General features: G+C 38.9%; 5 protein-coding genes and 1 pseudogene across 7 annotated transcripts; 2 read left to right on the forward strand and 4 right to left on the reverse strand.

Annotated features, from left to right (window-relative positions):
• Positions 1–21,004: 21,004 nt before the first annotated feature.
• On the reverse strand, positions 21,005–41,581 carry C6H4orf33 (chromosome 6 C4orf33 homolog). Its single transcript, XM_036762505.1, has 6 exons — positions 41,506–41,581; positions 31,885–32,073; positions 27,054–27,114; positions 23,562–23,613; positions 23,249–23,448; positions 21,005–21,300 (listed from the first exon to the last, which is right to left on the reverse strand). The coding sequence occupies exons 2-6, from the start codon at positions 32,063–32,065 to the stop codon at positions 21,183–21,185; spliced, it is 612 nt and encodes a 203-aa protein (XP_036618400.1). The 5' UTR covers positions 32,066–32,073; positions 41,506–41,581; the 3' UTR covers positions 21,005–21,182.
• A 15,768-nt stretch (positions 41,582–57,349) lies between these two features.
• SCLT1 (sodium channel and clathrin linker 1) lies at positions 57,350–315,453 on the forward strand. Its single transcript, XM_036765501.1, has 21 exons — positions 57,350–57,799; positions 96,689–96,756; positions 100,985–101,043; positions 103,607–103,679; positions 107,720–107,775; positions 119,874–120,009; positions 126,634–126,756; positions 134,869–134,934; positions 147,964–148,034; positions 159,475–159,565; positions 160,928–161,019; positions 179,007–179,184; positions 186,116–186,214; positions 205,088–205,159; positions 212,363–212,437; positions 215,719–215,864; positions 220,725–220,917; positions 224,469–224,665; positions 311,587–311,665; positions 313,503–313,598; positions 314,969–315,453. The coding sequence occupies exons 1-21, from the start codon at positions 57,766–57,768 to the stop codon at positions 315,029–315,031; spliced, it is 2,067 nt and encodes a 688-aa protein (XP_036621396.1). The 5' UTR covers positions 57,350–57,765; the 3' UTR covers positions 315,032–315,453.
• Positions 90,213–90,815, forward strand: LOC118853229 (39S ribosomal protein L21, mitochondrial-like). The gene is given in 2 exon segments (XM_036763232.1): positions 90,213–90,446; positions 90,448–90,815. Coding segments are annotated over 2 exon segments (564 nt in total). The 3' UTR covers positions 90,778–90,815.
• A 15,465-nt stretch (positions 315,454–330,918) lies between the features above and the next one.
• Positions 330,919–418,746, reverse strand: JADE1 (jade family PHD finger 1). Of its 3 annotated transcripts, XM_036763860.1 has the most exons (12): positions 418,461–418,634; positions 390,858–390,935; positions 378,155–378,240; positions 377,900–377,974; positions 374,171–374,328; positions 367,724–367,911; positions 363,156–363,367; positions 355,797–355,964; positions 354,135–354,251; positions 347,052–347,576; positions 340,705–340,822; positions 330,919–334,936 (listed from the first exon to the last, which is right to left on the reverse strand). In XM_036763860.1, exons 1-12 carry the CDS (start codon positions 418,540–418,542, stop codon positions 334,020–334,022), a joined length of 2,724 nt encoding a protein of 907 aa, XP_036619755.1. In that variant the 5' UTR covers positions 418,543–418,634; the 3' UTR covers positions 330,919–334,019. The 3 variants fall into 3 exon arrangements, with proteins under 3 accessions (XP_036619755.1, XP_036619753.1, XP_036619754.1); XM_036763858.1 differs by lacking the exon at positions 377,900–377,974 and having other exon boundaries at positions 418,468–418,746; XM_036763859.1 differs by lacking the exons at positions 377,900–377,974; positions 418,461–418,634 and adding an exon at positions 418,095–418,166.
• A 141,423-nt stretch (positions 418,747–560,169) lies between these two features.
• Positions 560,170–561,557, reverse strand: LOC118852607 (RNA-binding protein 42-like). The gene has a single exon (XM_036762256.1). The coding sequence runs from the start codon at positions 561,516–561,518 to the stop codon at positions 560,241–560,243; it is 1,278 nt and encodes a 425-aa protein (XP_036618151.1). The 5' UTR covers positions 561,519–561,557; the 3' UTR covers positions 560,170–560,240.
• Positions 561,558–562,469: 912 nt separating this feature from the next.
• Positions 562,470–563,010, reverse strand: LOC118854302 (annotated as a pseudogene).
• Between the last annotated feature and the right edge of the window lie 13,706 nt (positions 563,011–576,716).

A 576,716-nucleotide genomic window follows, 5' to 3' on the forward strand; every position in this document is an offset into this window, starting at 1 on the left:
AGTCCTTAGACATCATCCAAACCACTATCATCTGAATGACCAGAACTTAGGTGCCTACTATTGGCTCTGGTCTTAGCAACTCCCTTTAGGACTCTGGGGGCTTCATATGCACATCACATCGACTTAGCACCTAGTAGTTAGGGGTTTGGGGCCTACTTAGGAGCAAAGATCTAATCAGACCTCCCTTCATTGGCCCCACCTGGAGCCCCACCTGAAGCCTATTCAAATGGGGTAGGAAGAGATCTTCTCACTTACTGATTGCCTTTACACTGGGATCCCTCCCCATTATCTAATCCCTTAACAAATCCCTCCTGCCTTTTTAATATTTATAGTTTCTGTTATACAATTGCATCTTTACCCAATAAAAATCCATCTTGCTTTCTCTGAAGCTGCTGGTTCCTCTTGGAACTTAGCCCACTTCATGACAGGCATCAAGCTCAATAAATGCCTATACTTGGATTAGAGGTGGTCTGACTCTGAGTAATAGCAAGCAAAGTGGGACTTTTGCTGTCTTTTGTTTTGGAGTACTTCTCAGCACTAAGGCAATCAAGTGCCTTTGAGTCTTGCTTTTGTTTGTAGGAAGGCCCACACCCTTTTGCTAATTAGGTCGAGAGAGGTGTGGAGATCTAAAGAGGTGTGAAGCCCTCAGGCCCTGAAAAAGAATATGTATATATATATATATATATATATATAAATATATATATATATATATATATATATATATATATATATATATATATAAAATAATATATAAAATATATATAAAAATATATAAAGAATATATATATAGATATATATATATATATATCTATATAGATATATATATCTCCAAAGGATAGCCATTGAACTTAGAATTGAGAGTCAAGAACTCTCAGAACTGCAGAAGGAGAGGTTTTGCTTGGGGCTCACTCACTGGAAGAGTGTCACATGATTTGACCAGACAAGATTCTGGGTAGCTGTTAAGGAGCCCCTGGCTTTGAAAAATCCAGATGTTGGTGCTTTTCTCTCTGGTAACTATGTATTATAGTTTTCGTCAGACAGCTAGAAGCCTGTCTGTTGATTTGTGTTATTTGCTCTGTTTATATTTGCTTTGTTTTTAATTTCTGTTTGTATTTGCTCTGAAGCTCAGGATGCTGACTTTTTCCCCTGAACTAAGTGAATGATATATGTATGTTTGATTAAAGTAAGATTGTTAACCCCTTAAAGTTGCTTTCCTTAGAAAAACAGATCAAAGAAGCTGTGCTAGCAGCCCTCCTGTGTGCTGGTGTCATCAGTCTTACACTCCCATGGTAGCTGCTAGCAGTATTGTTGTTACACTCTGAATTCTTTGAGATGGTTCCACCACAACACATCACGAAACCACAACAGTTTTTTGGTATCCCTGGATGGGCACAGTCTAAACCCCAACAAATGTATTCCAATTAATAAGTATCCATTTCAGAGTCTTTATAGCCAACCATGGAACCACACAATTTACATCCAATTTCTACCTCCATCAAGGATCTTCACTGATGCAAATACTCCTAACACTCATACAGATCACAACAATTCTACTTCTTTATTTCTGTTGTAGATGAAAAACCTATCCCCCCCATAGAAGACCTAGGCATGGAGCATCTCTACTCATGGATAGGCTGGCATTCAGAGGACCACACCAGGTTCAAAGTGGCAGCTTTTCTATTTGTAAGGACTGCAAGAACTTCCCCTTGGCTGGCATAGAGGCCAAGGCCTTTAAGAGGCCAGGGTGATGTCCATACCACAATAAGGCATGACCTTTGTGGAAGTAGGTAATTTAAGTGACATTGGGCCACATATCCTTGATTATAAACAAGAACAATTGGGAAAAGTATAAAAGAAGAGAGAGTGTATGTGTGTGACTGAGGGATGGTAGTTAGTGTAACTAATAAAATTATCCTGATTTAGGACTCTAGGAATAGTTTCCTATAGCAACTCTAAGATTGGACTTCCAACAAATACGGTGAGATGAAAGACTCTAGCTAAGTCAATCCTTCTCCAAGACTATCTCAGGAAGCAAGGAAAACAGTGATAAATAAAGCAGAAGACTAAAAAACAGGAGAGATGAGCTAAAAGAAAAATCAGGGGCCTCAGGGCACTGAATCACTGGCAGCTGTGGCAGTTTCCAGACTTCTCAACCCACAAACTCCAAAGACAAAGGAGCAGGTCAGTGGGAAAATTGCTGGACCTGGGTGAGAGAAGTGCATGGTCTGACCTCAGCCCCAGGTTAGCAGAGGTGGCTGTAGCTGCTAAAGCTACTTCTGAAGCTCCAGACCCAAAAACAGTGGGGGGAATCAAGCAGCTGATCAGAGTGGGAGTGCAGAGATTTCTTTGCTAGTGCTGAGGCAGGGTTTTCTTTCTTTACCTTGCTTGATCTGGGTCACAGTCCCAGTTGGTGATCCTTGGGGGAGGAGGAGCAATGCTGTGGCAGAGCTTGTGGTGGCTGGGGAGAGGGAGTCCTCCTGGTAGTTACATGGCAGAAAGGAGTGCTTGCACTCACAGATCAGAGCACAGGCCAGGAGAGAACAGAAATAGCTCTGAAAACAGCAGCACAAAACCCCTGAAGCTTGGGACAAAGCACTCTCCACTCTGAAACCAGTCATACCCTGACAAAGAGCTCAAAAGTCAAGTGATTGGCTGGAAAAATTAGCAGGCAGCATAAAAGGACTCAGACTATAGAATCATTCTTTATTGACAAAGAAGATCAAAATATACAGCCAGAAGAAGTCAACAAAGTCAAAGATCCTTCATCAAGAAGCTCCAAGAAAAATATGAATTGGTCTCAGGCCATGGAAGAGCTCAAAAAGGATTTGGAAAATCAAGTAAGAGAAGTAGAGGAAAAATTGAGAAGAGAAATGAGAGTGATGCAAGAAAATCATGAAAAATGAGTCAAAAACTTGCTAAAGAAGACCCCCCCAAAAAAATACTGAAGAACATAACACCGTAAAAAATAGACTAACCCAAATGGTGAAAGAGCTCCAAAGAGCCAATGAGGAGAAGAATGTCTTAAAAGGCAGAATTAACCAAATGGAAAAGGGGGTCCAAAAGATCACTGAAGAAAATAATGCCTTAAAAATTAAAATGGAGCAAGTAGAAGCTAGTGACTTTATGAGAAATCAAGAAATTATAAAACAAAACTGAAAGAATGAAAAAATGGAAGACAATGTGAAATATCTCATTGGAAAAACCACTGACCTGGAAAATAGATCCAGGAGAGACAATTTAAAAATTATCGGACTACCTGAAATCCATGGTCAAAAAAAGAGCCTAGACATCATCTTTCAAGAAATTGTCAAGGAAAACTGTGCTGATATTCTAGAACCAGAGGGCAAAATAGAAATTGAAAGAATCCACCTTTTGAAAAAGATCCTGAAAGGAAAACTCCTAGGAATATTGTAGCCAGATTCCAGAGCTCCCAGATCAAGGAGAAAATATTGCAAGCAACCAGAAAGAAACAATTTGAGCACTGTGGAAACACAATCAGGATAATACAAGATCTAGCAGCTTCTACATTAAGGGATTGAAGGGCTTGGAATATGATATTCCAGAGGTCAAAGAAGCTAGGATTAAAACCAAGAATCACCTACCCAGCAAAACTGAGTATCATGCTCCAAGGCAAAATACGGATTTTCAAGAAAATAGAGGACTTTCAAGTTTTCTCAATGAAAAGACCAGGACTGAATAGAAAATTTGATTTTCAAACACAAGAATCAAGAGAAGCATGAAAAGGTAAACAAGAAAGAGAAATCATAAGGGACTCACTAAAGTTGAACCATTCTGTTTACATTCTTGCATAGAAAGACGATATTTGTAACTCGAGACCCTTCTCAATATTAGGGTAGTTGAAGGGAATATACATGTATATACATACTCAATTGGGTATCCTATCCTACAGGAAAGTGGGGGGGGGTGGGAAGGGGATAAGGGGGGGGATGACAGAAGGGAGGGCAGATTGGGGGAAGAGGTAGTCAAAAGCAAACATTTTTGAAAAGGTACAGAGTCAAAGTAGAAAACTGAATAAAGGGGGACGGGATAGAATGGAGGGAAATATAGTTAGTCTTTTACAACATGACTATTATGGAAACGTTTTGCATAATGATACATGTGTGGCCTATGTTGAATTGCTTGCCTTCTCAAGGAGGGTGGGTGGGGAGGGAAGAAGGGAGAGAATTTGGAACTCAAAGTTCTACAAAAAAATTGGTTTTTACGTGCAACTGGGAAATACAACATACAGGCAATGGGGTACAGAAATCTATCTTGCCCTACAAGAAAGTAAGGGGAAAGGGGATGCGGGGGGAGTGGGGTGATAGAAGGGAGGGCTGACTGGGGCAATCAGAATACATGCCATCTCAGGGTGGGGAAGGGTAGAGATGGGGAGAAAATCTGTAACTCAAAATTTTGTGGACATTAATGTTGAAAACTAAAAATAAATTAAAAAAAAAGAAAAGAAAAATCAGGAAGATATATCTCAAGGGGAAAAAACAGAGTGAACTCTTGGAAAACCACAATGAAACAAAAAACATGGTTACCAAATTTCAAGTAATCATTAAAAAAAACTACACAGAACTCCTAGAACCAGAAGTAAAAATAGAAAGAACCCATAGGTCACCACTTTAAAGAAAACCAAGAACAGCAAATACTGGGATAAAGACTCCCTATTCAACCAAAGCTTCTGGCAAAACATATGAAAGTAGTTTGGCAGAAATTAGCTTAAAACCAATGCCTTATACCATATATCTCAATTATTTCCCATTAGACAAATTATCTAAATAAACAAAAAGTCATATCATGAAAAATTATAGGAGATTGGGAGGAGGTACCTTGCAAAAATATGAATGGAGCATAGAGATGAACAGAAAACATAATTTGGGAAAATAACATAAAATTGAAAAGCTTTCACATGATCTAAGTCACCATATGTAGAATTAGAAGAAAGGCAGTTAAATGGGAACAAATACCTCTAATAAAGGCTTGACATTCAAAATATATAAGGAATCAATACAACTATGTAAGAATAAGAGCCATTTCCCATAGATAAGAAGTCAAAGGATAGAAAGATTTTTTTTTTCCTTAAGAAATGCAAGTTATCAACAACCATATGGAAGAATGTTCCAGATCTCTTACAATAAAAGAAGTGAAAATTAAAACAACTTTGAGGTTTTAAATCATACGAATTAGGTTAGCAAAATGACAAAAGACAAAAACAGCAGAAATTAGAGGGACTTTGTGGAGACAGGCAAGTTAAGATTCTGCTAGTGACTCTGTGATTGATTCAGTTGTTAGTGAATATAATTTAGAATTACATTTAAAAGGTGAATAAACTTTTGGCCTAATGATAACACTTATAAGCATATTCCCCAAGAAGGTCAAACACAAGGAAAAAGAGGTCCCGTAGAAACAAAAATATTTATACCAGTCTTTTTTGTAGTAGCATAGAACTGGAAGAAAATTGAGCACCCAATTGGGAGACTGCTAAACAAATTGTTATAGTTGAAGAATTTAATTAAATATTACTGTGCCATAAGAAATGGCAAAGAAGAAGTCCAAGAAACTTCAGAAGACATTTGTGAACCTCATACGGAGGGAAGAAAGCAAAAGCCAGGAAAATAATTTATATAATAACCATAATAATGCACAGGACAATATCACTGAAAGCTTTTCAGAACTCTAAATGTGGTGACTGGTTACATGTGAACTCTTAGTGAGGAAAGAAGCACACATTTTCAGATATTATAAATGTGTTGATTTGTTTGCCTTGATAGTGCTTATTTATTACAAGGTGTACAAGCATTTAGTCAGTCAACAAGCATTTATTAAGTGACTATTATGTGCCTGGCACTGAACCAAGCACTGGAGACTTTTACTGGGGAAGCTGAAAAAGGGAGTCATTGGGAAGTTATAATTATGGGGAATTAAAAAGAAAAACACATCAACAAACCATTTCAAAAGAAAAAAAAGCAGCTCAGATGCCACATGAGGATGAAATTTGTTTAGCTCAACTTCCCAAACCTTGACAAGGGATCGCCATCACAATATGTGAGCTGGTCATTTGAACTGCTTGCCTTTTGAACTGCAAAATACCAGATATTTTGTGGCAAGACTAGAGTCCTTTGGGAATTTTTCTTCATACTTGGTATCAGACTCCTTGCTGATCATTCATGAGAGTGTAGCTATTCTATCAGTATTGCTAATTCTTCTGGCAAGTACAAATAAAATTCCCCTTCCAGCATGCTTTCAAATGTTACTTCTTCTGTAGCTGCTCCTGGAGTTTCTATTCTTACTTACATGGTAGGATAATAGCGTTTAAAGCTCCAAGGGATCTTAGACATAATCTAACACTACCCCAGCCCCCATGTTACAGTAGGAAAAAATATGAGCCCCAGAGATAACATAGGTTGTTGAGATTAGTACCCATATTCTCAAACTCCAAGTCCAATACCACTTCCATGACAGCAGACTGACTTATTAATAGGAAGCTTTTTCTCTATCATTTGCCACAAAACCTAACAATTGTTTTAGACTTAATTTTACAGTGCAATTCTTTATAATTTTTCTGACACCAATGAATTAAAATTTTCTGCTAATCAACATTTCACCTCTCTTCAGCACAGTGATAATTAATGAATTGATTGTCATTAATGATGACTCTGGCATGTCTATCATAGGTTCTTAACCTTGGGTTTGTGACCTTTTATTTTTAAATATAACTGTTTAATGTAATTAATTTCCTTTGTGACCCTATGCATTTTAATTTATTTATTTAAAAACATTATTCTGAGGTTAATAGGCTTTATCATATTGCCAAAGGTAACTATGCCACAAGAAAGTTCAAGGTACTAAAGTATTACCTGAATCCTTAAAGAAGGACTGACTCATATTCAATATAATTTTAAAGCTAAGTGTAGTACATTAGTTTCTAATTTTTAGAAAATTAATAATCTAGACTGACATATAGTAGTGGCATTTTAAATACATTATCTCATTTGAAACTTATAACAATCTATCATTATCTCCTTTGTACAAATGGGGAAGTTGAGTAGTTCGGTGACTTGCTCATAGTCATAGAGCTTGTACTGGAGATAGGATTTGAACCCAGGTTCTCCTGACTCTAAATCCAACACATTCTGCACTCACCATACCATGAGAGCTTTCTAAGCTACATATGCCACTGCTTATCGTTATCTACCCACTCTCCCTTCCCATTCTTTACAATACTTTATTTCCTTTTCTAGAATCGAACTGTTAAAAGTAATACTCATGCAGGGGGGGGGGGGAACCCTCTTACTGTAAAAACAAATAATCAGTCATTCATCCATGGAGCTAAAAGTTCTAAAAACATATCAAATACCCATATAATGAAGAGTGTCCTGCATGCCTCCCAAAGCATGTGGCAGCAAAGGTTAAAAACAGTAGCACTTTCATGTTTGAAACTTTAGGGCCAAGTGACATTCTTATATTTATACTTTAAAGTTATCTTATCATAGCTAAGGCAATGGTTCTTGGTGTTTATTGGAAATGGAGTGATGACCCTATCAATTGTCCTTGGTTATATTTGTTAATTGACCATGGTGATAGAGCTAGGTTTCAAATGCACTATCTCTGTCCAATTAGCTCTGTTTATTAGAAAAAACATGGTGCTCAAGCCAAGGGCACAGGGTTTATTTAGCCCTCCAAGGGCTAGGTAGTGGAAATATAAAAAATAACTCACGTTTCCAGAGTTAGGTAATTTAAAGAGAAATTCTTCTGCTATTGTATTTCAGGTGCATTAGGGACAAAAAACTTACTTAAAATTATAAATAATTCACAGAGTTTAAACAACTTTCCAGGGTTCAAATAACTAGGAAGTGTCAGAAATTGAAATGGAACCTAAGCCATTCTGACTGCGTATCAAGTATTCAATCCATTACACCCACCCCGTAGTGCACCTATAAGAAATCTCTTGAAATAGACTGGTTTGGGGTATACTTCTTTTATACTTAGATCCATCTTCTTATTGGTATGGACCTCTTGTACCAGCATGAATTGTAACTCCTCTAATCCTTCCCCATCATGTGAAATTGTTGAATATGTCTTTCTGAAAATCCTCCCTAAAGGATTGCTCCAATATGATGGAAGTCTTCCTTTGTTTTTGTTCTTATTTTGTTTTGCTTTTTAATATATCATGAATACCATTACATGATCTAGACTCTCTGGTATCCTCTACCCTCACTGCCTGATGAAACCACCTCCCCTTTTCCATTCATAAATTTCTTTGTTGATCTTTTATAGCATTTCTCAATACAAATCATTGTTAACAATAAACGGCAGCCTATTGAGATCAACCATGCATCTTTCTATTGCTCTGTGGGTCACCTAAAATTCTGGTTCTTCTGAAGTCATGGTGTTTCATGGTTTGTGGTCATATAGTATCACTGAGAGAAGAATAGTGTTATACAGATAGGCTTTCAGGGGCAGTGAAGAGCTTGGGATTATTGGGTCTAGACAGGTAGCATAAGAGCCTATGCTACAGTTTCCCATACCGTGGCATGGAAGAATGAGCGTGGACGGATGGATCCAAATTACACCTTTGTTGCTGCCTATTCTTATTACAAGTAATTTAACCTCCCTGGACCTCAGTTCTTTTGTGTATAAAATGAGGAAGTTGGAATAGATTCCATCTGTCATCCCTGTCAGTTCTATATCTATGATCCTAAAATGGAAATCACCCTGATTCTTTACTCTTAGTCATTTCTATGCCTTAGTCACTACCCATCTGTAACCTCTAGCTAATGTATAGCAAAGTCCCAGTTAGTGCAAATAGTGGATCCTGTGAGGTGGTCACATCATTCAAATTCACATCACATATATCTAATAGGTTGCAACCAATTACCATATTTTTTAACAATTATAATTACGAATAGTGAGAATTCAAATACAAAGGACGACTTCACAGAAGGCTGAAAATGGCAGGGGGTGAAGGAGAGCAGATGGGAAAAGGGACCCCAGCAAAGGGCCATGATGATGTCCAGAGGAGTATACGTGTGATGGGAAATGATGCGATAGCTACCCTAGGAGGCTTCCTTAAATGGAAGCTCTAGAAGTGGCTCTCTAGTGTCTACTCTCCACCCTATCTAGTCAGAGGAAGGGAGGGGCCACAAAGGCAAGGAATACTGAAGAGCTGATAGGATCTCATAGGATGATGAGTTTCTGAAGACCATGATGAAGTATAGAAGTACGCTCTGGTAGAACAATAGAAACAATAGCTACTTGTAGAATTCTTTCAAACTTATGGATTTAACTGAGTAGATTCTGGAGTCTTCTAGCCCTCAAAGAAGTCAGTCCAATATCATCTGCAAATAGAGAGCATTTAGAAAACCTCCCCATCAATAGATAATTATGGGCACCACCAATTTTTTTTCACCAACTTTTATAAATAGATAGAAAAGGAAATAGAATCAGAAAGAACCAAATTGACCATTATGGGTTACTTTGTGTCATAAACTAAATCATTTTGGGCATGACATGAAAAAAGTCAGCCCACCTAGCTTCCTACCTGTCGTATACTTCATTTGGAAGAACAAAATGAAAGCCAACGTCATAACACCGAATTTCATTCATCCATCAAGTTCAAATCATAGAAATATGAACATCAGGATTGCCAATCTTTGTAGTAAACCAGAGTAAAGGTATCATCAATCATTATAGCGAACAGCAATAAGTCAACAGACATTCTATCTAGCAGTCTTAGGTTTGAAAAAAATGAAATTTCATGTGTCGTATATCTTGTTTTACCAAGCCTGTTCTTTTTTCACTTGGCTTCAGGCAACCTCCTGGGTAATTTCCTCAAATGAACATTTCCTTTGTTTGAAAAACTGCATTTCATAAGACAAATGCTAGCTCCAGATGTTAAGTAACTACATATTTTGGAACTAAAATTCTCAAAGATGTTGCTATTATCAGCTTCTTTTTAAAATACAATTGAATTATTTATTGAGGATGCCAAACAGGCCCCATAGTTCACTGACTTTCTTATTAAAAACAAACAAACAAAAAAAGGATTAAAAAATATTTGAATTTACTTTTTCCTTTGGCAAACCCAACCACTTGAAGCCATATGGCTTCAAATATCACTTAATCCTGATTACTCACAGATTCATCTCTAGTCCTGGCCTCTCTTCTGAACTTAGACCAGCATTCCAGCTGCATACAGGATATCTCTCTTGTCTATCCATTGTCTAACTTAACAAGTTAAAAATTAATTTTACTCTTCTCCCAAACCTTCTAACTTCATTATTTCTATCTTTGCCATCACAACTCATCCTATGTTCATAACCCTGGAGTTAATTTCAATTCTTTCCTTTCCATCACCTATCATATGCAATCATTTCCCATGTCATACCAATTTTGCCTCCATAAAATCTCTCATGTCCATACCATCTTTTTTTTCACTGATGCAATCACCTCTGTGTAAACCTTCATTATTCTTTTCTTGTTCCATGGCAAAGGTCTCCTGGCCAGTCTTTCTATGTTCCTTTTTACCGTCTCCCTCCATGTTATGTAGTCTGTTTAAAAAAAAGGAAAAGGAAAGAAAAAAGAAAAAAAAAACTTCAGTAACTCCCTATTACCTACCTGGTTGTTGTTTAGTTATTTTCAGCCATGTCTGACTATTCATGGACCCTTTTGTGGGTTTTCTTGGCAAAGATATTGGAGTAGTTTGCCATTTCCTCCTCCAGCTCATTTTACAGATGTATAAACTGAGGCAAATAGGATCAAGTGACTAGCCCAGGGTGACAGAGCTAGTAAGTGTCTGAGTCCGGATTTTAACTCAGGTCTTCCTGACTCCAGGCCTGGCACGCTATGTACTGTGCCACCCAGCTGCCCATTGCCTGCCTAATCATCTTTAAATTCTTCTCCCTGACATTCAAGGTCCTCCATATTCTGGTACACCCTATGGTTCTAGTTTTATTTCATATTCCTATTTTAATCATGTTCTATATACCAGCAAAACTAAAATACTTTCAGATCTCTGAACGTAGATTCACAAGTTGAATGGGTTTAATAGTTCCCCTTACCTCTTTGAGATCTGTGTTATAGTGAGCACTGTGATTCCTTTGATGAGGAAATAACACAATGAATTGCAGACATGTGCCCTTGGTTCCATTTTCATTCAGTGACACCCACAAGTATAGCCATTACGCTGCTGGCTAATCTCAGTGACCATAAGGCATGGCCACTTTTGGCCTCCTGACACCTGCTAGTTCAGGAAAAAAAAAAAACATCTTCTGGAACTATGTAGCTTACATAAGGCACCATAGACAAAGTAACAATACCAGGACTGGCTTGATCTCTTTGAATTCATGGTTGACGGTATTCTTTTTCTGAAGTTGTATCTTCATTCCCTACTTCAAGATCAATGCCTTGGGACTTTATGCACTTTAATGGTTAGGTGGGTAAAATAGTACCTGGCTTGGCTTTGTAGTTAATCTCACAAATTATCACAAAAAGAATACTTATGGAGGCCTATAACTAAAGGGTCTTGCAAGATCATTTACCTTATACATACCCTTACCTCTAAAGCAGAGGTTATTAATTTTTTTGTGTGTCATAGACCCCTTTGATAGTCTGGTGAAGCCTATGGCCTTCTCAGAAGAATGTCTTAAATGCATAAAATGAAATACATAGGAATATAAGGGAAGCGTATTAGATTAAAATAAAGATGTATTTTTCCCATCCAAGATCAAAGAATCTCTGAAAATTATCTGCAAACTCATTCCAGGGATGTAGACCTCAGGTTAAGAATCTCCGCTGTAAGAGATGGAGCTCTAGTACAATGAAACAAACGCTTCTACAAAGTTTAGGGATATAGCAAATGAGTAAAAGTGTTATAATTTATTCTACCTAATAATGTAATGTTTTCTTTTACTTAAATTCTCTTATACTAGAGTATGCTTCTTGTAGTTATGTCATATCTATGGTCAAAATTCACAGGTGACAATTATTTATTTGAGTTGTAACTTTGCTCCAATACAACTTCATATATCATTTCAGTTGAATGACGGTGCCTTCCTAAAACACTGGGGAAAATCAGCTATGAGACTATTAGTTCTGAAGAACAAACAAACAAACAAACAATGGATTATCTTTTTCATCTGCTAATTATCATTCTGTCTGGCTTTGGACATGTTGTAAATGTTCCACCCTTCAGTGACTCCCCTATTAGTTTACCAGGACCCTTGAGCCACATTTTATATTTTCTGAACAAGGTTCAGAAACTTTGTAATGTATGATTGCATGTTTGATTTATAGATGCTGTTTACTAACTCATGTAGGTCATATACAATCAGCTGAGACTTTAAATCTGATGTAATTATAGACATCACCAAATAACATTCACTGAAAAGTCTTCATGCTTTACTTTCATAAATATGGAGGGAAAATTTCCAGACAGCTGCCATAAAAAATGGTATTTATGTTTATATACAGAACACTGGAATCATGAGTCACTGTGTTAAATCAATATTTGGTTTACACATCATTGTAAGCAGATTCAAATTAGGCAATTAGTAATTGAACCCTGGTGTTATCAGCAAATCATCACTCAAAGGGCTAGTTTTAACTATTTATAAATGTTGCAATAAACAGTGTGAGTTGCTGGGATGGTTTATTCTATAAATAAGTGAACCAGATCACAGAATCACAGAATCTCATAGTGGGAAGGGCTTTTTGTGGCCATTTATTCCAACCTATATCTCAAAGAGGGATCCTAGCTACAACATCCCTGATAAGTGGTCATCCAGCATCTGCCCAAAAATAAACTAGAGATGGGCAGCCCACTGCCTCCCAAGGTTGTCTGTTACTCTTTGGGATTGTTAGTTCTAACTCATCTTAAACTCTTTCGTGATGGTACAGCCAAGTGTTGTATCACGGAATACCGTGATGATAAGGCATATATAGAACAAGAAGAGAGGATGCTTATAAATACTATAAAATGTGTAACATTTTTATAACTCACAGATGTTTGGGAAAGGAATTAACGAATGGTTAAGGACTGGGGTGAGGGGGGAGGGTCATGTGGTTGTTTTGTTTTTTGCATGAACACCAATCCATTTGTTCACAGAAGGCCTTAGAGATTATCTGGTTCACATCTTTCATTTTGCTGTTGAGGAAATGAGGGTCAATTAGGCTGTGACTTGCTCACCACTGGTTAGTAGCCAAGCTAGAACTCAAACTCAAGTCTCCTAAGTTCTAGTCATCTTCTGCAGGAGTCATTTCTGTGTCCCTCAACCTTTCCCTCTTCTAGCTACTCTGTATATCTTGTATGTATCTATTTCATTATACTTTGTCTTCCTTGTTTGAATGTAAACTCCTTGAGAGCAAGAACTGGTTTTACTTTTTGTTGGACCCACAGGGCTTATAAGAGTGCCTTGTACATAGTAAATTCTTAATAAATTCATGATGACTGAGTATTCCAAATACAGGAATACCTCTTCCTCTAGCACAGAGGTTCCCAAACTTAATTGGCCCATTGCCCTCTTTCAAAAAAAAATTACTCCGTTTCCCCCTGGAAATCTTTCTTTAACCCTTTAATGTTTTGGTTAGTTTGTGTCATCTCAAAAAATATATTTTTTTTTAAAAAATGACATCCTAAATTTAATAATTTATTGTAAATTTGTGGGTTTTTTTCCTGCATTGAAATTTTGATGATGCAATGTTGCATCATGTAACCATATAGTACCATTTTGTAAACAAGTCATTACACACATATTTCTGCCAATGCATGCTGGACTTCCCGACAATGCAAGACACGCTTACCTGACAACATTCTCTTGTTTAGACCCATTGGCAGATTTGACCACTGATCAGTTACAACTTGCACTTTGTGTGTTTATTTGGAAAATAATGTAATTGTTATGACTTTAACTCTGTTACACAACAGATGAAACAAGTACAAATGGTTTTTCGAAATTTTCTTCTCTTCTTTCCTTATGCTTCCACCGCCTCCTTATTTTTATTCGACATCCCCCAGTTGCACCTGAGGCTACTACCGCCCCACTCTGAATCGTTCTAGCACCCCCCAGAAGGCAGTATCACCCACTTTGGCAACCTATGTGAGTGGGTGTGTCATCAGAAGAAGCTGATACCATCCACAAATAAATGAATTTCTCACATTTCAGAAAAAGAAAACTATTCCACTGCACCATTCTTCCCACTATCAACACCAGGTTCCTTCATATTATAATTTAACCATCATATATTCTCTTTTTTTAAAAAGTTGCATTGATAGTTTTTTATATCACAGTTATTTATAAATGCCACTCTAACCCCCTCAATACTAATGCCTTCTCAGCAGTAAATACCATAACATCTAACTAAAGAAAATACATCTAGCTTAAAGAAAAAACTAACTTGGAAATATTTATAATATTTACAAAGTAAATAAAAAGCAATTTCTGTGGTAGAGAGCAGAAGGCAGCTGAATTGAGACTAAATAGAAGGACTAATCACGAATCAGGAGAACAAACACATCTCCCTCTTCTTGATAAAGAGGTTGGGGAATTTAGGGTGAAGAATGTTGCATATGCTAGGAGACTAAGGCTTTTGAATGATTTGTTGTTGTTCATTTGTTCCAGGTGTGTCCAACTCTTCCTGACCCCATTTGGGGTGTTCTTGGCAAAGATACCAGGGCGGTTTGCCATTTCCTTCTCCAGCTGATTTTACAGATGAGGTAACTGAGGCAAACAGGTTTAACTGACTTGGCCAAGGTCACACACTATTAAGTGTCTGAGGCTGGATTTGAACTGAGGTCTTCCAGACTCCAGGCCCAGCATGCTTAACTTTTTTTTTAAACAAGGAAGAGTTCAAATGGAAAGAAAGCAGTCAGAGTAAGAGGAGCATGTGTAACAGAGGCATACATAAAACATTTACAATAAGGTATATTATCACAAAAGATAAACTGCAAAATAAAAATAAAACACCTTTGGGAAGGCTGTCTCATTAATAAGATTCTGCTAAAAAAAATAACCCTGAGAAAATTAGGGTTTTTAATAGATTGGGAAAGTTTGGGTTTAATGAGATCTGAATTGGGCTGGACTATGAACCAACTTGTTTCCAGGTCTGCTGGGAAAGGGAGGCAGCACTTCAATAAAGGAATGTGGGGGAGGGGAGGTGAAAAGATAAATATAAAAATAAATACATATTGCTTGCTTTAATTGCTCTAGAACTCTACCAGGGTGTTTCCTATATCAATGAAATCACAGGTCTGATCCCTATAGAATGGGAGAAGGGCAATACCAGAAAAGGCAAAAAGGAACAACATCTGAATTAGGATTTAAGCCATCACCAATAAGATGACTAAGCTCTTTTGGGATACCAAAATCCAAGGTCTAAGACAAAATAGGAAAAAGGAGTCCTGGACCTGGAGTCAGGAAGACCCGAGCTGAAATTCTGCCTCAGACATTTACTAAGTTGTGTGACTCTAAGCAAGTCATTTTATCTGTCTGCCTCAGTTTCCTTATGTGTTAAATAGGGATAACAATGGGCTTCCCAAATTTGTGAGGATAAATAAAATGAAATCATATTTCTGAAGCACTTTACAATCCTTAAAGTACCCTATAAATGCCAGCTATTATTATTAGCAGCAGCCCAAATACTACTAAAATTGCCGCCCCCATTAGACTGTAAGCTCCCTGAGGAACTGTCTTCTCCCTTTTTTGTATCCCCAGCCCTTAGCAAGCGCCTGGCATCTAGTAAGTGGTTAATGTTTGTTGACTGATCAACTTATTGCCTTTATAGATTTTGGATACCTGAGTGGAACTATTAGGACAAGCCTGGAAAACTACAAACTTCAAATTTCTAAACCTTCCTTCCATCTCCCCAAGCCAGGCTTGCCCAATCCACTTTAACATCCATGCCACTTAACATTCCTTCCTTTCTCTTAAGAAGGGAGAAAAAAGAAAGAAAAAGGAAAAACTATAAGTACACAGAGAGAAGATATACTAGTACATTCTCCTACTCCTCCTTCTCTGTCTTTATTATCAATTTCTTAAAGTATACTATTCAAAGGATTTCCCTTTTCTAGGGACTTTAAGCATCAGATCTATAGCTATTTTCTGTTCTAAAAAAAAAATTTCTATTACTTCTTTCCTCTACCCACACATCCTCCTAAGAAACACACACTCTCTCTCTGTCTGTGTGTGTGTATGTCCCTCTCTCTCTGTCTCTGTCTCTCTGTCTCTCTTTCTCTCTCTCTTTCTTGATACTGTTTGAAGGTAGGAAGTAGGATCATGCCATACTGAGCATTTGTATTTTTATCATATCAGGTATATTTAAACTAGAGATAGCTAAGATAGAGATAACTGTGAATCAGATTCCCTCTGTTTTGTGGCACATTCTGCTTTAGCAGAGAAAGGAAAATGCATGAAAACACAATTGAATAAATACCATTTGAATCCCTATTCATTTAGATGTGCTGAGTAATCTGTTTAGGTAGTGAGAAGAGAGAATCTGCACAGTACCTGTAGTAAACCACTCAAAACCCTAAAAGAAAATGCACTTGTGCATATTTAAAACAAAGGAACATTATTCTTTCCTAGTGCTATTTAGTTAAAATGGAAATTTGTTACAGCTGCTAGACACACCTGCTCTCTTACTTAGAGGTGGGTGCCTGCAGTATAGTTTAGAGATACCTCATTAACGGATTTGAGTACTAAAGAGCCAAAATTGAGCTACATACATATGAATTTTTTTAAATAGAGTTTTATTTCTTACATTAGAAAAATCTATTCTTCTATAGTTACAAACATCTCAGATATGCTCTTAACTGCATTTAAAAGCTAATTGTTACACTATTTATTTGGAGGGGCTTTTTTGGTCTGTAAGATTGGTGCTTTCTTTTCTAACAACCAAGGCATTAAAGTGTAAATTTGGTTTGTTTGTTTTTTAATTATAACAAGATTTATATACATTTTTAAAATAATTACTTTGTTTGTTCTATGATAAATAGAAAAGTCTTAAAGCTTGGTAGTGAAATAAGTATCCTGAAAGACTAGGATACTAAAAGAACTGATTAGTACATTAACTGAGAAACCGAGACAGTTGCTATTTTTGGAAATTCTAAGCTTATCTGAGATATTTAATTTTCTGCCCCTGTGGTATACATACATCCAACAGTTATATCTCCTTCAGTAGAAATTTGGCATTTATTTCATTACAAGTAGAGGAACCACATTGTTTAAATGGAAGAAAATATTCACTGATAAGTCACTGTACATAGCCTTGTATCACTGGGCTAATTCCATTAACTACCTGTGTTTTGCTTTTCTACTTAAATGTCTTTTCCAGTATTATCTCTTAGAAAATCACATTCCTTACTTTGTAAGTTTCTCTTAGCTCCCATACCTCCCCTTTGAGGCTTTTTTTTTTTTTTACACAAGACTATCCTAAGAGAGTTCATGAAATCACTACCAGGACTTTTCTCTCCCCTCCTTTTCTGTCTATCCTTTCCTGAAAGATGAGCCTCCAAATATTCAGAATATGAGAGTGTACTCTTGACTGCTGTCTCGGTTGTTAACCAGTGGGGGCCACCATATCCCCAGTAGTCAGTGAAGAGGTGAACAGATTGATTGGATTCCCTATTCACAGCATGCTCTAGATTCATCCAGTTGCATAAAGGGCTATTGACTGACATTTCTTCCTACAGTATCTTTCCAATAAACCTCAATTCTCTTCCCAATGTAAGTCTTTCATGTAGTCATCTCTTAAAGCTCGTAATTTAAACACTGAAGACTGATTGGCTTGTCCAACAGGCTAAGAGAACCAAATTTCAACAGCACAAATGAGGACAGGGAAAGGAGCAGGATTTATATATTGTTGTTGTTCTTCATCCTTTGTTCTCAAAGTAGACCAATGACATCGTGAGGGTGATGTCTTCCCTTGCCGGTGCAATGGATTTAAGTAAGGCAGACTGTGCAAAATCATCAGCATCACTCTCTCCCCCAGCATCATTCGGAGTCTAGTGGCAAGACATAAGTCAGGATACTGGTGATGGCCCTTCCTTGGATGCAGTGGCAGACCTTGGCCTTTTTTTAAGCTAAGGTCTTTCCCAGGTCTCAGTTTATCTAAGGTAACACCCATTCAGTGATTAAAGTATAGGTAAGAAGGGTTTATGCAAGTGAAAATTCAGGGGTATACCAACATTTATGTTCCAAGTTGTTTTCTTCAATGAATTTCCAGTTGATATTTTGGCAATATGACATAGCAGATAGAGCGTTGGGCCTAGAGTCAGAAAAACCTAGGTTCAAATATAGTCACTGATATTTACCTGCCATGACACCCTAAACAATTAATTTAACCTCCCTGTGCTTCTGGCAACACCCATGGATTTATCTATTAATTCATGGATAGGTTGCAATCTGGCTTTGCATCAGTGGAGGGAGTTCCCACACTTTGAATCCCGTTTTGCTGACAATATCACAGAATTTTCACATTTCCTTATATTTTGAACCTGATAGAAACATTATTAAAGGCCTCTTTGTACAATTTCATATTGAACAAACAAATCACTTCATGTCCTAATCCCTCATTTCCAATTAGAATTCTTGTTTAAATTGATTTCTCTGAAATATTTCTATTATGCATACTATGATACACAGCATGGTATGTTGGGAAAAGGGCTTGCCCATCTAAATCAATGATCCTATTCCCACCAGCTCAAAAAGCAGATAGAAGTGCGAGGCTACATAAATAAAATCTTGCCTCGCCTCCAAGTCTTTGAGTTCTCTGCTTTTCTCAAAGCACAACTCAGAAGCACCTCTGACATGAGCCCTTTCCTGATTCCCCAGACCCTTGTTACTATTGCTTTCTTCTCATCCATTTCTTTAACAAGCACTCCCCCTAGAATTTTACATGGTATATACTTTGTATTTACTTACTTACATGCTATATTCTATCCCTCCAGGGAAATACATAAGCCTTGAGGGCAAGTACTACTGTGTACTTGTATATATAGTCATCAACGTTGCCAAGATTCTTGCCAGAGTCCTCTTTAATAGACTGATCCTTCACCTGGAAGATGGCCATCTACCTGAGAGCCAGTGTGGCTTCAGAAAAGGGCGAGGGATAATCAATATGGGATTGCTGCCTGACAACTCCAGGAGAAATGCCAGGAGAAAACAGAGGTCTGTACACAATATTTGTAGATCTGACCAAGGCCTTTGATGCTGTCAGTCATGAGGGGGCTTATGGAAAATTATGTCAACATTTGGTTGCCCAGACAAGTTCATCAGCATTATTCATCAATTTCACCACAGCATGCTTGCCTGGGTTCTGGATAGTGGACAACGCTCTCCTGCTTTCCCAGTCACCAGTGGAGTAAAACAGGGCTGTGTGCTTATTCCCATGACTTTTAGGATGATGTTTTCAGCCATGTTGTCAAATGTTTTCAGTGAGGATAACAGCATCAAGGTCAGCCATCACACTCATGGTAAAGTCTTCAGCTTGAAAAGGCTACAAGCCAAGACCAAAGTGGAGGGAGTGTGGTGCATGATTTTCTGTTTGCAGATGATTGTGCAGACAATGCAGCCTCTGAAGCTGACATGCAACAAAGCATGGATCAGTTCTCTGCTGCTTGTGCTAATTTTGGCCTAACAATTAACACCAAGAAAAAAAACAAGTGCTCCATCAGCCACCACCACACCATCCATATGTGGAACCATCAGTTGCAGCGAATGGAGAAGTTTTCAATGCTATGGATAAGTTCACTCACCTTGGTAGTATACTTCCAGGGATGTACACATTGATAATGAGGTTGATGCACACGTTGCCAGAGCTAGCTCAGTGTTTGGGAAGCTCCAAAGGAAAGTATGGGAAAGAAGAGGTATTAGACTGACTACCAAAGTGAAGGTCTACAGAGCCTTTATGCTGACCTCATTGCTGTATGTCTGTGAAACCTGGACAGTCTACCAGCGCCATGCCAGGAAACTGAATCACTTCCATTTGAACTGTCTTGGGAAGATTCTGAAGATCACCTGGCAGGAGAAGATACCAGATACTGAGGGCCTTACTCAAACTAAACTGCCAAACATTCAAACTCTGCTTCAGAGAACACAATTCTGATGGGCTGGCCATGATGTTCGAATGCAAAACATATGGGTGCCAAAAAGACTATTTTATGGAGAACTCACACAGGTGCTCACATAGTGGTCAGAAGAAGTGATACAAAGACATTCTCAAGGCCTCTCTTAAGAACTTTGGAACTGATTGTGTGACATGGGTGACACTGGTACAGGACCACTCAGCATGGCATGCCCACATCAGAGAAGGTGCCATGCTCTATGAGCAAAGCAGAATCGAAACAGCTCAAAGGAAATGCAGAATGTATCAATTTAGAGAATCCATTCCAAATGTTCATAGGGACTATTTGTGCCCAACTTGCAGTGGAGCATTCCAAGCTCATATTGGTCTGATCAGCTACAGTCAGACACACTGAAACTTGACTCTAGCATAGTTCTGTCAGTTTGGATAAGAACCAACCGTCATCACTGTTGTTCAGTCTTTTCAGTTGTGCCTGTTTGTGACCTCATTTGGGGTTTTCTTGGCAAAGACATGGGAGTATTTGCTATTTCCTTCTCCAGATCATTTTACAGATGAGGAAACTGAGGTAAAGAGAGAGGGTTAAGTGACTTGCCCAAGGTCACATGGTTAGAACATGTCTATGGCCAGCTATGAACTCAGGTCTTCCTGACTCCAGGCCCAGTTCTCTGTCCATCGTATCATCAAGCTGCCATCACCATATTCAGCATCTAACAAAAGTTTGTTGAATTAAAAAACAGAAAGAGAGCTCAGATCGATGGAGAGGGACTGAGGAATGGAGAACTGGGCTGACCCAGAGTTTATGGAGGCAAATAAGCTAGAAATGCTTAAATAAGTGGCAGGGAAGTTGCCCGCTAGGTCGATGACATGATGACTTCTTGGATATTTGCCTCCAGGAAATGATTTACTTGTAGAGACAAGATCATTCACAAATATTTTATTATCTTGAGCACTAACCTATTTGCCATGTAGCTCTTGCAAAACTCGCTTTTCAAAATCATCTTTGCAAATGTGTATTGTTCAAACATTCCCAATCTCCTTTAAGAGATTGCAGCATGTAATTTGTTGATTTTTCAAGAAGACAGAAAACAGAAATGAAATTATTTATTCCCCTCTGCAGTAGGCTTCTGTGACATCCAAAGGTCTGATTCAGGCTGTTTCCACTCCTCTCCAAAAATCGTATTCAAACTAAAAGACTTGAAGTATTCCAGGCGATGGCTAAAAGGAAAAGAAAATGGAGTGGGAGTTGAAATGGATTTTGAGTCTGGGGAAAATAGCTGTCTTGAAGGAGAATTTATTCTATTTTGTCAGATCTTTTATGTGGCAGTTTTCTATTTTAAGAAACTTCAAAGTAGACAGTATCATAAAGGAACAACTTCTCTTGATCTGAAAACACCCTCTCATAGTTAAACAGTCAAAGTCTTGAAATACCTTTCATTCATATACAACTTTAAACAAAGATGCCCACATGCCCTTTCCAAATATTGGAAGGAGTCAAACTTTGCTGCCATTGTTTTCATTATAGAAATTTAAGAAGCTATCCTAAAAAGTTTCAGCTCCAAATACTATCCTGCATTATCAAATCTGAGACTTAGTTCTTCCCCTTTTAGGCAGAATAATGGATTGTTACAAAGGTTCCACCATGGACTTATGAAAAAAAGGAAAAATAGATTTCCTTTCATGTACTAATACAGCAGCTAGGCTCTGAGAAACTGCATTTATTACCTACTCTCCCTTGACCAGGGGTGCAAATAAAAAACTTTGTATATGGGCCAAGTGTCCCATCAGTTGTAACTACTATGGAGAAGAGTAAAAGAGTGATGATAGCTGGTGCAAGGCCAGACAGGAATGAAGTAATTAATAACTGAAATGAGTGAATGAATATATGAATGAACAAATGAAAAAGCATTTATTAAGCACTTATTCTTAAGCTGTAGGGATGCAAAGAGAAAAAAGTAAGATAATCTCTACTTTCAAGGTGTTCACATTCTAATTGGAAGAGACAATAAATAACAGTTCAGCTAAGGGGCAAATGAAAAGGCCCAGAAATCCTAAGGATTCTATTGGTACAAATTAGGGACCCCAACCCCAGGACTAATGATAACAACCTAGGAATTCTTAAATTATACCAATAAATCAGATGATAATGCTGAAGGGTCGGGAGGGTATAGAATCAGGGCAAATGGTAAAGCCCAAAGGGCCTTAAAATGCAATGGGAGAACAGATGATAAGTTCTGGCAGTCCTACATCTCACTAGAAGGAAAAGAATTGGTAGCTTCCATCTTATCAAATTGATAGGATCAGTCAAATGGTTTAAATAGAGTCTAGTCAACCCATGGTCATGGGAGGAAGCAAAAGGAATAGAAAAGGACAGAGTACCCCTGGTAATGGTAGGTCACTCACATGAAGACGAGGTATCCGGGGCTAGGGGGAAGAAGAGCAAAAAGAATGCAAGCCCTGGCTATAACCTGGGTAAAGAAATACCAACTCAATGTCTGAACCAATTATTTCCAGCTCCCTGACCCTTCTTACCTGACTAGATGGAGTCACACTGACCTGTACACCTGTCATGCTTGGAGTAAAATAGGCAGAATATGAAGAGGAAGGATAGAACAGCACAGTGGTTGCATAAGGGAAAAAATTAAAGAGCTGAGTGGGAAAGAAGACTAAAGAGTGGCCAAAGAGAAGAGCAGGCTGGTAAAAGAGAGAGGAAAGTTAAGAGAAAGGAAATGGGGAATATAGAATTAAAAAAAAACATTGTGGATAGGAAGAGGAGAAGAGAAGAAAGGACTTAGAGGCAAAATTGGTAAAAAGGGAGGGCACAGGGATTGCGGAAAGTGACAGGACTGTCACATATTTTGGGATGAATCAGTACACCTCCCATCAACAGCTCCTTTCTTCACCACTGGGACTCTGGATATGCTCTTGAAAAGGTCTGAAAAAAACTGACACTAGTAGCTGCAAAGCTTGTATTAGTCAACAAGTCAGTGGGTATTAACCAAGGAACCAGAGGGTACATAGGAGTGGACTACACACTTAAAGCAACTTTCTTTCCTTTACTTTAAGAGTGAGCACTTAGTGTAATTAACCAGGCACTGTCCTCCCAAAATCAAAGGAATCACAGTCTCCTATGCTCCAAATACAATTCATTATATTTTCTACTTACAAATCAGGCTCTTGTCCTTTTTTTATCTCATCTTGTGGTATGGGGTAAAGTGCTTCATAAGTTCTTCCAGCTTTTGATCCATGAATTGCAAATGAATTAAATTTATCTACACCAGGAGGAAAATAACTCCAAGGAAGATGAGCTTTACCTTCCCATGTATTCTCATGTCTGGACACCTCAAATGATAAAGCAAGCTCTCGCTAGAACAACAGCAAAATGGAAGATGTATATAAGGTAACATGGGAAATTTGCACAAGTACAGAAAGCACCTGGATATTTGAAAAGGCTGATTCCCATGCAACTGATTACTTACTTTCCAAGATTTTCTTCTTCCAAATAGCAAAATCACCAAATGTTGTCCGTGACTGTCAAAATGAAAATACCTTGTAAGTACTTTAAAGAAAGAAATCAAAATTATTTCTCTCACCACTCTGTATCCAAAATATATATGAACATGTGAAAGTTTCTGTCACAAAGTTTTCCAATAACAAACAAAAACCAAATGAAAATATTGAGCCAATGAAAGTAGGAAGTGAATACTGAAACATAAAATATTTGAATTTTTCCCACTTCAGAGCAAGGGGCCCATTAATTTCTTTTCCAATAAATTTTATATCTTTTATTTTTAAATTACCTACATTTCCCAATATATTTCTCCTCTTCTTTCCAGAGAACCATTTTTTACGGCAAAGAATTAAAAAAGATGGGAGAACAGTTTGGCAGAACTCATCATCACATTGAAAAAGCCTGACATTCTCTGTAGTGTCCTATACCTGTAGCCACCCACTTCTTCCAAAAAGAGAGGGAGGTGCCCTTCCATAACTCCTATTTGGGGACAAGTTTGGTCATCATTTTGGAGCTTCAGTTCCAGTTGTTCTGTTGTTGTTCTTGACATTAACATTGTTGTAGTTATACTGTAGATTGTTTTCCTGGTTTGCTTACCTCACTTTGCATCAGTTTATATAAGCCCTCCCATGTTTCTCCATATTCGTTATATTTAACATTTCTTATGGCACAGTATTATTCCATCACGTTCATTCGCCACAACTTGTTTAGTTATTACCCAAAAATGGAAATCTACTTTGCTTCTAGTTCTTTGCTGCTACAAAAAGTGCTGCTGTAAATATTCTAGTGTATATGGAGACTTTCTTTTTGTCATTAACTTCTCTGTGATATATGACCAGCAATTAAACCTCTGGGTCAAGGGATATAGACATATTAGTCACTTACTTCATAAAACTCCAAATTGCTTTCTAGAGTGGCTGGACCAATTCACAGCTCCACTAACAATGCATTAGTATCCCTATCTTCTTATAGCCTGGGGCTCATTTATGGCAAATGCGATCCTATACAAAAAAGTTATGTGCCGTGTTAATATTGCCTTTCATGTGCTTTGAATAAAACATAACACAGACCTAGAAACAATGGGTGGAAACTACAAAGAGGAGAATTTAGACTTGACATAAGGGAAAACTTCCTTAACAATTAGAGCTATCCAGAAGTAGCATGAGCTACTTTAAGGTGCAGTGGATTTTCCCTTCATTCTATATTTTTAAGTAAAGACCAGAAGGCCAATGAAATCCAACAAAAATTGGTTAAGCACATACTATTTACATGGCCCATGTTAGGCACTATGGGTGCAAAGAGAAAAGGAAAAAAACTGTCCTTGCCCTCAAAGAGTTTACTGACCACTTGTGGGTTATATTGCAGAGATTTTTTTCAGGCAGGGATTGGGACTAGATGGCTATTAAGGCCCCTTCAATTATGAAGTTCTATCATTGTGTAATCAAAATTACGAAATCTTGTTAAATAACTCAAACTAGGATAAAATGAGAGGAAGTATTATTTCATTTAGAGAGAATCTCAGAAATTCTCCCTAAATTAAACTGTCATAAGGAAACTGATACTAATTTACATATCACAGGGCCTATGAAATGGGAAGAAGATCATTTTCATAAGAAAGCTATTTTTCAACTCATTAAGAAACATCCTGGAATAACTGCATGACCTTGGACAAGTCACTTACCAGGATATCGGCCAAGATGGTGAAGTATGAAGAAGCAGTATAGCCTAGTTCCCCAGACAACTACTCAAGCACAAGATCACAAATTTAGCCCACAGGCAAGTGGCTTAGGGCAAAGACTGCAGAATAATGGAGGACCAGAGACTTGGAGGCACTCCCTCATGAGTAAAAGATCACAACATTGTTACTCTAAACCAGGAGAGGGGATCTCGGAATGAATCTTAGGGTCACAGAAGAGAAGGTGCAGGCTTTTGACTGAGTCCAAGTTTTGCATAACAAATCCTTTTATTCAGGGGATCTGTTCTATGTTGTTGCTCTGATCCCAGTAAAAGGACACCAGATAAGATAAGCCAGGATCAAACAGTGTCATCACAGCACCACCAGAAGTACCCAGAGCACCATGCTGTATAAAAAGAACTAGGAGAGGGGCAGCTAGATGGTAGAATGGATAGAGCACTGTCCCTGGAGTTAGGGGGGACCTAAGTTCAAATGTGACCTCTGACACTTACTAGTTGTGTGACCCTGAGCATGTCACCTAACTCCAATTGCCTCAAAAAAGAAAACAAAAAAGAACTAGAGGAAGACCTCCCATACATGGGCAGATCCTCCATGGAGGCTCTATAGAACATAGACAAGAACTGCACAGCATAAAAGGCTAAAAACATAGTGGTGTGTTCTACACTGATGGAGGGAATACACATATCAATGAGATTATATATCAATCACTTAAAAACATTTATTAAGCACCTATGACAATGAAATATTGCACAGTGGAACATATAAGGTATATTACATTCTATCAGGTGAATAGTACATACACATAAATATTATGTATATGTATATTACATATATGTATGCATGTATGTATATATAGGAAATACAAAGTAATTTGGCTGGCAGAACTAGCAACTGAATCAATGCAGGAGGTGGCCTTTGAGCTGAGCCTTGAAGGAAAGAAGGGTTTGTAAAGGGCAGAAGTGAGGAGTAAGTGAATTTCAGCTGTGGGGATACAATGGCTATGCAAAGGCAGAAAAAGGAGAGATGAGGAAATGCCCCTGGCCCCCACTGTGTCCAACCTTTATCATACTACATCCTTCATTGCTAAAATTCCTATCTATTTTGAAGATCTTGGTAAAGGTATACTTAGCTTTATTATACTCTAATGAGCCAGGGGTGGGGAATCTGTGGCCTATAGGCCACATGTGACTTTCTAGGTCCTTGGGTACAGCCTTTTGACTGAGTCCAAGTTTTACAGAACAAATCCTTTTATTAAGGGGATCTGTTCTATGAAGTTTGGATTCAGTCAAAGGGCAGCACTTGAGGACCTAGAGGGCCATAAGTGGCCTCGAGGCCAAAGGCTTCCCACCCCTGGGCCAATTAAACCAAGTTCTGAACCCAAGGCCCCTCAGAGCTTATTCATCCTTTTAAGTCTTCTCTCTTAAGGTTAAATATCCCCAGCACTCTCCACCAATCCTTATAGGACATAGATCCAACACCCTTCACCATCCTTACTGAACTCTTTTGGACTTCCTCCAGTTTATCAGCATCCTTCTTAAAGTACGATATGAAGAATCAATAAATGAAGGAAGGAATTCGAAGGAATGAAAGAATGAAGGAATGGAAAAACATTTAAGAGCTTACTTACTGTGTGAAAAGCACTGTGCAAAGTGCTATAGCTATAATTGGAATTAACTAGGATCTTACTGCATGCTTTCCATATAAGCAACAATGAATTGATCACAGGGAAAGAGATGCGTTCAAATAAGAAAACTTCATACTCACGGACAAAGTTCAACTTCTATATAGTGCTGGGTTTTGTCATTCAAGAAAAATGCCTCCACCACTTTTAAAAGAAAAATGATATATTTTGTGGAATGCGATTGTGCTTTACTAGGAAACCATTTATTCTTTCCCTTAAAAAGTATAATTTATTCATTCATGACATTTAACAGTGTAGCATTCAAGACCCTTCACTCTAATTTCAAGCTGCTTGTTCCAGCCTGCATGTAATAATTACAATAACCGATGTTTGTATGATGCTTAAAAATTTACAAAGTGCTTTATATATACAACATGTTCCAAAAGTTTAGTGCAGGATTGAGCTTTAATAACTTCTAGAGTACAAATGCTATGAACTTACCAAAAAAACAACATTTGAAAGATGAAGTATTTAAATTTTTAAAATATTGCTAGGTTACATTTCCAAATTTTGTAAAAACTTTCATTAGCTGTTGTTTAATGACTAAAAAGGATTTCATTTGTAATCCTAGTGTTAAGATCATCCAGAGAACAAAGTTTTGATGCACACAGGGCAGTTTTGATGTGCCCCACAAGAAAAAGTCTAATGGAGATAGATCAAATGACGCAGGTAACCAAGCAAGATGATATTCTCTGGCAATCCATTGGTGTGAGAAAGTAACATCTAGAAACTGTTGAACACAAAGTAGATAAATACAAGCTGCCCTTTCTAGTTAAAATTAAAAATTTATCACTCAAAATTCTCAAAACTACATAGCATAAAATAAATTCAAGTAACTATGCTTTTAAGTAATATTTTTGTAAGTCTGTAGCCATTACTTCTTAAGTTACCAAAGCTTAGGCTGCACTAACACTTTTGGGACATTCAGTATTGTCTTATTTGAGCCCCATGATAATCCTGTTACATATGGGTATTAAGGTTATTTTTATCCCTATTTTGTAGAAGAGGAAGCTGAGGCTTACAGAGATTAAGTAACTTGACCATGATGCAACAGCTAGTAATGGGGGTTCTCTACCTTCTTACCTTTGATCAATGAATGGAAAGGTCACAGTCTCTGGAGTCAGAGGACCTGGGTCCCTGTTTTATCTCAGACACTCACAACCTGTGTCACATAGATTCCCTGAGCCTCAGTTTCTTCATCTGTAAAGGGAGAGAATTGGACTAGATGCCCCCTGAAGTCCTTTCCAGCTCTAGATTTAAGACCCAATATTCCATCCACCTGAAATGGACTTATCCTGGCACTTACCTTCCAATTGTTCCTGTTGAAATCCTACCCTTCTTTAAGGCTAAAGGAAATGTTTCTTCTTTCACTAAGCCTTTCCTGATTCCCCTACCCAGATACACTCATTTTCCTCCAGGTTCCCATAGGACTCTGCACTTCTCACGATATTCTTCTTCTTACACCTTGTATTAGTGTTTTTTCCCATACTTGTCTTGTCCACCCACCAGACTCCACTATCCTCAACAGCAGAAATTAGTATCTTGCTCATCTTTTCATCCCCCAAAGTATCTAGTACAGTACTTTTTGCATAGTGAGCGCTCAATAAATATCTGCTAAATAAATGAAATCGTTGTTCTATTGGGTAGATATGAGTCACTAACTCTAACGCCAGCAGAAATTATTGCTGCTTTCCATCCTTTCACATTCATTGAGAAAAAAAAACCAGCATCATTGTAGGAGTTGTTTTAAGTGAATTTTAATCTTTTTTTAAATCTCTGGCAATAACTTTGCAAATAAAAGATTGGCAAGTGTGTAGGATGGGAAACAGAACCTCCTGTGCAGAGGCATTCTACCCTAATTCTTAAGAGATTTGGAAGGTGACTTCTGAGTGACCATAGTGGATATAGAAATTAAATAGTAGCTCTTGTAAATATAGGAGCAGCAAAGGGAAAAGTCACCCATCAGTGCATGTAGGACGGTCATAGAAAACTAAGTGATTAGAGATTTTTCTCTGCCATACATGACTTAACTGTGGTCCATGGAAGGATGGACTGACTTTTCATGGTCTCATAAAAGTGTTCAATTTAAGTGCCAGGCTTTTGCTGATCTCCTCAGGAATTAGTGCTTCTCCTCAACCTCCCCCTCCAAAATTACCTTGTATTTTATATTATGTAAGTTCATAATGTTTTTCCCCAGTAGAATATAAGTTCTATGAGGACAAATACCACTTCAATTGTTATTTTTGTTTTCCTAGAATCTAGCACAGTACCAGACACATAGTAGGCACTTAATAAGACTTTGCTAAAATGACAAATTAGGTAGGACTCTTAAATGAGTATAGTACCTTTATATCTTCTTTAGGGAAGTTTAGGTATATTGTTACTTGTAACTAATATATCGTCTACTTCAAGGGGTGAATTTTGCTAGGCAACATCTGTTGCCAAGAGAAGAGAAAAGAAGAGAGATAGTTGTAAGAAGAAAAGGGGAAATGACATCTCTTATCTTTGAATTAGGTAACTTCTACTCTTACTAAGGATCACAAATATATGTGTATACATGCAAACACACAGACACATACATGTTATTTTAAAGAAATTATTGGCTAAAAGTGGTTTGTCACTTTCCCTCTCTCTTCCCCTCCCCCCAAAATTCTTAAAACTCCATGAATGCCAGCCTGGTGCAATAGCTAGATGGTCAACCTTGGAGTCAGGAAGAGCTGGGTTCAAGTCCTGCCTTTAATACATAATGCCTGTGTGGTAGCAAGCAAATCAGTGTTCCAGGCAATACCTTTAGACTCTTAGTTATAGATAGAGTTGCCCATCTGCCTCAGTGGAGGGAGTTTGCTAATCTGGAGTACTCCCACCCCAAAGAAATCATAGGCTTATACTAAAAACAAACAAAAGCACTCCATACAGAAGGCTTAGAAAATAAAAAAAAAAGATTGAATCATTTTCTGTAAAATAGGCAGACAAGATCATGTGGTATAATTAGTCCTTTTTTCTATTTGCATGGTTTCAAAGTTTAAAATACTTGAAGCATCAGCATTACATAACTCAATCAACAAGAACTATGTGACAAGCACTGTGCTCCAGGGTAGTTATTGTTTGTTCTTCCTGCTCAAAGATCAAAACAATATCCTGTTAATGTACATTATGGCTGATTGTGCCAGTATGAGCTCAGAAGATTCTACCACAGGTGGGGCACAAGTAGTCCACATAAATGGTATGGATAATGTCTTTGACTTAAACATACATTGGATTTAAGTGAGGCAGAGTTGCTTGGAGTTATCCAGAGACATCAAAGTCCAGGAACAAGACAAAAGTCAAGATAACTGGTGATGGCCTGGGATGCAGTGGATGACCTTAGTGTCTTTGACATCTGACCAAGCTCCAAGCATTCCACAGCTCCTGCTTCAGCCACCCTAATGGCTGTTGGAGCAAATCATTCTTATCTTTCCATTTTGCAGGGCAAGGTTGGGGGGATGGGGGTGCCCAAGGCGGGAAATCTTCACATGCTTGGAGGCAACCCTTTCACTCACTGATGGGTCTGAGGCCTGTCAGTTACCCTGAACCTGGTTTAGCCCATCTGCTGAGAAGGTTTTACTGGGGTGTGGCCAACGCACATGCTACAGTTTCTTGGAGCCACAGGTGAGAGTTGAGTGACAGGAGGACCCCAAAGATAGATGAGTAGCCCTAAAAAAGGCTTGGCAGCCCTCATACCAGAGTCACTTGTGCTCCATGCTGGGGATATAAAGGCAAAAATAAAAACAACCCCTGCCCTCAAGTAGCTTACATCCTAAGAGGGGAAACAGCATATTGGCAGTGAGTCAATACAAAATATACGCAACATAGACCAAGGAATTTTGAAATGACAAACACTAAAGGCTTCTTATAGGATATTGAAATTAAGGTTTGGACTACCTGTGGCCACTGATAATTATGTGGCCTTGCTGCTTGTTCTCCTTTCTTGGTACAAAGACTTATGCAGAGTATGTCTAAAATACTCTCTAATTACATTATATCAGGGGTTCTTAACCCAGAGTCTTTGAACTTGTTTTTTTAATTTTTTAAATATTTTAATAACTATAATTCAACAGTGATCCCATGCATTATAGTTTACGTATTCAAAAATATTATTCCCAGAAGGGATTCATGGGCTTCAATAGACAGAAAAGCTGTTCATGACACAAAAATGTAGGAAACTTTGCATTAGATAACCTTTATCTTTAATTTTATGCTTAAGGCTAAAAAGCAAAATTCACCCTCTGAAGTGGATGATGTTTTAGTTATAAGTAATGCTATACCAAAACTTCCCTAAAGAAGATAAAAAAGGTACTATAGTCATTTGAGAGTCCTTCCTAATGAAACACAGGGTGTTCCTAAAGTCTGGACACATAGGAAATGTAGAGTTATTGCATCAAATTCACATGAATCTTGCAAAGCACATCAACCTTTGCCTCACAAATGATGGAAATCATATTGAAGATGTTATTTGTTAATATTCCAATTAAACAAAATGTTGTTGAAATTTTCATTCATTTCATTTCTTGAAAATATGCATTTTTGCCTATGCGTCCAGTCTTTAGGAACACCCTGTAGTTTACACCCAAGCTATTACCACTGCTGAGCTGTTTTCAAATGGCAATATGAGAGAGGAAAGTTGGGAGAAGGAAGGGAAAGAAAACACAATAGCTATCTCCAAATCTGGAATTGTCATGGCTATTTTTCATGTTTCTAGTTATGCAAGTTTCAAGTTCCATTCTGAGTAGAGAATCTGCCTGTCTTAAGGGTTAGAAGGAAATCTTTGTATCATACATATCAAGTGCTCAGGCATGCTCCTTTTAAAATGAAGTTCTTCCAAGAGGATATTATGAAAGATTGATGATTGCAATAAAATCCAGCATTTCCACTTACCTTCATAATCCCACAGTCCTTCAAAAGGCTTTCCTGGCTCTCCAGGTGGGGCTGGAGGATCATTAAAAAATGGAGCCTTCACTTCCATCACCAATCCTCCATCACCTGGACTCAGACGGATCCACACTGGCTCATGGGATACTGGAAAGCTATCCCAAGTGTGTTCAATTTTAAAATCCATTGAAAGTGCTACAAGAAATAAAATACAAGAAACTTAAGTCTTATGAAAATTTAGAGAGGCCACCACCTAGGAATATCAAAGGTATTTCCTTCAATTAAAAGGAAAATGGAATCAAAGTCTATTCACTGTGATATACATTACATTTAATGTTTGTGTTTTTTCAATGAGCATAATACTATAATGATTTACAGCCAGATTTCCACTGCTTAAGTGCTCTGGGCACAATATATCAGGCTTATAAATTCAGACCTTAAGAAGGCTTTCAAGCTCATCTAATTCAACCCCTTCATTTTACCAATGAATAAACAAAAGACCAAGAGATGAAGTAATTTTCCAAAGGTCATTCAAGTAGTAATTAGCAAAGCTAAGACCTGAACCCAGGTCCTCAGTCTTCAAATCCAAAAACCCAAAGGCAGGTAGGTGGTGTGTAGTATAGAGTGCTGAACCAGGAGTATCTCCACTGAATTTCATCTTATTAGATTCAGTCCAATATGCTAGTCTATCATAATATTTTTAGATTCTATCATCCATATCTTATCTATACCTTCCAGTTTATATCATCTGAAAATTAGATAAACATACTTCTTTCTTTCAATTGCCTTTATCTAAGACTAAGTCATTGTTTAAAAAAAATTAACAGATCCCTGAAACACTAATGGAGACTTCCTGCCAAGCTGACATTGAACCATTAACTACTACTTCAATCTGGTCATTCAGTTCGTTCCAAATCCACCTAATTCTATTACTACATAGTTCACACCTCTCTAACTTTTCAAAATAAACAGTATGACATGTTTTATAAAATGCTTTGCTAAATTCTATGTAAACCTATCCAAAGCATGCCACTCACTCATCTAACAATTTAATAACTGTCAAAAAAGGAAATAAGGTTAGTCGGGTATTACCTATCCTTGATGAAGTTAGACGATGGCTCTTGGTAGTCACAGCTTCCTTTCCCAGACATTCTCTAACAATGCCTTCAATGATTCATTCTAGAATTCCCTTGGGAACTGAAATCAAGTTCATTGGTCTGAAGTTTGTAAAATCTGTTCTCTTATCTTTTGTGGGGGGTGGGAATCAGAATATTTGCCTACCTCTGTTCCTGATGTATCTTGTTTCTTTTCCATAATCTTTCAAATATCATTAATCATCATTTAGCAATCAATTAGACAATATGTTGACTAAGCCAAAATTTGTATTGTTTTTATTCTTTAACTTTGTGTAACCTGAGTTTCTGGCCACTGAAATGACCCCTAATTGGTAAATGCTGACTCAGTGTTCCATGTCTGCCTGAGGGGTGGAGTTGGTTCGAGTTTGTTGGAAAGAGGACTTTGGAAGCTGCAAAAATGTAGATGCTAACTCCTGGGCATATCCCTGATTTCTAGATTGCAGCGATAGAGATTTTAAAGATTTTGGGTTGATTACAATCAGGCTCTCTTTTGACTGACCTGAGATTTCACCTCAATTCCATCTAAATAGCTCATCACTCATGTATTTTCTGGTGTATTTTAATCTATAGAAAGCTCATTTCTTTTTTGCTGTTTGCTTGGATAAATGCGCTTATTTGTTTTTTTTACTGTTTGTCATGGTCTTTTGTGTAACATTTGGTGGGACTATGTTGGCAAGCAAACTATGGGGGTAGTGACCAGGGAAGTAGCTTTTGTTCTGAGTCAGACTTATACCTTTAGATAAGGGTAAGGGTTGAGGATGGGGGGTGGGGGGAGGGTAGGAGGAGGAGAAAGGAATAGACCGATATAAGCATAGACCAACAACACTCTTAGAGACAAACAAGGGAATGAGCAGACCCTTCTGTTTCTTTCAAGGTAGGAAATTGAAGTCACACTGTAGCAGTTACTGTGTACAATATTCTCCTGGGTCTGCTCACTTCACTCAGCATCAGTTCATACAAGTCTTTCCAGGTTTTCCTGAAATCTGCCTGTTCATTATTTCTTATAGTACAATAGTGTTCCATTACATTCATGTACCACAACTTGTTCAGCCATTCCCCAATTGATGGGCATTCCCTTAATTTCCAGTTCTTGGCCACCACAAAAAGAGCTGCTATAAGTATTTTTGTACATGTGGGTCCTTTTCCCATTTGTATCATCTCTTTGGAATACAGTCCTAGAAGTGGTATTTTTGGGTCGGAGGGTATGCACAATTTTTTTTTATTTTTGGTTTGTTTTTTTTTGGAGGAGGAAAGGCAGGGCAATTGGGGTTAAGTAACTTGCCCAAGGTTACACAGCTAGTAATTTTGTCAAGTGTCTGGGGCTGGATTTGAACTCAGGTCCTTCTGACTCCAGGGCTGGGGCTCTACTCACTTGCCACCTAGCTGCCCCTGGGTATGCACATTTTTATAGCCCTTTGGGCATAGTTCCAAATTGTTCTCCAGAATGGTTGGATCAGTTCACAACTCCACCCTCAATACATTAGTGGTCCAATTTTCCCATATCTTCTCCAACATTTATCATTTTCCTGTTTTGTCATGTTAGTCAATCTGATAGGTGTGATGTGGTATCACATAGTTGTTTTGATTTGCATTTCTCTAATCAATAGTGATTTAGAGCATTTTTTCATATGACTATAGATATCTTTAATTTTTTCCTCTGAAAACTGCCTGTTCATATCCTTTGACCATTTATCAATTGGGAGATGGCTTGTATTCTTGTAAATTTGACTCAGTTCTCTCTATGTATTTTGGAGATGAGGCCTTTATCAGAGACACTAGTTGTAAAAAATCTTTCCCAGTTTTCTGCTTCCCTCCTAATCTTGGTTGCACTGGTTTTCTTTGTGCGAAAACTTTCCAAATTAATGTAATCAAAATCATCCATTTTGCATTTCATAATGTTCTCTATCTCTTATTCAGTCATAAATTCCTCCATTCTCCATAAATCTGACAGATAAACTATTCCTTGCTCCTCTAATTTATTTATAGTATCCGTCTTTATATCTAAATCGTGTACCCATTTGGACTTTATTTTGGTATACAGTGTCAGATGTTGGTCTATGCCCAGTTTCTGCCATACTATTTTCCAGTTTTTCCAGCATTTTTTGTGAAATAGTGAGTTTAGAGGCCTATTCTTGAAAGTTTTAGATCTTAGAAGTAGGGCAAGGGTAGGAGTGGAATGGAGGGATGGAGCACGGGATTTTAAAAATCATATTGTCCAAAACTCTTATTTTGCATTTGAGCAAACTAAGATCTAAAGAGAGTAGGTGACATGTCCAAGGGTCACACAGATAGCAAGGATTCCCAGAACAGAACTCTTATTTGGGTGTTCTGACTACAAATCTTGGCCTCTTTCTATGACACACCCCAGAAGTCTCTCATTATTGCTAGCTTCCTACAGGATCTGGAGTCCATTCTTCCCCAGGAACAGGTCCCTCAGCTAGCTAGGCTTTCCCTTCTTTCTCAGGGTCCAAATTCTGGCCCGCTTCCCTGTTTCTCTTAAGCTTAATTCAACCTGCTTCCTCAGCCTCAAGATCATTAGACATACACTTTCAGGGTCACTTGATTTTATTTTAATTAAAATCCAGTGATACGTCTATACCTACCTCCCCTCATCAGATGTCGTAGAATGTCTCTCAGCCTCTCATGTGAATCCTACATCTGGTACTGATAAAGAGTAATAACACCAGATCTATCTCCCTTTATTACTAGAGATATTATTGCAGCTAGCTATTAACACCTAGAATATGCTGTTAAAGATATTAGTCATTATTCCTACATATGCAAATTAGGTCTATTAAATACTACATCCTATTAAAGAGAAGCTGAAATAGAGTTCCCAACATTGTGTTATGTTATAAAATATTTGTTAGAGTACAGATTTTTTTTTAAATTTTGTACCTTTTAAAGTAGTGATGACAACTTCTTGCTGAAGTAGGTAAGTTTTCTTCTTTAAAATCTTAGGACAATATCAATTTCAATGAAGAGAATTTTAATGAAGACTGTGAGTTACACAATTAGCTTTTTGTTGCAATCAATTTACAGGAGGTAAACTGAATTCAGAGACTGAAACTTATCTAACATTATTCCAATTGCTGAAATAGATTTAGTAATAAAGGGAATCTGAGTTTGAAGTTTTTAAAAACCAATAAATGTACAAGAAAATGAATGTGACTCTGAAACACATCCTTCTGACTCAGGGCACCATGAGGGCAATGTGTTGCATACATTGTTGTGTCATAGTTGATTATGCTCTCAGTTGATTTTCCTTAATTGTTCTTGTTAAAAGGGAGGACTCAGCTCTGAGGTGGTGGTCTCAGGGGAAAATGTCCAGACATAACAGCTATGTAAAATAAAAGCAATCAATAAAATGTTTGTCTTTACAGGAAAAAAACACTCAGAAAAATCTGAGTTTTTAATCCTCTGTGCTAGGTTGATTTATAATAGTTGGCTGGGTTCAACTAGTTATTGACGTTTGTTATTATACATGAATATGGGAAGGAGCGGGGATTTCCTTACTGAGGGGAACTCACAGAATAGAAACTTCCTCCAGCACAAATCCCAACCTGTCAGTGATTTAAAAATCTTCACATGCTTCATAAGCATGAAACATTGTAGACTAGCAACAACCAGTTTTCATTCACTCTTTTGGACCAAAATAAAAAAATCTATACTTCTTTCACATCTACAAAGTGTTCTTCTCAGGACCATCTACTGGATGTGGAAGTTTTATTGTGCTCATTTTATAAAAGTGGAAAATGAGGATCTATGAAATGAAGTGCCTGGTCTGTGTTTATACAACTATCAGCCTGAGGCAAGATCATCACCAGTTCCTGCAAACTCCAATCTACCAGACTCTGAGTCCACCACTCTATTCACTCTGAGATTTTAAAAAACATAATAAAATATTCCTTTCTTATTCCTGGATGATAAAAGACCATTGAGGAGACCAAAAGGTGTCATTGGCGAAAAGAAGATGCTCTGATAAAGTGGAAAGGGAAAAGATAAGACTGTATGCTTTACTGGCATCCCCATAATGCCAAGAGTACTAGCAATAGGCCACCAGCATGAGAGGTAGATCTTCTGTGGATGATTTATTGGAAGATACCCACTGGTTTGCAATTTGCACTGTTACGGACAGTACTCATATCTGTGAGATGGCAGATATACTGCAGTATAAAATTAACATTCTATGAACTGCACCTTCCTCATGCGTAAAATGAAGAGACTGAACTAGATGGTCTCTAAGGCCTCTCCTAGCTTCTAGTTTCTATCTATTGAAGTGCTGGTAAGCTATTGCTAGAAGCAGGGCAGCTAGGTGGCGCAGTGAGTAGAGCACCGGTCCTGGAGTCAGGAGGACCTGAGTTTAATCCAGCCCCAGACACTTGACACACTTACTAGCTGTGTGACCTTGGGCAAGTCACTTAACTCCAATTACCCTGCCCTCCCCCAAAGGAAAAAAAAGAAAAAAAAATATTGCTAGAAGCTTTGTTAGGTAGCACCCTTTCCTATCTACTTGGTTTTATCTAAATTGTAAAAAGCTTGGGCCTCTCTATGGAGAATCATTCCTTGTGGGGAGAAGGAGAGTTAAAGATTCCAGCAATGAGCTAGGCTCCTAACGGATTCTTAGAGAAGAACCATAAGACACATGGGACGGGTTAAGTGCCATCTCACCTGCTGAATGCTAAAAGCTCACAGCCTCCACATGTTTCTGATGTATACCATCAAGTATTATCAAACAGACTGCCACTGCTCCTCCTATCCGTATTGTAGAAATCATTTTACAGGTTTTAGTTCAGATGCTAAGAAGTAACAATGCTGTAGCATTTGGGGCTGATTTATCAAACTGAATATTTCATTCTTCTCTTTTAAAATTAGATTGCAACTTTGCCAAATCTTGCACAGTTTTGGTTTTTAGGAATCACAAATGTCATAGAAAATAAAATGCAGAATAAAACAGAGGAAACTGAACCAATGCAACAAAGATTGATAGCTCACCTCATCTCAACTCCAGGAGGAATGTAAATGCGAATTCTACAATAGTAAATTCATAAAGCTTTGCTCTAAATTTTCATTAGCAAGAATAGATTCTTTTAAATAGATGATTTTGACTCTAAAAAATTTTAAAGCTTTTTCAAACAAAACACAATCAATGCTAATAGGATAGAAGGGAAAGTGACAATTGGGAGAAAAACTGTATCAAATACCTTTGATAAAAACTATGATAGACAACATACACAAGGAATTAATAATATTAGTATATCTTAGTAAGAGATACTTCCCATTCATAAGTGGTCAAAGGACCACTGAACAAATACTTTTCAAAGAAAGCATCTCAAATACGTTTTAATGTTAGAAACTTATTCTCCATAGCTATTAACTGTAATTAAAAGGACCAATATGTATATAAACTTTGATTTCCTTCCCCAGTAGATAAAGATATGAACAAACTTCTTAAATAAATTAGAAATTATTAATGGTCATATGAAAGTATGTTCCAAGTCACTACTACTACTACTATTAATAAAAATAATAATAAACTGTACATCAAAACTACCCTGAAGTTTAACTTCACGCCCAGCAAATTGGCAAAGCTGACAATACAGGAATAGTCAATGTTGGAGGGGTTCAGAAAAGTGAGACACTAGTGTATTTGTTGGTGGATATGAATCAGTACAACCATTCTGTAAATTCATTTGGAATTATGTGATTGAAATATTTGGCATATACACAAAAGTCCTGTACATAACAAAATACAGCAGTAGCATTTATTCACAAAGAACTTGAAGCAACGTGGCTGCTCAATGATTGGAGAATAGCCAAATTGTGGCATATTGTGAAATATTATTGTGCTGTTAAAAATGAGTATGATAAATACAGAGAAACATAGAAAAATTTCTTAAGTGAACTGTTGCCAAGTGAAGTAAACAGAGTCAGGAAAACGACCTCCACAATGACTACGATGCAAATGGTAAGAACAACCAAAAATGAATATTGTAAAATTATAAAGAACAAGCCTGGCCCCAAATAAGAGACATGAGAAGATGCCTCCCCCACTCTTTTGCAGAGTTAGGTGTAATCATGTGCAACATTGCATATTATATATATTTTTCATATACTTGGTTTTGCTGAGTTTTCCTATTAAAAAAAAAATTCAGTAGTGTAAAGTTCCCCACCCCTGTGTAAGGGATGGGTCTAGGAGGGGTGACAGGGAAGGCTATGTAGGAAACTACGGCAATACAGAAACAACATCTCAATAAAAAATATTTAAAATAAAAAAGAAGCATTTTAGACTCTCAATAACCAAATGAAAGATGGTTCCAAATCACTACTAATACAAATGCAAATTAGAAAGGAAAGGAATAAGCATTTATATGGCACCTACTATGAGCCAGGCACTTGGCTAAATGCTTTTTTCCCCACAAATATGATCTCATTTGCTCCTCATAACAACCCTGCAAGGTAGGTAGGTGCTACTATTATTCCTATTTTGTGGTTCAGGAAACCGAGGCAAACAGAGGTTAAGTAACATGCCCAGGTCATATAGCTAAAAAGTATCTGAGGCTGAATTTGAACTCAGGTCTTCCTGACTCCAGACCCAGGGCTCAATCCACTGTTCCACCAGCTGCCTCCTATATAATATCTGGGGTTTTAACTCATGTTCGACAAGTTGGCTAAGACGATGGATGATGATGTACTATCCGTGTCTTGTGGAGTTGTGACTTTTGGCTAGCAATGGAAAAAGTCCATGTTGGAAGGCTGTTAGCAGGCACACTAATGGTCAGTTCATTGATGGAGCAGTGAATTGGACCAACTATTCTGGAGAACAATTTGGAATTATGCAAGAAAAATCACCAAGCTACACATAAACCCACAACACTTTTTAAGTCCTCTCTTTCATTGTAGAGAACCACTATTTTTTTTTTAAGCCACTCAGGTTCTCAATCAGGAAGAGTGTTCCTTCCCTTTCCCCCACTCACCACACTCAATTGGTCTGCTAATTTTGGTCAGTTTTTACCTCTAAATCTATCATTTCCATCTCCTTCGCTCTAATTATATGGGCATCATTCTAATTCATCACTCCTAACTTGGATCACTGTAATAGCTTCCTAATCGATCTCTTTTCCTGAAGTCTCTCTTCTCCCCAATCCATCCAGTTTTCCTAAAGCACAGGTCTAAAAAATGTAACTCACCTACTCAAGAAAGTCCAGTCACCCCCTTTTGCCTCTAGAACAAAATACAAGCACATTGTTTCACATTTAAAGGCCTCCACTGGCTAGTTCCAGCCTGTTTTTCCAGGTTTACTTCACTTTATTACCCCACACACGTTCTCTACATTCCAGCCCAAACTGGACTGCTTATTATAAACAATCCTCCATCTCCTTTTGAACAGGTGATCTATTCCCCATGCCTGAAATGTGCTCCCTCTTTATGGCTCATGGAATTCCTTATTTCCTTCAAAGGGAGGAGGAAATATGGTTTTATAAAGTCCCTACTATGTGCCAGGCACTGTGATAAGCCTTTTACACACATTATCCCAGTTGATCAGCTGAAGTTATACTACTTGATCTCCACCTGATCTCTTTCCTAATCTCCCTAGAAGCTAATGTACCCGACCTCAGAAATCACTTTGTATTTCATTTATATATAGTTTGTATTTACTTAGATATATTATATGTATGAAAAAGACAGTGCAGGACCTAGACAGCCCGACATGAATATAACCACTAGTGTGTTATATACGTGAGAAGGTACGTGGGAAGAGGATTTTCAATCTGACAAAAAGAAGTCTTTCCCGTCAAAAAAGCACCACTTTCATCCCATTTGTCATAGAGATAACAGGACACTGGCACAAGTGCATTGATGGCAAGGATGCCATGAGACAAAGGATGAAGCGTGGTGGGGCAGGAGGACCTCACCTTGGCAGTCGCTATTTAAGCGAATTATTCTGCCTAACTAGTCCTAGGCTGAGTTATTTCTAGCTGCCAAAGGCTTGCAATTATGCCAGAGCCCTCTGCTCTGGGACAAAGCCCCTCAGTTTTCCTACTATACTTACTGCTCCACCAAGAAAGGAAAGAAGAAAAAAAAGATAGGAGGTGTCTTGGAAGATAGAGTTTAGGAAACATTTAGAGCTGAAGAGGAGAAGGGACAGCAGGAACTTAGGAAAACAAAGGATTTATGAATGAGATGTTTTTCCTAAACAGTGGTGAGAGGCAAGATTTTAGGTTTAGAGATACCCTCATGCATAACATTTTTGCTACATTAGACTATAGTTACTTCCTTTTCCTTTACATTACTGGCAGTAACAGAGAAATAATAAATCAGGCTTCAGAATACAAGTAAGCAAGACTAGCATAGAGGAAGTAAAGGTGCTGGTAGGTAGATAAATGTTGAAAATAAAGCGAAGAGGAAGGAGGCACTACCAGCAAGACAGGCCAAGGGTACAAGTCTGCCAGAATGAGGTGAGTATTTAAAAGCTAAAAAACAAACAGACCAGCTAGAAGGTCCTTGTGGGCCCCAGTTGTCTTCTTCCTTCCTGAAAGGCTGCTTCAGCTGCTGTAACAGAAGGCTCCACCCAGCAACCTGACAAGCCTAAGGGGAGGGACTTGAGAAAACAGAAGTGAAAGCAGCTGATTTTTTTCCTTGGGAATGAGAGGGAGAGAGAGAGAGAGAGAGGGAGAGAGGGGGGAGGAGGGGGAGAGAGAGAGGGAGAGAGAGAGAGAGAGAGAGAGAGAGAGAACACTTTAAATAACTACTCAATCCTCCCACCCATCAGAAACCTTGCGATCCCTTCCCCCAAAAGAACTAATGTGAGAAAACATGCAAAAAGATAAATTTATCATTTAGCAGGGAAAAAATGTCAAATAGATTAAGGACAACTTATTAATTAAAAAGGGAATTCTGCATTTGTGCAATAAAATCAGATTTTAACCCACAATAAATAGCACACGTCATTTAATGTAAACCATGGCCAGCTATGTATACAAATCAAGTGCTGAAAATTCTATAACATTAGTTTAAACCTCCCTGCTCCTTAAACGCAAACACACACATACGCCAAACCTTCCAGTCAAAAGCTGGTTTTATTTAACATTTCACATCTGTAACTTACAGACAGTTGCCTGTAGCACTGAAAGTTTAAGTGTTCGATTCATCCTACACATAACTGCCAAAGTGATTTTCCTAAAATGTAGCTTTGACAGTGTCACTCCTCTACTCCGTAAAATCCAGTGGTACCTTATTGCATCTAGCATAAAATATAATCTCCTCTGTTTGGCTTTTAAAGCCCTTTATAACTGAGTCCCAACCTGCTTTTCCAACCTTATTGTATATTTTCCCCTTTCCAGCACACCACAGTCCAATCAAACTGACCTTCTTCCTGTTCTTTACACTCAACTCTCCCATTTCCTGTCTCTAGACTTTTGCAATGGCTATGTCCCATTCCTGAAATGCACCCACACTTCACCTCTACCTCTTAGAATCTCTAATTTCTTTCAAAACTCTATTCAAGCACCACCTTCTCTATATGAAGCCTTCCCTGATCACTCCCACCACAAGCAAGGATGTCCCCCACCCCCACAAAAAGTTGCCATTGTATTTATTTGTTTATATTTTGTATATATTTATTTATGTACTTGTTGCCTTCCCTCATAGAATGCAAGTTCCTTGGGAACTGGGACTGTTTAATTTTTGTCTTTGTATACCGCATCTGGAAGATAATAGGCACTTATTAAATGGTAACTCATTGATTGGTTTATGAACTGCTTAAGACAGATATATTAAATGTGTGGTGTGGTACGAAGAGGACTGGATTTGAAGTTAGAAGAACATGAGTTCAAATCTCAACTCTGTCACTTGCTATTTTCGTGATTTTGAGCAAGTCATAACCGTTCTGGGTCTCAGGCCAGTCATCTTTCAAATAAGCACCTTGGACCTGATGGTCTCTTCCAGCTCTGAATATAACTGAGCAAGAACAGTGGAATAAGTAAGAAAATATACCTAGAGTTTTTTTTAAACGTAGTCAAACACCATAGAAATAGACTTAGTTTGATTTGTCCTCAGCTCTTTCACTGCTTACAATACGTGTAACCTTACCATAGTTCCCAACTTTGTTTCACATGTCTTAACTAGAGAATGGGTCTTATTTTCTATCTGCAGTACTTATATAGCATGTGATGGAAGATAAAACAGAATCAATGTAATCAAACTTTAGGATTTGGAGAAACTTTAGAGATGATAAAACCCAAGCCTTTTTTTTTTATTTGCAGAAGAGGAAACAAAGATGTGGTAAGTTTTTAATTTCTCAAATTGTTTATAAAAGAGTTCGAATGTTCCTAATAAATATCATCAAGGATATATAGTTTTGAAAAAGGAGATGGACCAGTTGTGTCATAGGAATGAGGGATAACAGATGGATCCTTAAATGCTTCACCTGTGGAATGTGAAAAGGCCTCAAGCAGAATGAGTAGATTTATGAGATTTAAAGGAGGACATGGAGTAGAATTATACAGAACAAAAAAGTGTAGATGGATTGTCATCCCCACTGGAGGAGGGAGTTACCATGTGATTGAAAGGTCAGTTTGTCAAAGTAATAAAAATCCATTTTCAAATATTTTTGCAAAAAAAAAAAACCTTACAAGGAGCCATCATAAAACGTTATGCTGGATATTGCTAGTGCTTGAATAAGTGATGAAAAATGTACCTAATGCACTTTGCACACCTTAAAGTGCTCTCCAGTCCAATCAACCCAACGAACATTTACTAATCGATCAATCAATAAGCATCTACTTGTGACTTAGTACGTGCCAGACCCCATGCTCGCTTGGGAGATTCACATACAGAATTGAAATTCACTAGTTTTTCACAATTACAAGTATATGACTGCTGTTTCCATGAAGTCATTGTGCATCTGGGGCCATTTCCCGTCATCCTTACCTATGTCTTGCCATTGGACTCAGATGACGCAGGAGGAAAGGGTAGGGCTGAAGACTTCACAGACCTGCCTCACTGAAATCCAAATCACTTGCAAATCAAGATATCACCCTCCTGAAGAGCAACAACGAGACAGTCTGTAACCTCAAGAAGCTTACATTTTACATATGGGTGAGTGATGGAGAGGGAAAATATTCTGACTCAGGGTAATCTCCCTAATCAAGAGTGGGGCCCTAAGGCAATCAGTTGTCAAGCCCTTCACAGTAGCAATTATAATGTGATTTGATTTATTCCTGAACAAAGAGGAAAAGATGGCAGAAGGTGGGTAACTGGAGGTACTGGGTAGAGGGCAAGATACTAACACTAGCTCAGCCGTGAGATCCTGGTGAATTACTCGATAGGATGAAGCATGTTGTGGGGCATTGGGACAAGAGGGTTGAGGTAAGGACTGACTCTTTTACCTTTACATCCAGGAAGCTCTGTCCAGCCAGTCCCCAAAATGAGTGAATTAACTCTTCCATGGTAATGCCTACTATGGATACCAAGACAAAATAAAAAATAATCCCTGATCTCAAGGAGCATTCTACATAAACATTTATAATAGGAACTAGCACATGCACAAAATATCTCCCACATGGTAGAGTCTGAGAAACCAGCTTCTGGACAGTTGTATTGACTTGTGATGGTGGTGCTGTAAGAGACATTGGAACAGGTTTAGATATTCTGTAACTGGCTTTGGTTTGCTAATGATATGGTTAGGACAAACCTTTTTAAGCAGCTGTATCTGAAAACGGAGGTGCCCTCAAAAGGCTCTAATCAACCAAAGTCTGTCTTCAGACTAAATATCCTTTTATGAAAACCAATTAATATTAAGTGGTTAAATAGAAATGAAGTGTCAGTTACTTGTGGCCAACAGTAAGGGGAACACAACCAGTGGGGGGCCAAAGCTGCTAGCATCAGAGAAGAGGTATCCCAAACAAAATATTTCAAACCCTTCAGGGGTACCCTTAAAAGCCTGAGGTGGGAGTGTGGCTGGGCTACCTCTGGATTAGTAGGCTACAACATACTTCCTATACAGATGTGTTGTTGGTGAGTCATTTTTCAGTCATGTTTGACTCTTTGTGACCCCATTTTGGTTTGCCATTTCCCTCTCTAACTCATTTTACAGATGAGGAAACTGAGGCAAACAGGGTTAAATGACTTGCCAAGAGTCACATAGCTAGAAGTATCTGATTTGAACTCAGGAAGATGAGCTTTCCTGCCTCCAGTCCTGGCGCTCTATCCAGGGCAACATCTAGTTTCCCATATACATATGTGTATTCCAGTTATTATTAAGTTACTATTGGGGCAGTTAGGTGGTGCAGTGAGTAGAGGACCGGCCCTGGAGTCAGGAGGACCTGAGTTCAAATCTGACCTCAGACACTTGACACACTTACTAGGTGTCTTGGGCAAGTCACTTAACCCCAATTGCCCTGCCTTCCCCCCTGCAAAAAACAAAAGTTACTATTGTTATAATTATTATTGTTGTTGTTTTTAGTATTTTACAAAGTATATGTAACAAAGCAGCATCACTGACATTTCCAGTAAAATAAAAATGAATGAATGAATGAGCATATAGTAAGTGCCTACTATATGCCAGGTACTATGCTAGGCATTGGTAGGTACAAAAGTGAACCAGTCCCTGCTCTTGTAAGGGCAAGCAAAGTGGGACTTTTTGCTGTTTTTTCTTTTGGAGTTCTAGTTCTTCTCAGCACTAAGGCAACCAAATGCCTCTGATTCAGTCTTGCCTTTGACTGAATCAAGAGTCTTTGATGACCTGCTTAAGTCACAAGAAAGCCTAAGCCATATGAGTTTGAGTCACAGGAGCCTGGGTCACAAGGGTTGTGCTGCCCTCTGACCCTGAAGAAGTGTATATATACTCTGAGGTTAGCATTTGGCTTTGGGGCTCACTCATGGGAAGAGTGTTAGTGTGATATAGCCACATGAGACTCTGTGTAGCTGTTAAGGAGCTCCCCCAGCTTTGAAAACCCAGATGTTGGTGCTTCTCTCTCTGGTAACTATGTATGTATTGTCTTAGTCAGACAGTTGGAAACCCTGTCTGTTGATTTGTGTTATTTTCTCCACTTGTAATTTCTGTTTGTATTTTCTCTGAAGTTCAGGGTGCTGACTTTTCCCCCTGAACTAAGTGAATGCCATATGTGTATTTAACTAAAATAAGATTGTTAACCTCTTAAAGTTGCTTTCCTTTAGGAAAGCAGATCAAAGAATCTGTGCTAGCAACCCTCTTGTGTGCTGGTGTTATTGGCCTTACACTTCCACAGCAGCTGCAAGCAACACCGTTGTTACAAAATGGCATAATTGGCAGGGCTACAAAGCAAACAGGGTGGGGTCCTCGGGGGTCCATGGCACTTCCCCCAACTCACCATAGACAACTTCACCCTCCCCATGGGTCCCAAACCATCATGTGACTCAAACTCATGTGACTTAGGCTTTCTGTGACTTAAGCAGGTCATCAAAGTCTCTTGATTTAATCAAAGACAAGACTGAATCAGAGGCACTTCATTGCCTTAGTGCTGAGAAGAACTAGAACTCCCAAAGAAAAAAACAGTAAGAGGCAGAGCCAAGATGGCGGCTGGAACGCAGGGACTAGCATGAGCTCCCCGCCGAGTCCCTCCAAAAACCTATAAACAATGGCTCTGAACTAATTCTAGAACTGCAGAACCCACAAAACGGCAGAGGCAAGTAGGGCTCCAGCCCAGGACAGCCTGGATGGTCTCTGGGGGAGGTCTACCCTGCACGGAGCTGGGAGCAGAGCAGAGCTGAGCGGAGCAGAGCCCAGCATGAGTGGCACGGACCAACCAGACCAGGAGCCGGGCAGAGTGGGCCCTAGCACCCTGAATCAGTGAGCCGTGGCAGTTACCAGACCTCTCAACCCACAAACACCAAAGACAACAGAGAAGGTTAGTGGGAAAAGCTGCAGGAGTGGAAGAAGTTCGCAGCTCGGCTGCCACCCTGGGGGCAGCAGAGGTGGGGCAGCTACAGAAGGAGAGCTGCAGTTGGTTCCAGCCCCAGGCCCACCTGGTGGGAGGAATTAAGTGGCGGATCAGAGCAGGAGTGAAGAGCCTGCTGAAGATCTAAGTCCAGTCTGGGTTGGGGGTTCTTGGGCAAGGAGGAGTGCTGGTGTGGCAGCGCATCTGCCCAAGCTTGGAACATAGTTCTCTAAACTCTAAAAGCAGTCATACCCCACTGAAAAACTCAAGGTCAAGGGTCAAGTTAGTTGGCTGGGAATATGGCCAGGCAGCGAAAAAGCACCCAGATTCAGTCTCAGACTTTGGATTCTTTCTTTGGCGACAAAGAAGACCAAAACATACAGACAGAAGAAGTTAACAAAGTCAAAGAGCCTACAACAAAAGTCTCCAAGAAAAACATGAACTGGTCCCAGGCCATGGAAGAGCTCAAAAAGGATTTGGAAAAGCAAGTTAGAGAAGTAGAGGAAAAATTGGGAATAAAAATGAGAAGGATTCGAGAAAATCATGAAAAACAAGTCAATGACTTGCTAAAGGAGACCCAAAAAAATACTGAAAAATATACTAAAGAAAACAACACCTTAAAAAATAGACTAACTCAAATGGCAAAAGAGCTCCAAAGAGCCAATGAGGAGAGGAATGCCTTGAAAGGCAGAATTACCCAAATGGAAAAGGAGGTCCAAAAGACCACTGAAGAAATACTACCTTAAAAATTAGATTGGAGCAAGTGGAAGCTAGTGACTTTATGAGAAATCAAGATATTATAAAATAGAACCAAAGGAATGAAAAAAATGGAAGACAATGTGAAATATCTCATTGGAAAAACCACTGACCTAGAAAATAGATCCAGGAGAGATAATTTAAAAATTATTGGACTACCTGAAAGCCATGATCAAAAAAAGAGCCTAGATATCATCTTTCAAGAAATTATCAAGGAGAACTGCCCTGATATTCTAGAGCCACAGGGCAAAATAGAAATTGAAAGAATCCATCAATCACCTCCTCAAATAGATCCCAAAAAGAAATCTCCTAGGAACATTGTTGCCAAATTCCAGAGCTCCCAGATCAAGGAGAAAATCCTGAAAGCAGCCAGAAAGAAACAATTAGAGTATTGTGGAAACACAATCAGAATAATCCAAGATCTGGCAGCTTCTACATTAAGAGATCAAAGGGCTGGGAATTGGATATTCTGGAGGTCAATGGAGCTAGGATTAAAACCAAGAATCACCTACCCAGCAAAACTGAGTATCATGCTCCAAGGCAAAATATGGATTTTCAATAAAATAGAGGACTTTCAAGCTTTCTCAGTGAAAAGACCAGAGCTGAATAGAAAATTTGACTTTCAAACAGAAGAATCAAGAGAAGCCTGAAAAGGTAATCAAGAAAAAGAACAAGAAAAAGAAATCACAAGGGACTTACTAAAGTTGAACTGCTATGTTTACATTCCTACATGGAAAGATGATGTGTATGATTCATGAGACCTCAGTATTAGGGTAGCTGAAGGGAATATACATATATATATATGTTTATGGATATATATATATATGTATAAGTGAATGTGTATGTATATATGTATGTGTGTATATACACACACACACACACACACACACACATATATATATGTATATATATATATATACACATATGGAGAGAGAGAGAGAGAGAGAGAGAGAGAGCGGTCATAGAGTAAGTTGAAGGTGAAGGGAAGATATCTAAAAGAAATAAAATAAAATTAAGGGATGAGAGAGGAATATATTGAGAGAAGGAGATAGGGAGAGATAGAATGGGGTAAATTATCTCGCATAAAAGCAGCAAGAAAAAGCAGTTCTGTAGGAAGAAAAGAGAAGGCAGGTGAGGGGGGAATGAGTGAATCTTGCTCTCATCAGATTTGACATGAGGAGGGAATACCATACATACTCAATTGGGTATCTTACCCCACAGGAAAGAAGAAGGAAGAAGATTAAAAAAGGGGGGCGGATGATAGAAGGGAGAGCAGATGGGGGAGGAGGTAATCAAAAACAAACACTTTGGAAAGGGGACAGGGTCAAGGGAGAAAATTCAATAAAGGTGGATAGGTTAGGAAGGAGCAAAATATAGTTAGTCTTTCACAACATGAGTATTGTGGAAGGGTTATACATAATGATATGCATGTGGCCTATGTTGAATTGCTTGACTTCTTAGGGAGGGTGGGTGGGAAGGGAAGAGGGCAGAGAATTTGGAACTCAAAGTTTTAAAAACAGATGTTCAAAAACAACAAAAAAAAGTTTTTGCATGCAACTAGAAAATAAGATACACAGGCAATGGGGCGTAGAAATTTATCTTGCCTTACAAGAAAGGAAGGGAAAAGGGGATGGGAGGGGAGTGGGGTGACAGAAGGGAGGGCTGACTGGGGAACAGGGTAACCAGAATATATGCCATCTTGGAGTGGGGGGGAGGGTAGAAATGGGGAGAAAATTTGTAATTCAAACTCTTGTGAAAATCAATGCTGAAAACTAAATATATTAAATAATAAAAAAAAAGAAAAGAAAGTGCACAGCAGAGAACAAAAGAAAACTCACAAGGAAGCAAAGAAAAGATGGGCAATTCTTAACACAATCTGTATTATTTATCATACAGGCTTTCTTGAAATGAAAACCTATTGTTATATTTTTTGAATCCTCTCTTACGTCCTGCTATGCACAAAACATGTTTTTTTTCTTTCCTACTTTGTATTTATGTTTCAATATTTAAGTTTGTGATATGTTTTGCTCCTTTTCTCTATTCTGCATTTGTCTTCTGGCCTTTGAGTCTAAAATAAAATCAATTTTTAAAAAAGGTAAAAAAAAATTTTTAAAAAAAGAAAAAAACAGTAAAAAGTCCCACTTTACTTCCCCTTATAGCTCTCAAGGATCTTACATTCTAATGGGGAAGATAACAGATATGGGGAAGTGGTAGTAAGGAAGGAAGTCACAGAAATGTTGAGTAGAGGCATAAAGGAATCAGTTCTATCAGCAGTAGAAGTATTGATTTGATTACTGTTCCTATAGAAAGAAGTGAAAAAGTGAGGGGTACAAACAGGGAAACAGTAAATAGCAAAATGTCTGTGGTGGATAGATATGAAGCACTGTCTGTACCTAGACAGGTAGGGAAGTAGTAATGCTGGAACCAGCTCATAACTCTTAAGAGTCTCTTGTTAAATTTTTAGGAATTTTGTGAGCTAGTTGTCAAACACAACCAGTGCACAATTTAATCAACCACTCCATTAGTAATGTTATTTGCTACTCTAAGAAAGTTGGTTTCAACCATAGCAAAGAGTATTTTCAATGCATTATTATCTACTTTGCGTTATTGTGGCTCTAATAATGAATAATTTGAATATGTGAAAGATAACTCAATTGCATTTTGTTCTGGGCTAATATAATGTTGGGAACAAAGTTTGGAGTAGCCACAAAGTTATTAGAAAATTTTCCTAAAATCATCATTTGTCACTCTTTAAATCATTAATTGCAATTTTTACTTAATGATTCAATACCTGAAATAAAACAAATTAATCATCTTAAAATATTTCTGGATAAAATATATCCTATTTATAACCAATCTAAAAAAAATCAAACAGCTAGTAAATACATCTAAAAAACTTGAAATTGAAATTATTAAAAATTAGTCATCTGGGACCAAGATGGATGGCATACAGTTTACAAGCTGCTACTGCTATATGGCATATATACCCTGCATTATATATGTATTTTTCATACTTATATACATTTTTCTCATTCATCTTATTCAGGATATGGCATATATAGCCTGCATTATATATGTATTTTTCATACTTATATACATTTTTCTCATTCATCTTATTCTGGGTTGGCAAAGAGATTAGTTAACATTAATTTCTTGTAAGACCATGCTTTAAAGATTGCCGTTCTGGAAGAATTTTCATTATTTTCGCCTGCATTGCAATCAAGAACAACTGACATTCAGAAATCAGAAAAATTAATCAAACATACCATAAAAGCTTTGGAAAACTTAAGAGATTGGTACTAGAAAGCATGAGTCTCAAGACAAAGAATTGATTAGGTCATATGAGTCTAAAACATTCCATTTAATAAAAATAATAAATGTAATATTCTTCTAAAATATATTACTGGAAAACAGAGTTTGACATGAATTTATGTCTTTTATCACACAGAAGCAATGATAAAATCATTTTTAATTATTTTGATTTGTTAAAACCATGTATGTGGCCTTGTGAAGACCTAGCTTCACTATGGATATCTGGTGTAAAAAAAATCTATTTTTAAGTGAAATTTTTAAACGAACTTAAAAAAATGATTTCCCGTATTTTGCTGATAATATAGAATCAATATTCAATCCTTGCAACTATACAAAAATCTAAAAAGACAGTCAGAATTGATGAAGTCAAAAGAAATTTTGGTTTAATGAATATAATTTGAACAAGAGCGAAAAACACTTTAGTAATAGATCATATATCACATTTAATGACAATATATTTATTAAGAAAAGAGTCAGCAGATTGAGATGGCAATTCCATTTGTCAAATCATGGTTGAATTGCAACCAAAGTTTGACTACAAATACAAATTCAGGGGAAAAAATCAATGAAAACCTTCTGTGAGAAACAATTAGCTATATGGGATTACAAAAATATTATTGTATATTTTATTATTCTTCATAGATTACATGTTACATATCCTTTACATTAGTAAAAATGCATAATAAACTTCATGTACTAACTCTGGAAAGCCAGTTGTCAAACATTTACTGACATCCCATGGAGGGAAGCATGATCTCTGGAGTTCTGGCCCTGTTTTAGTTGGAGAGAAAGGCAGAGCAGGACAGGTGAAGATGCCTAGGATGGATAGATGTGAAGTATGACCTGGGGTGTCTAGATACAGGGCCATCCTTAGAGGGTTCTGGAGGACCCTGTCTATTTAAACAAGTTGATTAAAATGTTCACTGTTAGTCAGATATTCCAACTCAAATTTTTTTGAGCCTCTGATGACAAGGATATTTGAGATCTCTTGAGGCATGGATCCATGGTACGTGCCCAGTTTGCTTTGCTGTAAAGGTGGTAACTGTCTAGATATAATGAATTAAGTAAGTGAATATCAGTTAAGACAACTCAGTTCCAAGGAAGAGTTCCAAAGATGAGTGGATTAAGTCATCTAAGGAGGAAGGCTTGGTTTCTAGATGTCAGGGTTTGGATGATGCTGTTCCACATGGAGGGAGATGGGATAACAGTGGGGCAAATAACAAAGATGTCAAAAGTGGATAGTTGGACAACCAATGCTTAAAGTACGATAAAACACAACAAATCTACATTGTGCAAATCACTATAGTAGGAACATACAAAGTCTAGATAAGACAGGATCTGTACTCTTAAGGTGCTTCTAATAAATTTAAAGAGTAAATGTAACGTATGGGTAGATATGAATTCCATCCCCTATTACATACACTAAAATGTATGCCATTTAAATACAAACCAGTAAAAATGGGCAAGCAAACAAAATGATCTGTTTGTTTGGAAATGCTGTATGATTCATGATCACAAAGCCAAGGAATTCAAGTGCAGTGATAGAATTCCAATTCCAGATACTCATTTCATTCAGATATAGAACACCTACAATTTATTTCCAGTAGTGTCAAAATGTAAACAAAAGCTATTTAATTTCAATCAGAGGAAAACGCTTCATCTCATTTTTCTGTAAATGAAAAGGATTACAATGAACGAGCATATGCAGCTATTTGTTTAGTGCCAAGCTGACTGTCATGAATCTTTATTTGAAATAAATGGACATGAAAGCTGTATCAGCTGAGAAGAGAAACCCTTTTGTTTGCTGTGCAAAATCATCTAAAGACATTCTTGTTAATACTTTGAATATCTCTTGCTTTAACTTCAATAATTCAGATAGATGGAATTCCAGGACCTTATTTCTAACAGGACATCCCTACTTCAGTGTTCTATCATTATCAAAAGCTCACCTTCCGGACTTAAACCCATCAATAGGTAGATGTTGTAAAAAGGCATGGTTAGGCTTGCTGTCAGGAAAAACTTCCAGACAATTGGAGCTGTCCAAAAGTGGAAGGGCTGCCTTAAGGGATTATGTCTTCTTCTTCACTAGAAGCAAAAGAGGATGATTGTTTTTTGAGCACGTTGTAGAAGAGATTTTTTGTTCAGGTACAGGTTGGACAAGATGGCCACTGAGGTTCTTTCCAACTCTGAGCCTGGGATTTTATGCTTTATCAGCCTTCTGCTCAAACCAGCTCTCTTTCTGGATGTGCCAAAGTTTTCTGTCAATGGCATAACCACTGAAGTACTATTCAGATCCCACCTATGAAGATTTTCTCAGCTTTATGCTACAACAATCTCTTCTATTTCTGGTTTTCTTTTCTTTAAACAAAATGTATTGATATACTTTATTTTGACACAGCAGACACTTCTTAACAAAGTACATTCCCTGAAACATTTAATTTATTGACCAACAGAAAGAAGAAATGTATCCTTTAGTATTGAGATTATGATGATAATCATAAGACCGACCACACTATTTGACTAATCCACCAGCTTTGTTGCCTCCAGGTTGATTTTATCAGTATTGTTGTTGTCACTGTGTATGATGTTTTTGACTTTGCTTTCTTTACTTTGCTTCACTTCAAGGGAACTTCCCCATGTCTCTTTGATTTTCTCATATTTTTCATTCTTTATGGTATGGTAGTATTCTATTACATTCATATGCCATAATTTGTTTAGTCATTAACCAAGCACTAGAATTCTAACTCTTTTAGAATTTCTATTCTGCATCATTTAGCAATTTATTATAGTGTCTTATTCTTTAATTACTTCCTGTACATCTCACTTCTCCATCTAGACTGTAATGTCCTTGTGGACAATTACTATATTTTACACTTCTTTACAACACTTCCCACTTGGTTTTCTCCTTTGGCCTTCTTCATCATGCCCCAAGAATCGCTGTGTCCTGCAAGATCACATCAGCCCTAGAACTCACACCTCATTAGTATCAGCTCCCTCTGAGGCCCTTCTGATTGGAGAGCAGAGCTCAGAGCCTCCTCCCACAACCTCTGTTTAAAGAGAAGGTGCAAGCCAAATATCTCTTTGTTTCCAACTGGACTGCATTCCTTAGTATTTTTCCTCACTCCTCCTCCCCCTGCAGCAAGTGTTGCTGTTCAGCTATTTTTTTCAGTTGTGTCCAATTCTTTGAGACCCCATTTGGGGTTTTCTTGGCAAAGATACTGGAGTGGTTTGCCATTTCCTTCCCCAGTTCATTTTACAGATGAGGAATTTGAGGCAAACAGTGTTAAGTGACTTGCCCAGGGCCACATGGCTAGTAAGTGTCTGAGGTCAGATCTGAACTCAGGAAGATGAGTCTTCCTGACTCCAGGCCCAGTGCTCTATCCATTTGTCCCTGCCAAATATCTTCCCTCCCTTTTAGTTTCTTTTTATGTGTTGTCTTCCCCCATTTGATTATAAGCTTGAGATAAGGCGTTACCTTTCTTTTTGGTATTTGTATTCCCAGCACTTGGTACAGCATCTGGGGCATAGCAGGTGCTCAGAGATTGTTTATTGACTGACTGACTTCTTTTGAACCCCACAGTGCCTAGGACAGGGCAAGGTACATAAGGATCACTCAATGTATATTACTTGATGATTTTAACTCCTTTGGAACATAACTTATGGTTTATATATGGAATACATTCAAATTAACAGACACCAAATTTCTTCAAAATCTGTTTTTCAGAAAGAATTATGTTGTACGTAGGAAAAAAACTGTTACAGAAATTTCTAGCAGCAAACTAAAATGTATCAATAATAACTCAGAATTATGTATCAGTGAGAGGTATGGTACACAAGTTATCAATATTACCATTTTACATTTTATATGAGGAAACTGAAGCTGAAATAGGTTTAAGTGACTTGTCCAGAATCAGACAAGGTGGACGCTGGATGCAAATACAGGTTTTCTGTTTCCAAGCTTCCTACCAAAGTACCTCAAGATGCCTCTCTGCTTATCAGAGACCCAATAAAACTATGGGTTAGTCAAACTTCAGATCAGATTTTCATAAATTATTTCAGGTTCTGGTTTCCTGTCTGTTAAATTCTGTATCAGATATTAATTGAAGCTTCAGATTTAGACAAAAGTATCCTAAAAAGTATGTTACCTGAAAAGCCCTGTGAGGTGAGTGCATCCTCAGTATAGCCATGTGTTAACCAACCTGGGTACTCTTTCCAATTTGCTGGATATCTTCTCACTCTAAACGGGTGTAGAGGGGATGGAGTGGAGGAAAAGGAGGTTGAAGATGCTAAGGATCACAAAGTTTTTAAATGACAAATGAAAATTTAACCATTGGTACTTCTTTTCCTTTGAAGGATGCTGATGCCTGGCCTGGGGCTATACAATCATGTACCACCCCAGGCTTCAGGAAGAGGACACAGGGAAGGAAGAGACAGAGGAAAGGGCAATGTCTATGAGGGAAAGTCTTTCTCCTCTTGTCCATAGTAGGTGGAAGTGTGGTTTCCAAGGAGTCTACCCCTCTCTCCTTGACGGCTGAGAGGGAGAATGAGGAGTATCCAGTCAAGTGTCCCCAGTAACCACACCTGTAAGAAGAGGATAGGTTATGAAGACTTATGAAAGGCTTTGAACGCCAGAGGATTTTGTTTTCAATCCTGGAGGTGATAAAGAGCCACTAGAACTTATGGAGTGGGGGTGTGGGGTGGAAGTTGACATGGTTGGAGCTACATTTTAGGAAAATCACTCTGGAGGCTGAATGGATGATGGACTAGAGTGGGGAGATGCTTCTGGCAAGTAGACCAACCAGCAGGCTATTGCAATAGTCTGGGTATGAGATGAGGGCATATACCAGAGGGGTGGCAGTGTCGCCATCCTAAGTCACCCAGGCTTGTAGCTTCATTGTCCTTATCATCAATCATCATCATCATCATCATCATCATCATCATCATCATCATCATAATTTATGTAGCAATTTAAGATTTTCAAAGACCCATACATATAGTGTTTCATTTGCTCCTCAACAACCTTTTTGAAATAGGTGCTATTATCATATCCGTTTTACAGATGAGAAAACTGATCCTGAGAGTGGTTAAATGTCCAAGGTCCCCATAGGTACTGAGTCTGAGGCAAAATTTGAACTCAGTTCATTCTATCCACATCTATCCATTCTATCTACATTGTATCCACATCTAATGCAGCATTCTATCCACAATACCACTTAGCTGCTTCAAAGAGTTATTCTCCCTGGCAGATATGCTTTTTGTTGCCAAGTCTTGTTTCTAACTTTACAACAGCTCAAGCATGTGAATTCTTAATTCTCGCAGCTGCCCCCCTTTTCGGGCCCTCATCACCTCACACCTGAACTCCTGCAAAAGCCTTTGGTTGGTCTCGCTTCGAGTCTCTCCATTCCAATCCATCCTGCACTCAGTTTAAAGTGCGGGTCTGATCTTGTGACACCCCTCTCCAGACCACCCTTCCCCCCATTCAATGACTTCCAATGACTCCCTCTTGGCTTTCAGGATTGAATACACCACTTTCAGACCGTTCCTTTTCAGTGTGTGTCCCTCACGCCGCTAACGTCCTCTCCCCTCACCTCTATCCCTGGATTCCCAAACCCAACCCCCACCTTTTGCAGCGGCCTTTTCCTGTACCCCAGCTCTTAGTACTTTTCCTCTTTCAGGTTACTTTCCATTTAACTTATATAAGTATAATAACATAAGTTGGTTGCATCTTGTCTTCCATTAGAAGGTAGGCGCCTTATGGCAGGGACAGTGATTTTTTCCTCTCTTGGTATTCCCGGCACTTAGCACAGTGCCTGGCACACAGTAGAAGCTTAATAAACGCTTGTTTATTGATTGATTGTCCCCTAATGTAACCGAGAAATAACAACTTGTTTTAGAGGCAGGGTTTCAAAGAAATTACATAAGACACCTCCCCCAACTCCTTTGTAGAGGGGGGAGATCAGTAACATGGAATATGGGATCTATTTTTAGATTTTGTTTGATATATTGATCTGTTTTGCCGATTTTTTTTTCATTTAAAAAAAATCTTTCTTATATGGGACGGATATTTGGAAGAGGGGGGGAGGTCCGAGGGGAAATTAAAGCGATGCAAATGCATCATATCAATAAAGATATATTTTTAAAATTGAATTGAGCGGCCTTCCATTCCGAGGAAGGTATCCGACGCTCCCTCCCTCTCCCTCTCACCTCTACTGGTTAAGGTCCAATGAGAGTCTCGCTTTCCGCCCCGCCCCCTTCTCCAGCCTGCCAGACGCCTGGGTTGGGGGAGGGGGAGAGCGGCCCCGCAGGGGCGTCACGCCGGCGCTGGCGTGATGACGCAAATGCGGCGTCGCCGTCTCCAAGGAGCGGAGCCCGTCGCCGGTTTTGAAGTGGCGCGGGGCAGACGGGCGGGGGCTCAGGCTAGGGCCTGAACGTTCTCCGCTGGGGGCCCACCGGTGCCCCGCATCTTCAGTCCGCCCGGAGCTTGGGGCTCAGGCCTTGTCTCTTCGCCCCCCTAGGTCAGCCCTGCCCAGCCTCGTCGGGAGGGACGTGCGGGCCTGGCCGGGCAGGAGCCGAAGCCCGGAGAAAGAGGGAGGCCGAGGCCGTGGCTCGCTGCTCCCCGAGCCGCACCGCTGTGTCATCTCGCTAGCTCTCGCTCGCTCTTTTTCTTTTCTTTTCTTTTATTCTTTTTTTTTCTTTTTCTGGGCAGTCTCAAGTTGCGTTGTCATTGGAAGGGGGGAGAAAGAGGCAGCTAAAACTGCACCGAAATGGCCACAGAGCTCGACTTTCTGAGAGACCAAAGTAAGCCGCCGGGTTCCGGGGTTCGGGTGTCCGGGGTGTGGCGTCTACAGGGTCTGACGCGGAGCAGGGTCTGGCTTCGGCAGTGTTTGCCCGGTTTCGGAGGGGATCATGGATTGTAAGAGTCTAGGCACCCTCCTTTTACAGAGGAGGAAACGGAGGCCCAGAGAAGAATCAGTGCCTTGCTCTAGGGTCACACAACTAATTAATAGCCGGGTGAATTGGAACTGGGTCCAAATCCGGTGCACTATGGTGCTGTATACTCTGATTCTTGCATTTAGGTTCATTTTTTAAAATCAATTGGAAACATCTTAGGAAATGGGTTTAGAACTAGGAGCTATCGTAAGTGATCATCTAGTCCATTTTCCCTTTTTCACACAGGAAGAAACTGAGGCCTAAGGAGGAGCAGCGACTTAGATCCAGTGAATAGCAGAACTGGTACCTCAGTTCTCTGCCTCCAAGTCCAGTGCCCTTCCCACTTCACTAGAGGGCAGTGTGGCTCAGCGAGGAGAGCACTGGCCTTGGAAGCAAATCCAGCCACTGCCCTTAGCTAGCTAGCTCTGTGACCGTGGACCAGTCATTTTGCCTTTCCTTTGTAAAGCAGGGATAGTAAATCTGGTAATTCCTACTTCACTGGGTTGTTGTGATTGATAATTAAGTGAATAAATGTATGCATGCATTCATTCATTCATTCAAGAAGCATTTGAGTGCTTACTGCTGTGCTAAGTGGTAGGGAAACAGATAAAAATTAAATAGCCCTTGCCTTCAAGGAACTTACTCTCTTTTGCCGTAAAATTATATTTATACACACTATTTGGGGGAACAGAGAGGATATCTAGTAATGGGGGGTGATTTCAGAAAAGACTTTGCGAGGAAGGCGCTCAACTGTGGTGGTGCTTTTGTAGGAAGCTAGGGGTTCTAGGTGAAAGAGAGGCCTGGGCAAAACGCTTTCCAAACTTTAAATTGCTGCATAAATATTAGTTATTTATTACACCATGTTGCTGTGTTGCATTTAGATTTTTAAAAAATCAACTGGAAGAACCTTAGACTACTGATTTAGAACTAGAAGATTTTAGTGATTACTATATCCTACTCATTTTACAGAAAAAGAAACCAAAGAGGAAATGACTTAGTGCTTGCTTTCATGGATATAGATTTGAAAGTTGACAGAGCTCAGAGTAGTGATTTAAACTCAGATTTTAATCCAAATACTGTGTTCCATTTGTTACTGAATTGCCAGTTAACAGTTATTGACAGTGCGTGCTAGGTTGCATGACACTGACTTAGTAGAAAACAGTGTTTTCATTTGTGTATTGAAAAATGTTGAATGCTTTAAGATTAGTGAATATTAGGTTTCAAGACAACACAGGGCATTCTCCTGGACATTTAAAGATCTTTATACTTTTCTGAGGACCTTTTGCTATTTTGAAGAGAGGAATGGGCTGTCAGTAAAGAAGGATTTTTGAGGCAGCAGTTACTACCTGGTTGCAGTAGGGAATAATGAGTGGACAGCTATATATGTTTATTCATTAGCTATTTAGTGAGTACCAGTTAAAGTATGCTACTGTACTGGAAATGCTCTGTGATATATACAAAGAAATGTGTCTTGTTTACAGTTTATTTGGGGAGACGAGATTCAAATGAACATTATATAATTAACTACTAGATGCATGGCACAGATCATAGCTGCTTTTGGAGGTTAGTCAATCAAGAAATTACTGTGGTTTGATGAGGAAAAGGTTGCAAGAGGAGCTAGGTCTTGAATTGGACCTTGAAGGATAGGTAGTCTTCAAAAGTTATTCTTGGGATGATTATGAGCAGAGGATTGGATATTATATTGTGAGTTTGTGTAAAAATGAATAGACTTATTTGATGGTATAGAAAGTATGTGTTGAAAGTAGGAAATAAGATTGGAAAAGTAGGTTTATGGAAAGCCATGAATTTAAACTAGGGATTTTATCTTAGAAGTAACAAGATGCTATTGGAAGTTTTTAAACAGGGGAGTTGAAAGTAGCATGTAGTAGTATACAGGATGGATTGGGGTGAATATGATACTTAATTGTCATGATAGTCTAGGTTTAAGGTGAGAGGCAAAGCAAGTCCTGCTAGCTAGTCATCAAGCATTTATTAAGAACCTACTTTGTGCCAGGCACAGGCTGAGTGCTAGGGATACAAAGAAAGGCAAAACCAATCCCTGCCCCCAAGGAGCTCACAGTCTAATGAGGAGGATGGGGAGCACAGAAACAACCATGTGTAAAAATGATATATAATATAAATTGGAGGTAGTCTCAAAGGGAGGCACTAGCATTAAGAGGTTGGGGGGGAGTAGGGATAGAGAAAGGCTTCTTGCAGAAGGTTGGATTTTAGCCAAGACTTGGAGGAAACCATGGGTGGTTAAGTGGTAGAATTCTTGCCTGCCATGCAGGTGGCCTGGGTTCCATTCCTGGTCCATGCAGAAGGGAAGGAAACCAGGGAAGCCGGGAAGGAGGACATTCTAGGCATGAGAAATAACCAGTGAAAATGTGTGGGAGATGGAGTATCTTGTTAAGAGGCCAGTTCTATTGAATCATAGAATACGTGGAAGAAAGTAAAGTGGAAGAAGACTCAAAAGGTAGGAAGGGGCCAGGTTATGATGGACTTCAAAATCTAAAAAGATTATATATTTGATCCTGGAGGTAACAGGGAGCCACTGAGGTTTATTGAATAGAGGAGTGATGCAGCCAGATCTGTGTTTTAGAATGATATCTGAGTGGAGGATGGACTGGAGGCGGAAGGGACTTGAGGCAGAGAGACTAACCAGAAGCAGCATATTTCAGGAGAAATCATGCTGAATTTGGAGTCAGAGGACCTGGCTTTCAAATTCTGGATCTGCTACTGTCTTCCAGTGTGACCTTGGGCGTCACTTAATCTTACTAGATCTCAGTTCCCTCATCGATAAAGTGTGGGTCTTGGACTAGATGACCTAAACCTATAATTTTATGATCTTATGATCCTTTCTTGAATTAGGATAGTTTCAGCCAAAAAAACAAAATATAAGAAATATTAAAAAGATATTTGAAGGGTAATAGGCAAATATTCTTCAGAATGAACTATTTTGAAGGTGTGGGCCCTGTTGAGTAAGATAGGATTTGGGTAATAGGAAGCAAGAGAAATAAGGGGATTTTCATTTTGAGATAATGAGTAAAAATATTTATTTATCTTTATGTAGCAGTTTCAGGGTGCTTGGGGAGGAAAAAGAGTGTTATATTTTATATTCTATGACATGCCCAGACTTTCTCTTTTGAACTTGACGACTAAATCTTTTGTACAATACTCAGATTTTTAAAATACCATTTGTTTTTATTCTTGCTCTTTTAAAAAGCTATTTAATAGCATTCTTTCCATGGTGAGCATTTGAATTGGGCTTTTGAGGATGGGTAGAAATTTAGCAGTTAAGGATAGGGAGGGAATTACAACCCTAGGGAATAATGTAAGCAAAGTACAGGAGGCAGAAGGACATACGACATATTGGGAGAAAAAAATAAATCCGTTTTGCTGGAGTTTTATGATATAAAACTAGAGGGGTAGTTTGATGTCATATTGTTGATTGCTGGTCAGAAGAGTTTGAATTTTTCTTCATTGATCAAGGACTTATTAAATGCTTACACTGTGAGAGGTAATGTGCCCAGGTTTTGGAGGTACAATGAGAAAAATGAGATAGTCCCTTCCCTTGAGGGTCTTTAATTCTGCTAAGTGTAGGTACAGATAAAATGAGCAAAGATAACTCAACATAAATATAGTCAAAGTAAATTCAAAGTAATTTTGTAGTTGTTGTTGTGTCAGAGGACCCAAGTAAGTGGACAAGATATGAGTGCAAAGCCTAAATTTCCAGGTCTCTTTTTATTTAAAATTTTGTAGAATGGACCTAGTATATCAGATATCATGATTTATTTGGCTTTATCCCCAATCTGATTTAGTTCAGCTTGATGCCACTCATAAGGTACTACTTTTTTATCTGAGAAGCCACACCTGTAGATGGGACCAAATCTCTTAATATCCACGGGAGTCATCTTACAGATGTTTTTAAAGAGAGTGGCAAGAGGTCCTCTCCATGCCAAGACAGTGGCCAGGGAATAACTAGGTGGGTTAGCAAAAAGCTAGTGCTTTTAGTGGGCTGCTTACAAGTATTTTGGCTAGAGTAGAGGACATAGAAGTGGTTGGCCTTATTTCTCCAAAGGAAGTCGAGACATGGGTGGTGAAGTTGGCTGTGTGACAAACAGGAACCAACTTTGCTGTGATTTCCACCATCTCCTTGTGCTGCGCTGAGTGAATGAAGAAGAGACAGCTGGAACTATTTGGATACATTGTAGAGGAGCTGGCTTTTTTCAAGTGGTTTCCTTTATTCAGACGTATTCATTTTCTGTTCAGAAAAGCTGGCATGTCTCTGTAAGAAAGTATTCAGCACTTCTAACTTCTTTTTCTTATCTACTAATATTGGGTGTAGTATATAGTTCTGGGACTGTATGATGATTGTGGAAACCAAGGAGCAAATTAGATGTTAAAGATGTTAAATTAGATGATTTGCGCAGTATTGCACATGTATTCTTCCACTTTTCAACGTTGAAAAAGTACTCATTGTAATTGTGAATTACTTGATCTGATTATATAAGTGGACACTTGCTTAACTGTATTTCTTTTATGTCAAAAATAAATGTTTTTATTGTATTTTTATTGATTTGTTTTTTGTATCACCTTCATTTCCAAATATATTTCTCTTTTCTCACTACTCTGTATCTCCTGGCACTCAGATTTTAAAAAAAGAGAAAAATCAGTTCAGCAAAACTAACCAATACATCAGGTATATGACAGTATATACAATATTCCTCACCCATAGTAAGAGATGCATTTTCTTAACTCTTCTCCAGGGTCAAGTTTAGTTATTTTAGTGATATTGTAGCATTTAGTTTGTATTTCAGAAAAAGATGTCTTAACTGTGTACACAACATACTTGGTGATTACAAAAGGAATTTGACTTCATTAAACCAAAATGTAGTTTTAAAGTCTTTAACAAGGAATGTCTTTTGCATATGATAAGACCATATAAGATTCCTTTATAAATTTATTTCCAGAGTTAACAGTTCAGTGACATTCTGATTTATTTATGTCAAGTGATCCATAAAACAATGAGACACATTTGACCAAGACATTTCTCACTGTCATCGATATTGTCCTATGCAGAGTTCAAATGGAAGACAGTTTCTGTATAGGTGATGAGGTCCTTCAGCTGCTCCTGTTTGTTGATGACACTGTTGATAATTGTATGAAGCCTCGAATTATTATAGGATATCCTTAATGAAATCTGCATTAACTCCAAGATAGGCACAACAAAATAAGAAGAATCATAAATAAACTATGTTGTCCAGATTATAGAATCCAGTGTGTTGGACAATCCATTGAGTTGGTATGTTGGTTCATATATCCAGGATAGGCTCTATAGGTGAACAGTGACCTGTGCCTAGAATAGAATAGGAAGAAGAGTGGCCTGAATTATATTTGCATAATAGCACAATGCTTTTAATCCTAAATTGCTTCCTAATATATGACCTACCTATTTTAATACCCTTTTTCTCTCAATGATGCTCAATGGCAATAAATTCTAGAACACTCAGATCACTGCAGAATCAAAGTTGTGGGTGACCTGGAGGACAATGGGGAGACTCAGAGAGTGCAAGTAGGCTGCAGCTTATATCCAGCTCTGAATGACCTGTGCCTGAGAAGTAGCCTAAAGAATATCACCAGAATATGTATCATTAGAGAAATACGGCAAATCTTTTAAGAGAGGTAATAACTAAATCGCTTACTTGTTCTCACCAACTGTAAAAAGACCTAGGTAGCTTGTTTTCTCTGGGTAACTTACAGGAGAATATGAGCTAAAATTACACAGATTGAAAATAGATGAATGGATTGTGTTCTGCACCAATGCACATCAAAGACTCAGATGCACTGAAATATAAGTAATAGTATAGAAGATAGCAGCAAGGAGAGATAATGGAGGAAGGAAAAAAGTATGTTCTGTAAGAAAATAGTATCAGGAGTGCTAAAGTTCAAAATGAGCTAAGTTGGGCTTTGAATCCTCTAAGCAACAACAGGGTTATATATGAAGAAGATCAAAAAGAGAATAGGGTACTTGGGGTAGATAAGAAGAAAGACCATAGAACTACACAACTGGCAATTTGCTTCTTTTTTCTTCCTAGGAGACAACAGACAACAATTACTAGAAAGGATTAAAATTTAAGATATGTAAGGAGGTAACAAGAGAACACCTAGGAGCACCTGATTTCTTGTCATCTTGCTCAGGTGAAAATCATTGCAGAGTGCTGTATGAATTGGAAATATGATTGTGGATCTATTTGTTGGTGTTATTTTGAATTATTTCAGAGAAGAGAATAGGTACCACAGAACTAAAAAAAGTCTAATGTCATCCTAGTTTTCAAAGAAGGAAAAAGGATGGAGTCTGCATATTATAGGTTAACTTTGATTAATTGAAAAATTCTAGAAAATAGCGTTCAGACTGTGGTTATTGACCTCTAGAAAAGGCAGGAGTGATCACAAATAGCTAGCATGACTTCAAGAATAGGTCATTACAGATTGAACTTTTAAAATAGGGCCCTTACATATAATTTACGTAGATTTCAACAAAATGTTTTACAGTCTCATGCTCCTGTTTTGAACAAACTTAGATAGGTAATAGTACAGTTACACTGATTTGAAACTAGGTCACAAAATCACAGAACAACAGAATTTTAGAATTGTGAGGAGACTCAACAGCCATGCAATTTAATCCATACATCCAAATCAATCCCTACTGTAACTTGGTAAGTAGTTGTCTAATCTCTGCTTGAGGGTCTCCAAGGAGGAGAAATCTACCACCTCACAAGACACCCCATTCCACTTCTGGTCTTCCAGTTTGGTTAGTGAGTTCTCTGGGCATCAGTACTATTCTCTTTAGACAAATCTCTAATTGTTATTTTCCCACCCAAACATCAGCCCTAAATTTGTCTCAATGAAATCTCCGTATGTTCTACCCTCTAGGACTCTTAATGCCTTCTCCACATGATAGCCTTCAACTTCTTGAAAACAGTTGTCATTTTTCATTGGGTTTTCTCTACTTGTCTAACTGATCATTATGTGCTATAGATTTAAAGCTTGTCACCATACTCTGCTCTTTTAGACATTTTCTAGCCAATCATTGTTCTTGATCTGAACTAAACAACTTAATCAGATCTGAATATAGTCTGTCAGATGAAGGATTATCATCTCAATATTCCTGGAAACTCTGCCTTTCTCACAGATCCCGTGTTCACATTCGCTTTTTTGATTGCCATGTCACATTGCTGACTCATTTTGATCTTGTCCACTGAAACCTCTAGATCATTTTTGGAATAATTGCTGTATGACAGTGCTTCCTGTACTTAGGAAGTTAGTGTTTCACAATTTTTTTTTTTAGATTTTGACTCTGTCATCAAATGTGTTATCACTCTCAGCTTTGTGTCACCTGCAGTTTTGATGGCCATCTATGCCTTTGTTCAGATTATTGATATTTTCCCCTCTCTTAACAACCCTGGAAAGTAGGTAGATACTATTATTATCCTCATTTTTACAAATGAGAAAACTGAGGTTGACAGTAGCCAAGTGATTTGCACATACAGTGTTTGAGGCTGCATTGGAATTCAGATCCTCCTGAATTCTAAGTTCAGTGCTCTTCTCACTATACCACTTTTATCAGATTTTAAAAAAAATGTTTTTATTGATATCTTTTGCTTTTTACATCATCATAGCTTCCCCAGTATCTCTCGTCCCACCACCCTCAGAGAGCCATCCCATATTGCAAATCGTATTGTCAAAAGACAAATTTAAGAAAAGAGGCGGGGGGGGGGGAATCAAAATTACTGACCAAAAAAGTCAGAAAATTTGTGCATTGTGCACCATTGTGGACCTCCCACCTCTGCAAGGGGGTAAAGCTATCTTCTCATGTCTCTTTTTTTGAATCATAGTTGTTCTTTATAACATAAAATTTTGAGTTCTAAATGATTTCTCTTCCTCTAGTTCCTCCCTTACCTGTTGAAAAAGCAAGCAATATAATACCCATTATACATGTGAATTCGTGCAAAACATTTCCATATTAGGCATGTTACAAAGTAGAAAAATAAAGAAAGTGAAAAGCAATATGCTTCAGTCTGCACTCAGCTCATCAATTGTTTCTCTAGAGGTGGATAGCATTTTTTATGATTCCTTGGGAATAGACTTGGATCATTATCTTGATCCTGTTAGCTAAATCTTTCACAGTTGATCATCCTTACATTCCTGTGCATAATGTTCTGGTTCTGCTAACTTCACTTTGCATCAGTTTGTTTAAGTCTTCCCAGTTTTTCTGAAATCATTCTCCTCATTATTTCTTATAAGACAATAGTATTCTATTACAATCATATATCACAACTTATCCAGCCATTCCCCAATTGTTGGGCGTCCCTTCAATTTCCAATTCTTTGCCACCACAAAAAGAGCTGCTATAAATATTTTTGTACATATAGGTCCTTTTCTTTGATCTCTTGGATACAGACCTAGTAGTGGTATTGCTAGGTCAAAGGGTATGCAGAGTTTTATAGCCCTTTGGGCATAGTTCCAAATTGTTTTCCAGAATGATTGGATCAGTAAAAGAGTACATAATATACAGTAGTAGTAAATGACCATAGTAATCTGATGTTTAATAAACTCAAAGATCCAAGCTTTCAGGGCAAGAACTGTTGGAAAAAAAATTGCAGTTCACAGTACCAACAGTGCTTTATTGTACCTATTTTTCCACATCCCTTCTAGCATTTATCATTTTTTGTCCAGTCATATGCCAATCTGATAGATGTGAGGTGGTATCTCAAAGTTGTTCTTATTTGCATTTCTCTAATCAATAGTGATTTAGAGCATTTTTTCATGTGACTTGATAGCTTTGGTTTCTTCTCCTGAAAGAAGAAATATCCTTTGACCATTTATGTCCTTAATTTTTATCATTTATGTCCTCTGACCATTTAATAATTGGGGAAAGGCTCTTATTTATATAATTTTGCCCAATTCCCTGAATAGTTGAGAAGCGAGGCCTTTAAAAGAGAAATTTATTATAACTTTCCCCCAATTAATGGCTTTTCTTCTGACTTTGGTTGCATTGGTTTTGTTTGTGGAAAAATTTTTTAAATTTCATGTCGAAATTATCCATTTTACCTCCCAACATTTCTTTCTCGCTTGTTTGGTTATAAACTCTTTCCTGATCCATAGATCTAACATGTGGATTTTTCCGTGCTCCCTTAATGTTCTTTTAGGTATAAATCATGAACCTGTTTTGACCTTATCTTGGTATATAGTGTGAAATGTTGGTTTTTGTTTAGTTTTTACCAGACTGCTTTCCAGTTTTCCCAGTAATTTTTTTTCCAAATAGTTCTTATCCCTAAAGCTTGGATCTTTAAGTTTATTAAACATTACATTAGTGTGTCATTTACTACTATATATTATGTACCTAATCTCTTCCACTAATCCACCACTCTATTTCTTAGCCAGTACCAGATTATTTTTTAGATTTTATTTTTTAGTTTGCAACATACGCTTTAATAAGATTTTGAGTTCCAAATTTCTTTCTGTCTCTCCCTACCCACTCCCCTTCCCAAAACAGCAAGCAATCTGATACAGGTTATTCATGTACAATCATATTAATCATAACTACACTTTAGTCATGTTATGAAAGAAGAATCAGAACAATAGGGAAAAACCATGAGAAAGAAAAAACAAAAAAAATGGTGAAAATAGTGTGCTTTGATCTGCATTCAGACTCCATAGTTCTTTCTCTGGATATGGATAGCCTTTTCCATCATAAATCTTTTGGAACTGTCTTGGATCATTGTATTGCTGAGAAGAGTTAGTCTATCATAGTTTATCATAAGTCTCTCATATTAGACAATATTGCTGTTACTGTGTACAATGTTCTCCTGGTTCTGCTCATTTCACTCAGTATCAGTTTATGTAAGTCTTTCCAGGTTTTTCTGAAATCTGCCTGCTCATCATTTCTTATGGAACAATAGTACATTCATATACCACAGCTTGTTCAGGCATTCCCCAATTGATGAGAATTCCCTTAATTTCTAATTCTTGACCACCACAAAAAGAGCTGCTATAAATATTTTTGTACATGTGGATCCTTTTCCCTTTTTTATGATCTCTTTGGGGTACAGACTTAGTAGTGGTATTGCTGGATCAAAGGGTATGCAGAGTTTTATAGCCCTTAGGGCATAATTCCCAATAGCTCTCCAGAATGGCTGATCATTTCACAACTCCACCAACAATGCTTTGGTGTTCCAGTTTTCCCACATCTCCAACATTTATCATTTTCATGTATTGTCATGCTAGGCACTCTGATGGGTGTGATGTGGTACCTCATAGTTGTTTTGATTTGCATTTCTCTAATCAATAGTGATTTAGAATATTTTTTTCATATGACTGTAGATAGCTTGAATTTCTTCATCCAAAAACTGCCTGTTCATAATCTTTGACCATTTATCAGTTGGGGAAATGCTTGTATTCTTATAAATTTGACTCAGTTTTCTATGTATTTGAGCAGTGAGACTTTTATCAGAGATATTGCCTGTAAAAATTGTTTCCCAGCTTTCTGCTTCCTTTCTAATCTTGGTTGCATTGGCCTTGTTTGTGCAAAAACTTTTTAATGTAACTGGATTATCCATTTTGTATTTCATAATGTTCTTTATCTCATTTGGTCATAAATTCTTCCCTTCTCCATATATCTGACAGGTAAACTATTCCTTGCTGTCCTGATTTGCTTATAATATCACCCTTTATGTCTAAATTGTATACCCATTTTGACCTTATCTTGGTATATGGTGTAAGATGTTGGCCTATGCCTAGTTTCTGCCATACTCTTTTCCAGTTTTCCCAGTGGTTTTTGTTAAATAATGAATTCTTATTCCAGAAGTTGGAATTTTAGGGTTTATCTAGCAGTAGATTACTATGGTCATTGACTACTGTGTCTTGTGTACCTAACCTATTCCACTGATCCATCACTCTATTTCTTAGCCAGTACCGAGTAGTTTTTTAATGATTGCTGCTTTGTAATGCAGTTTTAGATCTGGCCACCTTCCCTTGCATGTCTTTTCATTAGATCCCTGGATGTTCTAGACCTTTTTTTGTTCTTCCGGGTGAATTTTATTACTATTTTTTCTAGCTGTATAAGATAACTTTTTGGTAGTATGATTGGTATGACACTGAATAAGTAAATTAATTTAGGTAGAATTGTCATTTTTATTATATTAACTTGGCCTACCCATTAACAATTGATATTTTTCCAGTTGTTTAGATCTGACTTTATTTGTGTGAAAAGTGCTTTGTAATTGTGTTCATATAGTTCCTGGATTTCTCTTGTCAGGTAGACTTCCAAATATTTTATATTGCCTATAATTATTTTAAATGGAATTTCTCTTTCTATCTCTTGCTGTTGGGCTTTGTTGGTAATATATAGAATTCCTGATGATTTATGTAGTTTATTTTATATCCTGCAACTTTGCTAAAGTTGTTAATTATTTCAAGTCTTTTTTAGTTGATTCTCTAGGATTCCCTAAGTTTACCATCATATCATCTGTAAAGAATGATAGTTTTGTTTCCTCATTATCTATTCTAATTCCTTCAACTTCTTTTTCCTCTCATATTGCTAAAGCTAACATTTCTAGTACAATATTGAATAAATTACATATAATGCTGACTGATGGTTTTTAGATAGATACTACTTGTTGTTTTAAGGAAAACTCCATTGATTCCTATGCTCTCTGGTGTTTTTTCTAGGAATGGGTGCTGTATTTTGTCAAAAGCTTTTTCTGTATCTATTGAAATAATCACATGATTTATGTTAGTTTTGTTATTGATGTGATCAGTTATGCTAATGGTTTTCCTAATATTGAACCAGCCCTGCACTCATAGTATAAAGCCCCACTGGTCACAGTATATTATGCTGGTGATAAATTGCTGTAATCTCTTTGCTAACATTTAAAATTTTTGCATCAATATTTATGAGAGAAATTGGTCTATAATTTTCTTTCTCTGTTTAGGCACCATATTTGTGTCATAAAAAGAACTTGGTAGGGCTTCTTCACATATTTTTCCAAATAGTTTGTGTAGTATTGAAATTAACTGTTCTTTAAATATTTGGTAGAATTCACTTGTAAATCCATCTGCTCCTGGAGATTTTTTCATAGATAGTTCATTGATGGCTTGGTTCTTTTTCTAAAATGAGGTGATTTAAGTATTTTATTTCTTCTTCTGTTAATCTGGAGAACTTACATTTTTGTAAACATTCATCTATTTCACTTAGATTGTTAGATTTATTGGTATACAGCTGGGCAAAATAGCCCCTAATTATTGCTTTAATTTCCTCTTCATTGGTGGTGAATTCACCCTTTTAATTTTTTATAGTGGCAATTTGGTTTTCTTCTTTTTTTTTTTATCAAATTAACCAAAGGCTTATCTATTTTATTTTTTTTCATAAAACCAGCTCTTATTTTTATTAGTTCAATAGTTTTCTTACTTTCAATTTTGTTAATCTCTCCTTTGATTTTCAGAATTTTTATTTGATATTTCATTGGGGATTTATAATTTGTTCCTTTTCTAGCTTTTTTAGTTGAATGCCCAATTCATTAACCTCTTCTTTCTCTTATTTTATTCATGTAAGCATTTAGAGATATAAAATTTCCTCTAATTACTGCTTTGGCTGCATCCCATAAATTTTGGTTTGTTGTCTCATTAGTGTCATTCTCTTTGAAGAAATTATTGTTTCTGTGATTTGTTTGACCCACTTATTCTTTAGGATTAAATTATTTTGTTTCTAATTAATTTTTAGTCTATCTTTCCATAACCCTTTATTACATGTAATATGAAAAGGATGCAACTAAGATTTCTGCCTTTTTGCATTTGATTGGTTATGCCCTAATACATGTTCAGTTTTTGTGTAGATGCCATGTACCACTGAGGAAAATGTATATTCCTTTCTATCCTCATTCAGTTTTTCCAGAGTTCTATCATGTCTAACTTTTCTCAAATTCTATTCACTTCCTTAACTTCTTTCTTGTTTATCTTATGGTTAGATTTATCTAGTTCTGAGAGGGGGAGGTTAAGTTCCCCCACTAGTGTAGTTTTACTGTCTGTTTCTTCCTGTAACTCACTTAACTTCTCTAAGAATTTGGATGCTATTATACTTTGGTGCATGTATTTTTTTAGTATTTTTATTACTTCCTTGTCTATTGTACCTTATCTCTTTTAATTAGATCTGTTTTTGTTTTTGCTTTGTCTGAGATCAGGATTGCTATCCCTGTTTTGTTTTTTTTTTACTTCAGCTGAAGCATAATATATTCTGCTCCAGCCTTTTATCTTTATTCTGTGTGTATCTCTCTGCTTCAAATGTGTTTCTTGTAAACAACATATTGTAGAATTCTAGCTTTTAATGCATTCTGCTATCTGCTTCTCTTTTATGAGTGTTCTCATGCCATTCACATTCAGTTATGATTATCAACTGTGTATTTTCCTCCATCCTATTTCCCTTCCCCTCCCCCATTTATACTTTTCTCTCTCCATTCATCCTGTCCCTCCTCACCAGTGTTTTGCTTCTGACCAATCTGCCCTCTCTTCTATCTAACACCCTTTCCTTTTCCCTTTCCCTTCCTACTTTCCTATAGGGTAAGATACATTTCTGTACCCAACTGAGTGTGCATGTTATAACCTCTTTGAGCCAAATCCGATGAGAGTAAGGTTCAAACAACACTGACCGCCCCCCTCCCCTTTTTTCCTTCTACTGTAATAGGTCTTTTGCACCTCTTCATTATTCCTTCCCTTTTCCTCTTCTTCCAATACAATCCTTTTTTTCACCTCTTATTTTTTTATATATCTTAACATCAAAGTCAACTTATACCCACTCCGTCTATGTACACCCCTTCTAACTGCCATAATAAAAATACAGTTCTCAAGAGTTACAAGTATCATCTTCCTGTGTAAAGGTATAAACAGTTTAAAAAGATGTAAACAGTTTAACCTTATTGAATAACATGTTTTTTTTCTTTCCTGTTTACCTTTTTATGCTTCTCTTGAGTCTTGTATTTGAAGATCGAATTTTCTGTTCAGCTCTGGTCTTTTTCATCAGGAAAGTTTTAAAGTCCCCTATTTTGTTGACTATCCATTCCTCCCCCCTGAAAGATTATGCTCAATTTTCCTGGCTAGTTCATTCTTGGTTGTAATCCAAAATCCTTTGCCTTCCGGAATGTCATATTCCAAGTCCTCTGATGCTTTAAGGTAGAAGCTACTAAATCCTGTGTTGTCCTGACTGCAGCTCCTTGATGTTCATGTTTCTTTCTGGCTGCTTGCAGTATTTTCTGTTTGATCTGATAATTCTGGAATTTGGCTACAACATTTCTTGGAGTTTTCATTTTGGGATCTCTTTCAGGAGGTTATTGGTGGAGTCTTTCAATGACCATTTTACCCTTTGGTTCTAGGGCCTCAGGGGCAATTTTTTTTAGATTATTTCTTGAAGGATGCTGCCCAGGCTCTTTTTTTTTTTTTCATCATGGCTTTCAGGTTATGCTAAAGTTATCTCTCCTGGACCTATTTTCCAGCTCTGTTGTTGGTATTTTACATTTTCTTCTACTTTTTCATTCTTTTGATATTGTTTTACTGGCCTTGATGTCCCATAACATCATTAGATTCCATTGGCCCAATTCTAATTTTTAAGGAATTATTTTCTTCAGTTTGCTTTTGTACTCCCTTTTCCATTTGGCCAATTCTACTTTTTAAAGAACTGTTTTTTTTTTTTCAGCAATTTTTTTCCTTCATTTTCCAAGCTCTTGACTCTCTCTTACATACCTCTCATTTCTTTTCCCAATTTGTATTCTACCTCTCTCATTTGATTTTTAAAACCCTTTTGGAGCTCTTTCAAGAAGGCTTTTGGGGTTTGAGACCAATTCATATTCCCCTTTGAGGTTTTGCATGCAGGCATTTTGACATGGTTATTCTCTTGAGCTTGTGTTTGGATTTTCCCTGTCATCATCGTAACTTTCTGTGGTCAGGGCTCTTTTCTGATTTTTTTCCCTCATTGAAAAAAAAATTGAGTTCTGTTCCAGGGGCACAGAGGGTACTGTCCCTAGCTTCTTGCTCTGGAGGCTAGGGGCCTGGTCACTGGGTTTCTGATCTGGAGCCTGAGGTCTTGGCGGCTTGCCTGCTGTGCTATGGTGGCCTAGCCTAGTTGCACCTGTTCTGCCCTGGGTTCTGTGGCTGGCAGCGCTGCTGCGCTGAGGTTAGAGGCCTCACAGCTGGCCTGCTATGGCACTGGCCTACTGAGCCAGGATCACGGGGCCTCAGTTGCTGATCTGTGTTGTGGCTAGGAGCCTCCCACAGGCTGGCCCAGATTCTGGGCTCCACTTCCCTTTTACTCAAGTGAAACATCTTTTCTGAAGTCCTTCTAAGTTCTCTTGGGATGGAAAACTGTTTTACTCTGTCTTTTTGTGGATTCTGTTGCTATAGAATTTTTTTTAAAGGCTTGATTCAAAGTGGTTTCTGTGGGAAAGTGGGGAGAACTCAGGCAACTTCCTGGCTTCTCTCCGCCATCTTGGCTTGCCTCTACCAGATTGTTTTGATGATTTCTCCTTTGTAATACAGTTTGAAATTTGGAACTATTAGGCTACCTTCTTTCCACCACCTCCCCCTTTTTTCATTGATTCCTTTGTTATTCTTGACTTTCTGTTCTTCCAGATGAGTTTTGTTAGTATTTTTTTTAGCTTTATAAAATAATTCTTTGTAGTTTGGTATGGCACTGAATAAATAAATTAACTTAAGTAGAATCATCATTTTTATTATATTGGTTCAGCATACCCATGAGCAATTGATTTCTCCAATTAATTGAGATATATCTTTATTTCTATGAAAAGCATTTTGTAATTGTGTTCATATTTCCTGGGTTTGTGTTGGCAGGTGGATTCCCAAGTATTTTATATTGTCTGCAGTTATTTTAAATGAAATTTCTCTTTCTACCTCTTCTGTTGGTAGTATGTAGAAATGCTGATAATTTATGTGAATTTATTTTATGCCATGCATCTTTGCTAAAGTTGTTCATTGTTTCAACTGTTATTTTTAGTTGATTCTCTGAGGTTCTCTAAGTATATCATTATGTCATTTGCAAAGAATAATAGTTTTGTTTCCTTGTTCATTATTTTCATTCCTCCAATTTTGATCTCTTGTCTATAGGTAGTGTTTCTAGTACAGTTTTGAACAGTAGTCGTGATAATGGACATCCTTGCTTCATTCTTGAACTTATTAGGAATGCTTCAAGTTAATACTCATTACGGATAATGCTTACTCCTCATTTTACATAGATGCTACATATCCTTTTAAGAAAGACTCCATTTATTCCTATGCTCTCTAGTGTTGTTGTTTGTTGTTGGGTTTTTTTTTTTTTTGATAGGAATGGGTGTTGTATTTTGTCAGTAGCGTTTTCTGCATCTGAGATTATCATGTTTTCATTTTTGTTATTGATATGGTCAATTATCCTTATAGTTTTCCTGGTACTGAAGCAACCCTGCATTCCTGTTATAAATCTCCCACCTCATAGTATATGTTCTTTATTATATATTGCTGTAATCTCTTTGCCAGTTTTTTTATTTAAACTTTTTTGTATCTCTGTTCATTCAGGAAATTGGCCTATAGTTTTCTTTCTCTGTTTTTGCTCTCCCTGGTTTAGGTATCAAAACTATGTCTGTGTCATAAAATGAATTGGGTAGGACTCTTTTAACTATTTTTTCAAATAGCTTATATTGTTCCTTAAATGTTTGATATAATTCACTCGTAAATCCATCTGGTCCTGGAGAAGTTTTCTTAAGGTCATTGAGGATTTGTTTCGTTTCTTTTTCTAAGATAGGGTTAAGTATTCCATTTCATCTTCTGCTAATCTGGACAGTTTTTATTTTTGTAAATATTCATCCATTTTAATTAGATTGTCTGGCATAAAATTGGACAAAATAGTTCCTATTAATTGCTTTGATTTCAACTTCATTGCTGATGCATTTACCCATTTCATTTCTGATGCTGGTAACTTGTTTTTCATCTTAATTTTTCTAAAATAAAATTAACCAATGACTTGTTTCTTTTTTTGGCTTTTTTTATTAAAATTATTTATTATTATTATTAGCTCAATTTTTTTTAGCCTTCAATTTTATTAATCTCATCTTTGATTTAGAGGATTTCTGTTTTGGTGTTTAGTTGGGGATTTAAAGTTTGTTCTTTATTTGTTTTTCGTTTTAAATTACATACCCAATTCATTGATCTACTCTTTTTTCTTTTATCGATATACACATTTAGATATATAATTTTTTCCCCCAGTACTACCTTGGTTACATCCCACAAATTTTGTTATGCTGTCTCATTGTTGTCATTATCTTCCTATGATTTGTTCTTTAAGATTATACTATTTAGTTTCCAATTAAATTTTCGTCTGTACTTCCATGGGTATTTATTAAATGTAAATTTTGTTGCATTATGATCTGAAAAGCGTGCATTTAATGTTTCTGATTTTCTGCATTTGGTCAGTTTGGTCATTTTTTGTGAAGGTCCCATGTATTCCTTTCTACTGCAATTCAGTTTTCTCCAGAGGGCTATCACATCTAACTTTTCTAAAATTCTATTTATCTCCTTAACTTTTAAAAAATTTGTTTTATCTTTGGGTTTACCTAGTTCAGAGAAAGGTAAATTGAGGTCCTCCACTAATATATTTTTACTGTTTATTTCCTCTTGTATCTCATTTAACTTCTCCTTTAGGAATCTGGATGCTATGCCATTTGGTGCCTGTATGTTTAGTATTGCTATTCCTTCATTGTCTATGGTGCCTTTTTTAGCAAAATGTACTTTCCCCAAAGCTTTTGCTTTGTCTGGGGTCATAATTGCAACCCCTGCCTTCTTTATTTCAGAAGCATAATAGATTCTGCTCCAGCCCCTTATTTTAACTCTGTGTGTGTGTACCTGTTTCAAATGTGTTTTTGTAAACAACATATTATTGGTTCACATGCCCAGTTATAATTATTAACTGTGCATTTCCCTCTATCTTATTTTCTTCGGTTTAGCCTTCTCTCTCTCTCTCTCTCTCTCTCTCTCTCTCTCTCTCGTGCATTTTTACCCTCTTTCTCCTCAAAAGGCTGCCTCCCTCAGTTGTTCTTTTCTTTATCATCCCCCTTCTGTAGGTCCCTCCCCTCCTACTTCTCTGTTGGGCAAGAAAGATTTCTGTATTCACCTGGGTGCATATATATATACTCAGTCCTCAACTTTTGCAGGAATGACATTCCTAGAAAATGGTGTGAAAGTAAAAAAAAAAAAAACATGAAGGTCGATACATTGAACCTCTGGGAAATATGGAGTTAGGTTCCTGTGACGACCAAATCTGTAATCTTTTGCTATAGATATCATTAAATATGCTTTTCTCCATACGAGTCTTTATAGCAAAGCACTAATTCTGACATGCACTTCCTAATGCAGTAACCATGAAATAACCCCTGAAGGGCAGTACACAAAATAAAATTGGTAACAGACAAAACATCTTTTCTCACTAAGAATTCCCTAGAATTCTGTGACCTTTTGTGCTAATATCTAATAATATCTAATGCTAATAAAAGACCACCATTGATTTTAGTCAGTATTCACTTTTTATAACACATGAAATCTGTGGAACCATAAATACTATACAGCACATAAAATGATTAAAACTAAAACATTTTTAAACCTGAATCTTACCCTTCCATTGTGTTGGATAGTGGTGTGAAGGCATTGTACTGTATACTATATTATGGTAAACCTCTCTACCTTGACATCCCTCTGAACACCAAGGGAGAGGTTGCTGGGATTTTAATTGCTGCTGTCAGAAGACACTGAGATTTGTGAGGTCTTGATATCATCTCCAACACTCTTTCCTTCATGGCAGGTGGATGGCATTGGAAATCATGAAGAATGTGTCAGCTTAGAATAATATATCCTAGTAGGATACCAGCCCCTCCACAAATTTGCAGACATCTCAATTTTTTCTCTACTGCACAGTCACAAATGTTTACAGTTGCCAGTGCAAAAGTGAAAATAAATTGACCAATAAAATAATGTGAATGCTTGAAGCTGTGGAAGTTAAATGTGCAGATGTTGAAGACTGACTGTATATTCTTTCCTCTTTCAACCAGTTTATATGAGAGTGAGATTCAAACGTTCCCCCCTCCTTTTCTTCCCCGCTTTGTGAAAGCTTTTCTTTGAGCAACTCTTTTATGTGAAACAGTTTCCTCCATTCTTTCTCTCCCTTTCCCCTTCTTTCAGTACATCCTCCTTTCTCAGCTTTCCATTTTTTTTAGATCATCCAACATAATTGATTCATACCCATGCCCTCTATGTAGATTCTTCCTAATTGTCCTAATAATGGTAAAGTTCTTAGGAATTACATGTGTCCTTTTTTCATGTAGGAGTGTAAACAGTTTAACCTTATTAAATCATTTATGATTTCTCTTTCATGTTTACCTTTTTATGTTTCTCTTGAATCTTGTATTTGAATGTCAGATTTTCTGTTCAGCTCTATTTTTTTCATCATGAATACTTGAAAATCCTCTATTTCATTAAACGTGTCTATTGTTTCCTTCTTGAAGGATTATGCTCAGTTTTCCTGGGTAGATTATTCTAGGTTGTAATCCTGGCTCCTTTGCCTTCTGGAATATCATATTCCAAGCACTCTGTTCCTTTAATTTGGAAGCTGCTAAATCTTGTGTGATCTTGACTATGGCTTCATGATATTTGAATGGTTTCTTTCTGACTGACTGCTTTTAGTATTTCCTCCTTGATCTGGGAGCTCTGGAATTTGGTCGTAATATTCCTGGGAGTTTGCATTTTGGGATCTCAGGGAGTGATTGATGGATTCTTTCAACTTCTGTTTTGCTCTCTGATTCTAAGATATTCAAGCAGTATTCCTTTATGATTTCTTAAAATATGGTATCTAGGCTATTTTTAAAATTGTGGATTTCAAATAGCCCCATTATTCTTACATTATCTCTCTTCTGTTTCTCAAGTCAGTTGTTTTTCTAATGATATAGTTCATCTTTCTTCCTATTTTTCATTCTTTTGACTTTATTGTTTTCTGATATTTCCTGGAATTATTAGCTTCCAGTTGCCTAATTCTAATTTTTAAGGAACTTTTTTCTTCAGTGAGCTTTTGTACTTTTTCCATTTATACTAGTTCTGCTTTTTAAGGAGTTTTTAAGTGAAGTTTTGTACTGCTTTTATCATTTGGCAGTTCTGCTTTTTAAGGTTTTATTTCATGCAGGAACTTTTTGTGCCTCTGTTACCAAGCTGTTAATTTTCTTTCTATAATTTTCTTGCATTTCTCTCATTCCCCAGCCCCACCCTCAATTTTTCTTCTGCTTCTCTTGATTTTTAGTCATTCTTTGTCTATTTAAAAAAAATCATCTTTTGCTCTTCTAGGAATTCTTGTTGGACTTGTGTCTAATCTGCATCTTTCTTTGAGTCTTTGCTTGTAGGCTTTGCTTTGAGGCTTTGCTTGATATTTTCATATTGTTGGTTTTTGAGTTGTCTTGAGTTTTCCAGTCATCATAGATTTTTATGGTCAGCACCCCCCCCCCCTTTTTAGTTTTTTGATCATTTTCCAGGCCCATTTCTTGACTTTGAGCCTGGTTCAAGTTGGGTTCTACTCACCTTGGGGGGTGAGGAGGTCACTGTCTTGAGTTTTTTCACACTACTGTTTTTACATTTATTTCTGGAGGGTCTATAGGTTTTAAATGCTTCCAAGGTGGTGTGATGAAGGGGTAGATGTGGTCATTGCTCTCCTGATCTGTGTTAGGAAGAGGGCCCTCCTACCTTGCAACTATAAGCAATAGTGCTCTTCTCTCTCCATCCTAGAATGGAGACCATAGCTGTTGTTCACTTGAGACCACAAATGCTGATACTCCTCTCTACCCTGGAACTGAGACCAGGAACTAGGACCACTACTCTCTCTTTGCTGTAGAACTTCAGCCTGGAACTGAGTAATGGGCAATAGAATTGCCAAGATATGGTGCCTGGTTCTGCATCCAGTGCCTGCACAGGGGTCCCCTGCAATTTCTTTCTGACCAGCTGACTAATCCATTTTCCTCTTCTGTGTGATACACTCATAGCTGGTTGTACTGCCATGTTGTGCTCCAGGCCAGCCCCAACCCTAGTGTCACAGACCTCTCTTTCTGACCTCCTAAGTAGTCTTAGGATGGAAAAATACCTCATCCTGACCTTTTGTTGTCTATACTGCTCCATAATTTGGTTTAACACATTACTTTAAAATTTTTTGGAGGGGAATGTTGGGAGAGTTTGATTAGAATGCTCTGCTATCTTGGCTTCAGAACCAGAGAATGAGATTCTAAACAGAATGTCCCCTTATTTGTTTTTTCCATCTTTTGAAGGATAAAATTATTGTCAAGGCAAGTCTCAGGAAGTTAATAGCTGCTCCACTTTTAGCAGAGAGAGTTCCAGTAGATGTCTGCATAATTGAAGTCCTTCATCACTACTTTATCATGCCCTTATACCAGGTTTGTGATCCTTTTCTTAAACTTTGCACCTCTTTTTTTCCTTATGTCCTGGTGGTCTATAGCATACTCCACTTAGAAAAATCATTTTTCCCCCTCCATTGACCTTCATTCATAATATTTTCCATCTGTTTTCTCAGCTTTTGTTCCTTAGTATACCTTCTTCATCCACTTTTGAATAAAGTGTACTCATTTAATTATGGGTTTATCCTGCAGTAAAATTTGCCTCCTATCATTAGGACTTCTAGTTCATCTTGGTTATTGCCTGACTTTGGAAATTTGTGGTTAGACCTTTGAAGTCATGATTTTTACTACTGGGTTCTTTCTTAGGTGTTTTCTGCTGTGACTTATTGTCTTATCTGCTCTTCTTTCTTCATTGTAGCCATTCTCTATGGTTTCTAGTTTGGGATATATACATAGCTAGTCTTTTTCCTTCCCCCTTCCTTTTAGTTTTAATTGATTTTGATTAAATTCGCAAGACACCTGACAAATACATTCTTAGTTGCCTTTCCTACATATACTTCATCTGCAGCTAGGAATCTTCCATCCCTCTTTTTAAGCTGTAGCTCCGAAGTTCAAATTTCACTTTTAGACACCACTTCCTTAAACATCTGTTTACTTTCCCAATACTTTTTCTCTTCTGCAACCTATGCCTTCATTGGGCAACTGTAAAGAAAACACAATCTATAGTCCTGTGGTTTTTAGGTTTTTTTTTTTTTGTCCAAGATGTTATAATCATTGAAAATACTTTTTTTTCCTAGCAGTATAATTTATTCCCATGTGAATCTCAGAGGTTCTTTGGTAAAATTTTTTTCTTATATATGTGGACTGGTAATACAGTATACCTATCTGCTATTGTTCTCAGGTTGACATATCGCTACTTCAGCACTGCTAAATAGGGAATCACCGACTATTATGGCTCTTTTTCTTCTAGCCTTTAATGGATAATTTATCATCTGATAGCTTCAGAGGCTGTACCATATCATTCTGTGGAGGACAAGAAGCTTTTTTCTTTTCAGAATGCCCAGCTTTCACCTCTTCAGGAGAATCCTCATATGTATGTATATAACACTAACTAAGGACTTAATAAATGTTTAACTTAAGTTATAACTGTAGCTATTATTTTCCTTCCCTTTCTCTTCAGTGTAATGTGCTTGAATTCTCCAGCATTCTAAGAAAGGTCAAGCTTCTTTCAACTGAGTCCCTTTTTTCCTATTGAAGCCATACTTCTGTTTCTTTGTCCCTAACAACTTCATTGTCCCTAAAAACCTGGAGTGTGGAGAAATGTGTTTCTTGTCCTTTCACCTTCCTCTCCAGGAGAGAGATTGGACTATAAACTTGGTACACAGATAACAATGGTTGAATGGCTAGAGACCCAGAAAGTATTCATTAATAGTTCAGTTTTTAGAGGGAGATTTCTTGTGGAGAACTCTAAGGATCTGCTCTTGGCTCTTTTTATCAGTGCTTTAGATAAAATCATTAGAGGACATGTTTATTAAATTTGTAAATTATAAAAGATAGAAGAGATGGCTGACAAGTGGAATGTCAGAATTGGCATCCAAGAAGATCTTGACAGGCTAGAACACAATGTTGAGCTGAATTTAGGAAGATTGGGATACACTTTGGTTCAAGAAATCACCTTTGCTTCTTCAAGATATGGGGACATGGTTATTCACCTATTCCTGTGAAAAAAATCTTGGGAATCTTTCTTGACAAGTAATGTAGTATGTCAGCAGTTTGATATGGAAGCAAAGGAATTTACAATTTAAAAATTTAAGTGCAATTCAGGAAGATAAGCATGTTGCCTATTCATTTCACAAGTACTTATTAAATGTCTACTGTGTGCAAGTCTGTGTTAGGAGTTGGCGATACAAAGATAAAAATAGTCTCTGCTCTTGAGTTTATGTTGGAAATGAGCATATTTTTTCTTTTTCAAACTTTGTGGCAGTTTTTTTAAAGCTACTTCATTTGTGTAGGGAAAGCAGGATGAAAAACTTCCCTTCTTGGCACTTTTAAAAAGAGCAATTCTTAGGCAGTTGCCTGGAGTACTGAGAAGTGGTGCACTTAGAATCTGTGAATTCCTACTTTTATGGGGCTTGGATTTCTTCATCTTTAAAAAAGAGGAGATTCAACTAGATCATCCCTTAAGATCTCTTACAACTTTAAGTGAATGGAATGAACAAGCATTTACTGGGTTTTTGCTATGTACCAAGCACTACAAATACGAAAGGAAAAGATAATATCTCCTCTTAAGGAGTTGGCTTTCTTTCTTTCCTCCTTTTATGGAGTTTACATTCTATTAGGGAGAGACAATACACATAGAGAAATGGTGACCATGGAGGGGCATGTTAGTTCCAAAAGTTACTGGGGTGATGAGTGGGGACAAAGAGGGATCAATTGATATACCCCTTTCAGGATTAATGGCAGAATTGATTTGGTCATGACTTTCGTACTAGTAGGGGTTAAGGGGATAAGCATTGCACCATGGCTAGGTGTAGGCCTCTGGTGAAAAGATGGTTGGAGAGTTGGGAGTCAAATAAAATTCAGGTAGATGCTGCCTTAAATAGTGGGCCAGGTAAAGCACACACTCATCAGGATAACAGGGCCCCAGGGAGAGATTTCTAGAAGTGCGAAAGGGTTCAAACCTCTAAGATGTAGTTTCAGGTCCCGGGGCAAGGCATTATGAGGTATGAATGGTAATAATACACATTTCCATAGTGCTTTTAGCTTTCTTCACAGTGGCCTGGTGAATTAGGAAATACGAATGTTATACTACTTTTATAGAAGAGGAAACAGAGATCCAGAAATATTCCCACAGATACTTAATTGGAAAGTTATCAGAGCCCGTTGCCACAGGTATACTTTTTGGGACAGATCATAGCTTCAGCACATGGCACCCCACAATCTACCTACCTATTGGAAAATAAGAACAATTTATAGAACCACAAACTACGACTAAAATATGGCTGTTATCCTTTTCCACTGCCTGCCTGTGAAAGCTGAGATTTTCAGCACTAATAACTACCAAAGAACAAGAAATATGAGATTCTTCTCTCAATTGAACAAGAACAGTGGATGTGTTTGTTGTTTATTCACCCTTAATCAGAACTTTTGTGTAAGAAATAACAAGTTTATGTTTCTCATTAATTACTCAGACTCTTGATTATAAGCCATTTAATTTTCCATTTAAATGGGCAAAAATAAATATTTAAAAATTGAACATTTTTCTTTTGTCCCCTTTTAAAAATTAATCACATCAAGTGCTTACCCAGCAATTAAACACAATTCCCCACAAACATACCAAAACCATTCGTGAGGTACAACTGAAAAATGGGTTCTTCTGTCCTAAACTGGGAGGCTGATTAAAAAACAGAGGACAATTCATTTTACAAATATTATACTTACTTATTTTACAAAATGATTGACTTAAAACAGCCCAGAAAAATAGGAAGTAAAATTACATTGCTTTGTCCCATTTTATACATGACGAAACTGGAGCTCAGAGAGGTGAAGTGATGTGTGGCTAGCAAGTTAAAAACTATACTTGCCTTTGCCCCCATCCATATGCTTCAGAGCTCAAAGAATAGAGGGCTGATTTCCTGGGAAGCTATGGATTCAAGTCCTATCTCATACACAATATGACTATATAATCCCTAGCAACTCTCTATAACTTTCAGTTGCCCTTTAGAAAGAAAGAGAAGTTCCTTAACTGGAATTCTAGTATCATTTAAGTGACCAGTCTTGTCCAAAAACAAACAAAAACAACCCATACTAAGTTCACTAGATAAGTAAATTTATACTAAACAAATGCAAAATTTAACAGCAAATCTAGCAAAACTCATGGCACATCTTTTGAGAACTACCGATGTTCATAGATAAGTCAGTACAAAATATATTCAGAGTAAATAATTTTGGGCAGGGGAAAGGTATTAACAACTCAATACATCAAGAAAGGCCTTGTTTAGGTGATGGCTTGGTGTGAACCTTAAGAGAATTCATGTTAGTGTAACAGTAAGGGAGCCAGTTTAACTGAAACATGGTGTTTAGTGGGAGGTTGGAACCAGGATATGAAGGGATTTAAATAACAAATAGAGAAGTTTGTGTTTTATTCTAAAGGCATTAGGGAGCCAATGAAGCTTCTTGAGCAGGGGAGAGAGATGTTCAGATCTAATTGTTAGGGATATCATTTATCAGCTTTGCAGAGGATAGATTAGAGACTAGAGAGATTTTAATCAGGGAGGTCAGTTAGGCTGTTGCAGCTGTCCAGTAAACATCTACTGGATGAAGCAGTTCATGGTAAATGCCTGGAGTTTGGGAGAGTGATTAGGTTTGGGATGTGTAGAGGAGTCATATGCATAGAAAAATTATTGAGTGAGAACTGGTAAAATCACCAAGAGGGAATGAATATAGGGAGAGAGGAAACAAGAAGTAAGCCCAAGGCAGAGATATATAGGGCACCTGTGGTAAGGAACTGGAATATAAAGGATGATCTAAAAAAGAAGAGTGATAAGGAATGGCCAGACAGCTAGGAATTAGACCAAGAAAAATCATGATAATGAAAAGCTCCAGAGGAGCGAGTGTCCAGAAGGAGAGGGTGCACCAGTGTCAAATGCTTTAGAGAAGGCAAGAAGGATGAGGACTAAGAACAGGCTCTCAGATTTAGCAATTAAGAGATCACTGGTAACCTTGGAGAGAATAAATTTAGGACTAGGAAGATAGATTATAGTTTTGCTTTATTATGCCTTGGAAGAGCCATATCCTAAGTATTAGGTTTAGTGCTGGGCATCCCCTTTTGAGAAGGATATTCATAAGATGAAGGAGTCCAGGATAGTGAAAGTATCAAGGTTATTTCATCAAAGAAACTGGGGGTTTTTTAGCTTGAAGAAGAGAAGATTTAGGTAGAGGACTAGAAATGATTACTCTCTTAAAATATCTTGAAGGTTTGTAATGTTGAAGAAGAATTAGACTTTCTGTGTTTTGTCTTTGAAGGCAGAATTAGAAATGGAAATGGGAAGACATTTTAGATTCCTCTAAGAAAAAAAAAAAACCAAAAAACTTCCTGGCAGTTAGATTTAAGAACTGTATATGTAGGTTGTTTCAGGAAGTAGGGGATTACCCCTTATAGGAGTCATTCAAGGAAAATTAGATGACCACTTGTTGGGAATATTGTAGAGGTGATTCTTAGTTCAGGTACAGGTTAAACTAGCTGGCTTCTGAGGTTCTTTTCTGCCCTGGATTCTATGAAAGCATTGATTAAGCATATTAATAATGTAAGTGTTCAGGTGACATTTAATTTCCTAAAGAAAACCATTTTAACATCTGTTGTAGAAAGAATTGTAGAAAGTCTAACTGACTGCCAGGAGATACAGATTCTGCCTTTGCCACTGACTTAATAAATGACTGGGGAAATTAAGGCCTAGATTTGCCCACCTTTAAAATGGCATAATGCTGCCTTCCTTCTCCACCTTACAGGCTTCTTGTGTGGATAAAATAAAATAATATGAAAGAAAATCAATAAACTATTAGTTTAAGCATGTATTCAAAATACCTTATTAAAGAAATATCAACTACAGAAACTTTGAGTCCTACATATTAAGAAAAAGCAATGATGGTAGGTGGTAATATGTTCATGCTTCCTTTCAGAACATTTCCCTGGCCAGCATTATTTTACTATTAAATTCAATCAACATTTAAAATTTTTTCTTATTATTATGAACTTGACAAACATTTCTACATAAAAATTTTAAAAAGAGGATTATGTATAAAATCATCATGAGTATTATGTACAGATTGCTTTTTTTTTAAATCACAAACTTTGCATGCTAGTTCTAAAGCTATAATACTTGTCTTTGTCAGCTTCTGATCCTCCTTCTGTTCTCTTTCCAACAAACATTTCTTAGGTAGCTACTCTGTCCTAAGTACTGGGGATACAAAGATAAGAATAAAAAAAATCCCTGCCCTCAAGTGGCTTATGTTCTGGGGATAGGGATTACAGGGGGAGCTTATAACATGTATATGGTTAAGAAAATATAAAGAAATTTCAAGAGCAAGAGAGCACTAGTTGGGGTAGGGGAAGTGAGGGAAAGAACTAGTGTAGGAAGTGACACCTGAGCTATACTTTGAGGAAAACATGGGGTTCTACTTCAGGTGGTCAAATGGGGAGGTGGGACTTTGTATCAAATTTCTCTGATGAGGGTTTGGTATCCAAGTTATATAAGCAATTAATAAATATGTATAGGCTAATAGTCATTCCCCAATAGATAAACTGTCAAGGGATATGAATAAACAGTTCTCAAAAGAAAAACTACAAAATATTTGCAAAGACATGAAAGATGCTCCAAATCACTAACAAAGGAAGAACAAATCCAAACAACCCTGAAGTTTTGTGTCTCGCCCTGCAAACTGGCATAAATGACAACAACAACAACTTAAAGCTTTTGTCATTGAGGGAAAGCAATTTGGAATCATGTAAACAGGCTGACTAAAATGACCATATGCTTTGAGCTAGAGGTTCCATTACTGGCTCAAAGAAGGGCATCAATAAGACAAAAGTACCCACATCCTCCAAAATATTTATAGCAGACCTTTTTTGTGATAGCTGAGAATTGGGGGAAAAAAAGAAAATGTGGGGTTCTTCAAGCAAAGGTGAGGTGTGATATTCCAGACACTGAGTGCCATTTGTGTCAAGGCCACAGAGGCAAGAAATGGAATGTTCTGTGCAGGGTACTGATAACACATCATTTTCCTTGGAATGTGGAAAGAATAATAAGAGCCAGCTTTTGTAAGTGCTTTGAGGTTTGCAAAGCTTTTCATGAATGTTATCTTATTTGATCCTGTGACAACCCTGTAAGATAAGATAAGTACAGTTTTATCTCAGTTTTACTGATGAGGAAACTGAGGCTGAGGGAGGTTAAGTGATGTGCCTAGGGTCGCAGCTTGTTAATAGCCGATGGAGTATTCATTGTACCTTAACCATCATACGACTAAGCTGCTTAGCTGGGAAGGGAAATAATGTGAAATATGATTCAAAAGATAGTAGGCAGCTAGAGTATTGAGTAATTTAAATTCTAGAGTGAGAAATTTCCTTGATCTCCTGGGGGATAACCTCTCTTTGCCATATAACCTGGAAAATTTCACTCAGCTTTTGTATGAGCAATGGACCCCCTACTTTGTAAATTTCAGCTGGAATAGAATCAGCACCAGGTGCTTTGCCACATAAAAGGAGCCTAATGGCATTCCAAACCTTTTCTTCAGCTGGAACTTGGGATGAACATAGCATCAAGGTTAGCTACTTCTTCAGCTGGAACTTGGGATGAACATGGCATCAAGGTTAGCTACTTCTTCAGCTGGAACTTGGGATGAACATGGCATCAAGGTTAGCTACTGCACTGATGTAAATTCTTCAGCTTGAAAAGGCTACAAGCCAAGACCAAAGTGGAGGGAGTGTTGGTGCATGATTTTCTGTTTGCAGGTGATTGTGCACTCAACACATCCTCTGAAGCTGAGATGCAACAAAGTATGGGTCAATTCTCTGCTGCTTGTGCTAATTTTGGCCTAACAACACCAAGAAAACACAGGTGCTCCATCAGCTACCACCATGCCATCCATACATAGAACCATCAGTTACAGCAAATGTAGAAGTTTTGAATGCTGTGGATAAGGTCACTTAGCTTGGTAGGGATTCTAGGGATATACACATTGATAGATAGGTTGAAGCATACCTTGCCAGAGCTAGCTCAGTTTTTGGTAGGCTTGGAAGGAAAGTGTGGCAAACAAGAGGTATTAGACTGACTACCAAACTGAAGGTCTACAGAGCCTTTGTGCTGACCTCATTGTTGTATGCTTGTGAAACCTGAACAATATACCAGCGCCATGCCGGGAAACTGAATCATTTCTATTTGAATTATCCTAGGAAGATTCTAAAGATCATTTGGCAGGGTTAGGTACCAGACACTGAGGTCCTTTCTCAAACTAAACTGTCAAGCATTCAAACTCTGCTTCAGAGAATGCAACTATGATGGATTGGGCATGTTGTTCGAATGCAAAACATATGCTTGCCAAAAAGACTGTTTTATGGAGAACTCACACAGGGCAAATGCTCACCTGGTGGTCAGAAGAAGTAATACAAGGATACTTTCAAGGTCTCCCTTAAGAACTTGGGAAGATTGTGTGACATTGGAGACACTAGTACAGGACTGCTCAGCATGGCATGCCCACATTAGAAAAGGTGCTGTGTTCTGTGAGCAAAGCAGAATTGAAACAGCTTGAAGGAAATGCAGGATGCACCAATTTAGAGAATCCACCCCAGATGTTCACAGGGACTATTTGTGCCTGACCTGTGGTAGAGCTTTCCGAGCTCATATTGGTCTGATTGGCCATAGTCGGACACATGGAAATTTGACTCTAGCGTAATGATGTCATTTTGGTCCTCTTTGAGAACGAAGGACAAGAATCAACATATAATGAGGTTAGAAAGGTATATTTGGTCCAAGTTGTGGAGTTTTTGGGTAGGGGAGGGATGGAGTCAGAAATGCACTTTAGAAAAATCATTTTGGCAGCTGTGATATGGATGAATTATAGAGGGAAAAACCCAAGGAAAGAAGACTAATTGGTAGGCTGTTGCAGTACTTCGTTTGAGTGGTGTTAGTGCCTCACCTATGGTGATGGCAGTGTGAGTAGAAGGAAGGGCTAGATACAATTGATATGTTGGTAGAAATGACAAAATTTGCCAACCTAGTGGATATGTGGGATGAAGGAAAATGCGGAAACTAATGCTGAAGTTGAGAATGAGAGTGACTGTTAAGTATGGTATTACTCTTGATGACAAAGTTCGAAAGAGGAGTGGACTTAATGGGAGGGATAATAAATTCAGTTTTGAACATGTTGAGCTTGAGATGCTTATGGGAGAACTATTTTAGAAGTTTGTAAATGACATGGAATTGTTTGAATAGCTTAGGGGGGTTAGCTTTGGTAAGGAGTAAAGCCACTTCATCATGTGAGATAGGAGTGAAAGGAGGAGATAGTGGCAGATATAATTGGGAAATATTTAACAAAATGGATAAAAAATACAGCCTAGATAATGTTAACTTGTTGTTTCCTAAGTCAGTATGCCCCAGCAGGAATCTGTTTTTGTTTACTATCACTGCTCTAGCAGTTATTTTAAATATGGCCTTTTTGTCATTATTTTTCAATGTACATCATCTTTCTTGTATTCGTGTTATTTTTTCATAAAAATAAAATGAAATATCAATCTTAGTGGGTTCAGTGTGAGGATCATTAATGAAGTAAAGAAAGCTAGAACTGAAAAAAATGAAGCCCTCAATGGAGATTTTACACTGAAAGGAAAAAAAAATATGTAGGCATAAAAATACTCATTTATATAAGTGAATCAAAGTGAATTATAAGCTTATCTAATTTAGAACAACTAAAGAAAACTCTGATGTCATGACTTTTCAGATAAGGACACATTAATAGAGTCGCAACAGTATTTAGAAAAATACAAGTTGTTGAGGTATGAAAAACAGAATCAATAAAATAGATAAGAAAGATATTGCCAAATGTTACAGGTCTCAGAAGAGAGAGATAATAACCATCTGAGGAATGGAGAAATTTCCTGAGGAAGTGGCTCATGAGCTGATTGAGCTTTGAAAGAGGCCTTCTTCTTTACTTTGTTGGGGATAGAGTGGGAAGGTATATCAGGAAAAGGGAACAAAAGGCAGCATTAAAAAGCACAGGTTGTGTGTGAGGCAGTAGGTTCTGGTTTGGTTGGCATTTAAAATACATGTTTGAGAAAAGTGGAGGGTGAGGCTGGAGAGATGAGTTGGTAGTTTATTGTAGGAGAAATTAAATGTCAGGCCAGTTAGTTTGGATTTTCTTTGGAGGCAATGGGGATTTGTTGGAAGAGTTTTGAGTAGGAAAGTGTCATGATTAAGAATCTCAAATATGGAATCATGCACATAGTATTTTGACTAAGAACTTTTAGAGAGATCTAAAGTGTTTCTCACATTAGTGTTTCTTTTAGAAGCATTTTTTTCAATTAAAAGACAGTTGTGTTTAACTTAATGAACTTGCTAGGTTAGTGCATGTTTCCTGCGATTCTCCTTTTTAATCATTTTAGTTGTTTAAGATAATGAACACTGTTTGAGTTGAGATGATGAATACTTTTTTCTGAGGTTTCTACATTGTTCTATTTAAGAACTTTCCTTTAAACATTGCTATTTTTGTAGGATTAGTAACATACTTAAAGGTTTCTGTTTAATTTAAGCTCTGATAATGGGATCATAGAATTAGAACTAAAAGAGAAGCCATCTAGTCCAACCCCGCATTTTAGAATGGAGAAAATGGAGGCCCATTAACAATTGGCAAATAACATTGTTAAAACTTTACAACTCTTATTATTGAGTTCCTAGGAGAATTATTCTTTTGGTATAATGGTAAAATTTAACTTAATATTTAAGTCTATTCTTAATAAGAGATGAAATGGAAATAGATTTAAAACGTTCTGGTGAAAATAGTCACCAGTCAAAAAATTAAGATGGTTAACTAGCAGTAATCTGTGGACTAGAAATTTAGAACCAGGGGTCAGACCACATAATCAAATTAGTACAGAAGGTACAAATAGGTAACAAAACATTTTGAAGATGTATAGATATTTTCAACTGTCAGTAGTCAGATTGCAATGAATTTCCCTAATGAATTTATGTTTTTACTAATAAAAATAACATGTAGAAATATTTTCAGAACATTTTAATTTAGGGAAGCGGAAGCGCAGTATGGCAGCAGCAGCGGCTCGGGCTGCTCTCGGGGCCCTCCTGTGGCCTGCTTTTCAAAGTCACACTTCCCAGAGCACTTCTGCTCAGGAAAGGGTCCTCCCCAAAACGTCACTGACTTCAGCTCCGTGGCCTAAAATCATACTTCCAGATCCCAAGGAAGAGACTGAGCGTCACCAAGAGGTTCTCCGGCGGGTGAATGAACTGATTGCCTCTGGACAGTATGGCCGGCTCTTCCGCTGTGGTCCACTTTGCCAGCTGGCAGTGGAAGGTGACCGACGGGGACCTGATTATGATTGAGAACACATTGGTGGCCAAATGCGGAGAAAGGATTCGAATGGAGAAGGTCTTACTGGTCGGTGCTGATGACTTCACGTTAATTGGAAAGCCGCTCCTCGGACTGGATCTTGTCCGTGTAGAAGCCACAGTTATTGAAAAGACTGAGTCATGGCCAAGAATCTACATGAAGTTTAGAAAAAGGAAAAATTTCAGAAAAAAGAAAATTTTTATAAAGCCACAGACTGCCCTTCGGATAAACACTGTAGAGATTGCTCCAAGTTTGACCTGACTGTTTGGCTGATATTTACCTAAGTGTGAAAATAAACTGCGGGTTTGTTTAAAAAAAAAAAAAAAAAAGAGCATTTTAATTTAATTAATTTAGTCAAAAGATTTATTCTAATAGCCTGGAAGCAATGTTAATAGTAATAAAAATTGAGTATCCTATTATACCTATTATTTATCTCACTTCAGGTAGGAATGTGGTAAGACCAGTCCCTCCATTTTGGGGAGATGAACAGATAAAATAATTATTTTATTGATTTTCTATCTTTTTTTCAATATTCCTTCCACTACCTAATAGAAACTTCCCTTATAGGTATGTGCCTTTTGATATATTTTTTCTCATTCTCTTTTGGTTTTTTTTTTTTTGGTCAGTATCTTAACCTAATTATCCCCCTTTTCAGAATCACAGACTGTTGGAGACAGAAAAAACCTTAGGGAATCAGTCTACTTCCTTCATTTTACAAATGAGGATATTGAGAATGGCCCAGAGAGATAAAGTGACTTGCTCAAAGCCACCCAGCAAAGTAGTGATAGAACCTGAATTAGAATCTGGGTCATAACCTGTAACCACCTAAGTTCAGCACCTTATTATCTTACCTGGATTATTTTAATAACCTAATCGACTCCTTCCTCTAGGATCTAGCTCCAAAAATAGTCTTCCTAATGCATAGATCTGATTGTATCTCACTCCTGTTCAAAAACCTTCAGTGGTCTCTGTTGCCTATAGAACAAAATGCAAACTCTGTAGCTTGGAATTTAAGACCCTCTAGAATCTGACTCCAATCTTTTCTGCCATATTTTGCTCTTACTTTAATTTGTGCAACAGTTGTTATTTTTACTAACCCAAACCTGATGTTGTCCTGCCTTTGCCTGCCTCCTATATTCATGCAGACTATTCCTCACTCCTGGAGTTCAACTCTTCCATATCTCTTACTGTTGAAACCTGCTTTTTCCTGTAAGGCTCAGCTCAGTATGCCACCTTCTCTCAGAAGTCTTTTCTGATATTTCAGTCAGTTCTGCCATGGCTGAAAGTGATTTTCCTCTGCAGTTTCTTGTAGCACTTTGTCCTGAGCCCTCTTTTGCTCTTATTATAGTCTACCTTAGTGGTGTAAAACCCATGTAAGACTGAAAACAGCTGCACAAAACCCTTGAAGCTTGGAATAGTGAACCCTCCACCCTGGAAGCAGAGCCCTACTTTAACAGAGAGTTAAAAGTCAATAATAGGCTGGGAGAATGAGCAAACAATGGGGGGAAAAAACTTCTGATGATAGAAAGTTACTATGGTGATGAGGAAGATCAAAACACGCACTCAGAAGAAGACAACAAAGTGAAAACTCCTACATCCAAAACCTCTAAGAAAAATATGAATTGGTCTAAAGCCATGGAAGAGCTCAAAAAGAATTTTGAAAATCAAGAGAGGTAGAGTAAAAATTGAGACGAGAAATGAGAGTGATACAAGTAAATTATGAGAAAAGAGTCAACAACTTGGTAAAAGAGACACAAAAAAATACTGAAGAAAATAACACCTCAAAAAATAGACTAAGCCAAATGTTAAAGAAGTCCAAAAAGCCAATGAGGAGAAGAATGCCTTAAAAAGCAGAATTGGCCATATGGAAAAGGAGATCCAAAAGCTCATTGAAGAAAATAATTCTTTAACAATTAGAACGGAGCAAATGGAAGCTAATGACTTTATGATAAATCAAGAAGCAATAAAACAAAACCAAATAAAAAAATAGAAGATGATCCGAAATACCTGTTTGGAAAAACAGCTGACCTGGCAAACAGATCCAGGAGAGAGAATTTTAAAAAGTATTGGATTACCTGAAAGCCATGATCAAAAAAAGAACCTAGACATCTTTCAAGAAATTATGAAGGAAAACTGCCCTGATATTCTAAAACCAGAGGGTAAAATAGAAATTGAAAGAACCCACCAATCACCTCCTGAAAGAGATCCCAAAATGAAAACTGCCAAGAATATTATAGCCAAATTCCAGAGTTCCCAGGTCAAGGAGAAAATATTGCAAGTAGCTAGAAAGAAACAAGTATGGTGGAGCCACAGTCAAGATACACAAGATTTAGCAGCTTCTACCTTAAAAGATCAAAGAGCTTGGAATGTGATATTCCAGAGGGCAAAGAAGCTAGGATTACAACCAAGAATCACCTGCCCAGCAAAATTGAGTATAATCCTTCAGGGGGAAAAGGGGATATTCAGTGAGATGGAGGACTTTCAAGCCCTCTTGATGAAAACACCAGAGCTGAATCGAAAAGTTGAGTTTCAAATACAATACTCAAGTATAAAAAGGTAAACAGAAAAGGGAAATCATAAAGGACTTAATAAGTTTAAACTGTTTACATTCCTACATCGGAAGATGATATTTATAGCTCACAAGATCTTTCTCATTATTAGGGTAGTTAGAAGGAGTATATATATATATATGTATATGTATATATATATATATGTATATGTATATATGTATATATACATATATGTATATAAGTATATATATATACACACTTATGTATATAAATGTATAGGCAGAAGGCACAATTGTGAGTTGAATATGAAGGGATGATATCTAAAATAAAATTTAGGGGTTAGAGAGGAATGTACTGAGAGAAAGAGAAAGAAAGAGGTAGAATGGGGTAAATTATCTCACATAAAGGAGGCAAGGAAAAGCTTCTATAGTGGAAGGGAAGAGGGAGGAGGAGAGTGGGAGTGAGTGAGCCTTACCCTCATCTGAATTGGCTTAAAGAGGGAGTAACATAAAAACACATTTGAGTATAGAAATCTGTCTTACTCTACAGGAAAGTAAGAGAGGAAGGGGATAGGGGGGTGATAGAAGGGAGGGCAGATTGGGGGAGGGCATAGTCAGAAGCAAAACACTTTTGAAAAGGTACAGAGTGAAAAAAGAGACAGAATAGAATAAATGGAGTTGAGGGGCATAGGATGGAGGATATTCAAGTTAGCAATAGTAACTGTGAAAAAAATTTTTGAAGCAAGTTTCTCTGATAAAAACCTCATTTCTCAAAGATATAGAGAACTGACTCAAATTTACAAAAATAAGAGCCATCCTCCAATTGATAAATGATCAAAAGATATGTTTTCAGATGAAGTAATCAAAGCTATGTATAGCCATATGAAAAAATACTCTAACTCACTCTTGATTAGAGAAAATGTAAATTAAAAACAATTCTGAGGTAGTAATGATGTGGTTTGGGGTTGCAGGGATCCCAAAATGAGGTTCAGAGTAGAGTTGTCTGGAAAGAATTCTTGAACTCAAGCAGTTTTCCAGTTAAGTGGCAAAAAGTTTATTATAATGCTAATAAAGGCTAATAAGGAATTGCCAACCCAACAGAAGTGATACTAAAGCTTATATAGGAAAGATTCAGTGTGTGGTGTGCCATATGCTAATTAGGTAGTAAATATATATTTTCTGTACCTTGGGCACAGGTGTCACTGGAAACCCTCAAGGGGGTGGGGCTTCCAAGGGGTTTATATGTCTGTAACAAGATAGCCTTGGGAATTGACATCTCTGGCTTGACCTGTGAACTGTGTACAGTAACTGTGGGAGTCAGTAATCAGTGTATGATAGTTCTGCTGTTACGAGATAGTCCTGTTCATACAAGGGAAATTCTACAGAAGTCAGCTTGTTCTTGTAGCAGGGAGAGAGAGTTTGCCTCACCGGGCCCACTCATGAGTTATTGCCAGAGGTCGTTAGGTTGGGGCTAGGTCCTAGGGCTGAGGTCTAAGCATAAGCCCCCCATCACTACCTCGTACCTATAAGAGTGGCTAACAGCACAGAAAAGGTACATGACAAATGTTGGAGGGGATGTGGGAAAAATGAGACATTGATGCCCTGTTGGTGGAGTTGTGAACTGATTGAATCATTCTGTAGAGCAATTTGGAACTATGTTCAAAGGGTATAAAACCATGTATACCCTTTGACCTAGCAATACTACTACTACTAGGTCTGTATCCCCAAAGAGAGAAAAAAAACAAAAAGGAAAAGAACATGTATGTACAAAAATATTTATTGCAGCTCTTTTCTGGTGGCAAAAATTAGAAATTGAGGGGATTCCCATCAATTGGGGAATGGCTGAACAAGTTGTAGTATGTTATTATGATGGAATATTATTTGTACTATAAGAAATGATGAGCAGAATGCTCTCAGAAAAGCCTTGCAAGACTTGCATGGGCTGATGCAAAGTGAAATATGTTGTGTGCAAAGTAACAGCAGTATTATAAAATGATCAGCTGTGAATGACTATATATAGCTATATTCTTGAAATATAATGATCCAAGACAACCCCAAAGGATTTATGATGAAAAATGCTATCCATCCCGAGAGAAAGAACTGATGATGTCTGAATACAGATTGAAGCATACTTTTTTTTTTTACTTTATTTTTCTTGAGGTTTTTTTGGTCTGTTTTCTTTCAGAACATGATGATTATGGATATGTTTTGCATGGCTACACATGTAAAGCCTATGTCAAATTGTCTGCCTTCTCAATGAAGGGGTGGGAAGGGAGGAAGGGAGAGAATTTGGAACTCAAAGTTTTAAAAATGAATGTTAAGAATTGTTTTTACATGTAACTGGGGAAAAATAAAATACTAAATAAAAAAAGTCTACATAAAACCCAAATAAGAACTGCGATCAATAATGTGTACATGAGGATCCCTGCAGCTGCATTTTGACTTAGTTTTAAAACTGTAGTATCATCTGTGTTTTCTTGTATGTTTATTTTGTTAAATATTTCCTAATTACATTTTAATCTGGTTCAGGCTGCACTCTGCAGTGTTGTAGGCCACACAGCCTGTGGACCTTGTGTTTGACACCTCTTTTACTTTTTAGAATACATATTTTCCTCATGCCTTTTTAACCTCATTAGTTTGTAAGACTCTAGAGGACAAGGACTTATTTTTCTTCTTTGTTTTCCTGAAGTTTTAGTGGTGCTTTGGGGTAGTGTGGCACTTAAATGTTTGTTGAATGAATATTAGCAATAATTGTTACCATTCTAAGAGCACTTCCTGGATAAAAGAAGTTTTAATCATAGAACGAATATTATGTTGTGAAATAGCTCATAGGCCATATGTTTTTCTTAGAATTCTAATATCTTCTATTAAAAAACCAAATTAATAGTTTTACACCTCTGCATAATTAGCTACCTCATCTTGAATTATAATTCTACCTTTTAACAAAGGCTTAACTGGATTCCCTTGCTTCCTGCAACTCTTCTTCAACTCAGCTTGATTAAAATTCAGTTGAAAGCCCAAGAATATTTGGAGAGAGGGCTCTCTGAAAAATATTTTCCTTAGTGTAGTATGACCTATGGATCTGCTGACCTGCTAAGATTCGGTTAGTGGCACCAGAAACTTAAATAGGAGTTTTAGGTTTTTTTTTTTTAACTTTTGACTATTAACTATCAACTGGAGAAGCAAGTATAAGATTGAATATTGAAGTGTATTGAAAGTAGGGAGAATAGTTTGCAGAACGTATATTCTTTTTTGGTGGGATATTTAGTTGACTTGTGTAATTTGAGGTTTTTTTATGGTTTAGTATTTTAATTTTTCTTTTAATTGCTTTTACTAGACCAGTGATTTCATTGGTGTAGGAAACTGTCGGTGAGAAAATTCCCTCTATCAGTGCATATCATTAGTTTCTCTGAAACTTACAGTGTTACAGAGTTGTCTGGTGAATAATTTGAAGCCATGGCCTCCTTAGTGTGAGGCCAGCTTCCTATCCACTGCCTTTACTGTAATTTGAGATAAATTGGTCATTTATTTGAAGGAGCAAAGGAAACCAGAAGTACTTCAAAACATGCTTTATTTTAATATTTTTAATTCTTAATTAAATTTTAATTCTTTTTTTAAAAAATTGAATAATTAAATTACAACCTAATTTTCTCTTTGTTCCAGACCAGAGACTAAATGCAGCACTTAGGAGATATCAAATGGAAAATCTTTCCAAATATTCACCTGAACAGGTATGTGAATTGATCATTTGAGTATGTATCACCAGAAGGCTGGTTGCCATGTAGTGATTTTTTGGCTACAGCTAACTATGAACTGAACATCAAATTAAATATGAAAAAAATAAATTATTCTGAAGTCTCTGATTTTCATGTAGCAAAAATTTTAGAATTTTTTGTTGTTGTTTAGCCATTTCAGTCCTGTCTAATTCTTTGTGACCCAATTTGGGGTTTTCTTGGCAAAGATAACTGGAGTGTTTTCCCATTTCTTTCTCCAGCCCATTTTACAGATGAGGAAACTGAGGCAAACAGGGTTAAGTGATGTACCTAGGGTTACACAGCTAGTAAGTTTCTGAGGCTGACTTTGAACTCAGGTTTTCCTGACTCCAGGCCCAGAGCTCTATCTACTGTGTCACCTAGCTGGCCCAGAAGTTTTAGTGTTACTTGGTCAAATTCCATCATTTGAATATGAATTCTAAAAACTTAACTTATACAAAAATTCAGTTAAAATTATTTAAATTTGCATGGGTTTTATGCATTAAGTTTTTTTTTTCCTTTTGGTTTAGACCTATGATTCCAACCTTTTAGAGTACCTAAGATGTAGAAACTTTCACCACTGATGAAAATTAGCAACTTATTTACAACTTAGATTTTTTAAAAATTTTGAATTAGTAGTTAATTTGGTTAACAGTCAACATATACAAACACGAGTATTTGCATATGAAAAGAAGAAAAGAGAACTGTATACAAAATTACAAATTTCTTTTGTATATAGCTTATTTATTTTTAACTATACAGTAAATTAATGTGTTAGTTCAGTTTCAAAACTGGCCTGCTGTTCAGGCTTAAAACTTTGTTACTCATCCCACATATTCAATCTATTGCTGAAATTTGTTTGTAGAATTCACATCTCTTATATATGTCCACTTCTCCCCAGTCACTTAGCCATAGCCTAATTTAGGTCCTCATTACTTGGACTACTATATTACATGGACTACCTCATTATCCAGGATTGTTGCAATAGCCTTCTAACTGGTCTGCCTATCTCAAGTCTTTCCCTACTTAATACAAGTCTCTTCCTATCTCTATTCCTTTTACAGAGTGATTTTTCTAAATTGTACATCTGACTATGTGATTCCCAACCTTGCTCAGTGAGCTCTGATGCCTGCCTATTACTTTTGGGATCAAATATAAAGTTCTCTTTTTGACTTTCAAAATTCTTCATACTTTGCCCCCTTCTTATATTTTTAGCTTTCTTATACCCTAATCTCCTCTACACATAATGTGATCTCCACACACTAGTCTACCTGCAGTTCCTTGAACAAGATACTCCACTTTTCCATCTCCATGTCTTTGTAATGACTATCCTCTATCCCTGCAATCCTTTGTCCCCTCACCTCTACCTCTTAGTTTCCTTGACTTCTTTCAAGACTCACCTCAAATTCTTCCTAAATCAAAATTTTCAGGAGACCTTTCTCAATCCTTTCCCCTGGTGCTAATGCCTTCCCTTTTCACATTACCTTCATTTATGCTATATGTATCTTGTATGTACCTCGTTATTTACATATTGTGTAACCTCATTGGAATTTATGATCATTGTTTTTTTCTTTTTTATATGTATCTTCAGCAGTTAGCATAGTGCCTGGCACATGTTAAATGTTCAATAAATCCCTCTCACCTTACCCCCTTATCAAGCATTTCTTTTTTTTTTCCCTTTCATTTCCCAATTGGAAAAAATGCCCTTCTAATAGTCAAGTAAATTAAATTCTCATATTGACCTTGTCCAAAAATACGTCCATTATGCATATTTATCCATCACCTCTTTGTCAGAAGGTGGGTAACGTGCTTCCTGGAATCATAATTGCAGTGTTGCTGTTATAGTATAATTTGTTCTGCTAGTTCTGATTACTCTGTATCCATTCATACAAGTCTGCCCAATTTTTCTGAAATTGTTGCTTTCATTATTTCTTATTTAACACAGTAATATTCTGCTCCATTCCATAGTGTTTTAGCTAGATGGTGAAGTAGATAGAGTGCTAGTCCTGGAAACAGGAAGATCTGATTTCAAATCCAGTCTTAGATACGTAATAGCTGTGTGACTTTGTCACTTAGCATACTACCTGGCACTTGGAACTATATAAATCATCATCTTCATCATCATTATTATTTCGAAGGGTTGGGTTTTTTTTATTTGTATTTACAATGTTGTCGTTACTGTATAAATTGTTCTCCTCTATTTATGCTCACTTCACTCTACATCAGTTCATACAAATCTTCCCAGGTTTATTTGAAACTTAATCATTATTATTTTTCTCTGAAAATGTAATCGTTTCTTACAGCACAATAGTATTCCATTACATTCATATACCATAATTTGATCAACCATTCCTCAGTTGATGGATATCACTAAATATTTCTGTACATGTGGATCCTTTTTACCTTTCTCTTATCTCTTTGATGTATAGACCTAATCATCTTTAGTAGCATCTCTCGGTCAAAGAGTATGTGTAGTTTTATAATGTTTGAGAAATAGTTCCAAATTGCTTTCCAGAATGGCTATGTTAATTCACAACTCCATCAACAATACATTAATATACTTGTTTTCCTGCAGCCCCTCTAACATTTATCTTTTTCTCTTTTTGTCAAGTGTATCAGTTATTTTAAGTTTCATTTGCCTAATTAGATTTCTATCATATTTTTTCACATTGCAACTGACAGGTTTGATTTCTTCATAGGAAAACTGCTTATTCATTTCTTTGGCTACTGAGGAGTAGTACTTAATTCTTATTATTTTATATTATGTTATAAATTTGAATAGTTTCATTATATATCTTGAAATTAGATCTTAATCATAGAAACTTGATTAGAAGATGTTTTTCCTCTTTTAATTGCTTCCTTTCTAATTTGAACTGCATTTTGTCTTTTTGCAAAAATATTTATATTTTATACAATCAAAATTGTTCATTTTATCTCCTGTGATTCCTTTGTTTGGTCATAAGCACTTTCCCTATCCATGGATCTGAGAGGTAATTTCTCCTCGAATTTGTTCATGATGTCACCCTTTATATTTAAGTCATGTACTCATTTGGAATTTATCTTGGTCTACTGTGTGAGATGTTGGTGTGCACTTAGTTTGTACCCAACTGCTTTCCGATTTCCCCACCAGTTTTTAGTGAGTTTTTATGACAATAGTTACTGGTCTTTGAGTTTATCAGACATTCTTTACCATGTTAATTTGCTTCTGGATCTTGGATCCTTTCTTCTGATCAAATTTTCTGTATTTTAAGTAGTGTTAAATAATTTTTTGTGATTACTGCTTTGTAGTTTAAATTGAAATTTGTTACTGCTAGACCCCTTTCCTTGATACCTTTTATGTTTTTGTTGTTATTTCTCTTGAGCTTCTTGATCTTTCGTTCCTCTAGCTGAATTTTCTTATTTTTTCTAGCCCTATAAAGTAACCCTTTCATAATTTCATTGGTAGGACACTAAGAAAATTTATTTGATAGTTTTTGTAATTTTTATCATATTGTCATGGACCACCCATGAGCAAGTAATATCTTTCCAATTATTTGAGTCTATATTTTTTTGAAGAATGTTTTATAGTTGTATTCATATAGTTCTTATGTATGCCTGCTTGGTAGGTAGAATCCCAAGTATCTCATATATTCTAGGTATTTTAAAGGGAATTTCCCTTTCTGGTACTGTCAGCTGGATTTCATTGATAATACATAGAAAGGCTCACGATTTATATGAGTTTATTTTATATTCTGATATTTTGATGAATTCATTGTTTAAGTGAGTTTTGGTTGGCCAGCGTTCTTTAAGCACATTGTCTTTATGTCACAAAAACCACAGTATTTTTGTTTCTCCTTTGAATGTGCCTTCAGTTTTTTTCTTGTCTTATTTTTATGGCTAGCATTTCTAGAACTTTATCAAACAACAGTGATGGTAATGAACATACTTGCTTTACCCATTATTTAAAAGACTTCTTACTATTTCTTCATTACATGTAACATTGACTCATTTTTAGATGCTGCCCATGTGTTAAGGCAAAGACCATTTATTCCTGTACTTTTTAATATTTTTAACAGAAATTGTTGTATCTTAACAAAAACTTTTTTCTGCATCTATCGATATATGGTTTTGATTGTTTTATTAATATGTTTATGTAATTTTAGAATAATTCCAGTTTGTATAGCATGATATGCTACAGCATTTTGAAATACATATTTCTCTGTTCCAGAAAACTGTCTTACAAGGCGATGGAGATGACACATTCGAAGCCACTATGGCTGACAGAAGGTAAGACTGAATTGCTAGGAAGTTTATTTTTAGTTTTTTAAAAAATGTTTTGTTGAAGCTTTTATATTGAATTTCAGTACAAGCATCTAAACTTGTTGAATAACCATATACGGTTAAATTGATTTCAATGAATGAAACATATATTTCCCTCCCCCATTTACTACCTGGCATCACTCCCTCACGTGGAGCCGTTCCATTATTAACAAATGTTTATTGTCAGACAGAACCATTTCTGAATGAAAATGCACATCTGGTTCTAAGCCTCTAACATTTTATTTTGAAGTCATGATTGGCCATCACTTTGTTCTGAGTCCTGACGTCTTTCATAATTGCTTCCCTTTACATTGTTGTTGTGCTCACTACAATTAATTGCTTTCCTGGTTCTTTGTACCAGTTTCACTCTGTATCAGTTCAAAATTAATCTCTTCATATATATTTCTTTGAATTCATGATATTTCTTGGAGCACAATTAAAATTTCATTACATTCATTAAAACAATTTGTTCGCCCAATTAATGGATATCTACTTTGTTTCCAGTTCTTTATTACAAGAAGAAGTACTGGTGCAAATATTCTTGTAGATACAAGCCTGTTTCCATTTGCTTGATCTACTTGGTATTCGTGCCTAATAACCAAAGGATATGTAGAAGTCACTTAATTTAACTCTATTTGCCTCAGTTTCCTCATTTGTAAAATAAACTGGAGAAGGAAATGTAGTGTTTTTGCCATGAAAACCCCAAAAGGTGTCATGAGAGTTGGATATGACTGAAAAACAAATGAAAACAATGAGTCATACCAACAGTGCACTGTTTGTTCCTGTCCTCCCATATCTCCTTCAACAATATTTTTTTTGGCTGTCTTTGTCAGTCTGATGGACATGAGGATCAGAGTTGATTTAACTGAAGCAATTTTATTTTAATAATAATATACTTATTCTTAAAGGAATTATTTCATAATGTAAGATGATAAAAAAAATTTAGGGCTGCTAAGGGAAAATCAGACTTTAGTATGTTTACTTTTTTATTTATGATAACTTTTTAGGAAATGTTCAACAAGTTTGTAGGACCAAACTATTATCATTTCAGTGCTTATAATTCTCAAATCTACCTTTCCATCCCTCTGCCAAGTCTCTGTTGACTTCCAGTCTAGCATTTCCAACTGACTTTCAGATATTGCAAAATGGACGTCCAGTAGACATCTTAAATTCAACATGTCTAAAACGGAACTCATTATCTTTACCTTTAAACCCTTCCCTCTCCAGTTTTCCCTGTTACTGCCAAGGGCACCATAATCCCAGTCCCAGAAACTAATAACCCTAGGTGTCATCCATATCTTGCTATATCTCACCCCCTATAGACAATCTGTTGCCAAGACCTGTTGATTTTATCTTTGCAACATCTCTCCAATATGTCCGCCTTTCTCCTCTGATACTGCCATCTCCCTAATGCAGGCTCTTATCACCTCATACCTGGACTATTTCAATAGCCAGCTGGTGGAGCTGCCTGCCTCAGATCTCTCCCTACCCAATTCTATCCTCCATTGAACTGCCAAAGTGATTTTCCAGAAATACAGATCCAACAGTGTTACCCACTAATCAGTAAACTCCAGTGGCTCTCGATCGCTTTCAGGTTCAAATAGAAAATTCTCTGTTTGGCATTCAAAGCCCTTCATAACCTATACATAAACCTTTCCAGTCTTCTTACTGTCCTTCCCCTCACACCCCCAATGTACTTTTCAGTTCAGTTACACGGGCCTCCTTGCAGTTCGAGGAACAAGACACTTCCTGTCAACTCTGGGCATTCTCTGTCTGGCCCCCATGCCTGGAAGGCTGTCTCTCCTCTTCTCTGCCTCCTGACTTTCCTGGCTAACATTTTCAGCTAACATTCCATCTCCTACTAGAAGCTTTTCCCAGTCCTTCTTCATTCAAGTGCCTTCCCTTAGTTCATTATTTTTTATTTATCTTGTACATGGGTTGTTTATTTGTTATCTCCTCCATTAATATGTGAGTTCCTCAAGGGCAAGGACTGTCTTTGTCTTTCTTTGAGTTCCCAGCACTTAGCCTAGTGCCTGGCACAAAGAAGTGGTAATTGCAGGGATCTCCGGCAATTGGGAAATGACTGAACAAGTTGTGGTGTGTGATTGTGATGGATACTGCTGTGCTGTACGAAATGATGAGCTCGCTGATTATAGAAAAACATGGACAGACTTGCACAAAATAATGAAGAGTGAAATAGGCAGGACCGAGAGAGTGTTGTATATAGTAATAGCAGGATTGTTGTAAAAACACCTTTGAACAACTAAGTTATTTTGACTAGTATAAATACCGAAATTAACTGCAAGGACCTATGAAGGAAGACACTATCTGCATCCAGAGCAAGAACTGATGAATAGAAGTATGTAAAATCATAGAATGATTTTATATGTATTTACATATTTGTGTCTAATGGTAGCCATCTTTAGGGTGGGGAAGGAGGGAAAAAAGGGAAAAAAGAAATTTACATGATAGCTTTATTATCTGACTGACTGAACAGAACAAATTATATTAATAATTATTTTATTTTCAGCTTTTTAGCTCCTCTTATTGCTGAGTATGACAAACATCTAGAAGAGGTGAATGGGCAACTAGAATATTATCAGGTATGAATTCACATTTGTACAGATTCCTAAAATAAATATTTCTTAGTATAAAAGAAGAAAACAAATAGATCACCTTGTTTTTTAAAGAGTCTTAATAGAAAGTATTTAACTTTCAAAAAATTAAAATTCTCAATTATCATTACATATTAGGGATTTTTTAGGATTAACCTTCAGATAAGTTTTTCATCCCAGATTAATATACTAACAGACTACTTCTTGCTTCACCCAGTTTCAGTATGCTTGGGGAAATAAATGCTGCAGTCTTCAAATGAACCTCAAAACAAGCTGTTGCATTTACCAACTTGAAACTCCTCAGCATTTAGTTCAGATCAACAAATAGTAATTGCAAATGCATGATGGAGTTTGATGGAATTTACCAAAATTACGTGCACCACTAGAAAGGTGGCATTCTGGCCTTTCCTAAGCACTTTTTCAGTTTATCAGAATTTGGATTTAACTTAGCAAGTTTCTTAGAAGTGTCAGTTGTACCAGCTTCTCCCTGTGCTAGCTATGGACATTCTTGAAGTTCTTTGATTCTATAGATATTACTGGTGGAGCAGGAGCTTGGCACAATTATGGAAAATCCAAAGGACTTCAGCATCAGTATTCTGGCAGTAACAAGAAGTCTTCCCAACAAAATATTGAATATAAGTTCATGAAACACTCTATGAATCTGGGTAGACCAGCCAAGATCATGGAGTAGAAGGAAATAGTGCATCCTTGCTCACTCCACAATGATTTAAGAAGACCACCAAGTCTAATAGTGCTTGGGAAATTGAAGGAGAAACTACAGTGGGTCATCTTTCCAGACAAAGGTCATAAATTAGATATTCAAGCAAGTGACCTGGGCAGAAGCTGTGTAACATACCGGGATCATGGACTCGCTACCCAGAACCATGAGAATGAATAAACAACAAGAAGAAAAAAAGTAAAAAGACATTGTGAACGTTGAAGACGCAAACCCAGAAGAAGAGAATAACTTCAAAATACCCACCGGCAAAGCCTCAAGACAAAACAGTTTGCCCACCGATCACTTAGAATTCCTAAAAGAAGTGATGCAAGAGTTTTTAAAAAAATGAGTTAAAATGGTATTGTAAATAAAGTGAGAGCGATTGAGGATAGAACTAGAAAATAAACTGAGAGCTATAGAAGAGAGACTTGAAAAGAGAATTAATAGCTTGCCGTAAGAGGTACAAACCTTATCCAAGTAACATATTCTCTGAAAATTAGAATGGATTAAATGTAAGTTAATGACTTCATGAGATTTTAATGTCCATGAGACAATGAGAAATATTAAAGTAAAACACATGAAAATATAGAAGAAAATATAGGGTTGCTTCTGTAAGAAACAAATGACTTGGGAAACAGATCGGGCAGAGCTAACTTAAGAATCACTGGACCTCCTGAAAGTTATGACCAGAAAGAGACTGGATATCATATTTCAAGAAATCATGAAAGAAAACGACCCAGGTTTCTCAGACCTGGGGGCAAAGTGAAAATATAAAAAATCCATTTGTTATCTCTCCTGAAACACTAAAATGAAAACTAGGGTTATCAGAGTCAACATCTGAGATCTTCTAGGTGAAGGAAAAAACCAAAACAACAAAACTCTTCAAGGTGGCAGAAAGAAAGAGTTAAAGTACTAAGGAACCATACTCAGGATCACACAAGATTTAGCAGTTACCATTATAAAGGAGATGATTAGATCATCTTTCTCCCTCAAAACACAAATAGGATGTCTCCCTATCTTTGCTTGAAGCAAGAGAAAAGTGGGATACCTTACCTGTTGCTCATACAACCCTAATCACACCTATCACCCTCCCCACAGGAAGCTAAGTCATTTTTTAAGTGGTCCCAACAAAAAAATGATGCCTTTGTCCCTTTTTGTTTACACTGGAGGTGTTTATATATTTGGAATATAGATATTCCAAGCAATGGAATAAGATATTCCAAAGGGTGAAAGATACAGGCTTACAACTGGCAAAGCTGAGTTTAATCCTATAAATGGAGAAATAGATTTTTAAGAAATAGAGGACTTCTAAGAATTCCTAATGAAAAGACCAGAATTTAGTAGAAACTTTGAAATAACAACACTGGAATAAAAATAAACATTAAGAGTTAAATACAAATGAGCAGTCAGAATAGACTTAAAAAAAGGAAAGAGTATGGAGAATGGATGTCACTTGAAAACTCACTTTGAACTAATACAAAATGAAGTGAGAAGAGCCAGGAGAACACTTCGTAGTTTAACGACAAAATTGTAAAAATGAACAATTTTGAAAGACTTAAGAACTTCATTGCTATGGCCAGCCATGACTGCAGAGGACTGATGATTTAGAATTCTGTCTACCTCTTGAAAAAGAAATGGTGGACTAGATAATACAAAGCAGTGCATATGTTTTCGGACATGGCCATCATGGGATTGTGTTTTATCCGACTGTATTTTGTTGTAGGCATCTTGTGGTTGTTGTTATTGTTTAATGTTCAATGTGTCCTTTTTTAAAAAAATGTATTGAGTCTAATGTACATATCTTCATAATCAGCTTTTGTTAAGTATTTAACTTTACTTCTCAGTTTAGCATTTTCTAGCTCCCTAAAATTGATTGTGTCATGTGGGTTTGCTGCTACTGCCACACTTTTTTGAGGATATGTAATGATAAGGATATTTCATGGTATTCCTCAGAACAGCCAAAAAGATAGCAACTGCTGTTTCAAAGAATAACTACCCAAGGAGTTCTCGGTGCTTAATAGAATTAGCCCTTATAATTTCTCACTGACCCACTTCCATAAACTAATGTGTTTTGAAAGAGAAATAGATAAATGCCTTAGCTATTCTTTGTATACAAATGCCACTGTTAGAAAAATGGAATTCATAGTATGAAGACTATGGGATTGCTTCTACTACAATGGGATACACATGGCTATCTAATGTACATGTTAAAAATGATGCATACTTGTCTAGAAAGGTAACATTTTGACAACAAAAGGATAGTTCTTTTAAATGCACGAATTAATTAGTTCTATTCACTGAATGCCAGAATAAAAAATTATTAGATCGGATTTACTCCTCAGTTTATATATCCATATTGGATTTTTGTACCCATTCTGTACCATTTTACCTATACACTGAGAATATGCAACTGAATTAGGATGGACCTGGGGGACTTGGTTTGGTCCACAGCTCCTATGTAAAAGTTCTGATTTAGATCAAGGTCTTGGGTTTGTGGGTATTTAGGGAAGCTGAGTAAGCATAGTTTATTGTTGTTGTTCATTTGTTTCATTTGTGTTCAACTCTTTGTGATTCCATTTGGGGTTTTTCTTGGTTGTTGGTTTGCCATTGGTGGTGGAGTGGTTTGCTCGTTCCTTCTCCAGCTCATTTTACAGATGAGGAAACTGAGACAAACAAAAGGGTTAAGTGACTTGCCAAGGGACACACAGCTAGAAAGTGTTTAAGGCCAGATTTGAACTGAGGAAGATGATTCTTCCTGACTTCAAGCCCAGTACTCTTTTCACTGTGCCACCTAGATGCCCATATGGGTTTGCATATGACCAGCCTGAAATTATTTCTGAACTCTTTTTTTCTAGACTGAAATAGCCTGCTGTCTTTTCCCCATTTTCAACTCCTTTTCGTGTTTCTGTGTTAATGAGAATAGATCTGTTCCTAATTCTTAATTCCAGAATGGACTGAAAAATTTACTGAACCATATAGATGTTCCAATAAAAACTGCTCTATCTCTTATTATGTCAGGGATATTTTTCAATGTCATTTGAGTTAAGGAAAAACATGTTAATATTTATAAAGTATATTGTATAAAATCTTAGTAGCTGAGTTTGTTTTTCATGGTGCTACTGTAAACAAATGTTCAGCTTTAATTCATACATTGTCTAAAATGTTCACCTTTGAAATTGGTAATTAGAAACAATAAATTATTCCTATTATGTCAGTAGATATTATGGCACCTGTTTATTCCTTTATGATCTTATTACTTAGTGGTATTATAATCATAGAATCTTAGTTATCATGGATATGTTTTTCTCAGATACAAGTTGGGGAGATGAAACTACAACTTGAAAATGTCACTAAGGAAAATGAAAGGTAAGTTAATTCTCACATCACATTCTTTTGTTCTTTGTTTACATCATTATAGCATGTTGTACTATAGTATTTTATTCTCAAACTACCTAACTGGATATTTTTAAAACTTACATGAGTCGTCCAGACAATAAAGGAATAAAAATATTGAGCATTGAATCTAGTCAAATGTATTTTTTTTCAAGTTCAAGAATTAACAACACTTTGTGCGGTTTTATTAGGTGAAAGCTTATTTTCATTTTTTAAAATCAGTATTTGCAATTTTCAGGTCAAGGAGAAATACTTTTAGAATCATTAGTTTCCCTGAAAAGCTTGATTTAACAAAACTAATGGTATATTTCAAGAAATAAAAGCTCCCTGATCTATTAGAATCAGAGGGCAAAGGAAAGACAGAATCAGTGTCATCTGTTGAAAGAAACTCCAAAAGGAGAAGTACCAGGAATGCCATATCTAAAATTCTGGGCACTGACATTAAAGCAGTAAAACTGAAAATATATAGAAAGAACCACTTCAAGTACCAGTGGACCACAGTCAGGATTACACAAGACTGGAAAGCTTCTACTATAAGCAAGAGGTGCTCTTGGAATGTAATAAAAAAGCCAAAAAGAAGTAGCTTTATAATCAAAAGAACTTACCCTAAAAAGCTGAGTAGAATCTCACAGGGGAAAAAATGGATCTTTAATGCAATAGAGGATTTTCATTATTTCTAATGAAAAGACCAGAACTGATTAGGAACTCTGAAATAAAATATAATAGAAGAAACAAGAGAAACCTAGAGAGGTAAATTTATTTGACCATTGGAAGGGGCTGCATAATGATGTAGTGCTTATATTTTAATTTGGGAGAATAAATGTGTCCCTTCGGAACATTAAAGTCTTCAAAGAGAGTTAAAGGAGTTAAATAAGAACAGAGGTCCTTATGGCATATTGTTTCTATTCTGAGGATTTGAAAAGGGGAAAAATTAAGAAAGGTGAAGAAATGCATTTGTATAAAAAGGAGGAAAAAGAGGATAGAACTTGATATTCCTCATAAATAGCTACACTAGAAGAATATACAGATATGGAGGAAGGGCTGGCAGGGAGTAGACTTTACTAGATCAACCTCACTCTTATTGAAACTGACAAAAGAGGGTTGAACACACACAGTTTGTTATTAAAAGATATCAAACACAACAGAAAAAACAAGTGGGAATAGAGGGAGGAGAGGGCTTTAATTGGGTGCATATTCCTGGGAAAGGAATAGTCATTAGCAAAACAAACTTCCTGATCCTGAAATGAGAAAAGCAAATAAGTAAAATCTATGGGGATGCCTTAGATCACTTATTAAATGTTGGAAGATAAGAAATAACAAACAATATTATTTAAGAGAAACCTGGGTAGTATGAAGTGATACTTAGATGAAGTGAGGAGAACTAGGAAAATAATTTATGCAAGAATAACAACATCGTAAAGAAAAACAACTTTGAAAGACTTAAGAACTTAGATCATTTGCAACTCTAAGTATGTCTTAAGGAACCAGTGGTGAAGTACTTTCACAGTGTGGATTCATTTTGCTTGACTATATTAAAAGAGTTCTTATTTAAAAAAAGTTTTTATCTGTTAAAGAGTTTTTAGAATTTTCTTCTCTCAGTTAATTATAGAGAGGGTTACGAAATTGGGCAACAACAGTGATGCCAGAAAAAAATGAAACATTTTTTAAAACAATACACGGGGGAGAACATGCATTTCTCATAGATGAGAATGTTTTTTTGTAAATGCACATATGAGGTTAAGAAGGAAGCACAGAGAAGCAGGACAGTTTTGAAAGTATAGAATTTTATACTTTTTAAAAAATTGAGTGATGTGAAATGGAGATTCATGGTTTAATAGAGAAATCTCTTTTTTGTTGCCTGTGTCTACAAATGCTTCTTTTTGGTGTTTTAAGTTCAGAATTTTGACAAAGAATACAGGTACCAAAAAAATTGTCCTTTTTGAAGCTTGAATAACAGAAATATAAAATCCAAAATTTTACAATGTAAAGCTAAAACTGAAACACACAGTATTCTCCAGTTAAAAAAAATTTGCAAGAGATAGGGTATAATCAGTTCTGACATGACCATCATTGAATAACCTAAGATTCATCTAATTTTTCTAGACAGCCAATTCTACTTTATTGCTGGAATCAAGGTCTGTTCTTGACATTGAATGAGTTTGTTATAGTCTGGCACAGTTTAGACTTTATTAATTTTTCTATTTGGCAAGTCTGAAGCTTTATTGAAATTCTTAGAGTCGATAATTGAGTATACTATCTAGAAGTCTGCCCAGGTGTTTTGCACTATCATTGTTAATAGAAGAAATGGGTGTAGTCCTTGCTATTAGGGAGCCTGAGGATGGTGGATTGCTTGAGTTTTGGAATTCTGAGCTGCAGAAGTACTAAAAGTGATCAGAGATCCTCACAAGTCTGCCACCCATAGGATGAGCCTTCAGGAACAGAGTCATCATGCTGGCTAAGGAGCAGGAAACTGGCCCAGGTTGGAAATGGAGAGAAGTTTAAAATTTAGTACTGGGCAGCAATGGGACTAGTTCAGTGAGTAGTCAGTGCATTTCTAGGCTGAGGGACAGAGGGAGACCAAATCTAAAATAAAATTTATTATAATAGATACTGTAATTCTCTTTTATCACCAACGTATGAATGAGCTACTTTAAAGAACTAGTATGTAAGTCAGTTGTTCAGAGTTTGGAATTTGTCTTACCATATAAACAAGTGTTGTAAATGATGTTTTAAATTCCTAAGATGACCCATAGAAGCATAATGGAGTGATAATTTTAGAGGAAATAATAGTAATAATAGCCATGATCCCTTATGAGTCCTTTTCTAAGTAAAAAATGTTTGGGAAGCAAAGAATAGATGGAGTGACTGAGCAGTTTTTTCTCGAAATATGTGGTAATATTTGGTGGGAGCAGAGAGGGCAGCAGAAAAAGGGATATTTAACATTACTAGGGAGGGAAGGAATTGGGCTTTAGTGGCAGTAGATCTTGTTCCTTTAGGCAGTGGTCAGAAAGAATGCTTGTTATGTTTATGAGTTATTCTGAAGCCAGGGATGGCTTGTACATTGGAGGAAAAAAACAGTTATGCAGTCTCTTTCCCCCTACTTTTAAAGGAAAGATTCTCGTCTTTGGCACTTAGTAACTGTGTGGCCATTAGCAAGTTATTAACCTCTCAGCTTCAGTTTACTAATAAACTGGTAGTAATAATAAAAATACTTGAAAAGAGGAATTGTGACCTAGCCTTAGAGTTAGGATGACCTGGATCCATATTCCACCTCTGACCCACAGTAGATGTATGAAGCGGGGGAACACACTTAACCTCTCAGTGCCCAAGCAATTTTCTAATACCATAGATTGAAGAGGAGTTGCTGTTTGCATTGATAGAGAAATTTTCTTTACTAGAATTCACTTAAACTGATAAAATCACAGATCTGTAGCATATACCCAATAACGTTGTTGTGAAGGTCAAATGAGGTAAAATGCTTTGAAAAATCTTAAATGTTATGTAAATATCATATTGTTTCAGAACTCCTCAGTTATTAGATTCAGAATATCACTATGATTGTTAGTCATCTTAGAACAAAGCACATTGTTTATTTTTCATATTCTCCCATGATGATGAGAAATTTGTAAGCATTATTGAGCTAATTATTATTTTAAAATGATAAAGAAAGCCCTACTAACTTCTTTTATGAGAAAAAATTTCATCTTAATGCATAAACCAAGGAAGGATAAAGAAGGAGAATTATAGATCAATATCATTAATGAATATTGATTTGAAATTTTTAAATAAAATCCTAGCAATTTATCTGAGAAATCATTAATTATGATGAAATTGGATTTGTACCACAAATGCAATTGTGGCTCAACATTAGGTAAATAATTCCTAATTAATCATATTTAAAATAAAAACACCCTAAATCACATATTCTTAAGAGATATAGAAAATAATTTTGACAAAATACAGCACTTATTTATGCTAAAATTTCTACAAAGTATAGCAAGATCTTTTTTTTTCCTATGTAATGTTTTTATCTGAAAATGAAAAGAAGCATTATATGTGATGAGGTTACACTAGAAGTTTTCTCAGTACAAACATCAGTAAAGCAAGGATGTCCCCCTTCCTGCTATTAGTTGATACTTTTATAGAAATCCTAGCAACGGCAGTAATGTATGAGAAAGAATTACAGGAGTAAATGTAGGCAAAGAGGAAATAAAACTAATGACATGATGGTTTGCTTAGAAAATCCTAGGGAATTAGCAAAGAAACTCATTAAGACAATAGATTTAACAAAGTTTTAGGTTACAAAAGAAACCTACAAATATCAACAGCATTTCTATATAATAACAAATCTAAAAAAAGACAATGGGAAAAGAAATCGCCTTCAAAATAACTGCAAAATGCATAAAATATTTGGGAATCAGTCTATCAAAGCACATACAACATTTGCCTAGTTTTACTTACAAAATACTCCCTGAAGAAATATAAAAAGGACCGTAATTGATGGTGAAATATTTAGTGCTTCATGCTGGATTTTGCCGATATAGAAAAAATATACTGTTAAGAATAATTTTAGTCTTATTTCTATATTGGTCAAAATTCATTTGGAGGATCTGAAGATCTAAAATATCAAGGGAAATAATGAAAGAAGATAGGAATAAAAGAGGTAATAATACTTCTAGATTTCAAACCATACTATAAAACAGCAATCAACAGGCTCATTTGGTATTAGTTTAAAAAATAGAAAAGGAGATTGGTGGAACAGGCCACATGGGAGAATCATAAATAATTATAACAACACAGGGTTTCAGAAATGTAAAAACATAAATTACTTAGGAAAAAGCTGCATATTTGATTTAAAACTACTGGGAAAACTGGAAAATAGTCTGGTAGAAATTAAGCCTAGACCAAGACCTAACAAAATATTCCACATAAAATTCAAAATGAATGTAAAAGATTGTACTGTAAAAAAAAAATAGAAGAGAAGCACATCAAATATTTTTTGCAGGTATAGGTAAGAGATCAATTCTTAACCAAACAAGGGGTGAAACAAGTAATCCCTTTATTCTTCATAGTATATCTTGTTACCTTACTGCACACATGTATAAGCAAGGCAATAATCACAATATAGATGATAATTGTCAAAATGCCTGTGTGGTTCTATATCGCAAAATATATGAGACTCTCCACATAGAAGTTAGAAGATGTAAACCATTTATTCAGACACCAAATAACCCAGTCCTATAACCAATAAGTCCACAACATCACAGCAGAGAACTACTCCATTCCAAAACCATCTACCCCACTGCTGGGGCCCCCCAAAAAATTCACTCACAGCCACCACAGGTCTGCTTTCTTTCCCTCATCTCTAACTGTAATAACTGCTCTCTCAGCATTTCTTGTGACACAATTTCCTTTTCGTCTCAGCAGGCTTCTCCCACCACATCTGACTGAGGCTTCTTCCGGTAACATAAGCAGGTCATGTGGCCTATTAATGGGTGGGAACGATCTTCAAATCTAAATTGCTATTACATTCGGCCCCAAGATCTTTCTTATCCATTACATAGGGCAATGGGAGTTTTGGGATAACTAGTGTCAACAGAACTTACCCAACAATATAACAGGGATAACACAAGATAAGCATATAAAACAATGTTATCATTCTCCCCTTGAACGAATGGTGCTCAGAATCTTGGGGTAAAGGATAAAGGTCTTGTCCTCTATAGCTTCTTCCTACTGAAATTGGACATAGAGCTATCCCTGCCCCAAGAGGTCAAGAGTCCCATTCAAGAGGTCAGTTCTTTAGCAGTCTGGCATCTGGAACTCGGCTGATGCCAGCTCCAGGGATGACATATCACAGTCGTGGACAGGTCCAGGGATGACATATCACAGTTGTGGACAAGTCCAGGGGTGACATCTAAACACATCAGAGAGTGACATCTGGCTTAAGCGATCAGGCATCTGCAGGTGAATGGTACTAAGCCTGTAGGAAACAAATCTCACAAACAAATTTAACAGACAAAAACCCCCCAAAACCCCAAAGAGACTATCATAGCCTCATTCATGATACAATACATGAGTCAAGGATACAATTTCATAATCATTTTCTCCTGGGTAAACAACTGTTACAGTATTATCTTTCCCTTGTGCTATAATTTCTGCAGCCTTTGGAATATCTGGCTTCTGCTTTACCCATTCTTTTATTCTATCAGTAGAACCAAACCCTTCCTTTCCTCTGCTAGCTATTTTCGAAGGAGGGTCAGTTTTCACAAGGGGTATTGTTTCACAAGGAATAATATTATCAATTGAATTATTCTATCATTTTTACAAAACTGTATAGGTTCCTTACCCAAATTTTGGACACAATGATTATTTCTTGATAACTAGAATCTGTCACTCCAGCCAATACATGTATTCCCTGAGCTGCTAATCCTAATTTAGGTAATCTCCGTCCAAAATGTTTCTTAGGGATTCTCATACATATTCCAGTAGAGATATTTCTTATCTCTTTTCTATCCAACCAAAAGACCTCTAAACAATGTAAATCATATTCTGCCGAACCAGGTATTCCTGGATACGGCAGTGGAACATCTTCCCTCACAGTTCATTACTATATGTATATATATATATATATATATATATATATATATATATATAGTCAGATTAATATGGGGTCTGTAATCCTGTCTATGTGTTTCTTTAATCTGAGCTAGGGCTCAGCCAATTTCCTAGTCTCCCTGAAGGTGTGACTCACTTGGATACAAAGGTTCAAGATCTGTAGGATTTGTGGGGGCAGTTCTTACTTCTCTATTCTGTCTGCTATTAAGCCCCTTATCTCTGTACATTTTGTATAGTTCATTAGCTGGAATATCATCTATTCTAAAATCTACCCCTGCTCTCAGTAGAGTCATAAACATTTCTTTTCTTGTCACGCTATCATGACGTTGAATCTGCTGGGTATTTACTCTTCTCTCATGAGGAAATTTATCTTTTCCCTGGTCTCCTAAGTTACATAACTGTGAAATCTTATCCAGCACCTCTGAAAGAGTCTTCCCTACTTCTGCAATTAGCAGAGTCAGAATTAGGTGTTTATAAGCAGGGGGAGCCATTTCAACTATCATATTCCTATGAGAGACTCCCAAGGGAGTATCATAATAAACTTTGGCGTTCCCCAACATAATAGCAGTCTTCATTACCTCCTCCTTTAACTTTCTCATACAATCACTAAATGACTACCAGGGCCTATCTGTAGTAGACCACATATCAGCAGGGTATTCTCTATTACAGACTGTTGCAGCTACAGCTGACAGATTGGTTGTTTGGTTACCTCCTTGCAAATGATAATCCCTAAAAACTTGCTGTACAAAAGGATTCTGACTAATACTTATGAATCTCATCCATAGTATCTATAGATACTCTTGTGGCCCCTTCATCACTGATTCTCACCATCCAGGATATTAACAATTCTCCCATTCTCTGGGTGAACCTATTCAAGATATCTGTGATTTCTTGCTGTGTAAAATCCTCTAACATCTCTCTGAACACTGTATTATTATCTCGGGTTTCTTGCCTCCTTCACTGTATAGGGCGCACTGCCGTTTGAGCAGCCTGGTCTGATACTGTATCATTAACTGGCTCTGTACCATCATACCACAAAGTAACATTTTGTGCCTCAGCTTCTGATATTGTAGCATCCTCTCTAGACTGTCTCCCCCCATCACCATGTTAACCAGACTGGCTGCTAGACTCAGTGTGGGCCGAACTGAAATGCACTCTTGACCTCCTTGGCTCCCTTTGTTTTCTAGCCAAATTAACAGCAAACTCAGTAGATTCCTGAACAGTAATCTCTTGTTCTGCCACCTGAGATTCCCCATTTTGCTGTGGTATAGAAATATTCTCATTTGGGCTAACTATTTTGGTAACTGTCTGAGTCTGATTTTTTTCTCTTAACAATCTGCGCCTGCTTTCATAAGATACGCTGTGAGTAAAATCCAGCCTCGTCTAGAGATTGCTGTTGGCAATTATCTTCCTGGCTGAACTGTAATTTCTTGCAAACATCTTTCCAAATCTCTAGGTTCTCCCCCCTGTAGTTTCTGTTACCAGTCCTCACAGAAACCAGTGCCTTTAGACCATTCCCTTGCTAGGGAGGAATAAGTTACCTAATCCCATCCTGGATGACCATTTCTTCTTCTAAGACCCTTCTGCTTCCAAATAGAGATCTTATACCTTGTAATCCCATCCTGTTCGTCGACAAATGTATCAGCAAGGCAATAATCAGAATAGAAATAATAATTGTCAAATTGTCTGTGTACTTCTATATTGCAAAATATATGAGACTCTCCACATAGAAGGCAGAAGAAGTAAACCATTTTTTCAGACACCAAATAACCAGATCCTGTAACCAGAAGTCCACAATATCACAGCAGAGAACCACTCTTATCCCAAAACCATCCACTCCCTTGCTGGAGCCTTCCCAAAAATTCACTCACAGCCACCACCGGTCTGCTCTCTTTCACTCATCTCTAACTGTAGTAACTGCTCTCTCAGCATCTTCCATGACACAATTTCCTTTTCTTCTCAGCAAGCTTTTCCTACCACATGTGACTTAGGCTTCCTGTGACATAAGCAGGTCATATGGCCTATTAATGGGTGGGAAAGATTTTCAAATCTAAATTGCTATTACAACATATCAGTCATTGAAGTTTGTGGTATTTTTACTTTAGGTTTTTACTTTTATAAGCATTAAAACTTTATATGAAAATCATCATTCTTTAATGATTAATGATATTTATAGAGTCTTTATAGTAAATGTGATTTTCTTTGATCTTAAAGCCAAGTGCTTTTTTCCCCTGATGTGTCTCATTGTTTTAAGTCAATGAGATAATATGATTCAATGTTATAATATTTACTTTAGGGAGAATTCAGTAATTTAACTGTTTTGTATCATATGAGAGGATTTTATTCTCTGAAGTTTGTGTTTTAAATCAAAAAAGTATAAGCAAATAATGAAATATAGCTAGGGATGAAATGTAATTTCTTAATCTTAAATTCATGAAAATTTATTGAGTTCTGAAGTTTAGGCTACAGCCTAAAGTTTTCAGTAAATCTCACTATTAAAAGGAGAGGATTATTGTTGCCCTTCATTTTGTGGTAGTTTTCTATGCTTGTAAAACATCCATTTTAAAGTTCAGCCAGGGGTGAAAACCTTTCAAAGAATAAGTAAAGGTATTTTTAAGATTCAATTTTAAGTGGAGCAGCTAGCTGGCACCGTAAATAGAGCACCGGCCCAGGAGTGAGGAGGACCTAAGTTCAAATTGGGCTTCAGACACTGGCACATATTAGCTGTATGACCTTGGACAAGTCACTCAACCCCTTGCCTTCCTCCCTCAAAAAAAAGATTCAATTTTAAGATGTTAAAAGAAAATACAGAAGTATATAATAATTAACATAGTGATTCATTGAAGTATTACATGCCTTTATTAATACATGTATAACACATGATGAAAAGTGTTTTAGTGACATCTCACTTTTCTGAAACTTTTATATCAGCCATTCTCCCTTTTGGAGAATATGTCTGAGACCCAGAAAATAAGAAAAAAAAATCCTGGGCAGCTAACTGTCCAGAATCTACACACTAAAATCATATGAAGTTTACTTATTAGAGAGATTCTTCAGTCCCTCATGTGGCAATTTAGCCCTTTTTTATACAAAATTCTAACAAACTTGATGATGTAATTTCTAAATCTATATCAGATTAACTATAACTAATTAAAACTTGAAAGATAGGCTGGTACCTACAGAAAAAAGTAGCAACATGACATCAAGTAAGGAAATAAAAAACTAAAAACTAGACACTAGAACTTCAAAAACTCACCATTTATTATCTGTATAATACCCCTTCACATGTGAATCTATCTCATGGTACCACTATGATAATTTATATCAATAATAAGTATCAATAATAATTTGTCTAATGACATCTAATTTAAAAGCTGTTTAATTATCTGTGTTTTTAATAGTTTAAGAAGTCAGGAAATGTGTAATTCATTTTCAAAAGATTTCCATATGAAGTATTGAAATTTTTTTTAAAAGTACACTTAAAAGAGATAAGTCCATAGCTATCATAAATTACTTATTTCCCAAGGGCCCTGTATGGTCAGTCTTTACTGTACATATAGTAAATATGAAAAATTCTCATTACTATAAACATTTTCTCAAATACTGATTGACAACCAGTGCTTCTTTGTTGATAACTAATACCCAGACTGCTAACTTACAGGGTTTTTAGTTTTGTTTTGACATCCTAGTTTCCTCTTTTTTATTGTACATTACATATTGTAAAGACAGCAATTATTATCCTACACATTTAACCATCTCCTTGCTTCAGGAGGTGCTTGAGAGAGGGCAGACCTGTCAGACAGAGGAAGGGAGATGGAAAGGGATCTATCAGTGGGCTGCAGAATGAGTATACTGGACAGCTTCCTTCCACCTCTTGAGTCAGGTCTTCATAGGCTTCATTACTTAGTTTGAAGTGAATTCAAACGTAAGTACAAAAATAAATGTTCATCATCCAAAGTCAAATATAATTTATATTTATAGTATTTGTTCTTTGGGTTTTCTTTCCATTAGCATGAGAATTGACCATTTATGAAAAAGAAAATGTATTTTTTGTATGTTAAATCTTGAAAAGTGGTTATTCGTTGAGTTTTACCTATGTTTCTTTTTGTGCTCATGTTGCAAAGAAAAGTAAAAGAAAATTAGAAAATAAAATTTGAAAAACAATATTCAATGATCTGACTGAAATTGAAACTCTTTTGCCACATTCAACTAGAAATACAAAACAACATCTATTTGATAATTAAGCTTTCATAACCACATAAGATAGTATACTGAAGATATTCGTGCTATTCTTTACTTCAGCTAACATTCTATTTTACTTTCTTAAAATTTTGAATTGAAATTTTTCATCTAAAATATATATTGATAATTATTGATATTTAAATGAAAGTTGCTTAGAGATTTTTACAAGTAGCCTCTTTTTGAGGTTAATACTCTTCTCCCCCTCAATATTTTTGGTAGTAGAAAATATATTTATTTGTAAAAATATTTACTTAGGGAGTATAATTCTATTATCCTAAATAAATAGCTAACTGTATCACACATTTGAATAAATATTCCCATAATTATTTCTTGTCATGTTAGTATTTGTGTATTTTCATTGAGTTTTGGTATCCTCATTTTCTTTTTTTTAAAAAAGTGACTAAATTTCTCAGATTTCAGAGAAGTGACTAGTTTTATTTTGGAAATTTTAAATGGGTACCGTAGATGTACTTAGCTTAAAGTAATATTTGCTACTTAAAAAGTATTTTGGAGAGCCAGCTTTTATGTAATTTTATCAGAAAACCCTTATTTAATTGAATAAACTAAATTTCACATTTTACTTTTTTTGTGCTCAGTTTAATTGTTAGTCTTGAATTTACCTTTAAAGTTTACACTAAATTATTTGCAAAACTTTGTATAACTAGGTAGATGATCTTAAATCTACAAGCATTAATTTTATTTTATAGTATTGGTTGAGACAAGCTAGAGGCAAGAGAAATGCATCTGAAGAACTATAGAAAATACTGCATATTTAAATAAGAATAAAATTTTTATCCTTTGATTTTCAATATAAAATTTATAATTATTTTGTAGAGCTCTTAAATGTTATTTTTCCTCCCAAAGTGATATGTAATGTCTAACTCTTACCTCTTGTGAAAAGTTTAGGCTTCACTTTGACAATTTGGACTATATTTTGAATTAATTATATTCAATTTTATGCATTTAAAATTACAGACTTTTCTCTTCATTATAATATCATAGTATTTAATGAAGATTATAATCTTATTTTTAATTTCCAGTTTGAAAATATGCTTCAAAATTAATTTGGTATGAAGAATTATTTTTTATTCAGTTACTGGTATCATTTGTACTTGAATGTTTATTACTATTTTATTATATTGCCTTAAACCATTTTAAAAATTCCTGTTATTAAACATAAGCTAGATTATTACTGTATTACTATTTTGCTAAAGGTTGCATGGTGAACTAAAAGAAGCTGTCGAAAAGCAGTTAGAGTCCCTTCCTTTTGGTGCTTTATTGGCCAATGATGTGTTTACAGATGAAGAAATGTTCAAGAACCTACAAGAGCAGTTACAACTAGCTAATCAAGTAAGTTAACAGTAAATGTGTTGTTCCATTTCTTAACTTTGCCCCTCCTGAAAACAACAGTAACAACAAAAACGAACTTCAAAGCCCTTGACAACTATTCTTTGGAAGATTAAATTTCAAAATGTATTTCACTTTACAGTGATACTTTTAACATGTGTTTAGACTTTTAACTCCACATCTTTGAATTTTCAAAAAATGTATAATTTGTAGTTAGTATTCTCTTTTCATTAAAAAAAGTCTAATTGACAAATCTTGCTCGGATAAACACTTAGAAAGATGAATATTTAAAATTCATGTAAAGAAACTAGCATACTCAGATACTTAAGTGATAGCCTTGGTACTTTCTTCACCTGAGATCATTAGAAAATTTAAGGAAACTATATAATTTGATTCTCAAAAGAATGTTCTAATAACATTTCTTTTTGGCAGACTTGTGCACAAGGAATAATACAAACACTTTAGTTCTTATGATTCAAATTGCCTGAATTAAATTACAAAATATTAGATTATTGGAGGTTTCAGGCAGAACTAAAATGGTGGAGTAAAGGCAGGGACTCCCTTGAGCTCTCCCCCAAACCTATCCAAATACCTTTAAAAAATGACTCTAAACAAATTCTTGAGCAGCAGCACCCACAGAATGATGGAATGAAGCAAATTCCCAGCCCAAGCCAACTTGGAAGGTCGTCAGAAAAGGTCTCTTGCACCAGGGTAAGAGAAGAGTGCAGCCCAGCACAGGCTATGGCCAGCACAGACTGGGCCCCAGCAAACCTGGAGCAGGCCTCAGGGCTACTGAATCACTGGCAGAAGTGGTAGTTTCCAGACCTCTCAGCCCACAGACACCAAAGACAACTTAGAAGGTCAGCAGGAAAGGTCTGTCTGACCTGAGTGAGAGTGGACAATAGTCCAGTTGCAGACTGCACTAGCATAGCTCCATCCCCAGCAAAGCAGGAACAGGCCTTGGGAGTGATTGAATCAGCAGTGACAGCAACAGCAGCAGCTGCACAGCTGCTTCCTGAGCTCTCAGCCTACAGAAGGTAAGGGGGTCAAACAGCTGGCCAGAAGGAGATTACAGTGGTCTTTTTGCTAGCACTGAGGCTCAGGACTCTGTTTTTTTGCCCATACTTGGATCTGGGTCACAGTCCTGAGTGGCATCCCAGGATGAGGAGGAGCACTAGCATAGCAGAGCTTGCAGCCACAATGGAGCGGGGAACCCTCCTCACAGTTCCAGGGCATAAAAGAGTGCTTATGGTCACTCACAGACCAGAGCACAGGCCAGGAGAGTAGCAAACTCCTCTCCTTCTGCCTTGGAAGAACTGAAAACTTATAGGTCCCTAGAAGTATCTTTGAAAACAGCTACACAAAACCCCTGAAGCTTGGGACAGTGTGCCTACCATCCTGAAAGCAGAGCCTCACTTTAACAAAGAGTTAAAAGTCAAGAAATAGGCTGGGAAAACGAGCAAACAACAGAAAAAAAACCCTGACTATACAGAGTTATTATGGTGACAAGGAAGATCAAAACACACAATCAGAAGAAGATAGCAGCATCAAAGTTCCTATGTCCAAACCCTCCAAGAAAAATATGAATTGGTCTTGAGCCATGGAAGAGCTCAAAAAGGATTTTGAAAATCAAGTAAGAGAGGTAGAAGAAAAATTGGGAAGAGAAATGAGAGTGATGCAAGAAAATTATGAGAAAAGAGTCAACAGCTTAGTAAAGGAGACACAAAAAAAAGTAATCCACATTAGCAAAAAAGAAAAAAAGAAGAAAAAAATCCTCCTTTGTAGAAATGTGTTTTCATGAGTCTTTTCTGTGCCTGTTAACTTCGTTCTAAATTAACAATAAAACAGTGTTGATAAAGAGTTGGAAAAGTATTGTAGAGAAGTGACATAATAGAAGAGGATCTAAGCTTTGAGTATTCAGTTTTTGTAGAATACAAAAATATGCTGATGGATAGCTTAAGATTCTTCTTCTTCACGCTTCTTCCCTCTCCTCCTGCTCCAGCATACAGTTTACTGTGGTTTGTTTAGTATTACATGTATCTGCTTTGTGACTGCAGGTACGGGATTGTGTTCAGCTATTAGAGAACTTGATTTCCCATAGTTCATCATCTACATTTACTTGATCCTAACTTTTGAATATTTTTTCATGTGTAGACCACATTTCTGATGAAGATCCTTTTTGTCTGTGTATTCTTTTGTAACTATGCTGTGTGCCTGAAGGATCTTTTTTGCCAATCCCTGCAAGTATAACAGTTTTTTCTGTAACTTATGCGCAAAAGTTACTCTGCCCCGCCCCGCCCCCAAGTACATTCTTTCCTAGGTACATTCTATCCATAGACTATACTGAGAAATGCCTTTACTATTATTTTAGTTGGCAAAATATACTTTTTTTTAATGAGTTGCAGCTCTGTATAGCATTTCCTTTATTTATAAGGCAAACGAGTATCATTTTGTGGAAATAAACTCTTAGACTAAAATTCCCATTCTACTTCTCAGATTTTATGAATTTAAGGAATAGGATAGGTAACTTAAACTGAATACCAAGATCTGACTCTCCTGTGGCTGTTTTTTCCCATTACTATCCAACAGTTCAAAGGCAACCCTTAATTTAATATGCTTTTTACAGCACACATATTCTACTTGAACCTTGTTACTGGGCTAATAGAACAGGAATAAAAAGATAATATGGAGTATTTGGGAATCTTCCTAAGGAAACTTTTAAAAATATGCACCATATTATAATAACTGCCAAGTTTGACATTTTTTACTTTAAAACTACCATTGGACTTCCAGGGGTGGAGCCAAGATGGCAGCCGGAAAGCAGGGACTTGCGTGAGCTCCCCACCAGGTCCCTCCAAAAACCTCTAAAAAAAGGCTGTGAACAAATTCTAGAACTGCAGAACCCACAAAATAGCAGAGGGAAGCAAGGATCCAGCCCAGGACGTCCTGGATGGTCACTGGATGAGGTCTATGGCGCACAGAGTGGAGGGGAACAGAGCTCAGCATGGGAGGCAGCAGGACCAATGAGACCAGGAGCCGGGCAGGACAGGCCCTAGCACCCTGAATCAGTGAGCTGTGGCAGTTACCAGACTTCTCAACCCACAAACACCAAAGACAACAGAGAAGGTTAGTGGGAAAAGCTGCAGGGGACAGAGTTCACGGTTCGGCCACCGCCCCAGGGGCAGCGGGGGAGGTGCAGCTACAGAACTACAGCTGCAGTTACTTCCGGCCCCAGGCCCACCTGGTGGGAGGAATTAAGTGGCGGATCAGAGCAGGAGTGCACAGCCTGCTGAAGATTTGTGTCAGGTCCCAGTTGGTGGTTCTTGAGGAAAGAGGAGTGCTGGGGTGGCAGAGCTGTCTGTATAGAAATAGCTCTGAAATCAACGGCTCATCCCCTGAAGCTTGGAACAAAGTACTCTGCTCTACAAGCAGTCATACCCCAAAGAAAAACTCAAGGGTCAGGTAAGTTGTCTGGGAACATGGCCAGGCAGCAAAAACACACCCAGATTCAGTCTCAGACTTTGGAATCTTTCTTTGGTGACAACGAAGACCAAAATATATGGCCTGAAGAAGTCAACAAAGTCCAAGAACCTACACCAAAAGCCTCCAAGAAAAACATGAACTGGTCCCAGGCCATGGAAGAGCTCAAAAAGGAGTTGGAAAAGCAAGTTAGAGGAGTAGAGGAAAAATTGGCATGAGAAATGAGAATGATGCAAGAAAACCATGAAAAAGAAGTCAAGGACTAAAGGAGACCCAAAAAAATACTGAAAAAAATGTTGAAGAAAACAACACTTTAAAAAATAGACTAACTCAAATGGCAAAAGAGCTGCAAAAAGCCAATGAGGAGAAGAATGCCTTGAAAGGCAGAATTAGCCAAATGGAAAAGGAGGTCCAGAAGATCACTGAGGAAAATACTACCTTATATATGAGATTGGAGCAAGTGGAAGCTAGTGACTTTATGAGAAATCAAGATATTCTAAAACAGATCCAAAGGAATGAAAAAATGGAAGACAATGTGAAATATCTCATTGGAAAAACCACTGACCTAGAAAATAGATCCAGGAGAGATAATTTAAAAATTATTGGACTACCTGAAGGCCATGATCAAAAAAAGAGCCTAGATATCATCTTTCAAGAAATTATCAAGGAGAATTGCCCTGATATTCTAGAACCAGAGGGTAAAATAGAAATTGAAAGAATCCACTGATCGCCTCCTCAAATAGATCCCAAAAAGAAAACTCCTAGGAACATTGTCACCAAATTCCAGAGCTCCCAGGTCAAGGAGAAAATACTGCAAGCAGCCAGAAAGAAACAATTTGAATATTGTGGAAAATCAATCAGGATAACGCAGGATCTGGCAGCTTCCACATTAAGGGACCTAAGGGCTTGGAATATGGTATTCCAGAGGTCAGTGGAGCTAGGATTAAAACCAAGAATCACCTACCCAGCAAAACTGAGTATCATGCTCCAAGGCAAAATATGGACTTTCAATAAAATAGCACTTTCAATAGGACTTTCAAACTTTCTCAGTGAAAAGACCAGAGCTGAATAGAAAGTTTGACTTTCAAACACAAAAATCAAGAGAAGCATGAAAAGGTAAACAAGAAAGAGAAATCATAAGGGACTTACTAAAGTTGAACTGTTTTGTTTACATTCCTACATAGAAAGATGATGTGTATGTTTCATGAGACCTCAATATCATAGTAGTTGAAAGGAATATGCATATATATATATACATAGATATACATATGTGTGTGTCTATGTATGTATATATGTAGGTATATATAAATATACACACACACACACACACACACACACACAAAGGGCACAGGGTGAGTTGAATATGAAGGGGTGATATCTAAAAAAATAAAATCAATTTAAGGGATAAGAGAGGAATATATTGAGAGAGGGAGAAAGGGAGGGAAAGAATGGGGTAAATTATCTAGCATAAAAGTGGCAAGAAAAAGTGGTTCTGTAGGAAGGGAAGAGGGGGCAGGTGAGGGGAAATGAGTAAATCTTGCTCTCATTGGATTTGACCTGAGGAGGGAATAACATACACACTCAATTGGGTTTCTTACCCGACAGGAAAGAAGGAGGAAGAAGATAAAAAAGGGGGAATGATAGAAGGGAGGGCAGATGGGGGGAGGAGGTAATCAAAAACAAACACTTTCAAAAAGGGACAGGGTCAAGGGAGAAAATTCAATAAAGGGGGATAGGTTAGGAAGGAGCAAAACATAGTTAATCTTTCACACCATGAGTATTGTGGAAGGGTTATACATAATGATACGCATGTGGCCTATGTTGAATTGCTTGCCCTCTTAGGGAGGGTGGGTGGGGAGGGAAGAGGGGAGAGAATTTGGAACTCAAAGTTTTAAAAACAGATGTTCAAAAACAAGAACAACAAAAAAGTTTTTGCATGCAACTAGGAAATAAGATACACAGGCAATGGGGCATAGAAATTTATCTTGCCGTACAAGAGAAGAAGGGAAAGGGGGATGGGAGGGGAGTAGGGTGACAGATGGGAGGGCTGACTGGGGAATGAGGCAACCAGAATATATGCCATCTTGGAGTGGGGGGAGGGTAGAAACGGGGAAAAAATTTGTAATTGAAACTTTTGTGAAAATCAATGCTGAAAATTAAATATAATAAATAAATTTAAAAAAAAACCAACTTCCACTGACTCTTTATCCCTACAAATTAAGGAATCATATTTGACTGAAAATTTGCCATAAACTATAGCTGCCTCCTTTTATTTCCTTTTTCCTTCTCCCTTGTCTTTCCTTTTCCCCTCAACATCCCTCCCTCCCCCTTCCTTCCTTCCTTCTCCTATCTGTCTACTCTGCTTCTATCTCTGTCTCTATTTCTCTCTCTCCTTCGTCTCCAACCCCATTCTCTCTACTTAGGGATCCTACAATGTACATTGTTTTTTCAGCATTATACATATTCTATTTTGTGATTGCAAGTGGAGTGGTTGTTTACTTTTTAGAGAACTATCTTTTCCATAATTCACCATTTTCAATTTTTGGGCTTAGATAATAGAAATTTATATTTCTCACCTTTTTGCTCATTTTAAAGTAAATGTTAATATTTGAATTTCCTTGGAGAGGTATTTAAGGGAACCACTAGGTTGTTGAGTAGATGTCTGTCCTAGAGTGGTTTTCGCTGCCACAGCCTATGTAAAATGTTCATCACATTTTTATAATGTTTTATGTTATAACAAAACAGTATTATTTCAGCATTCTCTTGGAGTTGGAACTTGGGTGCCAAAGTTGCAACTTAATAAGTTGAGATTTGAAAAGATTTAGCAGAAACTCCTCTTATAGTCCTTTTTAACTAAGGTAGTCTGAGGTTTTTACATATTTGAGGAGGATAGCTACTGGCCTAAAACTATGCCTGGTTTCGTTGAAGACTGATAATTTCGGCTATGGGAATCTTAGTTTAATGTATTTCATAATTCACTAGTTCAGTGGATTAATGATAACCAATAAAATAATAAAACCTTTTACAAGTAAGAGATTTAAAAGTTTCATTTATTCTTACTGTAAAGAAAATGCTGTCATGCAGAAGGCTTCATCTGTAATGTCCTATTACTAGTTAATACAATTAAAATAACTTTTTTTTTAATAGGAGAAAAACCAGGCTGTGGAACTCTGGCAGACAGTTTCACAGGAGTTAGACAGACTACAGAAGCTCTATCAAGATCACATGACTGATACCCAAATTTACATAGTTGAAAGACAAAAACAAAAGGTAATTTTCATTTTTATTCTTTTGTATTTATTTTTTTTTCAGGACCCCATCTGGGGCTTTTTTAAATTTTTATTTATTTTTAGTTTACAACACTCGGTTCTACATAATTTTGAGTTCCAGATTTTCTTCCCTCCCCGCCCCCTCCCCAAGACAGCATCGAATCCCATATAACTTCCATGTATAACTTTGCATTGAATTAATTTACACAGCAGTCAAGTTATGGAGAAGAATTATGACCAATGAAATGAATCATGAGAAAGAAGAAACAGGACCAAAAAAAAAACCAACCCAAAAACAAAATCAAAAGAGAGAAAAAGAAAAAAAAAAGGGTGGTGGTGGGGGGGAAAGGCTAGCATTCAGTGTGCCTCAGTTTGCATTCATACTTCATAGTTCTTTCTCTGGATGCAGATAGCATTCTCCATCGTCAGTCCTTTGGAGTTGTCTTTGTGCCTTGTGTTGCTGAGACGAGCAAAGTCTGTCAGGGTTAGTCCTCACAGAATCCATGTATCTCTGGTTGTGTATAATGTTCTCCTGGCTGTGCTCTGCTCACTCAGCATTATGTCATGTAGGTTTTTCCAGGTTGTTATGAAGTCCATATCATCCCCATTTCTTATAGCACAATAGTATTCCATTACCTTCATACACAGCTTGTTCAGCCATTCCCCAATTGATGGGCATCCTTTTGATTTCCAATTCTTAGCTACCACAAAAAGAGCTGCTATAAATATTTTTGTACATATGGGTCCTTTTCCCACTTGTGTGATCTCTTTGGGATGGGTCAAATGGTATGAACATTTTTATAGCCCTTTGGGCATAGTTCCAAATTGTTCTCCAAAATGGCTGGATCAGTTCACAACTCCACCAGCAATGTAACAATGTTCCAATTTTCCCACATCCTCTCCAGCATTTATCATTTTCATGTTTTGTTATTTTAGCCAATCTGACAGGAGAGATGTGGTATCTAAGAGTTGTTTTGATTTGCATTTCTCTAATCAGTAGTGATCCAGATCATTTTTTCATATGCCTATAGATAGCTTTAATTTCTTCCTCTGAAAACTGCCTGTTCATATCCTTTGACCATTTTTCAATTGGGGAATGACTTGTATTCCTATATATTTGGCTCAGTTCCCTGTATATTTTAGAAATTAGACCTTTATCAGCAACACTAATTGTATAGATTTTCTCCCAATTTTCTGCTTCCCTCCCAATTTTTGTTGCATTGGCTTTTTTGGTACAAAAACATTTGAATTCAACATAATCAAAATTATCCATTTTGCATTTTATAATGCTCTCTATCTCTTGTTGGGTCATGAATTCTTTTCTTTTCCATAAATCTGATAGGTAAACTATTCCTTGCTCTCCCAAATTACTTATAGTATCAGCCTTTATTCCTAAATCATGAACCCATTTTGACTTTATTTTGGTACATGGTGTAAGATATTGGTCTATGCCCAGTTTCTGCCCTACCATTTTCCAATTTTCCCAACAGTTTTTGTGAAATAGTGAATTCTTAGCCCAGAAGCTGGATTCTTTGGCTTTATCAAAGAATAGATTGCTATAGTCGTTGACTACTGCATCTTGTGTTCCTATCCTTTTCCATTTTTATTCTTATGATATCAGAAAGTGATTGTATTTTTAGTTTTAATTTTTGGGGAAAATGATTAATTAAAATTAAAAATCTGTTCCCCTCTTTAAACTCGTATCTTCCAAACTCTCCTATTCATGTTAAAGTTAACTCTATGCTTCTAGGCAATGGCACCAAAGATCATGACCTTAGAGCCTTTCCTCAACTTCCTTCCTTTTCATTTACATGCAGTGAATTGCCAAGTCTTCTCAGTTCTGCCTTTACAATGTCTCTCACACCTGTTCCTTTCTCTTCATTCATACAACCCCTAGTTCTGGTCCTCACTATGTCCTACCTATACTCTTTTTGTAATCTCCTGATTGATTACCTTGCATCTAGCCTCCCTCTTCTCTAATTCATCTTCTATACAATATTCCACATTGATAATACTAAAACACAGATCTATTTAGTAGGTCCCTGTTGCTTTTAGAATAAAATACAAACTATTCAGTATGGTATTTAAAACACTCTACTCTCTGGCTTCCACTACATTTTTGGTCTTTTTCATATTTTGTTACTTAGAACTCTTCCAGTCAAACTTGCTTACTAACTATTCCTCTACATCACATTCCATTTTCTGTTCCTTTGCACTGGTGGCTCCATGGCTAGAATACTTTTTTTCCTCACTTATGTTTTATAGATTCCTTCAAAGCATAACTCACGTTTCAACTCCTCAGACAAAGTTTTTCAGTGCCTGTATCTGTGAATATTCTATGTATATAATATCTTCTGTCTGTGCTTTATTTCCTCCTCCTCCCATGTTGAAATGCTGTAAAACTGGTACTGCATATGAGTTCAGTCCCGCTCCTGGGGATCCCAGACCTATAGCCTAAAGTCTCATTTACTACCACTTCCTCCCCCAGTTGCCACCATTTGGAAAGGAATCATTTTCACCAATGTCACCCTTCTTTATTATAGAATCCTGGAGAATGGAACCTCCAACTAATTAGTTCTTCCACTTTTCTATAGTTAACATATTCACACCTCCTGTTCCTTTTATCCCTAATGATGAAAATAACTTTATCCTGCTAGTTTTCCAGATGGCCTTTTAAATTTTAAGCATATGGTAGTGGTGGATCTGGAGTCAGAAAAAAAGCCTTAGTTCAAATCCTACCTCAGACATCTAGCTGTGTTATGCCCTTGGGCAAATCACTTCATCTCTGCCTCCCTCAGTTTCCTTATCTGTAAGATGGGGATAATAAAGCACCTAGCTCCCAGGGCTGTTGTGAGGATAAAATATTTGTAAAGTGTTTTGTAAACATTAAGTGCTATGTAAATGCTATTGATCATCATCAGTCATCATCATTATTGTTACAATTAATCTTAGTTTTTTGACAAGCTATCATAGCTTGTCAAGATTTTTTTATTCTGAATTGTCATCCAGCATATCATCTCTCTCTTTCAGAACTGTTATTTACAAATCTGAAAGGAACATTTCTGACGTATTCATTCTCATTGTTAACAAATAATGACTAAGATAGGACCAAATGAAAAACAAAAATGATTAACTTGTTTAAAATTGTGAAGCATTCAAGCATGAATCCCCCTGAAAAGCATTTTTTTCATCTGGGTGGAGAGATTAGATTTTTTAAACTGAAGTCAGATAATAACCATCATGATTTTTTTTGTTATTTAGCATATTTTATTTTATTTATTTAACATATTTAGTTTTCAGCATTGATTTTCACAAGAGTTTGAATTACAAATTTTCTCCCCATTTCTACCCTCCCCCCCGACTCCAAGATGACATATATTCTGGTTGCCCTGTTCCCCATTCAGCCCTCCCTTCTGTCACCGCACTCCCCTCCCATCCCTTTTTCCCTTCCTTTCTTGTAGGGCAAGATAAATTTCTACGCCCCATTGCCTGTGTATCTTATTTTCTAGTTGCATGCAAAAACTTTTTTTTTTTATTTTTGAACATCTGTTTTCACAACTTTGAGTTCCAATTTCTCTGCCCTCTTCCCTTCCCACCCACTCTCCCTAAGAAGTCAAGCAATTCAGCATAGGCCACGTGTGTATCATTATGTATAACCCTTCCACAATACTCATGTTGTGAAAGACTAACTATATTTTGCTCCTTCCCAACCCATCCCCCTTTATTGAATTTTCTCCCTTGACCCTGTCCCCTTTCCAAAGTGTTTGTTTTTGATTACCTCCACCCCCATCTGCCCTCCCCTCCATCATCCCCCCCCTTTTTTTTATCTTCTTCCTTCTTCTTTCCTGTGGGGTAAGATACCCAATTGAGTATGTCTGGTATTCACTCCTCAGGCCAAATTTGATGAGAGCAAGATTCACTCATTCCCCCCTCACCTGCCCCCTTCCTCCCACAGAACTGCTTCCTCTTGCCACCTTTATGCGAGATAATCCACCCCATTCTATCTCTCCCTATCTCCCTCTCTCAATATATTCCTCTCTCATCCCTTAATTTGATTTTATTTCTTTTGGATATCTTCCCTTCATCTTCAACTCACCCTGTGTCTGCTCTCTCTCTCTCTGTCTCTCTCTCTATACACATACATATATACATACATGCACATTCACTCATATATATATATATATATATATATATCTGTATATATATATATATATATATATATACACACACACATAAAAATATATATATATATGCATATTCCTTTCAGCTACTATGATATTGAGGTCTCATGAGTCATACACATGATCTTTCTATGTAGGAATGTAAACAAAACAGTTCAACTTTAGTAAGTCCCTTATGATTTCTCTTTCTTGTTTACCTTTTCATGCTTCTCTTGATTCTTGTGTTTGAAAGTCAAATTTTCTATTCAGTTCTGGTTTTTTCACTGAGAAAGCTTGAAAGTCCTCTATTTTATTGAAAGTCCCTATTTTGCCTTGGAGCATGATACTCAGTTTTGCTAGGTAGGTGATTCTAGGTTTTAATCCTAGCTCCATTGACCTCCAGAATATCGTATTCCATGCCCTTCGATCTCTTAATGTAGAAGTTGCCAGATCTTGGGTTATTCTGATTGTGTTTCCACAATACTCAAATTGTTTCTTTCTGGTTGCTTGTAGTACTTTCTCCTTGATCTGGGAGCTCTGGAATTTGGCGACAATATTTCTAGGACATTTCTTTTTGGGATCTATTTGAGGAAGCGATTGGTGGATTCTTTCAATTTCTATTTTGCCCTGTGGCTCTAGAATATCAGGGCAGTTCTCCTTGATAATTTCTTGAAAGATGATATCTAGGCTCTTTTTTTGATCATGGCCTTCAGGTAGTCCAATAATTTTTAAATTATCTCTCCTGGATCTATTTTCCAGGTCAGTGGTTTTTCCAATGAGATATTTGACATTGTCTTCCATTTTTTCATTCCTTTGGTTCTGTTATATAATATCTTGATTTCTCATAAAGTCACTAGCTTCCACTTGCACCAATCTAATTTTTAAAGTAGTATTTTCTTCAGTGATCCGTTGGACCTCCTTTTCCATTTGGCTAATTCTGCCTTTCAAGGCATTCTTCTCCTCATTGGCTTTTTGGAGGTCTTTTGCCATTTGAGTTAGTCTATTTTTTAAGGTGTTGTTTTCTTCAGTGTATTTTTCAGTATTTTTTTGGGTCTCCTTTAGCAAGTCATTGACTTGTTTTTCATGGTTTGCTTGCGTCCTTCTCATTTCTCTTCCCAATTTTTCCTCTAGTTCTCTTACTTGTTTTTCCAAATCCTTTCTGAGCTCTTCCATGGCCTGGGACCAGTTCATGTTTTTCTCGGAGGCTTTTGGTGTAGGCTCTTGCACTTTGTTTACTTCTTTAGGCTGTATGTTTTGGTCTTCTTTGTCACCAAAAAAGAATCCAAAGTCTGAGACTGAATCTGGGTGCGTTTTCGCTGCCTGGCCATATTCCCAACCAACTAACTTGACCCTTGAGTTTTTCAGCAGGGTATGACTGCTTGTAGACTAAAGAGTTCTATATTCCATGTTTGGGGGGGATGCGCCAGCTCCCCTACACCAGCACTGCTCCTTTCCCAAGAACCCCCAACCCGGACTGGGCTTAGATCTTCAGCAGGCTGAGCACTCCTGCTCTGATCCGCCACTTAATTCCTCCCACCAGGTGGGCCTGGGGCCGGAAGCAACAGCAGCTGTAGCTGCCCCACCTCAGCTGTCCCGGGGGCAGTGGCCGAACCTCGAACTTCTTCCACTCAGGCAGCTTTTCCCATTAACCCTCTCCACTGTCTTTGGTGTTTGTGGTTTGAGAAGTCTGGTAACTGCCACAGCTCACTGATACAGAGCACTAGGGCCCGCTCTGCCCGGCTCCTGGTCTGGTTGGTCTGAGCTGCTCACGCTGGGCTCTGCTCCGCTCCGCTCCCAGCTCCTAGCTCCCGGTTCCCAGCTCTGTGTGGGATAGACCTTACCCAGAGACCATCCAGGCTGTCCTGGGCTGGAGCCCTGCTTCCCTCTGCTGTTTTGTGGGTTCTGCATTTCTAGAATTTGTTCAGAGCCATTTTTTATAGGTTTTTGGAGGGAATCGGCAGGGAGCTCATGCTAATCCCTGCTTTCCAGCTGCCATCTTGGCTCCGCCCCCCTAACCATCATGATTTTGATAGTCTCTATAAGAGGTTCTCCAGTTTTGGGTAGGATACATTTCTTTTTTTGTTTGTCTTGTTTTGTTTTAATATTTTATTTTTTCCAATTACATGTAAAAACAATTTTTAACCTTCAATTTTTACAAGTTGGAGTGACAAATTCTCTCCTATCCTCCTTCTCCTCCCCTTTCCTTGAGAAGGCAAGCAGTTTGATAAAGGTTATACATGTGCAATTATGCAAAACATTTCCATATTAGTCGTATTGTAAAAGAAAACAAAGACAAAAAAACCCAAGAAAAATAAAGTTTAAAAAAAAGCCAGTGTTTTTCTATCTGCCTTCAGATTCTGTCAGTTCTTACTAAGGGAGCTAATAGCATTTTTCATCATAGATCCTTAAGAGTTGTCTTGGATCACTGTATTGCTGAGAATAGCTAAGTTATTCACAGTTTATCATTGTATAATAGTTCTGTTTCTGTGTACAATGCTCTCTCTAGTTCTGCTCACTTCACTTTGCATCAGTTCGTGTAAGTGTTTCGTTGTTTTTCTGAAACTATCTCCCTTGTTATTTCTTGTAGGACAATACTATTCCATCACAGTTATATATGCCACAACTTGTTCAGCCATTTGCCAACTGATGGGTATCCCTTCAATTTCCAATTCTTCATTACCACAAAAATAGCTGCTGCAAATATTTTTGTACAAATCCTTTTTTTTTCTTTTTCTTTGATCTCTTTGGGATATAGTCCTGGGGGTGGTATATGCTGTGTCAAAGGGTATGCACAGTTTTATAGCCTTTGGACATATTTCCAAATTGTTCTCCAGAATGGTTGGATCATTTCACAACTCCACCAACAGTACATTAGTGTCCCACTTTTCCCCCATTCCCCTCCAATGTTTGTCATTTTCCATTTCTATCGTATTAGCCAATCTGATAGATGTAAAGTGGCACCTCTGAGTTGTTTTAATTTACATTTCTTCAATCAATTGTGATTTAGAGCATGTTTTTTCATGTGACTATAAGTAGCTTTGATTTCTTCATCTGAAAACTGCCTGTTCATGTCCTTTGACCATTTGTCATTTGGGGAATGACTTACATTCTTATAAATTTGACTCATTTTTGTATATCTTTGAGAGATAAGGCCTGTATCAAAGAAACTTGCCATAAATTTCTTTTTTATTGCATTAATATATATTTGTGGAATAAAACAAGCATTTCCATAATATAGTACAATAAAAAAGATGACTGTACGTGAAAGTGCAAATCTACCATGCACAACTTGCTATTTCTTTCAAATATACAATAAAACTACCATGTAAATTTCTTTTTTTTCCTCCCTTCAACCCGTCCCCCATCATCGTAGGGATGGCTAGATGGCTACCATTAGACACAAATAGGGGTTTATGTCTGTGTGTGTGTGTGCATAATATGTATGTATATGTGTAAAATTATTTTATACATACATCTGTTTATCAGTTCTTTCTCTGGATGCGGATAGCATCTTTCTTCATATGTCCTTTATAGTTAATTTGGGTATTTATAATAGTCAAAATAACTTATTCACTCAGTGTTATTCTTAAAACAATATTGCTATTGCTAATTAAATTATTGAAAATAAATTTTTCCCCCAGTTTTCAGACAGGATATAATTCACACATCTATCTGCAAATAGATACGTTTCTACAAAGGTCTAGGTTACTATATATAGGCCCATAAAACTTAAATACATTAGTTTTTATTTATATTGGTCCTTTAGTCTGTTAAAATGATTCTTTCTTTTCAGCTTCTTCAACCCATCTGCTACAGTATCTTAATAGCATTTAACATGTGAAAAATTAAGGGGAGAAAATGTGAGCCTGTTTTGCGTTTTTGCTTTCATTTGAATTTCAAACTTGTTCTGGTCAGTAATCAGACTTTTACTGTGATTTACATTTTCATTTTAGGATCAGCTGACTAGCTTTAAGCAACTGACGCAACAACTTCATGTAGCTAATGAGAACAAAGAAATGGTAAGTGAAAATATTTATTGACTAGAAAGAAACTAAAAAATTGCCATAGAAATTGTCATTAAAATAGATCTCTTTTAATGTCTTTTGTAATTATACTCTCTACATTTCACACTGCATCTGTCCCTATTGCTTCTTCCAAAGAGCAGTCTCTAATAATAAACAAAAAAAAAGAGGAAAAAGGGAAACAAAAATCCCAAGAACCAACTAGCACATTGAAAAAGCTTATGTTATGTGTGATGTTCCACACTCATGGAATTGCCTCCCCTTCCCCAGCCATCTTTTCCTATGTCTTCTTTGGGATCAAGTTTAATCTTTATCTCACAACATTCAATATTACTTGTCCTTTGCTTGTTGTTCTTTCCGTTGATGTAATCGTGTTTGTAGTACTACATTGTATATAGTATTTTCCTGGATGTGCTTGCTTCTCTTTTCTTTAACTCATACAAGTCTTTCCATGCTTCTCTGTATTCAATATATTTATTATTTCTCATGGCACATTAATATTCTTTTACATTCATGTGCCATAATTTGTTTAGACATTCCCTAATCAATGGGCATCTATTTTGTTTTTTGATTTGCTACCACAAAGAATGCTCAGCTTATAAATGTTTTGGCATGTGTAAAGCCATTTTGTTAATGGTTTCCTTGGGGAGAAAATATCATTTGTTAATACTTTGTCAAAGGAACCAACTTGGAAAAGAAATTTGTTAACAGTCTTAAAAATTAATCACAATTTCTTTCTCTTTCATTTTCAGTAGAATGGTTCAAAAATTGAGTGCCAGAAATATATGCATGTGTACATGTATGTATATATATTTCTGAAACCAGTTATTGAATAATCAAATTAAATAGTCATCTGGAAATACTCTTCTATTACTCACTGAGCCTCCCTAAGAAAATACTGCATAACAGTTCAGTTTCTTTTCTCTAATATTCATTCATTCAGTAAGTATGTATGCAGTAATGTGCCAGGTACTGTACTAGATACTTGAGATACGTAGACCAAATATTAAAAATCCCTGCCCTCAAAGAGCTTATATTTTCTGAAGTCATTCAGATATTTGTTGATCTACAGTATTAATAATAGTGGAATTTGCATACTCTTTCAGGTTTTACAGAATGTTTTATATATATTATCTAACTTGAGCCTCACGACAACCCTAAATGAGTAGTCTTTTTCCCTGACATAATTATTCTTAATACACTGCTTCTCCTTTTATCTCTCCCCTTCCTTTCCTTTTACCCCCTTCAACCTCTGTTTTTCATCCTCCTTCCCTTTACCTTCTTTGAAGTTATGAATTAGAATTTTATTTTTAATCTCATTGTTGGGCAGTCGAATTATGACATCAAAAGTAGTTCTTTCATTTTCCTTTCTTCATTCTTGCTCAGCTCAAAATTACTTCTCTTTTTTACTGATATTCAATGCACAAATCATTGTTCCGAAGTAGAATTGTGACATCAGAAGTAAGTCAGCCAGTTCTTTTTTAATACTTTACTTTTTTTCTTTCTCCTCTAATCATTTAAAATTATGTTTTTTGTTTTTATGGTCTTATTACAAAATGGATTTCTAATTCTTGTGTCTACTTAGATACAAAATGAAGGCCTTAATGTCTTTTCAAACTCTTTACGTGTTAATTTCCTTTTCACTCATGATATTTTGGACATTTTATTCCTTGCTAAGTGCTCACCAGTAGGATAGTGGGGAAAATGAGAGGACAAACTAAAACAAGCTAACAGAGAATAATGACTCAAATGAATTTAAATTATAAGTGGATTCATTAACTCCTTTTATCCCTACTCCCATTGTAATTTTGAAGTTATTGTTGACCATAGGTTGTATTTATCATTATAAAAGATTCAGTCATTCAGAATTTCACTTAAGTATTTGAAGAAACAAATCTGGCTATCATGTCTTCATTTACTAAACAGTCAATTTGCCTGGTTAAATGTGGTTCCGTGCATGTTTCCAGACATGTACCAAAACTGGCTCTGCTTTCTACAGATTTTTCTACTTCAGCACATGTAGGTAAATATCTTTATAGAAGTATCAGAATCAGTTTAATATTTTTTTTCTTGTATATGTGCCTTATATTGTTTCTCTGTCTGTATGCTTACTTACTACCTTATAGGACAATTGTGGTATAATATATTAGAAATCACTTTACATTTTTTTTGACATAGAGAAGTATAAAACAGTATTAAAATTATCCAATGATAATATATGTAACTAAGAAAAGAATGTCTAATGGAACAATTCTCTTAACATGGGAGTGATAATTTAAGATAAAGATAATTTATCAAAGATATTCATTCCTAGTTTCATATGTTAAGAAGATCTGAACTGTATTATATTCTTTCTTAATGTAATGGTTCATCTGTTTTATTTGGAATGCACTTGTGATTTCATTAGTATAGCAGTTCCCAAGTGAATAATTTCTTCTACCAATGCAGGTTGGCCCCTTTTTCCTAACTGATAGGTTTAAGGAGTTTGTGCTTGATAGCACATTGTAGCCAACAACACTCCCGAATACATTTTAACCCAGATTAGAATGTAATTGGGAAATATGTAACAAGATAAATACAAATGTAGTAGAACATAGATAGTGCAAATATGTAGTCTTCTAAGTCAGTAAGTGGCCTACAGGCATCCTCATATGGCTTAATGGCTCCTCTACCAAAAATAAAAGACAGAAGGATCGAGAGATAATGTGGAGAGAGCCAGCTTTAGAATCAGGAGTACCTAGCATCAGTATGTTTCTGACATAGCCTGTGTTTTCTCCATCCTCTTCCCTCCACTCGTACCATAGCCACCCTAGTTTAAGCCCTCATTGCATTTTGTCTGGACTGTTGCAATGGCCTCTTCATTGGTATCCCTGATTCTATCCTGCACACAGCTGCTAAATTGATGTTCTTCCAGCACTGGACTGACCACGTCACTTCCCTGCACAAAAAGCTTCAGTGGCAGGGCAGCTAAGTTGCCCAGTGGATAGAGCATCGGCCCTGGAATCAGGAGGACCTGAGTTCAGATGTGACCTCAGACACTGGACACTTACTATATGTGTGACCCTGGACAAGTCACTTAATCCCTGTTGCCTCACCAAAAAAAAAAAAAACCCAGCAAAAAAAAAGCCAAACAAAAAACCTCAGTGACTTCTTGTGATCTCTAGGATTAAATGTAAGCACTTAAGTTTGGAATTTAAAGCTCTTCACAATCTGTCTCAAACCTCATTTCCTTCATTCCTTCATACCCACTTTGTATTCCCTCGTAACTGGCCTTATTGTTGTTCCATGGACACAACGTTCTGTCTCCCTATCATGCCTTCGTTGCTCTTCCTGAGTGAGTGCCTCTGAGAGCCCCCTCACTTCTTTGGGGGTGAAGTTAAGTGCCATTTCCTTTAAGATGACCTTCCTGATTGTCTCATTTCTTCATTTCTTCCCCTCCCCTGCCCATTATTCTGTTTGTTTTGTATATATCTTACATTTAATTACCAGGGTCCATGTAATGTCCCTTGATGGAATGTAAGGTAGCCTTTCTGTCCCCAGTGCCCAGCACAGTCTCTGCCTTATAAGGTTTAATAAGTTCTTGTGGATCAATTTTTATTGCTAAACAAATGTTTAATTGACTGATTGTATGACCGTGAACACTTTCCAGTACAGGTATTTCTCTAAGACTATAATCTACGGATAGATTGTGCATCTGCATCTATGGAAAATGTTTCCTCATGCTTCATATCACAGGTCTACATTTTAAAAAAAAATCAGATTTCTGAATAGACAACTGGAAGCTCACCCTCATAGTCTTTGGATTATAGTATTTTTACAGCTTTAAATAAACATTAAATATCCAATATAACCCCTTCATTTAACACATAAGTAAATTCAACTTTTAGCCAACGTTAAAGAAGCAGCAAATTGCAAAGCTAGGATTTGAGCCCTGGTCTTCTGGTTCTAAATCTAGTGTCCCTTCACTATAGCACTCTGCCTTATAAGCTATAAATTGCCAATCTTCAGTAGAGTGAATTTCCACAGACCTATAAAATCATAGGTCTGAACCTCTCTCTCTATTTAGTCTATCAGTCAATAAGCATTTATTGAGCACTCATTATGTGTCAGCCAGAATGCTGAGTGCTGAGGATAAAGACAGAAGATAGTCCCTGCCTAGAAGGAACTAACAATCTAATCTAATTCCATCCTTCATCCTCCTCCAGGAACTTCCTCATCCTGTAAGATTACATCAACCCTGGAACTCACACTTCATCAGTGCTCTCTGCCTCTAGAGCCCCTCCCTTCTTCTGACTGGAGAGGGTATTAGATTGAGAGAGGAGAGCTCCTCCTGGAGCCTCTGTTTGAGGAAGGCACCCAAGCCGGCCCTCTCTTTATTTCCCACCTGGCTGCACTTGTCTGGACCTCATCATGCCTTCTTGCTGGATATCCTCTCCCCCCACTCTCTTTTTCATCTTCCTTTTGTGTTGTATTCTCCCCATTCGATTTTGAACTTCTTGAGGAAAGAAGCTGTCTTTTGCCTTTCTTTGTGTCCTTAACATTTAGCACAGTGCCTGTCATGTGTTTTAATAAATGTTTATTGACTGAAATACAGAGAAGCAAGATGGTCTCAGCTCTCAAGGAGCTCATGTGTGGGAGAAAATACATATTGAACATTTCAGCTGCAAATGAGAAGAAAAAGTACTGTGGTCCTTAAGGGACAGTGAGAAAGCAGATAATAATGCTTCTTTAATGCCATTTTCACTGATAAAATCCTACCAGTTTATGTTGTTGAACTGTTTGACAGTGCCAAAGACTTTGGTGGTAAGAACATTCCTTTCTAAGTTTTCAGTAGCTGTAGCTGTTGTAGCTGCAGGAGCAGTTGCCAGGCTGCATCTCTACAGGTGTTTCATCTCAGGATGATGTGAAGGCACTAGGCTGGAAGTAAAGCTGTTTCCACAGATGTTATGTTCAGGGTCCTAAGCCATCTCCATCGAGGTCTGAGGGAAGATGATGGTCGTGGTGCCTCACCGCTTCAGCTAGATGTCTTACCTGCCTTTCATATGTGGCAGTTGGTTGATAGTTGGTGGGGTAGTGTAGTTAGGGGAAAAGATAATGAATTCAGTTGTGGACATGTTGAGCTCAAGATACATGGGACATACAGTTGGAAATACTAGACTGGAGGTCAAGAGGGAGGTTGGGTTTGGTTAAACAGATTTAAGAATCGTCTGCATATTGATGATAACAGAATCCATTGGAGTTGATGAGATCACCAAGCAAAAGAGGGATAGAGAGAGAAGGATCCTGGATGGAACCACAGCCAGCGAGAGTTCTCTGGATTATGGCTATGAGGACAGGAAATGATTGAATATCAAGTATCTAAAGGAGTTTGAAATGACTAGAGAAAGAAAAGAATAGTGATATAATCATTGAAAACAGTGGAAAACTGGCTAAAAAAACTTTAATAGTTTGTGTGTCAGTAAATGTTTATTAGGAGTCTACTATGGATTGGACACCGTGCTCAGGGTTGGGGATACAAAGAAAGGCAGACAGTCCTTGCTCTCAAGGAGCTCACAGTCTAGAGGGAAAAACATATCAGCAGTTATGTGCGAACAAGCTATATACAGGATAAATAGGAAAAATTCAACAGAGGGAAAGTGAAAGAATCAAGAGGTATTGACAAAGGCTTCCTATAGAAGGTGGGATTTTAGTGAAATTTGAAGGAAGCCAGGGAACTAAGAAGGTGGTAATGAAGAGGGAGAACATTCCATGAATGGAAGAATAGTCAGTGAAAGTGCCTAGAGTTGGGAGATGGAGGGACTTATTTGAGGAACAACAAGGGGTTCAATGTCACTGGATCAAAGAATACAGGTAGGGGTACAAGATGTAAGAAGACTGAAAAATTGGGGGATGGAGGACTAGGTTCTGAAGAGCTTTTAACACCAAATAGAGATTTTACATTTGCTGCTGGAGTTTACTGAGTATGGGGGTGATATGGTCTCACCTACTTGCACTTTAAGAAAATCATTTTGGTAACTGAGTGGAAGATGAACTGGAGTGGAGAGAGACTTGTGGCAGGCCAACCAACTAGCAAGTCTGCTGCAATAGTCCAAGCATGAGGAGATGAGGACCTGAAGCAAAGTGGTGTTGGTATTAGAAGAGAAAAAGGAATGTATTTGAGAGATGGAATCTTGAAGTCTTGGCAATAGATTGGATATAGAGAGGTGAGAGATAGTGAGGAGTGTAGGATAATAATCTAGGTTGTAATCAGGGGGAACAAGGAATATAGTGGTGCCCTCAACAGAAATAGGGATATTTGCAAAGCAGGAGGGTTTAGGAGGAAAGGAGTTCAGCCTTGGACTTGTTGAGTTTATATCTACTGGACATCCAGTTTGAGATATCTGAAAGACAGTAAGCAGAGAGGTTAGGGCTGGATAAATAGATTTGAGAATCATCGGAGTGCGTATCTGTGTATGTGAGTGTGTGTATAGATGTATATAAATATACACCATATGTATATATACATATTTTTCAGAAACAAAGCCACACTTCTGTTGGATAAAGGGTATTGGTTAAATAAGACTAGATTTGGAAATTACATGCTTTTACTGAATGTTATTGGAGGGACAGATCTTTATATTCTATTTTGTAAAAACTTCCCAAGATCCCTAAATATGTTTTTTTTTCTGATTATATGAATAAATCCATTAGATAATTAAATTAATGAATTCATTAAGTGAACTTTTCATTTCATAGATTTGTAATAAATTGGTAAGGCTGCAATAAGCAAATTAGAAAATTTCTATCACCAATTTGTATTAATAATATGCAAGAAATAAAATGTTTTTAGTTAAATGCTAGGTAAAATACATGAATATATTTAAGGATTTACTATTGGACTTTATGCATCAATAGTTTAGGACACTTAATACCATGTTTCATAATGACATGCTGGTGTAAAATTCCTTACTTTAGTGTTGCTGTTCTGTCTGAAATTAGTTAAGTTGTATTTAAGTATTTTGTATTGTGGCAGGTACAATGGACTACAAAGGGAATATAAGACATGATCTCTCCCCACAGAGGGCTTACAATCTAGTTGGAAAAACAAAACCTTTACAGTAAACAATTAGCAAATGAGCATTGTGTAATTTATATATGAGGAAGCACAAGAATATTGAGTGATGTGTCCAAGGTCATTTCAGGGCCTCTTTTCACTGGACTACAATGTTGGTAATAGTACCTTGAGTCCATAATACCAGTTCAAGCAATTAAGAATGTTTACCCTGGAGGAGAAAAGCCTAGGGTTGGGGGGCAGATAGGACATAATGACTGTTAAATATTTGATGGGCTGTTATGGAAGAGGAGTCAGGTTTGTTCTGCTTGTGCTCTGAGGGCAAAACTAGGGGCAGTGGGTGGAAGTTACAGAAAGGAAGGCTTCATTTCGATATAAGGAAAAACTTATTAACAGAACTATCCAAAAGTAGAACAGACCTTCTCAGAAGAGATACCTTTCAGGTTTGGATTAGACTAGACAGCTCCTCAAATCCTTTCTGACTCTAAAATTCTACAATTCTATAATAAAGTGCTAAATAATACAATTAGAGTTAGAGAGGAAAGAGATGAGTTTGGGTAAATGTCATCAGGGAAAAGCATCGCAGAGAAGTCACAGAGTTTGTAATTGGAAGGAATGTTAGGGACTATCCAATCCTTCCTTCAAAATTAGGTCTGAACATACAGGCCTTAGAATACACTACGTGTGCGTTTGCTGATGACCAGCCTAGATAAGTTCAGAGGAGCTAATCACCAAGTTGTCCATAGGGTGGTGAAGTTTTTGACCACAGTAATATTTGAAGACCATTTACTGAGTTATGGAGAGGTTAGTAATATTTGTAAATAGAATAAATGTTCATGTTGATGAAATTACAGACCCTGGAAATAGGGAAATAGAAGTACATTTGTTGAATTCCTACACAGGATGTTAATTCCCTTCTATAGCCTCTCTCATAGATTGCTCTTCACGTATGACGTTCTTTGAACTGTCTCTATGCCTTTGCACAGGCTATATCGGGTATATACTCCCTCCTTACTTTCACCTTTAAGAACCTTAGCTCCCTTCAAAGCTCAGCATAAATACCACCTCCCTACACAAAGTTATTCCTGCTCAGTTGCTGGTACCTCTACCCTGATATTTACTTTATGGGTACATGTTATTGCCTCTATAGAATATAAATCCCTTGAGGGCAGGCATTGTTTCATTTTTGTGCTAATATTTCTAGCTCTTAGTATAGTGGCTGCCTTATAGTGTTTAATACGTGCTTGTTGATTGATTGTTGGATTGTCTTAGCCATTACTCAAATACCTCCATTAATGAGAAGTCATGACTTACAGTCTGTTCCGGACAGCTCTATTCCCTTCTTTCGTCTGTTGCTATTAGTTCTGCCCCATGGAATTAGCAATTTTTGAATATTTGTCTTGTCTTCCTGAGTTGTTTCTAAACAGATTCAGTTCCTTCTTTCAAGTGGATGTGATTTCTCTTTCTCTTCAAATTTTTCATCATACTTTATTTGTTCCTCCTCTTCACATTTAACAAAATTGCCTTATATTTTGTTGTTATTTGTGTATGTATTATGCTTCCTGTTAAATAGTTACACTGAAGGCAGAGGCTGTGTTCTATTTACTTTTCACATCCCCAGTACTTTGTATAGTAACATAAATGAATGCATAAATGCTAATTTTAAAAAAAAATTATTTAATTGTTTTTAGTTTTCAGCATTCACTTCTGTAAGATTTTGAGTTCTAAATTTTCTTCTGGTCCGCCTTCCTAGGACAGCATGCAATCTGATATAGGCTATACATGTACAGTTATATTAAGCATATTTCCACATTAGTCATGAAGTAAAGAAGAATTAGAACCAAAGGGAAAAACCATGAGAAAGAAGAAACAAAAAAAAGAGAAAATAGTTTTTGATCTGCATTCAGACTCCGTAGTTCTTTCTCTGGATATGGATAACATTTTCCATCAGGAGTCTTTTAGAATTGTCTTAGATCCTTGCATTGCTGAGAAGAGTTAAGTCTATTGGAGTTGGTCACTGCAGTGTTGCTGTAACTGTGTACAATGTTCTCCTAGTTCTGTTCACTTTACTCAGCATCAATTCATATAAGTCTTTCCAGGTTTTTCTGAAGTCCACATGCTCATCATTTCTTATGGTATTCTGTTACATCCATATACCATGACTAGTTCAGCCATTCCCCAATTGATGGACATCCCCTCAATTTCCAATTCTTGGCCACCACAAAATGAGCTGCTATAAATATCTTTGTACATGGGGTCCTTTTCCCATTTTTATGATTTCTTTGGGATACGGCCTTAGAAGTGGTATTGCTGTGTCAAAGGGTATACACAGTTTTATAGCCCTTTGGGCATAGTTCCATATTGCTCTCCAGAATGGTTGAATCAGTTCACAACCCCACCATTGATGCATTAGTGTTCCAATTTTCCCATATCTTCTCCAACACATAAATGCTAAATGGAATTGAACATGATTTCTGTATCCCACATCATCTTGGTTTCCCTCCTTGTCTTGTCAAAATGTATTTCAAAATGTGGTGCCAAGAATTTAACACATTACTCCAAGTGTGTTCTAACTAATACCAAGTACAGTAAAACTTTTAGTTCACATGACTTTAAACTACATTTCTAGTATCAACCTAGTTCTCCAAATAATTCTCTGGCTTTCTTTCCCTGTTTTGAGGGAAACATTATCTATACCCAGTGATGGTAATAACAGTGATAGCTGACTTTTGCAGAACACTTTAAATTTTGGAAAATGCTTTATGTGTTATCATGTTTAATCCTCACACACAGCTCTGTGATATATTCCAGGTATTATTATCTTAATTTTAAGGCTTAGTGAAGTTAAGTGAATTCCTTATCATCATAGTGCTAGGAAATATCAAGAGATAGAATACAAACCTAGGTCTCTACTGATTCCAAGTAAAATATGCTTTTAAAGCAAAACAAAACTGTCTTATTGATATTTCCCTTTCCTTTAAACATGGCTGTTACTTTACTTCTCAGTGATTCCCCTCCTCCCCATTTATGGGATCCTCTCTTACAACAAATAAGCACAATCAAGGAAAACAAATAAATGCATTAACACGTCTGAAAACAAATATTTCATTTTGCACCCATAGTTTACTGCCTCTCTTTTGAGAGGCAGGTGGTATGTCTCCTTTGCTAGATATTCATCCAGGTTGCTCCTTCTAACTGTGGTTCTGTCCAGGACCTTTTTCTTTTTTCCCCCTTTTGCTTGGTGATTTCATCAACTCCAATAGATTCTGTTATCATTGATAACAGATTCTTAAGTCTGTTTAACCAGACCTAACCTCCCTCTTGACTTCCAGTCTAGTATTTCCAACTGCATGTCTCATATAGCTTAAACTCAGTGTGTCCACAACTGAATTCATTATCTTTTCCCCTAAAGACTCTCTTCTTCCCAACTTCCCACTACATTTGAGAACACCATGATCCTCGCAGTCACCCAGGTTCATAACCCAGATGTCATCTTTCACTCCTCACTCTTACCCCATATCCATTCTGTTACCAAGTTCTATTGATTCTACCTTCCCAACATCTCTTGGATATTCTCCTTTCTGTCTTCTAACACTGACATCACCCTGGTATAGGTTCTCATTACCTCATATCTGGATTATTGCAGTAGGCTTCTTATTGGTCTGTGCTTTAGGTCTTATTTCACTCCAGTCCATCTTTCACTTGGCTGTTTTCCTAACATGCAATTCTATACACTCTTTTGGAAATCTCATTCATAATTTTACCACAAACTCTAGCTACTACCTCAATTCATTTATATTTCTAACATGACTTCTCAATCCATATTACATACTACTGTCAGATGAACGTAACTTACAAGCTTTAGACTTGTAAGTATAAACTTCTTAGATTTACGTCTCCAACTTCTTACAGGACATCTCCAGCTAGATATTCCAGTGGCACTTCAAATCCCACAGTTCCTAAAGTGAACTTATTACCTTATTACCTTCTCTTCCTTCTGACTTCACTATTTTTTTCTGTGGCACTACCATTTATTTGGTATCCCACATTAGTAAACTCAGTTATCTTTAACTTTTCCCTCCTCTCTCCTCTACTTAGTTAATAGATCTTGTCACTTCTGTTTCCATAAAATCTCTCAGATTCACATCTCTTCTCTATTATCACTACTCTAATATAATACCTTTATCCCACTTGATTGGATTACAACAATAACCTCTTAACAAGTATTCCTCCTTCCGATCACTTACCTTTCCAATCTATCATTTTGCTGCTACAGTTTTTTTCTTACATATAGATTTGGTCATATCACTTGCAGTCAGAATTCTTTAGGGGCTACCTGTTGCTACTAAAAGTTCTCTTTGGCTTGACTTTAAAAGACTTCAATAATTTTCCATTGCTCTTACTTTCCAGCTTTATCTTATAGTGATCCTTTCACTCATTCTGCATTCTAGTCAGCGGGACTACCCTTTTCCTCTCAAGCTTATCCTGTATCTCCTACCTCTTTACCTTTGATCATTCTGTACCTTATGGCTAGAATTTATAGGATTCTAGGTAGGATCATAGGTCTAGAACTGGAAGGGACCAAAGAAGCCATCTAGTCTCACTCTTTAATTTACAGATGCGGAAGCTAAGGCCTAGAGGTCACAGAGGTAGTAAATTGTCAGATATGGGATTTGAACCTAGGTTGTCTGACTCCAGAGTCAGTGCTCTTTTCATTGTACCATGCTGGCTCCCTTTTTGTATGCAGCATTCCTATCCAGCCTTTGAATCCTAACTTAGATTCTATTTCCTTCTTGAAGTCTTCTCTGATTCATCTTGTTAGTAACTTTTGCCTCACACTCAGTACAACACTTTGTTATGCAGTTCTCTGATGCATTTAACTTTGATTCATTTTCTCTGACTGCACCTTTGAAGTATAAAAAGACCTAGAGGGAGTTCAGTACATTTGGTCCTTTGTGAAAAATCTGTGGGAGAATGGAGAATATGGACATTAGATGAGAGAGTATTGATGTATTGATGTATTGATTTAATAAGTGAGCACTTATTAAATGGTCACTATGTGCTAAGTGCTGTAGATGGGGAAAAAATGACAAAGACACTATCTGCATCATCTCACTGTCTCTATCTAGCTGTTATATGTATATTATATGTTATAATACAGATATTAAATACAGAGAAAAAAGAGAGGTAGAGAGAAAGAGAGGGAGGAGGGGAATGGGAGGAAGGAGAGAGAGAGAGAGAGAGAGAGAGAGAGAGAGAGAGAACATGAACGAATAAATGGAATAGTCTCAGAGGAAAGCACCAGCAGCAGGTGGCACTGGGAAAACTATAAGTGCAGAAGATCAGATCTGGGGTGATCTGCATTGAAAGAAGGAATATCTACATGGATAAAATCATAGATCCATTGAATTATTAAAGTGTAGCCTATGTCAGTATTACTAGATTATAAACTATGTGAGATCAAACTCCATGCCATGTTTAAACTCTGTAAATCTCCCAATAGCTAGCACAATGGCCTGTAGATAGTAGGTACATACAGTTTATTGTTGAATGAATAAATGCAGTTGTACCATTTATAGATCTCAGTGCTTTAACATAATGCCTTAAACAAACTAGGCTCTCATATATTTATTGATTGATTTGATATGTCAGTTGAAAATTAGGGAAAGGAGTTTAAACTTCATAGAGTAGCTAACCAGTAGCAAGATGAAAACTATGTTTTGTAATCTAAAAAGTGAAATGATAAGGACCTCAGTAGTGTAATAAGATCAGTGATACAAAGGAAAGTTAGTTCCATTACTTGAGAGTCCTACAAGTGAATTGCCTCACTTAGATGACTACCCCAAAGTCAATTTAATCATCATTATGCATTTTTGTTCTAACAGGGACCTTTGAGTCATTGTCTTATCCTGTAATTAATCCTTAAAAATCAGTCTTAAATATGCCATTACTGAAATTGTATTTTTTCCTTTCAGACTAACCAACAGTTTCTGAAAGCAGTAACTGAGCAGAATGTGGAAATTGAGCAACTACGCAAACAACTTAGGTATAAGAAATTCTTATTTCTCCCAATAAATAAGAATTCTCCCAAATGCCTTTGTTATTATTATTCTTATCATAATGCCTTTTCTTATTTAAGGGATTTTAAGATATTGTGGCTGTATTCCAAAGAGAATTGCCCTCTGCCTTGGCCTGAATCATTGGAACTTTCTTGGAGTTTCTTCCAAACCCCATAGTCAGAAATTAGAACTCATATTTCTTCAAATTGTAAGATTCGTTTTTCTATAATGGCAGCATTTCAAAATAAGCTTAGGATCATGATAAGGCTCCAAAGAATTGTCTTTGACAGAAGCAGTGGATCACATTTTGTCCTAATATTATTTTGAGACCATTTATCCTAGTAGATAGAACTTGGAGTCAGTTTGAATAACTTGATGCTTACTAGCTGTTTGACCCAAGGCAAGCCAACAAACTTCTTTATACCCTAGGCAACTCTATAGTAATTTTTCTGCTAAGTTCCAGAAGATTGCATAAATGTTGGTAATGGGAGTTCCCTAGAAGATCAAATAGATCCTTTCTATGTTCAGGTAATATCATAATACGTTCCAGAAATGAATTTTGCCATCATACTTCTTTGCCATATTTTCTTCCTTTTATTAATTAAATATCTTTACCTAACGTAATTAATTGTGTATGGTAGCTCATGATATAATTGCACTTTTTGTTACCAGCATTTCTACTAATAGATCATTATTGTGCTTTACTCATTGTTTTAGAAGTTTTTGTAATGCAGCTTAAATTAATAATAACCCATCAATTGTAATGTCATACCTTGTCATACCTTACTTCTTTGTCATTACACTTATTTTGGATTATTTACCATCTAAAACAACAGATACATAGTAGTCTTGTGTTGATTGGATATCATTTTCATGAAATGTAATGTTGTTCTGCAGAAGTTAACAAATAATATAAAAATATTTTGGTACACATTAGTTCATCAAAAGTTTAAATAATTTCAATAAATTCTTATCTAGTCCAAACAGGAAGTAGTTTCAGGGTGGACAACTGATAGATATAACAGAAAATATTTTAAACTATGGGTATGATTTGCTTCAGCAATCAGTTCATTCCTATAAAGGTATGTGTAAAAATAATATGTTAAGTTGAATTGTGCTTTAAATGTAACAGGAATGGTCATTACTCAAAGGAAACTTATATGGCTTCATAGGCATAATAAGTATATATTTTTGAATGAAGTTATAGTAGAAAGAGCATTAGCTTAGAATTCAGGTTACCCCGCTTTAACACCATCACCTATGTCTGAAATTGGTCAAGCCACTGGATATCAGTTTCCTTTTATGTAAAAAGGGAGGGTTGTATATTTATTATAGTACGCTTTTCACTTTCTCTTATCCTCCCATATCCAGTCATTTGCCATGTCTTGTCAGGTCTGCTTCCACTGCATTTCTTGCATCTATCCTATTTTCTCCACTCATGCCACAAATACTCTAATTCAGATCTTTGTTACTTCTGGACTAGGCTATTTCAATAACCCACTAATTAGTCTCCCCGGTTAATTCTCTCACCTCTCCAAGCAGCTGTCAGTGATATTCCTAATTGACAGATCTAACTATGTAACTACTTTTACTTAAAAGTTCCAGTGGCTCCCTGTTGCCTCTAGGATCAATTATAAAATCCTCTCTTTTCCCGGAGACTTCCACTTCTGCTGTGTGTGCCTACTATCTAGTCTCAGATGAGAAGAAAAGCAAGGTCTTTCTCTGACCAAGGCACTTCCATCTCCTGCTTCATGTGTCCCCTGAGGAAAGCCTGCTAGAGGCCAATGGAGTAAGTTCCATTTGAGCCAGCACAGGGCAGTTTCTACCTCCTGTTGTCAGCCTGATCTCCCAGCCTCAATGTGGAGAACCTCTGGTGCAAAGAGGAGCAACTTTCTCTTTGACTTTAGTCCTTCTGTCTCCAGCTGCTCCTATCACTTGAGGGAAGAGTTAAAAGGGACATCAGTGGGGAGTGAATCTTTCATCTCCTGCTTCACAGGTTCAACTTCCATTTTCTGCTGTGGCATTTCCTACCTAATCTCCAGGCTTCAGAAGGGGGATGAACTGTGAAACAGGACCTCATCTGACCATGTGCCTTCCACTTTGTGCTACACTTGCTTCCAGTTCAATCTCTAACCTTCTTTGAGAAGAGGAATGATACCTTCCACTCTGATGAACATTCTCACACTTGGTCATACCCTACACATCCCAGTAATTCTGAACAACTGTAGGTCATCATCTAAAACCTGCCCCTATCCTCTACCATCCTTGATGTCTGGAGTAATTATTGACTTATATTCAGAGAGAGTACAGGGGAAAACTTTAGCTTAACATGTCTGAATTACCATTAATTCCAAATTAATGGAGTTTGAACCAATTAGGTTTGACTATACTTAATAAGATGCATTATTTTGACTTCTCTTGGTATTCATTATTTTGTTGTACTTTAAAAATATATCTTCAAATGTGTTTAAACTTGTTTTATGAATCATTTAAACCTTTCCTGGTGAATGTTTTGATTACTGTTTGCTCAGTTTTGTTAATCATGTGATAATTATCTCATCCAATTTAATTTAAATTCATCTTCAAGTATGGTATTGATTTCCCATGTATTGATTTTTACATATAAAACGGTACCAATCTACCTGAGGATGGACTTTGGATTTCTAGTCTGGTCAAAATGACTAACCTGTATTCAGAAGAAAATGTACATATTCTTATTTCAGACAGAGCTGATTTCCTTTGCATGATCTTTTTTTAGACAGTTGGCCAGTCAGAAAGATTAGATTCTTTGTTAGATTCTTTGCTTTTAGAAATGTCCTAGAGTTCACTATTTTTATTTTCCACTATGTTTATCACATTGTTTTAAAATATCTTCTAGTAATAAGAAACAAAACTCTTCAAGAATATTTCGATAAAGGCAGGAGTAAAACACGGCAAGAGCTTAAAATGCTGATAATTTGTTTATACCTGTCCAGCATGTCCTCAAACCATTATCCATCCCCTTAAAGCTGACTTTATAAATCTCTCTGTCTCTGTGGAGGGCACAAAAGGGCAATGAGGAGAAGAATGCCTTCAAAGGCAGAATTAGCCAAATGGAAAAGGAGGTCCAAAAGACCACTGAAGAAAATACTGCCTTAAAAATTAGAATGGAGCAAGTAGAAGCTAGTGACTTTATGAGAAATCAAGAAATTATAAAACAGAACCAAAAGAATGAAAAAATGGAATACAATATGAAATATTTCGTTGGAAAAACCACTGACCTGGAGAATAGATCCAGGAGAGATAATTTTAAAATGATTGGGCTACATGAAAGCCATGATCAAAAAAAGAGCCTAGACATCATCTTTCAGGAAATTATCAAGGAAAACTGCCCCAATATTCTGAAACCAGAGGGCAAAATAGAAATTGAAAGAATCCGCCAATCACCTCTTGTAAAAGATCCCAAAAAGAAAACTCCTAGGAATATTGTAGCCAAATTCCAGAGTTCCCAGGTCAAGGAGAAAATACTGCAAGCAGCCAGAAAGAAACAATTTGAGTACTGTGGAAACATAATCAAGATAATACAAGATCTAGCAGCTTGTACATTAAGCGATTGAAGGGCTTGGAATATGATATTCTGGAGGTCAGTGGAGCTAGGATTAAAACCTAGAATCACCTACCCAGCAAAACTGAGTATCATGCTCCAAGGCAAAATATGGATTTTCAACAAAATAGAGGACTTTCAAGCTTTCTCAGTGAAAAGACCAGAGCTAAATAGAAAATTTGACTTTCAAACACAAGAATCAAGAGAAGCATGAAAAGGTAAACAAGAAAGAGAAATCGTAAGGGACTTACTAAAGTTGAACTGTTTTGTTTACATTCCTACAGGGAAAGATGATATTTGTAACTCATGAGACCTTTCTTAGTATTACAGTAGTTGAAGGGAATACACATATATATAGACAGAGGGCACAGAGTGAGTTAAATATGAAGGGATGATATCTAAAAAAATAAAATTAAGGGGTGAGAGAGGAATATATTGGGAGAAGGAGCAAGGGAGAGATAGAATGGGGTAAATTATCTCACATAAAAATGGCAAAAAAAAAAAGCAGTCATAATGGAAGGGAAGAGGGGGAAGGTGGGGGGGAATAAGTGAATCTTGCTCTCATTGGATTTGACTTAAGGAGGGAATAACATACACACTCAATTGGGTATCTTACCCTACAGGAAAGTAGGGAGGAAGGGGATAAGAAAGGGGGGAGGATAGAAGGGACTGCAGACTGGGGGAGGAGGTAGTCAAAAGCAAACACTTTTGAAAAGGGACAGGGTCAACAGAGAAAAGTGAATAAAGGGAGACAGGATAGGATGGAGGGAAATATAGTTAGTCTTTCACAAAATGACTATTATGGAAGTGTTTTGAATAACAATACATGTGTGGCCTATGTTGAATTGCTTGCCTTCTCAAGGATGATGGGTGGGGAGGGAAGAAGGGAGAGAATTTGGAACTCAAAGTTCTAAAAACAAATGTTAAAAAAAAGTTGTTTTTACATGCAACTGGGAAATAAGATATACAGGCAATGGGGTATAGAAATCTATCTTGCCCTACAAGAAAGTAAGGGCAAAGGGGATAAGGAGGGGTGGGTGAATGGGGTGATAGAAGGGAGGGCATACTGGGGAAAGGGGCAGTCAGAATTTATACCATCTTAAAGTGGGGGGAGGGTAGAAATGGAGAGAAAATTTGTAATTCAAAATCTTGTGGAAATCAATGTTGAAAACTAAAAATATTAAATAAAAAATACAACAGAAAAAAAAGAGTAAGTCTTCAAAAAGTAGGAAAAATGACAGATAAATCTGATACTCTAGATCTTACCTTGATCAACAGATTGGCAGGGCAAAATTAAGAAGGTACAGAGAAAGGATAGATGGGATCCCATGGACTAAAATTGTTATAGGAAAAGTTGACCCAGTAAAAATGGAAACCCTCAGAAACAAAATACCAAAGGTAGAAACAAGAAGAGGAATAAGAGGATCTACTTAAACCTAATTTTCCTTGATGGTTGAAATTACCAGAACTAGATAACATTCTGAAATAATTGGTGAATATAATTGCTCATGTATTGTCAGTGCTTTGTCAGGTATTTTTCTTATATCTTGGAGAAGCGATTCTCAACCTGTGAGCCAGTGGTCCCCATAGATCCCTGAGACCCTTTCAGGATGTCCAACAAGATTAAAATTATTTTCATAATAATTGTAAAATCTTTTAAATTTCAAATGTAGTAAACATTGGTAGACATAATATACATTAAAGCTCTTCAGTCCTTTTAAGTGTAAAAGAGTACTGAGAACAAAGATTGAGAGAGAGAGAGAGAGAGAGAGAGAGAGAGAGAGAGAGAGAGAGAGGGAGAGAGAGAGAGAATCACTGTCTTAGAAAATGAATGAAGTTCCTTAGGACAGGAGAAGGGTAAATCTTTTCTGTATTTTCAGAACAAGGAAATGAGAGAAGTTAGCCAGCTCTAAATATATAGGTATATAGGTAACTTAATAAATATTTATATTTTTAGAGGTATCTTTTGAAAAAATATAACTAGATTGGCTTCATTTTATAATAAAATTCTAGGACGTGTTACAGGGATGGTTTATGAACATTTAGGAAAAAATATAGTTATTGCTAAGAACCAACATGACTTTACTAAAAATAGGTCATATTTGATTGATGTTACCAACTAGACTCTTAGATCAGATAAATAATTTAAACTTATTATACCTAGATTTCGTTAAAGTATTTGACAAAGTGTCTCATATTGTTCTTGTGGCTAAGATGAAGAGTTGGGCTAAATGATAGTATAGTTAAATGGATTTCGAACTGGTAGAATGACAAGTCAAATAAGATTATTAATGTATGGTGTCAGTTTGGAGGGTGATCTCTAGTGTAGTACCTGCTTCACAGACTCACATTTTATCCTTTGTTGTGAAATTTTTCTTTTCTCAGTGACTTGATTGAAATCATAGTTGCCTTATCAGATTTACAGATGATATGAACCTGGGAAGAATAGCTATTACATTGGGCAAGAAGGTCAGGATCCAGAAAGATTTTGACAGGGTAGAACTATACTTATACCATCTTATACTAGAACTATGAGCTAACTGTAAGAAAGTCACATTCAATAGAAATGTGAAGTTCGAAATTTTGGTTCAAAAATTCAACTTGAGAAGAAAAAGTTGTGAGAGATAGAGCTAAATAGTAAATGTTAAAAAGATTTGGCTCTTCATATTCAATTCATGTACAATAGAATGAATTACTTGGATAATATAGGGAAAATAAAAGTGAGGATTCCAGGAATTACACCAAAGCTTTAGGGCTTGGTGACTGGAGATGATAGTGTCCTTAATAAAAATTGCAAAGGTTTTTTGGAAAAGAGGAGTGATTTTCCAAGTGAGGAAACCGAGGCCATAGGAAATGAGGTGAGTTGCCCAAGGTTATATCAAAGATGGGGTTTGAACACAGGTCCTTTGACTCTAGAGTCAGTTCTTTTTCTGTTATTATTACATTGATTGTCTTGGTGTTTGGTCATGAAAAGGAGGGGAGAAAGTGGATCTTTTTGTCAGGTGGGGAAGACCTAGGCATATTTGGAGGTAGCAGAGAAGAAACCAGTAAATTGGGAGGGACTGAAGATTTGGGTGGTGGTAGAGGAAGAAGGAGAATGACTCTGCGGGCAATCTCTTTTTCCAGAGGGATTTTCCTGTTTCCTTCTGTATTGTGATTTCCCCTTTCTCAATTATTATTTTGATTTTCCTTGTTTATTTTAAATTAAATTTGATAATTGTACATGTACAGGGTTGGTCTTGGTGAAGAGACTGACTCAGGTTTGTCTTTTTGTGGGTAGGGTTTGATATTGGGATTTCAGGTAACAAAAGGAGTTTTACTCAGTCATGACAGAGATAAAATACTCAGCAAGGACACTGAGTTGATTCAGCAGAGCTTGATTGCCTTGCATCTCTCTATTGTCCATGCTGTTCCTCCAGTCAAGCAGCAGAGATGAACTAAAGCTTCCTATACTCAGTTGGCTAGGAAGTGATGCCATTGGCTGAAGCTTTTATTCCCATGAGACAGTGAGGTCTCAAGGATGATTTCAGTACCTTTAAGGGTACCAATAGCACCCTACAAAGTCAGGGACTCAGATAGATATTCCTCCCCACCTGGGGGCAGGAAGATGGACATGTAAATTAAGGGAGAAGAGAGACTTTATAGCAAATGACCTTTTTTTCTGAGTAAAGTATGAAGTAACTTCCTTTGCTGAGAGTGATAGGTTAGAGATGATGGTTTGGGAGGTTTGAGAAGAGAAAATTGTGTACAGGTGCTCTGGGAAGTATGATAAAGAATCAATTAGGGAGGATTAAAAGGATACTTTGTTGCAATAAGGCCCCAGTTGAGATTAGATAACTAAAATTTTTAATGGACTCAGTCAACAAAGTTGCCTGACTTCTCCAGCACTGTTCTCTAGCATATAAATAGGAGCAAAGCAAGTGGGTTGGTGAAAGTGATCCAGAGGTGGCTTTTAACACAGCACAAGCAGCAATAGGACAAGAGAGCAATAGTGTAATGTTGCAATGATAAACTAGGCCTTGAAATTGGGAAGGAAGAAAAGCAGAATCAGAGAAGTTGTTTAGGTTTTGGAAAATGTAGATTCAGGAGGTTTAGATTTGTGAGTTACCTTCATCTCGGTAATTGAAGCTGTGGAAGTGAATGAGAGATTTGCATTAATAATATTGTCCTATAATTTTTTCCGGCCTTATCTTTGCCAAGTTTGCCAAGAACTATAAACACAGAAGACTTTTATAAAGAATTATGGAGAGTGGTATTTTTCTGTTTTTGAAAAGAATTTGCACAGTATGGCAATTATATATTTTAAAAATATTTGGTAGAATTCCTATGTGAATTTATGTGGTCATATGGCAACTCCTAATAACTAAATTTTCCTACCTGAAATTGATTTATTTAGGCTTTCAATTTTCTATTGTATCAATCTGGATATTTGTTATTTTTGTAAATATCCATTTCTTTTATATTTTTAATTAGTATTTCTGGTATATAGTTATATAAAAGTCTCTTGTTTATATTTATTTATTCTTTCTGTATTTGTAATGCTTTTTACTCTCCCAATTATTTTAATTTTTTTCTTAAATCAAATTTGCTAATTATTTCTAAATTGTATTGGTTTAAAAGAATCCTTTTTATTATATTTTAAATTTTATTTGCTGTTTTATTGATTTCTTACTATTTTATTTGAATTTTCTTTTGATGTATTAATTCATTAATTCTCTAATTGATTTAACTACCAAATAATCCAATGATTATTTTTCTCTTTTTATCTCATGTTTAATTTAAATGATCAGGAATATAAATTTGCCTCAGTTAGCTTGGTTGCTTCTGTGAATTTTTGTTTTATATTTCTATTGTTATTATCTTTGATACGGTGTCATTGTTTTCACAATTCACATCTCAGATACTTTTCATCAGATAATGTTAGTTTCCATACATCCTGTATCTTTTGAATTCATCTCCCTTATCATTACTTTATAGCACTTTGATCTATTAATACTTTGATGGGTCTTTGGTCTTGATTAAAGTTTGTTCTATATATCCTATGACATGAGTTAGTTTGAAGGAATTAGGGATGTTTAGCCTGGAAAAGTGTCCTTCCTGTAATGTGCCTATAATTAAACATAATACCATAGTATTAAAACCGTATTAACTATGGTATCAGAATTATTAACCTAAAATTAGCTATTTTTTTTATCTGGCCAAATCTGATATTCCTAAAAACATGCATACATCCATATTTAATTTCCCAGGAGTGTATACTTATGTATATATAAATGTGTATGTGAAATAATAACTTTTAGTATTTTTAAAATTTATATTTCATTAGGAAAATTAATTTTATGTGTTGGATGTGTTCTCAAAATTGCATGTCAATTTAAAACCTGTGTATATAAAATCACATGTTAGATGCACTCATTTTTTATGAACTGGTAAATCCCATTGCAAAATGAATGATAGTCTTTTCATGTTTTGAAAAGCCCAATTTTTCATATAATGGAAGTAAAAACTGTATTTGGAGTGGTGGAAAGAACTTTGTACCAAAGACTTGGATCTGGAGTTAGATGATATGAGTTAATCCTTCTTCTGGTACATAGTAGCTCTGAGGCCTTGGATAAGTCATTTAAATGCTCTAGGTCTTGCTTTCCTCATCTATAAAATGAGAAGGTATTGAACTAGATGATCTCTAAACTCTTTTCCAGCTCTAAATCCTTTCATCCTAATCCTCTGACATCTGTTTCCACCTCACTCATGTTACTTTTTTAACTATGTGATCTTTGGCAAATCATAACCTTTGCCCATAAGTTTTCTCATCTGTAAAATAGGATGATCATTGTGTTCTATTTAACTCATCCTGGTGATATGAGGAAAGTGTTTTATAAACATTTAATAAATATGTGAATATTAACTTTTTATTTGAAACCTTACATAATATTACTTGGATTGTTAAAATATTTTAGAATTTTTAGCTTCTGTTTGTAATTTCAGATAGTAAAATGCATCTCAGTCTTTTTAAAGAAATGTGATAAGTGAAGTCTGAAATAAATGAGGAAACAAAGAATCTAGCTTCTGAGCATATTGATTTATTAAGCAATGCATACATAACAAATCGGGGCCAGGCCTTATAACCTTGGCACTGACTGGACTCTGAATATAAGAGAAGACAGATTTTTATGCATTCAAAGAAAACAATTAACTGTATATAAATCAGGATACAAGATTAAATATTCTGATTTCTAATTGGAGGAAAGATTTGGGCCTGAGTTGGGAAGGGAAGAGTGAATAGGTACAGTTCACTGAAATCAGAAAAAGAGGTGTCCCACTCCCCCTCAAGTGTTATTCAATCAAAAGAACAAAGAAACAGTAACTAATGGATATGGGTTGCTTGAGATATACCGTTGTGAGAAAACTCCTTGCATCGACCTTTGCATCTGACTGGCTTTCTGGTCTTTAGTTAAGAGTTTCTAAGCAATAGGTAAAGGTGGTCCAGCTTTCCAGGATTCGGTTCAAAGACTGCAATAAGGTTTTCTCACAGTTCTCATAATTTAATAAAATTTTCTCATGACAGAACTTGGAATAGAGCCATAATTGAATAGAAAGGGAACTGAGCTAGATCCAGAAATGAGTCACAAGATAGTCAGTGTAGTTCACGCAATTCCCACAATTCTCCCAGTTCTCTCAGAAACAAAAATAAATAAAAGTCTCATTAACTTAAGTCTTGCCATAAATTAAATTTTCATACATTAGTGTGATAGTGCATGGCGCATAGTAGGTACTTAATAAATGTTTATTTATTGATTTATATTCACAGACTATTCATGGCATGCTGTAGAGAAAATACATGTGTTTTATGCACTAACGTAATTTGTATTTTAAAAACATCTATTACCATAATGCCTATTCAGTAAAGATTCTTCATTTTTCAGCTGCTGAATGGAAATTAAAATCTTTAGCTTTATTTCAAGATGCCATAAACCTTTTTTGGCACCCCTTCGCTACTGTAAACAGTATGCAAATGAAATATTTTTTGAAGATTATTAGAATGCCATAATAACATGATCTTGTAATTTTTAAAACTTCTTTGCAACCAAAATCTCTTAAGATCCCAAACAACTTTTAATTGCCAAATAGATCAAAGATTTGTTTTAACTTAAGCACTTAAAAAGCAGAGTGCCACATAATTTGGTTTTTAAAAAGTCCCCAGTCAGCATTACTAGATGCATTAAAAAATTAAACAATTCACTTCCTTAGCTCCCAAAGACCGGATATAAGTTTTGTTCTACCTCTTAGTTTCCCAAACCTTTTATTTTCCTTCACCTAATAGTTTAAGTATGGTGCATAAATAACATAGAGCAGGTAGGTGGTGGAATGAATAGAATGCCAGGCCTGGAGTATGGAAGACTTATCTTGCTGAATTCAAATCTAGCCTGACACTTACTAGCTTTGTGGCCCCAGCAAGTCTCAGTTTCCTCATCTGTAAAATGAACCGGAGAAGGAAATGGCAAAGCATCCCAGTATCTTTACCAAGAAACCTCAAATAGGATCATGAAGAGTCAGACACAACTGAAACGACTAAACAACAACAACAAATAATAATATAATACAGGTTGCATTTTCAAATACAGTTTCAAGGTTTATCCTTTCGGTGCACAGTCCTCTAACCTTTTCTCTGAGCTATTTGAAGTCCATCCCAAGACTTCTCAACTTTTTTTTTTAAGAGTGGAGTTGATAAGATTTTTCATTGACAAAATTCATAGGTTAACAAATTCATAGATCAGCAATTTCAACAAACTTAGGCTATTCTCTTTAATGTTTCATGAATTAATTATTATACTTTTGTTTTTAAGGCAAGCCAAATTAGACCTCAGAGTTGCTACAACAAAGGTGGGAGAAATGACCAAATTAATCGAAGACCTTCAAGAACAGATGAAAAAGAAGGTATTCAGATATTTCTAAGATAGTTAAAAATTTGTATGTGTGTCATTAATATTCTTGTTTATAGGATAATTTTCGTTTGAATTATACCTCTTAAGATTGAGATGAGAGTTAGATGTTGTATCAGTCACTTTTTTTAATCAAAATACTAGTGTAGGGCAGCTAGGTGGCCCAGTGAGCAGAGCACTGACCCTGGAGTCAAATCCGGCCTCAGACACTTGACACATGTACTAGCTGTGTGACCTTGGGCAAGTCACTAACCCCAATTGCCCTGCCAAAAAAATAAACCCCAACCAAAAAAAATATTATTGAAATGAGAAAATCATGAAACTTTCTCAAAAATTTGGACAGTTTTGAAGAATTAAATTTAGGTTCAATCCAAACCTAATCAAGTGAGATAGGATAATTTCTCCATAGCATATAACCTCTTAAAGCACATGATTTTTCCCCATCTGTTGAAAAGTTTAAGTTAATAGAAAAAGTAGATTTGTATGTGACAGAGTATTTTAATGCTTTTTAAATTTTTTTTTAAATTTCTGCTTTATTATATGGAAGTCTTCATTGAAAATGAAATATCGGCTTTCCAAATACTCTTAATCGACACTGTGCTTTTTCCCAAATCCTACTTTAAGCAAGTTTCAAATAGTTTTAAGTTTAATTATTTTGTTGAACTGATTTGTTTGTGGGAGAGTCAGCATAAAATGGAGGAGATGTTGAGATTGCCTGTCAGGCAACCCTATCTCCTTAAAAGGTACCATTACTTCTCTACTTTGTATACAATGTTAGAATCAGTGTAGCAAATATGTAACAAATAACATCTATATAAAATGACACATTTGTTCTATGCAGAATAAAATATTGTTAACAATAGTTTTTTATTTGTCATGTTTTAAAAATGGCAAAGCAATTTTATTTTAAAATCATTTCATTACCTTCTTAATTCCCAGGAAATATACTTAACCCCCACTTTGTTTTTTTATTGGCTATTTGGAAAATGCCAATGTAGTTTAAAATTACCATGACTTTTATTGGTCATTTCCTTGTGGTTTTGGCAATATTGAAGCATTAAAATTCAGGGCAGTTGGTTGAATTTCTTCAATTTGTTTTATGGAAGTGCCTTCAGAATTTATCTAAATCTGTTAACAATGGATAATTTGTAGTGTTTTTTTTTAAACATAGGATGTATTTGTTACCTAATTATATGACAAATATAATTTGAGAAATATTATACCAACATGATTTTATTCCTTCAATCTGTCATAATAGTAGCACAGTAAATTTAAAACACTGAATCAATGATATGTAGTGAAGTATTGAATTTTATAGGGCTTTTGAAATAAATATTCTAGTTTCTTTGGTTTAAAGGTGGAAGATATGGAATCTGCCCAAGGAAGAGAGGAAGCATCAGACAGGCGATTACACCAGTTACAATCTAGTATAAAACAGCTAGAAACAAGGTAAGCTTCTAAAAATTATAACTAAATATCATGTGATTTTCAGTATATCTTCCAACCTAGATTTACGACTTTTGAGATTGTTTCTACTGCATGCATTATTTTAAAATTTTTATTAATATGTTTTGGTTTTTCTTCATATATGAATATTCTACCTGTTCCCTCCTCCCCTCCCCAGGCAACCATGTCTTGTAAAACAGGGGGCAAAGCAGGTCAGCAACACTAAACTATGTCAACAGAATATGAAAATGTATGTGATATTCTATTGCTCCCACCTCTCCAAAGGGTAGGAGATATATTTTCTCATCTGTTCTTCACAGCCCAACTCAAATTTTCCTTCCCTTCTCTTCTCTTCCAGCCTCTTCTTTCCTCTCTTCTTCTTTCCTATCCCCTTCAAAGGAAGTATGGAAATGTAAGATTGTATTCAGTAGTAGTGTTCCAGATCCCAGCTAAGCACCATTGGGACTAGAAAAAATTCCCCTGTCACTGATATAGCTAATTAAAGATAATTTTTTACTATCTTTAACTTTGGTGAACATTTTATGAGCTATTTAAAAAGTCCTTAAATGCCTATTCTTTATATCACTTGTCATCTCACTATCTCCATTGCAAGTCTCTCTTGAATCAGGATTAAAATTTAGTCATCACATTTCTTTCAGTGATGAATTTCTACATAAAAAAAATTGAATTTCTTGTAATAAGATGAAAATTTATGTAATATAATGAAAAATTACAAATTCGAGTTTATTTAGCTTCAATTGGGCCCTCATTCTATATTGCTTGGGAACCCTTTTATTCATATATGATTGATGTGGTATTACACTGTTCACAGCTGCTATTCTAAAGCTGCTTTGAAAACCCAGATGTTGGCACTTCTTTCTGGGGTAACTATGTATGTATTACTATGGACAGACAATTAGAAGCCCTGTCTGCAGATTTGTGTTATTTGCTCTGTTTATATAGTTTCTGCTTGTAATTTCTGTTTGTATTTTCTCTGAAGTTCAGGGTGCTGACTTTTTCCCCTGAACTAAGTGAATGATATATGTATGTTTAATTAAAGTGAGATTGTAAACCCCTTAAAGTTGCTTTAATTAGAAAAACAGATCAAAGAATCTGTGCTAGGAGCCCTTCTGTGTGCCTGTGTTACGGGACTTACACCTCCACAGCAGCTGCTAGTAACATTAGTGTTACAAGTAATTAGCCTAAAGGTAAAAAAAAAGACAAGTTTTGCCTTTGTCTTTGCTTTTTAAAAAGACAGGAAAAGAAGATAGTGTGTGCCATATCATTACCCCCAATTTGTCTAACCAATAGTTTTATTTGTTATGGCTAAACATTATTGGCATCAATTCTTTGATTTTTGATCATGAAGAAGTTGCATCTTAAAAATTACCTTTATCTAGAAAATAACAAGTATGTTTTACTTGTCTTTACTTTTTTCAGTAAATCCGTATCAGTTGTTTGACCTTTTTGATCGTTTTTAATCGTTTACATATGTGTCATAGAATGAACTCTTACAACTCATCTGTTTTAATTCCCTCCTGTTTTAAATGAGGAAACCCAGTAAGGTAGGGTGACTTGCTTGTTTTCATGTAGTTAATTGATGATAAACAAAAAGATCTTATTCATTCCATTATGCCATACATGTTTGTGTACCTTGAACTTTATTGCATCTTTGCCAAAAAACCTAAATTCATTTTATGACTCCTGTGCAAGAATAGTTTTATTCTAGTCTAAGTAGTTTATATGCTCTAGAAGTTTAGATTAAAAAAAGTCCCTATCTTCATGAAGATATTGTGTCTAATATAAAATCAGTTTTTTAATACATTTATTTGTTGTGTGAACATGGGATCAACAATTAATGAACATTTGTTGAGGGCTTACCATATGTCAGGCACTAAGCTGGGCACTGGGAATAAAAATACAATAGTGAATCAATCAATATTTGACGAGTAGCTTATATTCTTTTAGTTGCCCAGATTTATAACCTTGGGATTATCCTCATTCCCTCCTCTCTCATGCTACCTCTCCAATCATTTGCCAAATCTTGCCATTTCTATGTTTACATCTTTCACATGCTACCCTTTTTCTCCATAAACACAACTATCACTTTGCCTCTGGGCTGCATCACCTCTTCCCTAGAGAATTGCAAGCAGGCCTCCTCATTCATCTCCCTGCCTCAGTTTCTTCCCCTTCTAATCCTTTCTGACACCAAACCAAAATAAGTTTCCATAAGTGCAGATATGACCACATGGATTTCCCCACTCATTCAACTCCAGTGGCTTTTTAATGTACTTTCTTCCTACTTTTGCCTCATAGAGTTGCTCTCTTTCTTTAATCTTCAACTCAAGCACCATCTTCTGCATAAAGCTTTTCCTGATCCCTCTAATTCTCTTCCTCCCAAGCCTTTTTATTTAAGAAATTTGTAATATCAACTATATATGTGTGTGTAACACATTTATATACATACATGTACATACATATATGTACTTATTTTCTCCTCCATTAGAATATAAGCTCTGTTAAATAGAGATTATTTGATTCTACTGGTATTCTTAGTACTTTGCACATTTTAATAAGAGTTAATGTATAAATATTATAATTGATATTTAATAATGATTGATTTCTAGTACAAGAAACAACATATGTATATTTAAGGGGAAGGAAAAAAGAAAAAAAGCATTTAGATGTAGTGACTACTGTGTGCCAGGCACTGTTCTAAGCTTATTTCATTTGATTCTTACAGCAACCCTTTGGGGTAGGTGCTGTTATTTTCCCCACTAAAAGGTTTCATGTGAAAGGATTCTTTGAAGCAGAGGTGAGGGTAGAGCACATTCCAGGCATTGGGGGTGGCCAGTGCAAATGTATAGAGAAAAGAAATATATTGTCATCTTCAAGAATAGAGATAAGGCTAGTTTGGCTAGATCGCATAGTATGGGCGGGGAAGTAATGTCCAGAGAAAGATAGGTTGGAGTTAGGTTATAAAATAGTTTAAAGTTAATCAAATGGGTTTCCATTTTTTACCAAGAAACAATAGGGAGCCACTAAGTTGATTGAGTAGCGGAATCACATGTTCAGATCTGACCTCAAGGAAAATTACTTTAGCTACAGTGCCTGGCACATAGTAAGTGCTGACTGAGTGTTTGTTGACTGCTGAGTATGAACTTAGGAAGGTCTGTACTGAGTAGAGATTTGAAGCAGGAAGACCAAAGAGGAGGCTAATTATAATAATCCAGGTGAGAGGTAACTAGTGTCTGACTAAGGTGGTAACTGGGTAAATAGAAAGAAGGAGTTGTGTTGAAAGACTTTGTAATAAGATGGTGGCTAGAAAGCAGGGACTAGCATGAGCTCCCCACCAAGTCCCTCCAAAAACCTGTGAAAAATGGTTCTGAACCAATTCTAGAACTGCAGAACCCACAACATAGCAGAGGGAAGCAGGGATCCAGCCCAGGACAACCGGGATGGTCTCTGAGGGAGGTCTATCCCGCACGGAGATGGGAGGAGAGCAGAGTGGAACAGAGCCCAGCGTGGGCGGCGTGGACCAACCATACCAGGAGCCAGGCAGAGCGTGCCCTAGCGCCTGAATCAGTGAGCTGCAGCAGTTACCATATTTCTCAACCCACAAACACCAAAGACAACAGAGAAGGTTAGTGGGAAAAGCTGCAGGAGTAGAAGGAGTTCCCAGTTCAGCTACTGCCCTGGGGCAGCAGAGGTGGGGCAGCTACAGAACTACAGCTGCAGTTGCTTCCCGCCCCAGGCCCACCTGTTGGAAGGAATTAAGTGGTGGATCAGAGCAGGAGTGCACAGCCTGCTGAAGATCTAAGGCCAGTCCAGGTTGGGGGTTCTTGGGGAAGGAGGAGTGCTGGTGTGGCAGCGCTGGCGCATCTCCACAAGCTTGGAACATGGTTCTCTTAACTCTACAAGCAGTCATATCCCGCTGAAAAAGTCAAGGGTCAAGTTAGTTGGCTGGGAATATGGCCAGGCAGCAAAAACGCAACCAGATTCAGTCTCAGACTTTGGAATCTTTCTTTGGTGACAAAGAAGACCAAAACATACAGACAGAAGAAGTCAACAAAGTCAAAAGGCCTACAACAGAAGCCTCCAAGAAAAACATGAACTGGTCTCAGGGCATGGAAGAGCTCAAAAAGGATTTGGAAAAGCAAGTTAGAGAACTAGAGGAAAAATTGGGAAGAGAAATGAGAAGAATGCGAGAAAACCATGAAAAGTCAATGACTTGCTAAAGGAGACCCAAAAAAATACTGAAAAATACACTGAAGAAAACAACACCTTAAAAAATAGACTAACTCAAATGGCAAAAGACCTCCAAAAAGCCAATAAGGAGAAGAATGCCTCGAAAGCCAGAATTACCCAAATGGAAAAGGAGGTCCAAAAGACCACTGAAGAAAATACTACCTTAAAAATTAGATTGGAGCAAGTGGAAGCTAGTGACTTGATGAGAAATCAAGGTATTATAAAACAGAACCAAAGGAATGAAAAAAATGGAAGACAATGTGAAATATCTCATTGGAAAAACCACTGACCTGGAGAAAAGATCCAGAAGAAATAATTTAAAAATTATTAGATTACCTGAAAGCCATGATCAAAAAAAGATCCTAGATATCATCTTTCAAGAAATTATCAAGGAGAACGGCCCTGATATTCTAGAACCAGAGGGCAAAATAGAAATTGAAAGAATCCACTGATTGCCTCCTCAAATAGATCCCAAACAGAAATGTCCTAGGAATATTGTCACCAAATTCCAGAGCTCCCAGATCAAGGAGAAAATCCTGCAAGCAACCAGAAAGAAACAATGAGAGTATTGTGGAAACACAGTCAGAATAACCCAAGATGTAGCAGCTTCTACATTAAGAGATCGAAGTGCTTGGAATACGATATTCCGGAAGTCAATGGAGCTAGGATTCAAACCAAGAATCACCTACCCAGCAAAACTGAGTATCGTGCTCCAAGGCAAAATATGGATTTTCAATAAAATAGAGGACTTTCAAGCTTTCTCAGTGAAAAGACCAGGGCTGAATAGAAAATTTGACTTTCAAACAGAAGAATCAAGAGAAGCCTGAAAAGGTAATCAAGAAAAGGAACAAGAAAAAGAAATTGCAAGGGACTTACTAAAGTTGAACTGTTTTGTTCACATTCCTACATGGAAAGATGATGTGTATGATTCATGAGACCTCAGTATTAGGGCAGATGAAGGGAATAAACACACACACAGACACACACACAGACACACACATATATATATATATATATATGTTTATGTACATATATGTATATGTGAGTATGTACGTATATATATATATGTATGTCCATATATATATATATATACACACATACAGAGAGAGAGAGAGAGAGGGAGAGAGAGAGAGAGAGAGAGAGAGGGCACAGGGTGAGTTGAAGATGAAGGGAAGATATCTGAAAGAAATAAAATCAAATTAAGGGATGAGAGAGGAATGTATTGAGAGAGGGAGATAGGGAGAGATAGAATGGGGTAAATTATCTTGCATATAAGTGGCAAGAAAAAGCAGTTCTGTAGGAAGAGAAGAGAAGGCAGGTGAGTGGGAATGAGTGAATCATGCTCTCATCAGATTTGACCTGAGGAGGGAATACCATACATACTCAGTTGGGTATCTTACCCCACAGGAAAGAAGGAGGAAGAAGATAAAAAAAGGGGGAAGATAGAAAGGAGGGCAGATGGGAGTGGAGGTAATCAAAAACAAACGCTTTCGAAAAAGGGACAGGGTCAAGGGAGAAAATTCAATAAAGGGGGATAGGTTAGGAAGGAGCAAAATATAGTTAGTCTTTTGCAACATGAGTATTGTGGAAGGGTTATACATAATGATACACATGTGGCCTATGTTGAATTGCTTGACTTCTTAGGGAGGGTGGGTGGGAAGGGAAGAGGGGAGAGAATTTGGAACTCAAAGTTTTAAAAACAGATGTTCAAAAACAACAAAAAAAATTTTTGCATGCAACTAGAAAATAAAATATACAGGCAATGGGGCGTAGAAATTTATCTTGCCCTATAAGAAAGGAAGGGAAAAGGGGATGGGAGGGGAGTGGGGTGACAGAAGGGAGGGCTGACTGGGGAACAGGGCAACAAGAATACGTGCTATCTTGGAGTAGGGGGAGAGTAGAAATGAGGAGAAAATTTGTAATCAAACTCTTGTGAAAATCAATGCTGAAAACTAAATATATTAAATAAATAAAAAATAAAAAAAACAGGAAAAAAAAAGACTTTGTAATGTTAGGAACAGCAAAATTTGGCCACTGGTTGGTTAGATGGAGTGAGGCAGAAGAGTCTAGGATAATGCCAGGGTTACACACCTGGGAGACTGGTAGGTTAACTGATGACTTTGACAATAATATGGAAGCTTGGTAGAGGGGTAGGTTTGGGTATTTGGGTAAGTAAAGCAAGAGGTTTTGGTTTTTTTTTTTTAATTAAGAGCTAAAATGATTTTTAAAACCAAATGAAAGTGGTAGAGGAAAAATGGGAAAAGGAATTAACATTGTGGAAGAACAATGTGGAAAGAAAAATAACAGCTTAGAAAAGTGATACAAAACCTTGCTCAAGAAAATTTCTTCTTCAAAATTAGAATTAACCAATAGAAACTAATGATTCCCTGAGATATCAAGAAATATTAAAGTCAAAAAATGGAAGGCCATCTCATCAAAAATAAGTAAACTAGAAAAGAGATTGATGAGAGAGAATTTCAGAATCATTGCTCTACCTTAAAGTCATGACCAAAAAAAGCCTAGATATTATAATATTTTAAGTGAAAAAAAAATCTCTTAGAACCAGAGGGCAGAATAGAAATGAAAAAAATCCACCAGTTACCTCCTGAAAGAAACCCTATAATAAAAACTCTTGGGAACATTATAGTCAAAATTCAGAGTTTCCAAGTGAAAAATAAATATTCTGTGCAACTTTAAAGAAAGACTTCAAGTACTAAGCAACCACAATTAGGATCACATAGGTTTACCAACCACCATTTCCTTTTTTTTATTATTTTTATTTAATATATTTAGTTTTCAGCATTGATTTTCACAAGAGTTTGAATTAGAAATTTCCTCCCCAGTTCTACTATCCCCCCCACTCCAAGATGGCACGTATTCTTGTTGCCCTGTTCCCCAGTCAGCCCTCCCTTCTGTCACCCCACTCCCCTCCCATCCCCTTTTCTCTTCCTTTCTTGTAGGGCAAGATAAATTTCTACGCCCTATTGCCTGTGTATCTTATTTTCTAGTTGCATGCAAAAACTATTTTTTTTTGTTTTTGAACATCTGTTTTTAAAACTTTGAGTTCCAAATTCTCTCCCCTCTTTCCTTCCCACCCACCCTCCCTAAAAAGTCAAGCAATTCAACATAGGCCACATGTGTATCATTATGTATAACCCTTCCACAATACTCATGTTGCAAAAGACTAACTATATTTTGCTCCTTCCTAACCTATCCCCCTTTATTGAATTTTCTCCCTTGACCCTGTCCCTTTTTCGAAAGTGTTTGTTTTTGATTACCTCCACCCCCATCTGCCCTCCCCTCCATCATCCCCCCCCTTTTATTTTTTTTTATCTTCCTCCCTCTTCTTTCCTGTGGGGTAAGATACCCAACTGAGTATGTATGGTATTCCCTCCTCAGGTCAAATCTGATGAGAGCATGATTCACTCATTCCCCCTCACCTGCCTTCTCTTCTCTTCCTGCAGAACTGCTTTTTCTTGACACTTTTATGCAATTTACCCCATTCTATCTCTCCCTATCTCCCTCTCTCAATACATTCCTCTCTCATCCCTTAATTTGATTTTATTTCTTTCAGATATCTTCCCTTCATCTTCAACTCACCCTGTGCCTGCTTTCTCCCTCTCTCTCTCTCTCTCTCTCTCTCTCTCTTTCTCTCTCTCTCTCTCCCTGTATATATATATGTATATACACATATATATACATATATATACACACACACATACATATATATATATATATACATACACACATATACATATATATATGCTTATTCCCTTCAGCTACCCTAATACTGAGGTCTCATGAATCATACACATCATCTTTCCATGTAGGAATGTGAACAAAACAGTTCAACTTTAGTAAGTCCCTTGCAATTTCTTTTTCTTGTTCTTTTTCTTGATTACCTTTTCATGCTTCTTTTGATTCTTGTATTTGAAATTCAAATTTTCTATTCAGCTCTGGTCTTTTCACTGAGAAAGCTTGAAAGTCCTCTATTTTATTGTAAGTCCATATTTTGCCTTGGAGCATGATACTCGGTTTTGCTGGGTAGGTGATTCTTGGTTTGAATCCTACCTCCATTGACCTCCGGAATATCGTATTCCAAGCCCTTCGATCTCTTAATGTAGAAGCTGCTAGATCTTGGGTTATTCTGATTGTGTTTCCACAATACTCAAATTGTTTCTTTCTGGCTGCTTGCAGGATTTTCTCCTTGATCTGGGAGCTCTGGAATTTGGCAACAATATTCCTAGGACATTTCTGTTTGGGATCTACTTGAGGAGGCAATCAGTGGATTCTTTCAATTTCTATTTTGCCCTGTGGCTCTAGAATATCAGGGCAGTTCTCCTTGATAATTTCTTGAAAGATGATATCTAGGATCTTTTTTTTGATCATGGCTTTCAGGAAGTCCAGTAATTTTTAAATATCTCTCCTGGATCTATTTTCCAGGTCAGTGGTTTTTCCAGTGAGATATTTGACATTGTCTTCCGTTTTTTCATTCCTTTGGTTCTGTTTTATAAGATCTTCATTTCTCATCAAGTCACTAACTTCCACTTGCTCCAATCTAATTTTTAAGGTAGTATTTTCTTCAGTGGTCTTTTGGACCTCTTTTTCCATTTGGGTAATTCTGGCTTTCGAGGCATTCTCCTTATTGGCTTTTTGGAGGTCTTTTGCCATTTGAGTTAGTCTATTTTTTAAGGTGTCGTTTTCTTCAGTATATTTTTCAGTATTTTTTTGTGTCTCCTTTAGCAAGTCATTGACTTGTTTTTCATGGTTTTCTCACATCCTTCTCAATTCTCTTCCCAGTTTTTCTTCTAGTTCTCTAACTTGCTTTTCCAAATCCTTTTTGAGCTCTTCTGTGGAGCAGCCACCGTTATATAGGAACAGAGAACTTTGAATATGAGATTCAAGAAGACCAAAATCTAGGTTTGTAATCAAAAATAACTCAACAATATATATATATACATATATATACATGTATATATATATATATATGTATAAAATTTTATAGGGGAAACATAGACTTTTAAATGAAATAAAAGACTCCAAGAATTCTTAGTGAAAATATCAGACTTGAGTATAAAATTTGACGTACAAACCTAGGCATCAAGAGTACACAAAGTGGTAAACAGAAATGAGCAGTCATAAGTGACCAGAAACTGGTTTTCATCTTGCCTTTATAAGAGGGTTCTATGAAACCCACCAATTAAAAACCCTGAATCAGGCACCAAATAGAAATTCTGAAAAAAGGAGACATTAACAAAATTCAAAGCAAAAAAACCATTGAATTAATAAACAAAGGTAGGTGCTTTGGAGGCCAGGGGTTGGTGATAAACTAGTTGAGCCCTTAGTTTCTCTTTCAGTACTAGACAACCTAACAAAAAGATGAACAAAGTAATCACTTAGGGCCCAAAATAAAATTCTAGAAAAATTAGATATGGTAGATCTCTAGTGAGTACTGAATGAAACTAGAAAGAGTATAGATAAATCTCATATGTATGTAGCAAAACAGCCATCATATAAGCATAACAGTTCTTAGGGGAAAATTTGTAGATAAAAAGCATTCATCTTATTGTGGGGGGGTAGAGACATACAGAGAGAGAGAGGCAGGGTTTGGGCAGAACAGTTATATGAATTGGGTTATCAGATTTTTAAAAAGAAACAATAGAGAAGCCACAAATCAAAAACCCTAACCAAATAGCAGAATAGAGATTCTAAAAATCACAGAAGAGGTTAATAAAATAAAAAAGAAAATAACTCTTGAATTCATAAATAGAACTAAGAGCTATTTTAAAAAGAAAAAAATAAACTAGATAAAACATTAGCTAATCTGTTGTGTTTTTTTTTAAAGAGTGAGCAACTGAATTGATGGTATCAAAAATAAAAACAAGAATTCACAGCAAGTGACTAAATAAAGGGAATGATTAGAAAATTGTTTGCCCAATTGTGTGCCAATAAAACCAACAACGTAATTGAAATGTATTAATATTTACAAAAATATAAAATACTCAGGTTAACAAAAAATATATAGATTATGAAGATCCCAATCTTAGGAAAATAATTTGAACTAATTATGAATGAACTGCTTAAAAAACCCTCAGGACCTGGTGGAATTATACATAAATTCTACCAAACATTCAAAGAATAATTATTTCTATTAGATCAACTGTTTGCAAAATTGGGAAAGGATAGCACCAAAGTACAAGCTGCAGATATGGTTAGGATGTCTAAACCAGGAAGAAAGTCAAAGCAGAGAAACAAAATTATAGACCAATATCCCTAATGAATTAATATTGATACAATAATCTTTAAAAATAAAATATTAGCATAGAGACTGCATTAACACATCAAAAAGATTATTCCCTATGATGAGGTTGACCTTGAGCTAATAATGCATTATTATATTTCAATATAGGAAACAATAAGTATAATAGATCATGTTAATAGAACAATCAAAATCACAAGATTATATCAATATGTGCAAGAAAAAGCTTTTGACAAATTGCAATACTTATTTTGTTAAAATAGTAAAAATCTCAGAAATAAATGGGCTTTTCCTTAATATGATAAATAAGACCTATTTGAAATCGTGCACTTGAATAATATGTAATGAGAATAATCTAGAACCTTTCCAGAACCTTTCCATTATCACCCCTGCTGTTTCATATACTTCTAGAAATGCAAGCTATAGCAATAATGTAAGGAAAAACTGAGGTAGTAAGCATAAGAGGAAATAATTTTTGCTTTCAGATGATTGAATAGTGAAATTAGAAAAACCCTAGTGAATCAAGTCAGAATTTAGTTGAAACCATAATTTTGGCAAAGAGTCAGTATATAAAATATACCCTCAAAAATCCTTAGCTTTTCTGAAGAATACCAACAAAACATTGTTGACAGAACTATAGAAATTCTATTCAAAATAATTACAGAATATATCAACTAATTGGGAGTCCATCTTCCAAGGTATGCACAAAAACTACATGAACACAACTCTAACGCACTCTTTTCATTAATATGGACCTGAATATCTAGAGATATATTAATTGCCCGTCGTTGAATCTGACCAATATAATAAAAATGACAAGACTCCCTGTCTTAATTTACTTATTCATTGCCGAAACATGTTAACAAAATGTCAAGCTATGATGCTAAAAAAATTAATATTAAAAACTCAAATCTCAAGGGAAATCATGAGCAAAGAAATGAAAAAGAAGAGGCCTTATCAGTATAAAATCTCAGAGTATTATGTGGCAATAATTATCAGAGATATTTGGTAAAAAGAAAAAAGTAAGTCATTGAAATAGATCAACTACAGAAGATACATAAGTAAATGAACTTAATGTATAGTGTTCAGGAATCCCAAAGACATCCCCCTCCACGTTCTAAGTCAAAGACTCAATATTCTACAAAACTACTGGAAAAATTGGAAAGCAATTTGGCAGAAATTAGGCTTAGACCAATAATTTATGCCATAGACCAAGATTAGCTTTCAAATGCATACATGGTTTAGATGTAAAAGATCATATTATTAATTAAAGGAGCAAAAGGAGGATATACCTGTTACAGCCATTGACAGGGAAAAGTTCATGACCAAATAAGAGACAGAGAAGATCACAGATGATAAAATGGACAAATTTGATTTTATAAAATCGGGAAGTTTCATACAAACAAAATTAACTTAGTTAAAACAATAAGGTAAACAGTTTATTGGAAAAAATCTCATCAAGTTTCTCTGATAGAGTTGTGTGTGTGTGTGTGTGTGACCAAAAAAACATCATAATTCTTGTAGGAGAAATGAGAAACAGTAATATACTGTTGGTGGAACTTGAATTGGTGTGGCTTTCCGGAAAGCAGTTTGAAATCATACGACAAAAGTCACTAGACTGAGTGTAACTTTTACACAGGGATGTCACTACTGGGTCTTTATCTCAAAGAAATAAAAGGGGGGAGGGGAAGGGGATAAGCCTACGTATAGAATCTGTTACGTGCCAGGCACTGTGTTAAGCTGCTTTTATGCGGTAGATGATGTTATTATTTCCACTTTACAGTAGAGGAAACTGAGGCAAACAAGAGGTTAAGTTACTTGCCCAGGGCCACTTAGCTAGTCAGTGTCTAAGGCTAGATTTAAACTCAGGTCTCCCTGACCCTACTGGGCCCAGCCCCTATGCGCTGCACCTTCATGTGCCATAGATGCAAGCAAAAGAAAAAGAGATCATATGCAGAAAAAATACCTAAGGCAACTCTTTGTAGGAGCAATGAATTATAAACTAAGAGTGAACTCATCCATTGGGGAATGACTGAACAAATTATGATACATGAATGTAATGGACTTCATGCAGCGTAAAAAACGACAAACGGGACAGTTTCACAAAAAGTTGGGAAAGACATATGATCTTATATGGAGTAAAGTGAGCAGAAGCCAGAGAACAATTTTTATAATAATAACATTTTAAGGAAAAACATCTAAGAAAAGAATTAAGACCTCTGATCAGTGCCTTTGCCAATCATAATTCCTCAGTATTCGTGATGAAATATATACTTACTTCCTGAAATAGAGGTGATGAACTCAAGGCCCAATATAAAGCATGCATTTTTGGACATAGCCAATGTATAGATTTGTTTTTGCTTGACTGTATGTATTTGATAGAGGGGTTTTGTTTTCAATTCTTTTAGTGGGGGTGGGGGTGGGGGCAATAAAGGAGGCTACCAATAATATTACCAAAGTGAAAAAGAGAGAGAGAGGGAAAAGCAGAAATAAACATCAGTTAAGCATTTTTTAAAATGCCAAAGATGGGAACAGAAGGAACGTCAGTAGGAAACAAATTGGGCAGCTTTCAAAATATCATGTTAAATTTGTTATTATGTGATAAGAGAAAAAAAGCTATATATAATATAAATTAAGACTTAGGTTCAATACTTTTTTACTTTTCCACTTTGTATATGGAAATAGTCATCTATTGCATGTCTGCAGTTTTGGAAAATGGAATTGGTATGCAGAACAGATTGGAAAGGTGTAAAGCCTACACATAAGGAGACAGAGGAATTAAGAAGTCATAAAAAATAGCCCAAGCTAGAAGTAAAGAAGTCTTATAGTAGCATAATGACTATGTGTGTGGGTGGAGCAAAGTGATTGAAAGTTGAATTGAGAAGCATTGATAATTTATTGGAAATGGCAGGGAGGGAAGAAGAAAGATTCAAAGATGACACAGGTTACAAATGTAGCTGACTGGGAAGATAGTGGTACCCCTACAAAGAACAGGAAAATTTGTAGGATAGATGGATTTACTAGAAAATATCTTTTGACCTAATCAGTTGGAGGAGAATGGCTCTTACTCTTATAAACTTGAAAATTTGTACATACATTGAAATACATGCATACATTTATGAAATTAGAGCTATATTTGAGAAACTCACTGTAAGGATTTTCCCCCAATTAATTTCTAACTTTAGTTGTATTGGTTTTGTATGAAAACTATTAAATTTTATGACATCAAAATTGTCCATTTTATCTTCAGTGTTTTTCTCTATTCTTTATTTGATTGTGAATACTTCCCCCATTTCTAAATCTGAAAGTGAGTTTCTTCCTTGTTCTTCTAATTTATTTAGAATTTAAACTTTTATATCTAAGCCATATATTCATATGGGGTTTCTTTTGACACATATAATATAAGATATAGATATGTCATGATATACAGTGTTGGTGTGTAATCTTTTTTTAATAAATTTATTTTATATTTTTAGTCTACAACACTCCGTTCCACAAGTTTTGGGGTTCCAAATTTTCCCTCTCTCCCTCTCCTCCCTCACTCCAAGATGGCATGTAATCCAATGTAGATTCTACATATACCTTCACATTGAACTTATTTACATAATAGTCTAGTTGTAAAGAAGGATTATATCCAATGGAATGGATCATGAGAAAGAAGAAATGAAACCGAAAAAGAAGGAAAAAAAAGAGAGCAAATAGTTTGCCTCAGTCTGCATTCAGACTCCATATTCTTTCTCTGGATGTGCATAGCTTTTTTGGTCATGAGTCTTTTCGAGCTGTCTTTGAAACTTGCATTGATGAGAAGACCCAAGTCTATAAATCCTTACAGATACCTTGCATCTGTAATCATGTATAATGATCTCCTGGTTCTGCTCCCCTCACTTAGCATCAGTTCATATATGTCTTTCCAGGTTATAATGAAGTCTGTCTGCTCCTCATTTCTTATAGCACAATTGTATTCCATTACATTCATATACCAGAATTTGTTTAGCCATTCCCCAATTGATAGGCATCCCCTTGATTTCCAGTTCTTTGCCACCACAAAAAGAGCAGCTATAAATAATTTTGTACGTACAGGTCCCTTTCCCACTTGTGTGATCTCTTTGGGATACAGCCCCAGAAGTGGTATTGCTGGGTCAAAGGGTATGCACATTTTTATAGCCCTTTGGACAAAGTTCCAAATTGCTCTCCAGAATGGCTGGATCAGTTCACAACTCCACCAACAATGTAACAATGTTCCAGTTTTCCCATATCTTCTCCAGCATTTATCATTTTCCTGTTTTGTCACGTTAGCCAATCTGAAATGTGAGATGTGGTACCTCATAGTTTTGATTTGCATTTCTCTAATCAGTAGTGATTTAGAACATTTTTTCATATGACTATAGATATCTTTAATTTCTTCCTCTGAAAACTTCCTGTTCATATTCTTTGAGCATTTCTCAATTGGGGAATGACTTGTATTCTTATAAATTTGATTCAGTTCTCTGTATATTTTAGAAATGTGGCCTTTATCAGAGACACTGGTTGTAATGATTCTTTCCCAATTTTCTGCTTCCCTCCTAATCTTTGTTGCATTGGCTTCGTTTGTAAAAAAAAAACTTTTCAATTTAACATAATCCAAATTATCCATTTTGCATTTTGTAATGCTCTGTATCTCTTCTTGGGTCATGAATTCTTCCCTTCTCCGTAAATCTGACAGGTAAACGATTCCTTGCTCTCCCGAATTGCTTATAGTATCAGCCCTTATTCCTAAATCATGAACCCATTTTGACTTTATTTTGGTATATGAAATAAGATATTGGTCTATGCCCAACTTCTGCTGTACAGTTTCCCAATTTTCCCAGAAGTTTTTGTGATATAGTGAATTCTTAACCCAGAAGCTGGATTCTTTGGGTTTATCAAAGAGTAGATTGCTATAGTCGTTGACTACTGTGTCTTGTGTACCTAATCTATTCCACTGTTCCACCACTCTGTTTCTTAGCCAATACCAAGTAGTTTTAATGACCGCTGCTTTATAATATAGTTTACAATCTGGTATGGCTACGTCACCTTCTCTAGCATTTCTTTTCATTAATTCACTTGATATTCTGGACCTTTTCTACTTCCAGATGAATGTTGTTGTTATTTTATCCAGCTCTGTAAAATAATTTTTGGTAGTTTGAGTGGTATGGCACTCAATAAGTAAATTAATTTAGGTAAAATTGTCATTTTTATTATATTAACTTGGCCTAACCATGAGCAATTGATGTTTTTCCATTTATTTAGATCTGACTTTATTTGCGTGAAAAATGTTTTGCAATTGTGTTCACATAGACCCTCGGTTTGTCTTGGCAAGTAGACTCCCAAATATTTTATAGTATCTACGTAACTTTAAATGGAATTTCTCTTTCTATCTCATGCTATTGGGCTTTGTTAGTAATATATAGGGATGCTGAAGATTTGTGTGGGTTTATTTCATATCTTGCTATAATAGTAATTAAGGTGGGACTTTTTGCTGTTGACCTATAATGATTCTGGCCTTTGTTTGAATGAGGCAGATAAAGTGGGATGTTTTTGTATTTCTCAGCACTGAGACAATTGGGAGCCATTGATTTGTATCTGATGTGATATTGGGGGTGGGAAACTTCTCCACGCCCAGCCTAGGTGAGATCAGGTCCCTCTGTCCCTGAACAGGATATGTAAGCGCAAAGGTTAGGGTTCTCGCTCTGAGCTCTGAGCCACAGCAGGAGTGGCGTGTGACTCTGGGCCAGCCCTTCTGATGAGCTCCCCGGCTGTACACCCAGATGTTGAAAACTACAAATTGTATTTGGTCTGTAATTCAGGGTGCTGACTTTTTTCCCTGAACTAGTTGGATGTTATTTGTATGCTGGATTAAAGTAAGATTGCTGACCCCTTAACGCTTTCCTTGATGAAGCAGATGAAAGGGATCTGGGCTTGCAGTGTTCTGTGAGCTGGCTGTTGTTGGCTTTACACCCTCACAGCAGCTGCTAGCCGGATTGTTGATACACCTGCTAAAGTTATTTATTATTTCAAGTAGTTTTTTACTTGATTCTCTAAGTAAATCATCTGCAAAGAGTGATAACTTAGTTTCTTCTTTGTCTATTCTAATTCCTCCAATTTCTTTTTCTTCTCTTATTGCTAAAGCTAACATTTCTAGTATGTTGGTGTGTGATCTAATTTCTGCCAGACTGCTTTCTAGTTTTCCAAGCAATTTTTAGTGAGTCCTTACCCAGGTAACTGGGGTCTTTGGTTCTAGAAAACATTTAGTGACTAGGTTCATTTACTTCTACATTTTACATACTTAACCTGTTCCATAGATCAAACTCTTTTTTTACAGCTATTATCAAATTATTTTTTATTATTATTCCTTTGTAGAATAGTTTAAGGTCTGGTATGCTAGTTTTCTTCCCACGTTTGTTCATTCTTTCCCTTGAGATTGTTCCTCCAGATGAATTTTATTTGTTTTTTTTTTTCCCTATCTCTCTGAAATGATCCTTCGGTAGTTTGATTGATATGTAGTGGAATAGTAAGTTAGGTAATACCGTCATTTTTGTTATATTGACTCAGCCTACTCATGAGCAATTAATGTTTCTTCAATTATTTAAATCTCACATTATTTCTGTAAAGAGTGTTATGTGGTTTTTGTCGTTGAGTTGTTTCAGTTATGTTCAACTCTCTGTGACCCCATTTGGGGTTTTCTTGGTAAAGATACTGGAGTGGTTTGCCATTTCCTTCTCCAGCTCATTTTACAGATGAGGAAACTGAGGCAAACAGGGTTAAGCGACTTGCCCAGAGCTGCTCAACTAAGAAGTGTCTGAGGCAAGATTTGAACCCAGTACCTGCCCTGGCACTCTATCTACTGTGCCACCTAGCTGTGTGTGGCTGTTGAAAAGGGAAGAGGGCAGAGTTACTCAGTGGCATTTGAAGGCATTAGTTTTCCATGTTCAAGGTTTGCCAAAAAGTATAGTTTAACGGGATATAAGAGGTTGTTCATGATAATATTGATAATATTACTGCATCTACATGTGCTGATAGTTCATAATGATGAACTTAAACATAGTATACCAAACAAAATTAAAACTTGAGTCATCCAGAAATTTCTTAGTTATATATGGTATATTCTGCTTAAGAAGCTAAGGGAATCTCTACTGCATCTTATAAAGATTTCCAGAAATGTCTTAGTTATATATGGCATACTCTGCTTAAGAAGCTAAGGGAATCTCTACTGCGTCTTATAAAGATTTCCATAAAAATGGGAAGAATTAACTTATGGCTACCTAGGTTACCTCTTCTGTAGCTGATCCTACTCCACTGATTCACAACTCATTTCCCAATAATTCTAGATAGGTAAGGTCTTAATGAATACCATTTTATTAGTAAATTTTTGATCACATATTATTCTAAACATTCTTCAGTAGCTAAAAGTAATGAAATAATTTCAGTTTATAGTTGTTAATAAAATTTGAATATTAATTCTTAGGTTATGTGTAGCAGTCCAAGAAGCTGACCAACTAAGAACAGAAAAAACTAATCTGGAAAAACAGACAAAAGAGCTTCAAGTAAAATTTGCTGAGTTAGAAAATGAGAAGTATGAAGCAATTGTAAGAGCCAGGAATAGCATGCAACTCTTAGAAGAAGCTAACCTTCAGAAAAATCAGGTAAGAAAATACACACATATCTGAAAATAATGAAATAGTTAACTTTTAATGATGGGACAAAAACTTAAGTTCATTAACAAACACAAAATCAGTATATAAAAATGAAAGCATGTATTTCTGTCAGGTAATCTTTTTTTGTTTATTTTGATATAGAAAAACTCATTAAATCAAACACTCAGTTACCTGGGATTTTCCTTTTCTTTTAAGATTTCCCCTTTTAGGACAAACATTCAAATAACAAGAAAAACCTATCATGAATTTAGTTTGAAAAAAGTTTTCAGGCTGTGTTCCTAGGGTCATTATACATTTGGTCCTGTCTCTTGTACCTCCTGTCTCTTTAGTATTCTTCAGTATGAATTGGTAGAATTATTACTCTGAAGCATACTACAAAATCTTATTAATTAAAGATTTTTTAAAAAATATTTTTGTTCTAGCATGTTTTAGACCTCTTTGGGGGCACATTTCAAGGAATGTACCAAAAATGTTTTTTTCTGTTTAAACCTCAGTGACCCAGAAAGTTCACTAACCAGAATAATCCATTCTCTAAGCATTCAGCAATTTAGTTCAACAAGCACTTTTTAATTGCTTACTATATGGCAGGCACTGTACTAAGCAGAAGAGATAGAGACAAAAATGAAACCATTCTGGCATTCCTGAAGCTTACTTTCTACAGCATGTACACAGATAAATCAATACAGAATATATACAAAGTTCATGCAAAGTAATTTCCTAGAGGAGAGAGCACCACCAGCTGTGGCATTTAGATAGGTTTTTATAGGAGGTGCAACTTGAACTGAGTATTTCAGGTAATTGAGATTTTTCCATAATTTATCAAGATGAATAATCAGTGTTCATAGTGATGGTTTCCTTAATTTGTAAGTTCAAGTGTAGAATAATCATAGAATTTAGACTTTAGAAGTCATTTAATCTCATCCCCTATCAGGAAACTTAGGTCCACAGAGGTTAAGCAACTTGCCAAGGTCACACAAGCAATAAGCAGCAAAATAGAGATTCAAATTAAGATTCTGTGATGCTATGGTCAGTATTCTTCTTTTCACAATACCATTCTGTCTCAACAAGAAGAATCTTTTTTTTTTCAAGTTTAATGCCCTGTTTTCGTAAGCTGTTACCTCTATTGAGAAATATAAACCATCAGCTAAATAATTCTTTTGGAAAAATAGGTCAAAACAGACAAAAGTTATAGTTTTCTAATAGTCTTTTGCTTAACATTTGAAGATCCCTGCACATGTGGAACTAGCCTGCATTACTAAGCAAGGGATATATAGTTTGATCCCTTCTTCTATATTCTATCCTTCCCTCTTGAGTCGGAGAAGAAAGCCTTTTTATAAAAAGTGCAAAAAAATAAAAATAACAAGCAATAAAGAAAAATATTAGAGCAATTTGAAATTGATGAAAAACATGAAACTATGAATAAAGATTTAAGGGTGACCATTCACTGAAGTAGGAACAATAGATGAGGTGGAGTGAGCAAGATAATAAAGATGGCTGAACACTATGGTAGACATGGATAAATACTATTTCATAGCCCATCATTAAAATAGTCCTTAATTTAAATAATAGAATTACTAGCTTTTAAATCTCTAACTCCCAGTTACTTAGTTCTTAGATAATTATATTGTCTCTAGGGACAGGAAGGAATCTAATACTGCATTGGGGGCACTTCATCCATTATTTTCCCCCAGCTAATACCATTACTTCTTCACTTATCACAGTAGTGATATTATTCACTGGCACACAGTAGGCACTTAATAAATCCTAGTTGATTGACTGACTGAATCTTCTGACCAGACTTTAACAGGTAATATACAGTAAAAGAAATAGAATGAAATTAGTAAGAATTGTAATGAAACATTATATCTAAGGCATAGTCATGAAGAGAAGTCAGACTGCTCACCTTACATTTAAATTCATTTTCCCACATATGCAGTCTAAAAGAATCTCTCTTGAGGTGTGATGTTATCTTTTTTTGATTATAATCGTTTCCCCCTTGTCCATTATCACCATCAACAGATTTGCTTACTCATCATTTAAGTTATACATTGGGAATAAGAGATAATATTGAAGGATATGATCAGTTTCTTTGGCTTGTCCATTAATTTATTGATTCAACAACTATTTGACAAGTGCTTGGTTGTTGTCCTTCATGCTAGAAGAGGACCAAAATGATATCACTCTGTTGAGGTCAACATATAGTGTGTCTGACTGCAGCTGATCAGACCAATACCAGCTTGGGATGCTCTGCCTCAGGTTGGGCACAAATAGTCCATAAGAACATTTGGAGTGGAGTTGTTTCTAAATTTGAGCATCTTGTGTTTCTTTTGAACTACTGGAATTCTACTTTGCTTATAGAGCACAGCACCTTCTTTGATGCAGGCATGCCATGCTGGGCTGTCCTATGTCACTGTCTCTTGTGTTTCCCATGTCTCACAATCAATTTCAGAGTTTTTCAGAGAGACCTTAAGAGTGTCCTTGTATCCCTTCTTCTGACTTCCATTTGAGTACTTGCCTTGTGTGAGTTCTCCATAAAATAGTCTTTTAGGCAAACACACATTGGGCATTCGAACAGCATGGCCAACCCAATGGAATTGCTGTCTCTGCAGTGGAATTTGAATGGTTGACCATTTAGCTGAGAAAAGACTTCAGTGTTTGGTACCTTACCTTACCAGGTAATCTTCAGAATCTTCCTAAGACAATTCAAATGGAAGCAATTTAATTTTTCTGGCATGGTGCTAGTATACTGTCCAGATTTCATAGCATACAATAATGAGGTTAATACAACATCTCTGTAGACCTTCAGTTTGTTAGGCAGCCTAATACCTCTTCTCTCCCACACTTTACTTTGGAGCCTCCCAAACACTGAGCTAGTTCTGGCAATGTGTGTGTCAACCCTCATCACTAATGTGTACATCCCTGGAGAATATATTGCCAAGGTAAATGAACTTATCCACAGCATTCAGAATCTCTGATGGTTTCATTTATGGATGGTATGATACTGGCTGGTGCAGAACCTGTTTTTTTGGTATTAATTGTCAGGCCAAAATTAGCACAAGCAGCAGAGAATCGCTCCATACTCTTGCATCTCAGTCTCAGAGGCTGCATTGAGTACACAGTCATTTGTGAACAAAAAGTTGCCTACCAACTCTCCCCCCACTTTAGTCTTGGCTTGTGGCCTTTTCAAGTGAAATAATTACCTGTCAGTATGGTAGCTGACTTGGATGTCATTTTTGTCCTCGTTGAAGGAATCCAACAATATTGCTGAACACGTGATGCTAAAAAGCACAGGAGCAAGCACACAGCCCTGCTTCATTCTACTGATGACTGGGAAAGTAAGAGAGCATTGTTCATTATTCAGAACCTGTGTAAACATGCTATTGTGGAACTGCCTGCAGTACTGATGAACTTTTCCAGGCCACCAGATTTTGCCATAATTTTCCACAAGCTCTCATGACTGACAGTATCAAAGGCCTTGGCCAGATCGACCAAGTTGAGTGCTTATTGTATTCATGGAACTGAAAATAATATTCAGATCTTGGGACTTGAACCTAGAACAGTGAGGTTGTTTTGCGTGCTTTAGTTTTAGTTTAGTTTTTGGTTCAGTCTTATGATTTTTATCAGTGAAGGCAATTTCCTCCACTGAATTCATATCAGCAAGTGCACCTGCAGTCTTAAAGAGCTGCCCAAGACATGGAGAGGTTAACTAACATCATAGAATTGGAGTTGGAAAGAACAGTAGGAACCTAGTACAACCCTCCTAATTTTATAGATGACAAAACTGAATGGGTTAATGACCTAGTCAGATTCACACAGATAGATGTTAGAGGTACAGTGGAAAAAGTGCTGAATTTGGAGTCAAAGGATCTGGATTTAAATGCCACTTATACCTCTGTGTCCCTGGATGAATCATTTAACCTGTATGAGGCTCAGTTTCTTCAACCATAAAATTAGGAGGGTTAGACTGGATGACCTTGAAGGTCCTTTCTGTCTCTAAATATGTGATTTGATTCTGTGGATAAGCAATATTTGAATGTAAGTCACAATGAAAAAGAAAGGGGCAGTGAATTACCTAGAGTCATTTAGCTAATAACAGCAGAGCTAACATTCTAATCCAGGTCTTCTTAATTCAAATCCACTTCTCTATTCATCACACTATGTCTATTAGATGTAAGACTGCCGTACCAAATTATGAGAATAAGTTATGTTCCAAAAGCTAATTTATAAGTTGGTTGTTTGCAACTTAGAATGATTTCTCGAAATAACATGACACGTGGTTTAAGTTCTTAGTCTAACCCTCAGTGGAAGCCATTACAACCCATGAGAGAGTCATGCTCTCCGTTTTCTATTAAAAATGTAAAACCACGCTTTTTCCATAAGTAGAGTGGCAGTATAGCATAGAAAGTCAGAAAGGTCTTCATTCAAGTCCTACCTCTAACTTGTATTTGCTCTGTGATCACTGATGAATAATTTAACCAACCCCTCCTTGCTGCAGGAAACTCCAAGACTTTGAGTTACAGACCTGCATCAGTGGAAGAAATTTACACACCAAAAATTCATTCTATCCTGTGCTCATAAAATCACAGATTGGACACCCCCTCTCCACATTTTTAAAACCCTGATACAAGTAATTAAATTAAATATAAAAATAACAAGTTCATAAGGAATAAGGGTAGCCCCAGCCTTTCACTCTTCCAAGATACCTGTTTTACTCCTGCACAGCCACACTTAAATCCCGAATACTTTTATGGTTTCATTCGGTGGTTTTAAAAAATATATGAGCAAGCACTTTAAAAACCTTAATTTACTATGTAGTTGAATTTTTATTATTAGAATGGAATCATGTGCCCTCAGTTGAGAAGCTTTATGACACTTATACCTTTCTAGTCTTATACCTATCTCAGAACTATTGAGTGAAAAATTTAGATAAACAAGTTATATTTTTTTCATTTCCTTTATTTTTATGCCTTTTTTTGCAACATAGCTAATATGGAAATGTTAGTTTTTTGTAAATAACAGTATTGTCTGACATCACATGTATAATAGATATTGTATGGCTGGCTTTCTCAGTGGGTTAGGGAGGGGAGAAAAAGAGGGAGAGAATTTGAGACTGACAATAAAAATTGAAAAAAAAACCCCAAAATCCTACCTCCTAAAAAAATAGAAATAAACATCAGAAAAATGTTTCAACCAATTCCTTGCTTCTCTTCTCTTCTTATATGTATTATCCTGAAGAACTATAAACAGTAGGAAATAAATTAGAAAGGCCTTTTTGAAAATGAGAATTGCCATAGGAAGACCTTGTTTTATATGATTGATGTCAGAGTATTTCTTTATCAAATACTTAATAGATCTAAGCAAATGACTATTAGCTAGACTCTTAAAATGAAAATTGGTTAATTGAATGAACCAGTCTTAAAAACATATATGTTGGTATTGATCAAATTAAACCTAGAAGAGAATTGAATACAAGTAGATAACTATGTTTAATTTACTAGTTTGCAAAGCTATTAAAATCAGTATGCTAAAGAATACACAACAGAATTTTATTTGTTATGTAAGTTCTCTACAACATAGCTTTAACTATGTTTGATCCAGGTGTTGCTAACATGCCTTGTTTGTTTCTAGTGCCTAGTCCACTGAAAAGAGAATACCAGGAATAATTCTTTTTTTGTTTATGTTTCTAAGCATCATATGTTTTTCTTTCATTTTATTGATAAAAAGATCAATGTAGTTATTTCATATAAAGATAATAGAAATATTTTAAATATATTTAGTATATGCTTATTATTTTACTTGTGTTTGAAATTATTCATGGCAAAAGAAGGCATGGTAATTATTTAAGCTGCTTATGTACAAAACAATAAAGGGAGTACTAGCCTCTATTTGACAGTAAATAAAAAAAATTATATTCTTAGAAATTCACCTTTTAAAAATTGTGTGTCCTTTTAAAAAAACTGACATCAAAGCTGTTAGAAATAACTAAACTAAATTCTCTGATTATTGAGAAGAGATAAGATAGGTACCCCACTTAAATACAGAATATAGTATGAAAAGTACTTATTAGAGGGAGCAACAGCTGCTATGAAAATTCAGAGCATGAGAGAGGTCATATTTGGCTGCATTTTGTAAAAGTCTTCATAGAAAAGGTTGGCTTTGAAAAATGAACAAGACATATGGGTTGCTTGAAATGTACAATTGTGAGAAAACTCCTTGCATCAATCTTTGGATCTGACTAGGTTTCTGGTCAGGATAATCTAGGTTCTTGGTTAAGGGTCTCTAAGCAGCAGGTAGGGGTGGTCTAGCTTCCCAGGCACACAGGGCTAGGTTGAAGCAATACAATAAGGTTGTTTTGGTTTTTTTCCAATTCCCACAATTGATTAAAGTTTTCTCACAAGACAGAATTTGGACAAGAGCCATGATTGAATAGAAGGAGAACTGAGCTCGATGCAGAATCAAGTCACAAGATGGAGTCAGGGTTCTTCACTCAGTTATCACAATGAACCACTTGCTGTCCTATTCTCCTCAATTTCCTCAGAGAGAAAACAGGGAAATTGAGAGTCAAATAGGACTCTAAGGTTTTTAGAACAGTCAATAAGTGCCTACAATCCTACCTACCTTTGATAGAATGTATATACTTGGATAGAAGAAGTAGAATGGATTGCCTTGAAAATAGTAGGTTTCCTCTCCTTAGAAGTCTTTAAGCAGAAGCTGGATAAGAGAGTTCATTTGAATGTCCATTGAGTCACAAGAGATGTTGATTTCTGTTCTGGATTTATTGTGGGCAGCTAGAAATAGAAAACTAAAAACTCAGTTTTTAATCTTCACCAGTAAATAATTACTTAATAGATTTCTACCCATATGCTATTTTATCACTAATCATACTCTTTATAATAATGCTAGCTATTGTTTTCTGAAGGCACTGCTTGAAGAGAAACAAAAAGAAGAAGATATTGAGAAAATGAAAGAAACAATTTCTCAACTTGTACAAGAGAGTGCTGTACGAACCAGAAAAGAAGTAAGAGATTTGTAATTTTGTTAACATTTAAAATAAAATTAGAAAAATACGCACATAATAACTAAATATTGCATACTGTCTTAATAAGTTTTTGCCAGAACACTTACATGAAGAACAAGCAGATAATTGCATTTTCAGTAAAGTTTTGTGAAATAGTTTGCAGGAAGTTTGCTTGAGCTAGTGAGTGTGTATGTGTGTATGTGTGTGTGTGTGTGTGTGTGTATGTGTGTGCATGTGCACACACATGCAACAGAGACAGAAACAAAAGAGATAGATAAAGTGGAGAGAGAGGGGAAATAGACATACAAAGAGAAAGAAAAGAAAGAGGATATGAGATTTATGGACCAAAAAAAAGAGAGGACCATGAAAGAGACTAAAAAAGAGACTTTAAAAGAAATTTGTAACCAGAAAACCGAGATTTGATTATTGTTGTAATATAGTAAAGTAAAAACAATGTTGCATTTGGATTCATTGGACTTGAGTTCAAATCCAAGCTCTTCCAACTTTGTAATAGAACTTAAAATTCAAAATAGACTTACAAGCCTAAACCACAACTGAAAGAAATCCTCCCTCTAACATTCCTGACAAGTAGCCATCCAACGTCTGCTTAAAGACTTCCAAGGAGAGGAAACCCACTGTTTTCAAGGCAATCCATTCTGCTTTTGGACAGCTCTTAATGGTTAGAAAAGTTTGCTGGACATCGAGTTTAAATTTGCCTCTTTACTATTTCTACCCATTGCTCCTAGTTCCGCCTTCTGAAGCCAAGCAGAACAAATCTAGTCTTTCATAGGATGGCCCTTTAGGGGAGAGGGAAGGACAAGGAAATAAACATGTATTAAGCACCTACTATTTGCCAGGCTGTGCTAAGCACTTTACAAATATCATCTGGTTTGATCCTCACAACAACCTTAGGAGTTGCACTATTTTGCAAATGAGGAAACTGAGGCAGACAGAGGTTAAAGGACTTGTCTGGAGTCACACAGAGCTAGTAAGTGTCTGATCATATTTGAACTCAGATCTTCCTGATTCCAGGCTCAGCCACTCTATCCATGGTACCACCAAGCTGCCTTAATCCATGAAGACACCTGTCTTGTCTTCACTGAGTCTTCTCTTCTCTAAGCTAAACATGCCCAGTTCCTTCACTAGATCTTCATATGACATCAACTCAAACAAGACCCTTTACTCTCCTATTTGCTCTTCTCTGGGTACCAGCCCACTTACCAATGGACTTCTTAAATTGTGGTGCTCTGAACACTAGATACTCTCTCTCTGAGTTTTCATAACTCTGCTCTCTTGATTCTTCTTCACCTCACTAACAGTTTCTTTTCAGTGTCCTTTGCTAGATCTTCACTCATGCCATGTCCACTAACTCTGGGTGTCTTCAAGACTCTGTTCTGGCCTCTCTTCACTGTTCTCTCCATACTAACTTGTTTGTTGACCTCATTGGATCCTGTGGATTGAATTATCATCTCTATGCAAATGATTCCCACTATCACATCACACTGCCAATTCATGTTGAGTCAATATATTAAAATCCCTAGAATCTTTTCACATAAACTACTAACTATGTCTCCATCATCTTGTACTTGAAAGATTGATTTTTCTGAAACCGATTATAAGACTTTACATTTACTCCAACTGAATTTCTTCTTACTAGATTCTGCCCAGAACCCTAGTCTGTCATTCCATGTAAAAATATCTCTCCCAGCTTTGTGTCACCTGAAGATTTCATGAGCATGTGATCTGTGTCTTTATCCGCTTGCTGTAACACAGGACCAAGTACAAATCCAGGTCAGTGTTGAGCCATTAATGGCTGCTCTCTGACTTTGACCATACAATCAACTGCCAATCCATGTAATTGTATTATCACGTAATGCACATTTCTCCATTTTTTCCCCAAGAAGAATGTGAGATTATTTATCAAGTGCTTTGCTAAAAATCTAAGCAAACAATATCTATATATGCTCCTGATTTACTAGTTTAGTAACTATGTCAAAAAAGTAAAAAAGATTACTCTTTATAATCACTTCTTCCTTTTCTAGATTCTCATTAACAATCTCCTAAATCATCTATCCTACAATTTTTCCAGGTACTAGAGTCAACCTCACTGGTTTGTAGTTTGTGAATTATGTTCTTTATTTGTTCTTGTCTTTTAAAAAAGAGAACAGCATCCATTCTTATATAGATTTGTATTCCCTTTCCTGTTTTCTGTGATCTTTCATAGATCACTTACAATGGCTTAGCAATCCAATCTGCCATTCTTTCAGTATCCAAGGATTTAGACAACATGAATTCATCATCATCTCGACTCTCTCATACTACCTCCTCATTTTGTGTACCAGCTCCCTGTGAGCCATTTTTATTTTCACATTGCATTGCCATGGTTATTCTCTTTTCAAGAGTAATCAAAAATGAAACAGGAATTGGGCCTGTGCTCTATTTTCTGTATTTTAAAGTCTGGATTGATTGGTAAGTTAAACTTCTAGAAAACTCTGTCTTTACTAGGGGTTGCCACTTCTCCTTTTATTTCTATATCCTTTCCAATTCAGCCACCAACCTCATGGTTTACCTGAAACTGTTCACTCCAAGGGTACTTGGAATGTATTCATTGTCAGATCACGTGGCCTTTTCTCAACACTTATCTTTTTTAACCTCTGGACTTGACTCACCTTTTCATCCTGGATATCATCAATCTGAGTTTTCATAACTGCTCTCTCTTGGTTCTCCATCTTGCTAACCACTCTTTCTCAGTGTTTTTTGCTATATCTTCATCCGTACCATGTCCACTAATGTTACTGTCCCTAAAGCTCTATACTGGGCTCTCTTTACTTTACTTTTCTTTCTATGCTAACTTGCTTGGGGATCTCCTTGGTTCCAGTGGGTTCAATTATCATTATCTATGCAAATGGTTCCCACATCTGAAAACCCACCTTTAGTCTTTCTCTGGAGCTTCAATCTCCCATCTGTAACTGCCTAATGGACATTTTGAAATGGATGTCCTATAAGCACCTCATACTCATCATTTCCAAAACAAAACTCATTATCTTTCCCATCAAATCCTTCTCTTTTCTGAATCACACAGATTTGCACCCATGGTGTTATCTTCAATTCTTCCTCTCACCCTACAAATCCAGTCAGTTGCCAAATCTGATCACTTCTACCTCCATACATCCTACTTTATACTTACTTGCTACCCAGAGAACCACATCCCTAGTTAAGATAACCTTCTGACTGATTTACCTACAAATCTCTTCCCACTCCTCAGTCTCTCTTCCACATAGCAAAAAGTGATTTTTCCAAAAGTATAGGTCTGAAGGTATAATTCTCTTTACTAAGTTAACTTCAACAGCTCCTCCTTACTTCTTTGATCAACTGTAGGCCCCTCTCTTTGGCATTTAAATATTTCACAACCTGACCTTTTTATCTTTCCAATCTTCTAACTCTTTATTGCCTTCCATGCACACTGTGGTTGAGCCAATCTGCCCTACTTGGTGTTCCTCATGGTATACTCCATCTTCTGTCTCCATTCTTTTACACTGGCTGTTTCCCAGGCCTAAAATGTTTTTCCTACTCACCTTCTAACTCTCAAAATCCCTGTCTTCCTTCGACAATTAGCTCAAATGTTACCTTCTGCAGAAGGCCTTTCCTGGTTCCCCTAGTTGCTGATGCCTTCATAGATACAGAGGTTGACAGCTTGGAAGGGAACTTAGTTAGATACACTATCTAGCCTAATCCCCTCCCTTTACAGATAAGAAGATGTAGCCAGGAGGTTTTAAATGAATTGCCTAGGGTCACAGTTAATATGTGTTTGAGGCTGAATTTGAACCCAGGTCTTTTTTACTATTAGTCTAACACTATCCATATGCCATGCTTCCCATCTACCTCTCTAATATTACCTTCTGTCTACTCTGTATATTTCTATCATGTACCTATTCATACATGTGGTGTCTTTCCCATTAAACTCTTTAAAGGCAGGAACTGGTTTTTGTTTTTATTTTATTTAAAGGCAGAAACTGTTTTTTTTTTGCTTTTTATTTTATCACCGACACTTAGATGAGTGCCTGACCTAGTAACTAATTGGTTAATATGTGTTCATTAATTGATTAATTGGTGTATTCCCTGCAGATCTATAGCACTTTTTTCAGACTCCATTTTTTTTCCTTATTGAAATAGTTTCACTTTGACTTTGAAATTTCATTCTCGAGACTTTTTCATCTCTCCTGTGACAACTTCTATAGAATTTTAGTCCATGGGAACCTGCTTACCTGAAGTCTGCTTTCCCAAGGTCTAGTATACATGTCAAAGTCTGACTTTCTTGTCCTCTATTACAAACTTCCTCCCACATTTCCCACTATTTCCATCAAAAGAACCAGTTACTTTGTGTTAGTGAGGATTGATTCCAGTCTGAGATTTCCCTTAGTTGATTCTTCATACTTTTAAAGGATGAATTTTACATTAAGGCAAATAAATTAGTAGCTCATCTGCTTTTAGTAGAGAGAGAAAGCTCTAGCATATATCCGGATAACTTCCTATCTCCTTACTACTGAATTCTAGCTCTGTGCCAGATTTATGATTTGTTTCCTGTATCCCTCATTTAGTTTCTCTTTCTGGACAAGTGGTCTATTTGATGACAAAATTACATGGTTTTTTTTTCTTCTCTTGTGATCTTTACTCAAGTGCTCTCCATTATACTTCTTGCACTTATTAGTGAAGGTCCCTTACCATATTTTTAAAAAATTATCATTAGAAAGAGATTAAAACTTAAAACCATTTGAAATTTTATATACAGATAAACTTTTAAATAAAGTATTATAAATATATCACATCAGAATTGACATAGAGGAACCTTTTATATCTTATTCAGAAAGATTTAAAAATGAAACAAAGAAAATTCTAGTAATTGGAATTCAGTGATTAGTTCACTCATTCTGGAAAGTCACAATCATCAAATAGCTGTTTAATTCTAGTTTTGAGAATTTGTATTTATCTATCCATAAATAACACGTTTATTAATAGCAACCTGTGTATGTATAGGAAATATTTACTTCAAGCTGATTTATGACAAATTTTAAAAATCTTTTTTTTCTTTTTTTGAAATAACAAGGAAAGCTTATTGTTTTTAGTCTCTGAATGACAGGAAAGATGAAGACTGAGGTCACCACATAAGATATCTTTGATTTCGGATGTTGATTTGTCTACAGTAGTTGATTTAATTGTCATTATTTTATATTAACATTTATAACAGCTAAAAGAAAGCACATGCTTTATTTGTTAAAATAATTGCTAGTTGAAATTTTAAAATTAACATTTTTAAATCTATAAATGTAAATATCTCTTTTCATTATATTTGTTGTTTTCCAAATTCTTTATGCTTATAAATCCCTTCTGTTGGGAGAGCTTTAATCCCTCAGTGAGATAATATATACAGTGGTAAATAAAATAACCAAATGATAATTTAACTCCACCACAAAGCTAAATTAAAAAGTATAAAAAGAAATCACTTCTTAAATAAAGAAAATATGTTCTTAAAATGAAATATTTGTCTTTTGTGTGAAGACTATATTTGTGTGTGTATTGGTTGTTGTCCTTTGTTCTCAAGGGTCAATGACGTCAGTATTATTTGATGATGGTCTGTTAAAAACAACATGGAAGCATTTAGCCCCATTGTCCACTATCATATCCTTATTTCTGTCAATGTGGCTTCAGCAGCACAAAGTAGTTGAGATGTGCCATAAGTCTTTGGCCCTTAAATAGCCTTCTGGGCATCATGAAAGTGATTTGGGCTCTTAGTATCTCCTCTCCTCTCCTCTCTTCTCCTTTTCCCTCTCCTCCCCTCCCTTTTCCTTTTGTCTCCTCCACCCTTGCCTAAGGGTGTTCTACCCAAAGGAGGGTAAATGTTGATGGCTAAAAGCTATCTAGTTGACTTGGGGTTTACTGGCTAGATTTCTTTCTCAAAGACCCAATTTACTCTGGATCTCTGGTCTGCCCAAGCACCACTTAATGGTTATTTTTTGGGTTCTCCTAGCTCAGTGAATGTAAATAGTAACTATTTCTCTTTTGGCCCAGCAATCCTGAGGGTCTTCTACTCCCAGTTTGATTTTTTTTTTTATTAAAGGGGCTATCATCCCTTGACTCACTTCTTAAAGAGACCTATTCACTGAATGGGCATTGCCCCACTCAGAGTGAGAACCTGGAAAGTCTTAGTTTAAAAGGGCCAAAGTCTCCTACTGCATTCTGGGCATCTCCAATAGTCCTGATTGATATCTGGGCACTAGAGCCAGATGGCTCTGCAGGAGAAAGTAAAGCTGGTGACTTTGCACAGCCCTCCCTCACTCAAATCAAAGTCAATTGCAAGTCATGTCATCATCTCCCAGATGTCATGGTCCTCTTCAAGAACAAAGGACAAACTACAGCCATATTAGTGTAAAATTGAATTTCATCTGCCTTCTTAATAAGCTAAGAATTTTGCATCTCTCTTAAGCTTTACTTGCACTTTACTTTTGATGGAGTTAAATGCTGCCTTGTTAGAGACAGATGAACTATCTTACTGGAAAACCCTGTGGAATTCTCATTTTTTGTAGCTTCTGAATTTTCCTGTCCTTTTTGTCAAACCAGTCTTGGATGTTTGCAAGTGTTCTGACCCAGATGAGTAAATGTAGTACTGTACACCAAATCTCTGAAAGCTGCCCACTCCTTTTATGCTCTACCATTGCCAACCATATGTTGGCTCAGCTTTCCCTCCAAGTTAACAACAAACTGTTCTGGCATAGAAAAGCATTCTAATCTGTTGACATTAAGTCTTCTGGTAGTCATTTTGCCTTGGGGCCTCTGCTTTTGCTGAATGCAAATATTTAGCTTGGAGAGGATAAGTCTATGATCAGTCCAGCACTCTGTGCCACACACTGCCTTCCTCACTCTTACATCTTGTCTGTCTCTTCTCCTTATAGTGACATAGTCTGTTAAATGCCGATGTTTGCTGCAAGGTCGCATCTGTAACGTTTTATTGCGTTTAGGTAAATGGAAGACAGTGTTAGTAATGAGAAGGTCATGAGATGCAGAATTCTTCAGTAGTAAGTAATCATTGCTGTTGGAGTTTCCAACTCCATTCCTCCTAAGGACTTCCTGCCATGTCTGGTAGTCTGTGTCTATTTTTTCATTAAAGTCACCCAGAATTATAAGCTTGTCCTCTTTTAACACATTGATGATGAAGGTCTCTAGGTCTTCATAAAATCTTTCTTTGACCTCATCAGGGTTCATCATGGTGGGAGCATCTGCATTTATGATGGTAGCATGGATCTTTTCTGCATGTGTCAATTGCATTGTCAGGCATTGAGGAGCCTGTCATTCACTCTTTTGGGTAGTCATACAGGCTTCTTGACTAGATTAGTTTTGATTGCAAAACCTGTGCCGGCTTCACTGTGCTCCCCTTCATTGTGGCTGCTCCAGAAAAATGTGTATCCAGCTTCAACTTCAGTAAGCTGGCTTTCATTGGCCAGCCTTGTTAGAGTCAAGGCTACTATTTGGATGTGATACCTGCTGAGCTCTCTTGCAACAAGAGCTCTTCATCTTTCAGGGCTACTAGATTTTGTGTTGTCCCTAAGCACGTGCACATTCCATGTATCTATGGTGAGTACCATCATCTTAGCAGAAGTTTTTGTACAAAAATTGTCTGCTTTACCCAACCCTGGCCTGCTTACCATGGGAGGTAGAGATCCCACCCTGAGACAATTTTTAGGACACATTTTCTAGGCCCTTCCTCACAACAGGAGGTGACCAGTATGGTCCTTAAGGGGCTTCTCAGACACACAGGAGGCTGCTGAATCCCACTGCTGCTTCCAGTGAGAAGAGGACTATATGGTGTGGGCCACCTGTGTGCGGGGTTGTGACTACAGTTTCCAGCATGCACACCTCTGCTTCATCAATTGACTGTTGCCAGAGGGCTTTTAGATAGGTAAAAGTAGTAAAATGGTATGGGTGATGCCTTTTGAATTTCACTTAAATTGGACTTAAGTGAAACAAAGTTGCTTGAAGTTGTCAGCCTCACTCTCTATTCCAGAATCATCAAAGTGATTTGGCAATGGCTAGACAAGGAAAGATGACTGGTTATGGCTTAGGATGCAGTACATGACCTGGGTGTCTTCAATGTCTAACCAAACTGTTAAGCGCTCCACCGTGCCTGCCTGCTTCAGCCGCCTTCATGGACATTAATGGAACAAATAGTTCTCATCTGCCCATTCCCCCAGAGGAAGTCTTCTCGTGCTTGGGATAGACACCTTTCTTAACTCATCAAAGGGTTTGAGACCCCTCAATTACCCTCATTGTGTTTTAGCTTGTGTGCTGAAACATTTTACAAGGGTGTGGCCTCTGCACATGCTACAGCTTTTTAGAGCCACGGGTGAGAGTTGGGTGGATCAGGTGGACACCAAAGGTGGAAAGCAGCCCTCATACCAGAGGTACTAGAGTTCCCTGAGCACACCCTACACCCCATCTATGTAGATATTAAACAGCAGTAATAATAATATTTGTCATGATGATGGTGGCTCATTTGGTTCCAAAATTAAATAGATTGATCCCCAGCATTCCTTTGTAGGGAAATCACACAGAAAGATAGACAGTGAAATGGATAGATAGATATATAGATATGTCCATATCTCAATACTGTAAGCTGATAAAAATAAAATATATAATAATAAATGCATAGTATTATGATCAGCAGCCTCTTAATTTTGTCACTTGGTGTCATAAGGAGTAATAATTTTAAATTATGAAATAAAAGTATATGGTAGTATTATATCTCTTCTAAAAAAGGCTTTAGTGCTATTTTAAACTGTGCTATTCATTCAACCATTATTTAAGTGAATATTATATGTAATGAATTTTGTTAGATCCCATAGGAGAAACTAAGATAAAGTTGTTTATTTTTTTAAGACAAGGTCTCAATAGGGTTGTCATGTGACCAATAAAATAGAAGATTAGATATATTCTCCTATCCTCAACAATCTCTCAAACTTCTCCAAAATAAGAGCTATAATTATACACAGTTAAACAGTTAAGCAAATGCAGATGTTTCCCCAACCTAAAACACCAAGAACCTGAGAAGGGTAGAAGCCTAATAAACTAACAGCAGAAAGACTAATCCCTAATCCTGATAGTGCTCATTCAGCCATTCCTTCAGCCAAGCTCTGGAAGGCTGGTACAACCTGACCCACAAACAGCCTTGTAACAGAAATCATCTCTTTCTCCATCCTCCACTCACCTCCTCCCTTTGCCATAAAGGTAGAGAGTGATGGAAGACAGGTGAACTCTTACTCTACCTGGAGTAGCTTTGTAGCAACACATTGGGCTGCAGCAGTACTTAATCAGAAAATTAAGGAACCATCTGAACTGTAACTGAGCCTGAAAGAGAGGAGACTGTCAGCCAGCTGAAGCGAGTTTTGTTTCCGCAGAAGTTACTTAGAACAGAGAAAGGGTCTGGAAAAATGTGAATTCCCTAAAGGAGATTGAGAGAGCTTTGAGGTCCAGATATATGGAAAGCTGCAATCAGTGCAGGAAGGGAGGGGAGTCAGAATGTGACTAATTAAGGAATATAAGGAAAAGACACCGAAATTGCCAGATATTTCAGGAGGAAGAAAACTCAGTTAAAAACCTGGAACACAAACAAATAAACCCACAAGGAAGATACTAACAGTAGAAGGGAAGATGGCCTCAAGATTATCTATGTAAGTCCAAACATCTGAATAAATATTGTAAGACAAACAAATATTAATTAATGATGAAACAGAAGATCCTGTGTATTGCCAAGAAAGCATGCACCTACAGCACGATTTTCTGAATGACTCAAGAGAGAAATGAGAATGGTAAAAGTAGAATTTCTACCTTGCAGAGCAGAAATAATTACAAGACAAAAATTGAAACCATGGTGGCAAGTCTGTCCAAAAAAACAAAATAGAAAACACCTAATTGGGAATTTGAATACACACAAGTAAAGGACAGCTTGGAAGAAGAAAAGCAAAATGTTGGTAAAAGGGAGAAAGTAAAAAGAAGTGCTTTTTTATTTTTTTATTTTCATTTTTTAAATTATTTATTTATTTAATATTTTTAGATTTCGGCATTGATTTCCACAAGAGTTTGAATTACAAATTTTCTCCCCATTTCTACCCTCCCCCCCACTCCAAGATGGCATATATTCTGATTGTCCCATTTTCCAGTGAGCCCTCCCTTCTGTCACCCCACTCCTCCCAATCCCCTTTTCCCTTTCTTTCTTGTAGGGCAAGATAGATTTCTATGCTCCATTGCCTGTATATCTTATTTCCTAGTTGCATGTAAAAACTCTTTTTTTTTAACATCTAATTTTAAAACTTTGAGTTCCAAATTCTCTCCCCTCTTCCCTCCCCCCCACCCTCCCTAAGAAGGCAAGCAATTCAACGTAGGCCACATGTGTATCATTATGCAAAACTCTTCCACAATACTAATGTTGTGAAAGACTAACTGTATTTTGCTCCTTCCTATCCTATCCCCCTTTATTCAGTTTTCTCCCTTGACCCTGTCCCTTTTTGAAAGTGTTTGCTTTTGATTACCTCCTCCTGCCCTCCCTTCTATCATCCCCCGTTTTTTATCTCCTTCATCCTTCTTTCCTGTGGAGTAAGATACCCAATTGAGTATGTATGTTATTCCCTCCTCAGGTCAAATCCAATGAGAGCAGGATTCACTCATCCCCCCTCACCTGCCGCCTCTTCCCTTCCTATAGAACTGCTTTTTCTTGCCACTTTTCTGCAAGATAATTTACCCCATTCTATCTCTCCCTTTCTCCATCTCTCAATATATTCCTTTCTCATTCCTTAATTTGATTTTTTTTAGGTGTCATCCCTTCATATTCAATTCACCCTGTGCCCTCTGTCTAAATATATATATATATACATATTTATGTATGTATATTCCCTTCAGCTACCCTAATACTGAGGTCTCATGAATCATACACATCATCTTTCCATGTAGGAATGTAAACAAAACAGTTTAACTTTAATAAGTCCATTATGATTTCTCTTTCTTGTTTACCTTTTCATGCTTCCCTTGATTCTTGTGTTTGAAAGTCAAATTTTCTATTCAGCTCTGGTCTTTTCACTGAGAAAGCTTGAAAGTCCTCTATTTTATTGAAAGTCCATATTTTGCCTTGGAGCATGATACTCAGTTTTGCTGGGTAGGTGATTCTTGGTTTGAATCCTAGCTCCATTGACTTCCAGAATATCGAAGTCCAAGCCCTTCGATCCCTTAATGTGGAAGCTGCTAGATCATATGTTATCCCGATTGTTTTTCCACAGTACTCAAATTGTTTCTTTCTGGCTGCTTGCAGTATTTTTGCCTTGACCTGGGAGCTCTGGTATTTGGCGACAATATTCTAGGAGATTTCTTTTTGGGATCTACTTGAGGAGGCAATCAGTGGATTCTTTCAATTTCTATTTTACCCTCTGGCTCTAGAATATCAGGGCAGTTCTCTTTAATAATTTATTGAAAGATGATATCTAGGATCTTTTTTTGATCATGGCTTTCAGGTAGTCCAGTAATTTTTAAATGATCTCTCCTGGATCTATTTTCCAGGTCAGTGGTTTTTCCAATGAGATATTTCACATTGTCTTCTACTTTTTCATTCCTTTGGTTCTGTTTTATAGTAGCTTCATTTCTCATAAAGTCACTAGGTTCCACTTGATCCAATCTAATTTTTAAGGTAGTTTTTTCTTCAGTGGTCTTTTGGACCTCCTTTTCCATTTAGCTAATTCTGCCTTTCAAGGCATTCTTCTCCTCATTGGCTTTTTGGAGCTCTTTTGCCATTTGAGTTAGTCTAGTTTGTAAGGTGTTATTTTCTTCAGTATTTTTTTGGGTCTTCTTTAGCAAGTCATTGACTAGTTTTTCATGGTTTTCTTGCATCACTCTCATTTCTCTTCCCAATTTTTTCTCTACTTCTCTAACTTTCTTTTGCAAATCCTTTTTGAGCTCTTCCATGGCCTGAGATCAGTTCATGTTTTTCTTCGAGGCTTTTGATGTAGGCTTTTTGACTTTGTTGACTTCTTTTGGCTATACGTTTTGATCTTCTTTGTCACCAAAGAAAGATTCCAAACTCTGAGTCTGAATCTGAGTCCGTTTTTGCTGCCTGTCCATGTTCCCAGCCAACTACTTGACCCTTGAGTTTTTTTGTTGGGGTATGACTGCCTGTAGAGTAGAGAGCACTTTGTCCCAAGCTTGAGGGGCTGTACTGTTGTTTTCAGAGCTATTCCTACACAGCAAGCTCTGCCACATCTGTGCTCCTCCTCCCCCAAGAACTGACAAACCAGACTGTGACTCAGATCTAAGCAGGCACTGTGCGACTGCCCTGATCCGCCACTTAATTCCTCCCACCAGGTGGGCCTGGGGCCAGAAGCAACTTCACCTGTAGCCCTGTAAGCAGCCTCAGAGCTGTACCACCTCTGCTGCCCCCAGCTGACAGGGGTGATAGTGGCTGACAGGGAACTCCTTTCACTTTATCCCCGCAGTTTTTCCCACTAACCTTCTCTGTCGTCTTTGGTGTTTGTGGGTTGAGAAGTCTGGTAACTGCCACAGCTCACTGATTCAGGGTGCTAGGGCCTGTTCCACCTGGCTCCCAGTCTGGTTGGTCTGGGCATGGCCCATGCTTGGCTCTGCTCTGCTCCCAGCACAGTGTGATAGACATTACCCAATGACCATCCAGGCTGTCCCAGGCTGGAACCCTGCTTCCCTCTGCTATTTCGTGGGTTTTGCAGTTCTAGAATTTGTTCAGAGCCATTTTTTATAGGTGTTTGGAGGGTCCTGGGGGAGAGCTTTAGGCAAGTCCCTTCTTTCCAGCTGCCATCTTGGCTCCACCCCCGGAAGTGCTTTTTTAGAAAAGAAGGAAAAATCCTCAATTTAAGGAGAAAAATATATTAGAGACAAATGATGGATAAGGTTAGCCTAAGCCTTGTGACTTTACATTTAAATCCATTAAAACAAAAGAGAGTGGCATTGGTTAAGAAAACAACACCTTGCAATCTGTTGCTTACAGGAAACATACCTAAAAAACAAAAGCATAGTCAGACAATAAATGAGGGTCTAGAACAAAATTTACTTTGTATCAGAAGTATACCAAAAGGCATGAGTTGCAATCATGCTATTAGACAGAGGAAAAACAAAAGTTCACAATATAAAAAGAGATAAGGAAACTTAATTTTTTAAAAAGAAATCCTAGACACCATAGGCATAATACCTCAGTGGCCAGAGACTTTAATATCTCTCAGTTCTGAACAAATCTAACAGAAAGATAAAAGGGAAAATATAAAATTGGAAATTGCTGGAAAGCTAGCCCTAAATGGTTTTTGACATCTTCTATAGGACTGATGATGAATATACATATTTTTCAGTACCACATGGAATTTTTGTAAAAATTTATTATAAGGGTGAAGAGCTATTAGATGTTTAAAAAAAAAATGGCCAAAAGAGTAAACAAATTCTTCAAGAAAAAGCTAATCAGTTCAGGGAATACAAAATGCACATGCCCAAATGGAGACAGTATTGAAATCCTTAATGCGTGAGTCAAAGAATAAATCATAGAAATGATTTAAAAGTATGTGAAAGAAAACCCTAAATACTTAAATAATACCACAGTTTCATGGACGCAGCTAAAACAGTCCTTGAGGGAAAAAAGTCAAACTCTCTGCAGTAGACTAACAAAATATAAAATGAGAGGATTAATGAACTTAACGTATATTTTAAAAATTTGAAAAATCAACAAGTAAATCTAAAATAAAGCAAAAGAGTACATATTAAAAATTAAAGGAGAAATAAGTGAACTAGAAACCGAAAAAATTTCCAGAGATGACAAATAAAATGAAAAGTTTGTCCTTTGAAAAGACTAACAAAATTAATAGTCTTTTAGCCAACCATTATTTTAAAAAGTCAAAAAATCAAATCAATAAATAGCAAGATGTACAAGATGTAATCACAACATAACCAGAAGAAATTTTTTAAAGAATTATCAGAAACTATGAATATACAATTATATGTTAACAAAACTGAACACAAAAGAATAGAGGAATACCTTCAAAAATATAACAGGAGACCAAGTAAAGGTCATTAATAATTCTCAAAAATGAAGTATAACTGGAACAGCTAGGTAGTTCAGTGAGTAGAGCACTGGCCCTGGAGTCAGGAGGACCTGAGTTCAAATCCGGCCTCAGACACTTGACACACTTACTAGTTGTGTGACCTTGGGCAAGTCACTTAACCCCAATTGCCCTGCCCAAAAACAAACCAAAAATAAAAAAATGAAGTATAACTAACTATAAAGGAACAACAAAAACATCTCCTATTTTTACTATATCTGATGGCTTTCTGAATGGGTAAGAAGAGGAATATGGGGAGAAACTCAGATGATGTCAAAATATAACAACAAAATTTTATTTTTAAAATGACGTGGGCATTTCCTACAGTTGATGTACAACTAATGTATTATGTAAGATAGCAACCCTGGAATATTCCTAGTTGTTTTACAGCACATTAGCTAATTCCTAATGTTTCATCAGTGTCAGAAATTCCTTGTAAGTAGTTTAATATTGTGGATGTTTATTAAAAAATTTACAGAATGTTACCAAAACCGGATTATATGTGGAATGTCTCTGATGAGACATGAGTAATTATTCAGAAGTGCTATAATTAAGGAAAACACTATAATTCTAATGAACTTGGGTAAGGGTTTTACTTGTAAATGAACTAGTTTAAATGATGTGTGCATAACATTCCCCTCTGTGAGACCTTTATTAAATATTATTAATTAAATGTTAGTAGCTTTTATTTTTTGATGTCAATAAGAAAAAGGTGTTTTGTGTCTCTCCATGGGCTTATCAGATTTCAGACTGTGTATTACATCTTCTATGTATTTTTGAAGAACTCAGTGCACATGCCATAATTATTTTTCTATTTTACAGCTACAAAGTTATGGTTATATAGACTCATTCTATACTGGTTGATTTCTATTATCCACTTCTTATCCTAAACTTTTTTGCCTGGTTTCTTGAATTAGATAGACTTCACAATCTAGCTCCATCTTACCATTCCCACCCTATTTCATGTTGATGGTGGTGGTGTTCCGTCGTTTCAGTCCTGTTCGACTCTGTGACCCCATTTGGGGGTTTTGCCATTTCCTTCTCCAGTTCATTTTACTGATAAGAAACTGAGGGAAAATGCAAGCTACCAACAGCCATATGAAAGAGTGCTTTGAATCAGCACTAACAAGAGACATTCATGCTAAAACAATTCTAAGGTTTCGTTTATGCCTATCAGATTAAGCAAAGTTGACAAAAAATGAAAAAAGCTGGAGGGCTGTGAGAATATTGGTATACTAATATACTGTTGGAGGACCTGTTAATTGGTATAATCATTGTGGAAAACAATTTGAAAAGACACTAAAAGAGTCACTAAATTGTACATAACTTTTGAACAAGCAGTATCATTACTAATCATATACTCCAAGGATCTTGAAGACTGAAGGAGAGGTCCCATATGTTCCAAGACATTTATAATGTCATTTGTTGTAATGGCAAAAAATTGGAGGCAAAACTCGGCAAACCTGAGGGTTAAGTGACTTGCCCAGGGTCACCCAGATAATGAGTGTCTGAGGCCAGACTCATCTTCCTGACTTCAGGCCTGACACCATCCACTGTGCCACCTAGCTGCCCACCCTATCTCATACTATTCCTTTTTAGTTAACAATCCCTGTCATTACATCCTTAATAGGAACTCTTACCTGTGGCACTAAAAGCTTAAGGAGTTACCAAGGATCAAATAGCTAGTATGAGTCAGAACCAAGACTTAAGCATAGGTCTTTCTGACTTTATCCACTATGCCATGGCGTCTTTTACTGTTTTTCACTATCTCTTTATTCCAGCCAAGGTAGTGATATTCCCTTGTCTCATCTCACTTTCTCCTGCACCATGCCCTTGATATTGGAAACGGGCTTCGCTAACATCTATTCCTGCTTAAATCCTTCACTTCTTTCGGGTCAGGTGCTGCCTCCCTTCTAAACTCCCCTAACGTTCCCAACTAAAAGTGATTCTTCTTTGCTTTAATTTTTTTTTCTTTTATATCACTTTCACTTCTCAGTTATTCTTCTAACTCGGATAAAAACCCTATTTTCTACCAAATAAGAACCTTTTTAACAAGTACTGGCAAGCAAAATAAATCAACACGCTGGCCATGTCTGACACCATTTGTATCATTCCTTACCTATGGTCTATCTCTCTTCTAAGAGGTATGAGGTATGCTAGTGGTTGTTGCACTGAGCAGTTAATAAGTCTTTCCCTGTTGTTTTTCTTTATATTTAGGGCAGCCTTAAACTCAACTCATCCTGGAGCTCATAGATTGGACAATAGGTCCCTGCCCTCCTAGCACAGAATGAATAAAATAATAAATAGTAACTGTTTCTCTTTTGAGTGGAAACCCTGAAAGTCTTACCTTCCCAGTTTGATTTTTTTTTTTTTTTAGTTTTTGATTAAAGGGGACATCCCTTGATTAACTTCTTAAAGAGGCCTATTCACTGAATGGGTGTTACCTTACTCAAAGTGAGAACCTAAAAAGACTTTAGCCTGAAAGGGCCAGGGTCTCCTAATGCATCCTGGGACATCTCCAGTAGTCCTGGTGAATATCAGGCCACTGGACCCAGATGGCTGTGGAGGAGAAAGTGAGGCTTGTGACCTCGCACAGCCCTCCCTCACTCAAATCAAAGTCAACTGCAAGTCAGGTCATCATTTTCCTGACGTCATGGTCCTCTTCAAGAATGAAGGACAAACACAACAACAGCCTCTTTATACTGTCATGGTCATCTTGTTAGTTGAATCTCCCTACTTTGCTCTGTATCAATTCATATGAGTTTTCCTATGTTGCTTTGAATTTTTCATAATTACCATTTCTTGACCTTGACCTACTCCCGTTATATTTATATGCTGAAATTTGCTCAGCCATACTCCAGTTGATGGGCATCACTTTCCTTCCAATTTTTTGCCTTTACGGCAAATGACTTTATAAATATCTTGGATCATATGGGACCTCTCCTTTGGTCATCAACATCTTTGGAGTATATGGTTAGTAATATACTGCTTGTTCAAAAGGCATGTGCAATTTAGTGACTCTTTTAGTGTCATTTCAAATTGTTTACCACAGTGATTATACCAATTAACACGTCCTCCAACAGAATATTAGTATACCAATATTCTCACAGCCCTCCAGCGTTTTTCATTTTTTGTCAACTTTGCTTAATCTGATAGGCATAAATGAAACCTTAGAACTGTTTTAGTTTGAATGTCTCTTGTTAGTACTGATTCAGAGCATTCCTTCATATGGCTGTTTCATATGGCATATAGCTTGAATTTCTTATTTTGCAAGCTTTATTTTCTTTGACCACCTATCTATTGCAGGATGGCTCTTATTTTTATATACTTCAATTCTCATGGATATCAATTCATTTTCAGATATATTTGCTACCAAGATTTTGCCTTATTAACTGCTTCTCTCAATTCCAGATATATTGATGGTTATGTTGATTCTGGGCCTCCTTCATGCCTTCTTTTTTTCTCTTGAGATTCTCAGCCTTTTGTTCCTCCCAGTGAAATTTTGCTATTATTTTGTGTCATTCTGTAAAGTAAACCTTTGGTAGTTTGATTGACATGGCACTAAGTCTGTAAGTGTATTTTGGTAGTTTGTAATTTTTATTAAATTGTTATTGCTCAACCATGAATAATAAATATTTCTCCAGTTATTGGAACCTTTCATGATTCTGTAAATCATATTTTATAGTTACATCTATATTAGCCCTGAATGTGTTTTAGAAGGTTGGTTCCCCGATATCTTATGCATCTTATCATTATTTTGAATATAATTTGTTTTTCTAGTTTCTCCTATTAAGTTTTATTAGTAATATATGAGAAAGCTGATGATTTTGAATGTTTCTTTCATATTCTATTTCATCAGTCAACAAGAATATATTGTCTACTATGTGTGAGGTTTTGTATGCTCAGCTCTGTGGATATAGGGATAATAATGAAAGTCATTACTACTCAGAGATCTTGTACATGCGCCTATAAACATATGCAAAATAAATATAAGGTAATTTGGGGGGCAGGTTTAGGCACTGGAAGGTTGAGGAATCAGAGGGGGAAAAACTGTGTGGAAGGATATGCTTGAACTGAGTTTTCAAGTTTTAAATAAGGATTTCAGATGGCTGGGTTGAGTGGGGACTGCATTACAGGCATGGAAGACAGTCTGTATAAAGGCACAGTCAGCAGATGTCTGTATGTAAGGAATGGCTAAAAGGACAGTTTGACTGGACCATAAAGTTAACATCAGTAACTTTCTGAAGTTACTAGTTATTTTGAAAAATTTTTAATTAAATCTTTATCATTCTCTAAGTAAACCATTATATCATTTGCAGAAAGAGAACATTTCACCTCTTTTTTACGTAGGCTCATTACCTCAACTTTTTTTGTTTTATTACTGTAGCTATCATTTCTAGAATATCAAATAATAGTAGCAATAACGTAATCTATCTTATGTCTTTCATATCACTCTACATCTATTTATGTACTTGCCATATTAGAAACATGGTTCTTTGGGGTGTATTTTCCCCCAATCAAACTGTGCTTAGACAGCAGCAAAGGTAACCAAAGACACAGGGATATAGTGTGTGTGTGCGTGTGTGTGTGTGTGACAGTATGGTGACACTTGGACCATATCTTATTTGGTTTTTGTATTCCTTGTCCTCTTCCCCCAGAAGTTAAAATATTTATTAAATTTGAATTTTTGATTTTGAGCTTAATAATTTTTGTAAATCTCTTTATACAGGTGGCAAATACAAGAAAACAGTATAATTTACAGATTTCTCAATTAATAGAAGAACTTTCAGCCCTTCAAATGGTATGTTAAACAATGTTTTGCTATTACTTACAAAATTTATAAATTCGTTTGTTTCACCATAAAGGCTAAGGCTTCTTCAGCAGGTTCTATTTAAGAGAGATTGATAAATCACATTGATAAAATGTATTTTAAAAGAAAAGAAACAATTACAGTAGCATTACTATGTCTGGGGTCAGTAGAAGTTAATGAGAACATTTTTGAGACCAGAAAATTATATATGCTTTTCCTAGTTTAGGGAAAACTTTCCAAATCACTCTAACCCAAATTTTTCTCTCTCTTTTTTGCAGTCATAGCTTATATTGCATAACACTTAATTGTATCATTGTTTTGTGGTCATAGTATTGAAGGATTTCATGATTTGTTTTGTAGTGATATTATTAAGGGTTTTCTTAATTTTGTTTTAGAAAGGATCTTAGGGATCATCTAGTAGAAGGCCCCTTTTTTATTGATGAGGTAACTGAGACCCAGAGAGATTAACCTGTTTGACCTCTTGGTTCTCCTCTTACCTATGTGATTACTTCTCAGTTTTCTTTGCTAGATCTTCATCCATATCACGCCTCATAACCATGGGGTGGCCAACAGGACTTGTTGCTGGAACCTCTTCTCTTCTTCTTCAGTACTCTTGGTAATCTCATTTCCCATGATTTCAGTTATTCTCAAAACTACTTTTCTATCCCTAACTTCTTTGCTGACCTCCAGTCTCACAGTTGCCTATTGGAGATTTCGAATTGGATATACCAAAGGTATCTTACACTCAGCATGTCTAAAACTGAACTCTCTCTACTTCCTAAGTTCCCTAGTGCTGTTGAGGAAATCACCATCTTCCCAGTCTCTTACACTCTCAACTTAGGTCTCATCTTCTGCTCCTCACTCTGGCTAACCAATCTGTTGCCAAGGCCTATTGATTTTACCTTTGTAACGTCTCTCATGCACACGCGTGCGCGCGCGCGCACACACACACACACACACACACACCCTTTTCTTCTCTGATGCTGGCACCTCCCTGGTACAGGCCCACATTGCCTCACTCCTAGAATTTTGAGCATTTGAGTATCCTGTTGTTTGGTTTGCCTCAACAGAGCTTTCAAAGGGATCTTCCTGAAGCTCAAGTCTGACCGTGTCATTTCTCCCTCCCACTCCCCCAACATGCCCCCCTGCCCCCACCACCCCCAACTCAGTAAGCTCCAGTGGTTCCCTATCATCTCCAAGATAAAATATAAAACCCTGTTGGTATTCAAAGCCATTTATACTCCCACATACACACCTTTCCAGTTTTATTATACTCCCTCCCAAGTAATCTTGCATCTGGTGACACTGGACTGACTAGCCTCTGCAAACAAGAACCTCCATCTCCTGACTTTAGGAATTTTCACTGACTGTGCCTTATGCCTGGAATGCTTTGCTTTCCTCCCTGGCTTCCCTGGCTTCCTTCAAGTCCCAGCTAAAATTCTACCTTCCATAGGAAGTCTTTCCTGATCCCCCTTATTTCTAGTGCCGTCCTTCTGTTGATTATTTACAATTTAACCTGTATATAGCTTGTGTACTGTACATTGTTGTTTGCATATTGTCTCCTCTGTTAGGCCATGAGCTCTGTGAGAATTGGCTTTTTACCTTTCTTTCTATCACCAGCAGTTAGCCTAGCTCCAGGAATATAGTAGGTGCTTAGTAAATACTTATTGACTGACTGATTAACAAGAATTAAACAGTAATAGAGCCTGGATTTGAACTGTATTCTGACTTCAATTTCAGTACTCTTTCTACTATACTATTCATCCATGTTTGTAAGTCTTTTAAAAATTTTGAATGTATTTGAATTCTGTATATTGTGCTCTCGTTACATATATATATTTGTGCGCACTCTCTCTTTCTCTATATGGCTCTCTATATGAAAATGAGATATGATGTTACATTGTTGAATTCTATAGATAAAATTGTACAGTTTTTTATAAACATTTGATTGTTTCTTCACATTTAAAAATATGTTCATTTAAAACATTTATTAGTAGTTACGAGTTACTAGTGCCACTCCAAAAATTACCTTGTATTTATTTTTCACATTTTATTTATATTTACATACACATATGCATGTTATCTGTACCACTGGTAGATGAAATCTTTGAGAGCAGATACAATTTCAATTTTTTTCTTTTTGTAACTTTTACACCTAATATACTGCCTTGTATGTATTACACTTAATAAATGTTTGATGACTATTGATTGATTGAAGAAAGGAGTGTATGTCACAGTTTTAAAAATCTTGTCAATAGCTTGATTGATTTCAAAGGGTAACTATTCTCTGTATTTAAGGCAAACATTTCTCATTTGGCATAGATACGATACCTGAGATAGCTGTGTCCCAAATGACAAAGTATGAATCCTTTAAAAACCTAATCAGCCTACCCCAAATATTCTGATTATCAAAGAAATGGGTATTCTTTTTTACTTAGGTAGCTAGGTGGCACAGTGGGTAAGAACTCTGGACCTGGAGTCTGGAAGACCTGATTTCAAATGCCACTTCACACGCTTAATGGTTCTGTGATCCTGGACAACCTACCTCACCTTCAGTTTCCCCAACTATAAAATGAGTATAATGACTGTATCTCCTCACAGGGTTAGTATGAGTATCAAATGAGATAATAGATGTGTTACAGCATTTTATTAACCTGATATAATTGCTAGATATTATTATTATTGAGGGGAACTAGGTGGCGCGGGGGATAAAGCACTGGGCTTGGAATCAAGAAGACTCATTCTTATGAGTTCAAATCTGGCCTCAGACACTTACTAACTGTGTGACCCTGAACAAGTTGCTTAACTCTCCCTCAGTTTCCTCATCCATAAAATGAGCTGCTAAAGGGAAGGGCGAACCACTCCGTTGTCTTTGCCATGAAAACCCCAAATGGGGTCACGAAGAGCTGGATGTGTGTGAAATGACGCAGCAACAGCAGAATTGTTACCGTCATCTTTGTAAAGGCATATCATTGGATTTATTGTCACAAATGCAGGTAGAAATTAAGTGGGAATTAGTCCAACACAGATCATAAGAAAAATTCCTACTGACAATGTTATTCCTGTGGGAATCACTTTTTTTAATTTGCTTGGACCAAGATGACACTTGCATCTCTCCAGAGCTCCAGTCTTACATGTGCAGTTGCTTGTTGGAGATCTGACCTGGATGTGTCATACTAGCGCATCAAATTCAGATTGTCCAAAACTGAACTTCTCTTCTTCCCAAAACTTTCCTTCTCGCCTCTTGCCCTAATTCTGTGGACAGCAGTTACATCCTTCTGATTATCCAGTCTGGAAACCTCAGTTATTTTTTACTTTATCTTCTACTCCTAAATCTAATCACATGCTATCATTTCTACTTCTATGTAGTATTCTCATCTATCCTTTTCACTTGTTACAACATTGTTACAGTAAATTATTGTTACAGCTTTCTAATTGCCCTTAAAGCCTCCAATACCCTCCCCTATCTAATCTTTCCTTCATTGAGTGGCCAAAATAATCTTCCTAAGGCATAGGTTTGACCCTGTCATTCTCTTGCCTTCCTTTCTATCACCCAGCCAGACTTCAAACTACCTTTCCAAGTCAAATCAAATCAATACATCTCTATTAATTGCTTACTATGTCCTAAGCATTGGGAATACAAATACAAGGGAACAAAAGACTGTCCTTGGCCTCTAGGAGCTTACCTTCTTATGGCAAATGGCTATATATAAAAGGAAGTAGTAGGAAGGAGGCAGAAAACATAAAGGTTCTAGCCTGAAGGCATTGTAGACAATGGGTAGAAAGTCTGTGGTGCAGCCTAGACTGGAATAGAGAAATGAGTGGCATGGGCATCCTCCTTAAAAAATGGAAGTTTGGCTATGCCCAAAAGGCTATTAAACTGTGTATACCCTTTTGATCCAGCAATACCACTACTAGGTCTGCATCCCAAAGAAATTTAAAAGGCGGGGGGGGAGGGGGCCACAAAGGACCCATTTGTACAAAAATATTTATAGCAGCTTTTTTGTGGTGGCAAAGAATTCAAAATTGAGAGGATACCCGTAAGTTGGGAAATGACTGAACAAGTTATGGTATATGATTATAATGGAATACTATTGGGCGGTAAGAAATGACTAGCAGGATAAATCAGTCAACCTCTGTAGGGCATGACTGAGTGATGAGATTTGCTCCTAGCCCTCAAGGCACATTCTCCTTAGTTGGGCAAGACCCCACCCAACTTTGAGACCTGATTTCTACTTACAGTATAAACAGAATCCTGTCCGGAAAGCCTTTGTCTAGTGGAGGAATCTGTGGTCCATGGTCCCCTCCATTGCAGTTTAGGGCAACTTAGCTCAAGAAGCAGAAAACTAGCTGGAGAGTTCCAGATCCATCTGGATGGCTTCTTCTTGATGCCTTGAGGTTGCTGAGTGTCAAACCACCTAGACAGTAGGAGAGCTGAAGACTTTTTGCCCACTTCCTCATTAAATGTCTACCAACCAGTGTTAAGTTTCGCTTGTCAGGGGAACTCCCTGATTTAAGGTGTTTCAGGGTCTCCCTTGGAGTCTTTGGTTACCAAGTGAAAAAACTGACCATCATTTTATTAATTGCCAGCTATCTTAATTAACAAATTAATTAGCTCTGTGACCCTTGGCAAGTCACTTACTCTATTTGCCACAGTTTCCTCATCTGTAAAATGAACTGGAGAAGAAAATGGCAAACCACTCCAGTATCTTTGCCAAGGAAATTCTAAATAGAGTCACAAAGAGTCGGACATGGCTGAAAACAACAAATTCTATATCTGTCAGGCTCTGTATAAGGTAATAGAATAATGTATTACCATTAATTAAAGAGAATCATTTGAATCAGTCCTGCCAACCAACTAATGAAAAAACAAAAAAAGCCAAGCAGATTATTTGCTTTGCAAATACCCAAACACAGGAAAGGTAAACAAAGCAAGAAAAGAAGGAACAAGTTTAAAAGAAAAATAGAGAAAAAAATAAAAACTAGAAAGGTACCTATGGAGTTAAAAGAAACAACAACAAAATAACAACAGAGGGACCCCTAAGAGATTCCTTTATAAAATTACACAAGACAAGAATGAAAGCAGAACCTAAAGAGAAGACATAATGGTGGAGGAAAAGGTATAAAATAACATATACCAAATCCCTACAACACCTTTCTAAGAAGCGAATTAAGAAGGACTACTGGTTCTGAGAGAATGGTATGCTCCCATGGATAGTATCCTGCCTGAGGAAAAAAGGAAACAGAACTTCTGGGGGCAGCTCACCTCTGGAAGGGTGGGAGGGCATGGGCCCCAAAAGGAGACTTCATGGCAGAGGGAGAAAATGATCATGGGGTGGCTGGGGAGTAGTAATGAACTGAACAATAAGGGACACGGATCAGTTTCTTCCATGGGGCAATACTTCTGTCTTCTTAATTTAATCAAGGATTGATAGTTCTAAGAGTAGGGCACTACTGAAAAAAGGGGGGGACAGGGCAGGATCAACAAAGTGATAATATAGAAACTTTTTCACCAAAAAATTTTTCACAATTATCTGTTTCTCTGCTAAATTTTACTATATTAGATTTGTTTCTTCACTTTATATGATTTCAAGAAAATATAATATTATAAAATATAGTTGCAATAAAGATAATTGAAAGACCTGGAAGTTATTAACAATGCATTATTTCTAAGTATTACAGATGCCTATCTTCAAATCAGCTTCCTCCATAGATTTATTTTTAGTATTCCAAGCATTCTATTACATTGCAAAGAAAAATTGGAACTGCAAGAAACTAATAGAATGATGACTTTTATAATCCTCCATTTTAGACTCATCAGTTAATATTGTATTTTATTGACTAATCTGATTCTTGCTAAGTACACAGAATCAAAACTTTTGCACAGGACTGTTTTATGTTAGGGAAACATTTTCTATTATTAATATTTTAACTGATTGGGTAAGGGGAGGGATTAATAGTAATAAATTAAAAATTCTTTAACTGTCTAGTGGCTTTCAGTACATCTACAGACTTACAAAGAGATTTTTATCTTTTAAAAACAGTTCTGATAAGAACAGATGAAAGGACAGTATAGCAAGAAGAGATTCCCATTTTCTTTCCTCCTTATAGTCCCCAAACTTCTGTCCCTTTCCTCCTGTTAACTTAAAACTCCTAACTACTCTTTATTTTGAAAAGATTCTTGACATTTTAGAATGTAGATACTTTTTCAGCATGTTAAGTATTTTTATATGGGACTAAATTACACTGGGGTTCTTTCATTAAATGAACAACTTAAACTTATATATTTGTATTTTTTTTGTATTTCCCATAAACTACTTAATGTACAAACACTTCAGTGGATCTCTCATCTGATCCATGTGGATAGTTTTTTCAACAATGCAGACTGCAGTCTAACAACACTTTCACACCCTGCGTAATTCCTTTTCATTGTCTTCCATAGATCCTCTATCTAGGATCTACCCAATGGGATGGAAACTTTCCTCAAGATATTTTAACATTCTCTTAATTCTTGAGCTGCTCAACCACTCTCTTTTGTTCTTACATAATTTAATCAAATTCCTTTTCCTATTAAAAAAAATGGCTTAAAGATATTAAACCACTTATATCATTGAAGTCATATTGGAGCCTTACTTCTGGTTTTCATTGCCCTCTGGGTCATCCACATTTTGATTCTTTTGAGAAAGTAATTATACCACAATTCACAATTTATAGGATCACCCAAAGAATGTTGGTCTTTAAAAAAAAGAAAAAAAGATTCCATTTTGTGTTAAAGAGTAACTTGTGATTATTGTAAACACTACCCACTTTATTTCTTCCATTCAGTTCTTTGATCAGCTAATTTCCTATCTGTATAATCATGTTATCTGTCCAATATGGACTAATTTCATAGGCTGTACATTCAGATCTAAACTATGGAAAGTACAAACTTTCCATCTTTTGGTTTGACCACTGTAGACTGTTGGATGAATCTCTTTTGAGTGGCCAGGGATTTCACCGAAATGGCCTGTAGAGTTTCAGTGCTTGGCACTGTGAACACATTCAACATTAGAAGCAGCTAGAAGGATCTGAGGGGATTCCTTCTTTCACTTGGACCCTGTGCAGGAAGTCCTCTATAATAGTAACTAATGTTTTTAGTGAGCATATCTCTTTTGTATATAGATTTTCATAAATATGTATTTGTCCATTTTGTAGGAATGCGGAGACAAACAGGGCCAAATTGAACGGGCCATTAGAGAAAAGCGGGCAGTGGAAGAAGAACTGGAAAAGGTAAAAACAGACGACACAACTGCAGCTATTCATAGTCATTGTCTGCCTTTATTAGTGTATTCAGAAAGGTCTGTTAGTTATAACCCTTAATGAATGCCTTTCTTCCGTTCAAAAGCATTCCAAATCTGTATTTAAATATTAGTTAGCCAATATTAGCCATGATTCCTGTCACATACGACAGGATCTTTAAACTTTTCTTTTTTAAGTATGTTCTTTGTGAAATTAGCTCATTTCAAATCTGAATATAACCATATGAAGTATATATTTGCTTATATGGGCATAATCAGATCAGCAGAATAATATTCAATTATTATGTTTAACTCAAATAGACTCTCCCTTTAATATCAGACCTATGTAAAAATCTTAAGGGAATAAAATCAGGAAAGGATAACTTTTCATTTTTACTAAATATCAGCATCTTATAAAAGTGCTTATCATAAAGCTCTTAGATGAAGTCCTAAAAGTCATCTTAGATGAAGGCATAAGCAAGGATATTTGTCTCCACTGACCATAGCTCACTCTTTTCTACTTCAGGTCTGGCCTCCTTGTTAAACACACATTCTCACCTTTCTAAAAAGACAAAAGCAGAAACAAAACTGTTGTTAGAAAAGACTCAGAAATCAACCTTTTCTATTTTGTCATGAATATAAAAATGTCAATTTTATAGGGGTACTTGCCTTTTTTAAACAATCAATAAGCTGATAAACAAGAATTTATTAATTGCCCATTATGTCCTAGACCCTGTGCCAGATTCTGGTCATAAAGAAGAAAAAAATGAAAGTTATCTCCAATTTTAGAATGAAAGATAGTTTCAAGGAACATATGAGTAAGGGATCTCAGAGTATAGAAAAGTTTTGTTTCTGAAAGGAAACCTATCCATGGCCATGATAGTCCATCTATGCATAAGAACAGCTTTGAGCCATAGTAATAACAAATTGTTTTGTTTTTAATGTCAGAGGATACTTTCACACTTTTCTCAACCAGGGGAACAAAAAGTACTTTCATAAGGGCATTATCACTTTAGTTTCCTCAATGATAACTTGACTGTCATCTCAGGAGGCATCTTTAAGACTAGTAAGAACTTTTAACTGACTTTTGGTAGTTGAGAGAGCATAGTATGGTAGAAATAGCCCTGGATTCACATCTTGGCTTTACTTCTGATTACCTGTGTGACCACTGGACAAGGAGAGCATCTCTGGGGCCTCACCCACCTTTAAGGTCTCTTCCAGATTTTAATTTGGAGTTTATTACATTCGATCCTTTCAACAACACTTTAAGGTAGGTTCTGTTATTATACCCCAGGAGTATAGTGAAGTATAGCATAGCATAGAATAGCATAGCATAGAACAGCATAGCATAGTGGGGTTGGGAGTAGGGGTGAGGAAGGGGATGAGAGAGAGAAACAGAGAGAGAGAGGAAATCTAAATAATCTAGCTGATTCTGTAGACCATTTCACTCAGTGAGTACTAGAGAGTAAGCATGAGATGGGAAACTGGGAGATGTGAATCTGCAATGTCCTCCGTGGGTCTTACCTTCTAATGTAAATATTTCATGCTGAATATGATTCTAGAGTCTTCTCTTCATCATATCCACAGTCTATTCATTTTGTGTAGGCTTACAGAACTAATTAGTGGTTTAGTCCTACTTGGCCTTCTTAGTATTTCTGGTGACCTAGAAGATCCCTGTTGTGTTTTCTTTTACTTCCTTTTGTCCTGTCATGCCTTACAGTGAAGTAGGAAGAAGAAGCTATCGTATGGTACTATGACCACCCTATAATATAATCATGTTTATGTATGAAACCCTTTCAAGAGTATTTTTCCTAAATTATTAATTTTATTATGAACTAAATCTTTACCTGTGTCTGTTTTCTTATATTCACTAGAAGTCTAGTTTCCTGTTCATAGCTTAGCTGGGTATAATGAAAAATAAAATTTACATTTTGATGTTTCCATAGTAACCATCTCAGATCCATCTGCTCTCTAATTGCCTACTTTTAAAAAGATCCTAGCCCCTTTCTGTCTAAAGCTGCTCTGCTGTATTTTATGAGTGATTCAAGGGAATTGGAAGGTGAATTGTGCCTATGTCTTTATTCTGATGTTCCACTATATGTAACTAGCTTATGTATTGTAATATAATGGCATTAGATTAATTAGAATTAGAATAATGATATTAGAATACCTTAAGGGTTCCCTTCCTTGGGCTTATAGGCCTGTCACTGGTGATAGTTTCTTCAGTTTTCGTCTTTGGCATTCTGTTTTACCTATATAAAATAGCCTAACCTGATCATTGGTAGTTTCTTGGTGTGATCTTCCAGGGCAAAACTTGGCAGATCCTACCAAGCTGGAAAGTCTTCTCTAACAGGCTTGGTGATGAACTGTCATCTAGCTGACTGCCTGAGCTAAGTGTAAACAGGCTCATAAGCAGCATGTTGGCCACAAGGTGATTAATTATTTTGGCCCTATCAACTCATCAAGAGTTATATGCTAAATTTAATCCTTGTGAGCTCTCTAAAAATGCATCTCAGAGAGAGTGAAGGACTTCACTCTGAAATCAACTCTGGGTAGCTTATTGCTTTGGTTTTCCTAATAATGAAAGACTTGAAAAAATTAAAGGCCATATAACCCCCTAATGAAATCATAGTTTTTTTTAAAAACCACACTGCTACTATGGTTAGTGTTTGAAGCTCTATCATCTGAGGTGTACTGCTAGCAGTTCAGTGGTTTCCTATCTGTTGACCCACAGACCACAGAGTTATATTGCAAGAAGTATGCAAATGTACCTTCCATATGCTGAATATACAATGTCTCCTATATGTATGCATTACTAATTTTCAAACGTAGGTATTCTTGTAATTAATAAAATACAAATTCATTTATAAATATTGAGTTCATAAAAGGTTTTATCATATATTTTTTAATCAATGCATACTGATAGTACAAGTGCAATCATGATAGGGGTCTCTCATGTTTTAGTATTAATGAAAGACTCTATTTGAAAAATTCAGAAACCACCACTCTACGTAGTATATCTTTGATTGCCTTCAAGGCTTAATACTGTATAACTTTTACAATAAGTTTCACATACTTCTTCTATAACAGTGTAGTATCAAGATCACTGGATTTGAAGTTTATAGGAACTGAGTTTGAGTCTTGACTGCTTTGTGCAGTGCTGGGTAAGTCACTTGACCATTAGGGCCTCAGTTTCCTCCTTTGCAAAATGCATTATAATAGATTATCTCTGAAGTCCCTTCCTCTGCAAGATCCTGTTATCTTATAATCTAGATTTACCGAGAAGGCAAAGGAAATGAAGATGATTTTAAGAAACTAGAAGAAATGCACCAAAGGTGCTTACTTGCAGAACGTGCTAAGGATGATCTTCAGTTAAGACTTAAGACAGCACAAAACAGAATTAAACAGCTTGAGATAAGGTAAGTAATAATTTCATATATGTCATATAATTCCATTATTTCTAAAATCTTGATTATCTGGTGCAGTGAGTTTTCTGGCAATCTTGGTTTTTTTTATTCTTTTTGATTAATAAAATTCTAACTGTGTCCAAATTTGGAGAGATTTCTGTATAAGCATAATTTTGTAGGTTCTAAATAAGTAATGGAAGTAACCAAATGCTTTTGGACCAGCAAGTTTTTTTTTTTCATAATTGGTACTGAAAATTAATTTGTCATGGAGAACATGATCAATATGCCAGGTCCTCTGCCAGGCACTGGAGATATGTGTAAAAATAAAATTAAAATACTCCACATCCGAGGAGATCACATTCTATAGAAGGAGATAATATATACATACAAAAGTATGCACAGAATAAGTATATAGAAAACATTTATGAAATAAATGTAAAGTAATGCAGTGTGGGAAGACAATAGCAATTGGAAGGATAGGAGGTGGCATTTTGAGCTAAGCTTTCAATGAAACTTGTGATTCTAAGAGGTGGAGGTTACATTCCAGGAGGGGAGGACAGACTATGCCAGGGCACAGAAGCTGGAAATGAAATGCCATTTGTGAAGAGTAGCAAGAAGACCAATTGGCTGGACCAAAAGTGCATGAAAAAGAATAACGTATTATAAGGCTAGAAAGGTGGTTTCAGCCATGTGTTGCAACAATTCAGCTAGCAGCTGTTGTGGGCGTGAAAGACCAACACAAGCTCAACAGCAAGAATGCTGCCAGCATAGGTTCTTTTGATCGGCTTTACTAAGGACAGTAACGTTAAGGGGTTAACAATCTTACTTTAATCCAACAGATACACATAATCTCACTTAGTTCAGGAGGAAAAGTGAGAAACCTGGACTTCAGAGCAAATACAAACAAGTTACAAACATACAAACAATATAAACAGACCAGATCACAATTCATAGTTACCAAGAAACCATCAACATCTGGGTTGACAAACTGGGAGGCTCTTAGAGCGGCCGCCCAGAGTCCCACACCAACACTCCTCCAGGAGTGAGAGCCTCAAGCAAACAACTCTGTTCTCTCTTTTTATACAGTCTTCAGATGTCATCAAACATCATCTGAGCAACCAGAGCTTAGGCTCCTACTATTGGCTCTGATCTTAGCAACTTCCCTTAGGACCCCCGTGCACATCAACTTAGCACCTAGTAATTAGGGGTTTGGGTCTGGGGCTTTGCACTTAGTAAGGCTCAATCAAAAACAATTTAGCATTCTAAAATAGTAAAAAAGTCCCAACTTAATTAATATTACACCATGTTAGAAAAGGCTTTAAATAAGAATAGAAGAATTTTTATTTAATTCTAGAGGTAATAGGGAGCTATGGAAATTTATTGAGTGACATGGTCGGATGTGTGCTTTAGGAGAATCATTTTAGTAGCTAAATGCTAAAGTGTATAGATAGTAAAGGGGAGAGAATTGAGGGAGGGAGACTTACTGCAATAGTCCAGGCAAGAGGCCGTGGGAGAGTAAACTAGAGTAGTCACTGTGTAGTGGAGAGGAGATGTGTATGACAGATACTGTGGAAACAGAATGACAGGATTTGACAATTCATTAGATATGTGGTGTAAGGGAGAACTAAGGGTTGAGGAAGCCTCTAATTCACAACCTGGAGTAGCTGGAAGAGCAGTGGTAGCCTTAATAGACATGGAAAATTGCTTAACTTTAGATGAAACTTGGGACTCTAAGAAGTGAAAGTTACATTTTCATTTTATTGCCAGTAGAATGCCTTACACATGTCAGGTGCTTAGTAAATGTTTCTTAATTGATGGAAGTGAAAAAAAGGAATGGGGTAAGAGAAGTGCAAGAGGGAGCCCATCAATGAAAAGGAAACAAGGAAATCAATCCCTGGACTCAGAAAGAGAAGAAAGGGATGCCTGAGAAATCTTCTGGGATCTGGTTCCTGCCCTTCGTCTCTGTCTCCTGCTCTTTTAGAGTTCCTGCTTCCGACCATTCAAATAGCAGGGGCTTGGAGGAAGGGTAATCCTAACTCTAAAACACATTTTTAGGATTTGGTGAAAAGGGGGATACTGAGTTGGAACTGTGACTGTGTCTTCCCATAGAAGCATTCATATTGACATAGATTAGGTTTCATTCTATTATTCCTGCAGTGCTATACTTCAACCACGTATGGAGAGTAGAGGTTTTGCTTAACTAGTGTGAGAGCATAGAGAAGCTAGGTGATTCAGTGGATAAAGCGCTGGGCCTAGAGTCAGGAAGACCTGGGTTCAAATCCAACCTCAGACACTCACTTACATATGTGACTGTAGGCAAGTCACTTAACCTCTGTTGGCCTAGTCCATTGGAGAAGAAAATGGCAAACCACTCCAGCATCTTTGCCAAGAAAACCCCACACAGGATCAGGAGGAATAGGACACAACTGAACAATGACAATGAGACTTTGAATTCTGTTGTTTCTGAGATCACGTCTAAGTTCCATATAATTGATTTGTGTATGTAGTGTGGAAATACAACTCATTTATGCACAATAGGCAGCCTATAATACTAAAAAACAAACCCTGCCATTATCCTTATTAAGTGGCATGCATAACACCTTGTGTTAAAGATGAAGACTTAAAATTGAGTTGCCAGACTTATTTCTGTTTTACACACATTCTAAACTTATTTAAAGGATTTTTGTTGCTATCGGGAGCAATATGATATAAAAATTTTTCATTTCAAGTTATTGAACTAAATTACTAATCCATTGTTCGCCTTCATAATGAACCATAGAGAAGTAATTGTGTGTATATTTAAAGAGGTGTCTTGGCATCATACAAAAGATGTCAGTTCAGAGTCAGGAAGATTTCTTCAGGTTCAAGTGCTGTCTCTGACCAATTCGGACTTTGTGACCTCTTAATGACCCAGTCAGGTATCTACCTGCATTGGCATATAGAGTTTTCTCACAGATTGTGTGGTCTGTATAACAATGATATCCCAAATCTGGTCCACTTTTGGCAATCCTGTGGGCATAGTAAAATGATTTTTCTTAAATAGATTTGGATAAAAGTTTTCATTTGTGTGCGAATTAGAGTTTTTGGGGTAGAGTAGACTTTTATTATATTCAAGCTAAAAAATCATGGCTTTTTTTCAGATTATGCATTTTTAAAATAACATAGAAATCCTTATTATCTTCCAGTAAAGAGCAATGACTCATTTTGAGATCATTTAAAACAATAATCTATTCAAAGTTTATGTAGACATAGACCCAATTTTAAAGTACATATTGATCCCCCTTACAATTCAGTTATCTTTATTTGCTGAAATTATAGGTTTTGCTGGTATATATATATTAAAACTATTAAAATATGTTTCAGTGAAAGGGCTATATAACAAAAAAATACTGAAATCCATATACACCTAACAAGAAGGCCTTTGTAACAGCAGCAAGCCAGACACATTGATTAAAATGCTTTTGGTTTTTTCCCCCTACCAAAAGATGGGAAACATGGTTTTAGAAATATGGAACAGCAGTAATACTACTTATTCAGTGGTAGCTTGTCTAAACACAGAAGAATTAGTTTAAGATTATTTTAAACATGGTATGTGGCTTGGCAGGAACAAGGCACAGAAATAAGAGAGAATAAAATCAGCTCTCCTGCTTCCCAAGGTTGAGCTGTTGTTCTTCTAGATTTGCACATAAAATCCTCCACACTTCTGCCAACAGTTCATTTAAGATCTTCTCCAAGTAGTGTATAGTTTAGAATTAGCAGATCTCTAGATTTATGCCTTGGAAAAGTCTCAGTGTAACCTGGCAGAAGCCCATAGGGAATCTCTCGGAACAAATTTAGGGATACAAGTGGCAGCCACACTATAAAACCAATAGAACCATTTTGCCTCTCCCTAGGCTCTTACTTCCCATTATTGTCCTAACACTTCACTTATATGGAACTGATGTTGGTATATTTTCATTCACTCTCATTCTCCATATGAATTTCTTTTGTTGCAAGTGACTTTGAACCTGTAGCTCTCTAAGGTCATCATAATCTCAGCTGTCATCTGCACACCACATGCTCACCCTCCCAGTTCTATCCATGGTTACTCTTATTACCAAAGGAACAGAATCATAGGCTCCATTTAAAGTCTGTTTCCATTTAACAGCATTAATTGTGGTTCATAATGTAAGCAAGGCTGGTAAAAAAACAATTCTGGAATGTTATAGTGATTGTATTATGTGGGAATTAGAATATGGAAATAAAAAGGGAAATTTTTATGTAGTTCTTAGTGTATTTAGAGGAGAGGAGCTCTTGCACGTTACTCTCATATTTTAATGGATTCTCCTACCCATTAAAACATTTTCCAAAATCCGAGGAACCTGAGCACACTCATAATTACACTATTACAACTTCATAAAAACTCAGTTAAACCTCATGGGGACAATGCAAAAGTTTATCCCTCACTATAATATATTAATGTGATCAGCTAGCATATTTTACTATAACTGAATTCAGTGATAAATTAAAGGAGTTTTGAATATTGCTGCATTGAACCTCTCCCATTTACTTTCGCCTAGGATTTCTGCCCATTTAATCCTCCTTGCCCAGTGAATTTCATGTATAGTATATCTATTCTCTTAAATTTAACATACAGAATTTGAAAGATTGTAAACTGGTTTTTAAAGATGAGTAAGTAGTTTAATTTAGCTGTTTTTCTTTTCTTCTGTTTTACATAGAACACACCTACTATAGCAAACTCTTTAAAACACAGAGTATATTGTGAATTCTAATTAAATGACTCTGAAAAGGGAAAATAAAACACTGTAAAATGTGGGCTTACTTCTTGAATTTTATAGCAGATCGTTAAGTGGGATGTTTTGTTTTCTATAGTTCTGAAGAAGAGATGTCACGTAGCCAGGAAAGGATTCAAAATCTTCAGAGTGTTTTAGAGTCTGAAAGAGAGAACTGTGGCACTGTCAGTGAACAAAGGCTGAAACTTCAGCAAGAAAATGAACAGTTGCAAAAAGACACTGAGGACTTGAGAAAAATTGCTTTGGAGGCTCAACAAAAAGCCAAATTAAAGGTGCGGTCAAGACCTAGTTGGATCTATGTCTGCCAGTGAAAATTCTAGTACAAAGAATATTTAGGAGGGTGGCAAACAATTTTATAAGCTCTCTTATTCTTTCTCCCCATCATAAAACACTGATCATAATTCAGAAGGTTAACAGGTCAGACATCCTTGAATATGATTTCTTTCACTTTCCAGAAAAAATTACATTCTAAGCATGAAGCAGCTTGACATTTTTGACAAAGCAATTGAAGCAATGCTATGAAGGCAGTATATTAGATAACTCTAAGGCTGTTGTTCTCACTTCTTCCTCAATAGCATTCTCTGAGAGAGAATCACTTTGAAAGAGACTTTATAGTAGGTGCTTCACCTGATGACTCTGAGAATCAACTGGGATCCAAGTCCCTGCAGCATGGTTACTGCTGATTCTTTTGCATAACGTCCAAAAGCCGTAAAGTAACCCCTCTCTCTCTCTCTCTCTCTCTCTCTCTCTCTCTCTCTCTCTCTCTCTCTCCCCCTCTCCTTTTTTCTTTCCCAATTAACAAGCATTTCTCCTCTCTCCTTTCCTACCTCTATCTCCATCCCTTAAAAAGGAAAAACAGAACCATTGCAATGAACCCCCATGGTCAAGCAAAACAAATTACCACATTGGCCGTTTCTAAAGATGTACGTCTCAGTTTGCATATCTAGTCTATCTAGTCTATCACTTCTCTGTCAGGAGGTAGTCGTCAGCATTCTAAATTGTTGGTCCTCAGGAATCGTTGTTGGTCTGTGGATTAGTCAGAGTTCTTTAGTCCTTCACAATTGCTCATTTTTTGCAGTTTGTTGTTTTATCAGTTGTTCTTCTGATTCTGCTCGCTTCAATCTGCATCAGTTCAAAGTGAGGTTCAAGTGACTTGTTTTATCCATTCCTTCTACTTTTATATAGACTTCTACTTGCACCCCCAGATTCTGTGAAATAAGTTCCTCTTAATTCCTCCCCCTTTCCCTCTCTTCCTTACCTTTCTTCTTTTAAGATCATTAAAACATAATAAAAATTACTCCCAGGCCCTCTACCTTATTCAACTCCTTTTGCAATCTTAGCTGACATTAATGGTTCTCAGAGGATTCTTGTATCATCCCTCTACCTTTTTCCCATTAAAATGCATGCACCTCAGATTTACAAAATCTTTTCTGATTTTTCAGTTGTATTTACCTTTTTATGTTTCTTCCCATTTCCATGTTTGCAGTTCAAAATTTCTTCACCAGATCCCTTCATCAGGAATGCTTAGAAGTCCTCTACTTCATTAAAGATCCATTTTCCCCCTATAGGAACACACTCAATTATTCTTGGTTCATATTTTTCTGCCCTCCAGAATATTATATTTTCTCATCTCTACTTTTTCATAGATACAGCAGCTAAATTTTGTGTGTTCCTGTTTCTACTTGGTATTCAAATACCTTTTTTCCAGCTGCGTACAGTATTGTCTCTTCAACCTAGAAGCTTTGGACTTTGGCCATGACATTTCTGGGAGTTCCTCAGGGCTTCCCTCAGGAAGTGACTGGTGGAGTCCCTGTATTTTCACTTTGCCGCCTGGTTCTGAAATACCTGGGCAGTTTTATTTCATGAGCTCCTGAAATATGATATCCAGCCTCTTCTTTTAGCTATAGCTCTCAGATAGTCCAGTGATTCTTAAACTATCTTTCCTTGATATACCTTCCAGTTTTAGTTATTTCTGATGGGAGACACCCCACATACTCCTCCACTTTCCTAATCCCCGACCCCATTTTAATATTTCTTGTCCATGAAGTCACTACCCTCCCTCTTGTCTCTTCCAATACCCAGGGAGTGCTCTACTTGGGTAAAGCCATATACCTCTTGTACCAATCTGTCAATCCTCCCTCCCAGACTCTCCTCCATGGCTTTTATCTCTCCTCCAACTCCCCTCTCCATTAATCCAACTTCATTCTTAAACATTTTCATCATTTCTCCTAGAAATTGTCATTGATTTTTTGGGCAAGGTTTTTTTAATTTGAGGCTTTCCCTGTAGGTATTTTAGAGCCATTCTCTACTTCTGGGTCTGTGTCCTGGGCATATGTGACCTCACAACAACTTAATCATTTTTTTGGCCATTTTTCCAGATTTACTCTGGGTTTCTCAGCAACACTGGCCTAGTCCTGAGCTCTGAGTATTGGTTCCATTTCCTGGCCCTTCTGAGATACAATATGTTGCTAGCCTAGACCTAGTTCTGAGTTCCTGACTATCCCTGGATATCCAAACTGCTGGCACGGCTCAGAGCACTGAGCACTGAACTTTGAGATTCTAGCCTGCTTCACAGTTTCTTCCCTGGCACCTTCCTGTAGGTTGGATCTACAATCAATGGCTAGAAAAACCCATTGTAGGGGGAACTGAACTTTACCCTTTCATCAGACTCTAACATCCTAGCTGGTCCTCCAAACAGATTTTTAAAAGCCCTGCTCGGACTTCATTGTCTGGGAGCTTTAAACTATCCAGAATGCTCCTTTCCTTGCCTGTTTCCTCATTCTAGGCTTAAACCCCAGGCCCTGGTATCCATACTGGCACTCTTGGATAAAATCCATGCTTGTTCCTCCCTGCCCATCCTCACTTTAGACCTGTGCACACCACCATAGACCTCCTATTCGAATTCCAAATCTTTCCTGTTTCTACCATTTGGACTAGATAACTCTTGACTTTTACCTCAACTCCCCCTTCAGTGTTCAGAGTAACTGTTCTGTCCTTCTGTCTAGATCATAGCAATTTCCACAACGTACAGTTCTGACCATGTCACCTCCAACTTGAGTGACTCCTCATTACTTACAGAACTCCAAACGCCTTAGTTCCCAAGGCCTTTGTAATCTAGTTCTACCCAGCCTTTCTAGCCTTACCTCATACTACTTCTCTTTGCATTTTCAACTATGTATCATACTGGTCTGCTTTTTGTAATTCATACTGACTATGTCCCCTTCCCCCCATTTTCCTATCTCTGTGCATTTGTGTATTCTGTAACCTCCACTTTATCTATGTGATCCATTCTCCTATCCAATATAAACCTACCTATCCTTCAAAGCCAAAGTCAAATGCAGCCTTCTCTACAAAGCCTTCCCTTATACCCTAGAGAGAAGAAATCTCTCTTTACCATGTTAACTCCTCTATAAAACTTTTTCCACACCACTCCTATGCATAGATCATGTTCTAGCTTATATGACAGTTCTTCGTGCATGTCTTATTACCTCTATAAAAATGTAGGCCTCTAGATGGCTCCTTAATCATCTTTCTATCCCCTAGCATACGTGATACATAGTAGGCACTTAACAGGTATTTATTGAATTGAAAGATCAAAGTATATAAGAATTTTTTTATTTCATCAATTTAACCTTATATTTTTGGATCAATTTCATGGAATTTAACAACTAAAACAAATTTTATAGTTTAATTTCATGAGCTGATCATGAACTGAAAAATATCTATGGCACAGTGATTTTCTCCACTTGGTCACATGCTTGATCATTGTAGTGGTAAGAAGAGTAAATCAAAACAGAAATGCTCTATTCCTTTTGTTCACTAGATCAGCACAATGGAACATGAATTTTCAGTAAAGGAGCATGGATATGAAATTCGTTTGAGAGAGCTGGAAGACAGTAATCGTAATTCCACCGTTGAATTGAGACGTCTGTTAGTAGCTCAACAGAAAGCAACCAACCGGTGGAAAGATGAAACGAAAAAGATTACAGAAGCTGCAGAAATTAGGATCAGCAACTTAAAGTAAGTCCAGTATTATCTTTAGATAATCCTCCAGTGCTTGGATCATTTCACACATTTTGATGGGAATATTAAAACTATTTTTAAAAGTCTTTTTAATTCCTTTTGGAAAGAGTATGTGGTTATGAACTTTGGAAAATAAAGATAATAGGAAGCAATCTAGCCTATTTAGTAACATTTTGTCTTCTGGTAAATTGTCAGCATGTTCAACAACATATCCTAATCTCTTTTGGAAATCATGGTTCAGAATCTTAGCCCTCTTTGCTATTTTATGATAGTTAATTGATACTCTATCATGGCTAGAGAAGAACTATAAGTTGTGTTAACTTTATGATTGTTTAAAAAACCTTATTAATGCAGAATATGGCAGTTGTTCATTTATAACTGTTTGTATAATCACTTCTTTTCCTTGTATTTAGCAAAATCCTGTTTCTACTTTTTTTGCTTTCTTAAAACTCCATGATAATAATCTCAAGAAATTTATGTGACATTGAAGTGACTTATTTTAAAATGTGACATCAGTATTTAATCACTACATGACATGGTCTCACCTGCTATAGTGCCATGTCTCTCTTCACTTCATGGCTAAAATCCTTGAGAAAATTGTCGACGCTAACTACCTCCTCTTCCTTTTCCCTTACTCTCTTTTAGCTCCTTAGCAATCTGGCTTCCAACTTTATCATTCGACTGAAACTCCCCTCTCTAAAGTTGCCAGTGATCTCTTAATTTCCATGTCCAATGACCTTCTCATAAGTCCATCCTTCTTGGCCTCTCCACAGAATTTGACACTGTTGATCACCTTCTGTTCCTAGATACCATGCCCTCTATAGGTGTTAGTGACATTGCTCTCTGGCCACTATTTGTCCCATCTGTCCAACTATTCCTCAGTCTCCTTTCCTGGATCTTTATTGTGGCATGCCCACTAATTGTAGATATCCCTCAGGGCTCAGTCCTGGGTCTTCTTTGTATTTCTCTTCACCCTATCTCACTTGAAGGTTCTTCAGCTCCAGTAAGTTCAATTATAATGTCTGCACATGATTCCCAAATTGATATTTCCAGCCCTAATCTCTCTACTGAGCTCCAGCCCCACATTATCAACTGGATAATCAGACTGGATTTGCTTGTGGCCATTTCAAACTTAACATGACCAAGACAGAACTAATTATCTTTCTACCCCAAATCTCCTCTCTTCTGAGGATTTTTTTGAACTTCTTTTTTATTATCAAGGACACCACCATTCTTCCTAGCCCCCCAACCTTGATGAACCCCAAACTCCTAACTCTCATCCCACCTAGAAAATTCATTGCTCAATATTATTTCTATCTTCTTGACCTGTCTTATAGAGGTCTTACTCTCTCACACTGCTACTGCCAGTTCAGGCTTTTATCACCTCTTATCTGGATTAGTGCAATAGTGTTCTGAATCATCCCCCTACCTTGTTTTTCCTCACTTTAAATCATCAGTGGCTAAAGAAATTTTACTCCTAAGTTGTAAGACTTGGTTACCAAAAAAAATGGTGATTCCCTTTACAGAAATAGAAAAATATAAAAGGAAGAAGCTATCTCAAGACCAGAGGTAGACTTTCTGAGGGCCTGGGTTCCAGAAATTTGAGCAAGAATGACATTTCCAGCATACTTCTTAAGGAGCAAGGGGAGGACTGAGCTGGGACAGAGAATGGAGAGGGCATTTCCTGAGTGGATAACCTGAGCAGAATGAAGTCCCAAGAAAAGGACAATTATTTCTCTAACTTTTCCTCCCAATGCCTGTCTATTCACAGATATTTTAGCAAAATCTACTATTCCTTTATTGAAATATTTCCAACAAACTGAATTTTGTTAAAACCACAATGAAGCCAGGGTTTAATTAGAGATAAGTATAATGATGTGAATAAACAGGTAGCCTAACTTTGGGAACTTTGAATAATTGTGACTGAACTCAGAACTTTTCATCTAAAATAGATTCTTTAAAGCCAAAGATGAAGCAATCTAGTGGGACATTGTATCACTCTGTAGGCTTAAAATGAGTTAATTGTTGTAGTGGTGTTACAAGCTGAGACTTGTCCAGGGTAATTTGTTTCCTTTTCTCTATTTAGGAATTTAAATATTGTGCAAAATTTTAGTTTGTTTTGTTTGTCTTTTAAGAAACATTTTCTGCATTACTGTTCAAAGTGTATTTTGAGCATTTTCAGTATAAGAATCTTAGTTCTGATCTATGAGACTGCCATTTGTTTTATAATTATCAAAATTTTCTCATAACATTGATACTGTTATTACTGTTTCAAATTTTCATTATTGGGATCAGATTATTTAGTGAATGGGTACATTTTGGCATTATAGAGCAGTATTGCTAGAGGATATAAGAATGATATGTGAAAAATATTGTCAATTTATGGAAGTTGATATTCACAAGAAATTACTGATATGTGGAATAAGACATGTCTCTATTAAGGAGTGTTACAGACTTCATGAAGACCAAAATAAGAGAATTAAGGGACTATAGAAAAGGCCAAGAGCATCCATTAAGGCAGAGATTCTTACCTTTCTTTTTACCATAGACCCCTTTGGCAGTCTGGTGAAACCTGTGAACTCCTGCTCAGAATGTTTTTAAATAATTGAAGTAAACATTAAATCTCAGTTAGAGATCAGTTAAAAGAAAGATGAAAATTTTTCCCATCCAAGTTTATAGACCTTCTTAAATTTATCTGTGGACCCACATTAAGAACTTGAAAACTCCATGGACTATGGATTTTCTTTGTGAATCGTTAGAGTCATTTAAACATTTGAAAACACCTGAAGAATCCAGATAAGGTGAGGTACTTGGAAATGAGTTCACAGCCCTCCATTTGAGGGCAAAGGGAAGAAGAGTCATTTTAATGTACTTGTGCATTACCAAATGGAAATTGTGACTCAACATAGAAGTTGAGATTTAAATTTGAAAAAATAAGATTGAGGTTTCTCCTATTAAGAATATTGCAGAAGGACCTTTCCTGGCCAGAAATATGCTGAAATGATGATGAGTCCACACTCTGTAGGCCAAGGATGTTTCCTCTCCTGACACCTAGTTGTTCATGGAAGACAAACTTCCCCAATTCAAATACAAATGAGCTTCACAGAAAAGACCCAAAGATAGTTCTATAATGTAGACAAAACCACTTCACCAGTACATTAAACATTGGCTAGGTCCCCTGAAAGACACAGAGAAGTTTCCCCTGGAGATAGATGTTAAATTATACAGTGTTAGAGATAACAAAGAAAATACCATTGAGGAACATTTTCAGGGAAGGTCCCTATTATGCCTGGGTAGTACTATGGAAGACTGGGCCAGGATGGCAGTAGAACTTTTAGAGAGCCGGTGGGCCTCTGATTTTGACAATATGTACTGCTAAAAGGCAAACCATAAAGGTCCTGCTGTTGAGCAATTGTGGTGTAACTCATGTACTTAGAATTCATATATAAACTCATATTAGCCAAACAACAGCATTGGCACTGATTTAATTTGAAAAAAAAAATGTTAACTTAGAAGGAGAAGTACCATCCTACTTCATATCATAGGTGAACAACTATTTACTCCGTCTAGTAGTAAAAGGGTAGCACCCCCAGGGCACACAGATTTTATCAGAATGACCTGATTAGCCATAGGACTATAGAACTAGCCTGACCTAAAAGGATGTGCGTGTACATATGTGTGTAGATTGTCATAGGACTGACATGAATATTGAAGAAAAGATAGATTATATAAAATCATTTTAATATATAAATGATGAGTCAAGAAATGTCTCATATGACAAATACTGGACTCTAACCACCTCAAGGACTTGTGCCTATTTGTAGCACCAGGAAACTAAAGGCAGGACACCCTTAGGTGTTTTAGGTTCTGACTCAGCTGAAGGAGCTCACAAAAACTACAGGGGAAAATGGAACTAGGGACAAATCTATCCTACCTAGAAAAAATAATGAAACAGGAAAGGAGGGCAAGCTGGCCTGATATGAATATTAACTGTCAAAAAGAAGACAGATTGAGATGTAGCCAAAGCAGTACTTGGGGAAAAATTGTATTTCTAAATACTTTTTGTCAATAAAAGAGAGAATAAAAGAGAGAGAAAGAACAGATCAGTGAATTGGGCCTAAAACTAAAAACACTAGATAAAAATTAAGACCCCAGTTAAGCACCAAAATAGAAATCCTGAAAATCAAACAAAAGATTAGCAAAATTGAAACCCACCCCCTAAAAAAATATTTAATTAATAAATCTGGGACCTGTTTTTTTTACAGAAACTAATAAAGTAGACAAGCCATTTGCTAACAGTTTCTAAAAAAAAAAAGAAAAACAACAACTTTCTTGTGGTTCATTCCATTGGTTATAATTCTTCTTTGCAACATGAGTAATGTGAAAATGTTCAATGTGAATGTATATGTAGAGCCTGTATCAGATTGCATACTGTCTTGGGGAGGAGGAAGGGAAGGGAGGGGGAGAAAATTTAGAACTCAAAAGCTTGTGGAATTGAATGTTATAAACTAAAAATAAATAAATAAAGTTTAGAAAATTACTTCTTCAAGCAAAAAAAAAAAAAAAAGAAAACCAAATTACCATCATCAAAAAATGAAAAAGGTGAATTCACAGTTAATTAAGAAGTAAAAGAAATTGTTAGGAAATGTTTTGCCCAACTACATACCAATAAAACTAACAATCTAAGCGATGTATTAATATTTACAAAATTATAAACTTCCCAGATCAACAGAACAGAAAAAAGAACATTTAAATAACGCTGTCTTAGAAAAAGAAATTAATAAACTGTAAAGTCTCAACAAAATAACTCAGAGCCAGTGTATTCACAAATTAATTTCATCAAACATTTAAAAAACAATAAATAAAATAAATACTACATAAACTGAAAAAATGGGAAAAATAATTGGTCCTATCAAAATCTTTCTATGACACAAATATGGTCTTGATACCTAAATGTACTCAAAACAGAGAAAGGAAACTATAGACCAATATCTCTAATGAATATTGATGCAAACGTTTTAAATCAAAATATTAAGATGGTGACTATAGCAGTATATCACAAAGATGATACAATATAACAAGGATAAATTTTTATCAAGAATGCTGGCCAATTCAAGATTAAGAAAACTACAAATGTAATTGACCATACTAATGGCCATATTAGCCAAACAACACGTTGACCATATTAATGGTCATATCAATAGATTTAAAAAGGAAAAAAAAAAACTTTTGGCATGATGTAATACCCATTCCTGTTAAAAACAGTAGAAGGCATAGGAACAAATGGAGCTTTAATTAATGTAAGTAGTATCTATCTAAAACCAAGAGGTACTAATCTCTGTACTGGGGATAAGGTAAGAGGCCTTTCCAGTAAGATCAGGGTAAATAAAGGATATCCATTATCACCATTACTATTCAGTGTAGCCACTAGAAATGTTAGCTATAGGAGTAAGACAAGAGAAAGAAATTGAAAGAATAATCATAGGCAAAGAAGAAACAATATTATTGCTTTTTGCCAATATGATGGTTTACTTAGACAATCCTCAAAAGTCAGTTAAAACTTTAATAGAAACAATTAACAGCCTCAGCAAAATTGAAAGATATAAAAGAAATCCATATGAAGCAATAGCATTTTTATATATTATCAACTAAATCCATCAGAAAGAGATAGAGAAATTCCATTTAAAATAATTGTGGATAGTATAAGATATTTAGGAGTCCAACTGCCAAGATACACACAAGAACTGGATAAACACAATTATGAAATACTCTTTACACAAATAAAAATGTATCTAAATAACTGGAGAAGTATTAATTGCTTACAAGTAGGCCAAGACGATATAGCAAAAACTACAATGCTACCTAAATTAATTTACTTATTCTGTGCCAGACCAGTAAAACTATTGAAGGATTGCTTTAGAGAACTAGAAAAAAATAAGAATTTGCCTGGAGCAGAGGTGTCAAACATTGTATACCACAACATACCTGAATGCAGCCTGAACCAGATTAAAATACAATTGGGAAATTAAACAAAAATAAGTAAAAATACAACTGAACATAGATTTAATGTTAATATGTGGTTTTCTAAGTCAAAATGCAACCTGCAGGGATCTGTACATACCCCCATTTCTATTTGACTTTGACACTACTGATTTGGAGAAAAAAAAGGCCAAGAATAACAAGAGGATTTTAAAAGTGGGAAGAAAGTACCTGACCTCAAACTGTACTAAAAAAGCTTTAATCAAAACAATTTGGTAAGAAATAGATCTGTTCAGTGGAACAGATCAGCTAAACAATATAGAGAAGTAAATGAACAGATAACCTGATGTTTATAAACCCAAAGATCCCAACTATTGGAGCAAGAACTCATTACCTGACAAAAACTGTTGGTAAAACTGGGAAGCAATCTGACAGAAATTAGGCATAGACTAACATCTCACATGATCTACCAAGACAAGTTCCAGATGGGTACATGATTTAAGCATGAAGAGTAACAACATAAACAAATTGGAGGAGCATGAGAGAAAATACCTGTCAGAGCTATATATAGAATGACCCATAGAGTTTTACAAGAGGTAAATTGGACATTTTTGATAACATAAAATTAAATAGTTTGTACAAAAGCAAAACTGATGCAATTAAAAATAGAAGAAAAGCTGAGAATTGAAGGGAAAATCTTTGAGTTTCTTTTTTAAAGACCTTATTTCTGAGTTACATAGGAAACTAATTCAAATTTACAAGAATAAGAGCCATTCCCCAATTGATAAACAGTCAAATTTATTCATATATGAATAGAGGATTTTCAGTAGAAGACATCCAAGCTATCAACAGACATATGGAAAAAAATGCTCTAAAACACTAATAATCAGAGAAATTCACATTAAAACAACCCTGAGGTAACACTTCATATCCATCAGTCTGGCAAAGTTGACAAAAATGGAAAATGGGTAGAGGTTGTGGGAAAACAGGTACACTGATACACATTGGTGGATCTGTGATTGGCCCATTCATTCTGATAGCTATTTAACTGCATATCCTTTAACCCAATGGTAATGCTACAAAGTCTATAGCTCAAAGAGATTTTTTTAAAAAGGAAAAGGACTCATATACAAAAAATTTTTATAGCATCAATTTTTACATTGAAAAAGAATTGGCAGCTGGGGTGGGGGGAGCATCAATTAGGGAATGGCTAAACATGTTTATAGTACATACATGTGATAGAATACTGTTGTGCTATAGAAATTGATGAAAAATGAAGTAAACAGAACCAGAAGAATAATTTGTACAATTATAACAATATTATAAAGACAAACTAGGAATGCCGATCAACACAGGGCCCGCCCATCCACAGTTCCAGGGAACTCATGATGAAGTATATTACTCAATTTCAGATAAAGTACAGAGTATAAATTGAGGCTTTTTTTGACATGGCAATCCAGGAATTTCTTTTATTTGACAATACATTTTGGAATTGCTTTTATTTTTCTTGCTTTCCAGTGGGAATGGGGTTGGAAAGGAAGGAAAGAATGAAGACCTGACAATAAAACAAACTTGATGTTTTTAAAAAAGGAAACTAGAAAGGCAGAGATTCTTTTAGTTCCAGTTATAGAGGAGATGCCATATGTAAGACATTCATCTAGGAAAAGAATGTTAACTTTAGTGGTACAAAAGTTGTGGCCTAGACCTATCAGCTTTGGGAAATGGAGACAGAGAAGCAGGTCACACTAGTCCCCACAATCAATAACCATGATCTTATCAGTGTTTCTTAATGGGTTTTTTCCTACAGGACTTTTAGGACTTTATACAGAGGTGACTGTGAAAACTACAATTGTAAGCAGTATATTGCTGTATTAAACAGTAGAGCATAAGTGATTAACATGTTTATACAAGGTGAATAAAAAAGGTAAATTTGAGAAACATTTGAAAAAAGTACCTATAACAATTTCTTGAACTTTTTGACCTTCAAGGCCTGAATAACAAAACTATCCATTCCTATGGTACTTTGAATTCCTTGAATTCCTTGAAGATGTTGCTGGTGTCAACAAAATATGTTCTCACACTGATGTATCAGTAAGGCAAGATTCATGACCTCAAGGATGACCATGAACATGACTGAATGGTTTGGAATCCCAAAGTATGAAAAACTCTGTAGGTAAAAGGCAGAGGAATTATTACATTTAGACACCAGAAAATCCAATCCAAGTAGTTATATTCCAAAACCAGTAAGTCCACCTTAATGTAGCAACAAGGAAATTATAACATAGTATTAAAGCAAGGAGCCAAGTCATCCTGTAACCTTCCCCCCTGCTAGGGCCTTCCTGTAAGCAATCACTCACTAGTCCTAACTCTGCTCAGCACTCTTTTCTGCAGCTCTGTTGACACTAGCTCTCTCAATGTCTGCTCATCAGTGCCCCCTTGATGTCTCCTGCCTCAGTGTCTTGATATCTGCTTCTCAATTCTGCTTCTCAGTTCTGTCCCTCTTCATTTCTGGGTCTCTCACACTCTGGGCTCTCCTTATATACAGTCCTAACCGGCATCTGATTGGCTAGAACTCAGGTCTGATTGGCTGTATTCATGACTGACTAGAACTCAGTGCACATACCATTGGCTCTGGTCTTAGCAACTTCCCTTAGGGCCCTGAGGGCTTCACACCCAAATCAGCTTAGTACCTGGTAAGTAGAGGCTTTAGGCCTACCTTCAAACAGATATAATCAAGCTTTCCCACCTAGTCCTACCTGAGGTCTATTGAATGGTGGGGAAGATCTTTGATCACATTAATACTACAATTGATCAGCTCCATACTCAACCAGCACAAATAGATTGTCCACTTTGATTAGACCCAATTCCAGTCTGTTGGAGATATTAGAATCATTTCAAGAGGCTGAAACTTAATACTTGCATCTTGATCATCTATGCAGCTTATGCAGAAGCATACAGGATAGTGTTCAGCATCGTGTCACAGTGAAGAGCAGAAGAGCCCTGGCCCTTACATGTCTGAAGTAGAACCAGTAAAATTTAATGTTCATTTCCTCAGAACCAAAGGAGTAAAAAGGAGTGGTTGAGACAGAAGTTTAGCAAAAGGACAAATATATTTTCAGTGCATGAGTGGGATGTGGGATGTGCCTAAGGAATTACTCATAGGAGCCAACTCACTGACTCACAGCAGTTCTGGGAAAGAACTAGAAAAATTCCTTTGTGTTGAATGATGGTAGAGAACATCTCAAGAATCTGTTGATGAATAGCATCATTACATAGATTAGCCCATACATGTCACCCATAGTGAGGCAAAGGCTCATCATGCTCTGGGTTGTTTGTTAGAAAGCTAGTGGTTTTCAATATTGGACCTGCACAGTGGCTACTATCAGATCCCTGTGGCAGAGCAAGACAAGGAGATTGCTGTCATCTACCTAGTTGGATTTTTACCAATTTCAGTGCATGTCCCAAAGCGTCTTGGGGGATCCTTTCCAAACACTTATGGAGAAAGTAAATGGAGACATGAACTATCTGCAAATATCAGTATACCTTGATGACATCATTGTCTTTGAGAAGACCTCGGAAGAATATGAGGAAAGTGTTGGATCAAGAAGAGGAAAATGGCTTAAAACTTTCCATTAACAAAAGCGAATTTTATAAAGCCTCAGCAAAATATGTGGGATACATTCTATATCAATAAGAGTGAACACGGATGCAGAAGAGATAAAAGCATTTACTGCCTGACTATATCTGAAGAATACTTATGAATTAAGGGGTTCTATAGGATTTGGTGCTTATTACTAAAATGTTGTTGCTGTTGTTTTATAAAAGAATACTGCTGCTGCTAAGCCACTGAATGACCTCTAACATTTATAATTGAGGAGGCACAAAAACAGACAAGCAAGAGACACAAAATTGTCTTTAAATTAATAAAACCTGGGACAGCTAGGTGGTACAGTGACTAGAGCACCGGCCCTGGAGTCAGGAGGACCTGAGTTCAAATGCAGCCTCAGACACTTGACATGCTTACTAGCTGTGTGACCTTCGGCAAGTCACTTATCCTCACTGCCCTGCCTTCCTCCCTCAAAAAAAAAAAAAGAATTAATAAAGCCTTTCAGAGACTGATGAATAGCCAGATGTGAAAAAGCTTTCAAAGACTTAGTTAGCTTTCTCATACAGTAACTAGTGTTGGCCTATGTTACCTAAACAAGCCATTTGTCCTGTATGTAAATCCCAGTTTGGAGGGATTTGGAGCAATGTTGTACCAAGAGAATGATGGTTATATGAAATTAGTTGCATTTACCTGTCTCACTGACAGACCTGTTACCTCATTCACAAAGTGGACTTCCTCACATTGAAATAGTTGGTTAGCTGAGAAATTCAAATGGCTAAAAGTTATCTGGATAACAACCTACTGATTTATGTTCTACCCAATGCCAAGTTGAATGCTGTTTGTCAGAGATGGGTGATAAGATTGACCAACTAAAAATTCAGCATCCATTATCAGCCAAGGAAGAATGATGTATATACAGATGCTCTGTCCAGCATTCAGTAAGCTAGCATTTATTAAGTGCTTACTATGTGTCAGTCACTGTATTAGGTCCAGAAGGCCACATGACAGCAAAATTTTGATAATACTTAAAGGAGCATAACATCTAAGGAGCTGGAATACAAACAAATGAAAGCTAAAAGTTTGGACTTCCACCTGATAGCATAGTAGCAGAATATGTATACTTGCTTTCATCCATTGAGTAAACCTACAGAGAGAGTAGATGGCTAACAAAAGATTGATTTAAGTAATGTAAGCTAAGAAGAAAGTGATAAAGTCAGTGGATTCAAGTGCCACTCTGTTGAAAGCACTTTATTGTTTTTGTCCTTTGTTCTTGAAGAGGACCACGATATCAGGAAGGTGATGCTATAACTTGCAAGTGAATTGGATTTAAGTGAGGGACAGCTGTGCAAAGTCTCCAGCCTCACTTTGTCCTCTAGATCCATCTAGGTCCAGTAGCAAAATATACATCAGGACAACTAGAGATGGCCCCATGAAGGCACTTTATTGTTAAGACAGTATAGAAAAGACTATACTAGACAGTCCCTGATCCTATACATGTTACTAAAAAGCAGTTGGTATCACCCAGAGTATATAGCTTTGTGGTCATGAAAACTTTACTGATGACTTTGTACATATGGATAAAGAGAGAAACTATAGAGCTACTAAAATAGATTTTCTGGCCCATGATAGCCACAAATATTTAAGCACAATATTTTGTGCTCAGTGTATACAACATAGCACCAACTTGTGCTACATATTTGGAGAATAGTAGCACTACCAAACCTTTAGAACTTTTTTGCATTGATTTTCTATCTCTGGAAGGCAATATCAAGAACACGTCATATATTGGTGGTAACTGACCACTTCCTGGCATAGGCACAGGAATACTCAGCCATGAGACAAAGTTTCCATGGTTGCTAAAATATTGTGGGAGAAGTATTTCTCAGTGTGTGACTATCCTTCCAGGATCCATCCTTGGTTTTGACAAGGCAGGGACTTTAAACATGTATTACTCAATAAGACATAAGTTTTGACTGGCATTAAGAAGTCTAGAAGAGCACTTTACCACCCATAAGGGGACCTGTAACCTGAATGTTTCAACCACACACTGATGAACATGTTAGGTATACTGAGACCAAAACAATAATGTCATTGGAGCAAATACGTGGCTTTCCTGATGCATAAGTACAACTTTATCAGTTATGATACCCATGGATGTTATAGCCTATTTATTAAAGTTTGGATGGGGGAGCAAAAAGAGGACTGAGCTATGGTAGAAAAGGAATAATTCAAGGAAGGGTCATTGACTTTACATGTGCCTCCTGAGTGGGGACCCAGGCTAAAGGGAGTCCTAAGGAAAAGTCAGCTTTCCCCCCAACTACCCCTCCCAATATCTGTCTATCCACAGACCCTATAACAAAATCCACTACCTAAACATTTCCTGTAAACTGAATTTTGCCACAACCACAAAGATGCCAAAGATTAACTAGAGATGGGTAAAAATGTAGAGTTAGGAAAAGCCCATCCTTTCCTAAGTGTTAAGGATTTTCCTAACTGGTGGCTTAGAGTATATATCTGAACTCAGAACTTTTTGTCCAAAATAAACTCCCTAAAACTGACAAGGAGGGAACCAAGTGGACTTTAGGGATCATTAAATTGCCCCAGGCTTAAGACATGGTAATTATTATAGTAGGGTATTATATACATAAATACAGTCATTTGAGAAATAAAGGCTTCATAATACAATTGTTTTTACTCAACATGAGAATGTGATTTAACCTGAAATAACCTAATCAAACAAGCAAGCAAACACGTATGCATGTCTTAGTCACCTTTTAAGTTCCAGATACTTTGCTAAGCAAAGAAAATACAAAGGCAAAAATGAAATGAATGTAACTTTCATTCTGTATAGGGTGACAATATACACATGCTTAAAGTATATACAAAATAAATACAAGTTATTTTTGGGTGGAGATGTAGGCACTAGCAACTGTGGGGTTATCAGGAAAGACTTCATGTGGAATTGTACACAAGCTGAACATCTATCTAAGAGATAGAAGTAAGGAGTGAGCATTCCAAGTATTGGGGGATAGCAAGTACAAAGGCCTAAAATGAAACATAGAGTGAACAGCAAGAAGGAGGCTTAATATAGTGTGAAGTAAGGCTCTCAACTGAAATAGTTGAGGGAGGGAAAGATGTGGGAAGTTTGAAAAGAGGTTTGGAGCAGCTCCTTTGTGGGTTGAGATAGAGAATCATTTAGAGAACCATAAAAGAATTGCCTGGCTACCATAAGGGTTCTGTTGAAGTTAGATGTAAATTTATAGTGAACCCCATCTGTATGATTGAATAATTTTTCACCTACACTATTTGGCAGTTTGTGAATAGGAGAGGAGGTGGTGGGTGATAGAAATAATCCTCAGTTGGAAGATATGTTATGATAAGACAAGGGAATTTCAGATTTGAGTTAAGAACAGTATAATATTGAACTAGTTAATTATAGGGGTCAAGATTGGAAATTGAAGGACAAAATTCCAGGAGCCCAGAGGGAAAAGTCAGCAGTAAGTTGTTCTCATTCTCCCTTATTGAAGTCTAAAAACCCCAAAAATATTGCTCCAGGAAAAATCTTGGAACAGCAGAGCCAGCAGAAAGATGGGGTGCAGCAGTCTTTTAGCAAGCATGAGAGGCTTGGGGGATTAATGGGAAAGGTCCCTCTTTCTCTGGTGGAAGGGGAGCAGTACAGGCTGGGAGGCAGCCTAGGAAGCCAGCGGCAAGCCCCATCTCAGCAAACCAGCAGCAGATCCTGCGCCTCAGGGTGGTAAAGCAGGCATGCACCAACACCAGGACCCCTGTGTGCCTTGGCACAGCCAGGGGACCTGGCAGAGTCCAGCTCAGAAAACCACCATGTGCGCTGGTGGGCAGACATCCTCCAGCAGTCAAACTTCCCCATGCTTCAGTGCAGCCTGGGTGAGCAAGCAACCTCCAGGGGCCAGACCCTCCTCACCTCCACCCTGAGAGCTTCAATGTAGCCCTGGGGAAACAGAAAAACTCCACCTGGCCTCAGCATGTGCCAGCCACAACCGCTAGGACACCAGCTTAGCATCAGGTAAGCTTCCAGACCTCTACAGCCTCCAGCTGTCAGCATCTGAGGCTCCAGCACACACAGCCAGTGGCCAAACCCCTGGTGCCCAGTACAAGAAGCTTTGGACAGTGCCACCTGTGCTCCAGCAAGAGAACTCAACTTTAAACAGAAAATAGGCAAACATCATGAACAAAAAGTTGAAACAGACAATGACCATAGATTGTTTCTATAGGGAGAGGGGAGATCAAAACACAAATTCAGAAGAGGATATCATTGTCAATATACCCACATCTGAAACCTCAAAGGGGAATATAAACTGGGATCAAGCCTAAAAAGCCTTCTTGGAAGAACTCAAGAAGGATTCTAAAAGTTAAATAAGAGAGGTAGAAGAAAAATTGGGAAAAGAAATGAGAGGTATGCAAGAGAGGGTTGACAGCTTAAAAAAAGGACAAAAATTGTTTGTAGAGAACAATTCCTTAAAAAAATATGATTAGCTAAATGGGGGAAGAGTACACTGAAGAAAACAACTCCTTAAAAATTAGAATTGGCCAAATGGAAAAGGAGGCACAAAAACTCACTGAAGAAAAGAACTCCTTAAAAAATAGAATTGGCCAAGTGGAAAAGGAAGAATAAAAAACAATTTGTTAAAAATTAGAATTGGGCAACTGGAAGCCAACAACTCTGTGAGACATCAAGAATCAGTCAAACAAAATCAAAAGAATGAAAAAATAGAAGAAAACAAACTACCCCATGGGAAAAACAAGTGATCTGGAAAATAGATCCAGGAGAGATAATTTAAGAGTTATTGGTCTACGTGAAACCCATGGGCAGATACCTGGACAGCATCTTTTAAGACATCTTCAAGGAAAACTGCACTGAGATCTTAGAACCAGAGGGCAAAATAGTCATTGAAAGAATACACCAATCCCCTCCTGAATGAGATCCCAAAATGAAAACGCCAAGGAATATTGTAGCCAAATTCTAGAATTATCAGATCAAGGAGAAAATACTGCAAGCAGCCAGAAAGAATTTAAATATCATGGAAATAGAGTCACGATTATGCAGAACCTTGCAGCTTCTACATTAAGAGATCAGAAGACTTAGAATATAATATTCTGTAAGGCAAAGGAGCTTGGGTGCAACACAGGAACAACTACCCAGCAAAATCGAGCATAATCTTTCAGGGGAGGAGATGGACATTCAGTGAAATAGGGGACTTCCAAACCTTCCTGATGAAAAGACCAGAGCTCAGTGGAAAATTTGACCTTCAAATACAAGACTCAAGAGAGACATAAAAAGGAAAAGAGGAGAGGAAAAAAAAAACATGTTATTCAATAAAGGCAAACTGTTTACATCCCTACATGGGTAGATGGTATTTATAACTCTTGAGAACTATATCTTTATTACAACATTTAGAAGGGGTATACATAGATAGAGGGCATGAGTATAAGTTGACTTTGATATGATGATAAGAAATCTAAGAGGTGAAAAGGGATTGTACTGGGAGAAGAAGAAAGGAGGAGGCAGAAAAAGGTAAACTCTGTCACATGAAGAGGCACAAAGACCTATTACACTAGAGGGAAAGAAGGGAGGGAGATGAGCCTGGTTTGAACCTTACTGTCATTGGATTTGGATCAAAGTGGGAATAACATATTCAGGTATAAAAATCTAATTTACCCTATAAGAAGTAGGAGGGAAAAGGGGAAAGAAAAGGGAGAGGGTAAGTAGAGGGGAGGGAAGAAGTAGTAGGGGAAAAAGAAAAGAAAAAGGATGGGGCTGATAGAAGGGAGGACAGATTGAGGGGGTGATGGTCAGAAGCAAAACACGAGTGAGCAGGGAAAGAGAAAAAGCAAAGAGGAAAGCATAAATGGGGGGAAATAAGGAAGAGAGAAAGACACAGTAACCATAACTGTGAATGTGAATGGGATGAACTCTCTCATAAAACAAAAGCAGATAGCAGAGTAGATTCAAAACCATAATCCTACATATGTTGTTTACAAGAAATACATTTGAAGGAGAGGGATACAAGAGTAAAGGTAAAAAGCTGGAGTAGAATATATCATGCTTCAGCTGAAGTAAAAAAAGCAGGGGTAGCAATCTTGATCTCAGACAAAGCAAAAATAGATCTAATTAAAAGAGATAAGGAATGAAACTACATTCTGCTAAAAGGTGCTATAGACAATGAAGTAATAAAAATACTAAACATATATGCACCAAGTAGTATAATATCCAGATTCTTAGAGGAGAAGTTAAGGGAGTTACAGGAAGAAATAGATAGCAAAACTATACTAGTGGGGGACTTCAACCTTCCCCTCTAAGAACTAGATGAATCTAACAAAAAAAATGAACAAGAAAGAAATTAAGGAGGTGAATAGAATTTTAGAAAAGTTAGATATGGTAGACCTCTGGAGAAAACTGAATGGGGGTAGAAAGGAATATACTTTTTTCTCAGTGGTACATGGCACCTACACAAAAATTGACCATGTATTAGGGCATTAAAAGCCTCACAATCCAGTGCAGAAAGGCAGAAATATTAAATACATCTTTTTCAAATAATGATGCAATAAAAATTGCATGTTATAAAGGGCCATGGGAAGATAGACTAAAAATTAATTGGACATTAAATAAGCTAATCCTAAAGAATGAGTGGGTCAAACAACAAATCATAGAAACAATCAATAACTTCATCCAAGAGAATAACAATAATGAGACAACATACCAGAACTTATGGGATGCTGCAAAAGTGTCTTAGGGGAAATTTTATATCTCTAAATGCTTACATGGATATAATAGAGAAAGAGGAGACCAATGAATTCAGCATGCAACTAAAAAAGCTAGAAAAAGAACAAATTAAAAGCCCCCAATTAAATACCAAATTAGAAATTCTGAAAACCAAAGGAGACATTAATAAAATTGAAATTAAGAAAACAATTGAGCTAATAAGTAAACCTAAGAGCTGGTTTTACGAAAAAAAAAAACCAATAAAATAGATAAACCTTTGGTCAATTTGATTTAAAAAGAAGAAGGAAACCAAATTACTAGTATCAAAAATGAAAAGGGTAAATTCACCACCAAATGAAGAGGAAGTTAAAAAAATAATTAGAAGCCATTTGCCATGAAATTTGACAATCTTAGTGAAATGGATGAATATTTACAGAAAGATAAATTGCCCAGATTAACAGAAAAGGAACTAAAATGCTTAAATTATCCCATTTCAGAAAATTGAACAAGTCATTAAGGAACCCCCTACAAAAACATCTCCAGAGCCAAATGAATTTGGAAGTGAACACTATCAAACATTTAAAGAACAATGAATTCCAATACTATATAATCTATTGGGGAAAATAGGAGAAAAAGGAGTCCTACCAAATTCTTTTTATGATACACATATGGTGCTCATACCTAAACTGGGAAGAGCCAAAACAGAGAAAGAAAATTATAGACATTTTAAAATAAAATATTAGCAAAGGGATAACAGGAACTTAGGAGGATAATAACACTATTACCAGGTAGGATGTATATCAGGAATACAGGACTGGTTCACTATTAGGAAAATTATCAGCATAATTGACCTGATCAACAATAAAGCTAATAGAAATCATATGGTTATCTCAATAGAGCAGAAAAAACTTTTGACAAAATACAACACCCATTCCTATTAGAAGCACTAGAGAGCATAGGAATAAATGGATTCTTCCTTAAAATGATAAGTAGCCTCTGTCTAAAACCATCAGCAAGAATTATATGTAATGGGGATAAGCTAGAAGTTGGGGATGAAACAAGTATGTCCATTATCACCACTGTTATTCAGTATGGTACTTAAAATGATAGTTTTAGCAATAAGAGAAGAAAAAGAAATTGAAGGAATTAGAATAGACAAAGCATAAACAAAGTTATCACTCTTTGCAATTGACATAATGATATACTTAGAGAATCCTAGACAGTCAAGTAAAAAACTCCTTGAAATGATAAGCATTTTTAGCAAAGTTGCAGGATATAAAATAAACCCACATAAATCATAGGTGTTTCTACATATTACCCACAAAGCCCAACAGCAAGAGATAGAAAGAGAAATTCCATTTAAAGTTATTGTAGACATTATAAAATATTTGGGAGTCTACCTGCCAAGACAAACCCATGAGCTATATGAACACAATTACAAAACACTTTTCACACAAATAAAGTCAGATCTAAATTATTGGAAAAATATCAGTTGCTCATAGATAGGCCAAGGTAATATAATAAAAATGACAATTCCACCTAAATTAATTTACTTATTCAGTGCCATACCAAACGGACTACCAAAAAATTATTTTATAGAGCTAGAAAAAAAATAACAAAATTCATCTGGAAGAACAAAAGGTCTAGAATATCAGGGGAATCAATGAAAAGAAATGTAAGGGAAGATGGGCTAGCCATACCAGATCTTAAATTGTATCATAAAGCAGCAATCATCAAAACTCCTTGGTACTGGCTAAGAAATAGAGTGGTGGATCTGTGGACTAGGTTAGATATGCAAGACACAGTAGTAAATGACTATAGTAATCTACTGTCTGATAAATCCAAAGACTCCAGCTTCTGGGATAAGAACTGATAAGAACTCACTATTTGACAAAAACTGCTGGGAAAACTAGAAAATACTATGGCAGAAACTAGGCTTAGACCAACATCTTACACTGTATACCAAGATAATGTCAAAATGGGTACATGACTTAGATATAAAGGCTGATAGCATAAGCAAACTAAGAGAGCAAGAAGTAGCACAATTATGGAGAACAGAAGAATTTATGACCAAACAAGAAATAGAGAACATTATGAAATGCAGCGATGAGCAGGCAGATTTCAGAAAAACCTGGAAAGACTTACATGAAGTGATGCTGAGTGAAGTGAACAGAACCAGGAAAACATTGTACACAGTAACAGCAACACTGTGCAATGACTAACTTTGATAGACTTAGCTCTTGTCAGAAATGCAAGGATCTAAGATATGTCCACAAGACTCTTGATGGAAAATGCTATCCATGTCCAGAAAAAGAACTTTGGAGTCTGAATGCAGATTGAAGCATACTGTTCTTTTTTGTTTGTTTGTTTCTTCTTTTTTGTGGTTCCTCCCATTGGTTCTAATTCTTCTTAACAACATGACTAATGTGAAAATATGTTTAATATGAATGTATATGTAGAGCATATATCAGATTGCATTCCACCTTCGGGAGAGGGAAGGGGGGCGGGATTTAGAACTCAAAATCTTATGGAAGTGAATGTTGAAAACTAAAAATTAATTAATTGTTTTTTTTTTTTAGAAAGGATTGGAAATTGAAGCCAGGGCAGGGGTTATGGCTTGGGAGAGTATTGAGGGATAGAGGGACAGGAGGTCATGGTGAGGATAAAAAATAGTTTTAGAAGGAGTAAGGTGAGATAGAATGATAAGAGGTCAGTTAAGGGAATTTCAGAATTCTTTATAATGAAAATGTAATGTTTGTAAATACTGGTGAAAGAATGTGCTTGAGGTATAATGGAAGAGTTGGTCATGAGGATTGAATATTTTGAGGAATCCGGAGTTTAGAACATTTGAGGGAACTTCAACATGTATTTGAAATTTGCTAGTATAAGGACAAGAATTGGAATGGAAAGGAAGGCTATGAGCCAGATACTGTACTACTTGAGAAAGAAGGAAGACTGTCTTAGAAGGTAGACAGATAATTGAAACCAAGATCTGTATTAGGCATCTCTTTGGATAGAATAAACGAAATAAAGGAATAGTAATTCATTAATGATGACATCAGAAAGAGTCTGGATTTAGCAGTGGAGCAGTAAGTATTCTCTATCTTCCTCTGCTATTTGGTATGTGAGAGAAGATACTATTAGCACTAGAAGGGATGGACAGGAATGCCATGTCTTCTTGGTGACCCAGGTCTCTGATAGTGCTGAAAGATGGAAGGAATACAATTGGGAGAAGAATTAAATGAAGGTGAATTTGTTAATGTTGGAGTAGGAATTTTATAGAGCTCATGAAAGAGGCATACAGTTCTAGAATGAGCCTTGGAAGTATAGGGCTTGTGAGTGGATGGGATGAGAAAATGAAAAGTAGGGGTTTGGTAGTGAGCTGATAGATGTTTTCAGATAATCTATTATGAAGTGTATGGTAGATTAAAAGGGAGAAACTGGTAACAGATATTAGACTATATCATATCGTATTATATATTATATCAGAATATTCTTGTAGTACAGTCTTGAAATATTGAAGGCCAAGAATAGGCCAAGGGTAGTGGCAGTGGGAATAAATGATAGAACTTAGATTTACAACTAGGAGGGACCTTGTAAGTCATCTGATTCAGCCCCTTTATTGTACAATTGAGAAAACAGAGTCCTAGAGTGAAATGACTTGTTCAAGGATACATAGGTAAGTGGCAGAACCAGGACTCAGATCCAGGTCCTCTGACAACAAGGTGAGTATTCTTTCTATTATCCCATACTGAAAAGGAAGAGACTGAGGTAAGCAATATTACAACTCAGAAGAACTTAGTTGTTAAAGAGATGGAGGATTTGAGAGATGGAGGACTCAGAGATGTCTGAGCTTGCATGCCTGGGATAATGATTCTACCCAGTGTAATCAAAAATAGGGAAGTCCAGAGAGGGGAAACTACTTTGGAAGACAGTATGAGAGATGCTGAATTTAGTACTGAGGTAGTATATCCAAGTAGAAGTGTTTAAATGACACTTAGAAAGATACAGAGAATGATCCACATTGGAGGGGTGATTTCACACTGTAGGAAGTCACTTCAGGTGATAGTTACAGCCATGAGAGTAGAGACATTAGAGGGAGAAGGGCATAAAACCAGGAGCTAAACTTACAAGCATAAAATCAGAGATAAACTCACATTTATCAGTGGGAGAAAATCTGAAACTGGGACAAAACTGAACTAGACTTCAAAGCTCTTGACATATTATTAAACTATTTTCAGCTTAAATTTCTTTTATATGCATGCCTAATCATAAATACATGTTTGGCCTTCTTTATTTCTTTGATATAAATTTTCCATGAATAGGTGTCAGTTTGAATGTAGCTTTGCACAGTCTTAGTCACTGAAAGATATCATGAAAATATATTCATATTGTTATGCTATTTTCAATAAGATACACTTCAAAATAAATTTTAATCATAATAAATTATTTATTTAGCACTACCATGAAAAATACAAAAATTTAGTGACTGTTAACATATCTCCTTAACATTTTCTCCTTTATAGTTACAGGAAAAATTTTTTTTAAATCTTGCATACAATGGATAGCTTCCTAATACCAATTGCTATTCATGTCTAGTGTTTATGTTTGATGTGTATATGTGTGTGTATAAATAAATATAAGACCCTGGATCTTTTTCATAAATATAGTAATGCTGGAGGCACTTTCCCCATTAGTATACTGAGCAGTCTTAATATCTATACTGTAGTCTCTTAGCCTAAAACGAAGTTTCCTTGCTAATCTTTGGTAACAAGAATATGACAGAAAAAGGGAACAATTAAATTTCTTCCTCATTTAGAGAATTCCTGTTTCAGACCCATAACAGTGAAATAAAGATGGAATCCCAAAACATGTGAAGCTAGGTAAAGATTCAGAAAAATAAGAAAAAGACATAGGTAAGAAGAAGATGAACTGATTGTTTTTAAAATGTCTATTTCCTTGAACTTACGAACTATTTTTACATTCCCTAGATTTCGCTTCTTTTTATTCTTGAAACTATAAAAATGTTCATATCCATCTTACCTGAAACATCCTGTAAATATTTTATTGTATTTAACATAATGAGAACTATAAATATTAAAGATATTTTCTTTATGATAAAATTAAGGACATTTATATGAACCATGTTATTGAAAAGATAATGGGATGGCAAGCATGCTAATCCACAGGTGACTTAAGACCAGGAGGAATAGCTAATACATCAGCATCAGAATTAAGACTCAACAAGTATATGGGGTAGACTGGAATGATGGGTCCAAAATAACAAATCTAATAAGGATAAATGTGAAATCCTGCCTTAGATTTAAAGTTACCTGCACAAATGTATGGTGGGGGAGACTTAGTTTGATAGAAGTGCCTGCAAAGGAAAAAAATTATAATAAGGGATATAGCTGATTGCATTCTCAGTATGACCCTAGAGATGTGAAACGCCTGCCAACGATGGTAATTCAGCATCGAGAATGTGTAATTTTTTCAGGTAAAGTATTGCAACTTAGATGCACTTTAGAGATAGCTGATCTTAGAGTTTCTATGACTGAAAAATCCATCGCTCTCACAACGAAATTCCTAAAATTTAGCTAGGCTGCTGCCCTGATGACAAACTTCGTAGAGCCCATCCTTAGGACCTTTCCAGTTTGATTTAATCAACCAGAGCTTGCACTTTGTTGGCATAGCTTTTGAGAATTACGGTAGTTTGAATCTGAATTATAGTATCATATAAAAGTCTGTTCCTCCACATAACATGCATTTTAATACATCATCCCATTGCTTTTTGCTCATTTAGAGTTTCAGTTCTAATAAGCAAATAATAAAAAGACCTTCAAAAGAACTTAAACATGTAAATATTAAAGTTGAATTTTTAATAATAAAATTCCCTTGTGAACATACTACTTGATTTTCAAAAGAGTTAATTCACCTAAGGTGGACAAGCATGTTTTTATCCTAATGTTAGCTTATTTTACTTGCTTTACTCTGTCATTGTATAGAGTTCAGTAATTAATGAGAAACTCAGATTTTCATTAGGAAAATCTTTCATTATTTACTAGAACTTCTACTACTTATTTAGGAAAGTATTTAGTTTTCATTGGTATATTGTGGTTTTTGTGTGTAATTTTTGTGTAGTTTTGAATATGATTATGACAAATATGGGACATTAACTGCGTGTCTGTCCCACTTTATACAATATATGTGTTCTTGAAGAATGAGTTGGATCCAATGGAAAAAAAATGTTTTGTAAAAATTCTTTCTGAAAACATGGTCTTAGTGCCAAAAATGATTGTTTGTGGCATAGACAAAAGTAGCGCCATGATACATACAAGAGACGTGTAGCATGAGCATCCATTATGCTCATGCATTATTGTCCCCAGGATTGAAGAAGTGTGTAAAGACCGTAGGACAGACATGAGAAGAAAGGCTAAAGCTGTGGAACATTGTGAAGGTCTAAAGAATATAGCCACCCCAGTGATATGAAACTTTTAAGGAAATATCTGGTCTTCCACATTTAAAAAAAAATTACAGTTGGCCTGATAAAATATTTTAGAAGCCTGGTACAGTGGAAAGAGTATTGGCTGTAGATTCAGAGGACCTGGATTCAAATCCTAATCCTAGGTATTACATGTTATACTTACATGTCATCGTTTTATTGCTTGCGTATCCTGCTTAAGACATATGGTACTATATATCCTATGGCATAGCCTTTGAGAACCTGGATTATCGCCCTGGCATAGTGAGCCACTGGAATAAGAGGTGAGGCAAAAGAATAATAAGAGGTGAAGCACTGGTAGTTTTCAAAATAAATGACAGAACACAAATGCCAGATCACTAGGATTATTTTTATATTTGTCATGGGACCTTAATAGTTCATAGGTCTGAAGGAAAAAGGACAGCTTTACTTAAAAAAGAAACACTGAACAGTCACTCCACTTTTATTAGTTGTCACAGCATCAGAATAAAACTGACATTTCTGGATTACTTAAATTGTGTTTCGTGGGGCTTTGTGGAATACTGTGGCTTTTATAAAGGAACAGATAGCCCTAGAATAAGGGAAATGACTAGCCAGAAAACAAAGTATTTTGAAAGAAAATTTTTTTTTCATTTTGAACTTGATAGACACACACAAAAAAACCCTGAACATTTTCATATACATTATAGAACAGAAGAAGATTGTTCATAAAACAGAGAATCTTCATTATGTAGAGCTTGTTTTTAAGTATATAATAAATAAAACATGTAATTTTCAATGCTGTTCTGATTTTCTGGAATTCTTTCTGGCTTTCATTATAGTCTCTTCTCATCTTTGCAATCCTTTGCTCCTCTCCCTCCTACCTCCCTACCTCATTAAAAAGAAAAGAAAAACCTTTATAACAGCTATGCAGAGTCAAACAATCCTATTCTGTGAGCATTTATTAAGTACCTACTATGTGCTAGGCACTGTGCTAAAACAAATTCCTACATTATTCACGTCCTAAAATGTATATCGCATTTTGTATCTTGAGTCTATCACTGTGGTCAGAACTGGGCGGAGACAAAGGGGGGGCAGGGGCAGGGGCAGGGGGAGGGTCAGGGGTAGCATTCAGTACTTTGGCATCATGGATGTTTATTATATTGATCAGAGTTCTTAGTCTTTCAAAGTTATTTTTCTTTATATTGTATAAATTTTTCTGCTTCTCATTTCGCTCTGCATCATATCTTCTCAGGTTTCCCTGAAATTTTGCCTTTCATCATTTTTTATGGTGCAATAATATTTTATTTCATTCAAATATCCATAGTTTGTTCAGCCACTCCCCAATTGATGGCCATCCTTAGTTTCAAGTTTTTTGCCACTACCAAAGGAAGTGCTATAAATAGTTTTGTATATATGGATCCTTAAGGGCAATAATTTTAAGTGCTTCCAAATGTGGCAGTGAATTTTTTAAAATGAAGGAACACTGCCTGTAACCCAAAACCAAAGTAAAACAAAAATTTCCTGATACTTTAAGTATAGATTCTTTACTGATTTATAAATTCTGAAACAGCAAATGTGTAAGAAAGATCTTCAATAAACCTTCTTCAGACATACTACCGTATTTCCCCATGTATAAGATGCACCTTAATTTGGGGGCCCAAAATTTGAAAAAAAAATGTATTACATAAAGTTATTGAACTCAAGTTTTATTCATCTGCTCATAGCTTTCAGGCATCTTTTGGGCAAGTCTGGTGCATGTATGCATGCTTAGTCCATTCTGTTTCATGAACCTGAAGCACCAATTGTCTCCTTTGAAATCAATAACTTCTTTTTGATCAGCAATTCTTCTTGCCTCATGCTGAACCATCTTTGTGGACACAGGAATTCCAATTCCCCTTTGCTCTTCAATCCATATCTTCGATTCCCTCTCTAAATCAGGCCATTTTGCTGACTTACCTCTCATGGCCTTCTTCTGCCGTGGTGTTTTTAGTAGGGCTTCTTCTTCCCATAGCCAGTTTCTGATTGTTTTCTCAGCTGGAAGATGACCAAACTTAATGTTCAGCAGCATGGTTTCCATCCACTTTTGCAAACTGGATCACTTTTAACTTGAATTCAGCCCTATACGAAAATCTTTTCTGAGCTGTTTCTGAGCAGAATGTGGCAAAACATAACCTAATATACCGGTAACGAATGCAAAAAAATGAGTGCAAAGACAGCAAGCACAAAAAAAGCGGGAAACGAAAGTGAAAAAAATCTACAACCACTGTTTAAGATGCACCCAGTTTTTAGGCCCCAAATTTTTTGGAAATAGGTGTATACATGGGGAAATATGGTATATACACTACTGTACTCTTCTGAAATTTTTCACATAAATCTTTACACAGGATCATTTCCATTGTGAAGTGCCTAAGCTCATTTTCTCTCTAATGCCTGCGCTCATCTGTGTAGGAAAAAAACAAACTATAGTGTCAGTGAAAGATAGACTGGCTAGTCTTGTTTTTGTTTTTTCTTTCATCCTCTCTTCTGAACTGGAGTTCCAATGTCCACACAGTAGTAGTTAAAAGAAAACAGTTTTCATATCTTACCTTTTTCTTCCTCTGTTTAATTATTGGGCCTGTTTTACCTATTTCAGCATTTTTTGCTATTTTTGTTTATCTTGTTTTACATTAATAAATAGTAATCCGAAAGTTCAGAATCAGAGGAGGCTGTTGGGAAGCATGAAGCATAACAAGAAGAGATGGATCTGAGAGAGTAAGTGAAAGATTAGGATTCCTGTCAGACTAATGGGCTCTTGATAAAAGAGGAATTAAAAGAAAAACTAGATTCTTATTTTGCTTATTTTTTCTTCTAAGCAAGACAAGAATGGGGGGGAGGGGAGAATTAGCCAATAGGTACTTGAAAGGAAGATAGAGGTAGTAAGAGTGCATTTAGTTGCCCTTGATATATTTAAGGTACCAGACCCAAAGGAATTACATCTCAGCCTATGGTAAGAATTGGCAGATGTGACTGCTGAACCATCTTTGACTGATCATGGAAAATAACAGAGGCGGCATAGCATGAGGGCAAAGGCTCTAGCTTTCCAAAAGAAATTTACGAATATATTACTAAAGACTTGGTTAGTGCTGCTTCTAGACCTTTCTGCTGTAATCACTGAGCAACCTCTATTCCTTTGAGTTTCATTTTGTCTGTCCATATTAACCATTCAAGATCCTTGTTATCATCATCTACTGGTTTCTTTTCCTAAGGAGATCATTGTCTGTTTCCTGGATTCCCTGGTTTCCTTCATGTATCAATGAAAATCCCATCTTCTGTGAGAGGCCTTTGCTTAATTCTAGTGCCTTCTCACTGAAATTACTTTGAAGTTGTAAGGTATGATTGAATTTTGTTTCCACAGAAATTATCTGAAAATATGATTTGAAGTCATACTGGTGGCTAATGTCAGAGTTAAAACTGCTTGTAGGAGGAGGGGCAGTGGGGGATGTTGGCCTCCTGAAAACCAGCATATTTACTACTTTACCTTGTTCTGAAAAGGCCTCTTCCTGTACGTCAGAAAGAACCACCAGGCCAGTTCTCATTCACAAAGAATGAAGGTGAATTCCATTAACCTAGATAAGGTATCACATAATGGGACTTTCAGCTTTGGTATCCTTGGTTCAAATAATCTTCAAACTCACACTTTTGTCAATTCTCTTAGCAATTGAGGAAAATCCTTTCTCATGCTATCTGATACCTACAAAAGGGGAGGATACTAGAAGCATTTTTGACCTTTCCTTTATTTAAGTATAAGGAAAAATGAAGATGAGAAGGGAGGGGGGAATTAAAATGTGGAAATGAGAAGATATAGTCAAGGGGTGGGGTTTAGTGAACCCTGGAATGCTGACCAAGGTGGGATTCAAGTTGGGAATTTCAAATCAGGATAACTATAAAAAGAGCTCTGTAATTATCTTGGGTGTGCTTGCACCTAAGGAAAGGAACCCTCTTTTACAGTGGGGTCAAAGGCCAAGTCACTCGTCAGAAATGATGTGAAATAAAAATCTTTTTTTTCTAAATTCACTCATGGCCAGGTGAAATTCTTGGTAAGAGAATAATTGGCTTAAAAAATGAGAACTTTCCTGGCTTCACAATGATTATTGTTTTTTGTTTAGAATGAGCCCATTTCTCACAAAGTTATCCTGTATATATCTTGTTTGTACAAATTCGTTTGCATGTTGTCTCCTCCATTATATCATGAGCTCCTTGAGACAAGGGACTCTTTTTGCCTTTCTTTGTCTTTCTCTCCACCCCCAGCTTAAATGTGCCTTGCAAAACTTAGTCACTGAGTGACATCATGAAAACATTGTTTAGATAACTATAATAATAATAGCAGCTAGCATTTCTATCTTACCAAGTACCAGGTACTGTGCTAAGCACTTTTCAATTATTATCTTACTTGGCCTTCACAACAACCCTAGGAGGAAGGTTCTATTATCTGTACTTTACAAATGGAGAAACTGAGGTACACGGAGATTAAGTGACTTCCTCAGGGTCACTAATAAGTGTCTGATGCTGGATTTGAACTCCAGTCTTCTTGACTCCAGGCCTAAAACTATCTGCCTCTTCTATTTATACTGTATTTATACTACACTATAAGGTTATGACAGGAATGATCATGTCTTTTATTTCATTCTGACCCCAAACTGTTTTACTTTCATAATTCACAACTTGCAAATTCTTCTTTCTGACCACTACTTCATAACTTTATGTCTCTCCCTGTACCTATTATTTACCTTCACCTCAATCTCTATTTTGCAGTTAGGTGGTACAGGGATAGAGTCTTGGTCCTGGAGTCAGGAAGATGTGAGTTCAAATCCAGCCTCAGATACTTGCTAGCTTATAATCTTGTGAATATTACTTAATTTCTGTTTGCCTCAGTTTTCTCAATTGTAAAATAAGGATAATACTTCCCAGGGTTGTTGTAAGGGTCAAATGAAATATTATTTGTAAATAGTTTGGCACAGTACCTACTACATAGTAGGTGCTTGTTTCCTTTCTTCCTATTTTTTACCTTGAGCCTCTGAGATTTTGTGAGTCTGTGACCTAGATCATCATTGATTTACTTCAAGGTGTCTAAAGGAGCTAAGGCTTTCTGTACTCTTCTCTCTAAATTTTCTCCTTTGGAGATTTTATCTTCCCTCATATCCTCAGGTCTATTTAAAACAATTAGTTATAAATAATTTTCTATTTATATCTCCTGAATTGCATTTCCAGTCCTGAACTCCATTTCTGCATTTCTTAATGTCTGTAGGTCATTTCTTATATGTCCTTCTATCACTTCTCTCTTCTTTTCCCTAAAAATGAACTAGTTCAAGAAACTTATGATATTAGGTTTATAATAACATAATATTAATATTATTCAAAAAACTTCCCAAATTATCTTTGCCTATTAGTAGCACCACCATCTTCACTGTTAATCAGACTCATAGAGGAGGATGAACATAAAAAAAAATGGATCTTCCAAGTCCTTGCAGTGTCTGACCAGAAAAAAAAATTACCCTAAAATAATCACCTAATATTGATAACATAATATGAGAAAACCCAGATTATAGATAACTAACTACCATTTCTTTATGTGAGTAAAAGTACTCCACCATTAGTCAGTAATAGGCAAAAATCAAAGAAGAGGGGCAGCTAGGTGGTGCAGTGAGTAGAGCACCGGCCCTGGAGTCAGGGGGACCTGAGTTCAAATGTGGCCTCAGACACTTGACACATGTACTAGCTGTGTGACCTTGGGCAAGTCACTTAACCCCAATTGCCCTGCCAAAAAACTGGAAAAAAAAACACAAAGAAGAAAGTCATAGGAATAGTTTAAAGCAAAGTTTCTTAAATTTTTTTGTGTCTGTCATCCCTTTTGCATCCCTTTTGAAGCCTATGGCCCATCCCAGAATAACATTTTTTAAATGTATATAGAATTATGTACAGAATTCTATATATAATATATAGAATTATAAATATATATTATATGATGTTGACATTATATAATCTTATATATCTGTAATTCTATATGTAGAATTATAAAGGAAGTGAATTTTATTGAAATAGTTATTAAAATATTTTTTAAAACAAATTCATAGATCCCAGGTCAAAACCCCAAGGTTTAAAGGAGTCAGTGTCAAAGTCATCAGAACCACTATTGCCTTCTTTATATAGAATTTTTTTTAAAGTTAAAAAACATTACCTGTATTCAGCATAAGTAAGAAAAATGACCCCCACAGCACCTAAAAGCCATAGGACCAGGCTCAGGGTATGGCGATACATTGCTTTAATGAGTCAGAAGCTTCAATACTTGATTCATCCGTATCAGAATGCTGACATGGGAGATGACAAATTGCCTGTCATTTTGGTTGAAATCTCAGAAACATTTTGAAGAATGTGCCATAATTTCTTAGTGTCTGTTGGTTGGTAAGGGGCTGTGCATACCGGGGATGTCCTGCAGAGATTTAACATCCCATTTACTAGTTTAATAGCTTTTTCATCAGCTAGTATCACCTTGATGAGAAGAAGAAGAAACTCGATTTTGTCCAGATTAAAAACTGTAAATCTACCTAGAGAACATTTTTGTTTCTTGGCAGCTGTTTTGTGCTAACTTTATGAGAAAGGCAGTGTCACCCCTTTGTGGATGACTTCATATCTGACTTTTCTCAACAGAAGAAAGCTATCAAAGGTAACAGAGGCATTTGTTTCTTATTAATCAAATATAGCAATAAAGCAGTGTAAAGATTATCAAAATAATATACATTCGCTATGCAACTAATACTCTCCAACAGTAGTTTGCTTTTATTTTGCAGCCTTTTATAGTCCATTTTGCCCTGCATTTTGTAAAGGCATGAAACAGAGTTTTAACGCACCTTAAAGTATATTTAACAAAAGCACTAGATTTTCTTCCACCTCTTAATTATATAAATTATGTATACAGACCTCTTGTAATTTATAATCCCAGAATCTTGCCTGAGTTCGCAGAACTTATCTTTCTCTATTTCAAAACAAATATTAATAAAGTGAAAACAAAATGTGATCCCAGACTAGACCTGTGATGTCAGCACTATGGGAAGCTCTCCACTGAGGAAACTCCCTCTACAGCTTAGAGCCTTAGAGAATGGTCCAGAGCACTGACGTGCTCAGTGTTTTCCTAGAGTCACACAACTTGTGTGTGTCAGACGCCGGAGGGACTCGAACCTAAGACCAGCCCTCTGTGCGCTGACCCGTGCTGTCTCTCTATGATGACAGTAGCTGACATTTATGGAGCACTTCAGGACTTCACGTACATTATCTCACTTCAGCTTCATAACAGTCCTATGAAGTGAGTACTGCAACTGTTATTATTCCTGTTTTACAGATGAGGAAACTGAGGCTGAGAAAGGCTTAAGTGACTTACCTGTGGTCACGCAGCTAGTAAGTGATGGAGGTGAGATTAGAAAATGGGGCTTCCCGACTCCAAGGTCAACACTTCACCCACTATATGCCAAAAGTGAATTAAATAAGGAATTCACTAAACAAATATTAAGAACCTCCCATATGCAAATTACTAAGCAAGGTGCCAGGGATACAAAATTTTTATAAGGACATAGTCACTTATCCTTAAGGGGCTTAATATTCTTCAGGGGGGAATAAGGATGGAATGTACCTTCCTCACATTCCACTTTTCAATTTTCTTTTGTGTTTTTTTTTTCTTTCCCCCATCAGATTATAAATTCCTTGAGGACAGGGACTGTCTGTGTTTATATTTCTATCTCCAGTGCTTATCACAGTGCCTTGCACATAACAGGACCTTTATAAATATTTATTAACTGACTGAAATGTTTGGAAATGTAAGGAAAAATTCAGGGGTGAAATTAGGGCTAATTTCATAAATTTAAGAGTGGTCTGTATAGAGGTGATTATTCAACCATGGGAAGATTATTTAATCCATGAGATTACTAACAGTATGTAGACAGAAATGAGAAGAACATATAGGACAAAACTTTGGGGGACTCCCACATTTAAGGAGCAGGAAGAGGACATTGAATCAGGAAAATAAACAGAAGGACTGGTCAGACAGGTGGGAGAACCAATGGAGAATAATGTCATAGAAGCACAAGGAGGAGAAAGGGATATTTATAGTATCATACCCTTCTAAAAGGTTAAGAAGGTTGAAGGTAGTGCAGTCAGAAGCCAGACTGTAAGCAAGAGACTGAATAGTAGTTAATGGATGATAAAGAAATACAAGTAGCCAGTGTAGACTTTCTAAGAGTTTAGTTAGTTTTTGTTTTGTTTTGTTTTGCAGGGGGGAAGGCAGGGCAGTTGGGGTTAAGTGACTTGCCCAAGGTCATACAGCTAGTGTGTCAAGTGTCTGAGGCCATCTTTGAACTCAGGTCCTCCTAACTCCAGGGCTGGTCCTGTCCTCACTGCGCCACCTAGCTGCCCTTTTCTTTTCTTTCTTCTTCTTCTTCTTGTTCTTCTTCTTGTTCTTCTTCTTCTTCTTCTTCTTCTTCTTCTTCTTCTTCTTCTTCTTCTTCTTCTTCTTCTTCTTCTTCTTCTTCTTCTTCTTCTTCTTCTTCTTCTTCTTCTTCTTCTTCTTCTTCTTCTTCTTCTTCTTCTTTTAGTGAGAACTGTCTTATTTTTAACAATGATTACTGGAACTAAAAAAAAAGTCTTTACAACCTAATAGTTACTGAAAAAGCCAAACCTTCCCAGCCCATTTCATATTCCCTTTCAACCATTTCAGGGCAGAACAATGTTCCAAACTATAAACCTGTTCCATAGTAATATTCAGGGTCATGTGCTTAATGAAAAGCTTTGGGTCCCATATGTGAGCAGCCAAGAGAAAAGAGATAAATGTAGGATAGCTTAAATAAAATTGCCTGGATAAAGGAAAGGGTGTTTTGTTTTTTTGTTTGTTTTTTTAAGCATTAGGGAGAACTGAATGTATTTGTTGAGTGGGGTTATCCATTAGATTTCAGCATCATAATTATTAGCCTTTGTTACTTCAGATATCCTAAATACTGACCCTCTTATCTATGGTGTTCAAGTGCTTTCAGTTCTGACAAGTACTTCTACATTGTGGTAAAACATAATAGAATTCCATTTGTCCTTGTCTGTCATCTGAAAATGTTATTTACCTCTGTGTTGCTCAGAGAATGAATCCTGAAATCTGCAAACATCTTAAAATGCTATTCATTTTAGAAATTGTTATATAACTACTCATGATGCTGGATTTCATTTCAAGTCAACCTGGGCAATAAGCCAGGGCTGATTCCTTTTAGTAATGCCAAGAAAGAATCACAGAGATAATTTAAAAGGTCATTGGTGCTCATAACAAAGGTCATGCTCCCCCCCCACCCCAACACACACACACACACACACACACACACACACACACACACACACACGCACACCACTTTGTATTTGACAGTATGAATGGGTTTAATTCAGTCACTTTTACTCACTACTGCTATGAAATCTAAATAGTTGTGTAAACAGTGTATTAGGTTATAATTTTGACCTTATGGAGAATGTGTGTGTATGTGTGAGAATTCTGTTGTGGTGTAATGGAGAGACATGTAGATTGGAAGCAAAAATACTAAAGTTCTAGTCCTGGCTCAGCTACTAACTCTGTGACTTTGGGAAAGTTGCTTAAATTTTTTCAGTTTCACTTAGGTCATTTTTAGAATGAGGGAATTGTACTCCTTATCACTAATGTTTGCTTTAACTCTAGAACTCAATGATATATTCATTTGTTTGTGCTCTCCCTCCCCCCCTCTTTCTCTTCCCCTCCTTTTCTCTCTTCCTCCCTCTCTTGTTCTCTCCTTCCCTCTCCTATTTATTCTCTTGCTCACTCTTGCTCTCTCACTCTCTTCTTCCCTTCCATTTGCTTTTCATCCCCTTCTAAAAAATACCGTGCTGGGCACATAGTAGACCCTTTGGTTGACCCCTTATTTCATTTATTGATAAATTTATGTATTTATCAATAACATATCACAAAGCTGGTGGGGCAATGGAACCTGGACCCGTAAAAGGAAAACACTATGTCTCTCAATGCAACCTAGCCTCTGAACTTTATCATACATTTCAGTAGCCCAGATCCCTGGTGTTTGCCTGAGACAACTGGCCCATCTCACTCTACCTAGATACTCAGTAATCCTTTTAACTGTCCCTTCCCTGTGGTCCTCCTACCCAGGCTAGACCACTTAACCCCTTTCATTGCCTGCACCTGGGCCACCACAGGCAATTTACCACTCCTTAATCCCATCCAGATCTTCTCACTGTCTTTTCTTGTAAGTATCAATCTTACCCCCATGAAATTGTGGAGATTCACTTAGAATTTCAAGCTTCTATTGGCATCACAATAAACTCCCTACTTTGACTAGAAGGCTTGAGTGGTTCTTCCCAGGCAGACATTTCGGGGTTCCCAGTAACCCAAACTGCAACAAAGCCAATTTTGCTTCCTAGCAACATAAATAAATGAGGATAGGAGCTTCCAATTTTAGCTGTAGTGTTGGACTAGCCTTACCAGTGGACAGATACCCACATAGTCTGGATTGAAGACTCAGCTTAGGCTGTCCCCCTGCTGAAAAGTGTTAACCTACCTCTTGTCAGTCTGCCATAATATCTTCATTTGTTTTAGTCATAGCCTTTTAAGCTTGTTAAAATGCAGAGACCCCAGCAACAGCCCTGAAACTTAGCCTGGGCCTAGAAATCTTGCAGAAAGTTTATTGAGATTTTCTCTTTTTTCCATTCAGTCTTCATGACCCCATGGACCATAACATGCCAGGCCCTTCCATCCTCCACTGTCTCCCAAAATCTGTTCAAGCTCATGTTCATTGCTTGCATGGCACTACTCATCTCATCCTCTGTCATACCCTTCTCTTTTTGCCTTTACTCTTTCCCAAAATCAGGGTCTTTTCCAAAGGATCGCTTCCCCTCATTATGTGGCCAAGTATTTAAACTTTAGCCTGAGTATTTCACCTTCCAATGAATAGTCTGAATTAATTTATTTAATATTGACTGATGTGATCACCCTGCTGTCCAAGGGACTCTGAGAAGTATTCTCTAGAACCACAGTTCTGAAGCATTGAATCTGCAGTGCTCAGCTTTCCTTATAGTCCACCTCTCACAGCCATATGTTGCTACTGGAAAAACCATAGCTTTGAGTATATGTACCTTTATCAACAAGGTGATAACTCTACTTTTCAGTACGATCTCCAGATTTGCCATAGCTTTCCTTCCAAGGAACAAGTGTCTTTTAATTTCATAGTGGCAGTTGGAGTCTACAATAACCTTTGAGTCCAAGAATATAAAATCAGACAGTGCTTCCATTTCTTCTCCCTCTATAAGCTACGAAGTGATGGGACCAGTTGTCATCATCTTAGTTTTTTTTTTTTATGTTGAGCTTCAAGCCACCTTTTACACTTTCTTCTTTTACCCTTATCAAGAGGCTTCTTGGGGGGCGGAGCCAAGATGGCAGCTGGAAAGCAGGGACTAGCTTGAGCTCCCTGCCAAGTCCCTCCGAAAACATATAAAAAATGGCTCTGAACAAATTTTAGAACTGCAGAACCCACAAAATAGCAGAGGGAAGCAGGCCTCCAGCCCAGGACAGCCTGGTCTTTTGTGCACGGAGCTGGGAGCGGAGCAGAGCCCAGCTTGGGCGGCGCAGACCAACTAGACCAGGAGCTGGGTGGAGCATGCCCTAGCACCCTGAATCAGTGAGCTGCAGCAGTTACTAAACTTCTCAACCCACAAACACCAAAGACAACAGAGAAGGTTAGTGGAAAAAGCTGCTGGGGACAGAAGAATAGAGTTCCTGGTTCAGCCACCCCACCCCCCAGGGCAGCGGAGGTGGGTCAGATACAGAACTACAGCTGCAGTTGCTTCCAGCCCCAGGCCCACCTGGTGGGAGGAATTAAGTGGCAGATCAAAGCAGGAGTGCAGAGCCTGCCAAAGATCTAAGTCCAGTCCGGGTTGGGGGTTCTTGGGGAAGGAGGAGTCCTGGTCTGTCAGAGCTGGCTGTAATAGCTCTGAAGTCAACAGCGCATCCCCCCAGGCTTGGAACATAGTTCTTTTTACTCTACAAGCAGTCATACCCCGCTGAAAAACTCAAGGGGCAAGTAAGTTGTCTGGGAACATGGCCAGGCAGCGAAAACGCACCCAGATTCAGTCTCAGACTTTGGAATCTTTCTTTAGTGACAAAGAAGACCAAAACATACAGCCAGAAGTGAACAAAGTCAAAGAGCCTACAACAAAAGCCTCCAAGAAAAACATGAACTGGTCTCAGGCCATGGAAGAGCTCAAAAAGGATTTGGAAAAGCAAGTTAGAGAAGTAGAGGAAAAATTGGGAAGAGAAATGAGAAGGATGTGAAAAAACCATGAAAAACAAGTCAAGGGCTTGCTAAAGGAGACCCAAAAAAATACTGAAAAATATACTGAAGAAAACAACACCTTAAAAACTAGACTAACTCAAATGGCAAAAGAGCTCCAAAAAGCCAATGAGGAGAAGAATGCCTTGAAAGGCAGAATTAGCCAAATGGAAAAGGAGGTCCAAAAGACCACTGAAGAAAATACTACCTTAAAAATGAGATTGGAGCAAGTGGAAGCTAGTGACTTTATGAGAAATCAAGATATTATAAAACAGAACCAAAGGAATGAAAAAATGGAAGACAGTGTGAAATATCTCATTGGAAAAACCACTGACCTGGAAAATAGATCCTGGAGAGATAATTTAAAAATTATTGGACTACCTGAAAGCCATGATCAAAAAAAGAGCTTAGATATCATCTTTCAAGAAATTATCAAGGAGAACTGCCCTGATATTCTAGAGCCAGAGGGTAAAATAGAAATTGAAAGAATCTAACAATCACCTCCTGAAAAAGATCCCAAAAAGAAAACTCCTAGGAATATTGTTGGCAAATTCCAGAGCTCCCAGATCAAGGAGAAAATACTGCAAGCAGCCAGAAAGAAACAATTTGAGTACTGTGGAAACACAATCAGGATAATACAAGATCTAGCAGCTTGTACATTAAGGGATTGAAGGGCTTGGAATATAATATTCCGGAGGTCAGTGGAGCTAGGATTCAAACCAAGAATCACCTACCCAGCAAAACTGAGTATCATGCTCCAATGCAAAATATGAACTTCCAAGAAAATAGAGGACTTTCAAGCTTTCTCAGTGAACAGACCAGAGCTGAATAGAAAATTTGACTTTCAAACACAAGAATCAAGAGAAGCATGAAAAGGTAATCAAGAAAAAGAACAGGAAAAAGAAATCATAAGGGACTTACTAAAATTGAACTGTTTTGTTTACATTCCTACATGGAAAGATGATGTGTTTGATTCATGAGACCTCAGTATTAGGGTAGCTGAAGGGAATATGCATATATGTATATATGTGTATATATATGTATATGTGTGTGTATGTATGTATATATGTGTATGTGTGTGTATATATATATATATATATATATATATATATATATATATATATATATATATATACACACACATATTTGGAGAGAGAGGGAGGGAGGGCCAGGGTGAGTTGAAAGTGAAGGGATGATATCTAAAGGAAATAAAATCAAATTAAGGGATGAGAGAGGAATATATTGAGGGAGGGAGAAAGGGGGAGATAGAATGGGGTAAATTATCTCACATAAAAGTGGCAAGAAAAGCAGTTCTGTGGGAAGAGGAGAGAAGGCAGGTGAGGGGGAATGAGTGAATCTTGCTCTCATCAGATTTGACCTGAGGAGGGAATACCATACACACTCAATTGGGTATCTTACCCCACAGGAAAGAAGAAGGAAGAAGATAAAAAAGGGGGGATGATAGAAGGGAGGGCAGATGGGGGAGGAGGTAATCAAAAACAAACACTTTCGAAAAGGGACAGGGTCAAGGGAGAAAATTGGATAAAGGGGGAAGGTTAGGAAGGAGCAAAATATAGTTAGTCTTTCACAACATGAATATTGTAGAAGGGTTATACATAATGATGCTCATGTGGCCTATGTTGAATTGCTTGACTTTTTAGGGAGGGTGGGTGAGAAGGGAAGCGGGGAGAGAATTTGGAACTCAAAGTTTTAAAAACATGTTCAAAAACAAAAAAAAAGTTTTTGCATGCAACTAGAAAATAAGTTACACAGGCAATGGGGCATAGAAATTTATCTTGCCCTACAAGAAAGGAAGGGAAAAGGGGATGGGAGGGGAGTGGGGTGACAGAAGGGAGGGCTGACTGGGGAACAGGGCAACCAGAATATGCGCCATCTTGGAGTGGGGGGGAGGGTAGAAATGGGGAGAAAATTTATAATTCAAACTCTTGTGAAAATCAATGCTGAAAACTAAATATATTAAATAAATTAAATTAAACATAAAAAAGAGGCTTCTTAATTCTTCACTTTCTACAGTCAGAATGGGATAAACATGATGTACTCTGCATATAAGTTAAATAAACAAGGTGACAATATACAGCTTTGTCATACTCCTCCAATCTTAAACCAATCAGTTGTCCCACGTTGCTTCTTGACACATATATGGGTTCCTCGGGAGACAAGAAAGATGATCTGGTACTCTCATCTCTTTGAGGACTTGGTACATTTTGTTGTGATCCACACAGTCAAAGGCTTTAGTGTAGTCAATGAAGCAGAAGTAGATGTTTATTTTTTTTTCTGTAACCCTTTGCTTTCTCCATGATCCAGTGAATGTTGGCAATTTGTATTCTAGTTCTTCTGCCTCTTTGAAAACCAGTCTGCTCTTTCAGTAATTCTTGGTTCACATATTACTGAAGCCTAGCTTGCTGATGTTTGAAATGAGTGCAGTGTGTTAATTTTCTCTGGGTCTGAACAAATTCTCATTCTTGGAATGCCTAGAAGGGCAAATTAAGGCACAGCTCATCATCATCATCATCATCATATCTTACATTTATGTGTCTCTCTAGGTCGAGGTGGACAAAGTGCATCTAATACATTAACTGCATTTGATCCTCACAAAAACCCTGTGTTTCATGTGCCACTATTATTATCCCTATTTTACAGATGTAGAAACTGACACTCACAGAAGTTTAATGAATTTCTGATCACAAACTAGACTTCAAACACATTTTAAGTGTTTCAAGCCTATTGGAATCCAGGGCTTCTTAATTCTGGCTCAATTCTGCCTCAATATTCCCTCAGGGACTTCCTTAGGAAAATCAGAGAATTCTGATTGTTGTTAGACCTATGCTAAGATTTGAATATGATTGTTTCTCCAAAACAGAAAAGACTACTCTGTTGCCTTGGGGCTCCTTTTATATAAATAGGATTAAAAATAGAGTACAAAGTTTAGCTATGGACCAAGGTACATCCCTGAACCTACTTTAGTGTTAACCTAGATCCTGGGGAGATTCTTGAGCTCATAATGAAATCTAAAACATCTAAATAGCCTCTAAAACCTCTACGCAATGGACAGTGAAAGCCAGCATCTGTTTATTTTTTGGACCCTGAGAAGGGGGAATATATGTATTTGTTGGGGGGTAGGGTGGGAGGTTCTTATTAACACTTTATAGCAAGAAATATAAATACAGATAATACATGAAATGTAATTATCCACATTTCTTCTTTTTTCTAAAAAAAAAAAACTTCATTATTTAAAACTATTCAGATTTCCATGTCTCCTTCATCAATATGTATGAGATAGAGTAGCCCAAGAATACAGGATTCACCACTGCTACCAGAAGTTAACTAGTCACTCCCAATCTGCTTGTAATATTTGCAAAAAGGACAAACAAGGAGCAGTAAAAATGATGGATGCAACCAATTATATTTTTATTTTGCCCTTTTGCTCTAATCAATAATCAATAGCATTGGGCTGCTGGGCATCTCAAGCCAGCTTTTCTGAAAATCAAGATGAGGATTCCATTTCTGAAATGAGCTTAGGGACACAGAATTTAGATCTAAGGTGGTATTTAATGCATTTTTTTTTTCCTTCACCTAACTGCTAATTGAAATATTAGACCAGTGAATATGGTTGTGGCTCACTTTTCTTTCTTTAAATTTATTTATTTTTAGTTTACAAGATTTTAGAGTTTCTCCCCTTCCTTCTCCTTCCCCCTCCCCACCCAAGACAGCATGCAATCTGATATAGGTTCTACATATACCTTTACACTAAACATATTTGCGCACTGGTCAAGTTGTAAAGAAGAATTATAACCAATGGAATGAACCATGAGAAGGAAAAAAGAAAACAGAAACAAAAAAAGAGAGAGAGAGAGAGCAAATGGTTTTCAACCTGCATTCAGACTCTAATTCTTTCTCTGGATGTGGATCAGTTTTTCCTTCATGAGTCTTTTGGAGTTGTCTTACAACTTTGCATTGCTGAGAAGAGCCAAGTCTGTCAAAGTTGGTCATCACAGAATCAATGTCTGTAATTGCGTACAGTGTTCTCCTGGTTCTGCTCCTCTTACTCAGCATCAGTTGATATAAGGCTTTCCAGATTATTATGAAGTTATGCTCTAATAGTATTCCATTACATTCATAGACCACAACTTGTTTAGCCATTCCGCAATTGATGGGCATCCCCTTGATTTCCAGTTCTTTGCCACCACAAAAAGAGCTGCTATAAATCTTTTTGCATATATGTGTCCATTTCCCACTTGTATGATCTCTTTGGGATACAGCCTAGACTATTGCTGGGTCAAAGGGTATGCACATTTTTATAGCCCTTTGGGCAAAGTTCAAAATTGCTCTCCAGAATTATTAGATCAGTTCACAACTCCACCAACGATGCAGTAGGGTTCCAATTTGCCCATATCTTCTCCATTGTTTATCATTTTCCTGTTTTGTCATGTTAGCCAATTTGACAGGTACGATGTGGTATCTCAGAGTTGCTTTGATTTGCATTTCTCTAATCAATAGTGATTTAGAACATTTTTTCATATGACTATAGATCTCTTCACTTTCTTCCTCTGAAAACTGCCTGTTCATAACCTTTGACCATTTCTCAACTGGGAAATGACTTGTATTCTTACAAATTTGACTCAGTTTTCTATATATTTTAGAAATGTGGCCTTTATCAGAGACACTGGTTGTAAAAATTCTTTCCCAATTTTCTGCTTTCCTCCTAATCTTGGTTACATTGACTTTGTTAGTACAAAAACTTTTCAATTTTAACATAATCAAAATTATCCATTTTGCATTTTGCAATACTCTCTATCTCTTGTTTGATCACAAATTCTTCCTTTCTCCATAAATCTGACAGGTAAGCTATTGCTACCTCTCCCAGATTGCTTATAGTGTCAGCCTTTATATCTAAATCGTGAACCCATTTTGACTTTATTTTGGTATATGGAGTAAGATGTTGGTCTATGCCCAACTTCTGCCATACTATTTTTCCGATTTTTCCAGAAGTTTTTGTCAGATAGTAAGTTCTTATCCCAGAAGCTGGGTTTATCAAACAGTAGATTACTATAATCATTGACTACTGTGTTTTTTGTACCTAACCTATTCCACTGATCCACCACTCTATTTCTTAGCCAATACCAAGTAGTTTTGATGACTGCTGCTTTATAATACAGTTTAATGTCTGGTATGACTAGGCCACCTTCCCTAGCATTTCTTTTTGTTAATTCTCTTGATATTCTGGAGCTTTTCTTCTTCCAGATGAATTTTGTCATCATTTTTTCTCGCTCTATAAAATAATTTTTTTCGTAGTTGGATTGGTATAGTACCAAGTAAGTAAATTAACTTAGGTAGAATACTCATTTTTATTATATTAGTTCGGCCTACCAATGAAACTGATGTTTTTCCAGTTATTTAGATCTGACTTAATTTGTGTGGAAAGTATTTTATAATTGTGTTCATATAGTTCCTGGGTTTATTTTGGCAGTTAGACTCCCAGATACTTTATAATGTCTACAGTAACTTTAAATGAAATTTCTCTTGCTGTCTCTTGCTCTTGAGCTTTGTTAGTAATACATAGAAATGCTGAGGATTTATGTAGGTTTTTTTATATCCTGCAACTTTGCTAAAGTTGTTTATTATTTCAAGTAATTTTTTACTGGAGTCTAAGATTCTCTAAGTATATCATCATATCATCTACAAAGAATGATAGCTTTGTTTCTTTTTTGCCTGTTCTAATTCCTTCAATTTCTTTTTCTTCTCTTATTGCTGAAGCTAACATTTCTAGTACCATATTGAATAACAGTGGTGATAATGGACATCCTTGTTTTACCCCTGATCTTATTGGAAATGCTTCTAGCTCTTCCCCATTACACATAATATTTGTTGATGGTTTTGGGTAGATGCCCATGATTTTAAGGAAGACTCTATTCCTGTATTCTGTAGTGTTTTTCATAGGAATGTGTGTTGTATTTTGTCACAGTCTTTTTCTGCATATATTGAGATAATCATATGGTTTCTGTTAGATTTGCTATTGATAAGATCAATTATGCTGATAGTTTTCCTAATATTGAACCAGCCCTGCATTGCTGGAACAAATCCTGCCTGGTCATAGTGTATTATTCTCGTGATAATTTGCTGTAATCTTTTTGCTACTATTTGATTTAAAAATTTTGAATCTATATCCATTAGGGAAATTGGTCTATACTTTTCTTTCTCTGTTTTGACTCTTCTTGGTTTAGGTATCAGTACCATATTTGTGTCATAAAAAGAATTTGGTAGGACTCCTTGACCTGTTTTCCCAAATAGCATATAAAGTATTGGAATTAATTGTCCCTTAAATGTTGGATAGAATTCGCTTGTAAATCCATCTGTCCCTGGAGATTTTTTTCCTAAGGAGTTCATTCATGGCTTTTTTCAATTTCTTTTTCTGAGATGGGGTTATTGAAGTATTTTACTTCCTATTCTGTTAATCTAGGCAATTTATATTTTTGTAAATATTCACAAATTTCCCTAAGATTGTCAAATTTATGAGCATACGGCTGGGCAAAATAATTCCTAATTATCGTTTTAATTTCCTCTTCATTGGAAGTGAATTCACCTTTTTCATTTTTGATATTGATAATTTGGTTTTCTTCTTTCTTTTTTTTTAATCAAATTGACCAAGGTTTATAAATTTTATTGGGTTTTTTTTTTCATAAAACCAGCTCTTAGTTTTATTAGGTCAATAGTTTTCTTAATTTCAGTTTTTTTAGTCTCTCCTTTGGTTTTCAGTATTTCTAATATAGTATTTAATTGGGGATTTTCACTTTGTTCCTTTTCCAGCTTTTTCAATTGCACACCCAATTCATTGGTCTCCTCTTTCTCTATTTCGCTCATGTAAGCATTCAGAGATATAAAACTTCCACTAAGAACTGCTTTTGCTGTGTCCCATAAGTTTTGGTATGTTGTCTCATTGTTGTCATTCTCTTGAATATAGTTATTGATTGTTTCTATGATTTGTTGTTTGACCCACTCATTCTTTAGTATTAGATTATTTCGTTTCCAATTAATTTTTAGTCTATCTTTCCGTGGCCCTTTATTACATATAATTTTTATTGCATCATGATCTGAAAAGTGTGCATTGACAATTTCTGCCTTTCTTCACTGGATTGTGAGGTTTTTATGCCCTAGTACATGGTCAGTTTCTGAGTATGTGCCATGTACTGCTGAGAAAAAAGTATATTCCTTTCTCTCCCCATTCATTTTTCTCCAGAGGTCTATCATATCTACCTTTACTAAAATTCTATTCACCTCCTTAACTTCTTTCTTGTTTATTTTGAGATTAGATTTATTAAGTTCAGAGAGGGGGAGGTTGAAGTCCCCTACTAATATAGTTTGCTATTTCTTCCTATAACTTTCTTAACTTCTCCTCTAAGAATTCGGATGCTATACCACTTGGTTCATATATGTTTAGTAATGATATTACTTCATTGTCTATGGTGCCTTTGGATATAGTTTCCTTCCTTGTCTGTTTGAATTGGATTTGTCTTTGCTTTAGCTTTGTCTGAGATTAGGATTGCTACCTCTGCTTTTTTTACTTCGGCTGAAGCATAATATATTCTATTCCAGCCTTTTACTTTTACCCTGTGTATATCCCCCTGCTTCAAATGTGTTTCTTGTAAACAACATATTGTAAGATTACAGTTTTTAATCCATTTTGCTGTCTGCCTTCGTTTTATGGGAGAGTTCATCCCATTCACATTCACAGTTATGATTACTATCTGTGTCTTTCTGTCCATCCTATTTCCTATCCATTTGTGCTCTTACTTCTCCCTTCTCCCTTTCCCTCCTCAAAAGAGTTTTGCTTTCAATCACCACCTCCCTCAATCTTCCTTCCCTTCTATCAGCCTCCCTCTTTTTTCTTTCCCCTTTCCCTTCCTGCTGCTTGTAGGGCAAGTTAGATTTCTATACTTAACAGTATGTTATTCCCTCTTTGAATCAAACCTGATGAGTAAAGCTGAAATAATGCTCATCTTCCTCCTTTCTTTCCCTCTACTGTAATATGGTTTTGTGCCTTTTCATGTGATGTAATTTACCATTTTCTGCCTCCTCCTTTCCTTTTCTCCCATTACAATCCCTTTGCACACCTTAGGTTTTTTTTTAATCATCGCATCAATTAATTTATACCCACACCCTCTCTCTATGTATATTCCTTTAAATGTCATAATAAATATGCCATTCTCAAGATTAACAAGTATCGTCCTCCCATATAGGGATGTAAACAATTTGCCCTTATTGAATAACAAGGTTTTTTTTTTCTTTTTTTTTTCCGGTTTACCTTTTTATGCCTCTCTTCAGTCTTGTATTTGAAGATCAGATTTTCCACTGAGCTCTGGCCTTTTCATCAGGAAGGTCTGGAAATCCCTTATTTCATTGAATATCCATCTCCTTGCCAGAAAGATTATGTTCAAGTTTGCTAGGTAGTTGATCCTTGGTTGTGGTCCAAGCTCTTTTGTCTTTTGGAATATCGTATTCTAATCCTTCCTGTCTTTTAATGTAGAAGCTGGAAGATTCTGTGTGACCCTGACTGTAGTTCCTTGATATTTGAATTTTTTTATTTTATTTTATTTTATTTTATTTATTATTATTATTATTTTGCTACTCGCAGCATTTTCTCCTTGACCTGATAATTCTGGAATATGTCTACAATATTGCTTAGCGTCTTCAATTTGGGATCTCTTTCAGGAGGTGAGCAGTGGATTCTTTCAATGACTGTTTTGCCCTCTGGTTCTAGGCAAGTTTTCCTTGATGATTTCTTGGAAGATACTGTCCAGGCTCTTTTTTTCATCCTGGCTTTCCAGTAGACCAATAATTCTTAGATTTTTTCTCCTGGATCTATTTTCCAGGTCAGTTGTTTTTCCAATGAGATATTTTACATTTTCTTCTATTGTTTTCATTCTTTAGATTTTGTTTGACTGATTCTTCATGTGTCATAGAGTCGTTAGCTTCTACTTGCCCATTCCAATTTTTAACGAATTATTTTCTTCAGTTAGTTTTTGTACGTCCTTTTCCATTTGGTCAATTTTTCCTTTTAAGAAGTTATTTTCTCCAGATAGGCTTTGTATCTCCTCATACATTTGTCCAATTTTACTTTTTAAGGAGTTTTTCTCTTCAGTGAATTTTTTTTTCATGTTATCAATTGTATTTTTAAAATCATTGGTCAGTTTTTCTTCTACTTCTCTAATTTGGCTTTCAAATTCCTTCTTGTACTCTTCCAAGAATTTTTTTTGGGCTTGACACCAGTTCATATTCCCTTTTAAGGTTTCAGATGTGGAAGTAGTCTCAATGCTGCCCTCTTCTGAAATCATATTTTCATCTTCTCTGTCCCCATAGTAAGATTCTGTGGTCTTTACTTTTCTAGTTTGGTTCTTTTTAATGGCAGTTGCCTTTTTCCTGGCTTTTAAAGTGGATCTCTGCTTCTGGGGCACAATGGGCTCTGTCCCATGCCTCTTGTGCTGGGAGCTAAGGTGTTCATTACTGGCTTTGTGTGCAGTAGCCTCTAGTTCTGTCAGCTAGAAGCTATATAATGTTGCAGCTCTCCTGGTGTTGAGTTGGAGCTGGCTGGTGTGTGCCAAGGCCAAGTCTTTCTTGGTTTCCCTGGGGTTACACTGAAGTTCACAGTGTGAGGTATGGGGGGAGGGGTGATCTGGCCACTGAAGGTCAGCTCCTCCCCTAGGGCTGAATAAGCTCAGCCTGCTAGTGGAGATCCATGCTGGTGTCTGCCCATTCCCTTGCCTGTGCAGAGGCATGCCTGGGGTCCTGGTGTTGGTGCTTACCAGCTCCACCCCCCTGGGACTCTGGATTTCCTGCTGGTCTGCTGAGGTGGCGCTTGCTGGAACACCTCTGGTCCTGCACTTGACCCTTTTAGCCACAGCAAGAGGGACCCTTCACATCTATCTCCCTAGCCTCCTGAGCTAAAAGACTACTGTACACCTAGGTTCTACTATTCCAGGATTTTTCCTGGGGCCATATTCTCTAGGTTTTTCAAGGTCAACAAGGGGGGAATGAGAGTACATATGGTTTACTCTGCCATCATGGCTCCCGGAAGTTCAAGTAGGCATTTAGTCTGTGGGCTGATATCCCCAGAAGTAGCTGCTGCCACTGCCACAGGTCCTGTACTTCTCTCTCACCCAGTTCCAAGAGACCCCAGTCCTGTGCTAAGAAGTTTGGGAATCACTACTGCTGCTGGTGATTCAGTTCCCCAGGCCCGCTCCTACTGTGGCCGAGTCTACGCTGGTGTAGCCCACACTCTCTGCCATCTCCCAGTCTGGTGGAACACATCCTTCCCGTTGACCTGTGCAAGGCCTGTCCTGGGCTGGAAATCCACCACCCTCTGTCTCCCAGTGGATTCTGCCACCTCAAAATTTGTTCAAATTCACTTTTTTTTCCCTTTTTTTTGAGGGGGAAGGCAGGGCAATTGGGGTTGAGTGACTTGCCCAAGGTCACATAGCTAGTAAATATGACAAGTGTCTGAGGCCGGATTTGAACTCAGGTCCTCCTGACTCCAAGGCCGGTGCTCTACTCACTGCACCACCTGGCTGCCCCTCAAATTTACTTCTTAGAGGTACCCGAAGGAATTTATGGGAGAGCCTTGGTGAGTCACAGCTTTCACTTTGCCATCTTGGCTCCTGTGGCTTGTATTTTTTTTAAAAAACTTATAAATTATGAAATTTTTCAAAGGTTTATATGTTTAAAATATGAAGAATCTTTTAAAACAGGTGAATAATTTGCTTTTTAAAATTATGAAAACAATTGTCAGGGATAGAGACAGAGTCTGTACTTATTTAATTGGTATAGATAACTCCCTAAGAAGAAACTCCCCTACCAATATAGGTCAGCACTTTCTTTTCAGCTTACAGTCTTGGTTGCTTACAGCATTGCAAAGTTAAGTGACTTGCCCAGGGTCACACAGTCAGGTTATGTCAGAGGTAGGGCTTGAATTCAGGCTCTCCTCCTGGCTCTGGGGCCAGTTCTCTAGCCTCTATGCCATGCTGTCTCACAATAAAAATTCAGAAAATTTTCAACATAGTTAGGAAAAGACTTCTTACCCCCACCCTCAAGGGTTTGTTAGTAAAACATAGAGGAACATGAAATAAAAAATGGAAAATGTACAAGTTCACAGATGTTTTAATCAATTAATCTTGGCTACACATCTGAGTGATGATCTTATTCTCTCCTAGTTCCCCTTTTCCTATTTTGTGAAGTCTGTTCTTCCAAACTATATCCTTTGAGTCAATATCCTAAGCTCCTTACAAAGGGTGCCTAGCCCAGTTCCTGGTCCATAGCAGATATTTAGTAAATACTTGTTGACTGATTGTGCCAAATCTCTCCTAGGTTCCTGTTTTATTTATTCACTTTGGCAAAAGCTGATGTTTCAGTTCCTTCAAAACAGAGGTTCTTAGAGTATGTGTGTGTGTGTGTGTGTGTGTGTGTGTGTGTGTGTGTGTGTGTGATGGATCACTTCGCAATTTTGCAAAGCCTGTAGACCCTTCTCAGAATAATGATTTTAAATAATTGAAAGAAATGATAAATTTTACTTAGTGAAAGTAGGGATATATTTTTCCCCCTGAGTTCTCCTAGATTCATTCATTATGATGCTAGGAATGTAATGTCTTAACTTCTGGCTTTCTGGATTAAAAAAAAAAAGTACCCTCCCCATCTGGCTTCCAAAGTTCTGTCCTCTAGGTTTCAGGGCACCTGATCCAGTTTGGCAATTGTTTTCCTTTCTCCTAGAGCTCTCAATGTGAAAGTTAATTCACTCTTAGCCTTTATCCATCTTCTTTGCCCTAATTTGTGGCTAAAACCAATCTTTGGGCATAGGACCACAGTTGATATTGCCCTCCTCTGTCTAATCTCCTACACTGACCTACCAGTCTCCCTGTTGTCTGAAGACCACGTGGCTCAAGACCATAAGGTTAGACCCCATGGTACTAGTCCCTGAGCCTGGGATCCCTGTGTTGCTTTTATAGAGTAGAATCACTACCAAAATGAGCTTCCTTCCTTTTACTAACCTTGTACTCCACTAATACTTCTAGCTCATTAGCAGAATTGAGATGACAGATATACCCTAGAGACAGGAAACTCTAGATTTATACCTAGCATAAGTCCTGTCACTAATTTCTCCCTGATGCATATAATTCATACCTTCACTCCACCCTCCCATCTACCCCAGCAGAGTGGTTTTACAAGATTCCAGGATCATCTTCAGAAAGTACCTTGAGATACAGAATTTATCAAAAAGACATATCCCTACTACTAGAAGTGTCATAAGACCATTGAAACATTGGAATTAGAGCTAGAAGGGACCTTAAAGATTATCTACATACCTGCCATACAGTAAGCAGGCCAGTAAGGGTTATGGTTGTGCAGAATCCAAGGTGTTGATCAAACACACTGCCCTATTCAGGTATAGAGTTTAGAGGCTTGAGGAAGGGAGAGGGCAGAATCTGGAAAAAATGGGGAGAAAAGTCATTTGAGAAAAGGAAGCTGGCAATTGGGAAGACTTCTTGAGGTGGTCCAGGGAAGATATGCCAGCATTCCCCTCCTCTAATGGATGGAGGCAAGACACCACCTGATAGTTAATTGTTAAAGTTAGTTAAAAATTATAAAATCCGATACTGTTAGATAAACAGGCATGTTGTTACATTGCACATAAAATTATGACTTTGTGCAGTATTTTTTGGATAGTTGACATTATATAATAACATCTTTAAAATAGTATACGTTCTTGAATTCCCATGCTCCTTTGTCCTTTCATTGCTTATGTTTTGCAAAACCTTAACCTTCTTGCCTCTACCATCTACCTTCCTTGCCCCTACTAGTGTGCTGCGGAGCTGGAGTATATCACCAAAATGTGTTGAATTCATCATGAATTTCTTATCTAATCTCAACCAGGCCCTTACTGCTGCGTAGAAATCTTTTAATCTAGGAGGCAGCTAGGTGGCACAGTGAGTAGAGCACCAGCCCTGGAATCAGGATGACCTGAGTTCAAATCTGGCCTCAAACACTTGGCACACTTACTAGCTGTGTGACCCCATTGGGCAAGTCACTTAACCCCAACTGCCCTGCCTTCCCCCCTCCAAAAAAACATTAAAAAAAAGAAATCTTTTTATTCTGCCATAGACTCCAAAACTGCTGTTCCAAACTTGCTGTTCCTCTTTGTTATCTTCCTATATGCCATGGTCCGCCTTCTTGCTTTCAGCAGAGTATCTTGCCTTATATTATCCTGAGAAAAGAAGCCATCTTATGGTTTCTTATATTATCCCTCTTCTTTCTCAAACCTGCCTCAAAACTTCTCTTCATCATGTTATAGTTCCCTTTTGCTCTGTTCTCTGACAGTCAGTTTTCCAGTGGATTGTAAGCTCCTGGAGAACAGGAACTATTTCAATTTTGACTTTCAGCACCTGTCACAGTGATTGGTACATAGTCAGCACTTAATTCTTATTAAATCAAATTAACAGGGAAAGAGATTTCCATACATGAAATAAGTCAGCACTGAGAACTGGATAAATAGGTCTACAAGTTGGAAATTACCAAAGGAGGCAGAAATGAAAACATGATTAAAACCTAGCCATTTCCATATTTTAAGGGGCAACTGTCATGAGGTAAAGTCTAAATTTCAGACTGTAAAGACTTTTTATGAATCCATGAAAATATTCACTGTGCCAGGTTAAAGGATAGGAGTGAGATTAGAAGCACAAGTAATTGTGAAAATGATTTGGAGAGCTTTAAAACTGTAATAAAAAAGGTAAAAGTTTGAATTTGGAGAGGAGAAATTTGGTAGGATGTAAGGAGAGGGACAGAAACTAAGGGAAGTGTTAGATTCAAACCGATTGAAAAGGTCTAGAGAGAAAAACAAGAGGCTAAGGATCTGAGGAGAAGGATAAGAAGAAGAAAAGGGCATGAGCTAAAGAAGAACTTGAGCTGAAGGAGGTAGAGAAAAAGGTAGTTGATGTAAGACAAGTTAAAGATAAGCTAAACTTACAAAGATCTTGAAATTTAGAACTATAAGGGACTTTAAAAATCATGTAGACCAAAGGTTCTTGACTCTTTTTTTCCTGTCATGGACCCCTTAGACATTGTGGTGAAGCCTGCAGACTCCTTCACCAAATGTTTTCAAATGCGTAAAATAAAATACATATTCTTACAGTGGAAACAGCTGTACTGAAATACGGTTATCATGATTTAAAAAAAAACTGTGTGAACACTAGGTAAAGAACTACCAATTTTGGCCAAACTTTTCATTTGATGGTTGGAGCAACTATTGCATATTTTTTGGAAAACATTGAGATATAATAAAGATTAGGTAACTCTAATTTTAAGCCCTTAAAATATGTTCTTCTGAACACTTACTGTTCATTCTTCTAAGCAATAATCCAAAATGAGTCAGGTATTTGAGAGGAAAAAAAATTCCTTGGAAAATAAGTGGAATAAACTGCTTTTACCACTCTTGTAGGTTCTTTTTTTTAATGGACCTTTACCTCTCTGTGACTGTCTGTCATGTGGCTCTTGAATAAAATGGAGCTTTATTCTATGAATATATTTGCCATTGAATTATGTTTTTATAGTTATCATCATCTTTATCATGTTAATTAACACATATGTGTTAACCATGTCTTGTGTGCCCAAAGAATAGGATCTTGTAACTAGAATGGATCTCAAAAATCATTTAGTTCAATTGTACTTAAACAAGAACCTCATGTATTATACCATACCCAACAAATGGTCATCCAACCTTCTTTAAAGATCTATGGCAAAGAGAGAAACTCTCTGCCTTTGAAAATAGGCTGTTCCATTTTTATATCATTTGCAGAGGGGCAGATTTAGGCTAAGGGGCAGAGTTAAGTAAGTAAAAGTATCTGATGCCGATAATACTGATATTTAGTAATGTTTTATTTATATCAGTGTTTCTTAAACTTTTTCCACTCGTGACCCCTCTCTTTGCCTGAGAAATTTTTACATGACCCTAGGTATATAGGTATGTAAAATAGATATACAAATGAAATACTTACAAATAAATCATAAAAAAATTTATTTTAAAACAATTCTTTGGTATACAAATAGTTTTACCATCAAAGATGAAAGCAAATTTGCATACTAATGAGATGGATGTGCTTATTTATTTTTACATAAAGAATTAAATCTTAGTGGAATGTTTGATACTTCAGGACATAGAGCATCTTCCAACATTCTTCAGAGTTGATTGATATTTTGATTTTATAATCGTCAATGCTGAGAACACCACTTAGCGTAAATACGTAGAACAAAGTGGCAGAAGTATGTTTAGTGCCATTTCAGAAACTGTCGGAATTTCTGTCCAAATCCCAAGCCAAAATTCATTTACAAGTTTTTAGGAAACTCAAGTTTTAAACCTGTGTCTCTTGACAACTGGCCAAATTCTTCTTGAACTTTTAATGGCAGATGACTGACTTTTTTATTTCAATTGAGTATGGTTTATGAACCCAACTTAGGTTTTTAGAATCACAGTTCGAAGGGAAGTGTTTCTGAAACTGTGTCTCCAGGCACTTCAGATGATCAATTATAACTCTTACAATTAAATTTTGGGAAGGTTATTTTCAATTATAAAATCATCTGTAGCTGTAACCATTTCTAAAAAAACATTTTCTACCCTATTCTTCCATATGTTAATTTTAGTAATACTTTCAAGTTTATCTTTTAACATAAATATGTTACAGTTTTTTCCTTGAAGTGACATATCGAACAAATAACACGGTTTTGAAAGCCAGAAGTTATTATGAAAAAAATTAACAAAATAGAATTTCTGCTCAGTCAAAAATCTAACAACTTCATCTTTCAATTTCAACAATCTGTTTAAACTTCACCCTCTTGTGAACCACATGATTCAACATATTTTCTTTTTCTTGTCAATTTAGGTGTACTACAACCTGGTAGCAAAGACTGCTGCATTGTCATCAGTATTTTTACCTCTTCTGTCTAAATTTAGCCATATCCATAACTGAAAATATTGCTAATAATTTCTCAAATAAACACTAGCTTTAGTTTATGAAATTACATTTGTTTGTGCTTAATTTTAAACATTGATTTTCATACTTACATATACATACAGTGGTGATTGTGAAGAAATATTATTAAAGGGCTTTTGTCTTTGCTTGCTGTAATTAAATACTTATGTTTCCGTAAAAGAAGGTGATAGCAGCAATTTTTAAAATCAAAAATTCTAACACAATACAATCCAAAGATAAACTAATTTGATACTTATATGCTAAGGAATGATGGTAGAAAAATATTAAAAGTCTTTATTTTCCATAATTTAACTATTATGTTTCTGTAAGAGCAGAAAATTTTGTATGTATACTAAAAACACTGCAATTCATAACATACGGTAGTCTCGAATCACAGCCAAGGTGTTTCTGGCAGCATTTTTTGGTGTTGCATTGCAAGGCAGGATGGCATGCGTAGTGCAAAGTACGCATTCATTATGAATTTGATTTTGAATTAATTTTTGGTCTTTGCACATTCAGAAACTTTTTAGTGTTGCCAAATTTTTGTGACCCCCCCATTCAGTTACATGACCCTATATCAGGTCACGACCCACAGTTTTAAGAAGCACTGATTTATATCAAGCCTAAATCTGTCCCTTTGCAAGTTCCATCCATTGTTCCCATTTCTGCCCTCTGGAACAATATAAAGCAAATATATTTTCTCTTTGATGTGACAGCCATTCAAATATTTGAAAAAAGGCATTATGTGTCCCTCCTTCCTCCACCCCCACTACCCCCATATAGTTTCTTCTTCTAGCTTAGCTAAGCATGTCAAGTTCCTTTGATACATTTGGGAAGATCACTTCACCCTTCATTGTCCTGGTTATCCTCTTGTGGAATTTACAATCTATAACAACTAACTTTATATAGCACTTTAACTTTTGTAAAATGCTTTATTTATATTATCTCCTTTGAGTTTCATTGTAGCCCTGAGGTGAATACTACAGATATTTTTTCTCTATTTTAAAGATGTGAAAAATGAGACTCAAAATTAAGTGACTTTTCCAAGGTCATATAGCCATTAAGTGTCAGAGACAGACAGGATTCAAAATCAAACATTCCTCACACTAAGTGGAGCATCTAGTGGGCTGTTTCACATATTCTCAATATAATGAACTGCTGAGGATTTACACCTACCAGCATGTGGGTGTTAGCTCTGCTCCTTAACAAGCACTATGATTTTTTATCAAGTTACCAAGACCAGGGTCTCAGTTTCTTCTGCTTTCAAATCTAAGAATTGGACTAGATGATCCCTAAAATCTTTCAACTCTAAAAGTCCAGAATTCTATGATTGTGAAAAATAGTAGAATGTAAAAAAGGAAAATGTCATTAGGGATTAAAGTAGCTGGAAAGACTTCATAAAAATGATGAAATGTGAAAGTTTTTCAAGTCATTGTGATCTTAGGTGATGTATACTCCTACATTATATGGAGTGTACTCCATAAACTAAGCTGTCCTATGTACTTCACTATGTAACAGGTAAATCTACTTTTTAAAAATTTCATTGATGATGCCATGATAAAACTAGGTTATAAAAGTTTTCTAGTAGTTTTTTTTCTTTTATCATCTTCTATCTTCCATAGGAAGAATATAAAGTTTTATGTGCAATTTGAATATAGTGTTGGATTACTGTTATTCTTTTGGCATCTTTGAAAGATATATCTATTCTAAACTCCAAATTAGTCCCAGACTCTGGCACTTTAAAAAATGATGACACATTGTTCTCTATAGTAAAATACTTATTTTAGTACATTGCAGAACTATTCTTTGGATTTTTGTACTAAAAGTGCATGCCAGAGAAAAAACTCTTGTTCCTAATCCTGCCAGTAGTTGGTATCGCCATTTTAAGAGGAAATACAGCATTTTGTTTTGTTTGTAAATGTTATCATGTTACCTTGATATTTTGATATGCTTTTTTTTTTTTGCTAATATAGGAGTGATCATCTTAAATCTCTTGGGATGGAACGTAAAGATGATAGACGTATGTAAGATAACAGGATGGTCTTTTCTGGCAAGAGATGTGATCATGAAGGAAATATTTAATAATTTGTCAAAGCTTATCTGTTGTCTATGAGTATATTATCAGCTATCCTTTTAGTTGCTACATTCCAAAGTGGCACATACTGTGTTTCCATCATTTGAATCCTTTTTACATTAAGGAGCAGTTCAATTTTTAGTGAGAGTAATACTCATTTTGGCTTTTATTTCTTACATGACTTGAAAGATAAATATTGTATTCTTTCTTGTATTCACAAAATTTTAAAGACATTTGCCTCTGATTACTCTGCCATGATAAAATTTCACAGTTACATTTTCAGGATCAAATTACATTTGCCTTCATTATTACAACTGAACATTTATTTATTCAGTGTTTTTTCTGCACAAGGCACAGTGTTGCCTAAGCTTCATTTGATAACCTCAGTACTCTTTTTTGAGAATTCCATTTACTCTGGTTAAATATAAAATTGTCTTAAAACTTGAAGATATTTACAAAGAATACCCAGTGATCTTACAGAATAGGAAGCTATTAGGGCAGCTAGGTGGTGCAGTGAGTATAGAGTACCAGCCCAGGAGTCAGAAGGACCTGAGTTCAAATGTGGCCTCAGACATTTGACACATTTACTAGCTGTGTGACCTTGGGCAAGTAACTTAACCCCAATTGCCCTGCCTTCCCCCCTTCAAAAAAAAAAAGAATAGGAAGCTATTTTACCAGTAGAAGTCTGTTCTCTTCTTATGAAATTTTCTTCCTCTTCAAATAGTATCATGTGCTAACAAATTCTCTGTAGTTATTTCTTTTGTGTCCCCATCCTAGAAACAATAGCCCTTGAGATATCCATTGTGGAACAACCATAGGATTAGAGACGTCAAAGACAATGATTCCTTTATCATTTGATTAGTCTTCCCCTGTAAGATTTCATCTACTATGTACACACACACACACACACACACACACACACACACACACATCGTGTATCTACTTATTTACATGGTATTTCTCCTATTAGAATGTGAAACTCCTTGCAAGTAGGGACTGACTGTCTTTGCCTTTCTTTTTATCTCTACCTCTTAGCATAGTAGCTGACTTGGATTAACAACTTAATACAGTAAATCCTTTCTTAGAGATAGAATCATTGATTCTAAATAAGATATAAATTAAAGGTCTTTCTAAAACTTTTCATAGAAATACAAGGTGGCTCCCATCATTATATATAACTGATCTCATTTTAAGTTCAGAGCTCAGGACCATCAACCAGCAACATTATCTTTCGGTAGTAGAGAATTTTTTTGGTGATGTGATATGTGTCTAAATCAAGGTTTCTTAACCTTTTTTCCCCTCATAGGAAGAATATAATGCTTTATGTGCAATTTGGATATAGTATTGGATTACTGTTATGTAATAATATATATATGTAACATTTTTCCTCATTTCCTCATTTGACAGTCTGATGAAGCCTATAGACTACTTCTCAGAATGTTTTTTAAAATGTGTAAAATGATATGCATAGGATTACAGGCAAAGCTAATTATACTGAAATAGCTATTAAAGCATTTTAAATAAAAAGTTCACAGACCCTAAGTATAAAAATTTCTAGTCTAGATGATTTACCTTATGAATTACTGCTAAATTGTAGTTGTGGTGGTTAAAAAGGTTGGAGAGACATAATTTCTGGGTAATTTAGTCATTTTATGAATAATGCCAGCATTTTAGTAAAAGAAAGGTCATTTGGCCATTTTTCTCTTTCACCAAAGACAGTCACGGTGAACAGGCTCACTGATTATATTTTATAGATGTTCTAAGAATATCAGTGACGATAACAGACATGTTAATTTGAAGATGTCAGTGGTGAATATGCATGGAACTGAAAAATCTGGTATTAGAGATCAAACTAGGTGAAATTAGGAGGGTGGCAATTAACTCTTATTGGTTAACAGTTAGTGAGAAAATGAATACTACAATGAGGAGCTGAACTTTGATTATGTTATTTCCTTTTAAAGTTACCCCCAGCCTTGGGCCATCTGTTCCAAGAATTTATCCCAAACCTGATCAGAACACAAAGGCTTCTCCACCTGGGTGGGGTCTGGATGGAGGAGAAGGTTAGCTCCACCTTCAGAGACTGAAGTCTTGAAATGAGGATAAAACCAAAACTATATGTTAGTTTATTTATACATAAATTGTTATGGTCTTTCTACTAAGTAGAATGCCTACATAGGCATACAAGACATAGTATCTTTTCCATCAATCTCCTCAGCCCCCTGCAACCTAACTTCCTTACCCACCATTCTACTCAAATGGCTTTTAGTGTGGCATTGTGGGAAAAGCCCTGGATTTAACATCAAAGGACCTGGGTTCAAATCTTGGATGTACTAGTTCAGGGGTGGGGAACCTGTGGCCTCAAGGCTGCATGTGGCCATCTAGGTCCTCAAGTACTGCCCTTTGACTGAATCCAGACTTCACAGAACAAATCCCCTTAATAAAAGAATTTGTTCTGTAAAACTTGGACTCAGTCAAAAGGCTGCACCCAAGGACTAGAAGTCCATGTGGCCTCAAGATCAAGGCTACAGGTTCCCTACCCTCTGTACTAGTTACTGCCTTTCAGAGCTTATGAAAGTGACTTAACCCACTGTGCTTTCACTTTCTCTTCTATAAAATGAGAATGTTGGAGTAGGTGCTCTTTAAAGTCCTTTCCAGCTCTCCATTCTATAGTCTAATCATTTTGACCCCTTAATTTTCTAATCAAATAGCCTTTTATCACTTTTCATTCTCCAACCTTGACCATTCCATATTTCTCACCCTCTCCTTTTTGAGATTTTCTTTGGCTTTAGAGGCCCTGCTTTTCTAGTTCCCCTCCTACTTATCTGACTCAGTACTTATTCTCAGTTCTTTTCTCTTAAATCTCTTCATCTTCCCATTCTGAGCCCTTAAGTTTAGATGACCCCCCCCCAAAAAACATTTCCTTCTGACCTTTTTTTCCCACCAGACAAAAAATCCTCTTTTCCTCACCTTGGCCATATCATCTTACTACCATAACTTGATATCACCTCTATGCAGAGAATTTCTAATTCTTTATTTTCAACCCTAATATAATCAGCCCTAATTTTATCTAGTTTGATCTTTAATACGAGATTTTTCAGTTCCATGCATATATGCCACTGACATCTTCAAATTAACATGTATGTTATCATCACTGATATCCTTAGAATATCTATAAAATATTTTTCAATTTGTATTGTATTTAGTTTATAATACTGTATGGGTATTTTTGCCAACCCATATTTGGGGGCAAATTACTAACTACATATCATTCCAGTCAGTATTGTCTGTAGTAGTTGAGTCAAGGCATTCTCAAATTATATGTTTACTTGTAGTTTCATTTATCTTCTGCCTTCTCAACAATCAAGTTTTCTCATATATTTAGAATAATTTTGTGGCGCTTACTCTTTCCAGATTTTTCACAATAAACCTTTCAATTTCTTTAACAACTTGCTTTGTTTCAGCCATAAGTCAAACTTGCTTTATTTGCTGTGAGATCATAGGATCATATGGAAAGAACTCTGAAGGCCATCTAAGCCAGCCCTTCATTTTAAAGATGTGACAGTTGAGGCTTAGAGAAGTGAAGCCAGTTTGTCCAAAATTACATAAATAGTAAGTGGTAGAAGGGAGTCACGGTTAATTAGAAGGCACTATGAAACTCTTACTGTTTCTCTGAATTTATTTTTGTATTCGCCTTTGTCCTTTCTGTTGTTTTTTCTTCCCAAGTTTTCAATGGCATAAAATTGGTTAAATTTTACTAACCATATAAATTGCAATTATATTTTCTTAGTTTTGCAATCTGAATTCAATATAAATGGATGGTTTTCCTGGCATGGAGTGATCCTTTCAAAGAGATCAAGCATATTATAGAAAAAACAGCAATCTGTGCAAAACTAAGTTAACTATTGCCTATTTCAAGTTTGTTATGGGGAAATCATTCTACAAACCATAAAGTGTTATATAAATGGCTATCATTATTTTAGCTTTTGAGTATTACAGACAATATTTTATCATTTGATTATATTCTATAATATGTAATAAGTGTATTGGTTGCTACTATATTCAAGTTTATTGCTTTAATTTTATTGCCTGCAATGTGATAAAGTTTTTAATTTTTTCTATGATTGAACTGAACATTTTAATTTGCTTTTATTTAATTTTGGAATGGTTAAACACATTTAACTATGGACAATGTGTATGTGTGTATATATATATATGTGTGTGTGTGTGTGTGTGTGTTAGTTTTCCCTTACCTCAGATCTTTAACTATTTGTTCATTACTCTGACACTTTTCAACTTCCTGTATTAGGATTTTCCTGACTGCGCCTCCTCTCCTACCCAAGTGCTAATGCCTCTCCCTAAAAAATCACCTCATATTTATTTGACATGAATTTGGAATGTATATGTCTATGTGTTATATTCCCTGATATAATATAAATTCCATGAGGGTAAGAACTCTTTCATTTTTTTGTCTTCACATCGCCAGTCCCTAGCCCCTCAGAGCACAGAGCCTACCTAGCACATAACAGGAGCTTAATAATTGCTTGTTGATTTATGATTTCTTATAGTGAACTCATCTCTCCCAGTAAGTAGTCATTTTCTCATGTGTGTTCAATTGAATTTTTTTTTCTTTTTGGAGGGGGGAAGGGCAGGGCACTTGGGGTTATGTGACTTGCCCAAGGTCACACAGGTAGTAAGTGTGTCAAGTGTCTGAGGTCAGATTTGAATTCAGGTCTTCCTGATCCCAGGGCTGGTGCTGTGCTCACTGCGCCACCTAGCTGCCCCATGTGTTCAATTGAATTTACCCATATAAGTTTCGATTGGTATATGATTCAAGTTCTAGGAGTTTTCAGTAGTTTTATAAGCTATATTTTGGAATTTTCATGGCATAGTATAATGGAAAAAGTACAGAATTGTGAATGCTTAGTTTCTAGATTGATCTCCTTCCACTTATTAGCTACATGACCTTGGACAAATCACTTTACCTTTTTATGCCTTAATTTCCTTAGTTCTAAAAAATGAGCTATTTGGTATAGATGATCACTAACATGATATTTATTATATCTTATAATATACTTATTAAGTACCCACGATGTGTGAAGTACTGTACAAAATCTCACTACCCTACTATGTGCAAAATCTATTCCATTTCTAAGAACCTATAAAAAGGTCTTCAGAGTTATACATTTAAAGTAAATGGTTTTTTAAAAATTTTTTCACACCGGGGAGTAGAGCGAAGATGGCAGAGCAAAATCAGGGACTTGTTTGAGCTCTCCCTCAAATCACTCCAAATACCTGTAAAAAATGACTCTAAACAAATTCTAGAGGTGCAGAGCCCACAGAATGATAAAGTGAAGCAAATCTCTAGCCCAAGACAACCTGGAAGGCTGACAGGAAGAGTCTATTACCCCGGGCTGGGAGCAGAGGCTCCCAGAACAGGCTACACCAGCACAGACCTAGCTGGAGCAGGTCTCAGGGCATTGAATCACTGGCAGCTGTAGCGGTTTGCAGACTTCTCAACCCACAAATACCAAAGACAAAGTAGAAGGTCATTGGGGAATCTCTGTCAGACCTGGGTGGAAGAAGAGTGTGTTCCAGCTTCAGCCCCTGGGCGGCATAGGTGGTGGAGGGCAGGCAGTGGCAGCAGCGATAATGGTGGTGGTGGTGGTGGTGTGGTGCTGGCAGCTGCATGGTGGCAGCAGCAGCAGCGGTGGTGGCTTCTTCTGGAGCTCCAAGCTCACAGACTGTGGGGGGATTGAGCGGCTGATCAAAAGGGGACTGCGGGGATGTCTTTGCTGGTGCTGTGGCAGGATTCTCTTGCTTTGCCCTGCTTGAATCTGTCACAGTCCTGGGTGGTGGTCCTGAGGTGAGGAGCAATGCTGGCGTGGCAGAGCTTGTGGCAGCTGTGATCCAACACAGAAAAGAATGCTTGTGGTCACTCAGAGCACAGGCCAGGAAAGGAGTAAATACCTCTCCTTTGATCATACCACCTTAGAAGAACTGAAAATTTACAGGTGCTTAGAAGTATCTCTGACAACAGCTGTACAACACCCGTTAAACTTGGGACAGAACACTGTCCACTCTGGAAGCAGTCATACCTTGACAAACATCTCAAAAGTCAAGTAAGTGGCTGGGAAAATGAGCAAATAGTGTAAAAAATCAGACTATAGAATCTTACCTTGGTGACAAGAAAGATCAAAACATACAACCAGAAGAAGACAACAAAATCAAAGCTCCTACATCCAAAGCCTCCAAGAAAAATATGAATTTGTCTCAGGCCATGGAAGAGCTCAAAAAAGAGTTTGAAAATCAAGTAAGAAAAGTAGAGGAAAAATTGGGAAGAATATTGAGAGTGATGCAAGAAAATTATGAAAAACAAGTCAACAGATTGCTAAAAGAGACCCAAAGAAATACTGAAGAAAATAACACCTTAAAAAATAGACTAATCCATATGGCAAAAGAGGTCTTAAAAGCAAATAAAGAAAAGGATGCCTTAAAAAGCAGAATTGGCTAAATGGAAAAGGAGATCCAAAAGCTCACTGAAGAAAATAATTCCTTAAAAATTAGAGTGGAGAAAATGGAAGCTAATGACTTCATGAGAAATCAAGAAATTATAAAACAGAACCAAAAGAATGAAAAAATAGAAGACAGTGTGAAATCTCTCATTGGAAAAACCACTGACCTGGAGAATAGATCTAGGAGAAATAATCTAAAAATTATTGGACTACCTGAAAGCCATGATCAAAAAAAAGAGCCTAGACATCATCTTTCAAGAAATTATCAAGGAAAACTGCCTTAATGTTCTAGAACCAGAGGGTAAAATAGAAATTGAAAGAATCTACCGTTTACCTCTTGAAAAAAATCCCGAAAGGAAAACTCCTAGGAATATTGTAGTCAAATTCCAGAGTTCCCATGTCAAGGAGAAAATATTGCAAGCAGCCAGAAAAAAAACAATTTGAGTATTGTAGAAACACAGTCAGGATAACACAAGATCTAGCAGCTTCTACAATGAGGGATCAAAGGGCTTGGAATATGATATTCCAGAGGTCATCAGAGGCAAAATTAAAACCAAGAATCACCTACCCAGCAAAACTGAGCATAATACTTCAGGGGGAAAAATGGATATTCAGTGAGATAGAGGACTTTCAAGCATTCTTGATGAAAAGACCAGAGCTGAAAAGAAAATTTGACTTTCAAATACAAGAATCAAGAGAAGCATGAAAAGGTAAACAGGAAAGAGAAATAATAAGGGACTTACTAAAGTTGAATTGTTTATATTCCTACATGTAAAGATGATATTTGTAACTCATTTGACCTTTCTCAGTATTAGGGTACTTGAAGGCAATGTGTGTGTGTGTGTGTGTGTGTGTGTGTGTGTGTGTGTGTGTGTACAGTGGGTAGAGGGTGAGTTGAATATGAAGGCATGATATCTAAAAAATAAAATTAAGGGGTGAGAGAGGAATATATTGGGAGAAGGAGAAAGAGAGAGATAGAATAGGGTAAATTATCCCACATAAAAGAGACAAGAAAAAGCTGTTGGAATGGAGGGGAAGTGGGGGAGGTGAAAGGGAAGGAGTGAATCTTGCTCTCATCAGATTTGGCTTAAGGAGAGAATAACATACACACTCAGTTGGATATCTTACCCTATAGGAAAGTAGTGGGGAAGGAGATAAGAGGAGGGGATGATAGAAGGGAGGGTAGATTGGGGGAGGGGGTAGTGAGAAGCAAGCACTTTTGAAAAGGGACAGGGTCAACAGAGAAAATAGAATAAATGGGCAGGATAAGATGGAGGGAAATATAATTAGTTTTTCACAATATGACTTATGGAAATGTTTTGCATAAGTACACATGTATAACCTATATTGAATTGCTTGCCTTCTCAATGAGAATGGGTGGGGAGGGAAGAAGGGAGAGAGTCTGGAACTCAAAGTTTTAAAAACAAATGTTAAAAATTGCTTTTACATGCAACTGGGAAATAAGATATACAGGCAATGGGGTATAGAAATCTATATTGCCCTACAAGAAAGTGAGAGGAAGGAGGGAGATAAGAAGCGGGGTGGGGGTTGATAAAAGGGAGGGTAGACTGGGGGAAGGGTAATCAGAATGCATGCCATCTTTGGGTGGGAGGTAGGGGAGAGATGGGGAGAAAATTTGTAACTCAAATCTTGTGGAAATGAATGTTGAAAACTAAAAATAAATTAGTTTTTAAAAAATTTGTTCTCCCTCACATTTTAGCTCAAAATTATAATTGATAGTGTTCAATCTTTTACTTGATGAAGTCATTCACACACAAGAACAAACAGAAAGTAGCACTAGTAGAATCTTCCTGAAATACTCCCCTTTTGTATGAATGTCTCTTGATTTGATTATACTTTCTCAAATTGAAAGATACGAGATGATATTCCATTTGTTTCTATGTGCCTCAGAAATTGATAATTTAAGAACCTTACTTAAAAACCTATTAAAGCTCAAGTAAATATGAGTAAATATGAGGGGAGTGTCTCATAAGTTTTTTTTTTCACTAGTATTACAGCTCACTTAATTTTTGTTTGTTTTTTATTATCATTGAATCTAAGAGTTTTGGTCTTTATTACCTCTAAAATAATTTCTGATGTTATCATTCTGTCATTATCTCTTTAAAATGAAAAGCAGATGGTGGAATTTATTAATGTTTATAATTATTTAATTGATCTGCAACTTCATGGATGTGGGTGCTTTGTACTGTAGTATAGAATGCAATCTATTAAGGCTTTCTCATCCTGTGTTATGGTCATCTGTAATCTCCCCACAAACATCCATAAGGGTCTTTGTCTTAATTGAGTTCTTTATTGTTACATTTTGGAAGTTCTATATAACTATGTTACTTCTGACAACAGAACTAGATTACTAGATAGCAAATCATTCAATAATAACAAAATGGGTAGCATATTCATAAATGATGTATAGTTATTTCAGTCTTTTTTTTACATGCTGAAAATCTGAGTAAAGTAAATTGCTTTCTTTGGGACTAAAGAAAGATACCATTTTCTAGGAATTTGCACTGTATGTGATGGTCTCTGCTGGAATGGCCAGTTAATGTAATAATTATTTAACAATTCCCAATTATTCCGATATCAGTGGTTTAAATTTAACAGGTTAGATATGGAAACACATTCGAGTGCCAAATGTCTTTAGGCTTTCTGCCTGTTCCTAATTTGTAATTTAGGAGAGAGGGTCAGTTTGATTGACTATTGCCAGTTTCTTGATACAACATGGCAAGGCTAATGTGTTTTTTCTTCAAAGTAGAATACTTTATCAAAAGATTGGTTTTCAGAGAGAATGGTTTCATTTCCATTATACTAAATGGTTAGATTTAATAATTTTATTTGATGGATAATAGCACTTTTGAAAGACAATATAGTGCTGTTAGCTTAATTGTTTAGGAAGGAGAGGTCTTAAATGCTACAAAGATCATCTTATTTGTAAAAAAAAAAATTATGTGTACATAAAACACAATTTTTGGTATATTTGAAAGAGAATTTTAAAGGCATTTCAATTTTCCCTTCTGCAAATTCATTTGTAGGCTCAGAGGCCACTAAATTGTTAGGCCTGTGAGCCAAGGTTAATAAATCTAAGTTGTACCTCATATCTTGGTAGACATATAATGCTAAGGATTGTTCACCATTATTTATATCCAATAAACAATATTCTTTTTCATGCTTCTTTCACTTGCACTTTCAATCATAATGTATTTTTCCCATGACAGTGGGAATAGAATAATGTTACAGTATTTTAACTAGAAACCTCTATTTCTTTTATAGGTGTATCTCACTTTAAAATGAATATTAAAAGTTCAGATTTTGTTGTTTTTGTTCAGTGATTTTCAGTCACATTTTACTCTTCATGACCCTATTTGCAGTTTTCTTGGCAAGGATACTGCAGTGGTTTGCTGTTTCCTTCTCCAGCTCTAATTTTACAGATGACAAAACTGAGTCCAACATGGTTAAATGACTTTCCCAGGGTCACACAGCTAGTAGCGGTCTGAGGGCAGGTTTGAATTCTCGAAAATGAGTCTTCTTGACACCGCCTAGCTGGGCAGTTGGAGAGCATTATTGTCACCTTATGTGAGACAGTACAGTTGTATTGGCCTTGTCTACGTTTGTATACTGTGTCTGCAGTGTGGTGATCTTGCTACCAGATATATGTCTTTGGAAACTTATTATTTCTAATTTTTAGAGGTAGATTTCTTTTTAAAATAATTTAAAGAGACATTTATATTCAACCAGTCAAGTTCTTTATTAATTAAAAATTGCTTTTTTTAAAAAATTGTTATAAGTACGATTATAAAATAACCCTCAGTAATGTATTGAAATTTTCATTCTGAAATTTTTGCTTTAGGTATACAATCTAATAAGCACTTCAATAGTCACTGAGAAGATTAGCAGTAATTTCTAATGACAAGATTAGCAAGGGTGGGCTTTGAGGCTCCCTCTGATATCTGTATGCCTGCTCCTGTCTCCAGCTAGTATGGAAAGCTTTCCCCCAAAAAAAGTTACTAAAGGAACCACAGCTTTAAGTATGATTTCAGCTAATATTTTTATCAGAATTTTTTTTATATTCTTAACTGGACAAACACCAGCAAATATGGAAATTATCCCATAGAAAGAAATACAAAGAGGATTGCATGTGAAGTCATGAATCTCCACGATGTATAGCTTGCCCCTTTTTTCTCTGAAACTTTCAATAAATTCAGTATAGTAGTCCCAAAACTGCCTTGCTTGTTTCCCTCAGAACTTCCTTCTGCCCTGTTCTGCATACTTTTAAAAATCCTTTGACTCTGTTTTTCCTTTTTCTTGCATCATTTTCACCACAATCTCCTTTCCTCTAAGTTTTTCCCTACCAGAAAGCTTTTTTTAAAAAAAAACATCCTCTCTTGGGATCAATAGGCTGCACCTCTAGCCTATCACTTCTCTGGCAAAAGGAGAAAACCCTCTTTCATCATCAGTCCTCTGAAGCTGTGGTTGGTTAATTCATTGAGCAGAATTCTAGTCTCATATTTGTCTTTACAATGTTGTAGAAACTATGAATTGTTCTCTTGATTCTGATAACTTCACTCTGCATTGGTTCATATGAGTTTTCTCAGGTTTCTTTGAAACTACCCTTTTTGTCTATATACAGCACAATAGTATTCCATTATACTTGTATACCATAATTTCTTTAGCCCTAATTGATGGGCACCCTCAACTTGTTTTCCAAGGAAGTAGTGCTTTCTTGAACTAGGTTGGGGGAGGAAGGGAGGCTCTTCTATTCAATATAGAAAGTCACCTCTTCAAGCCTATGTAACATTGGGTACCACATTTTTTAATCAAAGGAGTCCCATCCTATTTATAATACCCATACTAGCCACTTTCTCAATCCATGATTCATCGAGGACTACTTTTTTCCTGGTATCTATTGTATTGATTGGAGACCATTAAGGGGGAAGACAAGATCCCTCCTTTCCCCATGTCAAAGAGCTAGAAAGTAACTTGGTTTTACTTCTTAACTACAGTATTGATAAAGGTGACTGTGCAGGTAGTCTTGCAACAGTAGGTATTTGGTAATTTTTTAAAAATTAAAGTTCTTTTCATACTTCTCAGGAAAACCAAATAAGAAGTTTGAATTTCTTATTGGTCTGTCCTGTGATGAAAAGCATTTTATATACAAAAAGTAACTTTTTTGTTTCTTAGATGCTATAGAATTTTTCCTGTGCTATCTTTATTATGACGGGTGACTGTTTTTCAAATTAGGTAAAACTCTTGGTCAAAACTATATGATTTTACATGATATATAGCATATTTAAATAAAAAGAATTACACAGCATTTGAGCCTAAGGACTTTTTTTTGTTTGTTTCTCAAACATTATTCTTGGCTGTACATCTGTAATGTTTGGCTGTGGTAGCTGCTTATTTTTAAAGACATTCATTTAAAAAAATTAACAGGATGAGAGACAGCTGCAGGTACTGGCAGACTACAAAATGCATAATTACTAAGAGTAACTGAAGCATATTATAGTATAATTCATCAGAAAAAAAAAAACATCTGGCACGTGCTTTGACAATTTGTCATATGAGAGTTGAGAAGAAAGCATTTGCTGCAGCTGGCAGATCCATCATGTCTTTGCCAAAACAGTGAACAAGTACACCTTTTGTTTTTTAACACTCTCATATGGTATGGAATAAACTTTTATGTGATTTCCTCTTTAACTACCATAGAAAGATTTCAAATATTGAGGGAGTTATTATAATTAATCTAGATATTTACCTTAAAGTTCATAAATTATGCTTTTAGAAAAAAATCATCCTCAATGGTAATGTTATCTGAAAAATTATAGGAACTGTAATCTGTGCTTTTGACACAGATTAAAACTCCTCGTCCTATAACCTGAGAAACCATGGCATCATATCTTCTTTTCATTTTATTTTAATGTTATCTCTAGTGCTTTTAAGGATAATGATTTTTAGTAGTAAGTTTCATATCCTGAAAATATTGAGGTATGAAAGCTTATTTAGGCTTCCAAAATAACTGTTCCAGGAAAGTCAGGGTCAAAAGACATAAGAGAATTCATTTTCTAAAAGCTGTAAGTAGAGAATCCTTTTCCTTAGGTCAAGATGTTTCAACTTAGTCATTTCCCACAACCAACAAAGGGCATGAGAAAAAGTGCAGCCAATTTTGGAAAAGATAACCGGAGATGCAGTTCTTTGGGGGAAAACTCCATGTGTGCCAAAAGAATGGAAGTTTGTTATCAGTAGACTAGGGATTCCCAAGGACTTAAGGCAGGGCTAGATTTGCCATATATGAGGAATATAAGGCTTAGGTTGCATGGAGATGAGAGAAGGGGAAGTGGTGGTAGGGTAAAGAATAGAGTAATTTTACTTAGACGACTAGGAATTTTATATCAGTAGAACTGGAAGAGTAAGAGCTGGCAGTTTGCTAGCCATGGTATGGGTATGCCTATTGGTACAGTGCCTTGTGAATAAAATGGAATTATTCTACCCAAGAGCCCTAATTATAGCACTAATAGATATGTAATAGTCTATCCTGTGTCAATTGTTTTTGTTTGCTTTTGTTTTTTGTTTTTTGGTTTTTTTTGAGAGGAGGGAGCAGAGCAGAATGTAAAGCTTTAATTAAATTTCCTTTGTGATTGTCGTTTGCCACCCTCCCTTATACTACTGAACTCTCAGTGCCTTATTTAGCTTACCTATGCACTGGGTAACATCATTGCTGCACTGATTTCCAGAGTTCACTTCTCTCCGGTAGTAACTTACATTGTGGCAACAATAGGGTCATTTGACTTCAATTTCTATCAAATGACAATGTTAGACTACTAGATGTAGCACCGAAGAGCTTGCAGGAAGTTATTATATTCATTGTTCTCCTTGTGGCTAATGCATCTGAAGAAATTGCCCTAAATATTTCATAGTCAGCTCTAGCACTTGTCTGCATTACGTATTGTGAGTGCTTAATTTAAAAAAAAAGTGAACAAATGAGTGAATGAATTCTCCATATCTATGTTATTATTAGGTTATATTATTTGGAATGTAGCAGTGAATGGCAAAAGGCCAGTTGTCCACATCATGTTTTCATAAGATTGCATTGGAGTATCCCAACACGCACACGCACACGCATACGTACACGTACACGCACACCCCACTCAATAAACTCTGTGGCTCTCTGTCATCTACAGATTCAAATTCAGAATTCTCTGACATTCATAGCCCTTCACAAACTAACCTTCCCCTACTTTTCCAGTCTTTTTACACCATATTCCCCAACATGTACTCTTAGATCAGGTGACAGTGGCACCCATGAACAAGACATTCCAACTCTCAGCTCCCAGCATTTTCTCTAGATGCCCCTCGTTCCTGGCATGCTATTTCTCCACCACACTGCCTACTGGCTTTCCTGGCTTCCTTTAAATTCTAGCTAAAATCCTGTCTTATACAGGAAACTTTTCTCTGTCCTTCTTTATTTATAATTATATCCTATTTATGTTACACACACTGTGCTTTGTATGTATTTGTTTGCATGTTGTTTCTTCCATTAGATGATAAACTCTTTGAGGGCAAGGACTTTCTTTTGCTTCTCCTTGTATCTCCAGCCCTTAAGATACTCTCTGGCACACAGTAAACAATAAATGTTTATTCATTAAATTTGATTGACTTAGTAATGCTAGGTTTGTTTCTATTGTAAATTATAAATTGTTCTGAACATAAAGTAGTTCCAACAATAATAATCTTCCCCCCACAAAAAAAAAAATCCTGCCCAACTCTGATTTTCTGATTTGAAAGAGTGCTTGATACCTTATCTAGTGATACTATCTTTAAAAATATATAACTATTTTACATGTCCGTCTTTCAGATAGTATCTAAGAGATGTTATTGTATTAAATAGACATTTGTTTAGATATAAGCATCAGGTTGTTAAGAAGTAGGCAATTTTTGATGTATTTGTTTATGACTTTTAGGTATAATGGTTTAGTATAATTTATCTACCTGTATCTTCCTTAACTATTATTTCTCTTTTTTTAAAAAAATATACTTTATTTATTTTAACATTCACTTTTTAAAATTTTGAGTTCCAAATTTTCTCCCTCCCTCAATCCTCTCCCCCATCCATTAAAAAGGCAAGCAGTATGTCCAAATACAATATGATATCAATTATACATGTCATATATAACACATTTCTATATTAATCATATTGCCAAAAAAGGCAAGAAAAAGAAAATGAAAAAAGTATGCATCAATCTGCACTTAAGAGTTCATCAGTTCTCTCTCTGAAGGTAGAACATTTTTCATTGTGAGTGCTTTGGAATTGTCTTGGATCCTTGTCTTGCTCAGAGTAGCTAAGTCTTTCACAGTTGATCATCATTACAATATTGCTATTACTGTATACAGTGTTCTCCTGGTTATTCTCACTTCACTTTGTATCAGTTCACAAATCTTACTAGGTTTTTCTAAAACCATCCCCTTGTCATTCCTTCACAATCATATGCCACAACTTGTTCATCCATTCCCCAATTGATGGACATCCCCTCAATTTCTCCACCACAAAAAGAGTTACTATAAATATTTTGGTACATTTAGGTCCTTTTCCATTTTCTTTGATTTCTTTTGGAGACAGATTTAGCTAAAAGTAGCATGGCTATGTCAATGGGCATGCTTAGTTGTGTAGCCCTTTGAGTACAGTTCCAAATTGTTCTCTGAAATGGTTGGACCATTTCACAAGTCCACTAACAGTGCACTGTTGTCCTTCTTTTTCCATATCCTCTCCACCATTTGCCATTTTCCTTTTCTGTCATGTTGGCCAATCTGATAGGTGGAAGGTGGCACCTTTAATTTGTATTTGCTAATGACTAGTAATTTAGAGCATTTTTCATATGACTTCATAGGTTTGATTTCTTCTTCTGAAGATTAGCTGTTCATATACTTTGATCATTTATCAATTTTGGAATTGCTCTTATTTTTATAAATTTGATTTCATTCCCTATTTATCTGAAAAAAGAGGTTCCCTATATATTAGAGAAACTTGCTGTAATTTTTTCACACTTTCCTGATTTCCCTCTTATTTTGGCTGCATTGGTTTTCTTTGTGCAAAAACTTTAATTTCATGTAATCAAAATTATTCGTTTTATTTCTCATGACCCTTCCCTTATCCATAGGTCTAACAGGTAAATTTTTCCATACTCCTCTAATTTGCTTATGATATCACCTTTTATATATAGATCATATCTTATTTTTACTTTATCTTGGTATGATGTGTTAGTTTATGCCTAATTCCTGCTGAACTGCTTTCTAGTTTTCCCAGCAATTTTTGTCAAATAATGAGTTCTTGCCCCTAAAGCATGAATTTTTCAGTTTATCAAACACTAGATTACTATTATTATTTACTGTTGTATGTTGCGCACCTAGTCAATTCCATTGATCCACCACTCTGTTTCTTGACTAGTACCAGATTGTTTTGATGATTACCATTTTGTAATATAGTTTGAACTCTGGTGCAAAGTTGCTTCCTTTGCATTTTTTTATCAATTCCCTTAATGTTCTTGACCTTTTGTTCTTCCAAATGAATTTTGTCATTTTTTCTAGCTCTATAAAGTAAATATTTGTTAGTTTGATAGGTATAGCACTGAATAAGTAAATTCATTTAGGTAGAACTGTCATTTTTCATTATATTGGTTCTGCCTACTGTATTAGCAAGGCTATAATCACAATATAGATGATAATTGTCAAAATGCCTCTGTGGTTATGTATCACAAAATATAAGAGACTCTTCACATAGAAGGTAGAAGAAGTAAGCCATTTATTCAGACACCAGAGAACAAAATCCTGAAACCAGTACACCCAAACCATTACAGCAGCAAAGAATTCAATATACAATACCTGAGCAGAGAACCATTCCATTCCATAACCATCCACCCTGCTGCTGGGGCCTTCCCCAAACTCACAGCCATCACAGGTCTGCTCTTTCCCTCAGCTCTAACTGTAGTAACTGTTCTCTCAGCATTTCCTTTGACACACTTTCCTTTTCCTCTCAGCAAGCTCCTCCCACCACATGTGACTTAGGCTTCCTGTGATGTAAGGAGGTCACATGGCCTATTAATGTGTGGGAAAGATCTTCAAATCTAAATTGCCATTACACCTACCCATAAGAATATTTCTTCAATTGTTTAGTTCTATCTTTATTTGTCTGAAACATATTTTATAATTGTGTTCATATATTTCCTGAATTCATCTTGGTGGGTAGTTTCCCAAGTATTTTATATTTTCTGCAGCTATTTTAAATGGAATTTCTCTTTCTATTTCTTCCTGATGTTTTGTGTTGGTAATATATAAAAATGTTGATAATTTATGTAGGTTTATTTTATAATATTTTAACTTTGCTAAAGATAATTGTTTCAACTAGTTTTCTAGTTGATTCTCTAGGGTTCTCTAAGTGTACCATTAAATTGCCTACAAAAAGTGATTTAACTATTTTCTCTTCCTGGAATGTAATTGTCCTAAAAATTTGTCAACTTCTCACTTTCTTTATATTTCATATATCTGTCTTCAAAATCTGGTTTAATGTGAATTTATTTATTTTTGCAAAGTGCTTTGAGGCTTTTTATTTATTATTATATCACCTTGATACAACTTTCAGAGATCTACCATGAACTCTAGTTATAAGGATTTTTTATATTCCATAGGTAATTTTATTTACTCATTAGAAATCAGGTACGTTTGATTGATTATACTTGCCAGTTATCCACATTTATTCAGTATCTGCTATATACAGAACACTGAGCTAAGAGTCATTCAGTAAGTTTTTATTAAGGATCCACCATGTGCCAGGTACTGTACTGGGGATACAAAAAAACTGGTAAAAGACAGTTCTTCCCTTCAGAGGAACTCACAGTCTAATGGGGGAAACAACAAGTGAACATATACGTACAAGCAGGATGAATAGGAAATAATTTACAGAGAGAATGCACTATAAGTAAGAGGGATTGGGAAAAGCCATCAGAGTTTATTGATTAGGGGTTGACATGGCAAGAGCTGCCCTTTAGAAAAATTACTTTGGTGCTGAATGGAATATGCATTGAAGTGGGAAGGGACTTGTGCCAGTCAGACCCCCAGCAAGCTATTGCAACAATCCAGTTATGAAGTGATGATATCCTGCACCAGAGTGTTAGCAGTATCAGAGGAGAAAAGGGTGCATATTTGAAAGATATTGCAAAGGGGAAATCAACAGGCTTAGGCATCAGAATAGATACAGAGATAGTGAGGAGTTGAAAATGGTACCTAGTTTGTGAGCCTGAGGAACCAAGAGGATGGTGATGCACTCAATAGTAATAGAGAAATTCAGAAAGGAGGAAGGTTTAGGGGATAAGATAATGGGTTCAATTTTGGATATGTTAAGTTTAAAATGTCTATAGGACATCCATTTGAGGTATCTGAAAGGCAGTAGGAGATGTTAGATGAGAAGTCAACAAGAGAGATTAGGATAGGATAGGTAGATTTGAGAATCATCAGCATAGAGATGATAATTAAATCTATGGGAGCTGATAAGATCATCAAATGAGATAGCAGAGAGGAAGAAGAGAAGAGATCCCAAGACTGAGCCCTGTGGGTTACCTACCATTAGAAGGTATAACCCTAGATGAGGATCCAGCAAAGCAGACTGAGAAGGAGTGTTCTGGTAGATAGGAGGAGAATCAATAGACAGTAGTGTCCCCAAAAAATTAGAGAGAAGAAAGTATCAAGAAGAAGAGGGTGATCAACAGTGTCAAAGGCTGCAAGAGAGGTCAAGAAGAATGAGGATTGAGAAAAGGTCATTGGATTTGGCAATTAAGAGATCATTGGTAGCTTTGGAAACAGTAGTTTCAGTAGAAAAACAAAATTGGAAGGCAGATTGTAGAGGTTTAAGAAGAGAGTGAAAGTGAGAGAAAAGGAAATGCTTTCACCTATTGTAGATGATCTTCTCAAGGAGTTTAATGAGGAGCAAAAGAGATGAAGAACAATAGCTATCAGGGATAGATGATCAAGTGAGGATTTTTTGAGGATGGGAGAGACATGAACATGTTTGTAGGTGGTAGGTCAGGAGCCAGTAAACAGAGAAAAATTGAAGATAAGTGATACAGTGGGGTTGACAAAGGATGGAGTCTTTTGGAATAGACTTCATGGAATGGAATCACTTTGTTTGACTTGTAAGGAGTAGGGCTACCTCTTCCATAGTGAGACAAGAACAAAAGAAAAGATAGTGGCAGAAGGCATCTGAATGATATGAGGAGGAAGGGAGAAGAGGGAGTTCACAGCAGTTTAATTTTTTCTATAAAATATGAAGCAAGGTTCTCACCCAAAAGGGCAAGAGGAAGGGCCATGCGAGGTTTGAGGGAGGATGAGGATATTTGGAAGAGCTTCTGTGGAGAATGGGTTAGTTAGTTGACAAGGGAGGCATAGAAGAATTTACTGGCAGTAATGAAGGCTCATTTGAGATTGTATAACATTAATTTGGGGTAGACCTTGTCAGAATAACTGCATGATTTTCTCCACCCTTGTTCAGCGGTACATGTATAGGAGCAAAGGCAATGGTTGGTAGAAGTGCTGAGAGCTATGAGAATTCATATAGCAGCTTGGAGATTTTAAAATTGTTTTATTTTGGTTTGGTTTGTATGTGAGAGATAGGTAGAAAGAGTCTTATCAATATTTGAAAAGAAAAATACCAGGTAGTTGCCTAAGAAGCTAGAAAAATGGGTAAAATGTAATAACACCACCCATCCAAGTCTTAGCATGTATATTCTAGCTCTTTTGGGGGATGGAGCCAAGATGGCAGCTGGAAAGCAAGGACTTGCCTAGGGCTATCCCCCAGGACCCTCCAAACACCTATAAAAAATGGCTCTGAACAAATTCTAGAACTGCAGAACCCACAGAATAGCAGAGGGAAGCAGGGCTCCAGCCCAGGACAGCCTGGATGGTTGCTGGGTAAGGTCTGTCACACGGAACTGTGAGCAGAGGGGAGCAGAGCCCAGTGTGGGCTGTGCCTGGACCAACCAGACCAGGAGCCGGGCAGAACAGGCCCTAGTGCCCTGAATCTGTGGCAGTTACCAGACTTCTCAACCCACAAACACCAAAGACGACAGAGAAGGTTAGTGGGAAAAACTGCAGGGGAAAGAGTGAAAGGAGTTCAGTGTTGGCCACCACCTGGGGGTAACTAAGGAAGTGTACCTACAGAACTACAGCTGCAGTTGCTTCCAGCCCCAGGCCCACCTGGTGGGAGGAATTAAGTGGCAGATCAGAGCAGGAGTGCAGAGCCTGCTTAGATCTGAGTCTCGTGGTCTGGGTTGGCAGTTCTTGGGAGAGGAGAAGCGCTGGTGTGACAGAGCTTGCTGTGTAGAAATAGCTCTGAAAACAACAGCGCAGCCACTCAAGCTTGGGACAAAGTACTCTCTACTCTACAAGCAGTTGTACCCCAACAAAAAACCCAAGGGTCAAGTAGTTGGCTGGGAACATGGCCAGGCAGCAAAAACGCACCCAGATTCAGTTTCAGACTTTGGAATCTTTCTTTGGTGACAAAAAAAAACCAAAACATGCAGCCAGAAGAAGTCAACAAAGTCAAAGAGCCTACATCAAAAGCCTCTAAGAAAAACTTGAACTGCTCTCAGGGCATGGAAGAGCTCAAAAAGGATTTGGAAAAGCAAGTTAGAGAAGTAGAGGAAAAATTGGGAAGAGAAATGAGAGTGATGGAAGAAAACCATGAAAAACTAGTCAATGACTTGCTAAAGGAGACCCAAAAAAATACTGAAGAAAATAACACCTTAAAAAAATAGACTAACTGAAATGGCAAAAGAGCTCCAAAAAGCCAATGAGGAGAAGAATGCCTTGAAAGGCAAAATGAGCCAAATGGGAAAGGAAGTCCAAAAGACGAAAATAATACCTTAAAAATTGGATTGGAGCAAGTGGAAGCTAGTGACTTTATGAGAAATGAAGATATTATAAAACAGAACCAAAGGAATGAAAAAATGGAAGACAAGGTGAAATATCTCATTGGAAAAATCACTGACCTGGAAAATAGATCCAGGAGAGATAATTTAAAAATTATTGGACTACCTGAAAGCCATGATCAAAAAAAGAGCCTAGATATCATCTTTCAAGAAATTATCAAGGAGAACTGCCCTGATATTCTAGAGCCAGAGGGTAAAATAGAAATTGAAAGAATCCAACAATCATCTCCTGAAAAAGATCCCAAAAAGAAAACTCCTAGGAATATTGTTGGCAAATTCCAGAGCTCCCAGATCAAGGAGAAACTACTGCAAGCAGCCAGAAAGAAACAATTTGAGTACTGTGGAAACACAATCAAGATAACACAAGATCTAGCAGCTTGTACATTAAGCGATTGAAGGGCTTGTTATATGATATTCTGGAGGTCAGTGGAGCTAGGATTAAAACCTAGAATCACCTACCCAGCAAAACTGAGTATCATGCTCCAAGACAAAATATGGATTTTCAACAAAATAGAGGACTTTCAAGGTTTCTCAGTGAAAAGACCAGAGCTGAATAGAAAATTTGACTTTCAAACACAAGAATCAAGAGAAGCATGAAAAGGTAAACAAGAAAGAGAAATCGTAAGGGACTTACTAAAGTTGAACTGTTTTGCTTACATTCCTACATGGAAAGATAATGTGCATAATTCATGAGACCTTTCTCAATATTAGGGTAGTTGAAGGGAATATACATATATAGAGACAGAGGGCACAGGGTGAGTTCAATAGAAGGGACAATATCTAAAAAAATAAAATTAAGGGATGAGAGAGGAATATATTGAGAGAGGGAGAAAGGGAGAGATAGAATGGGGTAAATTATCTCACATAAAAGTGGCAAGAAAAAGTAGTTCATTGGAAAGGAAGAGGAAGCAGGTGAGGGGGAATGAGTGAATCTTGCTCTCATCGGAGTTGACTTAAGGAGGGAATAACATACACACTCAATTGGGTATCTTACCCCACAGGAAAAAAGGAAGGAGATAAAAAAAGGGGGGACGATAGAAGGGAAGGCAGATAGAGGGAGGAGGTAATCAAAAGCAAACACTTTCAAAAAGGGACAGGGTCAAGGGAGAAAATTGGATAAAGGGGGATAGGTTAGGAAGGAGCAAAATATAGGTAGTCTTTCACAACATGAGTATTGTGGAAGGGTTTTGCATAATGATACACATGTGGCCTATGTTGAATTGCTTGCCTTCTTAGGGAGGGTGGGTGGGGAGGGAAGAGGGCAGAGAATTTGGAACTCAAAGTTTTAAAAACAGATGTTCAAAAAAAAAAGTTTTCGCATGCAACTAGGAAATAAGATATACAGGCAATGGGGCATAGAAATCTATCTTGCCCTACAAGAAAGTAAGGGGAAAGGGGATGAGGGGGAGTGGGGTGACAGAAGGGAGGGCTGACTGGGGAATGGAGCAATCAGAATATATGCCATCTTGGAGTTGGGGGGAGGGTAGAAATGGGGAGAAAATTTTTAATTCAAACCCTTGTGAAAGTCATTGCTGAAAACTAAAAATATTAAATAAATAAAAAACAAAAAAACAAAAACAAAAAAAAGAATATATATTCTAATATATCCTAATGCTTGTCTGAGAATGCTATATTCAACAGACTATTGTTAAGTTTCCATAGCCTAGTGAAACACAGTTCTAAATATCACTAAACCATATTTGCATATCTAAATGTAGATTTTTGACTTACTAGAAACTGACTATTTCTTTATGGAAAATGACCAGTTCCATACATAAAGTACTAATTAGATGCCTTATAGTGGCATAAAGGTTAGTGTAAATTCTTGAAGTCTTTGCAGAGTGCAAAGTTAAGGAGAAATAGAAAAGCTTTATTTGTGGTCCTTATTTACAAACCATTCTAAGATCTTACCTAGGTGAGTATCATTACTAGCCAAGTAGCCACAAGTTGTTTAGCTATACCAATACCAATCCACAAAATAAATAAAATATAAAATCACCCTTAGTTCTATGGCTTCCTTTAAGTTTAGTAGTGTTGGTGTTTTAATGGCCAAAAATGGTGAAGAAAGTGCTAGGAATTGCAGTTGGAGGATTCTTTTAAAACACTTTTATTGTTGACACTCTAAATGTGAAGTCCTTTGTCTAGAGAATAGAACCACATGAAAAATGAAAGCAGTAGTTATAAAGAAGTGCCCCCAAAGTGGATGGCCTGTGAGGTTCTCCTCAGCAATATTAATAAATTGGTGGAACTAGCTTCATTGTATGCTCACCAGCAACAAGAAACATCCTTTCTTGAGATACTTAGTTATCTTTCTTTACAGCGTTCATGGTGAATATTGTCAAGCAGACCGTCATAAATATAGAATTTGTTCTGTTTCAAAATCCTCTGCAAAAGATAAATAAATAAATACTACAAAACAAATGGACAGAATCCTCCAAATAGGTTAGCATATAGCCTGATACTGAGTAATTTCATTTTGAAGATTTGGTAAAGGAAAAGACCCTTACAGGAAAATCTTGCAGAAAAAACAATACAGAGACTTTAAAAATACTAATCAAAAAAGAGTCCACAATACCATGAATAAATATTGTGGAACAAAAAGAAAGAGGAAAAATCTCCAGAAAAAAAGAATGATACAGCACAATAATTAAGTCCCCAGAAAGAATGAACCATTTATAAGAACTTTAAGAGTTTTTACAAAATTTGACAAAATGAAAAAAATAAGATCTGAGTTCTATAAAAATGAATATAATGTTTAAAGATGAACATGGAGAAACACAAAAAAAATTCTTGGAAAATTCATTGAAAATTTGTAATTAATGGCTTATATCAAGTATTGAAATATAAAGGTGACAGAACAATTACTGCAATATTCCAGTGGATCTGCAATCTCTTTAGAGTGTCTACCCTTCTAATAATATAGATTATAACTCATCCATGCCTGCCCATCCTTTATGATTTCTGTCCATGCCTTCCTGTAAGTTCACCACAGAGATTTTATCCAATGTATTTAGAGCCTTTTTTGTGGTGTTGTGTTTTGTTTTGTTTTTAACCATTGTAAAGACACTAATGGAGCAAGCAAACTGTCTTTTGGTTATTCTTCAATCTGGTTATTTGAGATCTTTTTCAATCATTTATTTAATTGACTTTTACACTGCTTCAAATTCAGTTCTTCAGAAATTGTAGTGTTCATGGCTCACAAACCATGTAATATAAACCAGAAGAATATTTATGTTAAAAAGATGAGCCTTTGCTTCAGGGAGAAACTTGGTGGTCATTAAAAGAATCCTATAGTTTTCTAAAGCAAAACAAACTACTTTTCTCCTTTTCAATTTTGGGCTCAATCTACTGTCCTTTTGCAGTGTCTGTCTAATATATAGATAGATGGATAGACAGAAAACAGACACTGATAGATGGGCTCAAAAGGTTGTCTACTTAATCTGTATATCATAATCTGACAATATGCTTATTCATCAATGTCATTTTTCTTGTATGGATAATTAAGCCAATCTTCCTTTGCGTGATTGTGGATCTTCTTTAAGAGTTTTTACAGTGTTCTAGGGTTTGATGCAACCAACCAAAGGTCATTAATAATCAGGACCATTTGAGGGAAAGTCTGTAAGGATAAAAGAAAATAATATAACAGTTTTAAAATAGCACAACTGAAGAGACAGTGTGATGTAGTAGAGAGAGATTGAGCACTGGAACCAGGAAGACTTGGATTCAATTCTTCACTCTCACGTTTATTGACTATGTGACCCTGGCCAAATCACTGAACCTCCCTCTACTGGAAGCAACTCTCTTAAGACTGTAAGCTGCTGATAAGGTGCTTATTCATGTTGGAAAGGGGAAAGTTTAACATCTCAGTAAACCACACCAGAGCTAGAGGATAGAGTTCAGTGATACTATCTGAGAATTATTCATCTTTCAGAAAAATGGGAAAAAACAAAGTGTCTGAAAGACTATTGGTGCAAAAAACAAGGAATTTTGAGTGATGATCTGGGTTCAAATCCTATCTCTACCACTCGCTACCTGTGTGAACTTGGGCAAAGGATTTAACCTCTGAGGCTCAGTTTCCTCATATGAAAAATGAAGTGTTTAACTAAATTCCTTCTAGTTTTATATCTGTAATCATTTGGATCCTGTGATGAATAATATATTTCATTAAATTCTATTAACAACTTCCTGGGAGAATTACATGTAGGAGACAAAATATACCTCAATACATTCCTTAAGATGCCATTGGAGATAAACAAAGTTTCCCTCACTCTAGAATATAAGCGCAAAATTCCAGAGCTTCATTTTGAAGAAAGAATCTTGTAAGCAACTTGTAGGAAGCAGTTCATAAATTGATAAACACATACACGTTATGTATGAAAAGTTCAAGAGGTATAGTTTCTGGGTAATTGATCGTTATATTAATCATGCTAGCAGATAATTAATAAAAGGAGTCAGTGGCACTCTAACAATGAAAAAGACCCCTCATGGAACCCATTCAGCACTTACATGCCCTTGGAAGAAGGGGTGCTCCTGAGAGTGGCATTCAACCTTGACTGGTTAACAACTAATGAGAAGAATGAATATTATAGTGAGAGGTGGGCTTATTCTAATGAGGGGCTGTGGGCTGTGACTATTATCACAAAGAGACTTATCTCTTATCCAGACTACCCTACCTAGGGCAATCTAGACAAAAGGAGGTCCACCTAAGCTCAGACCTGGCTGACTAAAACACAATGGGCCAGATTTCATCTTAGATTAAATTCTTCCCAAGGTTCTCTAGTTCCTTTGGGTCACAATTTCGAGATTTTATCTCATTATCCACCCTGCCCCACTAAGCTTTGACCTCATCTCCAAATGAGGAAGGGAAAAAATCCTGCATCTCCCCAATATTAACAGTTGGTTATTTAACAATAATTTCTCTATTCAGTAATGATGCGTGAAAGAAGTTGGGGCAGCTAGGTGGCGCAGTGAGTACAGCACCAGCTCTGGAGTCAGGAGGACCTGAGTTCAAATCCAGCCTCAGACACTTGACACACTAGCTGTGTGACCTTGGGCAAGTCACTTAACCCCAAATGCCCTACCTTCCCCCCTCTAAAAAAAATGAAAGAAGTTAAAATATATGTTGGGAGGCAATAGAAGTCAGTCTTTGCCTCAAAATGCCTATAATGTAAAACTGTGCCTATGACTTAATAAGAAAAGAAGAGGGTTTTTTTTTTTTATTTTTGATCAAAGGATTCTATTCTTTTATTTAAAAAAAAACACAGCTCAGCCTTTTTTGACAGACAAGTTGATCTCCGACATAACTTTGCAGAGGTAAACAAGCCTTTCAAGCAAGAAAAGAGACTTGCCCTAATCTTTGTGAGGAAGAAAAAATAGCTATTGATTCTTTGAAGCTCTACCTTATATAAAGAGGATCTTTAATAAAAACAAATGTTGGGGATTTTTTGTTGTGATTGAAAGGAGATTCTCACAGAAGGGGCACAGAAATTGGCATGCTAATTCATTTGTGATTTCAATGAATGAAAACCCTGAGAGAGTTTTGGGTAATCAATAATCAATTTATTAATTAGGCTAGCCAGCAAGCAATAAATTGATGGTCAGTGGTTTCTCCCAGTAACCAAAGACTCCACGGGAGACCTTGAAACACCTTAATTCCCTTCTGAAGGGGAACTCCCTTGACAAGTGAAACTCAGCCCTGACTGCTAGACATTTAATTTGGAGTAGGGTTAAAAGTCTTTAGCTCCTCCTGTTGAGAATTTCATCTTGAGACTCATCTCAAGGCTTTATCTTGAGACTCAGCTGCCTCAAGGCATCTCAGCACGGGGGAAACCATCTCTATCCCAACCTCTCTAGCTAGTTTTCTCCTTCATTAGCTGAGCTACCCTAAACTCTAATGTAGGGGACCAAGGACAAGGGGTTCCTCCTCCAGGCAAAGACTTGCCCAGACTGGATTCTGTTTATACTCATAAATTAGGTCTCCCAGTTGGGTGGAGTCCCACTCAACTAAGGAGCCTGTGCCTTAATGACTAGGAGCAAATTTCGTCACTTAGCCATGCCCCTCAGACACTTAACTGACCTTTTCAGGACTTGGATTTTAACAAAAATAAAAAGAAAAGGGTGGATCAAAATTAATAGTTGTTAATATAATAGTATGATATTAATTTCTCTCATGATGGATCTGTGGAAAGTAGCTTGGAGTTATGCAAAAAAAGTTACAGAATTGTTAATATTCTTTAACCTTGCAAAGGTATTACTAGGTTTATACCCTGGAGAAGGTTATTAACAATACAAAAAGTCTCAGCTCTACAATAATATTCATGACAAAGCAATTATAATTGGCATGTAAATATATAATAGAATGTGATTATAAGGGATGGCAAATATGAACAATTCAAAAATATATTGAAAACTTAGGTGAAGTGATACGATGATAAGGTAGCAAAACAAAAAATAACAATACACACTACTTCAATTATATAAATGACTATTTTGCCTGTAGATGGCAATAATAAAACAGAGCTTTAAAAAATCATAGGGAGATGGTAGTTAGGATAATCCTTGGTTCTATACTATCCCCTTGTGAAGTAGGCTGCAAATTTTTAAATGATAGCTATCTTATGACCCAGTTCCAACTTGGGCTATGATTCCTAACCTAAGAAATTTATGTCTTTTATTATTTGTTTTCACTATAATCCTCCATTTGCCTCTAATTTCCCCCTAAAAATGGGTTTACTTAAAATCTTTTTTCTCAGAAATCTCGTACCAATTCTATGTAAGCTTCTTGTAGTTAGGAACTATTTTATTTTTTCCTTTTATCCCCAAGCCCTAAAGCAGTGTCCAGTAATACAAGTAGTCGACACTTAAATAATGAATTGAATATATCATCATACATCCTTTTGGGGAGTTTTCTTAGTCTAAAAGTCATTCTTTGGTAGATAAAATAAGAACCTTTAGTCTATCATTGTTTATCATTGTCTGCTGTATCCCTAGCTATGGTTCTGCTCTTTTCTTCCTAACATAGCTTTTAAAAAAAGCCCCTTTTTTTTGCCTTAGTAGTCAGTCATCCAAAGTCCTGGTTTCATCAAAATATTCTTCAAGAAGAGAGTCAAAAAGGACTCATGATGGGGAAAGATATCTACCTCCAGAGAAAGAACTATGGAGTCTGAATGCAGATTGAGGCACACTGTTTGCTGTCCTTTTTTTCCTTTTGTTTTTCTCTTTTGGTTTTTTTGTTTTTGTTTTTGTTTCTTTCTCATGATTCATTCCATTGGTCATAATTCTTCTTTACAACTTGACTATTATGTAAATAAGTTTAATGCAAAGTTATATGTAGAAGATAATATCAGATTCCATGCTGTCTTGGGAGGGTGGGGGAAATCTGGAATTCAAAATCATGCAGAACTGAGTGTTGTAAACTAAAAATAAAAAATCTTAATAAAAAAAAAAAGAAGAGAGTCAAGTAGCATTGGAAACAGCAACCACTGAATAACATTGCAAGAAATAAATGACTATATGACAGACAAGAAAGTCTGGTTACTTGCAAAATCAGCTGAGTGTTTGTGATTAGATTATCCACTGATTAGAGCAAAGGTCAAAATTAACACCAAATTAGAAGAAAAGGTACAGGTGAGAAATAACTTCTCCAACCTGACCTATAAAATAAGCTGACTCTAAAAAATAGGAAATGATTAATAGCAAATACATAATGTCCTTGCCAAGCAGAGTGATGTGACACCCCAGGTAAATAATTGTTTAGGACACAAGCTCATTTATAAAATGGCAAAGAGGAAGATGATCGAAGACTATGAGTTATGTTCTTTATATTCTTTTTTTTTTGCAGGTAATTTGGAATATTTTTATTGTGAATTTTCCTGTTTTCCCAGACTTTAACCATAAAGTACAATTTGTTTTTCGTAAAATAACTTGAATTGGATGCAACTTACAAAGGCAAAACACACAAGGGAAGTCCTAGACTGAACACTCAATAAAATGAACGATGGCATGGACATGTCTAATAATGTGGAAATTGAGTGAACCACACTAACTCCATCTTTTACTCAATTGTGGATCTAGTTCAGTTCCCTTTCTATTCAATTATGGGTCTAGTCCAATTTCTATCCTATGAAAAAACTTAGGATGAGAATTGTGAAAATACTTTATTGTACTGTTTCGACCTAGCCTTGAGTGTGATTAGAGATAACTACCCTTATAATTATTTATTTTCTTGATAAGGATATATTTGTACAGGCACTGGAGACAACACTGGGGAGCAGAAATGAGGGTTTGAGGAGAGATTTACAGAGAATTAAAGAAATACACCGAAGCAAAATCTTATAATGTTTCAGCTGATTTCAAAAAAAAGCAGGGTTTTCAACCATGATCTTAGACAAGAAAGCAGCAAAAAACAACTTAATTAAAAGAAACAAATAGCAAAACTACATTCAGAAATGTATCCTAGGTATTGAATTAATATGAATATTTAATATATATGCATTGAATAACATAGCATCCACATATTCAAAGGAAAAGCTAAATAAAATACGGGGAGAAATATATAGTAAAACTCTATAAGGGCTGCCAGTATTCCAATTTTAACTTAAGAGAGAAAGAATAGACCAAAGAAATGGACATGCACATTAAAAAAAAAATTAGAGCACCAATAATTTAAAAAGTAACTGAACATTAAAATAGACATTCAAAAAAACAAAATGTTGAAAGCAAGAAATCTAAGCAAATTTGACAAAAATAAATTAGAAGTTAAAGACCTAAACAGAATTTTAGAAAAATTAGAAAAAAGAAGGAAAAACAACACATTTTTAAAAAATGTTTTGTTGATGCTTTTCTTTCTTTTTTAAAAAATCTATTTTAAAATGCACATATTTGAAAGGAGTAGCAAGTTGTGAATAGCAGATTTGCAGTTTCATGTACATTCGTCTTTTTTATTGTACTAGTATAGAAATGCTTGTTTTATTCCATAAATTAAAAAGCAAAATTTTTTAAATACACACATTTAAGAGGTTCAGAAATTCAGGAGGAACCATAAACAACAAGAAAACAGTGCAAATTTTTTTGGCTGCCTTTCTAAATTTAAGATAAATTTTTAAAATATTTTAGATAATAGAAATTTGCAGCTCATATAGAATCTTCTTTTTATCTTTGTACATTGAAATGTTTGTTTCCTGATGGTTGTTACATTCATAATAAAAAGAAAAAAAAGTAAAGACAAAAAAAGAAAAATTAGATATAACTTTAGCAATTATTGATTGGAAATAGAAAAAAAGTATACATAGTTCTTAGCTGTGAATAGCCACTTTACAAAATTGACCATGTATTATGGGATTAAAAACTTTATAAACAAACAAATGCAGCAGGCAAACATTAAACACATTTTTTTTTTTACTGACCACAGTGAAATAAAGTTATATTCAATAAAGGAGCAACAAAGAAAGGGGTAAAAATTGATTTGAGAGGAAATAATTTAATCCTAAAGAACTGATTGGCCAGGAAACAAATCATAGAAATAAACAAAAAAATTTCATTGAGATAATGACAAAGAGCCAACATACCAAAATTTGTACATTGCAGCCAAAGCAGCCCTTGTGGGAAATATTATATATTTAAGTACTTTCATCAAAAAAAGAGAGAAAGAATAGACCAAAGAAATGGTTAACATGCACATTTTTAAAAAAATTAGAATGCCAATAATTTTAAATATAATTGAACATTAAAATAGAAATACAAAAAATAAAAAACTGAAAGCAAGAAACAAACATTGAATTAATAAATAAAATGAGGACTTATTTTTAAACCATTAAAATACATAAACTATTATGTAGTTTGATTTTTTAAAAAAATCAAATAAGTAATATCAAAACTTTTTAAATGATAATTCATAACAAATGAAGAAATAAATTATTCAAAGCTATTTTACTCAGCTATATGCCAATAAAACTGAAAAATTAATTGAATGTGTTCAAAAATATAAAATATTCAGCTTGGCAGAACAAAAAATGGGGAATTTAAATAACTCAAGTCTCAGAAAAAGAAATTGGATAAGGCATAAATGAACTCCCATGGGAAGAAGCCTGTGATCAGATGTATGTTCATATGAATCCTATCAAACATTCAAGAAGCAATTAAATCCAGTATTACATAAACTTAGAAAAAAAGGGATCCTGCCACAAATTCCTCCTATGATACAGATATGTTCTTGTTACCTAAAACAGCAAGAGTCAAAATAGAGAAAGAAAACTATAGACCAATATCTGTAATGAATAATGATGTGGAAATAAAATATTATCAAAGAGTCTGTATACCAATATATCACAAAGACCATATGCTATGACCAGATTGGATTTCTACCAAGAATGCAAGATTGGTTCAGTATGAGGAAAACTGTCAAAGTAAAAGACTATATTAACAACAGCAGAAAATCCTATGATTATATTAATAGATGCAGAAAAAGTACTTTGGAGCAAAATAAATCATACATTTCCTTCAAAAACACTGAAAACATAGAAATAATTCAACCTTTCCTTAATATGTAGTGTATGTGTGTGTGTGTGTATGTGTGTGTGTGTGTGTCTGTATACCAAGAGCCAGCATTACATGTTATAGGGATGAACTAAAGACCTTTCCAATAAGATTGGGGTAAAGCAAGGATATGATATCTATTATTACCACGACTTCTTGATATAGTACTAGAAATGTTAACTATAGCTCTGAGAAAAGAATTGAGGAAGGGAGGTATGGGCAAAGAGGGAAAAAAATGCTTTTTGAATATATGTTTTACTTAGCACATGCTACAGAGTCAACTAAAAGTTAATTGAAACTTGTGTTAAGCAACCTTGCAGGATATAAAATAAATCCACACAAATCATCAGCATTTGTAAAATGAACATAACCCAACACGGAGAAATAGCAAGAGAAATTCCATTCAAAATAACTATAGAATATATAATCATTAAATAAGTAAACACTTGTTAAGTGTCTAGGGTCACACACCTAGTAAGTGTCTGAGGTCACATTTGAACTCAGGGCCTCCTGACTCCAGGGCCTGGGCTCTATCCCCTGTACCACCTAGCTGCCCCACTAGATGCTTTCTGACAGAGAAATTTTGGACTTAAAGAACACAGTGAGGCATGTATTTCTGAATATAGCCACTGCAGGGATTTGTTTTGCTTACCAATATATATTTGTTCCAAGGGTTTTTATTTTCTTTTTTTTAATAGGGACAGGTAAGAGGGAAATAAACACATTTTTCTTAATTTTTTAAAATTATATTTATTTTTTTTAAAGGAGAAAAAGATATTAGCAAGGACATGTATGATGGTAAAGGAGGTAGGCCAGTCATATTGTAAGAGTGAAAGCTACAGGCTGTTGCAATGGTATCCACAAAACGATAAAAGATCATAAAGGAAGACTTTAAGCATATTGAACAAATTTTCTGCGGAGAATTTAAGGAAGGGCATAAATAAGAATTCTACAAGATGGAAAGGTATTGGGTTGTTATCTACACCAATAGAGTTTTGATAACAATGAATTCAGAAATCCACTGAGGTAAGAAATATTGTAATCTCACTTTTATATCCCAACAACTTCATAGCATTGCCAAAATTAGAGTAAGTGTTTTGGTTTCCAGCAAAGGTGATTTCTGTTGACCAAAGAATGATGCAAGTTCATCTCATCTCTTGGCCCTAATTCCATTTCATCTTTAATGCCATAATTAAACAGTTATCTGGTCAAATAGTCTTTCTTCCAGTTGCTTCTCATAAAATCTGTATTCTTCGTTATGTTGATAGTGCGGTTGCAGGTAGCATCAAATGAGTACTAAAAGAACACTCAATCTCAATTCATCAGACACGGGTTCACAGTTGGCTTAGATAGTTACTACTTTTGTGGTTGGATAAGTCACTTAACTTCTCTAGGCATTAGTTTCCTTATCTTTAAAATCAAAGATATAAGACTAGATACTCTCTTGTGGTTTCTTCAACCTCTAAATCCTATGAACTTTCCAAACAAAGTTCATTCATCTTGTAATATCAAACTGCAGAAGAGTAAAAGCTGAGCTTCTAAGTACCATAGTCTATTTTTTGCCTTCATTCTGTCACCAAAAACTCAAACGTTACTTTTCAAGTAAGTGCTAGTCAGTGTGATCTTCAGTCAAAATACTTTCCCTGACTGGCTGAACACTTAGATATAAATTTTTCTGAGTAGTTTGTAAACTAAGCCTGTACTTCAGTTGAAGGTAAGTCACATAATTTTTAGCTTGTTTTCAAGCTAGTGTAAACAGACATTAAAAGTTTTTTTTGTATATACATACATACATATATATATATGTCTCTGCTAGGCAGTAAGTGACTTACTTGCCACTATAGTTAAAATGTTGTGATATATTCATCTGAAGATGCCTTTTACAGAAATAGTTTTGATATGGTGCCAATTTTAATACTAAAAAGCTATAAACTTTAGGTGTTACCGTGTTTTGATGTTTAAAGGTTATCCTAAAGATTCCATTTATATGTGTGTATATAGAGAGAGAGATATATAGAGACATACATCTTTATCTACAGATAGAGATTCCGTATATGCTCTGAATGTTTGCTTTGGGCTAAAGAAGGGGTGGGGAACCAGAGTCCTCTAGGCCGCATGTCTTCAGGTGCAGCCCTTTCACTGAATACAAACTTCACAGAACAAATCCCCTTAATAAAAGGATTTGTTCTGTGAAGTTGGGATTCAGTGAAAGGGCCGCACAGCCGCTAAACGATATTATGATCAAATTCTAATCTAACCTTCAAAATAAATAAAGGATATGATTTCTGTCTCTAACAAACATGGGATCTAATGAAGTATTTAAAAAGCACATACAATTGAAACATACAAAGGAATATTGATAATCTCCAAGGAGAAAAATATTGACAAAACAATTCTGGCTTTTCCACTTTAAAAATAACACAAACATACTGTGCGTGTGTGTGTGTGTGTGTGTGTGTGTGTGTGAATTACACGTACCATTATAAAACGAGAGTATCTTTTAAATTTGGTGTCATAAGGAACTTCTTGTGATGAACCATCATTTTTTACCTACAGGTGACTTAGTATAATACACAATTTCTTAATGTATTAAATGACTATATTAATCAAATTTCTTTATTTCTTTTGATTGATAGAAGTGAGCTGAATCAACAGAAACTTCATACCCAAGAATTGCTTTCTCAGCTGGAAACAGCAAATGAAAAAGTACTTGAGGTAAGATAATGACTCATCTGGGAGATACTTCTTTTATAGCTCAATAATCATATTATTGAGTTTTACCTTGAGCCAAGTTCAAATGAATTATATGCTTGAAAATGCCCATAGAGATATAAATGCATATTATAGGAATAAACCCAAATTGGAAAAGTCCACCACCTTATTTGCATTTGCTAGAATATATATGCTATAAACTTTAAATTCATTCTTGAAATATAAATGATAAAACTAAGCATTCTGAATTTATCATGATTCAGAGAACATTGTAAGGAACATTTAACCCTCCTTATGCATGCCTACGATTATTCTTTTTTAATAACTTCCAAGTTTTGTTTTATTCCATAACAAAAGTGACAGTACAGAATTTGTGATTAAACTCTACTTGTCCATAGTTACAAAAAGCTTAAATAAAATGTATTTGTTTTTTTAAAATGTAAAGTTGGGATGGGATTTATTGCTTATCTGAAAGTCCTTCAGAATGGTACAAAAATTAAATAGGCAATTTTTGGATAATGATTGAAGCTAACTAAAATATTTTAGGGTATTTTAGTGCTTCTTTTGATGTTCTTACTTTGGAGCAAAGTAAATCAGAGAAACTTACAGAAAGTAGCAATGGAAATTTAATAAATATGTATTTAAGACACCTTTTTAGAACATAAATGCTCAAGTTGCTTAGAGATCGATTCTATTTAAATATACAGGATTGTCATATCAATATTTGATATATTAGACGTGACATTTACTCTCACTAGTGATGTTCATCAAATTTCTTGATTTCTTTTGATTGATAGAAGTGAGCTGATGCAAGCTCCAAATTCCTTAGGCATAGGGTCTAACCCCTTCCTTATTCTCTTCTATTTGGGAGCTAAAATTAAAGAATAAAATCCAGTTATTCTACTCAACATAAGACCTTGCTGATTCATTTAGGAAAACAACATTCGGTCATGAAAGTATGTGAATGTAAGGCAGTAGATGCTGTATCGGATTCCTGCAGCTTGGCAGAGGCTCGTTATAACAAACCAAAATCCAGCAGATCCAGGAAGAATTATTAGAATGATTTGTCTCCATAGTCCATTATATTAATGCTGCTTCAGGTGGCAAGCACTTACTACCATCAGGTGTATCATTCCTGAGTAGAAGGGTTAATGTAAAATAACTCAATAGATTCTTTGAACTGATTAGCAATATAGTATTCCATGAGTCATTTGAAACTATTTTGCCAACTGGTTTTATTGGCCTTAAAATATAATCATTTTGACAAGTAGAGATTGTTGAAGGAACACACAAAAACTTGAGTTCCAAAACCTCCCTCTGCTGCCCCATACCTCGTAAGGCACGCGGCTTTCTTTCGATCATAATTTGATCAGTATTTATGTAAGGAAAGGCTGAATATTTCAGTCAGGATTTCTAGAATAAATATCTTCTATCTGTTGCAAATAAATGATGGTAAAGTCCCCTTCTTCTGACAAGGATTTAAAAGCATGTATGTTAACCTTAAAAGCAAGGTTAACAAAATAAGAATTAGAGGTATTTTTCTTATTTGTCAACCTTTCAAATTTGACTTATTACCAATTTGCTTTTAACATTAATAACTTGCTTTCTTGGAAGGTTTGTATGTATGGAAAAAAGAATTATGCAGTTAGAATGTAAACTATGACTTAAAAACTGGTCTTAATATATGAAAACTACATTTTGTTGTCTTTTTGCTTTTTTGCAAATAGTAGTGTCCAAATTCAGCATCACTCAAACTCAGACTGCTTTAAGGTTTCTCCATTTCACATTGGAATGTGTTAACAAAAGTCTATGTTTCTATGATATTGTTTCCCTAAAACAGAATGAAAAGATAATTATGGAACATCAAGAAAAAACCAACAGACTTCAAAGACGCCTGAGTCAGGCAGAACAGAGAGCAGCTTCAGCCTCTCAGCAGGTAGAGAACAACTTCATTACTGTTAGATGAATAAAACAGTCTAAATGGGACAAGAATAAGAAAAGCATTTTGAAAATTCCTAGAGAAGAAGTGTTTTTTTGTTTGCCTTTTATTAAAATTAGGCAGCTTAATTTGGCATTGAAAATTAGCAAACTTGGAGAAATAAAAAATTTTGGAACCTCTGAGATTATTTGATCCAAACACATACTCTATGATATATAGTATTAGTTGTCTCCAAAAGCTGACATTTGAGTGACTATGAAATTGGAATGTCTTCTAACCTCAAGGTGTGTGAGGCTATCACTTCTATAAAATTAAGATTAGGAATTTTTTAAAAAAAATCTCGACAGCATGTGTTAATTTCTTGTTGTGTTTGTTCTTTTTGAAGTGGAAAAAAAAATTGGCCTTCAGAAGGGCAACTTCATTTGTTCCAGGTATACAAATTCACTTAAATAAAGTAATCACTGAGATGATAGAAACATGATTAGGAAATCTCAGAGACCATTACATATTAAGTAATTTCATCTACAGGGAAACATTTGTTTTGAAGTGACATTCCCCTCTGATAGATAGTAGCCAAGATTTTAGGAATTACAATTATTTCTCTTCGAATGTCCAGAGCTAAAAATTCCAGCATTTTCCTTGTGGGAGTCTTCATATTGTTCTATCAAAGCCCTAGTCTATGAGAGTAAGGTTTTCTTGAAACTCAACAGCATAAATTTGTCAGTATTATTGCTAAGGATAAAAAGTAGTTAATTTGTATCTTCTTCATAATAGCATTTTAAATGCTTCCTTAGAGACAACTAAACTAAATCTTATTCTACATTAAATAATCTAGGTCCTTTCATTTTTATATTTCTTTTCCCTAACATATTTCCACGTGGGTTTTTTCCTGAACATTCAATTCTAGATATTCTACATTCCTCTTAAAATTTAAAAAAAAAAGTAGACATAATATCCTGAATAAAGAACTTACAGTTGATAGATTGGAAAATTTGAAGGATTGTTTAACATCCTGGAGTCTTACTGACATAGCAGAGGATCATATTAGCCCTTTCACTAACAGCACTACATTTTTTACCCATTTAGTTTGTAGTCTAGATAGTTTAGGTCATTTGTTGTAATCTATGTTTTTTGAGGTTCTTGGTGTATCACCCTTCACTATTGAATGACTCCTTAATTTTCAGAAGCATTTCTCTAATTTATGAAACATTTCACATTCTGAAGCCATGGATTATAAGACTTCTAACAAAAGACCTTAATAGATATTGATTCTAAGTTTTTGGTCCATTTTCTTTCCTGTTATTCTGCTAAAGTAAAACTTTCCATGGGAAAAAGAACAGCTTACTGATTGTTTGTTTTAATTGCAGCTCAGTGTGATTACAGTGCAGAGAAGAAAAGCAGCCTCCATGATGGATCTGGAAAATATTTAAAAATATGCCATCGTTCATTCACATCCCTTTAGAGTTGGGAAAGCTGTCAGAGTAGCTGTATATTGGAATGGTAAAGCCTGAAGCATATGCTTAGGCTTGTGTCATTGTGCATAAGCAGTTTCCTGTTTGGGGGGGATGGGAAAGCCAAACAGTGACATCTTCACAGTAAGTAAAGGAAATACACTATAAAAATATAGTTCCCTAATGAACTTCAGTGGAGAATAAAGCCATCTCAGAAGAGTTCATTCCTTTCATGAAACTGTATATTTGTTTACTTGCCTTTTTTCTCCTCTAAAAATCTAAAGTGTATTATAATTCTAATCATGAAAAAATATTGAGAAAATGCTAGAAACTTAATATTTCTACCTTCAAGAATTTGTGGACTTCACAACTGATCATAACTTCTGATCAATTTTCGTATTTCCTAAGTGTCCATTTTCTATAGTGAACTCTTCGAATTGTAATAAATTTTCCTTTTTCTAAAACAATGCTGTCATACATCTTGATATATAATTGGGATAATTTTGTTACATTTCTGACTCATTTAGGACTCTAGGACTTGCTGCCTAAGGATTTTTGGGGTCTGTGACTGCTATCCAAAGGAATAGTGATCAATCAAGTTCATGTTCTAAAATCACTTAAGCATTTAAATTTCAGTTATGTTGATATTTAAAATCTTTGCATTTCTTATTCTGTTTTCTACTTCATAATCATTTCTAGGAGTCTGTTTTTATCGAAGTACTTTCTGGTTACTATATTTCTGAAAGCTCATGTATTTTTATTTGCAATATGGTAACATTGCAAGTTAGACAATGAGACACCAGAGTTTATATTGCTATATCACTTCAGTTTTCATAGATCTTAGCTTATATTTTGTATCTAAAGAAAATAAGCATTCTGAATTCTTTAAATCAATCATTTGGGCCTTATAACTCTGGAAATGGATTGGCATAAAATGTCATAAGAGAAATTAGACTGCCTACTTTATGTAACAGAAAAAATATGCCTAAACCATCCACAAAACCTGACATTGGTCTAAGTTTTGGATTGGGAGTTTGAATTCTAAATCCAGATATGCCATCTTTCTTTTCTTCTTAGCTTTCACCCTTCTGATGCCTCAGTTTCCCCTGTTGGTTAAAATAATAGATATTATTCCCAATATTTTTATTCTAAAGTACTTTGAAAACAAAAAGCAATGTGTGTATACATAGAAATGCAATAATAGTATACTCTTGAGTTCCCTACTATTCGATTATTTCAGTTTTTTTAAGAGTTTTTCATTTGTGTTTTTAAAGCCAGTTACTTTCTGTAGCTGTGCATTCAAAGGCAATTCAAAGTGAAATTCGTCTTCCCATTCAGGGCTTGGAGTCAGAAAAATCTGACTTTAAATCTGGCCTCTGCCACTTGCTCCAAGACCATGGGCAACGCCTGTAACTTCTCTGAGCCTCAGCTGTAAGGCCCCTCACTGGTCTAAATCTGTGATCTTAGGATGTTAAACTCTTCCCATTACTTATGAATAATACTTGCTTCATCTTCTAAAAACATACACATTCTCCTTTCCTCTCTCCCTCTCTCCCTCTCTCCCTCTCTCTCTCTCTCTCCCTCTCTCCCTCTCTCCCTCTCTCTCTCTCTCTGTCTCTCTCTCTCTGTCTCTCTCTCTCTTTCTCTTTCTCTCCCTCTCTGTCCCTCTCCCCACCCCACTCCCAAGACTTCCCTTCTTTAAGACTCTTTGAAATTCCTATCTCTAGATTCATTTGTTTTCCATGTGCATAGATATGGGAATATGGCTTCTCACACCCTTGTTTACAGTGTTCTCCAAGATTAGACCAGAATAATCTATACATGAGTACAGGCCCTTCTGGCCCACTGATGAAGGTGATCAGTCTTGTGCTTATATTAACAACACAATCTGACCATTAATAGTTACTTTTATTTACCCAAAGTACATTATTATGTGAGGATTTGATACTTCTAAAAACTTTTTTTGAAATCCTAAGTTCTGCTTTTATTCTCATGATAACATTTATTTTGTATACTCCTTTCAGAAAGAGGAGACGATGAGCATACTAAGAGGAGAGAGAAAAAGGAAATGAAATGAAAATCAAATGGAGACACATAAATAGTTCATTTCATTTATTCACATTACTTTATTGTGTCCCCCTCGATGAAGAAAGAAGATATGATTACCTCCTTCTCTTCTATATATGAATAATCAAATCAGAGTAACCAGCAGACTTCTGAAGCCACATGATATGGCTACACTAAGTATGAAACACATTATTTATCTATCTGCCATCCATTAAATGTTGGCAGTAATGTGTACATTTCACAAACATCACATGCTCTCAAGCCAAGAAACAGTGGGAAAACAATTCCTATGTTTTATTGTAAAATCTAATTTTGAACTGTGACACATTTTTTTCTCCTTACTAGCAAGTCATTGGTGAGCCATTTTTCTAAATTCCCATTTGACAATGATTGTTATCTATCTATCTGTCTGTCTATCTATCAGTCTATCATCTATATATTTGATAATTTTAAAAAATTAAATCAGAGATGCCATACACAGAAGTACTCATATCCTCTCTCCTTATAGACCTATTGGGATTTGTAGCATTTGTGCCAGTTAGCATTAGAGTAGCTGGGCACAGTTCTTCGCACATGTAAGTGCTTAATAAATGTTCATGGATTGATAAGTTGTTTCATCCTGGTAAGCTGGTTGATGAAATAGAAAGAATACTGACCTACAAGTCAGAAATCCTAGAACTAAGGCTTAGATCCATCTTCTCTTCCTCCTCTTCCAACCGCCCCCCCCCGGCACCCCCCGCCAAGAGCTTAAAGTCACTTAACCTCTCTGAACCCCCTACAGCACAGCCAGTGAAGCAACACCTGTGGAGAAGGGCCAGCTATATTTATCAACTCCAGACCTCCTACCAGCAGGGCAGACAAGACCACACAGCTAAAGCAAACGGGCACTCTGAAAGAGATGGGAGACACTAGTCAGGCAGACAGACAACACTTATTATGTGCCGGAACTGTGCTAAATGTGTAATATATAAATAGAAGCAAAAAAAAGTGCCCTCTAGGAATTTATATTGTAATAGGAGAAGAAAATTCATCAAAAGAAACTGAAAAGTAGGGTGGAAAATCAGAAACATAGCCCAGGAGGGGAATGAAGCATTGCCAACCCTAGCCCCAAAATAGAGACTCCCAAAATGTGAGAAGGGAACTGGGATGGAAGAGGGATGTTTCAAGATGAGAAGGCAGCTGAGTGATTTTACCAAAGTCCAGAGAGTCAGAAGTACATTCACGCAAGCTAAACCACCGTATCACACTAATGACAAACTGCTGTCGACAAACAGTTGTTACAAGGTGCTGCCTCCTTGATGGCCACATCTGCTGAAGATCCATAAAAGAACATTCTTGCCATCAAAGTCCTTGACACTGTCAAAGGGTTCAGTGTCAGAAATGAATATATTTGTTTTTTTTTAAATCAGTGGAAATGACATTAAAGAAGATACATTACCATCTGCTTTGCTGGACCTTAGAGACCATCTGACTCGCAACTGAAACCACCTCTATACATCGTCTCCTCCCATAGAATGTGAGCTCCTCGAGAGCAGGGACTGTCTCTGCTTCTGTTTGTATTCCCCACGCTTAGTACGGTGCTAGGGATAAGCGCTTAATAAATGCCTTTCCATCCATTCATTCAGCTGAAAAATAGAGCTAATAATGCCCTCCCTATCTGCCTACTAGAATCATTTCAGTGAACACATGGAATTATGTGTAAGAAAGTACTTTGGAAACTATTGTTATCTGTAAATAATAAACAATAACAAATACGCAATATATAATAGCCAGCAGCTTGACCATGAATATCCATATTGCCCCAGACATCAGCACCATTGTGATCATTTCACAAGCAGACATCCTGCCATGTTGTGTAGCTACATCTAGTTCAGCGCTTTACCTGAATTAACTACTTATGAAGGACATAGAACCGAAAGAACTGAACTGTATTTACCTCGACATCCTTGCTATGAATGAATCCAAAAGAAAAAGTTACAGCAAAATGAAAGGATGGCTCACAGTATCATCTTGGAGAAGCACAGAAATTGGCAGAATTAGTTTCGTCATTTCCAGAGCCAATAGGAAATGTTATTTCATGGTATATATGGTCATCTCATATTGCAGTGCTCATGAGAAGTATAGTGGAAATTATTGAAGCTTACACATCAATATCTGCAGAGAATGAAGAGGTAAAGAAATTCTTCCAAGAACTTGATAAGACCTTCCAAATTAAATAAAAATATTTTGATACCTGGTGACTTCAGTGCAATTGTTATAGTTATGTGTAGATGGTAAAAAATATAATGAAAAAATATAGCATTGGAATGAGGAATGAGACACCGAAATATACAGAAGCCTCATGTCTAGATATCATTGATACTTCCTTTTAAAAAAGAAATGGAAGGCAGTAGATAGGGTGAGCCACTAGCAACATAACAAAAAATTAAATTGATTATCTTTTAATGATCTGAAAACAGTTTGTTACTGATCTGGAAGTCATTTCTGAATTGTCTGTGTATAGTTAAGCCATCAATGTTACAGGAAAGGTCAAAATTAATACAAAACTAGAAGGATGAAAACAAGAAAATAATAGTTTGCAATTGAAATAATCAGTCCTATCTTGTTCAAATTTTTATGATGAAAAACATAATATATAGAAAGGATATAGACAGAATATATTGCTTCCTAAGTTTGTTGTGTTTCTTTAGGGGAGGAAATGGGGAGATTAGAGTTTGGTTTAACCTGTGATTTTAGTGATATACAGAGCTCATGGCTCAGTAAATCTCTTCCACCAATGCAGATCGGCAATTCTACTACAACTTATAAATATAAGTTTCTTGAGACACTGAGAAGTTATCCAGGATCTTAGAGTGTAACTTGAACCCATTTTCATAACTTCAGGGCCAGCCTTAAAGCTGCTTTGCCAAACTACCTCTTAGAAGTTTAACCAATGTAAACATTTTTGTTAAATGTTTTTATTGATATTTTCTGTTTCTTACATCACCATAGTTATCCCAAATAGTCCTTTCCCTCCATCTCCCTAAGAACTGTACCATATGAAAGTAGGATTTTTTAAAGAGGACAAAAAAAAAATAGCACAACTGACCAATACATTGAAAAAGTTCAAAAACATGTACAAGAGAATACCTGTGGACCTCCTTCCTCCATAAAGGGGTAGGTTGGAGGTGTGTGCTCATAGCTCTTTATTCAAATCCTGCTTGATTTTTATAATTCTGTGATGTTTACTTTTGATTTTATGATGTCTAGTTGCTCTTTCCATTTACATTTTGTAGCTACCCAGTATATTGTTTTCTTGGTTCAACTTTACTTTGCATCAGTTTGTATAGATCTTCCCATGCTTTTCTGTATTTGTCACACACATCATTTTCCTATAGCCCAGTAATAATTCCATTATATACATGTACCATAATTTGTTTAGCCATTCCCCAATTGGTGGGTATCTACTTTGTTTCCAATTCTTAGCACAAAAAGTGCTGCTGTAAATATTTTAGAGGATATATAATGTAGAGAATATATAGAGGACTTCCTTGTTGATGGCTTCTTTTTGAGTATGAATCTAATAATGGAGTCTCTAGTTCAGAGGGTATGGACATTTCAGTGACTTTATTTGCATAATTCCAAATTGCTTTCCAAAATTGTTGTTCCATTTTACAACTCCACCAACAATGTATTTCTGTGTCTATCCTTCTACAACCCCTCCTTTTGCTGGTTTTTTTCCTAATTTGCAGGGTATGAAGAGAAACCGCAGGGTTGTTTTGATTTTCATTTGTTTTATTATTAGTGATTTGGAGCATTTTTTGATGTGGTTGTGAATATTTTGCAGTTCTTTTGAGAACTGTTTGTTCATGTCCTTTGAACATTTACATATTGAGAAATATGTATGTATATGCATATGCATGTGCGTATATACATACATATGTATTTTTCCCATTCAACCAGTTCCCTTCTTATCCAAGATGAATTAATATTGTTTGTACAGAAGCTTTTCAGTTACTAGTAATCAAAAGTTATCTATTTTATCTTTTGTAATTGCCTCTATCTCTTAATGGTTTAAAGTATATCTCCTACCCATAGCTGAGAGAGGTATATTTCTCTTCTAATTTTTGTTTCTTTTTGGCAGGGCAATTGGGGTTAAGTGACTTGCCCAAGGTCCCACAGCTAGTACATGTGTCAAGTGTCTGAGACCGGATTTGAACTCAATTCCTCCTGACTCCAGGGCCGGTGCTCTACTCACTGCACCACCTAGCTGCCCCTCTCTTCTAATTTTTAATAGTATGATCTTTAATAGTAAGGTCATGTATCCATTTAGAATATGTTGTAGAATGTGGTGTAAGGTGTTGGTCTAAACCTAATTTCTACCAGACTGATTTCCAGTTTTCCCAGTAGTTTTTATTAAATAGCGAATTCTTCCCTAGGTAATTTGTGTTTTCTGCCTTATCAAACTCTGAGTTTTGATATAAACACATTTTTAAAAATCTCATGGATGATGATCATTCAATCAACAAGGATTTGTTTAGCACCAACTCTGGGCCAAGCTAGGTCCCAGGGATACAAAGACAGAAATGAAAGAGTATTACGAATAGTATTGCCTCATAAAACAGAAAAGTAATGAAGGATAAAAATTAATTTAAAGAAAGCTTGGTGAAACCTAAGTGAAGTAATGCAAAGAGAATTTGAGGATGAAAATTGAAGGACAACAACAAAAAAGAAGAAGAAAAGATCTGGAAAGACTTATAGCAAACTTCTTTTCACCACCAAGGACAAAGAGCCACAGCACTTAGACTTCAATATCCTGGTCCTGGATAACTTATGGAGAAGGCAGAACTTTTGCTAAAGAAAACAAAGACATGAAAAGAAGCTGGATGAGACCAAAGGTACATAAAAGTGATTTGTTCTAGAGGCAATATAATTGTGAAGGCATTGAGAAATTCATTCACAAGGTATCTGAAGGGGAAGTACTAAAGGTGTGAGGGGGAATTGCATACCTTATTAACAAGGCAACCAAGAGAACATCAGCATCTACCAATAAAATATGCCTCCTTTTCTAACCATACAAATTTTTCATGAGAATCATCTTTTCCCACATTGAATGCATCCACAGTCGAGGCATTAGTCCAGAAGATGGGCTTTGTGGAGCAAAATGCCTTAAAAGCTCTCTTCTAACAAGGTGTTCCCCACACATATATCACATTTTTTCAAGATTCCTTCTACAGCAACAGAAAAAACCTTGCTTGATCATCTCGCCATAAATATTAGGCAAGGCACAAAACAGATTCATGCTTGCCAAAATTCTTCACTGTGATGGATGAGAGCCAGCACAGATTCCAGGTTAAAAAAATTCCCTGTGATTGATGAAGTCCTCCAGCTGCTTCTGCTCAGAGATGGCATTGTGCTGGTTGCATCAAACCTCAGAACACTGGAGAGTCTCCTGGAAGAAGTCTTTAGCCACTTAGAAGAAAATGGTCCAATCATCCTCATAGGACAAAATACATGTATGAATTGTGTCTGTTGTTTAAATGATGATATGAAAATAGATAAGCAACCTGAGAAACTCAGCCATCATCATCAGCTCGAGAACAAGTACTGTGAATGGAAAGATGAATTAGACCCAGAATTAAACCAGATGAAGAAAGTGCTCTGACTTGCTTTCAAGAAATTGCAAAGCCCCTGTGATGATCCTCCCCACAATTCTCCATGAAACAAAAGCCCACATTTTCAATACAAATAATCTACCATTGCTACATAGCTATGAATCATAGAACAATGCATTCTCCAAATAATCGAAGATGAGTATCAAAAAGAGGCTAGTGAAGATGTCCATGCTAGAGATGAGCAATCTGCACCCTACAACAAATATGGAGCTTCAAGAAAGAACCAGAGTAAAGGATATCACAGGGAAATGAATAAGGGGAAAAAATGCACTTTTCAGGCAAAAATAGGAAGTGTACCTTTGGTATCCTTGAAATGTCAGGAAAACCACTAATTTAATTCCCCTACAGCAGACTTATGAGAGGATATAGATAAAAGTCACACAGGATGGGCAAGCATGGATGGCTTAGGATCTGCATCACTGATGATGATCAGATATATGAGGTAATAAATCTATTTGAATACTAATTGGTATCACATAGAAAAATCTCACGGAATCGTTATTGTAATCGAATGGTGTCTGTAAAGGTGTTTTTAAAAATATAAAGATGTTTTCAAATGCAGAAAATAATTGTTGATGATTTAAATTTCCTAACACAGTATTAGACATGAGAAAAGCACTAACACTTGGTAACATCTGCCTCTAGTATTTCTCTCTATGCCTGTTAAAGGGGCTTTTCGTAGACAAAGTCTAATTGGCCTGGTCATTATATTAACATGCAAGAGGCATAAAATAATAGTGTGGTAATTCTTAACTAAACCAACGACTCATAGCTATTCTTATGAAAAGAATAATTAAACATCTAGCCAAATGTTTTTGCTTCTACCTGGCATTATGTTTTGTATCATTAATTAGAAACTAAGAATATTTTTGATGCATCATCATTTTCACTTAATAGATCTGATTGGCTGCCAGTTATTGATAAATACTTTTGCCCCATTTAAATCTGCCCTTCCTCTCCATTTCCACAACCATGACTTTAGACCAAATTGTGGTCACCTTTTGCTTGAACTGTTTCAAACACTCTTCCCTATCAAATCCTGTCTATAATACTATCTACAATTAATATGTAATTCTTCTGTCCCCCACAATGCTAAACTCATTTATTCAACCAAAATCTCATCCCACTCCTTCCACAAAACGTCTTAAACTCTCTGAAATGGTGATGAATTGTCAATGGATCTGCTTCAATGTTTCAATATAAATATTCATTGGCTCAAAGTTAGCCCTTGATTCAAATACGTCACATTTATTTATATACGTGCTCAGTGTTGACGCTATGCTTTGTATATAGCCTTGTTTCCAACATCAATGTTTGTCTTAGACTATTGCCTCTCAAAGAACAAAGGTGTGCTTAGCTTTAGCTGTTCACAGATGGGTACTTAATAAATATCAACAGATTATAATGAGTTTGTTGTTGTGGCAAGGGAGTGCCTGGGTATGATGCCATGGATTTACCTGTGTAAACCATTCTTTATCATATTTGGGAGGTTCAGATTTGGAAATAGTTCTCCCGTGGAAAAAGGATGACAACTGGTAGTAGATACAAAAATAACCGTGTCAAGAATTCTTGAAAACCTCTGAATTAGCATACATGACTAAGGGCGAAAATATGAAGTATGACTCTTGTACTATCAACAAGAAACCGTGAAGTCTTAGACAGTTTATATATATATTTTGCCTATCAGGACAACCTAGATATCATATCACACTCTTTAACGCAGTATAATATAGAAATAGACAAATGCTTTGAACTACTCAGAAGGAATACTATTTTCTGTATGTATACGTAATTAACATTTAACCATTTATTCCATTTTCCAGAAAATTAACATATGAATGGGCGAAGGGGCACCACTGACCACAAGCAGATTTAATCATTGTATTATGGTCATAGATTCATTGCCTTTGAGTTATACAATTTTGGTTTGAAGCTTTCCCTATAAAAGTTGCAGCTGGCCCCTCTGGAGAAGCAGTTTTTCATTCTCCAAGGAGTGACGATGAGAACATATAAATGCCATGAAGACAAAGGCCATCCAGTAATGGACAGAAGAATAAGAAACAATATCAGCGGTTGGTGATTCCTTGCTGGGTGGGTTCTTGATATGAACAGTAGAAGGTGGTACACTTCCTTCACTGAGGCATATGTCTGGGACCTGACAAGGAGACTCCTAAGACTTGTCCAGCTTTCCGCTCCCCTGTGATTAACTAATATGAGGCCAAAAGTTATTTATTGCCGCAATGAACTTAGAAAGTATTTCCAGGGATTGTAAAGTTCTAGACAAGAAACCAAAGAGCTTAGCAACAGAAATGGTGTTTTTGTTACTATTTGTCTTTGTCGTCAAAGGCAGCAGCCTCAGAAAGGAGACAGATTTGAAAAGTACACAGCTAGTTAAGATTGTGTCTTAAGAATAGGATTTGATTTGGGGGCTAAAGCTAAAGACAGAGGAACAATAGATTCTTGACCAGAAATGGGCTACATCTGATGAGAGCTAAAAAAAGAAAAAAAAACATTTTTTTTTTCAGGAAGGATTTTAAACTGACAAGGGAGAAACTGCCTAGATGTATTGCCAAACTTTATACCAGAAGGGATAGCAGTTGTGATGTAGGACAAGAGTGAAGGCCACTAGTTTTCAAGAAGTAATATCCAATAATAAAGACAGCAAGAAACCCCATGGCCTCATACATCCTTAAACAAATGCACAAAGTATGAGTAATATTTAAAGTGAACCAGAAAGTTTAATGCAAAGAGACAAATGTTGCACTTATCACTTAGACTTATTGTGATGTGACGACAAAATAGAATGTGGCAAAGGAAGGTGGACTCCATTCCAAAAAATAAAACTACATGAATTTGTGAGTGAATAAATGGACGAATGAAAGGCATGATATGCCAAACACTGGGCTATATGCTGAGGATACAAAGAGAAAAAGTAAAATAGCCCCTCCTCCGAAGAGTTTGCATTGTGATAAGGAGAGAGGATATATATAAAAGATTTCAATGTCAGGTGGATGAAAAGACCAGAAGTCCTGAGTTCAGCAGCAAGTCAATGACAGGGCCCAGAGTCCTTAGAGTGCACTAGCTGGTGAAATGACAATGCCCAAGGGGCTGGAGGGCATAACTACAGGGTAGATTGTAAGGCCTAAAGCAATTTAGGATACAGTGGGAGGGCATATGGTAAGGTGTGACAGTCCTCCATCCCACAAACAAGTGGTATGAACAGCCATGTCACTCCTCTGCCTGGGCACTGCATAAGTAGGGAAGGGATGTCCTGATGGCTATTCACTGCCGCACTGGGTGGCCTGGGGTCATTGGGGAGAGGTAAAGGGTCATGTATGTGTATGTGTACGTATGTGTGTGGGGCGTGTGTATATGTATGTATACATATATATATATACATATACACATATATATATACACACACACACACAAAATGATGCTGATAGGTAAAGAGGTTCAATGGAGGGTAAAAAAACATACTGTTGTCTAGATTATACTACAAACTGCCCAGTGAAAGAAAACACATGCTGAGTTTGAGAGCAGGGAATGGGGGAGGGGAGCAATTACAAACCTGGAATAAAGATGTATTTAGTCAGAACAGGGGAACTGCAACTATCTGTTGGACCTTTATTATAAACAGGGCAGCTGAAGTATTTCCAAAATGGCACTTAAGTGTGTTGAAAATAGCACTGCATTTGGAGTCAGGAGTACTTGGGTTCAAATCCTGGTTCTAACTCCATCTGTGGTCAAGTTACTGGTCCATCTGAGCTTCATTTTCCTCATCTATAAAATGGATATAAAATTAATCCTACCTACTAGTTGGTAGAATCATTGTAAAAAAAAATTGTAAACCTAGATGTCTTAATGATAAATTGATTTAAAAAAAAAAAACAAAAGGAACAAGAGGAACTGTCATATTCTGGATTTGCTTCTAAACAATACCAAGGAACTGGTTACTGAAGTAGAAATTTTGGCAGTCTTAAGAAGAAATGATTGCTCCATCTTAAAATTTTGAATGGAAAAGAGGGAAGCCAGACATAGTCTGACATATACTTTTGGTCTAGAGAATGTGGACTTAATTAAGTTGAAAGAAATAGTTGGGATTCTATCAAATGAATCTTCAGGAGAATCTGAACCAAGAAAAATGGAAAAATTGTAAGAATGGAATTCAGACAACACAACTCTGATGAAATAAGTGTATATAAAAAGGTCAATGTGAATCCAGCAGGAACTTAACAGCCAACTACAGTTTTGTTTTTTGTTTTTTTTTTTTAGAGAGTAGTTTGATATGATGGATTCAGAGCTCCTTTTTGGAGTTAGGGAAGAAACCCAAGTTCGTCTCACTCCTGACACATACTGTCTATGTGGCTCTAAGCAAGTCACTTACGTTTTCAGTTCCCTTGGCAACTTAGAATACTATAAATTGCAGATTAGTAGAGGGAATTTTCTCTGAGTCAATGAAGTTACAAGTCCAGAATATTTGCCAAAGGTGGAACCAAGGATGCTTAGCTAACTAAAGCGGATATAAAAGGGTATGGCATAGTTCTGAGACTGGTCTTAGGAATATTAAAGATCAAGGAGCTGAAGTTGGCAATGAATGCTAAAGAAAACAAAGTTTTTTTTTTCTTTTAAATTTAGGTTAGTTTGGGGGAAAGAATATGAAGGATATCGATAGCTCCAGGGAAAAAGGCATAAAGAGCAGACCTCAAAATGAGAGAACAATTCTTTGCATCTCTTCTCACTCTTTGGAGTGGGAAGAACAGAACAAAAGTGGTCAAGAAGTTGAAACCCAACATAGAGATAGTAAGAGTGTACCTAGGCACCCTTAACTCAAGTAAACAAGCTCAGGACTACATTCCTTGTTTCTAAAGAAACTGGTGGGTATAATTACTAAGAACTGTTAAATGATCCTTGAAAAACGACAGGAAATAGAACAGGCCTATAATTCAACAGGACAGGTGATGGGCTTTCTAGCTTAAAAAAAAAACAAAACGATGAGGATGAATCTTGTCATCTAGGGTTGCTTGGGTTTGATCCAGAGAAAAATTCTGTAACATACCAATAACAGGTTACCTTCTGAACATTTATAAGTGAAAGAAAGTGATCTCTAAGAGCCAGCTAGGTTTCATAAAGATGCATCTCGTTCTTGTTTTGATACTAAGTTGGTAGATCTACTTGGATATCAGCAAAGCACTTGACACATTTTCATTGTATCTTTGTGGCTGATAACAGTATGTGGGCAAGAAGAAAGCAGAGTTAGAACTGCTTTGCATGACTAAGCCCTGAATATTGATAATTAATGGATTTTTAAGTGAGAAGAAAATCTGTAGTGGAGTGTCTTAAGAATGTACCCTTAGTCTTGAGTTGTTCCACATTTGTCTGCCTCTTAGATGAAAGTACCCAACACGTTTTATCAAATTTGCAGATGAAGGATAACTAATACATTGAACAGGGTTTGAGACCTAAAATTATCTCAATAGGTAAGAACAATTTAAGCAAACCTAGTAAGAATTAATAGTGGTAAACATAAACTATTTAAGTTTTAAAATTCATCTGCAGAAATACAAAAATGGGTAGGACTAGGGAGGTAAGCTGAGGGCTAGATAATAGTTAAAACTATCTGAATGGTCAACATGAGCCAACAGTGCAGCATGGTACCCCCTCCCTGCCAAAACTCCCCAAACCCAAAACCTAATGCCATCTTATATTACATTAAGAGATGCAGTGTTCAGAGTGAGGAAGGTGACAATGTACACTCCTCTTGGCCAAAGCACATCTGGACAATTTTGTTCAGTTTTGAATATGTTTTTGAAAGGGCGGTGACAAGCCGGAATACATCCAGATGAGGGTGAACGAGACTGTCCCTACTATGTCCTAGGAAGGATTGACTTGCGAGGGTTTGCAATGGTTGGCTTATTAGGGTAAGCATCTGGGGATGGTATGGATAATCTCTTTCTGGGAGGTTTAAGGTATGAATTATCATCCAAAGAAGGAAAAGACCAGATCAATTGGCACTAGATTTTCAAGAGGCCGAAACAGGAAAATTAGTACTAAATGGATGGGGGCAAGTACCAGATCAGAAGACCAAATTAGAGGTATATCAGAGGAGCTGAATAAACCAACAAAGCTTCCCTGTGGCCTGCTGTCAGCCACACCCACGTAATAATCAGTTAAATGACCTTGGGATGTTTAGCCATAAACAAAGAGCATGTGATAGCTTCCTTCCAGTTTTTGAAGGATGGTCTCATCAAAGGATTTGACTTGGTCTGGGACAGAAACTAGAAACAGGGTTTAGAACACTGTATTTAGGTTCAATGTGAAGAATATACTAACAAGTCTAAGGATTCAGAAGTAGAACGGGCTGCCTTAGGGATATCCTCGCTTATTAAGGGAAGTTATAGAAAAGAGATTCCTCACAGGATGTACTTTTACCTTCTGAGGCTTCTCTGAGATTAGTCAATTTAATTCTGCATTTCAATATTATTTCTAAAGTTCACACGTACAATAGCATATTCAGTTTCGTGCAAACAAGGACTCTGGCACCGTATGACTAGTTTTCCATGATTCGTTTCCATTTCCTTAGTAATTCCTTTATTAGTATTCCTTTATTTATATATTTCAGGTTTTTTCCAAGATTATCATATCAATAGCTGATTTACCAGATGGTCATTTTTAGTTTTACTCTTGAAAACTGGAGTCGTATTATTAACCTCCCCCCATTTTATAGCTCTGTAACTATCCATGATTTCATCATCTTACATAAAAAATTTTTAAGGGAGTTTTTTACTTGTTCTCATAAGATTGTTTTTCACTTTCTTCTCCCGACCAAGCATTCAGTGTTGTACCCCAAACTGGAATTCTCAGTGTAGTTTCCAGCATGAAAGGCAAATGTGGTTAAAGATTTCAACCTTGAAGTTAATAGTGATAAGACGTCTGGAGAGGGCTTAAGGCTTAGAGGTGGGATGGAGCCAATTTTCCAAGTGACTTAGAGCAAAAAGTGACAGCAATTCTCCGAAGCTCCATTCTCCATCCTATGCAAAATTAACCATGACAATCCCTTCCTCTTGCTCACAGGCACCTCATTTCTCTGGGGAAGTGTTATGGTGCTTCAACTTTCAAAGTCTTGTGGGAAGATTTCTGGCTATGTCTCCCAGGAGCCCTACAGGGAGATAGAAAATTTGAAGAAACCAGCCACTAATGGGGCAAGGAAAAAATGATTTTCCCCCCAAATGAATCATCTTGGGTTTGAAGAAAGAAATTGAAGGCAAACGAGTTTGTGCCACTTTTAAAAACAGCAACTGCAAACTAAACTGGAAATCGAGCAGTGTAGTGGAAAGCTAACTGAACTAGGAATCAAGAAGGCTGGCTTATGTTACTAATTATTATTTCCTAAGTCATTTTACCTTTCTGTCTTAATTTCTTCTTCTGTAAAATGATGCTGGACAAAATTATCTCTTAAGGTCCATTTCAGCTCTAATGTTCTATTACCAGGTTATTTTTAGGTTAGCGTGGTTCTCAGTTGTGAGTCTATATGGGTGGGAGTAATTTTGTTGCCTGAAGAATGGGTGTGTTTTTATTGCAGATTAATTTTATATGCTATGGTCATATACACACTATGATTGAGTAGAAGTGCCTGGCCTAGGAGCCGTAAGATCTGAATTCTAGTCCTAGTACTTCTAGGAATTCACTTTACAGCTTTCAAAAAGCGTCATCACTCAGAGGAAGGCCACTAATAAAGGCCAAGTGAATAGCAAAAACCTTCTTGCTGTTCCTTACGTCAGAATCCAGAAAAATTATTTTCAGATTTCGGTTTGTTGCGCTGAAAGACAGAACCTGCTCTAACTCAGAAAGCGGGCAGCATCGACTCCAGGTGAAAAGGATACAAGGTAAACCTTTGTCCTTGCTCTGAGACAAGAGCCAGAAATTGAGGCCTTGGAAGATGTTACCCAACTACACGAGTAAGTTCTCTGCAATATTTCAAGCATTTGTTTCTGTATCTTACCCAGTCTTACTTGGGAGACAAGTCGGTATGCTGATTAGAAAAGGCCACAAACAACGTAATCCTGATTCAAGGTTGCTAAGCAATAAACCCCCATCGAGATACAACAAAGGCAAATTTCCAAGTGGAACACTTTAAATGTATTGCAAAATGTACAGCATTTATTCACATACAGACAAAAAGGCACAATTCTACTAAATATTTCAACAACAACAACAAAAAAAAATACAGCTGTTTTCAACTAGTTTTATAAATACTTCCAAAAGGGAAGGGGGGAATAGGGGAAAAGAAATAAATACAGGATTGGGCCATGTAATATAAAATAGTCATCTCTACATATACTTTAATTTCTGATTTTCTCTTCATGCACCTTTTTTTTTGTAAATTTTAGCTGAATGGACACCAAGCTAGGCACATAGTGAAAAATTTTCTGTACAAGGTTACAAATGTAATGACAGATTTGTCCATTTTAAAATAAGTTTTGTACATGACATATATAACCCTTCATTTAGAATTTTGTTTGTTTATAACCTAACAAATGACATTCCAGGCAACTTTACAAAAGTTTAACTAGCCTACATTTTGACGTAATACACTGATCATAATGAAAGATATTTCTTGGTCAGTATGCACGAGGAAAGGTAAAGCTGAGGGGAAGGGAAAGATAGGGCATCATTAAATAGTTCTATACCAACAGAATGCATGAAGGATGATTTGGGTTAGTCAATGCGATACTTGGGGATTCTTCCTAAACAGAGTACCAAGCATGGCATGAAACTAACTTGCACAGCTTATCATACTGCTATAAAATCGTGCTCTATACCATTTTGCAATTTGGGGCAGGAATTTTTTTTTAAAGCATGGGGTAGCTTTTTGTGGTTTTTCTTTTTCTTTCCTTTTTTTTCCTTTTTTAATTTTTTGTTAGTTTTTTGTTTTTGTTTTTTTTAGTTTTTTGGTTCAGCATAACTTGGGAACATCTGAAAGCTTTTCAACCTAAATATGGGGAATAAAACAGATAAGGCATTATTTCCGCACAAAACTAGCATTCATAATAGTGCAAATGAATCTGATACCTCTTAAAATGGTGAGAGGTCATTACTAGCATCAAATTTAGGTTTTCTTTCTATGGCTTTTCAAATTATCCCTCTATATATTCAGCCTTCACCCAGAGATGTTGCTGTAGTCAAAAGTTTAGTCAACTGAAGAATCTACCTTCTCCTTTTTCCAGGATAGGTTTTATGTTCATATGCAAAAGAAAACAACCTGCTTAAAGTCACCCTAAGAGTGAACAGAAAATGCCAATTCACCAAAACCCTCTGATCTCTGCAACAACATGCTTATCAATACATGAGTTTGTTAAAAGGAAGCTTCTCCCACCCCCCACCCTCAGCCCCTATATTTCAAGAACAATTCAAGTCAATCCAAATTTAGGTCATCCTGCTCCCCCTTCCCCAAATATCTATTAAAATATACTTGGAAAGTTAAGACAGTATGAAAATGTAACACAACGGGGATGCATTTGATAACTTGCATAGCAAGATGTAATTCAATATGCCTTTTTTTGTTGACAACCATCTGGAAGACTTAGAAGTTAACTGCAGAATTCAATCATTATTCATTTAAAATATCAGAGTTTTACATCCTGCCCAATGGAGGCAGCTGTGTATATGAATTAGAAATGTGAATACTGAGATTGATATACTTAGGAGCCGTCTTGGGGGGAGTGACTAGGATTAGGGGTGGGGGAAAAAGCAGGGCTTGTTCCAAGTGCCCGTAATTTATTTCTAAGCTTTGTTGCTATTTAAACTTTCCTTCTCTGAATTTGACTTACGAGTACATTGAATTCCAAAGAAACTTTACATGACCCTAACACTATCCACTGTCTTGTTACATATGCACTGTACTGAGTGCAAAAAGAAAACATTACTCAAATGAAATGTTAAATTCATTATTATTGCTGATAATTTACTTACTAGTTATTGCCATTTGCAATTACAAAGTCCAACTTCTGAATTAGTATCAGCTCTTGTCAGCTACAAAATCTATTCCAGGATAGAATGCAGTCTCTTTCCTGCATAGGTCTGAATGAAGAGCTAACTGCAACTTATTGCCTTTTTATTTTATTTTTTGTTTTCAAAAATATAGATATGTATATTTAACCTATTTAGCTAGGTCTTTTATTATTATTATTTTCAAAGGAATCCTTTAGTGTTGGAAGCCTGGATTCCCCAACACATACCATTAGTGCAAACCTGATTGCCAGGCCTTTTAGAGTTCACCACTCCTGCCAGATTTTAGTACAAGTCCTGCAGGAAGCTAGACTGCCATGTGACTTCCAACCTAGCTTGGGGAAATAAATAATCGTGGGGAAGGTGGAATGTCAGGAGGACAATGAGTAAAACTTGGACCTCAAGTACCCTTTCTAACACTACACAAAATTATCCTATTGGATTTGTTCTCCAGATCAGGATAGTCTAAGTCAATTTTCAATCCATAACCCATCAAAGGCTGAAGGCGGCAATGCTCTTTCATTTTAAATCACCACGTGGCAGCGATTCTGCCCTGCCCCTTCAGATTCCTCCAGTGACAGCCTCGGTTAAAATCCATTTTTCCCCACCTAGCATATTTATCCATAAACTCCCCTAGAGTTACAGAAGGTTCAGAGCTGTTGTGTCCTATAACATGACAAAGAGGCTTGTAGGCCAAACTATAAATATGACTTCAAGAGCTATCATAATCCAAGAAAAGTAGTTTAATGGGTTACTACATGGTGCGTGACAATTTTTCAAGGACTATGTTTTGATTTTGTACACATAGGAAATCAAGAGTTTGTGCTTTGGGCAAAATGGGGAGGACAGTCAAACCTTGCCAATGCCTATTTGCTAACTGGGAACACTGAAAAACCCTGCCCTTTTCTAAAGTTTCTTGTTTTAGTGTTTAACTCAAGGTTCCATCCGTAGCAGTGTCTCACATGAAATCTATTCTTGTGTTTCCTCAACAGAGTTGGAAATAAAGAACATTTAAACTTCTCACAACAATGAGTTATAAATGACTTTGAAGGAAAAAAAAAACCTGTCGTCCCAAGTGCAAGTAAACATGTTTGTACAGCTCAGGAATAACTGGACATCAGCTTGTTGATCCAGTGAGAACTCCCCTCTCCCACACAAACCAACAACCCTTTGGGCGTCAGCAGGTGGTGGTGACTCTACCGACCCTGTTGCCCTCCGTGAATCCTGCTGTTCCCCCATCAGGAGGCTAAGATACTTCTCCTGATAATGTCCGTCCTCCTGGTGATAGTGCCATTGGCGTTAAGCCTCTGCTGTCGACATTTCTGTTCAGATGCCTCGCTCTCTGAGTCGCTCATCTCCACATCAGGGATGTACCCATCATTCTCGCTGTCTGTCTTTAGTTTGCTTTTTGCCCTTTCCTTGGGTGAAGCTCTGCTCACACCCAAGTAGGAGCAGTTGGAGTGCTGGCGGCAGGCATCCTCTGGGTCCTCTCCCTGCTGCTGCTTCTCTCCCTTCTTTGGAATTCGGAATCCCCCCCAGTTCTTCACTGGGCTAGCAGGTGTGGTAGGCACTTTGACTGTGGTCCGGTTACAGTTTATTTTGACCAGAGACCCATTGCATTTAGGCACTAAATCTTTCCTTGTGCCCGGCACTGACTGTCCCATCCCGGTGGGATTCACAGCCCTTCTGTTTTCTGATTGCCTCTGAGACAGGTCTGTGGGTCTCAGAGGCTTGTGAGTCTGTTTTGAATGTTTAAGGTCTCCCTTGATGAAATCACACTGAGAGCGATTGTCTCTTCTCTTCTGGTGGTCTGACAGTACCACACCATTCTTCTGTTGTGCTGATATAATATGTGCTTCTGCAAAGGTCTTTTCAAAATCCACAAATGTCTCTGGTATATCCATCCCCTCTCTTCTACTTGAGAGATCTGACTCCTTTAGCAAGGATTTGCCTCCACTCTCAGGGCCACTTGGCAGCCGCTCCCGCTTATGAGACTTTTTCAGGGAGTGGACCAAGGAGGTGCCCATTTGCTTCCTGAAGAAAGCGGAGTGCCACTTTAGGTCCTCTATCTTGGGTGCATCAGGACCCACTGAAGGACTATTAAATAAAAGCATATTTTCCAATGAGGAGGAGGAGCAAGAAGAAGAAGGCACACCTAAAACCAAGAAATCACATAAAAGATCAAATCAAAAGCCAGTTCAAAAGAATAAAATCCCACACTTAGCAACAAATGCCAATTTTATGACTCTTTCACCCACTTTTGTCAAGCAAATAAAAAGCAACTATTTTTTAAAGTTAAGAAAACGAATTTTAATAGCAAAAGAGAGTGAAGTTGAACTACCTTCATAATCTTCTCAAGTTGAATTTGCATAAAAGCACTGCTTTCTATAATAGCTGCAATTCAGACAAGCTTGCATGAAACCACTGCCTTTTTAAGGGATAAACACCTTCATTTTGTCCCTCACATGTAAGAGTAATTTAACTTGATTTTGCCAGGTTGAAGCATGAATGTCCTTTTAAACATTTATAACCAGTCTTAGTAATAGACTTTGAAGATGTATTCAATCCTAAATGCTGCACTTGGGTTATATTATGAAGATCATAGGATTTGGCTTTGCATCAACCTTCCAGGTTCTGACACAGAACTATTTTCATGTGCCCATTCTTCTATGGCATGTGAACAAATAAGAACAATGTGGGGCAGGGGGAGAACAGTACAGAGCAGAAAAGAATTCATCACAGAGTCCTCAATAGACTTAATAATGCTCAGCTGGCCTTCATGTAACCTTCTATTCCCCCATCAGGAAGCTAAACTACTTCTGATAATGTCTGTCCTTCTGGTGATAGAGGCATTGGCATTAAGCCTCTGCTGTCTATGTGCTCTTCAGATACCTCACTCTCTGAGCTGCTCATCTCCACATCCAAGACATAGCTATCATTCTTACTGTCTGTCTTTACTTAGATGTCAACAGATGGCTCATGCTGTAAGGACTGCCTTACTCAGTGAAGAAGCTAGTTTGATCAAGATTAGCATGCTGTCTGATTCTGTAGTCAGGACCACCAACTGACAGTGTTTCGTAAAGGTTTCTCATTTCAGAAATGTCCATTTTTTCCCCCAAGACCAAATCTTAGCGATAACTGACTTACAATTCTACAACCAATAAATTGAATTCCTGCCAATATTGTATTTCCTTAACTGAACTATCTAGGAAAAGGGTTCTGAAAGGTAAGAAAAACAAATGCTAAATCTTCTTAAATCAGATGTCCTACCCATCATGTCATTTAGAAAAAGTCCTAATCTAGTTTGGTTGTTTTGGGGGATCTTGGATTTCACAGGCACAACAAACAGCTACTTAGGAAACTCATTCTAACAATGCAAAGCAGATTGACACCTGCTCTGGTCTGCAGGGATTGTCTGGGACATTAAGCCATTCGGTGACTTGACCAGGATGACACAGAACGCAACTGTTTCTGACTACGTACTGTGTTATACAGCCTCTTGATCTTCTAACTTTGTTAATTAAGCTTTTGTCTACTTTGAAGGTTAATGCCAACTAAATTTCCCTTCCATTTAACAGACTGATTCTGCCTGTCCTCAAAATAATCCGAGTTTTCATCAGGGTCCCTGAGTGAAGCCTGAGTCCCTGAACACCTGCTTTGTTTTTGTTCCACTAAGACATGAGTTTTTAACCTGGGGTCTATGAACTTGGTTTTCTTTTTGTCCTTTTTGTTTTCAATACCTCTGTTTCAATACAATTGGTTTTCTTTGAAATCCTCTATGAATTTTAAAACATTCTGAGACAATTTCTGCAGGCTTTACAAAACTGTCAAAGGGACCCATCACACAAAAAAGGTTAAGAATCTTGCCACTAAAAAGTGCTGGTTCTTGATTTCCTTGTGAGCCTGGGCACATCTTCTTTTGTTTTCCTTTAATTACAAATTTTTGGTGTTTGCAAAAAAAACACTAAAAGACTAAAGATGTGAAAGTAAAACAAAAAAAGGTACCCAGAAGCGTTTACGTTTCACTCTCTTCAGTATCCTGGAGTGGAGGTAATCTGTTTTCCAAACATAACCAGCATGGATTTTTACCTCATAATGAAGTAGAAATTTGTTTTCCTCCTTCAATATATACTATATTGAAGCACTCCTGAATATAGACAACTATATTACTAGATTGTTTGAAAACATGTGCTAACCCAGTTATAAGCCTCCCTTGCCCTGTTAATCACCCACGCTATGAAATGTGAAAGGCTGCCTACAACAGCCGTGAAAAATGACTCTTAAGTGAAATCAGATGAAAATGTATTTTACAAGTGTTTTTTTATAGGCAATCATTCACTCTTTAACAACTTAACAGTAGTGACAAAAAGCCCTCTACAAACACAAATGCTGAGGTACAACTGGTATTCATGATGCCGAGCAGCAGCGGCTAAGCATCTGCCGGAGTAAAAGGAGCATTCTCTCAATCAGGCTCTTGTGTGTAAGTTATTTACATTGGCATAAAAGGGCAAAATATAAGTAAAATGACATTTATTATTTCAACAAAACCCACTCCAAATCACTTTGTCTACTGCCTAGGCCATTCCACCCTACCCTTGGAAACCTTTGCTTTATTTTCTATAAAACACCTTAGAGATCTTCCAACCCACATTCCTTTTAGCTTCAACCAAAACATGACTATCCTGGGAATACCACATCCCTTACAACTTTCTCCACTGGAGGCCATGCACCCTCTTCTTCCCAATTCCTGGCCAAAAGAAAGGACTGGCATATTTCTCACTCCCTAATGGTGCTCCAATGTCATTCTTCCACCAACCCACATTTGATACTCCTGAATTCTATATAATTCCAGATATGATCTCATTCCCTATCCTGGTTGCTATTACCTATCAACATTCAGTGTTTTATTAGTGTCTTTAATGCCTACGTTACACTCTTCCTCTCTATCCTTTGGTAGACAACATCATCGTGGACTTCAATATTCATGTTGACAACTCCTCTAAGAACCTGACCCTATAATTCCTTAACCTTTTTAATTCCAACAACCTCTCCATACTACTAGGCGTGGGCATACTTTAGGCTGCAACTTATTTGAGAACTATACTGCTTCCAAGATCCAAAACTCTAAAATGCCACTTTGACCACAACCTCCAATCCCTACACTTCGTGTTTTCTAATTCACAGCAAACCTAGTCTCTTTTTTTGGGGGGATGGGGGGCAGGGCAATTGGGGTTAAGTGACTTGCCCAAGGTCACACAGCTAGTACATATGTCAAGTATCTGAGGCTGCATTTGAACTCAGGTCCTCCTGACTCCAGGGCCGATGCTCTATTCACTGCGCCATCTAGCTGCCCCCAAACCTAGTCTTTATCCTAACTGTGACTCCTAGTACCCTTGACTCAGCCCTCTTCTCCCAGGGCATCTATCCCAACTCTAGTCTCACCCTCCATACTGGTCCTCAAACCCAATGTCGCGTTTGCTATTATCGTAGGATCCTTTGCCCCTTTGACAAGCCATTCCCAACCTGTGAATCCTCATCCTTCATCCCCTATGATTTCACTAAAGATTGAGGCTATCCTCTATCAACTCAGCTCTCCGCTTCTTCTACTTAAAACTCTTCAGTAGCATCACCCTCTCTTCTTCTTTCCTCTGGTCACAAGATCTACCCATACTCACTCAGGCTAGTCACTTTCCTTCCTGCCTTCTCTCAGTTCTTGCTCCCCATTCTCCAATGGCTCCCAACCATTTTCCTTCAACTCTGATCAAGTCTTTTCAGTCCTAATAAAGCTTTCCTTTTACTCATCTATCCCCTTCTCTCCTATCATTTTCTCCTTTACTACTAAACTTTTTGTCATCTATACCTGATATCTCCACTTCCTAACTTCCCATCCTCACCCAAAAACAATGCAGTCTGGCTTCCTCCACTATCATGCTTTAAAATTAACTTTCCCCACATCAAAAAAGGGGTATACAATTATTTTTGGTATATGACAATGTATCCGTTTGTGTTATCTATTATCTACCTATTAATCACCTGCTTTGCCCAAAACAAGGATTCTTTTTAACCAATGGAAGACAGTGTGGCATACTAAAAAGTTATCTTGGCCTAGGAGTTTAGAAGTTGGAATCTATTTCAGATTCGATCATTAACTTGCTATGTTATCTCCTGAAATCATTCATCTTTCCTGGACTTTAGTTTCCTTGTCAATCAAATGAAGGAGGTGGACTAGAATTCAAGAGTGGGGAACTTGAGGCCCCATGTGGCCCTCTAAGTCCTCAAGTGCAGCCCTTTGACTGAATCCAAACTCCACTGAACCAGATCATCTCTAAGTTCCTTCCAGTTCTAACATTCTATGACTTCTCTTTATCTCTTTCTATGATTCCACTTTATCTCTTCTAATACAGTTAACCCAACGAGACTTTCCCCATCACAGTTTTGATCTGTTGCGGGTTGGTATAAGAAATTAAATGGGAATTTTGGGGGAAGTTTTGCAGAAGCCACAGACAACACACAAAGGCCAGCAGATGACACGGAAAAAGTTTAGAAACTCTGAAATGCATAAAATATATATATAGCATTGTATAATATCAACCAAAATTTTACAATAAGGTACTGTAAACATCCCATAAAAGAAAAAAAAAATCAGACTTCTTCTCTGGTACAAAGGGAGGGCCAAAAAAATTTATGTGGGTTTTCCAGATCACAGGAGTGCCCTGTCCCTAAGAGAATATTCTTTTTTGGGCATAGATCTAGTCATGTTACGTTTCTTTTCAGAAATCTTTAGTGGCTCCTCATTTATTGTCAAGTCACTAAAGTTCAATTATCTTTGTTTATTTTTCAAGGCTTTTCACAATCTGCTACCTGTCGTTCACCTTTGTGTCACATAGAGCATGAGCTCTCTGTACCAATCAAACAACTATTCTCATTCCCTAGATATACTTGAGTGACTTTGTTCATGCTGTTCCCTATGCTTGAAGTTTTCTCTCTCCCTTATTTTCATGTTAATTCCTACTCACCCTTTAAAGCTGAATTCAAATACCTTACCACAGCAAGACAGACCCCTTTCATATATGCTAATTAAAGGAATGTCATTTCAAGTTTTGCTAACATTAACACTAGCCAGAAATATCTACAAAGTGTTAATTCTTGGGAAGAAAAGTCAAAATTTGCTATTAAAATATTACTACTGAATGCCAGTACTTTTCAGGGTATGGGTGATAACACCATTAGCCCAATTAATAAACTGTCTCTTTTCCTCCCAGGGGAGTAGGATAGAAGAGAAATACTTAAATTGCCATTAGTCACACTTTCCTGTACTCACTTAATGTTGGCATTAGTCACAGTTTGGACTTTAGTTTTAAAATGTGTCAATAACATGGACATATGTTATAGTCCAGGCCCACCCAGATGAGCTACAAAAAGAGACCTGGGGCAGTCATTCCAAGAAAGGTCCATATAAAATTACCTCTGACTCGTCTTAAGCAGAATGAACGAAAGAACACAAACCTTTAGAACAGGGGTTCTTAACTCTTTGTGTCATGTCTAGCCATGACAGTAGTGAAATCTATGCTTCTGCAATGTTTTCAATGCATAAAATAAAACACATTGGATTACAAAGGAACCCAGTTCTACTGAAATAAAAATACCATTTTTTCCCCGTCAAAGTTTGTGGGCCTCCTGAATCTGGATAAGAACACAAACTTGTATTAACTGTATCCACTAAAGATTAAAACCCCAAAGATTAAAATTTTAAATCTTGTCAATTTTCTATCAAATTTGGTCACCCTCACGTACCTAAATCTTTACCTTAAATATAAAAAAGTCTTAGTTCTTCAGACTCTTACCACAGGATAGAGAAAACCCAATAAAAGGGACAATTTCTATCGTGCAGACTTCTGAACCTGTGAGGGCTTTCATCCATACCTGAAAGTCTTTCTTGTTCCAAAAGCTTGGTGTAAAGATTGAATATCTGTTCTTGGACCTTGCACACAGACCGTTTAATCTTTTCCCTTCGAGTCACCATGTACGTGAGATTCCGAACCTAGAATGCAGACAGAACAGACTATCAGGAACACTTCACCGCAATGGTAACAAGCATTGAGACTTTTTTATGTAAGTGGAGAGAGGCAAGATGCCTGCCAGAACAAAGGGTTGATGTTAAAGGTTTTTAATGTTTAAAAGGCATTCTCCTCACTCTTTAAAAGCCCTCCTGGGCTGCTGGCACTGATCCCCCCTCATTTCTCTCTGTTCAGGCAGCAGGAACGCTGCTGGGGAGGGGAGCTAGACTGTAGAAAGGGCACTTAGAACGCTAATGAATGTGTGTCCTGCCTCCTACCTACCATCCCCCACCTAGCTCACCGCCATATCGGGAAAGACTTCAGATACAGGATAATGGAAGCTCTAGGAGATTAGTACATTTGGACTGCCTTCCAATTGCCAAAGGACTCTCCTGTCTCTCTTTCCTGCCATCTCAATCTTCAGAGCTCTGTAGAAGTTTGGAAGCTGAATTCTAGCACTGCCACACCTGATAGCCAGCACCTCCTGACCGGGCAATATTGAGACAGTTCTAGGATTAGGGGGGCTGAGAAGGAACCCACAGACAGGATGCCCCTGTGTAATGCCTGTTGGATTCTTCACTAAATGCCCCAGGAATCTAAGCAATGCTCCCACCTAAGATCCTTAGAGGTGTGAGGCTGCCAGTGTGCTGGTAGAGAGTGTCGAACATCCTCTAGAAATCAGAACACAGGGGGATCTTACCTCCGGCTTTGCCAGCAATTTGCCACACAAGACAGTCCAGCTGTGGCCAAACACTTCAACTTGGACAATGAAGGAGATATTGCTATCTTGTTCCCCTCCCGGTCTCTTTGTAAGCCACTGAGAAGCACATCAAAGTGCCAAGAGTCTTATTAGAAGCCCCACACAGAGCTGCGGGGCTCTGTAGTTGAGTCACAAATCAAATATGATATATAGGTTTGCCATCTACCAGTGTCTGATGCCAAATTACAAATCACTGACATTTCTCAATCTCACAGCACTGTAAGCCCTTGGACCACTCCCCAAACTTTTAAGACCCCTGGCTCAAGCTGTCCTCTAGAGCTACTATGGAAAAGGAGCAGACCTTACACAGGGCAAGGGACACTCTGACTGGGGAAATTGATTCTTTTTGAAACCATTCCATGGTTTAACAGATTTACTCCCTAAATTCTGCAAGAAACTGGAGTACAGACACTGACATTAAACCTTTCAGGGGGAAAAGTCTCCAAGGCATTCCTCTGCTGGAATCTCTATCACCCAAGCTCGACCTCCTTAATAGACTTTTATGATCACAGTGGGTACAAGACACAAGGCAAGCATGTGCTCTCTCCTCTTATCACTCTTACTTGTGTCCCTACGAGGCTTTTCATCTGACTTTGGAAACCACTTCTTTATACTCCTTGACTTAAATGGCAAGAGTAACTCAAAGTAACTCAGAGATCTTGCCACTCGGCCTTATTGATGCCTTCGTAACCCGAATGAAAACATGCCTCTGGGACTCTCTGTAATGTGTGGACACTTCTAAAGTTCGTCCAAAATGCTCACGTCAAATCATTACACCATAGCCTATGACCAATAATCAGACTTTTCTGTCCCTTTATTCTTCCACTTGTAATTCTCTGAACTTGGGCCAAGGAATTTTCAGTTTCAAGATCACTTGAGCGAGTCACTAAGAGAAAGGAGATGACTGTTTTTCACGTTTCAGTCGTGGTATGATTTCCTGATCCACAGCAAATAACCTCCTCATTGACCATCAGGATCTTAAAAAATAAAAGAAATAATAATTTTCTTTCTAACCCTATCTCTCGAGTTACTTTTAGGCTCTTAATTAAATATACATACCCATCTGTATACATACACACATATCTGTTGTGATGGTATGTGTGTGTATATACATAGACGTGTGCATGTGTGTATATATAAAAAGTAAGAAAAATCAGTCTCACCAGTAAGGAATAAGTTCTATCACTTCAGTATATAGCTAGCTTTGACCAAAGGTGTGCTCCTTCTGTCACAACTATGACTCCACCTAAAGCTAATAATTTAAAGTTCTTTATTAAAAAAAATCCCAGGAAATATTAAGAGTCTTGGAGGATAAATGTAAAAGGTTTATAAGCTCCGTGAAAGTATGTGAGATGTGGGAATGAAGTTTAAGATAAAGTAGTAGGAGCCAAAGCCTCATTTTGAGAAGGAAAAATGCAATTGAGACCAGAAGACACCTTTGCCTAAAAAAGAGGATATATAAACGAGTTCACTCACTTCTGAGGAGCTGTAAAGGTTAGCATGTTTAAATCCTGTGTGTAGTTAGTGAGATCCTATGTAAGTAGCTATGTTCCTTGAAATCACCACTGAAAATGGCAGATACGGAGAACACAGATGACCAAAATCTTCTTAACCAGAATTTTTCATTTTTGTGCATTTTTAATATCCAGCTCCCTCTTCTCCCCCTCACTAAAATGAGAAGACCACAGCTGCTAAATCTGAAGTTGCTATAAATCTTCCCTCTCTTTTCTTCCCAAGCTTGCCCTGTGATAAGCCAGACTGCAGAAAGTGGTTAGGAGAAGAGAAAGGCCTAAGTAATTTTCAAGAATAACAGCCAGCCTCCGAATGAGTTTAATGTGCCTCAGCCTAACATTTGCCCTAAGCTTTACTACCATAATCCATCAAAATCTGCAGAAACTCAGCAAGAAAATTCTTTATATTCCCAAACATAAGCTGCACTCTCACATCTCTGTGTCTAGAATTTCCTGTCTTCTCCTCACTGCTCGCTCCTCTTCCTCCTTTAAACCCCAATTCAAATGCTACCTCCTTCAGAAGTCTCTCCAACCAGTAATAACTTTACTCTTCAGATGTTACATAAACTCTTGTTACATAAAAAATTATATAAAGTTTTGTAACTCAAATGCACTCATCATGTGCTTCATAATTGTGTGTGGTGTAGTGTCGCTGTGTTAATATTTCATCCCTCTTCTAAACTATAAACTTCTTGTGGCAGAAATTGTGTCTTAACCTCAACTTTTTATCTCCTCCCCAACCCCTACCCCTGCCAGCACCTAGAATGGTGCTGTGCATAGGATAGGAAATTAAATTTTTCTTATGTTGTTGTGGAGAGTGTCTTAGCTTTTTTCCCTTCCACGGGACTATTTGTTATGGCCAGTCAGCATTTACCCAGGATCCTATCTGAGAGGTGCCGAATCTTAGGCTTCATTTTGTCCCACTTAGAGCAACTCATGCTTTTCTTGACTTGTCCTAATTCTCTCCCTGGCTCTACTGTACCTACAACCCTCCCCCCCATTCCCCTCTTTCTCCTCATATGTGAGTGTCATCAATAAACAAGAATGGAGAACAGTATGTAGGAAGTAGCATGCTCTTCTGTTCCACTCCATCATAAATGTCAGACTCTCATGGAGGTCAACAAACAACTCTGTAGGAGAGCTCCAGCTTGCCATACTGTTGGCCCCTCAGTCAGCAACCTTGGAAACCAACAGTCTCAAGTGGTGGGTGAGTCTGATGTGAAAGTATCACATTGCCTGACCCAATATAAACTTGTTGAATAAGTTTTCTGGGTCTGTAGACACTACACCCAGGAGAAAGATATCTATGCGCAGGAAGTAAGAATCATCGAAAGGGGAAAAAGCATCTTTGGTATATTACAGATTCAGATGCTCACTCAGCACTCAGTGCATGAAAACATAAAACATGTCTTCCTACTTAATGCATATGCCTAATATTTATGTATCCTTAAAGAGAATTAGACCATTCTATAGGGTCATTACTATCGTGAAACACATCTAACAGGCATTCATGACGCTACATAATGTGTGTCTGTAAACTGGGCAGGAATGAACAATTACAGAATGAATCCTGGTCCTGTTCGTGTTTGTGTTGTGAAAGGTGATCATTTGTCATGTTAATCAATACCCTATGCAGATATCCACAGGCAGAGCATTTGTCAGAGCTGGGGTATATGCTTTGAAATGCTATGTGTGCCAATTAAATAAATCCTGGGAATTTACACACATCTTCATTTAGTTCTGGCCACTAGTAAACACAGAGTATTGTCTAACTTAAAAGAACCCTGACCGTACTCCTGACTTAGGAATCGTCCCAATTGTTTTCCCCCGTCTTTACCCAGACAGATCTACTGTTTGGAATAACCAAGGACATGTGTGACTTCGCTCGTTAGCGCTTGATTTTCAGATTCTGAAAAGCCTCCGTTCTAAGGTGCCCTGGGACTGATTTTTAAAAACCCTCTCGTGGTTTTCATTCTGATCAAATGATGTCAAACTGTCCCCCTCAAGTCCCTCAAATCCTTTAGGATCTTTAATCCAGGAGATATGTAAACCACCAAAAAATAAAGATGAGCCCTAATCTCATTGTGGTCCTTTTTTTGTCGGTTATCATGGTGTCATTCCACTTTAAAAAGGAACAATGAAGACTCCAAAAGATGGTGTTTAGAATTTAATCATATATGAATGTTAACCTGCTGAGTAACTCAGGAACAGGAAAAAGTCAATACACCACAAGCATTTTCTGTAATTTTATTTTGTGGTGATTGTAAGACAAATACAAGCCAAACATTAGAGTTCTCACCTCCTTCTCCTCCCAAGGACTAGCTGACACAGTGAATGGCTCATGTTCCCAATTTACAGCACGTGTGGTACTGGTCTGGTGGCTTACCATCCAGGTTCCCATTTCTTATGCTAATATCCCTTCCTTAACTCTTGAGAACACACCAGGAAAGGCATGTATGTTGCTTGAGAGGGCCAGGGCCTTCTCTCCACCTGCTCCCAGGGGGTGCAGGTGAATTCTGATGCTGTACAAACACTTGCTTCCTTTTCCCCTCCACTGGCCTAGGGGTCACCTGTGCTGACTCAGAGGCCCTAAGTGACAGGTGCATCCAAGCAGACACACAGGAATTGTTCCCATCCTTGGAGGCTCACCGGTGAACCCCCCCACACCCCCGGGTCATCACTGATGTCACAGTGGTTCCCTAACAAGTCAAAGCTATTTTGAGACTAGACTCACTCCGGGGGCTCACTACCTCTACAATTCATTCTAATTCTTTGGTCACCTTTTTTTTTTCCTCAAAGCACAGTCCTTTCCAATGCCTGACTCTCCCAAGTACCCCAGTCACTCCTGAACAGCAGGACATCAGCTGTTCAGAGACAAGCATTAAAGATGTGGGCTACTCAGTCCCTTTCAGTTGAGGCTGCTTTAGGCTGCCATCTGCTCAGCCTGGCTACCCTGTGTATTCATGAACCTACTGCTACTGGGGTCCAGAGAGAGCTTCCTCAATTGGAGCACCTCTCTAAGAACCTAAGGGAACCAGCAGGGAGACAGAAAGCCTGGGGAGAAGAGAGCCTACCGTCATGGTTCTTCACAGCACAGAGGGAGGGCTAAGCCATTCCTAAGACTCAGACAGCAGCACGGCAGGGGAGCAAACCCCAAAGCTGCTCTCTGCTCTAGGAGGGGTGATCATAGCAGGTGAGAGGCTAGCTGCTATGTGTAGCATTCAAACATCCACGCATGCAGTGTGCGAATCCTGTTTATAATGACACTAAGCATTAAGGGGGTTCTCCTTAGCTCCGACACTCAATTCCTCACAAGCCTACGGGCTACTATTTTCTTCTCTCCTCTAAAGACTCCAGGGTGACTTAGCACCTCATTGCCAGGGACATATTCTCTACATCCTGTCACCTCCTTCCTACCTGCAGCAGCCAAGAAGTGGAGTTGGTCACAGCATGGGAAAGAACATATGCAGGCCCTTTCACAGCCCCGGGCTGCGTCCAGACACGCTCCCCTTGCTGAACAAGTGACCATTTTTCCAAACCTTGCTCCTACTCAGTTAACTCCACTCTGGGGCTCCAACTTAAGTTGTAACTAACTTGAAAAAAGCTCTTTACAAGACCTCTGATCATTCCCCTGGGGCTGTCTCACCTCTCTGAAAAGGGGAAGAAAAGTCACCCCCTATGGGCCTTGCAGAGGGAGAATAAAACAGTTAGGAAAGATTTCAAGAGAAGCAGAGGCTCCTACTCTCCCTCTACGGCAATCTTGAAAACAAATACAGAGTTTACCAGCTCACAATTTGTTTTAACCACCCAAAACCCCCTGCTGCAAAATGGATGCAGGTGTGAAAAGAAATGAAACTAGCTTGCTCTCTTTGCAAGGGGACAACTCTTTGCAAGTCGTCTTCACTAGGGCATTCATTCTAAGGTGTCAGTGTCAATTATTACCCTCTCCAAGTCTTGCCGGAGGTGAGTGAAAAGCTGCAGCCTCCGAAACAAGACGTCCTGCTCCCGTTTGGCTAGATTGTCCTCTTCGTCCTTCTTGGGGGTGATCAGGGGCTTGTTGAAGTTCACCTTCCTCTTTAATTTCCAGTACTGGTACAGGAAGTCTACCACCTCCTCAGGCAGTCGGACAGCCCTGGCCACGTCCAGCAGGTTGACGAACGTGTAGAATTCATCCTCCAGCTGCTGCAGCTTCTGTTTCCGGACGCTCACCCGGTGGGCCTCGGCCTGATTCTGCTCGAGGCTGTCAAAGGGCTCCAGGTGACCCAACGGGGAGCTGGCCTGGGCCCCGTTCTCCGGAGGGGCGCTCTCACTCAGGTTCTCCTCCTCAGACTTCTTGCTGGAGCTATGCTTTGGACAGTACGACTTGAACTTGACTTCATCGTTCTCGGCCAAGATGGTCTTCATCTCGAGGCCACGGTCAAAAGCACAGGTCACATGGAAGGCCGTGCGGCAATTTTTCACGGAGCACTGGGTGGGAAAGGAAGGGAACAGAGGAAAGCAAAATATTATTGACTGAGCGGCTTCTGGGTCCCCAGAGTGTGCTGGGCACTGCAGAGAACCCCAGCCTGGCTCTCCTCACTGCACAACAGCTAAACTCCTGGAAAGCGGGAGGTAAAGGGAACCTGGGCAGATCAATTATAGTCCGGTTAACCAGGGTAAGAGAGCTTGGTGTGTAAAAGGAACCCTAGCTTGAGCACTTTTCTTAAAGACAAATCTTCCATTGCTTAGGAAAACCTTCATATTCATACTTCCATATGTGGGCTTGCTGTAAATTAGCTTCTTGTGTCTAGGACAGGGCTTCCAGAAACTGACATTACTGTAAAGCTGGATGGTCCAATTAATAATGATTATGATGATGATGATGACAATAGCTAACACTGTCATGAATGCCTTTTACGTGCCAGCGGCTGCACTAGGTGCTTTAGCAGATATTATCCCATCTGGTCCTCACAACAACCCTGGGACGTAGGGGCTATTCCCCATCTTACAGATGAAGAAACTGAGGTTAAGAGACGTCCCAGGGTCTCAGCTAACAAGAGCCTAAGGCCAGATGGGAACCTCCTGACTCTAAGCTCAGAGCTCTATCTTAGCTGAAGTCAACCTACAGACAGCACTGCACATACTCTTTCAGGGTCGTATTGTTCTAGCTTTAGACAGGTTTATGTTAATGTATATTTCCCCAGGGAAGGACAAATGCTTGTTAGGGAATAAGAAGCTTTATCCCAACTCCCTAAATCTGGGTAGGCTTCCTGTGATGCAGCAGAGTCTGAAGCTGGTGACGTTCAAGATATACATCCTTCCAGAATTAAAAGAGCAGAGTTGAGAGCAGAATTAAAAGGTCAGAAGCTGGGAAATGAGATCCGGGGCACTGTGGGAGAGAATGCCTATATAGCAAAGGGAACGGATATTAATAGAGAGCTTTTGAAATCTATAAAACACTTTTTATATACATCATCTCACCTGAGAAAACAATTCTACCATGTAAGGGCTACTATCATCTCTATTTTGCAAAGAAGGAAAATGAGTTCTCAGAAGATGATGCAACTTGGCCAGGATCAGACAGAGAGTAAGGCAAGAACTCCAACCCGGATTTCCCAGACTCTAAGTCCAATATTCCACCCGCTAAAGAAAGGCGAAGAAGAGATGACTGTTGCCGAGGGACAAACTGGCAAATGTCCTTAATTTCTCCTGGCCCACGGAGAGTGGAGCCTTCAGAACGGTGCAAGGGGCCCAAAGGAGGACTTTGGCCACGAGGGTAACATGTCTGCAGCCCCTAGCCAGGAAGACCATTTGGCAGCGGCGTTCTAAACTAGATGGCTTAAAGCAACGTGCTTCCTCCAAGTGGCACTGCTGAGAATTCATGGCTATCGCTGACAGTGAGGCCAGCCCTGTGGCCGGGCACGATCAAGCTGCTATAACTAAAAAACAAAAACACTCCCCTCCTGCTTCCCCACCTTGGTATCTTAATCAGGCAGTAATCACAAGAGAAGCAATGAGGAGGAGAGAAATCTTCCCAGTCCAATTCCGATGGAGAGAAAATCCTTGCTACTCAATAAAGACAAAAATCCCTGGAAGAAGATTCCTTCTGGTGACTGTAACCGGTCCCTTAAAAGCAATACTGTATTATGTGAGGCCACATTATCCCCAGAGCCTGCCAGGCCTATGGGGAAAAGAACAGGATCCAGTGGCCCCGGGCCAGAAGAAAGCCTTAATTAAACTCATTCACAGATCCTGAATGGCATGACGGAACACAGCAGTGCTAGGAGTCGGGTGCTTCCTCCAGCACCACCCCCACCACCCCTTCCCCCGCCCCCACCTCCGCCCCAACATTTTAATGTTTAGGAAATGATTCAAATCCAGTCATGATTCCTTTGGTGACTATAATGTTTCTTTCCTTTTCCCAGGAGAAAGGAAGCAAAAACCCTTCCTTGGCCACCTCCCTATTCACAAAGAGCTGAAGCAGGTGTCCTAAAATAAATCTGTAACTTTCTCTACAAATAATCTCAGTTCCAAGAAATGGGCTGAATCAGCTTCAATGGAAGCATTCACACACCTAGCCAAGCCAACACCATTAAAAAAGTTTTATTTTTTTTAAAGTTCCCCTCCCCCATTTAGGGCTCAGCCAAACAAGAAATAAAAGTGGAAACAAATGGATTCAGCATTTATCTATGTCTGATTTAAACTATGCACCGAAGTGCTCTAACCTTCAAGAAAAATGAATCGCAACAGGATATTTATACAGGACTCTGTAAAGAAACCAAAGAGCTTTCCTTGGGGTTTTCCTGCTCGGGGTGACTCAGCATCCAGATGTCACACAAATGCACAGTACAGCTTTTCCAGCTGCAAAGTTTTCAGAGACCATTTTTTTTAATAAATATCAATCTAATGTGAAAGGATTTGGAAAACCATCAAACCTTCTCTCCCTCTCTTCTCCTCCAAATTAATGTGCTCCTCACCCCACCCCACCTCATCCCCCAGGAGGGAAGAGGAAGGAAGAGAAAAAGAAGAAATCGATAGCAACAACCCCGCCCCCCCCCCCTCCAAAAGCATCAGATCTTCTCTGTCTGGAAGAGAAATGGTGAGTGGAAAAATTCACAAAACTAGCTCCTCTAAGTTAGAGGTACCCTCAGAAGGAAGTCAGTGGATCTCTAGAAAACAAACAGCTTTTCTTTTCCTTAGTTTACTAATGCCTCTCCTCTCCCCCCATGCATAATTAAATACATGCTCACATACAGACATGCATATACACAAACATTTACATGCCATGCATGCATACTTAACTAACATATACACAGGGCTGATGACTTTAAATACGGCAAATGTATAAAGGCCACTTGTGGACTCTGTCTCTTTTCTTCTCCCACACAGACCTAGATTATTCTCTAAGGGTCACACTCAGTCTTTTTCCTTGATTGAAAGGAACATCAGAGGCTCTCAATTCCAACTATACCTTAACAAAGCCTTCTACAAGTCAACAAATGGATGCTCAGTGTTCCCTTGAAGACCCCCAGCGATGGGAAATACCTCTTGAGTCGGACCATGAAACTTGGAGAGGGGGGTCTTAGTTGTTACAAGTTTTTCCTTATATTAAATATAAATCTGCCTCTGAAATTTCCACCTGCTCCTAGTTCTTCCCTCAAGGACCAAGCCAAACAAAACCAGACCTGCACAGGCCAAATACTTGAAGCCAGCTTTCAGACCTTCTCTTCTCCTTCTCCCTACTACCTTCCCACCTCCAAGCTAATATCATTCAACCAACCCTCAATGTTATGTGTGCATCATCTCATCAAGAACCAAGCCCCAATCAATGGAAGAGATCTGCTGACAGACCCATTTAGTAGACACCCCCCCCCCAAAAAAGGTGAATTTATTACAAGGAATCACCTTTCTTAAAAATCTAGAACAAACTTGCATATATGTTTTGAGGTAAGGAATCCCTGCTGTTCTTACAGCTTATTTACTTTGCCACTGTCAAAGAAGTTAGAACTACAATGACAGAGAAATGACACTTTTGCCTTCATGAAATAAGAGCTGTCACCCTCTAAAGGTACTTTCTTTGACTAAGGGGCAACATATGTCAATGTGCCACGGCCTCCTCATTTCAGCCGTGCAGCCGAGCTCACTCCACCATCTAAGAGAGCAATTGAAAACCTCAAGAGTTGCTTGAGGCACAGAAGCTCAAGAATTTGCTCATGGGCCCTCGGCAAGTGTCAGGCGTGAGGCTGGAACCCAGGTCTTCCAAAGGCCCTATCGACTCCACTGAGCCACACCGCCTCTCCTTCTATGATGCAACATTAAAACCAGAAAAAGTCTATCTGTAGCTCTGTTTTTGTATAGACACACCACCAGTCTTTCAAGATAATGAATCCAATTCTACCTTTTTTGTTCAGAGCACCTGGGTTCAAACTCCAGCTCTGTAGGACCTAATCATTTTTCATCTAAATGAGTTCTGTTTCCTCATTTGTAAATCGAGGAATCAGACAAGCCACTTTCGAAGATCCTTTCCAGATCTAAAGCTAGAAGCCTACTTATCTATTCAAGCTGTAAACCAATCATTTATCTCCCACCACAAAATCAGCCACTGAGAGACCTTAAACAAATGGCTGATTATTTTACCAAATAAGTGATTATTAAATCATGATAGTGAAGTTTCCTGGAAGGAATAATTACTAGTAGAAATCTATTAATTTCCTAGAATGATTTGGGACAAACTGAAAAAGAAATGATAAGTTATCTCAATTCCCATTCCCCCACGTCCCCGGGACAAGATCATTCTGCATCCTGATATACTGATATACGTATGTCGATGGCAGAATTTCTTCCTAACAATGGTTGCAGCTCTCCTAGTTTTTTATGGCATCATTAGGAGACAGATGTTCAAAACCATGCTCCAGCACCAGCCCAAGCATCTCATGTACCACCTAGACCTGTGCCATAAACTCAGTGGGTGCTCAGGCAACCTTGGCTGAGGATGAGGGTACCTCTCCTTTACACCAAAAGTAAAAGCAGTCATGTGCCAGGTTATCTCCAAAGAAACAGACACACATCCATCTTCACGGCCCTTAAGAAGCCCAAACCCTGGGGTGGGCAGAGTTAGAGCCCAGACTGCAGTAGCAGTCATGCTGCAGGAGCTAATGAGCCAAAGGGTGAGCTCCACCCCAAGGAACGTGCCTGTAAGACGCATGTTGCCAGGACTGGATTCTGTGGGAAACCTGGCTATGGTGCGAGGGATGGAAAGTCATATACTGGGCCCACTTAGTAATTCCCCTCAATGTGGCAGCTCAAGCACTGGCTATGGTCACATTATGCTATTACCTACCAACAGAGCACAGAATATAAGATTCTTAAAGGCAAAAATCCTCTTTTATTTTGTCTTTATCTCCACAGCACCTAGTACAGTGCACCTTGGGAGAGCTAGGTGCTTAATAAATACTTGTTGGACTAAACTGGACTAGAAATTATTTGCTCAAATTGAACTTACGGCTACAGTTTCCAAATTCCAGAATCTTGTCACTGTGAATTCCTCAGGGCTGTGGAGTTTGGGCGCTCTTAAACATTTATACAACATGAATAATGGTAGAAATTTATCTAACTCGGACATATTGTGAGGCAAGAAAGTCTGCAAAGAATTTCGGGTTCCCTCTTGCAAAACAGCATTTGAAAGCATTGCTATCATCAAGATATTAGGTGACCTGAGTTAAGTCGCCGGCCCTGACAGGGCCAGTAATGCTCAGTGCCCTTGAAAGGACAGAATGATGCCATCTAGGATCTTGACCCGGGAGGTATAGGCTGTACACTGGATAGTAATAACCCACACCAGGTCAGATTATCGTCATCCCTGGAGAACCTGAGAGTGGCTGATAGCATCTACTATTCCCCAGATTTCATTCAAATTTCAGTGCTATCTTAATTCCAAAGCCAAATACCACTGGGTTCAAAACAATCTGCCCTTCAGGCTGCTCTGGTTCCTTCCCTTCAAAGACACAGTTGAGGTTGATGGAACCAGACAATAGAATCTGAGGCTGCCTCCTGACTTTGAAGGGATGTTAGACAACTTTCTCATAAGAGGAGTAGGCCAACTGCCCAAAGGGTTAGACTTTTACAGAGAAGCCATAGGAAATACATATTTAAAAGAAAAATCTACCAGGGGTGGGCAACCTGCGGCCTCGAGGCCACATGTGACCCTTTAGGTCCTCAAGTGCGGCCCTTTGACTGAATCCAAACCTCGCAGAATAAATCCCCTTAATAAAAGAATTTGTTCCATAAAACCTGGATTCACTCAAAAGGCTGTACCCAAGGACCTAGAAGGCCACAGTTTCCCTACTCCTGATCAGCCTTTCCCCTTCCAATCAGTCAATAAACATTTACTAAGCAACTACTCTGATCCAGACACTATGTTAAGTATATCACCTGGTAGTCTCTTCACGTAAGCCAGAGCTTTCATCTGTTCCTACTTTAAGGTGGTGTCGCTGGAAGGAGGGTTGCATTTGGAACGAGATTGGCTTTGCCACTTACCACCTCTGATTCCTTGGATGCTATCTAGTCCTGTTTCCTCATCTACAAAATAAAGGGGTTAGCCTCTTTGAATCACCTCTAACATCCTTTCCAATTCTAAATTTGTGATCAATCCTCATGAGAAAGTCATAAGATGTTATGAGGTTGACTTGAAATCAGTTTTAGGGGGTTCGATTCCTCCCTTTCTTGTATTTAAGGTTTTACAAATACTGGTTGTTCAAATATGTGGTAAAGTGGTAGACAACCACAAAGTCACTCAATATTAGAAGCAGTTAATTCTACAGTTAATACTCATGTACCCTTCATAATAATTCTAGCCCTGCATGAGGGTGGTCTATATAAACTAGGCCCCATTTAAAGTCACAGAGACAGGAAATGAGGACCAGTCACATACATAAAGGTACTTATGCCATGCCCAGGCCACTACATCAGTGGCCTTTCTTTCTTCATGACATTCCCTAGCACATGCAGACAGGTAAAGGAAGAAGTCATTGGCCAACAGCTAGCTACCTGGATAGAGGCCCCAATCTTCTCGTTACAGAGGCTGCACACCAGTGCCCACCGACTGCTGGGGATGTGAGACACCTTCGTGATGGGCTCCATCTTCTCCGGGCTGCCAATGCTCACCTAGAGGCAAGACGGGAGAGGAAAGGGGCATGGACACAAGGGAACGGGTGTTACAGGTTACAGAGTGCTTCTCTGCACATTCTCACTGGGCCCTCATAACCACCCCGTGAAGTGCTCGGAGTGAATATTCCCATCCTAGATGTCAGAATGTGGCTGCAAAGAGAATACCGGCATCTCAAAGCCATCTTTCTCCCTCTGACCTACCATCTATGCCCAGTGAGTAAGCAGCACCCAGTTCCACCACAGCCTCTTTACTCCCACTTGGCCCAAAGTTACATCATGCCAAATACCTGGATAAAATCTGAATAATCCAAACACTGAGAGGTTTGTCAACATGAGGGCAAACATCCAGATATTTGGAAATACCCAGCTGTATTTTTCCAGCATTCACCTGGATGTCTGATGTCACAATGGTGAGCTGCTTATGATCACATATAAAATAGAGACCATGCCATCAATCACCCCTCCCCTGCCTCACTGACTGAACAACTATTTATGAATGTTTCCAAAACTTTTCTAGGAATGAGATATATGACAATAAACTATATTTGTTTAGTCTAATATCTGTCTCATCGGTTAAATTAATTTCCATTATTTTATTCAACAAATATCTGTCAGACATCTGCTAGGGATGGGGGCATTGTGCCAGGCACTATGTGGAATACCAAACACTCTGAGGCAGGGGTTTTCTAAACTTTTGTGCCATGGAACCCTGACTGATTGAAACCTATGAACCCCTTTTTGGATTGTCATTTATAAATGCATAAAATAAAATACACAAGTTCACAAGGAAACCAATTATACTTACCCTTAGGTAAAACCAGTTATAAGCCAATACAACAGACTTATGAAAATATTTTTTATTTTAAAAAAAGAACTCCATGGACCCCAGGTTAAAAATCCCACATGTGAGGCATAGTCATTGTCCTCTGTGTGGGTCAAACCATATGCCCACTTAAGCCAAACCGATCTGTGCTACTGAGAATGAAAAAATCATAGCCCTTTTTTAGCATCATTTTCTGTCATGCCCCTAGACCTTCCTTCAATAAAATCCGCCCCCCAAAAAATAAACAGTTCTTAGAAACCTAAGTCACAGAGGCCAGACTCAAAATCAGTATATTAAATTACCCCAGGTTCAATACCTGAAATCAATTAAACCAGGCCTGAGATAAAAGACTGGAGGTATAAAAAATGTAAATAAAATCACAAGGCAAAGTCCTGTTCAGCCCTGGTACAGTATGTCCTTGGGCTGCTGTTACTCCCAGGAATCAGATGCTATGACAAGATAAAATGTGAAAGAAGATGAACAAAGCTCTACAGGAAGGAAGGAAGGAGAGAAGGAAGGAAGGAAAGAGGGAAGAAAGGAAGGAAGGAAGGAGGGAAAGAAGGAAGGGAGGGAAGGAGGGAGGGAGGGAGAAAGAAAAAAGAAAATGAGATAAGGTGTCTCTGCATTTTTTTGCAAGACTACTCAGGCTTCTGAACAGGCCAAGTCTCTGCTGGTAGCTGAGGCAGCCTTCTATCTCGATTTCCACACACCCTGCATACCTCTGGTATCCACAGAGCACAGCTGACGTGGACCCACTTGGTTCCACTGCGTGTCGGCTTCATGGCTCCACCTTTCTTCGGACACAGCAGACACTTCGGTTGCACCCCCAGAGCACATGTCCGGCACAGCCAGCTGCCTTCCGGCACCTTCAGGATTCCGTAACATGCCTGCATTCCCCCACACCATCCCCAAAGAGAAAAACAAAGAAGTACCAAGTGTGATCTTTCTTTTTTCATTGCTCCTACTAATTTAGAGGATACCTGGGAGGGATTTAAGAGTAACCATCCTAAACAACCACCATTCTCCACATCTTCCCTCTCTTCTCTTTAGGGAAAAAAACCATCATGTTACACCTCAGGTCTTCAAGAAAAAGAAGGTGTTTCCAAGGTAAGCAATCAGAAAACAGGAGCAAGCAGCCTAAACCAAACCACGGCAAACTCCATTAACCAAACTGGAATGTGGCCAAGGGATAGGGAGAGACTCTTCTTTCCAAACTCTTGTGCAAAAGAGCGTCACAACTTAGTAATGCCACTATCCCCAAAAGGTCAAAGACAGAGGGAAAGGACCCACCCATAAAAATATTTGGAGAAGAACATTTTTTGTTGTAGCAAAGAACTGGAAACAAAGTGAGTGCCCATCAGTCGGGGAATGGCTAAACATACTGTGGCAAAGAAATAGAATGGAATGTTACTGCGCCATAAGGAGATGACGAACGAGAGAGATTCAGAGATACCTGAGACACCTGTATCCCGATGAAAAGGGAAGGGAGCAAAGGCAGAGCAAGGGTTACAATAACTATTGCTTCCACAAGGACTATAACACCAGAAAGAAAAGCAATTTCTTTCAAAGACTTAAGGACCATGTCCAATGCAATGAACAGTCACAAATTCCCAAGACTGATAATTAAGTATACAAACCCCTTCCTGACAGGTGGTGGACTAGAGGTGCAGAATGAGGCACATTACCAAGCACAGCCAATGTGGTTTTTAAAAGGGAGGGATTAATGATGGGGCTTTTTGGGGGGAAGGGAGACATAGCACTAGTGATATCCCTCAAAAATGAAAATAATCAGTAAAACATAAAAATACATAGAAGAGTGTAACTCAGAAGGGAACACTCAGAAGGGGACACAGACAAGCAGGGCAGTGGTGGTACTATTAAGTTAAATTTTAATATATATGTTTTACTATTTAATATATACTTAAAAAACATATTTTATGCTTTTTAATATATTATTTTTAATATATACTTTAACAAAACAAGCTGTAAATAATAGGTGTGTGGTTTCATGTGCCTTCCTTTTTCTGCTTTGTATGAGGAAATGTTCACATTTATTGATGTTAGCTAAGTTCATGATTAAAGAAAAGAAGAAGACTGTTGTAAGATAATCATTTTCCCTTTGAATGCCAGGCCCTCATCATAAGTACAGCCTGCCTCTGGGTGTAGGGCATCTTTCCTGAACACCACACTTAAGACCAGGAGAAGGGTAAAAGAGTTAGCAAGCACGAGGCCTAGGTTGGGCTACTCTGGGGCTTAGACAGCCCCCACAGACAAAACATTTGGCAAGAAGAACTCACAGTATTCTCTAAGCTCAGGATGGGAAAGAAAAACTTCTCTGCTGTTTTTTTTAGTGGGGATCCCAGGGGAGAGCCTCTTGTTAAACTTAACCGGCATGCTCCTATATATACAGACACTGTGTTTTAGCCAAACCAGCTTACTTGTGCTTCCTTCGTCTCAGAACTCTGTCTGCTGAAGCCACCTTGTATACCCGGCTGGAATCACTCCTTTCCCACTGGCCCCTGTGAATCTTTAGCTTCCTCTCCAATCCCATGAAAAGAACTTACTGATTCTGTTAATTACTAACCTCTCCCCTCCCTCCTCAATGGAGGCCACATGTGGCCCTCTAGGTCCTCAAGTGCAGCCCTTTGACCGGATCCAAACTTCACAGAACAAACCCCTGTACCCTGGACACACACACATATCTGTTTAAATGTTCTATGCCTCCAATGGAATGTGAGTCCATTAAGGACTCTTCTACCCCTACAAGCTTAACATAGTGCCTGGCACACAGTAGGCACTTAACAAATACTTTCTGGTTTGAATCAGATCTAAAACAAGCCATATAACACCAGTCCTGCACTACCACGGGGGACCAAAAAAGGGAAAACCTGTGGACAACGAGAAAATGAGAGCTATTTTCCTGGGATTCAAAAACAAATGAGTAACGGACAAGGGATTAAAAAAAAATTACAGAAGCTGCAGATGTTAAAGGCTAAATTAATAAAGACTCGGGTGAAGGGCTAAAGGCCGGGCCAAAAAAAAACACATGGCACGGGGGAGAAAAGACCATGAGACTCTTCAGGGTGTTCAGTAACAGTTTAATTTGAACGATGTCAGGAGGAACAGCGACACAGTTCCAGGTCTTTGGAAGAAAAACAAACAGCCACGATAACATCTGAAGAGCTCAGCTGTGAAAAGGAAACCACGGAGGCGGTGATGGGAAGCACAGGAGGCGAAGGAGAATGAAATCTGGGCTCAGTCAAGGCCGGCAGAGGCCCGGGCACCAGGTCTGTGGGGCCTGGGGGGGGAAGGTCAGACGGACTGAAAGGTAAGGAGAAAAGGTCAAGGTGAAGGGTACAAAGAATAAAGGCAGGCTGAAGAGCCAGGCAGACAATCACGTTTTAAGAGATGACTTTGTACCTGAAAAGCACTTCTGAGACTCTTGAAAATAAATTAGATACAGCACGCTGTAGGGTTGAGGCACAAAGGCCTTGACCAGAGGAGGCCTGTGAGGAAGTGACAACCACAGCCCACTACATCTGAATGTGGGCACTGGGCTCAGAATTCCAGCTTCCCTACTCTGCCATCTGTGTGACCTCGGGGAGCCAATAAATCAATGAGCCAACCGACAAACCTTTATTACGCCTACGATTTGCCAGGCAGGGTACTAGCTGATGGGAACAAATAGACAGATTAGAAAGATAAAGAGATGATTGATTGATCGGTGATAGATATAACTAGAGAGATTAATAAGATAGATAATAGATAACTGATAGATGACAGACATGACAGGTGGATACAGATAGCTATATCGACACATTCTATGTACGCATGTAGGCACATACGCATATTTGTATGATGTATGTATACACATACACAAACACGCAAAGAATGAAACAATCCATACTCACAAAGGACTTATGTCCTAACAGAGAGGACAAGTACGTATATAAATATATGCAGAATAAATACAAACACACATAAAGTGGCGAACTACAGCGTGGTTTGGGAGAGAGCTTCTAGCAGCCGGGGGTGGGGAGAGAGTCAGGAAAAGCTTCCTATCTAAATCTGTGCTCGAGCTACATTTTGAAGGAAGAGAGGGAATCTGTGAAGTGTGGGTGAACAGGGAAAGCATTCCAGGTGCCAGGGACAGAGGCAGGAGGTAGGGTAACAAAATGAAGAACAGAGAAGAGGTCCAGTCTGGACCAGAGAATGGGGCGGGGGGAGGCGGGGAGAGTCCAGTGAGACCAGAAGAGAGGTTGAAAGCAAGCTATCACCCTATGACTTGGCTTCTAGGCTGGATTCTTCTACCAATTAGGTATGGAAACTCACTCAAATTCCTCACCTATAAAGTGGCTCCTTGGAACACTGAGATCATGTACAGAGGGGCATCCTGCTAGGTGCGGGACACTGACAAAGGGCAGTGGGAAAAATGTTGGCAGCCTCAGGCTTGAAACATGGCTCTCCCACTTACTGCCCATTGGACCCAATTTTGGCCTAAGGCGGTTTGACTAAACCTCTGTGGGTCCCGTTCGGGCTCTGAAATCTATCTGTTCCACTATGTCAACCTCAGAAGGCTGGGGAAGAGTCCCAAAACTAAAACTTACAAAACCACTTGAGCCATTAGAGATGGAAGGGATCTTAGAGGAGATCCACTTAGAGCTCACTGAGCCCAACCCCCTTGTTTTACAGGTGAGAAAACTGAGGCCCAGCGGGAGTAAAGTCACTTACTCAGGGTCACCAAGCCAGGATGTGAGCTCGAGACCTTCAATGGCAAATCTAAACTTCCCCTCTGCACCACAATACCTTATACTTACATAATGCTGTGTGGTTCTCAGAGCACCCAACACTTCCTCTGGTCTTAACAACCCTGATCCAGCAGTTAATATAAGTCTTAGCTTACTCATTTCACAGAAGAGACTAAAGCTGAGAGAGGTGGGGTGAGCCTCTTCTGTAAATAACTAAGTCTAGACTTGAACCCGGGGCCGGAGACCTTCTAGCTCTGGCTAGACTAGCTAGACTCTGGCTAACTAGCCCTGAGACACTGGGCCTGTCTTCACTTATAAAACGATTTGGTCCCGCCCAGTTTTATTTCTCCTGCACTGTCCTGTATTGCCCCCTGAGACAGGCAGTAGCACGCTGAAAGAAAGGCACACTATCCTCGAGGCTTTAGGTGGAGATCTGAAGGCAGACGATAATTAGTTAATGGGCCAATGTCAGAGGTTAAGTTAAAGCAATAAATATCACTGATAAGGAGACAACTCTCCAAGACTATAAACCGAAGCCAAGCTGCTGATCTGCATCAATGGAGAAAGTTTCCATAGCAAGAGATCCCCCACATGGATGAAATCACAGGCCGGCCAGCCAGCCAGCCAGCCTTTCCTGCCCCCAAGTTTAAAAATTCCAAGCCAAACCATCTAGAGCAGGGGGTACAGTTTATTTTTCTTCCCTGGAACTCATACCCCGACAAGAATCCCCACACTAGGCTTGCCTTGTGAGATGTTTTAAGATCACAGTTTGGGATAATATCAACACGGTCATTCCAAACTTAGACCTCAAACTGTGTTCAGTAAGCAGTGTTTGAGGAGTACTCCAGGCACATGTTTCTATACACATCCAAATTATGTAATTCTACTCTCTTCCCACTGGTATGTGTAAAAAGAGTAAGAAAAGAAAAACTAATTTTCAAAGCAGATTAAATGTGGAGGGGGTAGAAGGGGGAAAGGAAAGAGGGAAGAGAGGGAGGGGGAGGGACATAGAGAGAGAGAGTTGGGGAAGAGAGAAGGAAGGGAGGGGGACAGAGAGAAAGAGAGAGAAAGAGGGGGAGCAAGGGGGAGAGAGAGAGAGTTGGGAAAGAGAGAGGGAAGGGAGAGGGAGAGAGAGAAAGGGAGAGAAAAGGGGGGCAAGGGAGTGAGGGGGGGAGAGAGAGAGAGAGAGAAGAGAGGCAAGGAAGTGAGATAGAAAAAGAGGGAAAGGGAGAGTTAGAAGGAAGAGAGAGGAAAAGGAGAGAGACAGAGAGGGGAAGGGAAGGACAGAGATAGGGAAAAAGGGAGACAGAGATGATGGGGAAAGGAAGACAGAGAAGGAGGGGAGGAGCTACACCACTTGATCCTTGAGTTTGGCCCTAAAGCCTGAGGGATTATTAGATGCTAGTAAGCATCCCCCAAGGGACCATGGAACTGCTTCTCCTCCTATGAGACATAACTGATACTTCGTGACCCAAGACAGTTGGTAACAGACACCCATCCTAGAACAGGGTGTCCCTTCACTTGCCTAAGAAAAAGTACCCTTTATGTTCTCCTTCAGGTTAGTAACTTTGGGGTCTTTCCATCAGACTCATAGCTGAAATCTTACTTCTATGTTGTCTCTTTCATTAGAATATAAGTTACTTGAGAGCAGGAACTGTCTTACTTTTCTGTCTGTATCCCCCAGTGCATAGCCAAGTGCTTTGCACAAAATAAAGCACTTAATAAATGCTCCATCCATTCATTCATGTAACTCAAACATCTTCAATGGCTCCCTATTAGTTCCCAAAGAAGGTCAAATTCTTCTGCGTGTTGTTGCAAGCTCTCCACATCGTGACCCCCCTTCCCTTTTGAGTTTTAGCTCATATTTAGCTTGAGGCAATACGGTGCTGTGGACAGAACGCTAGATCTGGCACAGAGAACAAATCCTGGCTTTCAAGTGTACGACTTTTGGCAAATTATTTCAGCTCTTTGGGACTTGGTTTTCTTATCTGTAAAAGAGGGGGCTGGATTAGATGATCCTTCAGGTCCATTCCATCTCTAAACCTGTGATTCTGTAAGCATAAAAAGCTGGCCCTGAGGCCAGAAAGGCCTGGGTTCAAGTCCTGCCTTTAATATACACTATGTGACCTGGGGCAAGTCTATAAGGATGTATGTTGCAAAGAAGGTGTCAACCTCCACTGGGAGAGAGACGTTCTCAACACTAACATGCATACATATGATCACAGATCCTCAGCCCCAATACAACGATTACTCTCTTCTACATATTATACACTGCAGCCAGATTCCGTTATACAAAGGCACCTTCTATCCTTCTCCCTGTACCTTCCCTTGAACTCTTCCTTCTGCCTAGAATGCCCTCCCTCTTTGCCTCTTTCCCTTAAAGCCAATGTCAGATGCCACCTCTTCCAGGAAGCCCTCCCAGACCTACCCTGCCAGTAATAGTCTTCCTCTTCAGACCTCACAAAACATTTTGCAGCTTTCTGATGCCCTGCTGTGGAACGTTGCAGATCACAGTTATCTGTTATTTGTGTATTATCTTTCTACAGTTCCACGAGGTCAGGGGATTGTGTCTTGCTTAAACAGCGTACCTCTTCTTTGACTAAGCGAGCTCTGCACACAGCAGGTGCATAATAATTAAATATTTGCTGAATACATGCATGCGTGAATGCTAGGTATTAGAGGAGATACAAAGTTCCTATACGAAGACATTATCTCTTTCCTCCTGGAGCTTACAATCTAGCAGGAGGATGAAACAGAAACAGAGATGGCTATAAGACACACGACTAATGTGTTAAAGAGATACAGTGGAGATGCACAGGGGATGAGTCCAACAAAAAGAAATTCTTTTAAGAGGCTCTGCAAACACCGGGCACTTCTTCAGCTCCCATGTCAGGGATGCTCAGGCAACAGTCCCACCCCAGGTTTTCTCTTCACCAAAAAAATAATAACAACCTAACGCTCATGTGAATAAAAATGAAAGGGCAAATGCCATTTCCCCCAGCCCTGTCAACAGAGACGGGAAAACCAAGCCTCATGTCAGCAGCACAGCCTCTACAGGGGAGACGTCAAACTGGACGCTGCCCAAACCGGATGACAATATCATTGGGAAATGTTTAACGCATGCGGTTTTCTAAGCAGGGATCCTGATGTAGGGGGCTGTTTAACGTGGCGCTCTACAAGGTGGGTGAGCAGAAGCAGGAGGTCGTCATCAGCACTGTTTACAGAGAGAGACACTCTGCGTCCCCAAATTTGGAGAGAGAAGGCCACACTCCCAAGCGAGGAGATGGGCCCACCACCCCAGATGGCTTCTGGGTCATCCCAGCCGTGTACCTGGTGCACGCAGATGTTGCATTTGTCGCAGAAAACCATTTCGTTGCCATCTTCCCCATCCGGAGACTGGCAGACGTCGCAAACAACGTCCTCATCATACTCGATCCCAAGCCCCTCTTCCGTCTCAATGGCATGGTTCATGTTGTCGTAGCATCGCTGTTCGAACTCCTCCAGGACCCTCTCCATGGTATACTCATCCAGCTCGGGCATTCCTGAGGGAGAAACCAAAGAGATCCAAATGTAAAGCCACCGCCCCATCCAGAGGGCACCCCGAAGAGTGGCACTGCCTATGGTCACAGAGCCAAGGGCCTGATTCCCAAAGCCGGCCATTCACGGAGTGCCTCTGACCCGCAGGCCGTTTACTTGTGTCTGGGGTAAAATGACATACCAAGTGAAGAAATATAAGACATAGCAGACACAAAGACCCAGGAGAGTAAATGTGAAAAGAAACACGATAATTGTTGGTAAAAAATGATTCTTCCTTGCAGCTCAAACGTCAGCTCTGGGGGAACTGTGCCTCCATAGCCCCTGTCTTGGCATTCCCCTAACACGGTCTATACTGAACACCTCACTGACGGACCAGGAGCCTCATGGAACAGAAGAAAGAGCAATGGATTTGGAGTCACTTGACAGGTTCAAATCCTATCTTAGTCACTTCACACCTTTGTGAACTTGGCTGCACTTGAGGCCTTAAGTCTCTTTCTGCTCTGAACTTGTGATTCTGTGATTGACGTCCCCTCAGTCTCTCGATGTTGGGGAGCTGAACCTTGCAGCTGCACAGGACCGGATGCAATAAAAGGCTGAGAATTTTAGAGGTATGTTCTTCGTGAATACACTACTTCTACCAATACCAATGGCTGCGTGACAATAATGAGTGGGACAGCTAGAATTTAGAGAGCACCTACTATGTTCCAGGAACTGTGCTAAGAACTTTTTGTAAATATTCTCTCATTGGATCCTCACAACAACTTTGCAAGGTGGGTGCTGTCATTATCCGTTTTACAGCTGAGGAAACTAAGGCCGTTGAACTAAGAAGTTAAGTGACTTGCCCAGGGTCACAAAGACAGTTGGTATCTGGGGCTGGATCCGATTTTATCAAACTCTTCAAGGTTTGCAAAACAAGGACTATCTCAGAGCCTCGTAACAACCCTTCTGGACAGGCACTTCGTGTGTGAATTATCCCCATTTTAAAGATGAGAAAACTAAAATTCAGGGGTTAGGTGACTTTTTCATGATCATAATAATGACAGCCAACAGTTATAGAGCCCTTTGAGGTAGCCAGGTGCTTTACTTATGCCATCTCATGCAATCAGTCAGTGAGTGTCCAAGGGAGGATCTGAACACAGTTCTTTCACTCCATATACAGCACCTGGGTTACCACCGCAGGTATCATTGTATAGCTGAAAGAATGCTGGATCTATTGTCCCGGTATTCAGTCAGCTGCAGTGGCTCCCTATTACCTCCAGGATCAAATATCAAATGCGATGTTTGGTTTTTAAAGCTCATTATAACCTGCTCCATTCCTGTCCTTCCAGCCTCCACGTCCTCTTCTATCCAGTGACACTGGCTGTTCCTCACACAGGACCTTCCATATTCCACCTCAGGGCATTCTCACTGTCTGTCCCCCACTGCCCCAGCTCTCTCAAAATCCCACCTCTGAAGGAGCCCTTCGCGTCCCTCTTTCTGTTCATTATCTCCAATCTATCTCGAGTCTGTTTTGTTCGTACACAGCTGTCTGAACACTGCCTCTCCTGTGTGCTGGTGAGCTCCTTGAGAGCAGGGGCACTTTTATTTGTTTATTTTTTGCTTCTCTTTGTATGCTCGGCACTCAGCAAACCGCCTTGGCATACAGTAGGTGCTCATTGACTGAATCAGCCTGAGTTCATACCCAGGATTGTACAATTAGCCAATCACATTCCATCTCTGAACCTGTCCCTTCATTTGCAAAATGGGTGGAATACTTGTTGCAAATAGCTAATTCACAGGCATGTTGTGGGGAAAGAGGTTTATATCCCTCAAAGTGCTACAGCAGTGTGAATGACAATTACTTTTAAGACACTGAGGATTCCAATTAGCCCATAATACAGCTTTGAAATCCCTTAGCAAATCCCCAAATAGTTCCAGATGCAAACCTCCCACCAGGCTCTGATGCTAGATTACAGACATAAGTATTTTGAAAAACAAAAAACCCAGGGTTGACCTCGGCAGGAAATTCAATGACAGTATCCCCAGATATGTGCACAGACCTGTGTGTCAAAGTCAGGGCTACTGTTATCACACGGATCTTAGAACACCCGCCTGACTTCATCGGCTCAATGTTTTAAAGGAAGAAAAGCAGAAGGGAGAAGCAAACTATTTAGGAGTTCATGTTTACAGTGCCTCTGGCCCAGTCCATCTTCTCACACCCTATTTCAACATGGGAAGGGCACTTCAGATCCAAGTTCTTCCTATGAGTTTTCAAGACACTTGGCTTTGAAAGCATAAACCTCCTCCCTATAATTAATATTTACTACAGCAGTCTAATAATATAGTGAAGACGAAAATCTCTAGGCATGTGTGGTCAGTGCTAACAAGGGTGACTCTGCCAGAACATTCAGCAATACGTCTAAATCTGATGAGTTCACTTGGTATTTTTAAAGTCATTCACAAAAGCACAAAGAGCCCTCCTCTATGTCCTCTAGGGTCCCATAAAAGATACCAGGAGGCATTTGGGCACCCTCAGCTGGCACATACAAAGCTGTCCCCCTGTCAAGAAAGGGCCACTCCCAGATGGTCCAAAAAGGGGGACAGAGCTCTGAACAGGCAAAATGAGCGCTGAAAGTCAAATACCCGGCTGAGTTCTATCTGAGAGCATGCCAACTTTGTGCCCATGTCTTTGATGGCAAGAATAAAAGGATCACAGGATTTACAGCTGGGAGGGACCTTAAAAGACATCTAGTAGAACTTATTTCTACAGAGGAGGAAGCTGAAAAACAGAGAGGCTGACTTGCCCATGGTCACAATAAAAGTCGGCAGTGGGGTTTGAGCCCAGGTGTTTGGGCCTAGATGCAGTACTCATTCAAAGTAGCCTGCCACAGTAGATGCTAACCCCGGAACAGGCACACAATGATGGCCTCAGGTAGAGAGCCCATGGGCTGAGGCCTCACTTTAGGGAGGACAAGCTGTCTAAGCTGCTCCTTGGAGAATGAATGGGTGGGACCCAGATGAGAGAACAGAAGTGAAGAGGGCATGCCAGGCAGGGACCAGAGCTGAAGCAAAGACACCAAGGCAGGAATATACACGAGACATTCAGGGAAAAGGTCTCCCGAGACAATGAGTTTGGCTGCGTTCATTAATATGTCCGTTTTACTGTAGTTGCACTGGCTTTGAATTTTGTTGTCTTTTATTATCTTTGCCAATTTGATGGTTATCAAGGGAAAATCTCACAGTGGTTTTTCATTAGCATTTCTCTGATCACTACAGATTTTTAACCTTTTTTTTTCCTCATACAGCTATTGATAATTTGTATACGTTTCAAGTACAGCCTGTTTCTACCCTTGTGGGATATTCATTGGAAATCAGAGGGCCCAGGCTCAAGTCCTAGCTCCGCTGTATTTCTATCACCTTGCAACCTTGAGGAAACATCATTTCTCCTCTCTGGGGCCCAGTTTCCCTCATCTGTAAAATGAGGACTTTACAAGAGAAAGCCTCCCATCTTATAACATGTCTTGGGACTTGAAGTCAGGAAGACCTGGGTTCAAATCCCACCTTTGACACTTTCTTAGTAAGCACGGGCAAGTCATTCACCGGGCTCCTCCCTGAACCTCAGTCTCCCTGTCTGAAAAGGAGATAACTATAGCGCCCACCTTACAGAGCTGTGGTAAGACTCAGATGAGACAGAGTAAGTCAAGTGCCTAGCAAATCCCGAAGCCCTCTAGGATGAGGTTTTACTAGTATTCCAGCTAAAATAGCGGCACAGACAGGTTATGTTTGTCCTTCATTTTTGAAGAGGACCATGACATCAGGGAAATGATGACATGACTTGCAGTTGACTTTGATTTGAGTGAGGGAGGGCTGTGCAAGGTCACCAGCCTCACCTTCTCCTCCAGAACTATCTGGGTCCACCAGGATGGGCCTCTCAGACTAAGGTCTTTTCGGGTTCTCACTTAAAGTGAGTTAATGCCCATTCAGTGAACAGGCCTCTTCAAAAAGTGGGTCAAGGGATGGGCCCTTTAATTGGAAAAAAAGAAAAAAAAATCAAGCTGGGAGGGGAAGACCCTCAGGGTGGCTGTTCCAAAGAGAAACAGTTACCACTGACATTGACTCTAAGCCAGGAGACCCCAAAATACAGCCCTTAAGTGGAGGGTGGGCAGAGACCTATTGTAGTAAAGCTAGAGAAAGAAGCTGACACCAGACTGTCCTGTGTCTCAATGGCCAAGTTAAAGACCTTGAACTTCATTGGGTGGGCAATGAGAGTCTTCTTACTCCTTTACCCTCTGAGAATGAGGTTTCCCCTGCTTGCCTTCAGTCAAGAGAACCCCTTCGGAGGGGTGGGGGGTCAGAGGGGGCAGTAACCCTTAACATCTCACCCATCTCCTTGAACTCCTCATTGGTCAATTCCAGCCACGCAGTGTCCATGTCATTGAGGTCATAGCGACACACGCTATCTGCCAACGTACGGATGTCTACATAGCCCAGTTCTGGTGGTTCTGAGCCCGAGGAGAGGATGTATTTCCTTGGCCTGATGAACATGAGGGCTTTCTCCTCAGACATCACCCTGAGAAACAGAGAGACAAAATTAAGTAGTGGCTAAGGAAGCAGCTGCCTGTTGCTGCTTCATAATCCAGCTTAGGAGTTTCCTTTTAATACGTTCTAGGTCATTAAAGACCACCCCCCTACCCTCTTGAAGGCACTGAAGCCTACACAGCAGCACCACACAAGTTGCCAAAACACACACACACACACACACACACACACACACACACACACACACACACGCTTGAGCGTGCTGGTGCTAGACATGAACTGGATACAACACGGTATAGCGGCTAAAGGGCCATCTTAGAATCGAGCAAAACAGGCTCCGAAGTCCCTCTGAAACAAACTCACTATGTCACCTTGGAGAAGTCACTGAACCCGAGAGCCCCAAGCAATTCCTTTAATGTGGTAGTTACAGGTGACAAAGGCTGATCTTCAGCACAAGAAGGAGTTTCTACAGCAGAAGCACAGAGTAGCAGATGGAACAGAACCGGAGGCAGGCAAACCTGGGCTTGAATCCCACCTCAAATACTTATCAACTATGTGACCTAGGGCAAGTCACTGGGCCCCAGTCTCAGCTTCCCCATCTGTTATATGGATAAGTACTCACCCCAAAGACAGGTTAAGGAGTTCAAACGAGATGCCTAGAATGTTTAACAAGCTTTTAAAAAGCACGCTGGTGATCTTTTAAAGCACCATGTGAATGTTTGCTGCTGCTGCTACCACTACCACCATTACTACTACCACTATTACTACTACCACCACCACCATTACTACTACCACCTACTACCACTACTACTACTACTATCTTCACCACCACCACCACTACTACAACTACACCACCAATCTGGACCAAAACGAAGTAGCACCATAATGTAAAACCAAGATCACAGGTACTTGAGGTTTCCAAACCAGAAACAAAGGCATGCAGAAACATGGCCTGAGAGACTCCTTGTCCTCCACCTGGCTATGACATTACCGGCAGCCGTAGTGCCTCCCCCTGCACCTCCTCTTCCTCCCTCCCTCTTCTCAGTCCACCCCCCTGCCCCCCCACATCTCTTCCTCACAAAGAGCAGCAGCTACGGCTCCACCACATCTGCAGAGAAACACTGAAAGCTGAGTTTCCAAAGATCAAAGGGAACTTCTAAACGAGTTCTTATTCATCATGCCCGTCCCTGTCAGGACCCATTAGAACAAGTCTGTCTTACTTAGGAGGACACCAGACTTTCGGGAATGGTGCAGAAGGCTGCAGCAGCCTGGCACAAGCGATGAGTTCGGGAAGCCAGAGGAAGGAAACTGGCAACTCTGATGGGGAAAAAACGACAGGGAACATCCCTGTAATCTGTACCTGTGATATGACACGATCGAGTCAAGTACTAGAGAAATGGCAAGATCTCATTTGGGAAGTCCTGCAGGGCAAAGATGTGAGCTCCTCTCGTCTTTAAGAGGGAACCTGAGGGGCAGCTAGGTGTCACAGTGAATAGAGCACCAGCCCTGTAGCCAGAAGGACCGGAGTTCAAATTTGGCCTCACACACTTGACACATTTACTAGCTATGTGACCTTGGGCAAGTCACTCAACCCCAATTGCCCTGCCACTCCCAAAAAACAGGGAACTTGCCTTACCACATCAGAAAGTCCCACACATATATTGGATTCCCAATTAATGTTTGTTGGGAAGACAGATCTCTTCAATGGTTGGAAATGGCTCCAGAGCATTTCTAACAGAAGGCAAGGAGTTGATGAATGAGACTTCAACCGGAGACCAAACAAAAGCCAAAGTCTCTAAAACATTGCTGAATTTGGGGTTCAAAGTCTCCTACGTGCCAGGCCCTGTGCTAGCTAAGCGCTGGGTAAGTCATTTATGTTCTCCAGACCATGACATCCTAGACTGAAAGTTAGAAGAGACATAAGAGACCATCGTTTCACAAATAAGTAAACTTAAACCAGAAAAGTTAAGAGATCTGCCTAACATCACACCAGTAGGAGGCAGAAATTGAAGGCAAATCTTCTTACTCCAAAAGTAGTTGTCTTTGCAATTTCCTCCACTGCCTCAATTTTGTCATCCATTACATGGGAATGGGGGGTCAGGGGGTCAGAGAAGGGAGGCTGGACGAGAGGGCCTCTCTAGTTTATGATCCTTAGCCAATCCATTTTTAGCGGTTTGGATGAATGCCTCCAAGTTGCCCCAAACATCCTGCGGATGCATTTCCATCAATTCTAACGATATCCAAATTCACAGAGCAGGTGGTTTTCTCCACATCATGTTGTGAGATGGCTAAACGAGAGGTACATCGTTCAGAAACACAGAATGACAGAAGTTTGGTGTTGGAATGGCCTTCAGAGACCATGTCGTCCAACCTAGACGAGAAAAAGAATCCCTGCTATCCAACCAGTGGTTATTCAGCCTCTGCCTGAGTATTTCCAGTAAGGAGGGAACCTCAGTACCTCCTGTGGCAGCTCGTTCTACTTCTCGATACTGCTAATCGTTACAGCATTTGGCCTGACAGAAAGCTTATATCTATCTCTTTTCAGCCTCCATACATTGCTCTTGGCTCTTCCCTCTGGAGTCAAACTGTGGAGAAAAACTCCACCACCAAAAATTTAGATAAAATACTCAGCCTAGCATTCCTACCTGCTGTGTCCAAAAACCATATTCTCTTTTTCCAGACCCTTGCTCAAAATAAGGTTAAAAACATATAAATGAATAAATAAATGACCCTCAGCCAGTGGCTCCTAAACTTGGGCACAGAACACCTGGCTAGGCACCTGTTTAGGTGAGAGTTTTATGATACATAAGCCTGTTCTCTGCTGCCCAGAAGAATGAGAAGCATGAGTGATCATCAAGGGCTTTACTTTTTAGTCCTCTTTTAGGATTCTAGACTGTAAACCCCACAAAGGGGACCCAACTCTTCCTGTTTAACCTTTTAAAAGGATAACAGAGGGTAATGAGATCTACTTTAGCGGCTCTGTGGTCTTACAGATGTGTGTATAACCTCAAGGGTGCTTCACTGCAACCCATTCAACTCTATCCACGTTGAGCCCAAGTAATCCAAAATTGAAACCCTTCACTCCAGGTGGCAGAAATATTGAATTAGCAGGAGGGGTGGGGAGTGGGGGTGGCTAAGAAATGTTTATTAAGTACCCACTTTCTGCAAGGCATCACAACAGGCCCTGAAGATGAGGCTATGACATCAAAAAATAAGTCTTTATCCTCAAAGTGTTTACAATCTAAATGGGAATTCAAGAAATTGTACATAAGAAAGCATGATTCGAGGAAGTTCCTGATAAAAAGGAAAGAAAGATCCCCAGAAAATGTTTTGAGAAAATTTGAGAACATTCACTTTTGGGGGGAAGGGTTATGAAGGGGACAGAGAGAGACAAAGATAAACAGGAGGCTGGGGGATGAGACAGAGAGAGAGAGAGAGAGAGAGAGAGAGATAATTAAACACTTACTGTGTGCCAAGCACTGTGCTAAGTGAGTGGGGAATCCGGGAGAAAGGGTTACCACCTAGGTATAGAGAAGGCTTCAAGGAAGAGACAGCACCTGAGCTGAGGTTTACCTCATCTGAATGCATGGCCTCAAAGTCCAGGCTAAAGAGCAGGTCTTACCCTACAGATCAGCAGTCCCCAACCTGTTTAGAGAGTATGAGAACCCTTTTCTAAGATCAAATGGTCTCACGAATCCCCACATACAACAGTCCTTTCCTTTACCCAGAGGTCCCTCGGCCTAAGTCAGGAGGGAAGTGGTGGACAAGGGAAAGACTGATCTTACAGTTCAAGAGTCTGCAGAATCTTAGAAGTGGAGCCATCTCCTAGTAACGGCCAAGTCTCAGGTGTGCCACCCCTGAGGGCCACTACCATTGAGTAGGGATGAAGGTCATAGGAAGGCAACAAGGAGCCATGAGGTCAAGGCAGAATTAAGTAACCACATCACGAGGCAGGCTAACAATCTCAGTAGAGAAACTGAGCACTTACTGAGCAGTAGGTGATCGAGGTCCTGCCCTCATCAGGGACAGTGTGGTACTAAGGAAGGAACCCTAGACTTGCACCCATAGGACCTGGATTCAAATCGCAGCTCTGCCACTTACTAGCTGTATGACTTTGAACAAGTCACTTCACCTCTGAAGGAATTTCCTCATGTGTAGAATGATGGGCAACACTGATTCCACGGCCTCTCAGGTTCTTTCCATCCACAGGTCTACCGTCTTCTAGATTCTCCCAATCGAAAAATAAGATGGCACAGTAAGCCAACGGGCCAACTGGAACCATCGCTCTTTGGAGAATGAGTCAGAGAGCTGAATCTCCCCTTACATGGGTAATGAATGTATGAATAAGTAAGCCAAGAGAAAGAACCAGTGTGTTAAGGTTTTACCTTGTTATTCTCATTAATAGGTGAACCTAACAAATACCTTTTCTTTCCCACCCAGGTTCTCTCTTTTCCACCTCCCACACCAATCCCCCTGGCTCTCTCACATGGTTCTACCTCTGACGGTGGGGCAAAGCAGAGCAGGAAGCAAAGTGATCCCCCACATCGACAGATGAAAACCTGATTGTCTTCCATTCCTGAAATTTTCTCCCTGCCAAGGACCTTCATATCCCTACCCGAATGAGACTCAGCAATGGAATATAGGAACATAAATTTAGATAGACCTGGAAAGGACCTCAGAGATTCTCTAGTACAATCTCTTCATTTAATGGCTTGCCCAAGTTCACACATGTAGGAAAGAGGCAGAGCAGGGATCAAAACCAGGTCCTGCCTCCAAATTTAGTGTTCTCTTTCCACGGCACAACACTGCAAGCAACATACATTCCCCGAGGGCAGGAATTGGTACAGGGAGCTCTGAATGAGGCACTCCCTCTATCAATGCCCGTCAGCCCCCTCACTACGATTTAGTCTTAAAAGAAATCTTTGCAACAAGTTTCTTTAATAAAAGTCTCATTTCTAAGATATACAGAGAAGAAATTCAAATTTGTAAGACTAAGAGCTGATCCCCAATTGATAAATGGTCAAAAGATGTGAATAAGCACTTTTCAGAGGAAGAAATCCAAGCTATCAACAGCCATTTGAAAAAAAAAGTACTGAAATCACTATTAAGAAATGCGAATTAAAGCAACTCTGGGGTACCATCTCACATTCATCAGATTGGCGAAAATAACAAATGCTGGAGGGGCTGTGAGAAAACAGATACATTAATGCAGAGTTGGTGGAATTGTGAACTGGTCCAACAATTCTGGAAAGCAATTTGAAACTAAAGTCCCAAAAGTTATTAAATATGTACACTCTTCAACCCAGCAATACCAAAATTAGGTCTGTACTTCAAAAAGATAAAGAAAAGGATCCATATGTACAAAAAGATTTATAGTGGTCATTTTTGTGGTCACAAACAAATGGAAACTAACAGATTGCCCAACAACTGCAGAATGGTTGAATAAATTATAGTGTACAACTATATATATTTATATACACACACTATATTATGTTATAGAATACATGACATGTTTTCTGTATATGTATATGTATGTGTGTGTTTACACACATACACATATATTTAAACATATAATGCAACAGAATACTATTGTGCTATACGAAATGAGGAAGGTCACAGTTTCAGAGAAACCTGGGAAGACCTGCATGAACTGATGCAGAGTGAGGTGAACCAGAAGAACCGATACAACATTACTGTAAAGACAAACAATTTTGAAAGACTTTACAACTCTGACCCATGCAATGACTAACCATAGTGCCACGGGACTCAAGGTGAAAGATGCTACTGACCTCCTGACCAAGAGTGGACGGACTAGGAGTGAAAACTGAGACCTTTTTTTTAACATTCGCACCCAAGAGGGGAATTTGTTCTCTGTGAAGCTACATGTTTGCAACAGGTTTTTTTGTTTTTCTTTCTTCTAAAGAGGGAAGGGGGTGGGGAAGAAAGAGGAAGTAAGATGATTTTCTTTGACTGAAAGAAATAAAATTTAATTTAAAAAAATAACCTTCCCTCCTCTGAAAAAAAAAATTCCTAGAAGACAGAAATCCTGGACAGGTACAGCTGGAAAATCTAGTCCAGAGGACAATGGAACTTAGCAGAAGGGTTCCCTGTCCCCTGAAGTGTATACCTAATGTATTTCGCTTTCACTTATATACTGATGGAGAATCAGTACTTTACAATTTCAACACTTACGCACTATGGCTCTTAGAACCAGAATCCAGTAGATATGTAGGGGAGGAAGCAAGGGTGGGGAAAAGAGAAGGTATTTCTTATGGTGTGTATGTTTCTACCTGGCCACAGGTTCTGGTATGGTCCCTGGGCTCACTGGCACCTGGACCCCCTTCTCCCACTCCTGCCTCCAAGGATCTGCCAACACATAGTATTCATCTGGGTTCAGCTGGTAGGAGTCATGAAGCTTCATCGCTGTGATCAGGTCTGTCCTGAACACCTGCAAAGGGAGAGAAAGGAACGCTGACATTTGATATTTATATTTCCTGTTCACAGGAGCTTCTAGCTCCAAGGAGACCATGCAGGTGACAAGGTCTCTGTAGCCACATGAAAACAACCTGACCTATTCCAGGAGAGACTTTTAGCTTGACACCCATTCAGCTCTGCTTGGGCTGGCCAGGAGGGGAGTGGGGAAACCTAGCAACCATGCTCAGAACTCACTGATCCCTGGTGTCTCCCCTTCCTCCACAGCCTCCCCCTGCACAAACACAGCCGTGTGTCTGGAGGAACACTGACAGCCACCCTCCCCAAAAGTTTCCCCTAAAGGACTCTCCACTTGCTCTGAGGAATTCAGGGAAAACATGCAACTGGAAATCCCTGGAGGAAGGTCATTAAATTAAGGATATTCTCTTGGCAAATATATGCAAACCTAAAATTCACTGCAAAGTTCAAAACAACACCTCTCCAAACTTTGTGGAATCCTGAGTGTCCCCTGGAGCCTCAATCTCTATTTTGAGGCTAGTCACTCCTCAACACCTACTGGTATATCCCAACGTGCTGATTGCCTGCCAAAGATCCAGGGCCTGCCTATCTATCTATCTATTGATCTATCTAGCTATCTCATTATCTATCATCTGCCTATTTATCTACTAATATGACTATCATCTATCAATCTATCTGTCCTTCTATCCACCCATCCATCCGTTTGTCTGTCTTGGTCTCTATCTACCTACCTACATATGCATTTATCTATCCATCTACCTACCTATCCATCCATCCATCCATCCATCTAGCCCCAGACACTTAACAGCTTTACAAACCTAGACAATTAATGTCCTTTCTGAGTGTGTTTCCTCACCTGTAATACAAGGATACTAATAGCACCTAGCTCACAAAACTGTTTTCAGGATCAAATGAGAGCATTATGTAAAGGACTCTGTAAACTTTATCAGCTCACTAGCTATCCCAGGAAGAATGGTCAGACAATAATTTTTGTGTCAGCTGAGACTAGGAAGGAATCTAGCTCTGGAAACTCTGCCCAAATTAGACATGACAGTCTTCCCAGCTCCCAGAGCTATAGCTTGTCTTGGCACTACCATGCTAAATCAGAGACAGACATGATATCCAGCAAAAATCTGGGTCACACACCTTCCTTTGGCATACCTTCTCTCTGTGAGGCAGGGGATGCATGCGAGAAGCACCTAAAGAGCCCTGGGAAGTAAGTATTTGACCAAAGCAAAACAAAAGCACAAGAGTTGCAAGGGTACCCCCCTGCCAAGAAAGCTCCTGCACTTCCCATCTCAGGCCAAAGGAGGAGAGCTACAGGAATTCCGACACTTCAACAACAGCTCACTCATCCATCTGGGGCACTGAGAATAAACAAGGTCTGACCCTGACCCCGAGCAAAACGGCAGCAGCACAGGCAGGAGGGCAAAATCTTCTTCCCTCTGGTGCCCCTGAGCCATTGGTCTGCTTTCCTCCCAACGATCCCTGTGGTTCCTGGTTCTAGTGCTGCCTTCCAAAGGCCCGTGCAGGAGCTCTGACCTTGGCAATGAGATTAGCCAGAAGCCACATTTGGCTCCAGAGGAAGGCACGCATCTGTAAACTCCACTCTCTGTTTACACAAGTCCCAAGTCACAATGTAGGACTCTCTGCCTAGGACAAGGAGTGCACTCTTTCTTAAGCTTCTCCAAGTTCACAAGAGGCACATGCTAAAGGCCCCAGAGATGACCCATTTTTCAAGAACTCGTTTTGTCCCCGAACAAAGATCACCAGAATAAAAGTTTAAGGCAGCATTCCGAGGGAGAGAGGAAGAGAGAGAGAGAGAGAGAGAGAGGGAGAGAGAGAGAGAGAGAGAGAGAGAGAGAGAGAGGGAGAGAGAGGAGAGAGAGAGAGGGGAGAGAGAGGAAAAAAAATAAAGAAAAGAAAAAGAAAAAAAGCCCACTCCCTTCCCTCTTTCATCCCCCAGCGCCACCCCAATGCTACCACTCACTCCCAGAATGCCAGCATCAAACTGAGGAGCAGCCAACAGCTGTCTACAGAAGCGTCACAGGGTGCAGTAACAGGTAAGGGAAGCAGTGCACATGCCCCAGTGCATTGGGCAGCTCCCGGAGCTCGCCACAGCCCCCACAGAGCAGCTGATGGACAGTTTCCCAACTCCCATCTCCATCCGTCTGCAGGCAGAAATTACCTTTTAGGTAAGTCCTGTGGACTCACTACAGGTCCCCCAACTACGTTGAAGGAGAGAAAGCTGTGGAGGAGTTTGGCCAAAGGGAGAAAGGAAACCGAATTGAAATAATGAAGGTGAGAAGGATGAAGGAGGCCACCTCTGTCCACACACTCCTCTCCCCTCCAAAGGGTAGGACAGGAAGGTAGCAATTAAAAAAGAGAAGAGCTGCCTCCACACTCATGAGTGGTCAGTATAAATGTTTTAGATGGGCAATGCTTAAGGACTTAACTGGGAAGGAACCAGCAGCGTAACTGGATTTTGACTAAAAACTTGCCCACAGAGAAGGTTTTTGCCCAAGTGCCTTAGGCCCACCGCCATGCTGCTTGACCCTGGAGCCCCACTCCACATTCTGCCGTGCCCTCTGGCACAGGAACAATGCCATTTCCTAAAGTCGTGGTCCCTGGGGCACTGGAATTTCAATCCATCAAAAGCTAACTCATTCATTCCCCCTTATTTTTCAGTGAAATAAAACAAACAGGAGGAATGAGGTCTGGTGCAACAGTTAAGGAAAAGGAGAAGGAAGGAAAGAAGGAAGGGGAGGAGTGAAGGAAAGAAATACAAACATAAGCACTACAAAAGGTTCAGAACAAAAAGAAGGAAAGGGACCCCAGAGGGCCACGCCAGAACCACAGGGCCAATACCAATAAATGATGAGAACTTGAAGGCTTACGCCCCTCAGAGCTCTCTGCTGAGGGCCAGCTGCTCCCATGTGTTTTCCCGTAATTCTAAAGGAAGGAAGTCAGCATTCTCTAGAACTCACTGAACTCATCATTATCTCGACAATCCAACCCACCGAGTTTCCCCGGCATTTCCCATGCAAGTCCTTGGAGTGACAGGGCAAGCTGGAGAAAAATTAAGCATCCCTCTGAGAAATCTGCCTTCACCTCCCATCACTCAATGGTTATTGTTGCCTTTGAGCTTGCTCTGTTTGGACAAAACTGAAGACTTCTCAAGGAATTTGCCCCCGTGTCTCCCTGGCACAGAGAGACTCACTTTGAAAAATGCCAAAGATCAAGGCCCGTTTCCTTCCTTGGTTCACATTCCTCAAAGCACTGCAGAACAGCAGATTGCTAGATGGACAGGTAAGTCCTTAGCAAACATCAAGGCCAGCAGCAGTGAGGGCTATGGAATGCACCTACAAACCAGTATTTACCAAAAGGGAAGGAAGATAGGAGTAGGGATCCAGGAAGACAGGACATGAGGGGCAGGGGGCAGGGGGGAAGAGAATGGAGGGTGGGAAGGGGAAGAGAGAGAACCTTGAAAACAATGCCCAAAACAAAAACTGTTCAAAATGACATTGGGTTGGTGCCAAAGAAGCCAAAAAGTCAGGGCTAAAACTAACTTGAGGCTGGCAGTGACTGTAGCAGCTGCTGAAATCCCTGATCTCCTGGCCAGAGGGAAAGTTGCTGGGTGCCAGCTGAGACGGAGCAGGAAAGGAAAGAGAATAGAATTAGGAAGAAATGCACTCATCAACCAGGTGTGTAAGTGTATGTGTGTACGTGTGTGTGTGCGCATGTGTGTATGTGTGTGTGTATGTGTGTGCACATGTGTGTTTACTTCCCAGAGACTGCAAAATCTGATGCAATTCAGGAAATACCTCAGAGGGCTTTCGGTCTTCATGTCTGGAACATGAGTTTCTCCTGTGTCGTGATCTGGACTGCTGGGACCAGGTCGTAGACAGGCCTGAAGGTACAAAAATCCAAATGGGAGCAATGAAAAACCGTACCAACTGCTCATCATACACAGAGCCCCTCTGCAGGACCATCAGGCTACCCTTCGTGGGTCTGAAATTCCTGATGCCTTTCTTGCCCACTTCACTCCTCCCTACCCCCCTGGCCCTGTGGCACTCCTCAAATACGCCCTACCAGCAGGCCAACGGAAGATCCTCTTTCTGTCAACAATTAGCCATTGTCTTGGGTTTTCCTAATTTAAGTGACCTGGAGATGAAGGCCCAGGAGATACTTCAGGTCAGGACAGAAGTGAACTGCAGTTTATATAAGTTTCCCAGGATACAATTCAATTCAGCAAGTCCATAGAAGATGTCCCAAAAGTCTTAACGTAGCTTTAACCCGTCCATCTTTTGTGTGCATATATACGTACATACTATGTACACACATACACACACACACGCAGAGTGTGGTATGTATACATTTATAATGTATATATAGTGTAAAATCCAGTATGTATAATGTTATAGATTATACGTTATTATATACAGTATGATACATATTTTATCTATCATGATTATATATGTCTATATGTGTTATAGACATATACACGTGGACATACATACATACATACATATTTATAACAGAGAGGTCTCCTAGGATACAGGTCAATTAAAATATATATATGCATATATACACACACATACATATATATATATATATATGTGTTTATATTCACATACTCATATACATATCTATTTCCTGCTGCACACATGGTACTGCACTTCGAGATCACAGGATCACAGAACAAAAGCCAGAAGACACCTCGGAGGCTATCTGGCACAAGCCCCTCAATCTACAAAAGGGAAACCTCAGAGCAAGAGTGGCTAAGTGCCCCTGCTCAAGGTCCCCAAGTTTGCAAGAGGCGGACGGAAAACAGAATCTATTGTCAGATTCCAAACGTAGGACTCCTTCCATCATTCCTCCGAGATGCCTCCCAATCAGGCCTCCATGCGCTGGGCATTTTCAAACCCATCCTAGTGCTGAGGAGTGGGAACGCGTCTCTGGCTCCCTGATATGTAGAAATAAAGATATATTATCCTCTCTACCTCCCTCTGCGCAGAACATCCCCCTCGGCGCAGGTGGCTCTCCTTCCTCCATACAGATGTGAGCTCTCTCCAAGGAAACAGCTGGGTGAGGTTGTTAAGTGGTGGGAAGTCAAACTAAGTTACTTACCAAATAGGGAGTGACAGGTGTCACCCCAGCCAAAGGTCAAAATAGAGATTTGGACAATGCATTACAGAAGGCAGGTACAAAAAATATAAATAGAAAAAAAAAGAAATTGTTCCCAACTTCCACAAACTGACATACCCCTGGGACAGACCGCTTCCATGCAGAGCAGAAAGGGACAGCTCCACCAGTTTACAAAAGTCACTAAAGCCCAGAAAGGCTAGGCACTTGCCACCATACCGGCTACACAGCTGGTAAGCAGCAAAAGGGCGGGTTTAAATTCCAGGCCTCTGACTCCAGGTCAGCCCCAGCACACCTCCCACTATATACCACACTGCCCTTCGGCTAATAGCTCGATTTCACTTAGTGAGAAGGAAAAAATATTTTATTCGACTTGCAGGAATGCTTTTTAAGCACACTGTATCACTGTGAGTACTTGTACCAAGAGTTATTATCCCCAACCTATCCCTAAAATATAAAATCCAAACAGAATAAAAACAAACACTTGGCTTTTGCTAGAACAGGCCACCGCAGACCCATTCCAGGATACTCTGTGAAGCTCTGAATATAATAAGCAACCACCCTTTTGGACCGTGGCCTTTTAAATCCCTTCTCTGCTTTCCTTCTAGGAGAACCCCAATCTGGCCCTGCAGACCTAGTACCCCCTTTCCTCCTCCCCTCTTTTCTCTATTCCATATGGGCTTCTTTCTGATAGCAGGCCTGTATCTTCTCCCAAGTGTCCGGATGACAGACAGGATCACGGATTTGGGGTCTGCCTCCCCAGCAGTACATTGACTAAGTCACACAGGAAGTAAAGGGCTGAGCTGAGTCTCAAACCCCGACCCTCTGACAGCGAATCTGACACACTTTCCATTCCACCATGGGAAGCTATATAGTGCCCTGGAGGAGGCACCAGGACAACTGGCAGGTCCTCTGTGTGAAGACCCGGCCAGAAGCCCCCAGGATGAAGATGCATAGATGGGTTGTGATTAAAACCATTTGGGGTTGGAGGATAGAGAACCAGAGGGGATGTGAAAGAAATGATGAATTTCAGGAACGAAATAACAGCTCCACAGAAGCATTTGAGTATAAGCCCCGGCCAAGACACAAGCCCTGTAGAAAAGGTTTCTGGCAACTAGGTGGCGCCATGGATTGAGAGCTGGATCTTGCAGTGGGGAAGACCCGAGTTCAAATACAGACTGTATCTGACCCTAGCCAAACAACTTGTCTGTCTCTGCCTTAGTTTCTGCATCTGTAGAATGGGGATGATAACTGCACCTAACTCACAGCGTTGCTGTAAGGATCATATTCGTAAAGTGCTCGGCAAACCTCAATGCATTATATGAAAGTCAGCTAATATGGAGGCTAAAGGAGTATGTCCCTTGGCAAGCCTACTTTGGGAGCTTAGAATTTAAACATATCATTCACGAGTGGACTATCTTAACATCCCCCTTCTTGGCCTACCCTGAAGCCCCTCTACCTGGGGGAGAGTGGAGGGCAACCAGCCTCCTCTCACAGCAACCTTCCCCGTGTTTCTAACCTGATAACTGGCTCTTCCCCAGTTTCCTTAATCACTGACCTAAGCAGTCATTTGTGGGATCGCCCCAAAATAATAAAAAGTGGGGGCTGAAAAAAGAGGGGGGGGGAATCCTCAGTGAAATGACTTAGCCCAACATAAAACAAATTGATAAAACCACTCTGCCAGACGAGACAACTTGTTACCCAGAACAAGAAACCATTATCGGCACTCAGGCTCCAGGGCCCAGGATGTGAATGAGCAAAGTTTCCAAATAACTTGGAAAAATCATGAAAAATTCAAACAGATTCTCCTCATCCTGCCAGGTGGAGCCATATACCAGAATTTCAAAGGCCCCCTCAGCATCTCAGCCCAACATTTAGTGGGTATAAACTGTCCTATCCCTTCCTTGCTCCATCCACCTGGAAGTGATCATCCAATATTTGGTGGCCATTTAATGGGTCTTTTCTGTCTACTGGGAAGGTAAAATCTCCTCTATGTACGACCAAAGTGGCAAATACTGTTTGATTTCTAAAATCATTCCTTGACCCAGTCTTCTAAAATTCTTAGAAAAGTCTGTTTGTGTTCCTTCTTTGAAAGAGATAGAAGCTAGTGTAGTGGGAAAAAACAACACTATAAACTAAGACAGAATCAACTGACCCAGGTTCAGACCTCATCTCCAGGACTTACTGTTTGCGTAACCTCCGTGGAACGCGTCACCACTTTTCTGGGTGACGCCAGGCCTCAGTTTCCTCCTGGATAAAATGATGTGTTTGGACTAGATCTCTAAAGCACAGTACATACACTCAGAGATGGATCCAATTAGATCATTCAAAGCTCAAGACTGAAATACGAATGAAAGCAAGTACCCTTTGTAAGTTAACCCAAGAGAAGAAGAAAATACCATGGGGAAGCGGAATGGAGTAGGATGTTTGAGGCTAGAGGCCACCGGAATAGCAAAGAAGTTAAAAAAGATGATTGTCACCGTCCTCTTAGGCCATGGTCACTAGCCTTTCTCGAAAAATTTACTTTTTTTGAGGAGATGGAAAAATATCTTCTGTCACTCAGAATCACTGCAAAACTGAGAACAAGATATGGGTTAAATGAGGCTAGGGAGCAAAAAGAGCCAGAAGGGCTATATTCAGACATACCAGATGAGTAAAGCAAAAAAAAAAATAAAATAAAATAAACCCCACACATCTACACACACACACACACACACACACACAGAGCTAGAGACAGATCCCACTCTAAACAAGCATCTTTGCACTGCTCACACACCCTGGTGATTCCCAGCACTGCTTCTGTGACAGTGCCTCTAATTATCTCACAGGCTGTCATGAAATTCTCAAAACATTTTCAACACAAAATTAATTTTGATTTGCTGGAACTAAAAACACACAATCACAACAAAAAAGCCAACAACGTGCCTCGTAGCACACTGTTAAGGTTGTGTGGGGAGATCAAATGAACCTTGGCAGAGCGTTGCATCTCTCCAAACCCTTGGAATCCTTGACTTCGCTCCGGACACATCACCAACCACTTGTTACTTCTAAATCCCAGGCTAAAATGGCAAAGCGGGATTGGCTTCACATCTTGGCTCTGCCAGTGGAGTACTGACATTCAGTGGTGACAACTGAATCAGGAGATCAACACAGAAGAAATAAGGCTTTGCTTTACTTTTTATCGGCTGCCAGGAGTACAGTGAGAGACTCACAGAGTTGGGTACAGATGTCTGAAATTGCGTTATCAGCTGTTTGTGGCAAAGTTGGTGATGTGCTGGTCTGAAGCTCCAGTAACAAATTTAACTATATTCAGAGCCTGGCAGTTTACAAAGGCACGTGGTACTGACGGCAGCTTCCTGAGCTGGCTCTTGGAAGGAAGACTCCCCGCTTCTTCTGTATGGGCTCAAGGGACAGGTGCGTCAGGAGGTTTCTGCAGAAAAGTCAAGTCTCTCCACAGGCGCTGCTTCCTTCCCTTCATCACACTAGGTCTTCAATGGGTGCTTCGGAGGATGTCCTGACAAGAGGCAGGAAGAGGTTCTGATGGTGATATTCACCCTGGGAGAAATCTTTGAGACTCAGACTCGGGACCGAGGAATTTGTATCTCAGAGCCTACATATGCTGTCCCGGGCCTACCCCATGACTTGTGCTTTAATAAATGCCTCCTGATTGGAAAGTGAGAGCCGGAAGGGACCTCTAGAACCTAGAACCTCCAGAACGAATCATTTCACTTTTCCATATGAAGAAATGAAGACCCATAAAGATGATGTTCCTTTCCAAATTCCCTCTCCCCCCAATCCATTTTGAGAGCTACACCAAGGAAGGAAAACAGGAAACTAAAATTCTTGTAATTACAATGACTGTTATTGATCTGAGTGGTAACACAATGCAATCCACCCCCAATGACCTCTGGGGTGCCAGGTCTTCCTAGGATCAGAGATCTGGCACTGGAAGTGACCACAGAGGCCATCGAGAACAATCCTCTCATTTGATATTTGAGGGCGCTAAGTATCACAGCGATCAAATAACTTGAATTGCAAAGCTACTGAGCATTAGAGGAAGGATTTGAACCCATATCCATTGACTCCAGCACCTGTGGCAACTCTCACCATGTGAAAAAGCTTAGATATTTTGGTCCAATAGCATCAATTCACCTCTACTGTCCAAAACGTTTTTTTAAACAAAGACAGTAGATGAGACACGCAAAGAATTGGCAGACGAGGATGGATGGAGACCGGCACAAGTGGAGGGCAGATACACACCGAGGGGCTCACAGATCTCATGGAGTCTTAAAGAAGGAAGGGATTCCAAGAAAGCAGGCACGAAATGTTTATGTTTTAAAATCCTCAAGGCCTCCCATGTTTCTGGAGCACCTCGTCTTCTTCCTTCAGATGCAAAGGCCCTGCCTTGTGGCAACCGGCACCACCAGCCTCTTCTTGGGAAATGAGTTCACGGACTTGGTCACGTTTGTGCCAGAAACAGCTAGAGCACAAGAAGGCGCTGCTTCCACTGCCAAACTGAAGCTGCCCGACTGGTCTGATAGCAAACAGTCTCAGGGTTGGGCCCTTCGTGACTTCATGGACACCAAGCAGCCCCGTATACAGTCAGTCTCTCTGAGCCCAAAGCCTCCCACACAACCCTTCACAATAAAACCCTAATGCTAATCAAGAATCTGGGAAAGTCATTGGCTTAGAAGCCTTAGATTTCCTTGTCTGTTCACCAAGAGTTCTCAGGAAGGACAGGGAGGAGTATTAGGGAGGCTACATGATACAACAGAATTTGGGAGTTGCAGGACCTGGGTTCAAATCCTGATAGCTGCAGACTGCCTATGTGGCATTTACTAAGTCATTTCAACTCCTTCAGTTTATAGATGACGTTGTTCCGTTGTTTCAGTCTTGTCCTTCTCCTCAGGACCCCATTCAGGGGTTTTCTTGGCAAAGTCACTGGAGTGGTTTGCCATTTCCTTCTCTAGCTCATTTTACAGATGAGGAAACTGAGGTAAACAGGGTCCATAAACTGAACAGATTGACCTAATGACTTCTAAGGACCCTCCACCTCTCCATCTCTGACCCTTCTTCCTCCTCTTCCAAACCACCATGAATCGCCTAACCTCAGAGCCTCAGGATCGGTTAGACCCTTAGCGATTCCTCATTTCCTTCACAGTTCACCTCAAATGCCACTTTCTACAGGAGACCCTTCCTGATCATCTGTTAGCACTAGCCCCCAAAAATCACCCTGTATTCATTTTACATATGCTTAGACACGTACATGCCATCATCTCCTGATAGAAGGTGGGCTCGCTGAGGGCAGGCACTGTTTCATTTCTGTCTTTGTATTCTCAGTGCCTAGCACAGAGTAGGTACTCATTGGTTGGTTCCTCATGGGTAAGTGGAAGTAATGGAGTTGATGCCAGGCAAACAGCTGAGGGAAGGGAGAGAGCAATGAATGTCAGAAAAGGACCAATGCAGAGTTATGGTGCCCACCAACCCCTGCAAAGTTACTGTGCATTTAATAGTGGTATTTAAGTCCAGAATGTCCACTACACTGGCTTTTCCGGAAGAGGATGTGAGCTGAAAAAGGCATTGGAGATTCATCTAACTGGAGAGAATTCTATACTTCAAGCTGGGAAAGATCTAAGATATTGCCTAGTTCGCCGCCTTCATTCACAGAGGAGGAAAGTGAGGACAAAGAATGACTCGCCGGATGTCAAACACTCTGTTGTAAGAACCAGAGTGGGGATGTGAACCCAGATCCTGAGGCCAAAGGCAAGGAGGATTCTTGCTAGTGGAACACACTGCCTCCCTAGAGGGAAACAGCATGGGGCAAGGATTTCTACTAACTGATGCCTAGACAGATTACAAATCATATTAGCGCACATGAAATTTAGTTCAGCCAACATTTATGAGGCACTTATTAAATAAATGTCATGCCTGGTGCTCAGGGAGATGGGGGGGGGGGAAGAGGGAAATGAGGAAAAAGAAAAAAATCCCTGCCTTCAAAGAGGTTCCAGCTGAGTAACTATAGCATCTGTGGATCTTTTCCACTAAAACAACGCAAAAGGGGGAAAAAAAATTAATCAAAAACCACTGCAATGCTGAAGTTCATTTCAATCACTGCAATAGCTTCGTTCTGAGGGACAAACTGGGAATGGACACACACTATAGAAAAGCAGTACCCAGGTATGAATCCCAACCCTGCTACCTGATGGCACGAAAGGGCGCACATGACCTTGGATAAGTCATTCTTGTCATCTAGTTCCTCCTCTGTAAAAGGAGGGGGTTGGACTAAGGACCTCTGAGGTGTCCCTCAGCTCGAAATCTGAGCCTATCATCTCAGCAGACATAGGAGGAGGAGTAAGACGAGGGAGAAGAAAATCCTAGGAGTCAGAAGCTCCCATTCCAGGGATTTAAGGGTTAATAGCCAGAAGGTGCTAGACCAGATGGTACCTAGAGCTATTGTAATGATAAAGAAGCACTGGCTAAGAGTAGTCAACAAAAGGAGATAAAATTATTTAAGAGAAATTTAAAAGTATCCGGAAAATTTAGTAAGCTTTAAATAGGATCCTAAGCAGAAAAAAAAATAATGTGGGCCCCACTAAAATCTTCAGTCTCTCTCTAGACCTGATAGGCCTGCAGGGAGCAAGAGGCAGCCTAGGTAATCTCTAAATTCCTCAGCTAGTCCTGAGGTTCCCTCTTCCCCTTCCCCCCAATCCCAGCCACCTGGAGTCACAAAGTGGACTAGTGAGAGCTGCCTCTCCTCTCCCCTTCATGGTCTGCAGTTCACCAAAGTAAACAAGGCTACATTTAATTAAGCAGAGCTTCCCATAAGCTCAAATTCTCCAGTAAAGAAATAAAAAGCTCCCAAGGTTGAGGTCTAGGGGGAGAAATGGCTGTGTCTCCAAAGAAGTGTGGAGGGAATTCCTTTACTGCTTGGATCTAGCAACACCCCCAGTCCACTACAGGGCCTGACTTGCAGGAAAGGGGAGGGACCCTTTTTCACACCTTTCAGGGGCAATTTTTAAAAATTCGTATTTAAATCAGACTTCTTACCATAATGTACTTAGCTATTCCCCAACGAATGGGCATCTACATTCTTTCTACTGTTTTGTGTCCCAGAGGAGGAAAGAGGAGGGCACATATCTAATCCTCTCAGTAGCGAGACAAGGGACTACAGGTATGGAATGTTGTATCATATGTGTTCCATCATTTTGGGATGACTTTTGCTTATAATTTTTTCTGTTACAAAGATTCCTATGGGAGGTGCCCATATATCGTGAAATCATTCCGATGCTTAAAAAAAAGCTATAGACAAAATATATTCATGGGCTTAAGGAATAAAAAAAATCATGCCTCCCTTTAAAACAACATACCTACCAAGCTCTCCCCTAGGAAATTTGAGAACAGCCAAATGTTGTTTTCTAAGAAAATAAACCACAAAGGCTTGTTCCCCTAACTGATGGAATGGGAATGAAGGCACTGACTGGTAACCAGCAGCTTCAAAATGAAACATTTAAGTCCTCTGGGTGACTTGAGGAGGAGCTAAAGAAGAGCTAACTAACCACTCCGGAGGACTTAACTCACCACAAACAGTGCCGTGTCCCAGAAAGACAGCAGTGCCTTGGAGTCTTCTCAATGCCACGCTAAAATGAGTGAGTTTCCCATGTGCTACTATACAAATGTGTTTGTACTTCCCGCATGGATGCAAACATTCACCAGTGATGCCAGGAGCTGGAGTGCGGTGGCTTAAAAAAGTTATTTCTACGAATCTGTGACCTCCTCAAAGACAGCACTCCCATTCATGACCTGAATAGCCATCCATTCAGGCTTCCTCACCTGGAGTGACTCTTGCTTATGCTACTGTAAATCCTCCATAGGGGGTCTATTCAGCATACTGAGGGCCTTCCCCTAAACCTCTTGGATATCAATGGAGATCACGAGCTGGCCCTCACTTCCGTTTTTCTATAATTTTCTAAGAAAATAAATCATGTCAGGCTTGTTTCCCTAGAGTTGCCAATGAGCTGAGGTAGTGACTATAAAAATGTAGAAAATGTCTAGGCACATGCGGGTGACTGAGGATATTCTCCACACCACCTGTATTGCGCAATATAGCCCCCATTAGTCTGGCACTGTACTGACTAGTAGGTAGGAAGTGGATTTGAGATATAAAATTTGCTAAAGACAGTATGAATTCAAAGAATTTAAGAGACTTTAACTATTTGACTGATGCATATTCTGACATTCGCTCTGTTTTATATTGCCAAATCAATCTGGATACTGCCCCAATTGGAGACAACCCCATGCTAGGTCTAACTCAGAAAGGCCTGGGGAAATGACGGCCCTGCTGTCCTCGGCCTGGTCACAATACACCTGAAGTATCCCATTCAGTTCTGGGCATCACATACTCTACCAAGTCAGAGAGTATTCAGAGAATACAAAGACAGGTGGCTGGGATATCTTCAGGAACATAGCATTAAGAATAGCTTGAAGCAACTGGGAATGGTAAGCCCAGAAGAGAGTTGAGGGGACACGGGACAGTTGTCTTCAAATATGTGAATTAGGATTATATGGGTTCTGCTAGGACCCAGAGAGTGAACCAGGAACAAAGTCTGGAGGATCAGCTCAGAATAAGGAAAAACCTCCTAATAATTAATAATAATAATAATCCCAGCATGAAATGGGCTATGTCAAGAGGTCTTCAAAAAAAGCTGAAAATCGAGTTGTTGGGTTTGTATACAGAAGACTTATTGAGAAAGAGGTTAATCTAGAGGGTCTCTGAGTGACCTTCCAACTCTGAGTATCAGTGAAAGACAGCTGAGCTCAAAGTGCTAAGAAATGCAGGTATCCCACAGGCATCCCACCAGGCAGGGACAGAAAATGAAGCATGCTATTTCTGACCCAGAATAGCTGTGGGCGAAGCTGTCCCTTAAGGTGCTGATTCCCACCGCCCACCTTCTCCTGTCCCCAGGCACACTGTGGGTGAGGCTGGACACTAGCACCTGGTAGCACACTGTGAGTTCATGGTCTGGAGATTCCGAAGATGCTGTTCAGATGCCAGCTGATCGAGCAAGTAAGCCTCTCCAGCCAAGACAAGACCTTGGCTATGGTGGCCTTCAGCCCACAACACGTGCTAGCTCTGTTACTTATTACCAAGGACAGCTAGGTGCTAAGAATAGATAGAACACTGGACTTAGGAGTCTGGAAGACCTGTCTCAGGTAAGCAATAAGCAATGCTTACCCTCTGAGAGCTAGCCTTGACCTTCTAACTCTAAATGTATGATTCTTTGACCTCTGGGCCTGGATCTGAAATCTTTCTAGTAGGGCAGGGCCTGCAGAGGCCTCTGTTTTGCGGCTCTCAGTTTTAAGAGCCCACAGTCAGAGCGGGGCCTCTATGCAGTAGACTATCCAATCGGTCCTTTCTTGCTGACTTTCTGCTCCCAAGTTGTCTTCCCAACTGGCTACTGTATTGAAGTTGCCACAATGAGGTCTCGGACTTCGACTTCAGTGGAGGACGTAAAGGAGAGGGGAAAACCAACAAACAAACCGCAGTAGTAACTATGAGCCCTGCCTGTGAGAGCGTGAGGGAAAGGAAAAGGATGGACACAGCTAAAGCATCGGACACCACCCAGGAGAGAAGGCTAAATTCTGAGGCACAGACGGCCTATCAATGAGGGCTGGAATAGGGGGGGAACACTTTGCAAGAGGAGGAGGGGCTTAACGAGGCTCGGTCCTGACAGATGGGTAGGTGTCAAAGTGTCAGTGGGAGGAGCATGGGAAATTCCCAGAAGGGAAGGCACAGAGCAGAGGGTTTCTGCTGGCAAGCAATAGGAGGTGACAGTGCCCAGAGATAAGCTGTGACGAGCTTTCAAAGTCTGGCAGGTGGGCTTGGACTTGAGGGTTTAGGAGCCAGTGAAAGCTTCAGAACAGAAAATGGACATGAACATGGTTGGAAAAGCAAGAGAAGACCTGGGTTCAAATCCCAGTGGACTCTGAACCTGGAGTTTCTGCTTCTGCAAAATAGGGACACCTGTAATACCTACTTCACAGGGTTCTTGGGAGGCTCAAACAAGATAATACAATAAAGCATTTTGTAAACCTCAAAGTACTCCATGAAGCATCAACTCAGAGGCAGGTACTTACAGGAAGAGCCTTATCGCATTTACGTAGCAACACCAACTATAGGTATCCTATGGGTCTGTTGAGGTACACAAGGCTGTTTGTCCTTGGACTGCCAGTCTGTCTTGCTTTAAATCACTGTCAATGTGCCTGCCCAGAGTGACTTCTAGCCTTCAGCGCCCCCCTCCCCCTCCCATTCAAGCAGGCTGCTTCTAATCTTGAGAGCTTAAAAACCGATTAGAATGAATGAAAACACATTTACTCAATGCCCCACAAAGTACTTGACGCAGTCATTAGAGTTGTTTGTAAAGTAAAAGTAAACAGCTTTAGAGAGGAAACCTGAGGGGTCTGCCTGGAAGAGAGCTCCAGTGCATGGCCTTTGTCCGGCAGACCTTCTAGTCTGTCTGCTCCACAGACTTTCTCGCTGACCCTGTGGTTCGGGGCTGCATTTCAAAGTGGTGAAATGTTACTGTACTGAAGTCAAGAGAAGCATAATCATAATATTAATGACTGACACTTTAGACAGTCCTTTAAATTTTACAAAGTATGCATTACAAAGGAAGGCTCTGTTTGGGGGAGTTACTGGAAAGTTACAGTGATGTACAGAAAGAGCATCCACCCAACGATTTTAGAGGATAAAAGAACTTACAAATGAGCCTCACAATGACTCTGGGAAGCCCATAGCATAAGTACAATTAACTCTATTTCAAAGAAGAGGAAACAGGCTCAGAGTGGTTCATTTACTTGTTTAGAATCACACAGAGAGTACATATCAGAGGCAGAATCTGAACCTAGGTCTTCCTGACTCCCTGTCCGACAAGGTGCCAAGCAAAATATAAGCCATCACAGACTGAAAATGCCCAGCCCTACCTCCAGATTCTCCCAACCAAATGAGCGATTAACCACCCTTGCCCTCCTCCCTTTTCAATCGCCTGTGATTAAGCTGTACCACTGATACCATCCATGTGCCGATGACCTTTAAGAAAAGCAGACCTGTGGGTATCTCTCAGAATCGGAGTGTTCCTTATTTGGTGGCAAACAGGACCCTTCCCGGCTTGCCTGCAGCCAACCTCAGCTGCAGAGGTTTGATTACAGAAGTATGTTATCTGTCACAGGAGCCTGAGTCTCTCCGAGAAGGCCTTCACCGCCTCAGACCTGCCTGATGTGTGCTCCAAGTGCCTATTTAAAGCTATTTAAAGCATTCCATCAAAAACATGTCTTTATGCTGACCCAAACCCTGGTCGCCTCCAAACACAACCAAGCCCCACTTACTGCCGTTGTCATCAGAGTCTTCGCTGCTGCTAGGGAGCCGACCTCGTTTCATGATCTCCCCGGGAAACAGCGGGCGGCCTGCAAGGCAATGAGACAGCCCTTAACCCAAGATAATAACACACAATCACCAAGGACTGACAGCAGACACACGCAAACACATGGCTCCCAGGAGGAGCACTTGGAACGTCAATGGCCAGAAGCCTCAACAGGGCTGAGGTATATCACCATCAAGAGAAGGAAAAAATGCACCAGGGACCCAGGAGTGGGGGAGAAGGTTTGGGAAGACAGCTGCAGATCTCCATGTCCCCAAGGGGCCCAGCCCAGGTCTGCACATTCCTGGAGTGAGCTCCTAGCCCTGTTTCAAAAGTCTTCCACAGAGACTAGAATAATAACACCAATTTCTTACCTCCAGACCCATTCAGAGTTCACCTATGCCTTTATGAGAAGGGTCTATGAATACTGACACTACTTAGGGGAGGTATGGGTGTATGTGGGGAAGAAGGGGGAGTGGAGACAATGATGCTCTTTAGGCAAATTTTGTGCCTTGGAAACCTGCCTATTCCAACAGCCCTGAAGGCCCCAATCACTCCTATACCAGGAAAGGCATGGCCTGGGCAACAGTAATGCAAATTTCTCCCCTTGCCACCTCCACACCCCTTGGCTATCCATAGCAGCAGCATTTTTGTTTTTATTGGGCGAGGCAGCAGAGCAGATTCAGTTTGTGGTGCCCCCCCAAGCCTGCCATGCAGAAGCAAAATGATGGACCCAGGCTTCCTTATCAGAGATGTCCCTTTTTAAGAGAATTTGAGCACTCAAGGATCTTGGGGTTCAGGGCTAGGAGAGACCTCGAAGGTCGGCTAGTCCAACCTCCTCATTTTACAGGTGAAGACCTAAGGAAGAGAGGTTCGGTGACCTTCCCATTCCCGAGGTTGCCAAAGAATTAAGTAGCAGAGCTGAGATGGGAACCCAGACCAACTGTTCAAATGTAGTATGCCTTCCACTGTGCTATCCCACCTTTTCACTGTAGGGATATAATTAGTACTGGCCCCTTACCATTCACACATGGATGAACAAAAAGTGGTTTACCAATATGCTCTCCAACAAAAGCATACATATCACACTGTTAAGTTTAATCTATTTTGTTAACATCTTCTCCATAAGTCCAGTAATCAACAAAACAATAAACCTTTGATTTGTAGCATTTGCTGATTTCTGAGAGGTAAAGGCTAAAGGGGAAAATGTAACACCTGGTCCTCAAGAGTTGGCAAGAACTGGCCATGGCATATCACTGGGAGCTCACCATCAACAGCCAGTACTTATTAAACAGACATGCTTTCTATTCAATTAAACATTTATTAAATACCTACTATGTACATGAAGCCCTAATGTTATAGCAACAGCGACAAAGTTCCCCATTCTTTAGAAAGTGACATTGTTAAGTGAACTACAGACAAATGAGCAAAGAGACAGAGATGTTCAATTTAGAGCTAGAAAAGGCCTGACTGGGGTATAGTCCCCCTTTCCTTCCCAGCTCCCTGATTATATTTATTTGGTAACTAAGCTTCAGAGAAATAAATTCTTACCCAAGGTCATCCAGCTAAGTCCTGAGAAAGCTAGAATTTAAACCCAGGTCCTTCAGCTTCAAGTTTCCAGAATTCTTCCCAGTGAAACACACTGCCTCAGAGAGCAGAGACACACACCAAAGGGCAGTGTTGGTGCAGAGAAAGAGGACTGTACTTGGAAAAAGTTGGAGACCTACATTTGAATCCCAGCCCCGATTAACTGCTCTAAACCTCAAGTTCACAACCCCTATAAATTGAGCATAATAGAGACTTGCACTCTGGACCACATGGAACTCTTGTAGAAAAGTGTTCTAGGTACCAGACTACAATCAGGGGCTATGACTCTGAGGGAACCTGTGCTCCATTCTCCAGACAAGCAGGACAAAGGCACCAACCCACAAACACAACCCCCTTCCAGATAGGCCTGGAAAGAGGTGCTCTTCTTCCACACCACCAGCTGTACTTACTGAGATCCTCCACCATCTATCCTGGTATGTCTTCCTCACTGCTCCCTTTCCCCACCCAAGATCTCTCCTTCTTCTTAAATCACACAGAACTCTGTCCCTACCACTCTTAAACACTCATCACATTCTGCTCTGGGCTTAGACTGAGTCACACACAGGTCACAGAGGCTGTATATGCTTGCTAAGAGATTCCTTGGGGACTATCCCCATCTTGCTCATCTTTAGATCTTACAAACAATCCCAGACATCACAGGATTGTCACTGGAAGGGACATTGAAAAGCATCTATACCAGAGGCTAGTTCTTAACCTGGAACCCATGAACATTAAAAAAAAAAAATTGGTATTTATTTGGTATATAATTGGTTTCCTTTTAAATCCTATGTATTTTATTTTATGCATTTAAAAACCCTGTTTTGGAGGCAGCTAAGTGGTGCAGTGACTAGAGGACCAACCCTGGAGTCAGGAGGACCTGAGTTCAAATCCAGCCTCAGACACTTGACACACTTACTAGCTGTGTGACCTTGGGCAAGTCACTTAACCCCAATTGCCTTACCTCCCCCCTCCAAAATAAAATAAAATAAAATAAAAACGGTCCTGAGAGGGGTCCATAGGCTTCACCATGGCTGCCAAAGGGATCTGTGACACCAAAAATCCATGACACCGTGACACCTTGGTCTAAACCAACTCACTCACTGAACAGATGAGGAAATCAAGGCATGGCGAAGGAAAATGGCCCATCAAAAGTCACAGAGCTAGAAGGTTAACAGAGTTGGAGCAGACTCTGATGCCCAATCTTAGTGTTCTTTTCACAAAATCCTGCTGTTTCTTGGGGGCAGAATCTGCCTTTCTTTGGATCTCCAGGACTTAATACAGGGCCTGGCACATAAACAGAAATTATTAATAAATGCTCACTGACTGATTGGCTGAGAAAAGGTGAGAAGGAAAGCGTAGAACAACTCACCTCTACACTCAGAAAAGAGAACAGTCTGTAATTAAAGTGTAGGAAGGAGTGAGGCCTATTTTTTTTTTTTGCAAAAGGAGAAACACCACCCACCATCCAGCCTCACAGAGGAGCTTCAATATCAGTCTCTGATGTTTCAGAATGTCTAAAAAATGTACTTTTTTTCAAAAGCAGGATGCCATGTATCGGACAATTCAGAAAGAAAAGTGACGATACATAGACGTGGGAGGCACCTCAGAGGTCATCTAATCCGGCTCCTTCATTTTACAAATAGAGACACTGTGGCCAATGGAGGTGACATGACTTGTCACAGAGGTAGTAAGTGGCAAAGACAGAATTTGAACCCAGGTCCTCCGACCCCAAATCCAGCATTCTTTCCACCAGTGGCGGCATGATACAACTTTCTATAAGAAAATATTGTTAGAAACCATCTTGTTTGCTGCGTGCCTTATCAACTTAGGTTCCCCAAAAAGGACTTCAAAGTGCCATGGAATAAGAATATCTGAGAGGTCCTCGCTCTCTCCGTCTCAAATGTCTAAGGTCTCTTCCAGCTCTAAACTCAAGTTGGGAGGTCCCCATCATCCCACAATCCAATCCCATAAGCATTTATTAAGCACCTACTACGTACCGCATACAGGACTACCAACAGGGAAACACGATTACTTCATCTTTACTGGTCCAGACAACTTCACCTCTTGCAATTCCTTATAAACCAAACTGCCCTCCTAGCTTTCGAACAAACCTCCAGGCTGGAGAGAATGCATAGACTGGAAAAAAAAATGCAAAGGGTGGCCAATGCAGCAGGATGCTCCAGAAAGCAGTCAAATACTCTCTTAAGCAAAATTATGCAAGTAAAAGGAGATGAAAATAGTTTCCCCCTTCTAATGAATTCCATTTTTAGCCGCACTGAAAGCTCACAAGTAATGAAGGTGGAGAAGACTCTTTATTTCTCCAGGGACCCCAGGGCTGTAATGGGGCTTGTACAGTACTGAATTTCCCCCTCCGCAGCTCGGATGTACTTAAGCCTTGACAAAAGCCTGATTTATCTCACTCAAAGTTTCTTTACTATATCAAGGAATCAGATCGAATGTTATTGCCTCCCAGATGGATAGTCCTAGGGTTAAAGGCTGTAAACATCTGGCCATTAGGAGCTAGTGAGAAACTACAGGCCAATTCTCCTCCCTAATTATTTCAGTTAAGGAGCCGACCATCTTCTACAACGTGAGAGCTTAAGCGATCATCACGGATAAGGGCCCCAGGAAAGGCGGAGGTCCTTGAGAACTGGGCTCTGGATGGGTAGGGATGCTGAGAGAGAAGCACACATCAACCTTGCTGTTAATAAGAAGACCTTTTAAAAAGATAGAGCTCTCTCCGAGGATGTATCTGTTCAGGTTATACAAGCTCAGAAAGTATAAGCAACACTGCACAAAGTTAGGAAAACAAGGGTCTGAATGCTGCCTCCAACAGTGATTCCCTAAATGCAAGCCCATACCATCCCCTTTGTGAGTTCCCTGAACATAAAGTGGACATAATAATAACAGCTAATATTTATACAGAGCATTAAAGTTTATAAAGCACCTTAAACACATATAAACAAGTGTACATGTACATATGTGTATATACGTATACATACAATATGCTGTGTATACATACATATACCATGTGTATATGCACATATATGTATATACATTTACATATAAAATCTCGTTTGATCTTTTTTATTATAAATTTATTTTTTATGTTTAGCTTACAACATTCAGTTCCACAAGTTCTGGGGTTCCAAATTTTCTCTCCCTCCCTCTCCTCTCCTGCCCCAAGATGGCATGTAATCCAATGTAGGTTCTGCATTTACCTTCACATTGAACTTGTTTACCATAATAGTCCAGCTGTGAAGAAGAATTATCAGCAATGGAATGAATCATGAGAAAGGAGAAACGAAACCAAAAAAGAAAAAAGAGAGAGCAAAGACTTTGCCTCAGTCTGCATTCAGACTCCGCAGTTCTTTCTCTGGATGTGCATAGCTTTTTCCATCACGAGTCCCTTGGAGCTGTCTTTCAACCTTGCATTGATGAGAAGAGCCAAGTCTATCAAAGTTAGTCCGTACAGATACAATCACATCTGATGATCCTGGTCTTCTTAACAACACAGAGAGCTACGTGGTTTTGTTATCTCCATTTAACAGATGGAAACAGGCTAAGAGTGGTTGAGCGACCTACCCAAAGTCACACAGCTAGTAAGTGTCTGAGCACGGGATTTCGACTCAGATCTTCCTGACTCCAGACCCAGCACTCTATCCACTGTGGTTCCCTAGTCGAATAATAATATTTCATAGGGTTGTTGTATAAATAATGTACATAAAGTACTTTGCAAATGCTATATAAGTGTGAAATATTATCCTTATTATGATGTCCCTTTATTCTCAGTATTAAGTCACTGAGTTTGGTCAATCTTTACTTGTAAGTATCCTCCAGTCAGTCAATAAACATTTATGGAGCCTCTACTACCGGGCCAAACAGGAGGCTAAATGTTGTGGATAAAAACAGTCCCTGCCCTCAAGAAGGAGCTCATAACCTAAGGAAGGAGATAACAAGCTCCCCCACCCCCACCACCATGCCCTGCCTTGCCATAACACTTAATATTTATTGAATTTGTTGAAATGCCACCTGAATATCACTCCTTCCTTTCTATTCCCACTGGTTAACACTCTAGTAACAGCCCAGCTAACTTACCTCCTTAAATTCAATTTCTTTCTCCTAATTCATTTACCAAATCAAGAGCCCTAAAACAGAATCCAGCTGAGTTACTCTCCTATTCAAAAACATTAATAACTCCCGATTCCCTCTGTAGCATAAGTGACTGAGGTACCTACAGCCAGGGGCTACTGTTTTGTCACTATATCCCCAGTACCTATCTTAGCGCCTTGAACAAAGGTGATATTGACCTGGTGAACTGAATGAAACCGAAATGAAGTGAATTGATTTCCCACTGCCCATAAGAGAAGGTCCAAACTCCTTAACCTGGCATTCATGGACTTCCTGAAAATTTCCTCATTCCCAACTTCAAACAGCTGCTCATGTTCTCCCAGCCCCTCTACATCCTCTCCCCCTTAGGTCTCAGCCCTTCCCTAGAATAAAGGAAGAAAAGAGCTGGAAGGGACCTTAGCATTCATCTAGCCCAAGCCCTGGAGGAAACCAAGACCCAGAGAGAATGGATGGTCCCCGCTGAGCCAGGACCAGAGCCAAGATCTGATTCCCAGTCCACTAAAGCGGTCACTGCACCACAACTTCATCTGAAGCTGATGATGCAGAAGCGTGATGATCATATCTAAAAGTGGGATGCAGTGGGGACGGAAAAAAGCTAGATGAGGAACCAGGATGTACTGGAAGGGAAGAGAAAATGCATTTATATAATGTCTATTCTGTGCTAGGCACCATGCTAAGTGCTTCACAAATATTATCTCATTTGATCCTTAGAGTAACTTGTGAAGTAGGTGCTATTATGAATCCCATTTTAAAGTTGAAGAAACTGAGGAAAAGTGAGTTTAAGTGACTCACCCAGGGTAACCCAGCTAGTAAAAGTGTCTGAGGCCCGATCTGAACTTGAGTTTTCCAGCTAGCATACCACCTAGCTGACTCTGACACTTCCTTATGTGACTTTGCGCAAGTCAGTTTACCTCTCCTGATTTCAGTTGAATGTAAAATGTGGGATTTGGACCAAATAGCCTCAAAGCTCCCAGCACACTTAATCTGAGCTCCTATAACACATCTCTTTCTTCAGGGACAGTGTCGAGCCTCTGTAGGATCTTACCCGGCCATTCTAACTCAGATGGCTCTCTCCTTCCCTTGCCTCCCACCTACAGCATTTCCCATCTCTGCTATCCAACCCTCCATTTAAACCCAGGTCAGGGACAGGATAAAGCACTGAACTCAAGAGTCAAAGAAGACTCAGTTCCCAATGAAGCTCTGCGGACTGCTATGTATGACCCTGGGCAAGCCACTTCCCTTCTCTGGGGATTTTCCTCCTCCATAAAATAAGAGGATTGGGTTAGATGATGTCTAAGGTCCCTTCTAGATCTCTATCTTATCACAATATGCTATGTAAAACTCCACATCACACGGTACTTAGTGCTCAAAGATAGGATGTAGCCTGAATGCCTGAGTCACAGAAAATATGTTACATTTCTGCAAATAAAATCCTATTTTCACCAACCCAAAGGACTTTGGAATGGGATGGAACTCTAGAAGCCAACTAGTCCAACTTACACAGGACCAAGAATGCCCTCTACTACATATCCAGTATGTGGCCATCCAGGCTCGACTGGAAGCCCTCCAATGAGAAATTCTCCACTTCTGCCCATGGCAGCTCACTCCTTTTGGGAATGTACTAACTGTTGGAAAGGTTTTCCTAACACGAAGCCTAAATCCACCTCTTTACAAGTTTCCACCTGCTGCCTCTGGGTCCAAACATAAGTCTAATCTTCCTCTCTGACATTTTCTCCTTTCTATTCAGTTCTGCTTGACCTTTAATTGGCAATGGTCCCAACCAGCTTAGCTCTCCTTTTGTTCTGCCCCTTTCTCCTTCTCCGTCAAATAGTTCATCTACAATCTCACCCATAAAGGCACAAGGAAACAGCACTGGTGGAGAATGCCACTGGGAGGCACATCGGTACGATGGAAGCCAATGGCCATGAGATCAGAGCACACAGGTTCAACTGCCATCACTTGCTACCCATGTGACCTTAAACAAGTCACTATAATTGTTCGAGCTTAGGATCCTTCATCCATAAAATAAGGTCAAACTAGACGACCTTTAACAACTTTTACAGCTCTAAATCTACAACCCCAGGGTTTAATGAAATCACATGGGATGTAAAAAGACCTGGATGAAGGTTCCAAGCACACCAATTGGAGTCTTCTTTGTAGGAGGGCACAATTATCATGAAGGCTCTTGGTTTGGCATGAACGGCTTGCAATGTGCACCAATGCTTTGCATGCCCACACCAGTGAGGTCACAGATCCATGAGTAATGAGCTCCGAGCCAGACAATCTTCTCCCGAGCAGTATTTTCAAAGGTACATGTTCCAAGGGCTATTTTAAAAGACTCTTTCTTAATTTATAAGGTCAGTGATTGGAGCTAGACGTAATCTTCGAGGTCATCGAGTTCTAACTGCTCATTCTAGTCAGGAGAACACAGTTCGGAAGAGAAGAGCCAGCACAGCACGGTGGGCTCTAAGTGACAGAGTGGGAGTCCCACTCAGGGACCGCATCCAACTCCATCCTCCATGGCATGAATCCCAAAGCAACATTTTCTCCCCCAAACTGACCGTTACATGAGGCTACCTTAACCTGATAAACAAAAGGGGTGTTTTGACTAAAGTCTTTTATCTGAAATGTTTATTCTCCACATTAGCAAAACAATATTAAGAACTCATACTGGGATAGTGCTTCAGGTTTGCAAAGTGTTAAATGGTCATTGATGGGCACCGTAGTACAGTAAAGGCTAGCCTTCATGTAGGGCTTTAAGCTTTGCAAAACACTTTACAAATATTGGATCTTCACAACAGTCCTGGGAGGGAGGTCCCCCTTTCACAGATGAGGAAACTGAAGTAAACTGAGGTTAAGTGACTTGCCCAGGGTCACATAGCTAGTAAGTGTGAGATTTAAACTCAGGTCTTCCTGACTCCACATCCACTGGGCTGTCTCTCAACAAAAGAACTTGGATTGGCAGGATTTAGCTTCAAAGGCCCTGGGTTCAGTTCTAGGCTCTGGCACTTATTCAAAAGCACTTATTCAGTGTCATTGACACTCCATTTTACAGAAGGGGAAACTGAGTCCCAAAGAGATGAAGTAACTCAATCTCTTTGGGACTCAGTTTCCCCTTCTGTAAAACAAGGAAGGTAGGCTAAGTGACCTCTACAGTTCCTTCCAGCTCTCAGTCTATGACTTCACTTGAGCCTTACAACAAGTGGGTAAGGTAGGTACTACAGTTTTAGAGATGGGGAAAATGGGATTTGGAAAGACGAAATGACGTGTCCCAAGTCCTACAGATACTGAATCTCAGAGGTTGAATGGGAACACAGGGCTTCCTGATATCGGGTTTGTTCAATCATTCCTCAGTTGTGTTGGACTCTGTGACCCCATTTGGGGTTTTCTTGGCAAAGATCCTGAATTGATTTGTCATTTCTTTCTCCACCTCGTTTTACAGATGAGGAAACTGAGGCAAACAGGGTTAAATGACTTGTTTAGGGTCACAGAGATAATAAGTGTCTGAGGCCAGATTTGAACTCAGGAAGATGAGTCTTCCTGACTCCAGAAGCCACCTAGCTGCCCTGCTGATACCAATTACGGCCCTCTAACCATTCTGTCATGTTCTCTCACAAAGAGAAAAGCAAGACGAAACTATCTCTAACATCCTTTCCAAATGATTCAACGTTGAGCAGTTCAATCTCTTGTCAATAGCTTATAAAAGCAAGAAAATAAACCAAAAAAAGCATTTTGTTTTTATTGTCCATCAGAAAAATGGCTGTAGAAAATGTCCCACTGATTTTCCTAAACTATTCACTTCTGAAGGAAGGGCAAAGGTGAACTTTCCCAGATGGAAAAGAAAAGAGATCATTTCAGCCACAAATTGAGCACAAGGAGAAAGATAGCTGGGACTGTTGTAAGATCAGTATCAATCTACAGCCCATGTGTATAAACAGAGCCACTCCTACACAAAGAAAAACTTGATTCAGGGATTTAGACAAGGAAGTTAATTAAAAATCCATCTCTTAAATTCAGAAACCAGGAGGTCAAAAACAATTTGGTAAAGAATAGACTGGATTTTTTTTTAATCAGCAGAAGAATTTGGGATTCGTTAACCTTTCGAATGGCTGTTACTTCAGTTTTAAAATTATTTCTGAGCTTTTTTAAAAAAATGTCAATGCATGTTTTAAGTAAGTGAATATAATCATATTTTGAAACTAGAACTGGAAGGGCTCTTCGAGGCCACTCCGTCCGAGTACCACATTTTACAGATGAGGAAACTGAGGTCCAAAGAGTCACATGGAAAGTACTGCCCCAAGGTCACATAGAAAGTTAGTGGCAAAGTCAGTTCTACTCAGCATTCTTTGCATTGCACTATTCTGTCTCCAGCTAACTCCCACAGACTCACCCATTCAGGGCACCCAATATCTTCATGATCTCTCCCCTACCTCAGGTCTTATCAAGATTATCAAGCTATGCCCCAGGAAAGGAACAGCAAAAGTTAAAAGGATTGATGTGGTTTAAATGTCTTCTTTCCCAAGCTCATCTGCTTCAACCCAGAGAACTGATTTAGTTGTTGAATTTCAGTTATGGGCAAGACACCTGAATGGCTGCCACCTTGGAACATGCAAAGATCCTGTCTGTCAACCTGCTTGCATTCGGCCCAGCTCACGACATCTGGCAGGTGATACGGTCTTTAAACTCCCTCCCAGTTCTAAAGTCCATGAAGGGCTTTGATCAGCGTGGGTGTCTGCAGTCAGCTCTCAGCCCTCCAGGTTGCTCTGGAGCAAAGAATCCAAAGCATTTCCAAAGCCTTCAAAGCCCTACCCACCCTGACTACCACCTACCTTTCTGGTCCTTACTTCGCTCTACACAATCCAGCCAAACAGAACCCCTTGCTCTTCCTCACAAGATGTGTTGCCATTCTTCAGTCCTTTCAGTTGTGTCAGACTTATCGTAGCCCCGTTTGGGCTTTTCTTGGCAAAGATACTGCAGTGGTTTGCCATTTCCTTCTCCTACTCATTTCTGTTGTCGCTCAGTCATTTCAGCTCTGTCTAACTCTTTGTGGCCCCATTTGAGGTCTTCTTGGCAAAGATTCTGGAGTTAATCTGCCATTTCCTCCTCCGGGTCATTTTATAGATGAGGAAATTGGGGTAAACAGGGTTAAATGACTTGCCCAGGGTCACACGGCTAGTGTATCTGAGGCCAGATTTGAACTCAGGGAGAGGTCTTCCTGACTCCAGGCCTGTCACTGTCCACTGTGTCACCTCGCTGCCTCTCCTCTCAAGATATTTCTCCTCAAATCTCTAAGCCTTTACCCTGGCTATACTCGATGCCTACCGCGCACACTTTCCTATTTCCCCCAGCTACTGGCAACTTCCCTCTCTTTAAAACTATCCTGCATGTATTTTTAATATAGTTCACATATATTTATTTATTTTTGGAGAGGGGGAAGGCAGGGCAATTGGGGGTTAAGTGACTTGCCCAAGTGTCAAGTGTGTGAGGACAAATTTGAACTCAGGTCCTCCTGACCCTAGGGCCGATGCTCTACTGACTATGCCACATGGCTGCCACTATTTCACATATATTTATATGTGCATGAGTTGCCTCTCCCTATTGAATATAAGTTCTCTGAGGGCAGGGATGACTTTGGTTTTTGTTACTTAGCCAGCTAAAAATAAAGTTGGTGGCATGGCCATGGGCAAAAGGAACAGGCACTCTCTAGTTACACTGATGCTAACGCCTCAAAGTCCTTCTCCCTCCATTGCCCAGCCTCTGACACCGAAGACAGGGGAGGGAGGGAGAAGGGAGCATGACAACTCACTCTCTTTTTTTAACGTGAAATCTTAAAACTGAAAAGAATCTTAACGTTCAAATCTCCTCATCTTACAAATGTGGAAAGAGAGAAATGACACACGAGTGTAACGACTAGGGAAAAAAAAATTCCCCAAAAGACAGTACTATTGAGCAAAATGGGTGAAGTAGATAAAATAGCTGGCATTTATACAACACTTCATTAATGTGCCTGGCACACAGTAGGCACAAAATAAATGCTTGTTGTTGTTGAACTTCATTAATTGTCATGATAATAACAAAGATAACAACCATGCCTGGCACACAGTAGAGGTTTAATAAGTATTTGCTACTGTCCAAATGTCATTTATACAACCTAATTAGTAGCGGTAGTAACACATAGACGTACGAGGATCTGTTGAAGGAAGGAGGCATATTTTTGCCTGGAGAAGAAATGATTACAGGGGAACGTGATAGATGTCTGCAAACACGTGAAGGGCTGGCTGCCGCGTGCTGGAGAGAGGAATGAGATTTGTTCTCTGGGGCCCCAGAGGGCAGAACCAGGAGCAATGGGAAGAAGTGGCAAAGAGGCAAAGTTAGGCTTCATAATAGGAATGACTTCTTAACTGTTTGAGTTCTGGAGAAAAGGGATGGATTGTGTGGACAAGTGGAGGTCCCCCTCCTTGGAGGATGACTACTGGAGAAGTATGAGTTGGTGGGGTTGTGGATGGGTCAGACGAGGCCCTGGGATGCCCTTTCCAACTTTCACATTTTGTGATTTTGGAAAAAAGTAATGATAACTGGCATTTACATAGCACTTGAAGGTTTGCAAAGCACAATAGCCCTGTAAGATAGGTATTTTTTTTATAGGTGAGACAAAGGTGAAGGACTTGGTGTTTAGGTTTATTCACTTCGGGTAAAAATCAGCTTGATTTCAGTTCTCAAGCCTAATGAAATGGCAACATATAGACAAAACTAGAGCTTTAATTAAATACATTTTTAAAAAAAAAATCTAACTTCAAATGAAGTAGAAATACAAGGGTTATGTCCAATTGAATCTAGTTCCCTCAGAAAAAGGCTGTGTTTTGGAGTGAGGGGACCTGGATTCAAAACCCGATTTCGATGCTTACTACCTGTGTAACCTTGGAAAAATCATGGAACTCAGTTTCCTCATCCGTTAAACTCAGGAGGTGGGGCGTAAGGTGCTCTGAGTTCTTTTCCGGCTCTATGATCCTATAATTTGCCCATGGTCACACAACTAGAGAGTGTCAGAGGTAAAGTTCAAGGCCAGATGCTTTCCAACTCCAAGTCCCTTCCATTGTATTAGAAGGGTCCCACCACTCATTCCCATTATTGGGAGACTAAACTGGTTAAGTGCAAGTATCTCCAGGGTAAGTGTATAAGATTCTAAACTGCTCTGACCAGATGTTCTGATAGTGGGTGAAGGAAACATTCTGCACAGAATGGCCCTCTGCTGGCTAGTGACAATGACACTTGCCCAGACTGTTTTTATGCAGCTGCTTTTAAGAACTCCATTCCTTGATCGTAGCCAGTGACCAGTCACCATCCGTTCCCACTAACTACGTGAAGTCTCACACACAGAGTATGTTAAATCCTAAATGATGAATGACTTCACATTTCATGTACTCTAAAAGACATGGATACACAGAGGTGACACCTGGCCTGAAATATTGCTAGTTACATAGGCTCATGGGATCCAGAGCTCGAAAGGACCTTAGAAATCAACCAGACCAACTCCTGATTTTACAGGTCAGGAAACTGAGGACCAGAGAGAAGTAACATACCCAATGCCACTTAGAAGATGGGTACTAAGTAGCAGAGCCTGAATTCAGGTTCCAAATAAACCACACACTGCTATCACACAGACGATCATTCTACCTCAAATTGAGCCACTAGCTTTAATGATGCATGAAACCCAAACTAGTAATAGGCAGGAAAGGGAATGATTACAGATTTGTTGGTGGCAGAGACCCCAGAAGTCATAGAAACACAGGGTAAGAGTTGCAAGAGACCCTAGAGAACATCTTGTCTTGTCCCTTCATTTTTAAAATGATGAAACTGAGATCTGAATAGGTAAATTAGTCATATGTTCAAAAACGCAGGGCTTGTCCCCAATAACCTGCAGTGGCTCTCTACTATCTCCAAGATCCAATGTAAATGCCCTCCTTTGTTTTCAAAGGTCTTCACCATCTAATCCCTTCCTACCTTTCTAGCTTTCTTACCTATCCATTCCATGCACTGTAGGGTCCAGCCTATGTTCTATCTAAAAAGTGGCGTTCAGCCCACCAGAACAGATGTAACAAAGCCCATGAGTTTTTCCCCCAGGAGACATTCTATCACCTGTCTCCATGACTTGGCACTGAGTGTCTCCTAGGTCTGAATGCTCTCCCTCCTCACCTCCATTTCTCGAAATTCTTGGGTTCCTTCAAGATTCAGATCAAGCCACCTTTGGCAGAAAGCACTTTTTGGTTCTCCCACCTACTAATGCTGTCTCTTCTGAAGCTCCTATGTGGCTTCTCTGCATGTACGTATCTGGTAATACAAACCTACGGCCCAAACAGACTCCCCTGTTAGACTGTAAGCACTTTGTGGGCAGAGACTCTTTCACTGTTGTCTTTGTATAACCAGTACTTACCACAATTCCTGGCACCTAATAAGCATTTAATAAATGCTTATTGACTGATCCCAAATCCACTATACTCTGCTATTACGAAGACAAAAGTTTTACATTCATTTAAGCAACTATCCTGTAAATAGATATTAAAAACAGTCTGAATCCAAGCTCTTCATTTTACAGAGCAGGAAAGTTTAGACCAGAGCAATAAGTAGGGGCTAAAACAAATTTTGAATCCGACTCATCTGGTTTCAAATTCAGTACACTTCCCACCTGTAACACTTTGTATTGAGTGAATAGATGGCCACAACCCATTCGTAAAATGAACCCCAGATCCTAGGTCATAAAGAGCTACCCTCTGAGACTAAAGCTAACAAGACAACCCAAAGGGAGCCTTCCCAGAAACTAATCGCCCTCCAAGGTGATTTAGAGAGAGTTCAACTACGCAAAACAAGGTGCTTTCTATCCCTATATTCCTTAGGAAATAGAGAAGCTAAAATGTAATCAATGAAAAATAATGTGTGAACCTGGAAACTATGACCTAGTAGTAGTGTATTACAAAGACAAAGGATGGTGACAAGTGAAACCGGAGACTAGCAAATCTCCGAATCTAGAAAAAGAGCACATGTCTAGATTTGTAAGGGTTGCTGTCCAGGGTACAGGGGCAGTGCTCCAACCAGTTCAGCTCAGAGAAGAGAAAACTGGCATGGGGGCGGGGGGCAGGGCGCACACACTGCCTGGATTCAAGCACTGGAAGGACAGTCACTCTGAAGAGACATTAGACTTGTTTGGTTTGCCCCCTTCCCCTTCCAAAGGTGTAGTTCAAAGAAGTGTCTGGGAGAGAAATTTAGGCACGGTATAAGGGAAAACTCCAGAGGTAAGACTGGACATACAGCAATCTGAAATGTCATAGAGAGGATTCGTGCTCGGTTAGGGAATGGACTTCTTGGCCACTCAGGTGTCTTCCAACTCTGAGATTCTGTGATTATGAATCAATATCCAATCTACGTTTTAGGTATCATATCCTTATAGTGGAGGATGACAACATCCCAGGCATATATACCTGGAAGCCACCTTAGAGGTCACCTATTTCAACGCACTCATTTGATAGATGGGAAAACTAGGGTCCAACAGAGTTAAATGACTTGCTCAAGGTCACACTTCTAGAAAATGGAAGAGCCAAAACTGGAGGCCAAGTCGTTTAAATCCAAACCCAGCACCCTTTCCACAACATAAGACGATGTCACTCTCTCCTTCCCTCCCACCCCAAACGAGCTACCACAGCATGTAGTTATTGTAAATATCCCCTAAGCTCATCCAATTTCCCTTAACATGATTCCATATTCACCAAGCAACATTCTGACCTTATTTCTGTTTCTCAAGTACCGTTCCCTATAGGATGGAAAATGCACTGACCAACAGTAGCAAATATTCAGTGTAACTCGCCATTTTATTTCTCACCATAAATTAATAAATCAATATTCTGATTTCGAAATCAGTCTCCCACTAGTTTGACTGACAGGAAATCAACTTGACTTTATTAACCCTAAATGAACTGATAACATCAAATTAGGCAGCTAGATGGAACAGCCCAACAGTGGTAGACTTAGAGTCAAGAAGATATGCGTTCAAATCCCACCTTGAGCACCTTATATAACCCTGCGCAAGCAACTTAACCTCTTTCAGTCTCAGTTTCCTCATCTGAAAAATGGAAATAATACTTGAAATACTTAAAGTATTTTGCAAACCTTAAAGTGCTACATGAATCTACGTATCATTGTCATTATCTTAGGCAAACCCTCCAAGGTAGAATATCATCGCAGCTACCCAGAACTCAGCCACGTGAACAGTCTTACATGGAACAAAAAGTGGTGTCTGGACCACCAGAATGATGTAACAAAGTCCACGTGTTTTTCTCCCAGATGAGCACTTGAAATCCTCACTAGGAGCCTATTTACTCTTAATTTACAAGTAATTCTAACAGATTTGCTAACCTGGTTTCTAAGCAAAGACAGAACAAATTAGAAACTGGAATGGAGGAAGGTAAACAGACAGCAGGAAGACTTGATAGCCAGTACAGCCTTAAACCAACAAGAAAAAAGCTAAACTATTCTCATATACACTCTGTAAGAAGGCACAGAAAGAACCATCCCAATTGAAATTAAATTTTTAAAATTTAGTTCCACTATCGGGCTAGGAATTTCTACAAAGTGGATTGGACATTGATTCATAATCGCAATGGAAGGGACCTGGGTGGCTACAAAGTCCACTCTATAACCAAGCATGATGGGAAACTCACAGGGTATTGGAGCTTGAAGGAATCCTCAAGATACTGACAACCCCACCACCTGTTATACATATAAGGAAACTGACCCTCAAAAAGGTCAAAAGATTTAGCTAAGGTCATACAGCACATAAATGACAAACGCAGAATTCAAAGTAGATCTTTCTCTCAAATCCAGAGCTCTTTCCACTCAGACCCACTGCCTCCTATTCAAATCAACTCATTCCTGCAGTATTCTGGATAGCTGAGGTTTAGCATTCCACAAAGCTCAGCATGAAACAGCCTGACAGTTAGGCCCTGATTTCCCTTCCACCTATTAGTTAACAAAACTCTTAAGTGAAGGGTAATACAGATCACTGGAACCACAGACTCAAACGAATATAATTTGCTGCAAAAATTCGGAACTTGTTAGGAATTCCCAACTGAACAGCATTTCCTATACTCGTATTATAGAAGAACAACTTTTAAAAGATCAAGAAATACTCATGGTATGTCAAAGTAAGATGCTTTGACCTAGAATGAATTCCATAACCCTTTTTTAAGAAGGCACTGCAAGTTAAAACTGAAACTGTGGCTTCTAATCACCTTCCTTGGGATCTGGCGTCAAGACCCAGCAGGTTTTTAGGATAATCTAGAGGTCAGTTGGAAGTTGAGTGCCAACCACAGAGAATTAATGAGGCTTAATAAAGGAATACAACACCTCTTTAGGCCTCAGTTTCCTCATTATGAATAAGGAAGGGGGTGGCTCCTTTCAGACTTCAAATCCTGTTGACTACAAGAAATTTGCCATCTCAGTGACTATCTACACCCCTGATTTAAACTCTATTTTTCAAGTCTGGCTTGATTATATGGTCTGGTTTATTTCTTTTTGGAGGAAGAGGGAGAGGGAGTTGCAGATCCAAGGCATTAGTTTGTGACAGGTTGAGTCAGAGATGACGATTCAACTAAAACTTTCAGAAATCACAGGGTGGCTCTAGCTGGTAAGGAGGCCAAGAGAAAGGGTCCTAACCACCCTTGGGCCAGTGCCCAGTTCAGGCATCTTAACCTAACCACTCGTTTAAAACTGTGCACCACTATGATCACAGGATTTCGGCCTAGTCCCTAACTTAAAGACCACTGAGTCCAAGCCCCTCAGTTGACAGATGAGGCTCAGAGCCTGCCCCAGGCCACAACAGCAGGGAAGTGACAAGGCTGAGATTTTATTCTCCTTCCAACTCTAACAGTTTTCACTACACAATAGCTGCCTCCCTTGTCACCAATACTGAAAGAGAAAACAAACTCCAAAATATCATAATGACAGAAGGTCTATACTTCCCTCTTAGCTCCTGTCAGTATCACCAGACAAACAGGGATTGGCTTGCTCAGTTAAATCTGAGTTGTTTCCTTCAAGACAATATTTTCTAAATACTCTAAAAACTACCAGAAACAGGCACTGTATCAACTGATCCACTAACTGTAAAAGAGACTTTTAGATTTTTCATGTCTTTACTTTGAATAGGCCTTAACTAGGGAGGCAAGCTTGAAAAAAGAGAAGTCAGTCTTTCAAATGGGCAATCAGAAATGAAATTCCTAATAGGTCAAGTAAAGAATGATAGCCTGCTGGAATTTTAGTGAGATTCCCTCCTGCGGTAATACGTTCTTTAAAAAACTGAAACTGTTATATCTCAGACAATTAATAAGATCCACAACGGGCAGGCTAGCGAGGAAATTTTCAAATTGATTCTAACTTGAGGGCTTTTAAAACCAGAGTAGATTTGTGCCATAGTGATTTGTTCCTGTTAAACACACCAACATGATGCAATTGAATTTGGACTCAAAAGACCTTAAATCCAAATCCTTGTGTGACCTTAGACTAATCATTTTTGCTTCTCTTGGTTTGGGTTTCCTTCTTCTGTTGAATGTGGAGTGTGGACATCCCTGAGGTCACTTCCCGGATCAAATCCAGGATCTCTCGACCAAGAAGTAATAGTTCCCAAAACAAAGTATGTCCAGATTGACAACAACCCTGTGAGATCCACAATAGTCCAAATCTTGACACACCCATTTTACACACTAAGGTTCAGGGTGTGACTTGTCCACAGTCCCTTAGCTAGTGTTCCTTCAAGATGCTGTTCCAGAATTAGTGGCATCAAACTCAAGTAGAAATAAGGGCTGCTAAATTATATATAATGATTCCTTTGGCCACACATTGACTTTAAAAATCACATACTAGCCTTATCTCTGTTCTATCGTATTTTTATTTATTTTGTTAAATATTTCCCATTTTAGTCTGGTTCTGCAGGGAATTGTTGCAGGCTGCATTTTTGACACCTCTGATCTAAGGGAAGCCTTTCCTGATTCCTTCCAATTTCTATTGCCCTCTCTCCCTAACAATCTTGTGCTTATATTTTGAATTTATTCCATACATGCTTATATATGGGCAATGTCTCTCCTCAAGGGATGCAAACTCCTAAAAAGGGGAAATTGTCACATTTTTTATCTCTATCTTCACAGCACCTAGCAAGGGTCTGGCACATAGTAAGAATTTAACAGATGTTGCTATCAGAGCAGAGACCAGAGCCAAGGTGTCCAGATCAAACACCCCGTCACTGTTCTCTGCTGGCTCTCAAAGAGGGAAGTGCCTAAAGAGTAAGAGGCACAGGGTAAGTTTTCCTAATGTCATCTCTTCACCCACTGCAAAGCTGCTTTATAAGCTCCAGGGTTTTTAATGCAGACTCTGATTGGTCATTAACTATAATGTTTGTCAACAGGGGCCACTATAATATTAAAGGCCCCCTGAGTATCTACAGAGATAATAGGAAAGGAATAGAATTCCAGCAGATGCACAAATCCCCCAGTACTCCCTGCTCCCTCATATCCTAACCCAACTTCAAGCAAGCACTAAACACTCATTTTGGTTGAGGTTAGTGCTTTGACGGATTCCCAGAAATGGGATGACAGAATTTTCAGAGTTAGAGGGACCTCAGAGGCCATTCAGTCCAACTCTCAAGTGAGTAATGATCACCTCTCCATCACACCCCCCAAGTGGGTCACAAAGCCTTTGCTCAAAGCCCTCCAATGAGAAGGAACTCACTACCTCTTGAGGCAGGCTATTCCACTTTGGGCTTTCAATGTGCTCATTTTTTTTCTCCTCCTATATCGAGCCTAAGTTTGCCTCCATACAATGTTCAGCCGTTGCTGTTGATGCTGGACTCCTAGCCTCCCCTTCATGGATTTAGAGGTTGACCCCTCAAAGAATCACTAATCTTAATAAGTGGAAGTTATCTTGGGCTTTCTAGTGTATAAGAACTCCTTCAACAACATACGCAAAAGAGAACTTTGCAAATATATGTCAGCTACTATATTACTGACATGAGTGGTCATCTAGGCTTTGTCTGAAGACTTCCAGAGAAGGGAAAGTACTTCGTCTCCAGGCATCCCACTCTTCTTTTGGGTACCTCTAATCGTTAGAAAGTTTCCATACATCAAAACTAATTTGCCTCTTTGCAATTTCTAGGCACTGCTCCTAGTTTAAGCTGCTCCTTCCTCTATCTGGGGGGCTTTCAGGCTGTAAAGGCCCTTAGAGACCATCCAAGCTCAGAATTACAAAATCTCAGGATTGGAAGGAACCTTTAAGACATTTACCGAAAGCGGTCATCTAGATTCTACATGAAGACCTTGAGTAGGGAGGAATCCATTCCTCCCCACAGAGGAGGCAGCACATTCCACTTTGGGACAGTTATTATAAAGAGCTGGATAAATAGAGAAGAAATGACCATACTTCAACAGGATCATAGATTTAGAGTTGTTAGGGACCTTAACAATTTCCCTGAGGATTCTTAACCTGTAGGGCTCTGTCAACTTGGAAAGGGGAAAAATACATCTTTATTTTCACTAACCTCTAAGTGAAATGTAGCATTTCCTTCTATTATGAATGTTGGCAATAAATATTCTCCTAAGAGGCTCATTGGCTTCACTAGAATGCCAAAGGGATCCACCATACAAACAAGGTTTGGAAGCCCTGATCTGGTCTAAACTCCCTCATTTTACAGCCGAGGTGATAAAAGACACAAAGACAATGAGTAGCAAGCCTGAATTTGAACATTAAACCAATGCACCAAAACCTCAGAATTACAAAGAGATCATGTGGCAGTCCCTTTTCCAACAAGTACGTGGGTAAGTCTATTAGGAAAACAATTTCTTGAATTTATTTTAAAAATAAACAGATGCTCTCCAAACTCAAGAGCTTGAAGTTACATTAAAATTTTATTTTTTGTGTGAGTATGCTGTGTGTTTTTGTGTGTTTATGCAATGAAGAATGTAAGGTTCTCTCATTTTACCCAGCTGGGATTTTATTTCTACAGGTCCTGCCCCCTAGTTAAGTGTTCTTCTAATGCCAATTTCAGGATTTATTCAAGAAAAAAAAAATTAAGTCGAAAAGAGTAGGGAGATTGATTAATGTTTTCTTTGTCATAAGAGAGGATTGAATCTGGAAGAAAGTGAGAAATGATTGATATGAAGACAAAAGGCAGCAATAAAAATTTTTAGAAACCATGCTGACATTTCCTGAGCACCTACTAGGTACAATGCAATCTAAGTTGTTTCTACTCCAGCTAAGTCCCTTAAAAAAACCAAATAATTACTTAGGAAGAACCTACATCCACCATAGAACTGTGCTGGGCCCCGGGCATTACAAAGTTTAGCTAACACTCAGTCACCTTCACTAAGCCTACTAAAGTTACATAACTAACACAGAAAAGTGTAAAATATTATGATTAGAGTTACCTCATTAAAAAAACCATCCGAACGTGAGATCTGAGGGAGAAGGTCATTACTAACTGGAGGGAACAGAGGTTTCCTGGAGGAAACCCACTAACTACTCTAAGTAGTAAATTCTGTCACATGGGTTAATACATATGCTTAAAATAAAACCTTTCCTACTCAAACTGTAAAGGGTCCTGTTCATCTCTGGGTTTTCCCCCTCTGCAGAATTGGCTAGTTTTAAGTATTTCACCTCACTGAAGCCTTTTCATACAAACACAGTAACATAGATTCAAAGTTTAAAGTGACCTGAGAGGTCATCCAAGAGGCAATCAGTAATGGATAGAATGGTGAATGTGAAGTCAGAACGACTTGGGTCACAATCGCTCCTCAAATACTTACAAATACATACATATAATTCTGAGACTGGGTCCTAAGCTATCAAGTGGGGTAATAGTTTATAAGGTTGTGGGGGGAAGCAAATGAAATCACACAGGTTAAGCATGATGTAAATGTTAGCTATTACTAATATGCCTAAACCCTTCACCTCTGAGGACATCTAATCCAACCCTGGCACTTTACTGACAAGGGAACAGAAGGCTGGAGGGTCAGTCAGCCAACTGGTGTTTATTAATCCATCTCCTACTATGTGCCAGGTGCTGTGCTGAACACCAGGAATACAAAGAAAGGCAAAAGACAGTCTCTGCTCGAGAGAGTGAGAGAGCAAGAGAGAGACAGAAAGGCAGGAGGGGAAGGGAGGGGAAGAGAAGGAAAGGGAGGGAAAGGGAGGGGAGAGGAGTAAACTTGGAAGGAGGGTAGTAAGAATAAGGGAGACTGAGTTCAAGTGATTTGCCTAAGGTCACAAAGGAAATGGCAAAACCAGGATTCAAACTGTCCTCTGACTCCAAATCCAAGGCTCTTTCTACTGCATCAATTTAAAGTAGATGTGGATGAAAATTCTGGTTTCTATACAAATAAATTACCAGGTAATGGAGGCAGGAAGGCTTTCAAATGTTTGAATAGGGATAGGGACTGAGACCTGTGATTTCACTGGTATTAGGAGCTCCCTGCTGAGTAAACTCCCTCTAAGAAGGCATATCAGATCAGCAAAATCCCTTTATTTTAGTTTTTAAAAACTCCTTAGTGCAGGGAGATCTTAAATGACTTGCCCAAGATCACAGAGCTAGCAGTATGTATCAGAGACACACCTTGAACTTGACTCTTCCTAATTCTAAGATAAAATCCCTCTCTCCTCCCTTTCTTTTTCTCCTGTTTCTGTCAGTCTCTCTCCCCCTCTCCCCTCCACATTCAGACAACACTGAACTCTCCCTACGTAAAGAAGCAGAAGGGATACCCTAAATGGGAGATAATTCTAAACCTTCAGATAACTGACTATAAAATGACTACGTGACTGAAGGTGACTTTAGAGATAATCAAGTGCAGTCCCTCCAGTTGAGAAATGAGGAAACTGAGACCCAGGCTCCCACAGGCTTATATTAATGAGCTGAGCCAGGATCCCCACCTAGGTCCTCTGCTTCTAAATCCAGGATTTGCTTCACTGCAGCACAAAGTTTCCTACACACAACTAGACACATCACATCCCTCCTCCCCAGGCACACAACCAACTCTTTTCTACAGGCCTCTATAAGGACCCATCTAAGATGTGGAAGGAGGGAGATCCCTAATTGGGCTTCCTTCCAGAAAATCAGTTATTGGACTAAAGTTTTTCTTAGAACACACTGGAAGACAGATTCTAAGATGTTTTCTTATGGATCCTCTAGGGAGTGATCTGATTGATCCTTCCAGAGAACTTCTCAGAACACTGGAATCCCTGGACAAGGAGGACAGTAAGGAAGGTGAACTGACAGCAACACCAAGTGATGGACAGAGTGAGAACTTCCTGAATTCAAATCCAGATTATGCCTTATGAGCCTGGGCAAGTTACTGGCCCTCTCTGGGTCTTGGTATCTTCATCCCTAAAATAAGGGAATATTCTAGAATAGCCTGTGAAGTCTAGTCTGACTCTAAATGGGTCCTCCCGGCTGTGTAACCCCTGGGCAACTCTCTAGGACTTTCCCATAATAAAACAACCTAGTGCAAGCTGTAGAAATTCCCATACCAGGAGTAATCCATGATGAAATCAGAGATTATCTGTGAATACTCAGTAATATTTGCTTCCTGAGCTGTAACTATTGGAGGGAAGAGTTATTCCACAGAGCATCCCTAATATAGTCTAGCCTTCTGCTCTTCCCTGCCCCATTATACACTTAAAATTCAAAGTACACCTAGAAGTCGGAGGATTTGGGGCCGGAGGGGATCACAGGGATGGGCTAGCCTCATCCTTCTACTTTATAGATGAAGAAACTGAGGCCCAGAAGGAAGCAGCAGGTTATTCAAGATCCCATGTGTAGTTAAGTAACAACTTCAGCATCTGAGTAGCAAGTCCAGTACTCTGACTCCAAAGCTGTGCTTTTCTGGACTAGGATTGGGGGAACTGTTAGGTGTCTTCATCTAAACGTGATCAAGGAACGTGAACAAAGCTCAAGTTGGGGAGCCTATGTCTTTCATGCCCTGCAGGATGGTAACTCCTGAATTGAGTCCCTGTTACGCTTAAGTGATCACTTTTCTGTGTGTCTAACACACGGTCCTGAGCTGAAGAACAGAAGTTCCAGGCCCTTGGACTTGGGGTGTGCAGACAGCCAGCAAGCTCTCCGGGCTGGTTGGGCTTAACATAGCCACCTGAGGAGCTACGAACCCCTCAGAGCATTCCATTCCTGCTGGAGGAAGTTCCCAATGCTCTCCACCCGGAAGGCGGCTTTTCGTCTTCATTCCTACCCGGCTGCCACGATTGTAGAAGATAATTAAATGAAGTCAGGATTCGCCTGTGTAGCTAGAGGGCTACAAATATTCCTACTCATCTGAGGCTGGGAACCTCCCTCTTGATTAGGGATGCAAACTGATGCTGCCTTTAACGGGCCTCCCTGGGGAAGGCAGCCCTCCTAACGGGGTTTGGGAGCATATCTGAATAGCCGGCTTGGGTGGGCGGGCGCGGGAGGACTATTTGTTTGAAGCAGTCACAGGGTCCCCAAGCTGCAGCAAGCATGCCCCTGGCGCCCTCCTCGGCGGCTCTAGCAGGAAGGGCGAGGCTAGGCTGAGCAGGGGACGCACTACCACTGCTGCGGCGGTAAGCACAGGCACATTTCCAGGACTCGGCCAGCTGCTGCCCAGGGGCACACACACATGCCCCTCGCGGAATTAGTTCGGTGCCTGCATCTGCAAGGAATGCAAGCCAATGCACCGTGCATGCACTGCCAGGGTGCCCGCAGAACTATCTGCCGCTCTTTCCCATCCCCACCCCCCTTCCGGAGAGGGCAGAAATAACAACGAGGCTGGGGAGGGAGGGGAAAAGGAAAGGAGGAGCGACAGAAAGTAACTCCAGGCCCAGCCGCCCGAATAAGCCCTTCCAACAAGGATGCCACCTTCACCGAAGGAAACGTCCCCAGCTGGTGCCGCCGCCCTGCTGCATTTGCAAAGTGACCAGCAGTCTCAAACCCCCACCCACAGGCTCGCCGCTCCGCCCTCCCCTGCTCCCCCGGGCCATCTACACCAATCCGCTCGGGCCCGGCAGCAAATCAAACTCGGCCCCCACCCCCACCTCCCGGCGAGGCGCCCTAGCTTTCCCGGATTCGCTTGCACCGGGTGAAGCAGCGTGCACATTCATGCCGGAGGAGGGAGGGTGGGGGGAGCGCGAGAAAAGCGGTTTGGGGGTTGCAGTTGCGGCTGTGGCAGCGAGGAAAAGACTTCATCTCCTGTCTCTATCCTCTCCTCCCACCCCCAGACAGTTCTGGAAACTGTGTATCACCTCTGTCACAGGAAACCATCCAGCAAAAAGGCGGCGCAAAACAAATAAACAAACGCCAGCCTCTCTCTCTCTCCTCCTCCTCCTCCTCCTCCTCCTCCCAGGCTCTCTCCTGCTCCAGCCGCCGCGCCCTGATCTGGGCCAGGGGATCCCAGGGAGAGGCTGCCGGCTCTCCAGGGATCAGACTCGCGGGCAGTTCTCAAGGCTGCGGTGGCAACAGTGCACGCCTAAGGGCTTTCTGTCGTTCTATCCAGGCCGAGTGGCCTGGGCATTGCCCCTTTGAGTTCTTCCTGGCAGCCCCTCTATCCCTCCCCCTCCTAGGACAGGGAGCCGAAAGGGACCCTGGCGTGAGGTTATCGACAGCAATTCCTCCTTTTACACATAAGGAAAACTGAGGCGAAGGGATGGGAAGTGTATGGCACCAAGCGGGTTACAGCTACTAAAGGGCAGAACCAGGTTACTAGATCTTGTTCTCTGTCCGCAACCCCATGCAGCTTATGCAAAGTCCCCGTGGAAATCAAACTTGGCCTGTTAAATGGACCTTCAAATCATATTAGGTAAAGTGTCTCCCTACCCCCACGCTGCTTCTCCATCAGCTCCCCTCTGGCATTAAAGAGGCTGGTTGCAAAAGTTACACCCTCTCTCCGCCACATTGCACCTGCCCACGTGCCGCTGGAGACCAGCATCCATTTCTCTCCATCCTCACCCCACCCCCACCCCACTTCCTTTCCTCCCAGGTAACCCCACGGCCAGTGGGAGGGTGGAGAGGCTGTTAACGCAAACAGCTAGGGAAGTTGAGGAGCCCCCCTGAAAGATGGTCCTAGTGCACCTGCCTTTCACTGATGCTGCTACTCTCGCCACCACTTTCAGTTGCAGAAAAGCCCGAGGCGGCCCCGCCTCTTCCCCCCCCCCCCAAAGGCGGGCGGGGAGATGGGGGCGCGGGAAGGAGGTGGAGGGGATCGAATTTCTCCAGCAAATGGGACCGTTCCGACAGGATTCGAATCCCAGGTCAACATTCCACATGCCATCTATTCCGTACATTTGCAAAGCAAGCACCAAGCAACCCTGGGAAAAACTGCTCCAAAAGAGCATGCTGGTGGGGAGGGAACAGCCCCAAAGCTCCCCCCCGCTCCTAAACACAACACGTGCATTTAAGATCTTGGCAACATGCTGCCCCGTGGGGTACGCTACACACCCATTTTCAAGATCAAGGTGGTCAAAGGACCCCACCTCCATAATTTGCAAATGGTGCCAAAGGTTGCAATTTGCAATGCACTTAAGTTCAGGATTAATCGGTACTTTCCCTCCCTCCCTCGCCACCAAAGCGACTCCTTCCTAATTTCACCTTTGAAAGGGGTTTTACACTTTCCGCTAATCTCGCCGAAAAGTAAAAAGCCTAATTAGCGACAGAGAGCCCCAATTCGAAGAATATTCCCCCTCCCCCAATTCTTTTCCCAGTACTCTTGAATTGATGCAATGAATATTTTGGACTGCTGGTGACACGGTTCTAGGAGCTAGCTCGTGGCTCCCTTCCCATGTATGTACGTACGTATGCACACAGACACAGACACACACACACCTATGGCTGTGTAGATAGATGCTCCCCATCACACTGCCGCGAACACACCGTCTATTCCTATAGACAAGGACCTGTACTCCCCTGCCACTGCCATCTGTCTACCAAGTTGTTACTAGGCTCCTTTCTGTTCCCAGGCAGCCCGATGCACCCGGGTTTGGAAAACCTTCCACGCGAGGGCCAGCTACGTCGAAGGTGCTTTGGGAACGGTTAATTGAGGATTCACCTGAACACTGGAAGGGCTTTATCCATGCCAAAAAAAAAAAAAGGAAAGAAAGGTTTCCTAAAGTCCGCAGCAGCCCTCCCCCCCGCTCCAAATTTTTTCTTTAAATTTCTTTTTAAAAATACAAACTTACTGATCAACCTAGCTCAATTCTCAGGGTCCCCAAATAATCCTGATTCCTTCTCCCATGGCTCCCCCGGGACCCCAGCCATGAATGCCCAAGTTAGCGGCGGGATAGGAGCGCTGAGCCGCTGCCTCCCTGCCTCCCTGCCTCCCTGCCTGCCTGCCGCCTGCTCACCCGCTCACCCGCCCGCCCGCCCGCCTGGCTGCCTGCCTCCCTCCCTCCTGGTTACATATCCAGAACCCAATCTTTTGGCGCCATATTAATGACGTACTAGATTATTTCCACTAGGCAGCGACCTTCGGCATTAAATTACTCCCGAGAACTCCCGAGCAAAGCAACAGACCCATCAAATATGGCTGTGCAGCTCTGCTCTGCCGTGCTCTGCCGGGCTCGGCTGGCTCGGGCTCGGCTCGTCCTGCAGCCGCCGCCAACGCCGCCGCGGGGTCCGGACCCACACGCAGCACACACACACGCACACACACACACACACACACACACACTCGCACACACTCACCCGCGCGCAACACACACCCCGCCGCGCCCCCTCCCCCCCGCGCGCTCACACGCACCCTGCACACACACACACACACACACCACACACACACACCACACACACACACACACACACCACACACGCCCGGTACCTGCTGCTGCAATGGTGCTGCTCGCCAGTGGGCTCGGAGTTTCGCGGCGAGCGAGCGCGGCTCCCGGTGCCTCATGAGTTCAGGGTGCCGCGGGGTGGGGAGGCGAGCCGAGAGCGGCTCCTGCACTTGCACTCACACACCCGCGCGCACCCATGCACACACACTCACATACACAACATTCGCACACCACACACACACACACATACACACACCACACACACGCACTCTCACACTCGCACACGGAGGCACTCTCTGACTGACGTTTTACTTGTTATGGAGGAAGGACTCCGTGAATCAAACTCATTTCTGGGTCACTGCTGCCACAGGGGGGAGCACTTTAATCCCTTGCCAAAACTAGGAGGGTGGGGAAGGAGAGGAAAGAGAGGGAGAGAGAGAGAGAGAAGCACTCGGAGGAACTGTCTGTCTCCTTTAACCCTTCACGGTCCTGGCTGCAGATGTGGCCAGACCTCACTGGCTGGAGCTTGCCTTTGGGGAGGGGGGGAGTCATTGCTATCATCAGCGTCGTCGTCATCCTCTCTTCCTCGTGCCGATGCAATCCAACAAACATTTAGTAAGTGCCTACTATGTGCGTGGTATTGTGCTAGAGGATGGGGGTGAAAAAAGAAGCAAAAAGCAGTCACCCCTCAAGAAGGGTGAAGCCGAGTGGGGGATATCGTGAATCCAGAAACCCTTGATTTTTCATGAGATTTGTTTTCTAAGGTGTTTCATAGAATCACATTTTGGGTGCTGAGGTCATTTTACAGATAAGGAAGCTGTACAGAGCTTAAATGATTGGTCCAAGGTCACACTGCCAAGTAAGTGGGCAGAGCTTGGATGGGAGCCAAGGACCACTGACCTTTATCCCGAACAGCCTCCTATAGCAAGTTGGGGATCAGGTATCAGTTTATTTTGAATTCACTCAGTTCCATTCAGTAAGACCCTACTAAGTGCAAGACACCACCCTACGGATCCATTTGCCCCCACAGTCCGTCAGTTTTATACATGCCCATCGAGTTAAATTGCACTGAGGTTGATATGCATTTGCCAAGTGCTTCTTTTACATAATGTGAGTGTAAGCCAATATAACGTAGTAGCAAGAAAGAACGCTGGATTTGAAGTCAGAGGACCTGGGTTCCCATCTGGCTTTTTCACTTATTACCTGTGAACTCCGTAGGTTACAACCCCTCTGGGCCTCAGTTTCTGGATTAGATGACCTTTAAGGTTTCATTTAGCCCTAAATAGGATTCTAAAGCATCCCTAAGCTTGCCACCAGAGTCTGACATAGCTGACATCTGAAGTGTGTGTGTGTGTTTAAAGTGGAAGCAATGTCAAAGTCGATAAAACTAGATGACTCAGGAAGACTTGGGCTTGAATTCTGACTCAGGCACTTGCTCGATATGTGACCCTGGGCATCATGTAACCTCTCTAACCCTCAATTTCTCCATCTGTCAAATGGTGGTGATAACAGCACCCATCACTCAGGGTTTTGATGGGTATCAAATGGGAAAATGCATGCACCCCAACTCAGGGAAGGGGCTCCTCAGACTAGACTCTTCTAGATTGAAGGTACTTATTTGTGGGTCTGCATCACTTCCGATTCAAATCAAAGGCATTTAATGAAATATTCATTCAGAAAAGTAGCAACAAAACATGCCATCCCATATACCTGGGATACAACTCTCCCATAAATATGCATGCCATCAGTGGACCCACAATGGGAACATTCATGGCATGGCAAACACATATGGAAGACGAGGGGCCAGAGAATATTTGTAAAGGGGCAAATCCTTCATTCGATGCCACAGGGTACGTACATAATGTGTTCTCATGAAGTCTTTATGCTTCTCCTGCCAGGCCTCCTCTTTACTGGTATCTTCCTGACGCAGTCTCCCTCAGAGTCATCTGCATGTTCCTTTCAATGAATTCTGCTCCCCTCAATGGAAGCTTCTTTTGGTGCTGCCACTAGTTTGTGGAGCTTGTCTCTGCTTCCAGCTTCAGGCTTTACCTTGAGTTCCTGCTTGTTTTGGATTTCATCTTTTCTTCGGGCTCCACTTTCCAGTTCAGGGTCTTGGAGTCTCTCTGTCAGAGACCTCAACCAAACTTGTACCGAGCATTGCCTCTATCTCCTCATTTTAATTTCTTGGACTCTACTTTGTCATCCATGTGACTTCTAAGGTCCCTTATAGTTCTAAGTCTTTGGCCTCCTGATCCTATGAAGTCTGTTTACTCAATAACTACCAAACATCTCTGGGGCTTGGAATTCCCCAGTTTTTTTTTTTCCAACTTCAAATCCATTCTACTGTCCTAGGTTATTCATGGACAAGGGAAAAGACACAGAGACAAAGCGAAGTACAGGAGCTAAGGTTTTTGTGCCTCCTCATTGCCTGGCCCAATTCCCGACATTTTTTCCTCATCAGCAACAACAACAAGCATTTCTTAAGAGCTTCCTTTATTGCCAGGCACTGTGCTGGGTACTAGGGGTGTAAAGAAGCAGAGACCTACCCTCAAGGAGCTCACATTTTAATCCTGACACAAGCATCGCAAAAATGCACATGCAGCCTGCCAAAGCCTAAAAAGGCTGTGAGCTCACCCTTATACCAGCTGTCACCAATTAATCAACAAGTATTTATTAAGTACCTACTATGTGTCACACACTCTGCTAATTGATGCGTATACAAAGGAAGGCAAAATCATGGTCCTTCCCCTTAAGGAGTTCTCATTACTAAATAATTATAAAGTGATATCTGTCCAATTGTCATTTGTAGTAATAAAAGTAAGTTATTACTGGGGTCTTGGGTTTCTTTTAAAAGTTGCATTTTTAATGACTAACTATATCAAAATATGATTTTTAAGTATAATGAATCCAGGTCTTAATAATAATAGACATGTATGTACCTCTTGCCTCACAAAAATCTTCTGAGTAAAGCATAAAAAGTATTATTATCCCCATTTTATAGATGAGACTGAGGTTCAGAAATGCGCTCATGGTCATAGAAACAGAAAGTGTGATCTAGGACTGTAACTCAAATCTTCTTATCCGGTATTCTGTCTGCTATAACATGTAGGGACACAGGATTTAAACTTAGAGTTCATGACAGTCTTGGGTCACCTAGGGGGCTTTCTGAAAGTGCGCTCGTAGAATGAAAATCCAAAATAAGTATTTAGAAATTATTGCAGTAAAGAAATATTGACTTGGGTGCACCAAAGCACACTTTTGTGAGATGAAGGGAGTGTTCTGAATGTATCAATTTCGAGGCACTAAAATAGAGCTCAGAAGCTCACATTCTGAGGTGAGGAAAGGGTACATTTCAGGCATGGAAGACAGCAGAGGCATAGAGATAGGAGATGTATTATGATGTATGTGGATCAGCAAGAAAGCCAATTGGACTAGATCTAGAGTGTGTGAGGGGGAATAACAAAAGAAGCTTAGGAAGGTAGGTTTGAACCAGAGTGAGAAGTATTTTACAAACTGGATAAGTGATGGTAGTCATTAATTAGACAACTAATCATCATCATGCTTTCCCCTAAACACCTACTAAGTGCTAGATCTTAGGCAACGAGGATTAAGATGATTAAGGATTTCAGCACCCCAGAAACCCTCAATGATGGCTATGATTCAAAGAAATGGAGGGTGACTCTGTTGGGGATCCTTGAAGAGTTTGGCCTTTGTTTCCTTTGATTAATTCAGTGTCTTTGATTGAGTCTTACCAGGTGCTAAACCCCAGGCCCAAACCCCTATCTATTAGGTGCTAAGCCTATGTGGGTGTGAATTGGTAACTAAGGTGGGGCTCCAGGTGGGGCCAATGAAGGGAAGTGCTAACACCAGAGTCAATCGAAGGAGCCTAAGTTCTGGTCACTCAGATGACATTTGATGACGTCTGAAACTATAGAAAGAGAAGACAGAGCTATTTGCTGAAGGTTCTCACTCCTGGAGGCGAGGGACTCTGGGCAGCGGCTCTAAGGGCCTTCCAGCTGAACCCAGATGTTGATGGTTTTCTTGGTAACTATGAATTGTATTTGGTCTGTTTGTAATTTGTTTGTATTTGCCCTGAAGTTCAGGGTGCTGGCATTTTCCCCTGAACTAAGTGAATGATATTTGTATGCTGGATTAAATTGAGATTGTTAACCCCTGTTGCTTTCCTTAGTAAAGCAGATCAAAAGAACCTGGTCTTGCATTGTTCTGTGAGCTGGTTGTTGTTGGTTTTATACCACCCACAGCAGCTGCTAGCTGGATTGTTGAAACAGTGACCAAAAAAAAAAGGATAGAGAGGAGTACCCTAAAACTGAGAATAGATAGCACCCTAAAAAGAGAATAGATAGGAAGCCTGGGTCACTGAATGACTATGCTACAGTTGTTTCTTAGTTGTTTTTTCTTATGAAGCTTGCCTTTGAAAAACAAAGATTTGTTGAGTCAAGTAAGACTTTGCATATATGGGACACATTAAAGCAAACTTGTCAATTCCAAAAGAAGTAGTCGATATTATGATATATGAATGTAATGGAATGTTGCTGTTGTTCAGTCATGTCGGGTTCTTCATGACCCCATTTGGGGTTCTCTTGGCAAAGATACTGAAGTGGTTTGCCATTTCCTTCTCTGGCTCATTTTTTACAGATGAGGAAACTGAGGTAAGCAGGGTTAAGTGACTTGCCCAGGATCACACAGCTAAGAAGTGTCTAAGACCTGAATTGAAATCAGGAAGTTGAGTTTTCCTGTCTCCAGGCTTGGCACTTTATCCACTTTGACGCTTGGCTATTATGAATGTGCTATTAGAGATGACAAAATGAATAATTTCAGAGAAAACTGCATAGTGACATTCCCATTTGCCAGATAGGGAAACTTAAGCTTAGGGTGATTAAATGACTTTTTCAGTGTCACTAATGGCTAATATACATCTGAAGTAGGATTTGAACACAGACCTTGCTGACTCCAACACTCCAAGCTGTTCCAGAATAGCTTGGAGCTAATAAGAAACCAATTTTACTAGCTGAAGCGGGCCACAGATGTGACAAAGGTATATGTATATATGTTGTTTCCCTATTAGAATGAAGCTCCTTGAAGGCAGGAACTACTTCTTTTCTTTGTATTCTGAGTGCCTGTCACAGTACGTGGCACGTGGTGGTTGGTTGGTTGTTGTCCTTTGTTCTCAACGAGGACCAAAATGACATCATTACGCTAGAGTCAAATTCCCATGTGTCCGACTGTGGCTGATCAGGCCAACACGAGGTCAGGGACAAAAAGTCTGTGTGAACATTTGGAGTGGATACTCCAAACTTGCACATCCTGCATTTCCTTTGAGTTGTTTCAATTCTGCCTTGCTCATAGAGCACAGCACCTTCTCTGATGTGGGCACGCCATGCTGAGTGGTCCTATGCCAGTGCCTCCCATGTCACACAATCAATTTCGAAGTTCTTGAGAGAGACCTTGAGAGTGTCCTTGTATGGCTTCTTCTGACCACCATGTGAATGCTTGCCCTGTGTGAGTTCTCCATAAAACAGTCTTTTTGGCAAGCATACATTTTACATTCAAACAACACGGCCAGCCCATTGGAGTTGTGCTCTCTGAAGCAGAGTTTGAATGCTTGGCAGTTTAGTTTGAGCAAGGACCTCAGTGTCTGGTCCCTTATCCTACCAGGTGATCTTCAGAATCTTCCTAAGACAGTTCAAATGGAAGCGATTCAGTTTCCTGGCGTGGCACTGGTAGACTGTCCAGGTTTCACAAGCATACAACAATGAAGTCAGCACCACGGCTCTGTAGACCTTCAGTTTGGTAATCAGTCTATTACCTCTTCTCTCCCACACTTTCCTTCTGAGCCTCCCAATAGCAGGCACTTACTAAATGTGCTTTGATTTTAGTGTATTTAAAAGAAAGGCACGGCAGACATTCAGCAAATAGGAGAAGATAAGTGCTTGCAAACCTTTGGCATGTTTCTGCTTTGACTTTTTGTCTCTGAGAGGAGATTACAAGATCTTAAGTCATCTATCGGTGGTAACTGGCCATTTCACAATGTATGTGCACACATGCCAAAGCAGGAACCAAGAAAACATCCGTGGTTCCTAAAGTGGAATATCCCTAAGTGTATGGATTCCCTGCCAGGATTTATTCTGAAGAAGGGAGAGATTTGAGAATAAGCTACTCAAGGAAATGATAGCTTTGACATGTATTATGGAGTTTTAGAACTATACTTTACTATCCCCCACTAGAATGTTGTTGTTGTTCGTCCTTTGCTCTTGTGAAGAGGACCAGTGACACTGGAGGGATGGTGATCTCTTGACTCGCAAGTGAATTGGATTTGAGTGAGGCAGCAGAGCTGTGCAAAGTCATCAGCCTCACTCTGTTCCTCCAGTCATGGAGTCCAGTGGCAAGACGTAGGTCAAAACCACTGGCCATGGCCCCAGATGCGGTGGGAGACCTTGGCCCTTTTACGCTAAGGTCTTTCCCAGGTCTCAGTTTGTCTGAAGCAAAAAGCAAAGTAATTAAAGGTTAGGTTAGAATTGAAGCAAAAGCTGGCCTGGTTTGCCTTCACAAAAGATCAATCTGGGAAGGGAAGACCCCCAGAGTTTCCCTGCCAGAACAGAAATAATTGCTATTTACACTCACTCAGAGGCATCGAAATCCAAACAAAGAGCAGTGAGGCTAGGGCTGGGACCTGTTATTGATCAATCAGTGAAAGCTAGAGTGATCTGGATTTAAAGGTATAGTCAAGTAGCCCCATTCAAATCACAATGGGCTCATTTTTCCAGAGCTAGATTTCCAGAAGCTTCCGAAGGCTGACATTGTCTTTCTACTTCTATGTGCTGAGCTCAGCACTCAGGTACTCGACACAAACCAAGTGCTTAATAAATGCTAGTTGACTGACTGACTGACCCAAGGAAACCCAAAGCCTGAATGTTTCAAATACACAACTGTTGAATATGAGACTGGAATAAAAATCTTAGTGAAGTAAATACATGACATTCCTATTGTAAGCATATCAGTCCATCAGAAGTGATGCCACAAACTTTATGTCAAACTTCTGGATGGTACAGAACTATCCCTACCTAGTGACTTGTGGTTTGGAGTCTCAGAGAATAGAAAGCAGACAAATACCCCCAAACCTCTCTTGCCCAAGAGAGGCTGAAAGATGTTTTTAAGCTACATATGTCTGCAGCTCAGAAGGGCTCCGCTGGAATCAAGAGTATGATGTCTTAAGTTCATTTTCAAGACCTTCAACAAAATGCCATAATTCTGCAAAGAAAGCTTTCTATTCAAGGGAATTGCAAATAAGTGGATCTATGGAAAACTACTCCACACCTAGCTGGAGAGCCTGGGCAACTTGTCTGTCTACAGAACAGCTCCAAAGACTAACAATTCACCATAACTACTTGTTGACCATAAAAGAGTCAGCAGGTCTCTGATGAGTAGGTGGAGACATGTGATTGACACTAACTCAGTGGATTCTGAATAAGAGACAACCCACTGGTTGTACAGAGACTATCTAAACCAGACACTGACTCAGAGAGTGACATTTTTAGGGAAGAAGACACTGTATGCTCTAACACAACAGCCTCACCAAGGCCCAGTTCTGACAAGGGGAATGGACTGAAGCCAAAGGCAGCAGCTTTTCTGCCTAGAATTTTAGCCTTTGGGACCCTAGGGCAGAGAGAAACTCCATGAAGTCTCAGAACAGTAATGGATCCCGTGGGCTTTCCACAAGTCATTGTAGGAATACAGCAATATAGCTCTGATAAGGAGTATGATAAGCCTGTACCTGTCAATTAGTTCAGGTCTAGGGGAAGCTCAATCAGCAGATCACGGAGAGATAAACCTACCCTAGTCATGTCCAGATCAAACTCTGATGTTACAAGTGAAAGCAGGGAGATGGTTACACATGTCTCCAGATGACCATAGTAATGCTGATTCAAACATTATGTTTTTTGTGCACTCACGTATGTTAAGAGATGTACCTGTTCCTTGCTGCATGCCCTGAGTTATGCTGCAGTCTTGTGGTTTATGTGTATTGGTGTTACTGTGTTATGTATTAATGTTATACAATCATCGTAGTTACTTTTGCCTGTTAGTGATTTATTGTTTTGTTACTTCTTTAGTTGGGAACACGTTCATAGGTAAGCATGATCTCTTCTTTTATGGACCTATTGATGGCGTATTGCCAGTTTAAATTGCTTTGGTGTTATGATTGATTGTGTTCCGTGGATATGCATGGTCTGCTGTGATACGTGCTTACAACATGTTCTGCATGTAGTTTAGACATGTAGTCCCTGAAGCAAATTCTCAAGTGATGCTTGTACTCTGCTATGTCTGCTGCATATCAGTTGAAGTATGTTGACTGTGAACAGCCCTCTGAAATGATTACCTGGGACATTGGTACAATCGTTGGTTCTTTAAATTTTGTTGGGGCCACTTTACCCTTTGTGTTATCGTTTTTACCAATTTCAAGTACAATGCGGGTGATTTTTTTGCAAGCAAATGCATAGTTTTATGGCTCTGGGGAGGAACACAGTCTTTGAAAAAAGTTTGGGAGAAGGATCAACCTTGACTGGGTCGTGCTCCACCTTACTTTGGAAAAGAAGAAGATCGTAGAAAAAGGAGGCTTGGGAGGAGAAAAAATAATTAAGAAGAGCCTGGAGAGCCGAAGCAGGTAGTATGCTATGAGATACCAAAAAATGGACTGAACCTCTGCTGTGACATAGCAGGAGTGCTCAGATCAAGGACCTGCCACTCCAGGATGATGAGAACCAGCCCAAGGAACAGATGGAGTGACCTTTTTTTTTTACCTCACTTTGCAAAGCAACATTTCTAACCACTGCCTACTGGACATCCTGAAATAGATGTCTCATAGACACAATAAATTCATGTTCAAAACTGAACTCATTATCTTCCCACCCAAACCCTCCCCACTTACTACCTCCTTATTACTGTTGTGGGTACCACCATCTTCCTAGGCACCCAGGCTTGAAACCTAAGTGTGATCCTCAACTCCTTGTTCTCTCTCATCCCCTGTATTGAATCTTTTGTCAAGGCCTGTTGATTTTATCTTCTTAACATCTCTTGTGTTTTTTTTTCCTCTGACATTGCCACCATTCCAGTACAAATACTATCATCACTTCATGTCTGCACTACTGCAGTAGCCTGCTGGTAGGGTACCCTGCCTCAACTCTCTCCCTGATTCAGCACAGCCTCCATACAGCCTCCATACAGCTGCAGGTCTGACCCTAGTGTACATGCTTCCTCCTCCCTACTCCTGGATCAAATATAAAATCCTCTATTTGGTATTCATAGTGTCTTATAACTTGTGTCCTCAACTTGCCAGTCTTCTTATACCTTAGCTCACCCCTTCCCATGTATTTTTTGATCCAGTGCCTTCCTTTCTGTTCCTCAAACAGGAAACTCCATCTCCCAACATCAGGCTTATTCACTATCTTCCAGGTCTGGAAGGCTCTCTTTACTTTTCTCTATCTCCTGGCTCCCTTCAGGTCTCAGCTAAAATCCTGCTTTCTACAGGAAGGCTTTTCTGATCCTTCTTAATTCTAGTGTTTTCCCTCTGTTAATTATTTTCAATTTATCCTCTATATGGCTTGTTTTTACATAATTTTGTTTGCATATTGCTTCCCCCATATTGCTTCCCTGTTAGCTCCTTGAGAGCAGGGGTTATCTTTTGCCTTTTTTGTAACTCCAGTACTTAGCATGGTACCTAGCACAAAGTAGGCATTTGATAAACATTTATTGACTGACTGGTAGTTAATAATTGTTTATTAACTGACACTGTTATCTGGATGGGCAGCTAGTTTTTTCCTTATCTGTTGTTTTCCATTCAGATCTCATTTATATGCTATAAAACTGTGTTAGCCAGGAGAAATGCTAAGCACTTTGTAATTATTTAAGCCTTACAGAGAGATGATTTGGAGGCAAGCGTTCCTTATTGGAGAGATGAAAAGTTTGATCAGCAAATAATAAATTTGGTGGTGGTGGTGGTGGTGGTGGTGGTGGTGGTGGTGGTGGTGGTGTTGTGTGTGTGTGTGTGTGTGTGTGTGTGTGTGTGTGTGTAGCTATTAGGGCAATGGGAAAGAGTAGAACTAGACTTCAAAATCCTGGCATGAGGGGCGGCACAGTCAGTAGAGCACCGGCCCTGGAGTCAGGAGGACCTGAGTTGAAATCCGGCCTCAGACACTTGACACATGTACTAGCTGTGTGACCTTGGGCAAGTCACTTAACCCCAACTGCCCTGCCAAAAAGCAAAAAAAAAAAAAATCCTGGCATGAGAATTCATAAATCACATACTCCTAGAAATAAGTCTCAAAAAATGAGAATGGTGGGCTTCAAGGAGCAAAGTGCGGGGAAATGTGGTGCTGCTTTCATTTTTGAACCTCTGCCAGTCATTCTTGGTGGGCTAGACTTGAAAAGAAGACTTCTCTCTAAAGAGAAGGGGAAGCTGACAGTCATACCTTCTCCCTAGAGCCCTAGCAGCTTAACCTGCTTTGTTTACTAATGCTATCTGTTGCCTACATTTAAATCACAGAACCTCAGCATGAGAATGGATCCCAGAGGACATCTACTCCAACTAAACCTGTACAAGAATCTCCTTTACAACATACCCGACAAATGACAATCCAATTTTTGCTTAATGGTGGCCAGTGATGGGGAACCTACTGAGGCATCCCATTCAGCTTTGGGATAGTTATTGTGATAGACAAATGTTTCCATACTTCTAACCTAAATTTGCCTCTTCCTGCTTTCTACTTGCTGCTCCTCATTTTGCCCCCTAGAGAAAAGCAGAAAAATGAAAATCCCTTTTGCACATGATAGCTTTTCAAACTTCTATTAAATTTGCCCCATTCCCATTTCACCCCCCCACCCCCACCCCAGTCCTCTCTTCTTTTGGCTAAATATTTCCAGTTCCTTGAACTAATCTTTATATGGTATGAGCTAGAGATACCTCATTATTCTGGTTACTCTCTTCTGGACACTCTCCAGCTTACCAATGTACTTTCTAAGACATGGTGCCCCAAAATGAACATTATACTCCAAATGTGGCCTGAGCACAGAGTAGAGTATGTTGGGTATATCACCTACTTTGTCCTGGATGCTTTGTCTCTCATTATGCAGCCTTAGCTCATATTAGCTTTTTGGCTGCCAACTCACAGCCAAATAATAGAAGGCAGTGTCATTAGCAGACCAAAAAGGTAACAGTGACACCACATGTTGTTGAAATAGCAATCACAAGCTCTGGGTCTTTCTTGGAGAAAAAAAATGTGTAGTACAGCATAAAGGGCATGAACCTGGTAATTAGGAAGCTAGAACTCTAGTCTTGACTCTGCTACTTATGCAAACAACTTGAGATTTAATTTTCCTTATCTGTAAGGAGAAATGATCATCTTCAGTGACATTTTAGGGATGAGGTAAGGATGAATGAAACAAAATCTTACTTGATAAATGCCCTTGCAAGGAAATACAAATTTTGACGCCCAGCTATGGTCTTTCTCTTTTATAAGCAGTCCTCCTACTAAGAAAAACAAAGTTGGAGAATGTATTTGTGTATGTGAGAAAGAGACTGCAGAACATAGAAGGAGCTGAGCTGGGATCTGTGAAAGACAGGGAAAATGGGAGAGCTATGCTTCCCCCTTTGGGTGGAAGAAAGGAGTTAGTAGGGAAGAGATGTTGATTCAGACACTTTCCATGCTAGCTACCAGCCCTTAGCATTGTGTCAGGACAATATAATCACTTTTCAGAGAGGCCTCAAGTTGAACACTCTGCAGCCTCCTATATGAATGATACGTTCACATGTCATGGAATCATAGGATATCAAAATACAAGAGATTGTAGAGATCAAAATTTCAATCAACTCTCATAAAACTCCTTGCCATGGCCAATTGCTTCATTTGTGCCCTCGGTCCCATCCCGTCCTTCTCATTTTTTGATCATTACTACTTTCTGTATAGTCTTTAATTTTTCTTTATGAATGTCTACAAATATGTGCAATTTCTCCCCTCTCTCCCCAGCCAACTTCAGAACACCTCAATCTTGCCCTGGTATTTCTTCAAACTATTGTTCAATATCTTTCCCTTTGCCCTGCTAAACTCCTAGGAAGAGTTTTCTTTACTCACTGCTTCTACTTCTTTACCACATGCTCCTTTGTAGTCTGGATTCTAACTCTACCACTCTACTGAAATTGCTCTTTTAAAGGTTACTGCTAAATCTGATGGCCTTTAATTTACTTATTCAATTCCATATCAATCAAACTGCCAAAGGATTACTTTATAGAGCTAGAAAAAACAATAAAGAAATTCATCTGGAGAAATAAAAGGTCAAAAATCTCAAGAGAAAATGTGAAAAAATTGGGAAAGTGGAGGCCTAGCTGTACCAGACTTCAAACTATACTACAAAACAATCATCATCAAAATAATTTGATACTGGCTAAGAAATAGAGAGGTCTATCAGGGGAACAGATTAGCTATACAACATACAGAAGCAAATGAACACAGTAGCCTAATGTTTGATAAACACAAAGATTCAAGCTACTGAAGTTAAGAACTTGCTTTCAATAAAGCTGCTGGGTAAATTGAAAAATAGCATGGGAGAAACTAGGTACAAACCAACATCTCACATCATATGCCAAGATAAACTCCAAATGGATACATAACTTAGACATTAAGGGTGGCATTTTTTCTCTCTTTAAATTGTTTTCTTATTTAATATATTTTAGTTTTCAACAATGATTTCCACAAGATTTTGAGTTACAGATTTTCTCCCCATTTCTACCCTCCCCCACCCCAAGATGGCATATATTCTGATTGCCCCTTACCCCAGTCTGTCCTCCCTTCTGTCACCCCACTGCCCCCCCATTCCCTTTCCCCTTACTTTCTTGTAGGGCAGGATAGATTTCTATGCCCCATTCCCTATATATCTTACTTCCCAGTTGCATCAAAAACAACTTTTGTTTTTGAGCATTTATTTTTAGAACTTTGAGTTCCAAATTCTCTCCCTTCTTCCCTCCCCACCCACCCTCCTTAAGAAGGCAAGTAATTCAACACAGGCCACACATGTATCATTATGCAAAACATTTCCATAACAGTCATGTTGTAAAAGACTAACTATATTTCCCTCCAACCTACACTGTCCCCCCTTTATTCAATTTTCTCCCTTGACCCTGTCCCTTTTCGAAAGTGTTTTTTTTAATTACCTCCTCCCCTGATCTACCTCCCTTCTATCATCCCCCCTCTCTTAACCCCTTCCCCCCTACTTTCCTGTAGGGTAAGATACCCAATTGAGTGTGTATGTTATTCCTTCCTTAATCGAAATCCGATGAGAGCAAGGTTCACTCATTCCCTTTCACCTGCCCCCTCTTCCCTTCCAAAAAACCTGCTTTTTCTTGCCACTTTAATGTGAGATAATTTACCCCATTCTATCTCTCTTTTTCTCCTCCCAGTATATTCCTCTTTCACCCCTTAATTGTATTTATTTATTTTTAGATATCATCCCTTCATATTCAACTCACCCTGTGCCCTTTGTCTATATATATATATATGTATATTCCCTTCAACTACCCTAATACTGAGAAAGTTTTCATGAGTTACAAATATCATATTTCCATGGAGGAATGTAAACAAAACCGCTCAAGTTTAGTAAGTCCCTTATGATTTCTCTTTCTTGTTTACCTTTTCATGCTTCTCTTGATTCTTGTATTTGAAAGTCAGATTTTCTATCCAGCTCTGGTCTTTTCATTGAGAAACCTTAAAAGTCCGCTATTTTATTGAAAATCTATATTTTGCCCTGGAGTATTACACTCAGTTTTGCTGGGTAGGTGATTCTTGGTTTGAATCCTAGTTCCTTTGACCTCCTGAATATCATATTCCAAGCCCTTCAACCCCTTAATGTAGAAGCTGCTAGATCTTGTATTACCTTGATTGTGTTTCTACCACTCAAATTGTTTCTTTCTGGCTGCTTGCAATATTTTCTCCTTGACCTGGGAACTCTGGAATTTGGCTACAATGTTCCTAGGAGTTTTCTTTTTGGGATCTTTTTCAAGAGGTGATTGGTGGATTCTTTCAATTTCTATTTTACCTTCTGGTTCTAGAATATCAGGACAGTGTTCCTTGATAATTTCTTAAAAGATGATGTTTTTTGATCATGGCTTTCAGGTAGTCCAATAATTTTTAAATTATCTCTCCTGGATCTATTATCCAGGTCAGTGGTTTTTCCAGTGAGATACTTCACATTGTTTTCTATTTTTTCATTCTTTTGGTTCTGTTTTATAATTTCTTAATTTCTCATAAAGTCACTAGCTTCCACTTGCTCTATTCTAATTTTTAAGGCACTATTTTCTTCAGTGATATTTTCAATCTCCTTTTCCATTTGGCTAATTCTGCCTTTTGGCTTTTTGGAGCTCGTTTGCCATTTGGGTTAGTCTATTTTTTAAGGTGTTATTTTCTTCAGTATTTTTTTTTGGTCCCCTGTAGCAAGTCGTTGACTTGTTTTTCATGATTTTCTTGCATCACTTTCATTTCTTTTCTACTTCTCTTACTTGCTTTTCCAAATCCTTTTTGATTTCTTCCATGACCTGAGACCAATTCATGTTTTTCTTGGAGGCTTTTGATGTGGGCTCTTTGATTTTGTTGATTCCTTCTGGCTGTATGTTTTGATCTTCTTTGTCACCAAAAAAAAAATTAAATATTCTGAGTTGTTTTCACTGCCTGTTCATGTTCCCAGCCAATTACTTGACCCCTGAGCTTTTTGTTGGGGTATGATTGCTTGTAGAGAAGAGAGTACTTTGTCCTAAGCTTTAGGGGCTGTGCTGCTGTTTTCAGAGCTACTTCTACTCCACTGTCACCAAAAGCTCTGCCACACCAGCACTCCTCCTCCCCCAAGAACTGCCAACCAGGACCACAACCCAGATCCAAGCAGGGCAGATCAAGAGAACCCCACGTCTGAGCCAGCAAAGTGCTCCCTGCACTCCTGCTCTGATCTGCTGCTTGGTTCCTCCCACCTGGTGAGCCTGGGGCTGGAAGCAAGCACAGCTGGAGCTCTGGAAGCAGCCACAGGAGCTTCCTGCTGCTGCTGCACAACCTCCACTGCTCTGGGGCTAGGGCCACGCCATGCACTTCTCTCACCTGGATCCAGTAGTTTTCCCACTGACCTGCTAAATTGTCTTTGATGTTTGTGGGTTGAGAAGTCTGGTAACTGCTACAGCTCAGTGATTCATGGCCCTGAGGCCTGCTCCACCTGATCTATTCCCAGCCTGGTTGTTCCTGATGCAGCCCACTCTGGGCTGTGCTCTTCTCCCAGCAATGTGCGATTGACCCTTCCCAGTGACAATTCAGGCAGTCCTGGGCTGGAGACTTGCCTCCCTCTGTTATCTCATGGGTTCTGTAGCTCTAGAATTTGTTCAGAGCCATTTTTACACGTGTTTGTAGGGATCTGGGGTAGAGCTTAAGTGAATTCCTGTTTTCCAGCTGTCATCTTGGCTCCGCCCCCCAGAGCCTCTCTTTCAAGGGTGGCATTTTAAACAAATTAAAGGAGCATGGAAGAAATTACCTTTCAGAACTACAGAGAAGGGAATGGTTCATTACCAAATAATGGGTAAAGAGGATCACAGAATATAAAATGGACAATTTTGATTACATTGTATTAAAAAGGTTCTGTACAAATAATAGCAATACAGCTAAAATCAGAAAGGAAACAAGCAATTAGAGGGGAAAAAACCCAACTTTGCATCAAATTTTGCTAATGAGGATCCTGTATCAAAGGTATATATGGAACTGATGTTAATCTATAAGAATAAGATCTATTCCCCCAATTGGTGAATGATCAAAGGATATGAACAGGCTATTTTCTAAAGAAGAAATCCAAATTCCAAAGCCATATGAAAAAATACTCCAAATCACTAATAATTAGAGATTATACACATTAAAGCAACTCTGAGGTTCTACTTCACATAAATATGATTGGTTAAGTTGACACACATTGAAAGGGCTATGGGAAAATTGGCCCATTAATATACTGTTAATGGAGGTGTGAATTAGTCTAACCATTATCAAAAACAATTTGGAACGATGCCTCAAAATTTACTAAACTCTACATGGCCTTTAACTTAGCAATGCCACGACTAGCTTTATATCCCGAAGAATAGAAAGAAAGAGAAAAAAGACCCATATGTACAAAAATATTTATAGTAGCTCTTTTGTAGTAGCAAAGAAGTGGAAACTAAGGTGGTTGTTAATCAAGTGGGGAATAGCTTTACAAATTATGGTATATGAATACAGTAGAATACTATTGTGTCATAAAAAATGGCAAGAAGTTGTTAGTTTAAGAAAAATCTGGGAAGACTTGTGAAAACTGATGCAGAGTGAAGTAAGAAGCAGAAGAACAATAGCAACAACAATGTAAAAACAATTTGAAATCTTTAAGAATTTTTGATCAGCTAATGCACTGTTGGTAGAGTTGTGAACTGATCCAACCATTCTGTAGAGCAATTTGGAATTATGCCCAAAGGGCTAGAAAACTGTGAATATCCTTTGACCCAGCAATACCACTGCTAGGTTTACATCCTAAAGACATAAAGAAGGGAAAAGGACATTATTTGTACAAAATATTTGTAGCAGATCTTTTTGTGGTGGCTAAGAATTGGAAATCGAGGGGGGCGGAGCCAAGATGGCAGCTGGAAAGCAGGGACTAGCGTAAGCTCCCCGCTGAGTCCCTCCAAAAACCTATAAAAAATGGCTCTGAACCAATTCTAGAACTGTAGAACCCACAAAACAGCAGAGGGAAGCAGGGCTGCAGCCCAGGACAGCCTGGATGGTCTCTGGGTGAGGTCTATCCCACACGGAGCTGGGAGCTGGGAGCTGGGGGTGGAGCGGAGCAGAGCCCAGCGTGAGCAGCGTGGACCAACCAGACCAGGAGCTGGGCGGAGCGGCCCCTAGGGCCCTGAATCAGTGAGCTGTGGCAGTTACCAGACTTCTCAACCCACAAACACCAAAGACAGTGGAGAAGGTTAGTGGGAAAAGCTGCGGGAGTGGAAGGAGTTTGAGTTCGGCCACCGCCCCGGGGGCAGCGGAGGTGGGGCAGATACAGCTGCAGTTGCTTCCGGCCCCAGGCCCACCTGGTAGGAGGAATTAAGTGGTGGATCAGAGCAGGAGTGCACAGCCTGCTCAAGATCTAAGCCCAGTCTGGGTTGGGGGTTCTTGGGGAAGGAGGAGTACTGGTGTGGCAGAGCTGGCGCATCCCCCCCAAACATGGAACATAGAACTCTTTAGTCTACAAGCAGTCATACCCCGCTGAAAAACTCAAGGGTCAAGTTAGTTGGTTGGGAATATGGCCAGGCAGCGAAAACTCACCCAGATACAGTCTCAGACTTTGGATTCTTTCTTTGGTGACAAAGAAGACCAAAACACACAGCATAAAGAAGTAAACAAAGTGCAAGAGCCTACACCAAAAGCCTCCAAGAAAAACATGAACTGGTCCCAGGCCATGGAAGAGCTCAAAAAGGATTTGGAAAAGCAAGTTAGAGAAGTAGAGGAAAAATTGGGAAGAGAAATGAGAAGGATGCGAGAAAACCATGAAAAACAAGTCAGTGACTTGCTAAAGGAGACCCAAAAAAATACTGAAAAATACACTGAAGAAAACAACACCTTAAAAAATAGACTAACTCAAATGGCAAAAGAGCTCCAAAAAGGCAATGAGGAGAAGAATGCCTTGAAAGGCAGAATTAGCCAAATGGAAAAGGAGGTCCAACAGACCACTGAAGAAAATACTACCTTAAAAATTAGACTGGAGCAAGTTGAAGCTAGTGACTTAATGAGAAATCAAGATATTATAAAACAGAACCAAAGGAATGAAAAAATGGAAGACAATGTGAAATATCTCATTGGAAAAACCACTGACCTGGAAAATAGATCCAGGAGAGATAATTTAAAAATTATTGGACTACCTGAAAGCCATGATCAAAAAAAGAGCCTAGATATCATCTTTCAAGAAATTATCAAGGAGAACTGCCCTGATATTCTAGAGCCAGAGGGTAAAATAGAAATTGAAAGAATCCATCGATCGCCTCCTCAAATAGATCCCAAAAAGAAATCTCCTAGGAATATTGTCGCCAAATTCTAGAGCTCCCAGATCAAGGAGAAAATCCTGCAAGCAGCCAGGAAGAAAAATTTGAGCATTGTGGAAACACAATCAGAATAACCCAAGATCTGGCAGCTTCTACATTAAGAGATTGAAGGGCTTGGAATACGATATTCTGGAGGTCAATGGAGCTAGGATTAAAACCTAAAATCACCTACCCAGCAAAACTGAGTATCATGCTCCAAGGCAAAAATATGGACTTTCAAGAATTGGAAATCGAGAGGGTGTCCATTGACTGGGTAATGGCTAAACAAGCTGTGGTATGTAAATGTGATGGAATATTGTGCTGTAAGAAAAGACAAGCAAGGTGATTTCAGAAAAACCTGGAAAGACATGAACTGATGCAAATGAAGTGGGCAGAACCAGGAGAATGTTGTACACAGTAACAGCAATCTTGTACGATGAAACTGAATGACTTAGTTATTCTCAGCAGTACAATGATCCAAGACAATCCCAAAGGATTCAAGATGAAACATGCTATCTGCCTCCAGAAAAAGAATTGATACTGTCTCGATGCAGACTAAAGCATGTTATTTTTCAATTTCTTTCTTTCATTTCTTTTTTAATTCGTCTTCTTTTTGCTTTAAATAGTATTTTATTTTTTCCCACAATTACATATCAAGAAAAATTTTAGCATTCATTTTTACAAGATTTGAGTTCCAAATTTTTCTTCTCTCCCTCCTCTCCCCTCTTCTGAAAATGGTAGACAGTTTGATATAGTTTATACATATGCTATCATGTAAAACATATTTCCATATTCATCATAATTGTGAAAGAAGAAACAGATCAAAAGGGAAAAAAAACACAAGAAAGGAAGGATAAAGTAAGTGGGAAAAAATATGCTTTGATCTGCATTCAGAGTCCCTCAGTTCTTTATCTGGATGTGGATAGCATTTTCCTTTGTGAGTCCTTTGTACTTGTCTTGGATCACTGTGCTGCTGAGAAAAGCTGATTCATTCATAGTTCGTCATCATACCACACAGCTAATACTGCGTACAGTGTTTTCCTGGTTCCACTCATTTCACTTTGCATCAGTTCGTATATGTCTTTCCAGGTTTTTCTGAAGTCTGCCTGCTCATCATTTCTTATTGCACAATAGTATTCCATTACATTCATGTACCACAGCTTATTCAGCCATTCCCTAATTGACAGGCATCCCCTCAATTTCCAATGTTTTGCCACCAGAAAAAGGGCTGCTATAAATATTTTTGCACATTAAGGTCCTTTGCTCTTTTTTATGATCTCTTTGGGATACAGACCTAGGAGTGATATTGTTGGATCAAAGGGTATGCACAGTTTAGTTGCCTTTTGAGCATAGTTTCAAACTGATAAGTTCTGAACTCCACTAACAATGTATCGGTGTCCCAATTTTCCCACATCCTCTCCAACATTTATCATTTTCCTTTTCCTGTCATACTTGCCAATCTGATTGGTGTGAGTTGGTATTTCAGAGTTGTTTTAATTTTTTATTTCTCTAGTCAAAAGTGATTTAGAGCACTTTTTCATATGCTTCATATACTTCTTTACAGCTTTGATTTCTTCATCTGAAAACTTCCTATTCATATCTCTTGACCATTTATCAATTATGGAATGGCTTGTATTCTCATAAATTTGACTCAGTTCTCTACATATTTGAGAAATGAGACTGTTATCAGAGACACTTGCTGTAAAGATTGTTTCCTTGCTTTCTTTTTTCCTTCTAATTTTGGTTGCATTGTCTTTGCTTGTACAAAAGCTTTTTAATTTAATATGATCAAAATTATTTATTCTACACTTCATAGTGTTGTCTGTTTCTTGTTTGGTCATGAATTCTTCCCCTCCCCATAGATCTTACAGGTAGACTATTCCTTGCTCTTCTAATTTGATTGCTTTATTGTCTATGGTACCTTTTAGCAAGATGTAGTTTCCTTCCTTATCTCTTTTAATTAGGTCTATGTTTGCTTTTACTTTGTCTAGAGGCAGATAGCATGCTTTCATGCTTTCATGAATCCTTTGGGATTGTCTTGGATCCTTGTATTGCTGAGAATAGCTAAGTCATTCAGTTTCATCGTACAAGATTGCTACTCCTGCTTTTTTTTTTTTTTTACTTCTGCTGAAGCTTAATAGATTCTACTCCTGCCCCTTACCTTTACTCTGTGTGTGTCTGTACTTCAAGTGTGTTTCTTGCAAGCAACATTTTGTAGGATTCTGGTTTTTGATCCATTCTGCTATCCACTTTCATTTTATGGGAGAGTTCATCCCATTCACATTCACAGTTGTGATTACTACCAATGTATTTCCCTCCATCCTATTCTTCCTCCTGTTTGTCTTCTCTCTCCTTTCACCTTTTCCCACCTCACCAGTGTTTTGATTCTGTCTACCACCTCCCCTGATCTACCCTCCCTTCTGCTAGTCCCCACCCTCTCCCCTTTACTTCTCCTCCCTCTCCTCCTTTTTCCCTGTTGGGTAAAAGAGATTTCTATATTCACCTGATTTTATATATTATTCTGTCTTTGAGCCAGTACTGATGAGAGTAAAGTTCAAGCAATGCCCATTGTCCCCCCTCCCATCTTTCCCTCCACTGTAATGGATCTATCTCACCTCTTCATGTGAGATAATTTACCCCATTCTACCTCTCCCTTGTTCTGCATCCATTGTACTCCTCTTTCTCATCCTTTAAGTTTTTTATGTCATTCCCTCAAATTCACCTTATACCCATGCTCTCTGTCTAAGTATATCCCATCTTTCTGTTCTGTTAGTGATATAATTTTTAAGAGTTACAAGTATCATCTTCCCGTGTAGGGATGTAAACAGTTTAGTTCTATTGAATCCCTTATGTTTTCTCTCCCCTTTTTATCTCTTTCTGCTTCTCTTTGGTCTTGATATTAGAGGTCAAATTTTTGGTTTAGTTCTGGTCTTTTTATGAAGGCTTGACATCCTTCTATTTCATTGAATGACTTTTTTTTCCCTTTGATATAGTATGCTTAATCTTGCTGGGTAAGTGATTCTTGGTTGTAGTCCTAGCTCCTTTGCTCCCTGAAATATCATGTTTCTTGACTTCCAGTGCTTTAATGTTGCAGCTGCCAAGTCCTATGTGATCCTGATGGTGATTCCCCAATATTTTAATTGTTTCTTTCCGGCCACTTGTAGTATTTTTTCCTTGACTTGATAGTTCTGAAATTTGGCTATAGTGGTCCTTGGGGTTTAAAATTTTGGTATGTCTTTCCTGAGGTGATTGGTGGATTCTTTCAATGCCTATTTTGTCCTCTGGTTCCAGGACATCTGGGAAGTTTTCCTTGATAATTTCATGAAAGATGCTGTCCAGGTCCTCCTTTTGATTTTTGCTTTCAAGTAGTCCAATGATTCTGATATTGTCACTTCTGGATCTATTTTCCAGGTCAGTTGTTTTTCCCATGAGGTATTTTCCATTTTTTTCCATTTTTAAAAATTTGTTTGATTGAGTCTTGATGTCTCACAAAGTGATTAGCTTCCACTTGTCCAATTCTAACTTTTAAGGTGTTGTTTTCCTCAATTAGCTTTTGTATTTTCCTTTCCATTTGGCTAATTGTACTCTTTAAGGAGTTGTTTTCTTCAGTGGATTTTTGTATCTCCTTTTCCATTTGGTGAATCCTACTTTTTAAGCAGTTTTCTAAGTTGTTGAGTTTTTTTTTTTCATAATTCTCTTGCATTACCTTCATTTCTTTTCCGAATTTTTCTTCTACCTCTCCTGTATGATTTTTAAGCTCTTTTTTGAGCTCTTTCCTGAATTCTTTCTGGATTTGAGCCCACTTCCCATTTTTCTTTGGGGTTTTGCCCATAGGCGTTTTAACATTGTTATACTCTTCTCAGTTTGTATCTTGGTCTTGCCTGTCATCATGATAACTTTCTATGGTCAGATTCTTTTTGTTGTGGTTGTTGTGGATTTTTGCTCATCTTTTTTTTTTTTTGGCTTTTTACCTTTCTTTTATATTTGATCTCTGTTCCCAGGGTGCAAGGAGCTCTGTCTGAGGCTTCTTGTGCCAGTGGCTGCAAACCCTGGCTGTTTACCTGGTGCTGCACTGATGTTGCCCTGAGGCCCATGGGGGACCATCACAACTGGTGCTGTGTTGAGGGGATGGGGTGGGGAGTGGCTGGCACTGCTAGAGTCTGTAGGGGGCTGGCAGCTTACCTGAACTGGGGTCCTAGTGGTGGTATCTGGCCTGTGCTGAAGCCAAGTGGGTTTTTTCTGCATTTCCCTGGGGCTGCATTGAAGCACAGAGAGGTCCAGCTGATGGACGATACCTTCTCCCCCACCCTTCTCTGCGCCTCCACCCCAGCCCAGGCTGAAGCAGGTGGTAGTTCTTGAGCTGGAGTCTGCTGGTTCTCCTGATTAAGCTGAGGCACATGGTGGGGTCCTGGTGTTGCTGTCTGCCTGTTGTAGCACCCTGGGGCTTAGAATCTCCTGCTGGTTTGCTGAGGTAGGGCTTGCTATTGGCTTGCTGGGACACTTACTATCTTAGAATGAGCTTCCCTTTTACTGGAGTGAGATGGACTTTCTGTGCCAATCCTTTAAGCCTCCTGGGCTGAAAGATTGCTCTATGCGGTCTTTCCACTGGCTCTGTTGCTCCGGGATTTGTTCTAGGGTGCTATTTTATGGTTGTTTGGAGGTGAATATGGGAGAGCTACAGTGATTTACTTCTTGCTCTTCCATCTTGGCTCCCAGAAGTTTCAAGTCTTCTTGTATAAAATGACTAATATGGATATGTTTTACATGATTACACATTTATAAACTATACCAGATTATTTATCATCTCAGGAAAGAAAAAGGGGAGGGAGGGAAGGAAGGATAAAATTTGGAACTCAAAACTTTAAAAAAAAATTAAAAATGGTTTTAACATGTAATTGGAGAAAAATAAAATATATTTAAAAACCCCAAAGTTTGCAAAGTCTTTTGTCTGCATTAAAAAAAATTCTGATTATCACAATAATTAGCCATGATTATTAAGGTCCAGGGATGAAACATACCCTCTACCTCATGACTTAAGTGGCAGAATGAGGCATTTTTAGAAGCATACAATGAAGGAAGTTATTTTGACCAACTATGCATAGATGTGAAAAAGGTTTTGTTTTCCTTTCTTCATCCTCATTCTCCTTGCATTTTCTCTCCTGTTTTTGATGCTAACCACCCCTTTCCCTTGATTAATCTCTCTTCCTTCGGTTTCCATGACACTGCCTCTCTCTTGGTTCTCTTTCTACTCGATTCTGCTTTCTCCTTGATTCTCTACTATTCTTTTTCCTTCGGTCTCAGACTAAGATTGCTCCTTCTGTGTTTGCTTTCTTGTATGATTATCTGTTTCTAACCCCCTTAGTATGGGTGTCCCCCAAGACTCTTTCTTGGCCCCTCCTCTCTCTGCACTCCTTTTCCTGGTAATTTCATCAGTTCTCATGGGTTCAATTATCTTTATGCAGATGATTAAAAAATTCTTTATGTCCACCTTAATCTCTCTCCTGAACGTTAGTACCACATCAACAACTTCCTGCTGGACACCTCAACCTGTCTGTCCTGTAGGCAGCTTAGATTCCACAGGTCCAAAATGGATCTAATTATTCCTACCTTCCCCCACTCCAACCTGTTCTTCTTCCAAATTTTCCTGTTTCCTTTCATCTTATCACCATCCATTTAGTCACCCAAGTTCCCCTGACTGGATCCTTGCTCCCAGTCTCACCCCCATCTAGTTACTTGCCAAATCTTATTGATTCTACCCGTACAATGTTTCTTGCATCTATCCCCTTCTCTCCATTCCCACTGTTGATACCCTAGTTCAGAGCTTCATCACACATTTGGACTATCTCGACCTTTTCCTAATTGGTGTCCTGGCTTCTAGTCTTTCTCCTCTCCAATCCATTCTTTACACGACTGTCAAAATAATCTTCCTTAGGCTTAGGTCTGCCCGTGTCATTCTCCTGCTCAAAGATCTTTAGTGATTCCCTACTGCTTCTGTGATTAAATAGAAACTTCTCAGCCTGGCAATTTCAAGCTGTCTACGGTCTGTCTCTGGCTTATCCTTTCTAGCATTGTTTTGTATTATTCCCATTCATTCACTCTTCTATCTAACCTGAACTAACAGCTGTTTCCCAAATTCAAAATTCCATCTTCTTCCTCCCTGCTTTCACACACGATGTCCCCAGTGCCTGCAATCCTTATCTTCCTTAAAAATTGAGTCTGAATACTTCTTCCTTTGCGCAGCCTTTTCTGATACCCCTAATTGCTAGCACTCTTTTTTGCTTTCCAATTAACGTTTGATTTCCATATGTGTCCATGTAATATACCTCTGTTGCTGTTGAATGTACTATCCTTTAGAAACTGCTTTTGTCTGTTTGGTCTCTGTCCCTAGCACAGTGCTGGGCATATGTAGTCAATAAATGTTTGTTAAATTGCAATCCATCATCCCACAGATGAGAAAACTGAGATCCACAGAAAGGAAGTGACTCAGGTAGTGAATAACAGAGCCGGAATTCAAACCAAGACCCTCTGACTACTCGTGTTATGCTCTTTCTCTTACGGTGGCCTATAGGAGTGCCTTCTACAGTAATTTTTTGTTAGTGGTGATAACCACTAGACAGAAGGAACAACAAATACTTCTCTTTGGGAAACTTTCTCTTCCTGTGTGGTATGACTTTCTTCCACTTCTCATCCTAGTTACTCCAGTTTTGTCTATCTCCTCACTCAATAAGACATATTATTTTCTTTTCTTTATTTTAAAATAAAAATTCTTGTACTCTTTCATCTTAACTCTGATACGAGTTGCAAGAAAATGGCCATAGATCTCATCCAGTTGAATGCTTTCTCTCCTTTTTTTCCTTTGCTATTAAATTCAGCCCTTGTGCTGGTCAAAAGTTTTTCTATTTTCTAACCCAGGTTTGAATAGCATTTCTATTGACCCTGGGTATGAGATTGGAAACTGACTTGTCAACAGAATAAACAGCCTACCCCGTTAGGTCAAGAACCCACTTGGCATCAGCTCTGTCCTTCTGAAGGCAGTTTGGTTTTTTTTGAACTGTCAGTATCATTGGCCCTGTCAAGACTGGTAACTTAACTCAGTTAAACATTGTAATGATAATAGCACTTTAGTCAATTGCCAGAGGGATCCCAAAGTTATTTGAAATATCTCATGTCAGGTTAAAAGTCAGGATAAATTTCTTTTATTAGCTTCTTCATATTATGCTTTTTTTTAAAGCGCACAGACCTGATGGTATTGAGAATTGGTGGCATACAAGAATATTGGATTGAATATTAGAGCCAAAGGACATGGATTTAAGTTTTTGAGCAAGTCACTTTTAACACAAGTGTTTATTAAGTAAGGCATTGTGGTAGATATTGAGGATACAGAGGCAAAACAAATCTTTCACTTCTGGATCTCAGTATCTTTATCTGTAAAGATGGGTGATCTCTAAGATCCCTTCCAGCTGGAAATTCCAGAACTCAGTTCCCATATCAGTGGTGGACCCTGGGCTAAAAGGAAGACTTTCAGTCCTTAGCTGCGTATACTCCTTTCCTTTCCGTTGATGTGCATTTTTTATGTGGACTGCTTAACATAAAGAGAAGACACAAACTTTAGACTTAAAGGACTTTTGACAAACTCTATGGATTCCACAATCTCTCTCTGAAATGAACTACAGAACCTCAGAGTTGTAGAGACCCTCAGAGGTGTCAGGGGGGAAAAATTCCTAATTTCATGAACTGTCCAAAAGTGGGATAGGCTGCCACAGGTTCCACTTCACCGGGGGTCTTCAGGCAAACGTTAGATAATTATTTGCCAGGTATATTATGGTGAGGTCTCTACTCATGCCACACACTCTTTGCAATTTCCAACCATTGGTCTGGTTGTGCTCTCTAGGGGCCAATCAGAATAAATCATCCCTTTTCCACATAGCAGTTCTTCAAATAACCAAAGATAGTTATAATTTCTCCCTTAAGTCTTCTCTTCTCCAGCATTATTCCCAATGCTTTCAAGCAATATTTATATAACACAGACTTCAGGCCTTCAGTATCTTGACTGGGAAAGGATTAGATCTCTACCTGCAATGTAGAAACAGAATACTTTATAGGTCAATAGCTAGTAATCACTCAGTCAGTGGAATGGAGCTTGGGGAAGAGAGGAGAAACACTGAGGGTAGAGAATAGAAGGAGCAAAGGGAAATTAGTCATTTATTAAGGACCAGTCAGGTACCTAGCACCATGATGGTTTCTGGGGAGGGTATAAATGCAGCATAAGATGAGGTTTCTATTGGCATCAAGGACCTTATATCCTTGTTGAAGAGACAAAGCCAAATGGTTTAGTTCAGCACTTGAAATATCTTAGAAAATTATATAGTCCAACTCAATCAGCCAATATACACTTACTAAGTGCCTACTATTTGCCAGAAATGGTGTACTCCTTCATTTTATAGGGGAGCAAAAAAGTCAACCAACAAAGAAGGAACTAGTGGTGCTGACTCTGAGCATAACACAAGTCCATAAAGAGAAGAGATCATAGGATGGAGCATGTTTAGAACTAGAAGAGGCCTTAGACATCATCTAGTCCAACAGTGCCTCTGCCCCTGCCCCAGTATAGACCAGGGCAGGTAGAAACTGAAGCTTGGCCTGAAATAATGGGTAGTGTCGGAATTAAAATTATCCAACCTACAATAAAGGAGACTTAGGCAGAGCTCTGAGCCAGTGGCACTTTATTAAAGGGTACATGGTCTCTTCTAATGAAGTGGACCTCAGATCTTCCTCATGATCTGAGATGCCATCTTCTTTTAGTACCTTGTTTTTATAGGGTTTGATATCCAAATATGCGAAAGAGTCATGGTAAAATACAGACTCTCGCTGGCTGATAAATCTTGCTCTTGGGGGCCAAAAATGATATATTAGCAGAGGTGTCGCAGGTTGTGTGAAGCGTGGGGCATCTCCATTGACTAAATGGTCATAAGACAGTCATGAGACTGTCACCTGCTCATGTTGGACAAGAGAGAATGGTCCAGAGGTACAAAAATAAATTGGGGGACTTTCCAAAGCGTCAAAGCATCCCACCCATGCTGGGTTTGGCCGTGAAATTTGAGTAGACCAGGTTGGAGATAGCTTTGTCAGCATTCTCATCGTTGCACAAATGAGCCTCATAACTTGATAAACTAGTAATGAATATGACATTAAAGTTTGAGAATCTATCCTTATATGATTTATGTGGAATATGAACTGATTAATACTATTGGAATAAAGTAGGGTTCCAAATGGATTATTTCCCACAGTAGGATATAGATAGGTGGAAAGAAAAAAGAGAGTATAGAGATGGGGAAGCCTAACTGTATCAGTGAGAATCTAACAGCACTTCAATACTTGTTCGCTGATGAGTGACTGATCTCTTAGACACTGACTAAACATATTGCCTGGCCTCAAGTTTAGAAGGCAAGGGAAGAAGCACAGGGGCAGAGATCAGATTGTGGTGTGTGTGTGTGCATGTGTGTGTGTGTGTGTGTGTGTGTGTGTGTGAGCGCATGTATCTACAGAGATCAGGGAATATGGGCAGGATCTCAATAGCTACCTAACTGTGGGCAAATTAGATGAGACACAGAGTAAGCATTAAAACATATTTGGGAAAGAAACTGCCAACTGAAGCATTTCCCGAGTATGTCCAAGCAGAACTAGATGAACTTGAACTCATTTAACTTCTGTTATATTGATGCTGAGTACTGCATGTGGAGTCAGGGGACCTGACTTCAAATCCTGCCTCCAATAATTCTCGGCTATGTGGGCATGGCCAAATCACATATTACCTCTGAACTTCCTTTTTCTCATCTGCAAAATGGGAATGATATTCTCTGCACCACCAACCTCCGAGAAGCATTATGAGATTTGTAAATTTCAAAGTGAAATATAAATTGATATTGATGTAACAATAATTATATAATTGTCATTATTATTATCTTCCCGCCACCACTCAAGGGCAACAGTAGCAAGGACATTGGAACAGGAGACGGAATGCAGCTAGGACAACAGAGGCTAGGAAGTGGAGAGAGAAAAGCGAGATTAGTCATTCCTACAACAGATGACTTATTTCTACTTTCACAAGAGTCTCTTCTTTCAACCCAAATTCAGTCAATCATCAAGAATTTATTAAGCCTCTACAATGTGTCAGGAACTGGGCCGGCTCCTTGAGAACAGGGATTGCTTCCATTTTTGTTTTGTAACCCTAGCCCCTAGCACAGCCTGGGCACCATAGTGTGTGACGCAATAATCTTGATACATGCCTATTGATTGTTTAGTTGAATTTAGGGTGAAACAAACCTAGTGAGAATAGAAATTTGTAACGTGTTACGTGATTAATCAGTCTCATTTTTGTCATTCTACCTTCAACCTGTCTCTGAAATTTAAAAACAGAGAGGGCAAAAACAACTGAAGTCATACTTTAAAAAAAAATCAGCAAAAGACTTTTGGTTCTTACTTTTTACTGGCTAATATTTCAGTTTAAGATTAAGTTTAAACCTAAACTTTGTAATTAGTTAATCATCAAACATTTACTAAACACTTACTATGTGTCAGTTACTGTAACAAGCCTGGAGGATACAGAGACAAAAATGAAACAGTCCCTGCCCTCCAGAAGCTTATGTTCTATCGGAGGAACTGAGGAATGCATAAATATGCCCAAAATAAATACAAGGTAATTGAGGGGTGGGGAAGGAGGCACCTGCAGCTTGGAGTAGGGAACAGGAAGGAGGAGACATTTAAGTGAAGCATTGGCATCTTCTTTAGAAGATGAGGGATTCTAAGAAGTGTTGGTGAGAAGGGCGTGCATTCCAAATATGATGATGGCATGTCACAGGTGAGGAGAACCAAAAAGGCCAGTTTGGCTAGATTGTAAAGCTAATGAAGGAGTGTAATGTATAATAAGGCTCAAAAGGCAGGGTGGGGCTAGGCGGCAAAGGGCTTTAAATGACAAGTGGAATTTCTGGAAGCAGCCACTTATTTTGTCCCTTCTGTTGTGAATAAGGCCAGGCTGGCAGAAGTCCTGTCTTACCTCATTTCAATGTGACTTACCCCAATATGTATACTTCCCAGAGAGACTGTTGGTTCCTGGGGCTCTGCTTTGAGTACCCACGTCACACTGTCAGCCTCCCTGGATGTCCACCATATGATGCTACTGCAGACATGCATGGACCACTATGTGGTAGAACATAAGCTTTATTGAAGATGTCTCTGTCTGTGTATCCCCAGCACCTAATGTAGTGTCTGGCACATACTAAGCACCTAATAAATGTTGATCGATTGATTTTAATTATGAGTCAAATCTTCTAGTTCACCCCATAACATTCAAATAGGTATAACTAAGATAAGGTAAATAGGGCCTTTCCTTAGGGCACCAAAATTTAAAGTGTTTATGGCACTTACATTCCCTCATTAGCATAGAAGTAACTGAACTTAGCACCTAGTTAGCAAGAATAAAACAGGAAGATACCAGCTGGCATCCTCTGTACAATCCTTTCAGCACAGTTGAACTTCTCTCTGACCCCATCTTGCCTCACTCCCAAACCCACTCTCCATGGTGGCCTCTCCAACAATGGCCTTGAGATACCTCAGGGTCTTTACCCACAGGGCCCTACTTTCTGATCTCCATCTGAATTTGACGTCAAAAATTGATCTGAGGATACTGTTACATGCTGCTTGCCCTAGGTGCCAAAATTGCTAGTTATAGCTCTGAGCATTTGTCTTCGTTTTAAAAACACAAGAGGGACACTATTGGCACAAAGGCAGAAGTAATGAATTCTCAGTTTTAGAAGCACAGAAACTGAAAACACACATTCAAACTATTTCAATTTAAAGGTAAGAGCTGGCAGGAACTCGACAGAATGAGGCCCTTTAGGGAACAAAAACACAGGTTAGTTAACTTCTTGGTCTGTAAGGTGGGCAGATTTCTTTAAAAGCAAACAAAGCAATTTGGGACTTGAGAGCTTTAATTGGCAGCCAAAGCCAAGAATATGAATGATGTTATATAAAAAGCTTTGCACGAGGGAGAATTCTGCAATTGAAGGAGTCTGCCAGGTATTAGATGTAGTTTCAGAGCGTTTTTTTTTCTTTACTGTACATTTATTTTATAGAGGCAGTGTAGCAAACTGGACACAGTTTTGAGGTTGAAGTCAGGAAGACATAGTTTCAAATGCCAGCTGTGAAACTTAAAGGCTGTGTGACCATGGGAAAGTCACTTGGGCACCTCCCTAGGATTCATCTACCAGGCCTAGATGGGCTGACATCTGGAAAGGTAGAGGAAGCCTCCTAAACTGATGAAATCACTGAACCTTTGGGATTTTGTATATTGATTGTTCCAACTGCCAAAATGAGAATCCTATCTTCTATTATCACTCTATGGGAGAAATTGTAAGGCTAATGTCTTCCTGTTTTCCCAGATGACAAAATTGCTGACGATAGTAGCAATAGCCATCGATGTGTGTATATTTTGCTAAGGTTTACAAATTGCTTTAGGTACATTGTCACATTTGGGCTTCAGGTCAATAATAACCATAATAGCTAACATTAATATACTGCCTTAAGGTTGGCAAAGTGCTGTACATTTGATCTTTATGATAATCCTGTGAGGGAGGAGCTATTTTATCCCCATTTGGCAGATGAAGAAACTGAAACAGAGAGACGTTAAATGACTCCACCAGGGTCACACAGATAGGCAGTGTTTGGTCGTAGTGATGTATGTGTGTGTGGATATGGGGAGGTATTGCCAGGACTTTGTAACTCATCTTTCCTGTACATTAGGTCTCTGTCTGGGTAGGTGGTATCTTCTACCCTTGGGTCAAAAAGTCAACATAATGGTCTTGACAGAGTCTTCCATATGGGGTGGCAGGATTAAAAAGAGAAAGAAAGCATCCCACCTCCCTACAGGGATAGGTGATGCTTAAGGAAATAGACAACAATTTACAGGCATTGCTGAATGCCATCTGTATACATATGGACAAACAAACAAAAGGACAGATGTAGGATATCGTGGAAAAGTCAGTGCACTGGGAATCTAGAGACCCGGAGTCTAGTCTCAGGTCTGCTACTGATGAGTTCCGATTTTAGGTGAGTTATCACTCCTCTCTGGGCCTTAGTTTTTTCTCTTCCATTATATTCGTTGATCTCTAAAGTTAAATTTCTAACAATATGCTTCAAGAATAACTTTAAAAAAGGAAACAATCACCAATTTTAATAAGAGTTTGAACCAAGTTGAATGGGGTTCACTGGGTCACAAATTTTAAATACTAGAAGGCACTTTAAAGGCCAGTTAGTCTAACGTCTTCAATTTACAAATAAGGCAGAGGTTAAGTGACTTTCCCAAGGTCACATAACTAGGAAGTGTCAGAGGCAGGCTTTGAACACAGTGCTTCCTAACTCTCTCCATTCTGCTGTGCAATGATGAGTTTTAAGCTCTTCATTCTTAAGCCTACTTTCACTGGGGCAGAAGGTGAGCCTGGACTCTTAAAGGCTCTTTGGGTAGAATAGCAGTTGTCATGGAGCCTCCTGTGGGGGCAGGGGCTTTGAATCTGGGCCCAAGGGTGAATTATGCACTTGTGGGTGGCCGGATGTGACCTATAGATCAGGCTGGCTCAGTTTGGTGCAGTTCAGTGCCAAGTTGGCTGCCTGAGTGGGAAGTGGTCAGTCCCAGTGGGAAGCTCTCAAAGATACGGCCAGGGTAGTAGAAGTATGGCAAGTTCTGGTCTGGGGAAGGAGTGCCCACGATGAGGAAACCACAGTTCCTTGAAGGAAGGGAGAAGAGAGTAAAGCAGGTTTTTAAAGTAGGAAAGGACACAATTGCCCCCAGAGCCCTGACTTTTGCCAGTGCTTCCTCCCCTGACTCCTAAACTATAAACTCCTTGAGGTCATTGCAGCTAGGGGAGGATAATGGCAAGGCTGTGGGTGGGAATGAGAGCAGGATGATGGTGACAACACACACATTTGTGTTTTGTCTGAACCTTTGTGTTAACAAAGCACCACAAAGTAGCAAATGCAAAAACATTAACATCTCCATTTTATAGATGAGGATTAGAGGTTAAGTGACTTTCCCAGGGTCATATGGCTAGAAAACATTAAAACTTGCAATCCAATATAAATCTTCAGGTGCTAATTCTAGTTCAATTCAGCAAGCATTTATTGAGTACTTACTGTATCCCAGTCACTTTGCTAGGTTCTGGAGATGCAAAGACAAAAATGAAAATGTCCCACTACCCTCAAACAGCTTTTATTCCACTGATATTTGTAGAATGCTTTATGTGCATTATTTTATTCAAGTCTCACATCGACACTAAGAGATAGACCAAAAGGTCATAGACTTAAAAACAAAGGTTACAGACTCATAGACTTGCTCCATGCCTCTCACCTAGGAAAGGTTATGTCTAGAGCCCTTCCTGCCCTGTTAACGCTGGGTCTTCCCCCTATGTGTGTGTAAGCAATGCCCAATTCAATCTTCCGATCCCTAACCAACGTCTAGTTCTGTTTAGCACTTTCTTGAGGTGAGTGTCTTATTGGTAACTCAAATAAAAAAATGATGAAAACAGAGGACAGAAAGTGCTAACCTTCCCACTCTTGCTCTTGACAGCCCAGCTAACCACAGAATCATGTCAATCATTCATAAGCCGGGAATGATTGGGAGAAACTCTACAGACTCCCATCAGGCCACATTCAGAGCTGTTTGTGCTACAGAAACATAACATCGAGTGAAGGGGAAATTTCTTTAGGGTTATTATAAGTTAACTCCAAATTCTCTCATAGTTTTCAATCTAAAGCAGAAAAGCACCTCAGAGACCATCTAGTCCAATCCCGTCATTAGATAACTGACTCTGAAGTCAGAGGAGCTGGGTTTCAGTTTCACCTCTGACTCTATGTGACCTTGGAAAAATCACTTCCTCCCCCTGGTCCTCAGTTTTCCCACCTGTAAAATGAGAGGAGTTGGACTAGAAGGTCTCTCAGGGCCCTGCCAGCTCTAACCCTATCAATTCTGTAACTTCAGAGTCACAACTCCTTTCCCCGTACCCTACTGCCTCCCAATTCCCCTTGGATAGTTAACTTTATTAGGACAAGGCAGAAAATGTAATGCTATTCAATACTTCAAACTCTTTCAAGTGCCACAATGGGTAAAAATTATACCCGGGAACCTTTGTTTTACTTTATTAAGTTACTGAAATAGAGCTACGTTTAGTCCAACAGCTTGAAAAAAATTAAAGAGGAAGTTAATCAGGAAAACCTGGTCCTGGTCATGTTAAGCTTCTTTAGAAAGCTTAAGTCTCCTGCTGTGAAATGGGATTAAGGCCAGGTGTAGCACTGATAAGTTTAGAGCACCCGAGGACACTCAGAGAGAGGGAGCAGTTCTATTCCTCCATAAAGTGTAAAACACCTTCCATCCGCTGCCGCTCCCCAATCCTCCGCCTTCCATTCTGGCTCATGCAGAGCCTCTTCCAGCATTCCCCAAGGAAGGCATGAGCAGAGGTGAAGCTGGGGTGCTGTCCTGAGGTGCTTTGGGTCCCACTCAGTGGGATTTAACTGGAACTATGGGGACCAGGCTGTCTCCCCTCATTCTTCCCCACCTATCCAGCATGCTAACATCCTCTTCTCCCACCCTTCCCAAAATGAAAAGGATCATAAATTTAGAGCTGGAAGAGATCTTAGAGGTCAGCTAGTCTGTTTTTACAGAGGAGGGAACTGAGGCTCAGAATGGTTAAATAACTCAGCAAAGTTCACAAAGGTCATAAAGTGGGAGAGCTGGAATTCAAACCTGTGTCTACTGGATCCAGATCTAGCACTGTTTCTACTGCGCTATGTATGCCACCATAAGAGTCGGTCTTTATAATTAAATAATAAGGGAAGGTATGTTGTCTCTAGAAGGCCATTGTTAAAGAGCATAGATGACCTAGAAGGGGAAGAGCTAAGGCTCTGAGAGTCTTATAGTCTTACCATTAACGTATGAGCAAGGATTCATTTCTTAAGTTAGCTCATTGTCACCTTGGAAAGAACAAAGAATCTGCCTCTTTTAGAATGAGATACAGGTAACTAAGTTAAAAAGCTCTTAGGAGGCAGGGACCACCTCCATTTGCTAGTGTAGGGCCATGTAAGTAATCAATTGTAATTTTCTGAACAAATGAGACTCAACAGTTAGATGGGGGAGGAGGGCATTGCTAATTTTATATAGGTGGGTGATTCCTTCTCACTAGGTCTATTCTTCTGGGAGCTGACACTAAGTGGATGGTGGCTGCAGTTTAGGGTAGCTAAGACCCAAAAAGTAGGCCTTCTTTAGATATTCCATCCCTGTCACCACCACCCTGGTTCAGTTTCCTATCACCTTTCCCTTGGATGATTACAAAACCCTAACTAATCTCTCCAACCCCAGTCTCTTTACCCTCCAACCCGCCTACATACCTCTGCCAGATTAATCTTCATAAACCACTTCCTGTCACCTCATTTCCTTCTTCCATGGCTCCTCAGTATCCATAAAATGAAGTCTGTATTCTTCAGCCTAATATTCAGAGACCTCCATGTCCTTAGCCCTGATCTTTCTTTACAACCTTATCTTCTTCCACTCCTTAGGCAATACCTTATAGCATGAGGCTTACCCTATAGCCAATCTGGATTACTCAATGCTCTAGGAACACCGCTGCATTTGTCCACCTTTGAATAGGCTGCTCGTAAAAGCCCAGAATGTGCTAATCATCCTTCAAGAACCAGGTCAGATGCCTCATTCTTCAGCTTTCAGCTGGATACAGTGGCCTCTACTTTCTCTAAGTGCCTGTCACCTTTCATTTCTCCCCCTGTCACTTCGCTTGCCACATTCTACTCCGGTCATCTTTGAGCCACTGGTGTGCTTTTTTCATCCTCCCTAATAAATTAAATTGTAAGCTTCTGGAGAGCAGGGACCATATCTTATTTATCTTTTCACCCTTCCCTCCCTCCCAACCCCTGCACTGTCTAGCACAGGGATTTTTTTAGAGTGGGAGTTGAAGCAACATTTGTGGTATTGAATTGAGAAAAACAGGCACATAACATGATTGACTAACCTGGGCTTTTTCTTTCTTACAAAATTATGATCCTTTATTATGAAAATATCTCAAGTAATGCTTAGCACCTACTTCCTTTTTACAAGCAAGATATTTGTTCCAATGCTTCAAAGATGTGTGATTTCCTAGGTCTGGGTTCTCCCTCCACTGTTGCAGAGCATCATAAATATAAAGAGGCAGCTTTTCCCCAGAGGCAGAGATAGTTGAGCAGGTTATAGCCCAGCAGAGAACTGAGAAATCTAGGGGCAGTGGGTGGTATAGGAAGGAAGGGCAGCTCCCTAGGAAGAAGTATAATCCTCCTGCCCCAAATGTTATCATCCTAGGAAAAAGCATCCTTTGCCCCATGCCTTAGTGAGGGCTCTGCAGATCGCAACTCTGCTACTATTTAGTTAATGGTCTTTAAGAGATATTGCGGTCACAGAACTCATCCATTTTCAGCCAACTTGATGATCCTCTCTCTGAATATAACTAGGCTGGCCCTTGCAAAATAGCCATGCATCTTGTCGCGGGCTCCGGACTCAAAGTCTTTCCAGCTTGGTGATACCTGCTAGAGCTTAGACTTCACCGGCATAGAACCTAGGATCACCTCTACTCTGCGATGAAGCATAAAAGTAAGGTGTTGTATTTATAATTACATAAAATACAGTGGCCATAGGCTTATTACACCATAGCTTTAGACATAGAAGGTGCCTTGCAGATCATCTAATCCAATTCTCTTATTTCACAAGTGAAGAAATTAAGGGTCACAGAGGTTAGCAACGTCCCCCCCAGGTAACACAGGTGGTAAGTAATATAGCAGGTATAAGGAAGGAAGGAGGAAACAAGCATTTATGAAGTGCTCACTATGTGCGGGATATTTTACAAATATTGTCTAATTTGATCGTCATTAACAACCCTGGGTGGTAGCTAGTCATAACAATAATCACAATAATTAGTGTTTATATAGCATTTACGACGTGCCAGGCACCATGCTAAGTGCTTTACAATTATCTCGTTTGATCCTCACAGCAACCCTGAGAGGTGGGTGCTATTATTATCCCCATTTTACAGTTAAGGAAACTGAGGCAGACAGAAGCTAAATGATTTTTTTTCAAGGTCACATAGCTAGTAAGTATCTGAAGTCAGATTTGAACTCAGGTCTATCCTGACCCTAGGCTTAGTGCTCTATTTTACTCACAGTAGAGGTCATCCTCCCAGTCTTTTAACATTTGATGGGTACCAGTATGATACTCAGGCTAGCTGCCTACAAATCTTTGCACTTACTAGATTACCAACCCATTTCTTTTTCAAGTCATACATTTCCTTGACAATATCTTTTGATGCCTTTTCTCATCTACAATTCATTGTTGGTAATATATGACGACCTTCTTACTATCCACTTACCAAATAGCTTTCCACTGCTCTTTGGGCCATCAGCAATTCTGATTCGACAGAGGTTTTGGTGTACCATAATTCACAGCCACATAACATCACTGGAACTATATTGGTGTTTTGTTCTGTTCTTTTATTTTTTTATGATGTGTTTTTGAGTCAGTCAGCAGCTTGGGATCATTGAAAAATGATGTGTGATTTTCTCCATGCAAGCCGACCTGTTCTTCTCTTATTCAGTTCTTGGTCCAGTTCACTGACCATTTTCAGTACCTTCCGAAGATATATGTACTGATAGACTAACTCAGTGGGAGCCCATCCAATTACATGCTGTATTCTGGGCAATGTGTATTCTTCGTGCGTTTGGTTTTCCTCTGTGGATTGCTAGGCTGATCTCTCTCTTGTGTGGTTGTGGATCTCATTGCGGAGACCCTCTGGTCTTTTCAGTCTTGATACAGTCAGCACAATGTCACCCTCAAACAGGAGTATCTGAAGAATCTCACAATCTGTAGGGAATTCAGAATCCCTTTTCCACTTCAACTTGGAATAGGACCATCCCTATTTAACTGCTAAAATATGCATTATAATCTATTGGATGGGACACAGAGGACATGCTTATTAAATTTTCATATGTGATGCAAAGCTGGAAGAGATAGCTAATATAATATGTGACAGAATCAAATTTCAAAATCATCTCAATTGACTGGAACCCTGGGCCAAAACCAAAGAGATGAAATTTAACAGGAAGAAAGTAAAGTCTGACATTGAGATTCAGAAAATCAATTCTGCAGAAAGAGGATGGTAGAGCCCTACCCTGGCAGAAATTCATATGAATCTACTTGGTGGTTTTAGAAGACTGTCTCTTAGCAGAGAGCAATAAACGTGAGCAGCAGGAATACCCTTGGATGCTTTTGCTCTTACCAGGGCTGTGACAGAGGAAGTGCTGGAGACAGTGCTGGCGTGTTCCTTGGCCTGTCCAATAAATGGTAGCTGACAGAGAGAGCCTTGTGGGTGGAAGACAGAAGGTAAGGCCAGGTAAGACTTTGGAATAGCTCAGTGATGAGGTCTCTTTTGTCTCCATTCTTGTTTGTGTGGCCAAGTCAAGCAGGAGAAATGGCACATTCCTGGGGTGGTCTCTAGGGGTTCCCAATTATGTTGTGCTACTGCAGAACCTTGACCTAGGTCACACCATTGGGAGAGCTGAGCATTGATGTCCTAGATTCAATCTAGAGCTGCCTGTCTGACTGCACTGGTTGATCTTGTTTTCCCTCTCACTAGGAGAAGGCTGCTCTGCTGTTGGCACCAGGACTGAAAACAAGCTTATCATGAGCCAATAGGATAACAGAAATAGAAAAGCTAAAATAATCTGCAGATGCATTAGAGGGTATAACATCCAGATTATGGGAAGTAGTGTTCATATTTCATTCTATGCTTATCAGACCATCTCCTAGGGCATTGTACTCAATTTGGGGCACTGCATTGCCAAGTCAGAGAATATGAAAGGAATATGCTTGGGATGTTGGGGAGGAGGGTCTGGGAGCCATCTTATATAAAGATCAATGAAGGGATTCAAGGATATTTATCCTGGAGATGAGATTGTTGCAGATAGACATGGTTTATTTGATTATAGAATGAAAGATGGAAGAAGTCTGAGAGGTCATGCAGCCAAACCTCTTCATTTCTCATAAATGGGGAGACTGAGGCCCGCGGAGCTCAAGTCACTTGTCCAACATCACAGGAGAGGCTAACGGAAGAGCTAGGATTTGAACATGAGTTTTTATAATCCAAATTCAGAGTTCTTGCCAAAGCATCATTATCGATCAGTGTTTCCAAGTCTTTGAAGAGTTGCTGTGTTGAAAAGATAGAGACCTCACATAGTGTGTGTTGCTGCAAAGGTCAGAAACACGATCAATGGAAAGAAATTGGAGGGAGGTAGATTTGTATTTAATCCATAACAACTAGGGTCTCTCAGTTCCTTCAACAAATTCTCATACAGAGCAGCCTCCAGTGTACTTGCCATCTCTGGTCACGCTCCTCTGAAGACACTCCGGCTAGGCTTATTAATGGTCCTAACTAAAAGGTAGCCCCCAGATGTTGTCTGACCAGCATTATGAAGAACATCACTACTATCTTCCTAATTCTGGACACTTGACCTTTTTCATTTAACAACAAAAACCTGCCTCTGTCTTTCTGGAACCCTAATGCCACCTATGGTGATAGAGATGTTAGAATCCTGAAAGTCAGGGAGACCTGAGTTCAAATCTGGTCGCAGACCTTGACTAGCTATGTGACCTTGGGCAACTCATTTAACCTCTGGTTTCTTTGGTTTTCACCTATAAAACGGGAACTATAATGTGCTTATCTCCCAGGATGGTTATGAGGATCAAATTCGACAATACTTACAGGGTGCTTAGCACAGCGCCTGGCACATAGTAGGTGCCATCTAAATGCTAGCTATTAATATTATTACCACGATCACATGGAACTTCTTAGTAATGTCATTAATTCTGACATACTGTGCTCAAAGACCACTAAAAACCTCAGACCCTTTTTGCACCTCCGGTTATCTAGGTGTGCTTCTGCCATAAATGTGGATATTTTTGAACACAAATGTAGGATTTTACCTATAACATTTCATTTTATTAGATCTGGCCCATTGTTAAGGTCTGTCAAAACCTTTTTGGGTCTGGAATCTGTCGTCCAACATGTTAGCTAACTCTAGTTGTGTGTCATCAAATGTTTCAGCCAACCTCCCCTACCCCCCAATATGATGCCTTTGTTCAAGTAAATGATAGAAATGTTAAACAGCACCAGGTCAGAGACAGATCCCTGGAACACTCCACTAAAGGAAGGAAGGAAACAAGCATGTATTGAGTGCCTACTGTAAGCCAGGCATCACACTAAGCACTTTAACAAATATTATCTTATTTGATCCTCACAGCAACCCTGGGAGGTGAATTTTATAATTATCCTCAACTTACAATTGAAGAAGCTGAGGCAGACAGATGTTAAGTGACTTGTCCAAAGTCACCTGAGGCCTAATTTAACTCAGGTCCTACTGACTCCAGACCTGGTACTCTATCCACTGCGCCACCTTGCTGTCTCTTACATTGATATCAACCCACTAATGATTCCTCCTCTGATCACTTAGTGGTTTCCAATCCATTTAGTGAAATGTACTATTGTTTTCCCCCACACCCTCTCTGTTTTCTCCCCAATCCAATCATCAGAGTCTTTTCTTAAACACTTCTACTGATGGATACCTCCCATCTGACTCTACCGAGGTAAGACAGTCAATTCATTGCTCTGATGAGATGACTTCTACCTCCCTCCCGTTTTTCCTCATTGAGCCTAGTTCTCCCCCACCCCCCAGAACTTTAGTAGCCTAAGACTGCACCAAGACTTTTGGGACACACTATATCTAACAGGCATGATTTTGGGACAGTGGAATTTTTCAAAAGGCCCACTTAAGGGTGGTTTTCAAAAGATTCTTGAGGGACTCTTAGGGAAGTCTCTAAAATGGGAAAAATCATGAGATTAATCCATTGGGTGCATGTAGGACTGAATATGTGTGTTCCAGAAGAGTCTGCCAAACATCAGAGAACTGTCAGCCACACCAACACTTAGATTGGCAACAACAAAAGCAAAAGATGATACTTGTACAGCCCTTCATGATTTTCAACCAGCTTTATATACACTTTTCACAACAATCCCGTGAGAGCCCCTGTAAATGCTATTTTTACCCCCACTTAATAGATGAAGAAACTGATGCACCGGCATAAACCATCTTGTGGCTCTCTTGTTCTGCTTTACAGTTTGTATACGTAGAATAAAGGCCAGGAAAATTCAGCAATGGGTTCCATTCATACACTATTTTGGATTGTTTAGCTAAAGCCTTTGGCTTTCAGAATGCACTCACAAGCTTATTTTCTTTCAAGTCATGTTTGACTTTTTTTTTTTCTAAAAATGCTTCAGTAAAACCTTACTAAAAACAAAATACCCAAACCTGTCAGACTCGTTGCAGTTTTAGAGCTTATCTCTGCTATGGAGGTTGAGCCAATCTTTCAGGAAGCATCTTTAAGAGATTATATTTCTACATATCTTATTCCAGAAAGGTTTAATCCCTCCCTACCCTCTCACAGATCTCCAGAGATTGCTATTCTAAGGGAGTGTTTTGTCAGAGAACAGACAATATCAGCCTGTGAGTTTTTAAAGCAATTGGTAAAATGATGCTCCTATGGATGAAATACCCCAGGGGGTACTTTGGACACACTAGGGACCTTTATCTCATTCTTTGCTGTTAAGACCAAACACTTTTTTTAGACACCCTGAGGATAGTCATTACCTAGATCAGAAACAGACAGCATGGAGATGGCTTTATTCTCTGTTACTCTGGGATAGATTTGATTCATGCCTAAGTGTCAAGGAAGTTCTCCTAAAAACATTTCCTAAAAATGCCACACATATGTGTATAAAGATATACAAATATAACAAACCATTTTCTGAAATAAATTTTTTTTCTTAGAATTCAGAACTGCATTGTGTTTTTCCCCCTGAAATAATAGATGTTCACTCATTCTGCTTTAATTCCATGAAAAATCAGCATTAATATACTCATTAAAACCTGTTCATTTGGCACTTAGAGACAGTGTACTATAGTGGCTAAAATGCTGGACTTGGCACCAAGAAGTTTGAAAACCTGCCTTTAGTTACTTATTATCTGTATGACCTTAAGGAAGTCATTTTACCTCTCAGAGCCTCAATTTTCTCAACTGTAAGATGGGGAGAATAATAGTACCTACCTCAATCATTCAACCAACAAGCATTTATTAAGTGGTTAGTGTGTGCTATTGTAGACAAAAGCACTGAGGGGTAGAGGAATAGTCCTTATCCTTAAGGAGCTTACATTCTAATGAGGGAAGCAATACACATACACACACACACACACACACACACACACACACACACAAACACACACACACACAAAATATACACATAGTAGATACAAAGTAACCTTAGAGAGAAAGGTTCGCAATTAAATAAGATAATGTATGTAAAGTTATTTTGCAAACCTTGAAGCGATTTAATACATGAGAGCTATCACATTTTTGGAGATGTTTTATTAATTTATTGAAAGCAACCTTTTTTGGCATTTCTTCAATTCTATTACTAATACCCATTTCTATAGTGATGTAATGTTTATAAAATACTTTCCTCATAGCAATGTTGCAAGTATTATCCTCGTTTTACTGATGAAAAACTGAGTGGACTCCATTTCCTCATCTGTAAAAAGGGCATCATAAGTAACACCTGTAGTGCTTACCACAAAAGGCTGTCCTGAGGCTCAAACAAGATTATGTATAGAGTTATAGGAATACCAGTTACTATTAATATATAATACATCTGTGTCTGGTTTTCAAGCTTGGTTGTGAGATCCTTGAGGAGAAAGACTGGACCTAGGTTTTGTATCCACCTGTAAGCTCCAGGAAGGCAGGGATTATTTCAGATTTTCTTTGTACCCAAGGTGTTTGGCACAAAGGAAACATGTAATGCTTTTTGAATGACTAACAGTTGCCTTGCACATAACAGGCAGAAAATAAATCCTTGTGGATGGATTGATGAGTTTGATAGTAACTTGGTACACTTAGAATGGTGATATCTAGGTCTTTAATGTTTGTGACAATTCTTGGAAAAGTATAAAATGCTATAAAAATATAAAGTATTTTTAACAGCAAGTGAACTAGTAGATAGTCTGCTTCCTTATCTTCCGTGATCCACACAGATTTTACAGCTGGAAGGAGCCTTGGTGATCATTTTGTCCAACCCCTTCATTTTACAGGTGATGAGACTAAGGCCAAAGAAGATGTCAAGGTCACACCTACAGTAAAAGGCAGAAGTGGATTTCAGCCCACACGTGTCTTACTATCAAAAACATCTCTTATTGGTGAGTCAATCAATGATGACCCCACTTCTGGGGTTCATTTTAATGAGTTTCAATTTAATCCAGCAAGTATTTGTTAAATGTTGACTATGTACATGGCACTGTGCTAGGTGCTGGGGATATGAAGACAAAGATAAAAAACAGTCCTTACCTCACGGAGCTTATACGCTCCTAAGGTGTTACAATACATAAATAGGATCATAAATTCAAGACAGTTGATGAGAGGGGCATCAGGGAAGCCTTCCAGGAGGAGGCTAAACCTGAGGTGAACCTTAAAGCTAGCAAAATATTCTAAGAGGCAAAGGTGAGGAGAAGATTTCAGACATGCAAGAGCACAGAGCCGCAACTCATCTGTCGTACTCCTTGTAACTGAGCAATCTCAGTTGCCTGGGGGCACTGACAGGTTACCTGTCAAAAGCAAGATAGCACAACTAGTATGGGTCGGAGGCAGGACTAGAACCCAGTTCTTTCCAATTCCGAGGTTAGCCCTCTATCAACATTGCCCCTCATATTCCCAAATCCCCTAAAAGAGGCAAACCAAAGTTGTCCCTTTCCCAGAGAGGGTCGATATGTCCCATCTGACAGCAGCAAGAAGAACCAGTGACCTTTTACGTCATCCAGGCTATGACTGAGTGGATGCATCCCTTCATTAATTACTCTTTGAGGAGACTCGTAAGTGTCTGAGTCCCTGTCAAAAAGAAGTGAACACCAGCTGGCGCTTTCTTATTTTCCTCCTCTTCAGCATCTGAGTCCAAGATGAGGCCCCTGGTGCTGGAGAGTTGTTTTGAAGCTTTCAAAGAGGAAGCAGATCCTCCAGGGAAGCTTTCAGTTTCATCCTACTGACAAGAGGTGAACTATCTCTTTAGCATTAATCACCAGGTATTGTGCAGAGCCAGCCAACTTCTGAGGGTAAGTTAAAAGAGGTTCCTAATGGCTCAACTCTCCTTATCTCATTCTCTTTTTAGGGCTGATCTTACTAGACACTCAGGGTATACAAAGAGTCCTTCCAGTTTCCGCTAATGTGCCTGAGAGGGAGTTTCTAGTTTAAAGGTGCTGGTCCATAATCCATCTACAAGGGACTGATTTGGAGCCCTGTGGCAATAGTACAGTCACGAGTTGCCCTGAGAATGGAACAAAGAAACTACTAAAGCACTGAGAAATGACGTCGAAAAATGTTTGTTACTCTTTCTCCTCCCTTGATCCCATAGCTCAGGACCTGAAGTTGAGAAGTGGCCTCGTGCAGTGTGGAAAGTGTTCCAGATTGAGAGTGAGCATAATACATGCAGTATGGTGAAAAGAGTTCCATGAACCTGGGTTCAAATCCTGCCTTTGTCATTTATCTTCATGATCTTGGGCAAATTTCCTCAACCATAAAACAAGGGGATGGTGGACTAGATGGCCTCTGAGGTCCTGTGTAGCTTTGGGTCTATGATCCTATTATTTTATGATGAGTTCAAATCCACTTACCCCTTATGTGTCCCAGACGAATATATACATATATATATATATATATATATATATATATATATATATATATATATATATGTATGTATATATATATATATATGTTTTGCAGGGGGTAAGGCAGGGCAATTGGGGTTAAGTGACTTGCCCAAGGTCACACAGCTAGTAAGTATGTCAAGTGTCTGAGGACAGATTTGAACTCAGGTCCTCCTGACTCCAGGGCTGGTACTCTACTCACTGCACCACCTAGCTGCCCCCAGATTCTTCAGATATACAGTGAGAGACTTGGACTGGGTGATCTCTAAGGTCCCTTCCAATTCTCAGTCTATGGCTGGCTCTTTCAGTGCAAGAAACTGGCCCTTTAAGGTAGTCACCATTCACTTTATGGGAGGCATAAGTCTGCTCTGAGTCCTAAGAGAAACGATTACTCTGAATCAGAGTTCTGAAATAGTACTTGCTCATTTTGAATGTGACAAGCTGTCACATATTGAAGTGATAGGAACAGCCAGGACTGCTTAATGGTTGTTGAACAAATGTAATTTATATGATTGCAGATAGAAGATGAGAATTTGTTTAGTATCCATAAACAAAGGTGGAATGATTTGCAAAGAGGACTTAGAGTATAAACCCAGAAAGATAAGAAAAGACAGAGAGGGGAAGTGAAAGAATTCAAAACTGTATCAGCTAAGCTTAGCTAGAAATAATGGATTTTACAGTTACTGTTGAGAATGTACGTTCATAGTGATACAACAGAGCTGAATAAAAGTTTGGAAGAAGAGAATTGAAAAGGTCACTCAGTGAATCCGCTAGTGTGGTTGAGATGGTGTTTCTAGTGAGATGTTGATAAAGCACAGCGTGAATCGACTAAGCCTAGCAGTGGAAGCATCTATTGAACATAGAAGCTATATTCATCAAGGAACTTTTATGGACTGTTTCTGAGATAAAAAGAGGACCTTGAATTATGGTATCCTAGTTTTACAGCTAGAAGGGACCTTAGAGTTCATCTAGTACAACTCTCTCATTTTACAGATGAGGAAATCAAGGCAAAGAAAGGTTAAGTAACTTTCACAGGGTCACACAGCTAGCAAGTGTCTAAGGTAGGACTATGAACCCAGGTCTCCTTACTTCAAATCTATGGCTCTATTCACTCTGCCAGTTTGTAGTTCCAGAGTTGTGAGTTACCTTCCTCACTCATATTTTCTCTGCCAGGCATTTCTAAGTGCATGTGTGCCCATTCTCCTCCACAGATATTGAGTGCATTGGTGGGGAACATGACCCAATTTATGTGTGGATTGTAGTGTATTCTTCCATTTGCTTTTATGTATGAGTACTTGTAATGTTATTACTACATATATGTAGTAATGTATCATTATTTTGAGTGACTAGATTTGTGTAAATAGAAACAAATCAGTGAGGGTTCAAGAGCTAAACTGGTAAATAAGACAGTGCTTTCTCCCTAGGACACTAAAAGAGTTTAAGTGTAATTGAGTGGCATTGGTCCTTCTCTTGAGACCTAAACCTGCCAGTGTGTAGGCAGAGTAGAAAAAGTAAAACCAGGCCAGAGAGTGAACAGGTATCCACACACCCAGTATGAAAGGCATGAGGCCTTGGCATTGTGGTGGCCATCTCGTGTCAAGTCACATGTTAACTCAAGTTAATCATTTTGCTTCTGAGATAACCCATCTTACAGAGTACGTCTTGGGGAAGTTAGTCCTTTAAAAATTTTTTTTCATTTCTGTTTCTCTCTTCTCATTGATATAGCAGCATTTATTTTTAGAAATAAGCTTTCACAGTTTCCTCCATTATTCTAGCTTCTGTGATCAAAATATTTGAAAATTGCCTTTTGATTCTACCTTGTTAGAAGTAGAACCGTGGGGCTCTCAGATTGCACTACCCAATTATCAATTGCTTCTGATACAGGGACTCACTGGAAGTGTGAGCCCTGGAGACAGCCAAGTTGCAGAGAAAGAGCGATACAGCGGGAAAAGCCCTGGATTTAAAGTCAGAAGACCAGAATTCAAATTCTGGCTCTGCCACTTCTACCTGTGTGACCCTGGGCAAATCACTCCACCTGGCTGGGCACCACTTTTCTCCTCTATAAAGTGAGGGGGTGGATGAGACAATCTCTAAGGTCCCTTCCAGATCTGCTACTTGCTGAAAATGAGAGTGGAGACACCTGCCCAGATGCCAGGCTTACTCAGAATAAAGAGGGCATTGAGTTGCCCCCTCTCCAGCACATCTGAGACATCGAGGCTCATAGATTTAGGCCAGCAAAGACCATTAGTGCCCTTTTAAGTCCCACCCACTCCTCTTTGCAAAGGAGGAAGCTGACACCCAGAGAGCCCAAGGTCATATGGGGAAGGAGTGGCAGGACCAAAGAGCTGAAGTACCTTGTACAAGGCTGTATAGGAAGGGAGTAGCAGAGCCAGGATTCAAACTTGGAACTTCTGACTAAATCCACTACACCACACTGCCTTACTTACACTAGATCTCTTTCAGCAGGTCCCCAGTAGCACGTCATATACCTCAGAGTCTCACTTCCAGGGACCATTGCAAAGTGTATACTGAATTATTGAGTGAATGGGTGATGGTTGGGGAGGGGGGACCTGATTGAGAGAAGGGGATTTCCATCCTTAATGACTTCAGTAGCAGTTGTTTTTACCCTGACAGAGCATATTTGTCAGTGTTCTGCAGTGTGTTTTGCAAAGCTGCTCTAACAATCCCTCGAGCCTTCCAAATGGCTCTCTTTCCTATTAAATCTTCGTTGAGAAGTGGGGTTCATTTGCTAGAGTACTTTTTTGTGATAATTATAGGACTTAGAGATTAGCAAGAGAAAATTGGCAAGGTTCTACAGCTAATAAAAGGTAAACACACACAAAAAGGGTAATATTCACTGGCTTCAAGGTTACCCAGGAGGGAAACATTAACCATTCCTAACAGGCCAATTCTAGGCCCAAGATGACTCTGAAACCCGACTTAGGGAATGTTACCTTGCCAGTGAAAGATGCCCCAGTACCCGTTTTTAGTACATTGCATAGTCAAAGGCTGTGTGACATAGTGACTAGAGAGTTGACCTGGGAGTTCGGAAAACCTGGACTCGTCATGTCCCTGATACGTACTGGTTAAGTCAGTTACCCTCTGAGAAATGTCTAAAGCTCCCAGTTGCAGAGGTTTCTATCTGCATTAGCAGATAGATTTTCCTTATCGTACTTTCCCAAACAACAAAATTACAGATCCAGTGCCTCCTCCACTGGCCGTGAAAAAAAGTTTCAATTCTTTGGTCTTTGCAACATCTAGTAAGTACTAACAAAGAGTGAACACCATTTGCCAAAAGATGTGACGGCAATGTTGCGAGTCAAACGCTACTCAGCATTTTCCTGTACTGGGGCCATGTATGAAGCAGAATGATTCATGAACAACGAGAAACTTTGTCATTTAGACAATGATGTTGCTAATAAGAGTTGACATTTATAGAGGGCTTTCAGTTTTGCAGAGCATTTTACACTAATTATATCATCTGATCCTCACAACTAGTAATTTATCTAGGGCCAGGTTTGAACCTACATCCTCCTGACCCCAAGTCCGGCAACCTTTCCGTTACAAAAACCTAAACTCTGAAAAAACTGAGAGAGCCCCATGTGATTAATCATTATCATAAACCAAATAGCAAGAATTTTGAGCCAAGACTGTCGTGATGGAAGTTCTTTGTCAACCTCAGTATCATAGATCTCAAGCTGGCAGGGGGCTTTACAAGCCATCCACTCCAATATCCTCATTTTACTGAGGAAGAAACAGGCCCAGAGAGGGAAGATGCTTTGCCCGTGGTTACAAAGGGAGTAACTGACACAGTCAGGATTTGAAACCAGGTCCTCTGACTTCCAAGCCAGCAGTCTTTTTACTGTGCCTTACTGCCTTAGAACACTTCAGAAATGTGATATATTCTTATTATATGTTCTATAGAATAAGTTATTTTTATTATATATTATTTGGCCCTCATTACAACCCTATAAGGGAAGTACAACATTTGTTAAGACCCAGAATATTTCAGAGCCTCCTAAATGAGGTCCATAACCACTCAGAAGAATTTGGCCTTAGTATCCACACAGAATGAACGCTGCCTCCTGTCCAGACTATGCATGCTATACAGTTGGATGGAAAACCTATATATAGCATTCGTCCTTCAGTAGGTAAGGCCTGAGAGACTTGTTTGAGTTGGGTCTAGACTAGAACAGGAGAAGGGAAGTGGGCAGAATTGCCTTTAGGAAATCACAAATTCAATAACCCTGCTCTTTTATGAGTCATAGAATAACTCAGTCTCTAATGAATTGTAGTTGAGAATCACCTAAAAGCAAAGCAAAAGGGCATGGTGTTCATGAGTTGGCTGAATCATGTGGGAAAAGTGATGCAATAGATAGCATCAGAGAGGCCTTACTAGGAAACAAGTGGAGATGCTCACATAAAGAGACCGAGAAACAGGTTGTTTCCCTGGCATCTGTGCCATGTCGAGACAACTGGAGCACAGCCCTTAGCACTTTGGGTAGATGTCCTGTGGTCAGAAGATCTTAGACTCAGGTTTAGAGTTGGAAAGGACCTTAAATGTTATTAAGCCAAGTTCCTTATTTTACAGATGAGGACGCTGAGGAACAGAGAGGTTAAGTGACTTGTCACACAGCTAGTAAATGTCTGAGAACCCAGGTCTTCCTGGCTCCAAGTCCAGTGTCCTATATGCAAACAACACTTCATTCTTTGTACTTGTATCTTCAGTGCCTAGTACAGTGACTAGGGATGTGTTTTAATAAATACTTCTCATCATTTTCCACCTAGTTGAACTCTTGGACTTCATCAGAATCTCATCATCTTGCAAGATCACATTGACCTTGAAACTCCTATCCCCTAAATACTTTCTGTCCCTGGAACCCCTTCCTCTCTCTGGTTGAACAGGGTGGAGGTAGACAGTGGAGAACTTCCAGATTATCCACTTAAAGAAGGGGCCTAGGGCAGCCTTATCATAATTTTCCATCTGGCTACATTCCTGGATTTCATCATGACTCCCTGCACATCTCCCATCTGGGTCTCCTCTTTTCCCCTTTTTTAGCTTCTTTTTATACATGGTCTTCTACCATCAGATTGTAATCTTCCTGAGGCAAGGATTGTCTTTTGCTTTTCTTTGTATCTCTCTGTTCATGGCACATGGGAGGTACTTAATACATGTCTCTTGATGACTGACTTATTGATTGCTTAATAAACAGGCACAGGAGGGTTGTATTCTGTACTTTTGGAGAGAATGTTGACACTAATGAGATCACAGATTCTTTGGAGCTGGATTACTGTATGCTATCCTGGGCTAGGAGCCCTAGGAAAGAGTTGGAGTTTATACCACACAAAGTCCTTGCCTTCAAGTAGCTTATTATCTAAGAGAAGGATTAGATGCTGACAGCTACAGTACATAACATTACATAATGAGCACATGAAAGAGTTACAAAATGAAGTGCTCTGTGAATTCTGAGCTTGGGTGGCTATATCAAGAAGGGGAGGGAGGGTAACGGGAAGGATCCTGGATGAGGTGGCTTTGAAGTTGGCCTAATAGGATTTCAGCAGTTGAAGGTAAGGTGAGGGTGAGGAGGTCATTCCAGGCATGAGAAGGAGCCTGAACAAGAATATAATTACAAATATGGTTAAATTATCTTTTTTGATTCACATAACAGAAATGTGTGTGCATGCATATGCTCAAATTCTTATGCATGCCCAAGCCCCCAGGGTCTTGAGGGGTGAGGATGAGGAATATGGATTCACAGTCTTCACCTTCATAGTGAGAGGACTAGCTGCTAATATTGCCACACTCTAACTTTCTTACATGTGCTATCTTCCCTGGTTAGAGGGTGAAGTTGAGAGCAGAGGTGATCTGAATTTCCCTATTTGTTCCTCTAGCACTTGGCACAATGCTTGTCGCATAATAAGCCCTTAATGAAATTCATTCATTCAATCACTCATTCATTCCAAACTGAGTTATGGCCCCTTTTCATTGGCATGTGAGCTCAAGGCCTTCTTGTTTAGAATGGAATGTAATCCTTCCCCCCATCTCTTCTGGAAGTCTACATGGTACACACTATATTGTGCATCCCATCTTTTATACCCCATATCTCCCTTGAAGAGGGATGGAGTGGGAAAGTGGTTGGAGGCTAAATGAGTAAGATTACAAATACTGTCAAGCTTCATCCTCCACAGAGCTTCAAATACTTAGGATCACACTAAAGCTTGTTTCTAGGCTTGGTTACCTACTAGCTGTGCGATCTTGGGCAAATGACTTCTATGTTGTGCTAAAAGGAATATTTGGCAGGGATTGATATATCCTTGGAAAGATAACTTTTCCATATTATGTGAGCCTCGGATTCCTCATGTAGGATGGTAGTGAAGGTTGAATGAGATAATAATTGACATTTCCATAGTGCTTGAAAGCAGCATGATACCATGAGAAGATAGCAGGCTTTGAAATCAGAAGGCCTGGATTCGTATCCTGCCCCTGTCAATGACTACCTTTGTAAAGCCTGAACAAACCTCTTTTCCTCTATGGATCTCAGTTATTTCCTCTGTAAAAGAAGGATGCGCTGGGAGCTCTCTTCCAGTTTGAAACAGATGATCTTAGGGCTGACGAAGTACCTCCCTCAAAATAGCTTTAGGAGGTAGTGTATTACTATTATTAGTTTACAGGGATCTTTCTGACTTACTCAGGTCTTCCTGACTTAAGGTTTAATGCTCTCTCCTCTGTACCAGTTAGCCACCTCTAAGCAGCAGCCAAGAGTTGCTGGGTTTATTTTTGCCATTTTTTTTAAACTTTCCCTCTTTATTAAGTTTTCTATTGCAGGATTTTTGTTTGTTTGTTTGTTTCCTGAATGGCACAACACTCATCCAGACCCATTGGCCTATTAAGCAGGAGACATGAGCTTTCAGGATTCAAGGGAATCGATCTCCTCTGGTAGTGTTCCAAGTATTAGAACAGGTAGTAGGGGGAAATTTGCAGGGAGCTCCTTCTTGTACTCCTCAAGTCTATCTACCCTTGAAGCCAGCAAGCCTTTGTTCACTGGAAAGGAGATGTTTATTGATGCCTCTACGGTGGTAATGATTTCATCAAGCAGCATAACATGGTAAGAGGCAACACAGGCCATTACAGGAGCCTCCTAGAACATCTTCCCACCTCCATTTTCCCTCTTTCCACCTGTGCCAGATTAATATTGTTTATGATGATGAGGAAATGCAGCATGGTGGAGAGAGGGCTAACCTCAAATCCAGAAAGACTGGAATTCAGGCTCTGCTTCCCATTCTTAGTGGCCGTGTGACCCCCCAAACAATCACTTAACCTCTCAGGGCTCTAAGCAGGTCTTTACAGCTATAAATTGCACAAAAGTGCTGATCTGCATTGGTAGAGGGAGTTTCCTCACTAGGGAGTTCCCTATACCAGTTAAGTGCCAGGTTCATTTCTTAGCCTGTTTCCTAATGATCACTTTGGTGGTTCCCTATTAATTTGCAAAATAGAATTCCATCCTTTATACTGACATTCAGGACCTTCCCCAAACTGGCAGCAATTTACCTTTGTCAGCTAATCTCATATTACTCCAACTTCCCTACACTATGTTCCAGTCAAACTGGCCTATTTGGGGCAGCTGGGTGGCTCAGTGAGTAGAGCTCTGGCCCTGGAGTCAGGAGGACTTGAGTTCAAATCCAGCCTCAGACACTTGACACACTTACTAACTGTGTGATTTTGGGCAAGTCACTTAACCCCAATTGCCCTGTCTTCCCCCCTCCAAAACAAAAGTAAAAACAAAACACACGGGCCTATTTGCTGTTCCAAGAACACATCTCATCTCAGCACTCTTCTGGGTGCTCTTCCCTCATCTTTGACTCTCATAATACTGATCATCCTGTCAGACCTTGTTCAAATGCCACCTCTTCATAGCTAACGCAGAAATATGCTTTGCCTGACTTCATACAGATATTGTATTTCTTGCATTCTCAATGGATGAGGGAGGGTCTGGAGGGAAAGAGAGAATCTGGAACTGAAAATAAAAATAAAATTAATCAAATACCATCTCTTCCCTGATTCTCTTCTCTGAGCTCTCAGTGTATGTTGTTTGTCCAGCCTTCAAGTGTAGTTGTGTGGCCTATTTCCTAGGTCTAGAACACATTTCCTCTACAATGGCGCTTCTTAAAATATTCTTCCTTCAGACCCAGCTCAGATGCCACCTCCTCCATGAGACCTTTTCTGATTCTCCCTCATTCCTCCAGCTAAAAGTGATCCCTCTCCTTAAATTTCCTAGAATACTTTGCATTTCTTTTTGTCCCTACAACATTCTACCTTGTAGCACATTTTTTTTGCTATACATCTTATTTCTTTTATTGGAATGTAGGTTATTAGAGGGCAGAAAATCTATCATTTCTTATCTTTACGTCCCTGGCACCTTGTACACAGTAGGCCTTGTATTCACCATGTTTATTTTGTGTTGTAGTTAATTGTACTGTCGCATATTTTTGGAACTTAAATATTTGCTATTGAGTCATCCAAATGTATTCGTCAGGCAGATAAGAATGAACAGTTACTGCATGCTGTGCTGGACACCAGGCAAAGAGAGTTCCATAGATACAGCATCAGTATTCTCAAGGCTTAACATAAAAAATAGACAGGATATTTAGGCATTCAGAATCAATTAACCATCATACAAGCATTAATTAAGTACCTACTATCTGCCAGAAGCTATGCAATGACAAAAGCAAAACAAAATGCAGTAGTCTTTGCTTTTAAGGAGCTCACAATCTATTCTTAGGTTTACATTCCTCATACCAGTTAAATACAGAAGATCTAGACTTCTCAATCAAAGGTATAAACTAGGGGCAAATACGTCCTCAGTCCATTTAGGAGTAATTGAATATGAGCGTGTTTGGGTGAAAACAGATGATGCCACACAGGGAATATTTTGTGATTGGTTGAAAGAATCTGACCCACCTCTGGGCCTTCATTTAATGAAGCAAGCCAGTTGAGATGCATGCAATCCAACAGTGAATCAATTGAGCTTTGGGAACATCCAAGCCCAGGAGCACCTTGAAAAGGCAGACCATTATGCCTATCATCAGGGTATGTGGGAGGAAGTATTATTCTTCCTTCCCCCTTGTCCCCACCACTGACCTTGCCATTGGAAAGAATGGGCCAGTTAGAGATAACAAATCCAACCTGGAGTAGAGAAATATATACAAGGGACAGACACAGAGAGTAATGCAAGAAATAGCCACTTAAGGAAGGAAACGACTTTAAATCTAAAAGAATGCTGTCTCTGGATTCAAGAAAGGAGTTCTAGTAACCAGGAGTTGTGAATTCTCTCAAAACTAATTATAAAATACTTATCTACCTGTCCATCTATCTATCGAATTTTATTACATGCCACCTAAATATGATGGGGGTGGGGGAGGAAGGGCCATTTAGAGTTAGCAAAGTCCTATGCTATGAAGACCAAAAAGGGACGTTTTCCCCATACTCATTCTCTACATGTATCACAGCCATTGTGCTCTAAATTTGGGCCCATTCTTCTGGTGAATTCTGTGTATACTCATAGGAGATTGTACCCCAGGTTTTTTTGTGCGGGTGATGTTTCTGTCCCAACTGTTTTTACTATTTGTTGTTCAGTCTTTCAATTGTGTCCAACTCTTCACAATCCCATATGGAATTTTCTTGGCAAAGATGCTGGAGTGGCTTGCCGTTTACTTCTCCACTGGATTAAGGCAAACAGAGGTTAAGTGACTTGTCCAGGGTCACACAACAAGCGAGTGTCTGAGACCAGATTTAAATTCAGGTCTTCCTAACTCCAGGTCCAGCTTTCTTTCCACTGAGCCATCTAGCTGCTCTGTTCTTACTGTATCCCATTAGCAAATAACCTTCCCAAAAGCTAATTAAACGTGTGTGATAATCAATTTGAAAGTATACCAGATGGAAGTTCATGAATAATAGCACTAGGAACTCCCATTCCCCCCAGGTTATCCCTAGGACCCTGAAGGGAGAAGTAATCCCCCAGCCTCTGGGGACCTAACTTGCCAGGGCTAGTGGAAATTGGGGAAGTGGTACCATACCTGAATATACATAAGCATATTCAGAACAAAGACAAGAGAAATACAAGGTAGTTCAGTACAAGGCAGGGAACCCAACCCACAGCTGAAGGGATTAGGAAAACTTCTTGTAGAAGTTAGTGCTTAGCATGTACAACCTATATCAAATTGCTTACCATCTCAGGGAAGGAAGTGTGAGGGGAGGAAGGAAAGGAGAGAATTGGAAACTCAAAAGTAAAAAAAAAATGAATGTTACAAATTGTTTTTACATATAATTGGGGAAATATTTTGAAATAATAATGATAGAGAAGAAGCTTGTGCTTAGGCTGTCTTGAAAGGGAGTTGGGATCCTATGAGAAAAGGTAAGGAAGGAGTGTATTCTAATTATGAGGGATAGATGGACAATGCAAAGGTATGATGAACTGTGTTATATGTGAAGAGTTTGGATTATAGAGCATGGGAAGTGGATCCTGCATGGTTTTCTATCCCAGAATAATCAATCATCCTCACATATGTATCTGATCATGTTGCTCCACTCAAAACTCTTCAGTGGCTCTTTTCTTGACTAGCATTCAGGACACTCTAAAGTCTGGACTCTTCCTATCTCTTTCTACTCTTCCCCAAGTATGCTATGTTCCTGCTAACCTGGATCAATGGCCATTCTTCGTAATACTTGGGTTTCTTTGGCTGGCTTACCCTGTGGTCCATTCCTGGAGTGTTGGGAACAGAAAGTAAGGGACGGCTAGGAGAGGTCTCCTCTTTTGAAGCTTCCAGCATAAGACACTCTGACTCTTCATGGTTTTTCTTCCCCTTATATTCAGGTGACAGAACATAAAACAGAAGAGACTTAGATGAGCATTGGTAGGAAGAATTTCCTTACAATAGTGGTTTCAAAATATGAAATGGGCTGCTTTTCTAGGCAGTGAATCATCTGTTTCTAGGAGTTATCAAGCAGGTACTCAATGACCTCTGGTTGATGCTTTTGTAAGAAGGTACTTCAGGTAGGAATTGAACCAGCTCACTACTTAGGTTCCTTCTACTTCTAAACCTCCATTATCCTAAGACAAAATTCAAGATGGCAGACACCAGGAATTTTTTTTTAATTGTTTGTTTCATTTAACATTAACTGAATTCTCCAATTGCCTCCTACAGTCTCACATATCCATAAGGATGCCAATAAATATTAGTGGTTGATGGGAAAGCCATTAAAAACAAGCCACATAATGTCCAATTGTGACAGTAGCAGACAAAGGACAATTTGAAAATAGTTTTCAAAGAGGCTACTTTATGCAAAGTAAGCTAAGTAAATCATATATTATCTGCTAAAACTGAATCACTGTGGCATAAACACCAGAAGGGGTCTACTGGGAAAGAAGATATAGCCCTTTTGAAAAAGATGCACAAAATTGAATTTTGAGAAATTAAATTTTAGCCTAGCAGCATAGCTGTGAAATAGGAATGACATATTAGGCAAAGGTGAATCATTAAGGTGAAGTGGTCATTTTACTGGCTGGGCAGGACAAAATTTAATTTGGCGTGGAATTTAGACAGATAAGCCACAAAGGGTCAGAATTATCCAAATCCATCACCCAGGGAAAGAATTGCACGTTAAGGATGCTATAATGTGTGTTCAGAACCAGGGGGAGTTTTGATTTTAAGTAGAGAAAACAAACTTTGTGTCTCACTGACAGTTACTGCTTCTTTTATTTTTGAAAAGCTTTTATTAAATTCTTCATATATGTATATTTTTGTATGTATATATACATATACACACATATATATGTACATGTATATATATCCTTCATTTTATCATACATCTGAACATAAGGGAAGTGGGAGGGGAAGGAAGGGTCATTTAAACTTAACATTAAATCCTAACCTATGAGGAAAAAAGATGATGTCTCTTTTCATTCCCAGCATTATAGTTATAGACAATGAGATGAGTAAAGTCAAGGAGGCAAAATGCATTGGGTATCAGGAGGAATGGGAAGTAGTTCCTGGCCTAGCCTCTTTTACTAACCCTTTAGCTGTTTCCTCTCTCCAACTTTTCCACCTTCCTCTCCATCTTAAACATTACAATTATAGACACACACACACACACACCCTTCAATGGTTTTCCCATTGTCTGTGGAATAAAGTTCAAACCCCTTAGTGTGACACTCAAGGCCCTTCCTGTCTAATCTCTCAAGCATTTATTAAGTACTTACTATGTACCAGGCTATATGCTGTATTCTGGAGATACAAACATAAGGAAAAAGAAAAACAGCCCCTGCCTTCCAGGAACTTACATTCTAATAAGGGACAACAATACACAAATGGGAGCTGGAGGGGGATGAAGGGACCTACATGGGAATCACGTAATGCCTGTAGTCCTCCAGCCAAACTGGACAACTCATACAATGTGCTTTCTTGTCTCCAAGTTAATGAGTACTTATTAAGGTACCTACTATGTGCCAGGCACTCTTACTTGTACTTTCTCCTTTACTTATAATTACCTTTTTAAACAGATAACAGAAATTTTAATTAGAGCTGGAATATTTGCAAAATCATGGAAGAACTTTATAAATGGATAAATAAATAAAAGGAAATGAAACAAAATTGAGGAGTTGAAGGGGAAAGGATACCCAAGAGGAGATAAAAGGAAATAGGCATAAAGAACAGAATCTAATGAAGGCTGGAAGAAGAAGCAGCAGGGATAGCAGGTGAAATTAGTGAGAGGAAGAGTTCCAATGAATGTAAGCTCTCTGAGGTCAGGGGCTATTTTTCATTGTTGTCTTTGTACCCTCAGTACCTACCACGATACATTATAGGTGCTTAATAAATGCTTGTGGAATCAAATTGAACAGACAGAAAAAATTGACAGATCAGTGAGTAGAGCACCTGCCCTCGAGTCAGGAGGACCTGAGTTCAAATGTGACCTCAGATACTTACCAGATGCATATGTGTGTGTAAGACTTATCCTGGGCAAGCCACTTAACCCCGATTGCTCCCCTCCCCCTCCAACAAAATAAAAAAAGGCACTTTCATTCAATGTGAACTGGGGATCAACAAGTAGCCAGGTATTCAAACTGAGGGCACCAGTAGACCAAATATTCTTTCATTCTAGAGGTAAGAGCACTGGTCTAGGAATGAAGACACCTAGGTTCTATTTTCAATTCTTCCCTTCATTAACGAACTATGTGACCTTTAGCATAACATTTAACAGACTGTTTAATAGGTGCCCTATATTCGCTGGCAAGTGCATAGAGTGCAGATTTCATACTCCTGGAGGCTGCTACAGTGGAATAATCACTGCATTTGAAGTCAGGGGACCTGGGGTCAAATCCTAGTTCTACTGCTTATTACTTCTGTTGCCTTCAGCAAACCGCAACTTCTGGGCCTTACTTTCTCTGTCTGAGAAATGATATTAGAGGTACCTCCCAGCTCTTTGATTTCATGAATCCCACTAAGCCTCAGTTTTCTCATCTGTAAATGGGGAGAGAATCACTTGTACTCTTTAACTTGCAGTTATCGTGAGATAATATGAGAATATACTTTGCAAAGTCTTTCTAAAATCTGCTCTTCCAATGTTTCCTCAAACTACGCTCTGTAAAATCCTAGAGTTTTACAAAGCATACCATGGGGTTGGGAGTGGGAGTTGTAACCACGGATAAGCTCATGTGGCCAAATAACATGTTTTGCTATTTTTACCAGTCAGCTTATTATTGGTCTATAATCAATCACAGAAACTGCTTAATAATGTAGAGCGAGTCAGGTTCTGCTGAGAACACGTAAAATAATCAGTGTCTGTATTCATGGTCGGCAGCATAGCATAACAGAGAGAAGGGTGGCAGAGAGGCAGGAAAACTTGAATTTGAATTCTGCCTTGGAAAATACTGGCTGTGGGTGCAGAGGCAAATCGTTTAACCTATTAAAACCCAAGGCAATTTGCAAAGACTAGAAATTGCAAACGAACCTCTGATCTTCATTTCCTGAATGAACTTCTATGGAGAGGATTCCCCATATCGATGTAAGTTCGTGAGTCTGAACCATATGCACCCATACACACTTATTCACATGGAATATACATAATACATATATACATAGATACATGTTTAGTTCAGATCTATGATCATACACACACATACATATGTTATATATATACATATACATCTGTGTATATATACATATATGTGTGTGTTTATATATACATATATATATATACATATATATATACATATATATGGTTTTAGCCTACTTTTGGTATCGATGATGGTTATTTGTTGAACAAAATTGGAAAGTTTACAAAAAAGAGAAAGTAAAAATTTCCAGACGTCAAGACATCATCATCATCATCGTCTATGCAGTGATTAAAAGTGCTCCACATAGACTGTTTCATTTGAATCTCTCACCAGCCCTGTGATCTGGGTGTTAATATTGTATTGTCCTCCTTTTATGGATTAGGAAACTTGAGGCAAAGTGATTTGCCCAAAGTCACATAACTAGTAAGAATCTAAGCTGGATAAGAAACTAGGTTTCTTAAGTCCAGGTCCAGCACTTGGTCCACTACACCCTGCTCCCTTTCTAATAACGGATGCTGACACTGATGAATCCATCATCCAAAAGTCTGCTCCTAGTCCATAAATATAGTTTATAAATAAAGCAGAAATAAACACATGATTAAAGCTGACTCTGGTTTGGGTTTAATTCTAGTGACCTTGAATAACAGTTTCTATTGTTTTTCCTAAATTAAAAAAAAATTGGTTTCCAAGATTGTGGCAAAATTACAAAAGTATCTATAAATAAAACAACACATTTTAAAAGTAAAACTTTTATTTTTTTAGGTGAAAATATGAAAACAATCTCTCCCCAGAAAAACCTGGCTTATGTAATTATGGGGGGGGTAGAATTAAAATTTTGTTTAGTACCTTACAATGTGAGTTATTCCTTCCAGTCTCATTCCAAGAAAAAGTACTTTGTCTGATGCTGTGCAAACACAGCTCCTTTCCTCAGCAGGAAATGCTAACTGGAGCAGGGAGCTGTCCACAGCTGAAGCTCATTTTGATGATCAAGGGGCAAGCGACAGTATTAGTTTCCAACTCAAAAGGACTAGAAAGGACATTGGCACAGTCAAGGCATTGAATGAGGCATATTGGAAATATTCTCTTTATGTAATTTCAAACCTGTTTGGACACAAACTTCTCCACGAGGCAAGTAAGTCTTGTTTCCACTTAATCTGTTTCAAATACTCTATATTTTAGTCAAAAAGGATTATTAATTGTTCCCAGAGCTCTTTGATCTATCTTCTACTTCCAAGAATTTGCACAAGCCATTCCTTATGTGTTGGGACACAGTGGATAGAGCACCAGGCCTGGAGTTAAGGAGACCTGAGTTCAAATTCAGCCTCAGACACTAGCTGGTGACCCAGGGCAAGTTACTTAATCTGCCTGCCTCAATTTCCTTACCTGAAAAATAAAAATAATAAGAGTACTTACCTCCTAGAATTGCTATAGGAACCAAATGAGATAATACTTGCAAAACAGTTAGCACAATGTCTGGCACATAGTAGGTGCAACTTCATCCATAAAACCTTTGGTTCTCCCCAGGGGTAGTTTTCTGTCTCCCTCTGAAAGTTACCTTATATTTACTTAGTTGTGTACTCATCCGCTGTCTTCATGATACCTTGAAGAATGTAATATCCTTGAGGGTAGGGATTTTTTTTTAATCTTTATATTACACTGGCACACAGTAGGCCTTAATAATTTTTGTTGCATTTAATTGATTTTCTTTGATTCTTGTTTTGTCTTAAACCATATTCCCCCCCCCTTTTTTTTTACTTTTAGATTCCAATACTTTCAAATTTTAGACAGTGCAGGTGCCTCTGACTTCTGCTGGTTTGTTACCCTGTGACAACTGATCCTTTTGTCATTAATGATATCCTGCTTCCTTCTTTCCAGTCACAGAGGAGATAGCTCTGCTGTTTACTAAGACTAAACCCTCTACCTGAGCCCTCCTGCCTTCTTACTTCCGGATTGCTTTCTCTCCCACTTATTCCTACTTCATGCATCTTCACTGGCTCCTTCCAAATTATGTAAAATATCTTCAGATCTCCTCAGTCCAACAGTCCTAAAAACCAAGAAGCCTCCCTTGATTCTTTTAGCCCATCAACTATGATACCATTTCTTTTACCTTCATAGCTAAACTTCTTTAAACTACTTTATCACTCATTTTCTCCTTAGCCTCTTGCAACTTGCCTTCCTTCCGTTAGTGCTCCACTGAAACTGCTTTCTCTAAGGTTATTAATTATATTTAACTGCTGTACTCAGTGTAGTTTTTGACATTTGACAATGCCTTTCTTCTGGATATTTTCTCTTGTCTTGGCTTCAGAGATGCCATTGTTTCCAGGTTCTTTTTCTACTGCTTGAATTCATCCTTCTTTGACTCCTTTCATGATTCCTGATCTCTTAACTTGAGGGTCTATCTTTGATCATCTTATCTTCTTTCTTCTTACTCTCTTTTGGCATTCTCATTTACTTCCATGGGTTCAACTAACATCTATATGCAAGCAATTCTCAAATTAAAATCTCTAGGCTCAATCTCTCTTCTGGCTCCAGATCCTCATCTCCAATTGTCTGTTTAACCACATGGGGCATTTCTGTCCGAGCAGATGCAGGCCAAGATCTGAGAGTCCCATGCTCATCCAGACAGTTATGTAGTCTCTACTCATTACCATGGGAAACACCAAGCCCTCTACTTGGACTATCTCTATATTAACTCCAAACCCTTCAGGGTTCATCTGGTTAGTTCAAGGGTGTAGTCAACAGATTGATCTAATTAGTCTGTGAACTCAGTCTCCACTCAAACAAAGACTCTGCCCTCTTCCCTATTTGCAATCAAATCTAGTCACATGGGTGTGTCAGAATGGAATTGATCACACAAGTCTGCTTTCACCTTTTGACAGTCAGACTCAATAAAAGGAATAAAACCCAATAAATTTAAACAACTACTATGTGGGCTATCTACTGTGTCTCTTCTCAGACCCCAGGAAGGTCTTAACTAGTTTACAGGTCTGCTTCAAATCCAGGAGTTCCCAGATGAAGTTGAGCTATTTAGACTAAGACTTTCCTTTTAGTCATTTCCACCAGGAATATGCAAATGGCTCCCAGTTGCTTTTTTTTACCACAGATTCTAGAAGGGTTAATTTAGGACCTGGGGAATATCAGCTGGCCTCTTGCTCCTCCTTAAAGGCAGCCACCAAAAATCTAGATTTAATCTGATTACACTGTTTCCTCCTCCAGTCCGTCTGCTGGCTTCTCTACTCCAGCAATGCCTCCAGCTTCTCTCACTTTACTAATTGCCTCATGAGCCTGGCCCTTCTCAGATGCACAGTCTTACTATCAGTCTCCTCACAGAAAAGTTATAAACAAATTCCCTCCCCAAAGATGCCATCCTGGCATCCTAGTGGTTGCACAGTGGATAGAACGCCAGGCCTGGAAGCAGGAAGATCTAAGTTAAAATCCTGCCTCAGACACTAGCTGTATGACCCTTGCCAAGTCACTTAACCCTGTTTGCCTCAGTTTCCTCATCTGTAAATTGATCTGGGGAAGGAAATGGCAGACCATTCCAGTATCTCTGCCAAGAAAACCCCAAATGGGGTTGCAAAGAGTCAGACGTGAATGAAAATGACTGAACAAGAAGTATAGCCTAGTGACCAGCCTGTCGGTACTGAGTCTATTGGTCCAACTTATAACTCTGTCTAGCTAGTTTTGGCCTCAGAAGGAGATTCAGCTACAATTAGAAGACATAATTGCCACAATAAGGAGGCCAAAAGGGTCTAAAATAGACAGAGCTTCATCCAGTCAATACTTGATTTACTTACCAGGCAGAGAGATATGACAGCTAAAGATAACGCTGGTTTAAGTTATAAACTATTTTATGGAGGAGGATGGTGGAAGATTATGAGCTATATTGCCTCATAAAACAATAGTGAAAAGCAGTGGAAAAACATGTTTACAGAAAGCTCAGTGATGTGGACAAGAGTAAATCAGAATGAGAACATATGGCAGGGTGATGACCTCCTTATTGGAGAAAATAACTATAGTGATGAGATCACAGATCTCTGGTATCATCAAAGCATCTTCTAGTCTTTGGCACCATTAGTAGTATAAAGATGTGCTGCCTTATAACTCAGCCTAGCTGAAGGTAGAAAGGGGAAAAGGCAGTCAGAGAAAGTAAAGACGAGGTCCTTTTGGATGTATGAAGTGTTCCAACACCTAAGAAGAGGTTGTCATTCTTCAGTCCTGTCAGACTCTTCCTGACCCCATTTGCAGTTTTCTTGGCAGCGACTATAGCTGCCCATTAGAAGGTGAGCCTAGGGCATTCAGTGGCTTCACTAATCCAGTAGAAATGCCTCATCCTGTGAAGACCCAACCTTTTGCCCAGCCCAGCCAAGGGATTTGCCTAACACAGAATAGCAGATCAGTCTATTGAACTAAGACACTGTGTTCTGCAAGGAGTAAACCCAGCTAAGCTACCTATCCAGCTGAAATTACGTGTCCTACAGGGACAGCTCAGCTGAGAAGCGGAGCAACCCCATCACCGATGACTGGCCTTGATGTAAACTTCATGAAGACTCTCCAGGGGGAAGAATGATACTGAAGTCTGAAGGGTTCTGGAGTTGTGAATTGTCTTGGTCACATGCAATCCCTATACATATGCCACACCACCACCATTTCCCCATCCCACTCTTGTGAATGCCATGTGCATATTTGTTGGAGAAAGCACCCCAGCTTTGTGGAATAATGCATTGCAACTACTGTTTTTGCCATATTGTTTGAGTAAATAATTGTCCTGAGGGCTAATTGAGTCTACTGGCTTATTACTGATGGGAAACACACCAGTAGGGACTCATGTTAGGAGTGTTAGAAGAAGAGTCAGCCCCAGGCGTACTCCAAGAACTGGAGATCCAACCTTCCAGTACCATTGCTTATTGATGGAGGGAGTTATCATTTTAAATTCATTTTACTGTACATACAAAAGCCAACAAAATTTTGGTCAAATTCAGTGTAATGGCTGCTGTTCAAAATCTGAAAACCTCAAACTATATAAGGATAATGTTCTTTCCTCGGTGGACACCTGTACCCTTCGGCTTCTCAGTGGTTCTTTGCTACCAATAACCTGAAGGTGAGGGTGGAAGGTCTCAGGGTTGTGCTAGCTTTTTACAGGGTTCTGTTAGCTTTCCCAAGCTGTCCAGCTTCTAAAAATAATCCTCTTCAGCTAAAAGTCTTAGGGAGCTATATTCCATTGAACACTTTAAATCCAGGGTCTTCTGAGAAAGACTAAAATCCTTATACCAAAATATTTGTTTTTCCTTTTTTTTTTTCAGAAGGGAGAGGGAAAGAAGGGATGCATTCCATGAAAATATACACACACACACACACACACACATACACACACACACATATATATATATGTATGTATATGTGTATACATATGTGTATTTTATATACATATATATCATTCATTTCATGTTTCTCTTTTTCTGTAGAACTAGGTCTAGCCCACACCTCTCGTCTAAAGGTAGGTCTTATGCCTAGCGGTGCCAAACCGTCCTCCAATGAGCTGAAACTGCGGTTTCATTTAAGTCCCACACTGACTCTGACCAGTGAAACTGGGTCTTTGTTATATTCTTCTACCTCCTCCCCAAATTCTTTCCTTGATGTCAAACTGGATGACAGTTTCTTCTCATGTGTGAGAAGGGGTACAAACACATCCCTGACTTGGGAGCATTACGAGGCTTTGTGTGAGCAAAACAAAGAAAGTTTCAGAGGCTTTGCCCAGTAAATTCTCCCGGACATAAAGGGACAACAACCCTGCCTCATAAAGGCCAGTTACTATGGAAGCCTTTTGCCATCACAGCACCTTCTCCTGGTTGACCTTACCCTGAGAGCTTTTCCTAACTTAATCCTTTCATGGGTGTTATATGCACTGTGGGGGACAGAAGCAGGAAAGAAAGAGCCATAGAACTGGAGGGAGAATCAAGTATAGAAATTCAAGGGAGAGGAAAGAAGAGAGATCAAAAGGAGGAGGGGTGTGGAATTTAGTAAAGGGGCATTGGGGGTGGGCCTGGAGGATAGATTGGGGAGGAGATGAAGAGAGAAGATGTATGAGCATACAGAAACTAAGAACAGTGCTGCTGTAGTATGCATGCATATCAATAAATATAATTCTTCCTTGAATATATAAAGTAAGTTATATAAATCCTGATGTATGGAGGAAGGGACTAGGAATCAATGTGAAAGACTGAAACTCAAAACCAAAAAAATAATTGGAGTTGGGAAGCAGAATTGGCTAGAAGGAGAAAGGAAACAATAAAGACCTAGGGCTTGAATGAAAACAAGAAAAGGAGCAGGCGTTGCTGTATGAAAAATGCCTGGGAGAGAGGAAGGTGAGGCAAACAATTTTTCCCCCTGCTTTGGTCTTCTTTCCATGTGCTTTGGTTTTTCTTTATCAAAATACAGTCACTGGTGTTATATCAGTCCTTATATGTGGTATCTGAAAGAACTGTAGTGGAAAGAATGCTAGGTTTGGTGTCAGAAGTCCTGGGTTCAAATCTTGTTTCTGACACTTTCTAGGACTTCTGACACCAAACCTAGCATTCTTTCCACTTCAGAAAGGAGATGCTCAGATGGGACTGAGAGTGTGAGAGGTGCTGTCTGCTTGAGGAGTCTGCAGAGTCGTGACCAGGAGTTGTGACCCTCAGGACAAACTTAATTGGGGGAAGCATAGGAATGAAAAGGACAAGCTACCAGGTTAGGTGCAGTGAGGTCATGCCGGGCAACCCTATGGAGGAGATGGAGAAGGGGGAGGAGGTGATGGGGATATGAACAAGCCAGAGCAGGATCCTCATGGCATTATATTGCACAGGCCGAGGCACTAGGCTTAAAAGGAAATATACTGCTTAAATGCGGACACTTCTGATGCCAGCTGACACCTTTCTTTCAGCATTGTCCTCATTTGAATATGGTAGTTATCCTCCGTATTTTTTTCTGGTTCTCCTTTTCAATGTATTTTGGCAAGTCTCCAAGAAGAGTAACTTACAGCCATCCTGAATAGAACCATAGCAAGTCATATTCCTATAGCACTTTAAGGTTTATAACCTGCTTTGCCTAAAATAACCGTACTTGTGAGGAAGAAAGTTTATTAGTGTCATTTTACTGATAAAGAAATGAAGCCCTCCAAAATGATAGGATTAAGCCCAGATCATGTAGGTAATAGACATGAGAGATGGGATTCATAGTCTAGCAGCCTTTCCTCTACTCTAGCTCTTGTGAAAATAGCGCTTCAAGTTCATAGGATCAGAGATCTAGGGCCAGAAGAGACCTCAGAAGTTCTCTTGTTCAACCCCTTCATTTTTTACAGGGGAGGAAACTGAGGCCAGGGAGGTTAACTAACTTGCCCAAGTGGGAATTGAACTCAGGCCTTCTAACTTCAGATTTAGTTCTCTTTCCAATGATGCTGCCTTTCTAACCCAGGGATGGTTAAGAGGGCCCTTTTCTAGGCTATCACCTTTCTTGTGGGAAATTTGCATACTCTTCAGTAGCATTGCCCATCAGCTGCTACTGTGTTTTTTTCAAGAAACCTAACTACATCCAGGGCTATTCGTGGGTGAATAAGGTATTGTGTGGCTGGTATAACAGGTGCCTAAATTATTTTTTGTTTGCTGGTGACAAGCTTTCCTCAACCACACTCTCACCTCAAGTACCTTAGTTTCAAATGATTGACCCGACGCCTGAACAAGAGTCCCTATGCTCTCTCTATGGAAGTAAGGTGCCTACAGGCAACCTTCATGGTGAGTCTCATTACCTAGATTAATCACTGGGTCATCAGAATTAGCAGTTCATTTGAAAAAAGATCTTGTGGTTTCAGTGGCCTGCCAGCTAAGGATGAGTCACCAACAGTGGGACAGGGCAGTCAGGAAGGCTAATGAGGTCTGTATTTGTTTTAGACTGAGGGAATAAGGTTGGCGGGGAGAGAGTACTAACACTTGGGTGGATCAGGACAGTCCCATGAGCCAAGTCTTGAAGGAAGCTAGGGATTCAAGGCCCTCTAAGTATAATTTCTGAAAAATCTCAAAAACAAGAACAGCTGTATCTTCCTGATCTTTGATCCTGGTAATTTACACATGCATGCACACGCGAGCATGTGCACACGCGCAGACAGACAGACACACACACACACACACACACAATGTTGCTGCCTAGGTCTTCAGTAGAACTCTACTAGCCTGGGGCAGAAAGGGAAATTCACATCTCAGAGACTTCATTACTTTTACAAAATATACACCAAAGGACATTTACCAGTGTACCGAGAGCTATTACCATCAATAATTAAAACTAAATTCTGCTTGTCTAAATAAATGTACGAAGCACATTGGGTGATTCAGTGCTCCAGGCTTTTTCTTTTCCCGACGTGCTGTTTGGCTCTCTCGCAAAGGCTAAGACCCACCCTGGGCCATTAGCGCCATGCTCATGTCCTACTCCGAGCCTGTAAAATAGACTTGGCTGCCGCACCAGGGCCTAATACATTGATCTCAGCCTAATTTGGTCTTTGTTACAACTGAGTCAATAGGCTATTTATAAGGTAAAAAATGCACATATGGAGATATCATTCCACTGGGAATTACAGTTTTCATGCAGACAGGTTTAAAGTGAAACAGAGGAGGCTGTGATGAAAATACTTGACTCACAGTGGGTCAAGAAAGATGTGTTTAAATATCCCCTCCGATACCTTTTAGTCGTGTGACCAGAGGCAAATCACTTAACCACTTTGAGCCTCATTTCTCTCATCTGTAAAATTGGAAGGGCAGGAGAAGAGAATAGGCTTTTATATAGTGCCTACTATGTGCCAGGCACTGTGCTACCCACGTTACTAACATTATATCGTTTGATCCTCACAACAGCCATTCAAGGTAAGTGCTGTTCTTGTCCCCGTTTCACAGTTGGAGAAGTGGAGCAGACAGAGGTCAAGTGATTTGCCCAGGGTCACACAGCTAGTAGGTGTCTTAGACTCCACCTTCTGCTCTTTATCCATTGTGCTACCTGACTGCCTTTAAAGATAAAAGAAATTAATGGGGATAATAACACCTACTTCACAGGGTTGCTTTGAGGATTAAGAAAGATAGTGTATGTGAAGCTCTTCGTAAACCTCGAAGTGTTATGTGCATGCCAGTCTATAAGAGGGGTGAGCAAAGGTAAGCTTTAGCTAAGAATGGTTAGCTTAGGGGCCATGCAAAAACAGCTGGTGGGCTGGATTTGGCTCACTGGTCATAGTTTGTTGACCCTTGGTTTATATTACTAAACTATTTTTAAAAACTTGGATCCATCAGGCAACTTTCTTGAGAGCAGGGGAGGTTGCATTTTTGTGTTTATAACCCCAGCATCTTGCCCAAGGCTTGGCACACAGTAGGCATTAATAATAAGTGCTTATTAAATAGAATTGAATTGTATATGAGCACTTCCCAAGGACCAGAGTCTATCAGCCCAGCAGCTTCCAAGGTAGCAGGCATTAGGTCAGTTAGGGCAGGGTTAGTACAAAGGATGGGTGAGCAGTCCATTGGGGTACATATTCTGGGGGATATGTAGTTTGAGAGATGGCTGCCTTTCTACTAAGAACTTGTGGAAGACATTCTAGAGAATCCAAAAGACTTTAAGATGTTGTGGCTTCAGCCAAAGTCATTGTCACAGTGATCCCCTGATATTGACTCATTCTACCTTATTTGACCCTCTGTGATAACAACCACACTGACATACCCAGGATGGCTGCCAGTGCAGGTTCTTTTACCTGCTTCACTGGGAAAGCAACTTAAAAAGGGTGTTTCAACAATCTGGCTAGCAGCTGTTGTGGGGGTGAAAGACCAACACAAGCCCAACAACAAGAACAGTGCCAGCACACTGCAAAAGCCCAGGTTCTTTTGATCTGCTTAACCAAGGAAAGCAATGTTAAGGGGTTGACAAATTTACTTTAATTCAGCATACAGACATCATTCACTTAGTTCAGGGGAAAAAGCCAGCACCCTGAACATCAGAGCAAAATACAAACAAATTATAAACATCAACAGACAGACCTCGTCTGATTCAAATCCCAACATCCGAGTTTACGAGCTGGAGGGCTCTTAGCTATAGCTGCCTGGAGTCGCACCACCAAGAGTGAGAGCCCCGCACAAATAGCTCTGTCTTCTCTTCTTATACCATTTCAGACATCATCAAACGTCATCTGAATTTGCAGAACTTAGGCTCCTATGATTGGCTCTTGAGTTAGCACCTCCCTTTAGTACCTTGGGAGCTTCACACCCACATAGGCTTAGCACCTAATAGGGATTTGGGCCTGGGGCTTAGCACCTAGTAAGATTCAATGAAATACACTGAATTAATCAAAGGAAGCAAAAGCCTCTTCAAGGGCACTTGGTTGAACTGAGTGCTAAGAGCCCATTTTGCTTACCAACACAAAGGGTCAATGATCTTTAATTAAACAGAAAAAAAATACAGAGAAGAGAAATAAAGACCAACCTACAGGGCTCTACTGCCTGAATCAAAGCTTTACATCCACCACTGAATTGAGAGAGCCTTAACCTCTGAGGAGTCGGAGAGCTCTGACCTTACAGTCACTCAGAGTCTTGACCAGGGCATCACGACATCTTTCTCATAAGCAAGCCCCCAAAGCAAAAGCTCACCTCTCAGAATATATACTCTTTAGGCTCTGTGCCTAATTAGAAATTAAGAAAAGGTGTGTAAGCCTTCCTACAAGCAAGCAAGCTTCCCTTAATGAGCTTCACATGAAGCCTATTGATGGGGGGGGGGGAGAAGATCTTGTTCGCCATTAACCTTACACTCTCCTAATTCTAAGAGGTTGAATTAGGATTGAAAATTTAGAACTGGATGTAACCTTATAACTCATTTAGTCTTTCCCTCTTCCATTTTACAAATTGGAAAAGCAATTGAAATTGAACAGAGCAATGAAATGACACACAGGTAGTATTTATCAGAGCACAGATTTGAGCAGAGCAATGGATAGAGTGCCTGCCCTGGAGTCAGGAAGACCTGAGTTCAAATTCAGCCCGAGACACTTACTAGCTGTATGACCTTGGGCACATTGTTTAACAGTTTCCTCATTTGTCAAATGAGCTGGAGAAGGAAATAGCTTGCCAAGAAAACCCCAAATGGGGTCACAAAGATCCATCTGACATGACTAAACCATAACAACCTCTGGTTACATATCCAGTGCAGACCAAGAAATGCAATTCAGCAAGTATCAATTAAATACAGTGTCATTAGTCCTCTTTGAAAATGAAAGACAAACACCACCAACACCAAGGGTATGTTAGGGGTTGGCATTGCTAAGATAAAAATGAATACAGTCTCTGCCCTTCAATATTATTCTGGGGTAGGGGGGAAAAGATGGCACATACAGAAATAAATATAAAATTTATATAGTAAACGCAAAGTTATTTTTAGTTCGGTACTGAGTCAGAAGGGATCCAGAAAGGACTCTTGACGGAAGTGTACTCAAGCTGACACTGGACTGCAGCTAGGGATTCCAAGAGGCAGTGGTGAGGCATGAGAGGTGAGAGGGAGCGGCCGGTTGAAAAGGAATGAAGGCAGGAGCTGGAATGTTGTTTGTGGGGAACATGAAGGTCACTTTGGCTGGAACATAGAATGAAGGAGAATGTTGCGAAATGAGCCTAGAATAGAGGTTCTTCCCCTTTTTGCATAATGAACAACTTTTGACAGTCTGGTAGAAAGAAGCCTATGTACCCTTTCCCCGAAGAATATTTTCAAATGCTCAAAATAAAATACATAGGAAATAAATTATATTTAGTTATTAAAATATTTATTTAAAAGTACACAGAAATTAAGATCACTTGATCTAGAAGTTAGATTGAGGAGTTAGATGGCGAGAGGCCTTAAATACCAAATAGAAAATAATAAATAATAATAATAATAACTCCAAACATGCTAAGCGCTTTACAGTTATTACCTCATTTCATTGGCACAACAGCCCTATGAGGTAGTGAGGGGAGTAAGGCAACTGAAGTTGAGTGATTTGCCCAAGGTCACACAGCTAGTAAGTGTCTGAGACTGGATTTGAACTCAAGGCTTCTGACTCTTGCCCTAGTACTTTATCCACAGAGCCAAATAGAGGTTTGCATTTTATTCTGGAGGCAATGTTGTTGTTTGTCCTTTGTTTTAGAAGAGGACCAATGACATTGAGTCTTGACTTGCTTATGAATTAGATTTAAGTGGGGCAGAGTCGCACAAAGTCTTCAGCTTCATTCTCTTTTCCAGAGTCATCAAAGTCCAATGGTGAGACAAAAGGCAAGATGGTGGGCAGTGGTCAGGGGTGAGATGGATAACCTTGGTATTTTGATGTCTGACCGAACTTTAAGCCCTCCACAGAGCCTGCTTCAGCCGCCTTCACGGCCATTGGAACAAATTGTTGTCATCTGCCCATTCCACCAAGGGGAGCCTTCACATCCTTGAGGTAGACATCCCCCAACTCACTAATGGGTTTGAGGCCTGTCAGTTAGCCTCAATCTGGTTTAGCCTGTTTGCAAAAAGGTTTACTGGGGTATGGTCACTGCAAGGAGATAGTTTCTTGAAGCCACAGGTGAGAGTTGAATGCTAGGTGGATAGGAAAGGTGGATGAGAAGCCCTGAAAAGGATTCAGCAAGCTCTCGCACCAGAAGTTCTAGTCCTCCTCGAACACTCCATACAGGCAATAGGGAGCCACTAAATCTTCTTGAATAAGGGAGTAACATGGCCAGATCTGTGCTTTAGGAATATCGCTTTGTCAGCTGTATAGATAGATTGGAGAGAAGAGAGTTTGGAGGCAGGAAAACATCATAAGGCTCTTGCAGTACTCCAGGTGAGAGAAGATAAGGGCTCAGACTACAAGAGTGGCTGTGTGAATAAAGAGGAGACAGATGCAAAATAAACCATGGAGATAGAAGCAATAAAAGTTCGCAACTGATTGGATGTAGGGAATGAGGAAGAGGGAAGAATGGAGCGTGACTCTGAGGTTATGAACCTCAGTAATTAGAAGGATTGTGGTGTCTTCTACCTAAATATGGAGGATTGGAATTGGCATGTGGTTGTTTTGGTTTTGAGAAAGATAATGAGTTTTTCTTTGGAAACGTTCATCTAGATTGATGAGGTCTGAACATATAGATTTGAGAATTATCATTTGCAAAAAGATGGTAATGTGTGGGAGATGATGGCATCGCTGAGATTTCTCTCATAGTATGAATTGGGAAGAGAAGACTCAGGATAGAGCCTTGGGGTATGTGCATGCATAGCAGACCAGATAAAGATGACTATCTAGCAAAGGAGTCTGAGAAGGAGTGGCAAGGTAAGAAGGATCCTTGGACAATAAGCAAAATTTTTGGGTCATGGGATTTAGAGCTAGAAGAGATCTTATAGATCATTTAAACCAATACGCTCATTTTACTGGTGAGGAAACAGAGATCCAGAAAGGTCCAGTGAATTGCTGACAGTCACACATAGTGTCTGGGCCAAGATGTGAACACAAGTCTTTTGACTGAAAATCCAGAGCTCTTTTTCTCTCTTTCCCACTAATCTCTTAGCAACAATATTCCCTTGGGGATAAATTAGTGGAAGAAAACACAGTAACCCTGAGGTTCCACCAAGATAATCCAAATTCTCTAGAGAGCTTCAAGGACTGATCTTGACTCACAAAGGTTCTACACAGCACCAAGTCAATATGAGGCCAGATACTGCAGTATCTTGAAACTGAAGTGGGCCTACCTTCCTCACCCATCTTTAAAATCTTTTAATTTGTCAATACATAAATCCTAGGGCTGTAGCTATGGCTTAAATTTTGGGAATTATGGTTAGGAAAACCAATAGACGTGGCATACACTTAAACGTGTTTCACATCTTAAAGGTTGAGGATATGGGTTGAATCTCTGTAAATCTCAGGGCAAGGGAAAATCAATGAAATATACTCTTTTGGTGTAAATTTTTTATTCATTTTAAACTTAGATGCAAAATGAGAACGAAAAAAAGAACATTTCCATGTATACAGCAGAACACAAGAGAGGATTCAATACAAAACAATAAATTTCTATTTTAGAAATACACTTTCATTTCATTTAAATTCAGGTTTACTCAACAAATATTTATGAAGTCCAAGGGTTATTTTCTTTTTCTTTTTGTGTCTCTCCCATTTCCCTTTCATTCACAGCATCTTGCATGCCGTATGTGGTTCATAAAACCTTGCTGAACTGAATTGAATTAAATGTAAAGCACCAAGGATACAAAGACCGGTTCCCGTCCTTAAGTAGCCTACATTCTACTAGGAACCTGCATTCTACTTTCCCATTATAGACTAATTATGCAGCCTACTCAGGGCCAAGAGAGCCACATTCCATGGTGAAAGCAGGTTCTGTGTCTCTTTTGTGTGTGTAGCCCATTCATGATGTCCTTCCAGTATTACATGGAAGTAACAGGAGGTCAGTTAGTCAGCAGGTATTTATTAAGTGCCTACTATGCCCTAAGAGCTAAGGATACAAAGAAAATCAAAAGACAGTCTGCCCTTAAGATGATCCTGGCAGAATGGTCTGGAAGCCTTAGAGAGTCCTTTGGGGACATTCTCCATCTTTTTTTTTTTCTGCATTGTACTAGAAGGACAACTGAGCAGAGTTGGAACATGAAATTCAATTCAGCAAACATTTATTAGGTTCCACTACATAGAATGTGAGCTCACTGAGGGTAGAGACTTTCATTTTCATCCCTGTATCCTTATGATGTAACATGTTGTGATTGTTGTTGACCAGATCTGTGATTTCAGAGCTGCAGGGAGCTTCTTGAGGATTATTTCCTCTCCAAGGCAGATTGGAACTTTGTCTGCAACTTGTAGTCTTGAGAATTGCATGAGGAGCTCAAAGACTTGGTGACTCACCCAAGATCGCATAGACAATATGTGTCAGAGGCAAGATGAATAAATGTTTGCTAAAATGAATTGAGTTATTATGTGTAAAGCACTGTGGAGGGGTATAAATCCCTCTAATTAGGTTGAAGGTCTTATTCAGTGACTGCCAGTATGTAGCAGACAAAAAGGAGCTCTGGAGAACAGAGGTGTGTCAATTTTGGGGGAGACAAAGCTGCTCCTGGGCCCTACATGTCATGGGCCTACTTCCTAGAGCCATAAATGGGATGGGAAAATTGAGGCTTTGCTTCAAAGTACCCCAAACTAGGGGAGGGCTGGCATCACTCTTTTCCTCATCCTCCATGAAGGACTGAAATTTTAACCCGGATCACAATGAAAGTATCATGCCTTGGCGAGTGTGGGATCTCATGGTCTTCCCACACAGTTTAATCCCATCCTGTTCTATCTACCTCCTCAGTCATGGCCTTGGGTAGATCCAGAGGTCTGTGCCTCCTCTGACAGAGCCCTTCCCTTTGTCTCTCCCACAATGAGGCCTTTGTCTTAAGTCCAAAGTATTTCTGGACCATCCGTGCCCCCCAGCTTCCAGAATAGATAATTATGACTCTGTTAGTTCATAATAAGTGGCAGGAACAGACAGTAGGTGAGAGCAGCACTAGCTAAGTGAGCCAATAGGTCACTCCCATCTAAGAGATGCAGCTACCATCCTTGGGCTGTGTGTTTCAATGGGGAATGAGGCTGTCTGTGGGTCCATTTTTGCCACTCTAGATTGGAGGTCTAGGCCCACAACATTCCTGGGTGCATCCTGAACCATATTAAAGTGTAATTGGGAAATATTGAAGAACATAAATAAAAATACAACCAAAACATAGATAATATTAATATGTGGTTTTTTAAGTCAAAATGTGACCCACAGGGGTTCTCATGTCCAGTTTAGTGGCCTCCATTTCTATTTGAGTTTGACATCACTGCCCTTGACTATAGCCTCTTAACTTTTTTGTGTGTCATAAACTCCTTTGGTATGGGAGGCCTGTGAACCCCTTCTCAGAAAAATGTTTTTAAATGCATAAAATAGAATACATAGAATTTCAAAGACAACCAAAGATTAGTGAAAATAAAGGTTAGTGAAAATAAGGATGTATTTTTTTCCCTATCACAGTTAACAGTCCCCTGAAATCTACCCAGACCCTTTAGGGATTTGTGGAGCTCGGGTTATGAACCTCTGGTTTAGATTTTAAATGTTCTTAGTCTCTGGCCCCCCAAAAGGTCTCAGGAAATACTATGACAATGGTAGTATTAACAATCATTTGTTGATTGATCTTGACAAGTTAGTAAAAGAGGACTGGATTTTCCAGAAAGGCAAATTTCTCTTAGTTTCTGGATAGGAGTTTGAGCCACTAAAAATAGCACAAATCTCTAGATTGTGCCATCAATCTGTGTTGGCACAAGGGTGGAACATAAAGCCTATCTGTCCCAGGAAGGCCTTCCCTGGACAGTCATAGGTTAAGAGAGGCTAAGGTGAAGGTGTGTACTTGGGGGAGGAGGGCAGAGAAGACAGCAGACAGTAGTAAAAAGCACACTGGAGGTGAAGTCAAAGGACTTTAGTTAGAATTAATATTCTGTTAGGTACTAATCTTTGGAATATTGGGCAAATTACTTGCCTTCTCTGGTGTTTGGTTTTTTTATTTTTAAACTTGGAGAGGGATAATCTTTAGGGTCCTTTTCAACTCTAACTCTTATACCCTGTTTCCCTAATTTTCTTTGCTGAAAGAGGATGAAGCCATAGGGCAGAAGGCCAGCAGGTGTAGGGAGTGGATATTCAAAAACAAGACTTACAGGTAGGTCCAGTGAACAAATGCCAAGATTGACTAATCAGAGGAAGGAGCTGGGCAAGCGATTAGTCCAAGTTATTCATAGGTAGGAACCGATAAATTCAAAATAAGAATTTCAACGAGGGAAAGGGTAGGTCTAGGAGCTTGGGAAAGGACCAGAGCAGACAGGCCTCAGGGAGAAGATTCTACATTAGAACATAAGCTAGAGGTTCACTGTACAAAAAGATACATGGCTGACAAGCCAAAATAGGACCGGAGAGAGAAGCTAACTGGGTGGTGAGGCAAGGACTAGGCTGAAGTTGAAGGTAATAGTTAGGATTTATTCCAGGGCTATGAGTTGTGAGGTTTATTGTTTATTATTTCTGGGCCTCATTTTCCTTCTCTGTAAATTGAATATATTAGACTAATTGAACTCTAAATTTCCTTCCAGATCTAAACCTACCATCCTATGAACCTTGACTTTTAACAAGAAACTATTTTGGGAAATAGCTTCGTCTCTGGCCTAGCAACTAGACGTTGACGCTGTGCTGAGTCCTTGTGTCAAATGAGTTTGGGCACTAATAACCTACTCCCTCAGAGAAACAAGGGAAGACTTGCATGAAACGATGCAGAACAGAGCCAGTAGAAAACAACATATGCAATGGCTGTAGTAATCTAAATGGAAATGCTAAAAGACCGCTGGACTCTGATGAGCTGTGATAACCAGCCTCAGTTCTAGAGAACAAACAGATGATGAAACATTCCTTTCTTTTCAGTAGCGGTGTGAGGGGACTATAGGGGATAGACTATCAGATACCGTTTTTTTTTATCAGTATCGTTTAACTGTTTTTCTTTCTTATGCGGGACAGAGGGAAACATGAGACCCGAGTTCAAAATCTTAACTTAGATGTATACTAGATGTGTGATCTTGGACAAGTCACTTAGCCTCTGTTTGCCTCAATTTCTTCAAATGTAAAATGAGATTACAGTAATAATAATGATGATGATGATAATAGCCAGTATTTATATAGAGCTTCCTAGGTGACAGACACTGGGCTATGCACTTTATAAGTATCTCATTTAATCTTCCCAACAACCCTGGGATGTAGGTGCTATTAGTATCCCCATTTTACAGTTGGAGAAATTGAAGCAGAGGTTAAGTGACTCGCCCAAGGTCACACATCTAGTATATGTCTGAGGTGCTGATGATAATGAAATGACTGGTATAAAAGCAGAGGCATCAGTAACACTTAAAAATTAAAATAAAACAAAACAAATAAACTTTCAGATCCTCAGGGTTATCAATTTCCAATTTGTACTCTGGGGCCAGGACCAGAGGACCTGTATAGACTGCATGTCCAGGGGTCTGATACACTCTCAATAATGAGGAGTGATAAGAAATAAGATGAAATTCACAAACCTCGTTTTAGTCAATAGCTTTAACCTCTTGATTATAACTGACCTTTAAAAAGAGTTTTAATAGAGAGGAACTAATTGATTATCTCGTCCCAAAGGTAGTCCAGGTGGTTCCTCAGAATTACACGTGTCTCTCAGATGTGGTTGAAGAAAGGAAGAGCGTGTTTGTGTAATGATAATAACTGACATATACAGTGCCTTCAAATTTGCAAAGCACTTTATCTTCATTATCTGATATGAGACTTATAACTATCCTGTAATATAGGGACTATTGCCATTTTACAGATAAGGAAAATAAAGTACATCGAGGAAGAATGACTCAGCGATGTGACACAGCTAGTGAGTGTCAGAAGCCAGATCTGAACTCAGGACTTCCTGACTCCAAGCCTATTACTCCATCTGTTCCGCGTGCCCTTTATATAATATTTTAAGGTTTACAAAATACTTTTCTAGGAGCAACTTGATGAACAACAAGAAGAAGCATGTATAAAATGCCTACTGTGAGCCAAGTACTGTGCCTTAGCAATAGCAGCAGGGATTTTTTTTTGTTTTGTTTTGTTTTTTGTCTCTAGCATCTAGCCAGTGCCTTGCATATCGTGGGTGCCTAATGAATAGTGATTGAACTGAATTGAAATACAGAAGCTAAACGATGATTATGTCAGCAAGGGACATAGAGAAACCAGGAATAACCAGCTAGTTTTCCTTTCCTGTAAACCTAATAAGCAGACATCAGGTATAAATCACTTTAAGAAAACACAACTTTCTCAGTTTTTACGGTACAGTGGAAAGAGGGCTAGATGTGGAATCTAGGAGCATTTTAGTAGCCTAGCCACGGGCAAGTCATCTGACCTCTCTGAGTCTCAACTGTCTCATCTGTAAAACAGAAATATCAATAGCTAAACTTTGCCTTAAAGGACTGGTGCAAAGATTGAACGAGCTAATTAATATATGTAAAATACTCTGCAGACCTTAAAGTGCTCTATAAATGGCAGCTATGAGTGACAACCAAAAATCCACATTTGCTAAATTGGCCAGAGAATAATGCTTGCCATTATAAAGTAACTAATTGAATCCTATATTTCAAGATGGAAAAGCCTTTAGAAATCAAACTCAAATCCCCTCAATTAGAGATGAGAAAACAGACTCTGAACAATGATTTGCCCAAATCCACAGAGGTTATGTATGTGTGTATATGTACTTATACCTATATTCATTTATTTTTTGCATTGGTCTTTTGACAGGAAGTTGCTAATTGTCAGTCAAAGGCCATCCAGCCAGTTGGCTTCATTTGCAGGAAAAGGCAAGAGGACCACTATAAATAGATCAAGCCAGTGAATTAGTCCCTAAGAAGAACAAATATGGCCTATAGAGTTTGCCACAGCAGCTCCCTATGAGGGTTAGCCATCAAGGTCTACCACCAGGAATAAGTGGACTGAAGACTGAAAGTTGGCTTCCAGGAAATGTAGAAAACAAGGAATGTTTTGCAGAGGCCTGTATAATGTGTAGTGTTTGTCTTTCTGCCATAGGTAACAACTGCTATCTATGTTCAAAGGGCAGATTGGTCTTCCTCCTAGAAGCAGATAAGGTTTTACTTAGATGAATGCTTCTCCAGTCTCCAGGTTATCAGAAAAGATTAAATACCTTCTTTTCAAAAGTGGAAAAAAAAGAGTTTCATGTTAAAGCAAAAGGATCCAAAGAGGTAGAATTGAATTCTGACCTCTGTGGATTATTTTCTATTGATCCTGTATATATTTCATTCTTACACAGTTGTTTTCATTTTGTTTTCCCCATTAGACCAGGAGTTTCTTGGGAGCAATGGTTATGGGCTTTTGTTTTTTGCCTTTCTCTGTATCCGTAGTGCTTGGCACAGTGCCTGGCATGTAGTAGGTGCTTAATAAATGTTTACTGACTAACTGACCTATGGCAGGAAGTTAGAGAAGAGAAGAATGTGACTAGGAGGAGGAAGAGAAGATGAACCCCTGAACAAACGGGGTTAAGGAATAGTTATGAGATGCTTCTTAAAGGAGGGGTGAGCTGAGTTCTCTGAGGAGAAAGCAGTTATTTTCATTCTAAGGAATGATGTTTCTGCATATGCCGATGGGAGAAAGATCACCCTGTAATATTCAAAATAATAAGAGGCAAATGGTGGTAGTTGTTTACTCCACTCTGAGAGGTTTAGAGGCATCTATTTCTTGACCTGTTGAGCCCTATTATCTCTTTGAAGTATGTGTCTGGAATGTGATATATTATTTTCCTAAATTTTCCTGATGATTATTGTCTATTTCTGGTCATTCACATGGAGACATATAGTGGTAGATAGCAGGCTGGACCTGGAATCAGGAAGATCTGAGTTCTAATCTGGTCTCAGACACTTACCAGCTATGTAATTCTGGGCAAGTCACTTAACCTGTGTGCCTCAGTTTCTTCAACTGTAAAATGGGGATAATAACAGCACCTAAACTCCAGGCTTGTTGTAAGGATTAAATAAGATCATATTTGCAAAGCACCTGGCTTGTAGTAGGTGCTATAAAAACAACTTATTCTCCTCTTTTAAATGGAACCTAGACATCATCATTAAGAATTATATATGCAGTCCTGGGCAAAAAAAATACAGAAAGCTTACAGTTATAGATGGTTTTTTGTTGTTGTTTTTCATCACACCTACTGATCAAAGGCAGGAACTTCAGAAAATATAGGCAAATTTAGAAAATGAACAGCACATTAAGAGGATGTTCCCTTAGAACAGGATTTGAGTTTCTAGGGCACAGATTAAAGTGGAATCATTAGGAATGATGGGTCCTCGGCCAGGGTTGGAGTGGACTTAAGAAGGGCTGTTGAAGGTGTATTTGCTGGTAGGCTTGCAAATCTAATCAAGGGGGAATTAAATGAGATGGGAGGGAAAGAAAGACAACGGCTTTCATGTAGCTATCAAGCTGGATACATAGAGAACAGTGGCTGTAACACTGGGCCCATTACCTCACAGGGGACAAAATCCAGGAAAGGAGTTATCTATAAATACCATGACTTCAGATGTTTGTGTACAAATTTACAGTGTATGGATAACAAACAAGGTGACCTAAAGGCCCTGACACAATGACACAAAATTGGAACAGGTAGGTAATGGGGCTGTCCTTTAGGCCCAGGATCAATTATTTCTTCACTTCTTAAAATCCCTAGTTTCCTTCAAAACTCAGTTTTAGTGCTCACTTCAACGGGAGGCCTCTGCCACCTTGCTAGAATCATCTCTCAAAAATTACCATGTATTTATTTTGTATATATTTATTGTAAGAGACTGCACAGTAGTGGTAGAAGACCCGGCTTTGTACTCAAGGTCTGAGTTAAAAGTCCTGCCTCTGACACATAGTGACTGGCTCTCACTGCTCTGGCCTGCTCTCTAAGACTAGGTGCCAACTTAGCTTAGTAGAGAAAGATTTCTCTTTGAAATTCTATAGAGCGACAAAATCATAGGTTCAGTCCTTATTTCTGGTCATACATACATACATATACATGTATATGTGCATACGTGTATGTGTATATGTATATGTGTCCGTGTATCTATCAATTGATTGATCAATTGAGTCTCTTCTAATAGCACCGAAGCTTCACAGGGGGTTGGAACTGCCAGAGAGCAAATTAAGGGACAAATTAAGATTTCACGTAAGGAAAAACTTCCTGAGAATGAACGCTATCCTAAAATAAAAGGGGGCTACCTATTCAGAGAGTAGGTTTCCCCTCACTGGAGGTCTTCAGGCAAAGGTTGGATAATAGGTTGTTGAGTGTCTGGTAGAGGGGATTGTCAGTCACCTACAGGTGTAATAAATAATGATGACATTGACGATGATGATGATGGCGACTAGCATTTACGTAGTACCTACTATGTGCCAGGCGCCATACTAAGTGCTCTATAATTATTATCTCATTTGACCCTCACAACCCCGTGTGGCAGGTGCCGTTATTATCCTCTTTTTACATTTGAGGAATCTGAGGCCCCAAATCACAAAGCTAGCAAGTGTCCAGATCCAGCATTCTATACACTGATATAATGATGATAATAGTGATGATAAAATAATTAATAATAATAAATCAGAAGCATGTTCTTGCTCAATGCTACATTAAGAGACATTGGTAAAATTATATACAAATTCCAGATTATACAAAACACAGCTAAGGGACTCAAACACTTATGGGAAGGCATGGGCATTTAGACCCTATTTACTAAGAGTTTAAAAAGTGGAAGGGGCCTTTCCAGAAGTCTGCCACATTTCCACAAGCCTTTGGGATTAGGGATGTTGTGCCTCAGGAAGGCATGAATGGGCACATAGCTTGGGAACTCCTCTAAGGTATGAAGTTTTGAAAGGAACACTGGGGGAAGCTGAGAGTTAGACTATGGGGAAGCAATAAAGGAGAAATGGCGTAGAGATGTGTCAGGAGAGAGAAAGGAAGGTATATGAAGATCCTGAGCTTCCTAGTGTTCCCTAGAGCCAGGGTTTCTGTGATCCATTATCAGATCTCACAGATGAGCGATCCAGTGCACCATTGTGGTTGCTTCAGATGCCACTCCAATACCCTCCTTGCCATGTTGATGAGCCTGCTCAGGGAGTGGGGGCATGTGGCCTCATGAACTTGTTTTATTTTTCTTCTTCTAGTTTTTGGTACTGGCTTGAAAAGCAGAAGCTGAGGTCTCACAAACTATATTTATTGGAAGCATGAGAGGAGGTAGTTTGGGAAAATGGTTTGATAGAATCGTCCAACTTGACTTCCTTGCCATTTACTTTGTTTTCTGTTTTAAGTAAATTGTACCTTTTCACCACTGCAACGTGATGTCATATGATGAATATAGTGGCTGGTGGTAGGAATTCAGAGAGAGAGGAGGGGTGGGGGGAGCAATAATCATGGCCCAGAGCACAACTGGAGCTCCCATCTGCGGGAAATAGGAGAAAGGAATCTGCTGCACTGTCAGGAACGTTGTTTGTTTTGTTTTTAGGAAAAAATAGTCATTCAGGGTCACAGGAGCTTGGGGATGTAGCTGTATTACTATAATGTCCTTCTTTCATTAAAAAAAAAAGCAAGAGAGAACAGATGAGCCAAAGGAAATGACTGGGCCATCACTTTAATCTATCATTTTAGCAGGGTAGGTACTTTACTTGTGGTTGTGCCAGAGAAAATTTGCTAGAAGTTGAAGAAAAACAACCGAGAAAAACTTTTGATGCTAAGTTGCCCTGAAGTCTCATGATTGTTTTGGGAGGAATATGACTCCTAAGAGCTCAAGGTTAGTTATAAGGAAGCAATCTAATTGAATCCAGAAAGAAAATGAGAGGTAGATTAAGCAGTAGTTTAATGCAATGAACTTGAGCTTCCCAGAAAACTTTAGGGCTGACTTGTATGTATGTAGGCAAGTGTTCTCCCTCCAGACTACGGCTCGTGGAATACTTTAGGGCAAAGAGTGTGTACACCCTGAAAATGACTTCCAACATTCTTTGGATGCACAGAGATTGAAGATGAAATACAGACAGAGACACAGAAACTTGGTGGCAATGGAGCATCTCTCTGATCCAGAGTTTATAGCATGGGTCTAAGAATTCCCTTGTCCCACTAACCCTTTACAGGTACACGAATATAAACTGGGCCATGGAGGTGGGTAGGCCAAACAAACCATGTGGCCAGTGGAAAAGAAAGTGGCTTATAGGGGTGACCTGCAGCGACCTGCATATGCTACCTGCCCCAACAAGAACAAAATGGGACTCTTAAGTTACAGGTGCTGTTTATAAGTTCACTAGCATGACTATTTTAATTCTCTGCTCCTTCATTGGGTGGATATGGGAGTTTTGTTTTGTTTTGCCTGAAAAAAATAAACTTCCTCATTCTCTTTCTTCTTCACAGCCTAGGAAAGTAAAGAGGGTAGAAACAGATTCGAATTTGAGTAGAGTATGCCTGGAGGTTAGAGCTGGGAAGTGTTTGGAACATTACATTTTATGATTTAAGTGACTAATACTTGATTTTTACCATGTTTTCACTAATCTAATGTTTGTTTAACTATAACCTTGAGGCTTAAATGACTGAAACAACACAATGAGTGTAGAAGAAATAGGTGTGGCCAGTGGGTGGGGGCCAAGATGAGTGGCAAGTCGTGCTGACAGGTGTTCCCTGGACTGGGTTTCTTAACTTGAGGTCTGTAAACTTGTTTAAAAAATTGTTTGAAAACTATAATTGAATGTAATTGGTTCCCTTTGCAATTCCACATGTTTTATGCGTTTAAAGATATGATTCTGGGAAGGGGCCCATAGGTTTCACCGAACTTTGTCCATGACCCACAAAAAGTTAAGAATCCTTGTCCTAGACAAAAGAGCCCAGGACACAGGAGGAAGGGGGCAAGCGTGGGTGATTGACAATAACCTGTCCTGAAGGCAAGGGAAAGCAGTATTATAAAAAGTACTGCACAAGGCAATTGTTACATTAAGAATTAATGAATAAGGTACCACATTATGCCTAGATCCTTTCTTAATCTTGCTTTTTTCATAGTGGAGACTTCACTCTATTGTGCATGCCTACAGGGGCCACCCCACAGAGCATGCCCTAGCAGCTTCCAGGGATGTGGGTGGCTCAATATTGAAAGGGTTTGATGTTTTGAAATAACAAAGCAATCCCCTTGATAGCAGGAAGGCCCACTGATTCAGTTCTCTCTCTCCCTCCCTATCTCAGTTTCTCTCTCTCTCTCTCTCTCTCTCTCTCTCTCTCTCTCTCTCTCTGTCTCTTGCTCTCTCTCTTTCCCCCACCCCAATATGCTTTCCCTATTTCTCACCTTTTCCCCTCCTTGTCTGCCAAGCATGTCAGGACTAATGGAGACTCTGGAGGAATGGGACAGGTGGCTGTTGCCTTAACCTCCCATGAGAGGTACAGCTAGATGGCACTCTGGGCTTGAAGTCAGGAAGACCTGAGTCAGCCTCAGATAGTTACTAGCTGTGTGATCCTGGGCAAGTCACCTAACCTGTCTGCCTCAGTTTTCTCAATTGTATGATAATAGCACCTACCTCCCAGGTAATAAAGGCATCACCATCACTTTATTCCTGGATGCCATGCACACTTCTAGTTCGTTCATCACTGGAGAAGGGCATAGCTGTGGTAGATGTAGGTCAAACTCCAGACAATCCAGACAGAGTAAGAAAATAGTATAAATACAAAGGAAACTGGTAGCTTAATCTGGCAAAAAAAATTGATTATCCTTTCTTCTAGGAATGGGTTGATTGTCTGGTCAGCCAATTTTTTTTCGGGAGTGGTCTGTGCAGAAGTTTCAGGTGGTTAACCAGACTGTCCATTTTCCATCAGCAGTTCAATTTAGTTTCCCATTCCACCATGGAACAGGACAGACTGATCACCTGAAAACTCACCACCTTACAGATTGACTCAGTTTTGATTCTCAACACTGTTGGAATTCCTCTCATTGGAGGACGGGAGGGTAGAGCAATAAATTCCTTCTGAAGGCTTCCTATATAGAGGACTCAGAAATTTCTAGGTAATTCTTCATGTTCCATCAGGAGCTCATCTTGGTGACTTCACAGGAAATCATGCCCCTCCCTTCACAGCGTACCCACTGGTGGTCCCCCACCCCAGCTTTCCAGATTCCTTTTGTGGTTGTCTTCTCCAATTAGATTGTAAGATTCTCGAGGGCAATTAATAAATATTTATTGAATTGAATTGCACTTGATCTGTAAGGCTTCCCCAACTCAGTAATTACCCTACCCCATCCCATTCCTACCCCACCTCCCATGCAAGTCTGGTTATGCAGTGAGCAAATCTGGTTTGTTTTTTGTTTTGTTTTGTTTAGCCTGGAGGTCCTCTATCTCCCCAAGAGTAATCATCTGCCACCAGAATGATGTCATTATGAGTAGAAATAGAGAAAAAAAGTTGGTAAAACTAGTTATTGGTAATCAGTAGTAGAGACACAATTGTTACTGAAAAAGTTTGCATTGGTCTTCTTAGTGATGGGTGATGTAACACTTTAATTACTGCTACAGAGCTCCATCTGTAGGTTCAGTCTCCTCTTCGGACTGGGGGCAGTATGTAGAGGAGAGCCGATGTTACACAGAAGGCAATGACCAGTGTGGATGACAAGTGTGGGATTGGAACATGAAGCAGAAAGTATGTGAAGTAGAAAGAACTCTGGTTTTGGGGTTGGAGGGTGTGGATTTAAATCTTGGTTCTGCCATTTCCTATTTGTGTGACCTTGAACAAGTTACTTCATCTTTCCAAGGGTCAGTTTCCTTTTCTGTAAAATGAGAGGGTCAGACAGGATGACCTTTAAGGGCCCTTTTAACTCTAAATTATTGATCCTACAACCTACTGACATCTTACTCTAATTGCAAGCAAAGCACCTACAATAAAGAAGAAATGATCTTTTTCGTACCTGAGATTAATGGGTCTAAATGTTAGTGTCATCCACAAAATTTGTTAAATTAAAATAAATAAAGCATTTCCAAAATTGTAATATAAGATATCAGTGAGGTGTACTAGAGAGTATCAGACTGGAAGACCGGATATCACAGCTCAGCTTCTGGGACAACCACTAAGCAGCTGATGACCTTGGGCAAGTCAGTTAATATGTCTGGATCTCAGTTTCCTAGTCTGTAAAACGAAGATATTTACTAGATTCCTTCCGTGTCTAAAAATTCTATGATCAGGGGAAAAATAAGGATAATGAGGCTTATAGAAAAGACTTGAGGGGAGATATGGTGCTTGGTGTTTGTTTAAGTCATTCAAGATTCTCATATGAAGACACTGATACCAGGAAATACATTTTTTGAGTGAATCACTTTTTTTAGACTTGGACACTTTTCCAAATATAAAACTCACAGCCCAGACATTCCCATATCAGCCAAAGTAATTGTAAAGATGCTGTGAAGGCATAGTTTTAGCTCCAAAATAAAAGCAGGTATAGTTACAACATAACATCATCAAGAATCATTCTATATAACAAAGAAATATGTTCATGTCTTAGCGGATGAATCAGTGCTTTGTTTATCTGGTAATATCAAATTGCCTACAACAGATTCTTCTGTACAAAAACTGTTTTCTCTGGTTCTTGTCCATGGCCCAATAGCTCCTTTAAAATAAAGTACCTGATTGTTTGCTGTTTGACTCTTATTAACTCTGAGACTCTGAGCAAGTTGCTTAACTACTTTCTACCTCAGTTTCCTCATCTGTAAAATGGGATAATCATAGCACCTACTTCCCAGAGTTATTGTTAAGAGTCAATAAGATAATGTTTATAAAATGCTCTGCAAAACTTAAAGCTATATACAGAGTGTCTCAAAGATCTTAGGACCATTTTAAGCTTTCACAAAATGCAATAAGCTTAAAATAAACCTAAAACTTTTGGAGTACCCTGCATAAAAGCTAGCTATAACAGTAATGATAATAATGATGATTAGTAATTATAATTAACAATGATAATGATTATCATTATTAATTGCAATAATTATTATTATTATTATGGGGAAGGGGAGAACAGAGGAATTTAGCTTTTTTCTCCTTATGCTACATTCACAGAGCTGTTATTCTTTCATAGAAACACAGAATCATAGAGTCAAGACAGACCTCAGAGGTCATCTAGTCATCGTATCTGAATTTGTCAGATGTCCCACTTCTATGTTCGAGAATTCTGAAATCCCCTTATCTGCACATATTCTATTCGCTTTTCACCTTTCCTGCTTTTCCTTTGAGTTGTCTCCAACTGGATGTCTAGTAGACAGAGTAAACTCAGTATGTCCAAAACAGAACTCATCTTCCCCCCAAAAACCGTTTCCCCTGTCCTACCTTCCCTATTACCATAGAGGAACACCATCTTTCCAGGACCTCAAACTCAAAACCTAGGAGTCATACTAAATTCCTCACTATCTCTCACCTCCCACCAGCCTCCCATATACAAGCCATAGATAAAGCCTGTCCATTTCACCTTTGCAATTTCTCTTGAATATTCCCCTTTCCCTCCTCTGATACTAACTCTGGTCTAGGCCCTCATTATCTCAAGCCTGGACTACTGTAATAGCCTCCTGGTGGTTTGCTTGCCTTAAGTCTCTCCCTATTCCAATCCATCCTCTCTTCAGCCACTAAAGTGATTTTCCTAAAGTGTAGGTCTAATCATGTCACCCTCCTCTCAATAAACTCTAGCAGCTCTCTGTTGCTTCTAGGATCAAATACAAAATGCTCTGTTTGGCATTCAGTCTTTCATTATCTAGCCCCCTCCTACTTTCCACTTTACTCACCAATATGTACTCTTTGATCCAGTGGTACTGATTTCCTGGCTGTTCCAAGCACAACACATTTTATCTTTCAGTACTTTCCTCCCTCCCTCCCTCCCTCCCTCCCTGCCTTCCTTCCTCCCTTCCTTCCTTCCTTTCTTCCTTTCTCCCTTCCTTCCTTCCTCTTTCTTTCATAGTATTTTATTTTTTCCAATTACATGTAAAGATAGTTTTCAACATTCGTTTTTTTAATAAGATTTTGAGTTCCAAATTTTTTCCCTCTCTCCCTTCACCACCCCCAAGGTGGCAAGCAATCTGATATGGGTTATACATGTGCAATCATGTTAAACATATTTCCATGTTAGTCATGTTGTGAAAGAAGAAACAGAGCAAAAGAGAAAACCATGAGAAAAAAACCCCAAAGTGAAAATACTATGCTTCAATCTGCATTCAGACTCCATAGTTCTTTCTCTGGATATAGACAGCATTTTCTATCATGAGTCTTTTGGAACTGTCTTGGATCATTGTATTGCTGAGAAGAGCTCACTAAGTCCATCATATGTGATTGTCGCACAATGTTGCTGTTACTGTGTACAATGTTTTCCTGGTTCTGCTCACTTCAGCATCAGTTCATATAACTCCAGGTTTTTCTGAAATCTGCTTTCTCATCAGTTTTTATAGCACAACAGTATTCCATTATATTTACATACCACAACTTGTTCAGCCATTCAGCACTGGTCATTTTCTCTGGCTATCTCTCATGCAGAGAACATTCTCCCTCCACTGCTCTGACTACTAACCTCCCTGGTTTCTTTTTAAGTCCCAATTAAAATCTTACCTTCTACGGGAAACATGCCCTAACCCCTCAATCATTTCCTATTTATGCTGTATATAGCGTGCTTCGTATATATTTGTTTGCATGTTTTTTTCCCCAACTAGATTGTAAGCTCCTTAAAGGCAAGGACTCTTTTTTTTTGTATCCCCATCTTTTAGTGCAGTGCCTGTCATTTGGTTGGCACTAAATTACTGTTTAGTGATTGGATTGACTATGAACCCCATGCACAATATATTCAACAATCTGTCATCCAGCCTTAGCTTGAAGTGCTCCAAGGAGGATGAACCCACCATTTCTCCAGTGACAAACCATTCCACTTTTGACACCTTTAGTTGGTAAGAAGTTTTTCCTTATATCATACCTAAATTTAAACCTTTACCACTTCTTCCCAATGCTTCTAGAGACCCAGTAGAACAAGCCTGTCTATTCTACATGATAATCCCTTAAATACTGAAAATAGCTCTCATATGCCCCACTAAGTCTTCTCTTTCCAGTCTTCAAAATCCCCAGTTCCTTCAACAGATCCTCATAAGACAAGTTCATTAGTGATCTAACCATCATGGTTGCTTTTTTCTTGATGCTCTCTAGTTTATCTAGATCCTTCTTAGCATGTGGAGCCTTAAGCCATCAACCAGGACACAGTATACCATGATTATTCCTTTCTGCATTCTGGTCACTAGGAATTATTTAATATATAGTTCAAGATTATTAGCTATTTTTCCTTTCATATCATGCAGCTGACTTATCTTGATCTTGGAATCCATTAAAGTTCCCAGATCTTTTTTAAAGGAATTGTTGCCTAGTCATATACCCCAATCTTGTGAAGTTGACTTTCAGAACCAAAGTGCACATTTTACATTTGTTCTTATTAAATTGTATCCTATTAGATTAGGCTCATCCATCTAGTCTGTCAAGAACGTTTTTGTAGCTGGAATATGTAATTTAATCAATTAATCAACAAGGATTTATTAAGTGCCTAATACATGCTTGACACTATGATAGATACTAATGTCTTAGCTTTTCTCCCGGTGTTGCAAATTTGACAAGCATTCACTCCCTTCTTCACTTTCCACTCTAAATATGACACCTGTTCCCAGAAGAAAAAGCCAGTCATGTGTCCTCCACCACTTAAAAAAAGGCCATTATCATGGAGAGCATGCAGATGGTGGGGGGAAGCTTTGTGCAGCAATTGCAAATTTAGAGGAAGTTAGAGGGTAGAGATCACTTTACATGGCCAAGCAAGAAACATGACTCTTTCTCTGTTGCCAACAAATATGATCAGATCTCCGTCCTTGAAAAAACCATCACTTGTCCTTATTAACTCCTTAAGCGTGCATCCAATCTTTCTTCCTTTTCATAGCCAACATCTAGAAAAATGGTTCAGTATTCATTGCTTCCATAGTCTCACCTCCCATACACTTATCAGTCCCCAGCATTCTGATTGACTTCTGTTGCAACCACTCAACTGAAGCAACTCTCTACAAAGTCACTATCATTCTTGTTATTGCTGTATCTAATGACCTTTGTCTATTCTTTATGATTCTTCTATAGCTTTTGGGCATTGTTTACCACCTTCTCTTCTGAATACTTTCCTCATTGGGGTTTTGTGGCACTGCTCTTTCTTGGTTCTCTTCTTACCTGTCTGACTTAGGAATTGATTGTGTGACATGGGAGACACTGGCACAGGACCACTCAGCATGGTGTGCCTACATCAGAGAAGGTGCTGGCTCTATGAGTAAAGCAGAATTGAAATAGCTCAGGAGAAACATAAGAGGAGCAAATTTAGAGAATCCACCCCAAATGTTCACTGCACTATTTGTGCCCAACGTGTGGTAGAATATTCTGAGCTCACATTGGTCCGATCAGCTACAGTCTGACACACTAAAACTTGACTCTAGCATAGTGATGTCATTTTGGTCCTCTTTGAGAACAACCAAGCAACATGTGTGAGTGATCCTTCTCTTTGTACTTTGCAAGATTTTCAACCAAGGCCCACCTACTAACTATGAATATACCACAAGCCTCTTCTGTCTCCCTATGCTCTCAGTGATCTCATCATCTCCTATGGATTTTACTATCCTATCTATGCTAATGACACCCAGACCTAAATATGCAGCCCTCATCTCTCTTCTGAACTCTAGTGTATAAGTCTAACTCCAAGGGGGACCTCTCTACCTTCATGTTCCATAGCCATCTATAATTCATCATGTTCAAAACAGAATTCATTATCTTTCTCCCTAAAGGCACTCCTTTTATTAACTTCCCTACTTCTGTCAAGATCAATGATCATTCTTCTAGTCACCGAGGTTCGCAATTGAAGAATCATTTTTGACTCTTCACTCTTATTCTACCCTCTGAATCCCACATGTTGCCAAATCTTGTTGACTCTACCTCCTCCTTTTCTCTCCTATCCATCTCAGGTCACAACCACTCTAGGTCTGGACTATTGCAATGGCCTCTTGCTTGAACTCCATGCGCTAATCTCTCCTCTCTCCAACCTGTCCTCTGCATATCCTCCACACAGCTGCCAAACTGGTATTCATAAAGTACAAGATCTGACCAATTAATTCCCCTCCTCAAGAAGCTTCAGTAACTTTCTATTGCCTTTTGAATAAAATACTACGTCTTCTGCTTGGCATTCAAAGCCTTTCACAATCTGGATTGACTATCTTTCCAGATTATTTACATATTACTCTTCCTCACGCACGTCATCCTTCAGCCAAACTGTCTTACTTTTTTTGTGCCCCATACGTGACATTCCGTCTCTCATCTTCCAGTCAGAAGAGCAATCAATAAGCATTTGTCAAGTACTTACTCAGTGCCAGGCACTGTGTTAAACAGTGATGATACAAACCAAATGACAGGCTTTTTCCTGTTCCTGGAAGTCTCTCTTCACATCTACCTCTCACAACTCTTCGCTGCCTAAGGCGTCCAGTTTGGGGGTTACCTCCTTTAAGTTACCTTTTCTGGTTCCCTCAGTTATTAATCTCTCCCCTCCCCATCTCTTGGTATTTATTTGTATGTAGTCTATATTTACTAATTTGTGAACTGCATAGGATGTAACCTCCTCAAAGGCAAGGATTGTCTTGCTTTTTCATTTGTATCCCTAGCAGAGTACAGTGCCTGCTACATAGGAGGTACTTAAGAAGTATGTGTTGATTACTTGATTATGACAGGATTTTCCTGATACATTAAGTGTTTGCAGGTTCAAAAGCTTCATCTGATGAAAGAAACTTGGTCCGATTTACAAGGAAGAGTGATATTTCTCTCTCCCCATGCCCCCTGAGAATTCCTTTAGAAGGTATACAGTAATGGAATAAACCACTGACTAAAAGAGGCAGGGTTACTAACATGAGAATATATGAAAGAAGAAAAACTGAAAAGAAAATTCTTCCATCACCACAGAATCTTAGCTACTCCATGGCTCAGAAACCCTGCATTACCCAGTCTGATTTTCTTAGCTCTTGAATTATTCCTGTCCACACGTATTGCCACACAGGTAGATGATGGACATATGAGTGCTCTTTTCTCAATGGCCCTTTGCTTTCAGGAAATAAGGCTTTATGCTTCTGTCGTGACAATTTATTTTGAAAGCAAGGACGATTTTATTTTCTCTTTAAATTTGCATGTCTAGCCTACTCTGCAATTACATGCAAAATGCCATGTTCTTTTCATTCGAAAAATGTGTCTGATGAGTTTTATTGCTCATGAAAATGAAATGATCCCTTCAGAAAGAACTATGTGGAACTCAGACAGAGAACTGGTGGTGTTCCTCAGCTTCTGAACTAAGCCCTAGTCCTCTTGACCCATATCTGACAATCTACGATCATTTTAAAAAAAGAATGATGGTCAAGACTAGGGAGATGATACTCCCTGCTTTACTGTTCTCTACTCAGACCATATCTGGAATATCACATTTCATTGTGGGTGCCACATTTGAGGGAGACTGATAAACTGGAAAGAATATAGAGGAGGGCAGCCAGTATGGTAAAAGCTCATAAGTTTACAACAAATAAGAATGAGTTGAAGGAACTGGGGATGCTCTGCTGGGAGAAGAAGAAATTTGAAGGATACATAACAGATGCCTTCGACTATTTGAAAGGCTGCTATATGGAAGAGAGATAAACATTTTCTTCTTAGACAAAGAAGTTAGAAGCAATGGGTAGAAGATGTAAATTGGCAAATTTAGATTTGATGATGTAGGGGGAAAAAGCCCTTTTATTAGTTAGGGACATCCCAAAGTGAAATTAGTGGCATTGGGACATACTGGATTCCTCCTCACTGGAGATTCTTCAAGCACAGGCTACAACTTGACCAGGTGTAGAGTTGTTTGTATAAGGGATGCTTGTTCTAGTATGGGGCCACTGAGGTCCCTTCTAGCTCTGAGATACTATGACAGCTCCAACTTCAGTATTACAGTCCCTAAGAGTCTTGCGATCAATTGTGTGGCAGCTTTGATAGAGGATTCAACCACTCAATGAACACCCATTTATGAAATACTTCTTATATTCCAGGAACTGTGCTAGACATTGGGGATACAAGGACCACAATGAAACAATCCATACTGTCGAAGGGTTTACACTACTTATTAATGTTTCTTTTCCTCTCTCTCGTCAAGTCCTATTGTTCAGTAGTTCTGAAGTTTACCTCTGTCTCTATGCAACCTAGTCTATACCCAGAGAAAGCTACAGTTGATGTGGGATCCACCTGTCAAAAGGTACCCTTGCATCCTCCAAATGATGAACCCCTTTACAACTCTATTGCTTTCCAGAGAACAAAGTTAGGCATGTTGAGAGAGACAGAGAAAGAAGGAACTTGAGCAATTAAAATAGGCTCTAGTTGTTGTGAATACAACAGATAAACAGATCTGAAATCTTCCTGGGGAGAGAAGTAAAAGAAAGGGAGTTAATATAACATGACATTCCTCTCTGGCTGAGTATCTTGCTCTGCCAAATGGAATAAAAACAAATATTAAGTGGATTGGGTTTCAGGAGACCTGGACTGGAGTTTACATGGCGATACTACCGGAGTGATTTGGGGCAAGCCCCTCCTAAGTCTTCTCATTGGTTGGGTTCCATGATCTCAAAGGACTCATCCAACTCTAAATCTTGCAGTCTTTGAGTTCTCATTTAAAACCCTAACATATGCTCTTCCTTCATACTTCAAGAAACTCTTAATGAACAGACTCACCAAAATGGATGAACACATTTTTATAGAATGTTGTTTTTGAGAGAGTATCATGGTCCTTTAAAGCTTCACTAGATAAGCTGGGCAGAGCTTGCCAAACCCAGAACCTGGTAGCTGCAGAATATATAGTCTTCTTGGAATTGGACCTACTAAGGAAATTTTACTTTAGTGGGTGACGGAATTCAGAGATTTTCCAGAGACTTTTGTTCACACAGGTTTTGCTCAACCTACTGAAAAAGAAGTTGGGAATTCCCGATCAATGTGGTAGTCTCTCCCAATCAATTTGATGAGATTATAGAGCATTTGTTTGGAGGTATGTGAGGATACCTCTCTATGGGCTATGGAACATGTGGAACACTTGATGACTGCCTGGCTTGAATTCAGGAGATGAGCTGTCCCTCTCCATGGCCTATAAAAGCAAGATGGTAGAACAGTTCATTTTCTCTTTTGGAATCTTTTACCTTTTCCTTTGAGACTTTCTTTTAGGGTGTAGCAAAGGTGGTGTGATGGTAGGGAAATAGGAGATTTTTTCTTCTCCACCTCCCCACCCAAGAAATGGAAAGCATGTGGGAGTTGCATGTACTTTCAGGTGGTCTAAGAGGAACAATCCCAAGATTGGGATTGTATCCTTGGATTGTATCCAAGCCATTGAGATGGCAGATTTGGGTACATTGATAACTTTAGAGAAGGATGTGGAAGAAGCATACTACATCAGGAAATGCCCTTCCTTCTCTGGGAAGTCTTATCAATGAGTTCACAAACTTGGGGTTACCCAAGAAGCAACCCCTCAGAGTGACATTGCGCAGGAACTTTTCTTTCTCTGATTAGAAGTCCAGAATAACAATGCTTAAGGAATCCAAAATTCCTTTTTCTCCACCCAAGAATTAATGGCTCATGAACTTTGTCCATGAACTATCCTCTCTGACAGAAACTTTCCCAAAGTTCCTGAGTGGCATCCTACTTAGAAAGTAAAACTGGTGAGTTACTTTGACAGCATGAGTCCTATCACAAGGTGAACTGTTTGTTCAGCGGCTCACAAAGTATATTTACCTTCAGTAGGAATCTAAACCACAGATTGATAGTAGAAGTCTTGGATTTCTGTGTAGGACTGTGTAAGGAAAAGGGACTTACCAGAATGTCAGAGGGTTGCCCTAATAACAACCCCTAAATCAGTTTCATTATGACAAAGGAGCTATAAAATAAAGGCCTTAGATTAGCTAGATGCCTTCTGAGTTCCCTGTGATCCTAAATCCTTGGGTTGTGCCCAAGGAAGCAGACTTGGTATGTCACTAGGATTTTTCTGTTGATTCAAATATGTCCCTTTTCCTTTGTGTTTGATGAGATAACCATACCCAGTGTCTGTAGCATGAGTACAGGTAGAACTGAAAAGCGATGTACACCCAGCAGGACCAGCATGCTGAGGAAAGGCGACCTGTCTCAAGACTTTGTGGTCTGCTTAATGCTTTCTCAAAGAGATTTTCTGAGCTTCCCTTTCTACAGATGATGTTAATATGTCATTGACATTCTAGAAACCTGGCTTTGTGTTCTTTCTCTCCTCAAATGATCATATATGTACTTACCTGTTTACATGTCATATCCTTCCATCAGAATGTAAGCCCCTGCGGATCAGGGAGTACTTTGGGCTTGCCTTTATGGCCCAGGACCTAGCACAGTTCCTGGCACATAGCAAGTATTTAATAAATGCTTTTTGGGTTAGGTTGGATTGATATAGTACTAACCACTGGAAGGCTGCTTCACACAAATGCATACACAAACGTTAATGTGTTTACATAGTATTGCTGGGTGGACAGACATGAAGTTAAAAGAAATGGCTATCCCTAATTCAGAGGAATATGTCATGTCGACATCCTTGTCCAGCTCATTAGTTAGAGTAGAGGTGTGACTGTGGAGCCAAATGAAAACAGTTAAATTCTCTAAAATTGCAATCTTAGCCAATTTACAGACATCGTCCAGGACAGAGATACAACTTGGGTGAGGTGATCAGGACCTTGGCCTAGTCTACCAACATCAGTGGTACATGTTTTCTCTTCCACTTACATAGTACCTAATCTTGGGTCAGTGCCCCAAAGGTCTTATCATTGTAATGCCGTGGAGTTTGCCTTTCCCCTTACTCAAACCCCTTAAGCATTCCTATTCCTGCTTCTGGGAGTGGAGGTGGGGTAAGGACCAAGGACTGTGCTATGTAGGCACAGTTCTTTCTGGGGATGGTCTAACTATTTTTGGTATAAGAGCCCATGAAGCAGACTATCCTCTATACACATTCTTACCCAAACCCAATCATTCAGTTGAGTTTTTCCCTAGGTATAAAAATTCCTAGTTAGAGCTCTAGGCTAGAGTCCAATCACATTTTAGATTTCCAAGAATGAAGCAGGACTCCCTTTCTTTTTCTTTCTTTCTTTTTTTCATTTGAACTATATTCAGAAATACCATTTTATTTAATTTTAATATTTAATTTATTTTCAGTTTTCAACATTCATTTCCATAAGTTTTAAATTTTCTCCCTCTCCTTCCCTCCCCAAGACGGCTTGCAATCCAATATGTGCTCTACACATACCTTCCTATTAAATACATTTTCACATTAGTCATGTTGCATAGAAGAATTGTAATGAATGGGAGAAACCATGAGAAAGAAAACAAAATAAAACAAATGAGAAAAGAGTCTGCTTCACTCTGCATTCCAACTCCAGAGTTCTTTCTCCGGATGTGGATGGCACTTTCCATCATGAGTCCTCTGGAAAAGTTTTAAGTCCTTGAGTTGCTGAGAAAGGCTAATTCTATCAAAATCAGTCCTCACACAGTGTGGCTGTTACTGTATACAATGTTCTCCTGGTTCTGCTCACTTCACTCAGCATCAGTTCATATAAGTCTTTCCAGATTTTCCCCAAGTCCGCCTGCTCATCATTTCTTATAGCACAGTAGTATTCCATTACATTTGTATAGCACAACTTGTTCAGCTATTTCCCAATTGATGGGCATCCCCTTGATTTCCAGTTCTTGGCCACCACAAAAAGAGCTGCTATAAATATTTTTGTACATCTGGGACCTTTCCCCATTTTTATGATCTCTTTGGGATGTAGCCCTAGAAGTGGTATTACTGGGTCAAAGGGTATGCACATTTTTATAGCCCCCTGGACATAGTTTCAAATTGTTCTCCAGAATGGCTGGATCAGCTCAGAACTCCACCAACAATGAATTAGTGTTCCAACTTTCTCGCATCTTCTCCAGAATTTTTCACTTTCCTGTTTTGTCATGTTAGCCAACCTGGTAGATGTGATGTGGTACCACAGAGTTATTTTGATTTGCATTTCTCTAATCAATAGTGATTTAGAGCATTTTTTCATATAACTATAGATAGAGCATTCCCTGTCAACTGGCTTCTGATACGACCAATAAGACTAGTCAAACTCCAAAGGATTGGGCCTTCAAAAGTTTTAAAATGAAAAGAAAATAATTTGAATCATTCCTTGGCACAAATTGCCAATAAGTCAGCATGGTGCCCACCAAGGTACCTTTCAACAGTAAGGAGACACTAAAGTGGAAGAACTATCTTTTGAAGGCTATATCTAATTTGTCTATTAATGTTGTCCTCTGAGGTCTCATCACAGCTTAAAAAGGAGGTGAATTAGGGCAAATTTCACTAAGTCCTACTGAAGTGGAAAAGCTTCCAGTATCGGCTTGACAATGTACCTGATGTCTGCCATCTGAGGATCAGTGAAAAGAGCAGTGACTAAAGGCTCATTACCAAAAGGTTGGCCAATTTGTGGTGGAGGCACAATGATTCACGAACAATCATTTACTGTGACTTGGGAGGTTGTGAACTTTGTCAATGGTGAGAATACCAACATGGCTGACATCGCAGTAATTTTGAAGTATTGTACAATTAGCCTGAAGTTTATTCTTGAAATTTTTCCTCTGGGAGAGAGGTTTGGAATGATAAGGTTGGGTGGAAGGTTGTTTGTTTTTTCTCCCTCGTTTTCCTTTTTGGCTTTTGAAGTCAACGTAGGATTAAAAGCCCATGTTACAAATGGCACCGTCTTTCATCTCTAACTCCTGGGTAATGGGTAATGATGTTCGGGGAGGCTACCAACTTGTATGCCTATGTGCAGCTGCTTTCTGTGTTGTGGGGATTGAAGCTTCCTTTTTTATCTTGTCATTGCAGTCTCTCATCACCATTTTACAGCCTTCATTCCCAAAGGGTTTTCCCTTGGAGTCTTTAAGACAACTGATCAAAATCAAAGGAAGAAAAAAATTTTAATGCACTTATTTTTTTTTTAAAAGAAGAAATTTCAAGCCTCGTAAATCAGTGCCACAAAACCTGTTTTTAGAAAAACAGCTTTCTACAATGTTTTTTAAGCCCTTCCATGTCTGGGGCTTTTCTCCAGACTTCAGTTCTATAATTGGTTTGCCATCTTGTCATTTCTACTTTTATGCCATGAAGTTTTTTGCTTTTTCCTTCTTCAAAGCAAAAATATAACAACAAAAAAGACTGAAGTCAAGTGGCCACTGGGCATATTTCTGATTTACTCTGTGGGGAGGGGGTGGGGGGCGGGACAGGGCAGGTGGTGGTATCGGTAGCATATGTCAAAGGAACCACATCTTTTTCCTGGGTGTTTGTTTGGGGCTAGAGGGAGCCATTGGGAAACAGAGGGAGTGGGAAGAAGGACAGAAGCTCTCTCCTGGCCCAGAGGACACCAGCCTGGAATGCCAGCATTGCTAGGTCATGTGCATGACCCCAAAACCAACCAGTTAATTTCCAAGATAGGTCCAGGCCAAGCAAAGCAAAGGCTAAAGGATTTCTGTAGAGTAACTCTGGAGTTACCCAGCACCAGCAATCTGAGGGAGAAATATATTCATCTCAAGATCTTCTTGGAGAGGCAACACAAAAGTAAGCAGGCTAGATTGCCTAGAGATTACTCAAGACCAATCTTGAATGGCGTCACTGAAGTCCAATTAGAGCCATGCAGATTGCTGAGTCATCATTTCTTTAGCCTGGTCTAATGGGGAAAACATGAAGTCAGGAATCCAAACATTCACAGATTCACTTGATATGATGTAGGCATCTATGCAGGGGTTCTTTGTTTAAAATTTTTTAATTTAAATTTTTTTAAATTTATGGAACATAACAAGTATTTCCATAGTATAATATAATAAAAGAGGTGGTTATACATGAAACTGCAAATCTACTATGCGTAACTTGCTATTCCTTTCAAAAATATAACAAAATTATCATGTAAATTTCTTTTTTTCTTTGCTCCCCCCACCCTAGAGATGGCTACCATTAGACTATATATATGTATATATGTATGTATGTATGTATGTATATACATGTGTATATATACATATACACATGTATATGTATCTGTGTATGTATGTAAAATTATTCTATACATATTTCTATTTATCAGTTCTTTCTCTGGATGCAGATAGTGTGTTTCTTCATATGTCCTTTTTAGTTAATTCAGCTATTTGTAACAGACAAAATAACTTCTTCACTTAAAGATGTTCTTTGAAGAATATTGCTGTCACTATATACAATGTTCTCTTGCTTCTGCTCATTTCTCTCTTCATTATTTTGTGCAAGTATTTCCATATTTTTCTAAAATCATTGAATTTATCATTTCTTATAGCTCAGTAGTACACCATCACAATCACATGCCACAACTTGTTCAACCATTCCCCAATTGATGGGCATCCCTGAAATTCCATTTCTTTGCTACCAAAAAGAGAGCTGCTGTAAATTTTAGAACTTATCCTTTCTTTTCTTTTTTCCTTAATCATCTTTGAAAATAGACCAAGTAGTTGTATTGCTAGATCAAAAGGTATAGGTAGTTTAATAACTCTTTGGGCATAAATCCAGATTGCTCTCCAAAATGGCTGGATCATTTTACAATTCCACCAACAATGAATTAGTGTCCCAATTTTTCCACACCGTCTCCAATATTTGTCACTTTCTTCTTCTACCATTTTAGCCAACCTGGTAGGTATAAAACTATTTCTTAAAGCTGTTTTAATCTGCATTTCTCCAATCAATAATGATTTAGAGCATTTTTAATGACTATAAGTTGTTTTGATTTTTTTCATTGGAAACTGCCTGTTCATATCCTTTGACCATTTATCAATGGGGGAATGACTTCATATTCTTGTAGCTTCGACAAAGTTCTTTGTACCTTTTTGATATGGCACATTTGTCTGATAAACCGTCTATAAAAATCCTCCCTCCCCCCCCCCAATTTTCTGCTTTCCTTCTAATCTTGGCTGTATTTGTTTTATTTGTACAAAATCTTTTTAATTTAATGTAATCAAAATTATCCATTTTGTACCTAATTTTGCTCTCTATCTCTTGCTTATTATTAAATTGCTTACCTATTCATAAATCTGATAATTAATGTGTTGCATGTCCTAATTTTCTCGTAAAATCTCTCTTTATATCTATGTCATGTATCCCTTTTGACCGTAGCTTGGTAAATGGCATGCATGCTCAGTTTCTCATGCAGGGGTTCTTAACCATTTTTGTACCATGGAACCTCTTTGGCAGTATGGTTAAGCCTGTGGACCCTTTTTTCACAATAATTTTTAATGTATAAAAATAAAACATGTATTACAAAAGAAACAATATTGAAATATAATTACGCACATTTAAAAAAATAAGTTGATAAAGGTCTGGCTAAGAATTCCTGAATAGAGGAAAGATTCTTGGATTTGGAGTCAGAAGAAGTAGATTTAAATCCCTATTTGGCCATTTAGTTTATAACATAGATGGACAAATCCCTTCATTCCTTAGAGCCTTGGTCTTCTCCTCCAGCAAATGAGAGTTGATGGATTTTAACCTCTTCTGGTCCAGCTTCATCATCAGTGTGATAATGATACCAATGTTGTTGCTTACAACATACTTTGTAAAGATTATCTCTTGTCATCTATTCTCACAGCTCCATGAGGTAAGTATGAGAGATACTCTATCCATTTTACAGATGAGGAAAAGAAGCTCTGAGAGGTTAATTGATTTGCCTGGAGTCACATAGCATCCTTGGTTTCTCTTGATTCTAAGGCCAGTGATGGGTTCCACCACCCCAAGCTGGCTCCTGTGAAAAGTGGGCATGGTAATAAGTACTACCTGAGCAGAATGATCAACAAGAGTGCAGGCTTGGAATAGCAGATAGGGTGCCTGCCTCAGTATCAGGAAGACCTGGGTTCAAATCCCATCTCTGATCTGTAACCATTGTGGGACACTAAGTCACTTAACATCTCAGACCACATCTCCAGCCTCTGCCCAGCAGCCTTGTCCCACCTTGGCAAGGCTTTCACTCCTTTCTGGCTTCCTCCCCTCTATGGTGAGTTCCTCCCTAATGCTCCATTTGAGGAAGCACTCACACCAGACATCTCGTTCTCTTCAAACCTAGACCAGCCCATGACACCCCAAACCAGCCCTCCATGTTGCCCTAATTCTGTGCCTTCTCCCCACCCTGCTTTGCATCTCCCTTTTATGTGTCTTCCTCCGTTAGAATGTTAGCTCCTTGAGGGTAGGGACTGCCTAAATACTGACTTTCCAGCACTTAGCATAGTTCCTAGCACATAGTAAATGTTGAAATGATTCTTTCCCTCTGTCTCTCTACATCCCTACTTCTCTCTCCCTCTCCCTCTCTTTCTCTGTCTCAGTGTCTGTCTGACTCTCTTTCTCTCTCACACACACAAAAACAATAGTTGACTGTATTCATTGGTAGAGGAGTCCCCTAACCTGGACTGCCCTGTACTTCAAAATCAAAGGTTCTAAACAAACAAACAAACTAACGAGCAAGCAAACGAATAAAACCCTTACACACAAAACAATCCCCAACACTTTGCATAATGGTGGTATGGCAATCCCTGTATGTGCTCTAAAGCGTGACATATGAACTACTGTTAAAAATAGAAGATAGCTATGCAGAGAAAAACTTTGAAAAGTAAAAAGGATTAGAATTGCAAGGCATTACTGTTATTATTCGTCTGAGGCCTTCACATCTCATTACCCTCCTGACTACTAATAAGTTCTGATCACTTCTGTCTCGATTTTTATTTCCTTGTAGCAGTAAGATCAAACCCCCTCCAGAGAGCCTTTGTAAAACCTGGATAGCGCATCTAAACTACTCCTTCCTTCATCCTTAAATTAGGCCTTTGACATTCCTCCAGGGACACTGGAATACTTTGCCAGTAGGACCTTCAAAAGTTTAAAGGGGACGTGCTTTGGGTGGAGGGTGGGGGGGAAGGCTGAGGGAGCACAGAGAGACAGGAAGGTGCTGGTGGTAGAGGCTGCTGTTTTTTTTTTTTAATCCTGTGCCTGAGTTAAAAACAGCAGCTGTATCATTTTACTCACTTGGGAACACTATTCTAATTAGCTGCAGGATTTGCTAAGCCTTGAACATCAAGAGCTCAGGCCTGGTTGCTTCAGTGGAATTCAGTTCAATCCTATCCAAGCCAAACCAACCTAACCCAATCTATTCCAATCCAAACCAATCCCATTAACCAACAATTAATTAATCCTTACATGTGCCAGATACTGTATTAACTACTGGGAATTCCAAGACAGAATGAAACATTATCTACCTTCAAGGAGTTTACAATCTACTGAGTGGACACAAGGTGCACAGGGAGGGAGAAGCAAATAAAAACTTTAGACATGTTAACACATGGGATTGTTTACAAAGGAATATCTACTTGGAGAGGTAGAATCATCAATAGGCAAATTTATTCCCCCTAATATGTGGTAGACATAACACCCCTTCCCCCTGTACCATCTCAGTCTTGGAGGAGGGGAAGAGGATTAAGTTTATAGTTTAGCTCAGTTCCTATGTGGAGAGCACAAGCCCAGTTACAAATCTAAAAAAACCAAAAAGCTTGAGTCCCATAATTGCTTGCAAGTTGTCTCCCCCTATTAGACTGGGAGCTCCTTGATGGCAGCCACTGTCTTTTGCCTTTTTTTGTAGCCCTCATGTTTAGCTCAGTGCCAGGCATGAATTAGGCACTTGGTAAATGCCTATTGACTAAAGCTGTCAGCAGAAGGGAAAGTGTTCCATATGTGGATACCCACCTACAAAGGAATGGCTGTAGAAGATGAAATCTTATGTACAAGGAACAGCTAGAATGATCATTTAGTGGTTTCAGGTTGAGAGGAGATAAGGTCTTGTCTCAGCTCTGCCACTTCTTAGCTGTGCGACTCTATACAAACCATTTCTCCCTGGACCTCAAAATCTCTATTTGAAAAATGAAAATATTTGACTAGAATTCAGAGGTTCTTAACCTGGTATGCATGAACTTACTGTTTTTAAATATTTTGATAACTAAATTTCAATATAATTGTCTTTCTTTGTAATCCTATGTATTTTATTTTGTGCATTAAAACATTATCCTGAGAAGAGGTCTTCACAAGACTGTCGAAGGGGTCTCAGAAATACACACAAAATATTAAGACTCCTAGACTTGATGATCTCTAAGGTTCTCCTTGTCAGCCTCAGCTTATTCTGAGCTTTAACTCTCCTGGCCCTCTTGGTACAAGACTCAGCTGTGTTTCTGCATCCATTCATCTGATCTGCCCTGTGTTTATTTCACTACACATTTAAATATCTTGGTGCTTCCTATGGGTTTACCCTGAGATTCCCTTATATCTGATATAGAGGGGAGAAAGATGGGCTATCTCAGCTCCTATCTGCACATGGTACAGATGACAACCTATCCATGCCTTCTAACCTAGTGTGATTCTTAACGATGATCTCTCATCAATCATCTCTCATTCTACTTAACGTGTTGGGGGGGAGGTTCTCTAAGTTAAGAACCTGCGATTTATGAACTAATAGTTTTAAAAATATCTTGATAACTGCATTTCAATATATTTAATTCCCTTTGTGATCATTCATATTTTATTTTATTTTATACATTTAAAAAGAATATTTTGGGAAGGGGTCCATAGACTTCACCAGATCATCAAAGGGGACAATGACACAGAAAAGGTTAAGGATCACTATCATAGATATTTTCTCTTTTTGGGGTTTTCATGACACTGCTCTCTCTTATTTCTTCTCCTGATTTTCTCCCCCTTGATTTTCTCCATCAGGTCATCACCCATGTCTCTACTCTATAACTGTTGGGTGTACTCTAAGACTTTGTCCTAGGCCTCTTCTTTCTTCTTCTACTCTCTCTCAGTGACCTCATCAAGTCCCAGGGGTCCAGTTGTTACCTCTATGCAGATGACTCCCAGAACTATATAACTAGCACTTCTCTCTCTCCTCAGGTCCAGTCCCACATCAACAACTACCTATCAAACTATGCCAAATGGATGTCCCATAGGCATCTCAAATGCAACCTTTCCCAAACAGAACTTGTCACACCATCTCCCCTCCCCCACAACACAATTTCTTCTTATGTTCTTTATTTCTACTGAGGGTACTCAGGTCAACTTTGGAGTAATTCTTCACTGTTCACTCTCCATTCCCCTCCTGGCAATGAGTTGCCAGGTCTTATCAATTCTACCACCACATTGCTCGCATCCATCTCCTCTGAATTCATACCACAAGCATCAGTAGAATTCTAAATGGTCTTTGTCTCAAGTTTCTCTCCTCTCTACTTATCTTCCTTACACTACCAAAAGAGTATTCCTAAGGGATAGGTCTGACCATGTTACCCTGCTGTAGCTCCTCTCTTGAGGTATCCAACTGCCTCTATAATAAAATTAAAACTCCCCTGTCTGTTATTTATAGTCCTTCACAAGCCAGCTCCAACCTATCTTTCCAATCTTATTGCCCATGACTTCCCTTTATATGCTCTAGGTTCTAGGCCAACTGGCCTACTGTTTCTCACCATCTCACCATGCCTTTGCATAGGCTGTCCTTCATGCCCACAATGCCCTCCTTCCTCACTTCTGCCTCTCCTAGCTCCCTTCAAATTTCAGCTCAAATGCCATCTTTAATGGGAAGCTTTTCCTGACTCTCCCAGCTATTAGTATCCCTCCCCCCACCTCCAAATTACCTTACATTTACCTGCCTGGCAGACAGCAGGCAAGGCAAGACAAGTCAACAGGAATTCATTAAATGACTACTAAGAAGCAGGCACTTAATAAACACTTGGTGATTGAGTGAGTGATGCATTGATCCTGTGAATCCCTCATACACATCCTCGAGCTAACTGAGCAGGCCGTTGCCAACTCCGCCATGCTATTGCTTCTGTTTCTATCATCTCTGATCTTCAACCAAACATGTTCCATGATGCTTTCTCCCTTGGGTTCATAGATTTCTACATAGCTTAATACCTACCTTATAAACCATGTTCTGTTTTCTTGATAGACAATATCCCTCTTACTTAACCTGTTCCTTTTTAACAGATAGTGAGATAAAAATCTTGCTATATTTTAATTGTGACGTATATCATGTCTCAGTGAGATCCATTCCCAGTTGATTGATATATCAATGGATAAGCATTTATTAAGCAGCTACTATGTGCCTGGAACTGTGCTAGGCATTGAGCATATGGCTACAAAAAAAATGGAACAATCCCTGTTCTCAAGGAGCTTATAGTCCAGTGGGGAAAAAACAAGGACGTATATAAATATATACAGAATAAACAAATAAATACGAAGGCAATAAATACAAGTTAGTTTGGGAAGGACAGGGGTGGGGGATCAGGGAAGGCTTCATGTAGGAGGTGGTGTTTGAACTACATCTTGAAAGAAGAGATTCTTTGAGGCTGAGATGAGGAGGGAGGGCATGGGGGACAGACAGCCAGTACAAAAACACAGAGATGAGGTGTTATGTGTGAGGAACAGAGTGGGCAGACTAGTTTATATTTTATTCTATCCTATCTTATTATATTAAGTTACATTATCTTATGTTGTATTATGTCATACTGCAGAGTCAGAGTTAGGATTACAGTCAATAAACATTTCTTAGATACCTACTGTGTGTCAGGCACTGTGGAAAGCTCTGGGGATACAAAAAGAGGCGCAAGACAGTTCTTGTCTTTAAGGAGCTCATAATCTAATGGGGGAGACAACACATAGAAAGAAACAGAAAAGAAGGAGGAAGGTTACCCTACTATGGGGAACAATGAAGTCTTCCAGCCAGAGTGATCTGAGGAGGTGAGTTTCTAAGTTGATTTCATCTTGCAGAATAATGAATTTCTGGAGATGATTAAGTCCTGGAAAACAGCCCAGTTAGAAATGATGAGAATTTCCTTTTTGTTGCGTGTTCCTAAATGATGGTCCATTTGAGAGGAGCTCTCTAATGTCCATGTTCTACCCCAGGGGTGGGGTCCCTATGGCCTGAAGGCCACATGTGGCCCTCTAGGTCCTCAAGTGCAGCCCTTTGACTGAATCCAAACTTCACAGAACAAATCCCCTCAACAAAAGGTTTTGTTTTGTAAAGCTTGGACTCAGTCAAAAGGCCACATCCAAAATCCTGAAAGGCCACATGTGGCCTCGAGGGCGCAAGTTCCCCACCCTTGCTGTACCCTCTCCAGTCAGAGGGAAGGAGGGACCCCAGGGCCAGGGGATGCTGAGGAAGTATGAGTTTCTGAGTTGATTTTATATTGTCGAATGATGAGTTTCTGAAGATATGAAGTTCAGAAAAGCAGCTGGGTGAAAAACAGGTATTATGTTGTATGGTATAGTTTATATATCATATCATATTATACCATGTTATATCATGATATATTATATCTTATTATCATGTTATATTTATTACATTATATTATATTGATTGGACCTATGATTTCATTGGTATAGGGGACTTGTGGTGAGCAGCTTCCTCACCAATGCAGGTTGGTACCTTTACTGCCTCTTATAGTCTCATAGCTTTCTAATATATAGAAAGGTTAAGTGACTTGACCATGATCACATAGCCAGTCTAGGAGAGGCAGACCTTGAATCCATATTTTTCTGAGTCCGAGCCCAGTTTTCTATCCAGTATACTGCATCAATATGTTATTATGTGTGGTATGATAGTATATGATATTTTATATTTAGGTATGCTCCCACCTAGGATGAGTGGGACAGGGGAAATTCTTTGCTTCCTAGAGTGCTGACTGAATCAGATTAAAATGTAATTGGGGAATATTTAAGAAAATAAATGAAAATACAACAGAATATGTGATTTTCTAAGTCACTATGTGGCCCTCAGGGATCTTTATATATAGTTTAGTGGCACCTTTTTCTATTTTAAGTTTGACATCACTGCTCTAGACCAACAATATTATCAGGGGAAGGATACAATTCTAGTTGCATACCCCTATTGGAGACTGGCAAGGGAAGAAGTGAGCATTGAGTTTCAGCCCTTATTCTGTTGCCCTCAAGGTGGAGATCATAACCTCCCCAGGAAAGGGGTTAGCCAGATTATGAGCTCCATTTACAGAATTAACGTGGACACACACATCTCACATGGGCACAAACATCTTACATTTATACTGATGATATGGCCTTCCCTAAGTGGTTAGTTGGGTATTAACTAGATTCAGAAGCATAGATATTGGCCTATGAAAAGGCCAAAAAGATAGATAAAGATATGTACATTTATGTACATTAGGAAGAAGTTGACATGGTTGCTGAGGAAAGGAATAAAAGTAATTATCTTAGTCCCCACTTTCCCTCACCCTTTGTATCTGCCACCTGAATCTTCTGTAGTGGAGGAAGAACAAAGGAAAAAAAAGAACAGAGAGGGAGAAGAACAGAGGGAAGCGAAGGCAGGGGGATCGAGAGGTATCTTGGTGCAGTGGACAAACCGCTAGATCTGTTGTAAGAAGGCCGAGGTTTGAATTCTGGCTCTGTTACTGCCTGACTGTGTGACCTTGGGCAAGTCACTTCCACCTCTTTGAACGGCAGCTCTTAATCCCACATTCTGATTTTCCGTTCAAAAGGATACAGGACAGAATGAAAACCATCCCCCAAGAGTCAAAATATCAGCTCTTCTCCCTTTTCCTTCCGACTCTTCGGCCACGAGGACCATTGAGAGACACGTGCTATGAAGAAACAGGAGTGCATTGTTGTGAATTATCATCTATTAAATGAAACTGTCAGATGGCAAGATCTGTATGAACTGAGGTGGAGAGAAATAAGAAGAATCAGTGGAACAATATGTGTGATTACAAAAATGTAAATAAAAGGAAGACAAAAAAGGAGAAAAGAGAAGGGAATGAGTATCCAGTACATGCTAGGCTTCAGACGTTGTGCTAAAGTGGTTTTTCAAATATTATCTCGTTCGATCCTCATAACAGCCTTGAAAAGTAGGTGCAAGTATTCCCATTTTACAGTTAGGGAAACTGAGGCAAATAAAGGTTAAATGACTTGACCAATATCTCACTGCTAGTAAGTTTCTGAGGTTGAATTTGAACTCGGGTATTCCTGACTTCAGGCCCAGTGCTCTCTCCACCGCACCACTTCACTCTCAGACTAAAAGGAAGCCAAACTATAAGTAAACTTAATAACTAGCTTTGATTTCATAGAATGAATAATAAAACACAGCGTCCTTCACTTGGCAGAGAGGTGAAGGACTATTGGGGCAGAATGTCGCATACATGATCAGACATAACCACATATCCATGATTTTTGCTTAATTATCTTTCTTTGTTACAAGGAAGGGCATTGGGACTGAAGAAAATTATAACTAGAGATTACAGGGATATAAAAGACAAAAACGTAAAAAAAAAACTTTTAAAAGAAATACAAGGAAGAAAGACAAACCACTGGAAATAGACACTCAAATGCATGTGTGACCTCATTGATGTGGATGTTCCCAAAGATGTAAATCACAAACCACTCATGTAGATCTATCCTGGACAACTTCTGTCCATGTCCTCCTGTAATCTTACTAGAAGCAACCTTTCCTGTTTTTGACATCTAGAGCTCACCAAGGGAGCACAGACACTGTCATTCACTGGTTACCTGGTGCTCACTCTCACCACAGGACCAACCCACCTTCTTTTTCAACCATACCTGTCTTTGATGATATCATTGACTCCAGTTTTTTCGCTTAGATCCTTTTTTTTGTTATGTTATATATGTAACCTACCGACACCTCTCCATTGCCCTATGAGTGATATTCATTTTTAATTCTTCAGAGACTGCAGCATTCTCTGTTTCAAAGATATATAAAAATAGCAGAAGACTATTGGTATTAAAAAAGACAGGCCTTTGTTTATGGGAGAAGTATGAGGATATTAAAGGAGCTTTGTGATTTCTCAAAAGCAATTTATCCCGTGCTTCTCCTCCTCTTTAATTCTGGGCTCGACTTGTCTGTTTGCAATGTCTGTCTGAAAATATATGCTGATTGACAAGGCTTATAGGTTATCCATCTGACCACGCATATTCTAGACCCAAGGTGTCAAACATGTTGCTTGTGGGCTGTGATTAAAATTACTAGATTTAACTGTAACCAGATTAAAATGTAATTGGGACATATTTAACAAAATAGCTAAAAACAATAAAACATAAGCTAATATTACATTTTAAAACTAACTCAATATATGGCCCACAGGAATCTTTCTATACGGATTAGTGGCCACCATTTCTATTTTAGTTTGATATCACTGCCTCTAGACAAAATAAAATGGGTTGTGTCCATTAGATTGTGAACTCCTTGAGAGCAGAGACTGTAGTTTGCCCAGCCTTAGTGCAGTGCCTGACACATAGTAAGCACTTACCAAATGCTTACTGATTAATTGATTGAATCTATCCATCGTTGTCCGTTGGGTATGTGTCCTGTGTCTATAAGTTCTGAGTGGTGGGAAATCCATTCTACCACCTACTTAATGAAGATAACCATTTTATTCCTAAATCCTGTTTGACCTCATGTTTCTGCATTTAGCAAATCATCAGATGGGCTTTGGTTTGTCCCTGAAGTTGATTTTCTTTTTTTTGGAGGGAGGAAGGCAGGGCAATTGGGGTTAAGTGACTTACCCAAGGTCACACAGCTAGTAAGTATGTCAAGTGTCTGAGGCTGAACTCATGTCCTCCTGACTCCAGGGCCGGTGCTCCCCCATTTTCTTTTTATTCTTCTTCTCTTGCCTTCTTTCTGTAACCCAAAGTGACAGATTCAAGGGTGGGAAGAATGGTTGAGACAGTGGGAGTCAAAGTTGATGGGGAAAGAATTGTCTTAATGCCTTCTTTCATCTCCCATATCGAATCTTTCCCAACATTGCTATGCCTGCATCCATGCTTTCTGCCTGGCAGGGCTAAGCTACATATTTGTTTTTACTTACGGCCAAAGGATTCAACAGATTCAATCAATCAATAAATAAAAATATATTGAAACAACTACCTTGTGTGCTATGCAGCCTCTAGCAAACCTAGGCAGTCCTCATGAGATCTGTCTATGTTGTTGTCGTCCAGTCATTTCAGCTGTGTCTGACTCTTTGAGACCCCATGTGTAGTTTTCTTGGCAAAGATACTAGAGTGGTTTGCCATTTCCTTTTCCAGATCATTTTACAAATTAGGAAACTGATGCAAACAGCATTAAGTGACATACCCAAGGCCACACTGCCAGTAAATATCCGAGGACAGATTTGAACTCAGGTCTTCCCGACTCCAGGCCTAGCGTTCTATCCACTACCACCTAGCTGCCTACTCAGTTGGTCTGCTCCAAACCTGAGAATTTCCATACACATTTTAGGTGCTCAGCTACTTGAACCAGGAGTGAATAAACCATTCTAAAATGCCATTCTTTTGTTCACCCATTAGGAAGGTCGATGGTACACCATGTTCTGGGATACTGGGCTGGTAAAGGTTAGGATTAGACACATAATTTCTGTCTTCTCAAGGGCAACCACTGGCAACATGAATTTGAATGCTGATTCCTTCTATGGTTGTTTTTCCTTGATGCAGGTTGCTTTCCTCTAATCAGACCTCCCTGCCTCTCTTTCCTTATGTTTCATTCATGATCTTGCTCCTGCTCAGAAGCTCTCTTGTTATCTTGGTCTCCTCACATTATAACACCTATAAACCAAAAGCAGGTTTGCTTTATGCTTACACCATCTTGCCTTCCTTTTGCCTGTCCTTCTCCTAATGTTCGCATGCTAGCTGCCCCAATATTATTGCTGCCCCAGCTCCTTGGCTCTTAGAATAGCAGCGGGAGGTTTATGGACAAGGCCGACCCCAAACTCCCTTGCTCATCAGATGGGGCATAGATATAACCCCTGCTACCAATTGAAAAGACTCCCCAAGCATCCCTGACATTGAGGGAAGAGCCCTCTTCCCTGGAAGCCATTTATTTTGCTATGGTTCCTAACAACTTACAGTTATGTGGAACTTTAAGATTCGCCAAGCCTTTTACAACAATCTTGCAAAGGAAATTGTATAAGTGTTAATGCTCCCCTTTAACAGTCAACAAAAGTATAGAATGTTAGAGCTCAAAAAGACCCTAGAGCAGAGAGCTTAATACAGTGCCTGGCACTTAATGAATTGAATTGAATTTTTGTGTATGTCACAGATGGTTTTGATGCTCTGCTGATACCTATGCACCCCTTCTTTTTAAACAAATAAATTAAAATATATATAATTACAAAGTAAATAAATTATATTAAAATAGAGTTATATGTAGGTTTGTGTATACACACACAAATAAACTTAAATACATACATACATAGATATATACCAAGTTCACAGACCACAGATAAAGAATTCTGGCCTTGAGAGCTAGATTAGTCTAGACCCAAAGAGGGAAAGTGATTGGCCCAAGGTCACACAGATAGTCTTGAACATAAATCTCTTGACCCCAAGACCAGTGTGCTTTCCAACATCTTACCTCCCCTCATCCAAAGGGAAGGATGCCCTTTCTGAAATAGTTGGCTTGGGGGTAGCCTGGGATTTGAACATCAGCCTAGAGCTGATGAATGGGAAAGGGAGTCCAGAATGAACAAAAGATACTGAGGGAGAGGAGAAAGAACAGATAGTTTAATTCAGCAAACACTGATTATACATCTAATATGTGTAAAGCACTGTGTTAGGCACTAGGGGTATAAAGACAAAACCAAAACCAAAACCCAGACAAAACCAAAACCCCAAACCTAGTCCCTATTCTCAATCATATTCTAATTGATAACACATAAAATCAAGAGAAAGGGAAAAGAAAATGATGAAGTCTGCCCAAAATCTTTATTGGGTCCATTAATGATAGATTGGATAGAGGGCAGGACTTGGAGCCAGAAAGCCCTGAGTTTGAATCATACCTGTGATATTTAACTGACTGTGTGATCACAGGCAAGTCTCTTAGCCTAGCTTAGCTTTAGTTTCCTCATATATGAGATAGCCTCTAAGATCCCCTCCAGCTTTAAATCTATGATTCTTCTTAACTATGTGGACAAGTAACTGAGCCTCAAATGGGTCCCAGGGGAAACTGGGTGTTATAGTGAAAAGAGGGAAGCCATATGGTAAAGTGGAACAAGTGCTGAATTTGGAGATGTAGGCCCTGAGTTTGACTTTCACCTCTGCTACTTACTACTTGTGTGACCTTGGGCGAGTCACTTAACTTCTCTGGGCCTCAGTTTTCTCATCTGCGCAATGAAGGGGTTTGGACCTTGGATAACCTCTGAGATCTATGATGCTATCAGTGTGGGACTTCGAGTCAGCACAGCCAGCTCCAAATTGTGGCTTTGTCACTTACACTACTTGTGTAATCCTTGACAAATCACAAGCTTCCGGAGCCTCTGAGTTTTGGAAAACGGGGGGATGATGCGAATACTTGCACCAGCTATCGACAGAAATGTTGTAGGGAGAGTGCTATAGAACTGTGTGCTATGAAGTCTTACTTCCATAACGTCCAGACACTGCCAAAAATACCTGTCTAGGCCCCTGAAGTTATGTGAGTCTTCCTGCTGGCTAGAAAGCCGTTTACGAGCTGTTAATTGGCACTGTTGAGAAACACCCAACCACAAGCCACAGACTCCATGTAAAGTTTTTGTGGCAACCTGTTGGGGAAAAGTATTGGATTAATTCTACTTCAGTCCAGGTTTACAGTAAAGATGGGATAGGATGGATCCCTTTGGATCCCCGTGGAGAGCAATACCTCTTTAACTCTCATGAGCTTCAAATCAACCCTTGAAATTCAGTTTTTCTTCTTCCTCACTCCCTGCCTCGGGTCTATGCCAAGCTTGACGCTTCCTTTGCCATGCAGTCACACTCTTCCCTGCAGACAGCCATAGTTTTCTGCCAACAGTACTAGATAATCTGGTTTTCCTCCCAGAAGCTCGAATTCATCCCACTGTTGCTTCCAGATCCTCAAGACAGATCATGCTCTTGCCTTAAGCCCCAAGCCCCATTTCCCTCCCTTCTCTCCACAGGAGCCAGAGAGAAGTAGCTGTAGCATTTGTTTTACTCTTTCCTTCTGGGAGAGAAAGATGGAAAAGGAGGAGGAAGTGTATGGAGTGACTTGGGGTTATGCCTCAAAGCACCAAATTCATTACTAAAACTTTTTATTTTAAGATATAGGGTGAATATAGAGTGCTGAACTTGAAATTAAGAAGAATTGAGTTCAAAACCTGCAACCCTGGACACATCACCTAACCTCTTTAGGCTTCAGCTTCCTCATCCGTAAAATGAGGAAGTTGAACTCAATGACTTCTAAGGTCTCTTTCAGCTCCAAATGCATTAGAATGCAAACAAAGTCATCTGGTAAATGATTCCTCAGGAAGAGTTTTTCAGGTATGTATGTCTGGGTCTTTTTTTTCCTTTCCCCTCCCCTTCCTTTGCCTTCCCTCCCCTTCCTTTCTCTTCTCTTCCTTCCTTTCTTTTCTTTTCTCTTTAAAACTTTTTTTTAAGGTGAATGCAGAAAACTGTCCTGTTGGCTGCAATGTTTTCCTTCCAGGTAGGAACACTTTCATCTGCTCTGCTTAATGGTCAATCAATATACACTTATTAGGCACCTACTATTTGCCAAGCCCTATACTAAGATCTGGTAATACAAAGAAAACACAAAAAACATTCCCTGCTCTCAAGGATCTCACAGGCATAGGATACTTAGGATAAATGAAGATAATCAACAGATGGAAGACATTAGCATTAAGGAGGCTCAAGAAAGATTTCTCATTGAATGTGGGATTTTCATGGGAACTTATAGGAAGCCAGGGATAGAGACCTTAACATAAATACAGACCTCAACATACATCTGAGCCCATAGGTACAATTATCTTTGAGGCTCAGAGAGTTGAAGGGACTTGCCCAGGGTCTCACAGGTAGTCAGTATCAGAGGTAGGATTTGAATCCAAGTCTCTCCTAACTCAAGGTTCAATTCTCTTTCCACTACACTAAGCTGCAGCTCCATGAAACCCCAAAGCCATTTCACTCACAGATAGTAATAGTCTCAGATAAAGGGTTTTTATTTTTCCTGGACCGAGAATAAAAAATAGTCCACATGTCTATTAACAGGTTCCTCTCAAGGGGGAGGTAGAGAATACAAGAATTATTATCCCCATTTTACAGGGGAGGAAACTGAGGCTTAGAAGATTAGAGAGGTCCAGTTGCTTGTCCACATAGCTAAGAAGAATCATAGATTTAGAGCTGGAAGGGATCTCAGAGGCTATCTCATATATGAGGAAACTAAAGCTGAGCTAGGCTAAGTGACTTCCTGTGATCACATAGTCAGTTAAATATCACAGGTTGAGATTCGAACTTAGGTCTTCTTGACTCCAAGTCCTGCCCTCTATCTGCTATATCATAATGGGGCAGATCCAGAGCTCAAAACCTAACCTGCTTAATGTTAAATCTAGGGTTCAGGGGTGGCTGACTGGCTGCTGTTATCAGCTAAGGCAGTGGTATGAAACTTAAATAGAATCAGGGCCACTAAACCATATGCAAGGATCCATCCAGACCACATATTGATCTAGAGAACCATATATTAACTTCATCTATGTTCTATTGCATTTTCAATTATTTTGTTAAATATTTCCCAATTACATTTTAATTTGGCTGGGGCTGCACTTCCATGGGCTCACAGGCCACATGTTTGACATCTCTGAGCTAAGTCATTGCAATGGTCAATTGGTCTAACTCATCATTCCTCCCGAAGCAGGGGTTCTTAGCCTAGGGACCAGGACCCTAGTGGACAGATTTAATGGGGCCTTGAACTTGTGTGGGAAAAGAAATTGCATTTTTATTTCCATATAATTGGTTTCTTTAAATCCTTCATATTTTATTTTATGCATTTTAAAATATTATTCTGAAAAGGGATCTATAGACTTCACCCGACTGGCAAAGGGGTTTAGGACACAAAATAGGTTAAGAACTCCTACCCATTTGTATAATGCTTTTAAAGTTTAGAAAGTTTTTTCCTCACAAAAACCTTCTGAAGGAAAAATTATTGCAAGCAGCCAGAAAGAAACAATTCAAATATCATGGAGCCACAGTCAGGGTCATACAAAATTTAACAACTTCCACATTAAAAGAGCAACAGGCTTGGAATATGAAATTCCAGAAGGAAAATGTAATTCCCACAGAACTAAGAATAACTCACCCAGAAAAAACTGAGTATTATCTATCAGGAGAAAAAAATGGATATTTAATGAAATAGAGGATGTTCAAGCATTACTGATAAAAAGACCAGAATTAAACAGAAAATTTGACCTTCAAACACAAGACTTGAGAGAAGCATAAAAAGATAAATTTGAAAGAGAAATCATAAGGGACTTAGTATAGTTAAATTGCTTACATTTTTCTATGGGAAGATCATATATGTAACTCCTATGAATTTTATCTTGTTTTACTTTTTAAAATTAATTTATTTTTTAGTTTTCAACATTCATTTTTGTAAGATTTTGAGTTTTAAATTTTCTCCCCTTCCTCTTTTCCCCCCTCCCCAAGGCAGCCTGCAATCTAATATAGGCTGGACATATACATTCATATTAAACATATTTTCACATTAGTCATGTTGTAAAGAAGAATTAGAGCCAATGTGAGGAACCATGAGAAAGAAGAAACAAAACAAAACAAACAAAAAAAGAAGAGAAAATAGTCGGCTTTGATCTGCATTCAGATTCCATAGTTCTTTCTCTGGATGTGGATAGCATTTTCCATCATGAGTCTTTTGGAGGAATTTTATCATTATTAAGGCAATTAGAAGAAGTCTACATAGACAGAGGGCACAGGTATTAGTCAGTTATATTGTGATGATCTCAAAAAATTATGGAGTGAGAAGGAGGGATGCACTATTCTTCCAAAAGGAAGAAGAGTGAGGAAGAAGAGGGAAAATTATCTTGCATAAAAGTCACATATGGAAGAACTTTCACAATGGAGGTAAAAATGAGGGAGGGTGGTGGCAGGCAATGTTTGAACCTCACTCTCAGCAGAACTCATTCAAAGAGAGAAGAATATATACACACTCAGAAGGCTATAGAAATCTATCTTACCCAACAGGGAAGTAGGAGAAGAATGGGATGAGAGAATGGGGTGTGTGATAAAAGAGATTAAGGGAGGCAGTGGTCAGAAGCAAAACTGACTTTTGAAGAGGGCAAAAAGAAAGAGAGAATGATAAATAGAAGAAAATAGGATGGAGGGAAATACAATATTCATAACTGTAAATATGAATGGGATGAACTTACCCATAAAAAGGAAGTAGATAGCAGAATGGAGTAGAAATCAGAATCCAACAATATGTTATTTACAAGAAACATACTTGAAACTGAAAGACACATGCTGAGTTAAAATAAGGTACTGGATTAGAATCTATTACCCTTCAGCAGAAGTGAAAAAGGCTGGGGTAGCAATCAGGATCTCAGAGCAAAATAAAAAAACAGATTTAGTTAAAAGAGATAATCAGGGAAACTATGTTTTGCTAAAAGGTACCATACACAGCAAAATAATATAAAAATTTTTGCAGCAAATTTCTCTGACAAAGGCCTCATTTCTCAAAAATACATGGAACTGAGTCAAATTTGCAAAAATAAGAGCTATTTCCCAATTGATAAATAGTCAAAGGATATGACCAGGAAGTTTTCAAAATAGAAATCAAAGCTATCAATAGGTACATAAAAAAATGCTCTAAATCACTATTGGTTAGAGAAGTACAATTTAAAGCGTCTGTAAGGTACCATTTCACACCTATCAGATTAGCTAGTATGACAGAACAGGAAAATGGCAAATGCTGGAAGAGAAGAAAAAAAATTGGCATACTAATGTACTGTTTATGGAATTGTGAACTGGTCCAACCATTGTGGAAAACAAGTGGGAACTACACCCACTACCCCACAAGAGAGTAAAGGACCTATATGTGCAAAAATATTCATAGCAGCCCTTTTTGTGGTAGCAAAGAATTGGGAATTGAGGGGATGTTCATCAACTGAAGAATGCCTGAACAAGTTGTGATTTATGATTTTGATAGAATATTATTGTGCTAAAAATGACCAGGGAGATGGTTTTGGAAAAAAAAACTTGAAAAGACATATACAAATTGATATAGAGTGAATATGAGCCCCAGAGCAGAACCATAAGATTATTGTACATAGTAACCCCAATATTGTAATGATGATCAATTGTGAAAGGCTTAGCTACTTTGATCAATAAAATAATCTAAGACAATTACAAAGGACTCTTTAGGAAAAAATGCTATCCACTTCCAGAGGGAGAACTGATGAACTCAAAATGCAAATTGAAGTATGTATTTTTTCACTTTTAAATTTTTTCTTGCTTTTTGGTTATATGGCTAATATGGAAACATGTTTTGCATGATTTCACACGTATAACTGATTTCAAATTGCTTGCCTTCTCAATAGGTGGGGGAGGGGCTATAGGGAAGGAAAAAATCAAAAACTCACAATAAAAAAAGAATGTTAAAAACAAATAAAATAAATTGTTCAATCATTCACCAATTTATGGGCATCTTCTCACTTTCCAATTCTTTGCCACCACAAAAAGAGTTGCTATAAATATTTTTGTCAGAATCACATTTTTAAATATATTAAATAAAACCCATTGGATTACAATGGATTTGCAAATCCATTGGTTTCCAAAAGAAATCAATAATATTCAATAGACTCTATCATACACAGGGAAACTGTGATTATGTGCAATCTAGTGTTGGGTCTAATAACTACAGTAATTTTAGAGTAGTGATAGATATAAGTGATATTTTGAGACATTTGCAACAACTGTTGCAAATATATATATATATATATATATTCCCATCCAAGTTTATAGATCCCCTGAAATCTATCCATAAATCCCTTAAACTTCAGAATCCCTGTTCTAGGAGGATCAACTTAATGAACTTTCATGGTGGTGAGGGTATGGGGCTTGCCCATTCTGCCCATTAACACTGTTGGACCTGGTCCAACTTTACTGAGGATGAATGATTAAGTTTCAAAGATTGCAGATGATTGTATTGGCTTGGATTGTTGCAGGATCAGTCAGACCTTTATGCTAGGCCCATAAAAGGGAATTCTCATTACAGACTCAACCTCTTTCTTCCTTTCTTTCTTCCTTTCTTTCTTCCTTTCTTCCTTTCTTTTTTCCTTCCTTCCTTCCTTCTTTCCTTCCTTCCTTCCTTCCTTCCTTCCTTCCTTCCTTCCTTCCTTCCTTCCTTCCTTCCTTCCTTTCTTTCTCTCTCTTTCTCCTCTCTCTCTCTCTCTCTCTCTCTCTCTCTCTCTCTCTCCCCCTTTGTCTTTCTCTCTCTCTTTGGAGGGGGGGTCCTCTTTCAGAGAGAACAACAGGATTATAGATTTAGAGCAGAAAGATAATTTATGGGACATCAAGTAAATCCCCTTCATATGAGGAAACTGAGGCACAGAATGACTTACCCAGGATCACATAGCTAGCAAGTTGCTGAAGTCAGATTTGAATGTAATTTTTTTGACTACAAGTCCAAATCTCTATATCACCAGAAAACAAAAGAGATAAGAGTGGACCTGGGTTCTGTGGTACTAGGATGGGGAGGGAAGCCTGTACGTTCACAGGCTCCCCTACCCTGAAAGCTGTTGCCATGATGAGGAGTTTGCTTCTCCAACAACCCCAAATCTGTATACTGTACACAGGGGATCCAAATTATTAGAGTAGTACCATAAAGTTAGAGGTCTATCTAAGTCTTTGGGAGGAAAACTGGGACCCACTGGAAGGAATGTCAGATGAGTCGCTTTTCAGTAACCCTAAGTTAGTTTTCCTTGTAAAGGTGTTGAAACCAAAGGATATTGCTAGCTGTCAAGGGAACTGGATAGAACCCCAAAGAAAAGAGGGAACAGAATTGCACTGGTTATTTTTGAGGTGCTCATGTGTTAGTATGTTTTCTGTATTTTCCTATAGAGTAAAATAAAAGCTTTTCTACACCTTGTACCATTGTTACTTTTGTTATTTGTACAGGACCTGGGAACCCCTTTACTGACATCTTTGCGGAGCTAGACCCAAGCTACATTTGAATTATTTTATGAGACTTCTCAGAAGCAACTGTGGATGGAGGCAAAATAACATAAAGAACTGGATCTGGTCAGTATTAGCCCAGATCATGGGATGCAGGGCTGTACAATTATGCTAATTTTGCACATGAGAAAACTGAGGTCCGGAAGATTGGATTATCTTACCCAGGTTACCCAGCTAGAGAATATCAGAGCTAGAATTTGAACCCAACTTTCTTGTAAGTGAAAACTTTACAACAATTAGAATTATCCAGAAAGGAATAGCACCGTGGTGAAGTTGTGGGCTTTCCCCCTTTACCAGAGATCTTCCAACAAAGGCGAGAGGATCACTTGTTGGGATGGTTGTGGAGGAGATTCTTTTTCAATTATGAGATGGACTAGAGAGACAATGAAGTCCCTTCCAAATGTGAAATTCTGTGGTTTTGCCCATCGAGTCCAGTGATCTGTCTCATTAAGTTGCATCCCATTGATCCTGGGGAGAAGAATGGGAACTTAATGTAGAACACTAAGCACTAAATAGGACTGAAACACAGAAAGCATGATCTATTTACTAAGAGTCCCTAGAATGAATGAAACAGACTCATTGGGTTTTAAGGGAATAAGAAATTACAGTTTACATCTATTTTGTGTTGTATTTCATGAATAGCAGGCATGCTTAGGCTTGCTCCAAAAGGAGGTAGGCAAGGTCTTCCTCTGTCTTCTGCCTCTTTGATAAGGGTTGAATTCCCTAGTCAAGGTGATAACTCTCCTGACCCCAGAGATCTCTTGCCACACTGGTGAGAACTGTCTTTGGCCACTGACTCAGCTTCACAATCTTGGTTCACTCACCTAAGCTAAACCCCTGGGAGGTTAGACTGAAACAGGGGAAGTCAGACAGGAAAACACAGAGAAAAATAAATTGGTTGAGTGAAGAATACACTTGCTTTCCTTGAGAGAGGCCTGAACAACCATTCTAAGACTCCTCTAGTGATTGAGTGTATTAAGGAACCAGTGGCAGATGGGGACATATACCAACAAGGAGTCAGAGACATAGAAGCCATGAGGAAATGGCTGAAGGGAAATTGGAGGCTCAGACTGATGAGTAGCTAGGCATACCCTAGGCCCCAAAATAAGTCCCAGAAGGGTCAAGTGTTCCTTTTCCTATGGTGCCATAAGTGTCAGATATAGGCATATAGAAGAGCAGAGCTACCAGGTTGCCAACCACATGGAAGTTGTGCTTTGATTGCTCCCACCGCAAATAGCTTAGGGCACTCAGCAGGGGAGGGAGAAATATTCTGAGAGGCTGAGCTTCTGACATATTGGCAGTGGCTGCTGAGAGAGTGTCAAGTAGTTTCTGGAGCCAGCTAGGAGCTGAGATGACTGGAGCAGTGCTAGGAGACAAGAAAGCCCTGGTTATTATGAGAGGGGAGTGGCTCCCAGGACCTGGGACAGCTGGTGAGGAGCAGAAGAATACACAATCCAGAGAGAAGGAAGAAGAGGGCTGGTGCAGGACTGGCCCTGGGACCGTTCAAGTAAGTTGAGTTGGAGTCAGCAAGTATGGCGGCATGTTTAATAACATTATCTTTTCCCAGAGATAAGTGCTCTTCCCCCTGATTTTTTATTAACAGATTCACTATGCTTGGATCACAGGGTTTTGTCTACCTCGAGGGGCGAAGAGTTTTGTCAAACTGTAGCTTTCCTTTACTAAATTAAATGGGCTCAAATGCAAGTTTCTTATGGTTCTAAATAAACCTATTCAACATTTAAATGTTTTTATTGGCCTGGAGTGCTTGCAGGGGATTGAGGGACCTAAAGCATTAGATATAAGACCAATTTGGATATTCCCAATGTTCATTTGGGGGAAAGGAAGGAGGCAGATGTTTGTTATCAGAGAAACGCTCCCAAGATTAGACTTGATTCATGTGAGCCCAGAGCTGAGATTCTGAATAATAGTAGAATGTAAGCCCCTCAAGGACAGGGACTATTTTAATTTATGTTGTTGTCGCCCCATCACCTCTTTCTGTTCTGGGCACATGATGACTTCTTGATAAATGCTTGCTAAATTAAATCAAAGTGAGCCACAGGTTACATATGTATCTTTTGCAATTCCTAATTTGCTTGAGGCACATAATCCCTGGAGTTTATTTTTAACTGACGGTCTCATTTTCCTCTTTAAATACTCTTAAAAACCCCACCTTTCCATCTGGTTTAAATGGAAAGCTTAGAGTTGGCTTATTTTCTTCCTTCTTGCTCCCTGACTCAGCTGCTTTGAGTAATGCAAATGGACAGGAACCTAAGAAAGGAGAAGGAAGCACACAGAGCAGGCTGGAGGTGAATCCAGTGAGTTTTTTCTCCCTTAGGCTGACTACTGTTAATTATTTAATCCCTTATCAACTGTGAAATCCTTCAGTGACTATCTGGAGGAAGGGTTGCTGCTTTAGGGTGGTGCTATTCCCCAGGTATATGCTCAATAGAGAGTTTGTATACAGATCCTTGGTTACAGAAAAGAGCCCCATGGTCTGAATGTCTCTGGAGACCCTTCTCAGCTCCAAGATTCTAAATTGATCTGAAGATCATGTGCTTAGAGCTGAGTGGGACCGTAGAAGTTAGAGTCCAATTCCCTCTATTTACAAACAAAAAAACTGAGGTCCTGAATTTAAGATATGCCTAATAGTAAGTGACATCCCGGACCTGAACCCAAGTACCCTGAGACCTAATTTGTGCCCTTTCTTTTCTACACCCTGCCTCCCAAATCAATCTGAACTTGTTTAGGGCTAGAATAGTACTCACTAACCTAGGTTAGTTCATTTCACCTGTACTGAGAGGCGGAGAACACTTGGAGCCAATGCCTCACACGTTGGAGATGCTTAATTGATTGATGTTTGTTGGGTTGAACTGAGTCAAAGGGCCACCCATGAGTGCAGTGGCATTGTCTACAATCAACATTCATCTTTTCCCAAAGATCGGTGCTATTCCCACTGTCCTCTTCCTAAAAGGCTCTCTATACTTGGATCACAGAATCTTAGCTTATTAAAGGAATACTACTCATCCTCTAGTCTGGCACTTCTTAAACTGTGGATGCTGATAGGGGTCAAGAGTGGAAAAAAGTTTAAGAAGCCCTGCTTTAGTCCATCTTACCTCCTAGTGTAGCAATGACCACCACACTATCTTCAACAGATGGTCATCTAGTGTTAGGATCCTGCCTACTTAAGTATCCTTGGTAATACTTTAATTATTAACTAATCACAGATTAACATCTCATTATCTTCTAGCTCTTTAGAATAGGGGGAAGGGGAGGGATAACAATGCTTTTCTAAGTTTCCACTGGAATATAATCTATTTTATTTTTTTCTATTAACAAAACTCTACTTTCTCTTCTCCTCCCCCACTCCATCTCCCTTCCTTTTTTTTGAAGGGGTGACAATAATAGAGTGATGGAGGGTTTCTGTAGTTGGCAGTGTTTTTATCTCCTGGGTTCAAAATCTACCCATTTCTTAAAAACAGACAGTACCCCCACTGACCCACAGATCTGTCCTAGGGCTTGGTATGTAACAGATGCTGTCTTCTTCTCTTAGTGCATGCTGAGAAACAGGCCGGAGAAACTCTAATGAGAAAAAAAATGTACTTACACAGACTGTAACATCACTTCAGTGTCTAAGAGCAAGCTATCTAACCAGACATCCAAAAGCATTTTAGAGCAATTGTTAGGCGACTCCTCCTCACATTGGGTCAAAATTTTCCTCTCTGTAACTTCTTCCCATTGATTGTAGTTCTTCTCTTTGAAGCAATGCATAATGTCTATCCTCTGTTCCATATAACAGTTCTCAAATATTTGAGGTCAGTTATTAAGTCCCCTTCCCCATCTCCCAATGTTTTCTGGACTGAAAAGCTCCAGAGACATTTTCTGGTCTGTCATTGTTCTCCTTAAAGCATGATGCCCAGAAGCATCAAATGGACAGACACTGTACTTTCGATATAGTTTGATACTAAGCTTAACCAGTCCTGCCATGCCTTTGACAAAGTAATAAAGGCAGCTGAGGGCTAGTCAATATCCCACTGTTTCCTTTCAAAACAACAGGAATGGCCTACCATGCAGAATCTTCGTGAGGGAATGTAGAGGTCTTCTACCGAACCTAGGAGGCACTGAAACTACTCAAGAATGAAATACAGTTAAAAATTGACCTGATATCAGCTCAAGTCTCTCATTGCAGCATGACTGAGGAATTGATGAAGTTCACTGCTTGGCTCCCAGATTGATGCTGCTCTCCAACTCCCCTCTCCTCTGCCCCCTCCCTTTTCTGGCAGATTCAAGTCAAAGTCAATGGCCCAAAGCCTGAAGAGGCAAAACTTTAGACAGATCTAGAGGGAGACAGGAAAAAAAAAAGCATTTCCTTTCAGTTGTTTATAATTCATTCTTTTGGCTTTATCTTGTTAAATTCAAGAGGTTTATGTAAGAATTTACCCATTGTTTTATATACTGATATGAGTCTTTTGTGGATGGTTATTAAGTTTATAATAAAAAAAATCAAATCTATGTAATGAAAACATAGATTTTTCCTTCTAGTTCAAGCCCTATCTCTGGGTAAAATGTAAGGACTTGAGCTGGAATGAACTTTATAGATCATGTAATTTCCTTATTTTACAGGGGAGGAAACTAAAGCCAGAGAAAGGATATGACTTGTCTAAGGTTATAAAGTAGTAATAATAATAAATAATAATTAATTATAATTATAAATTAATAACAATAATAACTGACATTTGAAAAATACCTGGCATTGTAAAGTTTACAAAGTACTTTATATTCATTGTCTTGTTTGAACCACACAACAACCCTTTGAGGTGGGCAATACAGACACCATTCTCTCCATTCTCACAAATTAAGAAACAGAGCCTGAAAGAGAGCAAATGACTTTGCCCATGGCACAGAGGTAGCGAGTAACAGAGCTGTACTTCAAACCCAAGTTTTCTAACTCCAAGGTCATTGCTCATTCCAGGAGGCCCTGCTGCCAGCCCTGATTCAGGTGACTAGGAATGTCTCCAAATCACTCACCAGAACAGACTGGAGCAAAGTTTAGCCAATCCAGGATTATGCTAGCATAATGACAAGACCCAAAGAGAGGAGCCAAGAAAAACAGGTCTCCCTGTGCTCGAGGTGCCAGCTGGTTCCTGTCCCTGTGGGGATGAGAGTCTCTGCAATTCATTGCTGAGTGTCAGTGTTATTCGAATGTAGCCCCCCTCTTGTAGCACCCTAGCTTTTCTTTTCTTCCCAGCTGCTCAGTGTTCAAGTTTTGATTGCAGAAAGGAAGTATATTACAGGAGGAAGAACAGAAGTCCAAAGGTCAGAGAGATGCTGGGGCAGCATGTGGACTGCAGGTTTACTTCCTGGGGATGGCCTTTGGGTCCACTCATCCTCATCTATAATGAACTGTGGTGAAAATTGGTTGGAGATTCCTGCCAGCAACAGGACAGTCAAGGCCAGGAGAATCAACCAACCTTTAGGAGTTCTAATTAGCAGAGGATCCAGTTCTCTGACTCTTGACGGAAGAGGCCTCTAATCCAGAATTCTTCGATTTTCACATGATGACCAGTCCTACTAGATGTATAAGTTGAATATTAATTAGGAACTCTGTTATGATATCTATGTCCCTTTGCCCATTTGAAGAAGGAGAGACAATGGGGACAAAGAAAGCTGAATTATGCATTTCCTACAATCCCTGGTCCAAAAGGAACTTATGTACTCTATAAGGATAACCAGGAACACAGTCAAATAGTCAATAATGTATTTTCCATTGCTTTTATTGCTATTATGTGTTGTTTATTTGTTTTTTATTGACACTTTGCCAAGAGCAAATGCTGTATACGGTATCCAGGCTTATTCTGCCATTCGTTCATTCAATCAATCATTCAGTCAGCAATTACTCATTCAGCCCTTACTATGTGCCAGGGAACTACTCCATTATGCCAAGGTCCCATGACTGAGGATCACTGATGTACAGAGTTTAGTGAAAAGGTAGGACTTGCCAAAAGTAAAGGCTCACAGATCCACATCCCTTAGATGAGGGAGAAGGGTAGTCAGTGCTGTCCCACAGATAGAGGTGGAGCCGAAGAGTAGGTTATCCACTCTCTGAGAACCACAGTGAACTCTGTATTTCTTCCAGCAGGGTAGATGTGTATAACCCCCAAGGTGAAAGTCTAGGAGCTCCCAGAGACTGATCCTTTCTGTTGAACAAGACACAGATGGTAAGTAGTTATTAATGCTACTGGGTCAATTAAACAAAGGACATTACAAATTGTAAAATTCTCTTCCTCTCATATCACTCTGTCTCACAAAAGCATTGTTATTTAGGGGAGCTTATTTCTCCTGTTGGATTTTGAAGTTTCCATGACTTACTTATCCCCCATACCCACCTCTCCTCCATACTCATTTTGACAACAACTTCTACCCTGGGCTTTGATACTCACCTACTCCTACTGTTTGTTCCTGTTCCCCTGCCTGAGTGAAACTGAAGTGGATGTGGTCAGAGCCATAGGATGCTTTAGCCCCCTATCTGGTGATCCTGAAGATCTCTGGCTCAATAATAGAGGAAAGACGGCCTGGCTGAGTAGGCGGGAGAAGGCACTGGCGGGTATGACTGAGGCTGTGAGCCAGCAAAAGGGAGCAGCTGCCCAAAAATGTCGGGAACCAGCAGGCTAGAATGCAGTGTCAGAGAACTGAAAAAAACAAGTTGTGACTAGAGACCAGAGCCTGGGAAAAGATCCTGGAGTCAAATTGCAGCCTTTGCTTAGGGGATTGAATTTTCCATCCCAGCGACGGGCCATGCCATTCAGACCAAGAGAGGACGAGGGAGCTGTCAGAGGAGATAAACTGTCTACATGCCAATATTTGTATCTTCCACTTGAACCCAACAAATACTTTACGGCAGTCAGAGCTGCCTAATGAATACAAAGTATGCTGAGCAACTGCTATGTTTTAGCTGATTTGGAGACTCCATCTTGGGCAGCAGAGAGAAAATTAATCAGCTCCCTGCAGGTGGTGTGAACCTGCCAGGAATAGACCACCTGTGGTAGAAGGTAGACAGCCCCAATCCTTCACTCATGGTGGCCTGGCATCGTCGGCGCTAAATGGAAGCTCTCTAGCACACCATGTTAACTAGAAAGAAAAAGGCAAAGGGGAACGATGTGATGTAAGGGAAGAGCAGGTATTTGGGGGACAGAGGGGTAGGTGGGTGAATGACCACTGAAGATCCATTTATGCTTTAATGAATATTTAATGAATGCTTTTCTACCAAACCATACGGATTGCCAGACACCATGAACAAGGCCATGGCTCCAACCCTTAAGGGGTGCTAAGAAACACAGATATTGAAGAGATTCTTCTGCAACAGCTCCAGTTTTCTTGCTGCAGTGGCTGCAGGCTAGATTGAAAAGCAAACACTATTTAACCCAATATCTTTACCTTCCTACAGATCCCATACCGATGCCCTGTTCCCAGACTCTTCCAGGCAACAAAAATGGTCACCAAACCTCAATGTTCCAACAGCCGGCATCCCCAGCCATCGCGTGCTTTTTGTCAATAAGGAAATAGGCCACCCTTTTGGAAACTCTGCTGTACCATCATCATAGCTGACATAAAATATTTTAAGGTTATTTTTTTCCCATTACTATGGGATAATTGAATTATAGAAGCTTACAGTAAAGATAACAGCTAGCATTTCTATAGCACCTACTATGTGCTAGGCACTGTGCTAAGTGCTTTGCAAATATTATCTCATTTGATCCTCACAACAACACTGAGATATAGGTGCTATTATTATCTTCATTTTACAGGTGAGGAAACTGAGGCAGACAAGTTAAGTGACTTGCCTAAGGTCACACAATTTGTTGGTGTTTGAAGTAAAATTTGAACTCAGATCTTCCTAACCCCAGGCCCAATACTCTATTCCCTGCACCACCTAGGTAACCTTTTAGGGGAAGGTACTAGCATCTTGAGGGGGGCAGGAAAGGCTCCCAATTTCCTGTTGTGCCTCTATAGCTCCTGCTCTGCTACTATTTCTAAAGAATGACAATTGAGAATCATTTAAAGGGCAAAATAGGATGTGGTAGAAATGAGCAGGCAGGAACATATTACAAATAAGGGATTATGAAGGAGAAATCAATCAATTAAGCATTTATTAAGCCCCTGCTATATACAATGCCAGCCGAAGGGATACAAAAACAAAAGCAAAACAGTCTCTGCCCTCAGGGAACTTTTATTCTAATAGAAGAGTCTCCCTGCACATACATAGGTATGGGAAAAGACCCAAGCAGATACAAGGTAACCTCAAAGAGGAAGAGACTAGCATCTTGGGGGAGGGCAGGAAAGGTCCCCAATTTCCTGTGTTCCCCCTGAATCACATTCTTGTCCTTGGTCTTCCCCTCATGCTTGAAATGAGTCTCGAAGGAAATTGGGGATTCTAAGAGGTGAAAAATGAAGTAAAGGATATCACTAGAGAAATGTTTTAGCAAAAAGAAATGGGTTGATCACATGGCAAGAGTAAAGAATGAGCAACTGACAGACCATGTCAAGAAAAAGAGAGGAAAGCCCCCAGCACATTGGAGGGACTCCTTGTGGCAAATTTCTGGGAGGACATCTCTGAGAATTGTACACAGGCATGCATGAGTCAGTTACAGTCTGAATCATGGGAGGGAATATCCCCATTGAGAAGAACTCAGATCCATCTGAGCATTTAAGGTTCATTGATTCCTTTATGTACTTTTTTCATTCAATCCTCCCAACCACCCTGTGAAATAGATGCTACCATCATCATTCTCCTTTTATAAATGACAGAGGCTCAGTGACTTGCCTGCTAGGGCTTCTGGGTCATATAGTGGGCTGGACTTGGATTCTAAAAAGCCGGAGTTCAAATCCTACCTTAGACATTTACTATTGGTGTGACCCTGAGTAAATGAAAACCTCTTTCATTCTCAGTTTCCTTTTCTGTAAAATGGTTATAATAGGGTTGTTGTGAAGATTAAATGAGATATTATATATATTTTACAAAAATATAAAGTACTTCATAAATGCAGCTATTGTGTTTTAAGCATTTGTTATTATCACCCAGGGTTACAGACTAAGGACCTGAAGCAGGAATTGATCTCAACTATAAATCCAGAACTTATTCACTGTGCCATGGTGGTTACCAAGCTTAATGGTCATGGCTTCTTATTTAGTCACCAACCCAGTAGGATATGAAGTATCACCAAAAAGAAGGAAGTTATTGGGTAAGGCCAACCCCAAATACGTTAGTGGGCATAGAACTTGGCAGCTTAGATTCTGAGATGAATGAGCTAATAGCTATTCCTCCTGCACCCACAACAAATTTCTGCTGTAGTTATATTGGCTTCACAATGCATTTGAGATCACAAGGCCAGCCATGGCCCAGATCCAAAAGCTCTCATCCATCCAAGTTCAAGGTCCAAGGAGAAAAAATGCCACTTTTTCTCAGAGGATGAAGAAAGAGAGCTACCACAAGATAAAATAATGTCTGTTTGGCAGTCTGCATATGTACATTGATTTCATCACGGAAGGGAGAAGATCCACACCGAAAGGGCATCCTGAGTCAGACTGTCCTAATTGCTAAGAGTCTTCCTGATGGGAACTGAAAAATTTACCAATCATTCCTTTAAGATCACTGTTCTGAAAAACTAAATGGTTCCCTAGTGACCCAGAATAGTTATTGCAGCTTCCAAATGTTTTAACAAAGAAAGGGTCAGATTGTCTATATTTGCCATCTCAAGCTTCTAAGCTATAGAAATTTTCCAGTATCGGGTTGGAGTCCTCCTGTTAGGAGGCTAGGATGTCTTTCAGGCAAGCTTGGATGACCTCAGTAGCAGTATGGCCAATGGCACAAAAGGCATCCCCATATCCTCCCCAAACATTTCTGCAAGGAATTGAAAAAAAGTAGTGACTGTTAAGTTTCCAGTGGGAGGATCTAGTTTCTAATCCCAGCTCTGTGATTTAGTAGTTGTGTAACCTTGGACAATTCACTTCTTCTCTATGAGTTTCAGTTTCTTAAGCTGGGGCTTTAAATTTCTTTTTATTTTTAATAATATTCTATTTTTTCCCCAAGTACATGTCAAGACAATTTTAAATATTCATTTTTATAAGATTTTGAGTTCCCAATTTTTCTCCCTCACTGTCTCCCCTCCCCTCTTCTGAAAATGGTAGACAATTTGATATAGGTTATACATATGCTATCATATAAAACATATTTCCATATTAGTCACAGTTGTGAGAGAAGAAACAGATCAAAAGGAAAAAACCATGAAAAAGAACAAAATAAGTGAAAAATACATACTTCCATCTGCATTCAGATTCCAGCAATTCTTTATCTGAATGTGGATGGCATTTTCCTTTGTTAGTCCTTTGTACTTGTCTTGGATCATTGTGCTGCTGAGAAGAACTGAGTCATTCATAGTTGATCATCACACAATGTTGCCCGATACTCTGACAGTGTTTTCCTGGTTCTGCTCATTTCACTTTGCATCAGTTTGTTCAAGTCTTTCCAGGTTTTTTCTGAAATCTGCTTGTTCATCATTTCTTATTGACCAATAGTATTTTGTTACATTCATCTACCACAGCTTATTCAGCCATTGGCCAATTGATGGTTATCCCTTCAATTTCCAGTATTTTGCCACCACGAAAAATGTTGATATAAATATTACAAAAAAGGAAAATGACAAATATTGGAGAAGATGTGGGAAAATGCATTGTTGGTGGAGTTTTGAAGTGATCCAACCATTATAGAAGGCAATTTGGAACTATGCCCAAAGGGCAACCAAACTGTGCAAACTTTTTGATCCAGTAATACCATTACTATGTCTGTATCCCAAAGATATCATAAAAAGGGGGAAGGATCTACATGTGCAAAAATATTTATAAACTTTTAAAAGAATATTTTGATAAACTTATTGGTTGCCTCTCAACACTATGCATCTTATTCTATGCTTTTAAAAACATTATTCTGAGAAGGGATCTATAGGCTCCATCAGAAGCCTTAACAAAAAAAAAAATTAAGAACCTTTGAGATAGAGTGTGATAAGAACAAAGAAGGGATCCAGACAAAGTCCTCTAGGAAAACTACATGAAGCAGAGACTAGTTTCAGCAGGGGTGAGTCAGGTGAGGGAGTAAGAACAAGCCTCTGAGTTAGGTCTTAAAGGAAAAGAAGGTCAGTAGGTACAGATGAGGAGGGAATAGATTACAGGAATAGGGTGCAACCTGCAAGAAAGCATTGAGGTAGCATATCAAGGTCAGGTTGAGTTTGGCTAGAGCATAGAGTCTATAAAGAAGAGTAGTGAGGAAAAAAGACTGGAAAGTCTGAATCCAGTGTGTGGAAGGGACTTAAATACCAGTCTGAATGTAAATTTTACTGCATAAACAACTGGGAATCACTAAAATTTTTTGAGCCAAAATGTAGTAGAGTAGGGTGACATGGACAGATTATGCATTAAAGAAATTAAATTATCAGCTGTGTGAAGGATGGATTTGAAAGGGGAGAGACTGGAGGCACAAAAAATGGTTAGGAGCTTATTACAATGGTCCTGGAGAGGGGTGGTGAGGGACTGAATTCGATATGATGGTGGCCTTTTGAGTGGTCACAAGATGTAAATGGCGCGGTGGACATAGAACCAATGGGAGTTGGCAACTGGTAGAGATAAGGATAGAGAGCTGAATGAAAGGGAAGAATCAGAGAGCTTCTCTGCCTCTCCAGTATTCTAGGGGAGGTCTCAAAGACTTAGCAGAAGAGCAAAAAAAAAAATCATAGACTTACAGGTAGAAGGAATCTTAAAGGGCATCGTCTCTAACTCCCTCATTTTCCAGAAAAAATAAACTGAGGCCCAGAGAAATGAATTGCCTAAAGTTGCACTAGTAACAGTGTTTTAAAGTTTGCTTACATATATTATCTCATTTAAGACTCAAAAACACTTTTCAAGGAAGGAAAAGGAAAGTGAGTCTCAGATTAAGTAACTTCCTTAGTGTCACTCAGCTAGCAGGTGTCAGGCAGGATTTGAACCCATAACTCCAAGTATAGCATACTATCCATTATGCCATTCTGTATCTATAATCTTCCCTACTTCTAACCATAGGATATGGTTAGGACCTCTATATTTCTGACTCTTAATACAGTGTTATTTCTACTTTATCATAATAAAAGTCTCAAATGCACTGTCTTGACTTCCACTAGGTGACCTTGGGCAAATCCATTCTCCTCTACAAGCCTCTGTTTCCTCACCTGTAAAATGAGGGGGTTGGACTAGCTCTCTAAGGTCCCTTTCCGCTCTAAGCTGATGACTACGAATCTGACTCTTCCAGTTCTTGCTTTGACCCACCCAAGCGTCTTGTTTGTTCAGCTAACTCAGCATGCTTAAGATCATTCCAACAACGTAGTATTATCATGTGGTTTTGGTTGTAAAAGTCACTATGTAAAAATAGCATCTTCTTCCTCAGCATGTCTGCTCCCTGTGTGCCTTTGATGAAAATCAGACTTTAGCACAGACCGAGCCAATATAGCTATCGAGGAGGAGGAGACAAGACTCTCGTCTGCTTCAAGCTTCGTCAGCCAAATTCACTAACGATGATACTGACAGTATGAAGGACAATGCTGCGAAAGGGACCAGCAATATGGAATAATTCGGCTCTGATCTACCACATGTCAACAGTGGTTTCCTTGAGCAAGCCCTGTGGCGAATTTAGCCAACCGGGGGTCACAGCAGCTCTGAAACAAAGCTTAACAGCCAGGCGAACCAAACTGGGGGAAAGAAAAAAATAATCAGAAACACTCACAAAGTCTTCTACCCATTTAAAAACAAACAAAGAGAGATTAACACATGTAAACTGAGCCATCTGGCAACATAGTAGGTTGCTTCTTTGTCATGGATGGGGTTTCATTCATTCTAACTCTTCTTGAATTCTATTAGCATGTTCTATGGTTGGAAGTGGGGGAGTTATAGGTACAGACAATGGGAGAATAGATAGTGTATTGTACTTGGCATCATGGGTTCAAATCCTGCTAGCTGGATGACGCTAAAGAAGTCACTTAGTCTGAGAATCAGTTTTCTCTTCCTTCCTTGAAGATTGGTCGTAGGGATCAAGTGAGACAATAGATGTAAACAAACTTCAAACTACTGTCAGTTACATACTTTAGTGATATGAAAAGAAAACAGGACATTGAAAATATTGAAGGTACTAAAAAAAAAAGGTTTTAAGCATTATATAACTTCCCTGGGGTGGAGTGGGTTTGGAGCTTTTCAGGTTTTGTTACTTAGTATTTTTTTGTCCCAGACCAGTTACCTTGTCTATGTGGAGAACCCCTAGTGTGCAAATTCCTTCATCTAACATAAAGTCGATGTGACAACGTTGCTAGCAGCTGCTGCGGAGGTGTAAGGCCAGTAACACCAGCACACAGGAGGGCTGCTAGCACAGATCCTTTCATCTGCTTTTCTAAGGAAAGCAACTTTAAGGGGTTTATAATCTTACTTTAATCAAACATACATTTATCATTCACTTATTTCAGGGGGAAAAGCCAGCATCCTGACCTTCAGAGCAAATACAAACAGAAATTACAAACACAGAAAAAAATATAAACAAAGCAAATAATACAAACCAGTAGACAGGCTTCTAGCTGTCTGTCCAACATCTGGTTTTCAAAGCTGGGGGGCTCCTTAATGGCTACCCAGAGTCTCCACACCAACACTCTTCCAATGAGTGAGCCCCCAAAGGCAAAAAACGCTAACCTCTGAGTTTGTATACACTTCTTCAGGGTCAAAAGGCATCACAATCATGGGACTCAAACTCGGGTGACTTAGGCCTTCCCTTGACATAAGCAGGTCATCAAAGACTCCTGATTCCATCAAAGATTCCTTAGTGCTGAGAGGCTCTCCAAAACAAAGACAACAAAAAGTCCATCTTGCTTGCTATTCTTTTGAAAAGCAAAACTCATCAAAGGTACTTGATTACCTCAGCATTCCAAAGGAGAAAACAGTAAAAATGTCCCACCCTAACCACCATAATAGTTCACAACTGATAGTTTTAGAGAGTAGAGAAGAATGTAAAGGCTGGCTTAAAAAAAAAAAAAAAAAACGAGGTTCTGGGAGAAGCCGTCCAATTAAAAGGAAAGGTCACAGGGGTGAAGGGGACTGAGTGAATTTAAGAATGGTAGAGAAAGTCTGGGCTGTAGCCTAGAGGCGAGGGTTGGTGGGAATGAGACACGGCCCACATCCGACTACTAAAAGTCTCAATTTCATTGGCATGAGAACATTGTTGGCCTGACTTAAAGAATCATAGCTTTAGGGTTGAAAGGGATCTTAGAAGTCATTGAACCCAACTGTCTCGTTTTACAGATGAGGAAACTGAGGCCCAGAGAGGTTAGGTTACTTGCCCAGGGTCCCACAGCTAGTAAGCATCTGAGGTAGGATTTTAATCTTTAATCAAGGATCATGCTCACAGTTTTGGAGAGGAGGGAGAAGGTAGCATACTTCTGACTGCCAAAAATCTCAACCAGCAAGCTGCTTCATCGAGAAAGGAAAAGGAGTTCTAATGTGATCAAGGAATCCTCTCAATTCAATTTGATAAGCATTTATTGAGTTACTACTAGGTGGCAGGCACTGTACTAAGCACTGGGGAGACAAGGATGAAAATAAAACAAAGTCCTGACAAAAGAACTTGCATTGTGCTGGGGGGAAATGACATTATACACAGGTAAAATAGGCACAAAATATATATGATAGAAATCTAAAGTGATTTTGAATGAGAGAGGGCCTGCTAACAGCTGGGGTATTTTGAGGGTGTATGCAAGTGTTTTGTTTCTTGCTTGTTTGCAGGAGGTTGCACTTGAGGTAAACTTTTTGAGAACCAGAGGTTTCAAGAGGGAAGGGTAGAGGGGAGTGTTCACAGCGTAAGCAAAAGAATGACTACTGGAGATGGAATGTTGTGCACTGGGCACGCTGAGAAGGCTGGTTTGGCTGGAATATAGAGCCCATAAAGAAGAGTGATTAATCAGCTTGAACAGATAAGCTCGTACCATATTGTGAAGGGCTTTAAATATTAAACAGGATTTTGTATTTGCTTCTAGAGGCAAGAAGGAGCTAGGAATGGTCTTGAGCAAAGAACTGATATGGTCAGACCTTTGACCTCCTGCACCTAAAATCAAGGTTCCCTCAAACGACAAAGTTTTCTTTTTGGAAACCTCTTTGAAGGTAATTTAGGGTGTTCATCTCTAGCTAATTGTGAGAAGCAACAAGATTCCTAGCTTGCTAGAGTGTTTTCAGGAGTCTCATTTCCCCTTTCTGATGTTATCGGATCTTCTGTCTAGCTATTGCTAGCCATCTGCAAGAATATCCATGTGTATTCTGTATCAGCAATTTGATCAGCCTCTTCAACTCCTGATCTTCAAAACAAAAAAATTCTAGAAATAAGGTATCGGATCATGTATTTAGGTTGAAAGGAACCTCAGAGGTCCCTCACTTTAGAAGACCAAGCCCCAGATAAGTTAAATGGCTCACCCAAAGTCACACAAAAAGCGAAAGGTAAAAGTCAGAATCTGAACCTAGATCTTCTGATCTTGAATCTTGTACCCTTTTTTCTGTACCACAAAGAAGCCTCTTCTGTGTTCTGAATAGATCTCAGTTCGATGTCTAAGATCTCTTTCTTCTAGCTCCCTCTTTTCTTACAAAATGAATTCCAATTCCTAGATAGTAATTATGGAAGAATTCATGGAGAAGGTGGCATTTGGGCTTGACCTTGAAGGATGAGTAGAATTTCAGTAAGTGCATATGTTGGTGACAAGAATATATTCTGGGCAGAGGAAACTGTGAGCAGTCAGGGAGAAAGGAAAGTGTATGGGAGTATATAGGGAATAGAAAGCTGTCTAGTGTGGTTGAAGCTTTTTTTGGTACAGTAGGAGAGTAGGGGATGATAAAGCTGGAAAAATATATTGGGTCCAAGTAATGGGGGAGTGTCTTAAATGTTAGACTAAGTAATTTGGAATAGATTGGGGAGCTACAGGTTTTTGATGGGGGAAATGATCTAGGAAAGGAAACATTCTAGGAATATTAATCTAATAACTATGCAGGATGTATTAGAATGGAGGAAGTACAAGGAGAAGGTTCTCACAATAATAGTTATTGTAAAAAATCAATGTCTGACTTATCAAACTTAATTTTACCCAACAATCTCCAATTCTCCCTAGATTATAGCTTTTCCTTCTCTCTCTCATCCTTTTCCCTCTTTCCTTCCTTCCACCCCCTCCCCCTTCCTTGCTTCATACATTTTTAAGTGCTTACTATATTCAAGGCACTGTATTAGGTGCTGAGGATACAAAGAAGAAATATTTTATTAGGAGACTTGAGGGATGGGAAGAGCTCCTAGAAATCAACTGATTGAGAAGTGATAGTTGACAGAAAGATGGAAAAAAAAAGGAATAAGCATTTATACGGCACCTACTATATGCTGAGCACTATGCTAATCACTTTTTTGCAAATATTACCTGATATGATGATATGATTTCATTTGAAAGGAAAGAAAAAGCATCACTAAATATGGCACTAGAAAAGTACAGCAGTTAGGAGAAATCAGCAAAAGGGCAAAATTGATCCTTGACACTTAGCGAGGCAGTGTGGTATCTGAAGTCAAGAAGGCCTGGGTTCAAATTCCACCTCTGATATTTACTCTGTGGCCATGGACAAAGCACTTAAAGCTTCTGGCCTTCAATTTCCTTAGCTATAAAATTGGGATAATAATGGACCTAGTGCCTACTTACTCTTTATGAAATACAATTGAAATAATATATGAAAAACACTTTGCAAACTTCAGGGTGTTGTATAGATGCCAGTTCACTTTCATAGACCCTAAGGGCATCACTGTGTTTCAGCCCAATATGATGGTTGCTGTTCATATTAAGGACCATAAGTCATCAAGAAAAGATCAAATGACATTATTTAACAAGACAGAGAAGTGCACAATACATTTCAGAAATGTTTCTTTCAAAATGGTAAAAATGTAAAAATTTCAGCTCATAGACAGATTAACTACATTTGGGATGTGAAAAACTGCATTTCTTGACAATACCAAATAAATGAGGTGTGACCGTGTGTATATTCACATTGCATTAGAAGGGAAGGAAGAGGTGACAGGTGCAAGTACCTAAGCAAAAATCTAGGTGGGGAAGCCTAAATTTTGCCTTGAGGGAAGACGGCAAGAGGGTGTACTGAGGAGTAAGATAGTACAAATCAGGGCTTCTTAAACTTTTTCCACTCATGATCCCTTCAGTGCTTCTTAAACTGTGGGTCAAGACCCCACACCATAGCCAGACTAGGGTTGATTACCCAGAGGGTATCCAGAGGGCCAAAAAGCACTAGTAATTCAAGGAACAAAGGCAAGAGGAAAATCAGTGGTGACCAGGGACAAATGGCATAGTGGATAGGACAATGGACCTGTATTCTGCCTTAGATACTTACTCCTAAGGCTCTGATGAGATCCATTTAACCAGCCTTCAGTTTTCTCATCTATAAAATAAGAGGATTACATTTGATGGCTTCTAAGGTTTTTTCCAGATTTAAAAATCTATGATTCTGCTATTCAAATTGGGGTTCAGTTGAGATTCAAATGTGTCATTTATGTACCAAGTCAAAAAGTTAGGATTGTTAGGCTCAAAGGGAACAGAAAAAGACATTCTATTCAAATTAGGCTCCATAAAGCAATTTTGTAACTTCATGTTTTTGTTTTTTTTTGTTTTTTTGTCGGCAAGATTCTTTCAGTCTATAATGCATTTATTTCCCATTTCCCCATTGCCAAACACTATCAATTACTCCGCCCTCCCACCACTTTTATTCAGCAGATACTAGACTGGCACCATCAATAATCTTGTTTGGCAATTTGAAGCTTCAGCTTTCTCTCTCTGTAAAGCATCTCTTTTTATCTGGTTTTCAAGGGGCACACTTGGCCTCTTAATCTTCCATCTGTTGGAGACCATCTTGCTGTCCATCTTGACTGTTGTTTCCTGGATACAGCATAATTATTGTCATCACAATTCTCACCACTGAAAACATTTATTGAGGGCCAACTTACTAGGAACAGTCACTGTAGTGTCTGCCCAGTGAATTTAAACATTTGTTTACTCCTGATTGTGGCAAGGTTGGCACTTCTTGTCCTTTATCCCAGCTCATCAATTCCATCTTTCCGAAGGCCTGGATTTGGAACAGAATTTCACAGCATAGACTAAAACCCATATCCTGGGCTTTAATCCAAAAGCCAGAGAATCAGGCTCATGATTGAATAAGTACAACACCTTCAATTCAATTCTACAAACATTTATTGAGCATGTACCATAGGTGAGACACTGTACTCATCCCTGAGAGAGACATGAAGATGAGTAAGACATGGTTTCTATCCACAGGATGCTTACAGTATATCAGAGATTGAAAGACTACACACACAAATAACAATACAAAGCAGAATGTGATTAATGCCTAGTGAAGGTATGACCAAATACTTTGAAAATTCCAAGGGGGAGAGAGATCATTTCTAATGTAGAAGATCTTGGTTTGTTCTCCTAAATCTTCTAAAAATTTTCTTGTAAGCACTGCATAAATGCTAGCTATTCTCATCATTGTCCATATGTTATCCGTATCTTGAGAGGTAAGGTGATGTAGTGAAAACAATAGTGGGATTAGAATCAGAAGGACCTGGAATAATATCCATCCCCAAATACTAACTAGATGACCATGGATAATTCACTCAATCTTTTTGTGCCTCAGTTTCCTCATCTGTAAAGTAGGCACAATAAATAATAAATTTTACCTCATAAAGTTGTTGGGAGGATCAAAATTGTGTGGTGGCGTTTGTTTGTGGGAGCAGAATAGAATAGTGAAAAGAATGCTGGATTTAGAAGCTGGGGAAATGCTGAATTTAGAAGCTCTACTATTTAATAGGCAAGTTACTCAACCACTGTGGGCCTCAATTTCCTCATCTCTGAAATTACTTCTCAGGTACCTTGCAGCTCTAAATCTATGATCCTAAAAAGTCAGCCTTCCTAGTGGCTGCCATAGCTTGATAGTTGGAAGGACTCTTGGAAGTCTTTTGGTCCAAATCTCTCATTTTTTCTGATGAGGAAACTGAGGAACTTTCCTTTAAGTTTGAACTAAAGTCCTCAAATCTTTAGGATTCATTAACATGTGATTGTCATTGAGGTTATCAAATCTTCTTCCAAGAGCAAGCTTCAGTGGGGAATAGGAAATAGAACACAAGGGACCCACTGCCTGGGAACAGGGGAGGTCAGCCCGTGGAAGAGGGAAAAGAGGGCTGAAAAGTCTAACTTGGGAGGACCCAAGACTTTGTCTCCTTCAAAGCTCTGACTACCTCCAGCCCTGTGTGAAAAGATGTGGAGAATGTGATTTCAAAGCTGGTGCTGCCCTTGAGCGCCTTGGTGCCTACTGGTTTCTACTTTCTAGCTCTCTCTTTAAGAGTGGTCTCCTAGGTCCCATCAACTACTTCCTGCAGCACAGAGCTCAGGTAGACACACTCATTATGCCTCACCAGAGACCAATCGTTTGCCATTACTTTGAGTTCCCCAGCCTCTCTTCCCTCTTTTCAGTGCATTTCAGATACTTATTTCTTCACTTTCCCTTATACCAGGGTATCAGGTTCCACAGATGATCTCAGACCTTCCAAACAAGAGATGTTCTGCACCAAAAGTGAAGTTACTTTCAAACTCTTTTTCATCTCAGCTTTTCTATGAACCACTGAGGCATCAAAGCCCAGCACTCCTCGGCCTTCTATAAATCAGACATGCTGCACAAATGGGAGCCAGCACTAGTGCTTTTGAAAAACAAGGGGTCAGCAATACCACTATCCCGCAGGAATAGTGAAATAATGGAAAGGCCTTACTCCAGATATGATCCACCTTCCTTCTGGGCCTGCCAGAGATGACAGCTTTTCTTTGCTCAATCTGCAGGCTCAAAGGATTTTGAACTATTTTCGTATCTACTATGTCACAAAATCACAGGATTTAGAGGGGGAAATGGGACTTCCCCGAGATCATGCAGCTAGTATTTAGCCAAGTCAGATAGTGCTATAATCAGGGTGGGGTGATTTTGAGCCTGGGTGCCAAAATTTAGAGGGTGCTGACAGTATTCACATTTCCTCAGCAGCTAGAGAAGCCCAGCTTAACATCTAGTTAGCAAGAGTGATTAGTTAAAATAAGAAAGTATTGGAGGCCAAGATGAGCTCCTCAACTTAGCTCCTCCCTGATCTCTATTCTCTCCCCACCCCGCTTCCACCGAATGGTGACCTCCCCAGTAGCAGCTCCATTGCTGGTTTCCTGGGTCTCTGCCTCTCTCTCCGTGGGGTCTCATCTTCCTAGGTTTGAGGTCTCTCTCTCCCAACCCCCAACTGAATTTCCTTTAAAGTTTATTTTGAGGTGATTTTTTTATATTTGGTGATGCCTACTCTATGTGCCAGAACTATTAGTGAAAACTCTGTGGTCCCCTGATACCAACTCCAGTACTTCCTATAGACACCTTAGATTTTTTTTAAAGGGCTTTGGGGATGGGGAACTCTAGAATGATCTACTAAGTCAGTAATAGTTCTTGGCTAGGAAAGGACATACAGGAAAAAGGTTTAGGAGAGAGTGAAAAGTAGCTAAAAGAGGGGACGGAGATGAGACAGTAATAAAGCAGAAAAAGCACCATATTTGAAGTCAGAGCTTGAGTTCGAGTCCCAGGTACACAATTTACCACCTACCCTTTTGACCCAAATCAGTTCTGTGCTCTGGGCCTTGGTCTCCTCATCTGTAAAATGAAGGGGTTGGCCTGGATGATCTCAGCTCTAAATCACTGATTTTATGATGTAGTAGTGGTTAAAACAGCAAAACATCCTGTGAACTTGAAGACCAAGAAATAAGAAGTTGAACCTATTCAGGATGGAGTGGATATTTCTTTCAATCCTTGTTCAGAACAAACTAAGAACAACAGTATGCTATGTAAAGAAAACCAGAAAAAAGGTCGGAATTGGTGATCTCCACTAACAAGCTTTGGGACCTTGGGCAAATTACTTTACTTTTCTGAGGCTCAGTTTCTTTATCTGCAAAATTCATCAATCAAGAAGCCATTTATTAAATGCCTATTATATGCCAGTCACTGAGCCAACTACAGGGAATACAAAGACAAAGTAAAAGAACCCAAACCCTCAAGGAGCTTACATTTTGACAAGGAAGAGAACATGTACCAATATATGTAGAATATACAAAAATTAATGTTTTGCTTTTGGGAGGCAGGTACTAGCAGTTAAAGAAGTCAGGAAAGGCTTCATGTAGAAGATGACACTTGAGCTAAGTTTTGAAGAAATCCAGGGATTCCAAGAGGAAAAGGGGAAGAGGACATGCATCACATGTCAATGCAAAGTCAGAGATGGGGGACAGAACAGCTTGTGTGTGCAAAAGCAAGTAGGTCATTATGGCTGGGCTTCAGTACTTGATGGGAATGAGTAATTGATAAGAAGACTGAACATGGGGAAAGAATCCTGGTTGTGAAGAACTTTATGCAAAAGACGTCGAGAAGTTAGAAATGACCAGACTTGGCAATAGATTGGACATGTGGGGTAAGTACAAATAAGGAGCTGAGAACGTCAGTAGAGTTGCAAATCTGGATTACTAGAGGGAGGGTTGTGGCTGTGACAGAAACAGCAAAGTTTTGAAGAAGGGTAGATTTGGGGTGAAAGATAATGAATTCATTATCGGGCATGTTGAGTTTGAAAATGCCTATGAAAAACCTGCTTGAAATATCCAACAGGCAGTTGGCGATATAAGACTGGAGCTCAGAAGTTGGGTTGAATTTATAAATGTGGGAGTCGTCTGCAGAGATAGAAAGAATAAAGTTATGAGAACTGCTGAGGTCCCCAAGTATGAATATAGAAAAAAAAAAGAGGACCTAGGATAGAGAATGATTGATCCATAACTAGAGATTTTGGTATCCAGCATGAAATCAACTTGGCAGTTTGTTAGAAAACAAAACAAAATAATTATTACTTAAGTGGGAGGGGAGGAATCAGCTATTCTTACAGATTCTGTTCTACTGAAAGAACACATGGGCTAAATTTCTGTGCTTCTGTATCCCACAGCAAAGCCCTAATAGCTCCACCTTGGTTACAGCTCTGACCACAGAACTCTCTCGAAACATTTGTGAAGCTGTCCAGGACTCCTCCTACCAGGTCTCTATTTCCTGTTTTTCCCTCACCCAGTTCTCCCCTAATGTGTTTCTAGCATCTGAGTATTTTGCCCATCTGTCCCATGGGGGTTCCCACTTGGCTCCTCCACATTTGAGCTTCTTGCAATATAGTGCTGCTGAGGCACAGACTGTTCCTTCACCACTGAAAAAGGTCAAGCATTTATTAATCCGTGTATCAACATGACAACAAAGGCGTCCTTGTAAAAATGGAATGTTCAACTTGGATAGAACACAGATGAACGAGGCCCTCCTGAATCTGGCAAATTCTCTCCAATTTCCTATCCTTTAAATAGGGTATGTTAATGTCACCATTTCTATTGGAGAATGTGGAGACCTGCTTTAAAGTACCAATCAACCCTTGAAGGAGCAAGTCCTTTCTGTCATCAAAAGACCAAGTGTGGTTTCTTTTTAAGCTTGAACTCTCGATTGGTAATTCACACAAACAAACTCTAATATCCTGGGCAGAAGGCCATGGACTCTTGTGCGTGGCATATCCAGTGCTGTCCTGCTGGGGGAATGACGTCCCTTCTCAGTCCTGCCCCAATTTGATCCAAACAGGAGGCAAACCTTTCTATTGGGCAGTGACCTGGAGGAACTACAGCTCTGACTGGTTGTCTGGCAAGTGGAGTCATTCAGGGCTCCAGGCAACAGTCAGTGTGGTGAGCAGCTCCCTTCAGTGTGGCCTCCCTGTAACCAGGTCCTAAAGGGAAAGCTCTCTTCCATCATTACTTGCTCTTTCGTTTCAAACTATGCCCGTAAGTGGCTCTCCATCCCTGCATTTTGTAACACCAAAGAACAGTTTATTTCTGTCATCTCACAGTGCAGGGAAGCCTGCTTCAATAAGGCATTGCCAGGGTTTAAAGCAATTTTCAAAAATCCTTTTTGTCCCTTTTAAAAAATGTAGTTAGTTCTGTCATTTAAAGCAAGGCCTATCCCTGCAGTAGAAAGAATGCTGGATTTGAAAGATTAACACTGGTCAAAATCCCGATTCTGTCACTTACCTTTGTGAGCTTGGGAAAGCTTTTCTCAGACTCAGTTTCTTCATCTGAAAAATTAGAGGACAGGACCAGATGACATCTAAGGTCCCTTCTAGAGACTACCCCTCCTATCCCCATAACCCACCATTTTCTAGCAATAATGAGTGATATCAAAAGGATGCCATTCATTCAGCAAGCATTTATGAAGTGGCTACTATGTCCTTTGGCATTAAATATCCTTCACAATATAGCTTGAACCTTCCAGACTGATTTCTTGTAATTACTCAATATACATCCTACTTTCCATTAAAAAGCACTTGCTTTTCCCGGTACATAATATTATGTCCTTCCTCCATCCCTTTGAATAGGCTGTTTCTCATACCTGGAAAGCCCTCCCTCCTCACTTCTGTCTCTAAAAATCCCAGGCTTCTCAAGTGCTAACTAAAGGCTCAGCTCAACTACTAACTCCTGCAAGGGAAATTTCGTAATTCTCCCAGTTGTAAGTCCCCATCGGAATTCCTTTGGATTTTTTTTGTATTTATATATCTAGGTACATATTCCTTCTCCCAGTCCCTTCCCCAATAGAACACATAAGCTCTTTGAGTGAAAGGACTTTCATTTTTCATGTTTCATTTCATTTTATCCTCAGTGCCTAGCCCTGTGCCCGGCACATAGTAGGCTCTTAATTTTTTTTTTTTAAAGAATTCAAATTTATTCAGATCGGGGACAGGGGTAAGGTCACACACGGGATAAAGGGGGGTCTCGGAGGTCGGGGCTATCTAAGCCCCAGCTTCTTTTTCTCCTTTTGCTTTTTCCGCACAACATCCAGGTTGCGGTCCTTCCACACGCTCTTGCGGAGCTTGATAGGACGCGAACCCACGTACTTGCCGTTCGTCTCCCTCATGGCCCGCACGTAGTCCCCCGGGTCCTTGAAACTGACAAAGCCGTAGCCCTTGGTCTTGCCGGAGCGCTTGTCGCGGATAACCTTGGCCTTGAGGAAGGAGGGGAATCGGCCGAACGCTCGGGCCAGGATGTCGTCGTTCACTTCGTTGCCCAGGTCCCCGCAGAAGATCCGGAAGTCGTCCGCATCCCACTCCAGGAGGCTGGGGTCTTCCCAGCTGCTGCCGGCCGCGGTTCGGATGCAGCGCTTTAGCTTCTCCGGCTTCCCTTTCTTCTTGTCCTCGCCCAGGGGCTCTGGGACCTCCAGGGCCATGAGTCCCGGGGGCGGCTGGGGCCGGGGCCGCGGCCTGGGCCGGAGAGACAGGAGCTCGGGGATTCGCAGGGGTGGAAGCAGGCCCCTGACGACTTCCAGGGGGAGAGGCAGGGGCTCGGGCTCAGGCAAGGGCATGGCCAAGGGCAGGGAGAGGCTGGGCCCAATGACTGCAGCGGCTCCTGGGCCCCCCACCGCCACACCGGCGTCTTCCAGGCCGGAAGCTGAAGCCGCAGCAGCTGCCTCCTTCTTCTCTTTCGGCCCCAGGCCCAGGTCTAGCTCCGGGGGGGCTGCAGGCTCTTCTGGGAGAGGCTTCAGGGTAGCCATTGTGCCAAGTGGGGGTCCTGCGGCCCGGGCCATGAGTGACATCATGGGGGGTCCGATGGGACCTGGCAGGGGAGGCCCAACCAGGGCCTGATGTGGCAGCCGAAGAGCCAGGGGTCGGGGGCCCCCAGCCGCCAGGCGAAGGAACACGGCATCCCGGGCCTCGGGGCTGTCCAGATGCCCTCTGTCTCCTCCGGGGCCAAATCCAACAGGCCCCACAAAGGGGCCGGAGGGACCTACGAGGGGTGCAACCGTGGCTGCCGCCGCTGCCCGGGCCTCCAGGCTCTGCTGGACCTGCTGGTAGGTGTTGGTGGCGATGATCGGGCGGATCACGGGGGCAGGCTCCACGGCGGGTACGACGGGCGCCGGAATCCCAGACATGGGAGCCCCCAAGACCTCCTGCTCAAACAGCGCCATCTCCGCCTCCATCTCTTTCAGTCGCTCCTCCCCGCTCTTCCCGGGCCGCGGCCCGGAAGGCACGGCACCCCCAGCGCCCGGGAGCGGCCTTGTTCCCGCCATCGCCGTCGTAGCCACGGCCGCTACCGCAGCGGCCACCGGCAGGCCGGCTGTGTGGGAGCACGCCGATGACGCAGGACACACGCCGATGACGTAGGGCGCACGTACCTCTTAATTAATTCTTGAGGACCTGAAATTATTACGGTCTTAGTGAATAGACACAACAGACTTGAGACGCGGAAAGACTTGGGTTTGAAGTCCACCCTCTGACCACCCCCTCCCATGCACACACGGGCACCCACTAGCAAGGTGAGCACCAATCAGTGCTGTAGGCCGACTTTCCAAGAACATAAATTTTGCTACACTACCCACCTCCTTATAGGGAAGGGGTGGACTCGAGGTAAAATGAACCGTACGTACAATTTTAGACGTGGCTAATGAGAATTTATTTTGCTCGACTATACCTATTTCTTACGAGGGTTTTGCATTTATTTTCTTTCAAATTGGGGAGATGGGTGAGAGGAAGAGAAAATAAATGCTTGTTAATCGAAAAAGAAAATAAAATGAAAGAAAAAAATTAGGCTATAAATTATGGATGAGATACAGATCTGGGAGAGTGTAGGGAATTTTGTTATCCAGAGAACCGCGCGCTAATGAATTCATTGACCTGATGGGAGAGAATGATGATTCAGCATTGAACTAAGCTGCTGGAAGCATAAAGACATCATGAAAACCAGAACTTACCTTCAAGGAACTTAGGTTCTACTGAGGATCCAGTATTCATGTCATATCTAAGAGGAAGCTCATTTTGACTTGTGCTTTTCATAAGCTACCATAGACTTTTCCCAAAGAACATGGCTCTTAGAACCTTGTGACTAGAAAGGCAGAAGGAGGAAAGCCAAATGGGACCTGTTTAATTTTCTCTCCTGCCCACACTCTTCAGGAATCACTGTGAGAACACAAGACAGAGGAGTATGGATTTTTCTTTCCTGCCTTATCTGACTTTCCATATTCTTTTTTTTTTTTTGACCATCGTGACACTTTTATTGACAAAAATAATCCAACCAGCGATATTCACAGACGGCGACCACGGCGACCACCCTTTCTGCGAGTGCTGTCAGAGGGGATTGGAGTGACATCCTCAATACGCCCAATCTTCATTCCAGAAGTGCCAGAGCTCTCAGGGCTGACTGTGCACCAGGGCCAGGGGTCTTAGTCCTATTTCCCCCTGTGGCCCGAAGTTTGATGTGAAGGGCAGTGATGCCTAGTTCTTTACGTCTCTGGGCAACATCCTGAGTGGCCAACATAGCAGCATAGGGAGAAGATTCGTCTCTGTCAGCCTTGACCTTCATTCCACCAGTCACCCGGCAGATGGTTTCTTTGCCAGAGACATCAGTCACATGGACAAAGGTGTCGTTGAAGGAAGCAAAGATATGGCAGACACCAAACACATTCTCTCCTTCTGCAACTTGAGGTCCAAGGCTGATGACCTGCTCTTCCTTCTTTTCCTTCCCCTTGCGAGGTGCCATTTCTGCTCCTCCACTTGGGCCGCCAACACCGGAAAGCGACTTTCCATATTCTGACTAAGGCTAGGTACAGTCACTATGGGCTTAGAAAGGTGCCTACTGAGTATTCACTCACATCATTACTACAAAGTCTCTCCTACTGAGAAGTTACGTGCTACTGATTTTTAAATTTGGTGTCAACTGGTGTGATACTGTAAATCTGTGACTAATTTGTCTTCCTCCTTGGAAACCTCGGGGAATCAATGGAATTTTACAGCGGGAGGGCACTTCCCTGGCTATCTAGTCCACCCCTTACCAGGATAAGAAATCCTTCTGTAAGATCTTTGACAAGTGAACATTCAGCTTTGCTTGAAGACCTCTTGTGAGGAGGAATCCTCTACCTTCCAAGGCAGTCAATTCCACTTTTGATCAGCTCTAATTGCTAAAAAGTTTTGTGTCTCCCCCCCACCACCACCTTTTTTTTGCCTTTTTGCAACTTCAGGTCAATAAGCTTCTATGTTGTACCAAGCACAATGTTGAGGCACAGTTACTGAGGAACAATGTTAAGTGCTGAGAATACAAAGACAAACCAAGGAAACATTTGCTCCTCCTTTTGCCCCTCAGGAGCCAAACAGAACAAGTCTGACATCTCTTCCTGGTGACAGCCCTTCAAATACATTGTTGCACGGAGGTGGCCTTGGGTTCTCCAAAAGCTATGCCACCAGACCACAAACTCTGGCAGATTATACAAAGCTAGAAAAGCTTTGAGTATGGGTCCAGCATTGGGTTGTAAGTTTATTGTGTGAGGACTAATCCTGCTAAGAGACACATCAGCAGAGGGTTCATCACCATCTGACCACACCAACTTATAAAGACTATCTGCAAAGGTATAGAGGGATTTGTGCTAAGCATTGGTGGGAGTGGTATCCTTATCAATGAAATCCTGGATCCTTGAAACAAACATACATATATGGCTAATTTAGCCTCAAAATTTACTAGCCTGATCATTTTAGCATGATGCCTAGCTCATAGTAAGCCCCTAATGTTTTTTAAAATTCATTCTTTTTTTATTCATTTGTTCCATAGGAAGTACAAAGGTAATCAAATTATATATGTGTGTGTATATATATATATGTATACACATATATATGTATATATATGCATATATGTATGTATATACATACATATGTGTGTGTGTGTATACTTTTATATTTTCCTGTTTCCTCATTTTAAGTTGTTCTTGCCCAGGACAGGTGGTTATTTGCCAGACTAGAATAAAGATTCAGTCACTCAATGGGACTAATCAATAAAGGAAGCAAACTCTCATCACTACCCTACAGTGAAGATAATTAGGAGCATCATCAAACCTTACCCAAAAGAACCATGTGTTTATCTGACTCATCCTGGCTTCTGGGGGGATCCCAACATATGTCATTCACAGCTTCACTCCTGAGGAGAGGGGACTTCAAGGACATTTCAACTCCAGCCCTAAAGAAACCCCTGTACACAGCCCCTTTTTGCATCAAAGCAGCTAGGTAACTCCCTTCTCCAAGGGACTTTATGGGGAATGTTAAAGGACTAAGATCTTAGAATCCCAGAATCTGAAATGGAAGGGAGCTCAGAGGTGCTTGAATCCAACAAGCAACTGAATAAAAATGCCCCTCTGCAACATTCCTGACCAATGGTAGACCACACAGATTCACTACTTCCCAAGGCACCCCCATCTCTCATTCCTCTGTTGGAGAGCTCTAATTGTTGGGAAGTTTGTTGTTCACTTCAAGCTTAAATCTGTTTCTTGGTGACTGCTACTATTTGCACCTACTTTTGTCCTCTGGGGTCAAGTAAAACATATCCAGTGTCTCTTTTGCATAATGACCCTTTAAATACTTTAAGACAATTATTGGCCCTCCTCCCCACTCCCTCAGTGCTTCTCCACCCCAGGCTGTATTCTTCTCCCTTTCAGTTGATGCTTACATAGTGTAGCTTTGAGTCCCCTTTCCCTTCTGGTAACCCTATCCTGGACTCACTCGAACTTGTCAACATCCTTCCTTAAATGTGGTGTCTAGAGCCAAACACAGCATTCCAAATGTGACCTGACCAGGACAGAGTACAGCAGAACGATAATATCCCTCACTATTCTACATATTCTGCCTTTATTAATAAGGCCTTAAGATTACATTAGCTTGTTTACCTCCCCTATCTCACTGTTGACTCTTACCGAACTTGTGATCCATTGAAATGTCCATGGTAGGTATAACGTAGACTTATAAAGCAAAGTACTCTGTGAGGTGAGCAAATCAATCCAGGAGGCCAGTCAAGGCTTTTTGGGGGAGGTGGCATTTGGGTTGGGCTTTAAAGGGTGGGTAAAATGTCAGGCATAGACAGGGAAGAAGGACATTCCACACATAGCAACCTGAGCAAAGGAATGGAGGTATGAGAGCATAGTGCCTATTTTTTTGTTTGTATGTTTGTTTTGTTTTGGGGGGGATTGACAGAGAAGGAGAGACAGAGGGTTGTCTCATTTAGATAGAGTATAGAATGCACTGAGGGGAGTAATACGAAATAAAACTGGAAAGGTAAGATGAGGCCAGTATGTACAGGGCCTCAAATGATGGGCAAAAGAGTGTGAATTTTATTCAGTAGGTAAAAGGAGGCCACAGAAGATTTTTTAGCAAAGGAATGACATGGCCAGATCTGCATATAAAGAAAATTATTATGGCAATGGTAGGAAGATGGATGGGGTTATAAAGAGTCAGATGCAACTAAAATTGACCAAACAATAATAGGAAGATGGATGGGGGAGGAGGGAAGTGGACTTGTAAACAACTTGTGAGAAGACTATTGAAGGAGTAGTGAAGACCTAACCTAGGAAAGCGCCAGTGGGAATAGAGAGAAAGGTTAAGATGTGAAAGGTATTTTGGGGACAGAATCAACAGATCCTGGTAACTGACCAGATGTGAAAGGGAAGGGAGGAGTAAAAAAAAAATAGCTCAAGGTTATCAACCTTGTCCAAGTGAATGGTGCTCCCAGAGAAAGAAAGAGTAAAGGTTGAACACTCCATTAATCACTATTCTTTCAGCTGAGGCATTCAACTAGTTTTTAATTTGCCTAATTGTACTATCATCTTGCTCATATCTTTTCATTTTATCCAGAAGGATATTTGCAAGAAACTTAGTCAAATTCCTACTAGAGTATAGCTTGCCTGTAGCATTATCCTGATCTACCAGTATAAGTATAAGAATCCTCTTCTGGATTTGAGGATTTGAGCAATTGAGATTACGTAACAAATGAACCTGTGTTGCTCATGGTGATTACCAGTTGTCTCTTTATAAATGCTCATTATCATGGCTAGATCTCTGCATAATAAAGCTTATTCTAGCTGTGGTAAGAAGAATGGTTCAGAGAGGAGAGACTAATAAAATGCTTTTTTGCAGGTGGTAGTAAGGCCCTCAACAAGATTGGTGGCAGTGGGCAGAGATAGAGGCAAATAATAATTTATTCTGAAATTTTACCAGGAATCAAACACAAGCTCCCTAGATTATAATTGGAAAAATGCACCTTCTTTCCCTTTCTGAAATTGAGACAGCATTCCACAGCTATGTTTCTTCTGTACGTCTCCCAGTTCTCATAATTTTCAGAGATTTACCATTTTTCGTTTACCAGTTCCTTCTGTACATTGGGGATAGAGTTCAGTAGTCCTGATGACTTTAACTAAATGAAGGCAGATAAATACACCTTTTGTTACGTCTGATCCTTTTTGGGGGGGAGGGGGTGATATTTGACTTCATGGATCATATAGAAGGTATACTTCTTTGAATTACATTTTCGCTTTAAAGACTATGAATCAATTACAAACGTATAGTTAAATATACTCTTCCTGAACCCTATTGAATGCACTCCCTCTCTCTTTTAAGCTCTTGTATCTTATGCCCTTGTCCAGAAACTTCATTCCCATTCTCTGGCACCATTTTCCTAACTAGTTGGTTGTTTTCCTTATTCATTTTTTACTTCTGACGCCACTGTCTTCTAACAGTAGCAGTAATGAGTTGATGACCTCTGCCCTTCTTTCTTGTCCAGGACTTCATAGTTCTTACAGATGGTTTCTAGGTTCCTTCTGGTTGTATCATCCCCCCTGCGCCCCCCCCCCCCAAATCAGGAAGAGCAGGCATTGGTCATCACGGTTTACTCCTGTTGGAAAGTCATTATAATGTCTTTGAAAGAAATAGCCTATCTCCTCATTGGTTATGTCAGCTTGACATCTGGCTGTCTTGTTGCCCTTCAGCATCAAGTTGCTCATCGAGCACCAAAAGTTACCTTATTTTCTTGTGACCAGTACTCGCTGTCCTCTCTTCTAGATGTACCTGCAGATCTTTGTCATTACTCATCATGTTGATAGTAGTTATGAGGCAGATGATAATTATTATAATTTAATCTTTATTAACTGATTACTTCAATAAACACTATATAGATCTTAGCCATCCCTATTATCTATGGTGCAAGATTTTCATCCTCAAGAGACCTTGGGCAAGTCCACCCTTCTCCTAGGGCCTTGGTTCCTTCCTCTATAAAATGAGGGAATTCAGCTAGATGACCCTGAAGGTCCCTTCAAGCACAAAATAATAGGATTATATGATCCTAAAATGGATGAAATTAATACCAACATAAACAGAAGCACGTATTTAAAAAGACCTTTCTTTTTCTCATTTCTTATTTTGGTTTTGGAGAGGAGAATAGGAATTACTGCAGTAGCATTAACTTGATGCTAAAATCTGAAAGTAGACAGAAGGCAGGTAAGGATTCTATCAATAATAGTGAAAAAAGATGTCATCAATTTGAAGTTCTTCAGGATACTGATATTCACTAAAGTGTATGTATGCAATATATGGGGGTGTTTAGGGCGAACTGGCACTTCTCATATGGCTTTCCAAGCCCTTTTCAGGGCTGCTTATCCACCTTTGGGGTCCTCCTGTCACCCGACTCTCGCCTGTGGACAAGAAGCTGTAGCATGGCAGAGGCCATACTCTGTAAACTTTCTCAGTAGACAGGCTCAACCCAGTTGAGGGTAACTGACAGGCCTCAGATCTGTTGGTGAGTTAGGGGGATGTCTATGGCAAACATGTGAAGACTCCCGTCGGTGGAATGGGCAGACAAGAACAATTTGTTCTAACGGCCATGAACTGAAGAAGGCTCTGTGGAATGCTTAGAGGTTAGTTGGACGTTGAAGGCACCAAGGTCATCTACTGCATCCCAAGCCATCATCAGCCATCTTGATTTGACTTGCCACTGGAAGAGAGAGTGAGGCTGATGACTTTGCACAACTCTGCCTCACTTAAATCCAATTCGTGCATGAGCCAAGACATCACCCTCCTGTCATTGGTCCTCTTTAAGAACAAAGGAGGAACAATGACAATATTTACTAACGCCATTGCTGAGGTGCTGTTAAGTGTCAAATAGGAGAGTCCTACTTTGAAGGGGCAATTTTAAAAATCCATTAGTCAACAATGTGAAAATATGTTTAATATGAATGTATAGGTAGAGCCTATATCAGAGTGCATGCTGTCTTGGGGAAAGGGGAAGAGAGGGGGGAGAAAATTTAAAACTCAAAATCTTATGGAAGTGAATGTTGAAAACTAAAAGTAATTAATTTTTTAAAAAAAATCCATTAGTCAAAAACTAGATTGAATACTCACAGCACAAGCTTTAATAGTTTAAAGCTGCACCAAAACTTTTGGAACATTTCATATACATACATACTTCATTAGAGAAATAGATTCTTGATCTCGTCAATGCAGGTGCTTCCTTCACTGATGCAGGTTGTAACCTATCCATTTCTTCTAATTTTTTCAACCCTTGTCCTCCCATAAATCCTTTATTGAAGTTCTATTCAATAAACTGGAGGCTTTTTTTTAGGATACTTAACTTTCTGTATCAGTGAGCCACCTGGTTATAGAAATTAACCTGAGTTTGATCTTTATTCAGAAGGTTTGCTCAGCAAGTGCTTCAGTGAATGAAGGATGAGAAAATGTGAAGAATAAGAAAAAACCAAATATGGACCAAAGTTTTCCAGGTTATCTGACTTCTCCCCACAGGCCTTTCTGGAGCTATTAGAACAGTGCCTATGACCTCTGATAAGCCCTAGAAAGAAAGAAGGCAAACATCATAGTAGGTCAACCTCTAGAATTGGCTGTGAAAAGTATTGGTTCAAATCTGTGAGACACTGGGTAAGTCACTTAACCTCACTGAACTTCAGTTTCCTTATCTGTAAAAGGAGGATAAGCTTCATCTCATGAAATTAGAGAAAGAACGTTCCAAAAGTCTCAAGTTTTAAAGTTAAAACTGCACTGACTTTTACAACACTCTGCATGTATAGTGTTTTGCAAATTTTAAAGTGATATGTGAATATGTACATATGCATATTTATACATGTATATGTAAACGTGCATATGCATGTGAAGTATATGTATAGATATGTCTATGTGTATATGTTGTTTTCTGTCCTCTGTTTTTGACGAGAACCAATGACATCACAGATTGATGTCTTGACTTGTGCCTGAATTGGATTTAAGTGAGGCAGAGTTGCACAAAGTCATCAGCCTCACTCCCTCTTCCACAGTCATCCAGCGGCAAAATGAAAGTCAGGATGACTGGTGATAGCCCAGGGCACAACAGATGACCTTGGTATCTTCAATGTCTTACCAAGCTCTAGACCCTCCACAGCTCCTGCTTCAGCTTCCTTAATGGCTGTTGGAACAAATTGTTTTCATCCTCCCATTCTCCAGAGGAAGTCTTCACATGCTGGGGTGGACACTCCACTAACTCACCGATGGTTTTGTAGCTCGTTGATTACCCTCAACTTGGTTTAGTCTGTCCGCCAAGACAGTTTACCAGGGTGTGGCCACTTCATATACTACGGCTTCTTGGAGCCACAGCTGAGAGTTGGGTGAAAGGCAGACACAGAAGGTGGATGAGCAGCCTTGAAAAGGGCTTAGCAAGCCTCACAGCTAGTTCTCCTGGAACACCGATACACCCCATGTATATATGTGTGTGTATTATGTATATGCATATGTGTATGCATAGAATATACTTGTACATGTATGTATATGCCAGTTATCATTAAGAAGTCCTAGAGCTATTCTTTTCCAATAGCTATGACACTGAATGATTTTCATGTGGAAACTATGAAAAAATGAATGTATGAGGCCGTGGTCAGTGGAGGTGGCTCAAGCAAGACCATGGGTGGGACTTGTCCATGTCCAAGGTAGTATATCAGCACAGGGGAAGAGAAGGGAATAAAAGCAGATGCAGGTAAAATTAGTAAAAGGCTTTGGTGAATAGAGTTGAGTCAAAGTTGACTCCCTGGAGTGCTATGAATTTTTGTTACAGACATTCCTCATTCACTTGGTTTTTCCTATGTGGTTAGTCAGTCCAAATTCTTTTGAGTGGTTATAGATTTCTCCCGAGCAGCAGCTCTACAAAGTCCTGGGGCTTGTCATTGGCAAAAGAAGTTTCTGGAGAACCTCATACCAACTCATTCATATGGAATTCTTCTTCCATTTAAATGCTATATTGGATCTCTTCCGTCATGGTGGCATAAATACCTTTATGATTGTGACATGTAGCTAGATGGACAACCTATAGAGCCTGTCCAGCATACTCTCACAACAATGTTGCTACCAGCTGTTGTTGGGCTGAAAGATCCAACAAGACCAGCCCACAGAAGGGCTGCTAATAAAGGTTCCTTGATCAGCTTTTTTAAGGAAAGCAACTTTAAGGGTTAACAATCTCAGTTTAATTAAACGTACATATATCATTCACTTAGTTCAGGGGGAAAAGATCAGCCCCCCGATCTTCAGGGCAAATACAAAAAGACATTACAAACAGATCGATAGACAGACCTTGTCTGATCAAATCACAATAGTTGCCAAAGAAGCACCATCTGGGTTTCAAAGCTGCGGTGGGGGTGGGGCTATTTCAAGGGCTTGCCCAGAGTCTCATCACTCAATGGATGTACCCCCCAAAAGTCAAACACTAACCTTCCAGCACATATACCTGTTCAGGGCTGAGGGCTGGGATCAACTTAGCATTTAGGGTGTGGGAAACCAGGGTGTGGGAGAGTTCCTCAACCATCAGCACCACATTATATACAAATCAATGACTTAGCCACTCCAGTGCTGAGAAGCATTCCAAGACAAAAAAGATCCCACTTTACCTGCCCCATTCAAACCAAGGCCAGGCTCATTAAAGGTACTTGACAGCCTTAGCATTCCAAAAGAGAACAGCAAAAAATCCTGCTCCGATTACCATTACACACTCATACACACACACACACACACACACACACACACACACACACGTAAAATATATGAAACATTATTTATATACTTTATATACGTGTGTATGTGTATATATGTATATACATACATGCATATTTATATATGCACAAGTGGGACAGATAGTAAAAATGGATAATGAGTTGGGTCCAGAAATATAATAGGAGGAGGAAGTAGAGAAGCAGAGCAGGCTGAATATAGATCGTCTTCAGAAAATTGCAAAATTCCCTTAATGGATTCCCAGAAATTAAAGCCTATCACTTTCAATACCAGTATTCTCTACCAGTGTCGTCATATGGCAGCAAGACACTCAACATAACAGCTTTCAGAAAATTAAAAATAGGTATCGTCCAAAGGCAAAGGCCAGGGTCCTGGTGGACGTAGCAGTCTGCCATATAACAAATAAGGAACTTCAAAGGAGTAAAAAGGATATCATTATGGAAATTGAAAGACATGGAAAAAGAAAGAGAAAATGGGCTGATCGTATGGTGAGGAAAAGGGATATAAGATAGCCACTAGTGTCTATTAGTTATTTGCAGAGTGCTCTGACATAACGTATCAATTGATGAACATTTATTAAATGACTACTAGTTCCAGGCACTATACTAGGCTATCAGGAGAAAACAAGGAAGTCCTGTAAGAAGTTGGGTGGATCTCTTGTGGTGAACTGGTGGGAAAACATAGGTATGGGTAGTACAGGATCAACTGGCATGGACAGGTTGCAATTTGTATGACTGGAGAGAACATGCAAGTTATTGAGATCATGGATTCATTTGAATATTTAAGTCGATCTTGTACAGACTCATGAGTTTGTCTGGCAACTGGAGTTAGTACTCATTCCAGTCCTTGGATCTTAGATATCTTGTTGCTAGCCTAGTCTGGCTTTTTAGTTTACATTTATTTTCTTCCCAATTTAAAGGCAGCTTCTTCAGCCCCAGATGTGCGTTGCTCTTCCCTGCTTCAGGTATTTTTCTAATCATTGGTGTTCGTTAGCCCTGTTTTGGACAGGTTATGTCAGAATCGGAATCACAAGACTTCTTTTTAAGCTTGAAGGAGTTATCCCTGTACTAAATGGCTTAGCTTGCTTTAAAAAAAAAAATGACAATGGAGATTTCATACAATACACCATTCTGTCCTGAAGGAAAAATGTGTCAACCTGGTGCTCAGAGACTTAGGGTAGTTGGTCAGATCAGTGCCTGAGCATTATGTACAACACTTTTGGTGGTAGTCATGGTGATAAGGGCCATAGGAGGAGGAAGAGGACAGGGGCTGCTATCAGCTCAGGATATTGACATCAACTCCCAACCTTCACCTACTGACCCAATTTCCACCGTGATCAGTGTTGTAGTCCTGACACATTTCTCCAACCTCAATGCCTTTTTACATTCCTGCCAGCAAGGAGAGTTTCATGAGGAAGCCGAGTGAGACTTTAAGCAGGGTAAGTGGGAATTATATGGATTTATTCTGTCTTTTCTTACCAGTAAACTGTTTAACCCCACTCTTTTCACTTGCTCTTGGTCTCCCCTGACTTTAGAAAGTAATGGGGGTTGCTTTGTAGAGATACAGATGAGGGATGGCAGAGGAATTTTTGCTCCTGGGGCAAGTTCTGAAAACTACATTCAGGACAAGTGTCTTGAAGCTCGTTCTCAGTTGAGGGGAGTGACGGACAGAGAGCTCTTCAAGAATTACAGGAAGAAGATTCCCATAGATGGGGAAGCTGACTTTTGGGATGTGGGGAGTGGGGATTCAGCCTAGCCTGCAATCTAGTAGTTTCTTACTTTAATTAATTTATGCTAATTAGATCAATAGGATTACAGATTTAGGGCTGGAAGGGGCATAACAGAGTATCTAGTCTGACTTCCTCATACTGATGAGGAAACTGATTCCCAGAAAGTTTTCCTGTCTTGCCCAAGGTCACACAGTTGGGAAGTGACACCCAGGTGCTCGGGCTTCAGATATAGTTGGCCTTCATTAAGCTCTCTTGTTCCCTCACTGTTCTACACTGCAAAAGTGAGCAGCCCTTTGACATTCTGTTCCTGGAGCTAAGTCCCAGTCACTACCCTGGCTCTGAGGTTTGAGGTTTGAAGGATAGATGTGAGACCATAGAAGCATGTGCTGGGTAATCAGATAAGCTGTGCTGCCAGAGTTACCAGGCAGGATAGCCTTGATGTGAATGTTTAGGATGCTGTGTTTAAGGGTAGATGGGAGTTAAGCCCAGTCTTTGAAAATCATCTTGTTTATTAATTAATATTTACTGAGCATCCACCAAGTAACTGGCCTTATCCTCAGAGCTGTAAGTCCTTCTTGGTTGAGAAAGACTCACACTAATTCTCACATTAAAAAGGATACTGAAAGAGAAAGCTCCATCATTCCCGCCCCCCCCCCCCCAGCTCCTCTGGGAGTGAACCTTCTTCTCAGCTTCATTCATGTATGGAATTCCAATTAAACATAGTAAACAAAGGAAACTTCTACGTTGTAATTTCCCTCCTTCTCCACTTGTTTTGCGGGCAGACGGAATTTATGGCAAGAGAATTGTCTCCTTTAAGTATCATCTTCTATTAACCAAAGAGATAAAAGCCCTTACGGGAAGGGAACCCCTTCACTTCTTTGCCAGTTGTAAGACAGAGCTGCCTGGTAGGTTTATTGGGGGAGCTGACATCTGTTTGACTGAGACAATCCCATCCTGCCCCCAAACACTGCTCACATTCCGAATGCAAACGGCAGCCATCAGACAGAGTGAGTGGAGGCTTCTTAACTGCTGGAGCCCAGAGCAAATCTTGGGCACTAGCGAGGAAATACTATAGTTGTAAAGCAGATGTATGTGCTTATCCTTGCCGGCATGAGAGGCCATAAAATGTTGTGTCTTTTTGCAGCTGATCACCACTGTGAGAGTAAATACTCTTCCAGAAGACATGGTGAGTCGATCACAGTCCCATGGAATATTTTTTCTGCTTAAAGGGATGGAAGCAAACCCAGTGGTGTCACATGGAGAAGGCATCTTATTTCCTCACATACGGTATGACATTAGGCGCAAGCAGCATATGTTTCCATGGTTGTAAACAAAGGTGTTGTGTTTGTCAAACAGATCCAACACACAGAGTATCTATAAACAGGATGGCTTTCTAGAGATGTTTATTCTTTAGGACAGATTGAAATAGTGTGAAATTCTTAAAGGAGTCCATACCATCTCCCTAGGAACTGCTGTGTCTTTATGAACACTCTTTGGTTGTGTCATCCCCATGTTTTAGCCAGGACACCATACGTATCCTATGACTTATGACCTATTCAGGGTTGTTCACCCTTGATTACTTTCTGTGTTTTTCCCCAACTTCAAGAATTGCAGCCCTATTGATTATTTTGCACTGGGGGCAAATAATACAAACCACGTGGAGATAAGCAGCATAAAAAGCTGAGTAAGGGAACAGAAAGCTATCTTCCTAGCTGGTTAGAGGAGGTAGCAGTTAATCTCAGTCGACCGCCTTGTAGCTTCCTCTAACCTCCAAATCTGGTGCTTTCTAAATGGATCCTGCCAGATAAAATGCAAGCCACCTTGTCTTAGTTATATATCTGGGAATTTTCAATGGCCAGGGACATTCTCAGATCACCTGCACATTAAAAAGAAGGTAGGTTACCTCAGCCACCCCATCAATGAAGAAAGCTATTTCTGAACGATAGAAAATTGTTCCTTGGATGACAATGATGATGATGATGTTGATGACATCGACTATAATGGTAACAATAGCATTCCTATAATGCTTTGAGGTTTGCAAACTACTTTATGAATGTTAATTCATTTAATTCTTACAACAGTCCTATGAAGTAGGTGCTATTGTTATCCCCATTTTATAGAAGAGAAAACTGAGACTTAAAGAGCTTAAGTGACTTGCCCAGAGTCACACAGTCCTGCCTGTCTGAGGCCGGGTTTGAATTCAGGTCATCCTGACTTCAACTTTTAGACTCTATCCGCTATGCCACCTAGCTGTCAAGGAGTTGCTTCCCTAATATTGGTCATCAACCTTTGTAGAGCTTCACATACAGATTCTTGTAACAGAAAGGAAAAATGTTCATCCAGATAATTTTCCTTGTGTAAACCAGGGTATTAGAGCCATTGCTACCCAGAATGGCATCTAAATCCAGATTATTTCCATTCTTATAAATCCTTTACTTGATTCTACTATCTTCTCAGGCCACCATTCTACATCTTTTTTCACTGTTATAGCTAAATTCCTAGAAAAAACTGTCTACATTCATTATTTCCACTCACATCTTCCACTAACTTCTCAGTCTTTTACAGTTTGTCATCTGTCCTCACCACTTCACTGAAACTGCTCCCTTCAGGGTCACCAAGAATCTCTTTATTGCAAAGTCCAATGGCCTTTTCTCACCTTTCATCCTTTTTTACCTCTCTGAAGCATTTGACACTGCTGAATACCTCCACCTTCTACAATGCTCTCTTCAACCTGGAGTTTTGTGACATCATTTTGTTATGGGCTTCTTTGTGCTTGTCTGATATAATTTTTAGTCTCCTTTCAGTATATAACCTATTTCCTGGTGTCTATGCATGGAGATACCCTAGAACTGTTTTGAGACATCTCTTTATCTCTTTTTGAACTCTCAGTAATGTGTGCTTCCATTTATTCAACAATCATATCTATGTACATGACTCCCTTATCTATAAATCCAACCGTCATCTCTCTCCTGAGTCCTGGTCCACATTTCTAACTCTCTTCTAGACATGTCCACCTAGATGAATCATAGATTTCTTAAATTCAACATAACCATACATAACTCATTATTTTTCACCATCAACCTACCTCTCCTCCCAATTTTCCTGTTTCTGTAGGGGCTACTACCAAGCTTTTCCCATAAATCACCATTACTGCTCACAAGGATGGGAGGAGAAAAAACTCCCTTTCCCTCTGGTTTTGCACCAGTTTGGCAGTTCAAGAGGAAAAAAGTACGCAAAAAAAGCAAAGCCTTTTTGTACAAAACACAGGTAACTCTTCCAAGATGAGTCTCTTACTCCTGATTTTCAATCAGCAATCATCTTCGAGGCAGCCCCAGTCACTGAAAACCAGAGATGTTCATAAGACCTCTCAGTAAGGTACCAGTGCACATGTCTATTTTCATAGGAAGTTCTCTTCAGACAACAATCCATACCCTATAATCTCATCAAGTTGTTTGAAGAACTCATCAAATTGACCTGAGGCTTCCCTAATCACCCCTCCCTTGTATATTTGGGTATTTAAAAAATATAACCTATACTTCATTGTCTGTGAATATATTGTATTTTCCTAGTATTATGAGAAGCTCCTTGAGAGCAAAGATAATCTTGACTTTCTCTTTGTATCTCTAGCATCAACTATAGTGCCCAACATATTGTAGGTATTTAATAAACTCTTGTTAAGTAAATTTTGAATCCTTTT

This window comes from Trichosurus vulpecula, chromosome 6 (assembly GCF_011100635.1).
Source record: "Trichosurus vulpecula isolate mTriVul1 chromosome 6, mTriVul1.pri, whole genome shotgun sequence".
NCBI classification, from domain to species: Eukaryota; Metazoa; Chordata; class Mammalia; order Diprotodontia; family Phalangeridae; genus Trichosurus; species Trichosurus vulpecula.

What these genes read in the sequence shown, in the direction of transcription:
- C6H4orf33 (XM_036762505.1), bottom strand. Translation starts at nt 32,065, where the DNA reads ATGGATTTTAAAATTGAACACACTTGGGATAGCTTTCCAGTATCCCAT. An exon ending in AGGACTGTGGGATTATGAAG is followed by an intron (nt 27,115 to 31,884) that starts GTAAGTGGAAAT and finishes TTCTTTTAAAAG; the next exon opens with TGGTGGAGGCATTTTTCTTG. An exon ending in ATAGAAGTTGAACTTTGTCC is followed by an intron (nt 23,614 to 27,053) that starts GTGAGTATGAAG and finishes TCATTTTGACAG; the next exon opens with TCACGGACAACATTTGGTGA.
- SCLT1 (XM_036765501.1), top strand. Translation starts at nt 57,766, where the DNA reads ATGGCCACAGAGCTCGACTTTCTGAGAGACCAAA. An exon ending in GTCACTAAGGAAAATGAAAG is followed by an intron (nt 107,776 to 119,873) that starts GTAAGTTAATTC and finishes ATTTTGCTAAAG; the next exon opens with GTTGCATGGTGAACTAAAAG. An exon ending in TTGAAAGACAAAAACAAAAG is followed by an intron (nt 126,757 to 134,868) that starts GTAATTTTCATT and finishes TTTTCATTTTAG; the next exon opens with GATCAGCTGACTAGCTTTAA.
- JADE1 (XM_036763860.1), bottom strand. Translation starts at nt 418,542, where the DNA reads ATGAGGCACCGGGAGCCGCGCTCGCTCGCCGCGAAACTCCGAGCCCAC. An exon ending in AAGACCGAAAGCCCTCTGAG is followed by an intron (nt 377,975 to 378,154) that starts GTATTTCCTGAA and finishes GCTCCGTCTCAG; the next exon opens with CTGGCACCCAGCAACTTTCC. An exon ending in GTGCTCTGTGGATACCAGAG is followed by an intron (nt 354,252 to 355,796) that starts GTATGCAGGGTG and finishes TCTTGCCTCTAG; the next exon opens with GTGAGCATTGGCAGCCCGGA.
- LOC118852607 (XM_036762256.1), bottom strand. Translation starts at nt 561,518, where the DNA reads ATGGCGGGAACAAGGCCGCTCCCGGGCGCTGGGGGTGCCGTGCCTTCC.